Raw genomic sequence first — 492,896 nt, 5'->3', positions numbered from 1 at the left:
GCCTTGCAAGGAAGCTCCCTTGCTTCAGGCTCTTTTCCCCCCTCCCTGCTCAACGCCAGCCCCAACCCACCCTTTGTGTCGGCTCCGTGATGTGTCAGTGGGGCTGCACCTTCACTTTGCTTTGCTCAATAAAGAGCTGAGACCAAACCAGAGGGAGCGTTCGTTGCACTGGCATCAAGGCAGAGGAGCAGCAGTGCAGCGTGGGGTCAGGAGGGACTGGGGGACACTGGCTCCTGCTTCAGGCACCCAATGTCACATCCTCCATGTGCTGCTTCCGCTCAGCATCCCCACAGCAGAGGCAGAGCCCCCCCTGCTCCCGAATCCATCTCCCTTTGTCCTCACTGCTGACAGCCCCCACTGCATCCTGTGCTGATGGCCCTGAGCTCCTCTTCACATTGAACCGTTCCTGGGATGCCTGTGGGGCACTGACCCATGCCCACATCCTGGGGCAGCAGAATGGGCTCAGGGCTGTGCTCCCATCTTGTCTCCATGGGGGTGGCAGGGACCAGCATCCTACAGACACTGAGACCGTGTGGGGCTGCCCCTGAAGGGCAGGAGGACAGCCCATGGGAAAGAGGTCCACCCCATCCATGGCTTCCTGCAACACTGCCTCTGCCCCCCCCACACCCCAGAGGGAAGGGGCTGTGCTCAGAGCACTGTATGGCAGTCATGGAGCTGTCTCAACTTCCCTAAATTCCCACCAGGACATAAGGAGCCTGTGCCCAGGCTGGTGTCCAGCTCCCAGCCCAGCACCATTCTGTACCTGTGCCCATAACTGAGCTGATGCAATTGGAGGAAACTGGGCAAAAAGACAGCCTGAGACCTGCACCCAGCCCAAGCAGCTGCTTTTGGGCTAGATCTGAAGCACCTGGAAACAAGCCCTTCTGAGACACCAGCTCTCACACACTGTACCCAGGATGTGCTGCCTGCTTTCGCTCTGGGGTCTCATTCCTGCTCCTCCTGCCATGTTTTCCCAGCCAACCCCTGTGCTTGGGGGTCCTGCAACCTGGTTTTGAACCCCTACAGCCTATGGGAACCTTTCCTCCTGTCACCAAAGGCCATCAGAGCCTTGAACCCAGGAGGCTGTGGGCAAACACTGCCCTGGCTGCACCTGCAGATCCCTCTGCCAGCCCTTGTTTGCTCACAGGATGGAGAGCAAAGATCTCACTGCACAGCAGATGCAGGTCTACAGCGTTCCAGCACCTGGAGGAGGAGGCTGTGGCCATCCCCATCATCCTCTTGCATGTGGAGACACGAGGTCCCTGCCTCTCCTCATCCTGCACTGCACCTGCAGCTCTGTGAGCACTCTGTGTCTGTCTGTCCGTGGCTGGTGGGAGGGTGGGAGCTCATCCCATGTATGCAATTGCTGGCCAGGCTGGTGCCTCTGGGATGGTTTGTTGTAGGTGCTGCCTCAAGTGCAGGGAAAGCTGGGCCATGAGCTGGGATGGAGGAGGAAAGAGGGCCTGGAGCCCTGGATTAATGGATGGGGTCTTGCTGGGCAGACCTTGGGAGGTTGAGGTCAGGGAGGACCCAGGTTGTGGGGTGCAGAGAGGAGCTGTGCCTCTTTGAGGGGCCTCAGACATCACCGCCCCCAGTCCTCCTGTGATCCTTGTGGAGCTTCCCATCCATGGATTTGGGCTCAGCTGGAGGGACAGGGGCTTTCTCCTCTCAGCACACCCATATCTCATGTTGAAGATGCTGATGGTCAGCAGAGAAGCTTCCAGCACAGCCTGAAGCCCGGCAGCTGCAATCCAGTGCTCATCCCAACTCCCTCAGCCACCAAGAACCAGGACAGGTGACGGCCTCTGCTCTCACCCTGACCCCAGCCCTGGCCCTCCATCAGGGCAGAGCATGGCTGAGGTGCTCACAGCTCCCTCTGGACTTTGTCACATCCCCCTTTAGGAGCTCCCATCCCACCAGGACCCCGTGCTTCCCATGCCTGGCACTAACTGCACACCATGAGGGCTGCAGGGACCACCTCTGCAACCGGATTCAGGCACTGCTGACAGGGAGAAGCCACAGTCCCTGGATCCTGCCTGGCTCTAAATGAACACACTGGTGCAAGCAGAGCTTTCCTCTTGGTCTCTCTTTCCTAAACTTGCAGGGTCCCACATGGGGAGGGTGGCAGGGATGAGGGGTGCAGGGATGGAAGGTGGCAGGGATGGGGGGGGCTGCTCTGGACTGCATTGGCTGGGTCAGGGTGGGTGCAGGCCTGGCCCCACTGCTGGCTGCGTCCTCTCTGCCAGTCAAATGTGATGAAGGGAAGCAGGACACATCCCAGTGCAACCTCAGACCAGGGTTTAATTCTGCTGTAACCAGAGCTGCTCTGTGCATACCCTTGATACGCACCTGCCCAAGGGCTCAGGTATGGCCCAGGGAGCTGGACCCTGAAGCCACAACCTCCCTGGGGACAGTGAGGGCTGGTGTGGATGCTGGTGCCATCTCCACAAGAGTAAGCAATGGTGACAGAGCTGGAAGGGGCTCAATGCTACAGCACTGAGGCCAAATAAACCCTCTCTGCCCCACCAGAGGACAGGAGGCAATGTCACATCAAAGCACCAACTAATAGCAACGTGTGGCTGTCACAGTCCTGTCCCCAGGATGGGGCAGAGTGCAGGATGAGCTGCTCCCAAGCTGAGTCCCTCCCTGCGGATGGAGCTGGTCCCACATCATTTATGGCGTTTCTTCTTCTGCTCTTTGCGCTTCTGAGCCCTCACGTCCTTCTTCAGGCGGCTGTCAACAACCTTGAACTGGCCCTTGACGCCCGGAGGACGGCGCACGCGGCGTCCCACACCCTTCTTAGCCACCAGGTAGGTGACCTGCCGCTTCTCCTTGGCCAGCCCAGCCTTCTTGTAGATGCTGGGAGAGAATGGCAGAAGGGGAGACTTGAGACCCTGGCCCAGCCCCATCAGTTTGCCCCCAAAATGGGGCTCCTTTGCTTCCTCTATCACCCCTCAGGGTGGGGACAGATCCAACCCTGCTGGGTTACACACAGGAGCTGTCCCTGTGTGGGGCTGCAGGGACAAGGCATCAGGAACCAGCCCAGCACAACAGGCAGGATCTGGACCCCAGTTTCACCACTCACCGCCGCAGCTGGGCCACCTTCTCCCGCTCCGAGATATCCACTGTGCTCACCACAGCCTCCGCTTTCTTCTTCATCTGCTCCATCTTCTTCAGCATCTGTGGGGACAGCGAGATAGGGATAAGGGGCATTTGAGGAGGGATGGAGCAGCCCGGCTGGGAGGCACACACAGGTCCACAGCCCCACTCACCCGCCGCTTCTTGCGGGCTTTGGCCTCTGCCACCTTCTTGATGGGACGGGCGTTGATCTCACGCCAGCGCTGCCGATAGGCCTCGACCGTCTGCCGGTCCACCGGGATCTGCCGGCGCCGGTGCTGCTGCTCCTCCTCCGTGAACCACGTGGGCAGCTCCCCCTCATCCTCATTGAAGGAATACCTGGGGGGATGAGTCAGGTGAGTGGAAGCAGGATGTGGGGTCTCCTCACCAATCCCTCTGCCTGTTCCCTGTTGGGAGAGCAAGTACCTGTTGAAGGAATCATCAATCAAGTCCCGCCTGGCCTTCTTGGAGGTGGCGATGACAGAGCCAAGGGCCAAGCCCTCTGCATCCAGGACACGGGCTCTTTTCACTGCAACATATAGACAGGTTAAAGCTTGGCCTATCTAGAAGCAGCCCTGGGAAAGCCTGGTGTGACCCTGCCTCCAGTCCCTAAAAAGGGACTCACACGGTATCACTGGGCACACATGGGTCCAGGAGCCCCCAGCACTCACATGGATTCTCGATGGGCACCACCTCAAAGCCACATGGCTCAACACGGCCCCGTTTCCTCCCCACTGGTGTTGGTGGCCTGCAGAGAGGAGAGGTCAGGGCTGGGGTGCTCACCTCACCTCCCAGCTCCCCAAGACTGTGGAGCTGTGAAAGAACATCCGAGCATCCCTCTTGCAGGCCTCACCTCTCCTCATCGCTGCTGCTGTCATCATCACTGCTCTGCTCATCCTGCACTTTACCAGTGTCAGGTCCTGTGTCTGTGGCAGGCGGGGGCTCAGCTGGAACTTCCTCCTGAGGCACCTTCTTCTTCTGCTCCTTCCTTGTTGCTTTGTCTGGGGAACAGGAACCACTGGGTGAGACAGGGTTGAGACAAACCCCACTGCAGAGCATTCCTCTGGACACCCAGCTCACAAACTGTGCAACAACACAGGTTGGAAACAACCTCTGGAGATCTCCAGGCATGCTCAGAGCTGTATCTCCACCATGGTGCGATCCAGTGCCCATCCTGGGCCTTGGGGCTGTCCCTGTGGCCCCCCCACAGCCCCCACTAACCTTTCTGAGACTCGCGCTGTTTCTCAGCCAACATCTGCGACTGCCCCAGCTCCAGCTCCTCATCTGCATCATCTTCAATGCCAGCAAAGGCATCCTGGGGATGGGGAGCAGGAGATCAGGGGACACAGGGAAGCTGCTGGGCTGAGGCTGTTGTTGTGGGCCCAGCAGGACTCACCTTCCCAAACCACAGGCTGGTTTGCCGTTCCTCCAGCACCGACTTCTCCTCCAGTGGTACCAGCAGGGGATTCTCCTGTTCCTCCTCTTCATCCTCATCCTCCTTCTGCCTAAACTTCACCCTGGTACGAGCAGCACCAGGATCAGACCCCCCCAGCCAGGATGGGGTGTACCCACTCTGCCCAGGGAGGTCTCTCCTGCTCTCACTTCTCTGCGCCCTGCTCTCGCCTCTCCCGCTCCAGCCGCCGCTGCCGGGCCTCTATCTCAAGAAGCTCCTCCGGGTCCAGGTCGCTGGCCAGGGACACATCGTCCTCTCCTTCTTCATCCGAGACATAAATGTCATCATCCCCAGGTCCTATCTCCAGGAGGGCATCCGCTGATGCCATGTCCCCTCGGGTCACCTCGTTCAGCAGCTGCAACACAAGTAAAACAAGTCATCGGTTACAGCCCATCAGCCACGTGCCCACCACTGTCTCAGCCCCAATAGCTCTGGGAGCCTGGCCTCCCCTGGCCCCACACACCGGGGTCCTGTGGATAGTGCGGAGGGAGAACATGCTGGTGTCACCATCATCGGCAATGGAGACACCAGGGAGGTCCATCTTCAGCTCCACACGCTCACGCTGCTTCCGCTGTTCCTTCAGGATCTTCTTCTTCTTTCTGGAAGAAGCAGAGGAATGAGGCTACACTCTGCCTGCCCCTGCCACCCCCTCCACGTCTCCAATCCACATCCACTGCCACGTCAGTGACAGATCTCCCTCACAGCACTGTGACCTCCCTGTGAGGGGTCCCCAGTGGGGACAAAAGGGGCCTGTTCCAGCCTGGAACTGCTTCACCTGCTTGGAGGAGCAGATGGCTCTGAGGACCCCAGACCCACAAACCCCACCTGCTGTCAGCAGAGGGTCGGGGTCTGACACTGCCACCCTCTGTGCCCATGGCTGGAGCCTCCCGTGCTCCCCCATCTCTCATGTGAGATCCTTTTACCTCTTTAACTCTGCCAGCTCCTTGGCCTTCATCTCTGCCAACGCCAGCTCTACCTCCTCCTCTTCCTCTTTCGCCACCTCATCAGCTGCAGCTCCTGGTGATGTCTTCTTCTCCTTCCTCTCCTCCTCTTTGCTTTCCTCCTCTTCCCCGGAGCTCAGGCTGCCAAAAGGACAGAGCTCAGGCCACCTCTCCTGGTGGCAGACTCATCCCACCATGCTAGAGCTCTGGGGCAACCCTTGCTGTCCCTACTTGATATCCAGCTCCTTTGCCTGTTCCTTCAGCTTTTTGGCCAAAAACCTCCGCAGCTTTGTCCTCCAGTTCAGCAGAGCTCTGTGTGGGGAGGCAGAGAATCAGAGACAGCCACCAGGGCCAGCAGCCAGTCTGTCCCAGTCACCCCCAGTACCTGAGCTCTTTCCTTCCCAGCACACGGATGTCCTTGCAGCACTGCCGCAGCTCCTCCGTGGTGGAGCTGTGATTCTCCAGCTCACCATCCCCCAGTGTGATCTGGGCAGAGCAGAGGGAAAGAGCTGTTCCCCCTGAGCTTCAGCCCCTGCTGCTACAGAGCCATAGCTGGGGCACCTGGCTCCTGCTTTGCACAGCTCTGTGCTCCTGGGGAGGCCCCAGGGGCCACCAAGGTCCCCTCACTTCGGGTCCTCACCTCGTTGGCCTTGGAGAGGAAGTCCACGGGGTTGGGAGCCTTGAGGAAGTCCATCAGGGTGAAGCGGTGGTAGAGGGTCATGTCACCATCTGCATAGCCTTCTGCCTACAGGAGGGAGTGGTGTGAGCTGTAGATGCAGCTTCAATCACCCCTAAAGGCTGAACGATGGCAGATAACTCATGTCTTGCTGTAAGTGTCCACTTAAACATGCCTGCATGATCAAGGAATGAGGCAAGCCCCAACCTGCCAGCTCCAGTGTCTCCCAGTCCCATCTCACATTGAGAGGTAATAGAGGTCTGTGTCAGGTCCATGCCCAGCTGAGGCCACTTGACAGTCTTTGCTGTCCTGTGTCCTAAAGACACTCACAGAGACACAAACCCAGTGGCCAACCATTGCAGGGAGGGTTTTACTGGTCAATCCCCAGCTTCACAACTTTTATCACCATTTCCCCATCACTGCTCCACCTTCTGAGGCTGCAAACCTCCCCAAAACTGGCTCTTCCACCACTTTGCATCACCAGAGCTTTCATTTTCCTGCGTCATTTTCCTTATTACAATGCCTCTGGTCCCAATCCCCCAGCCCCATTTGTGTCTTTGGCCTTACTCATACCTTCGGTTTCTTCTTGCTGACCAACTCAGTAACAGACTTAGTCTGAACTTCCACCTCCTTGAAAGCGTATTTTGGGTCAAAGAACTTGCTGTCAATTTTGTCTGGGGCCTGATAACCTGTGATGGAGAAATCAGAGCTAGCAGCAGGCTTTTCCCAGCCCCATGCCAGCAGCTGCAGGTCCCCAGGCCACTCACCCTGGCACACCACGAAGATCTCAGCAGACTCATTGCGGGATGCTTGGGGCTTGGTGGCCTGGACCTTGCTGAAGAACTGCTGGAAGATCCAGAGGAGGGGCTGGTAGTCCCGGGAACGGAAAACCTTGGTGATGAACCAGCCACCCTTGCAGAGGAAATCACAGGCCAGTCGCAGGGCCATGAGGGTCAGGTTGGCTGGAGCAGGGGAGAATAGCAGTTATCCCTGTCCCCAGTGCCCAGCTCCCTGTCCCACTGCACACCCCATTGCCCCCCTGCCCTGCTGGGCTATGGGGTGTGCCCACCCTTGTAGCCCAGGCAAACCCCACCTTGGGAATAGGCATCATGCACCCAGCTGGCTCCCACGTTGGGTGCTCCATCGTTCAGCACCACATCCACCTTCCATGTCTGCAGCTCCTTGCGCAGGGCCTGAGGGACAGGGACATGCATTTGTCCCACTAACCCCCCTGCAAGGCAGCACCCCTCGTCCAGCTCAGCTCCCTGCCTCTGTCCAACCCCCAGGGAGCCCCAGCTGAGCAGGCAGAGTGATGCCCACTCCCACTGCAGACCAGACTGGCACGTGAGGCTGGGGACAAGGGAGACAGGTTCATACCTGGCGGCACCTCTCAGTGGTGATGTCCTCCTGCAGTGTCACCACATTGGGAATGGGCTTGATGGGGACCAAGTCCACCCCTGGGAAAAGACGTGAACACTGACTGCAACCTCTCAAAACCGAGCTTGGCTTCCCCATCCATCCTCTCTGTCCACCAGGATCCCAACCCCAGCATCCCCTCCTTTGGCTACATCCAGGCACTGTGGTGCAGGCTCCTGCCCCAGTCTGCTCCTGCTGGGTCCCAACACTCACCAATGATCAAGCTGGAAACCGGCATGAATTTGGAAGCCACTTGCAGCCTGGAAAGAGCAGAGAGGAACAGAGCTCCAGCAGGATGACAGGAGAGCCCCCAGCATCGAGCTGCTCTGCCAGGGGGCTGGGATCAGCTTGGGTGTCAAGGGCAGAGCCACAACAGCAAACCCACAGCGCTGCTTTGGTGCCATGCCCCGGGGCAGCACCGGGCTGGGACCGGGGCCCGCACCCCACTCACCACCCGCCGGGGGCCGCGCACAGGTCCAGCAGCACCCGGGCCTTCTGCAGGAACTGGAACTTCCTATTGAGCTGCAGAAGCTTGAAGGAGGAGCGGGACCGGAAGCCTGCGGGATGGAGCGGGGCTCACGGGTTAGCAGGGGTCGGGGGCACCGCAGGCTCCCCCAGCCCAGCCGCGCGCCCCTCACCCGTCTCCTTGGCCAGGTGGTAGAACTTGTCCCTTCGGCTCTTGCCCAGCTTGCTCTTCTTGCCCATGGCTGCCCAGCACAGGGCCCTGCGCGGGGCCCGGACCCTGCCTCAGCTGCGGCCTGCGGGGATCAGACCGGCTGAGGCAGGGCAGGGCCGGGGTCCCCTCAGCCCGGAGCCCCCTTCCCCTGCCCAGGCAGCAGCCACCCCGCGACACACACCCGATCCCGGCCCCGATCCCGGCCCCGATCCCGGCCCCGATCCCGGCCCTGATCCAGGTCCCGATCCCGATCCCGAATCCTATCCCGGTGCCGGTCCCGGTCCCGCCGCCACCACGTGCCCTCACAACCTTCCCGTCGTGCCCCGCGCCACCCCCAGACTTCCGCTTCGCCGCTCCTTGGCCACCATGTTGAGTGTGGCGCTCCCCCCCCCCCCCCCCCCCCCCCCCCCCCCCCCCCCCCCGGCCAGGCGGGTTTCCTGGGGCCGGAGAACGGGGAGCGGTAACCGGTACCCTCGGAGGCTGCCTCCTCCGCTGCAGTCTCCCTGCCCCGCTGCGGGATCGGAGGCCAAACCCCGTCCATGGTGCTCCACGGTGGGGGAATCAGCTCTGACCGTACCAAGATGGCGGCAACGCCGCAACCTGAGCGCTGTACGCCATGCGGGGAGAGGAAGTGACGCAATCGCGCCTGGCGTGCAAGAAGGAAGGGGGCGGCGGCCATCTTTGTTGTCGGCCGGGCCTGCGCCGGGTCCGGATGCCGGCGGAGAAGATGGCGGTGGACGGGCCCGAGCAGGTGAGGCCGGGCCGGGATGGGATGGGAGCGAAGCGGGGACGGCCGCGGGGTGCTCGGGCCGCTCCGTGCTGCCGCGGGGCTCTGCTGCCGCCGCATGCGGTCGGGGCCTGTCGGGAGCCGTGACTCGGCGGGTCTCGCCTCAGCCTCCCTGAGGGGACAGGGGGTGCGGGGGGAGGCTGCAGGAGAAGGGGGAGTTGTGGGTGGGAATGGTGGGAATGTGGGTGCCGGAGAGGGAGTTCTCAGGTGTTGTGGTAAGAAAGGGGTGAGAGGTTTAAACTGAAGCAGGGGAAGTTCAGGTTGGATACAAGGTAGAAGCTCTTCCCTGTGAGGGTGCTGAGGCGCTGGCACAGGGTGCCCAGAGAAGCTGTGGCTGCCCCATCCCTGGCAGTGCTCAAGGCCAGGTTGGACACAGGGGCTCGGAGCACTGCTCCAGGGGGTGCAATGGCCAGGGCCTGGGGCCAGGGCCTGTGGTGCTGAGCTCTGCTGTCCGCAGATGGAGATGGATGAAGGGAAGGGCGGCACCGGGCTCCGGCAGTACTACCTGTCCAAGATCGAGGAGCTGCAGGTGAGCCAGGCCTGGGGGTACACAGGGTGCCCAGCCAGGGCTGTGTCCCACATCCCTGTGCTTGCACTGGGAGCAGCCACAGCCTGCGCTGTGCTATGGGTGCCATGCACTGGGGTGGGAGGAGGAAACGCTGCCCCAGGGTGCTCTCACAGCCTTTGGGTGGTGGGGGGAGCAGGAGATGGGTCCCACCTCTTGGCCATGGGGTGTAGCTGTGCCCGGCTGGGAAGGGCTGTCCCCCCCAAGCCTCTGTCCCAAACAAAGGCCGTTGTGTTGGTGCCCGCGCTGGGTTGCTGTGAGCACTGCATGGGATATTGAGGGCACAGCAAAGCTCGTCTCCCAACAGCTCATCGTGAACGAGAAGAGCCAGAACCTGCGGCGCCTGCAAGCGCAGAGGAACGAGTTGAATGCTAAAGGTATGGCTCAGCTCGCCTTGTTGTCCTCCCTGGGGCTGGTGGCCCCAGTTGCCAGCCAGTTGCTGCCCTCCATCATGGGCTGGGATGGGCACAGTTGCATGTGGCTGGTGCTGATGCCTCCCTCTCTGCAGTGCGCCTGCTGCGGGAGGAGCTGCAGCTCCTGCAGGAGCAGGGCTCCTACGTGGGAGAGGTCGTGAGAGCCATGGACAAGAAGAAAGTGCTGGTCAAGGTATGGGGCTGAGAGTGATTCTGGGTCAGAGTGGGGTGGGGTCTGACAGATCCTCTGTTTGATCCCCCAGGGCTTGGCATGGGTGTGAACGTGAGCTCTGAGGGGATGTAACAGCTAAAAGATGGGAAATGAGTTTTTTGTGCTCCAGAGGAGCACATTGTGGCTGCTCTCCTGGGCCACACTGCTGGTGGGAGGCAGCCTGGGGACAGGAGGGGCTGTGGGTGTTCGGTGGTGGCCGAGCTCCCTGGCTCCTTCCTGCTGCTCCAAGCACCCATTGTGGCTGTTGGGTACAGGAGATAACTCCTGGTGGCAACTGTCACTTTCCAGGTGCACCCAGAGGGGAAGTTCGTGGTGGATGTGGACAAGAACATCGACATTAACGACGTGAGTGGTCAGGGAATGTGGGAGAGGACGTGGGAAGCCCAGAGCTGCCTGTCCTGCCCTGCCCAGGGGTGCTGAGTTCCCCTCTACTCGCTGCAGGTGACCCCCAACTGCCGCGTGGCCCTGCGCAACGACAGCTACACCCTGCACAAGATCCTGCCCAACAAAGTGGACCCGCTTGTGTCCCTCATGATGGTGGAGAAGGTTCCAGATTCTACTTACGAGATGATAGGGGGCCTGGACAAGCAGATTAAGGAGATCAAGGAGGTGATTGAGTTGCCTGTCAAGCACCCTGAACTCTTCGAGGCTCTGGGGATCGCTCAGCCCAAGGCAAGTGCTGGGGGCCAGCATCTGGGGGCTTTTTGGGGGTTGCCCCTGCTGCCTGTGCACCATGCATGGGGTGCTGAGCTGTGTGTGTGGTCATTGCAGGGTGTGCTGCTCTATGGACCCCCCGGCACAGGCAAGACCTTGCTGGCCAGGGCTGTTGCCCACCACACTGACTGCACCTTCATCCGTGTCTCGGGCTCGGAGCTGGTGCAGAAATTCATTGGGGAAGGTAACAGAGCGCAGGGGGAGGTGCTGGGTGGCCTTGGGCCCGGCCTCTCGCACAGGGTCTGGGGCAGATGGAACTCAGTGTGCCTGGGCTCAGCCCTCTGCTTCCTGCAGGTGCCCGCATGGTGCGGGAGCTGTTCGTGATGGCCCGGGAGCACGCTCCCTCCATCATCTTCATGGATGAGATTGACTCAATCGGCTCATCCCGCCTGGAGGGGGGCTCTGGTGGGGACAGCGAGGTGCAGCGCACGATGCTGGAGCTCCTCAACCAGCTTGATGGCTTCGAGGCCACCAAAAACATCAAGGTCAGAGGGTACCATCCTTGCCGTGGGGCCGGGGCTCTGTCCTGCTGGTCATGGTGTGGCCACAATGGTGATGGGTGCTGTCCCCGTGCAGGTGATCATGGCCACAAACCGCATCGACATCCTGGACTCGGCTCTGCTGCGCCCCGGCCGCATCGACAGGAAGATCGAGTTCCCCCCTCCCAACGAGGAGGTAGGTGTCCCTGCGGCCCTGCTCCTGTCCCCAGCCTGTCTGGAAGCCATTCCTGCTGCTGCAGCCTTCGCTTTGCTGCCGCTCTCCCCCAGGCCCGTCTGGACATCCTCAAGATCCACTCCCGGAAGATGAACCTGACACGAGGCATCAACCTGCGGAAGATTGCGGAGCTGATGCCAGGGGCATCGGGTGCGGAGGTGAAGGTGAGCCCGGGCCCCATGGTGGCACTGGGGCTGGCAGAGGGGGCAGAGGCCGGTGGTGACATCCTGTCCCTCGCAGGGGGTGTGCACGGAGGCTGGCATGTATGCGCTGAGGGAGAGGCGGGTGCACGTCACGCAGGAAGACTTTGAAATGGCTGTTGCCAAGGTAAGTGCTGTGGGGGAGGCGAAAGAGGTGCGGGGGGGGGGGGGTCCTGCAGCAACAGCTCCTTGTTGGGGAGGAATAAATGGGTCTGGGCAGCGTCTGCTGGGACCTGGGAGGTGAGAAACTTGGTTGGGGTCAGCTCTGGGGACAGACAGCAGGGTTAACACCCATGCCCTGCAGTGCTGATCCAGCAGCACAAGAGGGACATGGAGCTGTTGGAACAAGTGCAGAGGAGGCCATGGGGATGCTGCCAGGGCTGGAGCAGCTCTGCTCTGGAGCCAGGCTGAGAGAGCTGGGCTGGGGCAGCCTGGACAGGAGAAGGCTCCTGAAGGGGAGACCTGAGAGCAGCTCCAGTGCCTAAAGGGGCTGCAGGAAACCTGGAGAGGGGCTTGGGACAAGGGCCTGTAGGGACAGGCCAAGGGGAATGGCTTGAACCTGCCAGAACAGGGGAGACTGAGCTGAGCTCTTAGGCAGAAGCTGTTCCCTGTGAGGGTGCTGAGGTGCTGGCACAGGGTGCCCAGAGAAGCTGTGGCTGCCCCATCCCTGGCAGTGCTCAAGGCCAGGTTGGACACAGGGGCTTGGAGCAGCTGCTCCAGTGGAAGGGGTCCCTGCCTGTGGCAGGGGTTGGAGCTGGAGGAGCTTTAAGGCCCAACCAAATCAGTCTAAAATTTAAGGGGGCTGTCCCCATGTGAGCGACATGGGAGGAGGGCAGGGAGCTGACAGTGCCCATGCAGGGCTAGCACAGGGGGTATTAGCACCCAGCTGGAAGGCCCCAACTGTTGTCTCCTTTGTGCCCAGGTGATGCAGAAGGACAGCGAGAAGAACATGTCCATCAAGAAGCTGTGGAAGTAACAGCGAGGCCAGGGCTGCTCCTCTGGCTGTACCACCTCTAATAAAGTGCTGCTACGGCCAGGCCTGTGCCCTGCTGTGGGGCTGGGGGGTGGGAACGGGGGGGGTGTTGGGACTCAGCACACACCCACACGAGCTGCTGCTAACTGCTTTTATTAGAAAACATCCAAAATAAGACAAAAACTGGTTACACAAGAGGCAGAGCAGGCACCCCTGAGCCGTGTAAACCCACCCCCCTCTGCCTGCCCCCCCGCAGGAGGCAGAGCCGCTCCAGCCTGGGCTGGGGGGGGAGTTAAGGCACTTCGGTGGCACTGTCCCCTCTGCCCCACTTGGTCCCCTCACTCCCCAGCATCTCCAGTTCCCTCCGTAGCCCTGGGGGTCCCACTGGCTGCAGGCTGCTGGGGACAGAGCCACCCCTCCTGCCCCCCCTGCAGTGCGGGATCACTGGGGCCGAGTCACTCGTTCTATAAATCAACTGATTGTCAAAAACTTCCCCTAAAAAACCCTTGGTTCCGTCTAAAAAAGAGCAGTTTGGGCCGAGCCAGCCCTGAGCTCCCCCCCCACTGCATAGATTGGGGCCATGGGTGCAGGAAGAGGAACTCAATATATTAATCAAATACAAACCCACTGTACAAAACGCTTTTTTTATCTATTGTTTTATAAAACCTGCTCACAAAAATAGTGCAAAACGTCAGGAGAAGGGGGGCTGGCGTTTGGAATGACACGACTTTGGTTGCAGAGGGGCAGGGCCGGGCCTGCCGTGCTGGCAGCTGGGCTCAGGGAGAGCAGGAGGCAGCTCCTGGTGCACACAGGCAGCTTGGCCCTGCTGGGCAGCAGCTCCAGGAGGGATTTGGGCTGGAGCTGAGGAGCGAGGAGCGCAGGAGGGATGCGGGGAAGCATTAGCGCAGCACGGGGGCTGCAGTGGGACTTGGAGGGGGGGGGACCGGGGGAGCCTCTGCTGTGCTCTGCCTGGGGCCAGAGCTTCTCGAGGGGAGCCCGGGGGTGGCTCCGAGTCCCTCCAGGCACATGGGGTTTGTGCAAGTGCTGTTTGATTCCAGTAAGTACCATCAGGCTCAGGCAGCAGCGAGAGGAGGAGCTCCCGAGCCCCCGCTGGCCCCTTTAGGTGAGGCGGATCCCGAGCACTTGTTCCAGTTCCTGCCGACGCTGCTGGACCTGCAGGAGATGGATGGGGGTCAGCGGCCACCCCATGCTCCCTTCCCACCATCCCAACCCTGACGCTCCCCTCTGGCACAGCACAGAGCCCACCTTAGCAAAGATGTGTCTGCCCACAGCCTCCTGCGCCCAGGGCTGCTGGTAGAACTCGGCTCTTCGCTCCTCCTCGGGGTTCCCGATCACATCTGTAATGATCTGAGCAAAACACGGGATGGGGGGGGCATGGGGTGAACCCCAGGATCACCCCTCTCCCCCCAGCCCTTTGCTCTGCCCAGCTGCAGGGTTTTACCTTGAGATCCCTCCTCTGGGATTTGATCCATTCCTGGATGAAATCCTGGGGGTTGTTGCTGAAGCTCAGCATGAAATCGCGCTGTGTCTTCAGCTGGTTGATGGATTCGATGGTCTCATGGATCTAGGGAGAGCACAGGGGGTGAGAGGCAGCTGTGACCCCCCCGAGCAGGGCACTGGTGCCACCAAGCTCCCCCCCCCCAGCTCTGCAGTGTGCCAGCCCAGTGCATACCTTGGCATCCAGCGAGGCGATCTCCTGCTGGTTGGTGGTGGAAGCCAGGAAGTTGCTCATCTGAGCCTTCAGGGGATCATCCACCTCCACATCAATGTCGTAGCACGCGGTCTTCTTCTGGTCATTGGGGTCCACGCTGGCAGGAAAAGGGGTGTTGGGGGACACTTTGTCACCCCTACCCTGCTGCAGGGCTGGATCGAGTGCCCCAACAGAGCCCCACATGGGTTTGGATCATTCCTCCTCTGAGTGACTTCTGCTTTGGGCTGCAGACCTCAGCCCCCCTGCAGGTACCACTCTGCACCCCACAGAGCCATGGGGAGCACTGCTCATCACACTCTCCACCCCTACCTGATGGTGTGGTTGATGATGATGGGATCTGGGTGCTGCAGGAGCCCTGCCAGCTTCATGGGGATCTCAGAGAAGCGCATGCGGATGCAGTTGAAGATCTGGAGGGTCAAAGTAAGAGTCTGCATTGGCAGGGCCCCCCTCCACCTTTGAGAGGCCCAAGCAAGAGGAGAGGCTCTCCCAGCCCTGGTTTGTGCATGGCAAGCTGATGGATGAGGTCTAAAATGAGACTGGGGCTTGCTGCCAGCCAAAGAAGCTGCTGTTTGTGGCTGTACTGGAGGTGGGAATGGGGCTCTCCCAGCAGAGCGTGCTGGGGCCGCAGGGTGAGGGCTGACCTGGCGGAAGTAGCGGTTGCAGTTGATGTACTCCTTCTCGTGGCTGTCCTGCAGCTTGTTGTGCTTGATGTAGAGCCACAGGGCCTGCATGATGCTGGCGCGGGTCTGGGTGTGCACCCCAAGCAGGCGAGCCAGGCGAGGGTCCAGTTTGTACTGCGGAGGCTGCACGGGCACAAAGGAGCATGGAATCACACCATGGTTGGGGCTGGAAGGGATCTTAAAGTTCATCCAGCTCCAACCCCTGCCATGGGCAGGGACCCCTTCCACTGGAGCAGCTGCTCCAAGCCCCTGTGTCCAACCTGGCCTTGAGCACTGCCAGGGATGGGGCAGCCACAGCTTCTCTGGGCACCCTATGCCAGCGCCTCAGCACCCTCACAGGGAAGAGCTTCTGCCTTATCTCCAACCTGAAATTCCCCTGTTTCAGTTTGAACCCATCACCCCTTGTCCTGTCGCTACAGTCCCTGATGAAGAGCCCTTCAAGTCCCTCTCCAGCATCCTTCTGGTCATAGCCCCCTTCAGACACTGGAAGCTGCTCTGAGGTCTCCACGCAGCTTCTCTTCTCCAGGCTCAACAGCCCCAGTGTTCTCAGCCTGGCTCCATACGGGAGCTGCTCCAGCCCCTGCTCATCCTTGTGGCCTCCTCTAGACTTGCTCCAACAGCTCCATGTCCTCTTTATGCTGAGGACACCAGAACTGCACACAATGCTGCAAATGGGGTCTCATGAGAGCAGAGCAGAGGGCCAGGATCAGCTCCATGACCCTGCTGCTCATGCTCTGGGGTGCAGTCCAGGGCATGGGGGCTCTGGGCTCAAGCCAGGTCACGTTCAGTTTCTCATTGACCAACACAGGCTGCAGGGCCCTCTCTGGTGCTTGGAAGTGACCCTCTCCCAAGTGTGGTGCCCTGCACATCCCTCGTGCCACCACTGCCTGTGTGGTCCATGCCTGGAACTCTCTGTGCTCCCTCCCACCCTCACAGCCCCACAACAGCATCATACAAGGTGATGCCCCAGCCCAGGCCCCACCTGCCCCCCCCTCAGGCTGCCCCACACAGCCGAGCCATGCAGGAGGCCAGAGCAGCACCTCTGTGTCCCCAGGGCCCTACCTGGTGATCCAGCATGAGCAGCAGAGTGCATTTCACATTGACATCGCCCGGACGCTTCACTTGGAAGCCGTCGGTCTCCTGGGTTGTGGGCAGCCGGTGCCACTGCGGGAGCAAGGGGACACTGGGTAACTCCAGGAGTGTGACAAGGCACCTGCAACCAGGCCTCCCATCTGCAGAGAGCTGGGCCCTGGGCTGCGTGCAGGGCTCCAGCAGAGGCAGAGAGCCTGGAGCCACCACAAGGGGCTTCAGCCCAGAGCCCACCCAGTCCAAAGGATATGGCTCAATGTGCTCCAGAGGCAGGTGGGAGTTTGGGTGGGCTGGGGAGTTACAGCCCTGAGCACTTGATGGCAGGGACTCAACCAGCTCCTGGAATCCCCACAGGATCAATCCTGCCTCGGGCACTGCAGGGGATGCTCATCAGAGCTGTTCACAAACCAGCACACAAACAAGCACTTCCTGGGGTAAAAAGCATGAGCTGGGTACAGGGAAAACCTGTTCCAGGCAGGAGCACCCAACAAAGAGCTGCTCCCACCCACAGGCAGTGCTTCACCTCCCACCGCTGCAGTAGGCTGGGAGGTAAGGGGCAGACCCCTCTTCCCTCCTGGCTCTGGGATGCACAATGAGCTCCTGTGTTGGGCCTCATGCAAACCTGAGGGACCTGGGGCTGTCCAGGCTGCCTCCAGAGCCACCCCCTGGCTGCAGCCCCAGAGCTCAGCTCTGGCTGTGTACTTGGAACCATGGAATCAACCACATTGGAAAAGCCCTTTAAGCACATCCAGTCCAACCATTTCCAAGGCCACCCCTGCCCCATGGCACTGAGGCCTCCTCTCCACGCTGTGTGAACACCTGCAGGGCTGGTGCCTGCAGCCCTGCCCTGGGCAGCCTGTTCCAATGCCTGAGCACCCTGTGGGGCAGGAATTGTTCCTCAGCTCCATCTAAACCTGCCCTGGTGCAGCTTGAGGCCGGTTCCTCTTGTCCCATCCCTTGTTCCTTGGGAGCAGAGCCCAGCCCCTCCTGGCTCCATCCTCCTGTCAGGCACTTGGAGGGAGCCATCAGGTCCCCCTGAGCCTTCTCTTCTCCAGCCTGAACCCCCCAGGTCCCTCAGCCCTTCCCCATCTCTCTTGTGCTCCAGGCCCTGCACCAGCCCCATTGTCCTTCCACTTGCAGGCAGGAGGGGGTTAAGAGCTGAGCGGGCAGCACTTGCTGCCAGGACCCATCACATCAGCCACCAGCCAGTAGCAGGGAAGAACACTTGAGTCTGATCCCCCATGGAGGGCTCAGCACCATCCCCAGCATCCAAAAGCCTCTTGCTCAACACCCCAATGCACCAGGAGCCTTCCATCTCACCTCCACCAGATGGTTGTCTGGCCCATACAACTCTTTGTCCAGCTCTATGACGAGGCTCTTGAAAAAGGAGGAGAACTTCCTCTTCTGCTTGCTCGGCTGCAAAAGAGAGCAGAGACTTTGGCCTGATGCTGCCACAGAGGGCTTCAACCCCAAAACCACCTCCATCCAGCCCAGGGCACCAGTGCTCCTCCCAGAACCTGTCCATCCCTGCCTGTATCCTTACATCCTCCAGCAGTTTGCCCTCCACACGCAGCTCCCAGGAAGCCACACGTTCCCCACCTTCCCCTTCCTCTTTGGCTGGGGTGAAAGTGTTGGAGATGTAAATCCTCAGCTTCCGCTTTTGCTGTGAAAGACAAAAAGAGAGGGGGGGATGCTTGGAGCGAGAGGGGGGCTGCCAGCACCCAGAGCAGCACCCACCTCATCCCCCCCATCCCATCCCATCCCATCCCACCTCATCCCCCCCCATCCCATCCCATCCCATCCAGCCAGTGTGGCCAACGCACCGTCAGCGGCTTCTTAATGGCCTCCTGAATCTCCATCCTCTTCCGAGCGATGGTTTGGTCCAGCTTGCGCTCGAAAGCGAGGAGGTCCATGTAGGCCTGGGATTCTGGGACCAGTTCCCGGATCTGCCAAACAGGAATGGTCAATTCCTTGTGTGCTGGGATGGGGCTGCATCCCCCACACCAGCCCCAGCAATGCTACCGGTGCTGGGCTGACCCACCAAGGAGCCACCAAGTGATGAGTCCAGCATGACAGCATTGATTTCTCATCTGAAATGCAAGACTACAGCCTGCAAAGCTCTCCCCACATCCCAGAGCTGTGCTGCAGACCTCGTTTTGGAGCCTGTCCCTGTGCTCACAGGCAGGTGATGTATCCTATCACAGGCAGGTAATGTAACCCTGGATTACCAAGGGGCTCAACATGCTCCTGGGGTCCCTACCCCAAGCCATTGCTGCTCATGGCTTGCTCAAAGTCCTGCTTGTCCAACTTAGGCATATCCCAAACCTTCTCCTGCCAGCCCAAGAGATAAGACATCTGGGTAGGTTTAGGACTGAGCTGCAATGCTCAGTGGGCAGAAGGCAGCTCAGTGAGATCCTCCTCCTCCTGGCTCCACTGGGAAGGCAGCACAGGTCCCTGATGCAGCTCAGTGCCTTCCCCATGCACTCACCCTCTGTGGCAGCACCTTGTCAGCCATCTTCCTCCTCTTCACCCTGCAAAGAGCACAGAGACAGGCTCAAAACATCCCATAGGACATCCTGCAGCCTGTCCGGTGGGTGCTGGGGACACTGCTGAGCCCTGCTCGTACACTAGAAGCCTGGTGGCACTTTGGCCCCATCCAGGCCACTAGCAGGGCCAGGCTCCAGAGGAGGACCTCGCAGCATCCCCATGGTCTCCTCTGCTCTCCAGCAGTTCCAGGTCCCTCCTGTGCTGCTGCCCCAGGGAGGTCCCTGCACTCCAGCCAAGATGACTCCGGTGGAAGATGTTGGGTGTCTCAAGCCTTTCACAGGGAAGGAAATCCAGCCCCTGGGGTCAGTTTGCTTTGCTAAAGGTGCTGCAAGGCAGGAGCAAGGTGGTATAATGCAAAGCTGGGGCTGCAGCATGCTCCTGTCTGTTCCTGTATTCCCTCTCTAGAAATGGCCATCACATTTGGTACAAACCAAAGCCCATTTCCAGGAACCCACTTAAAACCCAACCAACCTTGCCATGGTGGAGCTGAAATGTTCATGGGTAAAAAGGAAACAGTGGCCACAGAGTGGCTGCAGCCCTGCTCAGAGCCAGTTTAGCTCTCTCCTGTAGGATCACAGAACTCCATCCTCTCTTCCCACCCCATGCTCTGCAGCACCTGTCAGGCTGCTTCCACCCTGATTCCACATCCCCATCCTGCTCAATGCCTTGATACAAAGGGAAACACTCTCCTCCCATTCTGCTGCATGCGTGAGGGTGCATGGGGCAGAGTCCAGCAGGCAGAGGGAAGTCCCTTTCCTCTGGCAGCAGGGAAGCAGCAGGGCAGTGGTGATGTACAAGGTACACTGGTTACCCTATGGACACACTGGGAGAGCAGCTCCAGCTAAAGAGGGGGGCAGAGCACTGCTTTGATTTCCTCCTGATGCATTATAAATGCTTCCTGCCCTGCAGGATTTGGCCACCCCATCAACAGCTGGCAATTCCCAATCTCTTGATCCGCAGCCATCTGGGAGCAAGCAAGGATGCTAGCCCAGCTTAGCATGGCTGATCCATGCAGCCAGCCCTTGGGAATGAGCTGCAGCCTTATCTGGTTGCTGACGTCTGCTCCACAGTGAGCTGCCCCTTGTCCCTAATCCCCAGCTTGCTTGGGATGCGCAGTCCCTGTGCAGAGGCTGCAATAGCCTGTGGAGGGATCACAGAGACAGCTGAGCTCAGGGCAGGGAACGGGACCTGAGTATCCATTAGGATGAAGAGACTCTGCCCTGAGAATCACAGAATCCCAGCCTGGTTTGGGTTGAAGGAACCTTAAAGCTCCTCCAGCTCCAACCCCTGCCACGGGCAGGGACCCCTTCCACTGGAGCAGCTGCTCCAAGCCCCTGTGTCCAACCTGGCCTTGAGCACTGCCAGGGATGGGGCAGCCACAGCTTCTCTGGGCACCCTGTGCCAGTGCCTCAGCACCCTCACAGGGAACAGCTTGTGCCTAAGAGCAGAATCAATCCTTGTCCTATCACTGCAGTCCCTGATGAAGAGTCCCTCCCCAGCATCCTTGTAGCCCCCTGCAGACACTGGAAGCTGCTCTGAGGTCTCCATGCAGCTTCTCTTCTCCAGGCTGAACAGCCCCAGTGTTCTCAGCCTGGCTCCATATGGGAGCTGCTCCAGCCACTGCTCATCCTTGAGGCCTCCTCTGGACTTGCTCCAACAGCTCCATGTCCTCCTTATGTTGAGGACACCAGAGCTGCACACAGTGCTGCAAATGGGGTCTCATGAGAGCAGACTAGAGGGGGAAAGACCCCAAGGAGCTGGTGCTGGGGCTTCTGGCAAGCACAACTGCTTGTAGCGAGGCTGCCTGGTTACTGTCACAGACATGAGAGTGCAGGGAAGCAGCAACCTGAGTGTTCTCTGCCCCCATCCCCATAGAACACCCCGGTGCCATCCCCTTACCCTCTCCTCTGGGTGGCCAGCGGGGGCTGTGCCTGGGGGGTCAGCAGGCGCTTCCTGAAGGGATCCATCATGGACTGTGGCAGGCCGGGTCTCATCGGGGAGGCTGCTCCATATGGGGGGGCTCCTGGTGGTCCCACCTGCAGGCCTGCCATGGGCATCCTGCTGCCAGGCGGCATTCCGGGGCGCTGGTGGGGAAGAGAAGAGAGGAATGTGTTAAACACTGCCCTGCAAGGGGAGCTGAGCTTTGCAAGGGACCAGCTGATGCCATCGGCCCTCTTGCTTCTTCCCAATGAGATTCCTGCAGCTCTATCCTTTCTCCAAGGTGTGAGCCAGGGACAGGGAAAGGAGGAGGGAAGAACATCTGGAGCTGCAGCCTTCCCACTGCAGCAAGTGATGGGATGAGCAGAAGGCACTGAGCACAGGGGAAGCCCAGCCTGGCAGCCAGCATAGCTCTGAAACCATGCATGGCCCTGAGCCACCACCACAGCAGGAGACATGGGACCTGGAGCATCTTGAAGGTCACTATTGCCTGCAAAGCCTGGGGACATCAGGTGCTGTGCAGAGGGTTCCCCTCCGGACAGCAGCACTGCTGGAAGTGATGCCTGGGAGGGGAGTGGAGCAATCCCACTCCCTGACAGCTCTGGGAATGAGGAAGGAAGCTGAGCTCCTGGTGCAGGGATGGAGGTGAGAGCTCACCCCCTGCCAGCACCCAGCTCCTGTCCTTCCCCCTTCAGGGACCTGGAAAGGGCATTAGGAGCCACAACACAACATCCAACCACCCCTGCAAGGGTCCCGACCCAGGCCAGCTCCCACAGCCCACGTGCATCCCCTGGCACAGAGCAGCTCGGCAATACAGGCAACCCCACAAGTGCCAGCACCTACACCTCCATGGACCCTCAGCAACCAGTTACAGCACCCCAGGACCCACTGGCTGCCCTGACACGCTCCAGCCTGCTGCACTGGGGCCTGAGCCAGCAGCTTCCCAGGATCCTTTGATCCTCGGCTCCCTGCTGCCAAGACACGAGGCTGGGAGAGCCACGGAGCCAGCAGAGCAACATTTCTGCTCTGCCGCAGCGTGCCAGGACATCCCCACAGCTCCCCTCCCAACGCACTTCCCTGCTAATGAAGCCACCTCATGACAGTGTCTTAAGGCAGCCCCTGTGATACCTAAAGGAGGCCAACAAGAAAGCTGGGGAAGGGGTTTGAACAAGGGGAAATGGCTTTAACCTGGCACAAGGGAGACTGAGATGAGATCTTAGGCTCAGATGGGTGGCAGGAGGGTTTGTTTGATGGCAGCTGGGGCAGGACCACGCTCACCTCCTCCCTGCAAAGCTGCTAAGTGCAAACCCAAGAGCTCAAGTTGCTCTGGAGGCCACTGGTGTCTCTGGAAGTCAGAGCCCCAGAACACACCAAGTGCTGCATCAAGAAGTGTCCTGCCGCAGCTCAAAACCACGCACACAAAGTGCTGAGCCCATTACACAACCTCATACTGGCTCTGCTTTCCTCTGAAGCAGCAGCTCTGGAGCCTGGCCTCACAAACCTGCCCTTGCTGAAGGCAGGAGCGTGTTTGTTCCCCTCCTTTGGATGAGCCCCATTCGCACAGCTCCTCGTGACAAGCAGGACTGCTCCAGCACGGCCAAGAGCCGCCTGCAGCCAGCAGCACCTCCTCTAATGCCAAACCCCACAAGGCCAGGACCCAGTTTCTCTGGGTTTATCAAGAGCTCCTCAGGGCAGGGCTGGGAGCAGAGGCAGCACCGAGATCCACACCCTTGGCAGCATTAAACCAAGGGGGTACTGTGTAAATACTGTTTGCAGTGTGGTTACAGGAGCAGTGTGCTGCTGATTCACCTACCAGCGCTTCTGGGGACCAGATCAGCCATGAGGAGCTGTGGAACTTCCAAGCAGACATTCAGGAGCCCCAAGGAAAGCCACACAGTGCAAGAGGTCACATGCAAGAGCCCAGAGCCTCCAGGAGCATGGAGAAGGCAGATGGCTTCTGGGCAAACATGTGCCCCTGGGTGCTCTTCAAGCCCACATAAGAGACAGTGATCGGTGCCATGGGGAACCTGGTGAAGCTCAGAGAGGTTCCCTACATGACAATGGACAACACAACCCCTTCCCACATGCACCGACAAGAGAACACTGCCAACAACTTGCTTGGACTAAGGTGACGTGGCCATGGCCAGCTCCTGTCCTTCAGCCAGGGCAGCTCTCACCATCACCACCATGCCCTGAGGCCTCTCCTGCCTCCCTCTGCCACTCCACAGCTCATATTCTTCCTCTGTCCCAGCTTTGGAGGCTGGCTGGATTGCTCTGCCAGCTCCACATCAGTGACAGCACCTTGTGCAAGGTGTCCTGTGTGTCCATCTGCTTTCTGGAGGGACAAGAGGCTGTGAGAAGAGAAGACAACTCTGTCAGCAGTGAGAGGTGCAGGGCAAGGATGAATGGATCTGTCACACTCCAGTCCTTACCATCACCTCTGCGAACATCTGAGAACCATCAGCCACAGCTGAGCTGCTGGAGGGGGTGAGTTCAGCCTTCCAGGGACCCGTGCTGAATCGCTTGGATGAGGAAAGGAAGGGAATGCAGAACCCTCCACACAGATGGATGCAGTTTTCCCTCCAGATTTGCAAATTAAGGGGAATGGAGAAACCTCTCAGCAAAACAGGACCAGCCTCTGCCTTGTGTTCAACAGCCCAGGGAGCCTCAGCCCCTCCGAACACACAACCCACCCAGGCTCGGGGCAGCCTTCAAAGCAGCATTACAGCCCTGGTGGGTGAACCCTGCCTCCATCCCCTTTGGGAAGCCCTAGAAATGAGCAGGATGCAAGCAGGCTTAAATTCAGTGTATTTGATTCAACCAGCTCAAGCCAAGGAGCCCTTCCTCTGCTCATTCCTGTCTAACACTCTTTGCCCCTCTGCCCACCCCTCTTCACCCAGGGCTGTGCTGCTGCCCCATTCCTCCGGGTCCTCGTCCTCCCCTGCCTGCCCCAGCACCCCTGCCAGTGGGGTGGACAAAGGGCAAACCCAGCAAAGCTCAGCTCTGAGGAACAAGCTGGACCTCATCCAGCCTTCCCCTGCAGAGAGCCCTTTGGAAATGGGACAGAAAACAGCTTGTTTCTGCTCCCTGCCAGAGCCAAAGGAGCGGATGGGGCTGGCTGTGGTTTAGCGGTTCATCCCAGGTCAATGCACAGGCCATTTGTGTTTGGGGAGCTTTGCTCAGAGTCAGCTTCAGCTGAATCCAATGGGAGGTTGGAAAGCTTCCCAATGGATGTTTGCTGGCATGACAGAAGCCTTCCTGCCTGCCAAAGGCCCCTTCTTGAGGAAGGGCAGCCCAGAAACTGAAGGCTGGTGGCAGAAAGGAGAAACGAGGGGAGCAATAAATCACAGGATGGATCTGCAAGAGGATGGAGGGTGAGCTTGAAGAGAAGCAGCAACTCCGAGCACAGCTCCCATCATCCTCCCAAGGCTGCAGCTCTTCCCTGCACACCTCCCCAGCAAGGGGAAAAGGCTCTTCCCAGTGCACATCCCGTTGTGCTCTGGCCAGAAAGGCACAAGCCAACTTTGTACACACTAACAGTGAGAGCTCACGTGCATCCTCGCCCGGGGCTTTGGGAGCAGAGCCCTGGAGAGATGCCAGGCAAAACCAGCTCTTCCTGCAAGTCCGTCCCCGCACGGCAGCACATCCCATTAGGAGAGATGGAGAAACAAACAGGATTTGAGCTCCATTGCCAGGCTGGTCTCAAGGAGCCACCACTCGACCCAGAGCTTTGCATGGACTGGGACCAAGTGAACCCCTCCAGCACACCCCAGGATGGTGCTTCCCCCTCTTTGTTATCCGTGAGCAGATCCCTCTTGGGAGAATGCCAGGGGGAGCCTGGCTTTGTGCTGGGGGAGATCTTCATATGGGAGGTGGCTGTTCTCAAGATGCTGTTGCAGGCTCCCAGCAAGCCCCCAAACTGCCCCAGCACAGTTCATCACACTCAGAAGAGCTGCTGTGTTCTGAGCCAAGAGGAGCTGTGGGAGCCAGTTGATGAGGAAGTAGTAAATCAAAAGGAGAAGGACAAAGCAACAGGCAGAGACACGGAGCAGGTTTAGACCATGTGCTGGGAACGTTTCAGGCACCAAAGGAGATGCTGGGTCCAGACAAACCTGCCTCACATCTGGAGCTGCAGATGTGCCAGGCCAGGGAAAGGAAAGGTCACAGGGATTCAAGTCCTAACACGGGCACAAACGCATGCAGGAACAAGGAACAAAGGTGCTGGGTTCCTGCTTGAAAGAGAAACTGGCAGCTTGGAGGCACAGATGGGAAGAGCAGAGAGAAGGGCCTGGCATAAACCACTGCCTTTGTGCTGCTGCAGTGCTCAAGTGCCCCGGGAACAGCTCTTGAGAAGGGGGAAGATGAAGTGAGGGCCTTCAACAGCAACTTCTGGAGATGTTGTCCACCCACTCCTGTTCCCCCAGGACAAACTGAGAGTGCTTCAGAGGCCACACCACACTGTTACTGCCTCCCTCCCTCCTGCTCCAAGGGGACTGCGTTCATCTGCTTTGTATCATCACTCAGTTAACTGGAAGCTCAGTCTATGATGAAACCTGCCTTGGAAACCCTTTCCCTTGGGAAGGGTGGGGTCACCTGGCCCAAGCAGCATCGCTCTGGTGCAGCTCCAGCCCTGGCTGCTGTCCCCAGGTCCCCTCCAAGCCAATCCCTGTCACCAGAGGAACAGGAACAGTTTTTCCCTGTTCCCAAGCAGACGGTGTGGATGAGGATCACTACACCCTCTGCAGCATGTCCAGGCCACCCCATCTTTCAGCTGGCTCTGCTGTCCACAAAGCACAACTCCCTTCACACTGCTGCCTGCCAGGGATGGGATCACTGAGGGCTCCTGTCCCATGGAAACCAGGCTCCCTCCCACCAGCAAGTGCCAATGAAACCCTTTTGCCACCTCTATGTACCACTGAAGCACCAGCACAAGGTAACCGTGAAGCCAGCAATAGGGACCAGTACAGGGGCTCTGCCCAGAGACCCAGCACCAAGCAGCCCAACAGCTCAGCAGACCACTCTTCTCCTGGACAAACCCCTTCCCATTCCGGGCATGGCACCAGCACTGGGAAGCTCTGGAAACATCAGCTCCCAGAAGGGACTCCCAAAGAGAGTTATCCTCATGAATTCCCTGCCGGAGCTGCCAGAAAATCAGCAGCAGGCACGCACGGATGTCAGAAGGATGAGCATATGTTGGAAAACCCAGTGCTTAAAGAGCCCTGAAGCACTTGCTGGTGCGCATGAGGCCTCTTGTGTCTCCTAGTGCCCAAATAATGGGGTTTCTTCATCAGGCCAGGGTGTAACGGAGCATGAAATCCTAGGCTGGGAGAGGCTGCTTTCCCCAGCCTGGGAACTGCAAACCAAAGGGCAACCCCTCTGGATCCCTGGGCACGGTGCTCACCACCAGCTCATGGTGGTGCCCATTGACCATCCCCACTGCACTGGTTTAGCAGTGCCAGACACCACGGTGCTGGCCACATCACCGTACACTGGCCATGTGCTCCCAACATGTGCTGCCAGTGCGGTGTTATGGCCAGCAACGGGGAGGGGGGAAAGGTGAGTATGTGTTCTCCTGTTCACTCACAGCACAGCTGCTCCATCAGGCACTGCTTTCCCAGCTGGATTTTGCAACACACAGAAGGTCAGGACAAATGGAAAGCCGTCCATTCACACTCTGACCGGCCTTGGCTGTGCCACCTCTGGTCTCTAGCACCAGGCTTCTCCCTGGTTTTAAGGCTACAGGGGGAAGTTGTTTCCTCATCCCGTGTTAACCAAGCTTCACAAGCCGGAAATTCCCTCGGCTGGATTTATTCCTTATGCTCTAACTCATGGGAATGAGGTGGGAGCTCTGGGGGATCAGTGAGAACACACTGCACAACCGGGCTCCTCTATTCCACCACAGATCTAACACCCCAAATACCCACCGTGTGCCCATGAGTGCGAGAGGGAGGTGAAACTGGAGTGTAGGTACACTTCTAATAGGGGCTGGTCTAATAGGAGATGGGGACCTGATGACTCCCTCCAAGTGCCTGACAGGAAGATGGAGCCAGGAGGGGCTGGGCTCTGCTCCCAAGGAACAAGGGATGGGACAAGAGGAACCGGCCTCAAGCTGCACCAGGGCAGGTTTAGATGGAGCTGAGGAACAATTCCTGCCCCAGAGGGTGCTCAGACATTGGAACAGGCTGCCCAGGGCAGGGCTGCAGGCACCGGCCCTGCAAGGGTTCACCCCCCTCAGTGCCATGGGGTGGCCTTGGAAATGTTTGGCCTGGATGAGCTTAAAGGGCTTTTCCAACCCGGCTGGCCCCAGGATCCTATGGATCGGGCTGGAACACAGGAGGTTTCTTCCCACTTTACTCCCGCTCAGGTTTACTTTCCCCTCTCCCGCAGCTCCTCCCTGAGGACTCGCACCCGCAGCACCGAGCGGCTCCCCCGCCTTGCCTGAAGAGGCGGATGAACAGGTTCCGAGCAGGGCCGCGCTACGGGAAATGGCTGCGGAGCCGCGGCCGGGCCTGTGCCGGCAGCCGCGGGGAAGGCCCCAGAGGCCGGCCCAGCAACCCCCACCCCTACCGGGGCCTTCAGGGCCCTCCGTGCCCCCCCCTCACACCCTCCCGAGGCCGCCTCACCTGGTACTGCGCGGCGGCCGGGCCCATGGGCCGGTATCCGGGGGCGGCGGCGGCAGGAACCGGGCTGGGGCCGCGCATGATGGCGGGGCCAGGCCCCGGGGGCGGCGGGGCGGCGGCGGGGGGCAGCGGGCTGAGGGGGAAGGAGCCGCGGCCGGCCATGACGGGAGGGGGGGGGCGGCCCCGGCCGCGCGGGTCACACGGGAGCGGCGGCGACCGCGGACCGACTCAGCGCGCGCCGCCCGCTGGCCACGCCCCCCGCGCTGGGACCACGCCCCCTCGTGAGGCCACGCCCCCCCCCCCATGCGAGGCCCCGCCCTCCCTCCTCCCACCAGCGCTGAGGCTCCGCCCCAGACCCCGCCGCGCCGAGGCCCCGCCCACCAGGGCCCCGCGCTCCCTGAGGCTCCGCCCCCCGTGCGTGCGCGCGGTCCGGAGCGTGTGCGAAGGCGCGCGCAAGGCGCGTGGGGGCGCGGGTGCTTTGCGCGCGCGTGCACGAGAGGGGGTCGTGTGTGCGCGTGCAGGGGGGGACCCTTGGGAGCTCTGCGTTGGCCGCCGGGGTCCCTGCGGAGCCCCCTGTGGGGCTGGGGCCCCGCCGTAGGGCTGGTGTGGGGCAGGACCCGGCAGAGAGGCTGGTTCTGGGCTGCCTTATGGGGCAGGGGCTCAACCCCTCTGCCCCCCACCCCCGGCTGCTGCCGACCCAGCCCCGTTTCTTGCTCTTTGCATCCTTTCCTCCCTTCCTTCCCCCCCTCTCCTCTCTTGCTGCTCCATTTCCACCACCGGAGCAGTCACCCTGCGGGCACTGGGCAGGCGGGCGCTCCCCTTCCCTTTGCCACCACTGCCTTGCCCAGGCAGGACACAAGCACCCAGCCCTGGGTCCTGCCCGTGCCCACTTCAACCACCCTGGGGACCAGGACGGGAGCAGAGCTCTGCTGCCTTCTCCCAGCGAGCACACTGCAGCAGAGGTGGGGTGCTCTGGGGTGCTGGACCATGGAGCATCCCTGTGTCTTGCTGTCTTGAATCCATCTTCTGGGGTTAAGAAGCAAAAGGACGTGCTGTGGTGGGGTCACAGCACATCCCTACAGATGGAGACTTCTGGCATTCATTTAAAAGTAAGAAAGTAGAAGTTTTGCTGATTTTCAGCTGAAATTATAAGTGACAATGGGCACCCCAAAGGGGATGGGGTCTCCCCGCTGCTCCCAGCCCCACTGCGGTGCTGGGTGATCATGGGGTGGCCTAAAAACACCCCTTGGTGTGTGTGGGGGCTGCATTCATGGACATCAAACCCAACAAGCAGGGCTAGGGAAGGGGTTTCCTTGGCACAGGGATGTGGTGTAGGGCTCCTCAAAGGAGGCTGCTGGAGGTGCCAGCAGCCCTTATCCCCTTCGAGCCTCACTCCATGGGCACTAGATGGAGCAAAGCACCCAAAAAGGAAGTTTTCCTGTGGAATTACATTTCCTGCAAGCCGCTGTTTGATATGGTCCCAGTGGGGGATGAAATGGGGAGGCAATGAGGTTTGGGGACAGTTGGTGCTGCCCTACCCAGGTTCTTCCACCACAGCCATCATGAAAACACGGCTCTTCCCTTCGGGAGCACTGAGCCCTTCATGCAGTGGAAGACGAAGCCCTGCTCTGGTGGTGATTACAGAGCTGCTGATCACCCTTCATGAACGGTGGGCAGTCAAAGTGATGATGTCTTTCCTCTCCAGTGGCTCCATCACAGTGTCCCGGGCACTGAGTACAGGCAAAACCCATCTGAAGGTCATGGTGAAGGCTTTTTGTGTCATGGTTGTTGCTGAAGACCTTCCCCTGAGTGATTTCCTATCTATTAATGGGTCAGAAAAGTCTCCTTTCAGCCCTTTCCCTCTTACAAGGTTTCAGTCCTCAGCAGAACTTTGTCCCAGTGTCATTCCTGGTGGCTTCTCAGCTCCATAGGACGCCAGCAATGAGGGGTGTTTATGGCTCCATGGTTCATCCATGCAATCACTGCTTTGTTTCAGAGTTGGCTTGTGCTGGGCACTGATTTCCCATAGGAAAACCATTCTCCAGGGTGCAGAGCTGCTTTTCCTATTAATCTAACCCAAATAATCCTCCTTTTCTTTGCTGGAATGTAAGGGATGCTCCTAAACTCCCCAAACCTTCAGGGAATAAGGAAGATAACCGAAAGGTTTAGGATGAAGAAATGCCAGCACAAGAGCAGTTTCGTCTGCCTGTGTGTGCTCTGCAATGGACTGTAGGCACAAGGCATCCTGCTGCCATGGGCAGGGCCCTTGCAGAAGTCGTGGGCATTCCAAAGAAGCTGAGGATTGGGGCTTCTTTTCCCTTCTCCCCAGTTTCCCACCCCTGTTGCAATGGGAAACCCAAGTCCCCTCTGCCTTCGCAGTTATGGGCAACCTCCCTTCGCCATTCAAGGCACCTCCCATTTAAAAGCACTAAGCCTAATTTTGATGTGGTTTTATCTCTTCATGGGTTTCAGGTCAAGATCGTGCTAAGGGGTTGATCCCAACGGAAAACCTTCTCTCTTCTGCCCCAAAACCACCGAGGAGACCTTCGCATCAGCATCTTTCCAAGCTCAGCCCCTCCATAAACCCTCTGTGCTTGGGCACAAGAGGGCACTGAAACACCACCACTATGGGGCTGCTTCTGAGCACAAGCAGAACTTCTGGAGCCAATAAAGTCCATTCTGCACCTTCCACAGGGTCGCTGCCCATGCAGGAAGGAACAGACACATCGAGGGGATGCTCCTGCCCTGCACCGTGATGTTCATGTCCATGCTGTGCCCTTCCCATTGAATTCCATCACCTCAAATGATGGGAGCTGAGCAGCCACCTCCTCCTGCATGAGCAGACCTGTTACTTCTGGGGCTGGGACATACAAAAGCAACCACATCCCTTGAGGTTTGTGCTTGGTGGGGTCAGACAAGCTGCAGCAAAGCCAAAGAGCTGGGCTTGGAGTAGGGAGAAACCTCTGCAGACCTGGAGTGCTTAACGTGTATTAACCTCATCAATGCAAATGGTGTTCGCTCTCCTAGAAACACCCGACCATTCCCAATAGCAGCGGTGCCTATTCCATATACATCAAATTTACCAGCCTATAAACATTAGTGCATCCACAGACGTATTCACCCTCATAAAAAACATCAATTGCTGAACGAGTCTATTAGTGGAAATAAGTTAGAGAACTTTATCGCTCTGCCATGATGATGGGCAAAACCACATAAAAGAGGCACTCAGAAGATGCTTTTGTGTCACTTGTTAGAGAAGTTGCTGATGCCATTCAGCTTCTTCAAACCACCATGAATTGCATTTAATGAAGGGGTTTGAATTCCTTCAATGACTAACTGATAAAAATGTCCCTTTTGTAAGTCCTGTGCGAACAATTCTTGTGCAGGTGAGGGTAGGAACCCCAGTTTATGAAGCATCACCCTTCGGGAGGGATGCAGGATGGATCCTTCTATGCTCGTTTTTGGATGGTGAAAGTGTCTGATAGGGGAACAAGACTAAGTGCTGTTCAGCTCCTCAAAAAGAGACTGTGAGGGGGTTTGTTTCAGTGTGAGCAGCTCTGGAAGAGAAAAGTGTCCGGTGGAATAAGGGTACAAGAGGGAAGTGGTGGCTGGGGGGGGAACTGGATGAGAAATGAGGCTTGTGCTTCCAGCAGTGATTATCCATGCGAGGAAACCTCTTAAGGGAGAGGTGGGTTTTCCTGCTCAAGTTTTGTTCTTCATTCCCAAAAGAGTCATTGGGGAAGTGGGGGAGATGAAGTAGCCTGTGGTGCTGAGAAGGTTGGTCTCAATGTCTGAACATCCAATGTGGTTGTCATCCTGCAGCAGGAGGAATGAGGAGTAAGGTGGGGAATAGACTTCAAAGCTGTCCCCATGGCAGGGACAACAAACCTTACCTTCCCCAGGCTCTCCAAGGCTACCCATGGGTCTCAAACCATCCTTCCCTCACCACATTGTTGCCTTCTTCGTCTTCCCTGCCCTGCACATGGTGCTCAGGGTTGTTGGAATAGTTAGGGTTGGAAAGGACCTTAAGATCATTCAGTTCCAACCCCCCTGCCATGGGCAGGGACACCTCACACTAAACCATGGCACTCAAGGCTTCATCCAACCTGGCCTTGAACACTGACAGGGATGGAGCATTCACAACCTCCCTGGGCAACACATTGAATGTGCTCTGCAGTAGATGAGCTTGGGGACATAATCTCCTCAAGTAATGCCTTGTTGGCTTTTCCTGTTGGTTTCTCACCCAGGGAGGTCACAGTGGGGTGCTGCAGGTGGTCCCGTGTCCATCTGAGCAGGGAGGAGGCTCCCAGCAGAGATGATCCATATCTCCCATCCCATCTGCTTCATCTCTTCTGTGTTGTCACTCACCAGCCTGGGTGTTAGAATGAGTCTCCTGCTCTTCTGCACCTCTCTGCTCTTTTTACCAAGGCCTTCTCCTCCAGGTCTGTCTCAGGTACGTGGTACTCCTGTTTCCATAGTAATGTGCCTCTCCACCTCACAGCCACTTATCCTTGTAGCATCCCTGCACAGGAGAGGAGCACTTCTTGTCCCCATGATGCTCATCAAGGTGGAGGGAGGCACTGGCATGAAAAGCTCAAGAGAAGTGGTCATCCAGATGATGCAGGGCAGAGGTGCTCATCACTGATTGCTCATTTCACCCTTGCTCAGCCCCATGGCAGGGTTTCTTCTCTGGCTCCGTTGCTGATGGTGCTTACAACCTCCTCCCTTCTCTCTGTGCTTGGGGACAAGAAGTGATTAAAGGGTTTAATAACTTGGATTTATTCTTTGCTTCTGTCTGAGGCTGTTCAAAGAACAGTCAAGTGACTCCTATGTGATTATGGCTTAGTACAAGCATCCAGAGATGCTTCCCCTGGCAGCTCATCCGTGGGGGTGATGATACTTGCAAGAGCAGGACACTTCTCCAGAGGAACATCTTTAGGTACCCAGAATGGGCTCACCTTGGGCATGTGTAAAATGGTTTGCAGTGGATTTGGGATTTTCCTTCGGCTTAAGTCTAATGCAAAAGAGATGTATGTGCCTGGCAGCCGATTGATGGAGCCTTTCATACCTTGTTGGTTATTCATTGGTAGGGTTTGTGTTTAATGAAGGAGCCTGGCTCCAGCCCAGCCTTCTGGGGCCTCCTGTAATGTCTTAATGCTGTGTCTGGTCTTTGGCAGGGTAAGTGTGGAAAGCTGCACTGCCACGGAGCACATGGAGGGACAGGGAGGCTGGGGGGGGGGGGGGGGGGGGGGTGCAGCAGCCTCTCCTCTGGGGCAATGGGGAGCTTGGTTTTCCAGCCAAAATAAGAATCCAGCAATCACAAGCAGGGGGAAAACCCTCCATGTTGATTGGGATACAAAGGCAGCTGCATGAGTCCACAGAGGGACTGAGATCGGAGCTCAGGGAAGGGCCTCCAAGGGGTGTGAGCATCTTCCATCAGAATCCAGCTGAATCCAGCTTTATCCAGAATGAGATGAATCCTCTCCTAAAGTGCAGCTGGGGCCAGAGCTGGTGTAGATATGCTCTAGTTTTCGGTCCCAATGGTCTGCTTCTGGGGCATCATGCCTGGAAGAGGCACCACTGGCATGGGCTCCTGTCCACCAGATCCTGCTCGCCGAGCCTGTCTCAGTAAATCAATGCCAATGGGATGCTGCTGGACCCTTTATCCCTGTGCCAGCACTCCCCTGGAGCACTCAGGGCCCCACCTCATGCTTTAGTCTAGCACTGAGTGAATACTGGCACAGTTGGCAGCTTGGGTAGCTGGGCACCACCTAAATCCTGGGCTTAATGGGAGGATTGGAAAAGCAGGAGGAAGAGCCACCATCCAGGGGTGCTGTCAGCTCCCCTCTGCTGGCAGGCTCTGGGTTTAATATCACATCAACTCTAATTGGCTAATATGGCAAATCACCCTCTTAATGATGGTTACAACTCTTGTGGGTGCAACTTCCCCTGCTAATGACGCTTGGAGATGTACCAAATGCCTTTGATTATCCCTACAGCCAGGGAGGAAACCATTTAAAGCCAAAGGGTCAGGAGTAAGAGTGGGATGGGAGAGCATCATCTCCTTGGTGACTGCTTGGCTGGGCCACTTCCCCAGAATCCCACCTGCAGCTGCTCCATCCTGCTTGGATGCAGGATGGGCTTTTCCCGTTGAGTGGGAGCAGAGTGTGGGTTTTCCTCCTAGGGAGTCCCGATGCAGGGATGCTCATTGGTGCAGCCTGTGGAGGGGATGAGCCTGTTTTCTGTGGTGTGAGTAATGCAGAGCTGAAATTAAAACCAAGGAGAAGGAATTAGATCTCTGCTGATGCAGGATTTTGCCAGGAATGGGCAGTGGTACAGGGGGATGCTTCTGGTGGAAACAAGACCCTTTGCATCCTCTCCCAGCCTCATCACAGGAGCCAGTGCCTTGCCCCATGTTCTGCCCTGCAGCCACCAGTGGCTGAATGGAACTCCTGGGCTGGGCTTGTAAATGGTTCCATGCCTCAGAAGAGGCTGATGCCATTCCTTGGGTGTTAGCAGCTGGTTTAGCTTGTGGCCAGGAGCAAGGACAACCTGGGCTCATTGAAGCTGCTGTTTCTATGCAAGGTCTGAGTGCACTTAATCAGATCGTTCCAAGCCCCTGTGTCCAACCTGGCCTTGAGCACTGCCAGGGATGGGGCAGCCACAGCTTCTCTGGGCACCCTGTGCCAGCGCCTCAGCACCCTCACAGGGAACAGCTTCTGCCTAAGAGCTCAGCTCAGTCTCCCCTCAGGCAGGTTCAAGCCATTCCCCTTGGCCTGTCCCTACAGGCCCTTGTCCCAAGCCCCTCTCCAGGTTTCTTATTTCACAGAATATCTTGGTTCTCTGCCCCCTCCCCTTGATATAACTGTGGATTTTCTTCTTATCTGCATAAAATGGTGATCCCTTTTTAAACGCTGCCAGATGATGAATGATGGCAATGAGTTCCAGAGGCCAAGTGTGTCATGCTGTTATGAGTTCCTCTAGTGAATCTTATTTAGCTGCAGAAGAGCACGATCCCTCCTATGCTATGGGAAGAAGTGCAGTGATGGGGCTGCTCATCAGGAAGTCATGCTCAAGGTGGTCTCGAGCACTTCTTCATCCATTGACATATCTTCAGCTACATCCAGGCTCAGCTTTAAACATCCATAATTAATGCCTGTGCTGAAGACAAACAGTGTTCAGGAGAATTTATCATTTCTTCTCCTGTAATTACCTGTCAGAATTAAAATAATGGCCTTTTAGAAGGAATGGAGGGGATTTTTTCTTTAATTAATGGAGTATGCAGCTTGTCATGTAAAATCAAGGTCATCAAGATTAAGAGGAAGATGACGGCCTACTACCTCAGCTCTTCTCACAGCACAGCAGGTAGCCTTGGGGAACCGTGGGGGGAGACACTGGAGGAGAGTGGAGAGGATTTGTTGAAGGATCAAGCTCCCACTGGCCCTTAATATGCCCAAGTTCTGTTTCATAGATACAGTATTCCCTGTGCTAGGGGATCTTCAGCCTCTGCACCCTGGACAAGTATGCTCAGAGGAGCCCATCATGTGCAGACACAGACCAAGACAAGGTTTGCTACCTCCAAAACGTGTCTGAGACCTGTTTTAGAGCTCCCCTCCTGCCCCTTTGCAAGAGGTGTCACCACCCAGCAGGCAAATCCTCCCTTATAGGCAAGGGAAAGGCAGCCAGGTTGTGGCTTGCATTTGGTGTGTCCTAAGTGTCCCAGGAACCCGCTGGCTCTGTGTCCTAGCTCAGCTGGTTTGAACATCCCTTGTCCCTGCTGCAGGAGGGCTAAGTCCTCTTGGAGAAGCTCTGGATAGAACTGTGGTGTCACAGAGGTGTGAAACCATCTCCAAATGCAGATACTTGCATAGGGCACAAGGGAAGAGGAGGGATGCTGTTAGGATGGGAAGGAGAGACATGTTGCCCCATTCTCTTCCATCTCCATCCCTGCACCCACTGGGAGGTGGACATCCCCTCTTCCTCCTCCCAGTCCCATCTTTTGGGTCGATCCCATAAGCAGAGTTCCAGTTTTAGCAGCCTGTTGCTTTGTGATCAAGACCTCTGGATCCCTGTGCTCGGGGATGCTCTTCTCTGGGGCTCTCAGGCTTCTTTCCCTCTGATAACAGAATCTATTAGCATGAAGTATTGCTTTCAGTGCTCCAGTGAAAAATGTTAGCTTTCTTGGTGAGAGGTATCTATTGGGTTAGGATTACACTGCCCATAAATAATGGAGACAGGCTCAATTCCAGGCGCTTTCCCAGCCCGTAATTGGAACACCATTATAAATTGTAAACATCTACTTTGGGCTATAAATGCACCTTTAAATGCGTCAGAGGGGGGAATGGCACAAAGTGGCTGCCAGGAGGAAAGCAGGGAGCAGAGTGCTCTGTCACCGGCTCCAGGGGATGGGAAAGGGGCTCTGGACCAGCTCTATGGGGGGCTGAGGGCAGATCATCAGAACGTGTGAATTTTGCTGTGCCCATGATGCAGCTCACAGAGAGGGATGCTCTTGGGTGTTTTGGTGCAGAGAAGTAATCCTGCTCCTGCATCTTGTCCTTGAAGCTTGGCTCTGGGCTCAGCTGCAGTCACCCCCTGCCTCTAGGCTTGGTCTCTGCATCCCCTTCCCCATCCCAATGGCTGGAACCACTAGCACCAGACATGGAGGGTGTCTGGAATAGTGACAGGACAAGGGAGGATGGGTTCAAACTGAAACAGGGGAAGTTCAGGTTGGATATAAGGAAGAAGCTCTTCCCTGTGAGGGTGCTGAGGCTCTGGCACAGGGTGCCCAGAGAAGCTGTGGCTGCCCCATCCCTGGCAGTGCTCAAGGCCAGGTTGGACACAGGGGCTTGGAGCAGCTGCTCCAGTGGAAGGGGTCCCTGCCCATGGCAGGGGTTGGAGCTGGAGGAGCTTTAAGGTCCCTTCCAACCCAAACCAGGCTGGGATTCTATGATTCTAATAGAGAAGGACCCCATTTGATACCAGCCCAAGTTGCCTATGTACCCCCTGGCCATGAGCCCTCCCAGACTCCTGTTTTCTGCTTCCCTCCAATGTAAGTGACCTGAGATGAGCTTGTAGCAATGGAAAATCAACAAAGCTGATGATTTATTCCATCACCATCTGAACTGGGGAGAAAGGGAAAAAACCCAGAGCTGAGATTAGGATCTTAATAAGAGCCAGTGCTTATTGTGGTTGTCTCTTACTGTCTTTGTGGCAGGCATGCTGATGGAGCTCTGACAGAGTTACACTGATATTAGCACTACAGCATTATCCCCATAGCAGCATTAGCAGTCTCAGTGGCTGTATTAAGTGGAAATCTCAATTTCTGATGCAGGGCTCACCCATGTGCTGATGTCTGAGCGCAGCAAGCTGCCCATGCATGGGGTAAGGAGAAAAACCAGTTTGCCCCCCACTAATACTGCATCCTTACTAATATTCCCCAGGATCTTCACCTTGGTGGCTTGCAACAGATAGCGTCTGTGGAAGAGAAGCTCCAGAGAGTTGCAGCAGGTCCTGGAGCTGCCAAAGCATCGCACCCATGGATGCCAAACTCCATCAAGCTGCAGGAAAACCCTTGCATTCTTAACCAGTTTGCATCTCTCTCAAGGACAGGACCCGTGTTCAGGCTCTGCTGTTGTCAGGTAAATGAAGGTGATGGATGAAGGAGCTGCTGGCATGGCTCTGCCTTCCTCCAGCTCTGCCCCACTCCAGCATAGACTCATAGACTCAACCAAGGTGGAAAAGACCTCTAAGATCATCCAGTCCAACTGTTCCCCAGCACCGCCAAGGCCACCATTAAAGCTACAAGGCTTTACTTGGTAAAGTAAGGCTACAAATTTGGGTGTTTGTGACCCCCTTGTGGGACAGCTCAGCTCACTGGGGCATCCCAGCATCAGGACAAACAGGCAGCTCCTGGGGGCTGCAGTGTTCCCATCCTTTTTCATCACTGTGTCCCACAATGATCCCATTTCTTCCTTGACAGCAGCTGAGTCCCTGCCAGTTTATATGGCATTTTCCAGCGATTCACACTTGGCCAAGTAGAACAAAGAATCAGGATACAGATGAATGTCGACCGCCTTCGCTTCATCCCCTGATTTAGCAAGTCTATCAGAAATGTAATTAAGATTGTCTAGCATGATTTGTTCTTAGTAAACCTGCACACGGTTCCGCTACCCTCTTGGTGTTTAGAGCTATTAATATTTGCCCAGCACTTTTGCTGGCATTTGAAATGAGATTCATATCAACTTGCATCTATTAGCTAATTAATAAACAATACTAATAGACAAACAGAAGCAAATGAGCAATGCCCAGCAGTCCCACTTGGCCAGCACTTCCTTCTGTAGGAGCGAGCACCAGCTCCCCTGTATGCAGAACTGCAGGGGGAGTCACACCATGCAGTAGAGGGGGAGAATCATAGAATCCAAGCCTGGTTTGGGTTGGAAGGGACCTTAAAGCTCCTCCAGCTCCAACCCCTGCCATAGGCAGGGATCCCTTCCCCTGTGTCCAACCTGGCCTTGAGCACTGCCGGGGATGGGGCAGCCACAGCTCCTCCAGATTTCTCCTAAGCCTCCTTTAGGTATCTGAAGGCTGCTCTAAGGTCTCCTGAACATCCTGCTGGACCATCTTTAACTCACCTCTGCTCTGGCCTTTTATATCTCAGGATACATGGATTGGTTTGTTTTGGATGTATTAGCCCTAAACTGCCTCTGCTGTTCACAGGGTTGAATTCTGGGCTGTGGGACAGGTCAAACAGATGCACAAGGCTCTTTCCACCTCAAAGTCCTCCATCCACAGCCTCCAACACCACTTGTGCTATCCTGGAAGAAGCATTCTCACCCTGTATGACCAGACTTACTCTGGTGCTGAGTCCAAGAGAGAAAAACTCTTTGCAAAAGAGGGGTTTAAGCCTCTAAACAGATGAGAGCAGCAGCTTGCAGAATAAATGGGTATAAAGCAGGACGTGAGATACCTGCACCTTTGAGAGGAGGAAAAGAGTTATGATGAGGGGCTTTGTGATGTGATGGCAGAGAGCTGGGGAGCTCTGTGCCCCCTGCCTATGTAGCAGTTAGATTTTGCTTTGCTGCACCTACTTTGTAACCCAGGTAAAATTGATTCACTGCTTGGAGCTTCCTAACACAAATGAATGTCTTTCTTTGGTACATAGCTGTTTTCTTCAGGGTGCACGCAAACAACCAGCCGAGCAAATGTAGCGTGATGTGAAATCAGGGTTAGATATGCTCTGAATGCTAATGGTGTTTAAATTGTCTTGATTTATGAAGTGTTTCTTTACTGAATTTCCCTGATATTCATCATGATTACTGCAACTTTGCTGGGAACCTGAGCGAAGTTAAGCCAAAGAAATGAGATATGCAGCATGTGGACGTGGATTTTATGTGCACTGAGATGCGGTGGATTGGTCACAGCGGAGATGGGGTCACAGGGATGGGATCACAGCTCTGCCTTCTTGCAGTTTCATGCACATCCCTCAGGGATGGACATTTCCATCCCCATGAATACAAGAATCTGGAAACAGCTCTTGGACAAGGGCCTGCAGGGACAGGCCAAGGGGAATGGCTTGAACCTGCCCGAGGGGAGACTGAGCTGAGCTCTTAGGCAGAAGCTGTTCCCTGTGAGGGTGTTGAGGCGCTGGCACAGGGTGCCCAGAGAAGCTGTGGCTGCCCCATCCCTGGCAGTGCTCAAGGCCAGGCTGGACACAGGGGCTTGGAGCAGCTGCTCCAGTGGAAGGGGTCCCTGCCCGTGGCAGGGGTTGGAGCTGGAGGAGCTTTAAGGTCCCTTCCAACCCAAACCATTCTAAGGGCTCCTGCCACTCCTGAAATACCCTCTCCAGAGAAGGGCCCCACTGACTGGACCCGTGCCTGGTGGAAGAAGAGGTCCTGTGCCAATGCTGGAGGTGGGTGCCCAGATGAAGAAGCAGGCTATGATGTGGGGGTGTTCAGGGGTGCCCCCAACTCTGCCCTCTTCAGGACAATGACAACTGGAAGTGCCCGGTGTCTGTATTCTCAGATGGGTATGGATGAACCAAAGCTCTGCTTCCCTTCAGCACATAAGCTCTTTCTGGGCCTTTTTCTGAGGCTTTATTTGTCTTTCTGGGGGTTTTTAGCTCTTGGCTCACGCACACAGCTTTTCCTGGCTCTGTAATCATCTCCTCAAGAAACTACTTGAAGGTTTTCTTTACTGCTACCTCTCAAGGCATTCTGGTCTTTATTGGAGTCTTGTAAAACCTGTGTTCACAGGTCTGGGTCTCTTTCAAGTCTTTAAAAAGTCTCTTTCTGTTTCTCCCTCACTCTGTTCTCCTCCATCACAAGGAAAATTTAAGGAAACACCATGAAATAGAATCCCAGACTGGTTTGGGTTGAAGGGACCTGAAAGCTCATCCAGCTCCAACCCCTGCCACAGGCATTGACATCTTCCACTGGAGCAGCTGCTCCAAGCCCCATCCAACCTGGCCTAGGGTTTGCATAAAAGCATTTAAATACTTCCATCCTTCCTCCAGATCTTTCTTCCCCTTCCACTAGAAGCTTTGTATTTGCCTATTGTGTTTGCCCCTGCAAAGAGCAGAGCAATCGCTGCCTTTCTGTGCCCCTTGGGCACATCCATCATGGGCTGTCATGCAAAACCCTTCTTCCAGGCTGCTGGGGCATTTATCTGTAGCTTCACTGGTTCTCCCATAGCCTTTGATGTTATGGCTCTCAATAAGTTCTCCAGTGCTGTGCACCCCTGCCTTCAGCAATTCTATTAAGCATTGAATAGAATCCAGTGCAAATCTTAATTTTGAACTATAAAAAATGTGTGTTAGAAAAACAACCCTGAAGAAGCAAAAGCCACCCCAAACCCAAAATAGAATTCAGTGCTGAATACTGAAGATACTAAAGACTGATTGCAAGAGAAGCCTGTTATTGGGAGCTGAACTGGTGGTAAAAGTAAGGTAAAACATCCCGGAAGGTTCAGCTGCATCCCATGAACACAGACTGCCCTTTGCTCCTTTCTCTTATTCCTCTGCATTGTGGTGGCATCAAGCAGGGCATGCACTGAGGAAAATAGGGAGCAACTGAGTAATCCTGGAGTAATCTGCTTTGTAGCATGTGTTGAAGGCATCACTTTGGCTCTTGAAGCAGTCTGGGCATGGGGATTGCAGTGGAGGTGCAAATGTTGCTGCCCTGTCTTGGAGGATCTTTGAATGAAGCAAAAGCTTCTTTCTTTCTCATTAAAAGAAGGAGACCAAATGAAGCAGATTGATTAAAACAACCCTGTTCTGTGTGAGGTTTTGTGATTGGTGACTGTGGGCATTGCTCCAATCTGCACTTCTTGATCAATCTCTGGCATCAAAACCCCCAACCAATCTGCTTTTGTTGTGTTAATGCTCCTTTTGGCTTGGTTTTGTGCTCTTGGGGTTAGACTGCAAAAGCAGTGAGGCAAACACACAGGCTGAATCTGGGTAATCGTGCTTGGGAATAACAGGTAATACAACTCAGCTGTGGAGGTACCCTGCCATGCAAGTGAGGAGAAAGAAAATAAAGGGATAGAATTATTATGGAAAGAGGCTTTTCTGAGCTCCTGGAGACAAGAAATCATCAGGTGTTTACAGTGCTTTTGCCTAATGGCTGGAACAACTCCTACTGAAATGACCTCTAATCAAAAGCTCTGATTTTCCAGTAAATATTGGGGAGTTTTCCCTAGAAAGGATGTTTTGATGTTTTGCTGGAAAATTGAGAAGTCCTGGATTACTAACCCATCGGAAGCAGGTTCTTTAGATGATGTCTTATAACTGGGACTGTAAATCCAGGTCCTTCTCTCTATGCTGAGACTGAGGGGCAGTAAATTCCCCCCCAGGTGTTGTGGATTCAGCTGTAGCACCTTGGATGTAGCATCAGAGCTTTCAGAATCCTGCCGATGTTTCCAGCTCATTTTGTTCCTAGGCCTTTGAGGATAAAACCTTGCACTTCAGGACATCCGTTTGTTGCAGGATTCTGACTGTATGAAAATCCAATACTTGTTATTTGTGCAGCAGATCATGAAAGATGGACCAAAACCCTCAGTTTTCTTCTAGCGCAAGGGGACGGTGAGACCTTTCCGGGAAAGGTTGGTGCTTTATGCAGTTATCAGTTATTGGTGATGGCAACAACAGGTTAGACAAGATGATATCCAGCATCTCATCTGTCTCAGGCAGACTGGGTTTATTTGGCATCTGCAGTAGACAAAAAGAGCTCCGTGTCAGGTCTGTGTGGAGCTCCTGGTGATCTTTTTTCCTCTAAAACCCATTTTTCTGCAGAAGATCTTGATTATTTTGGACTGTATAAAAGTGTGTGTTGGAAAAACAACACTGAAGAAGCAAAAAAACCCAAAAACAACCCCAAAACCTAAAGGAGCTTTTCTGGTTCTCTTAAAAGAGAATATAAAGGTGCAAGAACTTGAAGCATCCTAGGAGGGAACAGCCAGAGGCTGGTGGGCTTCCCCAGCAGGACGCATCTCCCAAGGTGCTACCCCAAACCCTTAGCAAGGCTCCAAGGGAATGCTGACCTGTAGGGCAGGGAACCAGAGTCACTGTGCTCTCCCAAGGCCATCCTCTAAGGGTTTTTGGGAGCTGCTGTGAAGCCCACGGACCTCAGTGTGCCTGCGGTGTCCTGCTTGCATGGAGGTGCATCTGTTTGCACCTGCGAGTACAGAGCTCCAAGCACTTCACTTGCAGGTTCCCATCAAACAACAGATGGGAGAGTTACACAGCACGAATGAAATGTGTGTATTTGTCAGTAAACAGATGAAGATTAATCCAAGGCAGGGGGTGTGTGCTCCAGGCAGGGCTGGCTCTGCATCGCAGTACCAGTGTAGCTGCAAAGGAGATAAGAAGCTTTATTTGTGATGCTATAAAGCAAAGAATCACTGCAGATAACAATAACAAGAGGCACAGCACTGCTGTCTGCAGGGTTTTGCTTGGGTGGGCTTAAAGTTTGTGGGCAGGAGGTGAAGAGTGCAATAAATCCAGTCATGGTGCAGGTGAGGCTTGGAGCAAAGCAGGGTGCTTTAAGCACCTTTAAGGGGGTGGTGGTTGTGTTAGGGAAGGAGTGATAGGTTGGTGACAATTGCTGCTCAGCTGGGAGATGGTGGTGGCCTGAATGAATGGACCAGGGTCCCCATGGGGAATTTGGGCAGGGACTTGGGGAAGGGTGGGATTCCTAATGGGGAAGGGATTTAGCAGTGGGAATAGGGATGGGGTGGATGCTTCTGTCACGCTTGCAAGCAGAGGAAGGTGGTCCCAGGCTTGAGCCACCAAACACCCAGAGAGCTGTTCCTCTGCAGCAATAATTCAGTTGTCTTTCTCCCTTTCCATGGCTAAGATCCCTTTTCCCAAGTGCTTTACCTGCTTTGGCTGCTGCTGGCACTTCATTTTCTGCAGCTAGCCCCAGGTAGCATCTGTGCAGTAGTCAAGGCTGTTTGCTCTCTGCAGATGGCAGTACATCTATAAGATCACCAGCAGAGATGTGGTGTGAGGAAGATGGTCCCACCAGAAGGAGGAGGCTGGACCAACCTTTAGTGGTGTCGATGGCCATAAAGGCAAAGAAGAGGAGCCTCAAGTGAAGGGTTTTGGGGTTCGGTGTGGCAGAAGTGGATTTGCATCATGCATATGGCAACATCAGTACCAGCTCATGGCCATGGGGAACAAAATCCCATCTCACCTGGGTGTTTCCAGCAAGAAAAGCTGTAGCTCCTGGGACATTGGTTTTGCCTCCTCCCCGTCCTCTACTGGTGCACTTCACCCCAGCTGATGACTGCCCAAGTGCTTGAGACCTCATCATAGAATCCCAGCCTGGGTTGAAGGGACCTTAAAGCTCCTCCAGCTCCAACCCCTGCCACGGGCAGGGACCCCTTCCACTGGAGCAGCTGCTCCAAGCCCCTGTGTCCAACCTGGCCTTGAGCACTGCCAGGGATGGGGCAGCCACAGCTTCTCTGGGCACCCTGTGCCAGCGCCTCAGCACCCTCACAGGGAACAGCTTCTGCCTCAGAGCTCAGCTCAGTCTCCCCTCTCTTGGGCAGGTTCAAGCCATTCCCCTTGGCCTGTCCCTACAGGCCCTTGTCCCAAGCCCCTCTCCAGGTTTCCTGCAGCCCCTTTAGGCACTGGAGCTGCTCTCAGGTCTCCCCTTCAGGAGCCTTCTCTTGTCCAGGCTGCCCCAGCCCAGCTCTCTCAGCCTGGCTCTGGATGGGATGGGTTTGTTCATCAGCCTGGAGTGGGTTTTGAGCGAGGTTTTGGTTAAACCTGACCCCTGATGGGACTGCAGCAGAGATGGGTGCAGCTGAGCTCCCGTAGCTTCTGCCTTACTCATAGCAACCTGTTTCCGTGGAGAAGTTTTCCCTGAAGGTGCTTCTCCAGCATTTTTACTGGCATCACGTAAGTGAATGTGAGAGAAATGTTCAAGGTAGTAAAACATAAGTGGGAAAGGGTTGTTAGGCAGATTGGAGCTGAAGATGAGGCTTTATTTAAGCAAGAGCACAGGTGAAATGAAACTTAAGCTGTGTTTTATGGGAAAAGCAGTAGCGAATAAACTCTGCAGATTATCTGATTTCATTTACTGCTTTCCCTGTAAATTGTGCTGTCAGTGAATCAGGCAGAATTGGGGAACCTGAAGGGTTTTAGAACCTCTGGAGAACTGTTGGAATTTTAGTGGGTTTTAGCCCTAGGAATTGTCTCCTTTCCCTTTCTGGGCATAGGGAAACCTTTTGGTACTCATTGCAGCATCACCTCTTCTGCCTGGGATCCCACAGCAAAGACTTCCCAGCCCAGCAGAGAGAACGGCATTAAATATTGAGCTGATGCTATTCCTAAATGTTCCCATTCCTATGGAGCCAGTGCTTTGTGAACCCAGCACAACGCATGGAGTTGGTGCGACACAAGGGAGGTGATGGGGCCGAGGGCAAACACCTCTCCCCCTGAATTGCTGTTAATGGAGGCAAACTGCATTTCAAGTGTGCTGCTGACACAGTGATGCTAATCCATTAGCTCCCGAGCTGCTTGCTTTGAGCTCCCTCCGTCACATATGGGTCATGGTGAGCAAGTGCTGTCGTGTGCTAATGCGACCTGTCATCATCCAAGGTGATGGAGTTTGCCCATTTCTGGCTTGTTCTGCATCAGCCTCTTTGAACACGGAGTGATTTTGCAGCTTGTGTTGTTGGGCTATTTGGGGACAGGAGATTCAGATCTGTTTGGGTGGGAAACAAAGCGCTCTGTGCTTAATCAGATGATAATAGAAGCAAGTGGTGGCTTTATCCATCGTTTGAGATGCACATGTTCAGGTCCACCCCCTTACTTGTTTCTTTGGCTGCATTTCAGTGCTGGGCCGAGGGTTGTACATGGGATGGAGAGCAAATCTATCATGTGCTGCTGGAGCCACTTGGCTGTGACATGGCACATAAATGCGAGGTCATTATAAGAACTGATTGCCTGGAGGGGAACAAACAAACACCCAACACGGGTTTGCTAATAATTCTAGGTAATAAGTTATGCTATGGAAGAAAAACATCCTAACCTATCTACCATTTCGAACACGCTGCAGTGATTTGGAGGGAAGAGATAGCTCTTTCTGGTTTTCATTGTGCTGGGTCATTAGTTCTGGGGGAGGAGGAGCTGTGTGACTTTGCTGAAGCAGCAGGAAAAGTCGGTGCCTCTGTGGTGCCTGGAAAAAGGGGATTTTAGGGGTTTTTAGCAATTCCTCATCTCTCAAAGCTCTCTGAAATAGCGATTTACCAAGATCTGGTCTGTTGTATCTGTGGGGTGTATTTGCCCCCCACATGGCAGCCCTTTGCAGACTCCCAATGGAAGGATCCACTGGGAGAGCAGTACCCTGCATTGGGCTGAGCTTGTATGTGAACCAGAGTAGCCCCTGTGCTCTCAACCAGATATGGTACCCCTGGGATTTGGGGACCGGGGCCTGTGGATCCAAGTGGGCAGGCTCAGCACCCTGCCATGGCCATGCCTGGGCCATGTTTGGGTGTTAGTGGGTCACATTCAGGGGGTTTAGGTGCTTTTGCATCATGCTGCATGTTAGCCCTGGTCTGGGTTATGAGATCCAAGCAGCGCTGTGTGCTCCCAAGCATCACCTACTGCAATAAACCCCAGATCTGGGTCTCTTGCTGTTCTTTCTGCTTCTATTTAGTCTTCCTCCCCAGATTCACACTGGCCCTCCTTGGCATCACAACTGCTTTTGGGGTGCCCTTTAGAAGAGACCCTCCACTGAGCTGCTTGTGACAGCCCCAGTCCCCTCAGTGTTAGACCTGCCATGATATGAAGCAGCATAAACATTTTTATGGCCAGCAATAGTCATGGATAACAACTTATTCATATTTAAACTTCCCAGCCCATTAGACCTTCTTAAATGATGTTATAACATGAATTATTCAAGCCTGTGTGGCACTGCTTTGGGTGCTTATGGTCTGTAACAAACCTCCACTGGGAGTGGTAATGTTAACACAAGTCGCTGGTTTAATATGGGGATTGCAGATGCTCTGGTGCTACCTTGGGGTTAGAGAGGTGAAGCTGATGCATTGCTGGGTTATGTAGTAAGGGTCTGGTAAAGACAAGATGCTGTGGTGGGGTGAGTGAGATGGTGATGTGGGGTTGGAAGAAGGGAGCTGAGGCCACTGGTGCCTGGCTTGGCAGAGCTGTGCCCATGCCATGGATGATGTCTGGCTGTGGGGTGAGATGCTCTTTGGTATTAGATGTTTGCAGAGGGACCCACTGCAGATGTGGGATGTGTGCAGCCAGCACAGGGCAGCTTCCCTGGACACAGGAGCAGGACTGGGATCTGCCAGAGGATGATCACGATGTCCCCCGACTGTGCATCTGCTCTGGGGCTCATAGGCTCCTAAGGAAAGCTCAGGAAGGTTTCATGGTCCCAAATGGTCCCACAAATCAACTCCACCAAGTGATGGAGGCTGATTGTCTGCTTGGGGCTGCTCTCTCCTCCCTGGTGCTTGCAGTTGGCACCAGTATTAGTTTTCCTTTGCAGCTCTTTCCCATCTGCCCTCATGTTTAATGGATGAAAGCCTTTTCCTCCTCCCTTGCTGCAGATGGCGAATGGAGGGGCTCTCCTCCGGCAGCAAATTCCTCCCGAGGCAGATGGAAATCTTGTCAGAGCTGTAAAGTTGTCTCACTGGTGTCAAGCTGGCCATAGGAAAGTAAAACACTGCTCTGTTCTGTCTCACAACACATAACCCATTGGCTGCACTGAGGGATGCACACAAGGGATGGTGAAGGATGTTCCATAAGGTCTCATCTGACTGCTGAAAAGGGATTTGCTTCCCTGGTGAGGATTTCTTTGGCTTGTCCAGGTGGAACATTGTTTTAAGGAGCCAGGATTTAGCAAAGCTGCTCAAGGCTGGATGGCCCCATCCTGGGTCCTGGTTTCCTTAATGGCTTGTCTCTGTGTAGAGGGCTCCAGAATGGCTTTGCTCATGGTGAGGAAGGTAGAGTTGAGACTCAGCTGGGTGCTATAATGAAACTAATGCCTGTGCTGGAGTCATAGAATGGTTTGGGTTGGAAAGAATCATCCAGTTAAGATCATCCAGCTCCAACCCCTGCCATGGGCAGGGACCCCTTCCACTGGAGCAGCTGCTCCAAGCCCCTGTGTCCAACCTGGCCTTGAGCACTGCCAGGGATGGGGCAGCCACAGCTTCTCTGGGCACCCTGTGCCGGTGCCTCAGCACCCTCACAGGGAAGAGCTTGTGCCCTATCTCCAACCTGAACTTCCCCTGTTTCAGTTTAAACCCATCACCCCTTGTCCTATCACTGCAGTTCCTGATGAAGAGTCCCTCCCCAGCATCCCTGTAGCCCCCTTCAGACACTGGAATCTGCTCTAGGGTCTCCATGCAGTTTCTCTTCTCCAGGCTTGGAGAGGGATCTTGGCTCTTTGTGTCCTGAGGATCACCTATGGGAGTCCACAGCTGCCCTTTTTCCCTCCCCAGAAAGGCACAATAGGATGCCAGGGAGTCCATAGCTGGACTTAGCATGGTGGAGATGGATTAATATACTTGTCTGTCTTAACTCCAGGGGAGCAGATTAAAGCTGGATTAAACAAAGGCACATAATGATGCTGTTTAACTGAGGAGCTGAGCTGCTACAGGACCCCTTATGTGGGTGGATGGAGGGATGCAGAATGCACTTCCCAAGGGCAAGGTGGGTGCCTGTAGGAACCGTGTTGTGCTTGCTGATGCCTGAAGCATGTTCTGGCTGTGCAGTGAAGCAGCATGTGGGTTTGCTGATGGATGTGAGCATTTGCAGGTTTTGGGGCCGCTGCAGCTTGAGGCAATGGAAGTGGAGACATCTTGGTGCTGCCAGTGACACCGTGTTCGAGCAGTTGTGATGCTCCATTTTAGCACAGCAAAGGCTTAGTGCTGGCCTCCTTCTGGCAAAGCCAAGCACCCAGGGACCTGAAGCAGCAAGGAGTGATGGTGAAGGGCAAAAATACCTTGAAAAGCCAAGCAATGGGTTCAGCTTGCTTGGAAGTCATCGCTGCTGGATGAGTGGATGCTGGAGGAGAGGTAAGGGGCAGAGCTTGGCTGGCAGCATCTCTCTGTACAAGAAGGTTTCTCTCGCTGGGGCTGTTGGGTGCCCAGGAAACGTTCCAAGAAGTTAATTAATTTTCCCTCATCAGCAGCCACAGCAGCAGCAAACAAGAGTCTGGAGCAGAAAGGAGAGCATTGCCATTGTGCAGCAGCAGCAGCAGCACCCCGAGTTCCAGCCGTAGTTACTTTGTCTTGGCAGAAATGAAATGTCAAGAAGCGACAAAGAAAAATCCTCCCTTAACGCTGAGCAGTAGCTGAGTTTTCAAAGTGCTGAGTTCTGGAGGGAATGGGGAAAGCTGGGACCACACAAGATTAATTCGGACTCCAAATGAGGCTTGATACGTGATGTGCTGCCCCATACATCACTGTCACACAGGCAGCTGTAGATGGGGCTCAATGCGCTTGTTTGCTCCTGGACCACTTTCATCCCAGCATGTGCTACCAGGCACAGGGATGGGGGGGGTGGCATGGGAGTCAGCCACCCACCCTCACTGTGTTTTGAGTAGGAAACTTGGCAGGTGAAGGATACAAAAGGCAGAGCTGGAGCAAAATGGACCTAGGGCAAACAGTGCCTTGGTGGGAGATAGCCCTGAGGGGACCACAGCCCCTGGGTTGTCTTATCTGGGGCCATCACATAGAATCCCAGCCTGGTTTGGGTTGGAAGGGGCCTTAAAGCTCCTCCAGCTCCAACCCCTGCCATGGGCAGGGACCCCTTCCACTGGAGCAGCTGCTCCAAGCCCCTGTGTCCAACCTGGCCTTGAGCACTGCCAGGGATGGGGCAGACACAGCTTCTCTGGGCACCCTGTGCCAGCGCCTCAGCACCCTCACAGGGAACAGCTTCTGCCTTAGGTCCAACCTGACCTTCCCCTGTTTCAGTTTGAACCCATCTCCCCTCATCCTGAAGCCTGGTGCAGTAAATGCTCACAGATAACCTGTCTCTTCCCAGAAACTGGATCTGGTCCTTATCCAGGTAAGTTAGGACTGTGCTTCCTACATGACTTATTTGCAAGGGATAATTCAAGCAGCTGTGGCCTCACTGTTTTTTTCCCTTGGAAAGTGTCAGGCTGGCTTTGTAAGCACCACACTTTCATTAAAGTTTAATTTCCCTGAAGAGTGAAGTATTAATGAGAATAGGCTTAATTCTGTCAATAGGAAACAGACCCCAACAGATAATTCGCTAATATAATGACTTGGGATTTTATCTGTTTCAAGCTTCATGATTGCTCTTCTGCTATGATGTGGTGCAGGTAATAACCATTGTCACTTCTGTTCAATGTGAAAATGGGTTTAGAGCCAAATTGCCCTTTTGCACATGCACATCCCTGTGCATCCATTGGTAATTCCACAGCCCCTGCTCCCCTTCCCAATGTGTGCTTCGTGTTGCACCCTTGGGTGGTGGGGGGACACCAGCCCTGCTCTTACTTAGGTTTGAGAGAAGCTGAAATGAAATGGGGACTGAAATCCACTTTAAGGTCCCTTCCAACACAAACAACTCCATGGTTCTATGGTTCTATGGACCGCAAAGAGCCAGAGGGAGATGTGAGCAAGGCTGGATCTGCCATTTGAGACTGCATCCTTCAATGAAAGGGAAGGACATTGTCTACCCTGAGCGGCAGAAGGGGAGATGGGGATGTTATTCTCAGCATGTCAGAGAAGAGCAGATGTTTTGGGCAGACATTTGCATGTAATCAAACCCTCTGGGTTTTGATTGATAAAATTGGCAGTGGCAAATTTCCAGCCAGCCCCCTGCAATCAAAGAAGGAGAAAAGCTTGTCAACAAGGGAAGTGGATGGAAGAAAGCATGGGATATAAAATCATAGAATAGTTAGGGTTGGAAAGGGCTTTAAGATCATCCAGTTCCAGCCCCCCTGCCTTGAGCAGGGACACCTCACACTAAACCATGGCACCCAAGGCTCTGTCCAACCTGGCCTTGAATATGCCGCAGCTTGTATCAGACTCCTTAACCTGGGCCTCCCCAGGCTGGCCTTTGGGGTGTGTTTGCACCCTGGGCATATCCCCTCCTCCAGGCACCCTGGGTTTGTGGTTGTGGTCCCTCAAGACCTTGTTGTTGGAGTTTCCCATCCCTCCAGCAGCTCTGCAGGGCCATGCTGCCCATGGCAAGGCTTGTGTGATCCGTCCTGAGGATGTGGGGAGCCAGTGTGTGACCCGTAACCATCCAGAGCATGTATTTGTATAGAGGCACGTTGTGTCTTTCAGGTGCTGAGGATGGGTGTCTCTGCACACTGCACCTTCTCCTTTTACCCTGGGGAACAGCATCACACAGGGCCTGGTGGGTGCCCATGGGGATGGGGGTCTGGGGCAGGGGCAGAGGGGGGTTTGCCTGCTCTGTGTGTGTCCAGAGCAGCTCTCTTGGTACCACAGGGACGTTTTGCTCCATAGCCCAGCTCAGAGATCGCGCTGCCTTTGGCTCTGGTTGATTGGACACGCAGCAGCCTCTGAGGCAGAGATAAAACACGTCCTTCCTGTCTGTGAGAGGGTAAATTATTGACATACTTAATAAGCATAACTTATCATTAGCCATAATTCGTGCTGGTGACAGAGGCACAGCTGTTCCTGGAAAGCTGCATGGCTCTGAATTTCAGATGCCTGTGGGCTGGAGCGGTGACAGGGATGTCACCATGCACCATCCTTTCCCTTTCCCAGGGCTTTGCACAAGGCTCAAGCTGTGTGTGCTGGGAGGAAGGGGAGTTTGGGCACTGTGTGCCTGTCCCCAAGTCCAGCGATTGGTAATGCACTGAAATGAGGAGCTCTGGCAGGATGTATCTAGAGGCATCCAACCTGCAGCCATGGGAGGCCAAAGAGCCTTGGTTGAGGACAAGCTCTTCTCCTTCTCCAGCAGCCCATGCTGGTCCTGCTGGCAATGCCTGGGAGGGTGGCTGCAGTCTCCTTTATCTTCTCCCCTATGTTCACCCTGGTCCCTACTGTGGTAGAAGCAGGGAGGGGATGTTCTCACATTCTGCATCTCTAACCATTTGCAGGGATGGAGGAAGCCCTGAGCCACTTGTCACAAGTGGTCAGGGCACTTGAGGAGGAGGAGGAGAGACTCTGAAGCCTCTCACACTGGGGACATTGCACAGGGTTTGGGGCTTTTAAAACTGGTAGCTGAAGTTTGATCATTCGGGGTGGGAAATCGCTCAGGGTGCTGTGCCATTGACAGGGCAGGCAGGATGGGGTCTGGTGGATGGGTCCAAGCCAGTCTTCTCTTACCTGGCCAGACAGGATGCTACCAGCTTCCTTCCTGCCCCTGGTAGAAGGAGAGATTTCTGGTCCTTATCTTCAAGGTGTAACCTAAGGAGGCTGCTCCAGGTAGTTGAGTAGCCAGCAAATGTCCCAGACTTCAAGGTCCCTTTCAGTAAAGCATCCTCTGCTCCTGCACCTCTGAACTCAGCCCTGGGTGTCAGCCTGGCCTTTGGAAAGCTCTCCTGGGGATCCTGGCACACTGGATGTCTGCAGAGAAGTTCTTGTGAGCACCCGAGCATCAGTGCTGCAGGAGCAGGGAAAGGCAGACACGGGGCTGTCTGTGTGTGCTGAGGGTGTCTAACAGTGTGTATGCCCTCACTGCTCCAGGCAGGCACATGGATTGCATGCTCCTATGACTAAGGATGCTTGCTCAAGGCCCGTGGTGCTTTACTGGAGGCAGCAGTCAATGCAGGATGTTTCTCCATCTCCTCTCATCTTCCTTTCTCACTCGTGCACACATCAATGGTGTCTCTCCCTCAGCAAGCAGGAACTCTCACTGGATGTCAGAGGATAGTGGGTGGTTTAAAGCAGTTTATAAGCAACCTTTTCCTAGAGGGGTTAGCCCTGCTGCAGTAGGAGGAGCCAGGGACCCATGGCTGAGCAGCAGGGAGATGAGAGGAAGAGCTTGGGCAGCCCATTGCACCCAGCGTGTCCTTGGCTGTGCAGGGACCCCTGTGCATATGCACAGCCTGGACCACATCTCTGATGGAGAGCCAGGTTATGGGTGCCTCTCTGCTTTTGTGACCAACTCACTTGAGCAGGTAGCCCTGGTGGCCCTGTTCATAGAATCATAGAATAGTTAGGGTTGGAAAGGACCTTAAGATCATCCAGTTCCAATCCCCCTGCCATGGGCAGGGACACCTCACACTAAACCATATCACCCAAGGCTTCATCCAACCTGGTCTTGAACACTGCCAAGGATGGAGCATTCACAACCTCCCTATCATCCCATGGCCCTTACCTGCCAAAACCTTCATCATGGATGCTACAACATGCTCTAAGGTGGTCACACCAGCCCCTGTCTCTCCTACTGAGGATTCTGTGGAGTGTCCCACAGCAAATTCACATATGCTCTGCACTGCTCTTGAGCAGTCCTGTGCTTCCAGAGGGAAATGGGGATGGGACAACACAAGCTGGAAAGCTCTGGGTGCAGTGAGCTGCTTGCATGGGTGTGGGAGCTTGGAAGTGGAGGAGCGATCATCAGTGATGCGAGGCTGGGAGCATCTCTTCTCCAAGTGCATGAAACATGGGAAGGGGGTGGAATTAGAGAGCCACTTAGAGCATCTCCAATCTGCATGGCTGGTGAAGTGCTGTTGCTCCAGCTCAGCAAGGGGGTATTAGTCACGCCTTATTGCCTTTAAATCCGACAGGAGCAGAAGTGTCTTCCATTTGCTATTTTAAATAAGAAGCAGCCTGATGGAGTGTTCCCAGCACAGTCTATTGGCTTCCCCATTACCCAGCCAGCCTTTAAAGGATTAAGCTCTCATCTTGCCTCTTTCCCTGCAGTTTGTAAAGAGCAGCTCTGCCTCCCGCGGCCCCTGTTTACCAAGTGCTGTTTGGATGAAGGACCCCCTGCAGAAAGGTGAATGTGGAGAACAAGGCCATGCTTCCTCCTTCCCAATGTCCTGTTTTCCTCAGTGCTCCAAGCCCCTGTGTCCAACCTGGCCTTGAACACTGCCAGGGATGGGGCAGCCACAGCTTCTCTGTGCCAGAGACTCAGCACCCTCACAGGGAAGAGCTTTATCTTGCATCATAGAATCATAGAATAGTTAGGGTTGGAAAGGACCTTAAGATCATATCAGGGTTTGCTCTTCAGTCCCTCCTCTGCTGTCTCGGTTGTGAATGTGTTGGGTGATGCCCAGGCAAGGAATGGGGCTGGTTCCTGGCTCTGGAAGGAAGTGAAGAAAACAGAATAGGAAAGGATGGTGGAGCAAGATGACCAGATACTGCCAGGATGGATTCAGCATCTGAAGCCTCCTGTGTAGAAGCAGCTTTTGGCTTCTGAGCCTTCCCCAGTTGGGACTGGGATGCTGTGGAATCTTCTCCGCAGCACCAAAGAAACCTTCATATTGGCCTTTCTGCATTTCTTAACCTTGTCTTGGCATTGATTCTGATGGGGCTTTTGCATGCTCAGAGAAGTGCTCTCATTCCTGTCTCTCTACTTAAATTATTGATGGAGATCTACAACCATTCCAGCTTAACAACTCCATTTTCCTGGGGTTTATTACCAGGATCAATCAAATCAAACCCTGATGGCTTAAAAATGTGCTTCCTTCTCCCTGTCATTGTTATTTGCTTGTTTATTAGTAGAAAAGACAAGTTTTGGCTCCGGGAGGTTTTGCTAGCAGTAAACAATGCCATTAAAAACAAATCAGAAGCCCCTGCTTGGCAGAGAGTTGACCTCTGCAGAGTACTCTGCCTGCCACCAACGTGGTGGCCAAGGCATAGGGACAGGGCCATGGATGGGCACATCCTGGTGCTGTCCTACAGCTGCTTCCCAGTGGGTTTATGGGGTTTTGCCCACATTTGTGTCTCTAACTCAGTCCTCACTGCCACAGGGAGACTCTTCCACCCATAGAAGGGACTCTTCCACCCTGGACATGGGGTCAGGAGGTAGCTCATGGTTTGGAGAAGTCACTGGTGCCCCTGGGAGGCTCCATCCTTCTCCGGCTAGCAAAGGAGCTGAGCTCCCCACATTTTGGGGATCTGGGCTCTTGCCTTTGGTCTTGTTCCTCCTTTCCACAAGGAGCAGTCACAGGGCTGACCTTTGGTGCTGGTGGGACACCATTCATTCAGGTTTATGAGGGAAATCGTGGTGACTTCAGGACTAAAGGGGCTGAGGGTAAGGGTGAAGGGTTTCAAGTTTGGAACACGCCATAGCTTCACCTCCAGGCTCTTTCCCACACAAGCAGAGCACCCTGCACTGCACACTCCTTTCCCTGCTGTCAACACCCTGCTCCCAGCCCTTTCCTCGGGTCCAGCCCCATGGGGGAGCAGAGCTGGCCTTTTCCTCTGCTGAGCATCATCTGCGGGAGCTTCATCTCCCTCTACATCAGGCTTGGGCTTTTCTTAGGTTATACAGGCCTACATGCTACCAAAATAAACCCCAAAGCTTCCATAGGAGGAGATCTGCTTAACAGGGGCATGTGGCTGCCCATTCCCAAAGCTGGGCCAACAAGACGGAAGGAGTTCTGCATGGCCAAGGTGCCAGGGAACCTCGGAGCTCTTCCTAACCCCCAGCCCAGCTCACAATGAACAAATAGTGATGGGGAAGATAAATTGGTTGTTGTTTCTTTAACACATGCACTGAAGGGCTGTATTTTTAAACCTGTGAGTGATGCCTGGTTTGATCTTCTAAATGAAACTGATTTATTCTGTTTGCACTGGGGCTTGGGAGAAGAGGGACTGAGCTGGATTTAATGCATACGTTTAACTTTGCCTTGGCAGGACCATCACAACAGCAGACAAACTGAAGCTGAACAGCTCCCTCCGGGGATCCCAACAATGCAATATCCCAATTTCCCTGTTTTTTTCAAGTGATCTCAAGCCACTGATCCCAGGTTGCCATCCGGGGCAGGTATGAATCCTATTGGCCACCTCATGGAGAGCTCAGTGACTCCTGCAGCACATTTCCACATCTGACCTAGAAATCTGGTCTCCTCTTCTTCATGGACCTGATTTCCCAGCTGATGCATCTTGTTTTCATCAGGTCTGCCTTGAATTGTGTCCTTCTAGAAGGGTCAGGGTAAGACACAAGGATTGAGACTGCTGTTTCATGGGGAATTCAATGCACAGAGGGACTCACAGCCTAATGAGCCTTTGCTATGTTCCTCTCCCTTGTGGACATTGGGGCTTGGGGCAAATGAAAGGTGACAAATGACTTTTGCAGTATATCGATGACTTCCACCCCTTTGTGGACTCCCCAGGTCTTTGTGAGGTCATTAGGGAAATCTAAAGAGCAGATCTCAGTGGTGACAGGTAGAGTGTTGCTGTAGGAGGTTCACAAGTGTGAATTACTCTCCCCAAAGCCTCCCTTCAAAAGGATATGAGCTTAAAAGTGAGTCCTCAACCAGGCAAAATGATGAAGTCACTGGCATGGAGGGAAGCAATCATTCACCACCACCAAGCCATGCATCACTTGGGATAATTATCAATTATTACAAGCAGAGCAACTCCCCTGTGGAAGCTAATGAAATTTCACATGGAGCATGCTCTGGGAGAGGGATCGTATCAGCCTGGACAAGATTCATCTTCTCTAATGCGCTGTTTATTCCTGTTTATGCATCTTAAAGCTCCATGTGCAAAGCACCTTCCTGCTGGGAGGGATGAGGAGCCTGGGATGCTCCAACTGCATCGCTCTATTTCCACTGCATGAGACCCCAGCATAGGGGCATTGGTAGCACTGGGGATAAGATCCCTTCTCCCTCCCCTCTTCCTAATCCTTGCCTTCTGTGGCTCACTGCCTTTCCAGCCTTTTGGGATCTGTTTGGCAGAGATGCTGGTGGGTTCTGGACCTGGTCCTCCTCCCCTTTCCCTCTGGGTCCCTGCAAACACTTGTCCCTCCCAAGCACCACCAGCCCTTAAATCTCTTTCACAGTCCCACATAGGAATCCTCTACCACAAGCCATTAAATAAAAATGGGAACTGATATTTTATGTATGGTTTAGATACAAACTGGGAGCCCATTATGGGGCTTGAATGTTTTTTCCTAGGTTCTGGCACAGCATTTGCAAACCTTTGTGTGAGGAAGAAGGCCAGGAATCCTATCCAGGCAACAAGGCATTTACTTTGCTTGTAAATATTTCATCTGCGACCCATATGACAAACTGCTGCTTCTAAATGCAACTATTATGCCTTATTTTGTCATCCATAATTGAAACGCTGGATCCTGTACTTAGCAAACAAACACACAGTTTATAAGGATGCTTTCCTCTGCATCCTTCCAGTCCCTGCAGCAGCTTCACTTCCCCTCAGGGCTCGTGGTGGATAGTGGTGGGGTTCCCTTTGGTAAAGACCTTTCCATGCCTGCATCTGGAGAAGTCCCTGTTGGAGACGGATGGAGGTGTCCCCCATGCTCTGCCCTTCTCCCAAGCTCCTGCTCCCATCCCTCCTGGTTTCTGCCTCCAACTGGGGCTGCTCTTGTGCTTTTGTTTTTGCAGATGAGCACGACTGCACCAGGAATAGACCCAGCTTGTGGCTGTTTGCAACCAAGGCAACCCCTGGCACACAGCATCAGGCTGCTGCCCTGTCCCCTCTCTGCTGCTTTACCATGGAAATGGGCTCCAGTGCTCCTCTCATCGGGTCTGCAAATTGTTGCTCACCAAGGTCAGTGATCACCTTCGGTCCCAACAGCATAAAGCCTCACGTATTAATGAGCAGGAGGTGGGTGAGCAGGAAGGTGGCAAACCTGGGAGCTCCTGTCACTTGTTTAGGTGAGTCATGACCAGAAAAGGCTCCAGGGAACTTGGGAAGCGCCTTGCCAAGGCAGGCGGATGGGAACAGTGATGGGAAATGAAATTCATGCTTGTCAAGAGACAACAATGTGTGTTGGAATGAACACTTTTAATTGTGCTTACAGGCTTAGCAGGGTCTGCATTAAAAGGAGTTTCTTAAGTATCTTGCTGTTTAATAATGTGTTTAGCTGGGGACATCCAGCTTTGATGTCCCACTGCCCCAGGAGGGCTCAGAGGCTGGTCCTGAGGAATGCAGTGATTTTAGGGAGGGTAACAACTACAGGTGTGCAGTTTAGAGGAGAGGCTAAGAGCAGAGTGATGCATTGAAACATGGATTTGAGACACTTGGAGACATGGCTGAGGGCTTCAATGCTGTGGTCCTTTAGGTGGGATTAGCCTGATTCTCCCTATGCCAAACCCCCTCTTCAGTGTTTCCCAGCTGACAACCTGTGATGTTGGCTCACTCTGGTCCACAGCCAATGCAATGTGTGTGCTCTGAGCGTGTCGGTGGCAGCTCACTGCTTCTTGGCTCAGGGAAGAGCAGGAACCCTGCAGTGTCAATATTACATCTTTAAGGAGAGCGTGGAATATTTCTGTATCTGGAATAACAATGCAGAGGCAGAGAAACACACAGAGGAGGGAAGGAAAACCAGCAGCTTCTGGTAGTGTAACCCTCAAGTCAAACATGAAGCACATAAATATTCATGCTCTTAGATACAGCCAAGAAACCAACAATGACTGCAGCTCTCCAGAACTGCTCTGAGCTCTCGCACTGCCATCAACAACCATGGGGTGGAAAAGGCAACAAAACCTTCAGGAAACACCAAGCTGTGTGATAAGCATTGTAACAAGTGATTCCCATGCACTGGGGTTAGGCTTCAGCTCTTTCTGTCCAAAATAACACATAACAAGGATATTCGGTCTACTAAAGCCATGAGTTGGACTGTTTCTGATTGACCTCCTTGCTGGCAGTCTCTGGAGGGAGGTGCATGTTGAATGGACCATGGAAATGTACTTCACAGTTTGTGATTATTGGGAGTGATAACCATGCTCTGAGGACCAGGGATATCGCTGGTCCTCAGAGCATCTGATGGGATAGAGGAGCTATCTGGAATCGAGTACACAGTATGGAAAACCTGGGATACACATTGAGCATCCCGAAGACACTGCAGCTGCCTGTCAGCCCCATGCTGAGCAGCTTGCTTCTGATGTCTGGAGTTAATACTTCCCGACACCGAGACGAGAACACCTCTGAAAACAGAAATTAATACAAGTGACATGCCAAGAGGAAGTGTGAGCGTGGCAGTGACAAGGAAAAGGCTCTTTGATGTTACTGGCGTAGGAGAGAAAGCAACAGAGGAAGAGATTAAAAAGATGAGAGAGGAGCTGAATTTGACTTGATGGGTACGATTGGGATCAAAATGAATTCAGTTTTTTTACAAGGAAAACATATGAGAAGTAAATTTTAGGAATTAAAATGAACAGGAGGAGGCAAAAATCAGCTTCCTGTAGCCGAGTTGGCTGTGGGATGTGCAGAGAGAGTTTGTGTCTCCTCAACAACCTCTAACAGGGTTTGGAAAGCAGTGCTGATGGAGGGATGAGATTGGAGATCCAGAAAGCTGGATCTGGTGGCAGGAGCTGGATAAACCATCCCCAAGGTTCTGTTGTAGCTGCAGGACAAAGCTCTGATGAAAAGAAGATGCTCAGTTTGAAGGGCTTCCTCTTGAGAAAGGCTGGATGAAACTGCAAAGTCAATAAGGGGGCAGTTGGTTGGACTTGCCAGACTTCAAGGGAAGTGATTCACCTCCAAGAAGCATTTTATGTGGAGCTAAGGTTTGTATTGCTGGGTGCATAAACCAGGATAAAATCAAACATAGTGCTTTAGTTTGAACTCAACTCCTCACTATTCTATGATTCTATGATAATGGAAGAAAGCAGGAGGGAAAAGCTGTGGTGTGACAGCAGTGCTGGCACTCAGAACCAGCACTTGGGCATCCTGCAAAGTGGTCCAGTGTCATCACTTTGCTATTCTGAGCTCTTGCTTGCACAAGAATGCCAGAGGGAAGGATGTGACAGACACACATGTGTGCATGTGCTTTTTAACTTTACAAGACCTATCAGCTTGAAGGGGAAAGTTGGGAGATGTAACAGCTTTGTCATGTTCCCTTATCAAGCTAACAGCAGTGACCTGCTTTGCTTTTATACCCATTCCATTAGCTGAACTGCACATCTCCATCAGTTGTTGATCCCAAGAGGACCAGGTGCTTTTCCAGTGTTTATTTGTCTGTTATGGGTTAGGGTTAGAGCCACAGGGAGCTACAGCAGCATCCAAACAGCAGGAACACCATCTCACAAGGTGCATCAGAGACACAACACATGGTGGGGTGCAGTCTCAGATAGGAGGATGTAACATGTGGAGACCTGGAGTTACTTCTTCTGATTCTAATGGGAAAGGAGAGATGTTGGATGGGAGCCTTTAGTCTCTGCTCTTCCATGAAACATCCAGCAGATAAGATGCTTCAATAACAACAGGGCTGGTGGAATCAGCTCAGGAAGAAGCAGAACCAGAAAACACGTCTAAATCCCCATGCTCTTAGAACCAAAACTTACCCAGGAACAGTTTTCCTCAGCCCAGGCAGCAGGAGGTGCCCACAGACATTCCCAGCTGAAGGACTATTAATAAATAAGCAGGAATGTTGTTTTTCAGGGAAAAGCTGTGATTTCCAGAGAAGATGCAGCATCTGAGATAGGAATCTGCAGAAGCACTATACAGGGGCAGTGCAGACGTGAAGGACCTTGACCAGGTGGGAGAATCCAGCTCCAGTTATCTTCATCCCAGCCGAGCTGCCAACTCGGTTTCCCCACTTGTACTCAACCAGGGGTACTCATGCAGAACCTGAATCACGTCTGAGAAGTGACTGCCAAATCTTGTTGGAACCAGCTCGTGCCTTTGGAAGCTGCCAGGGGTGGTGAATGAGCAGGGAAAGGGATTGAACAAGAAGCTCTCCTAAGGCGTTTGGAGATGGGGTCAAAGTCATGATTTTCTATTGCATGCATCACGAAACAGCCTGGCTTCTTCACCACTTCATCACTCGCATCTTCTGGCAGAGCTTGGTGGGCATGAAGACAAGAGCCAGGAGCAGGCTGGTTAACTGGGTAGGAGAACATCCTCCAGCACACCATGCCATGGGCTTTAAGCTGGTGGGACCGTGCTGCGCACCCTGAGTGTCACCAGCTCCTTGTGGGAGGGAGCAGAGGATTTGTGTGAGAATCTCAGTTTTCTTTGCATGTTCCCAGGCTTCCTCCTGAGCGTTGGAAACTGTGAAGTGGATGTCACCTTGCTCACTCCGGCGGTGGGAGGAATGGGAAGAGAAAACAGCACCGCATTTGGATCTCATTCCTTGTAGAGATGATGCTCGTGGCTGTTAAAGGCAACCTCGTGGTGGTGCTGGGGTTTGTTGCTGGGTGTTGCTCTGGGGATGCAGAGCAAGGGTGAGCATGGAAAAATGCCCAGCTGTTGTATAGCTTCCAGAAAGGGTTGATGAGTTCCTGCCTGGGGAACACAGCACCAAAGGGTCTAAGCCCTCATGGGATGATGACCCTCTCAGGAAGATGCTGTAGGGATAGGACAAGGGATGATGGGTTCAAACTGAAACGGGAAGTTCAGGTTAGATCTAAGGAAGATGTTCTTCACTGTGAGGGTGCTGAGGCGCTGGCACAGGGTGCCCAGAGAAGCTGTGGCTGCCCCATCCCTGGCAGTGTTCAGGTTGGAGAGAGCCTTGGGATACATGGTCTAGCGTGAGGCATCCCTGGGGGTTAGAAATGGATGAGCTTAAGGTCCCTTCCAACCCAAACCATTCCATGATTCTGTGAATCTATGACGTTTCTCCCACCTCACTTGATTCACAGCTCCAAGATGTGAATGTTTCACCACTGGCATGCCAGGAAAGGGGGTGTGTGAGCATCAGGAGGTCAAGAGCATCAGAAGGCAGGTGGGAGGATCAGGATATAGGTGGGAAAGAGCATCAAGGTGAAGGTGAGAGCATCAGGAGGTGGGTGAGAACATCAGGAGACTGGTGAGAGGATCAGGAGGTGAAATGAAGGGGGTTGGTTTGGTTTGGGTTTGGGTTTTTTTCCCAGTGACTGTGAGACAAAACATTTCACAGCCTGGGAAGCTAAGCCTCATGTTTTTTGTCACCTTGAAGGCGATTTTGACATCTGTACAAGGGGATTTTATGGCTGTGGGTAGCTGTAAGACATCTGTATGCATCTGACATGGATGTATGTATCTGACATGGATGTACGTATCTGATGCAGATGTATGCATCTGACATGGAGGAGAGCAGAGGTTTGCAAAGAGCTTTTGAAGCCCAAGGATGGGACTTGTCTCTTAGACCTGGGCTCTGCAGCTCCTATGGGTGTGGTGGCACCAGAAGAGGTCATAGAAGGCTCGTTAGCCAGGGCCACAAGCAGGGAAGCAGCAGGATGTGAATCTCTGCTGTCTGCTAAGGAGAACTCAGAGGAATGAACCAGCTCCCTCACTTCACAGCAGTGCGGGTGTAGGTGGACTGGGCATTCAAGCAGGAGAAGAGCAGGTAAAAATGGGAGAAACTGATCTGTAAGATGGGAGGATGGGGAGAGCAGCTTCAAACCCTGCTCTACAGCCAAGATGAGAGCTGTTGGTTGATGTGTTGGCTGCTTATCCCATTCCACCTGGGCTCCTGCAGCAGTACCTGCCTTAAGGCTCAGCCCAGCATCACCTTGTGATGCCTTCCTCCCTGCTGCCATTGAGATGCCATTGAACACAACAGTCCCATAAAGCTGAGCTCTTTATTAGTACTTGTGTTAGTGCAGAGAGCTGGCAGGCGTATCCTCGGCTGCTCCCGGGATGTGGTTTAATGTTCCCTTTATTCCAGTATGAATTTGGCTTTGCAGCTGATGGATAAGACAGCCAGAGTCAACACGACGTGCATTGCCTCTCATCAACTGACATGCTCGATCCTCAACAGAACACTTTGTACCCAGTGGTGGCTGTTCCCTGCCGGTCTCGGAGGTCACACACGGTGTGATGAGTGATTGAAATACAGCCTTTGCTTTAAACCACAGCCCCGAGGCTGACTGTTAAAGACATCAAATCGAGAAACAACCAGCAGTGGAGGAATGACTCTGGTGCAAAGACCTCTCATATCATAGCATCCCAGACTGGTTTGGGTTGGAAGGGACCTTAAAGCTCTTCCAGTTCCATGGGCAGGGACCCCTTCCACTGGAGCAGCTGCTCCAAGCCCCTGTGTCCAACCTGGCCTTGAGCACTGCCAGGGATGGGGCAGCCACAGCTTCTCTGGGCACCCTGTGCCAGCGCCTCAGCACCCTCACAGGGAACAGCTTCTGCCTAAGAGCTCAGCTCAGTCTCCCCTTTCCAAGCTCCTGTTGTGAATTCCTTGGGAAGACTCAGGCTTGTGGATGTCTAACAGTGGGAGAACTGGGTACAAGTCCAGCTTGCTGAGGGTTTGGCTGAACTCAGACACCAACAGACAGAAAAGTGTTGAGGTCTTTTAAGACCTTTACTGCCATTGGCAAGGTCTTCCCCTTAAGCCATCCCAGAGAGTGCGGCAGAGATGGGGATCTGCTCTGGGAGCACATCTCTTGGAAAAGGATATCTTGCTTACAGACTTCAGGAGCTGAGGGATCCTCCATGGTCCCAGACAGGCTCTTTCATTTGGATGCATTTAGCTCCCCCCTGTCCTCCCCATTTGCCTGCCAGATTGAAGAACCCTTTATTAGAAATCTCTCCGCTGAGGAATTTATGGACTGATGGAGTCACCTCTTCACCTTCCCTTTGTTAAACTGAATGAATTGAACCTTCATCTTGCTGCAGGCAGCTTGCCAAGCCCTGCGGCTGCCCTTGCAGCTCTCGGATGAGGCCGTTGTGATGCACCAGCATCCCTCCCCAGAGCTGCTTCCAGAACCAGGCTTCACATTGCATGGGAGGGAGGGTGGCTGTGGGGTAACTGTGGCCCCCAGGGATATGTCCTGCCTTAGGGCAATGTGAGGCTTTTAAATCTGGGGAGTATTACACTGACCATGTGTTCTGATTCCTCCATCCCCCTTTCTCCCACCACCCATCCCCTCTGTTCCCCATATACAGGCTCAGCACCCTCACAGGGAGGAGCTTCCTTATCTCTAACCTGAACTTCCCCTGTTTCAGTTTGAACCCATCACCCTTTGTCCTATCACTGCAGTCCCTGATGAAGAGTCCCTCTCCAGCATCCTTGTAGCTCCTTTCGGACACTGGAAGCTGCTCTGAGGTCTCCATGCAGCTTCTCCTCTCCAGGCTGAATGTGGGAGACCTTCTGGGCAAGCATAAATCCACCAGTGCTGAAGCTGCCAAACCCACTGTGAGTGCCCCAGTGTGACCCACCTTACCCAGAGGGATGGAAGACATCATGGCTGAGGCTCATCTTGTTCCACCTTCTGCTGGCCTCCTGCTCAATCAGCCAGTGCTGCAGAGCACTGCGTCAGCACCGAGCCAGAGCTGTGTGTTTGCAGTTACAGCAGCCTCCTGAAAGCAGGGCAGCCCCCAGCTCTGGATATGGGGTGGCATCTCCATCATGGGGTTGTGCTGTGTTGGATTCACAGGGCAAAAGGACACAAGGCAGCCAAGGGCTCTGCAAGCCTCAGGGAGGCTGGTTTGTGGGTTGATTGCTCTCAGTGTGGGGCAGTGTCTGTCCCTCAACCTACCCCTTACACTGTTGCTGTCCCAGTGTGTTGATGGGACATAGTTTGGTGGTGATCCCAAAGGTGCCTATGGGGCTGTTCTGGGTTGATACACAGGCTCAGTATTCAAATACCTCTTTTAGTAAAGGTCTGCCCCATGAGATTAGCAAAGTAGCCCAGGATCTGAGCTTTCTAAACCTGCCCAGTTTGGTGGTACCTCCTCCACTGTTGGCTGTCAAACAGTACCAGATTATCTGCTAGGGATGGGCACTGTCAGCAGCATCTCGCTGCTCATTCCCCATCTTCTCCTGATGGCCATGCTCTGTCATTCAATCACTTTTGTGTTTCGGGGCTGGATCTTGTAAAGTGCTAGCATCACCCTTAGACTCCAACCCAAAGCTGGAGACACTCCCACTCCTTCCAACACAAATACAGTACAAAACAAGTCCACCATGGATAAAAGGCCAGCTCCCTTCCAGCCACTAATGAGCATAAGGGATAGAAGGACCAGTCTGCATGAGGAGCTGGCTGGTTCAATCAGTGTCATGGGCATGGCCAAGAGCCTTCAGATGTTGCAGTGCATCACCTTGAGCCAGGCCTGGCACCAATTCCCTCCACTGGTCCAAAAGGGACTACAGGGACCAGGGGTTTGGCAAGGGGAGACAGAGCTTGGCAGCTCCATAGCTCTGCAGCCAGGCTGCCGATGAGCTCCTGGGCATCCCATGGATAATGAACATATGGCCAGCGTCCAGGTCTCAGGAGATAATCCAACCTGACAACACAAAATGAGCTCTTCAGCAAGGCATTTGGAGTATGTGCTCTTCAGGAGCAATCAGCGATGCCATCCTCATGCCAAGCCCTGCTCTCCCTGCTTCAAGTAGCTTTCCTCTATAGGTGGTATTAGCAAAACTCTTCAAGTACCTCTGGGCATCCCCGTGGAGTCCAACCTCATCCACTTTCCTAATGACTCTACCAAAATCTTTTAATGGAGATTTAATAAACTACCAATTGGAGAAATTTATATGCATGGAATAGAATCTTGGAGTCACTGGCACTCTTAACCCTTCAAAGGGCACACATCTGAGCACACATCCTCTAAGCACTTCTCTACCAGCCTGGAGAGGATTGGACTGGAAACCGTCTGCTGCTCCTGGAGGCCTTAAAGGACTCTCTCTGCCTTCCTGCTTGGTGAAGGTTTCTGGGGTGGGCTCAGTCCCAAGCCTTACTGTTCCTTACAGGGACCTGCAGCAGCCAGAGAAGACCCCAACCCAGCTGCTGGAGGAGAAGCCAGGAGTCATGTCCCATGGGTTGGGGAAAACCATGGGCACTGCTTAGGAGCCTGAGCTTGGGATGGACTCCAGCTCCAACCAGGAAAGGACACATGGAAAGAGCCCATTGCTGTGGCTGCCCTGCCAGTGTGCTGCTTCACACACGTCATTTTGGGTGGCTGCAGTGGCAGACGTGGGAGCATCTCTCCAAGGCCCTGTGCTTGGGCTTAGGTTTGGTGGCATGTGACGGGGGAGACATGATTTGGGCTTAATGCCCTCCCAAAGCCTGTGACTCCATCAGCTCTCCCAGAACAGCTTTGCAGAGTCCAGCTGTGTTTCTCCTTGTTGTGGACACTGCACTGGTGGAGGTCATTGGCTATTCAGCAACCCCCAGCCATGAGCTACCAGAGATACAAACACCCCCCTCATCACATCCTCCTCCCATTCCTACAGGATCTGCAGGACCAGCAGGATTCAGAGCTGCAGGAAACTTGCCCTCCCTCCTTACTGGGGTAAAGCAGCATCATTTTGACCCAGTTCTATTTAAGCTCCTGGTTGCTAACAAATGAGGCTCCAAGAGATGACCTCAATACACAGCATCAGAGCTGGACCCTCATCACAGCGCAGATAGGGATGCAGGTGAGTACCAGAGGCTGAGCACAGCATCATGCCCACCCCATTGGGATGTGTGTGAAGATGTGGTGGAAGGGATAAAGGGGGGGTGAAGAGTGTGTTGTCCTGGTGTCTGCCCCTTACCCTCTGCTGAGGCTGCACTGGGGACTCCAGCTTGGGGTGGGTTTGGGGAGGGGGGCAAGGCAAGGGGTTGTGGGGGGCAAGGCAGAAATGACACAGCCCGGCCATTTCCACAAGACCAGCTTTAATATCAGTCATGAGAACGAGGAGAAAGCACAAAATCCAACGTAAAAAATGGGAAAAAAGTCTTTAAAAAAATTAAAATATTAAAAAGAAAGAAATAAAGAAAAGAAAGAGAAAAAGAAAGGAACCAACCCCCCCTCCCCCCCCCCCGTGCCCACCCGCCGCGCACGGACTATCCAGGCACTGCAGATGGAGGAGCACGACCCAGCAGCTGGGGGGGACGATCCACCACGAGCCACCCGGTCCGTCCCCGCTCCAGGGATGCTCACCTTGGGGTGACTGGTAGCGTTGAGGTGGCCCAGCCTCGGGGGGACCCGGCTTAGCTTAAGATTCATCACAGACTGACACGAAGGACAAGAACGGAAGAAGAATCCGAGAGCTGCGACTTTTTGTTTCTTTATTCTAATTCAGCCTACGACGTTAGTAATGGTGATTTCAGGGGATGGCTGGGCCCGCGAGTTCCTTCTTGTAGTGAAAATCAGAGACTGTAAAGAGGAACAGAGCTTATAAAGACAGATAGGAATATAGTGCCGTAAAAAGAACTGGCATGCAAGTGCTTTATACACGTGGCAGTTTGTGACATGGCAGGGCTGGGGTTGGTGCTGCTCTCTTTGTTTGGTACAGTTCGAAAAGGAGCTGCTGCCTTCACATCTTGAAGACAACCCCCCCACAGGAAAGGACAACACAAGTCAAGTCCAAGGCGCCTCTCGCTTGGTTTTGGCAGAGTGTATATATATAATATATATATTTATTGGTTTAATGCATAGCGATTTTCTTCCTTTTTTTTTTAATTTTTTACTCTATTTTTGTCATTATGTTTTTAAGGTTTTTTTCCCCCGTGGCAAACCTGAGCTCGGTCCCTGCTTCCCTGTGCAGTTTTCCCTTCCTTAGGTGTTGGCACTGTGGAGCGGTCGGGTGGTGTCAGCAGGCAATCTCCTCCAGCGTTCCCAGGGTGGCCTGCAGCGGCACGGTCACAGTGTGGCTGATGGATTCCGAATGGTTTGGCATGGGGTCACAAGTGCTCTGCGGATGGAGAGCGGGGGACAGGGTTATCCCAGAGCCTCCGCATGCTCCCGGTCCCTCCCCAACCGCTCTCTCCTTTCTGTATCCGAGCCATGGCATCAATCCTTTGGGAATAACTCAATCAGTGGCCGAACACTGCATCCGTATCGAGTGACTTCTGCCTCTTGTCTCCCAATGGGGCTCCTTACCACGTTTTCATCATGGCTCCCTTCCTCTTCCTCTTTTCCAAGTAGGTCTAATAATTTCTCCTTGATCAGCTGCAAAAGAGGGAGCTTGGGTTAAGGTGGGGAGGAACAGGTGAGACACCCAAAGACTGCCCACATGGGCATCCACCAGCCTCACCCAAAGGGCCCAGGGGATGTACTGGGTTTCACAGGACCATTGGGGTTGAAGGGACCCCTGGAGATCATCCAGGCCACCCAGAGCAGGTCACACAGGAACGTGCCCATGCTGAGTTTCAATGTCTCCAGAGAGGGAGACTCCACAGTCCCCATGGGCAGCCTGTGCCAGGGCTCAACCACCCTCAATGGAAAGAAGTTCTTGCTCATGCTGAGGTGGAACTTGTGGTTTAGTTTATGGCCACTGCTCCTTGTCCTGTTGCTGGGTACCACTGAGAAGAGTCTGGCACCATCCTCCTGGTACCTCCTTTGAGACACTGATTTGTACTGTTGGGATCCTCTCTCAGTCTGCTCTTCTTTAGGCTAAACAGGCCCAACTCCTGCAATCTCTCCTCATAAGATGCTCCAGATCCCTGAGCATCCTTGTGGCCTCCAGCTGGACCCTCTCTCTTGTGTTAGCTGTCCTGAGGAGCCAGGACTGGGCACAGGACTCCAGATGTGGCCTCACCAGGGTCAATAGAGGGGAGGAATCACCTCCCTTGAGCTGCTGCCACACTCCCCAGGGTACTCTTGTCCCCCCTATCAGCTCCTCATCCACCAGCACTCCCAGGTCCTTCTCAGCTGAACTGCTCTCTAGTGGGTCACCCCCAACCTGTGCTTGTACTTGGTGTTCTTCCTCCTCAGGGGCAGGATCCTGCACTTGTCCTTGTTGAACCTCATTGAGGTTTCAATTCTCCAGCCTATCAAGGACCTGCTGAATGGCAGCAGACCCTTGAGGTGTATCATAGAATCACACAATGGTTTGGGTTACAAAGGAGCTTTGATCACCCAGTTCCAACCCCCTGCCATGGGCAGGGACACCTCACACTAAACCATGGCACCCAAGGCTCTGTCCAACCTGGCCTTGAACACTGCCAGGGATGGAGCATTTATCACCTCTTTGGGCACCCTGTGCCAGTGCCTCAGCACCAAGAACGTCTTCCTTAGATCCAACCTGAACTTCCCCTCTTTCAGCTTGAACCCATCACCCCTTGTCCTATCTCTACAGTCCCTGATGATGAGTCCCTTGCCAGCATCCTTGTAGACCCGTATCAGCCACTGTCCCCAGCTTTGTATCATCACAAACTTGCTGTGGGACCACTCCTCCAGCCCTTCATCCAGGTCGTTCATCCTATGGAGAAGGAGACAACCTTTCCCAGAAAACCACCCCATGGGTCAAACTGGAATTCTTCACATGGAAAAAACCCCAACCCAAACCTCTATTTTTGTAAATGTATTTAGGAGTCTATTGAGAAACGTCAGCTCTGGGAGTGCTGTTTCCCTTCACAGCCACGTTATTTCCCTGGCAACTGCTGCTGAAGGATGTATTTCCAAGGGAAATCCCAGAAAGGTTGAAAAGTGAGTGTTTTCCTGAAAAACTGCCACTGGAGGAAAAGAAAAAGGAAAGAAGAAAGCTAAAAATGTGAAAAACGGGGTCAGTTCCCAGGGAAGTGAGGTGGATGCTGGGTGCATGGATGCAGAGATGTGTGGTAGGGATCCAGGACCCCAGTAAGCCCAGGGGCATGACTTGGTCCTGTGGCAGAACAAGAGTAGGACTGAGGTGAGTGAACAATGCAAACCAACATCTCAAAGGTCATTATTTCATCTGCTTTTGGCTAAGCCACATGAAAAGGATGTCCCTTTGCTGACCACGTCAGGGTTTACAAAGGCTTTGATTGAAAACTCAATGAGTTTTAGGTGCACGGAACTGTGCCTTGATGTAACCCTGAGCAGGTTAGTTCAACCATGTGGATTATGCATCATTTAAGACATTTTATCCCTGTTTGGTGTGGGTTAAATATGAGTGACCATGAAGATGCCCTGTGTAGGACATAACTGGGTGAACCTGCTGCTGCATCCTCAGGTGTGCACAGGCAGCCTCTCCAAGGGGACAGGCTCCTCTCCTAAGCCATTTTTGCCCCAAAAGAAGAGAAGAAAAACACCAACAGGAAACTATTTGCCAAGTTTTATAAGCAGATGTCAAACAAAGGAGTAAAACAGGGATGAAAAACCCAAGCTTTGTGAGGTGCCTTATTATCTTCTTATGAAAGAACCCAGAGAAAGGCAGGAATAGGTGGCTTTAATGAAATACTGTGTGCATTCAGGCTGAGATCTAAACCCAGGCACAGGTTTTGTTTGCGCTCCAAAGCCATTATGAGCTTTATGCTTGTAATTTCCAATATATTTTATTGCAGAATAATGCCACCAAGTGCTAAGAGCTGCCCGGAGGGGGGCTGTGATGGGGACTTAAACTGTGATGGGTTTAAAACGAAAAGCCAGCATCCCAACTTTAATAACATGAAGCTTGGAGTAGAGACTGCGAGTGCCCGACATCCCTGTGCACCCATCTGGCCTGGATGCAACAGCCACCAATGACCCCTGACTGCAACATTCCATGGGATCCTGGTCCCATTGCAATATGGGGCTGAGAAAGAGCTCTGCAGGTCTGAGGTGTTGTATATTTGGGTGCAGGGATGCAAAGCCACTGCACTGAACTCACAATGAGGGCAATGAGGAGAGGGGCTGACTTAGCAGAAAGCACTTTCCCAGGGACAAGGGGAAAGGCCTTGGGCTGGAATGAGCCAAATTTGCTGGGAATAACCCATCTCCATAGGTGTTTGCATCCTCTTTGAAACTATCCCAAGCCATAAGCTCATTCTTCCCTCCTATGAAACAGGACACACGCATCGGTGCTTGGGTCCCTGGGGTCACCTCAGTGCAAACCAGATGCTCCTCAGCAGCTCACACCCAGCTGCAGGCCTTCTCCCTGCCTCAGTTTCCCCTTTCACAAACACAATCATGAGCCTGACCCCCAACACGAAGCCATCTGCAATGGAGACTGGGAAGGGAAATCAGTGGGGAGGATGCTCCAGGAAGGGTTAGTTTGGACTGGGGCCCATTTAGGTGAAGAAATGAGTCCAAACAGCAGGAAGGTGCAGAGAGCAGCTGGAATCTGTGTCTGCGCTTGCAGGGGCAGTGGCAGAGGATGCTGGAGGGGTGATGCCCACAGGGGGGCTATGACAGCATGGCACCACTGAGGCCTGGGTTGACACCCTGGCATAGGAAAGCCAAAATCCTCTGGGAGATGCTAACCTATGCTGGGGGACTTGCTTAGGCAAAAAGACACTCAAAATATACAAGGGTCATAACTCTGCTGCTGGGGGGCAGGAGGAGGGATGCTGCTGGAAACCAACATCCTCTCTGGAGTACTTATTGCATTAATTCCTATTAATGGGAATTGGAGGGTTTCACTGTCCTCTGGAGCAGATGCTCTCAGCCACTATGGAGACACATGGCCATGCTTGAGCTCCTCTTTGTGCTTCCTATAAAGCTCTTTGCTCCAGAGCTGCAGACAGCAGATAGCAGGGACTGGGCTTCCTCCACTCCCTGACCGTGGTACAAGGTCTGGACTTGCTGCTCCTCCTGCCTCATGGCTGGACTGGGACTCAAGCATTGATTAAAGGTGTTTTAAGGAGAAGATGGTAACATGCTGCTGGGAGAAGTCCCATTGGGAATGGGGTCAGGAGGGTGCAGCAGCAGGTCCCAGCCAGCATCCCAGGCAGTACAAGCTCTGGGGGGGGGGGGGGGAAGCAGCACAGCCACATGAGGAGAGCCCCTCCTGAGGCAGGGATCTCCCCATCCCATTACATAGTCATGACTGACTACACAGCACTATTGTAAAGCATTAATTATATAGTATCATTAATTAAACTTAATAATCACACATTGGGCATGGAGAGTCCTGGTCCATGACCACCCCAGCCTGGTGTCAAGGCTGGCAAACGCACACCCTGGCAGAGGAATAAGGAAGGTCTTACCTCATATATATAATCGAAGAGCTCTAGTATAGTGAGGATGCTAGCACCGATAAAGAGCCCCATCTGGCCTCCAATGTCACCTAGGGGAGAGAACAACATGTGGATGGGTTTTACTGCTGGGGTGGAAGCTCTTCAAGGCATCCATGCAACCACAGTGCAGCTGCCCTGGGAGCCGCTGTCCCCAAAGAGTGGGGAAATGACCCCAGAAACACTTCCAAGCATCCCGGGAAGGATGCTGCCTGCCACCAAAGTAGTTTTTCTGCTAATGAGGCCATCAGCTGGAAGCCTAATGGGGGTGTGATGCTGCACAGTGGCACCTGAGGAAGCCATCTGTGAGAGTGAGACAGCAGGCTCCATCCCAGGCATCCCAAAGCCCAATTCCCAGACTGGGTGGGGGAAGGAGAAAGATGCTGGAGCAGAATCAGGTAACGTCACTGGGAGCTGAGAAAAAACCCAAACCTGTCAAAGAGAGTTAAGGGAGATGTGCTGCTTTGTAGGGGAGCATCGCAGAGGTGTCTCTGCTGCAGTGCTCCAGGGCATGGGGAGAGGAGACTTCCAGGAATCTGCTGGGAAGGGAACTGCTGACATGAGATGCTGTGCTTGGGAAGATAAATCTCATGGATTCTGCTGCAGAACACCCGTGGTTTGACTGTGATGCTCCCCAGAGCAAAGGCATCCATGGGTGGAGGAGCGATGGGGCCTTTGCTGTGGGTATCCACAAGACAGAGAGAAAAGAAAGAGGACTAAAGCACCCAAGAAGGTGCTTGGGGGCAAAGTGCTGGTTCAAAAGGGGATGAGAACTGGGGGGAGATGAGACTCTGCCCAAAGCCTGCAGTGCCCTGGGAGCAAGGCTCATGCAAAGTCATGCAAATAGGGAGCTTTGTGTTAAAGAGGCTTCATTACCAGCCTCCTCCTCCTCACTGCAGCACTCATAGGGAACCCATGGCATGTGCAGAAGGGCTGGAAAGGAGGATGGATTTGGAGCATCTAAGAGGTGATGGGTAAATGACAGAAGAGCTGTCCTCCTCCACACATTGCACTTCCAGCATGGGAGCACCACAGCGAGCATCCATCACCTGCTTAGCCCCAAACAATAGGGCCCTGGTAGCAAGTAGAGATGGAGCAGCTCATGTTAACCTGTCATAGGTGACACACGGGCTAGCTGTAGACCCTAGGACATTCCGGGGATGGCTTGGTGTTGGAAGGAAAAGAAGAGATGGGGTTGAAAACTGGCCAGGAAGGTATCTGGACCTTGCTGTGGTTTTCAAGGCAACGCACTATGAGCATTCTGTCCATCCCTTAACCACATACGGACTTCAACAAAGGCTCACACAGACTCCACATTGAACCCCTGATCTCCTCTTACCAAGTAAGGCTGCCACTTCATAGGCTTTCTTCTGCTCAATTGTCTCATAGTTGAGTGCTTCAAAAAATATGTCCAGCACAAGAATATTCTCTCTGTAGAAAGAGGAGAACAGCATCAGCCCATCAGCCACCAGCAGCCTCGTGTGCTTCGGGGTATGAAACAGGAACTGGGGCTTTATTCCCCTCTCTGTCCTGACTGTTCTTATCCTGGGGTCCTCAGCAATCCACAGACACTTGGTCCTCTTGGAGACCAAGACCATAGGGCACCATTAGGATTCTGGCAGCCTTAGCAGAAGATGGAAAATGATTCCTCAGGATCTCTGAGGATCTGAGTTCTGGATCTCAAGTTGATAACAGCAAGAGTCTAAGGGATGCTTCATATGGAATAACTCTTGCTGCCTCCACAATACCATGGCCAGGGCTGGGAAAGGACCAAAAGAGCTTGTGAAGACAAGGCCAGGGAAGGAGCATCCAGTTGTCTGGAAACACATCAACTGAGAATAAAGCAATGTACACATCACCTCTTCAAGGGTTTGGTCCTAACGCTCCCTGGAGGACATAACTTAGCACAGGCTGGTTTAAACAGCCAAAGAGGGTGTACAGACACTGTTCCCCATCAAGCAAAGGAGATCTGTGCTCTCAAACACTCACGAGATGTATTTTTCTGACTTGTTGAACTTCTTCTCCAGGTACTTGGCCGAGGTCTTGCTGGGGATCTTGACCATGGAGAGCTCTTTGTTGTACCTTGTCAGGTTACAGGGTGTCCTGCAGATGCAGTAATTGCTGTCCTTTTCAGCAAGCAAACCTGGAGATCACAGAGTTACATCTCATGGAGTCAGGGACATACAGCAGCTGTGGGAGCAGAGGTTGTGCCACCCAGAGAGGGCCCAAGGACCTGCAGGAAACCCATTCCTGGCCAGTTCTCTCCCACTTCATTGCATGGGCATCCCCACTGTCTGAGAGATGCCTTCTGCTAGAGACTACACTCTGTTACCAGCACGTGCTCAGGGAACATGTGGTGATGGAGTCCCCTCAATCCAGACCTAGAATGGGTGCCTCCATCCCAAACCCAGATCCAAACTCAGACCTGGAGATGCCCCCCTCCAACATATCCTGGGGTACCCATTATCCCAAGGGTTTCTGCACTGATGGAGCCGATGCCATGCGTTCAACCAGAAGAAACTTTATCCCAAGGTGCACCCAGCCCTTCCCATAGAGATGGATCTCATCCAAACCCATCAGATGCTCCAGATCACCCCAGTCCTGCCACCCAGGAGGACACAGGCTGCTAGAAGTCTGCCCAGGTTGGGACACCCGTGGTACCCAGGGAGATCTCTTGGTACTCACCGAGCGCAGGCTCTGCGCATTCCTTGTACTGCTCCGGGGTACAGAAGGGAGCATCCCCTGCATGGCAAGGACACATCCATCAGTGGGCATCAGCCACAGCTGCTGGGGACCACTGGGCTCTCTTTGGGGACCACAAGGACCTCCCTTTCGCAAAGGGAACCCAGGTTGGGGATGGGTGGCAGAGGTAACTTAAAGAGGGGAAGTTCAGGTTGGATATAAGGCAGAAGCTGTTCCCTGTGAGGGTGCTGAGGCGCTGGCACAGGGTGCCCAGAGAAGCTGTGGCTGCCCCATCCCTGGCAGTGCTCAAGGCCAGGTTGGACACAGGGGCTTGGAGGAGCTACTCCAGTGGAAGGGGTCCCTGCCCATGATAGGGGTCAGAACTGGATGATCTTAAGGTCCTTTCCAACCCAAACCAGGCTGGGATTCTATCTGCCTGCTGCAGTGACCTTTTCTGGCAAACAGAGGAAATCACACCCATGGGTGTTAAGTGCAGCTAAACAGGGCAAACCAAATGACCCTCTGCCACATCTCGCCTCTATTTCAAGGCATTCTGCAATGGCTATTAGCATCTTTCCTTCCATAGGGAAGCATCCTTTAACCCATGGTCCCCTTCCAGCTTGTTAACACTGAATTACATGGGCTGGGTGAGGTGAGAGGTCCCTGCTCCTCCATCCCTTGCCCCCACGCACTGACCTGGCATGTGAACCATTCTGCAGTTGCAGTTTTCCACAATGTAGCGGGTCTCGCAGTCGATCCTGCAGGCTGTGATGCTGTAAACGGGAAAGAAGTCTAAGCCCATATCCGACGAGCGGCATTCACCCCACGGCGGAGGCAGGTACGTCAGCTGCAAGAGAGGGAGGAGTGGGGTGTCAGGGGATGCTGGGGACTGGCAGTGAGGATGGGGCACAGCATCTCCCTCCCCTTGCCAGGGAGGAGCCCCCGGAGCACAACTTGACTGATGCCTTGAAACCAACCGTATCCTGGGATGCATCAAAAGCAGCGTGAGCAGCAGAGAGGAGCTGATCCTGCCCCTCTGCTCTGCTCTCGTGTGACCCCACTTGCAGCACTGTGTGGGGTTCCAGTGTCCCTAACATAAGGAGGACTTGGAGCTGTTGGAACAAGTCCAGAGGAGGCCACGAGGATGCTCAGGGGCTGGAGCACCTCCTGTATGGAGCCAGGCTGAGAAAGTTGGGGCTGCTCAGCCTGGAGAAGAGAAGCTGCAGGGAGACCTCAGAGCAGCTTCCAGTGTCTGAAGGGGGCTACAAGGATGCTGGGGAGGGACTATTCGTTAGGGACTGTAGTGACAGGACAAGGGGTGATGGGTTCAAACTGAAACAGGGGAAGTTCAGGTTGGATATAAGGAAGAAGCTCTTCCCTGTGAGGGTGCTGAGGCACTGGCACAGGGTGTCCAGAGAAGTGGCAAATGCTCCATTCCTGGCTGTATTCAAGGCCAGGTTGGGCAGAGCCTTGGGCAACATGGTCTAGTGTGAGGATTTCTCTTATGAACCATTCAGTCACTAAAAACCCATAATGGGCTTAAATTGCAGGCAGGAAGAGAAGGATGAGCTGTTGGAATGAACATGGCTTGTGGTGGTAACAGTTGGGTATGGGAACAGTCTGCCTTGGAGGGGCATGAAACCTGGAAGCTAAAGGAGAGTTTGGGGAGAGTTCAGAGTGTGACCCTGCCCTGTGGGGCTGGATAAGTAATCCCTTCTAGAAGAAGAACTTTTCTGCATGGCAAAGCACTAGGATGCTGTACATGCAGGAGCCAGCATCACCTAAGGTTGTGCAGGCTGCTCCCTGAGGAGCCCCATGCCCCATGAGCAATGGCATTCCCCAAATCTGCCTCAACCCACACGGCTGTTCAAGCTGCTTTGAAAACCAGCAGTGGCTGGAGCTGTTCAGCTGCTCAGGGTGATAGGCACAATCTCTGTGCTCAGCAGCTCCCATCTGAAGAGCAGACGTACCTACATGGGGTGTGAAGACGCAGCAGGTGATGGAGGGATCCCATCTGTGGGGACCAGACAAAGCATCAAGGGAGAAAAAACCTGGTTGCCAGCAATGTCAGCATCCAGAAACAGGCTCTGAATGGGATGGGTTTGAGAGCCAGCAAAGCAGCACCTTGGAATGAAAATCCCAAGAGTGCCTTCCTGACAATAGCAAAGTGCTGTTTGAAGGGGATCTTTTCTCATTTGCTTTACACTTGCAATATAATAGAGTACCAGATGCCATCACTTAGTCATCCGTGGTGGAGAAAAGAGCCCATATGTTGCCTGTTGTATGATAAAGGAGAATAAATAATTGTGGTCTCAGATGGTATCAGCTTTCTTTCAAGCACAGCTACACACAAATCTTTTAAGCCCTTTAAATTTTGGCCTGAATGAAGGTGATGGGATCCGAAAACGATGGATTCATGATCAGATATTTTATCTTAGCCACTCCTTTGCTCAGCCAGCGTTGGGTTGGAGCCACGGTGCTTGTGAGCTGGCACCGTGTCCACACGAGGTGCATGGGCTGAATGATTAATTACAACTCTAATCAATGCAACTTCATTAACAGAGTTACAGCCTGGTTTGTAGCCAGGACCACAAGCACTGACTACCCCATAGCACAAAGCAAAGCTGGTTTGCATCTCTCCAAAAGCATGGAGAGCTCAGAGCAGCTTCCAGTGTCTGAAGGGGGCTAAAAGGATGCTGGAGAGGGACCCTTCATCAGGGACTGCAGCAACAGGACAAGGGGTGATGGGTTTAAACTGGAACAGGCTGAAAAACACACACAACCCCATGCACACACACAAGTGTACAAGTGTAATTCACTTCTCTTCAGCTCCTTGAACATGCAGCACATCCCCCCTGCCACAGGCCAAGACTTTTGCTCTCCCTCTGCTTTCTGCATCACTGATACTCATGAACAGAAAAAGCTTCTTGGCACATTTAACACTGGGTGAGTTCTTGGGTTTGTTTTGCTCTGCAGTACAAAAGCTTTTCCTGTGTTGGAGAAAACCTCATCACATCTGGGATGGAATCTGGGATGGAAAAGTGACTCCAGGGAAGCTCCAATTTCTCCTTCCAGAAGGGAATTTCCCCAAGCAGTAACCAAAGCATCTCCCACATCTGGGGGACCAGCACTGGGTGTCCATGTGCTCCCTCCTCCATCACTGGCTTGGTGAAGCAGCAAAGGTTCCTTTGAAGTGTGACAGGCAAATCTGTGCCTCTTCCTTATGGGCAAGAGCTTAGAGACAACGCTCCCTGGGGTGGCAGGGTCAGACCCTCCCTGCCTAGAGCAAGTCAGTGAACTCGTCTCTCTCCAAGGGGCTCATCAAGGGTTATTACCTGGATCCTCCATGGTAATGACAGCTTGAAAGGCTCATCGCTTCCCTCCTGCTCTGTAATTTGCAATCAGAAGCAAACTCTCACAGAGTGAAGCACATCATTAGGGACAGGGCTCTGCAGTGAATAGGGGGGGCACATCCCTCAGCATCCTAAGATAATCTGGTCCCAAGAAAGCTTCTGTTGCATTTCCCAGGTGGTTTTGGTGAGCAGGCCCCAGTGCACCAAGTCTGTGATGAAGACAACTCTTGTCCTGACCTTTTATTTCCAGTTAGCTCTGAAGGCAGCTGTTTGTAACTGCCTGTGCTCGGAGCCACAGCAGCATCACTTGCAGGTATGAGGTGAGTGCCAGGACTGCTGTGCTGCATCCTCTGAAATGCTCAGCATCATCCTTCCAAGAAGCCATTATCTAGATGCAGAGCTGGGCAGGATTTTACCTGTCAAATACTGCACCTTGCACTGAAAGACTCAAACGAAGGGATCAAACTCTTCTGCAGAGCTTCCTGCCCTGAAGGGCAATGGAGCAGGATCATAGGCTTCTCCCCTGCAGACCAGCCCCATCCTTACTGAGGTTTCCTTTCCTGCTTTGGCACAGGAGTCCTAGTGCCCTGCAAGCCCTGGGGTTAATGCTCCATCCATAAGAGCATCCCTCCTTAACCCCCTCCTCACCAAACAGGGCTGCAATCTCAAGCAAAGCCCTGACATCCAAAGCACTTGGCCACAGAGAGCTACCTGAGAGACCCATTTTACCCATTTGACATCTGAATTTCCTGCCCATGATGCTAATGGGGCTGACAGAAGAGCACACTGAGGAGCCAACCCAGGAACAGGAACACACACGATCATAGAATCATGGAATAGTTTAGGCTGGAAACAACCATTATTCCAACCCCCTGCCATGGGAAGGGACCCCTGCCACTGGAGCAGCTGCTCCAAGCCCCTGTGCATTGAACACTGCCAGGGATGGGGCAGCCACAGCTTCTGTGGGCACCCTGTGCCAGGGCCTCAGCACCCTCCCAGGGAACAGCTTCTGCCTTAGATCTAGCCTGAAATCCCCCTGTTCAAGTTTAAACCATTACTTCATGGCCACATAAACAACACGAATGGGACAGACACTACTTGGATTTGATTCCTCCCCCTTTCAGCCACACAGACATCTCCTCCCCTTCTTCTAGATGCCGCTGATTTGGGGTTGGCAAGAGGGTTCAGACGCTGGACCAGTGGAGCCTGTCTAAGGATGCTGAGCTGCTCCCTCTCATCTGCTCTGCTATCACCAAAGCTGCTTTTCTTTGAAGCCAGAAAGGGAAAAGAAGCATAAAAGCAATGAGAAAAGCAGGGGCAAAGACAGCTCCTGCCCTGGGTTCCCACAGGAAAGCAGTGCTGAGCTCCAGCTCTGCTCTGCTGCTGTGGCAGCTTCCCAAGGGCACACATCCTTCCTCAGCCCTGCACTGTCTCATGCTGACAGAGATTCAGCTTCAGCCTCTAATTGGGGTTGACAAACTCCCATCCTAGCACTTTCACAATCATTAATACTTCATTAATTAATGAAATGCCTTTTAAGTTCTCTTCATCCCAGCTATTAGGAATTACCACGATCCGTTACAAACTGGAGGGTACCAAAAAGAGGAGGAACAAACTGACTCGTCTCCCTAAGCTTGGGATGGATCTTGCTTGCCCGAAACACAAGGGAAGGAAGGGCTGCTTTTGGCAAACAAGGGGGAAGTGGGTCAGGGTGGTGGGGGCTGTTCAGCACAGCCCTGTCCTTGTTACAGCCCTTTTCCCTGGCCACGCTGCTGCCCTTGACACACTGCTCCTGGCACTGAGCCTCCCAATAACTGCTAACATCTGCCTGCAGCCGGAGGGGTCTTTTTTTGCCCATTTATTTTAAGTGGCATCTCTGTTTTTTTCTGCATGTGTAATTTGATGTAATAGGGACAATGTGGAAACACGGCAGAGATGCTTCCAGCATGAGGCTGGGGCAGTTTCAGCTCATTTTTCAGCTGGGCTCTGTGATGAATCCAGCTTTGGGGATGTATCCTGCATCCTGCTACAGCTCAGCCCTTCTCCTGCCTCCTCCACATGTGGGTCCCGCCTGATGCCACCAAACTGAGGCAGCAATTAGGGAGAGGGAATGCAAACCTCTCCTGAATGAGGCAAAACCTGTATGGGGTGTGTTTGCATTTGCTTCAATAAGCAGAAACCTCTGTTCTTTAATGAGACATCAAATAACATCAAGTTAATAGAATTTCAATCCCAGGCAGCTTTAGCACTTGTAAAATACTTAAGAAACTCAGCCCAGACACAGCTGGTTGGCACCATCTCCCAGTTAATGATGCTGGAAGTTGTCTATTTGCTGTCTCTTTTTGCTGGGTGCTGTTCCTTCCCATTTGCTCCCTTCACAAAAGCACTAAAGAAGTCATTGTCTTTAAGGATAACAGCTTAACCCTTCCAGCACCAGAAGAACATGATTTTGGGTCCCTATTTCTGTAGAAATAATTCTGCCAATCGAATAGCAATATTGAAACTTGTGGCTCCCCAGAAAGTCAAGGGCAACCAATGCTGAGCCTCATCCCGGGTTCGCTCCCAGGACCCGCTGGATGGATGCTCCTGGCATTTGCTGCACTGACCATCCACAAGCTCACATCTAGCACTGCTCTCAATGAGTGGTCTCCTTCATTCATGTGCAAATTCACTCTTGAATTGCAATACACTGTGCCCTTTCCCTCCCGCTCCCCTCCTTGGCACATCTATAAGCATCAAAAGTGTCCCCCTCATCCTGCTGGGCACTGTTGGCTGGATTTGTTGGGCTCAGTGGTGCCCTATTTGGGGCTTGTGTGGTGGAGTTGGACTCTCTGAAGCTCTCCTGTCCTCAGTGAGCAGCTTTCCATCTTACCCATATAATACGGTTGGCAGGAGCACCCAGACCATTACACCATCTACATCCCTGATGTTTTCCTGACCTTCCTAAGCGAGCCCTTTCCAACCCCTGCCCGTTCAGATGCACCGTTCCTGGCCCTGACTCATTTCCATCAATTACCCCTAAACCCATTTTCTTTTGTATCCTTTTACCAACAGGCTGAATCACTCCTAATGCTGTTTTTGAGGCAAAACCTCTCTAATGCCCTACAAAACCAGCCGTGCAATTGTCTCCTTCCATCTCCTGCTTTGAACCACCCCCTATTGCAATGATGTTTTCTCTGCGGCTGGCCACTGCTGCCTGCCAGTTCTGCTTCTTGTGGTTTGAATTAATTCACAGTCTGCCCATATACTGGAGGAAATCAACTGGGAGAGTGTGTGGGATTGAGGGAAAGAAACCAGAGAGTTAATGTTTCTCTAGGAGGAGGTGTAAGACTGTAGGTAGGAGAAGATGCTCTGCACAAGGGTTAGAAAACATGGGAAATGCTATTTAATTGCTCCTCGTTTTCCAGTGCCACTGCCTACACCCTGTTGGGAAATGCAGGTTTCAGAGTGATCACTGCCAGACCCTGAGCCCCTTTTTCCTGCCTCTGTAATTACACTGCAGTTGTTGGTAGCTGATGCTCTCTGTCCCGTGCAAGCTTTACGAGGGGATGAGTCTCCAAGGCATACTAGAGCCCTATTAAACAATACTGTTCCATCTTCGAACCTGTTGCTTAATTGAAGCCTCTTAAATTTTTATTGCCAAGTTGGCAGAAATTGCCATTTTTAGTGGGCTTTTCATCTTCTCTAACGTGCCGTGCCGATGGGGAGCAGCTGAGCTGGGGAAGCACCATCATCTGATCCCATCCATTATGGGAGAGGCTCGGGTGGTGCTGCCAAGATGAGGTAAACTCAGCTGGGAAAAGGAGAGCTAAAGCCAGGGGGGATTTATCTTTTCCCAATGGGATCAGCCCTCTGACATGGAATGTCCAGTGTGTCCACCCAGCCCTGATGCCATGGTCTGATGCGGGGGGATGCTGCAGCCTCACCAGGGCTGTGCACAATACAAGAGGCTTGTTAAAGCACCAGGCTCAGCCAAAAGAGCCAGGAAAAGGGAAGAATTGAGATGGATGCCTCTGAAGCCAAGGAAGCAGGAGCTGAAGGCACTGCCCTGCTTGGGGCAGTCCTGCCCTCTCCGGGACCCATCAGGGGGGTGACAGCACAGTGTGCCCCAAGCCAGCTCCTGCACAGCTCAGGGCTTTGCCCATTCATGAGAAAACAAACCTTATTCATTAGGCTCAGTAATTGCCATGGAAACCGCTCCTCGGTGTGGCCGGAGCATCTCTCGCTGTATAGGGATCTCCCCATGTGAAATGGTGTGAAACTCCCCCAAAACAGCAGCTATGGCTTGGCATGTCCATGTAAACCACTCTGGCTCCTTCCACATTGCATTCAGGCACCGTTACTGCTGCAGCAAGTAACCCAGAGATGCTTTCCACCCTTCTCCATCAGGACTCTCTTGTTTTAATCGCAACTGTCCATTATGTGCTTCCTTCTGCTGTGCTACCTCCCACATCACTTTAGGGAGCTCTGTCCTGGCTCCCCTTAAACTTCAGGGCATGGCTTCGGTCTGAGATTTCAGACAGAAAGCATCTTCCTTCAGCCCAGCACAGAAACAGCTTGACCTATACAACCCAACAACCCTGTTTGATAGAGGAAACCTCCCGCTGGCATCGCCTTTGCCGACTCAGCACACACAACCAATGTGCATGTAAACTCTCTCTTATGATGCTACGAGTGCAAACCCACAGGACATCATTACTGCATTAATGATGCAGTTGCAAAACTGGTAAATGCATCTTAAAAGTGTCAGTCTGCAGGAAGCAGAGGGCTCAGCCACTGCAGGAGGAAGGGAAAAGCTGATTTTGTTCATCTTTTTAGACTGACAGCTAATTTTAAAGGGAGATTTAAGGAGATCACGCACCATCACGGAGCCAGAGTTTGCTGTTGACAAGGGGCTTTTGGAAAGCTCTGGGTATAAAGATCCAGGGTTTATCACTCTGGCACCAAGATGAAAGCCCTCACTTGCACTAAGCGGCTGCATACCTGGAAAGACAGGAAATCAGGAAGTAAAGCCCAGTAAATACTCTTATTTCCAAGACTGGGATGGGGGACAAAGGGTTCCACTGGAGCACTGGCAAAGGGAATAACAACAGAGCCAGAAATAATGCCAGGAGCCTCTAAGCCAGCCACAAACCAATCCCCTACACATTAAAGCCTGTCTCAAAGACGATGCATATCTACCATCACACCAAGGTGAGTCTGCTCAGTTCCACACCTGAGAAGTGCTTTTAACTAACACAGAGCCTGCTCTGAGCTGCAAGATGTCTCTACTTCTATTTCTATACCTCTGGAATAGCTGGAGGGTCATTTCATTTATGTTTCATGGCTTAGGACCCCAGTAACTGGCTGGACTCAGCCCTCTGGGTGCTGCTCATGGGCTTTTCCTTATGCTCTGCTTTAGTGAAGGAGCAGCAGGTACCTGCCCCAGATGTGGGTGATGCCCAGCTGGCCCCTATGGGGTACTTTAGAGGAGGCAGAAGCATGTATGTGCTGTAATTGCTGTAATTAGGTAGGAAAAATGACTTTATGGAGAGGAGAGACTGGGGGAGGCAGCATTGCCCATGGAGCTGAGGCTGCTCCAGGCAGGCAGCTTGAAGAACCTCTGGATCTTCACTTAAAGCCTTTACAGTCTATGGTACAACTTTAAACCAGGTACAGAAGCCCTGGCCCCAACCAGAAACGTGCCTTTCCCACTCCCAGCATCAAAACAATGGGAAAACCTGCAGAACAGGGGACCTGCTTGAGCAAAGAGCAACCCCAGTTCTATTTTTCTTGTCATCTTCTCTATCTTCCCTGTCTGGCAGGAGGGATGTGGTTTTTTTCCCTCTCAGCTTCCTGTCTTCTGGATAGGAAATCTGATTTTTTAATAGAAATAATGCAATAGTTAATGCTGGCAATGGGATGGGGAAGATTTACAGCAGCTGTCTGAAAAGTCTCCAGCATTTATGCTATTTCTATCTTAAAAGCAAGTCCTTGAGATGCTCGCTGCAGGCTCCAGCTTCCAGCCACGCTCCCACATCTTGCTGAAGCAGGGATGTTTAAGGAAGACAAATCGTTCCCATTACCATTTGTGCTGCCAAGTGAGTCTGATTCAAGGAGGTGCTGCCAAACCCCTTCGGCATCACGCACAACACATCCCCAGCCTGCTTATGGGGCATGCAAAGTGCCGGGTAAATGGGTGGTGATGCCAAGACATGGGATGCTCTGCTCTGACACCGACTTCTTCTGTCCCTTTTGGCAAGTTGCTCTCTGGGGCAATTCAGCATCTCCAAGCTTTCTGCCAGGAGCTGCCATTTCCCATCTGGAGCCATTATAGGGAATATCTGTCCCTAATCCTGGAGCTGGTAACCCTAACCCTGGTATCCAGACCATGCTGTTCTGCAGTGTGTATGCCCACAGCAGCCACAGGCATGGGGCTCACCCAGTGTGCTCCCTGAGATGCCCAGGAGGCAATGGATAAGGCATTCAATGCCTGGTAATTGCTGTCAACAGTTCTCATGCTTGTTAATCAGTTTTCCAGCCCTCCAGCCTCTTTACCTTGCAGAATGCCCCATGGAAGCAATGCTGGGTGCCCTGGGGCAGCAGAAAGCAGTTGCAGAGGGAGGTGAAGACCTTGGGGATGAGTGGAAGGGCTTATGCCAAGGGAATGGGTGTGAAAACAGCCCACAATGGCTTTTCAAGCCTGTTTCTGCTTTGGGCACCAGCAGCTGCTGCCTCAGACCTGAAAAGCTCTTTGCCTTGGCTGCTACACTCCCAACGCAAGCCCTGTGTGCTAATAAAGCTGCTCATTTTCTCCTGCCCACCAGACTTCCCACCAGATACAAACCGAGAGCAATGGAACATTTCTCTGCTCGCCCACTGGGATCCCACAACGTTCATCATCTCCTGGGTGATTACACACAAGCCCACCGTAATGAAGGAGAGAAGAGCTGCATCCAGGCTTGCTGAAACACAGCATCTTCAGGTGTATTTTGGTACCTGGTGATGCATTTGGGGGTGAATTCCTCACGTTGCTCTGAGCTAAAGTGTGACAACTGCAGCTCTGATCTCCACGGACGTTTAGTCAAAGCAAACTCTTCAACAGCTTGGGCTTGCTTTCCTCAACTTGATTTATGTCTCATTTGAGGGTGGATGCAAGAGCAGGGAAGAAAATGAGAGAAGCAATGAGGCAGGAGGGCTGGAATGAAAGCACCAGGGCCAGGATGGGGGGAAAAACTCATTCTGCTGGCCTGCTTCCATACCCCCAATGAAGATTTGGGTGTAATGACACTGCATCACATCACATCCATCCACACCATGATGATGTGTCACCCACAGGAATCAGGGAGGGTAATCCTGAGCCACGAGCATCCCACCACAGTTTATAATGAATAATGTGACTATTTCTGTGTTACCTGAAAGGATTCACGCTGTTCTACATAATGAAATACTCTCCTCTTCATCTCTTTTTATGCCCCTGGAGTGTGAAAGCTTTTTGGCAAAAAGCATCCGTTCTTGGTGGGTTGGAAGGTACCCAACGCACAGAGCAATTGCCAGAGCTGAACCACAGAATTACAGCATGCTTTGAGTTGGAAGGGACCTTAAAGCTCCTCCAGCTCCAACCCCTGCCACGGGCAGGGACCCCTTCCACTGGAGCAGCTGCTCCAAGCCCCTGTGTCCAGCCTGGCCTTGAGCACTGCCAGGGATGGGGCAGCCACAGCTTCTCTGGGCACCCTGTGTCAGCGCCTCAGCACCCTCACAGGGAACAGCTTCTGCCTAAGAGCTCAGCTCAGTCTCCCCTCTCTTGGGCAGGTTCAAGCCATTCCCCTTGGCCTGTCCCTACATCCCTTGTCCCAAGCCCCTCTCCAGGTTCCCTGCAGCCCCTTTAGGCACTGGAGCTGCTCTCAGGTCTCCCCTTCAGGAGCCTTCTCTTGTCCAGGCTGCCCCAGCCCAGCTCTCTCAGCCTGGCTCCAGAGCAGAGCTGCTCCAGCCCTCGCAGCATCCCCATGGCCTCCTCTGGACTCACTCCAGCAGCTCCAGGTCCCTCTCGTGCTGCTGCCCCAGAGCTGGATCAGGGCTGCAGGGGGTGTCCCCAGAGCACAGCAGAGGGGCAGGATCCCCTCCCTGAGCTGTTGCTCATGCTCTGGGGGTGCAGCCCAGCACAGGGTGGGGGGGTTCTGGGCTCAAGCGCTCACTGAAGCCGGGTCATGGGGAGCTTCTCATTGACCAACACCCCCAAGCCCTTCTCAGGCTGCTCCATCTGGTCTCTCCCAGCCTGTGTTTTTGCTGGGATTGCCCCGACCCATGTGCAGGACCTTGCACTTGGCCTTGTTGAACTCCATGAGATTCACACGGTCCCACCTCTCCAGCCTGTTCAGGTCCTTCTGGATCCCATCCCTTCCCTACAGCGCATCAATGACACCTCACTGCTCGGTGTCATTGGCAAACTTGCTGAGGGTGCTCAATCCCAATGCCCACGTTGGCAACAAGGCAGGGAAATTACCACGGATGAAGCCCCTTCTGTGGCCAACATTAAAAGGATCATGGGCAACGCACAGGAAGCAACAGTGAAAAACCTGCCCTCATCCCAACCAAATTGAAGCAAGGTATAAAACCTACTGTTAATGATGAGGATGACTCTCAAGGGGCACTGGTACATAGAAGCAAGCTCTCCCACAGACCCACTGGAATGATCTTGGTGTGTAATGAAATGCAGGACTTACCCTTTGCTCCTGGGTGGCCACAAAGGTCTGGAATCCAGGGGCCACCCCGAATCCCAGCTCCTGGACAAAGGGTGGCTCAGACTGGCTGTGGATCTGGACCTTGACTCCAGCCTCAAACGTTGTCTCCTCTGGAAGCAGAAGGGAGGAGGTTAGCAGGCTGTGGTGGGTTGGATGGTGTTCACCTGCATGGGCCTGTCTGCCCCTCCATGCAATATGGTATCTGGTAAAGCTGTGCTGCTCAGGAGCAGGAGGCAAGCAGCTGGGATGCTCCACCTGCATGGGGACACTTGTGGGCACTGAGGAAGAAAACCCAACAGCAGCAGCATGAGCAGAGGACAGCCTGGACCCAGCACACATCACCAGTGCTGCCCGTTAGGACCAAGAGCATCCCCAGGCTCCTGGTCCTTTACACTGCTGCCTATCCCAAGGGCTCACCCTCTCTGTGGCACAGATTCATGATTCCTCCAGCTTGTTCTGTACTTCCAAGCTAGGGAAAACAGGAGGTGACATCTACGTTCTAGCTGCTATTTACTTACAGAATTCATTCCCTTATTACTAAAACAAATAAACTCTTTCCTCCAAACAGAGGTTTCCACTGTCCATAAGGTCTCCTATGCTGAAAGCCTCTGATGCAGCCTGAGGCCACTTAGAAGACAATGTAGGGAATTAAATAACCAAAAAGTGGGTTACATTCAAAGGAGCTCATGTTTCTGGCAGCTGAAGTTGCTCCAAGCTGGACAAAGGCATTTGCAGCCCAGGGGCTGCCACATCACTGAGCTAAGGGTGACGTGAGGTTCCCACATCCCAAAGCTATGCTGAATACCAAATAACTCGAGGTCAGTCCCCCTCTTCCACTAGAAGCTAAAAACCAACCCCAAAGAGACTTTATGAAGCAGAATTAATGGGATGCAAATCAGCCCCAGTGTGACATAGGAACACTCTGGGCTCCTCTCATCACATCGGCATCTTCATGCAGCTGGGGCATGCAACCTTCCTCTCCTTAGTATTGCTGCTATGGTCTCACACCTCAGCCAACTGGAGGGAGCATATGGGCCTAAGGGGTGGGGGACTGATTTGCAAAGGAAGTTGTTAACTCTGCATAATTTGGCTTAAAAACCATGTTACCCACTAATAGGAATCCATGCCTGTGGCCAGCAATACCACCTCCACGTCTAAACAGCTTCTGCTTAAAGATGAATCATTCTTTGTTTCCTTACTATTTCGTGGTGTTTTTCTACTATTTTGTTATGTATGTTGGTTTTTAACAGCACTGTGTTCAGTCTGAAGCACTGATAGAAACTCAGCACCAAGGAATCACAGCCACAGAGCTGCTACACCAGGGACTGCACAAAGGCAGCAGGGGACAACAACAGAAGACACCAGACCAGTGGATGATATAGTCAGAGGAGAAGGGCAAGGGTTGAGTAAGGTGATACTGGATGGCATGAGGCTTACAGATCAGATATTGGGACCCCACTGCTTAAGATGTAACTACTGACTCAACTGGGTATCAAACACATCAGCCTTCCTCTCCCAAGAGGACTTTCTTGGACCCTGCTTACCTGGTAGCTCCCAAAGCAAATGAAGCCAGAGACTGCAAGGATGAGAATGGGCTTATGCATGGAATTGTCATGCTAAACATGAGCAGTCACAGTGCTTAACAAGTGATGGTCCAAGAAGGTTGGAACAGAGACCCCTGGAGACCCCAGCAAGATGCGCGGCTGTCACCTTCACTCCCACTGAGCAAATAAACCCTCCTGCCAACCTCAAACCACACATTGCATAAAATCATATCACAGAATCCCAGACTGGTTTGGGTTGAAGGGACCTTAAAGCTCCTCCAGCTCCAACCCCTGCCATGGGCAGGGACCCCTTCCACTGGAGCAGCTGCTCCAAGCCCCTGTGTCCAACCTGGCCTTGAGCACTGCCAGGGATGGGGCAGCCACAGCTTCTCTGGGCACCCTGTGCCAGCGCCTCAGCACCCTCACAGGGAACAGCTTCTGCCTAAGAGCTCAGCTCAGTCTCCCCTCTCTTGGGCAGGTTCAAGCCATTCCCCTTGGCCTGTCCCTACAGGCCCTTGTCCCAAGCCCCTCTCCAGCTTTCCTGCAGCCCCTTTAGGCACTGGAGCTGCTCTCAGGTGTCCCCTTCAGGAGCCTTCTCTTGTCCAGGCTGAGAACTGCATTCAGCTTTTAGGAGCAAACAACATTTTAAAGCCCCGCTGTGACAGCAGGGCTGCTTTACATGTTGGCTACACAAAACCTGATGCTCTGCACCCGCAGACACATCTCATCCAGCAGCATCTCCACATCTCAAGCATTTGACCCTGGCAACCTTTGCAGCTGGAGCTATGGAACCTTCAAACCCCAGCTTTTCTACCTAAGGCACAAACTGAAGACAAACAGGACTTACTCAAGGTTCCCTCCCCTGGTCTTGAATACACCTGCAGATGTCTGGGATGGCAGTGAGCTCTCCATGCACTTGGTCAGGGCTCAGCTCCAAGCAGTTGGAGTTGGACTTTTAACCAGAGATGTACTGACCTCATCGATTGATGCCTCTGGTGCTCACGCTTATCTACCTGCCTGTGCATGAGCTCTGCAATGCTCCAGGCAACCTAATCACTTATTTTTGCCTCCCTGTGACAAAAGTGCTTTTGGTAACTAAATACTGCCATGACTTAGGGCACAGAGCATTGCTTACTGCATGGGGTGGCACATGGTGGATGTGGAGCTTGAGGTCATCTCCCTTGAATCCCATACTGGTGGGATGCTGGCACAGAAGGTATGAGCTGATTTTGGCTTTTCCCTACACTGAAGCCTCCCAGAGCAAGACTAGCATTGACCATCCTTGCTCTTGGCCTGTACTTGTGGGCAAGATCCAACAACCCAAATCACTCCCTACCACCTACCCCTGATGGAGGCAACACAACCCTAATGTGACAAAACCCTGCCTTGCTTTTGCTCAGCTGTAATTGAGCTCCCCTTGCTCCAAGAGGCATCAGATGGATGGTGATATATCCAAGCTCCCTGTCAGCTCACACGGGGGGTTCCATTTGAGGGTCTCCTCCCTGCCAACACCTCCCCAGTGCTGACCCTCTGCAACACCCCAGTGCTGAGGGTCAAGGCACCTTTCCCCCTTTGTCAATGCAGTGTCCCCATCCAACCTCATCACCGCTCACCAGCACCACAGCAGAGGGGTCAGCACCCAGATGCCCAAGCCCCATGGGTGAACACACACCAGAACGGGTTCAAACCCTTTCCAGAGCTCCCACCAACTCCTCCAATGTTAATCCCAATCCTGCTATTCCCACATGACGCCCACTCCTACTGATCCCACCTGCTCCATCACTTTGCCTGGTGTTGATCCCCTTCCAGCGCTTCAGAGGAGATACCATATGCTCCCTCCAGCAATTACCTGCCAAGTTGGAGGAGAACGCTTCTATTTAGTCTCACTTGTTGGGCAACGGGAACTGCTTTGTAGAAACATTTTCCATCCCAAATTATTCTGCCCTTTTTTCCACCAGGATCTGCTCCACTCTGACTCAATTCCATGTATTTCCCATGCCCAGGCGCTGCCCTGTAGTCTATCTGTGGATAAACCCCTGTACATTCATATCAAATCCATATCAAACAAACAAGATCTAATAGAATCATACAATCATAGAATCAACCAGATTGGAAAAGACCTTTGAGATCAAGTCCAACCTTTACCCCAGGACTGCCTATAGCCTGCAACTATCCATAAGAGACTTAAAAGCAACAGGATTTGTATCTTTAAACAGAAAACCATGGCACATAGGCAGCTGTAATCACGGCTGGGGAGCGGATAGGAGGTTTTAAGCCATAGAAGAAGCTCTGCTCTTAAAACACATGGTTATTAACTTTAATCAGTGATGAAAAGCAGCATAAACAGTGTTTTTTGTGCAGAAGCTGCCATCCCCCCGGCAGCATTCCATGATTTTTCCTGCAAGACCCATGTGAGGATGAAGCTATAAACATGAAACTGGCTTTGAAAAACTCTGCTCCTAAGAAATCATTTACTACAAACTCCTTGTTTGCCACCACAAGAGAGAAATTAAACCCCCAACTATGAAACCCTTTGATGAAATACGCCTGGACCAGTCCTCATTAGCTGCATCTGAAATGTTTCCAAGCTCCGTGCTGGGGTTGAGAAGCATTAATGTGGGTTAAACACTTGCTGCAAGCGTAAGGAAGAGGGAGGTCTCACAGGACCCAGAAGCACAAGACTTGTCTGGTTCTGGGGGCATCCAGCTAAAATGAACACCCCTGAAGCAGAGCAGAGCCCAAAAGGTTCTGTGGCAAACCCTGGCCATCACCCTGATTCTGGAGGGGTGCATCCAGGGCTGTGAATACCCATAGAGACGTGTCCCAGCCATGGGTTTTACCAGTTCTTGCAGTTTTAGCATCATTTTGAATGGCTTCTTCCAGTAGTACCTGCTGCAGGCACAGGGCTGAGGCACTGGAATGGGTTGCCCAGGGAGGCTGTGAATGCTCCATCCCTGGCAGTGTTCAAGGCCAGGTTGGACAGAGCCTTGGGTGCCATGGTTTAGTGTGAGGTGTCCCTGCCTGTGGCAGTGGGGTTGGAACTGGATGATCTTAGGTCCTTTCCAACCCAAACCATTCTATAATTCTACAACTGGCTCAAATGGCAGAAAACCCAAAACTAAATTCAGTGACCCAGGATTTGGGTCATACCTTACCATTTTAAAACTGATTTTGTGATGCTGGGAAGCCCACCCACAGCTCTTTGCTCCATCCCCATTCCCACTTTTCAGAGGACCAGTGCCTGTAAATTCATTTCTCAGTGCATCCAGGTTGAGAACAGAGCAAAAACTGCTTGAGGACTGCATTTTAAAATACATTCATATATATGACTGTACACAGCACTGTGTTTCCAAACAAATCCTGAGCTGCTCTTTTCATGGAAGGATTAGAGGAGCGTTAATTAAATTGGGGATTAATTCAGCATCAAGCTGGCTGCAGAGCATTATATGCTGCAGATTGCACAGCTTTCTATTTCTGGGTTTGGCTTTCCATGACTTCGTCTGGGCTTTCTGCTCACAGCATCGCTTGGAAGAGCTTAATAAAGCTCCAGTACACTACAAAGTTCATCCCTGTGAACATGCAAGAAGCTGCAATTAGAAGAAGCAATGCTGCCAAAGGCACGTAGTGACCCTCTCCCCCTGCCTGATTATGTCCAAACTGATCCACTTCTTGCTGGCAATTGACATCTGAAGCTGTGCTTGACACTGATTGATTGAGAATTGAAGATCCAGCCTTGTGTTGTGTCCTTTAGAGCTGGAGCTGTCACCTGCCAGCACAGAAGATGCTCCTATACTTGGAGACCAAAGCAGATCCTACACAGCTCAACCTGAGGAAAGCAGGTAGGGTTTTTTCAGCTGGTTCACATTATGACTGCACTTCAGTGGCCTGAAGGTTTATTTTGGGTAATAAACCTTCTCCTGTGCTGTGCAGAAGTAAGCACAGAGCTGGGAGGTTTGGGATCTGTCTAGACTCTTGTTGTCCCATGCCTCAGTTTCCCTCAGTAAAAGGAAAGCAATGACACAATCAAGTTGGAAAAGATCTTTAAGATCATCCAATCCAACAGTTACCCCAGGACTGCCAAGTCTACCACAAAATCATGTTCCTACTTAACTCATTGGGCTGGAAGAGTCACCAGTGCCTCCTCCATGCTCTTCAAAGCTCAGTTCACATCCCACTAAGGAGCAAAGACAAGGACAACCTCATGGGAGAGTGTCCACAAGTGATACGGGCAGCATCAAGCACAGCATCTGGAAGGCAGCAGAGGTTCATCCCTGCGCTGGCTGCACTGCACCCATGAAGGGTACATTGAGACCATGGTTTATGTCTCCCTTAGAGAGGAAGGCTCCCCAGGAGCAGGGGGTTGCTGCTGCAGCACAGACATGCCCAGAAGATGCTGTGAGACGTTGAGGTTCACCTCTAGTTCTTACAGCATCCTTTGCTCATTATCACCATGGAAATGATGGGCATCAGAGCAAGTGCTCCTCTGCCACCATCCCATCGCCTTGGGCTATGGTGACATCTCCAGCACCAAGCTGAGCACCCTGAGTTCCTCTGGCTGTGCAAAATACCATGGCAACACCCCCATTCCCACCAAACCCTTAAATCCCTCCTGCACGCCTCCAATGTAACTCAGTGGCACATGGGACTTGTCTGTGTCCTCAGATTACCCACCAGTGTCTGTGTCTGCAGCATTGTGCTCATCACACCAGTGGGGCAGCCAGGACCCACACTGACCCAGAGGCTGTGCCTTGTGGTCCCAACCCTGGGGAAGCCAACTTGCTGTTTCACCCAGTTGTATCCATGCAGAAATCTCAAGCAGTGCCCAACATTTACATTGCTCCTAGACAAAAACTTACAGATGGAACAAAATCCCCCCAAGAAATCACCATGGAAACCTGCAAGAAAGCAGGACCCACAAGCCTACCATGGAAAATGGGGAATGATAAGGAAACCAGTTTAGCACCAGCAAAACCAGTTTCACTCCCCTGTGCGTGCTGGTTTCTGTGGAAGCGTCATGTTTTGCTTCACTTGAAGTTGCTTGGTAACAGGATTAAGTGAAGCTGAAATAGGAGTCTTCACAACAGGGTTTAGGGAGGCTTTGGAGCATCCGTTTGACAGGCGACTGAGTCGACGCCGCTTTCCCCACTCAAAAGCAGCAGCTTGAAATTGGTCCTGTGTATTTTGCTGCCGTGGGCTGAGCTTTGGCTGCTGGTTTGGGATCAATCAGGGACTTCAGATCTCCCCAGGGATGAAAATGAGATGTCTGGGAAATATCCCTCATGTCCCACTCAGCTGCAGCAAGAGGGAGGGCCCCAGTGGGGCTGTGTTGAGTGTGGGTGACCCCAGCCTGGCTGCTCACCTGCATTGAAGAGGTACAGAAACCCCCAGGCGATAGCAGTGGGGAGCCCATCATGGTCTTGTCCATCTGGCCAAGCTTCAGAGAGCTCTGGCTGCTACTGAGCCCATCATAGGGTCAGCACTGGACCAAGGGAATGGGAATAAGTTGAGGCTGGAGGAGACTAAAACGTCCTCAAAGCAGCTGCAGAGCCCCTATTGTGGAAGAGGTGAAAACCTCACTAACAGCTTTTCAGGAGGTGTTTATTGCATTTGGGCTGTGGGTGTTATAGGATGGGAAGTCCTACAATCTACAGGTTATAGTCCTATAGAGAGGATGGATACAGCCCCATATAAAGGATGGATATAGGCCAACCCAGTCCTTTAAGGACAAGTCCTCATTGTCTTTCTGCTGGGAGTCCAAAAAGCAGGACACCACCTCCGAGGCTATTCCCTTCACAACCTTTCGAGCACACAAGGAACACTGCCTTTTGTCTCCAATGTGATCTCCTTGCCATGGTCCACGCTGGGTCGTGTGGATGCTGCAGTGACATTCCCAGGATCCCCACTGCTGCTGGAGGACCCACTGCTGCTGACAGCACCAACACAAGCTCTGGGTGAGCCCTGTGCCCAGCTCTGGACACTTACATCTATTTTCAGGCTTCTCCTGTCATTGAAGGAGCAAGGCAGGCAGCTCCAGAGTGATTCATCCCATCCCAGGGAGCTGTCTACAGCAGGATGAGTCACATTCCAACTTCCCTCCACTGAGCCAAGGCAGCTCCTTAATCTCCATAAGCAACTACAATAGGGTTGGATAAGCAGAAGTGAGTCCCAATGGGAAATCCAGGCATTTCCTTTCCAGAGCTTAGGAAACGACAGAGGTAACCAGCTTATCTCTCTACAAACCCTTCTCTGCAGCTATGAAACCAAACCTTGCTGCTTCAAGGTGCTGCTGGCAACCTGCAGCAGGAGCTTCATGTTCCCCTGGTCCTCTTGAATAGTGTTGGGATGATGGGGGGAGAAGGATCGTTTCCTGGTGGATTCTTGTGGTGATGGGAAGTGATCCGAGACCCCCAAACATCGGCCAGGAACCAGAAAACCCAGGCAGACGTGGCTCCAGCACATCGGTGATGATCTCGAGAGTACTGGAGGCTTTGATAATGATGGAGAGCTTCCCCACCTTGACTGCATGGCAAAGGGGGCAGGAGCAATGCTCTCACCATGAAACCACCCCTCCTGGTTTGTTATTTCTCTTTGCTTCAGTGAGAAGGGGCTTGCACCCAGAGAGAAGGGAAAAAGCCTCGTGCCCACAGAGCCTGTGAGAGGGAGACTGAAAGGGAGATTTGGGAAGGGCAGGAGATGGATTTTGTGTCCTTCTCCCTATTCCAATGGCCCAAAGGCTGGAAAAGCAGCAGCAAAGCCTCTGCATCTAATCCTAGAGGGATAAGGGCAGAGAGATGATGTTTTCATCCTGCACTTCTGGGATTTAACTACTGCACAACCCCTACAGTGTGAACTCTGATACTATATAGATGCTATAAACCCCAAACCACAAGTGAATGCTCCACTATACAAGGCAAGAACTACACCTAGCTGGGAGCCAAAGCTTTTCCCACCGCACTTCATCTCCCACTGAGCATTTATTTGAGCATCTTCTACTCGATTATGTGGTCACCGTGCTGGAAGAGGCAGGAGATGGAACGCAACCGAGCTCCTTCACCACAAAACCTAAGCCTGGAGAGGAGATTTATCCCTGCTCACCCCATTCCAAGCTCTCTGTAAAGCGCAGTCGCGATTCATTACTCACCAAGTACCAGAAGGTGTTATAACAAAACTACATTAAGCATATCTGCTATTTTTAGTAGAGCATATTGCATTTGCATACTAAATCTGAGAGGCCATATGTCTCAACGTATATTATTAAAAAGCTCCTTACATAATATACGGGGCAGGAGGAGTGGGCAGCAAGCCGAGCCCAGGGCTCTTAAACTGCTTCTGCTGGACACGAGGAGCCAGCAAATGAATATTTCAGTTCCTTGCTTCTCTCCTGTTAAGCTCAAGCTTCAATCATTAATAAAGTGGCTCACAACCTGCTTCTCTGATGGGGTCATACCAGGGCAGGGAGGGTTCTTCCTGCCACGTTATGCTGCTTATATGATGCTTCTTAGTGAGGAAGGAAAAGAAATGCCCTTCTCACCTCAGCATTCTTTGGGAAGAGTGACCATGGGAAGGAGGATGGCCAAAACCACAGGTATCTCCCCCATCCCTGGAAGCTGCTGCCAGGAACACTGCAGGAGGAAGGGAGAAATTCCCTCTGGAAGGAAGCAATATTCCCCACATCCAGAGCCGGGGGTGCCAGCCTCCTGGGCCACCCATCTGCCGGCTTTTGCTTCAGCAAGCTGCTGCCACCGCAGGGATGGGGATGATCCAAAAAGATGAAAAAAATCCCCAAAAAAGAAGGAAAAAAGGAAAAAGCCGAAGGAAGGAGAGGCTTTAAAGGCACAGGAGCAGCCCTCACATCCCTCCCTTCAGGAGCCTCGCTGCTTCCCCCAGAACATCTTGAAATATTAAACAGTGAAGGAGCTGCTGCTAATTTTGGCTGGTAGCAGAGCCAGATGGAAGCAGATTTCCCAGCGCTGGGGCTGGGCTCTGCTGCTGCTCCTGATGGGGCAGATGGATGGAGGGGACTGGGATACCCCGGAGGCTGAGCCCAGGGGTCCAGCCGGCTTTTGGCATTGGTTAAAGGGAGATGGCATCTCTGTGTACCCGGTAGTCAGGAGGATGTGGGTTCTCCAACTGGATATCTGAAGAGGTGCCAAGGAGATCTCCCACCTCTCAGTATTGCTGGCCTCCAGAAAGCCCCTCTGAATCCTGGCACTTCTCTAGGAATGTGGATCCCATGGGAAGGCACAACAGCCCCAAAGTGGGACTACAGAAGATGACTGGGGTGTGTGACCACCCCAAACAGTCACCATCCCATGTGGTGATCCCACTGTTATCACCACCCTGACCTGTGCTGAGAGCCTCCATGGGACTGTAAGGTCCACGTGGGTCATCAGACCCACATGTGCCATGTTCAGCACCTCCGCAGGATCTGTGCTTAGCTTTCCAGTTTGGAGGATGCTGTCTAGCTTACAGTGGTCCAGCACCACCAGGATCTGCTCCTGCAAGGACAAGACTTCCCTCTGCAGCCAAGCTCATGCTCCCCATCACCTGCTCGCTCTTCCCATTTTGCAGCCACTCCGATGAGTAATAACCTTGCTCTATTTCCTCCTGGTCCCTCTTCAGGCTAAAGCACAGCAGTCCCTGCAGGCTGGATTCAGCTCCAGAGCTGGTCCCATTTGTTTTTGCATCCTTTAGGAGAAAAGTGGTTTCTCTCCTAACGCAAACCTGGCTGGATGGGAAAGCTTTGAAGTTATTGTGCGATTAAATAGACTCACTGCTGGTACAAGGACATTTGAAGACAGGCAATGGGCAGAGAGGTTTTTACCACTGCAAGAAACCCTGACTCTGTGCCCTGCTGGAACTGCTCTGACAGCTGTGGTTATGTCCATTTAATTGGCATCGCCTATAAATGTCAGTGCTTCAAGTGATGTGATTTCAAAGCACTCTGGTGAACAGGGCAACTAAATAAACACTTATTTTAATGGAAAAGGATGTGCCTCAGATGGGGGCTCTGATTACAAACACCAGCAAAGAGCTTGTCTATCAGAGCAAGGAAAAAAAACCAAGTAATTTAGTTACATTGGTGAGGGAAATGTTTCTCCTGCATCCAGGTGGAGCTGGATGAGCTTTTAGGTCCCTTTCCACCCAAACCAGTCTGGAATTCCATGAAACTCACGCTCTAATTCAGCATACAGGAGTGTAAGTCTTGGTTTCGCATCCAAGGCAATGCTTCAGCAATGGGATGCAGGATATCTTAGAGAGATTTAGCTTTTTCCACACATTTCCACTGAAGTTTCAGGTCCTCCTTAGACAACTCCCCACCAAGGAATTTTTATCCCAGGAGCCAAATGGATTTTAGAGGTCAACAGAAGAAAAACTAAAAGCCCATGGGCCTGGGGAGCAGAGAATTTCCTATTTGTTACCTTATTTTGACATCCTATTTTCTAGCAATTTTTCAGGATGAGAGTTATGACAGGGGGAAGAGCAGGTGGCCACAGGAGGTGATGGTCCCTTCTGCTCCTCCAGCCTCAGCTTCCCACCAGCAGACCCTTTATGATTCCTTCACCTCTTCCATCATCTGCTCACCAAAACCAAACCCTTTTTCCTCCAGCAAAGGATTTCCCCTCTCTTATTCCCTGTCTCACCTGCAGCCCAAAGCATCCTCACAGCACCTCCACGTCCCTTTGTCCCCCCAGAGCCTGCAATGATCCCCCCCAACCCTCTCTCCTCCTTCCATCCCCCAATACAACATATGGAGGATGCTATATATAAACCTCTTGGTGCTGTGCTGTGGGTGCTGCCCACGGGAAGGCCGGTGGGGCACAGACATGCCATGGCAGCAGGCAGTCTAGTATTTTCCTCTGATATAAATAAGCTGTGAACATCACATCTAGTGCAGCCCGCGGTGCTGCAATGGGTTCTGCTGGAGCTGGGGGGAAGAAGAAGAATCCATCAGTGCTTTCCTGCAGATCTAAGCTGAAAACAGCGTTGCTGATACCAACTGCTGCTTCTGAGTTGTTGCAAGGAGAAAACAGCAGCACAACAGAGCAGGCAGGAGGTGGAACACAGCAACAGGACAGAGCACAAGGGAGGGCTTTTCCTTGCGGAGCTTTTGGGGAAATGGGGGGATTTTGCAAGAGACAAGGGGAGGGAAGTGTTTGGCTCCTTGAGTTTTGTCCATCAAGCCCCAGGAGGTCCCTCCACAGCCCATGCTGTGGGATGGGTGATTAACCACCCCATCCTTTGACTTATTCAGATGAGAAATCTCTTTTCAATGGGTAACAGAGGGTGGGATGCTTCCACTCGAGCTGTCAGAGCTCAGTCACCATGTTCATCACCCAAATCCACCTTCTCAGGTGCCAACACACACAAAGAAATGATGCCTGTAAGCCAGAGGACTCCAAGAGTCAACCTGATCTAGTGGGAGATGTCCCTGCTCATTGCAGGGGGTTGGACCGGATGAGTTATGAAGGTCCCTTCTGACCCAAACTATTCTATGATTCTATTCTCTATGAGAGTCTCAGTAAGGGAACCACATCTGAAATACAGTCATTGGTTCTGGTCACTGGAGCCTGATGGATGCACAGAGGGAAAGGAGCACACCAAAGCTGCTGGGATGGGAAGAGGAATGGGGAGCCTGGTACTTGGGAGGAGTCCAACACAGCTTGGGTTGTGTGTCGTCTGGCGAGATGAAGGCTATGAATCCTCTCTATAAATACACCAAAAGCAAACACCAGACAGGAGCAGAGCATTTCCAATAGGAAAATATTTGTAATAAACCATAAATCCAAGCTAGGTTAAGCTAATGATGCATCAATTTAACCTAGAAAAGGTCTCGAGCCAACAATACAGAGCTGTGGAGGAAGTGTATTGGTAACATGGACAGCTTAAATACCACACTGCAATCATCTGCTCTTTGAGAAGAAGCATTGCCCTTTTAAAGCCCAAAAGGATTCTGGCTGCAAAGGCTCATAGACAGCCTCACTTTAGGGCTCTACAGTTCATGGTGAAAGGATGAGGTCCTTCTCCATCCTGGTGGGCACCATGCATGTTCTGCACCTGCTTTTGCACCCAGAAAGTGAAACCATCAGGGAAGTGAGCAGCGGAACAGACCATCAGGGTGATGGAGATGCAAAAGCTGCCTCCTGTACCTCCTCACTCGCACCCAGCCCCAATGATCTGCATCATTAAGTTTTATGGACCCCAACTCCAACCCCTTTTGCCTCTGAACACCTCAATTCTCACCCTGGCACAGTGAGAGGGTTCCTGCACCCATGGAACCCAGTCACCATCTTTATGGCAACAGCCCTGGGCTCACCTCCATGTCAACATCCCGCTCTGGGGCATCAAAATGCCCAAATCCAGCCCCTAAAGCCTTGGTCCACTCCAATGCAAAGCCCAGCCCTGCCCTTTGGCTGCAGCAGTGTGGGATGGAGCCAGCAGACACAAGTTCAATACTAACTTGTATGGCAGCACTAATGCTTAATTCTTGCTTTGCTTACTGAAGTATTTATGGAAGCCCATGCACCATGATACAAACAACCCCGTGAGGCCATTGTTACTGTTAGAGAAATAAATATCTGCACTGAAGGGCATTACAATGGGACACTGAAGACAAATAGTTCCTGAGATGGAGTATAAGAAACTGCTGTGTAATGTTAAAATGTGTCACTTTTTCCCTTGGGAACACAGTCAGGTAAGAGTCTGGAGCATAAGGAATCCATCTCAACTGGGACATCACTAAAATAAACAGGACTTTTTACCATTTTCCCCTCCAGAATTGGCTCTGACATCCCTTGAGATGTGTCTACACCAGAACAGTTTCAGCCCTGACCTGGAATTAGATGGGAGTAAAAACTTCATGATGTGCATGTCTTGGAAGAGGAGGCTGGTGAAGTGATGGAGAGAGGCCACCAGTGAAACAGCCTGGATCATGAAGGAGCAAACTGGGGGGCCCTTCTGCCCCGCTACTGTGATCAGCAGCCTGGACAAATTCAGATGTTTTGGCAAGTGAAGAGGATAAAGTGTGGGGAGGATGCTGGATGGTTAAAACACCAGTGTCATGGTACTCAGAATGGTGGAAAATGGGTTCTTTGCCTGAAACTGAGACTGCCTGGCACATTTTGGGACACAGAATCCCAGCCTGGTTTGGGTTGGAAGGGACCTTAAAGCTCCTCCAGCTCCAACCCCTGCCACGGGCAGGGACCCCTTCCACTGGAGCAGCTGCTCCAAGCCCCTGTGTCCAACCTGGCCTTGAGCACTGCCAGGGATGGGGCAGCCACAGCTTCTCTGGGCACCCTGTGCCAGCGCCTCAGCACCCTCACAGGGAACAGCTTCTGCCTTAGATCTGACCTGAACTTCTCATTTCAGTTTGAACCCATCACCCCTTGGCCTATCGCTGCAGCCCCTAATGAGAGTCCCTCTCCAGCATCCTTGTAGCCCCCTTCAGACATATACAAGGCTGTTTAACAGCAGGAATCTCTTTCACATCCCCGCCTCCAAAGACACCTGATTTCCTTTTCTCACACTGACCTTCCATGGGAAGAAAGGAGACTTTCCCTTCTGCATGCATACACTTGAAGGAAGGCAATGGCAACCACTTCCCTGCTCTGCTGTTCCCACTCTCCAAAATATTTGAGTAACGACATCGCGTACTAGGATTTGTCACTTGGCCAAACTCTGCAGATGGCATTTCCCTCTCCTCATCTTTCTAAGCTTCTCCTTAAATAGGAGCAGTGGAAAGAAGAACCACAACAAAAATATTAAAATCGATCAACAAAACACAGGCACAACCCTCTTCCCTAAAGCTCCCCAGTTTCACAGTGTGGTTGGAAGCACAGGGTACATCAGTGGTGGCAGCAAGGGAAATTCAACCCCAGGTAGCCCCAGAATGCTTGGGATTCTTCCCAACCTCTGTGTACCTCACAGCACTAAAACAGCTCAGTTTTTATTGCTATGTGGCTTTGCAGTCTCACTCTGCTGTCACTGAGCACAGCACTGAACACATCCAGCCCCATCAACAGTCACGGCCTGGGACACCTCACCTTGCCAAACAGAAATGAGCAGGAGTTGGAAACATGTCCTGAGGAAGCAAAGATGCCAACACGCCAGCTGCATGGGTCACCAGTAACATCACCCACACGTGATGTGATGTGGGCTGTGCCACAGCCATCCCAGCCTCCTCTGATGGACCATCACCAAACCTGTACCTAAGGTTCCAGTGAAAACAGCTTCCCTCAGTCCATTATGGGTACAAGGGACAACAGCAGAAGGCACCTTTTCAGGGCTTTATGTCCTACCATTTACATCCATTCATCCTTCCCCTTCCCACCATGCTTGCCCTGCTCTTCCTACCCAGCTTAGTCTCTCCCATACCTGCAGATTTATCAGGGTTTCCCCTTCATCCTCTCCAAATCAGTGTCAACTCCTGTATTTCAACCATCTCAAGTGAACCCTGGTGCTGCTGCAGGTGACACTGTGCAGCAGAACTCACACGGTAGCAGGTCCCACCACATCATTGAGCTCCAGCACAGACTCAGCAGAGACGAGAAAGACCTTTAACACTCAAGTTCTCTTTCTCCCTTTTCTTTCCTCCATACATCTGACCATCACAGCTCTCCTAAATACAGCAGCAGGAGTGCACTGCTCCCAGGCTGATGAGAGCAGCTTTGACTCTTCCCTGCCCTCCTTTTAACCTCCATAAAAGCTGAATGATTAATCACATCTTTTTTCCTTCTTTCCTCCCTGCTCTTCTATTCTGCTGAGTCTTTACCTGCTCTCCAGCCACCCAGAAGCATGCCCTAGATGCTCTTTGCCATCTGTGATTGCTTTGAGTGCTTTGTATTACAGCAATGAGCCACAGAGCAACCAGAGGCAGCTGTGCTCTTCAACAGAGATGCTCAACATGGACCGTTGCCTATTTTGTCTTGTAAACAAGACAGGAGAGAGCCATAACTGAAAGGACAACGAGAATTAGGTGATGCTGCCTGAGGATGAAATGAGATGAGGGAAGGAGCAGCCATCTAGAGCTGCAGGAAACCCCCAGGGAACACATCCAAATGGTGCATGGCCACTGGGGCTGCTCAATTGCTTTCATGAAGTCCTGCATTATAGCAGGAAATACATAGTTTATTTACTCCATATCTCAGGAAAGACAGAACATTGGCTCCTTCAGAGCTGGCTGAAGCAATAACACTTTTAAGAGACCACCGTGCTCTATCTGTATTGCTCAGCACACATGAAATACATCCAGAGCATCAACAGGAGTGGAAAGCCTTTCCATCATAGAATCAAATAGTTAGGGTTGGAAAGGACCTTAAGATCATCAGGTTCCAACCCCTCTGCCATCAGCCTCAGCACAGCTTTACACCACCCAGGGACTACAGCAGTTTGCCTTCAGAAGCACCTGGGAGGTCTTAAACATCAACTGGAGCCCGTGTCACTCCAGGCTGGACAAAGACAGAGCACAATGATGATCCCTGTACCATAGAGATGAATACAATTAAATCCAATAAGTCCTTGCAAAAGACTTTGATCTGCAAAGCGCTTTCTAGCTGCAAAACCTCCTGGTACCTCTGTGACATTGATTACCAAGTGCTGAGGTCTTCATCTCCCAAGAGGGTAATGAAGACACTGTGGGGAGGGTCAAGACCCAGTATGGGGGATAACGACCTGAATGATCCTCACATACAACTGGTGCATGCAGAGAGCATCCCAAAACCCCACCAGAGACACCGATACCTCACTCCCCCCTCAGAATAAACAGCAATAGAACTGAGATGTTTGCAGATGCCCTTGCAGCTCCTGGGACAGCAAAGGCTGAGGCTGCAGCACCCAAACCTTGGCACCTTGGGGTGAGCCCCCCCCACACTGCATGGTAGGCACAACATTGCCTGTGCCAGGCTTTTTCTCATGTCTCCTTTTACCCCATGAATTCTATTCTGAGCTCTGCTATTTTGGCTACAGACATTAAACTTCACCCACCAGCCACAAAGACTTGAATGAAAGCCGCAGCATGAAATGCGTATTTAATTCTAATGCTGCATGGCCTTGCTTTGTCATGTGTCTGCTGATTTGAGGTGCCTTTTCTCTGCTTTACCACATTTCCAAAGCCAGTTTCTAGCTTTTATTCCTTTAGTTTTGTCTTAAATGAACATTTCCTGACTTTGGGGCTTTTTTCTTCCTTAAAGAAAAGCTTTTGAAGCATCCTCATGCCTTAAAGGATTTTCCCATTAAGTCACTGATACGTATTTACAGCCTTCACTTCATCAGCATTATGTGACCAGGGACATCTGCCTGTGCTTGCTGCACCAGTCCTGTGGTGGATAAAGCCTTGCTGTCATACACTTCCTCAAGCAGGAGCACAAGAATAGGAGCAGCTTTCCCAGCCACATCTTACCTGCTCTGCACATACGCATCTGGATAGTGGACAGGGTGCTGGGAAAGGAAGAGATGAGATACCTGCAGCAACAAGCACTGTGACTTCATCTTATCCTTTTAATTCCTGGTGTTTAACTGCCAAATTGGACCTAGAGGACATTGTGTGATGTGCTGATTGCACTAGGATGGGCTGAAACGCACTCCTTAGATGAGCCTGTGGGCCAGGACCTCAGCATCGAGCTCATCCTGGGGATCAGAAGGGTTGCTGGACAAGACATAGGGATGCCACTGACTTGCCTGCACTTCTTGGTGAGGAAATCCCTTGCAAAAAGCCCACAGGCTCATGTCCACTTACAAGCTGTCAAAACTGTTGAGATGCTCTCCACAACGGCTACAAAAAGCATCTGTTTTGGGCTCAGAAACCAAAAAGCTAAAAGGCTGGCTACACATGAAAATGTCCTCCTATTTATTGAAAACACACAAGCATTTGATTTTAAAACCAAGTTGAAATCTTTCCCCCTCCACTTCCCTTCTCTCCAGGTCACAGAATCATAGAATGGTTTGTGTTGGAAGAGACTTTAAAGCTCATTCACTTCCAACCCCTTCCATGGGCAGGGACACCTTCCACTGGAGCAGCTGCTCCAAGCCCCTGTGTCCAACCTGGCCTTGAGCACTGCCAGGGATGGGGCAGCCACAGCTTCTCTGGGCACCCTGTGCCAGCGCCTCAGCACCCTCACAGGGAAGTCCTTTCATTCTATAAGCTGTGTTGGATGGCCAACAACACCAATCCTTGGGCAACCCAAGCCTGGATCAGCCCCTGACAATTTCCTATGGCTCCATCACAAAAGAGGAAACCCAGCTTTTCCAACCACGCATTGGCTTTTTCCAGCTCCATGATAACATCAAGAGGCCCTGGAGAGCAATTCACCACAAACAGGAGTCTATTGGTTATGTGACAACCTTAATGACATAGCCCAGACACAAAACCCTGAGTAACCTCTGAGCTGCCTCTCTTCACTCTGGAGCTATTGATGAGTGTGTTCAGGCAAACAATTAATTGCAGCAGCAGCCTCATTCTGTGGATGCTCTGGTTGTCAGGGGATGGTGGAAGGTGGAAACAGCATTGACCTTTTCTCCCTGGGAAACCTGGCTAATTGAATGAATTCTTGCTCTCATTAGGAAAAGGTCCAAGATGCAGCACATTTTATGCCTCCCTTCAGGTGACACCAACCAGCCTCCTAAAGGTCAAACTGTCTTTGATGGGTTCATCAGAGATCAGAGTTTCCTACTGCAAAAAAAGCATTGAGTTCTCCTAGCCCAAGCCCCTCAGTGTTATTTCTGCTGAAGGCCACTGCTGCTTTATAGGTACCATTTATCTCTTTGGATGTTTAAGTCTTCAGAAGGATGAATCAACCCGGTGTCATTGGGATTTGGGGTGTTCTTCTGTCGCATTGGCTAATTATGGCTGCCTGGTAATGCCAAACTTTCACATCATTTCAAATAAAGCAGTGTTCTGCCTTTGCAGCACTGCCTGTGGTGCAGCAGAAGTCATTTTGAGGTAGCATTTAATAGCTTATATTAAAGCAAGTGAAGATTTATGCAGCGGAAGCTTGACTTCATTTTGCAGAAAGGGGCATCAGGGATAATTTGACTCGAGGATAAAGCAGCAAAGGACAATTTGACTCTCTAAGGATGAGTTTGATGTCACTCAACCAATTACTGTCCTAGTTCAATCTTCCTCATTGCTTTTATGGGCTCTCACTGCAGATTGTAATCTACAGTATTTCTGGCACAGAGGTGTCTGTGCAGGGCTCAGCACACTGATCACTCCAGCCCCATGCTTTCATAAGCAGCCAACACTTGCAGCTCGCCCTTGATGATGGGGGTACCAGCTTTATGGCTTTGTGGCTGTCTTGACTTAGATTTTGTGCCTCTCTGGGGCTCTCTGCTCCAGCAAAAACTGAAATCCAGCTCTATCCAAGATTCATTTCTCTGCTCTGGCTTGCTGGGAGACGGGATGGGAGAGGAGCCAGGGAGGGATGCCCACCACTGCTGCCACCACATGGCATCACCAAATCCATTGCATCAAGGCAAACACCTCAGTTAAAGCTGTCCCCCTCCGTCTCCCCAGGTCCCAGCTGCAGTTTGCAGATAAATTCAGTGTCATTTTCTCCATCTTAAACCATTTTGCATTCTTACTGTGAATAATAAAAGCTGTTTTTGGTCTTTTTCCAGAGGAAGCAGCATTCATTTGCCTGTGCTGTTACATGTTAATCAGCAGGTGAAAATGCTCTGAGCTGAAAAGTGCTGGAGAAAGCAAGTTACTCATACACACACCTTGGCCTTTCTTCTTCTGTTTTTAATACCTTTTGTTATTTTAATTGATAAATGAATCCGCAAACAGACCCTTCCAAGGCAAACAAGTTTCATCTGCAAAGAACTGCCCTGAGGCAGCCACAGCTGCATTCCGGAGGCAACATCCCATAATGGAAAAGAAATTGCCAAGGATCTGAGAAGCCCTGGAGTCAGCACTGATCCCACTGACTTTTAAGGACGTGTATTCCTGCTTTAAATGTGCTCATGGTTTTCCATGCACACATGTATGAGGTATCCCCCCACAACCCACTGCCGTACCCCACCACTGACCGTGGTGTGGTACGTGGTACCGAACCTGCTGCTACCCATCACTTCGTTCCCTGGTCATTTCCTACTTCCTTTCTATTTACAGATGAGTTGTATATTAAATAGGATTATTCCACTTAGAACTCCACAAACTGTGAGTGAAGCAGATGCACAAATTTCCTATTCCCAAACTCTGTGGTCAATGCCTGTAGCTCAAAGCCTGCAGACCCCATGGTCTAAATCTAAATCCAAACCCAAACCAGCCCCTTGGACCATGTCAGGAACCCAGTACATCTGCAGCAATGGCCTGGGAGAGCCCAGGCTGCCCCTTCCACCCCTTGAACTCACATCTTTGGTAAGGAAAAGGAGGCGTGGGTTTGTGAAGAGCTGCCACGAATCATCTTAATATGCAGAAGTAAATGACAGCGAGGGCTTTGTGCATCTCCACAGCTGGCAAAGCAAATGCTCCAGGGCTTGGGCTTATTATGCACAGAAGCTGCACAGCTGGAGACCAAGTGCTGGGGCTGGAGGGGCTTTGGGGAAAGGGGGGACATCTGACCCCTGAGCTAAACCAACTGTCCTTGCTCACTGTCAAAGCCCTTGCCATGATGATGCTGTAGTAGAGCAGGAACCCTGCTCGGAGATGCTGTTTGAATCTGTTTTGCCTGGCACAAAATCCCAGAGGGCAGCGGGGGGGAAATAAATAAATAAAAATCAAAGAAACCATGGAAACGCTCTCAATTTGTGCCCACACCAGGAAACCTTCCTGAGATGGATTTCCAGGGTTAGCAGCACTGGGCTCCAGCCACCCCATGCCTACCTGGAGTCACCCTGGTCCTCTCCAGGTCCCCTCCATAGTGACTTGGCTGCAAGATCCCAAAGGTTATCTGGGCTTTTGTGAGCAATGGCAGGAACAGCCCTGCCTCCAGCTGAAAGCATCACTTTGGTGCTGGCTGCAAGGAGTGAATGTGGATGATTTGTGCAGCAAATCCCTTTGAACTGATGCCTGGAGCATCCTGTACTTAGGGCAGGTCCTGGAGATGCTCCACTACAGATCCCCAGACGCAAAGCAGGCAGTAGATCCATCACCACAGCCTTGAATACCTATTCTTTACCAGAAAAAAGCTACCAGAGACACCTTCTATAAAATATAACCCACCCTAAGCTGTGCACAAAGCCAGGCAGAGAGACCTGTGCCCGTGTTGGCATCATGACCCCCCCACCCCCCACACTCCTTCACCCAGCTCTGGGGCAGCAGCACAAGAGGGACCTGGAGCTGTTGGAGCCAGTCCAGAGGAGGCCATGGGGATGCTGCGAGGGCTGGAGCAGCTCTGCTCTGGAGCCAGGCTGAGAGAGCTGGGCTGGGGCAGCCTGGACAAGAGAAGGCTCCTGAAGGGGAGACCTGAGAGCAGCTCCAGTGCCTAAAGGGGCTGCAGGAAAGCTGGAGAGGGGCTTGGGACAAGGGATGGAGGGACAGGCCAAGGGGAATGGCTTGAACCTGCCCAAGAGAGGGGAGACTGAGCTGAGCTCTTAGGCAGAAGCTGTTCCCTGTGAGGGTGCTGAGGTGCTGGCACAGGGTGCCCAGAGAAGCTGTGGCTGCCCCATCCCTGGCAGTGCTCAAGGCCAGGTTGGACACAGGGGCTTGGAGCAGCTGCTCCAGTGGAAGGGGTCCCTGCCTGTGGCAGGGGTTGGAGCTGGAGGAGCTTTAAGGTTCCTTCCAACCCAAACAAAGCTGTGGTTCTGTGACATCCCAAGGCAAATCTCTGCTTTGCAGGCATCCCATGGCCAGCTGGTCCCCAGAGACATACAGGAAGAAGGTCAGGGCTGGCTGAGGAGTGTTGCTTGCTACAGCATGGATGGCATCACTGTCACTCTTCTCCCCTTTAGAAACTCAAGAAGGGCCCAAATGGCCCTTTCCAGAAGAGCCAGCAGTCACAAACACATCCAAGCTAACTTCTCCAGCATCAGGGCTTTTGTGAAGACCCTGGTCAAAAAATAAATCTGTGCTAATTCGATTTCCCTAAATTCAATTTGGAAATGGAAAGAGATTAGCAGAATTAAGCTGCTTTAATGAGGAAGAAAAGCAGCAACATGGAAATTTGATGCTACTGAAACCACCTGTACCTCTGGCTAATCTGAATTAATCCTACAGACAGGCCTCAGCGATGCCCAGAGGGAGGGGAGCATCCAGCACCTTGGGCATAGCAGAGCTCGATCTCCATCTCTCACCATACAGGATCAGCTTTCCCTTTTGCCAAACCACAGCTCCCTGGAGGAGGGCTTCTTCCAGCCACCAACAGATGGTTTTCCCTTGCATCCATAATTTGATGGTAGGGGTTGGTAGGTTCCACTTCTAACAGCATGAAAAAGCCCTGCAGGGAAGCAGAGAATCAATTCCAATCCAAATGGGCTGGGTGTGAAGGAAACAGGCTTGAGATCTTCCTCTGCATGACCTAGATCAGAAGTCTTCCTTGTAGCCCATGTTTTTCACCAAGCTAAGTAATAGCAGCCCATAATACTATGTGATAGTCTCTTAAGTGGATTGAAGCCTCAAGCTTTATAGATTTCATGCTTCTTCTTAGTGCAGTTTTATAGCGCGTTTCTCATCCCCTTTCTTTTTATTCCGCGTGTTACTTGGTTAATTGGGATGAAATGTTCATCTTTACCCAACAATTCCTGAAACACAGATGCAGAACTCCCTGAGTGTATTTCTTATTTACAGCTCTGTAGCCTGAGTGACTTTCAATTTACTGTGCTGCTGTGTCAGGTCACTATATAACACCATGGACCACTCCAGAAAGATTAACCCCAAGTGGATTCCCTTCGCAATCAAATAGCTGCCATTATAAATTAGTTTCTTTTCTCTATTTGATGGCATTCCTGCCACTTTCCCTATCAAGTACAATAAAACAACCCCCCTCCACAGCCCTGCCACACTCCAGTGCCTCATCCTGCGAGACAAAGATGTGTAACCATGGAATTTGGGAGACTCCGAGCCATATGTATGGCTCCCACCTACGCTGCTCTGAGTCTGTGGTTTGCCTTTTCCCTCTCCGTTCCTGGAAGGAGTTTTCCCTGGTATCAGTTTTTTCCATCTCCAATTGAACTTTCTGCAGGATTGCTGTTTTGGGGCTGTTTGCATCATGATTCCCACCTGGAATAAGGCTTTCTTTAAAACCCAAAGGTGATGCAAAGACTTCAGCCACAACTGACTTCCTCAACTCCTTCCATATGCAGTGCGCTCACAGCTAAAGCACAACCCTAGAAGATATAAACCCCAGCAGTGCAAAACTCAAGAGACAAGATTTCCATATTTTTTCTTTGTACCATCATATTTTTCCCAGGATTTTGACAGTCCTGACACAATATTTTTGCACCCCCAACGATGGCAAAGCTGCCTGATGCTGTGCCATCCAGATACAGTCAAAATACCCTGTTCTTTGCACTTGAAATTAAAGACTGAAGCAGTCTGTGTACACTCGCTGTTCCAAAATTAGACTGCACATAAATTTAACATGTTCAAATAATGGGCTTGCATATGCAGACAGTCAAGCTAGAGGTATATTTTTCTATTACAAGTAACTTGTTAGAGAAGATATTTCATCTTCCCAAGATATTAATGGATACTCAGAAAAGGCCTTTTCAAACTGACAATGCACTTCATTTTGTTTGCTGAGCCAGTAACAATTAAATCACTTTTTAGTTTACAAAGCATATGCCAATGTGACATGGTGGCAGCAGCTCCTGAGCAGCCCTATCCCAAGCTATGAACCAATATTTTCCTTCTTAGCTTCTTGTTTGAATTCCAAAGGACAAGTTTATAAAGGAAGACAAGATCCTGAGGCAGCAAATGAGGAGGTTTTGGGGCTCTGAAGGACAATCTGGTTTTATGGCATCTCCAAATCTGGAGTAAAAAGACAAGCAACCACGGGACTAAGCACAGTCACTGTTTGGGCCTGGCATTGGGAAGAATCAGCCCTGCATCCAACAGAACCACAACTGCTCTGAGGGCCTGAGCATCCTGGGATGCAGGAGGAAAGGTCCCAGTGAGATGCTGTGGCCACAGCTGGGATGAAGAGGCAGTGAACTAGAACCTGGATGGTTCTTTGGGTGGCTGTTTTCTATGGGACAGACCCTTGCAGGAAGCATGAGCCAAGGCCACCATAATGGGCCAGAGAAATGTGTGTTTTTCCATGTGAAGATCTCCTTCTGGTGATGGAGTCAGCATTTGGGAAGTCCTAAGGGGGTACAAACACCATGTCTGAGACAGCAGCTCAGTGGGGGCAGCTCCAGATAGTTCTGGGAAAACTCAGATTAAGATGGCACAACCAGCTTGGAAAAGGTTGGGTTTTGAGTAGGTTTTGAGTATCCATGTCTGAGGGATGCTGTGGAAGTTGGAAACTGAAGAAAAGAAGGTCATGTAACTCAACCACATAAAAATCACTGCCTAAGAGGCCATTAGAAGACCAGTTGCTGGGTACAGCAAGTTGGGAAAAAGGAGCAGCAAAACTGGGCTGTAGAAATACCTGGAGTTAAATACAAGGAGTGAATGGAATAGTTCAGGTTATAATGGAGATACTAACTCACTGGGAAGAAAAAGCTCAACTCCTTCCATCCTGGAGGCATCCTCATGGCTGACCTCCCCATGCCTACATGTGTACTGCACTGTGAAGATCTCACCCCATGCCCTCTTCATCCATCTCCATAGCCAGGGCTGAAGTTCACTGTCAAGAGCTGTCTCCTTGCTATAGCTTTTCACTGGAGAGCCAAACCAGTGCAGTCCCAGTGGAAGCAGCTGAGGGGATTTAATTCCAAACACATTTACATTCTTATGCAAATATTTGGAAATAATCAACTCCCTCACTTACCTACAAAGCTGAGTTAAGTGTTTCCATGGGAACAGCAACTGTTAACCACTGTAGTTAATGTTTTCATTCTGGTACTGTCCAGACAGCTCAATGAAGATTGAAGACAGCTTGTACAAGGCGCTGTGTGAACACGGAGGATGAAGGAGTCCTTTGTTGAAAGGCAAAGATTAATGTTTTCTGAACTTCACAATCAAGTACCAGTTCTACCTAAGCCTGTAAGAACATGGCCAAGTTTGCTTGCAACGAGTCCAGGAGCTTGTCCTACACCATTTAACCAAATCAAGAGTCCTATTCACATAGTTCCACCTTGAATCCTACAGCATTTCACGGTCAGGTAAAGACCTTAACAACTAGCCCCATAACATGGTTCTATGGCTCTATATCAACCCAGCTCTAGAGGTGTGAGAATCCCTCTCTATGCCTCAACCTTTACCTGAGCATAAATGTAATTTATGAGATTAGGAGTGGTGAGGCCATATGGGGTCAGGCATCATCAGGGGCATCTTGAAAATCAAACTGGTCCATTTCTCCCTTCCACTTGCAGTCAAAAATCAAGTCGGAGCTTAAAGAACCCTAAAAGGCACAAGATTTTGGAAAAATGAATGCATTGGGGGTCGTTTGCCCCCCCCTCAGGTTTCACATCCTCAGCCATGGCCAGGTTTCAAGCTCCTTTGCCACATGCAGGGCTTGAAAGCTGTCTGATGAATGTGAGCAGAGCAGGAGCTGCCATCCCACCTAACCTCTGGATGACAGTGATGCTCACAGACACAGAGGTACCAGACCGGAAACCTCCTCCCCATTGCCACAGGCTCTCCTGCCAGATGGCAAGAACAAGACCTGGCTGATCCTCTTCCTTCCCCTTTTAACCTCGCACTTTAGTTCTCCATTTGCTTCTTTAATACCTTTTCTTTTTTGCCTCCTGTATAATGAGCAGCTGGTTCACCCACCTGAGACCTCCCCAGAATGGCAGCCATAGAAAAGCACAGCTCTAAAGGCAGCACATTCCTGGATGGGTTCCTCCTAAAGATTCATGGAATCATCAGACTGGTTTGTGTTGGAAGGGACTTTAAAGCCCATCCAGCTCCAACCCCTGCCAGGGCAGGGACCCCTTCCACTGGAGCAGCTGCTCTAAGCCCCTGTGTCCAACCTGGCCTTGAGCACTGCCAGGGATGGGGCAGCCACAGCTTCTCTGGGCACCCTGTGCCAGCGCCTCAGCACCCTCCTAGTAAAGAATTCCACAAAACAGAGCTCCATAAAGCAAGCCTGAAATGAGAACAGTGCCACAAGGTCTGGAGGCTCCACAACCCAACAACACTGAACACAGAGAACTCATAGTGTGGCTGTCCAAGCCTGCTACATCCCCAAGCCATCAATGTGGTGGTTTTCCTGCCCCCATGAGCTCCCCCAAGGCAGCCTGTAAGCAATAAAGCATCAGAGGTAGGAAATGCACTTCATCTTCCCACTCTGTACTGAGGTTTGCCTTTAAAAGGACAAGACTTCAAACAAATGCAAGGAGTCAGAAATGATGATTTCAAATCACTCTCTCCTCCTCCTCACCTGGGCCACATCAGGCTGATTCTGAGTACAAGCTAAGCACTGGAAGGCAAAGCCCTTGCTATAAAAGCCTGTGCAATTTGAAATGATTGATGGGACCATGGGAATATGTTTAAATTGCCAGAATCAACCACCACAAAATACATCCTAAGTTCTGAATGAATGTAACCAACTCTCCTCTTCACTGTTGAGAAGAAGGTGCTTGAAGAGACTCGTTTGCACATGATAACAGTGCAATGGTGACATAAAACCTTACCGGGTAATTGCTCCTCTCCCTTTTCTGACACCCCATAATAAACAAACAAGCTCCCACCACAATGTTCTGCCTGCAATTGCCAGGGGAATGGAGCCACTGGCAAGTTTTCCAACCCTTTTGGGGATGTTTTGCTTCAAATGCCAACATGGCTCCATGAAAAGTGCAGCCACTGCTGCAGAACTGATGCAGCTTGTTCTAAATGGGTGGCTTTGGTGGCACATGTCACTCCCCATGCTGTCCCCTGCCCATGTCACCCACCTTGTAGAGCCCAGCCTCTGTTTTGGCAGCAGGATGCATTAAAGGAACTGGTACCAGCAGTGCCAGCAACTTCCACCATCATCCAGGGTTCAGATGATGGGAGCTGCTGAGCTGCTCTTGCAGGAGGCAGTTTCCCTGTTCACTCTGAGTGCTGCCATCCCAACCCATGAGACCTGCGAGACAGCCCCAGCCTTTCTGATCAGCACCTTCTGCCCTTCTCTGTGCCAGGACTAGAGAGGGCTGCAGTGCAGCATGCTGGCTCTTCAGAAGATGCTCAGCTTAGCTGGGTTCATTAAAGGAAGGTGCCATCCATCCCACATGCTCCAAGTGCAATGAGCCGAGTCCTTGGTCCACCCATGCAGCAACCCACACAAAGACAACAGTAAGGACAACATACATCCCCAGATTCCAAGGAGGAGGAAAACACAAACAGGTTGATCTTGAACAAGGCCTCCAAAGTCCCCTTCAAGGGAAGAGGGAGATGCTGGAGCATCTGAAAGAGGCACTACACCTCCTGTCACACACAAGCATCCACCCTGGTCCCAGGAGAGGTGGTGACATTGCCAAACTTTGATGCCAAGACATCCAAGTCCAGCACTCACTGATGAGCTGAACTATAGAAATGCTGGTCCCAAGTGGCGGCTACAGACACTGCAAAGCAACTGGTTTCAGTACAGACTGAGCTCCTCTTGCTTTCAAGAGCTGGTTTAGATATTGGCTGGGAAGGGTGGGATGGGATGGGATGGTCTTTCACCAAAAATCACCAATACATGCATGTTTGCAGGAGGAAAAAGGTCTTACCTGTTTCTCCCCATATGGGCAAATATTCATCCTGCTGTATGTCTAGCATGATTTCCAGTCCATTGCCTGTCCCACCCTTAACTGTGGTAAGAAGAGGCCGTCCTTCTTCTCCTGAGTTAAACATGTAGCATTTCCCATATTTTGTAAACACCTGCAGGGAGACAAAAGAGAAATCATATAACATGTTCCATATAATCAGCTCCTTTTCCCACATGAACAAGGGCAGAGCGATGGAAACAGCCACACACCAGAGCTCCAAGGGAAATGTCTGCAGGTAAATCTAACCTGGCTTGATCATTTAGTGTACGGTGGTCTCCTGAGAGAAAAGATGGAAGAGAGGAAGTGAAAGGTGGTCTAGAGCAGTGAACAAATGTCTTCAGCAGCTCACCAGAGTCATATCATGTTGAGTCTCCAAGAAGCACATGTACATGCTGTGCTGGAGCTTGCACTAAAACATAATGCAACCGAGATTAAACCACAAGTCCCTCCTATGGCTTGCACTGACAGACATGGGGACATAGTAGATGTGCAGGACTTCCTACTGTATTAAAGAAGATAAAATGGCTCAGAACCAGAGAGCCTGAGCTCTGCAATCAGGAAGCAACCAGCAAACATCAGAAATGAATATTCAGAGGGAAGGGATCCCACCACCAACAGCACACGCTGGCGCTGGCTGTGCTCCCACCAGGAATCACAACTCACTAACGCAGTTGCTGAGCTCATATGACCCCACGATGACTCATAAGCCTAAACAGAAGCTGGAGTCATCAGCAATTTATTCCCCTCAAATACTGACACACGCCTTACATTTATGGCATGAGGGAAGCAGGTGGGATCAGAGAAGTCGGAAATCAGATCCAAGTTTAAAACCTCCAATCAGAGCAAAAAAAGGCTGTAGAGAACATAAAACATTTGTGGGGCGGTAGGGGGGGGAATATGCCCTTCAAAACATCATTTATATCCAAGTGAAAATGTCATTTTAATACTTGACCTATTAAACCACTCAAGCTGGGAAGATAAGCTGCACAACAGCAAGCCAGTGTCAGCAGCCAGTGCCCCGTAGATGGGTTTGCCCAGATAAGCTTTGAAGGCAGAAGTCAACAGTTTCTAATTAGGATAGTAAAAAATACAGCAAGAACAAAGCCTGCATTAGTGAGAACGGTGGGGAAGTAAGAGAGCAACCATGCAATGTAAATGCTGATTAAGGATTTAGATGCTGCTGTAGCCAGTGCAGGCTTCAGCCAAATACACGCAGGCAACTTTATTGGGCTTTTTATATGGCCCTTTGCAGCTGTAAAAATTGAAGTGTAAAACCTCCAGTTAGGGCATGATTATCCAGCAAACAAGATGTAAAGTGACAGGGCCCAAGGCTGCATGTCTGGGACCCAATCCCAGCAAGAGAAAACCAATTGTGACTTGGAAAAGGAAGGGATGTTGCTCCATCCCCTCCAGTCCACACTCAGCAAGTGACCATCAAAGTCCATGAAAGGTGCTGGCCACAGCCAAGAGCTCATCTGTTACAACCTCAGTAGATGATTCCCTTGCACAGTAGGAGATGTGAAACCTGCCCAGCCACACACAACCTGGGATGTGTTGACACATGTCTGGACGAAACGCAACTGCTTCTCCCTGCTTCCCAACATCTGCTCCCCAGCAGCAGCAGACCCCAGGGACCATCTGACACACAGCTTAAATCCAGGTGCTGCTGGCATCAGCTGCATCACTCCCGGGACTTGTTTCCAAGGAAGCCTCATGATTTTCTGCTGCTCTTCAGAACAGAATCGTTCAGGTTGGAAAAAACCTTTACAGTCATTGAGCCCAACTGTTACTCCAGCCCTGCCAAGTCCACCACTAAGCCATGTCCCTGAGTGCCACATCTACAAGTCCTTTAAATACCCTCAGGGATGGTGACTCCACCACCGCCCTGGGTAGCTTGTTCCAGTGCTTGACAACCCTTTCAGTGGATAACTTTTCCCTCATATCCAACCTAAACCTCCCCTGGTGCATCTCGAGTCTGTTTCCTCTTGTGCTATTGCTTGTTACTTGGGAGAAGAGACCAACCCCACCTCCCTACAACCTCCTTTAAGGTAGCTGTAGAGAGCAAGGTCCCCCCTGAGCCTCCTTTTCTCCAGGCTAAACAACCCATGCAATTGGCATCTGCCCATTGATCCAGCCTGTTCAGATCCCTCTGTAGAACCTCCTCCTCTCCAGCAGATCAATGCTCCTGCCCAGCTTAGTGTCATCTGCAGACTTCTGAGGGCAGACTCAATCCCCTCATCCAGCTCCCTGATAGGGCCACCAGCAAGCACAGATCCTCATTAAAAGCCTCCTGGCATTTACCCATCATTTCATCTCTGCAAATCAGGCAGTTACTTATGGCTTTGTACAGCCAAATACCACACCAGAGCCATGACTGTGATATGACAGAGAACTTGAATGCTTGCCCTAATGAGGAATCAGGCATCTTGGATGAATTACCCAGAGCTAGTAAGCAGCATGAAAACCCTGGGGTAGGGCTATCTCCAGGCTTATTAGCTAAGCAAAGAACTAGTGCTCAAGAGGACACCAGCATAGGGATACATCAGCAAACAGCATGGACAAGGAGACCTACAGAGCAAAAAGGCTGGGGAGGAACTGTTGGGAAGATCCAACTTGTTGTTCCATTGGATCTTCTTGGTTCTGGGCTCTTTTGGGCTCTCTGATAACAGGGAAGGATTCAATGAGTTGCCAGATCATCCAGATAAAAGTATAGAGCTGTTCAGAAAGGGCACCATCAGTTTATACTAACTGCCACGATACACCTGAGACAGTAGACATGAGGCAAAGCAGAATGATTTCACCTCAGTTTATTATTCTTAGGGGAACACAGCACTCCTTGCTGTTAGTAATGCTTTAACTTGCAATAAAACAAAGGTCCAGCACAAGCCAGAAACAAAAAGACAAACATGAACCTTGAGAACAGACTATAAAATACCAATGTTTCTTTATATTGATGGATCACCCGTTACTTTTGACAGCTCCTCTGAAAATCCCCATTGAAATACCAGGGTAAACATGCTCGAAGTCTGTAAAATAGTATTTGAGTGACACAATGAGCCCATTTTTTACTGTGTGAAGGGAAAAATGCGTATCCTGTGAAATTAAAAGCAGACCATGTGTATCGTAGGCTCCACATACAGAAAAGAAGACACAAGCATCAAGAGCTCTGAGACATCAATGTATACCCTGCTGTGTGTCAAACCAATAGTCCAAAAAGACTGATATTCAAAAAGCAAGCAAGCCTGACCAAACTAATAGAGAAAAGGGTATTTCATGCTTTATAACCAGCAGACACAGGACAAGCATGTCTGCTGATGAATTATCCTTTCAGTATGGAGCAAAATGACGGTAAAAGCAAGTAATTTGGAGCCCATAAATTACTTTTCTAAATCCAGACAAAGACACATGCTAGAGCCCACTGACAAGGCAAGACATTAGCTGTCAGATAAAGGTTCTGACCATTGAAGAGAGTAAATTAGCATCCTTCACTAGCATCTTCTCTGCAATTGCAGTACACATGGTTCAGAGACACATATCCTATCAAGCCACATCCAACAGCATCATGGACAACATAGCAAAAAGGAAAACAAAGGGGCTTTCCAGATAGGTCCAAGAGAAAGTGAATATGAAGCTGAAAGGACTGGAGGGAATGGAAATGGGTTTGGGCAGGAACAGACATGAAATGATGGGGAAATGATCCCATTTAGGAGGAAAGAAGACCTTATTTCTGAAGCCTTAGCAGAGCCATATATCCCCATCACTACCAGGTCTCCCATGGCACCAGATGTGCCAGCGGTGGCATCGAGCCATGTCATCATTTCACTCGAGGTGTGAGGAGCAGCAAGGTCTGGTTGGCTCCATGCAAGCACATCATGATGGTCCATTTGTTGCCATCCTGGCAGGAGGCTGCTGTACATATTTGAAAGGAAATGATGGCTGTGAAGAGCAAATTGCAACTGATGCCTACAATAAACAGGTTTCTGAAGCATCAGAACCCAAGGGGATCTCTTTCGAAGGGAGAACAAGCCTCCAATTACAGCCTGGTAAAGAGGGAACTCATACTAATGGGAAAAAAGGACTTAATCTCCTTTGCAAAGTGCAGAAGGAATTAAGTCCCTATCCCACACAGAGGAGGCCCAAGCCTAACCAGCCTTCAGGGCATCCTCTTTGTTGGCAGGGATTATGTATCCCAGCCCTACAAAAACACTGGGGGAATAGAAAAACCTCACAGACCCACGCATTCAGAAGGTGATTTGGTCTGTCGGTCTCAAGAGACTGTAAGGAAAGGCACAGCTCTTTCAGATATTAACATAAACCAGGAGGGGAAACACATACAGGTGACATACTTTGCTATCTACTTCCTCTCGAAGGAGATTTAGCCGTGGATTTCTCTTTAAATCCATGTTTTTATATTGGAAATCTGGCATAGGAGCATGTCAGACAAGCAAAACATGATCCATCCTTCATGGTGTCAGGTTTAATCTCACAACAGAGAAAAGTAATGGAGATGGAGCTCTGGAAAAGAGAGCTGTAAAAGTTGTCAGAGATGTGTTCACAAAGAGGGTTTTCCTTTCGGCCTCCAAGATGGAGATATCCCAGTGGGGCTTGTCAAGCAGGGAGATGGTTCCTTGAAATCAGTCCAATGTCTGCCCACATCCCGCTGGGCACTGCTGTTCCATGGCTGCATGGGAACAGCAGGGATGTCAGCTCTGCTTTTAGACATGTCTGCTGCTTTGAATAAGAAGTCATCCTAGGTACCACCTGAGGCTAAGCTAGAACATCAATGCCAGCACAAGACTTGCTTTCACAAACTAGCACTGACCAGCATCCCCAATGTAAGCCTACCACTGTGCCAAGCTGCTGTATATAATGCATAACACTCCTAACACATCCATCTCCACCTCCAAAACCACTTTTTGCCACTGGACAGGACCAACTTTCTTCTTCATTTATTAAAGGATGGCATTAAGCATCGCTCAGTGCATCACAATTCATCTCCCTGCATTCCACCCTTCAAGAACAATGCAACTCGAGCAGCACTAACGCAAGACACCACACACTGGCACATTTAATTCACTCAGAGATATTGCCATTTTCTTCTTATTTGTGCTATCAGCCCCTCCCTGTAATGGCACATTGGGGCAAGCATTTGTTGGAATGGTGAGTGCTTATGGAGGGTCCTTAGAGCTGCCATAAATCACCTCCAGAGCCCTCACTGCAATTTAGCGTGGGTTGAGTAGATATATAAAAGAAATATAGCACTAATATTCTGACAGCAAACGAATAAACTATAATGGTGAAGCTCCAAATATTTGAGAATTATGTTGGTCCATAAACTAAGAAAACTGTTATGATCTTCTCTGATTGCCATCAAGCCCTGATTACTTCCACACATAAAGTGATGCAGAACCATGCGGCAGGAGCTCTGTTCTATCAGACCATAAGGTATTAATTGCAAGAAACAGCATGCTCCCACAAAAGTTCATCTCCCATGTGAACACAAATTAACCCATGAACATTTCTTGCTTCCCAACACTTGATGTGGGGAACAGCATCCACTGGTCCTTCCATACCGTGATGCAGAACAGTGTCCTCTGCTTTTTACTGGTTTGGAAATGTTGGGGAGGAGAAGGTGAGGGCTTTTGAATGAGAATATCTCATGTTATGAAAATCAATGCCCCAGCGCAAGCAAGAGGGGTGCATATGAATATGCATCATACGCAGGTGAAATAAGGTCAATGGCCTGAGACACATCAGGCTAGGACTGTGGTACCACCAGACTCGGGTTGAATGAGGTCAGACAAGGCAATAACCTGGATGATGCCCTCAGGAAGCAGCAGATGGTGTGGGAAGAGGAGCATGGCGGGTGATGGTGCACTGTGTGTCTCCTTCATGACCACCAAGGCTGTCCCTCCACCAGCAGCAATGCATGGACAAGCTCTGTGCATCCCAGCAGCAGGAGCCCTGGAGCCTTTTACCAGGTGCCAGCACACGGTACGAAGGCCAGGATTCATTCTGATAATAATTACAATCTGTCTTCCTAACCTCTCCCCACTGATTCAGTTAATGAATTGTTCGTCATTACCCTTTGCTGAACTCCCTCCTGAGCAGCAGCACTGCCCTGTCTCCAGCTCAGCAGCAGCTCTGAGACTGGCAATGGCAATACTGCGGCATGGCCCTGCCAAAAACACCTTGAGAGCATCCAGCAGGAGCCCATGGATCTCCCCAGCACTCAACCTTGGGAAGATACCTATGCAGGTGCTATGGAGCCTTCTCATAGAGGGTGGATAAAACATCTGGACTTGAAATGTCAGTGTCAGATCCAAATTCCTCAAGCTAAGGAAGGGTATCATGAACCAAATGAGTTCTCTGGAAAATGCTGAACAAACATCTTCAGATGTCCCATGCACCTTAAAGCCATTAAGCAGCACTGCAAAACCAAAGGAGAGATGGAGAAATGCTCCTCAGCTGGACCATCCTGGTCATCGAGGGCAAGACTGGCTGAAGACTCCTTAGCCACAGCCTTCAGCTCCTCCACAACCATCCTGAGATACTAAGAACACAGATTCCTCCCCAGCCAATGCCAGAAGTGTTTTGCTCCTTGCTACAGAACTGTTCTCATGTCTGGAGCTATTTAGGCTACTCCCTGCCTTTCTGCAGAGCTGCACAGGAGTCAGTCTCGTGGAAAAGGACAAACAGATCCAAATACTCCCAATGGGACAACTTCATCTCACGCCTTCTGTGAAAGAAAAGCAGCAACTGCTCCCACATCCTTACACAGAACAGTACTAAATGTTGTACTGAAAACAACATTTCTCTGTAGCCAGCGAAGCTTAAAACCCTGGGAGGCTTTTACTGCTTAAGACTCCTGCCTGGAGTGAAGTATTTGGGGCACAAGAAAAAGTAAAGCCTGTTCTCACCCAGCACAGGGCTTGGGGTGATGCTCAGGACCACCCTGGCCAGTATGAAGGACCATGACCACATGGCCAGGTGATGGTATCATGCTGCTGCAGCCAGGGCAGTGCAGACACCCTTTTAGCATCCTTTGGCTAAAGGATTAACCTCAGTGAGCCCTTTCATTTAAATCACCACTCAAGGAGCCGATTCAGCAAGAGATTTTATAGCCACTATAAAAGCCCCTTGCTGCTCCAGGAAGGTGGTGGGACACAGAACCCCACAGTGCAGAGCTGGTGCTTCAAGTTACATTAGGCCACACTATGAGTCCCAGTTTGTCCTCTCTTGGCTTGGCTGCTGCTCTCTTGTGTGCAGGAATAAGACAACTTAAAGGGAGCTGAAAGACAGCAAGGGTAAAACAGGTTTGAAATGAACTAAGCTGTGTGGGAAGGAGACAATGTCCAGCTTTGCTGTCTTTCTTTCTTTTGCTTTCCTTTTGCTTTCCTTTCTTTCTTCTCCTCCTCCATCTCTCCTCCAGGGCTGGGGCAACCTTGTTCCGTCAGTGATGATGGATGAAAGCTCAATTAGTCCAAAGGCAAGATTATTTTATCCCTTAATTCTTCATTCAACTCAAAATGTGCCCAAAAGATCCTGATACATGTGGAATTTCAGGTTAATTCTCATGACATTTTCTTATTGGCTTTGTGCAAGGATGTCCCCAAACCCTGAGATGGGGACCATTTGCTTTGGAAACACAAGTGTGAAATGCAGCAAGTAGGAAAGGGAGATCATCAGCGCAAGCATAAGTTTGACAGGACACAAGGGAGCTGGGCAGCTCATCTCCATCCCTTCCTATATCCAACACATATGTTTTTGGTGGATACCTCTGCCTATTACTGTCTAGTACAGTCTAAAGTATATTTACTTGTTACCAAAGAGCTTAGTCATCTGCTGGCTCCTTCTTCACAGTTTTACTGCATGTCACACTCAAGGAGGTCTCAAAGGTCTTTATGGGCAAACACAGTTTCCCAGAGCATCCCAGATTTTGCTTTTCTTTAAGAAATATAGAGATACAGACATATTCCAACAATGCTACGTGGGGCATATGAGACACAGACATGACAGCCTGAACTAGAGACAGACCCCAAGCTGTGAGAGAAGCAAGGAAATGTGCAATTAAACTTTAGCTTGATCCACACCACCCCTCGGCTCTCTGGAGCATCCTCAAGCCAAAGGTCTGGAACTTGGGGCTGAGCACATGTAAAAACAGAACCAATGTGGCTTGATTCAGTGCTTTTTGCTGTTTCTAGCTCATAATAACCTCAGAAAATATCCATAACCCAGGCAAAGGAAATGAGTTTGTTCCATGCACACAGCATGGTTTTCAAGTAGAAAAATATCCTTTTAATTAGCTTGCCAAGTGTGTATATATATATATGTATATATATACACACATATATATCTGTGTATGATATATAGCACTTGTTGGCCCCTAGAACGTGCTTCCTGTTCCAGCTTCACAATGCTGAGATGAGGCTTTACCCACACCACAAAGACCCTTTTGGCATCAAGTGCTAAATCTTCAGCCCAATTACTCAACCTCCATCCAAACTACACAGTTTGGTAGCCAAGCACCTATAGAGATGTTTCTGTTTAACGTAAAGGCAGAAGCACTTTGCCTCTGGCCAAGGCTATGCTGGGAGGGAAGAGCATTTGTTGGCCAAACCCCACCACTGTGAAGCCATGGGAAGAGGCAGGAATTGCAATAATGTAAAATGCTGAGAAGCTGCGCTCCAAAAACCAAACATTTTTCCTTTCAAGCACTCCCTGGGATGCTGCTTGACAGCTCCACTTCACCTTCGCTCCCATTCACTGCAGTGGAAGTTCACAGTACAGCAAGCAAAGCTGCTCTGAGGAAGGGCAGATGCCACAGCGGTGGGAGCATCCTCTGATCCGAACGTGAATGACCCTAAAAGCACAGCATAAAGGCTTCCAAAAGTACTTCATAAAGTGTCTTTAAACCTGTCCTCTTTCTGCCTTTTATTTTAGCTTTGATGCAAGCAGCACACATCAGGTCCTGCCCTCCTAACTAATCAAAGCCCTAGAAAAACTGCCTAAAGGAGAATATACACACCAGGAAAATACCCAGGACCAAAATCCCTGAACCCTCAGCATGTGTACGCCAGTCAGGCCCTGAAATTACAGGTATCATGACTCCTTTAACAGCTTTCCTTGGTCTTATTTTATGGTTCACTTCACAGGAGTAAACCTATGGTAATCACGAGCAAAATTCAACTCTAAAGATGTTAAAACCAGCTGCTGAGAAATGTAAAGGCTTTATTTTGTAATTAATTTGACTAGAAGTCCCTGTTCTTCAGCACTCTGCTTGAGGAACTCACCTAACACAGATTTTCCTTCTCTCCATTTCAAAGAATTGATTTGATGCAATTTCTATGCCCAACGATACCCTGCACATCCAGCACACAAATACATGCAGCTCCATTTCCTTGCAGCACCAATAAGAAAGCCTGTTTCATAAATCCCTCCAAGTGGACTTCAGAGGCATTCTGACACCAAACCTACCTAGAAAAAGGGGATTTTAGGTTAAGCCATGCAATTCCTATGCAGGAAAACCAGGAGCTGGCACATGGCAGCATCCTGCAGGCAGCTGGGAGAGGAGGCAGCACTCTGCAGGCAGGTGAGGGGCTGGGAGCTCAAGGAGCTGCCTTGTGTAGATGCTGCTGAGAGTCAGGATGCTGCATGGATCGTGGTGGCTGGATGCTGAGGACACAAAGCTACCACAGCAAGGATGCAAACAGGGAGTGATACCCAGCTGCAGTCAAAACTCTTTTGACAGCCAAAACTGGGCTGTGTTTGAAACAAGGGTGTTGCACTTGGATGTAAAAGAGGCACTGCATGACCCAAATGTCAGGCTGATTGATTAAACTATGTTGATGGAGAAACTCTTCAGTGGGATCAACTCTTAAAACACAACCCCAAGTGAATATATTTCATCACCCTCCTTCCACTGGCAAAGCAACTCTGCAGGTCTCTGGGGTCTGCAGCCTGTCCCACATGCCCAGGAAGCAAAAATGGGCATCATCAAAGCAGCTAAACCCAAGAGCCCCAGCCCAAAACCTTCCCCTGGGTGCAAAGGGGGAAAGGATCATTTCTTGCTGGAGATTCTACCACAAATGACATTTCTTTTTCCTTTCCAAAACCACTTACCATTGTAACTCCAGATACACATCGTTATCTGCAGAGACTTCTTACACAGAACCATAGAATGGTTTGGGTTGGAAAGGAGCTTAAGATCATCCAGTTCCAACTCCCATGCCATGGGCAGGGACACCTCACACCAGACCATGTTACAAAGGCTCTGTGCAACCTGGCCTTGGACACTGCCAGGGATGGGGCAGCCACAGCTTCTCTGGGCACCCTGTGCCAGCACCTCAGCACCCTCACAGTAAAGAACTTCTTCCTTAGATCTAACCTGAACTTCCCCTGTTTCACTTAGAAACCATCACCTTTTATCCTATCACTACAGCCCCTGGTGAAGAATCCCTCTCCAGCATCCTTGTAGCCTCCTTTAGCTATCGGAAGTCTTCCCATGGAAGTTTCAGCCTCACCAAGGGAATCTGTGACAGCTTCATCAGGGCTCTGCATTTTTAATACAGTCAGTTTTCCTTTTTCCCCCTGGATTTGCTGCCCTGAGCATTCCCTTGGCCGTGGGTGAGCAGACACGGTCTCACCGCCTCCATCCTTTGCAATGACATAAGAAATACGGAAGAATTTCTGGAAGCTCTCTGCACTTTCATGTCTCCCTGGTGACTTCCTAAAAGCATTGCCAGATCCTGGAAAGCCTCATCTGCTCTGTCGAGGGCCTTTGCAGCTACTTGTTCCCAATCAAGTCAGCTATTCCAAGTCAGCCTTGTAGATAAGACTTGTCTGAACTAACCCAGCCTGAGCTGGTGCATCTTGGATCACAGCAGCTTTCACAGTTGATCTGTTTGAGATGACAAAGCAACAGAGAAAGGAGGAAATTGAGTTAGTGGAGGAAAAAAAGTAGCTAATAGGGAAGAGCAGGGAGGAGTCTGTGGTGTGGAGATGGTCCTGCTTCAATGGGAAAGGCTTTCCTTCTTCAGCTTTGGCTGCCAGAAGGCAAAACACTGGCTCATCCTGAAAGCACCTTTTGTGATGTTTTCCCTCTGATCACTTGTTCTGCTTCTGCCTTCACCCTTACTGAGTGAGGGAAATCTCTGTCTCCACACTTAGATCCACACCAGTAAGAAAGGCTCAAACTGCCTCTGCTATGAGACTGATGCTCCTACCCAAGCTGGATGCAAACTCCTGAGGCAGGGACCATCCCCGTGCACCTCCTGCTCCAGCACTGTGGCCAAGGCTGGGCTTGGAGCCATAATTAAGTTCTGCAGCCCCAGTCCTGGCCACCACAGTGGTGTCCATCATGGATTAACCCCATTTCCCAGCTCTTTGGGTTTCAACAAGAGGGAACATACCAAGCATCCTCTGTGCTGCGTCATGCAGCCTGGCATCGTAGAATCAGTTAGGTTGGAAAAGACCTTTAAGATCATCAAATCCAACCTTCACCCCACGACTGCCAAGGCCACCACTAAACCATATCACCAAGGGCCCCCATTGCACACATCCAAACACACTGAGGGAATACATGCTCCCCACTCCCCTTGGTTTTCTTGGATCTTAGCAGCTCAGTGGGTCTTGACCAGCCTGTCTTACACCCTCTGAGAAGGGGCTTAGCTCCTACACCAGTTAGGTGCCTCTAGGAGATAAGCTGCTCCATATACATTATAGGTGTACAAATACACACCTCAAACACAACACAGTTATGGGACCAAGGTGGTCTAAAAGGACACTGACGAGGGAAAGGACGAGCTCCAGTGACAGGAGAACAAGTGTTTCCTTCATCTACAGCAATATGAGCCAAAAGCAGTTCAATGGAGATGGATTATTAGAGACGCAACCAAAATAGGACCCCCCCTGCTATCCAACCAGCCAGGAAATGCTCTGTGTCCCTACCAAGAGTCATCTTCACAGACCAGCAATTAGGAGTCAATTAAAAGCAAAGCAGCATCAGGTTAGAAAAGCTGTAGCTGTCCAAGACGCTAAAAGCTTCTGCAAAGCGATGTAATAACTCGGGTCATTATTCCCTCCACACCTTATCATTTTGTAGTCATCCACTGGGTTATTTCTCATTCTCCCGGGCTACTTGGCTGCCCTGCAAAGCTGTGTTGTTCCCAATGCATTTTATTCTCAGCAAAGCAGGGGCTGACAGCTTGAAAGTTGATTGTTCTTAGCAGAACAGACCTGGTGTAGAAGCAAATTACAATCTGCAGAGGCAAGGGGCTGACCCCACACAAGCGAACTTGAGCTGGAAACCAAGCAGAACTAAAATCCCTCCAGCCTTCTCCTTCTGACATGTGCTGGGATGAACTGTGGCCAAATCCACCAAGAGCCCAAGTTGCAATGGAAGCAGGGAAGTGATGCATGGATTGCTCCATGTTGGTGTTACCCCACTATTATTTGATGACCTGTAGGACCTGGCAGGGTGGAGATGGCTTTTGTTAAGGTTCCTCTGCCCAGAGAGATGTTACAGCTGAGCCTAGGGCTGGTCCTGATGTGGCAGGTTGTGGTATGGTGGGATGCTGCTGGGTTTCACTGTGGAAAGGCAAGAAAAGAAGTTTGGGTACCTCAGGAGATGGGTGCACAATGATGGGAATCCAAAGAAAAAAGCTGAAGGCAATGGAGAGGTCTCAGATTTGATGACTCGGATGCCTTTGCTGTGCTGCTCTTTTATGTCCCTATTACATTACCCATCATTTCCTGACATTTATGAGCTCAGATGAATCCCATCAGCTCATCAGTGTTAACAGCTACCTGGTCTATCTTATCCAGGTCAATGGATTTTGAGGAAAGCAGATTGATGTTTAAGGACCTTCAGGTCTAAAAAGTCTTTTAATGCTCTTCATATACATGTAATGGATATGCACAACTAGATCAAGTAGCTCATTTTGCTATGACCAAGCACCACAACCAGCTGCCTTTGGGGTCCATCCCTCTGTGTCTCCACAAGGTCCCACGGCATGTGGGTCCTCCATGGCCACTGCTCTCCCCTGCATACAGTGGCCATATGAAACAACTCTTTTTATCCAGAGTAAAACATGGTAAATCTCCCTGGTTAAGGTTTCTAAGTACTTTATACATCTTGAAGAGTGATGGAGGTTAGACAGCAAGAACACAATTAATCTCACTTAATGTTATCTATCAGCAACATGCCAGGTAAGACAATAAATGCACAGAAGCACCCATTCCCTTCCATGAGCACCTTAGGATAAGCTGAATTATGCCTGTGTGGTTCTACCTCTCTTTGCTGACTAGCAGGGAAACCTGTGGCTCAGCTCCTCTCTCCTTGCACGTGACCAGCACCCCAGGAGCATCACTTTGCTTTCATCAGGTTTTCAGGTTTTACTTAAAAAAAGAAATATCAAAACCTCCTTGCAGATGTTAAAGTATCCCCTGAGGAAGCAGCAGACAGGTGGGCTCCTGCTGTGATGATGCCTTTGGTGCACAGTGATGCTCCACACCGCTCCCCACTGCCCTGTGCCCAGTGAACTCCCTGCTGCTGTGCTGTGGTGAGTACAATGGAGCCAGACTCTCTCCGCCCATCTTTGCTCAATCAGTTCATTTTTGGTGAGTGCTAGGAATGAGCCAACTGCTTCCCAACTTGTGGCTCAAATTCCAGCTCCTGTGCTAACCCCAGCCACCCACTGTGCCTGCATTAAGCACAAGCAGCATTCAGAGCAATAATGTCCCCTGCTCCCCAGCCTCTCTGATGCATTGATCTTACTTACTTAGGAAGTGGTTTTTGCAAATCACAGAATCCCAGACTGGTTTGGGTTGAAGGGACCTTCAAGCACATCCAGTTCCAACCCCTTCCGTGGGCAGGGACCCCTTCCACTGGAGCAGCTGCTCCAAGCCCCTGTGTCCAACCTGGCCTTGAGCACTGCCAGGGATGGGGCAGCCACAGCTTCTCTGGGCACCCTGTGCCAGAGCCTCAGCACCCTCACATGCAAGGACCACAGCAGCAATACTGAAGCATGGGGAAAACAGCCAGGATGTTTTGGCTTCAGAGCTCAGGGGAATTAAGTTATCCTCTGTGCTAGGATGTATCATAACTGAGATGCAAATGTGCTCTTAAAGCAGGTATCTGAGTTGCAGAAAAGCCTTGCTTGCACCCTAACAAACCACATATTATAGCTCTATTATATATATTACTGCTATTATAGCTCATAAAAAAAGATAGATGAAGCAATATCTTAACTAGCAATCACTTCTGTGCTGTAGCCACCCTCTTCCCTAATCCAAACCGCTAGTGAGGCTGCTCCATGCCTTGTCCCACATCACCACTGTTCTGCTCCATGCCCTGTCCACATTTCACATCTGCTTGATGTAAAACACTTCCAAAATGAAGTCTTAAACTCAGGACAGCCTCTTCACTATCCCCACTGTCTCTACACAAGCAGGTGCTTTGCAAGGGCTTTGCAGCCCAAACCTCTGAAGGTCTTCTCAGGGATATTTCCCTTGCCAAATTCCAGACAAAGGGAATTCAGCCCATGAAAAGAAACCTTGGAAGTTGAACCCAACTGACACAAAGACCCTTTATGCCACCCTGATATATCTGAGCATGAGCCTTTAGGCAACGAAACTGCCATCTGTCCCCATCCTCTGCCATGGACTCTGCATGTGACCTTGGTCATGTCACTTGTCTTACGTGGTTCCCACCACAGCAGTGAAGCCCCATGTTGCTCTCCTGTTGGATCTCACCGTATCCTATTCACAGCTGCTATTGCCTGGCACCTACAGAACAGAGCTCTAATCCCAAATCCCTTTTCAATGGAGCTATAAATAAATCAGATATAAGCACTGACTAAATCTGCTTCTACACATCAGTTATGTTTGTGGTGGTGCGAGTGATGCTCTCTGAAGCACTGCTGCTCTTTAGCCCTACCAGAAGCTGGGGAGGTGTCACCCCACCAGAGCCAGGAAAACTGTGTAGATATAAATCCATTCCCCTCCTCCATGAAGGAAGGGGGCTGAGTGGCAGTGGGTGATAAAAACCTGGATGGGACCAAAGGCAGCTTGGAAGGGTGCAGGGCTTGTGGTTGCACTCTAGCATGGTCCTTGGGCAGGTATCTAAAAGGAAACAGGTTCTTGGCTCAATAGTGGGGTTAGTAAGTGCTGTATGAGCACTGAGAAAAGCTCTAACTCCCTAAAGCCAACACTGAGCTGGAAATAACTGGAAAATCAGAAGTGACAGAGATCATGAATTTACCTGGGAATGGGGGAGTTCGGCTTTAAAGTGGCTGTAGGATGGACTCAGGTACAGCGTGGCTAAACTCCCTACAGCCAACTTTTAAACCCATCCCAGGATTAGCAGCCAGTCACAGCATCAAATCAGTGGAAAAAACCCACTTTTTATGTTTGACTCTTTCCCAAAACCTACCAAAATGTGCACTGATGCCCTGTCCCATGGTGGCTCTCAGAAGCAGTGCTCTTGCTTTATCCTGGGACTCAGCAAGGCTTGTCTGGATGAGCACATGCAGTAGGCCGGTGAAATGGCAGAGGGGATTTAAAGTGGATTGATAAAGAGCATTAACCTCGGAGCAAACTATCCCTTCCCATCCTGCCATGGCCAGACTTGGCTTTGAATTTTAACTAAACAAGGTTAAAGCCTCTAATTCCAGAGAACCATCTCACAAAGAGCTTTAATGTGCTCTAATGAGCTTCTCTGAATCCTAACATAATTTTCCACTCCCAGCATAAACTAAGACATTGAAATCATAATAAAGCTTGAAACTAGCCTGTAGTTGGGAAGAGAAGATGGTGCAAAAAGAAATGAAGCTTATTATTATTATCTTGAGCTGTCAACAGTCCCTGGAAAATACCCAATGCAGGCACCCGGCTATGGGCATGAGTCCCAGGTCTCCTCTGTCCAGGTCAGTGCAATGTGCAGGCTCTGCAGCATCTCTGTTATCTCCAGTTCAAGGAAAGCACAGAGAAATGCAGTTACTGAGCCAAGAGATGTGAATCCATGAAGGCAGTGAGGAGAAACATCCTGGGCCAGCATCCCTCAGGCTCACTGGAGAGCTGCTCCGCTCTGCTTGGGAGATGGATGAGAAAAGCACTGCTGGGGAAATTGGATGCTCTAAAAGCTTTTCCAGCAGGAAAACAAGCTGGCCGAGCATGCAGAGCTATAAAAGCAGATATAATGTTTAAACAAGCACAGCTACTCCACAGGTTTCACTATGAGGCTTTCTACACACCCTTCCTCACACACTGTCTCTACAGTCACGTCTCAAGCTGACCCACAAGTAAATCTGGCCAAACGTAATCCCAATTAAACACGGCTCAGAAAGAGCTCACACTAATTGCAGGCAGAGGGCTGTTTACCATGGGGCATCAGGCTCTTCATTACCTGCTCACGGCAGGAAAGCCTGGAACCGGAGCAGGAAGGAGATGCATTAACAAGGAGGACAACGGCGTGACAGGCACACGTGCTTTGCTCTTCGTCACCTCAAACCAAGGGCATGGGCTATAAATTGGGTAACAAATTGGCTACCGGGATGGAGGTGGGAGGTCACCTCGAGCAGATGTGGGTCAGCAAGGCCCTGTTAGCTGTTGGCTTTGCTTATTAATGACCAGGCTAAGTCTGTCGAGTGGAAGTATTAATACCGGCAATGGCACAGATTGGGATGCCTGAAAGCCACACGGCGAGCAGGCGTGGGGAAAAGACACAAAGGCAACAGATTTCTGCATGAGTAAGTCAAGAAAGATGCATTTGGGAGGGAGGAATAAAAACACCACCAAAACACAGCAAGCAAGGAACAGCCTCCCCCACAAGCGGGTAGTGAGGGGAGGAGAGAGGACAGGGAGCACTTGGGGATAAGTGATTTGTCTCCTCAGGAATGCAGCTATCAGCAGGCTGTGGTACCAGACACACACCAGGGCTGGCTGAAGAAAGGGACTCGTTTTCCTCCCCTCTTCTCATTCTACAAAGATACCTGCACCCTGCAGCCCTTACACGATGGGGAGGTTGCCCAGATCCCCATTTCAGAGCTGTTTCTGGTGATGAGGCTGAGAAGAGGCACTAAACAGCAGTGATTCTCCATGGAGGTTTGCTCTCCTTTGAGGAAAGGAACAGGGAGGGACCTCCAAAGTGGTCCCTGCCACCCATAACCATAACGCATCTATCATCCTCCACTGCTGTTTGCAGCATAGAGTGGTGGCTGTCCCCTTCTTGTCACTGATGTGTTTTGACAGTCATCACAACACGCATGTGATCCACATACCTTGGACTCCCTTTCCCTGTTCTTTGACAATTTAACCTACTTCAGGGAAGCCTGGTTTGAAAGAAGCAAGGAGATACCTAAAACTGTTAATTTAGAGATAGCCTACTTCCAGTTCCTTTGAATAGAAGCACTAAAGTGGAAGCCAGGGACAAGCCAGTCCTACCCAGAAGCTAAGATCAAGGGGCCTTGAAAGTAAAGCAACTCCACAAGCATTGCCAGATGGCTCAGTCTTCCTCTGCAGAACAGCATCTCCAGCTCCCCAGCATCATACGGCAAGCTGGGGAGCATCCTAGGAATCCTTGATTTGAAATTCCAGTCTCCAAATAGGGGTTTTCTCGATTTCCACGCTTTTTTCCAGTCATTTGTACAAAATTCAGAAGTGACAACTCAAGAAGCACCCAGGAGTGGGTGTTTTTACATGGTAACACCCCATGAAAGCACAAATCCCCTTGGGCAACGGTGGTGGATGGTAAGCATCACACACCAGCTGGATGCCACAACAGGGGAACCTTCCTTCTGCTGAGGCAAAGAACAAGGTGGAGCTGCCCATGGAGGATAAGAGGCTGGAAGCAGGGAGCTCCAGGAGCAGAGTGGCCGCCCATCACGAGTCATTTAGATTCACAATGAGATGAAGTGGATGCTGAGCACGTGTAAACCCAGATGTCCCCTGGACCAATGCTCTCCAGAGGCAGCATTAAACTACCTGGAGGTGGTTTAGGGCTGCACGAGGGTCCAAAGACTACAACATTTGAGCTCAAAGAAACAGCAAACTTACACCTCACATTTGAAACTAAGGCTGAAGCCCAACAGGACTTGCACCTTGCCATAGCACACCCAGCACAAAGGCACCCACCTCCCCAAGGCTTTCTCTGTCTTCCTCATGGAAACCCCTGGTACCCGGCAGCATCTCAGATGATGAGGATTAAATATGAGCATCTTGTTGTCATTACCATGTCTAAGGAGCTGCTGGGACACACAGCTACACAAACCAAGGGTGGCAGGACTCATCTCCCCTCCAGAGCTTCTTGGCAGTATAATCTGCTATCTGAAACAGCTTATTCAGTGTCTCCTTTCATGAATACATGCGGGTGCTTTGTGCTGGCAGGCTGTTCACATTGCTCTGCAGTGGTCTTTCTCATTTCAGGGACAGTCTCTGCCTTATATATTCAAAATACGTATATCCTGCCAGTGACATTTATGGATAAACTACAGCTCCTGTAATGCCACAGCACAGTAAAATCCTCAACATCGATGCTCTTCTCTGCCTTCCAAGCTAAGCTAGAAATCTTTGTACAGCTACAGGTAAATAACACACTTTGATGGGTTTTGTGGGCAAACAAGCAAACCATCTGATGAAGCATCACTGCTGTTTCTGGGCTCCAGTCCTGGGGAATGTGTTGCTCCTTACAGAGCAGAACATCACCAGCGTGATGAGAGCAGAGCATCACCATCAATCACCTGAGCACCTAATGAGGTGAGGGAGCCTGGCAGAGATGCACACTTCCAATTATCCCCCAGGAATAAGAAGGGCAGATCTCATTTTGAGAAGTCAGCAGAATGTGCAATCAATTCAATGTTCTGGATTTACTCTGCTGCTGCCATCGGTGTGGAGTTAAACGTGGATGCCCTTGGGTTTTGCATTACAAAGGGTTCGCCTTCATAGCACCAATACTTTGAGCTTTGGTGGCCACCCCTACTCACATCATGGAGTGACCACAGGGAGCAAACCAGGCAGATAACCATATACCTGCAAGGTTTTCAGGCCACACAACAAAAGGCAGACAGAGATAAAGCTTCCCTGCAGCTCCATAAAGCCTTGTATTTATTGTCTTGGGCTGAATAGGTGCCAACATAGAGCCCCTTTGAATCCCTGGTGCTGCCAATGCCCATAGGGATTTGTTTTACAGACCCTTAACATATCTGAAAGCCATTTCAGACAGGCAGATGTCTTCACATGTGCTGGCTTTAAACACTGGTGTTGTTATGGGTGGGGGGAGCCAGCCCTGCCCCTGTGCCATCCAGGACAGCATCTGCTTACTGTGGAGCATTATGGTAATTCCTGCAGCAAACCCTCATATAACTCATGCAGGCACAAGCAACACCTCTGCCCAAACAGCTCAAATCCCCACTTTTTCATTGTAATAGCTGATGAGTCTCCCATACTTTGAAGCAGAGTCACATTTTCTGCAACAGACCCATTTTTTCCTCAAAAAAGAGGGGAAAAAAGGGAGCTGCAGGATAGGGAGGAAGAGCAATGGAGCAGGGACTGCACTCTCCTTCCCCAAACTTGCTGCTGTGCGCACTTAAAACCAGTCCAGACACACAGACATATACGAACATGGTATCAAGGTTAGTTAATTAAAAGGCATAAGGAAGTTTGGGTGAGAGCCCAAGCACCAGTGTGAAACACACAGTCTTTGGGGTGTATCAGAGCCTGCATTTGCCAGAACAATGTGTATTTCTCCTCTAGACAAACAGGGAAGCAAACAGGAATTTGCACATCACTTGTCTCTAATGGCAGGATCTTTAATTAAAACATCCTCGGAGCTGGCAACACTGATTGTAGCTCTCAAGGTTTTATATGTTATTACAGCACAACCCCCTCTAAAATGCTGATGCCTTTTGGCAAAATGCTTAATATTCCCTATTTCACCCCTGGTCCATGCGAGGCTATGTGGATGCTGGGTATTTAATTGATCTCCCCATCAGATAATAAAATAACATATTAAAACCTGGCAGTGAAGGGAAGCTCCTTCTGCTCAGCTTGGAGAATAAACCCAAAATGATTAGGTCCCATGAGGGATTCTGGGGGGAAAGCAGGGATTTTTCTTCCCCTCTTCTCTTTCTCTTTTTAAAAGACATAATTGGGATGCTGACCTCCTGGTTTCCTGCTCCCAAAACTGTCAGGCTCAAGAGCTGCAGCAAGGAGGGAGGAAACACAAAACTCATCACACAGTAGGAGCGGTTTCAGGTTGGGGCCCATCTCCAGAAAACAGACAAATCCCAGCTTCCCAAAGGACAGAAAATCATCCCGAAAGTCAAAGTCCAGCATTCAACAAGTGTAAAAGATCAAGCCCTTCCATTCAAGATCAGTCACTGGAATCAGCTCAAATTGGAAGTACATGGCTATGGAGAGGTGACACATCCTGCAGCACAGAAATGCTTTGGGAGCTCACCCGGAGACATCCCCACACCATTCAAAATGTGAATTTGGGATAAAACCCACAAAATGTTCAAAAAAACAGCAAATCTGTAGGAAAAAAGTGTTCAAGGCCAGGTTGGAGGAGCCTTGGAGCAACCTGGTGTAGTGGAACACATCCCTGCCAGCGGCTGGATGAGCTTTATGGTCCCTTCCAACCCAAACCAGTCTATGGTGAAATAACTGTCTCGTAAAAGCACAATCATGCTAAACGATGCACATGAGACAGAATGAAGGTTGGTGCTGGGATGGTTAACGAAGGTTTGGTCGTGATCTCCATTGCTGAAAGCACGTGACACTGCTATTTGTCTTTGGGGATAGCTTTAGTGCTGTGTCTTCTGACCACACAGCAGCTTTAACTGTAACTATCACTGGTAGCAATACAAAGATGATGTTATGAAGGCTAACGAGTCATATCAACATAGTTATTATGCAATCCAGCCCAATCATGTTATTCCAAAAGTCTCCATGTGAAAATTACCTCTAACATACGTATTATTTAACAACAAGAAACCTTGTTGGTAAACCACAGCTCCAGAGGCTGGACGGGAAAGCCATGATTAATGGAATCACTTAGCCATGTCCATGCTTTCTTTTTCTCTTCTAAGTGCTCCTGATTATACGATACACACGGAAATGAAAATTAATAAGTATATTCTAACCCACACAAACACTCTGGGAAAGGATGTGCAGCAGCACAGCCTCTCTGCTGTGACAAAGGTCCTTAACTACAAACCACAGAGCTGCTGCTTTAATGTTGTTCAACACGATTAAGTAGGAAATTACATCCTCGAAGCAAACACTGCTCAACACACGTGGTTTCACCACCCAGCTTCTGGGCTGTGTGAGGACAAGTCCATGATGTCCATGTGGCTACATCCCCTGCAGCACCTTGGCTCTGCTATGGAAATAAAAAGGCTCCTATGGTCCCCTCTGCTCCTGGAAACCCAACATGATGCTAATCCCTGCAGCACAATCCTTGCCATGCCCAGGCTCTCTCAAGAGCCCCAAACCTCCCATCTCCATGCCCCACTGATGCCTTTAACAGCTCACAATTAAAACCCTGCCTGCAGTTACACAATCTTTCTCTACTTCCCTCTTTTCCCCTATTATTTTCTCTTGCAGAAAGGCAAAATCCCCTCCATGCCCACACTGGGGGATTTACACCCCTCCTCTCCCAGGTTGAATGTACCACCCAAAAGCTGAGCACTCCATCACTCTTGTTCCAGGCACTGAGAGCATCTCAGCATCCCTACAATACCTGAAAATGGACTTTCCCAAAGAGCCAGAAATGAGGGGAATTAATTTGCTTCTAATCTTTCAGCTGCTTTTTATTTTACTTGGTGATGGTGATTTAGAGCCTCCCCAGGCACCCACCCACTGAACAGGCAACAGAAACCATCCAACCTTCCCAAAAGGCAGCTAAGACCTTCTGAACCAAAGCTCAAAGAACAGGAAAACCACCAAATAGCAAAAGGAATTCCTTCCTCCATCACCCTAATCTCAGCTGCATCTAAAAAGCTGCTTTAAGTGACCTTGAGGGAACCCATCACTGGGACCTGCCTGTAAATCCCATCAGCATCAGCCAGGCTTAAGCAAGGCAGGGAGAAGGGTCCCTATGGCTTCATGCTGCAGTAGAGCTCGTACTGACCAGCTCATAGCATCACTGAGAAGAAGCAATCTCCCACCAGGCAGTGAGATTATTAATTACAGCCCCAGGACTCACACAGAGCTGCTGTTGGTGAAATAACCTGCTTTAAACCCACTGCCATACACAGGCCACAACCACATCTTATCTTAGACATACATATGCTGACAGGGCACTGGCAGCCCTGCGGGTTAGAAGCATCAGAGAGGGAGGACTGACAGAGTTGTCTCCATCCAGGAGAAATCCAGGTTAGATCTATGGATGGATCTTTCCCACTCTCATCGTGGAAGCAATGAGCATGGAAGCAATGATCTCAGCCTTCCTGGCAGCAGGGGAGAGCCATGAGCATCCTGCCCTGATGCTGCATTTCCTTACCTACTTAGCAGGGGCTTGAAGCTGGCAGCATGGACACAGGGCTGCCCAGGCAGAGCTGGCATTAAAGCCTGCTATAAAGCAGCTGGTCAAGTCAGTATTTCTATGACACAAAAATGCACTTGCTGTTGTGCTTTCTCATCAGCCAAATAAATTGCAGTGAGACCTTAAAGCACAAGGCAGTAAGAAACGAGAAATTCCACTGTGGGTGTCTAGAGAGGTCAGCAGGAGATGCTTCATTTGTCCCTTCCCTACATCCTCGTTCAACCAGCCCCTTTCTGCCCATCAGCCCAAAGCTGCAGCTTCCATCTCCCTCCTGGACAAACCCAGCAGAGCAGCCTGCAGAGCAGCTTGCCATTGCCATCAATCCACATCGAGGTGCATGAAAGCAAGGTACCTCCACCCAACCAGCAAGGGCAAGGGAAGGGTTTGTGTTAAGAGACATGAAGCAGCATTTCCACTCACCATGCTACATAAAACAGATACAACTCCCCATCCTCCCTCCTCCTCCTGCACACACCACAGGCTGAACCCACCAAGGCATAAAACAACGGCGCAGGTAAGCAATCAGGCAGCGCATCAAAACCTTCCTTCCAAACCCATGACTCCCGTAACTCACACAAAGAGAACCATTACATCTGGGGCTTATCACACACACATGCCAAAGAAAATAGGTCAAGACAAAACGTGCTTGCACAGCATAAACAGAGGGTGGAAGTTGGACGGGCTGCAGCAGTGCTCGGTCCGTTGTAGGTCGATGTGCTGCACCCGCACCCTGCCAAAGACTGAAATAATGCCACTATTTATAAATGGGATATTAAAAATAGAAATGTCACTCTTCCTTGCTAGGAAACTGCCTGATTATTTTCTTATTTCCCCTTGAATACAGGTGAGGGGGGAACTGATGCATTATACATGGCAAGATTCATTTCTCTATTAGACTTCTTGCAGCTGCACCATCGCTGCATCGTTGCGGATAATGAAGTAACACTGCAACATCTCCCAAGCGAGCAGCCTCCTGCAAAGCCCACAGCTTGGGGTCCCTCTGCAGCACAGCAGCCCCCTGGGCATGAGATGGAGCCACCATCCCCAGCATCAGTCATAGTCACTGTACTGGTGTCAGAGCAGTGATTTACACATCACTAACTCCACAGGGGCACTCGCTGCCAAGTTTCCACAATGTCTTTATGTCCTTATGCCACCAGTCATAGAATCCCAGACTGGTTTGGGTTGAAGGGACCTTAAAGCTCCTCCAGCTCCAACCCCTGCCACGGGCAGGGACCCCTTCCACTGGAGCAGCTGCTCCAAGCCCCTGTGTCCAACCTGGCCTTGAGCACTGCCAGGGATGGGGCAGCCACAGCTGCTCTGGGCACCCTGTGCCAGCGCCTCAGCACCCTCACAGGGAACAGCTTCTGCCTCAGAGCTCAGCTCAGTCTCCCCTCTCTTGGGCAGGTTCAAGCCATTCCCCTTGGCCTGTCCCTACAGGCCCTTGTCCCAAGCCCCTCTCCAGGTTTCCTGCAGCCCCTTTAGGCACTGGAGCTGCTCTCAGGTCTCCCCTTCAGGAGCCTTCTCTTGTCCAGGCTGCCCCAGCCCAGCTCTCTCAGCCTGGCTCCAGAGCAGAGCTGCTCCAGCCCTCGCAGCATCCTTGTGGCCCTTCTCTGGACTTGCTGAAGCAGGTTCATATCCCTCTTGTGCTGGGTGCCTCTCTTCACTTGCAGCAGATGCCAGACCCAAAACTGGGAGTGATCCTCACCCAGCTCAATGGAAGTACCTGAGCACCCTCTGAGCAGCAGCAGGACCACAGCAGGGCTGCCCCCACCTTCCCTCTGCTCCTAAGCCAGGTAGTGTCAAACACTACAGCACACCATAGCTTCCACAGCATCCCTGCATCGCTGCTGCTTCCACCATCCATTTGACCACATAAAGGGCTCACTTAAAGCCAGGCAAGAGGAACGTTGAGGAGCTAATGAGGAGCTTGGGCACTTGGCATCAGTAATCGCCGATGTGCGAGATGACACATGTAGGAGTTTGTGTTGAAACACATGAAGTCATGTAAGGTTTGTGTTAACAAGGAAATCACAACCGACCTTTAGAGCTGGGGAACAGGCAGAAAAGGTGCAGTGGTTTGATTGCTTCCAGCCTAAATCCCACATCACCTTGGTACAAGACATCTGGATGAGATGGCTGCCAGGCCTGGTTGTAACACCATCCCCACAGAGCAGAGGAGTAAATATGCAAACCAGACAGGGAGTATAAGGGATTGAAGGAAGTGAATGTGTAAAGCAGATAAAATGACACATTTAGCTGGAAGAACCTGGAGCTGTTTTCCCAGAGATGGTATTTTTTACTCCTGTTAGTCACTGGGTACAAAAGAGGCAGCAGCCAACGACTGGTTTCTCTGCTGTGAGCCTTTGCTTTCAGTGTAGCAGCCCAGAGAAATCACTCGCATCTTGTGTGGAGTAAGCACATGCATCCCTATCCTAAGAACAGCTCTGTGACTGTAAATAAAGAAGCCAGCGACCCTGCCTTCCCTGAACAAACACCTTTTTGGCTAGAAGATCAGAAGTGTTCATCAGCCACTCATCCACATCCTCACATGTACCCGCGCATGTGAACACACACAGAGCATCGGTGGCTGCAGGCTAACTTTAACCCTCATTAACCCCTGGCTGCAGCTCAGAGAGAGCAGAGCCTCTGGGAAAACACATCTCTGGTCCAAACACACAACTCTGATTGTCTCAGTGGGTTCCTTTATTTATCACTAAATAAGAGTAAGTCCTTCGCATGCAAACTTCGCTGCCAATACCAAGCCTCCAGCTTCATTTAATTATGAACTTCCTCCATTCGATAGCCATGTGAGACAGGAAGGGAAACAGCAATTCCTTACTGCACGTGGCTGTGATGGCCAGGAAGCTGGACACACACGTGTGTGGCATCTGCAAAGCCTCAGTGACTTGTGAAGGCATCTGCAGAGTGGGAGGGCCACGGTCATTAGGGTTAAATTAAAGCAGCTTGCAAAAATCAGCTTCATTTCTTTCTTGATTTGCTCTTTCCTTAGGACATTCCCAAAAGTCACATTGATTATTTCCCTTCCCCCACCTCCACTCCTGAGCCTTCCCAAGGATTAATTTGCTTGGAGTATTTGAGCCATTACGGTTTGGTGGGTTTTGGAAAGGAAGATGAATGAAACAGGATAGGGGGAGAGCAACAGAAACTGTGCAAAAGCAACAATCCTGTCTCCATTTTTCTTTCCTAATACAGGGATCATTTTTAGAAAGGCTCCTGGGAGCAGCCCAGCTTTGAAACACACAGTCTGGACCAGCACAAGGTTACTTAAACCCAGATGCCCAACTTTGCTTGGGAAGAAATTGGGTTTGCTTTTAGCAAACTGGGGTGGTTTAAACCTCAAAGCAGTCCACAGCAGAGCCCACAGCTCAGAGCCCAGCCAGGCTCAGCTGTTTTCTGCATCAGCCTTGGAAAGAGCTTAAAAGATGTGCCCTAAAGCAGCCCTGAGTGTGTGGACTCAGGTGCAGTGATTTTCCCCTCTGTTCCTGCCACCCAGCACCCCAAAGGGCACACATGAGGCTTGCAGCCATCAGAGCTGCTCCCCATGGGTTTGTCTTCCCCTGTCAGGTCCTAGCAATGACAGTATTTGTGCCTAATAATGGGCCAGTCCTGGCCAGGGAAGCAAATCCCACCAGGAATGGCTAATGGGACTATGAGCAACTCCCACAACAGCATCTGTTCATAACCAAGCCTCATAGATGGATATCCTTCAAGACATCCTCCAAGGTTTGTCCAAGTCCTGACCACACAGCTCAGGTTTATTAATCCAGCAAGAAAAGATGGGGCAGGAACCCAGAGCTCTGGGATGACCCTTGGGGGCAGCAGCCAACTGCAAGGAAAAGCTCAGCCCGATCAAAGTCCTAGGTCAGCCCTCCAACGTGTCTGCAGTTAGGTAGAACCTATCCATGATTCACTTCCAGCCGGTGAAGCTGGCAAAAATCCAGGCTCTGGATCAACAACCAGGACAAGCCCCACACTGCAAAACCTTCCTGTTCCCCCAGAAAGCATCCCCTGAAGCATCCGAAGCACATCCCGTTCTCCCCAAGCTGTGTTGTGCCATCCATGTCTCCTTGCAGAGATGGGTAGGGCTGGGTTGGAAACAGACTTCCGAGAGAATGAAGTTCTTCAAGGAATTCCCAAACATGCCAATTAGGAGAGAAGGCAAAATTCCCAGGCTGGAAATGTTTAAAATAGAAGATACATAGAATCACAGGATCACATAATAGTTAGGGTTGGAAAGGACCAAAGATCACCCAATTCCAACCCCCTGCCATGGGTAGGGATGCCTCATCCCAGACCATATCACCTAAGGCTCTGTCCAACCTGGCCTTCAACACTGATAGGGATGCAGCATTTACCACTTCTCTGGGCACCCTGTGCCAGGGCTCAGCACCCTCACAATAAAGAACTTATTCCTTGTATCTAACCTGAACTTCCCCTGTTTCAGTCTGAACCCATCACCCCTTCTCCTATCACTACAGTCCCTAATGAAGAGTTCCTCTCCAGCATCCTGGTAGCCCCTTTCAGACACTGGAAGCTGCTCTGAGGTCTCCACGCAGCTTCTCTTCTCCAGGCTGAGCAGCCCCAACTTTCTCAGCCTGGCTCCATATCCCCAACTGATATGTATATACAAAGCCCCAAATTACATCTGTGTATTATAATCCCAAACTATCCACAAAAGGCCAAAGGAGCTACCATAAGCGTGAGCCACTTGCGCTGATGCGTCCTGCCCATCAGTCTTGAAACCATTTATATTCCAGCCCCTCTCCACCCAGCTCCCATTAAAACCCCACTTTCCCAATGCTGAGTTCCTTGCATTGCTGCTCCCCGCCACGGCAGCTGGTTCCAATAGCAGCTAATTGCTAACAAGCTCATTACACGATGAAAGCAGCGGGAGTGTGATGCTGGCAGCTCCTCTGCCTGTCTGCAAAGTGAACAGCTGGCCCCCAAACCTCGAGCACCGATCTCATTAAACAGCAACAAAAATACCTTCAGCAATGACACAAAGAAAAACACCCCTTTTTGCTCCAACATAACTGCTCCCTCCTCAAGTTCATCTGAACTTTGTCAATGCAGAGGTAGTTCCAACCCTTGCGCTCGCAGGGAGACTGAAGATTCATGAGCTGAGCCCAGCTGGGTGCTGGGAGGTAAGAAGCAATAATGGGAGGAGGCAAGGAGATGCTGGTGAGGTAACCTTGCTGGAGGAACAAGGAGTCAGGGGGGTTAGTGTAGGGCTGCTGCTTTGGAGCTGCGGTGTCCCAGCTACACCAGAGAACTGAGGAACTGCAGTGTGAGCTGGTGGTTGATGCACGGATCTGTCTCTTTGCGAAGTCTCTTTGCCATTGCTGTTTGTTTTGCTCTGTGCCATGCTGGACATCAAGGGTCCTACCTACCCCACACACCCTCTGCCATGGACAACAGCTGAGAAGCAGGAGGGACATGAGGCAGCATCCATCCAAGCACAGCTCGCTCTATCCGTGTTTGGGGGAAGCACGTCCCTGAGCACAGGGTAGGGACATTGGAGGAGTTCTGCACCCATCTTCCCCGCAGCTCATCACTGCTACAACATGAGCCCATGCTCACATGCAGGATGCACATGGGGTGATGTGGAGCCCAAGACCAGCTCCTCCACCTCAAGGCATAACAGAGGATCAGTGCAGAGTTAATGCCACAGGGGGGCTGAAGCCCTTGGGCTGACACCTTCAATCCCACCACCTCCTCCATCACGAGAGACTCCAAAGCTTCTTCTGATCCACCAAAACTCACCAGCAGCTAAATATTCTCCTGCTTTATCACATCAGGAGCAATTTGTATTGCAAAGTTTATGAGTCTTCCCTCAAGGGCCCAGGTTTTACAGCATTTGTTTAAGCAGGATTTCACTCACTGCATGGTTTGCACTGGGTTTTGCTCAGCTTTTGAACCAAGCCCTCCAACCATCAATGCCTCAATGCCCTGCCCATCCATACACGAGTGCAATCCCCCTTCAAGGCTTTCCACACCGGTGTTGATACAACACTAAATAAAGTAATTTATAAAGCAATAAATGTGCATGAATTCCTCCTTCCAAAAACCTTATTCAAGAGGCAGAGCGTGAACTATCCCACAGCATATCCCAGCCTGATGCTGATCTTCTTCCACAGCAGCAGTATGCCTCCATCACAGTGAGTTTTAGCTTTATTATGCACTAGCTTTTCTTCCCCCCATCATTTAGTTGTGGGTGCTTTTTACGTTTAAAAGATAAGGAAGTATGAATTAGAAACATGAGCTCTGTGCATAATGCAATCAGCGGGCTGCAGGCGGGCTGCATTCCCCCGCGCTGGCTGGGATCCCCAAATCAGCAGACAGGAGCCTGTTTTCTTGATGTCTAACATCAAAAAAGCACTGCTTTTCCCCACCCAGAGGAGAGCAAGATGAAAACCAAGGAAGTGTCAGATTAATGCTAACAAGCACTGTCTCAGGAACAGCTTCTAAAACAAACAGGTTGCCAGATATCAAGTATTTTGTCTGGGTTTCTTCCTGCTCTTCTTTAGTTGCTGGGAAACTGCCTCTTTTGAGGCATTTCAGACCCTTTTGCACTTATTCCCTGTTCCTTGACAGAAGTCAAAACTCCTGGAGTGAGTCCATCCAATGCCAGCAGGGAGGTGAGAGGAGACTGTGATCCTATGGATGGGAAAATGAGAGGTGAAGACCCAACCATGCTGCTGCCGCCCCTCTCAGCACTGGGCTTTTTAAGACAGAGCACTCAGCAGTCCCACTAATAACCTGTCTCAACACAGCAGAAGGGCTCACACGGTTGGCACCAATGGCTTGGTCTTCCTTTCATCTCCACTGGAGATCATCTTTAATAAGACAGGCAGGAAACGGAGGCCAAAGAAACAAAACCACTTCTAAACGGTGGAGGGGAACCAAACCACAATGCAATATGTTCCATGGGAAGTTGCTCAGGTTTGTGAGATCACACCAGCTTGGTGCTGCTTGACAAGGTTGTTTTCTCCAGAGCCACACTGAGGATGTCTGTCTACTCTATTTTCTCATTTAGTCATCCAACCTATCTTGGTACCTCCAGCAACACTCCTGGAGAGCATCCCCATGCACCCCTCACTGTGGAGCATCCCTCATAATAGCACTGCAGCCAGGCTTGCTGCTAAGAACGTATTTAAAATGAAGAAGAGCTGCCCTAGCACTTTCATTTCACCTTCTTAAAACTCTCCTCTTAGAAACGAGGCATTTAAACATTTGGGGTTAGTAGGCCACAAAAACCTCAGCATAATGATGATCACACAGATGAAAACCCTCACGAGCATCTCTCTTCTCCCCTTGCAGAAGCTGCCCAGTATGTTTCACAGCTGCTCTCATGCTTTATTTCTCTCCTTCTTCCTCTTTTATACCTTTTTCCACAAATCTATTCTCTTCTCACATCACCCTGGGGAGCTCAGCCTGGAGCTGAGGTCTCCACCATCTGCAAGAGGTGAACATGGACTGGACTGTAGGTCCAACTGACCTATTCTGTTCTAGCATCTCTAAGAAGCCAGTGGACCAAACATTTCCATTAACCCTACATGACTGGTGGCTCCACACCAGTTCCAGAAGCCCATACAAACACTTGCCTCCCTACACCACGTATTCCATGGATAGCAGCAGGAACCACATCTGCCAATCCATGGTTTTCAAGCAATGACCTGAAACAGGGAGGAGAAGGGATAAAGAGTCAAGAGCAGTGACCAGGCATGGATCAGGTTCATGAGATCCCAGACAAAATGTAATTGCCCTTGCAGAGATGCAGGCAACAAGGAGCCCAGGCCCCTTTCTGAGGCTAGAGGGGATCCCCAGCTCCCCTCATCCTAGCACACTATGATAGGATGAAAGACTTTCTGTAGAGACCCTTCTCTGTTCTTTTCCCTTATCACACAAAGTTTAACTTGCTCTTTGAAGCAGAAGGCTGTTTTCCAGTTCTCTTATATATATATTATGATTGTGTAGGATGCTGTACAAGAAAATCTTCCCCCTTTTCCAAGTCTCCTCTCCATCACTCACCCTGGGAGCCCAATCAGCAGTGCAAGAACTCAGGCAAATCCCACCAGCATCCTCCCTGAGAAGCAATCACCACCCAAGACAGGATGAGAAGCCAACAAGGAAGATCCCCGACACAGCAGCGCCCATAGTGCTAATAAAAAGGTAGATGGATGACTCAGCCAGGCTATAAAATGCAGTGAGGAGAGCATCATGTGCTATTTTTGCTGTCTGGATAGCACAAATCCCACCACCCACCTACCACAAACTCAAGGCTCTTTCCCAGTACTTGGCATCTTTCTGCCTGTCTTGGCTGACCGTCTGCAAGCCTCTGCAGATGTTTCCATCAGCATGAGCAGAGCTGTTGAAACAGATCAGAGCATCCTATCAGACCCACACCGCTTCTCCTTGCCTGAAGCAAACGATAAAAGAAACCCCCTTGGCAGGTCTTATTGGGATGGTAAAAAAAACAAAGTATTTCCTACTAACTCCCATATTTCTCATGCTGGTTACCTAAAGCTAGTAACCTTTTTTAGGTGAGCCCATTGTTAACAACATACACAGACATCACAAAATCACCCTGGGCTTTCATTCCACTCAGCCAAACCCCTGCACTGTGTGAACACACAGTATTCAATGTTTAAAGGCCAACACTAAGAACACCCATGAATGTGAATTCACCATGGGGTGAATGGGTTTTTTAATCTAAGTGCTTAATCCTTACAACCATAAAGGAAAGCTTGGATGTTTCACCTCTAGCAATGCCTGAGACAGAAAGCAAAACACAAATACCTAAGAAAATCTTTAACCATCTTCAAATGGGATTAACTGTCAGGATTCAGTCTTGCATCTTCAGGTGTAACCCTCTCCTGTGCCGATACACAGGAACTGCAATAGAGCTGCTTGCACGCAGGGTACCAGCCTGTGTGAAGATACAAACCCTGCAATTCATGTTGACGTATCTCCTCCCCATCTATGGATTATCCTTCCCAAGAGGTGACAGATCTTGAGTCCAGGAGTCACTCTCAGTATAATCCCTACAACCTCTTCTCTTGGTTAGAAATAGCTCCCTCATGTTTGGTCTGAACCTCCCCTGATGCAGCTTTGAACCATTCCTAGGGGTCCTGTCCTCTCAAGAAGAGCTCAGCACCTCCCTCTCCATGTCCCCTCCTCAGGAAGCTGTAGGGAGCACACAGTGCTCAAGGTAAGGCACTGGTGTGCACACTTCTGGGCCCCACCATTTAAGCAGGATGCTTAAAACTCAAAAAGCTTTGTGTTCAATATTACATGGAAAATGTAATATTTCCATGCATTACATTGCTCAGCCAACAGAGCAATGGGGGGTGGATACAAGGGCACCAAGCAGCAGCACAGCTGGATGCTCAAAAACCAACCACAGCCAAAAACTGGGAGTGGAAATGGGAAGAGGACAATGGCAAATGCGACAAGAACAGCAGGCAGGTGATGGAAAGGAGACGGAAGACCAGGGAAAGTCACTCAGAGTGATGCGGAGCACCAAGGAAGGAGCTTCCTTCCTGTGTGTGCCAACAGTAGGGAGTAGCTGGGAGCTTGCATGCAGGAGGAAGGAAACCTAGCCAAAGCAGGAGCATCCATCTGTCCTGTCTATCTCCTTGCTCCACGTGCCTGGCAGAAAAGCCACTGCAAAGCCTCTGCCCTCCAGGGTCATGAAAACAGATGACATTGGAGTCAGGAAGATCATACTTTTAATGACTGGAAACTGCATTTTAATTATTTAATGAGAGAGCAGCAAGCAGAAACAGTGATGCTGAAACAGCCTCTTACAACCACAAACCCACCCCTGCACAGCAAGGGGCCATTATCTCATCAAAAGGTTGGGGACTTCTGTGTCCCCAACCTCATGGTGAAGGGGGAAAGGGATGGGCTGAGAGCAGAGAGGGCAGGAAGGATAGAGGATTAATGCTTCCAAACAACTGGAGACTGATAAACCTGAATGGAGGGAGAAGGATGGGGGAAATCAGAGCTACGTTCAACACAGGGGCAGAGAAGGGAGGTGAAGTCTGTAAAGGCAGAAAGCAAAGTCTTTTCAGGGGAAAACCATCAGCCAGTTTTATGTGCAGCCTTGGCTGGTTGCTCAGTTGAAATATACTGGTGGATGCATGAGAACCAGTGTCATCAACCACTACTAAAGCACAGAGCGCAGAACCCAGCCGCAGCCCCGGGTGCACTAAGTCATCCCAGACCTGTGGGAGGTTTTGACACAGACAGTATATGGATGCAGACACTATTAGAAACAGAGTGATTGATGTGTTTGATATTATGGAGCGTGTTGATTTGATGATGATGTAGGTTGCTGGGATTATGTGCACGCAATGTCTGGATTTGTCACCTTATGCAGTAAATATTTTAAGGATTGTTTCACTTAAGGCAGGGTGATACCTTACATTGAAAATACACTATGGGAGGAAGGCATTTCTGCATTCAGCTGAGCATAAACAAGATCAGGAGATGCTTCATTACCACTCAGTGCAAGGAATTAGCTGGTTATCTTGACTAGTACACAGCAAGATGCTGCTCCAGCTCCAAAGGGGTATTCCAATCTCAATGCTCCCCATCCCACCATAAGCAGCACACAGATTTCCATGCATTATGCCAGGGAGGTGGTAGGGGGAAGAAAATAGAGGGTAAAGACCTTATGGAATCCATTGCTATTGCAAAATATTTATTATAAAGTCATATGCCCCCGGGGGGAACCATATGACACATACTGGTATGTTCTAGGGAACCATATGACACTTATTGGTGTGCTTTAGGGAACCATATGACACATATTGGTGTGTTTTAGGGAACCATTCAGGTTGCTTTCCTTCTGAAGTACAGCAGAAAAACTTGCCTGCTTTCCACTATTTTTGGAGGCATTTGGGATTTCTCCTAAATCTCACAGGCAATAAGGTCTGAGAGATGAAGCTCCACGACACAAGCCTTAGGGGAGCAGTCTGGTGACACAGTAGTGGGTGTCCCTGCACTCTCCCATGTGGTTGTGCAGAGAAAAGCAGCCTCAAGGCCTTGTTTCCATTCCCTATGGAGCCAGGAGGTGTATGAGCACATCTGCAGCTCACCTTGGGACCTAGCACCATCCTCAGCATCTCCTCACCTCCCTACCTGCAGAAACCCTCTCCCTGAGCTCTTGAAGGTGATGGGGGACAATTGCCAAGAGAAGGAGCAGACCAAAACAGACACACTGCTTTCTAGACTGCAATGGGAAAGGACCATTTGACCTTCTCACTCTCCATCTCTCTAACATAGCTCATTAAATCTCTGCAGAAGTGGAAGCAGATCCCAGCACCTTGAGAAAGGGCTGCAGACACAAATCGACTTAAATTTCACTTACAGTTTTGCAAGTGATTTCCAGACCCATTTTCCTGGGTATTTTGGTCACTGTGTTTGCCCTCAGGCAGAACAGGAGATAATCAGGTCTCTTGCCACTGCCTGGTTAAAGACAGAGGCAAAGGAGCAGTTTTCCTCTCCCACATATAGAAGGAAGTTATCAGACACCCCATCCAAAAAGCAAGAGGGATAAAACACCCAGGAGTAGCTATTAGTGACATTGCCACCTGGATGGAGAAAAGGCAAAGACTTTTCCCTGGAATGACAAGGTTTCAAGGAGAGCAAGCCTAAGTCAGACAGAGCCCAAAGGACTTCAGGCACCAACTCCATATGAGTTTGGATGAACCCCAAAACATCCTCCCACAGAACACACAGTTTGGGGTGCACAGCTCCAAGCAAGTCCTCTAAAAGGCCACAGTAATGAAATGCAACCCTGAGCAGACCCACAGCACTGCACATGGAGATGCTCCAGCAAGCCCTCAAGCCAAAAGGAGGTAGAATCATAGAATCCCAGACTGGTTTGGGTTGAAGGGACCTTAAAGCTCCTCCAGCTCCAGCCCCTGCCATGGACAGGGACCCCTTCCACTGGAGCAGCTGCTCCAAGCCCCTGTGTCCAACCTGGCCTTGAGCACTGCCAGGGATGGGGCAGCCACAGCTTCTCTGTGCCAGCACCTCAGCACCCTCACAGGGAAGTACTTGAGTTGTGGAGCTAAAGGAACACAGCTCTAAGGCCAGGCTGTGAATGCCTTTGCTCCTGCCCACTGCTCAGAATGAGGTCCTTCCACACGAGTGGGCTGCGATGTGCTGATGCACGAACTCTAATAAAGCTACAGGATGAGAGTATTTGTTTCATAGCATCTGCTGGGAGCCTATAAAGGTTTACATGCCACATTGGAGACACTTTCAATCATGATATAAATTCACTACAGAATACGGAGTGAATTCCCTTTCACGGGTTTTCCCTGGTTCCTGTGTTCTTTAAAAGGCAAAAAGGAAAGGAAAAAGCCCCAAACCACCAAAGTTTCAGTCTCTTCCAATCATATTATGCAACTTTTCCCCCACACTGGTGACAGTAATTCCTACTTGTGATTCACAGCTAATTGTATTATAATAGGCCAGTCTTCTTGATTTAATATACCATATGAAAATGGGTCTGTGAGAGAGTGTGGTCATAAGGATTAGTAACAGCTTCAGCTCTTAATTGATGTTCACACTTTATTATTGAGAAATGGAAAGCTCAGGGGTGCTGAAGAAGATGTTTTGCTGGAGTTTGTTTCATTCCAGAAGGAAATTAGGAGGGAGGGGAGTGGAACAATTGAAAACAGATTACAAATACCTGCTCCCACTGCATGAAATTACAGTGCTCAGGGTAGAGGGAGGAAACAAAGCCAAGAGGAAGAGCTCCCAGCATTGAGAGCAAAATGAAAGAGCTGCATTATCACCGAGGTTTGCAACAACAGGGTACCCTGAACAGGGGAGCGCAGACCATACTCCACAACAGAGCAAGGCTCATGGGAGACTCCTGGCTGGGTGACAGAGCAGCCAAGAGAGGGGAATGGAAAAGGGAAAGGACATTAGGGAAGGGAGAAAATGCCAAAGAAGGGGATTGCAATCAAGCAACAGGGCAGAGGAAAGCAAAGGAAGAAGACATAAAATAGCCCTGCTGCTAACCCTTGGCTGAGCCTGCTGATGTGCCAGCATGGTGTCTTTTGACTCGTATCTTATGAAGCACTGGCAATCCATTACAGGCAGGATCTCCCCAGCCAGTTTCAGGCCCCATGTGCACACAGGGGCTGCTGTCCCTACAGGAGGAAATAAGGGCATCCAAGGCACCATCCCTGCCCTGCAGCCATGGGGAATGGTCCCACTCCAGGCTGGAGTGGACAAAGAATGGAAAACATGATCCATGAACGACAGCAAGGTGCAGAACTGATGGCCAAGCAACAGCCCTGCAGGCAGGCTTAGCCCTAAGCAGGGATAATGCACTTGCAGTGGCATCCTGCTATCCGGTTGGAGCAGCTCAGGAGGTGAGGAGCCCACAGCCAGGATGGAAAAAGCAAACCCAAAAGAAAAAGCTCATCCCAACTGCAATTTCAGCCATCCCGTGGGGAAAAGCAACTGCTTCTGGAGCCAGAGAGCTGCAAAGCCCTTATGGCACCATACAACCAACACTGCGGCAGCCTGGGGATTGAGGATAAATGACATTATCCCCAATGACACCCAGAGGAAAGAGCAAACCCTGGAGCCTCTTGGGGATAAGGGGCTCCCCACAGCCATTTCCACTAACCAAACTCCTGGCAGCATCTCCCAAGTGTGTGGGACCAGTAGGGAGCCCAGCTCCGACTTACTCCCATCCTGCAGAAGACCTGGATTTCCACTGTGTTTATTTAACCTCCTGACACCAGTTTCCTTTGGTACCTACATAACAATCCGAGAGTTATTATTCTTCGTGTTCATTATGTATTAGGAGATGGTCGGCGGATCCTGAAGCAATTTGCAAATATTAATTAAGCCTCAGCAGCATCCCTGAGTGGTTGGTAACTGTAATTATGGCCATAATTATATTAATTCTGCTGTAGGGAGGCAAGTAATTATTTGGAATCTATTATATAGCTAAAACAAACCTATGTTGATGATTACACGTTTAGCATGCAGCTAACCGGGATTTCACTTCCTGCCTGCTGGCTTTGCTATAAAGGAAGGAGGAAAAAAGAAGCACGTAGAAAAAAATATGGAATCATGGAATGGTTTGGGTTGGAAGGGGCCTTAAAGCTCATCCAGCTCCAAACCCTGCCATGGGCAGAGACCCCTTCCACTGGAGCAGCTGCTCTAAGCCCCTGTGTTCCACCTGGCCTTGAGCACTGCCAGGGATGGGGCAAGCAATGGGGTTTCATCCTGTGCTCCAGCTCAGGGAAAAACAAGACACTGGGAGAAGCTCAGAAATGTCATGGTGGGAGTGGCAACACCCGAGCTGATGGTTGCCTCATGGAACACATTTCTCTTCTTTCCTGCTCGAAATAACAGTCCCCATCGTTTCCACCCCAAACACTTGCCCAGATTTTGTTAAAAGCTACAATCCTGCAAAGTTTAAACAGCTGTTTGCATCTGGACGCAGGCTGCAAAGAACAGGATGCAAAGGATTCAGGAGCATGTATCAGCACCAGCAGAATCCAGACCTGTGCTTCCCAAATCCAGCAGGTTACAAAGCTGCAACCCACCTCCCTTTAGAGCCACACAGTCCGTAGCACATCTATTCTCCACCAGCCCAGCAAGGAGCCCTAATACAACAGTCTCTTCCTGCTGCAGACTGGTTTCTGGCCAAACCTAGAGGAAAAGTGACCCAAGTGCAGCCTCCCACACCAGAAAGACTTTAGTCTTTATCCTCCACACCATGCACTTGCAGCACAGCACTACCCAGAAATAAAGACCAAAGAGGTGTAAGGGCTTAACATATAAAGAAACTTCCATAGTAACTAGCAAAGCAAGGAGAGCAGGTCTCCATCAACACCCTCACCCTCCCCAGCCTGAAGGAAGAGCCTGGGCAGCACATCTCCACATCAGCTTGAAAGATGTCCCTGTGGCCCTGCAGGCATGGTGTATTGATGGAGCTCGAGACATTAGTGCTGACCCAGCAGCCAAGCACGTTCCTCACATCAGTTTGATGCCAGCCCTTAAAACCCAGCCTCATTTTTCAGATTAAAAGACCAAAGAAGAGGCAAGAGTCTGAGCAGCTTTGCTGGACTAAACTGATCACCCTCGAGAATGGAAAGGATTGCTCCCGCAGCCTGTTCTCAACAGCCTGTCTCCAATAGAAGATCAATTAGCCAAGTTTCTATCCACCCTTGAAACCTCTTGGTCCATATTTCTCTGCTCCACCCCAACCTCCTCATTTGTTTGCTGGTACTGATGTGGCACATCAATCCCAAAAGCAAGACTAATAACAGTAAAAAGGACTTAGGTACCCACATTCCAGCTGCATCCCATTTCAGACTCCTAAATCAAGAAGATGCGACAATAAAAAGCCTTGCAGAGCTGCTGCTGCAGGAGCTGGCTCCCCGCAAGCATTAGGCTCCAAACTCAATAAGGTAAGAAGAAGCCCATGATCCCAGTCTGTGCACACTGCCTGGCTTTTCTGGCTCTGTGGATTTAGTTGGGATCTCTTAAACTCTCCAGAGGAAACCTGCTTTGGAAGGGCTAGTGCAGCACCAGCAAAGGGATGCCCCATGGTCTCTATCCCTCTTCTTCATTAGCCTGATGCCCATCTCACACCCAGCCAGGATCCAGCAATCAGGTACCAAGTCCCAAAACAGCTCATCTCAATTTTTATTCCACACAGCTAGAATCACCTCAACTACCAACTCTGCAGGAAAACAAGAGTATCTCACTGCAGTACAGGACTGATAGACCCAAACATACCTGAAACCACCCCAAACCTCTTGCTGGACCAGCCCATCTTTCACAGCGAGCATCATTTTGCACAGCACTTAGTACAGTTTGGTCCCAATTTCTCCTTGGATTCTTTGACACTAACTAACACAAAATGAGCAGCATCACTTCGAGCTGCTGCAGTCTGGTGAGGAGAGCATTGACTTGGCACTGGTGCTTGAATGAGCCAGACCGAATCCAACTGGCTTCACTCGCAGTTCCGTTCAATGGCAGTTGTACAAATCAGGAGCATACTTAAAGCTCCAGCCCCACATCAGCAGAATTAAACACTTCCCTTCCAATAGCAACAGTAACTGCAAGCCAGACTGAAGTTACGTTTGGAACTGGCACTAAAAAAAAGATTAATTAAAGTCAAAATATAACAGAATAGGGAAATAAAAAGGAATTTGGTAAAATAGTTGGTTTGTATTGAGTGAGCAAAATTCCCAAACAAAACCACACACAGTGGAATTACTGTGCCATTAGTGATGGTGGTGCTAAATCTGGTGCTTGCAGTTACTCCCAGGCTCAACCCATCCCAGCTCATGGCACACAGCTTCCCATCTGCAGCCACCACAAATCCCAGTGCAACCCAGTGCTGGGAGTGTCTCATTCATTTACTTTGATGAGGGTCAGGTTCACACTCGGGACAGCTGATTATCTGATGGGAACACAGGAAAATAACCCACCCCAGCCCCAGCATTCAGGGGTCCTTTTAAAAACACCCTTTCCTGCAGCAAAGCAGCACCTGGGTCTCTATCCAACTGCTATTCCATAAAGTCCCTGTTCTGGGAGTAAGTAAAATAAATGAAATCTAAAGATATGTAATAAATTACGTGTATATAAACATAAATAATACAAAAGAAATTAAAATGTTTTAAAAGCTAAATGGTGAGCAAATAAACGCACTAACAGGTATTGACTGCAGAGCCCTGAGGCAGCCCCATAAATCACAGCCTTCATCAGGGCTTGTTTCACCAGGTGGGACCAGGAATGAGCCTGTCCCTCCCTGCAAGGCCCATCTCATCCCTGTGCAATGGACAAGTCGTGAACTACAGTGTCCCAGGCAGAACCATGGGTGACAAGTTTCACCTGGGAAGTTCTGCAATCAGGAGGAGGGGATTAGTCCATAAATCCCAACCGGGAGATGCTTTAATAACTTGCTCAGAAAGAGGAAAAAGCAAATTAAATACAAAAAGGAATCAATAAGCACAGGACAACCAAGCCTAATATGAAATATCTTGGAAACAAAGGGAGCTCAGTGGAATAAATCAACCCCCAAACTCGAAGGATGCAAGGCAAAGCAATCATCCACTTAATCCTGATACACAGTTACAGATAGATGGGGCTGTTCCTGCAAGGGAAAGCAAATACCATCTTGGAGCATTAAATTGCCCAATTCTGACAGCTTTAGATCAGAAACTGGAAGAGGTTTCTGACAGACACCAACAATCAACTGCTCCCCTTTGAGTCAAGGGTTTAACATGCACAGAACCACCACATAGGGGAAGAGACAAGATTTTAGGTCCAGCCTGTGGACATAGGTAAAGCCACATACACTGACTGAGGGGTACAACCATCCTCATGCAGCTGGAGAACACTGTCCACAGCCAACAACCCCTGCCCAAGCCAGAGAATAACCCAAACCTGAGCACTCATGAATAGAACAGACCAAGCCCAACCAAACCCTGTTAGTCCTGCAGCGCTGAGCTCTACAAATCAGTGCAACCCCCCTGTATTCACATGTATTGGGGAATCAAAAAGCAATGGTACCTACACGTTGTCTTTGCTGTGCCTGCTCTCAAGTAGCCCTTTGTGCAATTCCCACCGTACCCTAATGGCATACACAAAGTGAGGTTGAAAGGAGAGGCAATTTCTTGTATGAGATGCACTATGAGTATAAAAGGAGACCAGCTCTCTCTCATCCAGAGCCTTTTCTTCTGCTTCAGATCTAAGGACTTGTTTGCTCAGAAACAAGTCTGGTTTGGTCTTGTTTGTTTTTCTTTTACCCAGTGAAAGCTATAACCCTGCAAACATTACCTCACTCCTATCTTTTGAGCCAGAAAATGCTTTCTGAGCATCCAAGTAGGTATAAAAACCACAAAACCCTCTTTACACTATTATTTAATCACTTTGCATTTGATCTTTCGCACCCACTTTGCTTCATATCTGTGCCCAGCTCAAACCACACAATTCTCTTGCCCTTTATTGGCGTTATTCCCTCTCAACTCAGGAGGAAAAGCAGAAGCTTCAGCTAATCCAGACCCAAAGGAACAACCTGGGCTGCCCAACTCTCAGCCCTCACAGAAGCTGCCAAGCCTGGGTTTAGCACCTTGATCCAAGCCTACGTGCCCCAGGAGTGAGGTTCAGCAGCTAGCTCTCTGGGCACAGGATTGTGCCCAGCATCTCCCTTTCCCACTCGCAGGTGGGAAAGCTCCTCATGCTTTACTCAAGGACAACGTAGAGGTCACTCTCTTCTGCTTTAGACTTGAGAGGAGGATGAATGAGCCATGATGGAGGAGTTGGCACTAACCCCCCTCACCCAGTTCCATGCAGCAACCTGGCACAGGGAAGGCAGGTCTAATTGCTCCGCATGGCACCCAGGGTGCCCATCTCCCTCCACCCTGGTGTTCCCCCAGGGCCACACACCCTTTGGGATAGGAAAAGGGGAAAGAATTCGACTGTATTTCCTCAGCTGAGTGATTTTGAGTGACAGCACACATCTAATGGGAGATGGGAAGCGCTCCCCTGTGCCCCAGGCCAGGTCCTGGTGTGCCAGAGCCCCCAGCAAGACTCTTGGGACTGACACTCACCCATCTCCTCCCCTGCCACCCTTGAGAGGCAGCTCTTCACATCTATGCAGGGTGGCTGGAGAAGACCACAGTCACCAGCCCACCTTGGTGGCACAAAGAGCTGCTGCAGAGCACTGAGTAACCTGTTACATCAAAGAGCCTCAACTCCTGCATCACTCCCCACAGCATCCTTTGCCAGCATCAAGACAAAACCACGCACCAGGCTTGATGTTTCTTGGGACACCATGGGTCATGTTGCCTCGCTCATGGCAGCATGAACAAGAGTTCATCAAATCCTGCAGTCAGGCCCTGCTGAGGGCTGGCAAACCTCATCACACAGGTGAGCTGGGGAACTGGAAGAGGGAGGCCAGTCCTAGCTTCCCAGAGGTTCTGCCTGTTATTCCCAAGTTGCCTTATGCCACTGTATGGGTTTGCAGGCTTGTCCTGCTAGAAAGGGTCCATCTCAACGTGCTATTTCATTTATGTTATTTAAAGTGGGCCAGTTCTGCTCACCTTTGCAGCAGCATACGGTAACTCCAAAGTCCTAGGCAGCTCAATTCACCCCACAGGGATTTTCTCTCTCCTCCCCTTTAGCAGTATAGCAGCCAGCTCGGCTGATGTGGTAAGTCCAAAGAGACAATTTCCTCTCATTTTAGGCATGCATCTCAGGCAGCACTCACAGAACTGGGAATTCAACTCCTCTCCTGCATGCGGAGCAGCAACAGCTCGAACTATAGTTATCTCTCTCCACAGACACCAGCACCACTCCCAGCAGCAGGAGTGTTTAATCACAGCGTACACCGCTCCCTCCTAGATAACTGCAGAGATTAAAAGGGCAGAATATTCCAGCACAATAAACATCCTGCTGCTATCAATGGAGTATGAAAGCATCATTCAAGAGAGCCTGGTTTCAGCTCTCATTTAGAGCTATTCCCATTCCATATCCCCTCTTACCGGCTGTAGCCTGCAAACAGTCCCATGGGAACGTTTTCAAGCAGAGATACTCTCGGTGGCTTGGAATGCAGGCCCTGAGTTCAGGGCAAACTCCTGCCTGGAGCATCTGGGCTCACACAAAGGGGCCCAGGGGCCTCCTAGGAGGTGAAGGCGCCGGCTCCAATTACCGGAGCTCATCATTTGTAAACCAAATCACGCTGTGCAGCCCCACACAGCTGCGCGGGGTGCAGCTCTATCAAACTGGGAACGCACTGGGATCGGGCACCAAACTCCTACCTCGGGAGCCCAGCCCGAAGAAACTTTGCTTCCCACCTGGAGAGCAGGGAAGCAACAAGGAAGCAACAGGGAAAGTGTGACAGAAGCAGCCGCGATGGCCGCACTATTACGGTTTTAATCCAAAACTAAGAGGGCAGCCACCCTTTAACATCCACCCCCTCTGCCCATGGCCAGGATTACCCTGAAAGCATCAGCCGCAGTCGGGAAGAGAAACAAGCGATCAGGATCACGGGCAGGGATCGCTTGGGGATGCTACGAGGACCAGTGGGGTGCGGGAATCGTGGGGGGGAACTCACCGCGGAGAAGTTGTGGGGCCCGCAGAGCTCGCCGCGGTACTTGCAGGAGAGCAGCATGTCCTCCAGCTGGTGGCCCAGGCGGTCCATGAACTCGGCGCTGATGCCTTCGTAGTGCCGGGGGGGCAAAAAGAGCCGAAAATCGGCCAGTTTGGCGAACCAGCGGAGCCGCGCCTCGTCGCCTCGCAGCAGCTCGGTGAGCAGCGGGCGGGCGGTGCGGTTGGGCAGCAGCAACCCCAGCCAATGCCCCGCGTAGTACAGATCCCCTTTGGAAAGCCGGGGGAAGCGGAGCGGGTTGTTGTTGCAGAGGGTGACGGCCGGGAACGGCAGCTGCCGGCTCCACTCGGTCCGCACTTGGGTGTGCGAGGGGAACGAGAGCCAGTGCAGCAGGCGGTTGGAGGACCAGGACAGCAGCAAGCCCAGCGCGGTGCAGAACGCCAGCACCCACAGCGCCCGCCGCGGCAGCGCCGTCCGCCGTGAGCACATGTGCCGCAGCCCGTGCAGCCGGGTGCGCAGCGGCGGGGCCCGGCACCCCCGCGCCATGGGCGCTCCCCGCCGCCGCCGCCGCCGGGCCGGGATCAGTGCGAGCAGCGCCGCTCCATGCCGAGCCCCGCCGAGCCCCGAGCCGCGGCCGGCAGCGGCCCCGAGCGGCGGGGGGAGCGGCCGGGGGCCGCCCGCCGCACCGGCACCGAGCGCTCCGCCGGGCAGCAGTTCCGGCAGCGCGGCATGCCGGGCCCCGCTGCCAACGCCGCCGGACGAGCCCCGAGCCGGGCCGAGCCGCTCACATGCTGCGGCAGCCCCGACCGCTTCCCGACCGCGACCCCGGTACCGGGCTCCCCCAGCCCGGCTCCGCTGCGGCTCCCCGGCACCGACCGCCTCCCCGCGGGGTGAGCGCGGCGGGACCCCCCCTCCCCAGGCCGGCCGCCTACCCCCTCCGGCCCCCGCCGGTCCTCATGCTGCCCGCCGCCTGCCCCCTGCGCGGCGAGGAGGAGGAGGAGGAAGAGAGGAGCGCAGCTCGCCCGAGGTGCCAGTCCCGGCTGCACCACTCGGCGCCAGCCCCGTTCAGGAGGCGGAGGGAAGGAAGGAAGGAGGGAGGGAGGGAGGCTCGGCCCCGATCGCGCCGCTGCTTCAGTGGAGCAGCCCCCCCCTTATCGCCCGGCGGGGGGGGGGGGTGGTTACTGCTCGCAGCTCCCGGACCCGTCGATGCCACCGGTTGGGATTGAGGGAGCCGCCTCCCTCCCCCCCCCGGAGTTTTCTGCTTTTCAGCATCCTCGGGGGAAAACACGATCGCGCAGCCACAAACGAAGCCCCAGACACCCGTGTGTGTGTGTGCGGGTCTGAACAGGCTGCTCGTACCGGTTGTTCTCGGGGGGGGAAGCGGGTTATTGTTTCGGGGAGGGGGAATGATGCGTTTTCCATGGCAAAGATGCTCTGTGGTTCTCTGTGGAGAAGCGGACTCATGGAAACATCACCCCCGACCCGACCCTTGCTATCCATTTGCCTGTGTCACAACGAAGCCCTCTGGGGGACCGAGGGCTCATTTTGCACCGGACACGCAAAAAGAAAGCCCCTGTCCCCCAACACCTCGATGAGACACCAGTAACTTGTGCTACCCGTCGGCATCTCAGCGGGTTTGCTTAGCTCTAATCTCCGCAAAGCAGCTTGCTGTTACCTTCATTTTGATTTTGAATAGTACTAAGAAGCATCCCTCTAATTGTGTCCAATTAAGCTGTAAGTGGCGATAACTGCTTTGAATCCCCTCTGATGTTGGGTGTTTTTTCTCTCTGAATTCATTTTCCATGTGCATTTTGATCCGTTATATATTTTCACCCAATAGATGGAGTCATTACAGCCTGCTTGGCTCCAGCCTCCCGTTAGCAGAGTTTTTGGCTGTGCCAAAGCTGCGAACCCCAATTTGGGGTCAAATCCTTCTCAAGCCCAGGAAGACGGCTGTGACCTTTCTTAAGCCGACTGGGAAAAGGGCAGGAGTCCCCATGCTCATCCTAATGCTGGCTCTGGCAGCTCCCATTGCGCCTCCCAGCCAGTTTCGAAGCAGAGCTCGCCTTTTTTCCTGGCGCCTGTTGAAATCAGTGGGAGTTTTTTCCCCTTGGCTCACTCGCAGGATAATAAACATCCCAACTGCTTTGCCACCAGTTTGTTACACCCGTGATATATTGACACAAACCCGAGGAAATAAAAGGTGCCTGACTATAAACAACCTCAAATACTCCCTCCCACAAACCTTATTGCTACCCTGCAGCAAAGGCAGGTTCTCTGGCAGCGCCTGGACTCTGTCCACTTGCTTGTTTTCAACCTCTTCCCCTTCTCTAAAGGGTTGTTATCATCTTGGTGGGTTTCTCTCAGGTGTGGGTAGCTCAGCAAAAAGGGGTTGTAAAGAAGAGCAGGTTTGCATGGAAAGCTGCTCTTCCCCCTTCAGTGCACCCACTCTGAATTAGCTGCTCAAACCTCCTGATTTGACTGATGGTAAATAGGGGTAGGGTGGCCAAGGCTGACTTCACCCTGTGCTGCAATTCAAAAGCTTCCCATGAAAAGGTCCTGAACAAAGCAGGGAAAGCCGCATAGAACCTTATGGCCATAAAACTCAAGCCCTGCACACTGGTGTGATGATGCTTCACTCTGCCTGGTCCCCTGCTCCTTGGAAACTATCCCCATTTTGTGAGGTATTGGGGAAAGCAGCTCCCATTCCATGTGCTCAGTTCCCATTCCTGAGCACTTGCTTCTTCAGAGTCCTGGTTAATTCTTCTCGCGGCTAGAGCAGCTTAAAAGCTTATTCGGCTTAATGCATGGATGGAATAATAGAGCTAGAATCAATAAATATTGCTGGTTAATCAACATGTCTCTTTTCGAATTATCCCTTGGGATGGGTGAGTTTGCTGCTTCTGTTGGAGAAGGAATTGGGTTGGGAAGAAAACTGTGGGAGAAACTCAGGGCATAAATTCGGGTGAATCCTACCCCTTCTCTCCTGGTAACCTGTGTGCCCCTGGCAGGTATGGAAAAGACAAACATTCCAAACCAAAAGCATCACCTTCTTTTGAAACCCCATTTCCACTTCAAACATTGACTCAGGTTAAGACAAAAAGGATTGAATAAAAGCTTTACAACCCCCAGGAAGTAAATGACAACACTTTGTTCTGGCTGCATCCTTCTGTTGTTATTATTTAGCTAATCCTAAAAGGGAGCAAAAGGAGAGAAAGCTCAACCCCAAATGCTTTCCCCTCCAGACTCACAATGGGACTGGCAAGCTGAAAACCCCCCAGGCCCCATTTTAAGCCCTGAGGCCCTGAGTTTAAGCAAAATAACTGTGATTTTGGCAAAAGAGTTGCTGAGGTTACTGGGTTTGGCTCATGTGGCTGCAGCTTCCCTTCAGCCCCATGAATGGGAATTGGGGCATCCCAAGGGGTTTATGGGATGCATCCCATTGCTCAGTTCTGCAGAGCAATTCCTGGTGAGTGGGCAGGTGTACCTCTGGCTCGGTGCCACAAGGAGTTATGGGTTGGTAGTAGCAGGATGTGGATAGCTTCACAAATGCTGCAATATCATCTGCTTTATAGCAGTTCTAGTCCCTAAAAGCAGGAGATAAGATCACAGGGATGGGATCAAAGGGTGCAGGACTCTGATCTCCACCTGGCAGCATTGGGTTTTGTGCTGTCAAAGCCCCTGAAAAAATGAAGGGCTCTACTGTAGCTCTCAGGAGCAGGACTGACACACTGCAAGGCCCATTGACCCCAGGCAGGAGGCTCAAGCAGCTGCTGGTCAGGAAAGGGACCCCCTCTCCCTTTACAGGAGCATCCCTCTGAGCCACTGGGGATGCTGATGCAGAAAGCAAAGGCTGATCACAGCATCACAGAATCACAGCCCGGTTTGGGTTGAAGGGACCCTAAAGCTCATCCAGTTCCAACCCCCTGGGATGGGGCAGCCACAGCTTCTCTGGGCACCCTGTGCCAGCGCCTCAGCACCCTCACAGGGAACAGCTTCTGCCTAAGAGCTCAGCTCAGTCTCCCCTCTCTTGGGCAGGTTCAAGCCATTCCCCTTGGCCTGTCCCTACAGGCCCTTGTCCAAAGTCCATCTTCAGATTTTCTCTCAGCTCAGGGCTTTTACCTCCTTTCCAGTTCTCCCACTGTGGATGTGAGTGAACAAGCGGCTGTGCTTGTTGCTTGGTTGCCATCTGGGTTTCAACCACCACAAACACCTTGGAAGCAGGATGGGGAGCTGGGAGGATGCATGAGACATGGCCAGAAGCTGGAGCAATGATTCCATCTTCAGGAGGACAAGGAAGAAAATAGGATGTTATCTCCTGTTTGGAATGAGAGCATCTCTGAACTTCAGAGCCTTGGGGAGCTCTTTGCAGAGCAATGCTGCAAACAGCTTTTGTCTTGTTTATTTTTCCTCCTTTTTTTCAACCCTGTCTCTGAAGGGCTGAAGTATCTTGGGTCTCCTGGCATTTTGCTGCCTGAGCTCCTGCTGGTTTAGCTCACATCTTTATTTCTGATGGGCTGTGCAGTGCAGGAGCAGGGGTGATGCTGCTGCTCCTTCGCTTGGTGTTCAATCACGCTCCAAAGCCTTTTAGTGCTTTGTGCACGCTGCCACAGAAGATGTTCTGGCTTAGGTAAGCATGAACCTAGGGAATGGAAAAAAACCTAAGCTCCCTTTACTACTCAGACCTGAGTAATTCAGTGCTCTGGTCCTGGGCTGATCCAGGTGGGGATCAGACATCACCTACAGCTCGATTTGTGGCAGTGGGATGCGATAGTAGGAAGCATGGGTGGGAGATCCCAATTCCCCTGGCATGGGGGATAATTTGGATGCTACGTGGCATGTGAAAGTGGATCTGGAGGTTCTTTTGGACTTCACCTGACCTCAAAACTCATATTCCAAAGAGCAACAGCAGCTGGAAGCTGGGAGCACGGTGCTTGCCTGTGGCTGGACAGGGCACCAGCCCAGCAGCCCCTGCAGTCACCTTAGGAGTCCTGCTGAATATTCCATGTCATCTCCTTTGTCTGAAAGAAAATGCCCTTTGTGCCTTAATTCCACCCTTCCTGCCCATGCTGAGCCCTTTTCCCTCAGGTTAGATTTACTGGACTTAGCAAACAGGGAGGAAAGCTGCTCTGTGTCTACCTGCTGAAGGGGACTGAAAATTATATCTCTCCCAGGGAGTTTTGCTTCTAAATCAAGTAAAGGGAGCAATTCCTTAAGTTAATATTTATTCTTTGTCTTTCCGAGGTACTTGAAGACTCTTCTGGGAGCCAGTTGGGAGATAACTCCTTTCTTCTCTTAAGCCTGTTGCTATTATTTCAAACGCAAGTGAAGGCAGAGAGGCTGCCACAGCCCTGTTCTTTATAGCAGCAGGGAGGGAAGCAGGAAAAATCGTGCTTCAGATGCTGAGATAGGAGCACAGCTTGGCTGGGATAAAGGGGAACAGTCACCTCATGCATGGAGCACCATCATTTTCATCCCACAGCACCAAGGCCACGTTTGAAGGCTGCTTTATTTGCTGCCTGAGGATCATTAGCTGGAAAGCAAATATCACCCTCACTGGACCAGTTTGGGGTCTCTCCATAGAGGCTTTGACTGGAGTTTTGAGGGTTAAGCACCCTTGGAATAATCCCCCAGGCAGGATCTGACCCAAAAACTGCCCTTGAAACCTCCCGGTCCCCAAATCTCTTTCCTCCTGGGAATGATTTGTGGCACAAGGGAATGCACAACAATTTGCTGCTGCACACGGTCTAGTTTAAGGGTTTTATCCTTCCTTTGTGAGCAATGGAGAGCAGGCAGCGATGTCCACAGCGAGGGGTGTCCTGGAGATGGATGTCTGGAGGATGGGAGCCTGTGTTTGGGAGGGTGCGTCTCACATACGATGCACACCTCGTCCTTCCTCACACCCTGTGTCTGGCTGAGCGCAGAGGTCACATTGGAAGAAATCAATAAATGCAATGCTCATAAACCATCCTGCTGGACCTGAGGGATGAGGATGGAAGCAAGGGGAAGGCAAATCCCCAGCGCATCCAGCTTTGACCTAACTCTGCTTCTGCTGCGTTCACCCTGCAGAGCAAAAGCATGTGGAGACTCCCAGGGTGACACATATTGAGGGTTTTTAGGGATATTTCCCAAGGGAAGCAACCTCTTTTCCACACAAGGAAAAGACTCCCCCTCTCTGTCAGAAAAAAAACCTAAATTCCCATCAAAAGCCATTTCAAAGGAAAAATTTTGACAGCCCCAAAGTTGCTCCAGCTCCTTTCAAATTCAGTTCTTGAATATATTGCCAGGTATTTCAGTGTGGGTTCTTTTAGGCAATTCCCATCCATGGAAATCCCAGGTCACTGCAAACTCCCCTGACACCAACAGTGGCTGCAGAAGGAGATTCTGGGGGCTTTTACCTTCTTGATGTGATTTGGCCACAGCCAGAGGACACTGGATTGGTGCTAAAGGCCTGACCCCTTTAATATTGCCTTTGTCTTTAGCACTGGTAAAGCATATCCACTGGGATGCTGGGCAGGATGGGGGCAGGGCTGGCTGATGGGGCAGGTAAGTGCTACCTGCTGAGCTGCCAAACAGAAAGGATCCATCTAACTGCTTTGGCAGGCTAATGGGTGACAGCAGTTGTGTGGGAAGACTAATGGGGAAAAGGTTTGATAAAATAGAAGCACCAGCCCCAAGTTTTTCAGATGCTTTTTTGCAGTTACATAATTTTAAAATGACGTTGATTTAAAAAGGAGGAAAAAAAAAAACCAAGGCAAAAACCTTCCCCCAGCACTGGGAAACTTGGAACACTTTGGGCTGGATTCTGCTGCCAGCAGGGAAAGGTTGGGTCCCTCGCTGGGAACTTGTAGCACGTTTTCCCTGTACGGGGAATGAGAAACTGGATTTGCTGGACCCTTTACAGCATCCAAGTGCCCCTGGTGCTGTACAGGGAAGAGAAAATGGGCTGAGCTGTCACCCCCAGGAAGTGCCTGTGGTTTGCATCCAGGCAGTATTCCCTATGCATGTTGTTACTATGCCGACCGGCACAAGGGCACACAGGGATGGAAGAGGGGTTTGCACATCACTTGTGGACACTGTCCTGGCCCCTTGCAGGTGCCTCTTGTGAAGCCACCATTGCAGCTCCTGAAGGGCTCTGGAGGGTGCCTGGCTCCCACTCACCCCATTGGAGCCGGGCTCAGGGCTTGTTGTATAGAGGAGATGATGGCAGAGGTTAAAAGCAAGGATGAGAGCACATGAAGGAGCAGCAAGCAAAGGATGAAGGATGAAGGATAAAGCACATGAAGGACGGCAACGCAGAGCATGAGGCCTCCATCCCTGGTTCCTCCACGCTGGGGGAAAGCCAGAAGGACTCCCAAAGCCCCACTAGGCTCACAGGGCTCTGCTGCAGCCCTTTGATGGGCTGCAACCTGCTACCAGAGCACAGGGAAATGACTGCTCGGAGGTGTGAAGCTGGACACCTTGCCCTGTGCCTCAGTGTCCCTGCCCAGCTCTCATGTATAGACCAGCAGGTTTCCAGGCACAGGCTGCTGCAGTGTGAAGGGCAACAGGACCTGGCTCACATCAAGCCTGATCAGAAGCCAGCCCCTGACAAGGTGTCCCCTCTCCTATCCTATCCAAGCCAGTTGGGATGTTTTTATTGACACTTCCCTGTAGGCTCCATTTGGCTCCTCTGATTGCTGATGCCTTTGTTTAATTGTTATTAAAGATGCCTGCTTTCTTCTTTACTATAATCCCATGGGAAACTGAAGGGAAGGGAGCTCTCAGATGGAAAACGCTCCAAAGAGATGGAACTGCAGCAAAAAGAAGGCTCCTTCAGGAGGGGTATATGGACTGATGCTGCCTTGACACAAAGTGAGACGTCAGAATTAGCTTCCCTGAACAAACACCCTCAGTGCTCTTTGGGAAGGTTTGAATTGATTCTCATACCCCTCCAAGAGACCTGTGCTTGCTCCAGGTATACAATAAGGCACAAAGGTGAAGTTTCCCTCTAGCAGTCCCATAACACTGCAGACATTCCTATTCACAATTCCTTTCTCTGACTCTTAAAAGTCATTGGATGTGGCTGGGTGAGTGTGAGGTGGGTGCACACGGTGCTTTGGTGCCTCTCTGGATGCTTCTCATGGAGTGAAGGATTCTCCAAGTGTTTCATCCATGTTTCCCTCTTGTCAAGTCATTTGTTTGTCCCTGAGTTGATGCTTTAAAACAAGACACCCGAAGGTATAAAACCTCCATGGGGAACTGAGAAAGGGTGATTGGAAGGAAACACACTCACCAAACACCTTCTGCTCTCCTCTGTGCCCTCCTTCTGAGCAGTCCCTTCTGCTTCCTGCTTCATATCTGTAAGAACCTGAGTTAACAGCATCACGAGTTTGGGTTTGATTTTGCCATTAGCCTTGTAAACAAGATGCTTCAAGGAAGCAATTGCTTTTGTGCCAATGCACCAGTCTTTAAGACCTGGGCACTGAATACATCCCCATCTTCTTTCCCTGCTTTGCCAGGAGCAGCTTCTTGGTGCCATGAAAGGTGATGGCAGTCAGGAATCTTCAAGTCAGGGGGAATCAGCAGCTGGGAATCTGCCAGTCTGCCTATCATGCTCCTCCTCAAACCTTCCATGAAATAGAGGAAAAGCAGGACTGTATTTTCCTTCTGGCTACTCCTAAATATTTGCAGCATCCTCCCTATGTTCCCCATTTTGCTCTTGAAAATAGTGACACATTCGGTTTATCAGGTCTCTGAGGTGGACAGAAAGGGTCTGAAAGGAGACATTTCCATGTGGATACTAAAATACCTTGACTATGTTCCTCTTGGTGGGTGTTTTTCATGACAGTAGGGTTTCATTCGCTGACATCACATTATGCATTAAGGCCCCAGGGAACTGTTCCCAGAATAATTGCACAAGACAAATAATCAGCGTTTCCAATTTATTTTCTCCTTCCCTTCCAGATGAAGTAACGTGGCTCTTCTTGGTGATAATTGGAAATACCTGATGCTGACCTTCGAAAAAGAAGGGATGATTCAAAATATTGCTCTTAAAGGCAACTTAAAGGGAAAGCTGGCATCTTGTGCTTGGGAAACCTGGCCTGGGATATTGCTCTCCACAAGCTCTTGTGCACAGACCCAGCTTTGGGGCAGCAAATCAGTGCTGGGGTGCAATGCATTCTTTGGGGAGGTGTTGGCATAGAGCAGCCACCACCTCAGCTGCAGGTCTGGGGGTTACAAACCTCCCTGGTGGCCCTGCCCAGCTAATCCCTCCTTTGCTTCTCCAGGGGAGTTTACTGGGATGTTGTGTTATTGCTCCTCAGTGCTTAGCAAAGGATTGGTTTGGATACCAGTATCCTCTCTGATGGGTACAAACTCGTATCCCTTCTGAGAGCACCCAGAGCCTGGGGTGCACCCAGGAATCATGCAGCCATAGAAACAGAGAATGGATTGGGTTGGAAGGGACCTCAAAGCTCCTCCAGCTCCAACCCCTGCCACAGACAGGGACCCCTTCCACTGGAGCAGCTGCTCCAAGCCCCTGTGTCCAACCTGGCCTTGAGCACTGCCAGGGATGGGGCAGCCACAGCTTCTCTGGGCACCCTGTGCCAGCGCCTCAGCACCCTCACAGGGAACAGCTTCTGCCTAAGAGCTCAGCTCAGTCTCCCCTCAGGCAGGTTCAAGCCATTCCCCTTGGCCTGTCCCTACAGGCCCTTGTCCCAAGCCCCTCTCCAGCTTTCCTGCAGCCCCTTTAGGCACTGGAGCTGCTCTCAGGTCTCCCCTTAAGAAGCCTTCACTTCCCCAGGCTGTACAAGCCCAGCTCACAGAGTCATTCACTGCTCCACATTATGCAAGGTGAAAAATCAGTTGAGGGCTATTAATGCACCTTTGGCTTTGAGAGAACAACCACAAGCTGGTAGAGATTAGCAGTGTTTCGGGGAACAGTGTTACACTCTGTCCTTATTCTTATCCTCCTCTCTAGGTGTATGTGTTTATCAGAGACAGGATATTGGAGAAGACGAACTCAATCTGATTTAATGCAGCTGCTGTTACAGTCCTACATTACATTCCTGACAGTCTCCAGACTCTGCAAAGTGGGACATGCCTGAATCCAACAGCTTCCCATTAGGCTGCTGGAAAGCAAATGGATTTCAGCTCAGTAAGACAGACAACTCAGTAAAACCAGACTGAACCATCGTTTCTCTGCCCTGCAAACTGCATGTGCAGGGACCTTCTCTGAACCTCTAAAGCCAAGACCCAGGTTTGGTGCTTCCCAAAGGCTGAGGTGTAGCTTGCAGCAGAGCACAGAGGCACCTGTGTTATTCAGTCACCTCTTGGGAAGGAGCAGGGGGCAATCACAGCTCCTGACAAGCTTCCAACACCACCTGGGGCAACAACTGTCCTGCATTGCACACACTGGGATTCATGGACACAGGCACGATCAGAGGGCTTGTGAATAACCCAGTATCACTTGCACTCTCTAAGCATTCTGAGGATTGTGTACTTTCAATTGATATCATATAAAATGTTTTTATGCTACATGTATTTATATAAATATCGTATTAAAAAGGTGGCCACAAAGAATACAAAGACTCCCTTTTTACAAGGAGTTACGTGGAAAAGAGGAGCAGTGATGGGAACAAATCACTCCTGGGGAGATTCCAACTGGATGCAAGAGGAAGACCAATAGTTTTTCCCAATGAGAAAAGTCAGCCATTGAAATAATATCCCCAACACTGGACACCATTAAGATCTGGCTGGACAGGCAGCTGGGCCATCTAGGCTAGGTCATGCTTTCCCTAGAAAGGTTGGACCAGATCACCCTTGAGTCCCTTCCAACCTTGGATTCTGTGGGTCTATATGAACATACACAATGATTTGGGGTTTGGACAGCAGAAACTGCTGTCCTGAACAAAAGCCACTGTTGCCCAAACTTCCCAGCAGGATCCATGCTGAGAGCAGTCAGGACTGTGGCCACAGCACTGCCAGTCTGTCCTTGGACTCCCTGAGGGCTGGCATCCATGCAGCAGGATGCAGCTCAGAAATGAAGCATGATGCTCTCCTCTGCCTTGTCTAATAGGGCTGGATCTCCTCACACAGGTCCCTTTAGACTTCTCCAGCAGTACAAAAGAGACTTTCAAGGTAATACATGCCTAAAGCTAAGTGAATTGGCCTCAGTGCAACCCAGGATTGTCTCATCTCCAATAGGTTTCCCTAAGCATGGACCAGATTCTTTCTTGCTGGTGTAAACCTAATGCACAAGAGCTTGGTGGTGAAATTCAGATGAGCACATGGCCCGGAGCTACTATCATGAGTAACAGCTTCATGCATCTTAAAAGGGACTGAATCAGCTACCAGAATAACTCTGGGCTTCTATATCCAGGCAGCGGCATAGCCGCCCCAATTCCATCCACGCTTCCTGCCAGGGAGGTTTGTGTACACACTGTGCTTGCTTTTAGAGTTGTAATCTCTGGGTTGTTTTACAAACAGGAGTTGCTGTAAGGGTGATAATCTGAGCAAATTCCCTTGTTTGGTAAGAAAACAACACGGCCCTGATTAAGAGATGAGTTCTCCCTATTGCTAAACCCGGGGAGTGCGCTGGGTTCAGGAGGGTTATGCATGTGCTTAATGGGTGGAGATGGGTTCCTCACTGAATATTTAGTTTTCAGCATCTTCTGGGCATGAACCTTTCAAAAATGAGACATGATTCCTGCAGAGCCACTGATTGCTTCCCATTGCACTGCACTGGAGGGCTGGCTAAATCCATGCTGTGATCGTGGCTCTATTTGCTGTTCTGGCAGTTGCAAAAGCCTCAGTGGATCCAGATGGGCTGAGATGGTCATTTCCCCACCTGCAGTGGGTACAACCTGGAGAACCAAAGCCCTGAAACACCAAGGGATGACCCCAGTGAACCAGAGGGCAGGTGTTTAAATAAGTGAAAATGAACCCTCCTTGGAGGTGCACAGGGCTGGATTATTGCCCTGATCCTGCCTGTGGGCTGCTAGGGATTACACCATGGCCTTGCTAAGGCAATGGTGAAACTCCCTTCTGCTTTCCCAGCACCAGGGATCACCCTATTAAAAGGCAGACATTAAAGCACAGCTCAGCACAGCCCCAAGCACCCCAAGACCATTTGGCCGTAGCAAGTAATTTGGCAGCTCAGCCTTTTGGAAATGAGGAGCTACATCCTGACCTTAGGTGGCTTCACAAGGAGGACTGGCATTGCCAGGGATGGAGACGAGCAGGCAGGGCTGGGTGGGAAATCACATCCCATGCTGTGAACATAGCACCAGCTTCCAGTCTGGGATAAGTGTGTGTGCTTGCACCTATGGATGGACACTGAGCTGATTCTTTCCTTTGTGGAGCCTGGATCTGGGGGATCTGAGCACTTCAGGTGCTCCCGTCTGTGTGTCCGTGTGCCACAATAGCTCAGGTTATAACTGTTGCTGCCTCTCCAACCTACACCCACCCCTGCTCCTGCCATGTGTGACCCTCTGCAATGAAGACCCACTGCAACACCCAGCCCCTGTCACTGCAGGGGCTGCTTAGGTCCATCACTCTCCATCACTGATATCATGATTGCCCAAGGGAGCAGCTCTTAATCACACCTTGCACTGAAAGCTGGGGAAACCCAGGGCTTTTTTCCAGCCCACCAACAGCCCCAGGAAGGGAGGTGGCTTGGGGAAGAGTGGCTGGAAAGCTGGAGGTGCTGACTGATGGTGGAACAGGAGCAGCTTGTGCCCAAGCAGGCAGGAATTCCACCAGCATCCTGGTCTGTACCAGCACCAGTGCAGCAGCAGGACCAGGGCAGTGGTTGTGCCCCTGCACTGGGCACTGGTGAGGCTGCACCTCGAATCCTGTGTTCAGTTCTGGTCCCCTCACTGCAAGAGAGACCTTGAGGGGCTGGAGGGGGGACAGAGAAGGGCAATGGAGCTGGAGCAGGGCCTGGAGCACAAGAGAGATGGGGAAGGGCTGAGGGACCTGGGGGGTTCAGATGGAGAACAGAAGGCTCAGGAGGGACCTGATGGCTCCTCCAAGTGCCTGACAGGAGGATGGAGCCAGGAGGGGCCGGGCTCTGCTCCCAAGGAACAAGGGATGGGACAAGAGGAAACGGCCTCAAGCTGCACCAGGGCAGGTTTAGATGGAGCTGAGGAACAATTCCTGCCCCACAGGGTGCTCAGGTATTGGAACAGGCTGCCCAGGGCAGGGCTACAGGCTCACACACCATGGAGATGAGGCCTCAGTGCCATGGGGCAGGGGTGGCCTTGGAAATGGTTGGACTGGATGAGCTTAAAGGTCTTTTCCAACCGAATTAATTCTGTGATGCTGTGATTCCATATGCGGCTGGCATCCAGGATCAGTCCTTTGGCAGCGCTCCCGGGAGCAGAGCATCTCCTGGAGCCTCTTCTCCCATTGACACACGTGTGCTGTCAGCGCAGTGACTCTCTGTTTGCTGCTTAGCCCCAGGAGGCTGGAGCTGGAAATAAGAGAGATCGAAATCAAAGATTTCCTTTATGCTCACACTCTTTGTCATTCTCTTGTTTGCCTGGTGTTTGGTTGGAGCCTTGAAGAACGTGTGACACGTGGTCATAAATAATCATTAACTTCACAAGCACTTTCTAGTCTAAACATTTTAAATAAACAGATGTAAGCCTCCTAAAATGCAAACTTTCATACATTTGTGTGCGTGCTGCTTTCAGTGCGAAACCCCTGCTGAGGAGCAGGGCTGGCATGGGCTGGATTGGTATTCCCTTATCCGCACTGGGGTGAGAGACTGCTCTGTCACGGGGAAATAAAACACCAAGATCAAACACCAGAATATTTCATCTTGCTTGAAAGCGAGCCCCTTCGCACCATGCACTGGTTTTCCAGCTAATAAAACCAGCCTCAGGCTCACAGAGCTGCAGAGCTTTAGACAAAGTGGTGCTGTCAGAGCAATATGAACTGGTTTTGGCAGTGGGATTGAATGGGGAGGATGGTGTTGAGATCAGACCGCTCTGAAATGATCAGTGGGATGCCCTGCCCTGCCTGGGAGCAGCCAGAGCTCCATGGGAAAGGGGGATGAGCCATAGAGGGTAAAACTAGTAGTTAATTTTGGGAGTCCAACTGGGGGCTGGTGGTGATGTTAACAGCCAGCTCTACTGATCTAGACTGAAACACCCCCAGCAATGCCCTGATTTTAGAGGCATGCTGGCTGATGGTGTTTCCTGTGAGATTGGAGTTGCTGAGTCACTTCCATAGACAGCATCACTTCTCTGTTCTTGCAATGAGTGTTTTTAACCTGCCTCCTTACCATAAGGAAGTCTTGTATGCTGTTGGTGGCACCACCGTTTGCATCCATCAGGGTCAAGTTTTGGAGACTGGGCACTGGACAAAAGCCAATAGTGAGAGGTGGCTGCAGCTTTGGGCATGGCCTGAGCAGCACCAGCTTGAGGCTTTGCTGGGAAGCTGGGCTGTCTGGACTTGGTGCTGCTGCGACCATGGGAACTGGCCAGGCCAGAGCTTTGGCCACTGATGCCTTTGGAAAAGGCAGAGATCTGTCAACACAGCTGCAGAGGTGACAGAAGCTTGGGGATGCTGAGGACAAACATGCTGCCTTCCTCTGCGGCAGGAGCTTGGTGTGACCTCAGATCAGACACAACTAGCCAAGAGAAGGCTATGCAATTGGCAGGGTGCTGCTGGGTCATTCGAATTGAACTGTTTAACAACCACAGCAAAGCAAGTAGGCAAAGAGGTTAAGCCCAGTGGAAAAGGGACGTTCACTTGGCACACAGGAAAAGTCACAATGAAACAAGAAATGCCACTGATGGAAATTGAGTAGTGATGATGCAATGGGTGACATCACACCAGGGATGGGCAAAACCATTGCTTTACACCTATGTCCCCCTGACATGTTTGCTATCAGCTTTTCCAGGCATCAGTGCAGAGCAGGAGCCAGGGGATGCAGGCAGAATACCAGCCCTCTCTTTGTGCACGGCCATCACACAACGCCAGAGCTGGAGCAGGTGGGGTCTGGATGAGGACAGTCATGTAGCATCTCTTAGGGCTTGGCAAGGTAAGAACAAGGGAACTGTAGCAGGAAAACCAGCAGCTGCAATACAAACACAGAATCCCAAACTGGTTTGGGTTGGAAGGGAACTTAAAGCTCCTCCAGCTCCAACCCCTGCCACAGGCAGGGACCCCTTCCACTGGAGCAGCTGCTCCAAGCCCCTGTGTCCAACCTGGCCTTGAGCACTGCCAGGGATGGGGCAGCCACAGCTTCTCTGGGCACCCTGTGCCAGCGCCTCAGCACCCTCACAGGGAACAGCTTCTGCCTCATACATGAAGCTGAACACAAAGCTGAATGCTGCCCTGCAGTGCTGTGCCCATAGCTGCCCTCCACCCTCCATGCCAAACCCCAGTTTGGCTGGGATGTGAGCCAGATGGTGAATATGGGAGATATTCAGCTACTGAAATACGGGAGTGGGAGTCTCAGAAAGAGGAGTTTCTCTATGACCCCATTCTCTATGACCCCCATCATGAGCAGGGCTCTTAGAGTAGCTCAGAGAAACAGCCCTTTATGTCAGCCACCATCACTGCAAGGCTTGATGGACTCCCAGAGCAAAGCTGTGGAGGTGGCACCAGCATTGGCATGATACAGACATCGGTGGCCTGAAGAAAGGCAGTGACAAAGCAATCTCTGCAGGAGACAGAGCTCAGCTCCCTCAGCCACTTTGGTAAAGGCCTGTTTAATTTAGTGCACAGTGGTTGAATTAAATATTTCTTGGCCTTATTAAAACAAGGATTTACTCCCCGCTCTATTATTCATGGGGCTGTATAGCAAGTACCAGCCAGTCAGAGCATAATTAGCAAGGAATTATTTACAGAGATGAGAAACTGTTACTAAACCCAAGCAAACAGTGTCCTTGTGCTCTCCTGGAAGGGCCTGGCAGCGGGATAGCTGCACGCCACAACCCATCAGGGCATCACCTCTGCAAGCAAGAGTAATGATGCCTTTAGAGGCAGGCATGGGAGTAACTCCGAGAAACAGCAAACATGCAAAGTGTCAGCGTGATTCACTGAGTAATTATAGAATAACACAGTGTAAACTATTAGGAGATAATAACAATAAGTCAGGATTGACTCGTCTCCTTTAGCACTTCAGGCTGTCTCCTGGTTGTTATTCTCTCAAAGCTTGCTGCATGCATGAGAGGAGAGCTGAAGAGCGCTGCTCTGTAGGCTTTGGCAGCAGCAAACTTCTGAAGATGGAGCACATAAATCACCTTTGCTGATGATTTTGCCCAAGGGAGGTGTCTGCTGGAGGCAGACAGAGGAATGGCGGTGGGGAAGATGGCACTGGAGCAGCTCTGATGGGATAGGGAGGGTTATGAGGCTGTGTGCTTTTGGATGGATGAAGCTGTGGGTTAGGAAGTGGGCTACAAGGATGCTGGAGAGGGACTCTTCATCAGGGACTATAGCGATAGGACAAGGGGTGATGGGGTCAAACTGAAACAGGGGAAGTTCAGGTTAGATCTAAGGCAGAAGCTCTTCCCTGTGAGGGTGCTGAGGCACTGGCACAGGGTGCCCAGAGAAGCTGTGGCTGCCCCATCCCTGGCAGTGCTCAAGGCCAGGTTGGACACAGGGGCTTGGAGCAGCTGCTCCAGTGGAAGGGGTCCCTGCCCATGGCAGGGGTTAGAGCTGGAGGAGCTTTGAGGTCCCTTACAACCCAAACCAGTCTGGGATTGCATGACAGATGTGTTGGGCTTGAATTTTGAAATTCAGCCTTTTTTTCTTCCCAAATATCACTAGGTTCATTTAAATAAAATAAAAATGATTAAAATAAGCACTTCAGACTGCAACTTTCTGCTCTGAAAATGGGAAAGGGACACTGAGCTACCTGTGAGCTCCACTGCTGCCTCTCCTCTCTGCTCCAGCTGCCTTTGGGCTGGGAGAGCTCTCAGCTCCAGCCCTTCCCTACAAACCACTTTAGTTTGGTGAATGACATTTGGAACTTAATCCAAATATCTTCAGTTGGCAGATCTTGGTGTTGCATTGCTGAATCCCACTTATGATGGAAAATCCTGTGTTCCAGAAATGCTTTTACAATGGCCAATGCCTAAATAACCCATTGCCTTTAAATTGTGGGTGCTCTGAGGGGCTTCTGGGGACTGACCAGTGTTCTATGGTTAATAGTGACAGAAGATGCGTGGCAGGTGGTTTATGGACATTTCAGGTACCACACAACCCCTCTGGGACAGGCTCAGATGGCAGAGGATGTGTCACCAGAAGGCTGGTCCCTGCCAGCAGTGCTGCAGAGCCCTCTCAATGCTCAGTCCATCATTCATGGTTATTTGTTAGGGCAGGAGAGCAAGCAGCAAGTGTAACCGAGCCATTGATCAGGAGGTGACGACTCAGCAGGCAAGGAAAACTCTTGCCCATCGGCTTGAAACTCAATTATCCAAGCTACAGCTCTCCTTTCTATAGGTGTACCAGCTCCTTATCCATTATATTCACCAAAAGGGTTGTCAAGCACTGGAACAGGCTGACCAGAGCAGTGATGGAGTCACCAACAATGGAGGTACTTAAAAGACATAGTGACACTGTTTAGTGGTGGGCTTGTCAGTGCTGGGTTAATGGTTGGGACTTGATGATCTCGAAGGTCTTTTCCAACCTAAATGATTCTATGATTCCATACCATGCATTCACCTAATGGTTATAATCCTCTGTAATGCACTTTCTGTACAGGTCAGTACTTATGCATGCACTAAACAGATATCCCCTTGGTGGGACTAGCATTACTCCTGATGGATGCTGACCCTTTTCCCACATGGAAGAGCATCCTATGGACAGGGAAGCAGCTGGTGGTGCTGCTTGCAAGGACCTGAAGAGAAGCTGGACCTAGGAGAAACCCTGCAACCCTTGTAACCACTGATAATAAAAGCCTGTGGGGTCTGTGATCGAGTGGAAGCTTCACTCTGCTCTTAGCAGTTCTAAAACCTGGATAAAAGTAAGCATGGCCTGTTCCTTTTTCCTTCCTTTTCACTCCATCATGATATTTCCAGGAATCTGACTCCAGGCAAGTTTGCAACTCGTATTCACAGCTGAATTCTTTGGTGGCAAGAGCAATGAGCAATGATTTTTGTTCTTTAGGCTTCAATACTCATAACATTTCCATTTTTATGGCATTTGATTATGAATTAGACATTTAAGATGAATTTATAATATTAACCTCTCCAAAGAGGCCACTCCTCAACCAGCTCTGTTTGCCTAGTTAACATGCAGCCCTCACTGTTGTCTGTACCTCAAGTGGTCTGAGTTGATGAATCAGAGCTCTGAAATGCTAAAACAAAAACCACATATATAAAAAGCCCAAGGGGAGGGGGGGAAGCCTCCCTCCTGACAAATGACCTGTGCTCTAACATCAGCCACTTACTCATTTGTCAAAGCTCCGCTCAGCTGCACCCAACGTTGTAATCTGTGAATCTGAATCCGATTTGATGCTTTGTCATCTTGTGACACTGTGGGAGGGGAGAAGGAGACTCAGCACCAAGCGGGTGGTGGGAGCTGTGCTGCCCTCTGGGGTGTCCCACAGTCAGGATGGGGCCAGGCCACCCCTTCCCCAGGCTGTGGGGCTCTGTTGAGATTTGGCAAGAAGAGGAAAGCACCAAGAGGGTTGTTCCGTGACTGGGAAGAGCCAAAAGAGATGAAGATGCTTGTTCAAGACCCCAGTGTGAGTCCAGCTAAATACAGAGCCTGGGGCAGCACCAGGGTTTCCTCATCCCCAGCCAGTGGCTGAGCCACTTGACCACTCCAACCATCCCTTACCCTCCAAACCAAGCTGGTTTGAAGCTTCATGAATTACTCAGTCTCTGTAAGTCACTGTTTTGTTTGTGTTGTAGAAGCAGCTCAAGATCTCACTGGAGGACATGGACCTCTCGGTGGTGGGTGCTGCCCATGCATCAAACCACAGAAGAGTTGTGACAGTGCAAGGATGGAGCCAGGGACTGCAGAAGTTGGATGGCTGTGACAAACCCAGGGGTGAGTGAATATCCATCCTGCAATGTGACCTAAAACTGTCCCAAAATCAAGAGGTAAGAATGTCAGGCTGCTCTGAACTGTTTCCTGTCTTCTCTCACCTCCCGTTATCCATTACATTGGTAAGCATGTCCTCTCCTTGCAGAAAATTCCCTTGTGTTTAGGAAATGCTCAGCACAACCACAGTGAGAACTGTATAAACCCTCAGCAGATAACAATAACTGTCTTTTTCTGCCCTTAATAAGCACGTAAGAACCAGAAATGAGCATCAAGACAGGGATGTGGTAGGAAAACTGCTCTCTTTAACCAAGCTCTGTCCATGCCTGATGCAGGCAGAAGGCTTCCTGAAAGCAGTGTGAAAAATAAAGACAGTATCATAACTCACATGAGAGGTGAAGAGTGGAAGTGATGAATGAGGAGTATAAAGTGTACCTTCTATTCCCTGTATCCGAAGCATTTCATTTTGGAGCTGTAATGAAATTCTTATCTTTCCTGGTCTGCAGCTCTGTACTATATATACCATACTCAGGTTTCTATTCAACAGCACAAGTAGTAACCAAGATCAGATGCACATCCTGCAGTGATGCTGGAGGAGCCTCCAGGTTGTTCCTGCCCTGCTGTTTGTGCTGCTCCATGCAGGTTGAAGGCAGTGTAGTTATCTCACTACACATGTGTTATTTTGCTAGGCGGTGCAGGATCTTAATGTATGTACACTATAATTACTTTTAGTTGCTCCCTTCTCTTTTGTTGTAATTTGCTTGCTAATTATCGTTACAGAATCTTAACTCAGTTGTTCCCATTAATCTCAAATTAATGATAAGGTAGTCCATACTAATTTAACACCAGGGTTGTGCGTTTTTCTTTTAATCACACGTTTTTAGGCTTGTTGCTGGTGTGTTAGAAACAGTTGCATTGGGAAAGCAGCTCTGTCCTGAGAAGTGATGTTGAAGAAAACTCAACTGCAACCCAAGGGTGTCCTGTTTTATGGATCTGGGACTAAAGAGGTTAGATTTGACATGGGAAAAGAGCTGATTTCCCATCTGGCCCATGCAGAGACCACATTAATGTCTTTAATTTCCCAGTGCCCTAAGTGTTTTGACACAAGCCTTTTGGATGACCAGCCTCAGGAGGTAAGGACAGACTCCCAGATGTCAGACTCCCACCTCCCAGATGTTCCCTTGCAAATCCCTATCTCACTTAAGCATCATATTAAGGGAGCAGGAACTTCAGAGGACTCATCAACCTGCTGGTCTTGAGGGGCTAATGGATCTACATCCCTCTTCTAATAGATCTACACCCCAGGGGACAAGGTATTTACCAACCTCCAGTGAGAAGCATTCCAGTTCCTGGTTGGCTGTCAGGGGACCAGTATTTCTGGAAGAAGGATTTATAGGACTGCCTCTTTTTGATAACACTGAAGGTTTGAAGTTGGATTATTGCACCTAATGCATCTCAGCTGGGTAAGAAGGTTTGGTTGAGACTTCCCTTGGTAAAGATGGTGACTTGGTGACACGAAGGTAAATTCACATCAGTCAGTTTTGCTCCAACAATAAAATACCCTCCCCTGAGTCAAGGCACTTTCCTTGAGTCATCATCAGAGTAGGTGGCTCCATGTGACTGGCTCTTGTCTCCCAGCCAGACATCCATGGATCCACGGATGTGATGGTAGGACACACATCCCACCTCCACAGTGTGTACAGCTCTCTCTGTGTACATACTCCAGGAGACCATGGTGACTTGCCCACGTTCAATTGTGTACCCCAAATGATCTGTTTACATTCCTATGATGAAGCCTTTTGGCCTTTTCAATATGTCATGTAAAAGACACGCTCAAACCTGGAGGAACACTCTTCTTTAAGTCCATCAAGATGCTACAGCCATGCAGCACACAGGAAAAGAGCTGCTTTCCCATTTTAGGCCTTTCTCATGATTCCCACTCTTACCTGTGTATATATTTTAGCCATTTTAGAATGCACTCTGCATCTGTTTGTGCCCTTCTCTGTGTTGTGCTGTGGTGTGTGGGGGTGTATTTGACTCAGGCAGTGTCTCTGGATGCTGTTCTAAAGCAGGCAATGATAAACGAGTTTACACCATGCTGTGCTGGTGTAATTAGGGAGCGTGGTTGACAGCGTCTTGGATGCCCTCGTTTCAAGGCAGCCTGAGTCGAGGGCCTTCCACATCTCATGTCTATAATGGGAACTCACCAGGCCATGAGCCTGGGCTAAAAATAGCCATTGTAATCAAAACCAGAATTCAAGGCACAAGCAGGGGTACCACAGGCAAATGGATCTCCTTATAAATACAACATTTAAACACCTAATCAGCTTGCAGCATATCAGCAAGGAAGGAGTTAGGAGAAGGTCAGTCCTCCTTCTATTAGACATGCAGAGAAGCAGAATGTATTTGATTTGTTCAATATATGTCAGACCTTTAATGGAACTTTCATTTCCCTGTAATATTTATCATAAACTTCTTTGCAAGAGGAAGGCTGGCAATATATCTGCAGCAAAAATGTCTTTGTGCCCTCTTTACTCTGTGTTTCTCTTTGAGATGTTCCTTGGGGAGCTCTGGCAGGAAGGGAGTGATGAGGTTAGAGGTGACTCGTGCCCTGACCAAGAGAAAGGACTAAGGACTTTCCATAAACAAGTGGCCATAAATGTGGATGCTGAAGCCAGTAGGGAAGAGTAGCACTATTGGCAAGTGTGTGCTATCACACAGACAATACAGACCTGCAGAGTCAGGGTCAGTCTGCTTTAACTGGTGAGTAGGAAAAAGTGAAGACTCCAGATCCAGAATGTCCAGAGTCTTCACTCCAGGAAGTGATCCATCCTCCTCACTGCCTACCCAAACCCTGCAGATCCGAAGCCAGCTCATTCACAGGGCAGCCTGGTACATAGTGACAAGATCACAGCAGAAATAAGTCTGGAAATGATGAGTATTGAATCATAGAATCATAGAACAGTTAGGGTTGGAAAAGGGCCTTAAGATCATCCAGTTCCAACCCCCAATTGACTTGGGAGAAGTCCAGGAATAGAGAGACTTCTAGTAAATGTTGCATTGAACCTCAGGACTTGGCTCCATTTTCATGTCCTATCCTTGCTGTACCAGCCTGGGGCAGAGTGCCTGGTGGATGCATTGGATCAATGATGTTCCATGCTGGAACGACTGCATGCAGAACTGGGATGCAGTGGCTGAAAGAAGGGACAGGGGATGCTTTGCTTTCCAGCCTACCTCTATCACTCTGTTGATGCTTTTAGTTTGGGTTCCCTGGCTCTATTGCTACTCATTATCAGTTTCTCTGGGTGGGTTTAGGACTCATTTAAAGCCAATGAGAAAGGTGAGATGCATTAAAGAGTTACACTGCCAAAAGCACAAGCAGAGACGCTGATCCTGGCCCACTGTGCCCATGGTTACACGTCTTCATCAAAGTGACATTTCTTGCTGCTTGCAGAGGGAAAAGCTATTATCTCCCTGTCTGCTACTAATGAACTTCACCACAGTGAGCAAAGTCCTTTGGTGGGCAAGGCTGGAGCTGCTCATTCCAATTAAACATGCACAATGAGCATCTCGTGCCATCCTCTCCAGCACAACTACTGGAAATTGTCCCTCACCCTTTCCATTACACTCCCAGGCTGGGCAATACCTGCCAGGAAGCACAGGGGAACTGGAGTTAGAGATGTTTCAGCTCAGAGCAGAGAGACAGCCTCCAAAATGTGGTACCTAGTGATGTTCAGCACACTCCGAGGCATCCCAGGCATGCGAATGCCTGAGCACATGCAGGATCTACAGATGCTGAAGGCCAGGAGGGATCTGAAACAGACTCTGGACATCCACAGTGGCAGCAAACACCTATGTGAGGGCTACTGAGTCCTGCCTGGATGAATAAAGAGCACGAGAACCTCCCAAGAATGATACAGGAGAAGGAAATCTCCACTGGAATTGCTACTTTTCCTTGAAGCTCTCTCTCATCCATAGGGAAATGCAGCTACCAAAGCACCCACTAAGAGCAAAGCAGATAGAGAGGGCTGTAGTACTGCTCTTGGAGGGGGAGGAGGAGTTAAAAATCACTCATGGATGCTAAATCTGACAATTAAAGAACCTGCAAAGAATCAGACGCAGAATGGCAGAGAAATAAAAAACATATATAGAGAAAGAGGGAATGGGGTCTCTGATGCAGGGGAACACACACATATAACCCACATAGACAAGGAAGAGGGGACAAAGTTTCAGAGTCCCTGAGAAATATGTTTTCTCTGTAAAACCAAGCATGGGAAACTGCTAATGCTGGTTTACTCTATATAACCTGAAAGAAAATGTCTTCTTAAATAAAAACCAAGCATAGATGCTGTGTGTTCCTGTGTGTCCTGAGATGCAGAACAAGAAGATTACCCTCACTGGGCTGCAGGGAAGGCAGGAATGAATTGCCTGCAAATGTTCATTCATCTTTACAAATGAATTTGCTTTGTCTGGGCAAGGGTCCATTTTGGATGTCAATTCACTTATTGTTCTAATGAAGGAATTCTAACAGCCCCAAAACTGCTGCCCCTGCTCTTACCCAGCAGGCAGGATCTCCATGGTTCATGCTGGAGAGTTTCTAGCCTGAAGGTGAGGATAGAGCTGGACAGATGAGAAGCCAATTTGTTGAGCCTGAAATACTTAATTGGAAGTGTCTTAGCCAAGACTCCCTCTAATCACATTCAATACAAGTCCTTACCAATAGCATTTGGCTGATCTGACTCAGAGTGGGGGAATGTGATTTTCAAAGACATGTTTCCCCCCTCCGCCCCCCTGCTTTTTTCCTCAGGTCTGACATGTTGACACTTTAGAGCCCTGTAAAACCATGGAAATCTTTGAAATGGATGAAATTCCCAAGCTCAGGAGCAGCTGTATCATCAGGGCTTCTGAAGCACTAGGCACAGGAGCTCTAGCTTGAAGCTAGTGGAGATAAAGCTGGGGAGGGTTTGGCTACTGATAATGGTGCTGCAGCCAGAGCAAGCCCTGACTCTGCACACAGGCAGAGATCCCCATTGGATTTCTTGCTAGAAACCCCAAGATGCAGCTGGAGACACAACCCAGATGTCTGTAGTCAGACTTTTTATGTTTAAAGGGAGAAAAAGAGACAAAAGAAGTATTTCCTTGGGAGTAACTGTCTATTATCATGTACCATTCCCTGAGGGATGAAAACAGAAGGTACCACGTCATTGGTAGAGCCAAAGATCTTTCCTGTGCTCCCTTTATTCCTTCACCCTTAGCCACAGTGGGCACACAGGAAGTACTACAAGGAAGGAATTTCCTTCTCCGTTGACTCACCCCTTGCTCTCACAGGTATACAAGCAGGTGTCAGCAAGCACACACAGCTCTTTCTTCTCTCTCTCATCCATAATGCATGATTTATTCATTCACAGATATCCATGGGGGATGTTTATGGGCACAGTTTAGTTCAGTGCTTTGGTAGCTTTAACAGAAAGGTGAATTTATTTAGGCTGATAACTGCAATTAAACATTCACTTCGTTCTCAGGTCCCTCAGCACTAAGCCTTGAGGCAAACGGGTTAGGAAGCCCCTAAAAGGAGGACTGGGGACTTTCAGCATGCAGTGGACTCATAATGGTGAATGCCAGTGGTACATTGAATCATAGAATCATTCAGGTTGGAAAAGACCTTTAAGTTCATGGAGTCCAACAACATGGCTCTGTGGACACCACTGGAGACCTTCAGGCACCAAAGTTGTGGACCTTTCTACACCCAAGGACAGCAATGCCTTGAAATGCACTACTGGATCTCATTGCTGTCATGCTGCCATCCCTGGAGGGGAGGGAAATAGAGAATCCCATTCATGAGATGTCCCCAGATCACACCCTTGTCTTTCGGAGGGGACAGGAGTCACTTGCCATTCTTTATTCCTACCAAGAGGTGGCAATAGGCAATTCTGTATTGTCCTCAGCAAGGAAGAAACCCTACATTGTCATTGACTCCAGTCAGTGCTGCACGTAGTGTCTCCACTGGATATAGCATAAGCAAAGCCCCTGGGCTGGAAGGTGGAAAGCAATAAAAGCAAAAAAGGACATTTGCAAAGCAAAAATGACATTGATTTTAAAGAGCAAGAGCAAACCTGCCATTTACAAAGGGCAAAGCATCTCTAGGGAAAACTGGAGAACATTATCCATAGGTGGAGAGATTGGAAGGAGCACAAAATGAGAAGACTGTTTAATAATGAGGCAATGAAAGCTCAATTAGCTCACGCTAAAAAACGCCTCCCATAAGCAACTGCAGATGATCCAGACATGGTAAAGCCAAACACAAGACTCGGAAGTTCATAAGTCCTCTCCCTTTCCCCCTGGGTAGTGCTACTGGCTAAACATTACAATGCTATCATCAGATGTGCTCATGTATATGCAAACATTCATTTCTTTCTCATTTGGCTTCTGAACTTTGGCGGATGTTTGCAGATCACATTTGCACAATACAGAGGGTCAGAAGCTTAGTACAGAAGATAAAGTGAGAGGTCTTCTCCCACCACGTGGCTCCAGCAGGCAGGGATGTGTCTCTACAAGAGACACAGTGACATGGAGATGGGTGGGCAGGGAGCACTGGAGATCTTGGGGGATGACTCAACCCATCACCTACTCAGTCCTTGCGCTTTGCAACTAGCTGGGGCTGTTCCTATTTCATGTCATGGGGATTATCAAAACTGATGTTTGTATTTCTGCAGTTCCTGGAGCAGCAGCTCATCATCCGCTCCCTGCAGAAAGCCTATGGGCAGCGTAGGAGGGCGGTGGGTGACCCCTGCTTGGACACATGGTATTGAGTGCTCCAGAAGATGCTGTAACCCTGCCTCTGTCTTTGTGCTCACCATCAGCCTAGGACGTATCTCAGAAGAGAGACATCTTGGCCTTTCCACTACTGACCCTTTACTCTGCAGTTTCATGTTATGACAAAGCCCCTCATCTTCCAGGAGACGATCCTGATGTACAGGCAGCTTTAGGAGGTCGATAATCAATTCTCATCCCTCTGAAGGAACAGCTTTCACATTGTGGACTCTACTTGGCAATTATACTCCTGTGCTGACCTTTAAATCACATCTGCTTTCCCTAGAAAGCACTGAGCTGAGAGGTCACAGCCACACCATGGGTATGCACTGAAGTGCCTGACATTTAGGGAGAAAACATAAAGGCGATTTCAATCTTCCTGTAGCTTCAAGGGGCTATTGAAATAATATGACACGAAATAACATCTCCTCAAGGCCCAGCAGCAGCTGCTTGATAATGGAAATATGGAAGAGAGATTGTTCCAAGGGATGGCTCAAGATCTTAGGGGAGAGCTTAAGTCCAGTCGTAACAAGTTTGTCCCCTTGGGCAGAGCCTGCAGGCAGCAGAGATGTGGGATGGATGCAGGATGCTGCAGCTGGTGGCATGGGCTGTCTGCTCACTGAACAGGGCCAGTATGTGAGCCCAGCACTGGAGGAGACAACCCAGGACAGCTCTGGCCTCTGGTAAGGTCAGGGCAGGACAGATGTGTCCTGAGAAAGCTCTACTCAAAGTAACATTTGGGCAAAGCACTGAAGCTATTTGGGGTGTTTTATGGCACAGCCAGAGCCTGTGGTTGGGGTTGAGGCACAGAATGGGGTTCAGCAAGTTCCCTCTGCCCAGCCCAGCACCTCCAAGGAGTCACTCAACCCATCCCAAAGCAGCCACATGGGAAGGAGGAGAAGGCTAATTGCTCATGTTAGCTGTCATCATGTACTGGTATTTCAGGTGACTGATGCTCTTGAGAGGGATGTGCCATCTCGTTTGAGCATACAGGATTCCTGCTGCAGATATGGCTGGCATTGGACAAACCCACATTTCTGAGCTGTGTTTGCAAAGGGGAAGTCACAGGTAGGAGAACTGTATGCCTGAGAGCTGTCAAAACCACCCTGGGAGCATGGCATTGTAAAGCAAAGCTTGTGCCAGCTGGGAGACTGCAGAGATCTCGGGCTCTCCATTTTAACAAAAGGTGGGTTTTTTTGCCTAGAATTCTGAATTTCTTCCTTTTCTACTTATATTCAATATGCTGAAAACCCTTAAGCATTCATCATCAAGGAGTTAACCAAACATTTGAGCTCATTTGAGAGAAACAGCTTTGGTTGGTTGTTAGAGCACATGAAACCTCCCAGTTGTGGACTCCCTTTGTAGTCAGTGGAGATCTGCTCCAGACCAGCACTGGTGATGGTTTCTCAGTTTAATCCCATCTCCACCCAAGATGCCCTATCCAAGTGGGATCTTTTTGCATGTCAATGGCTTAAGTACCTGTGTAGACACCTAAGAGAGGATAAGGACATATATATTTGTGTTCTGAACTGAAAAGAGATAATAAATGACTGCCCTAGGTTGCTTTTTACTACTCTCAGTTATGGGAAAAACCACAAGCATTGCTGACAAAGATGTGTACATTTTCCTGATGCTTCAGTGCAGAATCAAGCAGATGAATTACACCTCTGCTGAAGGTGATCAAACCTGCTCTACCTTATTCTGCACTGACCCCTGTGACCTCCACATCTTCCAGCTCAGGAAGTCTTTGAGATGAAGATGCCAAGGGAGGGAGATATTAGCATTTCTATAGACCTAACCTGTATGTACACACAACCCTCAAGCATCCTCTACAAGCCACTATCAGAGATGGGAGCAAGGGTTGTGATACACAAAGATTTGTGTAGTTCTGGCTGAATGTGAAGTATTATTTGAATGGAAATATTTGTATTAGGATGGAAAACCGAGGGGAGAACAAGTAGAGGATGGTGACTTCCAGATGAGAGCTCATCCTGACCAACTGCAGCTTCCGGCTTCTTCAGCCCCACCAGTGAGGTTCACATCATACACCCTTTGCAGAGGGGTCTGGCAAGCAAAGTGTTTATTACACACTTGAGTTAAGCACATCCTAAGTAGAAGAGAGTAAAGAATTGATTTTTTCCTTTGTTGGCAATTTCAAACAAACAAATAAACCAACAGAAAATTGCTTTGGGTCAACTGGAAATTCAAATCTGCAGCATTCTTTTGGGCAATCAAGAAGTTGGAAAAAATAAACTTTGGAGCAAGTGGAACATTTTGTTTGTTCTAACATAAAACATTCCGCTTGGAAGCCAAGTATTTTCTTTATCCACTGCATAAATATAACTTCAGGAGGTTTCTCACCAAGGAGCAGTTTATTTGTAACATTCCTACACTTTCTGATGCTTTGTTTGTGTGTGTTACAGGCAATTCTTCATGGCTGAAATTCATCCAGGGAACACTTTGCTGAGTCGCGAGTCTTTTTGGGACTAAATATTCCATGCAGGTGAAGCTGTAGCTCTTTAAGAACCTTTTCTCTTATGTTCTCAAATCACCTTTTACCCAGCAGACTTGGGACGTATTAAAATGTCTGGTTTACCTGTGAGCAAAGTAGGTGAAACCTACCCTGGGCCGTGAGCCAGCAGAGCAGCTATTTGTGGAAAAACCAGGACAGAACTAATGGGAAGCCTCATTTTCCTCTTGCAGGAAAGGCCTTAGAGTGCAATAGGGAGATTTTGTGCAGTTTCAGCTTCACAAAAAGGACTCCTGAAGGACCTGCGTGGAAAGATTTACCTCCACAACACTATAAACCAGAAGATCATTCCTAAATCGTTATGATTTGGCTGGTCTCTGTCATCCCTGTAACCCAGTTTTGGGGGTAGAAAGCCTTATGAAGTGATCATGCTGAGCATTCCACTCATTCTCCAATCTTACGATGCCAATAACAGAGCTGGTCTGGTCTTGTTGAAGGTCATGCAAAGAACCATTCATGGAGTTGATAACTGAACCCAAGAGACCCCATTGGTTGCACGTTACTTAGAAATAGCGTTTAGTCTGATATCCCAGTGGCATTCCATTAGCCCTTGTTTCTAAGCACTAGATACAAATCTTCCCCACAGGAACAAATAGCAGAGATTAGTAGAAACAGGAAATTCAGATGTAAGAGAGAAGCTGACAGTTTAAATGAACTAAATCCTTATTCTTTTCATGTTTGTACCATTCCAAAAGGAGGCTCTGGAAGCCTGAAATGAGAAGATCCTATCAAAGCACTGGGAGATAACTCACCCAACGCTACGTGAACAGCAAAGTCATCACCCAGCAAAATCACTTCTAAACTCAGTGCAGCAGCAGCCTGACTAATTGCATTTCAGATTAATGAGTTTTTCACTAAAGCCCTAATTGCATAATGAGAACCTTATAGTTCGCTTCTGACTGCTGAACTGTTTCCAAATGAAGCAGGCGATGCTCACACACCCAGGGCAACCTGCACTTGCGTTCATTTGCATGCAGTAATTACAAGTGTTTCACTCCAGAAGTGGCTCTCTGCTCGCTCTTACAGAGCAGTTGTTTCTGCTCCAGCAAGTTCTCTTCTTGGACATGCGTGTTATCCTTCAGTCCTGAGTGGCAAGAAGACTCTTAGTGTTGTTTTGAATTAGATTCGAGTAAGAGCACACAGCTATAAGGATGCTGTAGTTGTGGCTTGCCAGCTGTCTATAGGATGAGCTCTCCCAGACCTCAACCCAGCTGGGAGCAGGGCACATTTCTGTCTCTCGCCCTTCAATATCATAGGTCTTTTCCTCATTCCAGAATGATTATTTTGCCTGCTCCTCTCCGCTGCCTGGTGCTATGACTGATGGATTGTCGTTTTCTGCTTGGTCTGCCTTGTCAATACAGGGGAGTCATTTTATGTCATAGATAAAGAAAGAGCTCAGGTTTGTTCCCTACACTGTTTGTTGTCCTGGCTATAACATGAAGGACTCCCTGCTTTCAAAAGAAACACATCACCAATCTTCTTACAGACACTGCAGATGGCCTTGCAGGTCTACTCCAGGTCCTTGCTGCACAGCTCCTTTTTGTGCACTGGGGTTTCATCCTGTTCCTATAATAGCTTCTCATCTTTAGCCCCACATTTCTCTGCCTTTCTCCATCTGCACTAAAGCTCAGCCTGAACTCTGCTGAAATCTGCTCCTCAGCAACCTCTCTGCTAATGGCAGGATAAGCCTGATCACCCCATTGCCCCAAGCTCCTGCATCTCCATCCATCCAGCATCACCTTCTTTAAAACCAGAAGGACAACTTCAAGGCCAGGCTGAATGTGGTTCTGGGCAACCTGATCTAGTTGAAGGTGCTCATTACAGAGGGGTTGGACCTTTGAAGGTCTCTTCCAATGCAAACTCTTCTGTGATTCCACGGGCTTCCTTGTGCCACAACACCCCATGTCCTGACTTGTCTGATGGGGAAGTGAGAGGTACAAACTGCCCCATTCCACCTCCTTCTGGAAAAGACTGAGTCTTTGAGGATACATCTTTTCCTTGAGATACAAAGGGACACCTGCCAGCACGATAACAAATGGAATTTTCATAACATTCTCCTAATGACAGTCATAAAAATAACAAGAATGAGGTTTGAATACAAGGGCAAATAGTAGAGAAAGGTGGATTTTATTATCGATAACCTTAAGGTTGAAGAGTGACATTCACGGATAATGGTGTATTATATTCTGATTCTTCCTGGCTGGGAAGCAGATTGCCTTCCATATCCACGTGCATACATGGGACAAAGGCTCTTGTTTCTATGCAATAGAAAGCAAACAGAATCTGTTTCCTGCGGCCAGGCAGATATCTAATTTGAGCTTGCTTGTGCTGGTGGGAATTGCAGGAATTCTTTGTTTCTCATTAATGTTAAATGTTGCCCGCACAGCATATGCCACCAGCACACACTCACCATCAGCAGCACACACAGCAGACTGTGCTGCTTCAGAGGTTAAATCAGAAATCTCACAAACACTGCAAAGAAAAATCCTATTTCCAATGTTCAGGGTTTGTTTTGTGTTCAGTAATAAGCAGCTCTGCATTATATGGGGTCTTTGTCCTTTCCTTTCCTTGACAAATCAATGATGGTAAATAAGCTCACACCCAGTATGCGAGGAGCATTTTTGCATGAGAAAAAGAGAATGACTTGATTAGACACAAGCATTTCTCTTCCTCTCATGGTACAGGAGCCATATTCTTCCTCTGCCATGAGGAATGAAGACAGATTGTATGGCAGCAAAGAGAAAGAAACTTAAATCAGTTTATCCTCTTTCCAAGCTGGAGTCTATCTTGCTCTCTATATATATTTATATATATGCACATACATATATACTTCCATATGTATTAAATACATATATATGTGCACACACATATTTGGATGCATGCATTGTGCATGGCCATTATGGGTGCTCTGAGAACTCCGATTCGATTTTACAGCTCAGCTTAACCAAGATGAATCTCCCTTCACTGAGCTGGAGCCAGTGAAGTGGAAAAGAGGAAAAGCTACCCAGGTAACTGAGAGCCTGAGGTGACCAAACACATGCTGCCTACATATTGCAAACTACTCCTTTCTACACCCTGCAGGGGGTTGTCCCTTCCTCTGGAGAAGGGCTGGATGCTGCTGATGCTTTAACACAGCGCACTGGGTTTAAAGGAAGAGTCTGGTTTGCAATTGGGGTCAGACTGCTCAGTCCTTGCAGAGGAGTTTGGCAGGCAGGAATCCAAACACAGCCCTGCAGGTGGTTTTTGTACTCCTGCAGCTGTCTGCCTCTCACTCTGTCCTGAAGCAGGATTTCCCCTCCTCCTAAGCAAGCTCGAGCGGGATTAGGAACAATAAAACCTCTCATTTATCCTTCACAAACACAGAACCCGCGGGCGGCCTGTTCAGCTTTGTGTAGCTTGAGACAGAATTCAAACACCCTTGGATTTGAGTCAGCTGAAAATCTGTATTTTGTTTGCTTTGTGAGAATACCTAGCGAGCCATCCTTCTTCAAGAAGGACTTCATAAAGTCTTGCTTGCAAAGAACACATTTACCCTGTAGAGAGCATTTAAGCCTTCAAACCTCAGAGCCATCAAACACCTACTTGTTCACTTCTGAGTCAGGTTTAATAGCAGCAGGATGGGGAAACTGAGTCAGGGCACTGCAGAAGGATGTAGCCGAGCAGAAAGGGCTGATGTGGCTGACATCCCAATGGGAGCACAAGCTGCTCGGACACCAGCTCTCCCCAAGCCTTTTTGAAGGAATTATTTTACCCTATCCACAACATTTCAGCTTTGGCTTTTTTGCCCCTAATCCATGAAATTACCTTTCTGCAACAATTTGCCAAGTGGAAGTCCAGTTTTCCTACTTTTAATGTCATGTTTTACCTTTCAAGCTCGAGCAGCCTTTGTGGCAGTGGAAGGAAAGCATCTGGCAGGTGAAAGAATAAAACACCTATTTCTGCAAGAGCAGGCACAGTGTGACTGTCACACTGAAGTGATAGCTGCTCCTTATACACAAAGGGGCTTTGGCAATGCAATATGACAGTGATGGCAAAACCTGATTGCTGGCTGTGTTAAAGACCTTGGTTGGGTCTGGTGGGGGCTGTTCTCTGCCTCATTGACAATCCCTGTCTTCAAAACAGCTGCTCCTTTGAGCATGATCAACCCTGCCCTCCATCTCCCCTCACTGGCACAGCACCTGGGTTCTATGTGTGGCTTGTTCCTGTGTGGGTTCCCTGGACACAGCCACCACAGAAAGAGGAAAAAGGAATGCTGCAAAGAGCTAGCAAGGCAACCAGAGGCACTGAGTGACATCAAATCAACCACAGTGTGGCCTGAGAAACTCTCTGATTCAGGTTAGTCCTCACCTGAAGCTGAATTTTGGGTACAACGCTACAGTCCTGGAGTAGTGAAGCTCCTGATGCAGCCCTGACAGTGCTGGCAGCAGCCTGTCCCTTTGTTGTGTGTGTGTTGGGTATAGAAATCTGGTGGAAAATAACACCCTTTGTGTGACAGGATCCCAGACTGGCTTGGGTTGGAAGGACCTTAAAGCTCATCCAGTTCCAACTGGATACAGGGTTATCTTCCACTAGAGCAAGTTTCTCCAACCCATGTTCAACCTTGAGCACTGTCAGGGGTTCCAGCCAGTCCTCAGGGACCAGAGGGGCTGAGTTAGGCCAGGCTTAATTCCTGATTAGAGTCAATTTGACACCTTTGCTCCCATTCAATAAGAATCTTCACCATTACAGACTCGTGAATAGTGCAGGTTACTGAAGCATCAGAGTCAGAATTGCCATCGATAAAATCGCTTACTGCATCAATAATAAAATCCAAAGCTAACCAATGATTAACTGAGCCCATATGGAAAAAACAATTGGTAATTCATTAAGCTTAGTTCCACATAGGTATCATCTGATGTAGTCAGAGGTGCAAATCTTACCAAAAAGGCATCCCTACTTGGGAGAGAGGAGCAAGTAAATGGTCTGTAAATGGGGTCGTATTCTCATTCTCCATGAACAGAGAGGTTGAAATGACAAGTTTATACTTTTGAGACAAGTGGTGTTGAAACTGTTGTCAAAGTCCCTGTTGCTGTCACCATAGATGGTGTGGAGAGCAGCCACTTTCTCACTTTGATGTATTTACTACATGTAAATGAGGGATAAAGAGTTTTGGCCAGGCTGCTCCAGGGCTGTGGGTCTTGTGCAAGGGTGGAATGCAACAATTAAATGTTCCCATCACCTTCCTGGGTAGAAGAAGCAGCATGGTATCTTCCCATGTATCTCATTACAGCTCTATTTTAATCTTTCCTGGGCCAAGCTGAGCTCATCCAAAAGTGCATTGACAAATACATCAGGCACTCCTGAAGCTCCCAGCAATAACCCATGCAGTCACAAGTCCCCTTCATGCCAGCATAAGCCTATGGGTGGGAAAAGCTGTCTGTGCAGCAGCAGGATGAGATTGATGAGATTCCTGAATCCAGCTCCCACGCGTGACTGTGCTTTTACATGTGTATTTTTATCCTCTGGCTCAGCACTAAGCTCTCTTTCATTGCAAGGCTCTCCCCATTATGTGCAGCACTCAGAAAAGTGGAGTCACTTCTCAGAAACGTCTTTGTCACGTTTTCAAATGCTCCTCAGGCATTCCTGAAACTCTGCCTTCTGCACCACGTTATCCTTTGGGTCCCAGCCTAAGCCAGTTTGCCAACGTAGGAGGTTTTCCCTAAATTGGATTGCAGTACTTTTTGCCCATGGTTTGCAATGAGACGCCTTGAATATACAAGAGTGTATAGTGCTGTGCATACTACTAGTACCTTCTGCAGTGAAACATATCTAAGTAGATAATTGACTACACAAATTACCTTCTAACAAGAGCTGGAATGTAGGACTGAGCATTTGGGGATTCTTGGGATAATCTTTAAACAAGCTCATGAGTGAATCACAGAATCCCAGACTGGTTTGGGTTGGAAGGGACCTTAAACCTCATCCAGCTCCAACCCCTGCCACAGGCAGGGACCCCTTCCACTGGAGCAGCTGCTCCAAGCCCCTGTGTCCAACCTGGCCTTGAGCACTGCCAGGGATGGGGCAGCCACAGCTTCTCTGGGCACCCTGTGCCAGCACCTCAGCACCCTCACAGGGAACAGCTTCTGCCTAAGAGCTCAGCTCAGTCTCCCCTCGGGAGGTTCAAGCCATTCCCCTTGGCCTGTCCCTACAGGCCCTGATGAAGAGTCCTTCCCCAGCATGCTTCCTGCAAAAGGAAATTCCAGAATCTTCCTATAGAAGCTGGAACACCCCTGGATGCTACGGCTAGCTGTAAGTCAACTTCTCTTTACATGCACAAACCCCAGCACTCACAGCCCCAGTGCGGAGCTGTCCTTCACATGGGGGGTCCACACATCCCATCTTGTTGGCTACCAGGAGCCAAAGAAAGGAATTTAGGACAAAGTTTTGGAGACAAAACCACCTGTGTGCAGACAATAGTCACAAACTTGTAGTATTCACAGCAATGAGGAAAACGAACACTTTCATTAATAATAATACTAATAATTCTGCAATCAGTGTGCCAGCATGTATCTAATGGCCTGTTCCCCTGAAACAGAGACAAATTGGTTGTATGTGATTCAATTACAGTTTGGGCTTTGCTTTGTAGATGTATAATTGCCATAGAGCATCTCGAAGGAGCACATGGCATTGCTTATTGCCAAGTCGCGTGTCTGAAGTTGCAGGAAAAGTTGTTGTGGACTTAGTGAATTGAAAGAAAATGACATTTCTGTGGTTGTTTCCAGCCTGCTTGGCAGAAAACATGAAGGATCTTTATCAGGAGCTGCTGAAGTCAGAAGTGTTGCTTCCAACACAATTAGTCTCCTTTTTAATAGCCATAGGTAATGGCATTTTTATAGCAGTTATGGGCTAATATCTTACTGTAAAAACTACTATGCAAGCGCCAAGCAAAAGACAACCTCAGCTACAAGAAAGATGAAGTCCTGTAATTAATCCATGCTCAAATGAAGCCATTATTCAGGGCTAAGTGATCAAGCACTCCTTTAAATGACTCTGGGGAGCTCGGGGTTCCTTTCTTTCTGTTGAGTTCAGAAGTCCTCAGATCAGAGGAGACAGGCCAGGGTAATCTCTCTGATCCACATATTGATTAGTCAGTCAGTGGAGACTGGAAGCAAAATGCAGTTCAAAGATACCCGGTCCCTGCAAGCAGCTCAGGGTGTGTGATCTGCCTGGGATGGTGCCCAAGCTGCCCACGGATGGCTGCTATGTGGGATGCTCTTCTTCAGCTTCATCCCAAGCCATTCGCTACATGAGGACACTTGCTCTGGATATCGGAAAACCAGTGTAAATCTAAAATGGGTGCTAAATCCCTGGATAGATCAATGCTTGAAGCAGGATAGGGTAGTAAAACACAGCATCACAAGCTGAAAAGCCTGAGCTATGTAATACACGTGTCCCTGGGGCAGCAGGTAGCTTGGTGACCTATCCCTGAGCACAGCCTTGCATCAGTGAAGGACATTTATCCCCATCATCAGGGCTCAAAGCAGTTCAAACCTCACCCAGGTCCAGCCTGGGGCACAGCTGCTCTGTCAGTATGAAAAGTTGACATTTGCATTTCCCTCTCAGAAAGCAGCTACTGCAAAGAGAAATGTGTCAGGTGAAAAACCACCACTTCCTCCAGAAACGTGCAATGGGATGCTTAGGAGACTTCTTCTCAAGAAGCTTTATCGCCAGAGATTCAGAAACTCATCTCTTAGCTCCTACAAAGCAGCAATTCCTGTCCAGAACACCTTTAGCTGGAGCTCGTCCAGCTCTCCGGTAAACAAGAGACATGCTAAACGTGCAGCAGGTCACTGACAACCTGCTGAATTTGATGTCCTGCCATGTCCGTACATTCACATGACTAGAAATTGGGATTTCAAGTGGAAGAAAACGTCCAATGCCAAGAAACAATGAGATCACAGGTAATGCAGTGTGTATTTTATAGCTTCTGGACAGCTAAAAGAGCTGAAAACAATGTCACTCTCTTTCCCTACTCACCCACTTTTCCCATATGGTGCTTTCCCACCTCCGCATTTCCTGCTCTCAGCTTGGCACCATCTGTCCTTCCCATGCCTTCCCTGCAAACCCATCCTACTTCACCTGGCACCCTCTTGGCATTGCCTTCAGCCAGGTTTCCTCCAGCAACTGATCCTTCCCTAGGCTCTGCTCTGGTTTTGCTCCTTTTCTGCTGGCATTTGCATCACTTGAGCTGGGATCAAGGTGGACATCCCTTCCCTGCACATCCAGATGCCTTCTTGCTGCTTTGCCAGGCATCAGGAAGGAAATAGGAGGTAAGAACAGATTTGTTTTCTCATGTGATGCTCAATCCATAGCCAGCCTCAGCAAGAGAGCCATACAGAAGGTGCTGATGGCCCCTTGCACAGTCAGGATTTAGCTGTTCCTGCTGTCCTCTGAAGAAGCCTCAAAGCACAGGGCAGCATCCTCCTGGCTTCTGCTGGCCCTGGGAGCTCACTGAGCTCCAAAGGCAGAGCCTGGGGCAAGCTGGTAGAAACTCAGCTGTGGATCACACCCCCAAGCTCCTCAAAGCTCCTCAACCCTTCAAGACTATTGCAAGAGGGAAAAAATCAAGCTAAAATACTTGTAATCTCCCCAGGTATCACTGATGCTCCCTTCCTGACCCCAGGCTTCCAGGAGCATTCAAAGCATGTTAATGCCCAAAGCAGCTTTCTGCAGGGGAATAGGAAAAGGAATCAAATCTCTGCCATGGAAAATGATTTCTTTATATTCACTCACTCTTTACCCTAACAAGAGCTTCAGCTCACAAAATCACAAGAAGGTATGGAAATAGGTGCCCTCTTGAATGCACTGTTTTAATGTAGCCCATCCTTCTGAGAGAAAGGCCTGGAGCTAAAATCCCTGTGGAGGCAAGAAGGGGCTGGGGAGAGAGCTCAGGGGTGCTTGCAGACACTCTCTTGTTTCTCCTCTTTGCTTCCCACACTGTGAGATCCTAACCTGGGGATCTAAAGGGTGGATGCTGAAAGTCACTGACCACTAGTGGTCCCTTTGGAAAAAGGCAGCAGCTCCTTTCAATAGTCAGAGTACACCAAGTGAAGAAAAGGTTTGGAAATACAGATGTTTTCAACCACATTAAATGTTTCACTGGAAAAATCAAAGAGTTTTGTGCTGGAAGGTATTTTATTTTCATTTTCATGCTGTTTGCCTATCATTTTGAGGCACCAAGAGCAGTCACACAGTGCTAGGGTACAACCACACCACAGCACAATGCCTCTAGGCAAAGTCATAACCTGGCAGGGGCTGGGGCTGTTGCAATGGCTCATTCCTGCCTCAGAGCCAGCTCTTGTCCTCATCCTCCCCATGGTGCTTCCTCCTGCAAACTGCTGCCTGGAATTCTGCAAACTTCACATCTGTTTCTGACCATCCCTTTGCAGCAAAGGCTGAGAGGTGCAAGAGGTACATGGACCACAGACACACGGTGATAGGGCTGAGCCAATGCTATAGCTCTGCAGGATCCTCACCCTGGTTCCCATCAGCAGCCAAGGGATGCTCAGCACATGGGAACACTTGCCTGAGAGATCCTAATGGGAGGAGGCTCTGATTGCATTAATCATCATGTTCTAAGAGGACACAATTCCCAGTACAGCACACACTGCTATATTAGGAATATCGTTACTCAGATGGTATCCATCAGCATATTCCCATGAGCCTGTTCCATCAGTGGCTTTAAACATCCAAGAGCTGAAAGAGCTTCACCAAAAGAAAAGGATGAGGGCAAACTTCCACACCATCCTTAACACCCAACATCATGGGCTTTAAGGGGGAAAAGGAACATTTTTAAGACTGGTAGTTATCTGTAAACCCTGAATTTAGAGGGTTACTCCAAATGTGACCACAGAGTGGGCTGAACTGTGGTATTCCCAGCACAAGCCCTAACCACAGAGAAAACTTGTTGGAGATTTTCTCTCCAAATAACACTTAGGCCTTGAGGATATCTTTTAGCAAAATTCAATATATTCCCAGTTGAAAAGGGAAAGAATGGCAAAGGTCTGGAAATAGCATTTACTGTCAAGCAACTCTCCTTAGTTTGGGGTAGATGCTCCCTACCTCAGTGTTATTGCGTTATCCCTAGTTAGAATTCCTTGAATTGACTTTCATTCCTCTCCTTACATCACACAAACATTGCATGCTTACTGATAATCAGTATTGTAATTTAGTTGTAACTGAACGTGTCCCTTAAGCACCAAACTCCACTTCCCTGTTGGTTCTTTTCAATGAATCAACACTTATTGTGGTTTCTAGGCCTGCAAACATCAGTAGAACCTCACTGATGCTGCAAACTGTATTAGTGAGGGGATTTTCTGGGTGATTCTAATGACTCCTGTTGCCCTGGTTTGATATTGTGGAAACCTAAAAGACAAGAGATTACCTGGCTGGTTTGGTTTTATGCAGAGACGAAGTTACCTTCCACCCATCACAGTCCTGGTACCACGAGCAGCAGCATCACTTCTCCTATAACCTCCTTTAAAACCTCCTCTCTTCCAAAAATAAACTGCAGAAACTGTCATTCTGTCTACTGTCATTAAAAAAATATATAAAATATAACCCAATGCCAATACATTCCTACTTAAATAAAAGAGAGTGATTACTATGACTCTGAGCTTTTTAGGGCTGAAAATATGTCACATTTCAGAGCTGTTACCCATTCGAACCCTCAGCAACGTTGGAAATGCCCTGAGGGGAACCCAGTCTGTTGTGCACATACTATTCAAATATATTTTTATAAGAGCAGATTGTGGTTTTGTTTATTTAGAGCTTCTTCTCCCTGCATATGCTTTGCTATTTTGGGTTAGTTGATGAAATATTACTGCCTCTAGACTTTGGCTACTGTATTGTTGTTACCTACAGTAAATGTAGGTATTTCAGGAGCATTAGGAAATAGGAGCTAATGGAATTCAGTGGGAGAAGAGATGATAGTCACATTTTTCAGTATTAGATCCACACAGGAACAGGGCATTGGAAGGGACAAGCAGCACTCCCAGGTCTTCTGTTATCTCAGGCATGGCTGCAACAGAGATTGAGCCTGGGAAGCCTGAGCCACAAATACTTCTTGATGCTTTATAACAAACTTGGAACCCTTAGTGGAGACCAAAGGTCAGACAATATCAAATCCCACTGTAGAAAAGAGATGAGTTCTACTGATTTTTAAGCAAGTGGTTTACTCATGAGCAGGGTGCTAATTAGAAGGGGTTTTCCCAAACAGGACTAAAGGAAGGGATGTCTTGTGTCAGAGGGGGTGAATGTCCATCACAAAGGGTCACAGCAAGGAAAGGTTTCTGAGGCTGAAGGGTGTTGAGGCGCTGGCACAGGGTGCCCAGAGGAGCTGCGGCTGCCCCATCCCTGGCAGTACTTAAGGCCAGGTTGGATGGGGCTTGGAGCAACCTGCTCTAGGGGAAGGTGTCAGGATCATGGAGGAACAGCAGTGGGGCAGGTCAGGATGGGAAGGTCTGGAGGACTTCTGCTTGTTTAGTATGGAAGTAAAAGGGTATTTCTGACCTTGCTTAAGACATATGTCCTAGAAGCAATTGCTGTGCTGCCCATGCAGCCTGTTCTTCATCTCCAGAGTCATCCCATGGCTTTCAGGAATCTGCTTCTCATACACAGCTTCTTGCTGTGGAAGAGCCTAATTCCAATCTTGAATCACTTGGCTTACTAGATCAAAGATAACACCATGCAAGGAAATGAAATGACTCAGGTACTAAAGTGGTGATAAAAAGGTAGTCAGTCTCCTGGGACTTTCTGGAACAGATATTCCCAATAGAACAATGGGCTGTTTTATAGAAGAATGGAAGGCAATTAATTAAAGGAAGAAAACAAGCTTAAAAATAAATGCAGGATGTTAGTTGGCTGCAGAACTTTGCCAAAGTAAATCCTAATTAAATCCTAGTTAAATCACTTTTGTGGATGTGCCTTTATCTAAACCAAAACTCTTTGTTATGCAGTTATCTATATAATGACTAATGTTCTAAAAGCCTTTGCTCACACAACACTTGAAAAGAGCCTGTGGAAATTAGGAACTGATTTAAAGCAAACAACAAAACCTGCCAAGCAAATCCAGCCCCAGCACATGACAATGATCATTCCCAGCCAGTGACAAAGCACTTGTCTGAATGATCAACACGAGCTGCTGCTGGTAACTTGTCTAATTACCACTTTCAAACATGATCTACTATTTTTAATGAGAATGCAGCTCTTCCTCCTCTCCCACTTGTTTGCAAAAGGTCAGGAAGACACTTTCATGTTCAGGCTGCTTCAGCCCAGAGAAGCTGGTGCTGCCTTAAAACATGCCAAAATAGCCTCCTTAGAAATCGCTTCAGAGGGATCTGTGGGACTTGGAAGCAGCATTCTTGGAGTTATTCCTGAAGGATTTTTAGCTTTCATTGGGCTTCACAGAGAAGAATTATTAAAATTAACTGGTTTTTCACCTCTTTTTAATAGCAAATTTGGGTTTGGAGCCAAATCCTCCTGCAGAACAAAGGGTGTCAGCACATCCCTTGTGCAGGAGGCGCAGCTGCCTGTCCTCTGCTGTGGCTGAGGGAGTTAAACCCTCTCTGAGAGCTTTGCAGCTCTTAAAGATGTGGGGAGTTTTAGCTGCAGATGCCTCGTGCTTAATCTCATGTTCAGGGGGGTTTAAAGAGCCTGTTCAGGCATTTCTTTAGGAGGAGAATTTATTTTCCTGCAGATAAATATTCTTTGGAAAAAGAACCACCCACAAATAGGTCACCACTTTTCTCTGTTTCTATTCATTTTGATGACTTTTATGACACTTTAATAATTGAAATAAAGTAAATAATAATGTTAACAACGATAATAGTAATGAAAGGGAGATAACAAAAGAAAGTGAGGAATAAACTCCAGAAACACAAGTGATGCACAACCCAGTTGCTCACCACCCGCTGACCGATGCCTGCTCCCAAGCAGCAATCAGTCCCTCCCCGTTTCTATCCTGAGCCTGACATCCCATAGTTTGGAATATCCCTATGGCCAGTTCAGGACACTGCTCCCTCCCAGCTTCTTGTGTCCCTCCTCACTGCAGAGCATGAGACTGAAAAGTCCTTAGTTACGGTCAGCCCTGGTCAGTAACAACCACAACATCCCTGTGTTATCAACATGATTCACATCTTGAATCCAAGCCACTGTCCTAGCTCCTAGGAAGAAAATTAACTCTCTCCCAGCTAAAACCAAGACAATGTGGCATCAGCAAACACATTAAAACTTGGAAGAGATTTGCTGCTAAGAGAGGATTAATTTTATGAGTCATCAAAATCTCAATTGAGATGCAGGGAAAAGGATTGAAGAGAGAACATTGCACTGAATGAGATGATAAAATGAGGAAATCTATCACAGGCTCCCCAAAGGTAGGGAGCACATTCTTAATTCCTATTTAATGGTACCATTCCTTGTGTTAATAGCTCAGCTAAAGATTAACTCGTGGCCTTGTCCATCTGCACACTGAAAAAGAAGCTGGAAATGCTCTTCAGGGTAACACAGAGACAGAAATCAACAATGGTTTCATTTTCCCTGCAACCATGTTAGAAAAGGAAACTGTGTCCTACTTTTTGGAACACTCTGCAGGTAAGCAACAACTTCATCTGCACCACAATGCACCCCAGACTGTGGGAACAGGGACATCTACAGTGGAAGTTCTGCTTTATCCAAAGCATGAAAAGCCTCAGACACACAGGAAAGAAAACCCAGCCATGGTGTCACACCAGGCTTGAATCACAATAAGTGCTCCCATTTTTCAAGTCAAATGCCCTGGGAAGCATTAAGCTTCCTGACAAATGAAGCTCAGGGTCTCTCAACATGAGCTTCAGAACTGCTTGATTTAAGCTTTGCCAGAGCAGACTACTTGTGAAAGACACTTCATCACAGTGTCCTGAAGCTGACTTTCCACTATGCCTACGCTGAAGTCTTCACTTGTGTTCCTACATATGTTTTACCATTTCCCTTCTCCTCTGCCAATTCCACTTATTCAAAGCCCTCCAGTACCAGACTGTTTTACTTTGAACCTCTGCCCATCTATACATGAAACTTGAGTAAAGCCTCATCTATTTTAGAGCCAGGTCACCTCAAGGTCCTTCCCATGGCATCTTCTGTCACCCTAATGCCACCTTTCAATTAGAACCAGCAGGAAAGGACCCAGAAGCAGAAGAGCTTTGTGGACATGTCTGGCAGCAAGGAACACCAGTTCAGGGCTCCAATTCCCACACAGCCTTCCAGTGTGGACAAATCTGTGTGCAGAGTTTTGCCAAATGATGAAAACCTGAATGTTAGAGGTGGAAAAGACCTGAAAGACCAGTCTTCACCTTCCCATTCGTTAACCAGTTCTATTCTCCATCTGATTTTAATCCTTTTCAAGCCCCTATGCTCCTGCCCAGCCCTCTGGGAGATGCCTCTGCAGTCTGGGAGCTGGAGGACTCCCATTTTGGTGCAGCACTATGAGATCCTACCTGGGATCTTACAGCTTGATTATTCCAAGCTGACTGAATGCAAATTCTGTTGCTGAAGTCACTGGATGCTCAAAAGTTCCAAAAACAGTAACTTTAATGCAAAAAGTTGTGTTTTTTGTTCTAGAAACACTTTCATGCCCCTTGGACACTCGCATCCTTCAAGCAATAGAGGCAAGACCATCTCTGTGCACCCAGGCTGGACATGGTTATGCTCTGGAATGTGAGGTTGTGCAGTTGATACCCCTTGACATCACAAAATCACTGCGTGTCTGATGATACCTGATCATTGATGATACCGATGCCACCGATGAGGGTGGCAATGTCACCTCCAATGTTACCATCCATCCCAGAACTAGCTGAACATTGGAACTAGGTAAGAAACCTCCATGTCAGTGAGTGAAAAACTATTTCACTGAAAAGCTTTGGGGAAAGGTATCATTCCTAATATATACTGGGGTTTTTAAAAGGGAAAGCAAAGCCCTTTGAGGATGTCGAAACATTATGACAGTATCACAAAGGAACATTTCAATTCCCCCTTTTGAAATACCCGTATTTTGCCCTGCCATTTCACAAATACACACCAGTAAAGGTATGATTAACAGTAAATATCAGCATCAGCAGGAAATTTTTAGCTTATATAAAAATGAACTGTTCAGATCAATCCCGTTACAAAACCATCTTCAGGGCAGGCATTTCCTCACTATTTTGTTGTTTTGCAAGTTCTCTGGATTTGGCTATTTTTGTGGTAGCTTTCCCTGCATGTTTTTCCCATTAAACAGAACTGTCTTGGCCTTGTCCTGCTCTGTCTCACACACTCCATCCTCCCCTCTCCCAAGTTTCCAATCCCCCATTCCCACAGGTTCCCCACAAGCCGTTTGGCTGCTCCCACAGCATGGATGCAGTAGTGAGGGCATTGCCTCTTGCCTCCCTGACCAGCTGTGCTTCGTGTTGCCTCTTTGCCTTCCGATAGCTAAATCAGAGTTTCACCAGGACTCATCAGCCCCTTCATTTGTCACCAAGTGCCCATCCAAGCCCTGGCAATACAAAGTCTCTGCAGAATTCATAACTGTTGGCCAGCAGCTGGAAATGAGCTGTAATTTTCTTAATGTTGGCTTTGTAGAAGGCAACGAGAATGAGCACTTGCACTGATTGCTGTGAATGCCCAAGTAATTTGCCCAGCCTTGTGGCCCTCCCATTCCCCACCTACAAGGCCATGGCTGGGGTCATGCTCACTGGAGCCATCCATTCATATGCAGAAGAGCAGCTCTGAGCCAGCAGCAGCATTTTATAGCAGTGTTTATCACCTCCATGTGAATGACCAGCAGGGCCAGGTTAGCCACAGGACTGTGCTGTGCTCCTTCTGAATGCAGAGATCCAGCCAGGAATGTAATTTTGGACGCACCAGACTCAACAGTGTGAAGTTAGGGGGGAAACTGCAGCTTTGGGGTATACTGGGGGGTGAGAATGATGCCAGGTCAAAGAGCTGCTGCTCATTCCTATTCCTGCTCAGGCTACATGTTCATCTACACATTCCAGGACACCAACGTCCTGGGCACATTGGGATACCTGTAAAACACCTTAAGCTGCTCTGTGCTAACAAAGCCCTTCCATCAATGCATCACATCAGTGGCTACCCCCAACGCTCACCTCTCTTAACAGTGGGAGTATTCAGCTCATGAGATACAGAAGATGTACCTCCAAGATCCACAAATTGGGAGTGATCTGCATGACATCAGGAGGGCAGCTTCCCTGTGTTACTTACTACTGACCCAGCCAGTGCCCAGGACACAGCTCCTTTAGGGAAGCAATTGTGGTGGCATAGAGAACATGAGTGACAGCTCCTTCTCATGCCAAGTTCCTTCCTTTGCCCAAGGAACTTGGGAATACTCTATCCCTGGCAGTGTTCAAAGCCAGGTTGGATGGGGTTTGGAGCAAGCTGCTCTATTGGAAGGTGTCCTTGCCCATGGCAGGGGTTGGAGCTGGATGAGCTTTAAGGTCCCTTCCAAACCAAATCAGTCTGGGATTCTATACATTCCCCTGGACCTTTCCTGCTTTCACAGTCCAGAGAAGCTGGTTAAATGGCTGGTTTGTGCTGTGTTCTTACACCCTGTCACAGGGTCCTCATTTCTGAAATGATCTCATCACAAGCTCTTGATTAAAGGATATCTACAATGCAAGTAACATTTTGATGAGCAGAGATCACTAGACTGCACGGAGACATTGAGGGCACTTCTTACTGCAGCAGAATCACTGAAGTGAATATTTTAGATACTTGTACTTCTCACATGCTGCTATTCTCAGAGATTTAATTTTGTGCTTGTCACAAGAATTGCTGGTTTGTCCCTCTGCAGCAGAGGCACAGTCACTCATAGACCATGCTCCAGTCTCCACTTGATGGATGGGAAATACAAAACCAAACCCTTCCTTAATATGAAAGCTAAACACTTGTGGATTTCCACCAAGGGATGAATTGAGACATTTCAGTACTGGGTTTTGTCCCAAATGGTGGGAAAGGGAATTGAAATTGTAATGTTCTATTTTCCTTTGTGGAGCAGAATATCAGTATTATTTCACTTTGGAAATGTCAAATGTTACTTATCAGCTGAAATATTTTGTCCCTTCTGAAGCTGATAAGATGGCATCTTCCCATTTGCAGCCACTGTGGCTTGCAGAATTTAACTGATGATGCCTTCCTTGGGAAAGAGTGGCTGCTCCCTGGATCATGCTGTGAGTATCAGGGTGTGCAAGCCCCTGTGGGTGCTAGAAACAGAAATGTCACCTTTCTCCTGTGCATGATACCCATGGTGCCCTGAGCGGTAGGAAGGGAGATGGGCAGCTGAGCCTTCCCAGGCAGAGGCAGGCACCAAACAGCTACTGGCAGGAGCTGCCCTGGGGATGCTTTAGGTCAGGACAAGTGGAAGAGCTCTGAGTGGGATCTCTGCCACATTGTGCCTCACAGAGGAGGCCTCCAGGTGCACCTGAGGCACTGGCAACCCCTAAAGCAGCTTTCTCCTTTCTTTTTGCTGTTCATCAAAGTACCTCAGATAGGAAACTACAGAGAAAGAGGTGATGTCTTTTCCAGTTGCAACTACAAAGTCTGCCATCACTCTGCTCACAGACCTCCCCCAACTCAAGCTCCTTCTCCAACTACACCATGCAGTTAGTGGTCTGGTCTTTGGATCATGAGATAGCTTTACATTGGGTATCACATGAGCTATCACAGCACTGTATCTTCCCTGGAAACTTCATGCCCTTGAGAGTGCGCTCTCCACTTGTGAGCTGGACACTCCATGTTAATAGACAAAGATCATTCTGGAGTAGTGGGGGGGTTGGATTTGCAGACTTCAGGTTGTCTGATAAAATAACTCCTGGGGGCTGATAACTCTTTTACATTCAGGAGCATCTGAATCTCACTCATGTTATCTAGACAAGAATCACACTGACAACTGTGTCTAACTGAGACAAGGGCAACACAACATGATCTTACAGCACCATTAGTAATAGGGCACTTGGAGGAAAATGTCAACAGTTTTACTTGCCCTTTCTAATGTGTTTTTCACCAAAAGCTCTCCCAGCTCATTTTAGTTATTTGCTAAGCAAATCTCACCACCTTCCTACAAGAAAGGCATTAAACTACTTTACTTTTTAGAAGTGTGAAAGAGGGGTCAATAGGAATGCAGATTGGCAATGGGGAGCTTAAAGACCAGGTCATTGTGAGATTACCATGGAATTTGTGTAAGGAAACAATCCTGCTGTTCTCCATGAACACATCTTGTAATTTTCACTGTACCTCAGACATAACCTTTCGTTATGACAGCTTGACTGGAGTTCAACCTTTCTTATGCCAGAATTATCCCTGTGGAGGGACCTATTACTTGTCAGAGCTCTTGTGGTGGCTGTCTCAGCACTGATGCTTACAGGTAATTCACAGCCTGGACCTTTTTACCTGCTAGAAGCATGTTGGGAGAGGGGAGGGCACTAAGGACATTCAGAGAGTGAAAACGGCAGCAGCCAGAACATCACAGCCACCTCCTGTACCAGCATCATGCTGAGATGCTCTCCAGGTGCTCATGACTTGCAGTGGTTATGGCAGAGGTTAGAGTCCTGGAGCATCTGCTTTGTGTATCTGATCTTGTCTCATCTGCTGGGCAACTTCCAGCCTGTTCATGGCTGCTTACATATTCCAGAGAGAAGGAAGATAGGAAGAGAGGTCATATCAGTGCGAAGAGGGAAGATAAGGAATGGGGCAAGTGAAGAGCAGTTTTGCTGTCCCTTGCTAATTAATTCTTCATGGTGAGTCTGATTTTCCATGGGTTTAGTCCTTACTGATGTTGTTTCCAACATCTCCTGACTGATGCTGCTCCAACAGAGCTAGAATTTGCCTTTAAACAATCCTGTTCTCTTCTCAGGTGCCGAGATGCTCCATGTGCCCATCCACATGCCTGCTCCCATGGATGAGCATCAACTCCAACCCTAGCGTGTTTGTACCAAGAAAAATATATGAAGGCAAACCCAAGTTCTACAGAAAAATCAGACGTTGCAATTTTCTTTTCACCCTCATAAAAACTGATGATTTATGCCTTGTAATTGCCACAAATGGGCAAAATTTCCTGAACCTCAATAATTCAAAGTATGAAGTAAATTTTAAAACCCTAAGCAAAAAAATTAAACAACCATGAAATGTGTGTTCACCTCCCAAGAGGCAGCTCCGTTTCACCATGACAGCTTAATTAAAAGCTCAGTAAATTGGTCACAGCATCTCTTAATACACAGGGTTTTGCAACAGCATGCAGGAAAGGTGCATCACCAAAGTGATCAAAGGTCCCCATTCCTTTGATGACCTCTGCAGTAGCTAAAAGTCGACCTGAAGCACTGTTAGGGGAAAGCTGAAGCAAAGAAGAGCTGGAAACCACACTTCTATTCCATAACAGCCACTCAATGTAAATTAACAACCCAGATTTAACTACACAGCAGTGCATTTAAAGGTTTTAAGGTGAGGTTGTGCCTTTGAAGCTCCAGAGCTTTATGCAAGTTGTTATGTTGGGGAATATTTGCATTATGTCCCATTGGTTACAGCAGATTCCTTGATCCTAGGGCAGCCCCCTTATGCCTAATGAGTGTATGACCACCAGGCTGCTGGTGAGGTTGGACAGTTAGGACCTAGGCTCAGGAATACACTTTGTGAGGGACTGCCACACATCCAAGAGCATCTTGGCCATTCCCACTAAGCTCAAGTCCCTTTTCAACTTCAGGATGTGAGAAAAAGAAGAAAAGACATTTGTTTAAAAATCATCTTCTATTTGATTCCTTTTGAAACACAAAATACCCTGTGGTCACTCAAAGGAAATGTTTCATTTCAGGAGAAACAACACTTCACTCAACCCAAAATGCCTTTCCCTTTCCCATCCAGAAGAGCCAGCGAACCAAAAAACTGGTTGTTCCCTCACCTCTGCTTGTTCCCCATCTCCTAAGCCAGATGATCCCTTTATAATTTCAATGGACAAAACCACATTCCAGGTCCCTTTCTCATGTATTTAGTCTGCACTAAGATATTGCACCCTTTGATGTGCCCCTCTTTTCCAGTTCTTTTGCTGAGAGCAACACTCAGCTCAAAAGGCCTCAAAAAGTGAAAGACAAAACGTTTTCCAAGCCTCTTGTATAAATGCTGTCATTCCTCCCAACACTCTAGCATGGAATCAGACTAAGGCTTCCAAACCTCCTGGCTTTTGCAGAAAGTTAACTTTTCCATCCAGACTCATTTCATTTGGACTGAAACCGGTGAAGTTTGTGCTTCCCAGCAGTTTTCACCTTTGCCTCATGAAGCCCTGTGTTGATCATACTGGATACAAGCCAACCCATCACACCATTCTGATGTCTGTGCAAGGGAGAACCCACCAATACGCAATGAATTCTGACATATTTGTGAACACCCTCCAAAACACTCTAGAGACAGTTTAAAGGCATTTTGATACCACTTGCACCTCCACCTTGTCTTGCAATTCACACTTGACTGGTGTACAAGTGAAAAGAATTCACTTATTACACTGCCTTTAACCAAAAGTTAAAGGCTATTTCCTTAATGCTCTATTGAAGATTAACCCGTGCTGTGGGCTGCATGTTTGTGGGTTCCCATATTGGTAAGCTAACATGGTTACCACTGGATCTCCAGTCCAGCCTCCCATGTAATCCATGTTGGAGAATAGTTTCCTCTATGGAGTCTTCTGACCTGTAAATATGAAGTTTCATGCAAAAGCTGACTATCTGGAAAGAAGCTATTTGGCTAAGATTTATGAACCATATCCAGTGCCACCACGATTGCCTTGCAAATGATTTACTAAACAAAAATGGAGCCGAGTTCATAATGGATGTTACTCAAAACAAGAAATTTGACTGGTGCTATATATTTCATCTATTGAACATAAAATACATTTGCTGTAATAAAGCAAAGATATAAATGTTAAATATGACTTTTCTTTCCCCCCACACGTGGATTTGTGCTTAAGGATTCTTCTCAGCTGCTGGAGCTGTGATTGATAACAGCCTTGCTGACGGCTTTGCTAACACCAGTTCAGTGTTGGGCAAATTTGCTTTAGAGTACACTTGCCTTGAACAAATATACTTTGGAGCCTATTAAAACTGTTTGTGAATTTGGGTTTGAAGCCTTCAGCAATTTCAGCAGCTCCAGAGCTTTTGGGAAGATGGATTGTAGCATCTGCTGGTTCAGAGCTCGGAAAAACACTGATTGCTTGGAGGTGGGAGGGGATCACTGCAAAAACAAGTTGATCCTGCTCATGGCCACTGCTGGAGGGGGGGGTCCTGAGTCTGAAAAGCTGGTCCTACTGCTTATATCTTGGAGTGAAGAGACTAAACTTTGCCCATGCAGAAGCAATAATTATATAATATATTATGGGTTAAATATGTAATTAAATAATTATGATGAGGATAAGGATGATCAGGGCCTGGAGCACCTCCCATATGAAAAAAGGCTTCCAGTATCTGAAGCAGGCTTATAGGGGTCCTGGGGAGTGACTCTTCATTAGGGACTGTAGTGACAGGACAAGGGCTAACGGATTCAAACTGAAACAGGGGAGGTTTAGACTGAATATAAGAAAGAAGCTCTTTAGTGTGAGGATGCTGAGGCACTGGAATGGGCTGTCCAGGGAGGTTGTGAATGCTCCATCCCTGACAGTGTTCAAGGCCAGGTTGGACACAGCCTTGGGTGCCATGGTTTAGTGTGAGGTGTCCCTGCCCATGGCAGGGGGGTTGGAACTGGATGATCTTAAGCTCCTTTCCAACTCTAACTATTCTATGATTCTATATTGCCATCATATTTCTGCTGGAAGTCTTCACATAAGAAGTTCTGCCCTGTTGTGCTCTTCCAGGACAGCTTCACAGCCACACCAAGACTACAGTGGTGCCAGCTGCCAGCAAAACAGAGGTGCTGCCCTTCCTGGTGCCTGGCCCATGTTTCTCTTCCACCCTTGTGTCACTCACACATCCCCATGGGCATCAGAAATCAAGCCCTTGGTGCTTTAACTAGGTTGTTAGAGATGATAGAATTTTTCTGCTGTGATCTCCACATTTCTGATGGTCTCAACCTCTCAGGGGAGAATATGAAAAGGAATCTGGTGCCTTTGATGCTGTGGCCATGGGTGTATTATTTATTACCTCAATACAAACCTGCCTGCACCAGGAATGTTACCTGCTGCGTAGATGGTGCCCAAAACAGCCATAAACCCAGATGGACCCACTCCAAATGTCTCAGAAGCTGTCTGGGCACTGCCTAACACCATCTCACTGCAGTGTTTTGACTTGCACATTCTAGCACATAGGTCTGGGGATGAGATTCCAATCCCGAGGGACAATCCTGTGCAGCCTGTGGACCACAACTGGTAAGGATGAACATGACCTGTAAGCATCTCTCCATACTACGCTATAGTAGCTCATATAGACCCACTTTAACCTCACACTGTGTTATTTCACGGGGTTTTCAGGATGGTTTCCAGCCAGCTGGGGGTTGGAAATGATCAGAGCTGAATTTGAGCTCATGGGCTCGGACATAGGCTACATTTACTTTAATCACAGCAGGACATCAGAATCTTCTTCTTCAAAGAAAAATCTTTAATGTTTTCCTTTTGTGGGATTCTGACATCCTAAAATTTCTGTATTTCCAATAGGACAGAGATGATGAGTTTTGACCAGTTTGTTGGAGAAAATAACTCCTACAGCCCTGAGCCCAAGGGAGATGTTGGATTGCCTTATACCCAAGAGGCTGTGCAGTGCACATGAAGGAAACCTCAGAAATCCCTGATTCAACTGACTTGAGTCCTGATGCTGTTGCACTAAAGGAGGCAAAGACCATGCACAACATCACATGTTTGGCCCCAGACTTCTGGAATGAAAACAGGAGGCTGTGCTGCATGAGAATTACATCCTAATTAGCTAATAATCTCTAATGGCCAAAGGAAAATTAATCTGACCAGCTGTCATTAAGCTGCTTTTGAAAGGCTTTCTTTAGAGTACAAAGCACATTAAAAGTTATTTCATGATCCATCATGCTCTATGGTTTCTATGGCATAAAAGGGGAAATATCAGCAATCATAAAGCACACAATAACCATCATTCAGCTTTGTCATTAACTGCAGCAGAGTGATCCAAAATGTGGCTGTAAATAAAGAACAACTTGTTTTTGGGTTTAGTCCCTGGAGGCTTGCTTTGTCCAGGACCACTGCACAGCATCCCCCTGCCAGGGAGGACAGCTAAGTGGGGATCCATCCAGGCTCCAAGGGCTGCCCCTGCAGGGACCACTGTAGGAGGACCCAGGACAGCTCAGGCCACAGTCTGCTGCCCATCCCCATGAGATGAGGGCTGCACTGCTACATCAAACCTAAGCATTCAGGAGTCCCTTCTGCTGACAACTTCTTCCTTGCAAGTAAAGGGAAGGGTGTCCTTTGGTTTAACCTCACTGTCTCCAGCTCCTCTCAACACTGTTCCTGCCAGACAGCTACACACAGGTTACTCCACTCCAGTTTGCATTCAAGCTCACAAAGGAATTGATAATGTGCCAAGCTTTGGAGCCTACTGTCGTTGATAACTCAGGGCCAAGAAACATCAATGAAAGTGTTTAATTTTAAACTGTGAATACCAAGACTGTCTCAATGGGCAGAATTTAAAAACAAGGAAAGAGAAAAAGAAAGGTCAATGTTCCCTGCAAAAATCCTTCAGGTGCCTCTGGTCCCTTCTGATTCCCAGCACCAGCTGTAAACTGGTATTAGGAGGCTCCAAGCAGCAGGAAAAGATTCCTCTGCAAAGAGTTGTCAGCTTAAATAAGTCCCATCTTTCCCTACAATCAGAGGAGCCACAGGTATAAACATACTCAGTGAGCAGCCGTGCTCTCCACCTACAGCCAAGAGCCAGACACAACTGATTTGGGGGGCTCTGACAGATGCTTTTGCAGCTGGAACAAGGTAGAAATCCATCTTATTAACTCAAGGCTTCTGTCTAAAGAGACTGGTTATTCTTCCTACAGCACAGGCAAAAGGATTGACACCAATTGCTGGTGTAGCTGTTGGCTCTTTTAGATTGACAAATGATCAATGTGGTTCATGTCTCAATAGCAGCAGTGAGCCTAGGAGGTAACTCCTATGGGGGTTTATCCACACAGCTTTAACAACAGCTTCTAGGAGGCGCCCCACATAGTGCTCACTGCTTGTGAGGGTGGCTATAAATCATCTCTGCAGCCCCATCTGTGGGAGCAGCTCTTCTGCCTGCTGTCCCCCAGCTTATACTGGGAGGGGAAGGCTGGATCCACAGCAACATTGGATGCAGTCATAAAGGTACAATTGTTATCCAAGGATTTCCCATGGATCAGAGACTCCCGGAAATGCAGTTGAGTTAAATAACAGATGCACTTCACAAGCCCTTGCTCAAACTATCACCTTCCAGAGCCTGATTTAGGAACAAATCTTGAAGTGAGATATAAATCCTCATCAGCATGGAGAAGCCCATGGACTGGCCCAGCTAAACATCAACTAAACTTACACAGCTAGCAGACCTAATAAGAGTACTTCAAGTATCTCAAGGTCAGAAATGCTTTCCTGCAGCCTTATTTTCTTTTATTAAGTCATTCAGCCCTATTAAAATGTACTGTAGAGGTTTTTATACAGAAACTAACGAACTTTTAAGTCCAGTCTTTTTCTGTTATTGCAATTCTAACAACCACTTTGGAGTTATCACTAAGAAAAACGCAGGTTAAGCCTACTGCTCCCTTACAAGCACAATACACCCCAATGCCATCATTATGCAAATGAAAGAAGAAAAGAGCAATTTACCTGCTTTGAAGAGAGAGCAGACTTGCAGGCCAAGTCTTGGGGGGGAAAAAACCCCATGAGCTTGAAAACACCATACACTGCCAAAAACCACCCCTGCACTGCTTCACATGCCATTAAGTAGGGAGGAACTGCAACAGGGCAATCATAGGAAAGTTGGTTCACATGCTGATCTTGGCACACAGGGGAGGAGGCAAATACAAAGCACCTGAGTTCCAGCTCTAGGTTAGCACTGGAGCACCTGGAGAGGGCAGGACCTTACATCCCTGGAGAGGGCATCACTTCACACCCAGTGTCAATGGAACTGGTGGTTTGGGTCTTGGCAGTCTCAAAAGTAAACTGTTCCCACAGATCCCTTCAAAATCTGCAGAAATGTTTCTCTCCATCATCTCCCTTTTCTCTCCATGCCCCCAGACACAAAGAAATCCCCCAGCCCAGCTGATACACACTATTAACAGTTCAGACAATGGTTTCTTCAGTGCAGAGTCCAACATTGCTCCATATGCGGCTGCTCATGATGGATTTTGGGACCTGGGAACATGCAGAGCCTGTGGGAAGGCTTGGAATGAAACCTCTGCTGGTGTCCAGCAGTTTTATGTTTTCTGGAGCACATTTCTCTCCTGGCAGGAGAGGATAAATGCACTGAATCGGGGCCCATGGGCAGAAGGGGCCTGGTACCCGGCTGCAGGGAGGCAGAAGCTGGAAAGGAGATTTACTTCCATGCTTGTGCCCAAGCTTGATGATGCACAACCACTTCAGCTGCAATAAACACTAAAGGAGTGAGATTTACCCTTGCTCTGGTGTGTGCTAGGGGTCTTCTTTTTGACTTCTGCATTGTTTCTGGGGGGTACATCCCCCTCCACAAGCCTCAGAGACCAGACTTTCAAAGCTGTTTTGGCTCCAGAGAGACTTTGAAGATCTTGGCCCAAAGCCTTCAGTCAGGGGCTACTGGAGGCGAGAGAGGAAAACGTGTTCTTTCTGCAGGGGATGAAAACCATCACCTTGTGTTTGCTGTGCTCTTCTGAGCAAATGAAGTGTTGTCTCTCGAAGCAGAAGTGTGGAAGGAGGCAGGGTTGGTCTGGGCACAGGGGTGGAAGGGGAGGAGCGGGATGTCAGGGGATGGTTATGGAGCTGGTAGCGCTGGCAGCATGCCCTCAGCCCAGCTTTGACACATGAAAGAGGATTTTTATCCAGCTTGAACACACTGCCTGCAGTCTCAGTGCAGATCACGCGGATTAATGGCTTGAAATTAAACCTCTGCTCATGCAAAAGAGCAGTGTGAGTTTCCAAAGGAACATTTCTTTCCTGGCAGGAGGAAGCAACTGCTGTGTGGCATTTGCACATGGGGCTGCTGGTGGGCAGGCATCTACGGAAGAGCAACTAAATCATTCCCTTCCCAGCTGCAGTAATATTCCTCCCCACTGCCTGTTACAGCTGAGCTCCTCTGACTCCCACTACAATGGCTGGAGCTCAGTGAAGATGAACAAATCAAAAGGAGCCTGCTCTGTGCTGGGGGGCTCTATGCAAGCAGTATTCAACAAGATGAATCTTCAAAAGACCGGTTCTGCATATCAAGATGATCAAGAGCTTCATCTCTTCCTGCTCTGCTCGTGCCTCCTGGAGCAATAAGGCTGCAGGGGAAAGTAATTGCTTTATACAATGTATAACGATGACCAGTTCTGGGTTGGAGAAACTCAATTGAGTTCTCTTGCTTACACATATCAGCTGTTTTTTCCCTGGTATGTGCAGCAAAGAGTTGTTCTGGATGCATCCAGGGTTGGTAGGGTGATAGCTCAGCCTAAACACTGCCTGAACAACTCAAAGGGTACATGTCTACACACAGCTATATCTACAGGGAACAGCATATTTGCTGTACTTACACCCATCAGTGCCATAACTCACCCTTGTCCTGGTCTACAATGCCCAGAAAATAGGAGATATGAGGCAAAAATACAGATACAGAGCAACAACCAAGAGACAAGGAGGAAGAGAGGGGTGAGAGTTGTCTTTTGCAACCCAGAGACATGGTGAAGGATCTACCTGAGAACATAGTTTCATGCTTATTGAACCTTGAAAGGGTCTCCAGACAGCACAGATAATGCAAAGCTCTTGCCAGCTATTCTGGGGTTAAAGCAGAAGTTGCAGAGTAACAGAGATGGGAGAAGGCACAAGTCTTCTTGTCAGACATAGGAACAGCAAGATAACCCCAGAGAGAGGAGTCTCCAACTCCAGGAACCTGCAGACCTGATTATCCTATGGCTTAGGCCAGCAAAACCCAAGAGTAACTCTGCTTTGTCACTGATTACACTTCAATGTTAGGCTACAACTGCAAATGTGGGTCTGGTTTTTACCATGGAAAAAGAGCATCTGTATTTCTGCCTCCTATCTCCTATTTTGTGTCAGCACACACCACCCTGCGTGCCTGACAGCCACATGGCCAGCACAGCTCTGCAAGTACCAGCTCCACTCCCTCCTCCTCTCCAGGATGCAGTCTGCTATGTATTTGTTGTGATTACTTTAACTTTGCTTTCATCAAAACCAGATGAAAAACCTTCCCCAGAGGCTATTGGCAAGGATAGAAACGGGAGATGCAGATGAGTTGGTATCTACTAATAATTACACTGCATTTCCCAGCTAGTGGTTCCCAGGAGTCAACAAGGTTGGTTCTCAGGATGATGCCTGGGCTGGGAAGTAGCTGTTTGATGCCTGGCTATCTCTTCTCTGCTGTTCAGTGTTTTGATTATTCATTGGAATGAGCTGGGGGAGTTGTTTGTTGGTTTTGGGCTTTTATTACAGTTCTTATCTTTAGTGTTTTCCCCAATAACTGGTCTCTTTTACATGAATTTACATGTTCTGAATCTAGTGATTCAATAGAGCTTGACCAAGGTCATCCTAAATATTTTTCACCTTTTCTTCATGCAGAGAGAGAATGAAATAGCCATCAAATATTCATTTTAGATCCCAGTGATCTAACACAGATGCCTCAGGGGTACTGGAGTCTTTCAAAACCCTCCTAAATAAACTCCCAGATATGTTTTCTTTTTCCTCTCACTGTAGTTGGAAAAACAAAGGCACACACAGTCCTTTTCCTGCAGCACTTCCCAAGCTGTTCCATAGAATCCCAGAATGGTCTGGGTTGGAAAAAACCTGAAGATCATGCAGTTCTAACCCCCAGCACTGAGGCACTGAGTCTTTACTCTCCCTGTGAAGTTCCCTAGCAATGAGGGCATTATGAAACCTCCATCCATCGCCTCTCCCCTTCCATTCCTCCTCCCCCTCCATCCCACCTTCCCTCTGCTTGCAGATGCCTCAGAGCAAACCATCGATCATGGTTTTAGCAGCTCTGGGCCATTAGAGCCAGACCTGGTATTAGTGCTGTGGAAATGGAGAGCTTTCATCGCCACTCCAGAGCAGCTCTTTATGGATAATTGATGGGGAGCCACAGACAGTGTTGACAGTGCAGAGGGATTAAGCAGTTTACTGTGGCGGGGAAGCCTGGCCAGTCTGGCCCTGCTTCTGTGGCCAAGCTCTAAAGGAATAAATGATGCTCATAACACATCATATTTCTCCAAATCATCATGCACTTCCTCTATGGAGTGGTCTTGCAGGCAGGGTCTGATCCAACACCCCCAAAATCCTATGGGAGTCGTTCCTGACAATCTGGCACAGATGCACAGACCATTTAGAGTGAGAATTACTGAAGAGCAGAGGAGCCCAGGGAGGAGCTCAGTGAAATGTACATCCCCAAATGCAGAATTGCAATTACAAAATGCCAGGTGTTCAGTTTAGTCCTCAACGTGCTGGCCATGATGTTCCCTGGGCATCTGAAGTTGTATCTCTGTGCTCCCAGTCCTAACTGTGGGCTCATTTCAGCCCCTTCTTGATACAGACAGGAAAGCAAGGCTGGAGGGACAGTTATCTTCTTTTCCAGGGTGTCCTACTGCTATGAACACCTGCAGAACTGAATCCAAGATCACCTCTCCAGTGAAATTCATACTGCATCTCCTACCAGAAATACAGAGGATGTTTCCCCACCTTCTGCCTTTGTGCAGAAAAGATTTTAATATAATGGGACCAGAGGAAGATGGAGCTGAAGAAGAAGGAATCCGGTGCTGGATCACTGGGGCATGCAGGACAGCAGCCTTGTTCTCCTCAGTGGTACTCTGTTGGCTTTACTGCTGCTGCCCATTTAAAGTCATGTTGGAAACCAAAATTGGGTTAAGGAAAACCAGTGACAGTTACAGATGAGGACTCAAGAGCCAGAGCACATTTGATGGGAAGCTGGATCTTAGCAGCTCTGCAGTATTTAGCACTGACTTATCTGTGCAGGATGGGGCTCACCGGGGACTTGTAGAAGCTGGGACCTGGCTGGGGTTTAATGTGCAAGAGACAAATCCAACCTCTACAATCCTGTTTTGTCCTCTGCTAAATATCACCCTTGAATGTCATGCTATGCACTCCGGCCAGAAAAAAGCTAATGAGCCAAGATGTAAACACTTCATTTCCTGTCTCCAAAGCTGAACACAACTTTAACCCTTGCCCAGCAAGCATCAGCTGCTGTCAGGAAAGCTTTTATGGACTCAAAGGGCAAGATCCTGGCCCTGCTGAAGTCAATGGGACTTTTTGTCTTTGCTTTGGGGCATTTTAGTTAAAAAGGAATGAGGGGAACAGCAAGGGCAGAAGCTGTTATTAGATACTCCCTCCCCAGGAGATGCAGGCTGGCTGCAAGCAGAAGCCCTGCAAGTCAGGATGCCCCACACATTCAACCAGCAGTTACATCAGGACACAATATCCAAACTGGGATCATTAATTTATCAGGCATTTTGTCCCCCAAAAGTGGGCAATCTATGAGGAATGGATGCTTTGGATGGAACTGGGAGGATTTCAGAGGAGAGATGTGCTTCATCTCAGCCTGAAGTAGGTGCTTTTTGTTGGCCAGGTGCTTTGCAGCATAAAACTTCACTGTCTATAGAACTACCTGAGGGTGACTACCTGAGACAGCCTTGGACTTTGCTGTGAGATGAATCTGAGCCTTTCTGGGGACAAAGGGGGAATGAAACCTGATGTTCCATAGAGAAACAAAGACCACTTTAGTTTGCTGCTCCCTTTTTCTCTGTAATCTTCTGTGGACCAACTATGGATGAAGGGGCTTTGCCAGTGATCATGCAACCAACCCTTGGCAAAACATTCTTTGGGCTTGGCCAGAAGCCACAGTACTTTAGTTTAACCCCAAATTCAAGACAATGCTTCCACCCTTTCCCAGGCTTTTGGGGATGTTCAGTACACTGGAGGTCTCAGCAGCTCGATGTGTTACACACCACCTTCCCTCCCTCTGCTGCTCTATTCTCAGAGACACAGGAGAACATGAAGGATGAAAAATGAGCAGCCAAGCCATTATAATTCACTCCCAATCATCATTAATAGAACGGGGAGGGAAAAATGCCCTGGTATAATTAAGCAACTGTTTACTTAATGTTTCTTGTCACGACATGAAAGCAAGGGGCTGATTATTCTCAGTAGATGCAGGATTATTTCTGACCTGAAGGTTTTCTTGCTTATTGTGCAAGCTCTGTCTCAAGAACTGAGTCCTTCTCTGCTTGCTTTCTCCAGATGCCTTTAAGAGATGCAGCTAAAGTCAGGATTGAGCAGCAATTTGGTTTTGGTTACTTGGCCAATTAGGGTCAAATTAATGAAGCATCGGGTGGAAAACAGCATCTCTTATTATGTTGCCACAGCAGCAATTACAGTTCTCTTGAAAGAAGGTTATGGAATTAATAGCAGTGCTTCTTCAGAGACAGAAAATAAACAGAGGTTCTGTCTTAGCTGGTTTGAGGTACGAATTAACTCAACTGATTTTGTGGCCAGCATTTATTGACAGCAGAGTAGAATGAGTTAATTCTTTATTCAGTGTTGGAAAAGCAGGCAGCAGCCTTCAGAAAGACTGGTGAAGTGATGAACATGCTTTCTGGAGCTGCTGGCCCTTGGCTGCCCAAATCTCCACAAGACTGATGTCCTGTGAGGAAGAGCCACATTCTGGTGCATCCACCGCCTGTGCCATGACTTTACCACCCTCATTGTAAAGGATTTTTCCCTCACATCCAGCCTGAATGTCCCTCTTTTAGTTTAAAACCATTAAGCTCTGCTCCAGCCTCCAATGTGCCTTAGAGACCTGGGCTGCTTCTGCCACAGAACTGGAATGGAATCAGAGCAGTCTTCAACCTCCCCACTCTGGCTGCGTTTTAACTCTGATGCAGGTGGCTGATGAAGTGTTCCTCTGCTTGATCAGCCACTGCTCTCAGCTGATGACAGGAGCAGGCTGCTCCTATTTTACTGCCTCAACAAAGTGCTCTGTGAAACTGGAAGTTGAGCTAAGAGCCCAAGTCAAGGGCTTCCAGGTGAACCAATCTTAAGGGATCATTTGCATTAGGGGGAAAAAATGAGACATCCTGGAAACCCAAGACATTAAAATGGAAAGGACAGCATCTGCAGAGGTAGAAGTAACTGAGATGCCAAGCAAAGGGGTAAGGGCAGGAGTCTGGCACACAGAGTTGTGATGATGGAGGGAAGAGACCAGCTGCATCATGGGAGATTCCCTAAAACTTGCTGAATGTCCCAGAATTACACAGTGCAAGTTTATCCTCTACCCACAGAACTTATCTGCTTGTCTGCTGATTTGGCTCTTGGTGCCAGATCGGTGAGGACATGGGGACAGATGAGCCTCTCTTAACCTGGGGAGTTTTTACAGTAAGGAATGAAAAGTCTTCAGGAGAATCCCCCAAAATGCTGAGCAAGACAGTGAGAGGATCAAGCTGCCTCATTTGGAACACTGAAAGTGCATTGCCTAAACTGGAACATTGGCAAAACTCTTTGTAGAGACTAGCATCAGAAAATTGTAGCCTGCAGGTAGCTTTAGAGGAGATGAAAAGGCAGCATCGTCAGGTCTGAATTGCATTTTATTTCTCCCATCAGCAGTCACGCCACAGCTTCCTCCCAGGGTCACTGAAAGCATGATGGACGTTTTCTCCACTGAACTGAACTGATTTTGGATTCCTCTGCTCCCACTCATTCTGACTCAAGAATGATGGAAAGAGCTCTTCTATGCGGAAAGCACTAAGAATTCACCACCTTATCAGTAGGTTTTTGAAAGCTATTTCTAGGTAAATGCCCCAAATTGCTAAATTGCCAGTTCCTTGATAAACCCAGCATTATTGCTAGTGCTGAGCTTAGGTCCACAGCTCTTGAACTCTCTGTGCTAGCCACTACAGCTACAGAGATGAGATTGTGCTTTTGCTCTTTGCCTTTTTAAGGTGTAAGGGCTGCTAGGGAGTCCTCACAGTCTTCTCCTGCCGCTAAGCAGCTCTTCCTGGGAGGGTAAGGAAGCAGAGAGTGTCTGGATTTCCACCCACTGCAAAATGACTTATTAAACAACACAGGCTCAGAGAAACAAAGGAGCAAGCGAAGTGCCATTGAGCCCTGTGACTTCATCCGTGGCCCTCTGTACCTATTGCTGAAGCCAGTATTAATCGTGTCATCAGACACTGCTTTTTCCTCATGGTCTCTGGCTTATTGCAGGAGATGGGCAGGGACAGAGGCTGTTGACTGCAGGATTCTCTTGCATTAGAAAAAAAATAAGAAACAAGTAAAAAAGGAATAATAAAGGCATGTTTGAAACGGAGACGATATTTCTGAGCAACTGCAGAGCTCTCCCCTGCTTGCTCCTGCTACTCAATAACACACTTTCTCTGCCTAATAGATGGGGAAAGCAGCTCAAGCCCTGCTGAAATTAATGGCCTGTGTGGTTTTCTTCTCTCTGGCAGGTTTTGTTTTTCAGAGATGAGTAGAAAGCAATTCATTTTTCAATTCAGTAGATAAAAAAGTCATTTCTGAGTTGGGATCAAAAGCTGTGAGAAAAAGATTTGCACAGCACGGCCACAGAGATGACCTTCGTTGTTTCTTATGTCCACTCCATTTATTGCTTGTCTGACTTTGTGGTGTGTGAAACATCCATAGGTATTTCTGCAGTGACCTTCATGGACTGGGTTGCATCAGTCATCTGTGACATGGACTGAAGTCTGCAAGCAAGAGGTGAATGCTTGCTTTCAGCTTTCCTCCTCTCTCCCTAAGGAGTAAAGCTTCTGGGTAATTTTCATAATCATTATATTCTGCTGGAAAATGATATGTAAATAAAATTTCAACATGCTTCACAAAGCATTTATTGACGGTGATGAATTTCTTGTGAAATGTGATGCTTCCTAAACCGAACATTCATTTTTGGTTGCTGTTGTTTGTTTTCATTCAGGTAGGGAAGGAAAACCTTCCCAAATATGGGAACTCTGAATCTGAGTCAGCTCCACTGAATCTCTCCTTTTCCCATGAAAGCATCCTTCAACAACCAGCATCCCTGTATATCTGGATTCTGATTTCACTGGCTCCACCTGAATCCCTCCTAGACCACAGCCTGATCCCACAACTGGTTCACTCTCACTTCATTCCTGCTCCACATCCTCACTGTTACGACAGAAAATCCCATCGCTCCAAATTGCCTCCTGCCACTTGGCTCACGTCAGCAGCACTGAGAGCCTCTCGGTCAATTTTAAACACGTTGGATGTCTCCTTCCAGAGAGCTCTGAGCAGGTTTGAAATGAGATGTCTCTCCTGCTGGAGCTGATTTCTCTGTCAGAAATCAATCCTCTCCTTCCTTTCCCTCACTGTTCTTAACAGAGCTTGAAATTAATGCACTTCTCTGCTGCCTGATGGGTTTCTCCTTCCCACGCTGCACTGTGCCACAGCTGCAGAGGCATCAGATCTCCCCCTGCTTTCCTGGGACACCCAGCATAGGGCTCTCCATGTGTTGTGGTTGTCCCAGCTCCTGGGGGACACCTCACCCTGTCTGTGGGATGGGAGATCATAGAATCAGAGAATCAGCCAGGTTGGAAAAGACCAGTAACATCATCAAGTCCATCCTTTACCCCAGCGCTGCCAAGGCAACCACTAACCCATGATACTAACCCTATGAGATTAGTAATCCTATAGATCCTATGACTTGGAGCTTCCAGAGCAGCTGAGATGTGTCTTGAGGATACCTTCTTAGCCCTAAAAGCCCTTGGGGACAGCAAAGCTGCTTTGTTGCCCACAAACAGCATGGTCCTGGGTCTCTTATGCCCAAAGAGACATAACCTGTGCCAGTGGTGAGCTGTTAGCACAGGGTGCCCAGAGAAGCTGTGGCTGCCCCATCCCTGGCAGTGTTCAAGGCCAGGTTGGACACAGGGGCTTGGAGCAGCTGCTCCAGTGGAAGAGGTCCCTGCCTGTTGAAATGGGATGAGCTTTAAGGTCTCCCTTCCAAACCAAACCAATCTGTGATTCTGTGAATACAGATAAGGACAAACCCAAACCAACCTCCTGTACAACACAGCACCATACTAAGCATGCTCAGATTGATGATATTAACTGTTTCAGTTCAGGGTTTGGTGTCCTAGGACACAAACAACTTCCTGCAGCCTGGGGAGCAGGACGTGTGTTGGCAGGAGCATCCTTCCCTCGCCCTGCACTCTTGGAGTGTATTTGGCTTGCTTGCCATACTCCCATGCCACTAGCAGGAATGCTTGTGATGGACAAGCTCCTTCCTCCCTCTCCCTGTTTCCTTTTTTCCCTTCACAATCTATTTTTCTTCGCTAGGCTGCAGCCAAGAATTTAATGCGCTGACATTTTTCTGTTTGCTTGAGTTCCAATCTGTTTACACTTCTCATTGAATGTAATGGTTTGAGAGATTAGGAGAGGAGTTAATCAGACCTGGGTCCCCAAAAAATGTGCTGAAATGCTCCAATGAGTTCATTGAGTTTGAAGTATGCAATTGAAAGGACCACACCAAGCTGTTTGCTTGCAAAGTGTTTGTGCTGCAGAGTTCACTTCAAAGCAAGCTGCTGGATGCACTCGGCAGGGGAGATGTGAAGCCAGAAGGGAGCTGATGATCAACAGAGTCTACCTCAGAGCCATCTGTGGGCTGGATGGACAGGTTCAAAGCTCTTCATCAAAATACAGACCAGATTTAAGGGTGTCAAAGTGGGCACAGGGGCAGCTGGGATCTGAGGAAAGCAGAGAGGTTACAGATGTAACTGCAGCATGTTAGTGAGGATGTGTAACAGACTGCACTGTGTTAATGTGAATTGGAGAATCACAGACTTGTTTGTGCTGGATGGGACCTTAAAGCTCATCCAGCTCCAACCCCTGCCACAGGCAGGGACCCCTTCCACTGGAGCAGCTGCTCCAAGCCCCTGTGTCCAACCTGGCCTTGAGCACTGCCAGGGATGGGGCAGCCACAGCTTCTCTGGGCACCCTGTGCCAGCGCCTCAGCACCCTCACAGGGAACAGCTTCTGCCTTAGATCCAATCTGTTTCAGTTTGACCCCATCACCTCTTGTCCTGTCACTACAGTCCCTGATGAAGAGTCCCTCTGCAGCATCCCTGATGAACGGGAAAGCGGCAAAACCTCCCATATGTCCCCCAGATTAGTCTGTACCTGAAAAACACCAACATTCACATCTACTCTAATTCAAGCAGGTCACAGGCTGCCATTCGGACACTTACATCGAGCGATGCAAGCTCCCCCCACTTCTCTTTATCTGCAAAAGATGGATTGGTTTAGATACTTCTTATGCAGACCTCTTTCTTGGCTTCAGGCAGTGTGCTGTAGCAGCAAGTCGAAAGCAACATTCACAAACCCATCACGTCCTTGAGCGCAGAGACATGAGCTGGAGATGGCCAAAAAGCAGATTTGTAAGAAATTCCTTTTTATCCTCATCTTTTTGCTTGATTTTGGTCCAAATTGAAATGAAACCAATACTATTTCTTTAAATATATCACAGAGTAGAAACTCCCACGGTTTTGCAGCTGCTCCCGTGAAACCGTCATCCCCAACAGCTTCCCTGAGGATAAAACGGGAAAGGCTGTGGATGGCACTGAAATGATGTGGGAGAAGACCCTGCACACTCCTAAACCCCCAGCCCTGCCACAGACCTTCTTGGTTGGTGGCTACCAGCCCATAGCTCCCTGTACTCCTGGCCCTTGGGCTACCTGGGAAGAACTTAGAACCTGGCCTTGGGCTTGGTCAAACAAGTGTGAAGCTCAGAATTGTTCAATGCTGCAGGAAATGGGGTTTTCCCTGAGGATGCCTGGTTTCACTGGAGGTTTTGACTGGCTCTAACATGAGCTGGGAGGAGACTGAGCTGGGCCGAGATTGGAGTGAGATGAGAAAAATGGCAAGGAAAAGAATAATTCAAGCATTGGTGGGACTGAGTTAGGAGGGAAGATTCCAAGAGTGGAATACCTGTAGCACCACCAAACACAAGTAGTTTGAAAGGCAAGAAGAGAGAAATCTCTGCATTTGGGGGCTGTGAATACATAGAAGGGAAGATTGATTTGGTGGATGCTCCAGATCCTAAGGGTATCCAGGAAGAGGAAGGGCATCTAGAAATAAGGGGTGCAGAGGGTCACCTATTAAACAGCTCTGAAGGAACAGACACCACCTCCAGGCAGCGCCTCTTCCTCTTGATCCCTCTTGGGAGGTGGAGCAGCTTCCATTCACCTTCCTATGCTGGGCTGGGGTGGGTGCCAGGGAAAGGATGTCACCCTCACAGCTCTTTCTCTTGGCTTCAGAATTAAAGGTTCATGAAGATATTCATTAACTGTTCTGGTTTACATCTGCTGAAGACTTGGGCTTGCACTTCCCACTGTTGCAAGCATTCTGCAACAGGATAATTCAAGGCCAGGCTGGATGCGGGTTGGAGCAAACTGCTCCAGTGGAAGGTGTCCTGTCTGTGGCAGGAGGTAGGAACTAAGTTGTCTTCAAGGTCCTTTCCAACCCAAACCAGCCTGTGATTCTATGATAATTTACCCATTGGCTGCAGACTGCTGCAGGAAACCTGGACCCCATCAGTGCTTTTCAGTCCCACCTTAAGGCTCCACCACATCCCACTTGCCCATAATAACTGATATTTCCTAGTTTAACGTTAAACTTGATGTTCACCTTGGCAATGTGCTTCCTTCAGGTCACTTGTACCTTGTCTGAGCCACCTCTCTGTAGAGAAGGTGTGCTGGAGAAGGGCCCTTCTCATCCTCCCATCAGGGCTGCATCTCCTTCTCTCATTAAACCGCAATAGAACCCAACACAAAGAGAGTATGTGCTTCATTAGAGCTAAATATATTTTCCTCTTTGGTCTTGTTTCCTAAGGGATGTGTTTGGGGACTTGTATAATGAGGAGCTCGTTGGCAGGGCAGTTACAAAGCTAAAGGCAATGAGGCAAGGAGACATAAAGAGAGAATGGATCGACAAGCCTTGCTGTAGAGGAGTGCAATGGTGTTCCCTACATCTGCACATGACAGCAAGAGTCACAGGAGGTCACACCAATCAGTCTTGCTTGACTGGCCCCATTACTGCTGTGCCTGGGGAAGGGCAGTGCTGTTCCCTTGAGCCAAAGGAGAGGCTGAGCTTTGTCCCAGGGACTCTTCTGAGTGTCACAAACTGACAATTTTCAGTATTGACAAAAACAGCAAAGGAAAATTCATTGGAAAGTTCCTGGTGGCCACAACCTTCATTTCCAATCTGTGCCCGTTGGATTTATCAGTGTGTTGCAGTGCCAGTGGTGTTTAAATGAGTAAAGAAATGCTAAACATAGAGTAGAAAGAGTCCCAAACACTGCCTTACCTTCCCCTTTCCTCCCAGTGTCCTGCTTCATGACAAGGTGCTGCTGGACACCTTTGGCCATCTGTAACTAAAACTCCTATTTGGAAAGATCGAGGCTGGTGTGTGATGACCAGGAGCAATGTCAGCACTTCCCAGAGCTGAGGTTTCTACCCCGTGCAAGTGGAATCCTACAGAACAATCAGTGGTAACAAAAAACTGGATCAAGGCATCACACTGTAAAACTTTATCTCCCATACAGGGACTTAGTCTACCATAAAAGAAACAGTGCTGGAGGATGTAAGAAAACACAAGACCCTAGGGATGATTTAATGTCCCAAAGACATAAAGACATAAGCCACAGCAATGCAGAAATGAGCTAGTCACACAGAAGCTATTCCATTTCAATTGGTGATGTGTACTCTACATAAACCACAATCAAACCACTTGTTTTTAAAGGATGTAAATGCCTTTCTCAGGCAGAGCAGAAGCAGCGTGACTGATCTAGAAACTTAAATATCATTTTAGGCTTTAAACTTGAGCAATGCTATCGCCATCCAGCCCAGCTTCCCAGGGAATCTGGAAAGGGCTGTGCAAACTTTGGGCAGTGATAATGTGAGACCTAAATCAGGAAAACCGGGTTTGTTTTCTGTTATAGACTTTGTGCATGGATTAAAAGAAGCCATTTCATCCCTGCCTGCATGTTTATGGGCTTTGGCTAACTCCTGCCTGTCCTGCTTGGTTTAATCCACCCAGCTATAGGGTTTCTGCAGGCATCGAGATGACCAGCCCTGGGACTGCCTTTCTAAACTGAGCAACCTTCTCTTTCAGCACCTTTGAACCCCTCAGGCTGTGACCTTTACAGGGCAGCATTTGCATAGTTTACCTCTTTACTGTGCTTTTGTGCACCCCTTTAAACAGCAGCCAAGTGGAGATGTCCCCACCTGTGGAATAAATGAGCTTTAAGATCCCTTCCAACCCAAACCAGTCTGGGATTTGATGGTCTCCTGGGTTTTGGTTGAGTGGGGAAGGTCTCCTCAAGAAACAAATGATGGAGCCTCCATGGAGGGAAGTCCATAAGGTGTTTATGGAAGTTAGGAGAGAGTAAAGCCTCTCCCCTCTTCTCCTCCTTTCCTTGATCACCCTGTGTCTAAATCCACAAACACAAACCTCCCATCCAAGGCAAGGTGTCTTGCTGAGAGCACTAAGAACTGTACCTTAGTGCTACAACCAGGGAGGGATGTGTAAGGAAACAGGAAATAGTCTCAGGAAAAACCTCTTCTTTTTCCAAAATGGGAAGATCTAAGGAGAATAGAACCCTTGGGAATAGAAATAACCTGTAGTCAGAATGGAGCCCTTCACTTCCAGTTCCTTGTTTGATTGAATTCTGGTTTAACACTACTGTTTTAATGTAACACAGGGAGGTGTAATAAGAATTTGAATAACATGGAATGTGGTAAAGAGTTGATAGGTGTTTCATATTTATGTATTGCATTTGCGTTTTCAAATCATCCTGCTTCAATATTCCAGAGTGAAGCATTTCCAGAAGGGGGTCCTGACGTTCCCAAACTGAAATTCCCACTTGGTTAAACGTTTCTCGATTTCCCCTTTCCTTCTGAAGTGAAAATGAATTTCCACCTTTGAACCTCCCCACAGGCATCAGTCGAGGTCTGTCTCTCATCTTTGCATCTCATCCACAGCCCTTTCCCAGAAAGGCTGTGGATGGTCAAGGCTTCCAGAACCCCTTTGGAGAGCTAAGCCATGGGTGATGTTATTTCATTGTCACAGACTTCGAGGCTCCAAGCCCAGGAACCGGCAGCGCCTGGGGCCATGGCAGCCGCGGCTGCATCAGCCTCCAGCCCGCAGGGTTCCTGCTCCTGCGGCTGCAGCCTCTGGCTCTGAGCACGGAGCTCTGCCACCCTCTGCCGGGGACCAGGCTGCCCCCTCCCCGAGCAGAGCAGCGCATCCTCCCCTCCCAACCCTGTGCAGGGATATCCCCCCCTCCTCCATTCGCTCCCTTTCGCTTCTCGCTGTGGCTCCACACGGCCAGGCTTGGTCTTGCCTTACCAGAGTGCTGTGAGGTTTGGGTTTGGAGCTGGTTTGTGCCACAGCTGCATGGAGGAAGGGCAGTCCTGCACCATGCATAGCTGGTTTGGGATGGGATATGTTAATATTCTACCTAGGATGCTGGTACCGTGCTGTGGTTTCAATTTAGGATAAGAATGATATTGATAACACACCGATGTTTTAGTTGTTGCTCTGTAGTGCTGATCTTAACCAAAGACTTTTCAGTCTCTTGTGCTCTGCAGTGAGGAGGAACACAAGAACCTTGGAGGGAGCAGAGAGAACAGTGCCCTGAACAGGCCATAGGGATATTCCTAACTACAGAGTGTCAGGCTCAGGGTAGAAACGGGGGGGGGGGGGGGGGGGGGAGGTGTTAGGGTTAGGGTTTATCCTTCATCCTGACCCTGACCAACATCAGGAAATGGGCCTGGATGAGCCATGCTTAACAGAGCCATCTCCTGCCTTCTCTGTGGGCTTCCCCATGGAGGAATACACTACAAACCTCACATTTTTGCTCTCTCTGTGCAACTTATCAAGCAAGTCTTGGTTTGTTCCCATGTCCCGCTTCATATGCCCAGTGTCCAGGACACACAGGAGAGAAATCCTAGCCCCAGTGCCTGGCCCTCCTCACTGGAGGTTCATGGCTAAAGGCAGATCTATGGGACAGCACGACACACAGCTCCACATTTGGGCTAAAACAATTACTTTTGGCACCTCTCATTTGTGTTTCTGTACAGGGATGCTCCATTATCTGCAGTTATTCACCCTCCAGCACTGCAATCAGAACTGCAGGGGCTTTCAGATGCTTCTTTCTGATCTTGGGGCAGAGAAATATGGCTGTAGAAGAAATTACCTGGTCAGAATTTATTACAGTTAATGGGCCGATGAATTTGCAGGATTGCTGAACATCTGGATTCAGCATCCACCTAATGGCAAATGAGTACAAACAATCCCCAGGGAACAGGAACCATGCAGATGGCCATTTGAAGAGGCTGACCTTGCCTTTTGAATAGCACAGAAGAGAACAGCTCCTGTGCCAAGGTCTGTGTGAAAGAGCATAGAAAGAACATACAGGGATCCTGTGTATGAACACAACCGGTCACACTCTGAGGTAATACTCTGTGTCCTGCAGACATCCACAGGAGCTGCACAGCCCACACAGGCTTGGCTGTTTGCATTACTGTTGGAAGCCATGAGGATGTGGCAAACCCATCTCTGGCAAAGCTGCTCCTGAGAGGCTGTCATTGAAATTCAGGAGACAAAACCCATATTGCAGCCTGGGATGCAAAGTGTTGCAAGGTGGCCTCCAGTGACTGAGCTCTCAAACCTCATCTCTGCTATCCTGACAACAGCAAATGCTGGGAGGGTGTTATTCCAAAGCTTGAAGCAGTCTCTGAGTTTAACCTCAGCCTCCTCTCTCTGTGCAGGAAGCAAAGCACTAAACACTTTGAGAGGCTGATCTGGAAAACCAGAAGGTGCAGTTAAACAGAACTTGATCCAAGAGGGAAAAGCAATTCCCTTAGGAAGGATGTACCCAGCTCTGCACTGATTCAAAAGGTCTCTGATCCTGTATCTATTAACGTATGGATCCCTCTCCATCCCAGCACCATAGTGTGAGTAGTCTGGGCTCATGAGAAACCCTAGTATCCAGAAGGCCATAAAGTCACTTTCGAAGTAACCTAATCAAAGGTAACAAACTCATTTAGGATGAGATGACTTTTGCCCCTTGCTTATGTCAATCATGTTGATAAACTAAGGGACAGCAGAAGATCAAGGATGAAAAGTCATAGTAGAAATAGGCTGGAGATATGATGTGACCACAACTTTTAAATTCAAACAAAGGAAGAGAACAATGATAAGCTGAAGGAGCATCCCCTCCCTCCACACCTGACTGAGAAATGGCTACTTAGGGATACCTGCACTACAAGAAGGGCACATTCAAACTCTGCTTTTCCTTAGCTCCTAACTGCACGTGTGTGTTAGCAGAGCTCAGACTTTTCCAGGGATGCCAAACCATCTGAATGGTCCTTGGCAAGCTCTAAGCCTGTGGCCATTGGCACCCATCAAAGGTATCAACCCAGGCAGAGCCTGCACTTGCTGAGAGGAAAGAAAAGCCTCTACCACCACACTAGTGTTGTTTTCCTGTTAGATCCAGAGATGCCAGCTCCCTTTCCTGCTCCCAAGGGTGCTCTCTGGACAGCAAGCTGAGATGTAAGGGTGGTGAGGCACTGGAATGGGCACCAGGGAGGTTGTGAATGTTCCATCCCTGGCAGTGCTCAAGTCCAGGTTGGACAGAGCCTTGGGTGCCATGGTTTAGTGTGAGGTGTCCCTGCCCATGGCAGGGGCTTGGAACTGGATGATCTTAAGCTCCTTTCCATCCCTAACTATTCTATGATTCTATGTAGCTTTCAGCAAGGTGTTCCCTTCTCATGGAGCAATTTCAGGGCAATGTTTTGCTGCTTTCAAGAGCAAGTGGATGTGGATGTGGATGTGTCTGCTGAGGATGTGTCTGCTCTCTTGAGGCAAGCCTCAAACATTGGTGTTCACTGAGCACAGCTCTTGTACAAACAAGAGCTCTTGCTGGCTTGGGTTGGATTACTTGTGTACATATGAACATGCCAGAGGAGGCCTGGAGGATGAGCAGGGGCTGGAACAGCTCTTGTACGGAGACGGTCTGAGAACACTGAGGCTGCTCAGCCTGGAGAACAGAAGCTGTGTGGAGACCTCAGAGCAGCTTCCAGTGTCTGAAGAGGGCTACAAGGATGCTGAAGAGGGACTCTTCATCAGGGGCTGTAGTGATAGAACAAGGAGTGATAGGTTCACACTGAAACAGGAGAGATGTAGGCTGTTGTGAGGGTGCTGAGGCGCTGGCACAGGGTGCCCAGAGAAGCTGTGGCTGCCCCATCCCTGGCAGTGCTCAAGGCCAGGTTGGACACAGGGGCTTGGAGCAGCTGCTGCAGTGGAAGGGGTCCCTGCCTGTGGCAAGGGGATGGAATTGGATGAGCTTTAAGGTCTTTTCCAACGCAAACCAGGCTGGGGCTCTCTGAGGAAACTGCTTTCTCCTCCACTGGCTGATGTTAGTTTTTCCCCCTACTCCCCAAATTAAAGATCCCCTGATTCTAGGCAGTTCAATTACTTCGTTTCTAGCATCTCAGGTAGGGGAACACACAAAATGATTGCCAGTCATGTCAAAACCATCTAGCTAGCAATTGTCTTTCAGTATTACCCCCAATGTGGTGCTACATCGCACCACTGAGACAGTGTTTCTGCACTAAACCTTTGTTGTCAGTTTCTTGAAACAGTCACACCAGAAATACCTTTATTGGTTTGACATTTCTCAGATGTTTTCCACATTTCAGCAGAACTTAATCAGCTCTTCTTGAGTTATGTGATCATAAAAAGGATCTACAGCCCTTAGCTTTTTTCACAGCCTTTTTGTGATGAAGTAGCTAAAACCCCTCTGTTTTGAATAGAGCTGCTTGTAACATGTTCCCTCCCACCCCTTCTTTCACAGCAGAACTTTGCCTTTTTGTTAAGAGTTATTTGGGTTTTGACATCAGGGTTCTGTGATGAATACTGAAGAACATAAGAAAACCCTGATTTTCCACATCAGAAGTTTCAGGTTCAGGTGAGTTTTTTTATGTGTCTTGGATTCAAATTCAGACTCACTTTAGAGATAAGTGTAATTTTAGTCTTAAGTTGTAAATGATGGTGACAAACTAGCCAAGAAAGAGTGCCATGCTGTGACAGTCCTATGGGATTCCAGCGGGGTGCATCCTCTGCACCAGCCAGGGATAGACCAAGTCTTCTCACTCCAAAGAGCCCATGACCCAGCCAATGATGCTAAACTCCCTTGTGCAAATTGTCCCTTGCCAGCATTCATGCTAAGACTCATGAGCAATGCCCAGGACATAGGGAGGGTGTAGTGCCAGGGACCACACTCACAACATCCCTGTAAGGATGAGGACGTTTTGGTACCCAAAAACATTCCCTGGCATGCTGCTATTTACAGACGGAGATTTAGCCAAAGAAGCCGTGTGGTGCCTATAAATTCCCCCAGTTTCTATGGCTACAGGGATGTTAGAAGTACATCATAGAGAGAAAGATTCGATTGCCCCGATAGAAAACCTACAAGACAATCACTGCGATTCTTGCTTGCTTCAAAATCAACTTATCTGTTGTAGCAGGAGGTCTGCAGGGCAGATCTGAGAGACCTGCCCAGAGGCATAAGGCTGAAGCAAACAGCTCCATGTGCAACCCCAGCTCGTAGGTCAGACTTCCCCAGCAGCACTGGCTCCTTAGAGAAAGGAGTACCTGAGCTGCTATAGCTGCTGAAAGCTAAGGAGCTTTGATTTGGCTGCAGCCAGCAGGGAGGAGGAGGATGTGCTGAGGATTGGGATGAAGCAGAGCTGCTGGCTGCTCTTATGGAAGCTTTTCTTCACCCGCAGCCTGTCACTAAACATCACTCGAGTACCATCACAGTGGACATGAGAAATGGTTCTCTTTACAGAAGCAAAGGAAATGCTGAGGATCCCCTGCTAGGAGTTGCAGTGCAGTCACACACTGCTCAGAGACTTTGATGATCAAAAGTCACTTTCCAGCCTCTTTCTTCTGCCATCACAAACTCAAGCCCTTTTATAAGACTAACAATATGCAGACATTAAAACTGTGATCCAAAGGAAACAGTGGGGATTATGCATTTGATTAATCTCTGCCTTATCAACCTACAGGGTAGGATATGCTGCTTCTCCCTGCCTGGATAGCCCTGACTGCTCTGGGTTCTCTATAGATTTTTTCCACTTGTTAGATTTCCATTATAAGAAAATAAAATAGGCTCTGCAAACAGTGCAGCCTTCTCATGCTCTCAGGCTCCCTATGTAATTGCTTCAAAATCCCCTCATCTTGGTAGGGCTGCTTTAGGTGCTGTCTGTATCAAATGACTGAGCTCAGACCAAGGATGAGACTGCTGCTTTGCTGGTGACCTTTTACTATCTTTAATACAAATATGCTGATCATGTAAAACCAGCTTTCTGGCAAACAAGAACTGCATATAAAATAACCCTGGATCCGATTTCTCATTCCAAGACTCCTCAGCACAGAAGTTTTCCTGCATGACAGCTGCAGATGATAAATGAACTGACTCAGATGAAGCCGAGTTGTACTGAAACAGTGCTGTCACATTTAGTCCTTCCCTATTAGGACAAACTAAATTCCAGCTTCCAGTTAAACTGAAGAAAAGATCTTAGCAATCTAAACATGAATCACACCTCTCGGATAACTGCTCTCAACGTCAGCAGAAACAGGCTCAGCTTTGTTGCAGATTTAGCAGGAAAGCCCAGGTCTATTTTAAGGGCTTTTCCAGTGTAGAGTTTAAACAGCAAGGCCCTGTCCGCTGTGCCAGCACCCTGGGAAAGCTCCACTTTATGTGAGCAAGCAGAGGTTTGTTTCCCCTGTTCTGTGCAAAGTCTCTCAAGCGATACCCACAAGGACTGTAATTCTGCCCAAAGGTTCAGCATTTGGAGCTTTGCAGAACTTCAGAGTCAGGGTCCTCCTATCTGAGCCCATAAAATACTGAATATTAACACAAAGGTCTTCAATTATTTTAGCAACCACCCTAAGCCTTCACCCAAACCTCAGAGACTGGAGGTAGGTTTGTGTAAGTCTTCAGCTCTAGACCTAGCAGCACTGCTGGTAATCGCACCATTAAAGCAAGGCTCCACTCCAAGGTTAAGCCAGAACATCTGTTTGTCTCCAAATAAGACAGAACTATTCCCAGCTCCCCTCTATTCCTGGTGCATTTTCATTACTGGGTGATTTTTCTTCCAGTTAAGTGAGCTGAGTCAAGGAATACTCAAGGAGTGACCTGTAGGGATGGGGCCACCTCTCTGTGCAACAAAAGGGGTAGACGTTTTGAGGCTAAAATCTCACATTTCCATTTTTCTACACTGGAGCTAGTCAAACACTCAAATCCATATTTTCCCTATTATGAACTTAGCTATAGAATCATAGAAGCGAAGAATCATAGAATAGGTAGGGCTGGAAAGGACCTTAAGATCATCCAGTTCCAGCCCCCCTGCCATGGGCAGGGACACCTCACACTAAACCATGGCACCCAAGGCTCTGTCCAACCTGGCCTTGAACACTGCCAGGGATGGAGTATTCACAACCTCCCTGGGCAACCCATTCCAGTGCCTCACCACCCTTATAGTAAAGAACTTCCTCATATCCAGTCCAAACTTCCCATGTTAACTGGTTAGCCTTTGTTCTATCACTACAGTCCCTAGTGAAGAATCTCTCCCTGGCATCCTCATAGGCCCTTTCAGATACTGGAAGCTATACTGATCTATGGAAATAATTTGTTGGGTGCTGCAGGAAAAAGCAACACAGGATATCCAGTAAAATCCTTGCAAATGCTGTCTCCTGTCTTTGTCTCACCCATCATCTGCCCCTTTCATGCTCTGGTCAGGATTCGATATCTGAAACTTCTTAAGGAGGCAAGAAATAAAAAAGGCATTTCCAATTCTTCTCCCAATATAAAACCTACACATAACAAAAACTCAGCTGCATTTATTCACATCGATCGAGAAGGTATTTACTCCAAGCACTGAACAAATGTCTCTGCAAACATCAATATTGGTATTAGACTCATAAATGTCGTCTATATTTTATAACATGAGAAGCAACGACTTTTGGGAATGCTCAGGCCCTTCATTCATTCCATCTTCTTATTTATTTCCTTCTTCCCCTCTCTGGAAGGAGGCTGCAGGGCTGAGATATATTTAGTCCCATACTTCTGACTTTGCTGCCAGTGGATGTGAATTTAACCACTTTGCTCAACCCTGAGCAGAGTGTTTCAGGAAATGGATGGGGATTTTAAAGGTTTCAGTGTAGTCTTGCTTGGCATTAGGTCCATAGTCCATAAAGGAAATGTAATAGTCATGATGCTGGTTTCTTCCCAGCTTTCAGCTCTGGGACAATATTTGGGTATCTTTGCTCCAGTATCCCAAAGCAGGGGCCATACAAGAGCTCCTGCATTATTTCCAGTCTACAAAGGAAATGGAGGCCCTAAAATTCAACCTGCTGAATTTGTGGTTAAGTTTAGAATTAAACAGGTCCTTCAGTAGCTGCACCAGCTCCAACAGCTTCTATCTTTAGACCAGTTTCTCTCTAAGATTCCCCATTCCTAATTTGTTGTTGGGGGTGTCCCAAGAGGGCAGCCAGTCAATACAGACCCTTTGTCACCATTCTTCTTCGGAGACAGAGAAAAGCAGAGAGCACACTATTCATTTTTAGCAATAAGTCCCCATCTGTTGTTTTAAGAGCTGGATAAATCTGGTCCTCCCCAATACCCACCACTTTAAGCTCCCACTGCCTTTGTCCCAGCCTTATTTTGGGTTTAACTGCCTGGAACAGCCTGGAGAAGTGCTTGGGACCACAGTGCAGGAGCCTTGCCTAAGCTTGCTCTCAGTGCCAGTCAGGCATCTGCTATCAAAGAGCCGGAGCTGAAAGGAAGAGCTCCCCAGCACACTTCAGAAGTTGTCAGCCAGAAATGAAGGAGTAGATTATATCTTTCTGGGCACAAAACCATCTTCTAGGCCAAGAAAGGAAACAAATATGTTAATTCAGAAAAAAGAAGGGGAGGGGGAGGAGAAAGAAGGAGGATTCTGGTTTATTTCTTGCGTTGCCTCAAGAGAGAAATGCCATCTTCCATCTTCTTTCTCTCTGTCTTTTCTTAGTATTTCCTTGCTCTCCTTTCCTCTGAGTTTCGGAAGAAACAGGAACAGCCTGGTTGTGATGTGTCCCAGGGGCATGGAGATGACACGTGGCCACCCAGGCCTGAGCTGCAAAGGCCACATCAGGCCATGAGAAGGGCTAGTCTAGTCTGGGTCTAGCTCAGAAGGTACCTGAGATGACAGCCATGGCTCCCTTTACTCTTCACCCAGTGCACTGACTCCTCCAGTTTGATAAAGGGCTCAGCTTATTAATGATGGCCAAAAAACATGGGCAAGACCTAGTTACAATCTCTGAGAGGCAAGAGGATTCTAATGGACTTCTCCCCACCAGAAGGTCCTGCAGATGCCATGGGATTTAGGTCAAGTCAGCCCTTTGTCTCACTAGGGTAGAAAGCAAAAGCTTATTTCTGCTTTGTTGAGATGATCCTCTGGAGCAGTCATGTTCACCAAGAGCAGAGAGGGCTGTTAAGGTGTGTTCAGTGTCTGCAAAGTGATTTGGAATGCTCAGATGAAAGAGCAAAGCATTGTTTTGGCAAAAGGTTTAGAGTGCTAAAGCTGTGGCTGCCCCATCCGTGCAGTGTTCAAGGCCAGGTTGGATGGGGCTTGAAGCAATCTTGTCTAGTGATAGGTGTCCCTGTATCCAGTTGAAACTGAATGAGCTTTAAGGTCCCTTCCCACCCAAACCACTCCATGATTCCATGACAGTGAGCACCAGGCACACAAATTGGACAAGGCATGATCTGTAACCAGCACTGGAGCTCAACCTGCTTTCTGACTGGTGCTCAAGGATTTCATACAGGATCTGAGCCCTCTGGGGTGTCTGTGTCTGTGGAAAAGAGAGGAAGGCCATGGAAAAAACATGGGAAGTTACGTTTCCCTACAGTAAAATGACCATGATACCATCTTCCTTTGTAATCTACTTTATACTCCAGCAAAGAATGTTTTAAGCCCTGTGACTGCACTCATCTTTTCCCACCTCTTTCCACCTTATATCAGGACATCAGTCTCTATAGCTGGAGAATGACAGCTTTCCAAGACTATACAGTCCTCATATTCCTTGTATCCATACATTTCTTTTTTAAAAGAGTGGATTAAATGACCAACAAACAAAGCTGAAATCTCACTGTTATTTAATAGGATCATCTCTGTTACCCAGACAAACTTAAAGCTGTCAGAAAAAGTAACATTGAAGAATTTAAGAGAAGGCTGCCCGAGGTGATTCACATCATCAGAGATCACCTCTCCAAGTTTTACTGGGAGTTGTGGGATCACTGTGGTTTTATTAAAGTTTCAGGACTCAAAGGCATGTGCTGAGATTCAGCTTTCAGCGCAGTAACTGCAGATAAAACTTAAAAATAACACGTCCCCTCCAGCTTCCAAAGCTCACAAAATTAGTTAAAAAAATGAGAATCTGGCAATTTTTCCATTTAAAAAGGCCCATGTTTCAGAGAACAACCTCCACATCCTCTAGAAAGTGACTGCTGGAGTTTGGAAGGCTCTGGCCTTGGTGGTGGTTCTTTTCCTAGAGCAGAGGCCACCACAGGGGCAAAGTGCTTCCAGGAATCCAGGTGATGCTCCCAGGAAACAGTTGGATGATGTAGGCAGAGATAACATCTGGGTGTTCAAACCTGATAATACTGAAAAGCAGTATTATGATCCCATTGCTTCCTCCAGCCTGGGCATGCCTTCCTACCCTCCCTGATTGTGCTCTGCTCCCCACTGAAGAATGGAGACAGTCAAACACCTCAGAAGAGCATGAGGAGGGTACCTAGGAAGATTGCAGGTCCAGTTCTGGAGCTCTAACACATCAGAAAGCAAAGGCATTACTGGAGGAAACAGCTCTTCCAGCTTCCTAATGGCAGCTTGGAGAAAGGAGGTTCTAGTCCTCAGTACCATGCAATGCAAGCTTAGAACACCTCCCTTGGAAGCATGCACCGCATTAGCCCTCACAAACCACATCCCATGATGTTGATCCCTGCTGTGGGATACCCAGGGAGGTTTGCTGGGCTGTGGATTTGCACCTAGCCTAGAGGCTCTCCTTCCCATGCTCCCAACACATCAGAGTCTGTACATTCAAGGGGAATGAGAAGCATCTGTGTGTTGCCATTACCTAAGCAGATCTTGGTATTGCAGCTTGTAGAGGACAAAGGGACAAGCCAGAACTCCTCTCTTTTGAGACAGGAGTGTGCTTTGTCCTGAGCAGAGATGAGCAATGCTCAGTACTTAGTTAATCAAATACAATGGAATGGAAAACCCACAGCCCTGCACATCATTAGGCTGCGATTCAAAAGCCAAACACAAATAAAACAATTTTGCTGTGAAGTGAAGCTTGCAGAATGAGAGCCCTGGATGGGTTTGTGTGTGCTGCGGCTTCAGAGGAAAAAAGAGGAAGGAAAAAGGAACCTCCTAAATAGGCAAAGTCATTTTTCTTTGTTTTCTCTCATTTACATAGTGACAGATGCACAGTGAGACTGACATAAAGTGCAGTACAAAGGGTCGGTTACACAAGGGCATCTCATGGCCCAAAGATGAGGTTTAGCTTTGCAAACCTCCCCAAGAGCTTGGTCTGGTCACACTGTGTCCCTGTGCAGAGGAGATGGTGGGAAGATAGCACAGGGGTGCATGAGGAGATGTACCCCAACCTCCAGACCTGATTAACCACAGCAACCACAGATACAGACATTTTGGGTGTAAAAACCCCACTCTAACCCCAACAATATTTAGGATCACAGAATCCCAGAGCAGTTTGGGTTGGAAAGGACCTCAAGATCATCCGGTTCCAACCCTCTGCTATGGGCAGGGGTACCCCCACTAGACCAGGTTGCCCAAGGCCCTGTCAGACTTGTCCCTGTTTTATAAAGAATAATGACAGTAATTATAACCTAATGAATAATCTATAATCATGAAAAACTGCAGATGTCCAGCCTTTTACCTAAATAAAATAGCAATAATATTAATATCTGATTGTTATAGCTAATGACAAATACATGTGCAGTGCAATAAGGTTGTTAATGGCTCTCATTTCCACTGATGCTATCATCATGTGAAGAATGTCAGGAATATTTATTGTTCAGCATGATTCAGGATGTCTATTAGGGAATTTTGCTTGTTTTAAGCTAAAAACAAAATACGATTTCCACTTCCAGCACTGAGTTCTGGCTTTCTGAGATGGGCAAACCTCACCAGTTGGTCTTGTCTGCTGAAAAATCCATTTGTTCTAGATGGAAGGTGAAATATGGTGCTCGATGTGAACTGGTGAAACTGGTCAGGTTTAACAAAACCTCTTCTATTCAAACAAAATCCTCTTTGACTGATTGCAGCAGTGAGGGAGGCTGGAAACTGCAGCTCTGAGAGAAGCTCATGCATGAGGAATGCAGGGGCATGGGCATGGCTGGGGAAGGATCTTCTCTGCCCTTATTTGAAGGGGATGGCCTGAACCAGCTGCACCATTATCTGACCTGGAGCACCCCTTGGGATGCTGCATGGGAATGATCATGTCCTGGCAGCTGCTGGATGGGAGGATGAGATTGAGCTTTGATTCATGGAATCACAGCATCATAGAATTAACTCGGTTGGAAAAGCCCTTTAAGCTCCCCCAGTCCAACCATTCCCAGCACTGCCAAGGCCACCCCTAACCCATGGCATTGAGGCCTCGTCTCCACGCTGTGTGAACACTTGTAGGGCCGGTGCCTGCAGCCCTGCCCTGGGCAGCCTGTTCCAATGCCTGAGCACCCTGTGGGGCAGGAATTGTTCCTCAGCTCCATCTAAACCTGCCCTGGTGCAGCTTGAGGCTGTTTCCTCTTGTCCCATCCCTTGTTCCTTGGGAGCAGAGCCCAGCCCCTCCTGGCTCCATCCTCCTGTCAGGCACTTGTAGGGAGCCATCAAATCCCCCCTGAGCCTTCTCTTCCCCAGACTGAACCCCCCAGGTCCCTCAGCCCTTCCCCATCTCTCTTGTGCTCCAGACCCTGCACCAGCTCCATTGCCCTTCTCTGGACCTGCTCCAGCACCACAATACCACAACCTCACTCCCATTCCAGGAACAGGGCTGTTCTTTCCCTACCTGGCCATGTCCTTTTACTGAAAGATCTGTGAATGTGCCTGTCATTGGAGAAAAAAGGATGTGATGCCTGCTCTGAACAATTAATCCACCTTGTTTCTCATCATTTAACTTGTTCTTTCTACCCCACTGGGAAAAAACAAAGGAGCTGATTATGCATGGTCTACCTGTGCAAATATAAGACATCAACTGGAGTACATCAACTAGGCATGAAGGAGAAACAAATTCCTGGGCTCTGGAAGGATTTCAGTCAATGTAACAAAGGAGATGGAGGAGGAAGCTGCTAGATGAATTGTCAACGGCAAATACTTGGTGCAGCTCTGCTCCTCTCTGCGGTACATATCCTTCCCTGTTTCCATTCACACTTGCACCTTAAAAATAGCAAAGTCCCAGGCAAAGAGGTGTCACCCCTCTGGCAGGTTAAAGCCATTCCCCTTGGACTGTCCATACAGGTCCTTGTCTGAAGTCTTCCAGATTTCTTGTCAGCCCCTTTAGGCATTGAAAGGTTGTCACAGGTCTCCCATCCTCACTCAGCTCCATGGCTCTGTTCTCTTGTCACCATTCCTGCTTCCTTAGGGTTATGATGAAAGGGGCCTCGATCTGTCCGTAACTGGGATGATCCACCTGCAGGTTCAGTGTTTGAGCCCTGCTCTGCTTTCCACAGGGAGCTGAAATACCACCAGATCACTGAGGCCATTCCAGGCATTTGTGACCATCCCTCCTTGTCGTTGCCATCAGCTTTCCTGTCTTGGGGGTCTGTGTGTTCCTTTCTGTCCCCATCCCACAAGGCACTGCCCTGTGGGCTGGTCCTGAAGGCACTGTTGTGACAGCTCTGCAGTTCAGGACAGCAGCAGGCTGGGAGGCAGAGAGCTCCTGCCAGATGAAATCACACTGCAATGGAACATGAAGCATGAAGCTATCAGGGACTAATGCTGGCTCCTGGCACTCCTGTCCAGGGCCAGATCTGCTGGCAGAGGATGAGGAAGGCATGAAAGCACCTGAAGATGTCACCCAGTGAGCAGCTTGGCACCCAGACCAAAGGAGATCCTGGCTGTGAGGAAGAGTAGTGAGGGAGGATGAAGAGAAGCCATCAGGTTCTGCTGCAGGTAATGAACCTGGGAAGTCATCAGTGCCTTGGCTGAGACTGCAACTGCCCATTAAGAGGGTTTTGATGAATTGGTTCCTTCTTTGTCCTCTCTTTCTTCTCAGAACAGGAGAAACTGGCTCCTGTCTGCAGTGTGAGATGTGCCCGAGGGCTGGGCAGCAGGAAGGGAAGCAAGCACTCTGTGCAGATGGGAGTAAATGGGCTCTTCATTAACAGCTCTAGTTCTTGATGGAGGGCTGAGGGAGGGTCTCCTGTCAGGTGAATGCACATCCTCTGTCCCATAGCTCTCCCTGCCTCTTCTTGCAGCTTTTTCTCCACGCTCCAGCTCTCAAACTGGATGCAGGAGGAAGAACTGGGTGCTATGATCAGCCTGAGCTTGGCTCATGGATCTCCTCACCCTGGGGCTCAACTGTCCCTTCTCTTTGCTTTCTATTGACTGCTGAAGCTCAAGTTGGTACCACGCTCTTCCTTATCAGGAGGGATCCGGACTTGGGCATTGCCTGTTTGTGTTTGCTGGGGCAGCCTCCTCAGATAGCACAAAGCCAGTCTGCTTATTTCATGTGTCCTTTGATGAGTGGCTGTGGGTTCTTTCCCCTTTAATCTCAGTAATCACAGCCCCAGTTGCCAGAGCCTTAGAAGTGATACAAACACCAGCAATCTCATAATACTCCATCATACAAACCCCTACACCTTCTTCCTCTCTCCCTGCCTCTCTCTGTTGATGCTCTCAGGTGTAACACTCCATCTGGGTGGTGGGACTTGTGAGGGAAACAACAGACCTTTTGCTGGTCTAGCCCAGGAATTCCAGGAAAGTCACTGATATGGTGGAGACACCAGCTCCAAACCCTTCTGATACTGTCTGCTTTGGTCTGAGACCAGCAGCACCTGAAGAAGTTCTTCCTCTTGTGTCATTTATCATTTCTGCTTATTGTTTCTGCTTTCTTCCCCTCTTTTTATCACACATATGGGTCTGGAGATTACACAGGACATGCAGGGAAATGTGTCACAAGAGAGACAAACATTCCTGTTCCATCCTGGCATAGCTCAGTCAGCAGAAAGTCAGGATAATACCAGCTGCTGGAAGAAACATTAGTGATTTTCCTTCCTGGAGAGAGGCATCACTGCAAGTATCACCCGGTTTGATATGAAACCACGATGCCACGTGTGTGACTGCTTCAAGTCCTACAGCTTTACTTGCAGAAATGATCTTATTTCAAGCTTAGGATAGGGGAAACAAAAGGAAATGTTTCTATATTTTAGCAACACCAATCACCAAATAACTAAACGAATAAGTCAACCATGATGGTCAATTATGAAGATTCATTCCAACCTTCCCAAGAATCCAGAATGTTGGAATTCTCTGCTTCAACCCCGTTTAAGGGGTATTTCGGGATTCTGCACTGACTTCAGCTTCTAGTTCCGTTGCAGCACAATGACTGTGGATGTCTAAATGCGCTCAGGCTCAGCCAGGCAGCTCCATCCCGCTCTCTCCGGTAGTGCTTCTTTATTTAAGTAACATAATTTCAAGCCAACCTAATTGAATGTGTAATGAGCACAATAATTGTGCCAAATGAGGCGTGTGAGAAGCTACACATGCGTCAGATGACATTTCCAAAGAGTTCTGGAGTTCTTTAGAAGCATCACCAGGCACCAGCATGGGAACATGCATGTTCATGCTCTTCAGCTTGGACCTGTCATGGCAAATACCCAGAGAAGCTGTGGCTGCCCCATCCCTGGCAGTGCTCAAGGCCAGGTTGGACACAGGGGCTTGGAGCAGTTGCTCCAGTGGAAGGGGTCCCTGCCCGTGGCAGGGGTTGGGGCTGGATGGGCTTTAAGGTTCCTTCCAGCACCCAAAGGAGAGTTGAAAATGCATCAGACAACACAGCAGTGATTGCTGGCATGGAACAAGTTTCCCTGGGTTCTAGACCTCTCCATAGCTGAACAGACAAAGGTACCTCCTCGATCTTTTATCCTTTGCCATCTGGAAATCCAGCTTCACACACACATTTTTACACCCCTTTCATTTCTCTCTCCACTCCAGTCACCCTTCCTGAACTACTTCTCCCACCCCAAACTCCACACCTCCTGCAGGCACCTCCCCAACCAACAGAGAAGGAGTCACAGCAGTAATTTAGTCTCCATACTAAACACAGACACTCTCATAAAGAGTCAGGATATGTACAAAGAGCATCTGGGGAACCCAGTGCTCTCCCTCAGTGAATCAAGGCTTCCAATTATTTTTCAATAAAGGTTTCTCTGAGCTGCAAAGAGCTTTACACACAAAAATGTCTTTACAACATCAAAAACTGGTTAAATGCCAGGAAGAAAGAAAGACCTCACCCATACAGAGCTTTCTATAACTTGGTGCTGTCTTTATGCCTGTAATCCTTACATACATACGTATATCTTAATTTCCTGTCACTAAAAGCCTTTTAGGAAGAAGAAAAGTCGTTCCAGCCGCTCTGTCTATTTTTGATAAGTGCACGAGTATGTACATTAGCGAAACTACATAAAAAAAGACATGGTTTAGAATTATTTTAATTAAAATGTGATTGCACAATTGTTTAAAGAGATAAAAATAATTCTCATTCATTTTAATTAGCTTTTGGTTTCACATGCCTGGAGCATCTGCTCCTGTGCTGAGCCCTTGGCCCCTCCTCTGACTCCTGCCTCTCCCATACCCATGGCTCCATCTTGCCACCCCTTCACAAGAGACAGGGCTGTGAATGTGGGGCATGGTCAATACAGCAGCACAGAGGCGAGGGTTTCTGTGCTATTAGAAGTGCTCAGTGTATTTGCCACACTGATAACTGCAGAGATGGCTGCAGGTGCATGTGCTGCAGCAAAGAAAACAAACTGTGGCTGCCCCATCCCTGGCAGTGCTCAAGGCCAGGTTGGACACAGGGGCTTGGAGCAGCTGCTCCAGTGGAAGGTGCCCCTGCCTGTGGCAGGGGTTGGAACTGGATGAACTTTAAGGTCCCTTCAACCCAAACCAGTCTGGGATTCTAGCATCTTTTCCAACAAGTCACTCCAATGTTTAACTCCTATTGGACACAGATATATTATTGCCCCTCCTTTCCTGGTTATGACAGTTGATTCTGTAGCTTGTATTCTCCTCTTGCAGTGGGTACATTAGAAACACTGTAGGAGATGATGAATCCTTTCTCCAGGTGCTGTCCTTCTGTGGCATTCCCATTCCCTTCCTGCTCAGACACAATATCACTGGACTTTGCTAATACCAGGAAAACAGCAGTAGTGCAGATTCCTTCTCCCACTGCAACTTCATTTCTCAAACCATTCTCCCCCTTGCAAATACTTTCTGCTTTGCAACAGCTGAGGTTTGAAAACAATGCTCTGTGCACAGACATGTCGTCTTTGCTCTTGTTTGCTTTTATCCCCCTGAAGAAAATAGAACTGATTCATTTATTCATTGCATTTAAATGAATCAACTGCTTGACTCTTCTTTTGTTTCCTTATTGTGTCCAAAACAACCTGCTGTTTGGTTTCTACAAGTTTACTCATTACTCACACTTGTTAACCAAGAGATGTGAACACGGAGGTGCCATTCATCTGGTTACTGATCATTCATTTTCACCAGCATTTCTCATCCAGCTCTTGTGGCTCTGTCTCTGCATCTCAGTTTGATGTCTCAAACTTTCCCTTACTAGGAGAAGGATGATTCTTAGTGGTAAATAAGAAGCGATTCAAGATAATTGTCCTTGTTTTTAGAAGTAACTTTGCTCTTTAGCCACACTCTTGACAGAGCTTTTCTTTCCATGAAGAGCTGCTCTCTTGATTAGAGACACACTTGTTTGGATTCTCTGCTCCGGGTGGTGGGGGGACCCTCCTCATGTTACTCAAGGCAACCACTTGAACCACTGTCCCATGTTAGGTATCCCACCCACCTCGCACCAACATTTTCCATTGGATTCCCCCCATTCCCTTCTCCTGCTGCAAGCCTGCTCTGGCTGTGAATCACTCCCTGCTGTGATCCCAGCAGAGCCCTTCACTGTGCTACAGGGGTGCCCTCAGCACACACAACACAGCAGGGAGAGCCTCTGATGCACCACAGCAGGGAATGGCTCAGGAACAAGAATTGCCTTTTGTAAGGTATTGGGAGGATTTACACTTTGTTTTCATTCCCCTCTGATGTGAAACCAGGACCATTCAACACTTTGACCAAAAACCCCAAGGAAAGGAGCTGCTCATTGCTGGAGGAGAGCCCAGTGGTCAGAAGAGTGGTCAGACTCTTCAGATGGAAGAGTCTCCATTCGGGTTCATACCCTACTTGCAGCAGTATGTCTTTGGGGATGTCCCATCCCTGGCAGCACTCAAGGCCAGGTTGAACGGGCCTTGGAGCAAGCTGCTCTAGGGGAAGGTACGTACCCCTGCCCATGTCAGGGGTTGGAACTGAATGAGCTTTAAGGTTCCTTCCAACCCAAACCAGAAACAAATATCCCTGATGGCTGCTGTCCTGACCATTGCACAGGCAGTCCCTACCTACCTACCCACAAGTTCCCAAAAGCTTCACTGAAAGAGACTTATTTCAATGTTTTAAGAAATGGTCTCACTCATCAAAGTACCATTTACTCTGTTTAAGAAGAAAAGGTTGGCTGAAAAGTTGCCAGTTAGCTCTAAGAAGGATTGCTTAGAAAGTCTCTGCCAGGATGTTCTGGCAGGGAATGCACTTTCTTGGGATGCTCACTAAGCTGCAGCAGGCACTGACTTGATCAAGGAGCAGGGAATAGTTGTCCTGGATGGTGATGGAATAGAAAAGTGATCAGCCAGGAGCTCTCATGGTAGAGCAGGGCACATCACCAGGATGGGTGTGAAAAGAGTCTCAGCCTTTAAACCTTATCTTCCATCCCTACAGTGGAAAATTGATGTAGAACTGGGAAACAATAAGTGCCTGTAACTACCAGCCCTGGGTTGTGTAGCACAGAGTGTGTCCTCTGGGATAACTCCTCCAGCAGGAGCAGGAGATGGGTTTCTGGACGCAAATGAGTAATAAGTGTCTGTCCTGTCTTTCCATTGCCTTTGTGCATCACTTCCCAAAGTGAGTGGGCCACCTCTTATACACAGGCAGCAGGGAGTCAGTGGAAAAGCTTTGCCAATCAGACAGTACAGGACCTGGGGACATTTGCAATGTAGTTTGGTTAGCTTAGACAAAAGCAGAGATTTCCTTCACCTCCCATCATGAACCCCATCTCAGTCCTCTTCTACCCACACTTTGCAAGTCAGGGATCAACACAAGTCTCTTGCAAAAGGTTAACACTGTGAGTTCATTGTGGAATACGGACAATAACCCTCGAGTTCTGCAGCACTGCTGCGCCCCAAGGCATTCCTCAAGCAGGGCAGGCAGCAATCACTTACTTTTCCTTTCTCATTCACAGGTTGCTAATATCTGCAGAGGAGCAAAGAAGTGTTATTTCCCTGAGAAACCCCATGTGTTTTATGAGATGACAGCCCTCTCTTCCTCAGCACAGAGGGGCATTCCAAACCACTCCAGGGTTGTAATTTCCTAGATGACCCCTCATTTCAGTGTCTCCATTGCTCACTGCCCCTGAGCACAATTATCACCACCCAGCCACAGTCACCCCAGGCACTTCTGGCTATAGACTTTCATCATTGCACTGAAAGCAGAGATCAGCACTGCTGTCACCCTGTGGGGAAGTGATGAGAAGGGACACACATCTCTGGGTGTCACGCTGGGATCATTAATAGACCGTCCTCACTAGCAAAACCACAGCATTAACCTTCCTAAAAAGCACAACTGCAGGCCTGTGGCATGTTCAGGAGAGCGAGTGACTCACTGATGGCTGTTACATTGATTATTCCAGAGTGTTTTGAAGTTCCCAAGTCTATGGGAACAATGGCTGTGACCAACCTCCCCTCCCACAGCTGCCAAGAATCCTTCAGATCTCCCGGAGTGATGCATTAAGCACAAGGCAAGAAGGCCCATCAGTATTTTCATGTTGAAGGAAGCAGTTGTTGGTAGTAAGAAGAGATGGTTCTGGCTTTTATCAGTGAGACAGGGATCGGTTGGATGATCTGGGGTGAGGTTTTCATCTATGAGGGGTTTGCTGCCTGATCCCCACAGTGAGAATCAGGAGCTGGTTAATGAATGTACCCAGGTCTGGAAACCTCTCCATGAGCTTGCTCACCATGCTTGGTCTGGTGAGTCCCACCTTCAACCCCACAGGCCATCAGCTATAAAGGTGACCTTGCCATCCATGTACAGTGTGGATGTTTCCATGCCAGACACAGGCAACATGAAAGCTTACAGTGGGGCTCGGAGAAGGTGGTAAGTAGGACAAGCACACCTGTATAGGAGCACACCAGTCACCAGGGAGAAATCAACTTGAACCCTCAAGTACACTGAGAAAAGGAGAGGATGAACCAGGAGAACCGGAAGCCCCAGGAAAGAAGTTGTGAGCCTGAAGTACATCCCCACCAGCCACAGTTGAAGATAACAGCAGCTTGAGAGCACCAAGTGAAAAGGATCAGACAAAGCAGCAGAGAGGACTTAGTGTTTTGCTTCAGAGAGCTCATCTCACTGTTAAAGAGAGAAAACAACTTAGAGCATCACTGTGCCTTCAGCCTGCTCCTCAGCAGGGAGATGCAGCCTGGCCAACACAAGCAAAGCTCATCACTGCTGCCTGCCACCAAAGACCCTCACTCACAACTGAGTATCCTCTGTATCCAACACTCACCACCACCATCTCTGGCTGCTGCAAAGCCTCTCCAAGATCTGGGCACCAACTCAGACCCACAGCCCAGCCCAGTGCAGTTATTGGGTCTTCATGAGTTATTGCCTCCAGCTGAAGGCACTCACACTTAATGGCTTCACTGTGACACAAGCAAACCCATCAGCCAGCCTGGAGGGATGCAAGCCGGTGGCTTCCACTGGGCTAGCAAGTTGTTGTGAGTCCTAGTCCATTAATCTGCCTCTTCTGCAGTTGAGTCTTTTGAGATTTAGGCACCAAACTCAGTCCTGAGCATTTGCATTGGTTAAATCATGCAGCAGGTTGAGCCCCGGGGGGATCACCGGTCTCTCAAACCCCTCTCGAGCTACTGCCTACCTGATTGGCCTTATTAAATGCTGTTTCCAATTAAAGATATTCTATTAGAAGCATGAAATGACCATAAAGATGAGCTGCCCAGCTCACAAATGGATGTCTGGTGAATGCTGCAAGCCTGGTTCAGCTCTCAGGAGAGGCATAGAGCAACAAGTGCCTTATGCTGGCTGGCTTTGGCAAAGGGTACCTGAGAGGATGCTGCAGCCCCACGTACCTTTGACAGGCCTGGTTCATTCTGGCTTTAATTGACAGCAACGGGACATGGGGACCTCTGATGGTGTGGTCCAGGCAGCGCAGGCCCCCTTAGCCCTGCAAAGAGCCGGGAGGGAGGGAAGGAGGGAAATGCTTTGTTTAGCAAAGAGCCAAGATAAACGACCCTGTCTCTGCAGCTTGATTATCCCAGTGACAATGATTTGTCACTGCGGGATGCTGGCTGGAATCTCTGTGGTGACAAATGGAAGCTTTCAGGGCTCTAATGGGGCATAGTGGGCAGATCTCGCATCTCCCCTCCCTCTCCCAGAGCTGGCTCTGACATTACCTAAGGATATGCCTCTTCATGGAAGGCAAGGAGATGCTGCCTTCTTTCATGAAAAGCTATTTTTATAAGGAAAAGCTATTTTTGTAAGGAAAATCTGGTTTTATAAAGAAAAATCTTTTTATAAAGGTTTTTTTAATGAAAAAATCTCTTTTTATAAGGATATTTATTTTTATGGTGGGGGAGAAACACCCTTCACAGAGTCTTTTCTTGTCATTTTGGTGGTGGTTCAAAGCAGAGCAAAGGCCTTCAGGTTCTCAGCTTCCCAGATGGAAAGGCTGCAGGTCAATGGGAAGCAGGAGCACGAGAGCCTTCTGTTGCTAGGGACCCATGAGCCATGGGACCCCAGCGAGGAGCAGGGCAGCCTCACCACAGCACATCAGGGTGATGCTGGTGATCCATAAATCCACTGGATTTCCAGCACACCACCCCCTGCCTCAGTTTCCCCATCTGTAAAGCAAGGCACTGTGACTTTTCATTGCCCCACACCAGCCCCACAGACCCCAGGGACGAGGAAGGAATGACATGAAAAGAGCATCCCAGAAAGGCTTTTCCCAAGTGGAGCTGCTCTTTCTTTGGTTGGGGGTGGGAATTTTCAGCTGAAGGAGCTGGTTCTGCTGGGAAGCAGCATGTGTGAACACTGCATTGCAAATCTGCAGGCTCACTCGCTGGAAATGGGTAATGTGCACTCCCAGCTATGGATCAGAAATGATACCTCAGGCTTTATCAGAGCAATCACAGCTCAGCAGCAGTGCTCAGAGCCTGAATGCCGCAGACTGCAAACAGGATTCAAAGGCAAGGAAGGAATGAACTGGAAGAAATTGCAGGCCAGAGCAAATTTCAGCTCCCAGAGAGATTCTGGTGGTGAATTATGCCCCATCCCTGTGCTGACAGAGTGACAGGGCCCTGGGTGCTCTGTGCTGGCTGGGAAGGGGGGACCCAGCCAGTATTTTTCCTATGTATCCAGAGCATTTGGCTTTCCCTTCCTGTTCCTGTCACTTTCCCAGCAAGGAAGGGTTGTAGTGCCTCATCTGAGGACCACAGACCCCTGGAAGCCTGTGGGGCAGCAGGGCAGAGGCAAAGAGCTGCATCCTCCCATCCCTGGGGCACACACAGCTCTTGTCCCTCCTTGTTCTCCTTGGTGAATCCCCCTCTACCTAAGCCTGCAGAGTTCAGCTGCCACTTTAATAAGAACCATGTTTTAGTGTGACACAAGGGAGAGCTTTTTGGCATTCAGTTTTGGGATGGAATTAAAGGAAAAAGCAAGTAAATTCCATTAGAGTGTGTCAGTCTGTGTTAGTGTTCCTCCGGACCAGTGGGAACTTCCTTCTGTTGGAAAACTGACTTTTCCGCTCCCACAGCCAATAAACCCCATTCATTTCCACCCAGCACACACCTGGGCTGGGTGCTGGTTTTAGTTGCTTCTGGAAAAGTCTCCAACCAAACTTCAGCTGCAGATGTCAAGAAAATATTCCAAAGGAGAGAATGGGGAAGTGCTTTGGAGTGTGTCCTGCACAGCAGCAATGAAGAATTCCAGCCTTTAGCAACCCTTCAGTACATTCAGTTCTTCTCTGGCTCTCAAGCTGCTCCCCAATGCAATTCCAAGTGCTTGTATTCACCTTGGGACCAGCCCCAATTCCGTGCCAGCATCATGTTGATATTCCTGCCTTGCCAGGGCAGGTTAACTGAGGATTCTCCACTTCAGTCTCATGCAAGTCCCTTCCTCTCAGAGTCAAGATTCAGGCTCCACTGGGAAGTTCTACTTGATTAGGGTTGATTCTGCAGTACCTGGGAGCATTCATTACATCTGCAGGTCTCTGGAAGGGTCACTTCATCATTGCTGTAGATGAGGTGTCTGGAAGAACCCAGGGATGTAACTAATGAGCAAGCTGAGCAGAGGTGGGAGCAATGGACCATTTAGAGAGACCTGGCCTGAAGCAGGGACCATGAGACAGGAGAGGAGGAAGGAGAGGTGGGGTGGACTGTAGGACTGGTTTTGGTTGAATAAAGGCAGTCACCAGGCAGAGGTTGCCTTTATGCAGGCAGTGGGCAGGGTGGTTGTAAAACATTTTGCAGTAAGCTTTTACTGGTGCCTTCCTCCATCACCTAAGGGCTGCTCCCTTCCCAACCCCTTCATCTTCCTCAGGTTGGCATTGCTCCCCTTACACACCTCATATCACTGTTGCTTACTATGTGACACCTCTGTCGCATCTGCTACTGCCAGACTGAGCCTTCCTGAGCTTCAGCAGCTCCTCAGCAAGTTGTCAGCAGGACCAACCCTACCCTTTTGTCTGTGACCAGCGTTATCTATGTGGATTTCTCCCTGTCACTTTATCAACAGCTCCAAAAGACATCATTAAGGAGATCTGGAAGAAGAAACCTAAAACATGTGTCAGTAATTGCCTTATTTTCCCAGCCATATTTTGCCTCATCCCCTTTTTGCCCCCACCAGGGTGATGTGCAGGACACCCACATCGCATCCTACCAGATGAAAGGTTTGTCAGCTTTAACCTATTGCACTCTCAAAACTGCACTGAATTAATCTGCCTGCTCCGTGCAGGAGGATCCTGGCTGGAATGCAAAGCAGCCACGAGTGTGCACGGAGGAGCCGGCACAGAAAGTGATGATCAATTGAGTTTCCCCTTAAATCAGCTTGAGAAAATATTATGCCCTGCAGAGTGATCATTAGCCTGAGTGAGCAGGGAGAGCGGTGCCAGGAGCCAACTCTCCATGCCTGAGCCCTGTTTCATTAGGCTTTGCCTGGGAAAGAGGTGGGCATAGTGAATCTATCAAGTAGGGACTGATGGTGAAGTCAAAGCCTGTAGTTTGGCTCCTCTTCCAGAGCTCAAGCTGCTTCCTAATCCCAGATGCTTTATATGTTGCTATAGAAATAATACAAAGCTCTGCTCGAGCTGCGTTACACCCTCCCCTGCGCTCGGATGGTTTGGGATGTGATGGGATGAGTGGATCTCTCCCAGTGTCCTGCCACCCCCAGCAGCCTGCAAGTGATTTTCCTCTGCTCTTCCTCAAATAAACCATCAAGATTCCTGCTTTCCTCACCCTGGGAGGAAGCTCTCTGCTTGCACTGGGCTGCAATATGAGAGGCATCACTGAGCTCTGCTTAGTGACATATTTAGGGTCCTGTTATTATCATTTATTACTGGATCTTGCAAACACTTCCCATGTGGAGCCAGTGCTTTATGTGCCTGGGATCAGGGGTGAGTCCTCCCTTTCCATAGGAGCTTGTAATCTACATCCAAATCTTGCAGGATATGAGATATGAGACCTGAAAATCACATTATAAAGTGACACAACTTTAGATCACTTTTAATTCCCAGCATTTATCACTTCCAGTGTTTTCTCTCCTCTCTAGCCCCACAGCTCTGGGATCCTTGCTTAGCTTTCAGGAAGGGAAATAAGGAATCCTATTAAAAAGAACAAGCCCCGAACTCCCAACAGCTCTAATCCTTTTGATGCATTTCCTACATCACTTCAGGAGAATGTGTAATGCAAATCACTTATGAGCTGGGGAGTCTATTATCCCTGACTGAGGAATGACTTTAAGCAAGCACTGTTGTGGCTTTAGCTATAGGAAGGAGGGGATTGAAAATGAGGGGATCGAACCATCCCATACAACTCCCTGCATGTCGTGTGTGTTCTGGGGAACACACAGCATGGATTTGGCGTTGGACAGCATTGCCTTGGGAAGTTGTGGGAAGCCAGAGAAGGAATGGTCTTCACATGAAGAGTGTGAATAACCTCAATTGTAATAGTTACTGATAAAGAAGATATCAGAGTAACTCCACATCTCAAATCAGTTGTCATTTATAAAGGATGTAAGAGAGGAAAACAGACTATTTCCTGTCCATAGCCTCTTGGAGAGGTCTGGATGCCTCTGAGGTCTAATCTAATTTGACAGCTCTTGTGTTCTCCAGTGACATCTCCAGGAAGTCTGGAAAAATACCTTGCTACACCTTATTTCTCCATGTCTCTGGTAGGGGAAGGTTGCTGCGTCCCTTAGAGCCTGGGCAGCTGACTGGAGTCACAGCTAACAAACAATACCACTTTACCTTCCACTTTGACTCTCATTACAATAGAAGCTCTTCATCTGTGCTTTGCCCTCAAGTAAATGGGTCACTAAGCAGTTAAAATGCTTCTCCAGAAGCTAATCAATGGTCAGCTTTGATGATCCTTTCTCACCCTCTTTGTTTTTTCCCTTGCTGGAGCTAGAACAAACACCTGCTCTTGAGATGGTATGAAATGCATTGCTAGTATGAACCATTAATTTACAAGCTGTGCATTAACCACATGAATTATGTGGGCTCCCAGGATATTTGATATGGAAGAGAGAGATCTCTGTGACCATGACTCAGCTCTCGCTGGAGGAATCTGGGTGCTGTGTGTGTGCTCGGTGCCTCAGTTTCCCCACTTGCAATGTTAAACATAGAACATCCCTGGCTCAAAGTCAGGTTGGACACAGGGGCTTGGAGCAGCTTCTCCAGTGGAAGGTGTCCCTGCCCATGGCAGGGGTTGGAACTGGATGAGCTTTAAGCTTCTTTCTAACCCAACTATTCTATGATTCTATGATTAACATTCCCTTAATGCTAATCTTACAAAAGCAGGTTTATAATTAGGATTTTTGCTAAACCCCATGAAAAACAGCTTGCAGTTGTTGCACTGCGGCTTGGAGCAGTGTGAAGGACTGATTGCAACACATCCACTTCCTTTGTTATGGAGAACAAAATCGATCGGGATTCAGAAAGAAGTGGTAGCTGAAGGATGGAGCAACAGGAGAGGAATGCTGCGTGCACAATGAGCATAATTTCTGGAGAGGAAGCAGAAAGTTGTTTATTAGAACACAATACTGTTACAATCCTACACCTGAGGAGCCAGAGGATCTGATGCTGGGGTTTCAAAAACGAATCGACAAAAGCATTACTTCAAACAATTCATTTTCGTCTGTTATGGATAAGTCAGTGGCTTAATGCAAAACTTAATTTCCCCAGAGATAAAGGGGGGGGGGAAGCCTTAGAAACACTTGTGTTTAAGTTTTAGAATGAAAACCTGATCCTGCTTGAGCTGCTCTGTGTTTTATGGCTTCCCATAAGAGTCCGAAGACACCAGTGCAGTCTCCAACCATCCCACTTGTTCTGTACCTCATTAAACCCTGCCCTTCAGAACCCAGCATCCCTGTTCCATGCCTGAGTTAGCTGTAACTCTCCGCTGCACAAATTAAAACCTGATTAACGGACTTCCCTCCAATGGGATCTATTGAAGGCTCTAATTAAAAAAGAAATTGCTATCATCTCAAGAGCTCCTTCTCAATTAATTGCCCTGAGTAATAAGGGGAACTATTCCTCTGGCCAAAATTAAGAGACCAACAGAAAAAAACCCCTCTGCTATTGTCAGATGAATACAATGGGGAATGCAGAAACTTCAGCAGAACTTTGTAAGAAGATGCTGAAAGAGCTGGGGGTGTGTGATGTAGAGAGGATACCCTACAGCTGCCTTGTGGGAGAGTCACACATCTGCCTCTAAACCAGCCCTCTGCTCTTGGGGTGTCTCAGCCCCATGTGGGTGTGGGTCCGTGCTAAAACATAGATAAACCCTCGGTCACAACATGGACCTGCTGACTCAGCTCAAACACTTGGGTCTGGTCTATGGTTTAGGCACCCAAGGGTTGTTCTCCATTGACTCTATGGACATCTGCACGCCTTCAGCTGGGACAGAATATCCTTGAGGCTATAGATTTCCTGTGCCATGTGGATGGACTTAGGGAAGGTTGGATGCTACAGCCTCAAACATACCCAGAGTTTAGCTTGTAACATGCTGAAGCAATGTCCAGCCACCATGGATACACAACGCAATAGCCCAAAGGCACCTGGGCTTGGACTTAATGGATTTATTTCTCCTCTTGAGCCTGCACTAGATTTAATCACAGTGACAGTATACGATGACATCCAGTTTCCCTGGATGTAGGGCTGGTACCAAGCCCTACAATAGGAAAATAAGGACAGGTCACCAGAGAACACAGGCAGTAGCTCAGGGGAGGGACATTGTGCTGGCACAGGGTTTCAATGATGCACTGGAACCAGGCACTTCCTCACTTATTAGAGCTCCTTTGAAGGTTGTAACGCTTCTCCTCTATAATCCTTTGCAAATAACTTCTTTACCCTGGGATTTCTGCTGAAATCTGTTAACCTGGGCTTTCATGTACCTTCCTGGGGTGAGGGCTACTGGAGATGCCAGAAGGGGAGAAGGCATGATGTGAAACAGGAGGCAGAGCATGTAATGTTGCTATTGAGCAGCTACACCTGAGAGCATCAGCACCAGCAGCTTGGTCAGCTTAGAGCACAGTGGCTCTGTGTGTAACTAACTGCATTTAGCGAGACACAGCCCATTGGGAAATGGGGTTTGTACAAGATAGCCTCATAACAGCCAATCCAACAGAATTACTCCAGACCAAGGTGGCCATAACTGAGAGGAGAACCTGTGTTTCAGTGCCAGCTTCACAGGGGTCTTTTATTGAGGTATGACACATATTATGTTGAAGACTTATGAGGAGAGGCTGAGGGAGCTGGGTCTCTTTAGCTTGGAGGAGACTGAGGGGTGACCTCATCAGTGTTGTAAAGGGTGGGTGTCAGGATGATGGAGCTGGGCTTTTTTCAGTGATATCCAGTGGTAGGACAAGGGGCAATGGGTGTAAACTGGAGCATAGGAGGTTCCACATTAACATCAGGAAGGACTTCTTTACTGTGAGAGTGACAGCACTGGAACAGGTTGCCCAGGGGGTTGTGGAGTCTCCTACATTGGAGATACTCAAGGCCCACCTGGACAAGTTCCTGTGTGATGTACTCCAGGTTACCCTGTTCTTGCAGGGGGGTTGGACTGGATGATGTTTGAGGTCCCTTCCAACCCTTGGGATTCTGGGATTCTGTGACTTCGCAAGGCAGCTTGTTGGATGAGACACTAAACCCATGCTCCCAGATGCAGGGTGTACATGGGTTTTTATCTCAATCAAGCTGATACCCTCACATAAAGATGCACTGTAAGCCAGGGCATCGTCTCCAGGCCTGTGATACTGAGGTCCTGATTCCTCTTCCTGTGTAGTCTCAGTGACTTCGGTGCTGTCACTACTGATTTACACCCTGGTGAACCGAAACAGATTCTGTCTCGAGACTCAATAAATATTTGTGTCTCTGGGAAGATTACAGAGCAATTAACTCTTGAAAGGAGAATCTGTTTTGGGAGTGAACCTAACAGCCTCTAGCCTTGAGAGGAATGGGTTTGTGAAAGGATCTCTTCATTTTGGCGTGAGCACCCAGGGAGTCAGACAGACCTGCCAATAAAGCACTCTCTGAAGTATTGGGCCCATCAAATTGATTCACTATTCACCATTAGAAGTGCTATTTAGACGTAATTAAATTGTGCTGGTTTCTGAATAAGAGAGAATTGACTGCTCAATGTGCTGCCCTGATTCATTTATTTCTATAGTAATCAGGCAACAAATACATGGGATGCTCATGCGTTCCATCTTCATTAGCAGTGTTACTGGGAATTTCCCTGTATCCTCCTGGGTCCTGCAGCAGTGGCAGTTAAGAAGGTATAACCTAATGCAGAAGTTCCTACCCCACGAGGCTCAGGGCTTGGTCTGGAAGCTGGCTGTACTCATCAGCAAACACTGCTCAAACAAGGCATTTTGAGTGCTGTTTCTGAATGAGTAACACAGCTTACTGGGAATTGTGTGAACCTGGAGCACCTCTGCTCCCATTGAGACTTCCTGGTTCTGATCATGCAGTGCCTTGTGTCACTGAGAGAAGACACAGTGGGCTTTCTACTGAAACATGTTTTGGAGCTCTTCTCCCTGGGATCCAGTGACAGGACCACTGGGAATGGTTCAAAGCTGCAGTGGAGGAGGGTTTAGACTGAACATGAGGAAGCATTTCTTCACCAAGAGGGTGGTCAAACCCTGGAACAGGCTTCCTAGAGAGGTGGTTGATGCCCCAAGCCTGGCACTGTTTAAGAGGCATTTGGACAATGCCCTTAACAACATGTTTAAATTTTGGTCAGCCCTGACTTGATCATTCAGGTTCCTTCCAACTGAGTTCATCCTATTTTCCTCTCCTTTCCTTTCTTCTCCTTTTCTCTGTTCTGTTCATTCTATTCAGTCTCAAACCTGCCTCTAGGAAGGCCAAAACCTATGGAACACCCTCAAGGAAACCCAAATATCACAAGCCAGACCCTTATGCCACACTGTTCTGCAACCCTTTTGGTGAAAAGAACAAAAGTCCAGTACCCTAGTGTGGAAGCAAAGGCCACACAAACTGGTTGCTAGAGACTAGAGAACCTGGTGAGGTGGAGATGTCCAGATGGAGAAATGCTTCTGAGAGGGAAATGAGACTGCATGGGGGAAATGAGAGCAGCTCATGGGTACAAGTCCAGTTCTACCAGTAAGAACTGCTGTCTGCATGCACACACAGAATAAAGTACTTTTCTCTCTGCAGCTGAAAATGAGGTTGCATTTACACCTTCAGTGCTTACAAAGAGTTGTAGCCCTTTGGGCAAATTTCCTTGCCTCTTACGCTGTCCTTGTCCTTGGAAACTGCACCTTCCACAGGGCCACACTGAGGTCTTTTTCCTTTATAAATTATAAAAGAAGGCCAAATTCATCCCAAAATGTCTAAATCCTTCATTCTGGAGAAACCCATTTATTCATGGAGTAAAATCCTTCCAGACCCAGGCCAATGGTGCAGGATGGGGCAGGCATTTCCCACTAGTGGAAAGTGCCCATTTTAGCCGGTCAACATTTTCCATGGACAATTTCTAGGAGAAGTTTTCAAGGAGATGTGACTCTGGGGAAAGTTTCTGGATAACAGGAGAAAATTGTTTCCAAGAAAGGAATAAAGCCAGAGAAAAATCCAGTTTTTCAAAGTGGTTTAATTTTTAATGATCTCCTTCCTCAAGGACACATTCATGAGGTTTCTTCATGTGTTATAGAAACATGCAGAGTAGAACTCCCTAGTCCAGCCCAGCTACCGAGACAAAACAAAAGGAGGCACAAAGATATGTAAAAGGCTTGATTTGAAATAAAGGCCCAAATTTAGCTCTACCTTCTTGGTTCCAGCTGTGAGGCTGCAATGAAAAGAAGAAAAGAGTCCCAAGCCAGGCAAGATCCATGCCTTGTCTGAAGCACTGGGAGATGCTCGACCTCCAGGAGTCCTGCTGTTCCGTGGATAGAGGAGATGTATCGGTGCTTCAGAAATCAATTCCTCTTCCTTCACAGAACCACTTCCAGCCAGACTCTACCCTTTGACTATAAATTAGGTTTTAATCCCCACACAAGGGCACTAGATAGAATGCTGATAACTCTTATTGTGTAAAAAGGGTTTGTCTTGTGGTGTTTTGCTATTTTGCCAAAGGTTTTCCTTTTTTACCTCTTTGTTTGCTCGTCCTTGGAAACTCAAAAGATTCTTCTGCTTTTCTGCACATGGGGAAACTCAACATTAGCCACACACACACACTCACAAAACCCCCTAAACCATAAAAGTGGGCATGCCTTTTTTTGCAGACTAAGAGAAGTGTTGACGGCATTTCTAGGCTGCAAAGGGATGTCAGCTGATGGAGTATTTTTAACTACATATTGGAACACTAAGGGAGCCAGGACTGTGACTTGGAATCCAGACACACAGCAAATTGGACCACAGATTAACCTGGAGTCTTGCTTTGGGAGCAGTAGTGATCTGAGCTGCATATTGCAGTTCTAGTACATACTAGGCATAGGCTTGCTATGTAAAGAGATGGGACCTGTGAAAACTGAGCACCCAGAACCTCAGAGCAGCTAAGAAACATATTTTCCCATTAATAACAAGAAATAAAATCAAATCCAACTTCAAAACTGAACAAAAATGGGGAAAGTCTCTGCTTGCTAAAAGTTTACCACTGTTGAGAACATTGTGAGAACCAGGAATAGAGGTCCTTTGATGCACACTGAGAGCCGCTTTTTCCCCACATTCAAATTAAGATGTGCTTCTTTGGAAGCTGCCAGCATAACCAGCAGCAATTTCCCTCATAGATGGCAAGGCCATACAGTCAAGTCTAAAATCCATCCCACAGACAAACCCAACACTGCTTCTCAAGAGCTTGAGCAGCCCATAGAATCACACTGAATCCAAAGAGTTGGAAGGGACCTCGAAAGATCATCTAGTCTATCCCCCATGCAAGAGCAGGGAAACCTCACCTATGTGTTACCTTGTGCCAGAAGCACATTCAGCCACAGAAGGGAGTTGGGGCTTAATCAGATGCTGCAACACTGAGGAAAACACCGAATTCATCTGCATGCCCATGGAGCAGAAACCGTGCTGTGCAGAGACCTTTAAGTAGGGAGCTGACCTGCTGCAGGGTATTGTAACCAATGTAATTAAAAAGGACTATTTTTGCAGAAGACAATCTCGGGAAGGCTAATTAAAATATTGCTGGCCCCTGCTTAACTTGCTCAGCTTTCTTTTAAGAGCTAATGAAATGCAAAGTATTGCTCCCTGTTTTCATTTGTAAGAGAGTTCATTAATGTACCTTCCTGAGCTGGATTAAGCCAAGTGCTCAGAAAGAAATAAATTGAATCTCAGTAATTGAAGACCAACTTTTTTTTGGCTGAAATCCAATATTGGAAATTCAGTCCTAAAAAAAGAGAAAAAAGGGGGAAAATTTGAGGTTCCTACGTAAAAAGAAATGTTGTGGCTTTAGAAAAACTGAGGATTTGGGGGTAAAGCAGACACTTCCCTCAGATTTTAAGTTCCATGAAACGAAGCCTTTCCAGTCCTTCAACAGGCATTTTGGGTGGAGAAAAGAAAGAGTTTTGTTGTTTCTTATTCTCGGCTTTAGTTCTGAGGATGCCTGATATCACACACTGAGGGAGTGGATGCTTACTGAGCACAAGAGGTAATTCCTTAACTTAAAATATAACCTGTTAATATAAGCAGGTAATCAGTTTTGGTGTTCCAGTGTACTCTGCTGTACTCTTCAAGCTTTGTGCTGCAATTCAGATTTGGAAGTGGGTCTTGCTTTGGATTAGAAAGCAAGTAGAACAGCAGCTAAAAGCCTGGTTTTCTTCTTCTCCAAAGCTGTTTCTTGTGTAGACTCTTTGGTGTCTGTGGTGTGTGGAATCATGGAATACCAAGTTGGAAGGGACCTCAAGGATCATCTGATCCAGCCTTTCTAGGCAAAGCATGACCTAGGCTAGATGGCCCAGTGCCCTGTCCATCTGAATCTTAACGGTGTCCAACACTAGGGAATCCAACACTTCCATGGGGAGATGATCCCAATGACTGGTTCTCGTTGGGAAAAATCTTCTTCTTGTGTTCAGTCGGAATCGGATGAGCTCTTAGGCAGAAGCTGTTCCCTGTGAGGGTGCTGAGGCGCTGGCACAGGGTGCCCAGAGAAGCTGTGGCTGCCCCATCCCTGGCAGTGCTCAAGGCCAGGTTGGACACAGGGGCTTGGAGCAGCTGCTCCAGTGGAAGGGGTCCCTGCCCGTGGCAGGGGTTGGAACTGGAAGAGCTTTAAGGTCTCTTCCAACCCAAACCAATGTGGGATTCTATGATTCTATGACTGAACATTGGAAACCAGGCTACCAGCAAAATGACCCCTCACAAAAATCGAGCTACACTCCATCAGTGGAGAAACTCCCTGAAACTGGTAAAAGAGTTCAATAAAGCTCTTGCTATTCAAGCTGCCATCTGCAGAAGTCTGGGTCTCTCTGTTTGGTGAAAGCTCTATGTCTTAATATATGCACAGGCTGTATACTTGTCCACGCCTCTGCTGTGCCACTTCTTGGCACAGAAGAGAGACTTTGCTCTTATTATCAGCATCTTATATCACATTCTGAGCTTCTGTCGCAGCTTTAGCTGGGAGTATTTTCTTCCTTACTTTCTCTATAAGGCCACAATCTGCATCTGAAAGCACAGATTTTTGCAATGATTCCAATTAATGACAAATAAATCCAGGGGAACAGATCACAACCGGTATATTAAGCCTTTTTCCTTGGAAATAAGCAAACATGAAAGAAAAAACCCAGTTTCTAAGTTTTTTTTGCTCAAAACCAGCACTGCTCAACATATATTTCCATGTAAGTATAACTCTTGAACTGGGCACCATGAGTTCTCTATGTTCATAAGACATACAACAAACATTTCTTGACTCTGTTGTTGCATTTTACATTCAACCTTTCCTCTATTTCAATAATGTTACTCTCATTTTGGATGCGGATTTTGATTTCCAGCTAAAACAAACCCCATCCTGGGATTAAATAAAGCTTCTCTCAGGATCACATCCTGCAAAAAGCACCAACCAGAATAAAGCTGCTGCCAATGTTTCTGCCAAAGTGGATGAAGGCAGCAAAGCAGAATGTAGCTCAGGAGCCACCGATGTTTGTACAGGTAACTTTCTCTTTGGGCTGGAAATGTTAAGTTGGATAAATAATTCCTGCAGTGAGTCTGATGTTCAGATCCCTCCTGGAACTACTTAACCCCATTACCCTATCTGCATTCAGCTTTCCTTACCCACTTAATGAACTGGTAAACTGAGGCACGGCTGTTGGGAGGGTGCTGCAGGTTGGAAGTGAAGAGCTCCCTGATCTTTGGAGAGCCTTTTAAGGAAATAATCCCTAGTTAATGGTACTTGCTTCTTTTTGAGATGCAACTGGCTGGGTGGCACCTTATAATCTCAGGCATGCTGGATAACCCTTCCTGATCCTTCTCCCATCTGTGCGCATCAGTAACAAGCTCTTCTGACCAGAAGAGGCAATGGCTGTTGTTGGCATTTTTGACTTAGAGAGGAAGAGAAAGCATTTTTGGTGCCAGGAGGTGTCAGGGAGCAAAGGATCCCTTTGCCTCTTCCTTCCAGAGGTGATGCTGTTGGGTATTCCCAGCTTTGCTCAGGCTGGAGGGGTTCTCTTAGGTTTTCTGATAACTCATATGTGGCAGTCCTCATTCTCTCTGTCATCCTTCAGTTTATGTACATCTCAACCTCAGACTTAGGGGAAATTCTGCAGACAGATAATTTACATGCCCCAGAATACCAGTGGGATTTGAAATGGACTGGAAGTATCTGCATATTTGTGTTTAATCAAGGAAAACATTGCAGAAACCCAGGAAAGGCAAGTAAGAGGAAAGCTTTGGGGCTGGGAGATGGGATAAAACTGGGGGTGACTCCTGCAGCAGTGACTCTGGTGACAAACACTGCATGAGAGTCTTGGGTTGGGGATCATCATTTTGCCAACAGGGTCGGGATGAGGTGAGAGGAGAGCAGTGAGGAACAGTGCAGATGAAGCCTTGGAACTGGTAGGGCACTACAGGGAAAAGTCTGCACTGTGCTGTCTCTGTGCTCGCCAGCTGAAAGCCTGTCATGTGCAAGATGCATCTTCACTTCCTTGGAGACAGTAGAAGCCCCTGTCAGCTATAAAATACCCCTCATCCTTCAGCAACAGCCTAACTCGCTCAGCATTAGGCAGAGCTATGGTTTCAGCTCATGACTTATGTCTCCCCAGCTGAAGGTGAAGATCCATAATGGGGTCAACGCCAATTATCTCATCCTTCAGTTCTTTGTGGAGGGCCACTGATGGGAATTCAGTTGCCAGAGGATGGGACAGGACAAGTACAAAGACTAAATGCTTCTGGGAGGTGACTAACTGGAGTGATGCAACTGAGCAGTGCTCCTAGCAGAACCCAGTACAAGGTCTTGGCCAAGGGATGCACCACAACCTGGTGCCTAGGGCTAAAAACCTAAAGTGGATGGAAGTGAATGTGGTTTAGCACTTGTGGGCACTGTCATTTGGGAAACCAAGCTGCCTTCTCACCAAAGCCTCTGTCACTTGCCAGTATAGAAACCAGGCTGCCACAGCTGCAAACATAACCCATGTGTCTGGGGCTGGCTCACCAGCACTCCCATCGCCCCAGCTCCTTCTCATCTCACAGGGAGCTGGCAGGAGCCACTGAATTACAGACAAGGACACTTAGTCAGAGAAGCTGCCATTTACTCTGCATCCCCATTCTCTCGTGTGCGTCTCTCTGCCAAACACAGCCTGGCTGATGGAAGCAAATGAAAAGGATGATGAGACAAAGTTCCTCTGACGGATTCTTCTCCCTTCCTCCAAATGCTGGGTCGTTTTTCAGCCATTGGAAGGGGTCAAGCAGACAATGTCTCCTGTAAATCACCAGCACTAATGATTTCTAGTTTGAATGGGAAACTTGTAACTGTTGGCAAGGACAGATAGCAAAGAACAAGCTCTGCCTAGAATTGTTCCAGTCTGGATCTCTGAAATGTCTTGCTTTTGGTGGAGTGCAGCAGCCATCAGAGCCCTTCAATGTAACTTTGTAGTTCAACTTTCTTTGCCTGACTGAGCAGGAAACTACTGAGCAGCTTCAATGCTTTGGAGCCAGAAACAAGGCTGCCTTGTTGTTGGCATCCAGTGTTCATAGGGAGGGAAAGAGGAGCTGTTTCAACATCTGCCAGTGGTCTTCCACGTACCTGGGGAGCTTTAATGCTGGCAGAGGCCTGTTGTTCTCCTGGGGGTGTTTTCTGAGGTCCAATTTATCCCTTCGGCCATATGGCGATGTCTGTGGGCACCTGCAGTGCTTTCAAGAGCTTGGCTTTGTTCTGTGCCTGGTTCTGGCCAGCTTTGCTTAAAAAGCTCTCCACAGCTGCTCAGCTGGTTGCCTGTGCATGGTGTGACACTGTCTGGCTAATGAAGATGTGTCCTGTAGCCATCCCCCATCCCTGGACAGGTACATGGCTCCAGCTTCTCAGAGCCAGTCCAAGAGGGGCTGCGCTCATAGAACGTGCTCCCTCCCTGGTGACTTCCTGCCCCAGTGCTGTGTCAGGCACTGAACTGTAGCAATGAATGTGACTTTGCTCATCTCCCCTTGCCTCTAAGGGATTTCCAAGCTTTTATCCTCAGCTCTGATGATTTCTCTAGCTGTTCTGGTTCACTCTTGCTCCTGTGCTTCAGCTCAGCTGTCATCGCTGACAGCCCATCTCCGATCTACTTGCTTTTGCTTATAGCAGAAACACACTTTGGAATCACACAGTGAACAGGAACCCATTTTCCCCTGAGAGGCCCATCCTCGCTGACAGGAGCCCCAGGCACTGGGAAGGGGAAGGCTGTGCTGTTACCAATGGCCCCTTTCCCTGATTATTTGGCATTGGACTCTGGTAACCGAGGGACAGGGAAGGATCCTTGGTTATGTTTCCTTCCCAAGCTGTTTGCCTTTGCTGAAGGGATTGATGAAAGGAGTGTGAGCAGCAGGGCAATGGAGATGATCCTGCCCCTCTGCTCTGCTCTTGTGAGACCTCACCTGGAGCATTGTGTGCAGTTCTGGTGTCCTCAGCATAAAAGGACATGGAGCTGTTGGAACAAGTCCAGAGGAGGCCACGAGGATGCTCAGGGGCTGGAGCAGCTCCTGTATGGAGCCAGGCTGAGAACACTGGGGCTGTTGAGCCTGGAGAAGAGAAGCTGCAGGGAGACCCCAGAGCAGCTTCCAGTGTCTGAAGGGGGCTACAGGGATGCTGGGGATGGACTCTTCATTAGGGACTGTAGTGACAGGACAAGGGGTGATGGGTTCAAACTGAAACAGGGGAAGTTTAGATTGTATCTAAGGCAGAAGTTCTTTAGTGTGAGGGTGCTGAGGCACTGGAATGGGTTGCCCAGGGAGGTTGTGAATGCTCCATCCCTGGCAGTGTTCAAGGCCAGGTTGGACAGAGCCTTGGGTGCCATGGTTTAGTGTGAGGTGTCCCTGCCCATGGCAGGGGGGGTGGAACTGGATGATCCTGAGGTCCTTTCCAACCCAAACTATTCTGTGATTCTATGAAATGCAGCCTGGTTCCCAACTACCGCAGCACCCACTCCTAAGGATAAGGATAAACCAGAACTTCTGCAGGTCAGAAGCCCCTTGTGCTCCTCTCATGATCATTTCCCCCTCACAGCATTCCTGCCATGTGTCCTGACATCCACCTGCACGTTCATCCCACTCCAGAAGTGTGCCCATCGCTTGATGGGAGCTGTGTGTGTTTTCTGTCCTATGAACACTGTGCTCCAGATCAGAGACTGATGCAAGGATGGAGCTAAACAGCATTGAAAAGAAGACGAGAGAGAAGGGCTATCAGGTCAGGAACAACATTCTGCTGATTTGGTGGTGGTTTCTAAGGTGTAGGCTGAGCACCCTTGCTCCAAACTGGCTGTTGTTGGCCACTCTTGGAGGCATCATCTTAAAATAGCCAGCTTATTGCTCTGGGGTTTCCTCTGGCTCAAAAGTGTGACAACACCAGAGTAAATCTCTGCACCTCAGCCTCTGTGCAATATGGACCTGCTAAATTACTAAACACTGACAAAGCACAGTGGAAATGGAGCGTTGTGATACACCACGGGGTCTTCCTGCTCTCAGCTTGCTCCTGAAATCATTCAAGAGGTCCATTTACTGGTGTATCTGTGTGTATATACACTGAAGAGTGTTTGTGGCTGTGAATACGTGTGTATGGGATGGGAAATGAATAAGTGTATTGAATAATGCATGAGAGAAATGGCAGATTACAATGCTTTTTCTAAAATAACTAATAGCAGCAATAAAACAAATGCCTGAAAGGGCTGTCATCCCATTTGTCAGGCTGGAGACAGAGTTTTCAGGCCTGTATCTGAAGCTCCCTCATTGCAGCCCACAAATAAATCACTGCCTTGCCTCAGCCCCCTTCTCTCCACCTCAGTGCACCAAATCCCATGCTCTGCTCAGAGACCTATTGCAGACCTGGATCAGCAGCTCGATCTCATGCAAATAGTTGGGAGTAGTCAGAAAACCAAGGTGGTGACTTAAAATATACCAGTAGAAGAAAAAGAAAATCCTTTTCTTCAATGTGCCAAACCACAGACACACATGGAGCCAGTCCAGAGGAGGCCATGGGGATGCTGCGAGGGCTGGAGCAGCTCTGCTCTGGAGCCAGGCTGAGAGAGCTGGGCTGGGGCAGCCCGGACAAGAGAAGGCTCCTGAAGGGGAGACCTGAGAGCAGCTCCAGTGCCTAAAGGGGCTGCAGGAAAGCTGGAGAGGGGCTTGGGACAAGGGATGTAGGGACAGGCCAAGGGGAATGGCTTGAACCTGCCCAAGAGAGGGGAGACTGAGCTGAACTCTGAGGCAGAAGCTGTTCCCTGTGAGGGTGCTGAGGCGCTGGCACAGGGTGCCCAGAGAAGCTGTGGCTGCCCCATCCCTGGCAGTGCTCAAGGCCAGGTTGGACACAGGGGCTTGGAGCAGCTGCTCCAGTGGAAGGGGTCCCTGCCTGTGGCAGGGGTTGGAGCTGGATGAGCTTTAAGGTGCCTTCCAACCCAAACCAGGCTGGGGTTCTGTGATTCCTTCTCAGATAGATGGAGGATCCAGGGCACAACTGTCCCCTTTGGTCACCTGCTCTTCCTGTTGTCATGTCCAACAAACCAGCCCCACGTGGCTGTTCCTTAAACTCCTGCTCCAGCTTCCTCACTGGCAAAATGTTTCTTCCCCAGACGGTGCCAATTTGTTGAAGGCAAGAATATCTGTGAGAAAGGGTCAATTTGATGAATCTCCTGCCAGAGGAAGAAAACAAATGTTGAAAAGCTGTTGAAAGCCCATTTTGTCATTTTCAACAAACCCGATATTTTTTTGTTGTTCAGAATAACTTCTAGCTTAGAAATGTAACTTAGTTTATACAATAAATGCTTTTCAAAGGTCAAATGGAAATAAACAGCTTGACGACCCAATGTTTTGACTGGTTCAAGTTTTCACTTCCTCGGTGACAGAAAAATTGAGATTTCTTTTCTTCTTTCTTCCGATTCCAAACAGGAAAAATGTTTTAAGAGTCTTTCAAGATGAAAAGACTGTTCCCATGCAATGTAAATTCACCTGAATTGTGTTCTAGGGCAAAATACAGCACCAATAAAGGATGGTCATCATTTAGAGGTGGTCTTGCAGGCTTCCTTTCAAGAGACCTGCCTCACCAAAAGGACCAAATCCTTCATTTGAAAGTCTTTGTGTCTCTGTAGAAAGATGTTTCCCAGCAATTTCAGTGCTACTGAAGAAGAGAAAGAATCAAAGCCAAACATGTCTCTCAAGCAGTCTGCTAGAAGCTCTGTGCCCACACAAATCATCTACACAACTGTGGTCCATGTCTACGCCACTGTGATGGCCCATACTGTGTGGGGCACCCATATGGTGTGATCCCAGATCCCACAGCCACAAAGGAGGGGAGTAGCTTCAGCACCCAGGTCCATGTGAATCAGTACAAGAACCTCCTAAAATACGGCCTTGGGGGCAGCAGCAATTAGAAACCTTTTCCCTGAGAATATGTTTCTGTGTGAGTGGCATTTGCTTGTTTGATGGCAGAAGAGGTGAAATGTCAGCAGGGGACAAGCACAGCAACACAACAGCACCTCTGGGAAAAGCATATGCCCTGAGAATTGCACTCTGCTTCTTCCAAGTCCTCATGTCACTGAGTGCATGTATGCATGTCCTCCATGTATTAATCTGCTTCATACAAGCATGGGGTTCTTCTGCTATCTTCAGGTCAGTATTTTCCTTCTCAATATTTTTCACAAGCCTTAGGAGAGGCAGGACTGACTGGTGAATAAAACCATAGAACCATTGAATAACTAGGGCTGGAAGGGACCTTAAAGCTCATCCAGCTCCAAGCCCCTGCCATGGGCAGGGACACGTTCCCCTAGAGCAGCTCCAAGAGTCAGTCTCACAATAGTGTTTTCTCAGTGAGCACCCTCATCCCTTTCTCATCTCTGAACAGCTTTGTTCCAAGTAAGGCATGGACTTTACCCCTCCAAAGATCATTGCCTGGGAGACATCATTCTTACAAAGCATGTTTGCATCTTCCAAAGAGCATTGCTATGAGACATGGCCTTTCCAGAGGAGTATGTGCAGCAGCACTGCCTGCAGAACAAGCTGTGTGTGTGGTGGGACATCTCCCAAGCCCTCTGATGAACTGCACTGTCCTCTCTGCCTCTGCACCCCATGTACACACCTATCCTGAACTGAAAGACTGTGGGAAAACAGCCTGCCAAGACAAGCCTTTCCAAGGCTTTCTGCTCAACCTACTACAGTAGTAAGTACAAGATACACAGCCACAACCTGACATTAGTCTCTTACCCATTTTACCTGGAGCCTTCAGTGATGGAAATGGTTTGCTTAACACTCTGTGGTCTTCCTAAACAGCATCCTTTGCTTCCTTTTTCCCTTTTCAACCATCCCATTCTTCTGCAGGTCTGCCACAGAGGTTATTATTTCTCCCCTCCAAGAAGGGGGAATTCAGCCTGATCTCTGAGAGCACAGCCCCTTTGTGATGGCAAGAAGCCATCCAGAGAATAGAAGATACTTTAAATATTAATGACAAGAAAACAAATGGAGCTTCATTAACCACTGTCAATATCACAGCAAAGCCTTGACTACAAAGCTCTGCAATAATTAGCTGTCAGGACACAGATCTACAGTTGCATTTGGATTCATCCTAATCACTTACAGAGCACTTCCCTGTCAGAGCCCTGCCAAGCTACTCCCAGCACAGGCTGCTGAGCTCAGTGAGGTGCTGGGTCCTTCACTCGTTGTAGGACAGGCAGCAACTAGCACTTGGTGTCCCAATAGGACCTCTGTACCTTGGCCTCTCACACTGCAGCTTAAGGACTGCCTGCCCTTGGAAGGTGCTTTTGTGTTCTGGAGAGGTACAACTTTGTTTTAATAGCAGGATGCTTTTATTACCCACAACCTTAAGTTGTAAATAGCCCAGAGGAACTTGCTTCCACCATACATGGAACACAAGAAGATGCTTTCATGGCTTGGCATCTTGCTGTATCTTTCCTTCTGGGAAACAAAAGCCTTTCCCACGCTGCAGCAGGAAGGAGCCTTTTTCCCTTGTGTCAAACTCCCTGAGAAGGATCTCATGGAATGGTCACAGGGCTACCACCATAGCCCACGTCTTGAAAATGTCATTTCATGTGATTTCTGTTATGTAGGAATAGAGGTTTTTGACATTTCAGTAGACAGAAAAGTACTTTTTGACACCTGACAACAGGAAAAGTGTGGTGAAAGCTCAGACTGCAGAGGTTTCTGTTTGAAACCTCCTCCTTTCCTGTGTGAGGAAGGAAATCTTTTTTGTACCAGATTTCAGTGGGAACATCTTCACCAGAAAACAGCTGCACAGAGAATTCTGCTTTCTCTGGACAGGTGTATTCAGTGTGACAAAAGACAAGCTATGGACATGTATAATGGAGCCACAGGCTGAGCATGAGGTTGATGAGTGATGCCAGGATGTCCTGCCCTTCATTACACTACCATTTAGATCAACACTTCTCTTCCAGATCATCAGGCTGATCATTGCCTGCTTCACTGTTCTGGAGCAAAAATGGCCAAGAGTGGGCAAAAAACCCCTTCCACACATGGGATGCAGTATTCATTACTATGCAGGAGGAAGACATCTCCCTCCAGCTCCCCATGCTTCAGTTTTCCAATCTGGGAAACATCCAGATGCCAATCTAAGGGTGAACCCACAGTATGAAACCAGTATGTGACTGGGAACTTGTGGTTTGAACGTGACCTCAGGCCTTCGAAGTAGTAAAGCAGCCACTGTTTTGTGAGAGGAGCTTTCCCTTCATAAACCCCACATTTCAGCAGCCTCAATGAGAAGAATACAAATGCAAGGTGAAAACATCAGCCACAATTTCCAAACCCTGGTTTTTAAATAAGCCCAAAAGATTCACAGCTCTGTTGCTTGCTACAAAACAAAAGAGAAAGATTTTTGCCCAGAAACACTCTATTTGCTGCTGGGCTCCACTGTTTTGATAGAGAATATAATTCATTCATTTGCTTGGAGGGAAACTCAATAGAGAAAAGACTTGTGATCAATACCTGAGTAGGTGCTAGACCAGCACACTGCAGACAGTCTATGATCGCAAAGAACAAGGTCCAAAGCAGTGATACTGAGCTTCCAGAGAGCCAGGAAACACTGCTTTAGCTTGTAGTGATTATTCCTACTGGTTATTCATATGATCAAAGGCCTCTGAGTCTACGACCCAACTGTGCCCAGTGCAGCGCAAAGTGCAGTATAAGGATGAAAGGGCAGAAAGAATTTACACCAGACCAGCAGCTGCCTATGGCAGATTGTTCTCTGCTGATTAGTAACTGCTGTCAAGCTAGTTCCCAGGCAGCAGGAAAACGGGTTTAAGAAAGGAGGGTTTGGGGAAGGCACCGAGTTCCTGTTGTGTAAGGATCAGCATAGGAGGCAGCACAAAAACCAAATGGTTGGGTGATGGGAACAGGTCCCAGATGGCACTGAAGTCTGAAGGAAATGAGAGACCATGGTAAATATCCCCCAGCGGGTCTCACAGCCATTTGAAGCCAAGTAATTTATAGTTGACATAGAGGAGCCAGCACATACACATGCAGACATGGGGACAAAAGCACCCAGGACAGCCCAGCCCTGCAAAGCAAAGGCAAAACAGTCGTTATCCATGGCAAGCTTTGCCTCGTGATTATATGAGAGACCATCTTTAGCTGCAACAGAACACATTGCTTCTTCCTGAGTCTAGCACAGATTACATTCAGCTTTGCATTGTTGTACCCAGCTCTCCAATGTGTTTGCAAGGACACAGCAATCGCAGGCACCAGCCACTGGTTTAGAGCCAGTTTGCTCTGCTTAGACACTGCCTGAACTGCTCCTGCTCCAGGATACACATCCAGCACCAAAAGCAGGTTGTGAGAAGGGAGTTAAGACATGACAGCCTTCTTCAGAAGGCAATGGCTGAACAGACCTAGAGACCAGGTTTGCTGAAACTCTGCAGCAAAACTCAAGGGCTAGAAGAGAATAGGACACTCCATCTTCTTTCTGTACGCTCTCTCCCACCTGCCTTTCCTATGCTGCCTTTGTTTGTAGCTGATTTTACCCAGCTAGAGCTGTAAACCTATGGGGATATCTGTCTTGCAGCACAAATTCCTTCCTATGTAAACATCTCCAGCATTTTCTTTTAAAAACCATAGAAAACTCTCCCCCTCTGCCTCCCTTCCAAAGCCTTCACGTTCAGCACAGACACAAACCAGAGCACAGGAGAAAATCTATCCAGCCTTCAAAGCAATCACTTCGCTGAGACATGGAACAGAAGGCAATAAATAAATGAATTCTAGGCATGCATAAGCGATACTGTAGGAACACTGGGAGCAAAATCTCTGCATTTCCAACCACCCTGGTAGTACCTGTTGCATGGCAGGGGGGTTGTGAGCATGGGGCAAGACAGAGTCTGTGGAGTACTCTAATGAATTGAAAAGGGGTATTTATGAGAGAAAATTAAGTTGCATTTTGGGTGGAATTCTTCCTGTCCTAAGGTCAGTGCTTAAACAGAACTGGAATGCAGATAGCTGGTGTGGTGATAACTGAGATCAGAAGGGATGAATCCTTCCCTGGCCATCTGTGGTCTTGCCTGAAAGCCCCATCACTCTCTCCCTCCTGTCTTTCTAGCACCATCAGAAGACACTGGACTTGGGTGTTTCCCGTGTCCCTGTTCCTCTGGCAGGGCCTGGTGAGCCAGGCTATGGAAAGGTTTGTGTTGGAAGGGACCTTAAACTCATCCAGCTCCAACCCCTGCCACGGGCAGGGACCCCTTCCACTGGAGCAGCTGCTCCAAGCCCCTGTGTCCAACCTGGCCTTGAGCACTGCCAGGGATGGGGCAGCCACAGCTTCTCTGGGCACCCTGTGCCAGCGCCTCAGCACCCTCCCAGGGAAGAGCTCCTTCCTAAAGGAAAGGATGAGGGTGACTTCCATTAAGTCACATGGAAATTCTACCTATGCTGCCTTTAATATTTATCTGCACCATCAGAATAGCTGAATCTATAAATTGCTTTCTGCAGCAATTTGCCAAACACTGAAAAGCCTTCACAGAGGACAGGAACCTTTCCTGAGATGAGGAGAGTAAGCAGAGCTTGTAGGCAAGGAGAAGGGGCTCTGCACTCCCTAGTATTCGTATGTGCCCACTTAACTTGGCCTGCATTCCATGCTCCTGTCCATGGGAGCTGGAGGAGCCCAACCCTAATGCCATGTCAACTGCAGCCTTCCCTCTGTTAAGAACAATGCTAATTTCATTTAGAATACTTCCAAAGCACAGTCTTGGGGATTTTAGAGGCCGTTTTAAATTGATCTCAAGGCAGGCTTCCTAAAGGAATCTTTACAAAACCAAGTAAACACCCTCAGAAACAGTCTCCAGGAAGTGCCCTGGCTCATTGTACTCCATAAAGACCTTCTGCTCTGCTATTTGGCTGGGTTGGTTGCCCTTGTCTGTTCACACCCTGTGCTTCAGCTCCCGTGCTTGTGTAACTGGGTAGAAAACTGGAGACACATTCACTTTCTAGCTTTCATTTTTTACTTTCCCTAACACTAAACACCAATCAGGATCCTGCAGAGAGCTTTGGGCAATATTGCTCTGATAAATATTCACCTATTCCATCTATTTTTCTCCTTCCTGATTGCTGTTCTTCTTTCTAGCCATATTTGCATGAAAATAAGGTCTTTATTGCTTATGTCCCCGGCGTGCTATTGCATTTAGAAGCTACAAGGATTACAAAACCTGCAGGTGAAGAATAAGCCACTGGAACAGATGTCCTTAGTAATTAAAAATTTGGGAATATTTTCATCTATCCTATGATTGTATCTGTTAAACAGTGTAATGGACAGTATAGTTTCTAAGCTGTTCACACAAGCTCATGCGCCTCATAAGGCTGTAGTTTCTCATGGAGGTAAAACCTGGCTAGCTTTAAGCTGATAGAGATGGATGCTGTGATTTCAGATCCCTCTGCTCCATGTCAGCCTCTCCAGATCCCAGTCCCCATTCCTGGGTGAGGAGCCTCAGGAATGCTGACCGGAACCGTGCTGGATGTGAAACTCTCACCATGAACTTGGTCCAGCTCCAGCTCCTACATTTTGTCTCCTTCTCTCTGCTACCCACCAGCTTCTTACTTCATCCTCCTCATCTCCTGGCACAGCTCTGTCCCTGCAGCTTTACCTATCATCAGCTGAGGTTCAGGCTCAGAATGCCTCAGCTCTTCAATCCTAATGCCTAAAATCAAAGAGCTTGTGATCCTGCCTGTAGAACACATACTTGGGCTGTAATTCCTTTAGCAAGTAGCATGTCTGCATCTGAATACTGTGCCCAGGTAGCACAGAACGTGACTGGCTGAGCCCTTTGGCAGAGCCGTAGTGTGATTAATGACACTCTTCTTGTTTCCTTTCTCCGGTAGTGACAAGCATATTGGAAATGCTGTGATCAATATAGATTATGGGGATCAAGTCTTCATCTCCTTTCAAATCTGCTCTATAATGTGCTTACTCTACTTTTGTTGAGCCCTTAAATGCCTGCCTGTTTCCCTCTGCTTTAATTATTTACCTCAGTAACATCATTAGCTCCCAAGCATGTTTTGGGTGGTGTTTGTTTGCATTGCAATACACAGACCAAACTAGCATTGATTTTGAATGCTGCTTCCTCCCTTGGAAGTAACCATAAGCAAGTTACACCATCAAAAAGACACAGAATTTGACTCGGATCTCACACAGATACAGCTCTTCTGTTCTCCATTATTGGCTTTGGTGGAAGGGGAATTGCCCTATGAAACTTATGTCCCACTGCTCCACCTGAGGTCTTTGATATGCTCTACTTTGGAGACAAATCAGAAGCAGGCACCAGGTACAGGACTTATTAGCACTAATTGCCTCCCAGGGTAAAATCAAACATCCAGATCACTAAAATGTCCTGCTCTGTTTTCATAATAGCCATTTAATTCAATGGGCAGAAGTGCAAGGAACATTCTCAGGGAAAGGTAATACATGTAAATTGAAAATGTAATGGGATATTGGGACACATTATACCCAGCAGGTCTGCCAGATGTGATTAAACTCAGTTCCTTTACAAAAGGATAATAGTGCTCACTGTATATCAGCAAAACAAAACCCTCAGTTGGTCTTATGTTAACGTTAAACCAACGCTGTATGATGGCACTGTCCAAATCAAAATGAACTTTGACTCTTGTTTCAGACATTGTAACAGAGGTGATTGATTGCTCATGGTTTCCAATGACCTATCCTGATTGAAAATCTTGGGTTTGTTTGCTTTGGTTTTATTCCTGACATCTGATAATCATCAACTGACATTAGTTACACTGGCTTTAACCCACTCAGAAAACATCTAGGTAAGTTCTGGTTCTGGACCATTGCAGAGCTAGGAAATGCTAATAAACTCTATGAAGAGACAGGGTCATTTGTTTTATGCTTCTCCTCCATGTCTGCTTCTTCTGAAAGCCAGAGGAAAGACCCAATATATCACAGTTTAATATCTTGAACAATTTAGTGGTGATGCCAACTTAGACACAGCAGCAAAATTGAAACATATCTGCTGCTTAAAAGGGGTACGGTAACCTGAAAGGAATGTCCACCTGAACCTGCCTTGGGAAACAAATCACAGCATCAGAAGACAGAGGAGGGATGGAGCCCAGGATGTGGCAAACTCCCATTGCAGAGGAGTTGTCTTCAGAGGATTACATAGGAGAAAGCTGTAGCCTGGGGTAGGAAACACCAACCAACATTGCAGCGGAGGAGCCAGATCAGGAAGGTATCAGTGTGATGGGCAGAGAGCAGGATGGAACAGGCTGAGCAGAGGCAACAGGCACACCAGGAGGCTGCTGTCTGGACAGGAGGAGGGAGAAGGTGGCCAAGGATGTGTTCAAATGTTGGGGATTGGAACCAAATGATCTTTAAGGTCTCCTCCAACCCAAACCATTCCACAGTATAACATGCACACTATGCACATCATCACTGTCAGAGCTGTCAGTGTCTAGTGCCTCCTTGGGAGAGACAGTCATAGACCCCAGGGAGTGGAGAAAGAACTGATCAGCTTTTCCTTCCATCTCCCCTGTTCATTATTAGCTCTAGATCAGTATTACCACATTTTACCCTATGGACATGTGTATTCAATGCTGTTGGATCCAGTCTTGCTGCTGAACCCAACGTTTCCCACTTGGTTGCTTTTAAACCTTCCACTAAGCACAAATCACAAACAATAAAAGCAGGAACATCACTAGAAGAATCTCAGTGCCCCTGTGGGCCAATTTGCTGCTGGTTTGTTTCCTTTGCACAGTCTGGTCAGGGTAAGCAAACAATCTGGGGCTTGTTAATGGCCCAAGCCTAAACTCTCCTACCAAGGCTGCAGGCATAAAATAACATGCTCTCCTAAATCAGGTTAATTCTCCTTAGTGTTATCCTCCATCTTCCAGGCTGGATTCAAAACCAGCAGCTGCAGAATACCAATTTGAGACTGTTCCTTTATTTGTGTATCTGTGGCTCTGTGTATTCACCCAAAGAGGACAGAGATAGAGGCCTCAGGCTGCTTGTTAATGTGTTAATGGAAACAGAAGAGGAAAGAACTATGTTGGTAAAAAGTCAAGAAATATTGGCCTGTTTTACAGCAGAGAACTGAGCTTTGTAGGTTCTTACTATTTTATAAAGAACACAATGATATTAAAGCTTCTGTTCTTCAGCCCTGAGACAATTGAAAGTGTCCTCTGAAGCCTGGCTCCCTGTTTTAGCCTTCCACCCTGCAGTGGATCCTTCCTCCAAGCACACAGCAATTGGCGTCCCTTCTGGCACTGCTGTTTTGGGGTTTCACCAAGGCAAGGCCAGGAAATGAATGGAAAATCATCATGACCAGGAGGTCAACTCATTCCTCAGAGTCCATGCAAGATGCAGCTGGTGGAGGCAGTGCCTGAGGAAATCACAGTCTTGGAAACACAGGAATGGGTTTGAGAACTCTCTATTACCAGACTAGAGAAAGCTGTAAATGTAAAGATGCAGTAAAACCCACAGAAGAGCAGGGTGTTAGATCCAGATCTCCTGATTCTTAGCAGCTTTCAACTGGAAGCTCCAGCTGGATAACCCCTGCAAGAGATTCATCCTGGAAGATGGTCTAAAAAACCCCATTTTCAGTGCATGTCTAAAAGAAGCACAAACTGCTCAACAAAGGCGCTATCCTTTCCTCATCACTGCAGGATCCCTGCATCTCTCAGCAGTGTATTAAGCAATGTGATTAGCATTCATCATATGGCATTTTTCCTGTATCTGGCAGAAAATGCCCTTTTGTTAAGATGCATTTTTCTTCTCAATGTACAGCAGTATAGCTTGCATGTTGAGCAGTAGATGGTAGAGCTTACTGTGGTCCCTAGCTGCTGGAGGCCAAGGGTATATTGACATTGCTTACGAGGAAGGATCCTGAGCACATTGTGTTCTGTGATGGGTCCATCTCCTGCTCTCCCAGGGCTTGGCAGACACCCATTTTGCAGGCAGAGCTTCAGGGGCAGCCTTGCAGTGCCTGGAGCCTGAACCTCAGCCTGAACAGCAGTGTCTGCTGATGGGGAGTAGGTGGGCATCCCACATACCACAAGCTTGCAGCTGTAACCTGGGCAGCCAGGCAGAATGGGCTTGTTCCATGGGAAGCTCAGAAAGAAACACCTACAATAAGTTCACAGAATCACGGGATGGTTTGGATTGGAAAAGACCTCAAAGCTCCTCCAGCTCCAACCCCTGCCACAGGCAGGGACATCTTCCACAAGAGCAGCTGCTCCAAGCCCCTGTGTCCAACCTGGCCTTGAGCACTGCCAGGGATGGGGCAGCCACAGCTTCTCTGGGCACCCTGTGCCAGCGCCTCAGCACCCTCCCAGGGAACAGCTTCTGCCTAAGAGCTCAGCTCAGTCTCCCCTCTCTTGGGCAGGTTCAAGCCATTCCCCTTGGCCTGTCCCTATAGGCCCTTGTAAAATATTGACTGAGAACATTTTTGGACCCAGCACCATGCTCAGGACTGGACCCTCACAGGACCAGCTTCCTAGTGGAAACAGAGGGATTGTTTGGAAAGCCTTTTATTTGTTGCTCACCCAAGCACGGCAGCAGGCACCCAGGGAGAGGTGTACCTGTGCTCAGTGCCCTAAAGCTATTGCTTTGTTACTCCAGGAAGACGAGTTGTCAGGAGAAAGGAATAGTGACTAGAGGTTGAAGTTCACCTTCAAACTGTGTTGGTTTGCAATTCTCTTTCCAAAGAAGGCTCCTGGGGAGAGCTAATATCCTTTATTACACCAAGAAACCTATTTTCAGCCCTTCATGGACAATGGGACTGATGCTGTGCTACTGTAAAGCAGCCGCATGCAAACCAGACTCCAAACCAGCAGAACAGCTTTCCCCTCCGCTGCCTGCTGCTGGTTGCTGTGGCTGCAAGAGCAAAACTGCCTGAATACAGACGAAAAGAGGAAACAAGATAAACTGCATAATCCCACTTCAAAAGCTCTTTCAGCTGAGTTGCACTGGATGTAAACAGCAGCCTGAAAAGATGCATTTTAACTGTTTGTGGGGGGTGTCGCACCCTGTCTGGGTGCAGGGGACAGGGCAGAGGGAATGGAGCCATGGTTTGTCCTTACTTCCAAGGTCTTCTTGTGAAGCCCCATGCCAATTGAATTCCTTCTTCTTTTCCTGACTGCATGTCAAGGAGACAATCTTTAGTCCCGTAAAGCAGCATCCCCTCTCTGCCCTACAGCCTCTAAGTTAATGTGGGTCTGACCATAAAGTCATGTGTACCATCAGAGCGGGCAGCTTCCAAGAGGATGATGGTGGCACACAGGGACTTTGAGATGTTTCGAGTATACCACTGCCTTTAACTTAACCACCCCACTTTTCAGTTTCTTTATCTATAAAATGGGAATAATCATAGAATTATAGAATAGTTAGGGTTGGAAAGCACCTTAAGATCATCCAGTTCCAACCCCCTGCCGTGGGCAGGGACACCTCACACTAAACCATGGCACCCAAGGTTCTGTCCAGCCTGGCCTTGAACACTGCCAGGGATGGAGCATTCACAACCTCCCTGGGCAACCCATTCCAGTGCCTCAGCACCCTCACACTAAAGAACTTCTTCCTTACATCCAATCTAAACTTCCCCTGTTTAAGTTTCAATCCGTTACCCCTTGTCCTGTCACTACAGTCCCTAATGAATAGTTCCTCACCAGCATCCCTATAGGCCCCCTTCAGACACTGGAAGCTGCTCTGAGGTCTCCCTGCAGCTTCTCTTCTCCAGGCTGAACAGCCCCAACTTTCTCAGCCTGGCTCCATACAGGAGCTGCTCCAGCCCCTGCTCATCCTTGTGGCCTCCTCTAGACTTGCTCCAATAGTTCCATGTCCTTTTGATGTTGAGGATAATGTTACATTTCACTGTACAGAGTGAAACGTAAGAGAAACAAGTGGAGAAAGCGAGATAGGAATGAACAGCTTCTCCCAATGTGGTGTTCTAAAAGCTTTTGAAGAGACATAGAAGATTTATATTCCAGTGTCTGATAAACAGGAGAAAGGATTGTCTGCTGCAACTGTGCTTTCACCATGGTTCACTTAAGCTGTAAGAAAAATAAATGGTGCTTTCCAAAGAACCCAAAGGAAAAGAAAATCAGCCAAAGGAGGAGGTTAGGCACCATGAGCTTGATGTTCCCAATGAGACTGGTCAGAGATTGTCCATCAAAATGATCTTGGGGCTTTTTATGATAAGAAAATGTTCACAAAATGGGAGTTGTACCCAATGAAATGTTTTTTTCTGAGAATAAAAGCCATTTCTTGGCTGGAAAGCAGTGGTTTGGGGCCAAAAAGCTGCTGAATTTTTGATGAGCATCAATATTTCCAGTGGATAAACCATATCACACACACACACAAAGTAAACAGAAAACCTCCAAATCTCTGTCAGAGCAAAGGTGTGATGGAGAAAGAAACAGATGGGGAAAAACTCCCCAAACCCACACATCCACCTATTCTAGATCATTTCTCTCACAAGGAATATAAATCCATGTGGATAAAAGGTCAGGAATACCGACTCCATCCCACCATCACCTCCACACTCCCACCTTCTCTGACTATCATGATCTGTGCTTCTCTTGCAGTCCCCCTACATCAGGATACCCCCTCTTTCCACCACTGGGAGGTAGATGCCAAGACAAATGGCCTTCACCTTGCCTTGGCTAGGGCCAGGATCCGGATCCTCAGTGCACCAGCACAGATGAGTTCTGCAGCAGAGGCAGGGATCTTACATTGATTGTTATGTCCTGGTGAGAGGGGCTATTTTGCATCCTTCCTTGCTATCTTAAGCAAGGCTGGGCTGAGCTATGTCTGATGGGTTTTGCCTCTGGGACACAAAGCCAAAATGATCTGAAGTAAATTTTGCTGAGCATGATAGAAACTAATTGTTCAGGCAAGCTGATGACCAACTGTCCTGAGCTGACACCAACCAGGAGCCACAATAAAGAAGGTAAATTACTAACTAATAAATAGCAGATAACCAAGTGTCAGGCTGCTTGCTGTTATTGATCGCTTGTATTGCAGCACCACCTACATGTCCTTGCCATGGAGAGCAACGCTGTGGCATCAGGCCCTAAAGAAGCACAAAATACAAAGGGCATCTGAGGGGAGTTGTAGTTCAAGATCTAAACAATTAAATTCAAATGAGAGTTAGAAGTCTAGCTGAATTGTTGAACCTGAGCAGCATGGCTTTGGAAATGGCCTGTGTCACTCTTGACTTCCAACATCCACATAGGTCTCCCCTAGGTCTTAGGTCAAGACTGACAGTCTCACACAGTCACCGCCACCTCAGATGGCTCTGTTTGGGTGCTCGAGGTTCTCTTTGGCCATGGTGTTAGTTTAGGCTCCAGATATGCCTTTTGACTCTTACATGTGTTTAACATATGTTTGGGTGTCCTCTCCAGGGCTGAACCCATCTGTTGTGCCCCAAAAGTCTCTAGAAGGAAACACAAAAGCAGATACATGAAGGTTTAATGATGATAGGGATTATCAGAATGAATGTCCAACTTTCACACACAGAGATGGGTGCATTGCACCTCTTCTAAACAAGGCACCTATTTTAGACAGATGGATAGTGCTCTGTTGTCCACTGCTTAGATTCAGTGACCACCAGGGAACTCGGGACAACACACTCATTTGGAGATATACTCCGCCCCTGAAATGAATCCCATCCCTTCCAAGTTCAGACAGAGGGATGGAGAGAATCAAAGCCACAATGGAATCACACTCTTAAGTATTACATCTGTCCTGATGTTCTAGGCCTTACGCTGGAGCTCCTGTGAATTGCAATTCAATTGCTCCAGATCTGGGTAACTGTCAATGCTATAATGGGTTTTAAGACAAAGTACCTGCTATTTTATGTAAGCAATGCTGGTGATGCAAATTGTCCTAATGGCAGAGTGGTTAACCAGGATGCTGAAATCTCAAAGAATGATTTTACCCTTACAGGGATTTTTAACATAAAAGAAGCTATTTAGAAGGCAGCAGCACTGGAAAGAAAATGCCTCACCAGAGGCAGCTTTGAAAGGTCAGCAGTAAATGTATTCATGAGAGAAGGAGGCAGAATGACAGAGTATCAAGACAGAGAAGCAAAGATACCTCTAACTACATGAAGAATTGTTTGGGTAGAGCTCTTCCAGCTCATCACTTGTCACATTCAGGGAATGAAGCAGCATATCCATCTTCCATGGTCGAACCTGGTTCTGCTGTGTCAGAGAGGGCAGGGGAGCCCTGGAAGCACTGAACAGCTCAGCTGGGGAATGCCCTGGCAGCACTGCACAGTGGGATGCATCTTCAGCTCTGTCTCCAAGTGTCTGAGGCTGGGAGAGGTCAAAGAACACCCTGGAAGTTGAATGCAGTGAGAGATGTGCCAGCATGAGGGAAAAGAAACCTGCAGCCAAGAGTATAGAGAAAGCACTGGTCCTGTTCCACCCAAATGACAACACATTTGGATGTGGATAAGGCATCGAGCATCGCTTGAGAGCAACCATTCTTCCATTCTGTGGAAAACAAAGCCCTTAAATGGCAGCACTGGGACAAACTATCAAATGTGAGCCAGACTTTGGCTCGGACTGGAAGTCCTTCCCCTTGCCTGGGAAGCATTGAGCTTTAGCTAATGAGATGTTTGTGACACCAGAAACAAAGGCACACACATTTAAATAATGGCCTTAAGCTACAGCTTGTAGCAAGACACTGTGTGTGTGCACTCCTGCAGGAGGAAGGCTGATCTATAGCAGATCCTTCTCAACTTAAAGCATTAGTCCCAAAGTTGTGCTTTCTCTTCCCTTCACACAGCCTGCAGGCTTAAAGCTCTGTTACACCTTGTGTTTGAGCTGGGCTTCAGCTATGTTCTCCCTGACTTTTTGCATTATTTGGGATTACTTAAATTCTTCTTGTGAGCAAAATTCCAAGTGGATCTGAACTGGCTGCAGGGTATTATTATGCTTCTAAGAGGAGGCACATTGAGTTGGAAATTGGAGGAATGGGAAAGAGGAACCCTGGGCAGAGAACACTTAGGAGATGTGATGTTTTCCTCAAGCTTTTTTTCCAATAGCTCCTTGAGTAAAGTACAGGATTAGGACATGAAAGCCTTAAAGCAAATCACTGCTCTGTCCTGGGAATAGAGACTTGAACTAAACTCTGTTATTGCAGGTGAAGGACGACAGGGCAGGTCCTGCAATGAGTAGGCAAGTCACTTAAGTCCTCATGCTGCTGAGAGGGACCACAGGGCCAGGACAGACCTCATCACCTCTGGTCTTCACATTCCCTGAGCTTTGATTAAAACTGTGATAAAGCAGATGGGAAACTGTAGACAAGTAGGCATCTCCACTGGAGCCTATCTTCTTCAGATTGTCCAGGTTCTTCAAATGCCATCTATTTGCACAGGATTAGGCTAAATGTACAGCATGAGGGGAAATGGGATTCACCCCACTAACCAGCTACTTGGGCCTGTGTGTGTGAGATGTGGTGGGAATCCATAATCCTCCAGACTCCAAAAGCTCCAAACTGAGCATCTCTCCTCTACAAAGGACATTCACTGTGTTATGCATGGTGCTCTCCTCTCTCAGTGTAATGGATAAATGCCTAAAGTAAATGAGGTGTCCATATTCCTGTCCCTAGGACAGCAATAGAATCAGCATGGGAGGTTCCCACTGATTCTGAAGTGACCAGGGAAATCTCATTTGCTTTGAGAGGTTAGAAGAGGTAAATCTATATTAACATACATTGATATAAATAACAAATGAGGCATGCAAAACCAGGAATGTGTTACTCACGAAGCAGAAGGGAAGACACATTTCATGGGAACAGCTGCAATTTTTCTGCCTTCTATTTTGTTTTAATAAGATTATCTCTGGTGATCAGCCTTTTCCATGGGAGTCAGAGACTGGGCTGGAAGGTTGAGCTCCTGTTCATCTCAGCAGCAGCACTGCACTGACTCAGGCTGGACGAGAAGCAGGAAGCTCGTCTTGTCCTTACATGACCTGTTTTGTAAGCAGAGGATATAAACCTGCAGATCTCTTCTTGCTATTCTTAACCACCTCGAAGAACTCCACAGTAAAAAGAGTTCTATTTTTCCTGCTGAGAAATGCTCCTTCCCATGGAATTTAATGACCAGTTTATAGAACTAGAACCCAAAGGGAGGCCCAGAAGCCACATGGTGGTGGCTGAGACATCACTTGAGGGAGACCATCCCTGCAAACAGCTAAACTCCTCCTCAATTTTGATGCTTGTAATCTCAAATCATGTTGCTGAAGAGAGGCTGATTTATGTGTCTAGAAGGGAACATGATTATTATCTTCCAGTCCCTTTCAGAAGCACCTGAGCTGAAACAAGGGCCAGACAACACTGCTACGGCAGAAGAATTAAATTGTCTCTTTATTTTAAAGCATTACAGGAAAATTAGCAGCCTTTGAAATGTCACTGCTGCAGAGAGATTGGGCTCTTTCTTTAAATCTCCCCTAAGATAATGTGGATAATGCATTTTTTAAGGATACAAAGTCATCTGGATTCATTTCCTATTCACTGCAGGGAAAAATATGTTTTGAAATGGAAAATTATCCATTTTGAATGGAACCTGGTTATAGAGTCCAGTTAAGCTCCTTTCGAAATAATCAAACCCATATAATTGTCAACTCCTTTAAAGAGACACATTTCTATGATGATTTCTGAGTGATTTTCTTTATCCCTTTCTTGTTGCAAAGCCTTTCTTTCTATTGCTAAAACCCATGGGTTTTGTGAGTTATGATGATTCTTTGCTGGGTGTTTTGTAAGATAAATTCATAGTCCTGTGCACATCGTAACATTGTAGTTGAATCATTCTGTACAGGCGGAACATTCAGCATTGTGTAATGTCTTTCAACCCAAGCTCATAGTGATGAAGCTGTCATAAATCATGGTTTGGGCTATTACCCAGGTTCCGTTTACAAGGCAGTTCAACGCCTCTACATGGCACAGAGCCTACAAAATAACTTTAGCTCTTCCTCTCTGCTTTTCCAAGGCACCCTGCTTCCCATTGCAGTATACAATAGAAGTGGAGACAGCTTATAGATGATGGGTGCTTGGGGAACAAGGCTAAAAGAAGAAGAGAAGGTCCATTTTTGTACTAGGAGAGCATTAAAGCTGTGGTAGGTCTCTTCCATGATAGGAATGAACAGTCCTTCAAAACTTCCTGGACTTTCCCATCCACCACTTAAACTCCCTCCTCCTGCAATGCCTGTGAGGCTCCTTGCTAAGACGTGTGGAGAGTCCCACTTGATAAAAGCACCCCACAGTCACTGGAGATCTAGTCAATGTGGCCAGTTCTACCTCTAAAAGTGAAGCTGGATAACCCCAGGCAGTCTATGAGGAACTCAAGCCCTCAAAATTGCAAGGCTGGTTCTTCATAGGTTGGTGACTTTTCCTCCCCATTTTCCCCCATTTTCTTTCACTCAGTCTGAGCCATGTGTTTCATTCTACACAGAGTTCTCTGCAGCTTCTCTGTTAACTCTCTTTGAGGCAGCAGAAAGCTATTGCAAACAGGAACTGCTTCAGAGTTGCTTCCCAACAGAGCCTAAGTACAACAGGTCTTCTGAAGGGTGAGGGAGGGATCTCATCCTCCACATAGTCAATACACAGATGGTGGATGAGGGAAGATGGACTCAATTAGCAAATCATAGCATAGGACCACCAGCACCCACTATCCCCTTACACTGCACTCACCTTCAGCTATGGCACTGAGCTACACCAACTGCCACTTAGCATGGGATTAAGGAACAGGAATGACAATTCTGCTCCGGTTCCTGAATTGATCCAATTACAGCTTGATCTTGATGCCTTTATTCTGTGTTAAATACACCCTGCGGCACTGCTGAGAGGAGAGCAATGCCTTCCACAGTGCACACCCCACCTGAAGGGGAAAGAGCGGAGATGGCTTCTAATCAGAGGCCATTACATTGACTTGATTAGGTATAGATGAACCCTCTTCAGTGCCTGGCCTAGAAACAGAAAGGAAAGGCAGAGATGACCTTTCAAAGCTGAGCTAAGATTACAGTAATTGGGCAATAACATGAAACAGCAAATAGAGTCAAAATGATCCCTTTGACTTCAGAGAGAGGAGCAGCTAATGCATTTGGGAGTGTGCTCATTATTTCCACTTGGCATCAAGATTTTAACTACATCTGCTCAACATCTTTGGCTCTTAAGTGGATTGCTTCTTCTTACAAAGGAGTAACATCACCTGTGGACAAGAGCAAATCAGTGTGATTGAGGCAACCACCTGTCTGGAATTCTGTGATTAGAGCTGCATAAATAACTGCTGCTTCCAAAGTGTTTCAATCCCCAAATAGGGGGTGGGGAATTAAGTCTTTTTTCTTCCTTTCTGTTTTTTCTGTATTTCTTCAATAAAATTTATTTCAGGTCAAATGAAATATTCTGTATGGCCTGCAACGAATTATTTAATTTGGGTTTCAAATTGCAGCTTCATTACTTGTTTCTGGTTTTCTCATGCAGGAATGAGAGGACCTTGGACTAGAAATATTGTTTAGGAAAGGCTGAAAATGGGAAGTTTCAACTTTCAAAGTTTCTTTTTCACTGAAATAGTCAAACAAATTCAACATTCCAATTCCAAAATAGTTACCAAACCACTCCAGCTATGCATTTCTCTTTGTTCTTTGCCTCCATTTTTGTCTGATTTCTATTAGATTTCCAAAATTATTGCTATTTCTAGATGAAAGGTTTCACCTTCATCATTTTCAGCACAATAAGTTTTGGAATCCAGAGCTCTTTGCTTAATCTTACTGAACCCTAGTGTTCAGCTCTTCCAACACTAACCCATCTACCCCTTTGCACTGCAGGCACCTGGAAGGGATTGATTAGAACTCTTAGAGCAATTGTTCAGCTCCAAAGCTCTTCCATGCAGACACATGATGGCACCAGCAGTTTTCAGGCCCTATCTCTGCATTTGGTGTTATGAGACCTACATGTGCACAGCACTTTTATGTGTCTGAAATACTGATGGGCTTCATGCAGGCTTCATCCTGTTTATTCTTGAGCTTCAAAAGCATATGGACCCTTTCTTTGGTTTCTTGTCCACCTGTTTAGAGGGACAATTTTGATTGGCTGCAATCACAAATGAGCGTGACTTTTTAATGCCAATGCAGTCACTACTGAGGCCATTTCTCTCGATCTCCTAAGGGTAATCAATATCCAAAGATTTATGACCCTGTATGTGCAAATATCTAATCATCATCACCAGAGACCTTTAGTCTCCAGTGACTGCATCTCTTTGGTTCTAAGCAGACATGGATGTAAGCATGAGGTGGCTGATATTCACCAAGTGAAGAGACATCAGGATACCCAGTGCTGCCTGATTACACTTCGTCTTCAGCATTTCATGACATGGCAGAACTACAGACAAGAGTAGGCAGCAGAACCAGTTACAGCAAGGGGCAAGAGCAAAGAAGCACAAACAGATAGGTAAAAACCACATGATAGTACTGCAATGCCAAAGAGATGGAAATGAGCCCAGTAGTGGGCAATTAGCATTCCCTCAGAACTCCCAAATTGGGGACTTGGTGCATGTGTTAGCAATGGTGTCTGACCCAGAGACCTCCAGTCAAACCACAGCTTAGTGCAAGTTTGGGAGGAAAAAGTAAACTGAAATAGAAGAAAAAAAACCTTTATGGTAAGAGATAAAGTTAAATACCAGCAACAGGCTGAAAATACATGTTAAAAGATGTCAAGTGGGGGAAAGTGCTCTGAGGGTAATGAAAGAATATATCCAAAAACCATTAATGAGCCATTTTCTCCAGGCCCTGCTTTGATGAGGTGTTGGTGGAGTGGGGTCGGCCTTTGTCTTCCAGGGATAACCCCAGAATCAGAACTGGGATTCAGGGCAGATCAAGAGCTAATGAAGAGAAGGATTCATCAGGGAGCTCAGCTCCCAAGGAGGTAGATTATGTGCTGAAGAGGCAATGGCAGAGAAATCAGAGAATAAAAGATGCTGCAGCTTGCTAAAAAGCAGGGACAAAATGATGGATAAGAAAACATTAGCAAAACACATGCTACTGTTACTATCTGCCAGGCAGGAGGAGAGGCAGGAACCTGGGAGTCACTTTGAATTTAGCAAAAGATACTAAATTGGGCTATAAAAAGCATCCTAAGAGGTCTTTGATTTTTCACTGCAGATCCAGAAGCTTTGTGCAAAGAAATAAGGAAGAAAACCTGAAGTGAGCATCTAATGGCTGGGAAATGCTGGGCTTCCTTCAAAAAAAGACTCTATTAGATGTGAGTGTTCTTCAAATGCATGTGAGGCTCTTCCCTCCTTATTACTTATGGGAGTCAGTGGATTAAGGCTGGTAATTTGAAGGAAAGGCATTGGGAATGTACCCAAAGCAGTGCTTGGGAATCACAGCACCCAAGTGTCATGAATGCAGGAATACTAATCTGGGAGTGCTGTGGAAGAGTTCAAACTGAATCTTTCCCTTTTTTAGTTGAAAACTGTATTTTTGGTGACTTATGTGTAAAATACTTCCTCTTCCTATAGAAACACTTCCTCCGTAAGTCATAGAATGGCACATACGGACAAGGGTGGGGAGTTTCTGGAGAATATTAATGACAGTCATTGTGTGGTTGTTTGAACAGAACATTGGGGAATTCTTATGAAACGTTTTGGAGGATTCAAGGACATGTCACTCTTTCTCCAGGCAGTCCATCATTCCCTGCTCAGTTCTGTAGTACATGTTCCCAAAATAAGCAGTGCTGAGCCCCAGGCAGTGGGAAGGTTATTGTCTTCCCTGGCAAGCTGCTAAACGAAGGGGCGAATTATGAAACTCCACATGGATAAAGCAGTATTTAAGGCAGCAAGAAGACAGTGGTGAAACTGCTTCTTGCAAAGCAGCACCATGAAATAAAACAGGTTGGGCTACAGAGTGCAGAAATGAGCATTCCCCTTTCTCCAAGGCATTTGAAGAATGGGGACCAAGTTTTCAGCTCCTACCAGCAGCAGAAAATCTGACTAAACATGGATCAAATGGGAATACTGATTTGCAGCAAGCCAGTCATCACCAGTATCTTCCCTGTACTCTAACCATCCCCACTCTTCTCCTAGGAGATGAGCACGCTACCACATCTCTCCCTACAACTGCATCCTACCACCTACCTTTTCTCTCAGAGATGAACTACCTGATACATCTCTAATCAAACTCTGAGCGATCATCCTCAGCTCGATTTTAGCTTTCAAATCTGATGCTTCTATTCCAGATCTGAAAATGTGCCTGAAATCTTCTCTGCTTTTTCCAGCTATACTTGATCTCCTAAAAGATAAAACTTCTACCTAAAATCCTGGTCTCCCTGTAGAAAACCAAACCCTTCATAAAAGGGTTATGGTTGTCCCTGTGGTTTTAGTTAGCATGTCCATTAAAATCCATATGGCAATGGAACATCAGCTGTGTGGCCACTGAAGACATAAACAGGGGAGAAACATTACATGCTCTGCAGTCTAAGGAGTAGCACTAATGGCCTTTGTGACTCCAGGGGATTTTATCAAAGTCATCAGACCTTGAGAGGACCTGAGACCAAAGATCAGCTCAGGTTAAACAAAGCTCTTGGCCGCACACATACACTAAGGTGCTGCTGCTTCCCACTATCCAGTGATGCTCCAGATTCTGCTACATCTGGCTCAGTAAATCCCAGAGAAATGCCACATCCCATGATCAGAGCTGCTTGGCCAGGATGAAGCTGTCTAGCAACTGCTCTAACCTGAGGCTGACAGGAGTATTCAAGGGGCCCATATATCAGATTGATAATTCAAAGGCTTTTGTGCATCAGTCCACAGCTTCCTCTGTCATACAACCACTGGTAAGCAGGTCAGAGCCAGCAGAATGCAGTACTATTCACAGGGGTTCAGATCTAAAGTGGAAACTGATCAGAGACAGCAATAGGGGAAATAATCCCAGTCAGGAAAGTCTTGGGGGGAAGATGTCAGCAAAGGAAAACAGAGGATGCCGTGGGGACCCTGCCATAATTCCTGTGATGGATTCCATGCTGGGCAAGGCAGCAATGGAATGCATTTTGTAAATGAACTCCAATAATCTGCTCAGGGCTGCATCTCACCAGGCTCTTGGCCAAATGGGCTTTCTCTGCTGTAGGACTGGTGCAAAGACAGTCCTTACACCAACTGCTGCAAGATCAGGCTTGTTGTCCAGAGCTCCAAGTCCAGCACGAAGCAGCACGCTTCCTGCATTTTCTCTGTTAGCCTAACACACAGTGTAATTGCTTTCCCAGCAAAGTTATTTTCCTTGCAATTATGCTTTGCAAAGTTTCTGCTGCTAGTCTTTCTCGTCTCACTTCAATCAGTGACTCCTCCACCCCTCTGTACTCAGCACATCACCCTTTGAATATAAGGGATGCCCTGTGAAACATAATGAGACTGGTACTCCCACACACTCCATAGCAGGGCTATCAGTTTCATTCAAACTCTATTAGCCACTTACAATTGCTCCCAGAAGCTTTGCTGTAATGAATTCACCCACCTATTGAGAAAGAGTCGACAGAACTCCATTTCCCTCCCTATTCCTTTCTGCCAGCCCATGAATTCCTCTCCCTTCCCGTTCCTGTGCTGGCTCATTCATTCCTGCAGGAGGGCAATTGGGAAACCTGCAACCAAACTCCCGTTAAGCACATGGACTAAAGGATTTTCAGGCTTTCCTGGTGCTCAGCTCACTAATGAAGGATTCCCATGGACTCCAGAAGCTCTGGAGCTCAGCAATATCCCCTGGATTGAGCACTCTTCACGCTGAGCTCACAGGCAGTCAGGTGAGTGCAGAGTGAGTGATGCCAGGAACGCATCCAAGCACTGCTGAGGTTGTGGAGCTGACATGGAACAAGGGGTTGCCGTCCAGGGATTCAGAGCTCCTCATGCCAGGTCCCTCCATTGCTCCAAGGCCCAGCAGTGCTTGACCAGCTTCCCAGGAAGCAAATCCTGACTCCTCAGAATCCCTTACTAATAAACACTGGTTCTCACCAAACTTCATCTCCTGATGATAGGACATCCCTGATGTCCATCCCTGATGGACAGGGCTCTGAGCAACCTGCTCTGGTGAAAGGTGTCCCTGTCCATGGCAGGGGATTGGAACTGGGTGAGCTTTAAGGATCTTTCCAAAACAAACCACTCTGGGATGTTATGCTTTTGTTCAAGATGAGTGGGTTCCACTCTCTCCTTTCCTAAGAGTGGGAAATTTGGACATGCAGAAGAGCAAAGATGTGTCTGTGGCCAGGCAGGATCAGTGATGGAAGTGGACCTGAAGCCAGATCTCCCAGATTCAACTATTGGAAGTTGTTTTTACTAACGTTTCTGATTAATTGCATGGTGCCACATAAGAGGAGAGGGTGTTCACTCCAGACGCCTGCAGCAGCTTATGCATCTGCATTGAAGCATGAGATTTGATTGTCTTTAGCTCAGCTCCCACCTCTAATAATGACAAAATTCAAGGGCTATATTTAACTCAATGCTTCTGGTGAAACTTGTCATAGCTTCTCCTCTGCTGTGTTCCTTTGTTCTCCCTTCCTGTGCTCAACGCTGCTCAAGAAAACATTCCTTGGATTTGGTCTCTCCATTTCCATGATGCCTCTGCTCTCTGCTGGCCCTCACCTGTCTCAGCTGGAACAGAGACACTACAGCTGTATCTTAGCTGAAGGTCTCACTTCTGGATTGCATTGCCTTGGCCCAGCAAGAAGGAGCTCAAGCTGCCACAGTGTGAATGTTGTTGCAACTCATACCCCTGCTTCATCTTCTGGGAGAGCTGAGATCACTCACAGAGGATGTCCACTGTATTACTCTGGTTTCCAGAGCCTGTGATGAGTGCCCATATAAAGGGTGATGCCCTCAGCATGCAGAAGGTGGCTGACAATGTGACACAAGAAGGAAACTTCTCCATTTCCACACTTAGATCAAGCCAATAGTATTTGTTTCAGTCTTATCTTCTTGTTAAGGCCAAAAATGTAAGGGTCCACCTCTCGGTGGTAGATACTGCACAACTTTCCAAGAGCTGCAGTACCAGAAAAGCTCAGAGCTCCTCCAAGCCATGGTTTTGGGGAAGAGGTGGCCTATGGGCTACTTCAGAGATGCAGGGAAGCCCCAGGCAAAGTGTGTGGCTCTCACATCAGTGATGAGATAACCCAAACTATGGCAGCTCCTCAAAAATCACACCAGATGGCCAGATCCAGGAGCAACCGGTAACACAGCTCTGAAGCTCCTTGCCAAAGGTGTAGACACAAATCACAGCAGGCTCAGGAGATATTCAATAGCCAGAGGCTGAGAAGGCACCTATGGGAAGTTTCACAGACAGCTCCTTGGATGCAGGAAGCCACAGCAACTCTCAGCATGAAGCAGAAGAGCAGTTGTGCTGTTTCCAGGGGAATACAGGCACTCCAGAAAGATGTTTTGGAAAAACTGGGGAATTAACATAAAACTCAGGATGGCATCCAACAGGAAGTGCTCCTGGGTATTCCTTGTGCTGACACTGGAACATCTACTGCATAAATATGTGCTAGATAAAACTTGTCAGGCTGAAGTCCTGCACAGAAGAGTCTGAATGGTTTTAGTGCCTCCCTGGGGAAACATAAATGAGCAAAGTGATGCTCTTGTACCGAAGGCAAATTCCCTCCAGAGAGGCACCAGCAGGAAATCTGTCTGTCCTTGTGCTGCACCAGCACCAAGTGGGTCGGAGCTGAGTGTGGGGTATGGTACCAGAGAACTGTGCACTTCCTGGATCCATGAATTACCTATAAATCAGGCTAATAATGAACCAGAATGAGATCCTTTAACATAATCAAAGGAAAAGGGCAGAGGTAACAGACTGCAAATACACCCAAAGCTGCTACAGAAGACAGGAACACACTGTCCTGTGTGGCCAGTGAAGAGGACGAAAAGTTGCAGCTAGAAATACTGGGTCAAAGATTAGGAAAGCATTAACCAACACTATCAGAAAGCACTGGAGTAAAGCACCTGGGGAGATGGTTGGATTCTCCATTGTCAAAGGTATAAGCATAGACTAGGCAAACACATGCAGCACAGTAAATCCTGCCTGCTACATAGACTCTATGGGTTCCCTGCAAACCTTTGAGCACTTACCCAAGGCCTCATGGCTGCCCTTTCTCCTGGTGCACTACAACTGCCTTCTTCATGGATTGCCATCTTCCAACCTGGCCTTTTCTTGGATAAGCTTCTCTGCATAAAAAGCTTGATAGAGTCAGCTCACAGTTCTGGTAATGAGGAGGTGGGCTTAAACACACAAAGCAGAATACTTCTGCTATGCAAAACACACAAATCAGGCTACAGCAACAGATTGAACACATTCACCTGTGAAAAGCCATTAATGTGGTGAGAATAGGTTTAAACCCCAGCCAGCAGAGAGGGAATTAGATATGCCCTACATCCCAGCTGCTTGGAGCCAACCTGTGACCACGAATGCTGGAAGGAACAGGTCACAGAGAAACCACCACATGGACCCTCACCCTAAGGAGAAGGATATCTTGGTGCAGATTATCAGAACCTCAACTGAAGCATTTACATTAGGAACCCAGTTTAGGTTAGTCTGAGCTCTGCCCGACAGCAGAGAACGTGAGGTCCTTCCAGGGGAACTAGAGTGGCTTTAGAGGGAGCCATCCTCTGACCCAGAGCTGTGTATACAAGGGATTCATTGCTCCTTGTTTTTACCAGGCTTCTCACTTAGGTGCTTCAGTTACAAACGTTAAGTTGGGTGGGATGTGTCTTGTTTGTGACTTCTCCTTGGCTCAGAGCCTGCAGTTTTCAAGACTATGACACTATTTTAGCACAATAAAATCTAATAACTACACCACCTGTCATAGGGACCATCTGTCCCAGGGGAGTAGTACAAAGCATGATTCATGTAGGACTGGAAAGGACATTCTAGCTGAGTGCACCCTGGGAACCATTAACATCAATTTATGGGTATACCAAAATCCATTTTTAAATTATAGATATAATTCTTAATCTCTTCTGCTTTGGACGGGTACCTGTTCCACAGACTCCAGAGCATTTTCTAGACTATTTGCTTTTTTGGGTTCCTCAGGGGCCTGCCCAGCAATGTATTTGTGGAGTTGATCCTGCCTTCCTCAACTGGAAACAGCTGGACTCACTCTTGCCTCTTTGTGCTAAGGGTTTTAAGAGAGAAGCCAGATGCTGGAAGGGCTGCGGGTGTTTATTCCTTGGTCTGAGTTGTGTCACCTTGCAGCTAAACTGTGGTGAGACCTGGAGTGAATGCAAACACAAAAGAATCATTTCACTGGGTGGTGTGTGATGGCTGGGGCTGCATGGAGGTGATTGACTGCATCTTAGGCAGAAGCTGTTCCCTGTGAGGGTGCTGAGGCGCTGGCACAGGGTGCCCAGGGAAGCTGTGGCTGCCCCATCCCTGGCAGTGCTCAAGGCCAGGTTGGACACAGGGGCTTGGAGCAGCTGCTCCAGTGGAAGGGGTCCCTGCCTGTGGAACTGGAAGAGCTTTAAGCTCCCTTCCAACCCAAACCAGTCTGGGATTGTGTAATCCACAAACATGACAGCATGTGTCTTGGACACCCATTCCCTCCCTCTACTCCAATAGTACCTTCCCCTCCTTCAGTGTCAGGCAGAGCAGATGCTACAGCACTGAGAGTGTCTCCCAGCAATGGTGTCCTGGTTTCTAACCCATAACTGCCACCGTCTTAAGCCATTCAGTTCTGTGCCACAAACTGTTTCCATCTGTACAGTGGGATACAAAGAACACATTGGGCAGAACTTCTGTTTGCAGTTCCTAGCATCAACAGCAAAGGGTTAACAGGATTGCCAGGATATTTCACACTGTGAGCAGAATAATGTTTCTGGAATCAAGTCCTGAGCAGGCTCTATATAGGCACAGTGTTCACAGCAGGACATCCTCTGCCAGGATCATGCTGGTGTCCCTGTACCATGAAGATGCTGTGCTCTGGGTTGCCTATGAACAGGCAGTGTAAGTGTTACTGCCTGAGCAGTTAGCCTCAAAGTGTCTCTAATTTAATGGAAGTGGAGGCAGGACGAGACATTGCACTTAATTTATTAACTAATTTCAGCCTCTTTCTGTGATCATTACCCCAACTGCTCCTTCCTTTACATCGATTGAAACTGCTCTCATTGCAAACTGGAACCAATGCAATGCACTTTTCCTATTCATCTGGCTTTGAAGAGTAAAAAAACCCAAAAGAGAAGGGTTTTCTTTGTGCACAAATAGGAAATAATCTGCCTTTGGTTTAACCCCCAGCATCACCATGCTGTGTGCAGAGCTGCAGTGGCCCCTTGCTCGTGCAGCAGCTTACACAAGCAGTGCATGTCCAGAGCAGTGATGTTCTGCACCCAGTGGGCAATGGGGTGGGGAGAGCGGCTCAGACTGGAAAGTCTCTTCTCACTGGTTCTCCCCTGCATGAAAGCTAAACTGAGAATGATGTCTGAGGAAGAAGTTCTGCTGCTGAAAGGTTATTGTCACCTTCAAAGGGAAAAGGGAGGAACTGAAGACTATGGCTCAGGGTCTGAGGCTTTCTATTCTTACAGCACACCACAAGTTCTGGAAGTCTCATATCATCAGAGAGATTAAACACAGGATTTTGTCAGCTGAGAACAAAAGCAGGATCCTTCCTAAAGGCTTGCTCTCCACTACAGATTAATGCAAAGCAAGCAACAGAGCTTTCCTACCCACTCCCACATACAGAATCCCTCGGAGCTGCGGTCACTATGACAGGTCACATCACTAGAGCTGGGACTGGCAAAAGGAGGCTTTCATCTCCTCACCTGCTGTAACAGGCAGGACCCACTCTGCTCATTTCCCACTGTGGGCACCCAGCAGGACGGATGTATGGCAGCCTCTGGTGAAACACCCCATCACTTTGCACTGACTTTGAGCCCCCACAGCAGTTTCATGCTGCTTCCAAGCTTCCCCTTTCAGCAGGATTTCAAGTGCTGCTGAGTTGCTGATTCAGCTCCTAGGGCAGGGACTAAGATCACTGATATTAACAGTGCTGTCTGATGCTCATGGCAAGAGCATGGAGCTGCCGTAAAGCATGAACATGGATTTGTCAGGTGGCTTTTCCCAGATTTACAGCAGCGTGTGCTCATCTTTCCATAGGCATTTGGCACAGAGTGTGTCCCTTCGGATAGCTGCCATGGATAGGTGCAGGAATGCCTTCATGGAATCATAGAATAGTTAGGATTGGAAAGGACCTCAAGATCATAAGAGCAGGGGGAAACATTCAAGCACATAGACATAGGGAAATGCAGCATAATATGATTTTTTTATGATTGGTTTAACTTTGGACAAGGGCCTATAGTGACAGGCGAAGGGGAATGGCTTTAACCTGCCAGAGGGGAGACTGAGCTGAGCTCTTAGGCAGAAGCTCTTCCCTTTTCCTGCTCTAGTGAAAATTGTCCCTATCCATGGCAGGGGGCTGGAAATGGATGAGCTTTAAGGTCCTGTCCAACCCAAACCATTCCATGGCTATGATAATTTCCCACCCATCCTTCCAGCTCCAACACAGAGCATGATGCAGCTCCCAGGAGATTTCACTCAAAGTATCCAGGAGTGCAAATGCTCCCAGGAAAGCTTTATGTTATCAGGCTTCACATCAGATGAGTGGCTGCCCATCCTTCTGCAGCCAGTCTACAACAGCCCAGCAAGGCATAAGCCGAGTGGAGCTCTTCTGCATATGCAGTTGGGGCAGCAGAGAAGCCTCTCACTTAACCCCAGACTACGACACTGGCTTTTGAACTAGTTCTTCATCCAGTTCTTTCCATGTCTCCCATCAATCCTCTCAAATTCCCATAGAGATTCAGGAAAAACATTTTCATACAGTATTTCCTCATGCTGGAATCACAAGCAGAGGCAGAGCCAGAACTGGAGCATCAAAGATGCTTCCCATTCACTAAGCATGGTATAAATTAGAAACAATGAATTTATTCAATTTTCTTTTAAAAAGAAGCCAGTTGAAGTGGATTATTCTTCATTTTAATTTTAAAAACCTGGTTTTAGTTTGTTCTAAAGTTCTTGTTCCTGGCAGACAGCCAGGGCTAAATTACCTTGATACATTCAATACAACTGCAAACTAATAGGCAGCCTCGTCCCCCATCGAACCCAGGCAATCTTTTCAATGTTTAATCACATGAACCTATAAAATCTTTTAAATGTTTAATCAAGAAGCAAAATTAGGACTTAAAAATCCATCACTTCCAGCATTGTTTTCATCTAAGTAAGCAAGTAAAATCTGAACAACCTCTCTGCTAGGGCAGCACTTTGTGTGATACTGAAGTCATCTTCCTTTGGTCAGTGGGGCACAGAGAGAGGGGCAGAACTATGCTGAGAGCTGAGCTGAAGGCTCAGGAGAAGATGGCAACAGAGAGTCTGTTATATATCTGTCTATACATACATTGATTCATAGAAACCCAGACTGGGGTCTTCATATGAATCCCAAGCCCTGGCATTCCCACCTCCTGCCCACTCACCCCAGCTCTGAGATCCCCCCAGCACTGCCACCAACAGGCTGCAGTGACTGTGTACTACAGCAGTAGTAGTAGTGCTACTCCTACTTCAGCACTATTACCACTACTACTACCCTGAGTAGAGAACTCAGGGCAGGTGAGCAGTGTACACCACGCACCCTGACCCTGGCTCTCCCTATAGTGGCCATAGAAGGGCTTTTACTTGGCCAAGAGGTATCATGCCAGTATTTTCTCTTCCCTCTCACATGACAAGAAGAGCATCTCCTCCTCCAACAGCAATATAAAAAGGCAATAACATAGCTAACATACTCCCGGTCCTCCTCTAACTCATTTGGGCTGAAGCCCAAGGGAAGCTTTGCTGGTTTAGAAACCATATTAACTACATGTGAGCCTCGGTACATCCCAGCTGGAACCCCAAGAGAGCGACAAAACTTTTTTTAAGCCAACTTTCAAAGAGAAAAGTCTATCTCCTAGTGAAACTAGAAAGACAAGCACAATATATATCCAATAAATGGCATTTGGACACTGAGGATAACGTTTAGAGTACGAGTTAGCAGGTTGAGGGCTGTGGGGTGTCTCAGGCTGCTGCAAGAGCTGTGCCAGGAGGCTTTATCATACCCCTACAAACCTCTTCATGCACAGCTGCATTGCCTATCTCATGCTCTGCAGACCCTCTCACCTGAAGTGCTCAGAACATGAGAAGGAAAGCACCATCTCCACCCTTTATAAATCAGATGCCACAGGTAGCAGCTCGGTAGTCCTTGGCTTGCAAAAGCACTCCAGTTTGGAGCCAGTGCTGTCAAGTTCATGTGGCTGTGGGCACAATTACAAACACAAGCTGAAAACCACCCTAATGGGGCTTTTCACTATGGTGGAGCCTCATCCTCTTCCATCAGTGTGGCCCCCCAGCACACAGACACTGCATGGGTCTTTCTTTAAACTGGGATCTTCCTTCCTTTTTAACCTGCAGCATCCTCATGAGATCCTGTCATGGGAGACATGCAGAACGTGCCCTTGGGAAGGATGCACTGGAGATTTACTGAGCAGAAGTTTAGGGTGGCACTTCCAGAGAAGGATGCTCTCTCCTGAGATCTGTTCCAAGCAGGATGACAGGCGCCTTCAGGAAGCAGATGCTCTCTCTTTCCTTTACACACCATATACAAAATCCCCAAACCCTGCCTTGTCACAGCTAAAAGTTTCCCTTGGCATGCTGCTAAATTAAAGTGGTATTACTCTCCTGGGAAGGTGTTGGAGATGGATTGTTCTGCTGCAGATCTGGATTTGACAAGCTGTAGCAGTATATGGAACGCATGCAGAGCTCTCCCTGGGAGATGGGAATAGGATGGGAAAGATGCTTCCTTCTCAAAGCCTAAGCACAAAGTTTTCCATTTGGGAAATCCTTTGGGATTACAAAATGTCTTTTCTGGATGAACAATAGGAAGTAAACTCTGAAAATCACCTGAATTTCCTATGGTGACTTAGTTCAAAAGACTGAATTCAGACCAAATAGGTAAAGAAAGTTATCCCTTAATAAATTCCTGATTCTTTCACCTTTTCTTACCACTCTGGCAGGAGGGGAAGAATTCAGTGTCCACAGTTGATTTGATGGGACCATCTGCCCTGGCTAACATGACACTGGCAAAGGGGGATTCCTCATGGATAATTTGTTGGGGTTTGGTTTGGGGATTTTTATCCTGGCAACTGAAATGCAGCACATGCTTATAAGCCTTGCTGTGGATAGCAGGGATAATATCAGAAAGAACAGACACTCTGGCGATCTATGGGGAATCCTTTTACCCCAGGGCAGACTTGAGTGCTATGCATCATTCCGAGAGCATCTGCAAGAGCTGTATTATGGCTATAATTTCAGAGGAAATACAACTAACAGTCAGAGGAATTGTTTCATGCCAGAAGGCAAATAGATTCTCTAAGTCTCAGGAGCTAGTGTTGGAAAAGAACCTTAATCACAGTGTAAGTCTTTGCTTTCCTCACGTTTTCTCTGGTTTTACTGAGGCACTGGGTATTCCGTGAGCTAAATGCAATCCCTGCTTCACCATTTACAGTTTCCACTGACTGCAAGGAAGGAGAAGATCTCTGAGTCTCAAAATGCTGTGCTTGGCACTGGGGAAGATGATACAGACACAGGTCAGATGGAGGGGATTTGTTCCAAACCCTTAGAACCTCAAAGTTCCGCCTTGTAGTAAAAAGCTCCTCTGAAAGCCATGGCTCAGCCATTGCTCCCAGTAAAGCATCATCAAAGACATGCAGGTTTTAAAGGGTTTTCATGGTAAATTGAGTTTGTTCACTCCTTTTTGGTGATGCCATGCAGAGACACCAAGGCTGGGATTACCCCACTTAACATTAGACACCTACTGTTAAATGACCCCATCTATCCCATTTGTGCAAGTCACCTGTCCTCCATTCCCCCACTTCTCAGGCTGCATGGAGATGGAACCTCAGGTCACCTCCAGGTGTCTCAGATGTCTGTCTTCAATGGGCTGAACTACCCCTGGGCTGCGCTTGTCTCTCCTGACTAGAGAGGAGCTGAAGTTATTGTCTCAGTCATCTGCTCAGCATCCATATCGAAGGTGACTCCAGCCTGAAGCAACTTGCTCCTGGCCTATTGCAGGGCAATGCAACAACCATGGTTTGGACCATTCCTCCAGCATACCCACAGTCAGGGACATGAACCCCTTCCCTGCTGGCCCAATGTGACTCAGCAGCGGGGATGTGCAAAACCATCTTTAAAGGTCAGTAAGTTCCTTTGCCAAGGCTGAAAACAGTAGCTTGGCCCTTTCATCTGTCAGCTCTGGTTTATATCCTCTGTCAATTGCTGGCATCCCATCCCAAAATAACTCACTTCACCTCTGTTTTGAGCCTTGCAGCCCATCAGGCTCTTCCTGCCCTGTCACCTCCTATTCTCCTGTGTCGCATCATGGGCCTGGTGTGATGTGACAGGCTGAGATGAACTGAGCCAGGGAAGCCGCAGCTGTGGTTCGACAGGGAGATGGAGAGAGGATGGGATGGATTGGAGGTGAAATTAAACAGACCACATGCGATCAGTACTCTAAACCCACAATAGATGTTTCTTTTCAGCCTTGGGCAAGGTGTTTTACAATACTTTATCGCTGAACCATGCTTATTTCTTACAACTCCTAAATTCACCTTGTACTCCTCTCACACTGATCATCAGAAGTCAAAGAGCATGGATTGATGTTGGTCAGTGTGTGTACAGGGAACAGGATCCTTTTCATCCCTCCAGACTGTTTGTGTGCCCAGCTGGAGTGACAGAGCAAACTGAGCACCACTTCAGCATCACAAGCAAAGGCTTTCAACAGTGAAGGATTATTAGGGCATTGCTTGATGCCCTAATAGTACCAAGGGTAGGAGTACAAAGAAGTAGTGAAACTCCTGAACAGGTACACCCTGCTTTACGCAGGTTGAAAGGGGCAGTTTACATGTCTTGGAGTGAGCAAGAGACTGAGTTTGTCACTAAATAACACTGTGGATGGAATCAAAAGCTACAAAACCCTATATCTCTCCCTCCAGAGACACCCTGTTAGCCTTCATTTCAGGTTGTTATTAATAATTATTATCTATGGCAATATTATATGTGTACAGAAATTAAATAGCTCATAAATCTCATGAGGAACATTAAACTGGTAGAAGAGGTTCTTCGATACACTTGTACACAACATCTACACTGATGCAGACAGCCTGAAAGCGAAATGTCAGCTACTCACTCTGCAGACATGTCACACAGGGATGGATTTATGTGATGCCAACAAAACAAATACTCAACTGATGCAAAGAGGCAGCAACCTGAAAGGCAGGTGATCATCTGCCCTTCAAGGTCCAAAGGAAAACTGTGTCCTACCCTTGCTTTAGAAATGCCTAGTCTTCTAGTCTTCATTCACAAAACTACATAAAATGAAGGAGATGGACTTAAAATTAAGTTGCCTTTTGAATTCCAGGGGGAAAAAAAAATCAAGATTAAAACCAAAATACAAATATTTCTTCAAAACTGAAAACTGAAGAATCCAGAGATTTATAGGGGAAACAAAATTATCTCTCCCAAATGCACTAATACTACTGAGACATTAAGTAAATATTTTCTACCAATTATTTTGAAGAGCTTCATTTCACTTTTGCCTATTTACACAGCAAAACATGTAAAAGAATAAATGCCAAAGAAAAAGGTCTTTTGAATGGAAAACCTGAACTTGAAGAACACTGTGGTTATTTTTACTTATCCCTCTCATAATAGAGACAAAGGACCTTTCCCTTTGCAAAGTGGTAATTGTGATGCAATTTGATGTTCATTGCGGCAAGTTCTAATTGGGAAACTTGAGGGCATCCTTTACTGTATCTGAGCTTGTTCTTGTTGGGATAATCAGCCTGACTTGCAGATGTGTGATTCCATTCTGCAGGACTCTGGCTGCCTCTCGATAGGGGCTAATGAGAACATCACACTGCAAGCTGCGGAAGAGAAAGGTGATCTTGTCTGACATGTCAAGCCCTGCACATGGAAGAACACGTCTTCTATGCCACTGATTGGAGGCTCAGCACTGCAAAAGCCTGAAAAATTGATGATATTTGGTACGGCAGGGAGCAGTCGCTGGCAAATCATGACCCTGGTGGAACAGTGACTGTTTTAGCAATGACTGTCTTCCTTGATCTGGAATGTCAGTAAATGACCCCCAAAGCTACATCTGAGCCTCTTTAGGTACATTATTCTCTCCCAGATCTAAGGCAGTGTGACCAGTTTGTCTCTTTTCCAAGCAGCTCTCCACCAGCGAGACGTTCAAACCTGGCTTTCTGTGAAGCAGGAGCTTTGTTTGGTCTAAGTTCCCAAACTTCAATAGTAATCCAGAAGGAGGATAGAAGAACATTTATTTCAGAGACTATCCATTCCCTTCACAAGCAGAACTCCTGTTTTAATGCCCTTTGCTATGAGGTTTGTCTGTATTGCTCAAGAACAATTCTCTTCACATAACTTGGGTTATTAAGGTTCTATATCCTTCTTACATTTGGAAAAGTTATCATTTTTACTGGCTCCACATTCATCTTCCTCTACTTCCTCACGTCAGCTGCTACTCACAACTACTTGTGGAATTCAGAGCTATAGGAGCAGGCATCAGCTATTACTCCTGTTATGTTTATGGTTTGTTAAGCATTGCAGCTATCAGAATTCCATACTCTTGATACACTTTTGAAATAGATCCATTAGAGAAGCCATTATGGCAAAACTGAATTTTCCACAGGCTTTTTCTAGGAGCAGGTGGATTTCTTGGTTACAATTCAAAGAAGACACAGCCTTGACCAAACAATTACATGTCTGGTCTATTCACAGCAGGGATGAGATTGCCCCTGCAGATGTGCGTTAACCTGTTCTTCACATCCTCCTGATCACTTGGGGCTGGTAGGAAGGGCTGGGATACAGCTCTCCAGGATGGTTCAAGAACAGTTGGGCAGGTAACACCTCTGGTGTCCTTTCAGCTCTCTGCTTCTGGGCTCCCAGCAGCCCTGGGTCTCTCTCAGCCCTCAGTTGCTCTTTGGCTAGAAACCTGTTGGCACTTGCAGATTCCTGGCTTGAAGCTGATGAGAAGCAAGTTCAAGGTCTGTGTGCCCCTTTCCATGGGGAGTGCATCATCAGCAGATCAGGTGCCTCTGCTTTAGTTCTTACTGCATTTTGCACCAGGCATCAACAGTCCCTTATGGGTAGAACATGTAACTTGGTCAGGCTGTGAAAACCCTTTTCTCACCCAATGCCTGTGCAGTCATTCTCACACAATGGGATGCTCAAGAAAGCACACAGCAAACTGGAGCTTCAGCTCAGGCTAAGCAGAAGGTGAAGGTCTCCATTTGGTTTTGAAAGGGTTCAATCTCAGTCACACAGGCTCTTCATTGTCATTAGCTCCAAGCCAGAATGAGGGATCTTGAAAACTCCTCTAATGAATGAATGAATTCCCCATAATGTTTCCTTCTGAAGGAAGGCTGGAACAGCATCAGAAATATGGTAATTGCCATTTACTAACTTCACTCTTACTCCATCTGGGGACAGTAAGATGTGCTCCCCTGCTGTTTGCAGTGTACTTGTCACAATTATTAGATCTTGAAGAAGAAATCAAGTTTCCTTCTTCTATAAGTATTTTTCATTCTTAGTCCTGAGTCCTCACATGAGACATATCAAAATAAACTGTTTTATTTCCCCCCATTAAACCAAGAACATTTCAGCTGCTGCTTGTGCTGCATCTTCTCCAGATACCTAGAGTGAATTTTCCTTCCTATTTTTCTTTTACAATGGTTTCTTGGTCATAATCAGATCCTAAAATTAGCCTGAGAGAGGGATAAATTCAATTCTGTGTCTTTAAAGATTGATCTTTCTGACCACAGGTTGCATTACTGCTGCTTATAGAAATAATAGCAGAATATTACCTAGTAAGAAAGGACTACAGGAGTGAATGATGGCTCTGTGACCATTCAGCCCCTTGGACTGCTCACATACAGAGGAAAAATTCACACAGCCCACGGCAATCTCAGGTCATACTGATTGGGTATGAGGTGGTATTTGGGCTGTGTGGCTGTCACAATGCTTTCAGGGATGTACAGACACCTCTGGCCCTTTCCTCCAGGCAACCAGATGATTCTGATGAACTCTTCTGTATTAACTCGTAGCCCTGACCATGCTTCCCTTTTCAAACAAGAAGGAGCAGTCAGTTAAAGGCTCTCCTAAATCACTGCAGACCTCCCTGGCTGCAGAGAAGGAGACAATGGTGAGATGCTTCTGATTCTGATTCTTCCTTTTCTCTGGTATCAGTTAGATGGAAGCCATCCCCACTGCTGACCTGCTTTAAGTTCTCCAGCCCCAATGCTTTTCTGTTTCCCATCTCTAAATCAGGGATAAGGCTACTGGTCCCCTTTCAAAGTGTCTGTCAGCTCTGAAATCAAGACTTCAGTGTTCTGATGATGTTAATACTTCAGCATTTATTTGCTTTCCTACTTTTGTTCTGTTCACAGTACTTTTTTGAGCCTGTTATCAGCAGAGACACACAATACAGGCTTTAATATGAGAAAAAATTGATTCTGATGAGAACCCTGTTAAATTTTTATGCTCCATATAAATAAAATTGATGTGTTCAGAATTGGTGGAGTTATTTTCCAAAGGTTCAGTGAAGCTTAAATTATGCTTTGGCCTTGCTTGTCTGAGGGGTGGATTTCACCTGGGGTGGAACAGAAAGGCCTGGTTAGATTTCCAATAGTAACTCCTACTGTTTAATGATTACTTAAACTTGTGTTATAATGATACACAAGAGCTATATCCCTTGCAGGCTTCAGCACATAGTTACCTCTTACAGATGCTGAGTGCTTAAAGGTAGAAATGAACTAGAAGCTCATATTGCAAAGCACAACGTATGACCAACCCTCGTACACCCCCATATCAGATATTACCAGTTGCTTTGACTGTGAAATGATGCAGGGAGTGTGTCCCACTGTGCATAGCTATTGTGTGATTTCTGCCTTGACAGAAGCACTGATTCAAGCCATGGGCTTTGCTTTCTCCAATGCCATTCTTCTGCACAAACCAAAGAGATCTCTCCCATCAACCTACAGAGTCAGGATCAGCTGGGATGAAGAGACTGAGTTGTCAATAACATACTAGGAAGGAGGTGAAATTTTGTCCCCTCCAAATCTCAAACTTCTTGTTGAATTAAAACTTGTGCACTTGTCCGTCCATTAAACTCCCCCTTCCTTTACATCTTTATGTGGCTCAGTGAGGAGGGAAAGAGGGGCATAAATAAAGAAATAAAACCAAACTAAAGAGAACTGTTTTAACAGAAATCAAAACTTAATGTTTCATTTTGATGACCCGATCAATAATCATGAACAATGCAAAATCCATGTAAAGCTCCTGCTGGTAGAACACTCCTAACCAGCTCCCTTCTCACCACTGTGTGGGGAAGCAGCTTTCCCTCAAGGGAGGCTGGCAGACAGACTGATTTCTATTTGTCCTTCTGTCCTTCCTGCTGCTTCCTTTGTCTCCATCAGATTTAACAGTGAGCACCCTCATGCAGCTCTCCATCTCCTGCAGTGACTGCTCTGAGCTGTCTCACCCTGTGCTGCAGCTTCCTGCTGAGGACATCGAATGCTCAGGACAGACCATGGGTGCAAGAGATTTTTGGCTAAGCTCAGTCTGTACAAGCCCAGTAAGCACATTGCATCAGTGCATGACTGGTGGTAGTGGCCAGCATCAGAGAATAATAGAATCCCAGACTGGTTTGGGTTGGAAGGGACCTTAAAGCCCCTCCAGCTCCAACCCCTGCCATAGGCAAGGACCCCTTCCACTGGAGCAGCTGCTCCAAGCCCCTGTGTCCAACCTGGCCTTGAACACTGCCAGGGATGGGGCAGCCACAGCTTCTCTGGGCACCCTGTGCCAGCGCCTCAGCACCCTCACAGGGAAGAGCTTCTTCCCTATATCCAACCTAAATCTCCCCTGTTTAAGTCTGAACCCATCACCCCTTGTCTTACTCCTGCTCCTCTGCAGCAGCCTCCAGTTGAGGCCAGATATAACAGGACAATTTCCTCTGGAGACATGGGGTCAAGGGACTTACCATAGAGGAGGCTGGAAAACACCAATAAAGGATTCCGTGGATGAGGGGGCTGTACCTGCACAGTGCTCTACACACTGTTGGGACAACGACCAAGAAGAGCAAAGTCTCCTTCCTTATGTTGATTCTATAGATGAACAGCACTGGGCCAAGTGGCAGGAAATGGGAATCAGAGCCAGGCACAATGGTGAGAGCTGAACTTGAAACAACTTATATCCAGAAAAGCACTTCTGCCTGCCCAAGACTGTGATGACAACTCAGCAGCCACCGTCAATATTTCTCTTTGCTTGGCTACATTTCCTGAAGTAACATTTCCTGAGATATTCTTTTCTGCTCAGTCTTGCTCCTTTCGCCTTCTTCCCAATGCTTGAGTTAAATTAAACATCTAATTTGTAGCTATTTAAAATCTCTTCAAATCACTCTGGAAAGCTGATTTTCTAGACAGAACACTTGCAACAAAAGAATTCTAAATGATTCATCACAGAAACATCAAAATAAAGTAATTCCAGCTTCTCAAAACGAAATCCCACTCCAGCTCCTGTATTGGTCAGAAATATTTACCCAATGGGAGAGGAACTTCACTGAGGCAAAACAAATGCCCAGGCAGATTTGTTTGCTTTCCATGGGAAATGTGGCAAATAAAGTCCTTTGTCCAGCCCCAGTTACAGCTCACTCGAGTCCTGCAGAGACTACAGGGCTGACAGGAGATGGGCAGAGGAAAAGCCCAGCCTGGGCTGTGCTGGTGGGTACAGCCATGGTTTGCAGCTCTGAACTCCAAGGCTATTCATTTCACTACTCAACAGCCAGGAAGGAAGGGCACACACTGAAAGGTTGCATATTAAAGAGGAAAAGACTTAGGGAATATCCATCCCCACTAAAATGAAATCAAGCTCAGGATATGCAGTCCTGTGTCCAGCTCTGGGGCAGCAGCATGGGAAGGATGTGGAGCTGTTGGAAGGAGTCCAGAGGAGGCCATGGAGATGCTGTGAGGGCTGGAGCAGCTCTGCTCTGGAGCCAGGCTGAGAGAGCTGGGCTGGGGCAGCCTGGACAAGAGAAGACTCCTGAAGGGGAGACCTGAGAGCAGCTCCAGTGCCTAAAGGGGCTGCAGGAAACCTGGAGAGGGGGTTGGGACAAGGGATGTAGGGACAGGCCAAGGGGAATGGCTTGAACCTGCCCAAGAGAGGGGAGACTGAGCTGAGCTCTTAGGCAGAAGCTCTTCCCTGTGAGGGTGCTGAGGCGCTGGCACAGGGTGCCCAGAGAAGCTGTGGCTGCCCCATCCCTGGCAGTGCTCAAGGCCAGGTTGGACACAGGGGCTTGGAGCAGCTGCTCCAGTGGAAGGGGTCCCTGCCTGTGGCAGGGGTTGGAGCTGGAGGAGCTTTAACATCCTGGCCCAACCATTTTAGGATTCTATGATTCTGTGATCTTCAACTGAAGTTTAACCACCACACAATACTCTGAAAAGGAAGAAGAGCGACCACACGATTTGAATGCAAGGATGTGTTCACAAAGCATGAAAACAGTGCCCACATTGTCCACAGTCAACCTCCTGTCTCAGCCCTTCAGCCTGAATTTGTTCCATCCAGGGAGTAGCACAGCTCTCTTGGCACCAAGCACACTCTGCCAGTGAAAACAGAGGCTCAGATACATCAGTGATGTGTGCAAGTGTAAATAAGACAGATGGATAGATAGATAGACAGATAGATAGATAGATAGACCAAAGAAATAGATCCAGACAGACAGAAAGACAGATATATGTTAAGTGATAAAATAAACCAAGATGTAGAGTCACATTCAACAGAGAAGAGGTGAAGCAGTGAGTATCTAACCTGGAGCTGCAAGGTCAAATCCACTGACAGATGAGCAGATGAGGTCAGAAGAAACAAGGCTTTTTCAGATTACCAAGTGAAGCTCTCAGAGTGTAGGTGACTGAAAATGTCCCCTGCCAGCCTGATGTGCAGCCACGTGTCCTGTTGCTGGTAGGAGTGTGTCACACGTGTCTTTGCAGGAGGTTTCTGTGACCAAGCCACTGGTGCTGATGATAAAAGACTGGATGAGGCCTCTTACTTCTTGCTTTACTTACATGTTTTTCCCCTATTAAAAAAAGCCTTAGTACTTAGGCTCTCCAGTAAGGGGAAAAATATCCCACTAATGAGGAGCCAACAGAGACTTTTCAAAGCACCTACCAGGGCTAAAGCCATAAATTCTCTCAATTAACTAGAGTGGAGTTCTGGATGCAAGCAGGAGCTCAGCCAAGAATGAATTAAAATAATTCAGCCTCAAATTCATCAATGTCTTGGTTAATATTTTAGCCTCTCCATGGTCCAGGAGTGATGAGGGAGAGAACAGAATTGATAGGAGTAACACGGTTGTTGAACACTCTTTGTGAGGCTCATTGGCAAGGAGATGGGTGAGAGGTGCACTGGCTCGCAGTAGTCCTCCAGCAGTCTGGGAGCATGGATATCACCACTGGCCAAGCTGCTGTCACATCTCAGTCTATGCTGAAAGAGAAGAGTCTTGGGGCTGATTTGGTTACAGATCCAGGTTTCAACAAGGTATTAACCCATCTGTGTTAAAAATGTACAATAGGTTGTATGTATTTAGTCATGCAACTTGAGAAAAGGATGTCAAACCACTTTGGAAAAAAACAAGATTAGGGAATTTTCTTAGAGCCAGTTCAAGTGGGATCCTTCATTCCTTGGTGTGATGGTCCAAAACCATAAATGTTCCCTTTGAACTAATTACCTGTAGTCTTTTGAAGAGACAGGAAGCTCTATAGCGTGATTTACTTCACACATTTCAACAGTGATCCCAAGAGAAGAATGAAAGATGAGCCTATTTCAGCTTTCAAGCCCAGACAATCAGTGCAGACTGAACTCCTTCACTACAGACACCTCCACTCAGATCCAGTGACACCTCTCTTGAGACTGTTGCAAATCCTTACAGGTCACAGGGCTCCAGACACAATGGAAAGAAGCCAGCTCACTCCTGTTTGTTCACACACGTTCTCTGAGCCACATCACTAGACAATTCAATCAGCTCTAATGAGCACTTGCCTATCTTTCTCAAAGGAAGCATGCTGGGATGGAGCTCAGTAAATATGCAGCTCAGTGAATTCACTCAAAGCTTTTGAGGGAAAAGGATTTGGGGTTTTATCACTGTTAGTAACAGGCTCACCTACCCTCCAAGCATTGCTGACATAAAGGGTAGCAGGAGTGGAGGCTGAGCAGAGTTCAGTTACCAATCTTACTGTTTTACATAGAAGTTGCTGTCTTAATCAAAGATGCAGCTTAATTAAAGACATTCCATCAGCAATTCGGCTTGTGTCCTACTGTTCCTTGCCACAGTGGAGAGATCCATCCACCATCTGCCACTGCAGGAGCCAGCAGTCAGAAGGCTACAAGGAATCCCTGCATACTCCCATAGGACTCCATAGGGCTCACAGCAGGTTCCAGGTTTTCATCTGCATTACAAACACTGTTGTCAGATGAATCTCGGTTTTCAAGAGGTTAAATAGCTACTAAAATGTCTAAGTCCCCTTCCAGTTCTGCCTTTCACCCAGCACACAGAACTGGAGCCACCATGAGCACATCAGTTACAGGCTTAGGTATGGAGAACAGCAGGACAGTGCAGACACCTTCAGACATTCCTTGGTACAGTTTGGGCTTATTCACTATTTGTAGGCTTCGTGTCACTTCCTATCCCGTATCCATCAGTGAGGAACTGCTGGTGCCTTGCCATGGATTAAAACCCTCCTGTCACTGAGATGGAGTCAGAGCAGGCAGCGCCTTGAAGGCCTCCCTCACCTCACTGAATTCAGCTTGTGGCTGAGCAACCTGTGGCTGCTCATCTCTGCTCTCCTGTGGCTGTGAAGGGAAGCCAGTCTTTGGCATAGACACTTACACTGCAGACAGCAGAACTGTGGTGAGATGGATCCCAACACCTTTGTCTCCCAGCTTCTTTGCTTGATAGTCCCTATATCGCACACCATGTGTCCCCTTATCCCACCACCCTGCCTGACTTGTTAGCACCAAGAGCTGCCTGAGCTGCTTTGGGTGGGTCTGAATGCCTTGAGCATCCCAAAGGATTATATTCACCCTTGTGCAACGAGAAGCCCAGGCTTGAGAAGTGTTATAGAGCTTTGCAAGAGCAAGAGCCCCAAGCTCTGGTGTGTGCAGGTTTCCAGAGCTCACAACTCTGTTTCTACAGCAGACATCATGCAAACCTATCTGCACAGCAGCTTCACTCCTTCCCTCAGGCCATTCCTCAAGCTGCACAGCAGGTTCTCTGTGCATACAATTTTCTTTCTTTTTTTCCTTCCCCATTTTAATCAATCCTTCAGATTTCGTCCCCAGGACCCTGGAGCTGATGGCTTCCTGGTAGGTCTAACACCGTGATGATAAGGCAATGTTAATGTCAGTAATGATGTATATTGTTGGCTCTTCTGCTCTAGGATCCAGGTTTATCTACCTGCTTCCCTGCTCCAAAGAGTTATCTATCGAACATCCTCAAATGTGTTTTGTTTTGTGTCTGCTCTTGATAACGCTGACAATGACAGACAATGCAATTTCTTCTGCAGGCTTCAAATACAGACTTCCCAGCGCTGGCACCAGGCATCTGCCCACACATACAACTTGTCAGAGCTTCACTGCAGGAACAACAAATTGTTTCTCATTGATTTCAGCTCCTTGCCCAGCTGGGGATTTAAAATTGGAGGAGGATATAGCTAGAAAACATGTTTTTCAGACTCTAAAGGGCAATTACCACTTGGTGACCAGATCCTGAGGAGCAAATACACACTCAGAGGTAAGAGATAAAGACCTAGAGACAGAGATTAGATGATGTTAGAAAGAGTCACTGTGGTTGGGTTTGTTTAAGAACCAGAAGTGTTGAACAGAAACACACAGAATCCCACACCAGTTCTCAGCCTCTGTTCAGCCCTAAGGATACTGCCTGGAATATCAGGAGGGCTTAGGGCATTTACAATAATGCCTGTGATGCTCCATTCCCTTGGAACCTGTTCTCTGGACATTTGTAGGGCACCTATGTTGTGTTGTCAGCCTTGTCTCCACTAACATGTAGAAATGCATGGACTATCAAAAGATACGCAATTTAAAGCAAACAACAAACCAACCGTTCCATACTCTAAGATTGATAACAACAATACAATTGTAACTGGCCACTGGGAAGAGCTGATGTAAACTCTAAACTTCTTCCATGAAATTCCACCTCAGTGAAGTCTATTTTAGTGTAAGCAAGACCTTAATCTGCAGAACATAACTATGAAAACTGTGCCCGTTGCTTTCTCTCCTAACAGGAATCAAGGACTCTTTGGAAGTTGAAGTTGGTCCTAGCAGGTTTGGGGATTCTTAGCAGCGTTACCTGTCCTTAGTCAAAGCAACACCGAGGTGAGTACCACTGAGGACAATGCACCAACAGCAAATCACACAAACCCTCAAGAGAAGGTAACAAGAAATAGAAGCAAATTTCCATTGATTCTGGTGAGGAAGAAGAGAGAGAAGGGAAGAAGCTTGGGTTCAAAATCCCTGTTAAATAGATATGTTATTGATTGTCTAGAGAGAGATTTTAGTAACTCAATGTCACTCTCCCAAGTCTCACCCTGTAGCATTTTATTTCATGTTCAAGCCAGAGCAATAGGAACTCATTTTCACACACACAGAGGCACTGAGTGTCTCAGGTAGAGATGGGTTTTTCATTCCATTCTCCTTTTCTTTCCTTATTTTCTTTAAGAGAACTACATCAGTTCCTCGGAGCTAAAGGAATGTCAAGGGCCATGAAGAAACTTTCTTGAAGCTCTGCCTGCTTCTCCAGGGAATGTGTCTAATCCTGGCTCCATGACCTCCCTGTGCTCAGTACCAAGAGAAACCAGCTTGCTCTTCTTGGCTTTTGTTTCTTAATAAGCTTGCACAAAGGATCAAAGAGAGAGCAGCCTGGATAGACAGAAAAGCCATCAGACAGAGGAGAGTTGATACAGGTCTTTCCTGCTCTGAATCACTGAACAAAAATCCTTTCTATTACATTTTCTTCCTACTAAGCATCTTCTGGGTAATTGATGTGGCTGCAGCCCTGGGCACAGGAGCTCCCTCTTCTCCTGCAGCAAAAACAAGGTGATGTATTTCACTGGGTTTTGGGGGTAAGACTGGGTAAAACCACCATTCACTTTCTTTCACTTGGAATAAAGAGCTCAGACAGAGAGGAGTGGACAGCACAGGCAAGCAGGCATCTTGTGTTTGGAATATGCCACTGAACCGAACAGCATCCTTCACCTGGATGACAAGGGGAGCCAAAACACTTTTTGAGATGCAGTAGTATCATACACAGAACGTATTGGATGTGCCTTGTGCACAGAATGGGGAAGAGACACAATTAAACCTTGGGACTTTACACCAGTCCATCAAAACCAAACAGATCTAACCCTCATCTCCTCAGGTAACAGCCGTTTCTCATCAGACTTGTGCCCCAGGCCCTTCACCAGCTCCTTTGCCCTTCTGTCTGCTTCCAGATCAAATGCAGGCTGTGAGTGAGTGATGGGCATGGAGCGGATCAAGGTGCTCACAGCACCCAAGGTGGCACCAGCTGTTTTGGGGGTTAGTCCAAGGCATTGTCTCTGCCACTGGCTTGTTGTCCAGCAATGGCTCTGCTTGGACCACAGTAGAAGCGATAGGATAAGGGTGATGGGTTCAAACTGAAACAGGGGAAGTTCAGGTTAGATCTAAGGAAGAGACTCTTCCCTGTGAGGGTGCTGAGGCACTGACACAGGGTGCCCAGAGAAGCTGTGGCTGCCCCATCCCTGGCAGTGTCCAAGGCCGGGTTGGATGGGACTTGGAGCAAGCTGCTCTTGTGGAAGATGTCCCTGCCCATGGCAGAGGGTTGGAACTGGATGATCCTATGGTCCTTTCCAACCCAAACCATCCTATGATTCTACAACAGCAGAATGAAAAGCTTTTCCTTGAGGAGCTCAGAAGTGTGAGCACATAATGGTCCATAGTGCCAGCACAGGAGTTCTGGCTCCTCACTGATTCAGAGGCATTCAGTGTGAAGAGCAGATGACTGATTTCCAAAGGGACTTAAAACTGAGGCTGTAAAGCTCCCATTTGCACTGAGAGCACCCTCTGGGCTGGGCATTCCTGGAACCCAGAAAACACTACAAAAAGGCCCAATTTTAGTGAAGGCTGCAGGACCAAGAAGTGCCTTGAATTCCACTGAGCTAACACATGGTCTTATTTCTGCCATCCTGAGCTCTTTCCCTGCTATTCAGCTATTTCAGGGGATTGGTGGGGTTTTTAGAGTGAATTTTCTTTCCATTTTTGGAACGAATTTTCTTTCTGGTCCCTTCATACCATCTAGTGGGAGATTTGGGTAAAACATCAGCAAAAGAGAAATGCTTAGAAAATGCCAGGTGGTGCTCTATGCATTGAGAGTAACGTTTGTGCACCTCTAATTCGCTGCAATGGTGATAAAGGTGGGAACTGAACAGCCTTCAGGTCATACAAACAGATGGGTCTGGAGATGGAACCTGATGGGGTTTATCCTTGATGTGCAGGAAGCAGAAATGTATAAAATACAAAATGAAATAAAGATTGGAAACAGAACATGAGAGTGGAAAGTGGTTTTGAGAAGTAAATGGATGTGTTTGGTCTGGAAATCATGTGGAAAACCTCTGTCCCAAAGGGGTTTTTAGCCCTAAGACTGAGCTTCATTTTTACACCTTGTGCAGATTGGAATCTTGATGCTTAACCTTTATAAATCCACCATGAGAGCTGAACTGTATCTTCAGAGAACAAAATGGTGCTGATTTAAAGGCAGACAGAGAGGTTGAGGCACCAAACAATAAGAACTAGTAAGCTTCAACTCCAGCCAAAATCAATCCAAGGCCAAAACGCAGAACTTCCAGCTGCTTCTTTCACCACTAAATTCCATTTTCCTTTTATTTTCCACTCATTGAATAGTTTGTAAAGCAAACAAACCTGGAATTACCATGGCTACATCCATGGATTAAGGAAAATGATGCTGGAAACTGTTGTGTGAAAGTGTAGGAGAAAAGCCTTCAAAGGAACAATTCATTCCCTGGATAGTGACAGATTCACCTTGGATTAAAGGCATTCCGACCAAAAGGCAAGGGAGAGGCTGGTGCATTGGAGGGAATGCACCTCCCATAGCTGCACCTTGTGCTGTGAGAGGTGCTGTGCTGGTTTTAGCACACATCCAAAATACAGCTCCATACGAGCTGCTATGAAGAGACCAAACTCTCTCCCAGGCACCACCAGTACAGATGCTAACCTCTACTGAGACTTCATGTTCCAGGTATGTCAAAGGCTATAGACAGAAGCAAACGGGCCCTCACATCCACCATTGCACAGATATCTATTCTTAAGAGTCCAAGTCACCCTCAAAATGCAACTTAAGCCTCCGAAGTCACTGGTGGGCATTTTACTCCAGACCTCAAACCTTTCAGCCTGTTCCTACCTGACCCAATTCACTCATGAATGTACTCTAACCACCTCCCTGGAGCAGGATGTCCTGTGGCCATCTTCCCATCAGATAGGATGAGACTAATCAAACATAATGGGAAGCAGCTGTAGATACAGAAATAGGAGCAAACCAGAGGCAATGAGCATTTGGTTGGCTGGTATTTGAGGTCCAGAAGGGCCTTGTTCGTATATATACAGAACCACAAATTTCCCAGATGAAATCTTACAATCTGTTGCCATGACAAGGCAATATCAGCAGAATCAAGGTAATTTTGCTCTTTAGCCAGTTCACACCCTCAGAAACTCACTGCAATCCATTTAGTTGAGATCAGCCCAAATGAAAATACTTCATTTTGGGTGTTTGAACCCCAGTTTACCCAGTACAATTAATGTGGTCACCCCTCAGCCACCCTTTGCACAGAATTATTTCATGTTAAAGGCATTTCCTTTCCCAGAATAGAACTGTATGGAAGAAGTGACCACCAAAGCTATGCTTCCAGATGCAGGGGAAAGAGACCAATCCACCTATATTCCCATAACCTTTCCTAGGTACTTTGAGGGAGTTCAAATGGGATCTAGACATGAAGAAGCTGCCTTCTTCCTCCACAAAGACAGCACCTCCTCCTGCACAAAGCTCCAGCCAAAAGGAAAATCAGCCCCAGCAGCTTCAACAGCATTAAAGGATTTGGGCATCTAAATCCTTTCAAAGGCACTTGCTGGACTGTTCAGGGCCAAGCAAGGAGAAACAACAGGGAGAGATGGGATAGGCAGGGCAGATGGCATCAGGAAGGCTGGAGATGTGTAAGCTGGGGGATAGAAGTGTCTCTTTAGAGGAACAGCAGTTGGTACTTTATGAATGTGCTGTCCTGAGGGATTTCTGTAACATGGTGGAAGGCAAAAACAATGCTCAGGGGAGCTGATCAGAATCACACATGAGGATGTGAGTCCTTAAGGTTCCTGCGAGCATCCTTAGGGATTGGTTTGTGGAATCAGTTCAATGTAACAGTTTCATCCTGACCCTTGCATATGGTGTCCTGGAAACAAATGGGATTTATTCAGTATCTTACAAAGTGTAACACTGGGGCTGCATCTTAATATAGCTTTCTGTATGATGAGCACACAGATCCTGAACCAGCATTCTGCCCTCAAGCATTTCCAGGCTAGGAGAAGAGTATGGCTTTCAACTTAATAAATGCAGGGGATGGTGCCTCACAGGAACACACAGAGCATTGGGGCACTTGGTGTCACTGGGGAAAGCCCAGTCTGCTGCACAGACAGAGGTGCTTATCTTTATCTATAGAGCCAACATCAAACCAGCCCATACCCATTGCCATTTGTTATCTGCTGTTTCACTGTTGAGTTTAAAGTCCTCTATCTGACCAGGCCATGTTTCCCTTTGCAACTTAACTCCTATTATATCCTTTTCCCTCTATAGGATTCTGCAGCCAGGTTTAAGTAGAATTTCCAACATTCTAATACACACTTCTATGTTTTGTTTTGAATTTCCTGACTTTAATCTTAGTTCAGTGACTAATTGCTTCTTTGGGTAGCAGCTCAGGAACCTGAATCTTAACATCATCTGCATTATTGCTCACTGACCCAGTATCTGGCAGAGTTAATGGAATCTTTCCACTGGAGACTTAGTGACATATTCAAAGGTCTGGGTAGCATCTCTGTTTCTCTAACACTAAAAATATAGCAGTGGATCAGTCAGCTTTGAGTACTGACATCTGCCCCAGGATCTGTACTTTACCTGGAGCCCTTCACCATATATACACAGGAGGTTTTGTTGGGGGTCTTTTTCAAGACAATTTCAATTTATCAAAACCAAAGCTTTTCTTCAGCCAAGTCCCTTCGATCCGAAGGGATTTATGGCAGAAGGAAACAGTGAGAGAATTAATGATCAGTTCCAGGTTGCATTTCTGGTCAGATCATTTCCCTCCTGAGATCTCTCAATTCCTGGTATTGTCACTGCCTCAGTGTGTGATGGGAAATGGGTCTGGTTAAGGAGGCAGCAGCACTAGTGTGGGGTTATTATACAGGCAAGAGATTACATAAACTCAGTGATGCAGTGGCCCTAATAAACTCAGTGTTCCACCTGTCCATTTTAAGGTGTGCAGTGTCTGAATGAAAAATATCTGGGTTTTAAATTCTATGGCAAACAGTTGCAGAGTTAACAAAAACCTGCATTTGTGCCAAAAAGCAGTTGAGAAGGAAGAATATCCAGCTTTAGTATGATATTAGTTATCTATAATTAGTATAATATAGGTGACAGAGTCATGAATGATGCTTGGTATAGGCACTATTTACAGCTGCCTAGAGATTTAGGTAAAGGAGCCTCTGCGCATCGCATTAGCCATTTCTGCAAGCAGAGAGTACCACTTAAGGCATCTGCATTACGGCAAACACCTGCAAATGTGTTAGACACAGCTTGTTCTGCTAAGGTAGGACAAACAGGAGACTGCAGAGACACGGAATTCCCGGTTTCAGCCCCTTTTCAGTGACTACAATGCTGAGCTAGCAGTGGGCAGGCAGAGCAAGAAGGAGCCCAATGGCCCCTGGGTGGTGCTCTGGTCTCGCAGCTGAGTTTGCTCAGCAGAGCAGGGCAGGATTTGTATTCTCAGCCTTTGAATGTGCAAAACCAAATGAGAAGAGCTGGAGAAGCATCAGCGGAGGCAAGGCTGAGAGACAGCAGGGAGCAATCTGTCTCAGAGCTGGGATGGATGGATCGGCCAGCTCAGCACCTGCAGGCTGTGATTTCTCACCCTGGGGGTTCCATACTGCCAGGAATAGGAGTTGCTGGGTCACTGGGTAGGACGAGCTGAGGGCTGAGTTTAAGTGCCATATGTTGGGACATCACTCTTTCCTGTCAGAAAGTGGTTGTCCAGCCTAGAGGCTTGCGGGACTGAAAGGTCTCTTCTCACTTATGAGTGAGGAGGAAGCAGTGAGTAGAGCTGGGCAGGAAATAGAGCTCTCACACAAGTAAAAGCAAGTTATAAATCAAACCAAAATCCTCCCCCAAAACTCAGTCACAGATCAGAGCAAACAAGAGGCTTGGAGACGTTTTCATGTGAAACCAAAACCCATTAAACAACAGAGAATGGGAGTTCTGCAACCACAAGTGCACAGACCATGCCCTGAGAGTGACCATCCTGCTCCAATATGGCCTGATTAAAGAAAACAGGACATTAAGCCTATGCATTATCAACTCATCCACACCTAACTTCAGCTGTTGCCTAACAGCTACCCCAGACAAACCACTTCCAGGCCTCTCTTTGAAGCTGTTTTGCTTTGTAGGCACCAACAAATAATAAGATGAGGTTATTGGGTAAGTGATCGGGGCACTCTCCCCTGTACCGGATAAGGGTTAGACTCTACATTCTCTTACAGGGAACAAGCATAGAGCAGCTCTTCCCATGACTGCAGCACAGGCAATGTCTCTGCCTCCTGCTCACACACTGATGTCTATAGTTGCAGGAACATAACCATTTTACATCTCTGTTCTGCATCCATATTCACCTGGAGTTGGCCAATTTGCTGCAACGTTGGCAGAGAGGAGACAGCAGAAGGAAAACCAAAAACCAGTTATCCTTCACCTGCAGCCCTGGCAGTACCTCTCCATCCTGCTGCTGACCAGCCCTGAGGTTGTTGGATGACTGCTCTGGGGTCTCCAACGTGCTGCCAGCCCAGCTCCAGGTTTGCTCAATCACTGCAGCCCTCTTGTGCTTAGTGCCTGCATGTCAGCTGCTCATCAGCTGTCAGCAGTTATGCACAACAGGAGGGAGAGGAAGATAGGTCTGTGCTCTTGAGCTTATCAAACTGTTAGATGACAGCTGATTCATTTGGGTGTGAAGGTCTTCTTTCCAATACAGTGAATAATTTACACAAGGTTGAAAGAATCAAGACCTGGACTGTTCCTAACTCATTTAAAGAATTGTGGGGTTCTCTTAACTCTTTACTGCTCCTGCATGTTCAGCAGATGACCAGAGCAAAGACACTTGAGTGTGTTTTCCATTCCCTTCCCATTCTCCATCCATCCATCCATCCATCCATCCATCCATCCATCCATCCATTTTAGTCTTCCCAAGGAGGCTGGCAGCCCTGTTCTTGTACAGGAGGGGTAACTGAAGGGACATCTCTCACCTGGGGCCATCTTCAAGGTGAGCACATCCCAGGGGATGTTTTAAAACTGACTTGAGAGCTCTGCAAGAACCAGACCACTGCTTTGCTTTCCTGTGCATTTGGACAGGGAACAATAGATGTGAGCAATGGATTCAAAGCAATGATTCCCCTCCATAGTCAAGGCCAAACCTATGCTCTCTAGTTTGCTCTATTCCCTTTTCCCATCTGCTTCACACATTTGGGGTTTATTTTGGGTGCCTTTTGGTCTATTGCCCCTCTGCACAGATTTGCCTGGAAATTCACAGGGCAGATGTCGTACCCGACCTAGCTCACTTCTTGGTTATACTGGGTCTCTCCCAGTTCCATTTTGATAGGTTTAACACATTTCAGTGTGACAAGCCATAGGAAAGTGAAAAGAAAGTGGACTGGATTAATCTCACAGTCTGAGAAAGGTACAAGCAGTGCAGGTATTTAGAGTCAGCCAAGTCTAATCTCAGAGTCAATGGAGGGAGACAGGCAGATAAATTGCTTAATTCAGATGTTCTGCTATGGAGCAAATCTTGCTATAGAAGTGCCTTTTTCTCTCTGCTGGCCATGTAAAGGCTGAAAGTTCTTTGTTTTGTAGTTCAGACACTGAGGCAGGAAGAGCTGAATTCACACAGGAGAGCATCCTCTCAGCCCAGAAATCTACATGGGATGCTAAACTGTTTCAGGGATGCTAAACCGTTTCCTCGGCTGGGAATCCAATACATCACCAGTCAATGCATGCACCATGGGAGATTTAAATCCCTGCTTTACAAGATGTTTAATCAGATCCATGTAGGAAAGCAGGTATCAACCTCAGAGCAGAGCACAGTGGCCAGAAACCTGCAGGAGACTGTTACTGGACCCCTTCTCCAAGGACCTGGTGCAGTCCTGACCGAGGCAGCAACATGGGTTTAGGAAGTGTATCTTCTTAGAGCCTACTAAAAGTGATACAAAGGCCTTGGCAGGGAGAAAAAGAAAGACAAAGCAGCAAGCAGGCTGAAACAGCACATCTCACTTCGTATCTGAACCTTCTCCTATGCAGCTCAACCCTGTGATCTCAGTGCACTTGGTGCCTTTGGCTCCCATTTCCCTCTGGCTCCCAGTGGGGAAGGCTGGGATGTGTCTCAGTGAGAGGTGCTGTCTGCCAGCTCTGCTTAGCTCAGCTTCCATCAACCTTGCCTGCAGGTCAGAGCAGCTGCCAGGAGATGCTCCCACTGATGAAACCAGGAGTCTCATTCAGACACAAACCCCAGTGCTCTCCCTGCAGGTTCCTTCCCTGCCTCTTGCTGCGGTGTATAAGGGGAAGAGGAATAATGTACACACAAGGGATGAGGGCCAAAACTGACCATGCTTTTGGTAAGAGATGTTCAGTTTTCCACCACATGCCTGGCAGAGCATGTGATGAACTAGAGGCATTTGCTGATGCAGGTGCCTCAAAAGGAGTGCTGTGGATTAGAAAGCCTAAAGGGCAAGGAGAAGCTGCAGAGGCAGGTAAGGGAATGCTGTACCTGTAACATAGTTGATGTAGTTACTGCAGAGATCAGGCCTAGCCCTGGGATCAGTTAACCCTGACACTGGTTCCCTGTTTGCCCATAGCTACTTGGCCTTGACTCTCAGACCTAAATGACTGCCAGTAACTCCAAACCTTTAGTTTCCAAGCAGGTTTCTTCCATCTGCTTTCCTTTTCTCTCCTCCAAAATCAGCTGGGGAGAAACACAGTTCTGCAGTTCTCTTGCTAACCCTAGATGGTGCAATTTAGTTAGAAAGCCTCGAGAGGAAACACGATTAGAATGAGAAAGGTTTCTTTGCAAGTCAGGCAGGAGCCTGAAGAGGTGATAGAAGAAACACAGTGAACAACCTGGACCAGGTTCAGTCAGTAGATGGGTTGGTACATCCATTGCTTGACTACCTTACCTGTCCCATGCCTGCTGTCCCTCCTGTGTCAGTTGGGGGTGTACAGCTTCACTTGTACGACTGTTGTTGCTATACTGGTGTTGGAACAGCAGCTGAGGATCTGGCCTTCCATATGGAGCAATCTGGACAGCTCAGCTCCTTCTCTGTTTGCTCTGGGATGGAAATCCCCATGCTAGCCAATATCTAAGCTACCTTCAGGCTCTAACAGGTGTTGCTCATTGGGAGTTTATCTTGTGCTGGTAGGAATTCTTATATAGGTAAATAAATAGAAACCACCTGAGTACACACACTCTTAAGCATAGCAAAGAGACATAAGAACATGAGCATCATAAGAAGTCAAAGCACCTGTCCAAGCAGCTTTTCACTTCTCCTCAGCATGTCTCTAAAGCACTGGGTCTGTAATATCTGTTTATTGTGGTTAATTTCTGACTACTAAACACAAAGAGATGGAAATGCAACAAATTAATTTGCTTTCCCAGTGGAAAGAGAACTGGGAAGTCAAACCCCAGCTCCCCTTGTTTAGATTGGGGATGTGTTTGCTGCATGCCATCATGGAACTGGAGTTTAGCAATACAGACATGCTCTGGGAAGAGATAATGTGAATTCAAAGCAACATAAATGAGATTAAATGACCTTTAGAGACCTTTTGCAGGCCTCTCTTCTTTCAAGTTTGAAATGAATGTCAACAACCACCTCTCTGAATGCAACCCATGGGCCTGTCTCCTCCTGCTTCAGACCTGCCAGGGAAAGAATCTGATACAAGGCTTGGAAAATGCCAGCATTAGGTTTTACTAAAATACACAGAATATGTAAAAGATAAAAAAATATATAATAAAGACTATATAGGACATATAGAGCATATAATTATATAATGCACAAAATATAAAATGTCTATAAATACATATTCTACCCTTCTCCTCAGGATTTCATGACAGAGAACAGCATGGATGGGCAAGGATCAAGAGGTTTTACCCTGAACAAAGGCAACAGACACTAACAAGCAGCAAAAGATGAACATCCCAACCCATTCTGTCATTCTGTGACCAGCCACCACAGACAGCAGGTTCCTTTGTCCCCAACAGATCTGCCTTAGCAAAACCCCAGCATACAATAACTAATTCCCAGCCCCATTAATAGCAGGCAGGCTCCCTGACACAAAAGCATTCAATGCATCCAATGATACACCATTGTAAATGATTTAATAATAATAAATAAGTAGTTAGTTACAAGAGCTATTTAAAATCACTTTTCCTAAGATGAGATATGACATATTATATAGGCTTGAAAACACCATTTTAAATGCTTATTAAAACCCCATTTCAAGCTACTTGGGAAATAGAGTGCCTCACATTACTTTTATGTACCTCTAGAAACACTTTGCTTTTCTCAGTTGTTCCTACATTCAAATTGCTGTTGTGTCCAAGTGGCTAAAATGAATGGTAAAAGGAAGCTCAGCTCCACATTATCATTAGCATGATTGCTCCCCTGCACAAACAATGGACCCTCTCTGCCTGAATGGCTTTTGCAGAAATGAATGGAAACAAGTACCAACAGTGGTGTCCAGCAGAGATGTCTGGCTCTGGAGCAAGCTGTGGCTATGATTTCGGCCAGCCTGCATCAACCTGAGTGGGAGGCAGCTGCCTGTCTCTGCAGAAGGGCATTAGGGGCAAAACTGATTTGCCATTTTAATGATGAGGAAACACATATTCCGTTTCAGTGCACACTACTCCCAACAGAAGGAAGATTCCACTGGTGTCTAAGCTGGATCTTGCTGCAATTTTGTTTTCCTGCAGGTTGAGCTGTGTAGCAGGGACATGGAGAAGGGATTTTTTCCATTGAAGAACGGGTGAATCATAGAATCAACTTGGTTGGAAAAGACCTTTAAGATCATCAAGTCTGACCATTCCCCAGCACTGTTTTTGTTCACACACTACATGGTGTGTGAACACTTGCAGGGACAGTGATTCCATCACTGCCCTGGGCAGCCTGTTCCAATGCCTGAGCACCCTGTGGGGCAGGAATTGTTCCTCAGCTCCATCTAAACCTGCCCTGGTGCAGCTTGAGGCCATTTCCTCTTGTCCCATCCCTTGTTCCTTGGGAGCAGAGCCCAGCCCCTCCTGGCTCCATCCTCCTCTCAGGCAGTTGGAGGGAGCGATAAGACCTCTCATAGTCCTTTCAGACTAGTTAGGCCACAACATACACCACAAATTACATGTAAGAAACGCAGAATAATGAAGGTGATTTATGCAAAGAAGTGTTAGAAACTGAACTTTTGGCACAGAACAGTTTGATCTCCATTAACTACAGGATATCCAATTAGGTAAAGAGGAGGCAGTGAAACTGGTGAATGGCCTGGAGGTGAAGTTGCTATCTTGCTAAACTTGCTAAACTGACACTTCTGTAGCTGTAGTCAGAGGTCAAATTGCATTAGCCTCTGCCTGGAGATGCTGTTCCTCCAGCACAGTTTTTCTTGGTATCTGGGCTTTAACCTGCAAGGTGGGAGACTGAGCTGAGCTCTTAGACAGAAGCTCTTCCCTGGGAGGGTGCTGAGGCGCTGGCACAGGGTGCCCAGAGAAGCTGTGGCTGCCCCATCCCTGGCAGTGCTCAAGGCCAGGGTGGACACAGGGGCTTGGAGCAGCTGCTCCAGTGGAAGAGGTCCCTGCCAGTGGCAAGGGTTGGAACTGGATGGGCTTTAAGCTTCCTCCCAACCCAAACCAGGCTGGGATTATATAATTCAAAGACTGTCATGCATCTCTCTCAAGCTTTTCTTTACACTAATATTTGCTGTAAACTCAGCTGCTCCCACCTCCTATCCCAAATCTGTATTCCCAAGTACACACTTGTGCACCTGAGTGTTCTGCTCAGCAGCAGTTGCTGTGCATTTGTATTCTAATGAAACCATTCCCTTTATGCTATTTGTCATGATCATACACAGTGTTCCTCACAGCCTTCTGACAATGTAAGAAATGGAGCCACTATCCCATGGTTCAGATAGTTAATGGAAGTACTGAGCAGAACTGGACACAGGACAACTCCTAATGGAACCTGACTGAATTAATTCTTCCAGCCTCCTCTGGCCCAGCCTCCTGCAGCTTTAGCTAGACTCGATTTCTCTAACACGCTTAGGAAAATGCCATATTTCTTGCACTTAAGTACATTGCCTCCCATGGCATCTGCTTTCCTCCCATCCAAAAGGCTTGTCTCTGTTTTGGGAGTAAATTCAATTTATCTGACGTGATTTATGCTTTTTGAATCCAGCTTGGCTCCCACTCATCTTCTTTCTGTTGTTCATATGCTCAACAAACACTTAAGGTTATTTGTTCAGTATTTTCCAGATATTGAGGTCAAGCTGAAGCCCTTGTCTCCTCTTTCAAAAGGAAAGCTTTTAAAAAGGCACCCCAGGTCCAGCTGACCGGTACTGACTGGCCCTGGGGGGCTCTTAAACAGGCTCTGCCCAGGCAGGAAAACTGATGTCAGGCTATGTGGGTCCCCTGGAGCTCCCCAGCATGTGTTTATCCTGTAGTTAACTCTCTCCTCCTCATCCCTTGATGAATCTCCTTGTGATCACCTGGTTTGACCTCAGTTGTTTCTCCTCTGATCTCTCTTTGGCCTGGGCTTTGTTGCCGTGCATTCCACCAAGCACTTCCTCACAGCCAGTGACTCATCAAGCACTGTGTGACTCACCTGGGAAAGGTTTTCCTATGGCTTCTCAATAGTATTCACTGTATGATTTCATTTAACCTGGGATTTCTCTCACCTCCCATGTCTTATTTAGTGCTCTCCATTCTAAGTGTATCCCTCCACACACTGACTGTTCTTTAAGTGCAGCTTTTCTCTTCTAGCCTACTTTCCATTTTCTGCAAACACAGGAAGGAAACATGAAATCAATGGAAAGGTTACACTTTGCCTTTTATTGAGCCTTTTATTCTTCCCCTAAATTGAGATGATTTGTGTTCATAGTCCTGCTATCAAATAAAAACTCTGTAGCCCTCTCCTTTGCTTCTTCCCCTTTGGGTCTGCTTGCATCTGAGCCCATTGAAACTTACCATCATTCCATTGTTCTTCCTTCTTCCCCTTACAGGAACCATTCTCCCTCTCACCCCAGCTGTCCTTCATCTTCAGCTTCACCAATTCCTTCTTCCATGGGTGAGAACACAGCTTTCTGTTGGGTAGCTTCTGTCTCTTTGGGTCCCAAAGCTTTTCTGGGAATTTATTCTTGCATCAGTCTTCTGCTCTTTTCCTTTCCTACATGTTTATGTGACTGAAAGTCATAGAATCATAGAATCCCAGACTGGTTTGGGTTGGAAGGGACCTTAAAGCTCCTCCAGCTCCAACCCCTGCCACAGGCAGGGACCCCTTCCTCTGGAGCAGCTTCTCCAAGCCCCTGTGTCCAACCTGGCCTTGAGCACTGCCAGGGACGGGGCAGCCACAGCTTCTCTCAGCACCCTGTGCCAGCGCCCCACAGTAAAGAACTTCTTCCTTACATCTAACCTGAATCTTCCGTGTTCCAGTTTAACCCATTACCCTTTGTACTGTCATGACAGTCCCTGCAAAATCAGATAGAAATCTCATTTCTATTCTCCTCACCCATTCTCCCAAATCCATTAGGAGTAAAGGAGAGTAGGAGGGGAAATCAGAAGGAATGACAGCAAGAATGGCCTCTACAGTAGTTAAGGAATTGACTTTAATGGAGCAGTGCTGCACACAGGACTGAGGATGAAGGTGGCTACTGCTCAGGTACACAATGCACAGCTCAAGCTGCTCCAGTGCCACCCATGACTGTGTGTCACGGTGAGAGCACATTCATTCTTCAAACTAACCTAAATACTTCACAGCAGCACAGCTTCCATCTTCTATTCAGCCCTTTCCTTTTGTTGTGGCAAAGAAGAATAATATCACTAGGAACAAGAAAGCCAGAAACCAACTGATCAGATGAGACAAACACAACTGGAACAGACAGAAGGGTCTGTTCAGGGCAGGGACGGGAACACTGCACACTGTTGGTCCTTCCCAGTGGCACACAGTGTGTGTGCTGCCAGGGGCTCTTGTGCACTGTATGACAACTGTGATGACCTGGACCATGGTGGGGAAGCAGCCAAGGCAGGCCTGGGGACTTGTTCTCCATGTGAGCAGCCATATGAGGTGTCCCAACTGCAAAGTGGATTCCTCCCTTTCCAAGCCTTTCCCTTTTTCTTCCTGAGCATGTCCTATGGGACTGGCAGTAGTGATGAGGGTGCATCATATAGCAACAGTTCTGCTCACAAACTGTGTTCTGTACAATGCCTGTTATCTCCCAGCCACAAGTGGAATACACTATTGCAAACTGCTCTCTAAGGGATCAATGCAATCTATAATCAAATCTTTAAATCGAACTACCCATGAAGAAGCTCTTCATGGGCCTGTTTCATCTCAGGTATCAGATTTATTCCCATTTTCAACTTTTACATCACAAAATCGGTTAAAAACTTACCCAGCCCTAGCTCTGTCAGAACAGGACTGAGCTTCAAACAAGCTCCAAGTCAGGACTGCAATATATGGTGCGCAATCTCTTATTGTATTTCTTTGGCATGGTAAGGAAGACACTGACCTGCTTACATGTAACATGTCACACTTGCTGAGGTGTTGAAGCATCATTTATGTCAACTTTTTAACTGTTACCAAGACAGCCTTTTCAGTATTTTGGGTCAAATATTCCCTATCAGGTTTCCTTTATTCTCAGACAAATCAGAAAGACTTTAATTTGGTTATTTCATTTACATTCCTTGGGAAAACCTGACCTTTAAAATAATTTCATTTCAACTAAGAACCAAGAATCCAGATTTGGATGTTTCACAGAATGAACCTCCCCAGATAGGCAAATGTCAGCATATTCCATGACAAAGTCAAGTGCTTTCATTTTGGTGAAAGAACTTGAGTCCCTCAGCCTGAAAACTTCTCATCAAAACATGCAAAGTCAGTCATATCTGTATTTCCAGACCCTGCAAAACACCAGGACACAGCTTGTTGTGTCATAAAATGTGTTCAGTTTGTGATTTGCAAGGTCTTCTAAAGCCAATAAAATTTGTCATGTTATAGGATGGAGCCATAAAGCTCTTTCAATTTCCTTCCTAAGCAGAAGGATAAATCTGAAGAGGGAAATACCCATATTGAAGGATATTTTTGTATTGATGTGAATCATTTCCAGGCAAATGAGCATTGTTTTATGTGTGTTCTCACAGACAAGGAGAGGTCAAAGCAACCATGCAATGAGTCTTTCTCAAGTAGAAGAGAGGGAGGGAAAGTTGTCCTACAGAAGCCCTTTCAATACCTACTTGCATGCAGCAGCATTTAGATGACCCCCAGGTCTAAGTGGAGTAAGAAGACTCAGATGAGGCAGTAAAAGATGTTGCTCAAGAGGTTAAGTGCTGCTGACTGAGCTCCTATGAGACTTTCACCCTTGAGAGGGGTAGGGATGCTCTTGGCGAGGACATGGGATAGGCTGCAGATAGGTTATACCCTGAGTTTAGTTCTTATTTTGCAACTCAGTAATGGAGAATATATTCTGACTTTTCCTAAAAGAGACATTTTCCCTTAATTTTGTTTTCAAATAGACTCCAAAACCTGTTGTACTCAGAGGTCTGCAGGAGTAACAGATTGCTTTACTTGCAACTGCTAGCAAGCACTAGGGTTAGGAGGTATGTGCCAAGCTTCAAAGCCCAAGTCTTGGGAGGAAATTTCCCAATAAATCCCAGTTGCTGGCTACAGCCCAGTGTATTTTTTCACAGAAACATTAGCTTTCAGAATGAAAGCAAACACATAGGAACAGTCAAATTAATGCAATAGAGTGTGAAAAGCATTAAGAAGGATGATAGCTGTTTATAGTCCTTACAGCAAGTAAAAACTGCTTGTCCTGACCAAAAACTTGTTCTGAAATATATTCCATAAGGACAAGATCCAAGTGCTAAGGGAGCTGCAGTGCTCCAGCAAACTGGCAACAGTCAGGCTTTGGGTTAGGATGAGGGTGAGCACAAGCTGGGATGTACCTGCATGGTCATACCCCAAAGGAACAGCAATGCCAGACCTCCAGAGAAGGCACTTGGCATTTGTAGGCCTATTTGTGGGAGGAATGTAAATGGTTTGGGGTAGATAAAACATCAATAAACTGAAATTAAAGAGCTTTCATTATCACTCCCCCATTTATATGCACCAGACTCGGATGCCAGAGGCTGCTGAAGTGACCCATCACACAAGCACTGAAATGCCAACTTTGGAGCAAGAAGACAAATTAATCACTGGCACAAGCTAATGCAGCTTGGCTGCAGCTAAAATGAAGTCTATGGGGTCACCTCCTCTGGTTCAGCTGATAAGCAGGAATAATTTAATCATTTGCCACTGCAAAGCTGTACTCAGAGTCTGATTAAAAGCTCAAAACTTGGGGTTGGAACCTAAACATCTTCTGATAGGACTGTCCACACAACCTACATTCATGTAGTGACAAGACTACTGTAAGGAACATGCCTTATGTTTATCCAGCACTTCTCATCCCACATGCACAAGGGATGGTACAAACTGCAGCAGTAGGATACAACTGCTCCTGGAGTGTGAATAAGCAGCTCAGGAAAATGCTGCTCCTTATCTCACTGCATCCTTTGGGTAAAAAGAGTAGTGGCTCCCTGCTGCCCCTTCTTCCTCTTTCCCCTGGCACTGCTTAGTATGGGAACAAGACAGGCTCTTATGTAGCACAGTTCACCATGCATCTTCCTCCTGCATTTTCTCAAGGTCTATAGTTTAAGAAGGACCTCAGCTATACATCTATAAGACAGAAACACAGATGCTGGCATCAGAAGTTCAGTGGAAACTGCAGATCCAGGATTCATTTGGAAGCTGGTGCTGCTCTCTCCTATTGCCTCCAGGTAGCTACAGTTGAAAGAGATGAATTCCACCCAAAATAACAGATAGTTCTCCCAATAAAAGCAAGATCATTCCAACAAAAGAAAAGTGGAATTAAGTTAAGAGATATATGACTGCAATGAGAGAAGGGAAGAGAAAAATGAGAGATCAAATACAAATAACCCCAAAACTCTTGGCTTTGAATTATTCAAGCTTATCTCAGCTAAAACCCGAGCAGAGACAAAGCAAGTTTTGCAGCAAAGCCACTGGAATGAGTAATTGCTCAGTGAGTTCAATCTCTCAAGCAACCCAGGCTCTTTTCTCTCACTGCAACCACAGGAATGAGGGAATATTATCCACATAGCACATAGCGTAACACATACACATAACTCTGCATCCTGCCCCTGCTGCAGGGGCTGGTTCTTGAGCAGTGTGAGGCTATGGGCACTGTGTCCATGGACCCTGATTCCATCACAGCTGAATAAAGGCTGTTCCTTAAAGGAAACACTTATGTCTGTGGGAAAAATGAAATGGATGGAGCAAGGAACACATTTTCCTCTCCAGGAGGTGGTCGCTGCTGTTCAGCAGGAGGTGAAGGTTTTAAGTACCCAGAGCTCGCTCAGCAAATCAGCAAATGAACAGTGCATGAGAGAGGTTTACCAGCCAACTGAAGCAAAACAGCCCCCTTGGGCTTCCTGCTCTCACTCAAGGCTTCTCCATGTCCAACCTCTGAGCATCTCAAGCCTTTCCCTTCCGTACAGATGAAGAGGGCACACCAGAATGGAGCTGTGTGACCAATCGCAATTTCAGTCCATGAGCAGTATCAAACATGAAGAAAGAAGGCTGGGGAGAGAAAAGGAAGCTGGGCTTTTCTGCTCAACCTGAAAAGAAGTATTTGGGGATTTTATTGGTTTGGTTTTGTAAATTAAAAATAAAGAGAAATTCTTTTCAGGTTCAACAAAAACTGAATTCCCTTAAAAATGCTTATTTTAGCTTATTATTTCCTAATTAAAGTGGAATAATTTCTAGAGCGAAAAGCTCTTTTGAACTGAAATAATGAGAAACCCCAGCTCATGAATATCTAAATTCTCATGTTTCTGAATTGCTCAGTCTCATTTTTAACTGATATTTCAGAGTTAACTGCTTGGTCCCTGGCTCCTTCCCACACAGCAGGACTGCAAGAACCCCTCTGATGCTTGTGTACTGTACTAATGGGTTTATGTCCAACAGTTTACCTCCACTAAAACATCTCTGACTACTTTTGGAGCAGGACCTGAGGCCAGAAGGGGATTGACAGGTGGGTTTCCATGCAGGATCACACAGAGTCCCAGACTGGTTTGTGTTGGAAGGGACCTGAAAGCTCATCCAGTTCCAACCCCTGCCACAGGCAAGGGCACCTTCCACTAGAGCATGGTCCTGTCTCTGTACAACCTTTCCCTGACTCCATCACTCCAGACCGGATTCCCCTGGAGCAGATGAGCAGCTGGACAGAGGTGGGAGATGTCTCTGCTCTCGCACCCTCCCTCTTTATAAGTTACAGGGTTTGTTCTTACTCTCAAAGCACAAGAGCTGGGAACCTCTCCCCACCAATACAACACAATTCCATCCACTTTGCTCACCCTCTTTTCTTGTACAATTAAAAATTCTAGTACCATGCAGCTCCAAAGCCCCATCTCAATCACTGGAAACATGTTAGCATCATTACCTTAAGCAGTATTTCTTTCTTTACATCATTCATTAATATTAACAGACATCATGGGAGCATTTCAGCCAGGCAGTATAAGCACACACAGTAGCAGCCTTGCACTGCAGATGTGGTTTCTATCCACAAAGGTAAAGTCTGCAGTGGAGCCCAGCAGTCTGGGGAAGCACAGGACCTGGAAAGGGGCTGAAAGCCATCACTGGCTTTTGTCCCTTCATCCTTTCCAGTGGCAGCAAAGAGCTGTCAGAGATGCAGAAAATCACCCTGTCACTGCCAGTTACAAACAGCAGCTACTGGAGGGGGGGAGTGTGTGAAGGAAAGAGAAGTAACCCATTTCAGTAGCATCTCGATAGTGCCCATTTAATAGCTGTTATTTATCCAAGCATTTAATCACGCTGTAAATACAGGGAGTCCTTCGAGCCACAAAACACTACAGTTAATGAGATTAAAGAAGATTTACAATTCAGCTCTGCCTCTTCACTCTCTCCCTGAGCTGTGCCCCTGGTTTCCAGAGTCGATTGCAAATTCTGGTTTTGGGGAAGCAATGAAACCAGCATCCTATCCCCAAAATCATTGTGAGTGAGAACAGCCAAAGATGTTTAGTACTTGCTGTTGCACACTGTAAATGTCTAGTCCCTCTTAGGATGAGGCTGGGAAGAAGATAGGAAGAGGTGTTTAAGGCAAGACAGTCCCTCAAGTAATGGAGGAACACTCCATTTGGGATGCTGTAGTACACTTAGAGCATCCCAAGGGAGCAAGAGCATCTTCAGACATTGCCGAAAGCAGCTGATGGTAGTGCCCTGCTATGGTGAAGGGGAAACTACTGCAAAACCCATTGAAAACCACAAGGATGACACAGAAAATGGTCAAATCCTGCTCTTGGTTGCTAGAAATATCTAAGTAACCACTGAAAGAGCAGGTATTGGCCATGCAACTGCCAGGCTGGCACTTCTGCTTCCTATGGATGGGATCCCCATAGCTTCCAGCAGATTTAATCTGCATTTCTGCTAGCCTAGGAAGGAAGAACCCTGCACATGTCCTGATCACATCTGCTGACATGATGTTCTAATTTTACCCCTGTCAGCACCATCAAAGCAACACAGCTCTAGAGCCCCAGGACCCTCTGCCTCAGGCACTCTCAGCACAAAAGTGTCAGCAAGTTTCTCTTCTTGGAACATTTACTGCTGTAGATGGGGCAGGGGAAGCAGCACAGCTTGATGCATCAGCTAACGTCTGTGCAGTGCTCTGAAGGCTCCAAAGTGCTGCATAAGGACTAAGAGTTACTATTATTATTTTTCTGATCTCAGGATGAGTTTTCTTTGCTGGTGCTTAGAAACATTTTGCCATGTAAATTGAACTGATGTGGCCGGGAATAGCAGAGATGCTCAGAGGAGGGATGTGCTGGCAAGCATCCTCCAATGTGCTGATGCTCCCAGGGCTGCAGGCAGTTACAAAGCCTGCCTGTACACAGCTTCTCCCTCCCCAGTCTCCTGCAAAGCCAGGGACCCCTTTCCACATTCCTGCCAGCCTTCCCTACCACGGTCCCATTCTGGAGTCTGAATCTAGGTGCCAGCTCCTTAAACAAGTGCCTGGAGCAGAACTATGCATCAAAGCACTCTCAAGGGATAAGTGTAGTCACAGCTTTGCTGCTGGTCACTTTGATAGCTGGTGTCTGAAGTGACAAGTTGTTGCTTCTCATCTTTTGTATTACACAGCCTGGCACAGTAAATTGCAAAGGTCCTGCCCAGAGGACAGGTTGCTGTGCAGATCCGTACTGCTGATAGCAGCACACCAATGTGCTGGTGACAGTGTAAATGACATCCCAATGAGGAGGCATTGATACCACTGCTGTGAGCTGCTGTGGTGAGTGAGTCTCAAAGGACAGGCTGCAGCATCCTGCCAATCAGCACAGAGGTGATGAACAGGCCAAAGAGGAAAACAGGATCCTTGAGTCCATCCCTAGACCCCTGAAATCTCACAACTCCTTTGTCCAAAGATTAAACAGAACTGAAAATCCTGGAGGCATCATCAAAACTGGAGTGGATGCAACTCAACCACAGAGCCCATAGGCAGCTCCAACCTCCCTGAGCTATGGGAAGGGCCAGTGGCAGTCTTCAGCACAGTGTCACGTTTGTCACCTTCTATCCATGTCCTGCCCACAGAGCTCAGAGGCAGGTCTGCAGACCCCAATGCTCTATAGGGATGGCAGTTTCCTTTAGGTTTCCTTTTCTTCACCCAAAGTATTCTTCTGAGGCCCAGAATGGAGCTGTGAATCCCACAGGCAACCACCGGCTTAATTGTAAATCCAAAGACATTTTTTCCTCTTTTTCTTGATGTTCCAGTCTGCTGTGTTATGATTCAGTGCTTGAATGTATAGGAAATAAAACCGAGGAGAGCCAAATTCACTTGTGTACTGAAATGCTTGAAGTTAATTTGATCAGATTTGGGGATATAGAGTCCCAGTAGACCAGCACAGACCAACTGGAGCTCATTTCTATTCCTGTACTTCAGATGGAAATGAACAGAAAAGAGTAGTTAGCTCCAGTCAAAAGTGCTTTTGAAATCTCTTTGCTGGAGCCAATAAAACAATAATATTGGAAATAGCTCCCCTATCTCCACACTAGCCTGCTGAGCCCTTGATTGACTACAACAGGGCTGCTGACAACAGGTTGGCCAGAAGCTTGCTGTTGATCTAGAAGGTTGTTTATAGGCAGATGGGAGGTTGCAGTCCTCACATAGCTGCTACTCATTTACTTTCACCTGCCACAAACTGAGTTTTGGCAGCTAAAGCTGAAAAAGCTTTTGTGATCCTTGGCAGGCATTTTTCTTTGTTGGAACCTCCATTGTGCTCCATGGGGCTAAGCCATGGGCAGAGTTTGTCCATTTTGTAATAGCTGCTTTTAGTGCTGTGCTTTAGGGACTAATTGCCAAGGGATGATTTCTAGGGAGACATCAAGAGCCCCTCATAAGCCCCCCCATATGTCAAAGCACTTGTTCCTTTTCTGACTCTGCACATGACTACATCCTCTTGTGCATATGCACTGTGCTGGCCTGGAGGTTTTCAGGTGCCAGCCCTAAGCAGCCGTGTCTGAATTCACTGCTCTGGGCAGGACAAGGTTTCCTGTGGCTCTCCCACCTTTCCTTCCCCTGTGGCACTCCACAGCTTTTACAGTCCCAGGAGATGGAATGAGCCAGTTGAGCTTTGATCTGGGTTTGTTTCCAGTGATTCAGGGAGATCTCTACCCTGTCAGACTTCACAGGAGCCCTTAAGAGTGCTCACATCCCAGATGGAGTTTGTCAGTTTGACAGGAACATCTGAGCTGGCTTTGTTGCGGCTGAAGTTTGAGTTCCACAAATAACCTTTTCCTTTCCCTGCTCACACTAACAGTCCATTAGCACAACAAAGCCAATCTGTGCAGAGATGGAGCTGCTTCCTGTGAGTCAGTGCTGGCACTGGTCATTATTCTCATAGAAGATAATAAAGAAAAGATTACAACCCAGCAGAAGATGTTTTGCCTTGAGTTGCCACAAAGAACATTTAGGAGTTTTCTTGGCAGAATTGACAGCCCTAAAAGACTGATGGGAAATGTTTGGCTTTCAGAAGTTCAACTTTTCAATAGCAAAAAGGGAAGATTTGCTGTGGAAAGCAGCTGCTGTTTCTCAAAAGCATCTGCTCAGCCACAAATCCAGCGGACTGTCAAAAAGCCATTTCAGTGAAGGAGTTTCAACTGGCCCTTCTCACTCACCTACTGCAGGAATTGATTGCACGCCTCTGCAAAGCAGCTTCTTTACTTACTCTAGCAGCATTTATATTCCTGCTGTCAATGTGAACAACTGGGATGTTATTTACATTTTCTCCAGACCACTGCTCTGGTTCTTGCCTGCCTTTCCTCTCTGACGCCGATCATCTATCAGTTGTTACATCCTCACCTTTGGGGCTGTTTATTATTTGGCTTTTTGCAACAGCAACTCCTAAGAGCATGACCAAGATCCCACCTTTCAGTCTGGACCACTGATGTTCACCCAACACTGATGGTTTCTGAGGGAGCTTTTCCACTTTGCTGCTTAAAACTAGAGTATAATAAGCTTATTGTTTTAGCTCACTGCATTCCCTTATTTCTGTATTTCAGAGGTGGCACTGAGTACACTATTCTCCTTCTCATGACACTTTCAGGCCTTTTGCCAACTCTGCTGGTCCTAATCTGGCCTTATCAGCCATCAATTGATCCTTCCTTGTATTCTGCCATATCTGTTACAACTTCACTTGCTTTCAACAAGTAACTCTGGGTGGGACCACCCTCCCCTGCTGTCACAGTCCTTAGTAAAAGAGACCGAAGCCTTCCCATTGCAGCATTAAGTTTTCAGTGTCACAAGAGACCTTCTACAACCTCATCCCTTCTCCACATTAAGACAACACCCTTTTCCCATCAGTCCAACTACAAGTGCTCTGATGCACACACAGCTCAGAGCAGGATTTTCTCCATGCACTGACATTGTAAGAGATGGGATTGAAAGTGGTTCCACAATGTTGTATGATGGTCAGTGCTGCTCAGATCCAGCACAGCTGAGGAGCAGGGAGGAAATAGCCCAGAACCCATCTATGTTTGTAATGCTCTTCCCATGACCATCCTGGGAAAATTGGCTCTGCCTGGAGAAACAAGGGCTCATTTTTCCTCAGAAATGGACTCTATTCTTCCAAAATTCTCACTCTGTAACTTAGCAACATTTTTCCTCAGACCAGAAGCTGTTCTCAAACATATTCTAAAATGCAAAAGTCCTTTATTTTTGAGCAGTTTGATGTTTCCATGCATACAGAAACGCACAGACAGGCAGATGCATCACTGCTGTTGACAATTACAGCTCCTTCCTCCAGGATTCAGGAGAGGCCAATTACTTCTCAGTCATTTTGCCTTTTCCTACTGCCACTGTTGCTTAATCGATGGGCTGTGTTTAATGAGGCAGAAAACCAGCAGAGACACCAGCAAAGGCTTCATTCAAGAGAGGAATATTTTGTGTTTAACTGTGTCTTGGATGGAATAAGGTGAATTTGCCTCAGAGCTGGGGCTGTGCAAGTCCTCAGGCTGTGCAGCACCCAAAGTGGATCCAGACTCTGGTAATTGCAAGCCAGGACTCCACATTAGCCTAGAAGGACTTGAGGCTATAGACTTGGGCATGAGAGCTGCTGGTTGAGTCTGGTAGCTTAACATAATGAAAGTACTAGAAAAGGCTGGAGAATCCCCTGCACAAGTGGCACAGGAGCCAACCACCCTATTTTCCTCTGCTTCCCAGGAGGGGACTTGGGATCCTTTGCACCACTTTCTCCCATCAGCTTCCAGTAACACAGGTCTCCTCTTTGCTGGAATTTGAGGAAAGGCTTTCAGGGGAAAGAGGAGAAAACTGGGAGGAAGTCATGCCCAGCCTCTATAAGCAACCAGAACTTCCCAGCTCCCCAGTGCTCCCACAGCTGAATTTCAATTTCACTGGAATGCCAGAGAACTTGAGCCCATTCTGTTGGGAAGTTCCCATTGATCTTTGCCTCCCTAAACACCAGCACTCCAGTGTTGCTGGGAATCCGAGGAGCACCATGACTCGTGTTTTGATTAGCTTCAATCAAAATCAAATCCAATGAAATGGAATAACATAAATCATCGGGATTGTGCTGCTGGGGCCAGTCCCGGGTCCAAGCAGTATCTCCCAAGCTGCCGCTGCCTTCAGTAACCATGCAGGGGCAGTAATCAGCTATATGGAACTAACCACAATTACTGTCTCATTAGCTTTACACACAACTCTTATTACACAGCCTGCCTTTGATCACTGCACGTACATCCCCAGGAGGCTTCATTTTAGCGTGGATGGGCTGGAACAGGGAGAGAAGCTCACAGGCTGTGCTGATGGAGCTGATCCCTGGCAGTGCCCAGATGCCAAACCCACACCTGCAGCCTGTGGCAGCACCAAGATGAGGTTGTGAAGACTTCCACAGCCTGTGATTTGTGAGTGATCAGGAGGAACATCTGAAGTATGCTCGGAGTCACCAGCCCTCTGTTTCTTGAGCAGTCGGGGGTGTGTTTGTGTGTGTTTTAATTGGCTTTTCATTACTGCTGTTGTCATGTGGTTGTTCTAAATACTCCGTTCCTAGAAAGGCAAAGACAAGGGGATTTGGATTAAACCCAGAACACTGATAAGGCTGTTTCTCTTACACAAAAGATAACTAATTGGTGCCAGCCAATTGACACCAAGCCAGCTTTTCTTTTCTTTGTTCTTTAGAGCTCTATCGGATAAATCACTTTTGTTTGTAATTTACATTTTTCCCCCTTTCTTCTTCTTCTACAGTACAATAATACCAACAGCCTTCATAAGTGATATGAGAAGATCAGTGGTGTCTTTCACCATTAAGAGAAAAAGAAAAGACTCAGGTTCATCCCACCATAGAACAAGGTAACTTTTGAGCTTCCCAAATTCCTGCAGAATGAGAAAGCTCTTTTCTCTCTGTTACAGAGCCAGGGGACACTGGTGTGTGATGATAACAAGACTGAGTATCTTGTAACAGCACAAGCAGAACTGTATCCTGCTGTCATGGCTACAACCAGTTCTGGGAAGCTTGGATGCACTTGAGACCATGCCACTCCACCTACAACTGCACACAACATCTCTACCCCCATAAGATGACAACTGGTCCTTTCTACAGCAACTCCAAGCCAACTTGTCAACTCTCTGGCTCCCTCTCCAAGCTGGGAAGCACACACATGTGTAGGCAGAAACACAGTTACATGTACTCTGATACTTTGGTGATATTTCAAGTTTCCCTGTGTGTTCCTTGCTTTGCCCACTGAAACTTGCCCCAAAGGTATTTCTGAGGTTCGACAGGCTGAGTGCGGTCTCAATGCCTTCATCTAAGCTATAGCTTAGATATAACATAGCAAAATGGGTGTTTTATGGGAGAAGTTGAAGTTCTGACAGCTGAGGATTTCCCTGAAAAGCCCTAAACCTCTCAGGAGATGGAACAAAACGGGCCAGAACTCCCCATCCCAAGTATCACAGCCTGTGTTGTTCCTAATGCCCCAGCCCTACAGATGTGGAATTCAATGAAGATTTCTGCATTTCGTTATAGATGTTTCATTTTCCTACTGAACGATTTGGAAAGAAATGCAACAGAATCAAATATTCCAACAGTTTCTCTTTAAAAATACTCTTGTTTCTTCAGTCCCTGTCAGGAGTGGCAGGGGGACATAGACTCCTGATTCCTGAGTGACCGGGTCTAGCAAACCTCAAACAATACATAATGAACCCATTCCCAAGATGATGCCAATGCTGATATTTGCTACTTCAAAAGCTGTTCTGTGAAGAACAAAGGCCCCAGTTCAGCACATTACACAGGGTTCTGTTTATCCTTAAAAATATGGGTAGTAAAACCCTTGAAATCAATGGAACTACACACGCTTCAGTATCTCGCTGAGCTGCTGCCTAAGGATCATGATAAGCTCAATATGCATAAATCCTGACCACTGTGAAAATATGAGCTATGAAATTCTCATCAAAAACAAGAGGCCTCAAGACATGCCGAGATGAATCATGCAAAACAAATTGGCAAGCAGGAGAAAACACAACATCATGCAATCAGAGCAATAAAGAATCTCCAGCTCCACATCAGCTGGAATAATCAAATCAAAGCAACATAAAAGAAATAACAGCAGACAATCAAAACCAAAGGAGCACAGCCCCTAATGACTCCTGCTTGGAATAGTGTGCATCTGTTTGGGAAACAGACTCTTCCCCAGGTCATGGGAAGCACTAAAACCTGCTCACTGTAATCCAGGAATTACACTGTTTGAAGGAGCTGTACATCTTGGAACTACACTGGGCTCCATGGGGGCCTCTCAGGCAGGGCAGGGCTCCATCAGTAGCAAAGCTCTAAGCTCTGATCCAGGGTAGGCATGAAAAAAGGGTCCTGTTTCTCTGAATCAGACAAAGCATGTAGAATTTCCATAAGAAAATCCATTATCCATGGGTTTCTAGGTCGTGTTCCTAGGCTGCAGTCTTGTGTGTTTGTGATGGAATCAATAGAGTTTGAATAATGTGAAAGGAATGTGTTGGGTTTCCCCTTATGGGCTTTACTGATGAGTTCAAAGTCAGGAAAGAGTTTTCCTTAGTAAAGGGTCTGTTTGCTCAACAACTCCATACAAGAAATGTGGCATCCTTCAGCCTTCCCAAAGAGATTAAGAAACAGGAACTCCCCAGCTCTGGAGGAGTGGCAGTGGTGGAGGATTGCATGCAGAGCACCTTGGTTCAGAAGGGCTGGTGCAGCAGCACTCAGTGAATGACAAGTGTACTTCATAGAATCACAGAATAGTTAGGGTTGGAAAGGAGCTTAAGATCATCCAGTTCCAGCCCCCTGCCATGGGCAGGGACACCTCACACTAAACCATGGCACCCAAGGCTTCATCCAACCTGGCCTTGAACACTGCCAGGGATGGAGCATTCACAACCTCCCTGGGCAACCCATTCCAGTGCCTCAGCACCCTCACAGTAAAGAACTTCTTCCTTAGATCCAATCTAAACTCTGTTTAAGTTTTAACCCGTTGCCCCTTGGTCCTGTCACTACAGTTGCTGATGAAGAGTCCCTCCATAGCAACCTTATAAGCCCCCTTCAGACACTGGAAGCTGCTCTGAGGTCTCCATGCAGCTTCTCCAGGCTTTCTCAGCTTATCTCCATACAGGAGATGCTCCAGTCCCCTGATTATCCTTGTGGCCTCCTCTGGCCTTGTTCCAACATGGAAGGGAATCGATGAGCTCAGCTCTGATCATGCAGTGAAGTTCAGTAGCTCCTAGAGTACAATTCTCTCTCCAAAAAGGCCAGTTCAAAAAGCAATTACACACCATAAGCAGTGTATTGCCATAGGCCTCTTTCACCCAAAAGAGCAGCCTCATACATGAGCTCTGCTACTGCATTTTTCCTCTCTCTTATGCTTTCCCAGCCTTCACTTTCAAATCTTCTCAGTTTCTCCTGCACCCTGTGGCAATGTCATCTCCCTCCCTGCTATTCCCTTGAATTTTGACAAGGTTTATTAAAGAATAATTAAGGAAACCTTTTGCTGCCATCAAAATTAGATTCTTAAAGGCCACAAATTCCCCATCCATCATGAAATCCATAAAGAAATAAGAAGCCCAAATGGCAGAGCATTAAGGAAGGACTTAATTTAGAACCTTAGCAAGGTGCTCCCTGCTTTATGAGTCAACCCACCCATGCTACTGTGTCAGAGAAATACTAACATTCTTTGCTGATACACTTGCAGAAGTAACACAAACCTGGTTTTGGTACAAAACTAAGCACAGCAGTACAACCTTCTAAACAGTTTGTGGTTCCCAAGTGAGTTTCTGCACCAGGAAGGCAGGAGATCCTTCAGGGGGAAACAGATTTATCACCCCAATCTCCTTCTGTTGAAGAAAGGCTGATCCATCAATTATTTATGTGGGTGTTAAATATTCAGCTTGGCACTTCTACCCTTGAGGAAACTATAGTTACCACTTCATCATCACAAGGAGCCTATCATTTATTCATGGGATCAATAGGAACACAAAGCAGCAGTAATGCTTCGCTCCTGTGTGCATCATGGAGGTGAGGACACACAGAGCTGCTGTCCCTCTGGAAGGAGGTCACTGTCCTGAAGCTGTCTGATCCTAACAAAGAGAAGCAGCAATGATCCAAGCAGGAGGCCAAGCACCACATGGGTATCCCAGTGTGCTCAAGTGTGTGTGATTGTACAATGGAGACAAAGCCACATCCCTGCACTGAGCGCAGTAACTGAAGTCCCTGAGGATTTGTGGTGCTTTTGCTGACAGTGATGGTAGAGATGCTGACTGTGACCACACTTCCAGCAGCAGGGATTGAACCTGGGACCTTGTAATCCCAAATCAGAACTATTTATGGCTTCTGTAAGGATCTCGTTTTCAGCAAAGCATAAAGCAAACCGATAGAGAGAAATATAAAAATGATTTTGCTTTGCCCTGGGTAACCTCATTTCATGGTAGGGTAGGAAAGTCTAGATTCCATTGACATCCTTACACATTACCTCATTTTCAACAACCAGAGTTGCTGAAGGATCCTTCCAAAGCATGGTAGTCCCATACTATGTTAACCTATTTGGATTACCCTTTAAGCCCCTTATCTCTTTTGATGTCTCTTAAATTTCCTTTATAAACCATGGGTAATGCTGGTGTAGAATAAATTCAATGCCATCAATCAACCTTGTTTGAGGTTTAACTAGATGAAGAACAGCCAAACAAAGCTGTACACTCAGCTTTTTACAGTGTTTGTGACAGGGAAAGAAATGGTCCTTTCAAGCAATCTATACCACGGCCCTGTTCATCCACAGAACTGATAATCATAGAGGGTTGGATACTCAAACAATCCTAACAATGATTTAATACGGGACATGCAGGTCAGTGGAGAGGCTGTTTTTGGGCCATTTTCCTGACAATTCCATTCTAGTTCTGCGCATAAGCTATCAAACCAGACTGATCAGTTGCCTGGAGCTCTGGGGAAGTGCAGGACATCCCACTGGGTATTCTAATGCACCTTCAGCAACAAGTACAGTTTACACAGAGCAACTGCCCAACGTCACTGAAGAAATGAAATGGTGAACGACATCTCAGCACCAACGCACCACGCAGCATGTGAGAACAGCAGAAGAGGTTTCACAGCTCTTTCTATCCTCTCAGACGTGTCTTTGTGGGGGGATTCTCACTGCCAGAAAGCTGGCTTGTCGACAAGCAGCTCCAGTTCAGAAGTAGAAAGTTTTGGTGGCTTTTTCCTTCCTTTTACCATTCCCACAAGTATGGAATTTAGTTCTTCTCCCACTGCAAATGTTAAGGATCCCATTCAGGAACAAGCTTTTCAAATGTGCAGAAACAAGAAAGGTCCATGTTCTGCAGAGAGAACTTCCTCAAAAAGTTCCATTCCATCTGGGAAGCCCCCCCCCCTTTTCATTAAAGGATTGAAGTATTACCTCAATAGGATTGTTTTGTTGGCAATCTGCCTGCATTTAGTAGCCCAACACAGCTGGGTTGCAACTGGCACCAACCACAGTTGACTCCATTCCTGTCTCCCCAATGCCACACTCCCCACTCAGCTGCTCTTCTCCTGTTGTACCCACCTGGAAGAGGAATATCCCTATTCCACATTGTGCTGTCAGCATCAATTTAAAGGGAGAGGATACAGCAAGATCATTGCTCAGTAAAGCTTTCTTCCTGAACCTGAATGCCTCCAGCTTCACCCTTCCTGAGCCTCAGCTACTTCTCTGCGAAGTCTGACATTCTAATTGCTGATCAATCCACCCTGAAGGTGAAAATCTGGGCTGTGCACTGAATATATTGAATGCAGTACATATCCCTTCCTGCCGACCCTAGCACAAGGCTGCTCCACCAGCCAAGGAATAGGGCAGAGATCCACAGGCAATACTATTCCTGGTGTGCTCTCAAACACCAGGTCTGAATTAGACTGTTCAAAAGCATTTAGATGCCAATAAGCCTCTGCTACAAAGGATTCTGTACCAGCAGAAGAACAAGTGACCTCTGGTTTTTGTTCATGTTTAATGCCATGGTGGTTTTGAAGGGGTTTTGCCCTTCCCAAAGGAGGCTGACAGGCCCAGGGAAGTCTCCAGACTTTATAAGGAATTTCCAAGGAACTCTCAAGAGACAAAAATAGAAGAGCAGTGCAATAATTCTTCCTCTAAAAGAGCAATCCTACTGAAAATAGTGAGCTCATAGAGATCCATTTGCTGTGCAACCACATCCCGCTTCCCTGCAAGGTTTTACTTCCCCTTGAATTCAACCTATATAGCAAACAAAATGGTAATGGCTGGTTTCCTTTCAAGGGACTCGAGAAAGTGCCTCTGTCAAGAATGCTTCTGGTGCCAACTAAAATGAAAGAAACAAATTAATGACAAATAAAATGAGGGCTTGGAATAGATTTTTTTCCAGGAAAAATGAAGAAAAAATTGCAAAACTTATCCAAACCCAGTTCCCTCCATTGTCCCTCTATCCCCTGCCCCCATTTTTCACCTACTCCTTCTGGCACCCATGCTCCAGGAATTAAGGAACATGCTTGCAAGCCATTTACTGACCAGGATGTAATTGCAGGACCTTCTGCTGGACACTACTGCCCTGCCAGATGATTGTCATTCGTGAGCTTCACTCTCTAACCAAGGGGAAAAAACCCCACACATCTCACACCATAGGAACCCCCTCTGCTCTGCCTCACTGACAGACCCGGGTGTCCAATCCAGGTCCATCACTGTCTGCAGCCCCCCAGCAGCTTGGCTGGTCCCACCACACCAACCTCATGTCCTGCTCACAGAGTGCACAGGCAGAACCCTGCTGATAGTGTCACTCTTGCTCTTCATGGCCTAGTGATGGATTTCTTGGATGTTCTGGTCTGACTCGAGTTAAAAATAGAAACTTATCTCCAGACTTTAGAAACAGCCTCCATTCCCTGCAGAAAAAGAAAGCAAGTATTCCCAATGCCAGCATTTTCCTTTCCCCCTTATCTCCTGCTCTTCTGCTGTTTTGTATTCAGTGAATTACAGCTCTACAATTTAAATACTTTAAACTAGAAAAAAAAGCCTCTTTTCAACTCTAGTATTTACTAATCTTCTGACCTTCAAAAGTCATTCTCAGTTATGGAAATCAGAACAAAGGACTTGGTTTTACCTTTCTTGCCCAAGAAAACAACTGCAACCTGCAATTTCTGCCTTTTTTCTTTTTAACCATAAACATTAGATTCATAGTTGCACCATTCCCCAGTACTCTCAATACAGCAAGGCCAATTTAGGATGAGGCATAAACTATCAGTAACAAGAGATGAAAAGATTTAATTTCTTACTATACAACCATGCAGGAGAAGATGTTTACAAGAAGAACACAGTGTCTGACTTAGACTTGAGCTGAAATATTCAGTTCTACTTCTCATAGAAGATTTGTAGCTTAAAATAATCTGATCTACTGAGACACCTATCCCCAAATAGTATATTTGCTTTGAATATCAGATAGCCCTGACAAAGTGTAGACAGTTAATGTGAAGATGATACTGTCAAAGGAACTGCTTGACATGACAATGATAAAGGGCAAGTAACAAGGACATGGATTAAAAAGCTTAAAGACTGGAGCTGGTTCTGATTTTCATTCAAAATCAACCTCAGCATATATGAAGTTCCAAAAGGCTTCACTGACCATGCCCCTTGCTCCTGAAGCCCACCTTACACTGCACACTTACCTATGCAGGACAGCTCCCTACCAAAACTGCCAGCCCATCATCTGCCACACAGAAGCAGCCAAGAAAGTCCAAATAAACCAATGCACATTCTCCAGCAGTCATTGACATCCTTCTTGTGTGTCAGGACTTCATTTTTCCAGTGAGTCTCCTCTCCGCAGATCCACCCTGACTGTTAATTCATCTTCAAATTTGATGTATGTTCCCAAAAGCTTTCCTTTGCTGTGTACACTTTGCAAGCATCAGCATTCAAAGCACCAATCCTAATGTCTTCCTTTCAAAGGAAGAAAATGGCCTGCCAGAGACATCAGTCAGCTCCAGTGAAACATCCAATCACCTACTTTCCATTTCCTTGAAACACCTCCAGGCTGGTTGTGGTATCAGAGCAGCTCCTCACATCTATTTTATCCCAGGTGCAGAGAGTGGAAACCATTCTTTGTCTCCCATTCTTGCCCGCTCCTATTGACCTACTCCATGAATCCGTCTCCCTACAGAGGATGAGAAATGAATTGCCTAAATTTGTGGTCTGTTTGAAGTGTGTGGTGGCAGATCCACCCATATCACTAATGGCCCATCTGTTAAGTGGCATTATCAATGGTGCTGGTTTCCCCATCATGTTCTGCTCTTGTTTGAATATAGAGACATGAATACAAAAAATAGACCCTTTCATTTCCCCTTCCAGCATAAATATGAACCTAAACACTTTGCATGAAGCATTCCATCTCCTCCACCCAACTCCTTGTTGGAATTCCTAGAATGTGCTCTCTTCCATTTATTCCCATGCAACCTATTCTGCTCAGGCACTGCCTTCATTCTGTTCCACCTGCAGCCAAGGTGGAATTTTTGGCATTTAATAGTATTTTTTTTCTGCTCATGTTTGAATTTTCATAGCACACTCAAATCAATTGTCTGGCATCCACCAGCAGCAAAAATACTGTGAGCAAAAACATATTGACCTGGGGAGTGAACTTGTCACACCAGGGAGGGATGAATGGACACCAATTGGTTTCAATGGGTCATAAAACATGGCTTAAGTTCCTGCCCATCAGCAAGAGCGAAACAGAAGAAGCAGCTTCCTGAACAAGGCATGTGCTTTTGCTGAACATTTGTCTTTGGGGTAATTCTAGAACCAGCTGGGCAGTTCAAACCCCAAACAGTTCAATGTAAAAAGAACATGTGAAGAACACGCAAGTGCTTCCTCAAGTCTACTCTGGTGGCACTCACACTGATGTCTTTGGGTGACCACCAATTTCATGACAACTTTTGGAACTAAAAGGAAGATATTTCACAAGTCTCAAGATTAACTTTTCTTTGATGATTCCATTTAAATAGAATAAACACATGAAGCAACACATGACTTCAGAGATGCAGTGCAAAGATGTCCATCAAGAAGGAAGCTGGTCATCTAGGTTGCATGGCTACAAGGAACCAAACAGACCCAGGTACCTAGCTCCTACTTCCTTATCAGGCAAAAAAGGGTGTCACAAAATAATACACATACCCCATACTGAACTGTTGGATCTGTATTACACATCTTTGTATTGGGAATGCAAGAGGCACTTTTCTGGGTGAGGTTTCCAGACAGTTTGCTCCCTGCTGGTACAAATGAACCAGTTTATGAGCTTCCCAGGATTGCTTATGGTTCCCAGCATATGGTCCTGGAGCTAACTTGCTTAAGGTTTAAGAGTCTTCAGATGAAGCTGGGTGTGCTAAATTTATGACCAAAGATCATGATTTTCTTTCCTCTTTGTGTTTGCACTCAATTCAGCACAAAGAGGAGTCCAGTCTCTACAGAAAGACTCTTAGGCATCACGAAGCAGGTCCTGAGCTGTGCAGACCTCTGTCAGCTCACCCAGCACAGGCTCAATAGCACAGTTTTAAATCTCATCTTTCAGCAGTTCCACACCCTCTGCTGCTAACTCTGTCCTCAAAACATCATCATTCTTAACTGTAACTCCCTAATGCCAAAGACAGTCAGTAGTTGGCGAAGACAGGCGACAGACTGGAGCATGAGAGAAAACCAAACTGCTGTCCAAGAATAAAGAAGAATTAGGGAGCAAATTGCCAATTCCTTCAGTCATTACCAAAGGGCCCTTTGAGCCCATTTGCAAGCCAGAAATAGCAATGCTCCACAATGCTGAAAGGTGCAAAGGCAGCAGCACACACAGTAACAACCTGCCTCTTGGTCACCCAAGGCACCTCAAGAACTTACCTGAGACATCACCAGTGTTATGGTAGTATTTGTTACTTCAGAGACAATATTGGCTCTGTTTTCCCTGAGCAGACAACACAGTTAATCCAGTGGGGTGAAGGAAGCAATACAAAAATGAGGGTAGTGGATTATCTACAATCATCATTCTTTACATCTCTGTGGAGGTGTAGAAATACAGATGTCTTCCTTGTGTGAGCTTTCATTTGATTTCATTCACGACTATTCCATTTAACCTGATGCTCCTGTGATCATCTTAACTTCTATACAAAGAACATATCCTTGGCAAGATTCTGCTCTTTAATAACTACATTGTAATTCTGGTCTCTACATCTATTACTCTTTATTTCCATTGTTTGCATCTCTTCAAAGGCAGAAAGAACCAGAGTCCCCAAGGGTGAGATTTTCCACACACCTTTTCTAATGGTATCAGTGGAGTCACTCTGTAGTGAGCAGAATTAGAGCCATGGTATAAATTGCTGCTAGGGATAGAAGATGTCAAGTAATGATTGTTTGCTACCCTTAGGGCAGGGGCAACCTCAATTTTATGCAGCCACAAGGAACCTGAACCAGCTGCAATCTCACCTGTTCCCTCCCACAGCAATAAAGAGATTGTACAAAAGGAGATGCCCAGTTGACACCTCTGACATCTAAACTTGGGGGAATTTCTCTCGTGTTTGTACCCAGTGAAGATGAAGACCTTAAGTAAATCTGTCACTTCTCAAGTTCAGCATGGCAGAACGTATGGAAGCAAAGACCTACCACCTAGATTTGGTTTCCTCAGACTAACCTTGGTGCAGTTTGCTGGCTGTTCGAGATTTCAAACGTAAGGGAGCCATTCACTCTGCACAGAGAGCCACACTCCCCAGGGGACAATGTGCCAAGGATTCAGGTCTCTAGAGAAGAGCCAAGGTCATGCAGCACAAGCATGGATGCAGCACACCGTACAGAGATGCTGAGCACCATCACTGTGCTCAAAGATAACTGTATTCCTTCCATATGGTGGGGACCTTCTGGCTAAGTCCCCACTTGCCGAAAGATACATCCAGGAGAGTGTGCCCCACAGACTGGAATGTTCCAACAGAGCCCCAGTAAGGAAGAGAACAATCAGTTGTCTACCTAGTGGGTTTTAAAACAATGGAAACGTATGTTAGCACAAGGATGACAGCTTGTTAGCAGCTTCCAACCAACTAAATCCACTATCATAGCAGGATATTGGGCCTGCCAAGCAAACACACCACACTATACATGCAGAGAGCACAGAGGGAGCTGGCTATGGCATCTCTAGGTATCAAAAAACCCATCACTGGGCAAACAAGCATGAGCACACTCATGCTCCAAGCTACTTCCAACCATCACAAGCTTCTATGTCCTGTGAGACTCTGAGGTTGGCTGTAAGACTAAGCTTATTTCTAGAGCAATGCCAGAAACAACTAAAGAACTAATTTAGTGCTAACAGCAAATGTAGAGCATTTCTCTACAGCTTTCCATCACCTGAACAAGCAGTAGAACATTCCCTTTGTTGTAATGAGGATTAGAGGCTCAGTAAGTGACTTGTTCCCTGTTGGGTCAAAAAGTATGTTGCAGGAAGGACCTGAACCCCGCTCCTGAACTGCAGTCACTTAAGCTTTTCTTCTCTCACCTCTATAATTCATTACTTTCAAATTCCTTCCTAAATGAAATGAAGCTTTGGCACTTTAATCAAGGCCAGAATTTACCCGAGGAATTTCCTCTCTTAGTCTCCATAGCTTTTGTAGATACTCTAAGAAGCACATGAAGTGCTGAAATTAAGAGGATATAAAAATAATCCATACAGAACGGCACAGCAAGAGACTTGCTGAGAATCTATCAGTGTGAAATGCATCTGGATACCCTCAGCATGGATGGCAAAGAAAGACAGAATTTAACTGAGCAATACTTAAAGTTCAGTTTCATCCAAAAAGCAAAGCACTTAACAAATTAATTGAGCTCAGCATCCATGGTGAGAGATCAGCACCATTATAATCACCAAAGGAGACTGGTTGAAAGAAGTATGAGACCTGCAAAGACTTATCACTACCCCTTCAAGGCCAGGAAGGTAGAAGCAGGGCAGCTCTTGCGGGTTTGGTACAGCATAACTCAGCCTTTTGCTTTTTACCCAAACACTGAACCCAACACTTTCCAAGTTCTGGCCCAAAGAAGCAACACATGTTAAATAGCCAGTCTCTGCTATTGCCCTGTTTGCTTATCAAAACCTAATAACCTGGGCACCACAGGCCTTTACAGAGGAGTTCTGCTCTTGCTTCTAGCTACACATCCCACAAGCCGTGAGAAGATGGACAGCTCTCTGCTCTCACAATCTACCTCCTCTTTCTTCTCCTCTGCCAGATGCTGGTGGGAATGCCTGTGGTTAGACAGAAATCCCTGCCATGATGTCTGAACTAATGCATCAACACCTAGATGGAACAACAGGATTCTGTTCTAATGAACAAGATTTATCCTTCACTTAAGCAGATACTGAGCCTTTGCTGTCAGTAATCACTTGCAGTCACCCACAGCTCCCTTTTCAACCTGCAAGCCACCACTTCCCTCCCTGCCTCCAGTCCCAAAGGAGCTGCTCATCATTTTCTTCTGGATCACAGAAAGAGTAAAATATCCTTCCCAAAACCAGAATGACCCCACAAGGGATAAGAGCAGTAGGTTGTGGAAAACTCTGAAGTACACCACCCCTCAGTGATACTTGGCTAAGTTTTCCCACTCCACTCTCTTAACTATTGCACTGTATGCATCAAGCCATAGAGTATTTTTGATGTGTTCTGCAAAGCATTCAGTGTATGAGGACAATTCCAGACCAAACAGTACATTTAAAAACCATTAATATTCCCAAGCAGCATGCTGAAGATTGATAAATGTTCACAGCAAGGACATTGTGGCTGCTCTTTCCTCTCCAGCTCCCTAATGACAGGTTTTCTCCATGTCTTATTCCCAGAGTAGACTGAAACTGTTCAGAATAGCTCTGATGGAAACAGTTTTAACACAAAGTGTTTGGCGGATTGGGAACTGGAACCCCAGGAAGCGTAAATCAAGTGTCCTCATGTAGTATGAGCTACCTCAACCATCCAGCAGTCTCATATACAGTACATAGCTACTGCCAAGGTCACAAACTCTCCCTCTGAATCATTCCAGCAATGTTCCCATTCCACATGGCAAAGGGAGTGCATGATAATTTCAATTCTCAGTCTTCCACAAACACACTGAGCCCAACTTCCTCCTCCACAGGTCTTGGGAAGTTCCTAACATGTGCAAGGGATTTCTATGGAGAAATCAAAACAAAGTGAGTTTAAAAGTAGCTGCTGTTAGGAAAATTCCTCAGCAAGAGGCTCATTTCCAGAAGGATCCATCCTAGGGTGTTCCCTGAAGCCAAATGCTGTATTCAAGCTCTGCTTTCACAGCAGAGTAGAACACAACAGCCAACAGACTTAAGAGGATTGCTCAGATCAGACCAAACTTTCAAGCCCCAAGTGTTTTTCCTTCCTGTTTCCTCAAATTCCTGGAATCAATTGGGCCACATTTTCTCTGTTTCACCTCCCCAGGCAGGATCTGAGGCTGTTTATTTTCCACCTCACTGCTGAAAAAGCCAACTGCACACAAGTGATAACAAGCTGAGCTTTCAGGCTGTCTGGAGATGCTTATCATCAACGCCACAGAGTCCCTCCTGGGTTGATAGAAGGCAGCAGCTCATCTCTGAGCCCCCATTTCAGGCTCAGAGAAAGATTCAGAAAGAGTTATTCAGCGAATGTGTAATCTCCCATGATAAGAAATACCAACTGTCTGGAGCAGGATTTCTCTGTGTAAATTGAAAGCAAGTCTGTGTAAAGCTGAATTAAACCTTTGTCACAGAACTGCAGACCTGTCAGTTAGATTCTTCCAGGTTAAGCTGGCAGCAACCAGTGAGAAGTCAGCCTTTGAACAGGACTCTCACTGCAGTAGTTGCTTTTAGAGTAACAGCAGCAATGAGATGATGAGTTCTTCAAACTCCTACAATATTGATTTAGAGCACAAAGTAATGAACTGCCCCATGCTCTGCTCAGGTAACTTTCACAACCAATACTGATTTTCTGCAATAAAGTTCCTCTATTTCCATAATTGTCCCTCTTGAGAAATTTTGTTAGATATTCCTCCCTCTTCCTTAGCTTTAATTCCAATTTTCCCTGTCCAGCCTAAGGGAATAAAACACTCCTCTCAACGGCTGGACACTTTCCAAGGTCTGAGCCAAAGATACAACACCAAGCTTCAAAATTCCTGTCTATACCAGTTAAGAAGCTGTGCAAAGTCTTGTGAGATCTGTATGTGATTTACAAGTGTATTTCTGCTGCTGGTTCCTTTAGCTTTGTCCCGGGCATTACTTCTCCATCACTGTGGGTAAAATCAGTGCCTTTGCATGGAAATAGGGAAATGTGAGCAAGGTAGGTGAGAAATCCCAGGAGAATTCAGAATGAGACTAAAGTTTATCCATCACCACCCATTGCACAGCCCTCGACCACCCAATGTGCTCACTGAATTCCTCTGCAGCAGAAATACACTTAGAATCCTCATTCCCACTTATGTTTCTACTTCTTCACCATCAAACCCTTTAGGACCATGAAGAAGAGCACAGGAATAGGAAGATCTGGAGGCAAATGGGATACCAGAGTATCTTCACTGCACTGCTCCCCAGAGCAAAGTGGCTGGAGGGGAACAGCTCTATCCCAGCTGCCTGTCCCCTTGCCTTCCAACAGGTTTAATGCACATATGGAGAAGCCTCTCTCCAGCAGACTGTGTGTCTGGCTTCCCAGCAATTAAACTGTGCATCAAAAGAAACATAAACGTAGCTCTTTGCTTTGCTTATTTATATCAGCTCTGTGTTTGACTGCCTGAAGGCCTTTCCAACAACGTTGACTTTAATTACTTTAATGAGAGGGGAAAATGACATGAGGAGTGTCAGGGCAAGGTCCAGAGGAAAACACTAGCTTTGGGATCATTAGTTTAGCACTTAATAGTACATTATCTTATGTTATTGCAGCTAAATGTAAACAGCTACTGAAGCCCAACTGCTGTCAGGATGCAAACTGGAGAAAACAAATTAGAAGCAGCTTTGAAATAAGGTTGTATCCACAGAGACTGCTCTCTCTGTTGATCATTGTAAGGGGAAGGAAAAGCAAATTTAATACACTATGGGCTCACCCTCAACCAAACACCCCTGATGATTGTTTCAAGTCGACTTTTTGAAGTGACTGAGTTTATGTAAAACAAAGGTAAAGCAAATCAAGGCCACTTCAACTCTTAAGGGAAGCCCAAGGTGCTAAGCAAGAGACTGTGCATCTGCTCAGCAGTGCCTGCAGTCCTGCTGCCTCCTGTCAAGCTGCAGCACAGGCAAGAAGAAGCAATTCAGCATCATTTGAAATGAGAAGGGATGAAGCTGCATTGTATCCTCTCATATCTGATGCAGGTGAGAGCAGCTCACAGCTGACACACAATTCATTTCAAGCAGGGTTAATGTGTTGATGAGTCTGAGCCATGAGTATTAGATACAAGGATATAATACAGTTAAATTAATCCCATTTAGCTTTTTACTAGGCTTGGTGGTGCGTGCACTTCTAAGTACAGCTATTCCTTGTGTTTCCATTGTGGAGGATTAGAATTGCTAGCTGTTTCGGCTTGGAATTAGAAAGGGAATTGCATGAAAAGAGATGAAACTAAACTTTTACTTCCCAAGGAAAAATCCTTGCTGAACTTCCCTCTGATGGCTTAGTCCTCTACATAAGCCAGGCACTGCAGGCATCAAAGATAACCAAAGCCATCCTCAGAGAGTCCAGCTCATCAGACACATTGATTCCTATTTCAGGCTTCATTCTTTCTCTGTGTTAGAAATAATTTGGGGGTTTTATATGAGTCCTTTGAACAACTTTACTGCTTCGTGGCTTCTGGAAGCAAGCTGCCTCTTTTAAATAACCCTGGAGTCCTCATCTATTGCAAAAGCCCCCTTGGAGAGCAGCTTCCAATACATAAGCAATGTCTAAGAAGCACAGCCAAGTGGGTCATTATCAAGAATAAAGCCTCTTGTGCAGCTAAAGGAGTGCATTCAGCACTTTGAAGGCCAGGGCTTTTCCCAAAATAAGGAAGTTCAGTCTCAAAGGACTGAAGTGAAAAGCTAAGCTCTGGGACTAGTATTCCATCTTTTTCTTTAAACAGGGATTGGAACTGCTATTTGGCACATAGTAGAAACAAGAGGGCGAAGGTAGGTAGTGCCTTGCTGACTGCAGAGAAGCCAGGCTTTCAGGTCTTGCTTCCAAAATGCCTGGTAACTGCTTCCCTGGCCTGTTCCAGTGTGGGGTTCAGGCTTCCAGGGAAAACTTCAGGCTTAGATGCCTCTTCCCTGTCTGAGACAAGGGAGCTCCATAAACAACCATCTGCCGCTTCATATGTATGGCTTGTCCAGGTCTATCTGCACATCCAGACAACACCTTTCTACAGTTTTCCCATTTCCTGAAAGGAATGGCAATACTCAACATCTCTGTGGCAGGCACATAAGGAATGTGAACCTGAACACATGCTTTCTGTGCATGAGAGCAGAGGGGTGGCTGCATTCCTCTCTGGGGCAACTGGAACTGAGTTACACAGGATGCCCCCATAGCTGCCATGCAGAGGTGTCTTCCTCACCTGGGCACCAGCAGACACCAAAGATGTTGCTGTAACAGAGTCAGGCCTTAAAGCTCCCATAATAGAAACTAATTCTTCCAGCTCCGTGTGCTGCTGTTGCTGCAGAGCTGCCCATGCCTTGCTTACACACGGTGCTGCAGGTCCAGAGCTCCAGAAAAAGGGCATTTCAAAAAGCTATTATTTGCTCTCTGAAATTACATTGTCCTGATTATTTTGGGGTTTGCCGTTTGCAGCCATCTATAAATCCAAGAGCCTGAATTATCGCTGAGAAAACTACACTGGGTTTGCAAGGAGCTATAAAAACTACTTCCAATGACATAGTGCTGCTTTGCTGATTGGAACAATGGCAGGATTTTACAGCTGGATAGCTCAAGACATTCCAGGAAAGGAAGTAAATGCTTATGCACCTCATTAAGAAGCCAGTAATTGGCACATTCCAGTGAGCTTAAATGGTGTTACCACCTTCATATCAGTGAGAGATGAGCCTTCTGTCCCAGCCATGTGCTGAGCCTCAGGATGGAGCCAGGATAGCAGAGGCAGAAATGAGGGAAGGAAACTCTTCTGCAGATTGATCCCTGAAATAATAGTAGCTATTGGGAGTTTCAGAGTGGTTTTGGAAGGGGGACAGAGATGGATGAACAGGCAGAATGCTGTGACCAGGTCAAAGCATACTATAAACACATTGTCTGGACCACTAATACTTCTCTAGCACCTAATACCTTTGGTCATCATCAATCCTTGAGCACTTTCTTGCTGGTTTAAGAGGAAAAGCCAAAGCTGAATACCTGAACCTAGGGAACCTGCTGGCATAGCATAGCCTGAACCTATGGAGCCTGCTGGCACAGCATGACCTGAATCCAGGGAATCTGCTAGCACAGCATAGCCTGAACCTATGGAGCCTGCTGGCACAGCATGACCTGCAGCTTTCCATACAAAGGCAATTTTATTCAACAGAGGAGCTCAGACACTTTCCAGCCTGTCCCTTTAAGAGCCTGTTTGCCAGGGAAAAGACAAACACAGTCAAGACACAACAGAAAGTGGATCTCTGTGATCTAAACCATGACCCTGATTCAGCAGCCAGGAAATCCTGTAAAACCCTTTGCCTTGGGGTGAAAGAGAAGGAAACAACCAACACATTTATGCAGCCTCCGAAAGGATCAGCCATTCACAGAAAACAAGCAGAGCATGTGCAGTGACAGGAGCTAGGAGCATCATTCCCAGGGCACCCAGTTTTATTGCTGCAAGGCAAAAGCTGCTCAGCACATGGCATGCAAAGAGATCTCCCATTCCATGGGTATGCACAACAGAATCAGGCAAGGTGTGGAACGTCTCTGACACAAGTCTCACAGTCACAGCTGCCCTAGAGACAAGAAGCCACATTTTCAGATGCTGCAAACCTGCCTGCAAGAGCACAAATGCAACCTTGTGGGGTTGATGATCCAGCTTCTTATTCCTGCCTGTGTGGGCTGGAAGAAACAAGTGGAATGATGAATGTGTTGAACTGATCCACTTGAAAGTAATCTGCTTTACCCAGAGCAAAATGGGAGTTCATGAGCTGACAGTTCAGGAGAGCTTGATCAGGAATCTCAGGTATGACAAATCATGGGGCTTATTGGTGAAAGCAAGAACAGTTAATGTTCGAGATGCTGGACGGGGGTATTGTTGCCCACTGAATGGTAGTTAATTTTCTTCTTGGAAACCTTACCAAATAAAACTGAATGGGATAAGAAATATGTGTATTTTTCTCTTCTTTAATTCAAGTCCTTACATAGATTGGAATGTAAACACCACAGTGCTTCCCACTGGAGTAGCTGTATATGTCAAGTGGCACTCCTCAGGGTAGCACAAGCATTCCAGATGCCTGAAAGGTGCTTCACAGCACCTGTGTCACTGCCTCTTCTACAGCATAGACAGAGACAGCTCCTTCTAAAGATCTGAAGTGTTTTATGGCCAGCAAGTACTGAGCAGCAGACTCCTGATGATGTTCTCTGGGCTCCACAGAGAGCCCTTGACTTTCTCCTCCCAAGTTACATCTTTGAATTCATCAGGAATCAGGTTTCTATTTTGCAGTCCTTTAAACCCTACTTTTACCTCAAACCCAAGGGAAAACCAGCATTTCCTAATGAAGGAAAAAAAATAGCTTGTTCATTTCCATGTGGCATCATCAAACCATTTCATAGGGATTGTGCTGCCCCTCTCATGCACACATAGCAGCATCTAAATTTGCTACACAGACTGTATCAACCCCATTTGGTTGGAATGAAGCAAAATACAGTTCTCCTCCACCACAATGGCTATTATGTGTTCTCCTGAACAGCTTTTATTTCAACACAATGGCAGCAATGCAATAAACCTGCTATAGAGAGTTCTCCTTCTGCCCCCCCGTCATTAATTGTAACTATGCCAGCTCTGACTTTGGACCAGCATTTAAGCTAATGAATGGGACAAAGCTGTACTAAGTAAACCACTCTGCAGTCCCAGTGCCTTGGTTCACTGTTATGTCCACCATCATGTTTTCCCTCTCATTCATCACCTCCCTTTACCAGAGTCCTGATGGTCATTCCCAGGCTGCAAGGGCTCCTGCAGTGGCCTTTAGGGCAAACAGAACATCCTTGATGAAACTTGTTCCCTTGTATTTATGCCTTAGGCATTGTCTGGTGCCAGCAGCAACTGCAGGTTCTGCCATTTGATTCCTTAAGAACTTTTGCTGCACTAAATTCAGGAGTTGAACCATGGAGATTTCTCATCTCGGGAGTTTAATCACCTCTTTGATTGAAGTAAGTGTTGTATCAAGTGGATAGAGGGAGGTCATGGTTGGGATGATCTCCTTACACACAGATTAGAAGCACAGTCTCCTATAGCTATATTCAGATTCACCAGCTTCAAAGTAATCTCAAAAATACAGATGAACAGTGCCAGCAAAGAGATTCTACTTTGTTGCTCTGCATTTTGCCACCATCCCCCTTTTTCCTCTCCTTTTTAACCTGTTTTAAATTGCCTGTATTCCTTGTGCTCTGGAAACTCTGCACCAGAGACTTTGGGAGACGCAGCTGGACAATGCAAGTGATAAAACAAGCCAAAGGAGTTGGCTTGGGTTTGGATGGGGCAAACAAACCTGGCACAGCTTCATAGAGGAAGGGTTATTAACAGCTCCACAGGGGAGGAGAAACATCTTGTTGACATTAGTTATTGCGTGTTCCTCCTTCCCAGCCCTGCTGCCTTCCTCATAACAACAAATCCAACCTTACCTGAGCAAAGGGTGAGTGGAGAGAAAATACACCAAGAAATGTAACAAAACAAAGGGAAGAAATGCAGCTTCACAAGTTCATCAAATCCTTAAAGTTTCAATACAGATTTCCAGTAGTCTTGGTGGATCAGGCCAAGAGCTGGAGGCTGTTTGGTATGTCCAAAGCACAAGTGTTAAAGCCATAGTCTATCAGCCCTGGGGACAGACATCCTGGAAGACAACTATCCTGAGCTCCAATCTAAGTGCACATTCATGCTGAGCACTGTCCCCACTTCCAAAGCTCCCTTCAAGAACACACATCCTAAATTCAGGGAGGAAGGTTGTTCAGCAGCAAAACTTGCCCTTTGGTTCTCATCTTTAAACTGCTTGAACCATATCCTTCAGAGCTATAAAGCTTATTGCAAAAATTCATCCCCAGATTGCCTGAGGCAGGGAATGCAATAACTGAAGGCACTTTTAAAATAAGGAATTTAATAACTGAAGTTTGGTTTTGATCATAACTCTGGAGTACAGGTACCCTGAAGATCAAGCTGTTCAATAAGAGACATCCTGGAGGATGGTGTATTTCTTTTCAGATGCTTCCTCAAGCACTTAATGAACCACAATTCCCTTCCACAAATAGCCAGATTCTCTTCTGTTCCCACTCTGACCCACTGCCACAGGCTTTCACCTCTGATGCAGCAGTGTTTTCCATGGGTAAAACCCTAATTCCACTGACCTTTAAGGAAGAGCTCAGCTCTTCCAAATGGATGTTTTGTCCTACATCCAGCCCCTCCCTTGTGATTGTCTTTCTTCTGCCATGCTACTTTTCTAGTAGCAGAAGAGTACAGCAAAACAAAGGCTCTTCAGCCCAGCCTTTTAATGTCCTCTGTGAGAGCACAGAGACTGCTTTCAGCTTTGAAACCATGGCACATCTCCATACCATGAGGATGCCCTTTCCCTTCACCATATTATTCTCTGTGTGTGGACAGGACCAGAAGTATCCTACCTGCCCTAGAAGAACCAATGAAGGAGACATATCCTGCACAAAGCCAAGTCATTGCAAAGCAGGTTGTGATGATGTCCAAGCTCCATTCTCAGCACAAAGCAGGCCTGAATTCTCCCACATTGCTCTTTCTCCCCCAGGAGCCTGCCCTCCCTCCAAACACAACTCCCCAGCATAGAAGTCTTATCAATAGTAGTCTTACCAATAGCAGTCTTCCTCCAGGAGAATGTCAGCTGGGACCTAGCACATCTACCTGCATCCTTGCCACTTGTGCTTTAAATAGGACCAGCTCCCACCAGAGAGGTAAACAGACACTACATTGTGGGGTGGGCTGTTCTGGGTTCAGCTGAGGTAGGTTAAACACTTACCAGACTCTGACATCAGCTGGCATAGAGCTGCTGTTTAACCTGGTTCTGTCAAATTGGGTTTAAATGATTCAACAAACAAACCCCTGCTATTAGCAGCGATTTAGGCTAATCCAGATCACTGTGATAGAACTGGGCTGGTGAACAATTCTGGCTGTCACATCAGAAGTGCTGATCTGGCAATAGACACAGAGTGACCAGGTGGGGAAGGGCAAAGATCTCTAACTTCTCACTCAGCTGTGAAGGACTGAGCTGCTCACACAGCCTGTTGCCAAACCCTGAGCTGTGTTGCAAAGTGTATTCCATAGACAGGCTCAAACCAAGACTGCATCTAAACCAAGTGTACAACAGGACAAATGGACCTGATGGAATCAGTACAGGTCACACACCTTGCTTTGCCCCCACAGGCCAGTGCCCAAATGTCCTCAGCCAGCCAGGAATCATGGCTTTTTGCAGGGATCTGTCCTAGATGACCCAGGAGTGAGCCCAGAGAATGCATGTGTGGTTGTGACAAGGCAATGAACCATGTCACAATCACTAGGCTTTGTAGGATATTACCAAGGTGACAGCAGCATTCTGGTTATGATTCACCCTTGGCCCATGGAGCTGAATAATTCACTATTTCGATGATATCACACAAGATCAGGCAGATCATCTGATACTGCCTAGGACTGAAACAGCAGAATCACAGCTCCGCAGCCCTGCTGTGGCACCTGTATCTCGATGATGGTCCTTGACAAGCCCAATCACAGAATCATAGAATGGTTTGGGTTGGAAAGGACCTGAATCTCATCCAGTTCCAACCCCCTGCAGGGGCAGGGACACAGTCCACTAGAGAAGGTTGCTCAAAGACCCATCCAACCCAGCCTTGAACACTGCCAGGGATGGGGCAGAAATGGCTATGATGAGAGGACACCCTTGATCCAATTTAAACTCTAGATGGGAGAAAACATGTAGGGAATACTTCCCTATTTGCAAACAGGGCACTGAATCACACAGAGACTTTAAGGAGTAGATTTCCAGCTGTGCATTAACAAGAAGTGGGAACAAACTTTGTTAAAGTGACAGGTTCCAGCAGCTCATAGTATGGGGTAGGGTCTAACTAGTAGAGTCTAACATAGCATCTAACTCATAGTAACTTCCATTCAGGCTGTTCAGACTGGCTGTTGAACCATCTCCAGTTAGCCACATGTGATATCAGCACTGGAGTGACCTTGCTGTGGTAGGACTTGGATCAATTCCTTCTAGCTCTCACTTGGGAGTGGTTGTGCCAGTGCAGACACTAACCTCACTGGCAGTCGTAGCTGAGCACAGGGAGTATCTGTGCTCCACAAGATGACTATCAGCATTCTCCTTCAGTGCCCCCATTGATCCCATTTTAGTCCAGTGCTAGCTTCAGTGGGAGTTACAGGCATTTAAGTGGATGGTTTGCTATGAAGCCAGCTCCATGGAGAGCAGATCCTCCCTGGAGCTCCCTGTGGACTGCAGACGTTTTTCCCCAAGCTACCTTAATAGCTATTTAACACCCATAATAGCTACCTTAATACCCTACCTTCACAGCTACTTCAGTGCTTCCAAAGAGAGTGGACTGGGGGCCTTTCCTAAAGATCTTTCCCAGATTCCTTACACACCAACAGGCCTCCCCTGTTTTGCTTGTATCTTGCAAACACACATGCAGAAACTGGTCTTCTTGAGTAATTAATTCGATGTTGTAAGCAATTGTCAGACACCACAGTGCAAGCTGCCACGTTCACAACAGGAATTGCAAGACACTGTGCATCACCTCCCTGTTTGAAATAATCCTTTCCTCTGAACAAAGACTGTCTTTAACATATGCACGGTGCATCCAAAGGAAAGGAGGAATATGTAATGACTATTTACCATTATCCACAGCCATACATTATTCATGCTTCCCTCCACTAGCAAAATCTTTCCTTCCCTAGTATTAAAGCGGTACATACTGAAGCAGAATGGAGAGCCTCCGGGATTCCAGATGACTTTGCACTGGGTTTATTAGCATAGGCTCTCAGATTAATCAGGATATTCATTATATAGCAATTTCACTACAAGGACCTATCTGGGAACATGTGCCATGCTGCTTCACCTGGAGTGAGAGCACAGCACCAGCATCAGCTTTTATGGCAATGGCAGAATGAACTGGCACTATATGCCATTGCTCCAGATAACCAAGGGAGTGGCACAGCACCAGTGTCCAGGCAGGGTCCTGAGGGACTTAGCATTTCACAGTGTTGGTAGTTACTCAAATCAGGAACAGTTCCAGAGTCAATGGGATGCTAAAATGCCCTTCATATGAGATACCACACAGGTCCTGTCAGCTTGGGATTATTTAAAGGGAATTTCATTTACAAGAGGTTAAACTCTTGCCCTGCTGTCTTGGCAAACTCTCAGCTTCTTTCCTTAGTTCCTGATTCATGGCATACCATATTCTTCATTTGCTATCCCAAAATGTTGCTGAGGCATACCTCTATCGTGTTTTGCTTTAGAGATGCATAAATATGGGATTTGCTTGCATGGAATCTTGCCCACATTCCAATTTTGAGAAGAAAGAGAAGCACATCCCATATTGGGCATGCTGCTGAGCCTCTGGAAACACACATGGCCTGTGAGCCAAGCTGTGAGTCAGGTACACCTGAAACCCAATCCATCCCAAATCATCCCAACCAGGATCTGGCCAGGACCGGCTGTGGGATGGTAGATGTGGCCATGGAATGGGTCACAACAGGGTTTCAGGGGTTGCTCCCACTTGCAAACCAGAGCCCTAATTCTAACCTTGCATTAAAGTGGCTCCTGTAGCTCATCAGCCACTCCAATGTTGGCTCTCAAGCAGCCCAAGCAGTAACGCCTACCTTGGACTGAGTCTTGGGTGACATGGGTGAGGTGTCCCTGCCCCTGGCAGGGGTTAGAACTGGATGATCTTCAGGTCCTTTCCAACCCAAGCCATTCTATGATTCTATGAGTATCTGAGCACAGTGCAGGCTGTCCTCCTCCTGACCTGGAAAAGCCAGTGCTGCCCTGGCTCCGACACCAGTACACAACACACATCCAGCTGTACCCAAAGCCATCACTGAGCAGAAATGGGGCAGCCATAGCAGGGCCAGGAGAGGCTCCCTGGTGTCTTCTTTTGGCCTTTTATCTATAGACATAAGGTGACAAAGATGCCATTTATAGTGAGCGCTCATTGCAGTGTTGCAGCTGTGGTAGTCTTGGGATATTAAAGAGACAAGGTTATCAGGGAGAGTAACGATTTCCAGCTCCATCAGAGCAACTATTCAAAGTTATTACCTTTCCCACAAGCTTCCAGGGCTGCAAGCCTGCAAGCCAGTCAGTCTGGGTTCTGTTTCTATCAGGTACTGTCACTGCAAACCTCACCTCTTACAGCTTTGACTTACAGTTTCGCTCCAGACCTCCCAAAGCCTATGGTGAAGCACCATTATTTCCATTTAGCAGGCAGAGAAACACATGCCAGAGCATTGATGTGACTTGCAGCAAGCACAAGAACACGCTGTGAATCCCAAGGCATGCCCCATCTATCTGTTGCAATATGCTGTTGGAGCCTGAACTTGGAGACTGGAGTTGTTTCTCTCCTCCTTGCCATGGCAGTGGGGTTGTCCCATGAGGGTGCATGTTCTGAGCATCCCTGGGCATTGCTGCAGTGCATTGCAGGGCTGAAAGTGGGCTGCATGCTGAGAGCACAGCAGCTTTCCTTTCTCTCACACACACTACAAGTACACCCTCATTTTGTAGCTGCAGACAGGTATAACAAGTAACTTCCAGCCTTGTCTCCCCATTTACTACCATTTCACAGCTAGTTTCTAGTGATGTCAGTACTTCCATGGTCCTGACCCAACCACTGAATGTGCATTGCTATAATGTTTGAATCGAAAATCCTAACGTGGACTTTGAGTATCAGTGCATAAAACTGTGTGAGTCTTCCTTCATAACTCCCTATACAGAACACAGCTCACAGCAAACATCACGGGAAACAGAGAGTGGCTCTCAGCAGAGAGCATTTACCTGCTTTACAGCAGCAGCCAAACAGTAGAAAACATTTATTTGTTAATAATTTATTTAAGAAGCAATGGAAAAGTTTTGTTCCAGGTCTTTTTGTCTCGTTACCCAAGCAGCTCCTGAGTTATTCAGCATGAATCCTTGCCATTTCATGACCTCCTTCTCTTCACGTGTACAAAGTAGTACAGACGCAGGCAATGCGGAGTGATTTACAAAGGGTTTTGTATCAGCTAATCCAGTCATAACAAATGCAGACACCTCCAGGAAGTGTGAAGTTTTCCTTTATTTCATCCTCCCTTCAGTTCCTCTTGAAAAATGTGTTTTTATAGCGAAGCTATTTTCACATTGTTTTTGCTAACAGTGTTTCTAATAACACAGCAGACTTTTCATCTCTTCCCACTCACAAACACAACCCCAAGCAAAAACACAAGGAAGGGGGAGCTCCTGGGGAAGCACCATGAGCCTCACAGGGACTTCTATAACCAGACTTCATGGTCCCCTCTGCGTTTAGGTCCGATCTTGTCCTCAAGCCTTCTCTCTCTAGTTCAATGAGCACACAAGCCAGACACAGCTCATAGCACTGAGATAGGATTCACCCCTCTAAGGCAAAGCCTGAAAGGTCCATGGGTAGTGATGGAAAAGCCATGAACTTAGCAGTAAAGAAGCAGCAGGTCAGGGGCAAGAAAAACAAGTGAAAGAGATGAGAGCCAAGCACTGTCTGTCACAGCTGTTGTGTCTATGAGATAGAGATCAGACAGTGCTCAGGTGAGATCACTTGCACAAAGACATGGTGCTGGGTCCTTCAGAAGTCTTGTCTGCAAATGAAGGACCCACTGAATCAAGATGAAAGGCAGAACAAATCGTAAGGTGAAAGGAGACCCATATATTCATGACCAACTGAAAGAAGTGATGGAGGAAGTGGTGCATTGCACTTTTTGTGATGCCTCCAGCTAAGGAGGAACATGCTTCCCAATACCCATTCCTTGAGGAGCCAGATGGATTTCTGCAGGAACCAGTGGAGGATGGTGTGCTCTGTCACAGCCTTCAAGCCTGCTCTGACTACCACGCTTCAGTGACTTCTCTATAAAATCTTAAATAGCTTCTTCATAAAACAGAAGGTCAAGGACTTAAACTATAACAACTGTGACCTTTCACAGTTAAACAGATTCCCCAGACAAATGAGAAGAAAAACTACCAGCACCTTCTGGATCCTAGAAGCTATTTAGGTTTACAGCCTTGGACTATGTCACAGTGCAGACTTCTTGCAAATAGCAAAGACCCATGTTTGAGAGAAGAGCTGTTGGTTTGACCAAGTTCTAGAAAAGCTGGTTTAGCAGACAGTGCTCAGCCAGAATAACCAAAGCTGCCCTCACAAAGGCTGATGCTTTCAGGTGCTGCAACATTCACATCACCCACCTAAATACAGGAAAATCAGAAACTAAGGAAAGTGCAAGTTGGGCTTTTCCCTCCTGCCAAGCCTCACTCAGCTGCTGCTAAGGCAAGTACAAAGGAAGAATTGCATGAGGTTTCAAAGCAATTGAGCACATACAAAGGGATCTTCTTTAGATGTGAATGGTAGAGGTGAATCAGAAGAGCAGCCAGTTGGAAAATAGTGCCTTCAGCCCTCCTGGCCAATGGCCTCCACTCTGCCACTAGAAAACTCCTGATCTTACAATAAAATGAAGAAAACTTGTGAACTTGAAAGCTTCTTTCTATATATTAAAAAGCAAAACTGTAACTTTTGGGCTAAAATGATTCAATTGGGAATTTCTGCCCCAAAACAATACAAGGTGCTGCGGTTTTTAACATTCAGCTTGTTCTAATCCAAGTCCCTGTAGACAGTTCTGAAAACCTCAATCCAGGCTGTTTCCCATTCCACCTTGTAAACACACCACTTATTGAAGCCTGATTAAATACAACCTAGTAAGTATTCCTGCTCCCATCTCAAACCTTGGACAAGCTGAGAATTATCTTGCATTGATTTTTCTGTTTATACACTTGTGGTTATTCACTTTCCTTTTCAGGAAAGCCTTTACCTGGAGCTCTGGCCCTGCTGGAGAGAAGCTTCAATTCACTGCAGCAGTAACTGCTTAATTGTTCTGAATTATGATTGTTAATTGGAATTATGTCTTGGATTTGCTGACAACGATCACCATTGAACTCACACTGCAGCTAATTAGAACATTCCTCATTAGTGGGAGCTTCAAGTGGCACCAACCATTTGAGAACAGAGTCTCAAGTGGTTCTTTTGACAAGCGTCATGGGAGGAGACAGATGCAAAGCTGTCTTCAGGGAAGGCAGGAGGACATCAGATCCATAGGGAATGGTACTCTGAGAGTGGCTGAGTTCTGCAGACAGAGGAGTATGTGAGCTGCTGATTGCCCTGGAAAGAGCAGGTATGGAGGTGAAGCTTAGCCCTTTCTATGCACCATGCTGTCGTGGTTGGGAATGGAGATAATTTTCCTCATTGCAACTGGAATATTCCCGTGATCTGAATGAAAGGGTTCAGTTCTGTTCTGAGGAGATGCAGCATTGCTGAAAGTGGAGATGTAGCATGTAGGAGGTTTGAAATGCAGACAAAAACAGGATAGAACAAGGAAGGAAAATCAGCTCAAGAATCACTGGGAACAAAAAAGACGGATATGCTTCCTTTTTTAGGATCCTGTATTTCCTCTTCACTAAAAGCAGGTTCTGCCTCCATGTGTGCTTTTAAAATACCTGATGAAGAATACTCAGGGCTTGTCCTGTCATACCCAGCATGAGTCAGCTCTGCATTCAGAGCACCACAGCGCCCTGGGGTTGTGCTCAGCACTGGAAAACCACAATTCCTGAGTGATTCCAGGGTGCTTCTATTAATGTTCCAGCTCCTGGGGTCACATAAAGCAAATGAGAGTTGAGCTTTGAAAAATGGATGTGAACATGTTTGGAAGTTGGTGTCTTGGTTCCTCACCACTGACTTGAAGAATGTGTTTCAGATGGCTCAGAGCAAGTATTTCAGGCTGTCTGCAGGGTCAGGAAGACAGCTCAGCCTTGCTCCCAGTCAGGTCACAAAGTGGATGGCAGAAGAGAGCACACATTGGAAGTGAAGATTTCCTGTCTTTGACAAACAGAAGGAAGAATAAAGGAACAGCCAAAGCACTGGGTGTTGCATAATGCACAGATGTTCAACACAGCTGTAACTGGGAGCTTGCTGTAGGTGTGGGACTCAGGGTTTCTTTAGCTGATGCTACAGTGCAGCTGTGCAGTGATTGCTGTAGGCTGCACCCAACTCAGTGATCAGAGAACCACAGATCTGGCTGGTACTGTGCTCCGAGTAGGAGAAGCCACAGAGCTGTCTTCAGTGTGTGGGCTCTAACTACAAACTATGCAGAGACTTCAGTGGACTGATGTTCAGTGAGTGAAACTTGATAAATCTCTTGTATTGTGGTATCTCCACTTCCCTCCTGTTCCTCAGAGCAGCACTGAGCCAGGCAATGCACATACAGCTCCCAGGCCTGTCCCACTGGAAGACAAGCAGCCTACATTGCACTGATTTTATACCACCAGAAGGTAATTCTCTCTGCTATATAAGTGGCTTTATAACTCACTAGTTAGCACTGCTGTGGTTACGCTGCATCTCAGATGATTATAAAAGAATGAAGCCACTGAGAAGGCAGCCAAATATGTCAGAAGGAACGTCCTCGGGGTCATCTAATTTGGAACAGCAGTTGCCTGGCTGCTATCACTGAGGAATCTCTTGTGGGAAAGAAAACATAATCACAGCAGTATTGAATTTCACTGAAATATTTATGATCTAATTTAAAGGTGTAGGGATTTATTTGTTAATTGTAATAAAGAGCAAGTTCATTACAATCCAGCTTCCAAAGAAATAGCATACTGTAGACAGTGGATAAAATACTGGTTTCATTCACTTGCAGGGCATAAGTTAACCAGAGAGATGCCAAGAAGTGAGAACAGAAACTCTACTACCTCCTGCTAGTATGTCTTTCAATATGAACAAAACACACATGAGAAGAGGCTCTTCCTCTGAAAGAAACAGTTGATTCCTAGATAGCACTTTCATCTTGAAGCACCACACAACGCAGGTAGCTGTTGCTCTCTCCATTGTACAGAGAGACAAAGGCACAAGGTGAATCAGGCTAAAATCAAGACCTTCTGGGATTTAGCACAGAGTTTGCAATACCAGACTATAACGGTCTGGCTGGAAAGGTGAGCAGGCTGTCCAGACCACAGGACAGTATTTTACCTAGCCCACATCATCTTCTACCACATCATTCTGCCTCCAGAAGTGTCTGAACTTCTCCATAGGATCAATCCTACACAGTGCCACTTTGCCTGTTCAGGAGGAGGGGGTTGTGATGGCTCTATGTGACTGCTGTTAGCACCTCAAAACAGAAGCGCACAGCCTAGACAGCACTGAGCCACGCTTTAAAATGAACTCACCAAGGAGCTGCTCAAGTTGCCAATGGGGAAGGGCTGCATCTAGGCTTTGATTGGGTTTGCATGGCAAGGTTCTGGTAGTGGAGGGCTACAGGAGTGGCTTCTGTGATAAGGTTCCCCTGTGTCTGATAGAGCCAATGCCTGCTGATGGGCTGAGCCCATCAGTGATGGTGATAGTGCACCTGGGATAACACAGTTAAGGGGTTGGGGGAATGCGCCCTGTGGAACAATAGCCAGGGAGGGAAGTGAAAATATGCCAGAGAAACAACTCGCCCTGGAGCAAAGGAGGAGTGTGAGGAGTCCTCCCCCTGTGGAGGAGGGTGAGGCAATGTGTGATGAACTGATCACAACCCCATTCCCCATCCCTTTGTGCCATTGTGGGAGAGAAGGTAGAGAGAATCAGGAGTAAAGTTATGCCTGGGAAGAAGGGAGGGATGAGGAGGGTGGTTTTGGAGTTAGTTTTTATTTCCTCATTACCTTACTGTGATTTACTTGGTAATAAATGATACTCATTTCCCCAAGTCAAATCTGTTTTGCCAGTGATGGTAATTAGTGAGTGAGCTCTTATCTTGACCCACAAACCTGCCGTTATACCCCCTCCCCCTATACAGCTGAGAAGGAGAGCATTCAAGTGGCTTTGGTGGGCACCTGGTGTCCAGCCAGGCTCAGCCCACCACAAGACTGGAGCATTCCAAGCAAACCTGAGTGTGAACAAAACCAAACCTTTGTAAGGAAAAAGATTCATATTTCCCTACATGTTATTCCTCTGAAAAACATGGCATTTTTCAGAGGGATATCACCCTGAGAGGCCTTCCCAGATAACTCACTTGGCCACTTCTGTGGCCACTTCCGTGTTGCAGCACACTATTGCCTTTCTCAGCACTCACACCATTTTGAATGTATTTATATATGTGAACTTCAGCTCTTCCATGTAATGCAGACTTAGTCTGGATGATTAAATCATTTTATTTACCTTCTTTTTTCATACACCTTTCAATGTCTCCTTTTAACATCACATATTACTCTGACCATGAATATTCATTGGCAAATTGCATTTGCCTCTCACTTCAGTCTGAATGCGAAGATCTATGAGCTGCTTCAGCATCTGGCTGTTTGGCAATGATTCATTATTAAGGGGACCTGCAATTCTTCATGGGCTTCTGTAGCTGACTTCTGCAATTTGATGTTTATTTCTGCAAATCACCATGTGAAGTTTCATCTGATCAAGAGGACGGGCTCCATAGGACACGTTCTGGTGAAAATCAAGGAAGCCTTTCAAGTAATTCAGTGAACAAGAAGAAAAGAAGAAGAAAAGATGTAAATCAGACACTAAAAAAATGAAACCTCTCTTAAAAGTTGAAATACTGCTTATCAAAATTCATTCAGTTCCCTTAGGAAAGAGCAGAACATTCTGCCTGGAACACAGGTACTCACAATTACCGCTGGACTGAAGATCGAGGGTGTTGTTATTTTTTCCCTCTGGAGTTCTTGCAGGGAAATTACCATTTGAATTTTCCCACTGGGAAATAATATCCCACTTGAAATGTCAAATACGGAAGCACAGAGAAAGAACGAGACTTTTCGCCTTCTTTTCCTGGCCTCCTTTACAGTTATTTGGCTGTCTGGAACACTGAGTAGTAACAAGCGGTTCCTCACCTTGCTTTCAGGCCACCACTTTTGGCCAAGTTCAAAAGAGGAGTGTTCACCTGGCAGGCTTGGATGCTTTTCAATTCTTCAGACAGATGTGGACTTCATTGGTCAGGGTCCCTTGTCTCCACATTCCTTCCTTTTCCAGTCTTGCCACAGAAGTGGCACCATTCCCAGAACCATGGAGCAGATCAGCTGCATGGCGTAACAAACACAACGGGTAAGTGACGAGGGTAAAAGCCGTTCTTTTCTGTGCAGCAAGAGGGAAGGATTTGTTTCTCAGCCCCTTCATTAGTCACATCGAGTTTGCATCTGCCCTGAGCTGGAAAACAGTCGCAGTCATTGCAAGTGTTATTTCTCACACTTATACCACTCAATACCAGTCAGATTCTGCAGTTTAGGAAGTGAAAGTCTTGTTCCTAAAACAGAAAGTGACATCCTACATCTTCAAAACAAAGTTTTCCCATGTTCTCCTAAGAAATGAAGATGAAAAATGAACTGGAAGATAGCAGACTCACTGCTGAATATGGAGGGTTGGGTCCACCCCATGTGGCAACAGACTCAGCATCCACCCAAAACTGAAACAAAATAAAGGGTTTGGTTTTGGAGAGATGGGCACAACAAAGCTTAGGGCTCACTTAGCCAGTCTATAGGAAACTGCTTTGACTATGTTAGTGTGCTTCACCCAACCACACAGCAAGTCCAGAGAAGTCAGATCAGGAATACTTGGAATGGGGTTTAAATGCATTAAAGCTCCTCCTCTGTGGGGTTCATTTCCCAGCACATTTTCTACCTTCACTCAATATATTTTCAGCTCTTTGAAATTACAGTAAGTAGGACCAAGTCAGATGTGGCTATGATTGGGAAGAACAATTTGGCTGCCACAGAACAAGCTTACAAGAGCATGGAAACAGATATTCTTTTGTCTAAATCAAAGCTGGATCAATACTACGACATGGAGCTAGAAGGTGCTGTGCTGTTACAGATGCTGTAGCTCAGAAAAGATGTGAAAGCAAGGTCTGCTTTGTTTTCATTTGTTATGGCCTGTGGCAGCACCTGTATGAACTCTGGTATTAAACCTGCCCAAACACTGTCACAGCTCATCAGATTATGTTTATTAATCTGTCTATCACAACAGAGGGGAGACAGGATGAAGCAATAATAAATGCAAAGGCAGGAGGTTAGAGGCTGCTACACTGAGCCTCATTATTCCAGCTGGCCCAGGTTCTGTGCCATAAAGCACTGCTTCCCTGTATCCTCAGCCATGTCAGATGAGAAGAAGATACCAACGAAGATAGCCACCATTTTAATTGCAAATACTGATGATGAAGGGGAAGAGCCTGAGAAGGTACTTACAGACCATTTACAGTCCCCAGTTTGAACACAAATCCCAGGGAAACAGTTCAGATCACAACTGCATCATAAATCAGAAAAATTGTTTCATAAAAAAGAAAAAAAAGAACTATTTAAAAAAGGAAATTTTGTGCTTCTGCTTTTAGATCTAAACTCTGTGGGTAAAAATCTGTGGATTTGCGTTAGTGATGTTGGAGAGAAGAAAACTGGGCCCAATAATACAGGTTAGAAAACTAACTCTTCATATTCTATAAAGCACTTCCCCAGTCAAAATTCTGGTGGCAAATCCTATTTCAACCCATCTATGTCCATGGCCCTTCTGCGACAGTGCTGCAAAGAAAATAGCCTGAAACTGCCCAGAGTTCATGGTGGGTGAGCAGCACTTGTCCAAAGCACAGCAATGTATATAATTTTACACAACTTTTACAATATTCACCTGCTCCAGAGATCAACTCAATTTGCTCTGTACCCAAGATCGCTTCTGCAAATGGAGTTGGTGAGGAGTTTGCTAAATGGGTTAAGAGGCCACTTCATAATTCACTGTGCCTCCCATGTGTGAGACTCGCTGTCCCTTCTGCAGAGCAGCTGGTTCATAACCTTGTACAGTTCACTGCACCACACAACTGCTTCAGTCAGCATCACCTGTCTGTCTAGGAATCCACAGAAAGGCAACCACAAAGCTGTATGCAGCCAATCTCATAGCACAGGCAAAGAGTTCACAGGTACCTGAAGGTTGTTTAGAAAGGGCAGGGGCTGGTTCTCCAGGAATGGGTATTTTCAAGTAGCTGAAAAGGATGAAACTTCTCATAAAGTCAAATGAAAAAGCTTAGAGGAACTACACCAGGACAGTCTCCACCTCTAAGGAACTACACCAGGACAGTCTCCACCTCTAATGTAACAGACAGAAGATCTACTCAAGGGAAGAATTCTCTCTAGAAAGGGTGTTGTGATGGAGAAAAATCCATAAAGAATCAAAGCTTGCATGCAGGAGAAGGAAATTCATTATGTGCTTCAGTAAGACTTGTCCCAGCACTAAGGTGGAGTAGATGAAAATAACTGAGGGCTTTAGATGGCTTCTGGGACCTTTGTGCCTGTACATCTTACACAAGTCATCTATTTCTACAGAAGGGTCAGCAAATCCTGGAACCACTTCTGGTTAATGAGCATTACTAAAGCTGATGGGGACCCTTCAACCATAGCAGGTGCTTTATTCCTGCCTCAGAGAGCCTACTACTTAATTGGGGGGTTATAGCAGTGATACCTGATTGAAAGCAGCCCAGAGGAGCTCTCTAAAGCCAGTGTAATGCTTGAAGTGGACAGGCCACCCTGCTTTAAAAACCACACCTGAATACTGCATTTGCAACCTGTAGGATCAGAGACTGTCTAAAATCCAGATCAGAATTAGGCCCTAGTTTGGGAACTGCTTCTCCCCTCCTGGGGTACAATAAAAGCAACCATACTCTGAGGTCATTCAAACCTCTTTTGGGAGCAGCTCTTTGCTCTTGCAGAGATATTTGCTCTTTCCTTTCCTCTTATTCAACTTCATGAATGCCTCAGAGCAAGTACATCTCTGTTTTAGGAGCTGATCACTACCAGACTTCAGGTCAGAGCTGATGGATGGATACTTACAAGACTTTCTTGGAAAACCAGCTGGAAAATGCCACTGAGCATAGCATCGTGTCTGCTACAGATACAGCAGCTGACCCAGCAGAGGAGAAAGGTAGTTCAATGAGACATACCTGGAAGCAGAATGTAACTCGGATTCTTCATTTGGCCACTGGGCAGAGGGGATCCAAGGTCAGCAATTCCTCACATCAGGATTTCATTATCAGACTCAAGTCCTCTGCTGTGATTAAGAACTGATGTGAAAGTCTGAATATCTGAATTCAGGATAAAAGGACTTGCAGAGTTTCCAGACATTATTTTCTGCCATTCTGAGTCAGAGAGAATCAAGACGTTTCCCTTGTTTAATTTTGGCAATGAGATGGGCTGTGCATTGCTTTCTTTGAAGCTGCTCAGCCCGTCTGTTTGCTGCTCTATCTATAAAGTGCGTTTGCATGGCTACCAGCCTTTCCCATTCTCCCATATACACTATACAGCTCCTCGTGGTTTCCAGCTGATAACAACAGCCCTGAAGACAGCAACAGGCAAAGGTCGAGCCTGTCATGAAAATCTACCAAAGACTAATTAATGCATAAAGAAACAATAAAGCCTTTCTCTTCTATCCTGTGATTTCTTTAGAGATAAGAGACTTCGCAAAGCCAGAGAGGCTTCAAGAGTAGTTCAGCAAAGAAATTCCATGAGAAATCACTGCCTTGTCATGAAAAACACCAGGGAAGATTTGAGAATATATGCACAAATCATTCAGCATTAAGAGGGAGCAGAACCAGTGGATACAAAACCTTTGGGAAGAGCCACATCCTTATTGCCAGATTGAATATTTACTGACAAATAGAATGCATTTTAAGCCCATTAGTATCCAAACAAAGGCACAGTCTCCACATAACCAAGAGTTCTCATTAGCTAGAGGCTTCAGATGAGATTTTCTTGTTTTCCAGGAGAAAGAGTCAAAAAACTAATATATCCTCATTTCCTTTCCCCACATTCATCGTTTTACACTTGTAGACTTGGTAGATTTTCCTCTGCAAGAATGGGCAACAACAGATCTCTGTTGATAGTGAGGGACAGCAAAGGCTTGTTGTACTTGGGTTTTTGAACTCCAATCCTTTCTCTTGCCTCTAGTCTGTCACTCCTTTCTCCTTTGCCAGCTTTAAGCAGCACCACACAAGCACATCTTCAAAAGTCTAATGATATTTTTCTGGGTTAAGTTGTCTGGTTGCATCGTGTATTTTAGCCAGCTGAGATGAGAAAGCAGACAAACTGGTTTGTATTCCCTAGGCACAGTCTGTTTCACCACAGATTTATTTTACCTGGCTTTCCCAGAAGCAAGTGAGTCTTCCCATATTTTAGGTGCATTATTCATGAGAATCATACAATCACTACATTTCCAAGTCTGAATGCTTTGATTAGCAAAGCTGAACAAATACCAACTAGAAAGGCAGCATTTTATCCAGGTGGTCTCAATCCTGTTTGATTTTGGTTTGGCTTCTTTGTGTTTTTAATGTTCAGAAAAACAAACCCTTCTGCTTAAGTGTAAATTAACTGGCAGGACTCCTTTCAACATCCTCCAGCTCTTCATGGAGCTCTCAGCTGGTAATGGATGTTCTACATCCTTTGGACTTCTATGCTACCTTTTATCTGAACATCTCAAAGCATTCTGCAAAGGACTAATTAAGAAGTTGCAGCACAGCAACCTGAGGCAGGGAAACGTGACAAGTAACAGTGCTCGTATTCCTGCAAGGATGAACCCACATAAATTCCCCAGACATCTCGGGCAATCATTAGATCCACAGGAGTTTTCATGCTCTGTGGTTTAATGTTGTATGTTTGACCTTGTTTTGTGGAATGCAGGGTGAGGGCAGCCTGTCTTCACACATAGTTCTGAAATGGCTGCATTAAACTATGTATTAAGTGATTCCCAACAAGCCAGACACTCACTGAACAAGCACACAAACCAGAGGATTCTCTCAAGCCAAACACAAGATTTCCAGCTACATGAAGAATGTGAAGTTTGGCCCCAGACAAGAGCTTCACACACTCTTCTTTCTTATTCATGGGTCTTTCCCCTGTCAGAGACCATTTTACCTCAGGTAATGCTGGATGTAGAGAACTCAAGATACTGGAAGAAAACAGTTCAACGTGCTCTGTTCAAATACTATTGACATTTGAATTTGATCGGTAAGGTGGGTTTCAAACAGGGTTGCCTGCAATGTGCCTCACTGAATGCACACATCTACTCTATGGGAACACATAATCCTTACTCTGAGCTGCTCTGACTACATGAGCATTGGCTAGTTACTCAAAATCCCTTTTAGCACATGTCAAATTTAAGTAAAGTTATTTATTACTCAAAATCTCACATACCTTTGTTTCAAGTGTCAGGATGATGATGAACAGTCACTAGCAAACAAACACCTGATATCTGTGCATCCAAGAGGCTTCTTCCCCTCCTTGTTATCCTGCTGACAGCTATTTGGACATTTATATAACCCTGCTGTTACCATTCCAGTTCTGGCACAAGTTCACATCTTTGTGTGGCTTTCCCAGAGGAGGATCTTAGCTTAGGGAAATAAACTTGGTTTTATATCCAGCCTTTTCCTTGTGCAAATATCCCCCAGAAGTAAAGTTGCCCATGATCAAAGCTATATCAAAATTATAAAGGCTACACCTTGCATTGCAGGGATGTATCTTCCCTATTTCACACCCAAAACCAGACAGAATGCCCCATTTTATACAACCCTACACTTGGCATAGGCTTCCTTCTATGTGACTCTGTGCCAAGCCTGGCTTCTCTCCCTCCAAAAGGCAAACCAATCAGTTTAGGTAAGTACACATCTAGAAGCATATTTGCCATAATACAGACAGTGAAAGAAGCTGGACAAGTGGTCTCAGAAGCCTGAACAAACTGAGTGTAGATAGATGCTCTGGGTTTATTATTGCTCTAGAAGAGGAGGCTCATCTTAGAACTGCTGAAACCCCTTAGGAAGAGCACTACAGTGAGTATGTGCCTTGTGATAGCAAGTGGCCCTTACCAGAGCTGAAAAGAAGCACAATAATCTCTTGCTACTCTTTCACCAGCCAGACTTCCAGTGAGCATCCCAATGAGCTCAGCCACCATCAGCAGATCCAGGTGAGTTAGATTTAGATCAATGTCCTGACCCAGTGTTCTGCCCTGGTTTTGGCTTACCAACCTTCCTCATCCCCTTCACACCTCTGAGTCTTTTCAGCATCAAACCTCATTTCCACTGTGCCCTTTGCCCTGGTTACAGTTTATGTGTTTTCCCTGAAATCAGTTCTTCAGAGCCCTCATTGGTTTAACCCAAATGGGGAGCGACAGCTCGGAGTCTGTTGAGGAAGCAGGGTTGTCATCTCTGAGCAGTTTGGCTTGCTGACAATGCCGTGGGCTAGAAGACGCTCCTGTCACTTTGAATTACTATCACCCATGCTCCACCGTTGCAGTAGATGTTCACAAGAGATGAACCTTTAAGCCCTGCTGAGGTGGGAGATGCTTCTCCAGTTGTTGAATGCATAAAGTCACTTTTGAGAAGCGACATGGCAAAGTGCAAAATAGCTTCACACATGCATGCCCAGTCCCCCCCCTCAAACCCTCCTGTGCTCTCAGACATGGAAAGAAGCTGCAGCTACTCATACCCTGACTGACCAGCCACGTGCTCCACTGCTTGCTCTTTCCACTTGAAGAATACAGATCCTTCCCCTGAAGGTTAGTTATCATTCACATTAATGTCTCCACCCTGAAGGACTGCAAATTAGGAATACATGCTATACCCATCATTTAGATAGCTGTTGTATTTATAGGTTGATCCAATGCTGTTACATATGGTTTGACATTAACACTTGTGGGGGATGGAGATCTGTAGCATCACACTGTGTAATCCACTTCTGAGTGTCTCTGTCCATAAGCAGATGAGAACCAGTATCTGTTTCCTGGGACCCCCCACCCAGATTGGCAAAACTGGAGTTTTGGAAGTAAACCTGAAAATGTGGGATTTCTATCACAAAATTTCAAGTTTTCCACACTTACTTTAATCCCAATACAGGAGAAATTCTGTGCATATATTCTAAACCATTCTTGGCCTGCTTCTTCCTATACAGAGGAGGAATAACTCTCCTATAAGAATTTTTCTTACACAAAATGACTCCAATGGAATTATTTTGGCCCACATTTTTAATAGCTCAGGTTTAGCCAGGCAACCTGTGAGAACTGAGCTCTTAGAGAGTAGTTCTGATGAAACAAGAGAGCATCTCCTATGAGCAGGATCCCTTCAATGAGCTGAAAGCGAGCAGGACTCAGCTTTGGGCTCTTCACTGTCAGCTCTTGCTCATTAGTGCCTGTAGGAGGCTGATCTGGATCTGAAGCTGTGCTTTGGAACCATGGGTGAGTTTTGTTGAGGTGTGCTAGCAGATGGCACCAGGTATCCCTGCTCACAGCAGGGAGGGTGGGATGAAATGATCTTTTAAGGTCCCTTCCAGCCCAAACCATTCTATGATCTATGAAGCAAATAGGATGTCTTAATTAAGAAGGACCTGAACATTTATTAGTTCAGAAGGCTAAAACCTTTCATAGGATGTACCAAGACCTGCAAATCTATATTTTAATGTTGTCACCTTCTCCTTAATTATACATCCATGGAGGGTTCAAAGAATTATTGGATTTGGAAGTGCCTATTTCCACTAACTCTGAAACCAGCATTGTTCTGATGCAGATGCCTTGTGCTGGTATCTGAAGTGAGATGAGTTGAATCCCTTCCCCACACAATTCAATTCCAGCATAAAACCAATTCACTAGCAAAGGAACAGTGTAAGCCTGACTCGCTATGAATGGGAGTCCTACAAGCGGAACCTTCTAGCAGCTACGGAGCTTACCTTTATGAAAGCTTTTTCCTCTTAAGACTCCTCTTATGATTAATAGGTGAATTCATATCATTGCCATCTCCTCAGGGAAGACACTTATGGGATCTCTTGCCTTTACTTAACTTCTGATTTTCACAAAATCCATAGGACCTTCATTATCTTCAAGACCTCCAGTTCCTTGTTAAATCCACTTGAACTTGACTGATGGGTTCAAAACACACTAATGGAAAGAAGTAGGTGTGTGCACAGGCAGCCCAAACACATCAGCCTCATTTCCTTAGAACACTAGGCTAGAGAATCTGAGAAGAGTCTTTGCCAAGTTCAGCATTCCTATTTCACCAGAAATTAACGTTTGACAATTTTCATTTTCAAGATATAATACTTCATTAAACAGAAATTCTGCTTCCTAAAAATATTACTTAGTTTCAGAAAAGGAATTATGTCCCAGTTTGTATTAGTTTTATTATTTCCCCATTATTTCATGAAACACACCGCTCCCACTGACACCCACATGACGTCATATAAGAGTTAATGTAGTCTGGGTTTTAGGGCTTTTTTTCACATCATTAAGAGCTGCTGCTATTCAGCACTGATTGAAAGGTCTCATCTCTTTCTAGATGAAAGTGTCTGCAGCTTGATGTAATCAGTTTGACACTCTGCAGTATAAACAGGAGATATCTGGATGTAGAAAAGATGAGATTTTCAATCAGTACTAAGTAACTGCTGCACTTCTCTGAAGTATTATACACTTCTTAAGTAGTTGTGCTGCATATTCATTAATAGTAGTATCTGTTAAGGGCTACTACTGACAAACAATGAAATGCAAGATAATAGAAAGAGGAAAAAAGCACAATATAAATGCTGGAAAAGCTAAATGTCAGAAGGTGCTTATATGAGCATCTGCATTTATGAAATATTTTATTATAGGAATTTTTTTATTCAATTCAAAATAGGCTTTTCTATTGGGAAAAGGCATATAGCTAGCTACAGCTGCATGAAACAGGATCAGGCAACTGCCTCAGAGGAACTGGTCAGCTTCTCAACCTCCCTTATTCCTCCCTTGCAGGAAACCTCCAAACACATCAGCTTAGGCTCCACTGGCTATAGGGGAAGCTGATGGAAACAAAAGAACAAGGAGATAATGAAAGCAGACATCTAAAACAAGAACATCACTCAGAGACAGTAACCATCAATGTAACACCTCCAATTGAATGCCAGTTCATTAGTCAATACCCATTCCACTACTAAAGAAACTACCCATGTGTTAGGTTCACTTGTGCCCAATGAATGTAAGGAGTCTTACAAGGAAAGGGGTGAAGCATCTGAAGAAACACAAACTCTGTAAATAAATACAGGTTCCTCTAGGCCCATTTTTACAGTCTCTGAAGCTGTCACAGCAAGCACTAATGCAGTAACTCTTCTGCTAGCAGAAGACTACTGCAGCACCAGGCAACTGGACACCCTTCAACATCTACCCCTTTAGAGCTCTCCTTAACTTTGGATTTTGCAGGGAGATAGAGGCATTTACAAAGACACCTGAAGCAGTTCCAGCATGGAGAGCAGTCAACACAAAGGCAGCTCCAGGCCACTTGCACAGACAAGAGAAAGGTTTGCAACACAACTGCTGCCCACCCAAAAGGGACAGTAGTATCTTGGTATACACACAAGGGTGATAAGAACCAGGTATGTATAGAAGGAGCCTTCTTACAGGGTTGAGGATCGGGTTAGCAGGAGTCTTGTATCACTCAGATGAGGTTGTGCATATGAGCAGTTCCTGGGTCAGACATCAGAGAAAAGCAATGAGGAAGGAAAGGCTTGTTCTGGAAAATCACAGCTGGCTGGGAAGTATCAGACTGATTGGACAAGCCTAACAGGAACCAAACACAGCTGAGCAACCTGCAGGTCCCCTGCCTTTGTGCAGTCACTATGGAAACCAGTAGCCTAGGCCTGCTGACAAGAAGATGAATATTCATGGTGCTAAATCCCTCAAGGATTCCCTTGGGTGTCTTAAGCACACCAGTCACATCTGCACGTTGTTGAGCACACGTGTGTCACCTGGAAGCAGGGATACAGGGGTGAAGGATGAGCCATGAAATGTGCCTATGAATGCTCTACATGCTTCTCTTTCAGACAGACTGATGTTATAGATGGATCTTACTTACATTGCCTTCTCAACGTGAGGTGTCCCTGTCCATGGCAGGGGGTTGGAACTGGATGATCTTAAGCTCCTTTCCAACCCAAACTATTCTATGATTCTATATGGTCAAAAAGCAGCTTGTCCTGGGCCCTTCTTGCAAGGAAACCTTGCTGGTCACTGGGATGTGACTCCTCTCATTGGACCTCCTGCAAACACTGCTCTTCATGCACACCAAGGAAGAAAAAGCACCATCACCTTTACATGCTTCAACAGAGGATACCGACTTAATGCAGCAAATAGAGGAGAAAACCTCCTGGTAATTTTTACACTGTTCCCATATGAAACAAAAGCAAAACTTTGCAGTAGTTCAGAGATAATAATAATAATTATAAAAAAGGTCAAAAGAAAAGCTTAGATTTTATATGATTTGTTCTTCTGCAAACTTGCAATTTTTTCCTCCTTTTTAACATGTATTTAAATGAGGATTTTGAAAGCAAGATTAAACTGAAAAGTTTTGGAAGAAAAGTGCAAGTTAAAATATCAAAACATTTGGATTAAAGATTTGACTGTTCAGCACTTCAGTTTACAAGTGCACATTCACTCCTCCCCTCCAAGCATATTGCAAGTGAAAAGCAGAGAGCTGTCCCATAAAAGGGTAAGGTTACATTAACAAAAAGAGATTGCTATTTATCACTGTTAGCAAAATCAGCATCTCTGCCTGAAGGGATTCACCTTCATGAGCTTGCAGTTTCAGGCTGAAGCTTCCAACCCACTTTCTACACAGTTGGTGATACCAAGCTTTGCTGTAGCTGACACAGAACCTGGGAAGCCCCTGGTGCAGTGCTTAGAGCATGACAGTCTCTCTGAATTGCTTTTTAGAGACCCAAGAGCAACACGTACTCCACCTGCGGGGTTACATTTAAGCAGACAGCTCCTATCTCAGTGAGAGCACACCCCACCAGGCACACTACTGGAGAAGGGGTTGCTTTGCAGATGCAAAGTTCATCACTCATTTGCTTTATCAATAATGCACCTACTGTGTGTATAATTGGAGAAAGAGGGTTAATGTGTTTTCTGGCTGGTGTATTAAGCATTTCATAAAAGCGCAAGCTGAACTCCAATGGCAGATGCAAGATGGCTTATTGTGGAGCATACACTGATACAAAGCAAAAGCCTTGTCAACGACAGGGTAATCTAGCTGGAAAAGCTGCTGTGTGAATGTTATCAAGGTGCTGTGTCTTCCTGCAATGGGAGCCAAATCCCAGTGCCCTGTCTTTCTCAGGAAAAACAATATGAATACACACAGCAAATAAACCCCTATATTCAATTTCATCAGGAGCAGTAAAGACAGCGTTCTGAACCTATGCTGTCTCCATCATATGAACTATAAGGGTATAGTGCGCAATCTCTCTTCTTAATTACAGGGCACCAGTAAAACAAAAGAACAACCCTATTTAGCTTGCACAAAGCTTAGTCTCATCTCAGAAAGCTCAAGTCAGTATTAAGTAATGTCATCAAAACCATTTTTGGGATGTCAATCAGTTTTCACTGGCTCTGCATCAGAAAGTAATTATAAAGCAGTCAATCACTTCAGGAAAAAATACAACAAAAACGAGTTATATCACATTAGCATAAAAAGGAACAAAATCTGCGCTCTTATAAATTATTTGAAGGGTCTTTATAAGACACTCAAGTGCTGTTTAGGCTCATGACTCAAGTTCTGCTTCAAGGATTTGAGTAAGAGCACAACTAAATACCACCAGTGCAACCCCACCGTGGCCATTCAGGACATTTCATTGTCAAGTTTCTCAAAGGCTGCTCCAGCACAAACCTGCATGTAGCTGTGTGACAAGTGTGCATATGTAGGCATGTATATGCATGTGTGTATGCATATATACACATTATATGTTTACATATATATATTTATGCACACACAACAGACCAGAGCCAAAGGCAGAGTGGCCATATACAAATTGACTGCAAGGATGTCAGCACTTCTGCTTGTCTCTTATCGCCAGAGTCAGATAGGCCTGGTGGGGTGTTCCAGCCCTGATAATTCAATGCTTTAAGTGCTATAGAGGTAGTTCTAATACAGCTACAACCTCCTCTCTCCTTTCTGCGTTGAGAAGGAAGTTAGACTACAAGACTAATCACTGTTTGATTAGACTGAGTGCACACCAATTTCAATGAATTCACTTTGTGGAAGTGAAAGCTGGCACACCAAAAAATTAGGAGCCACATCCAGTAATGTTCTCTTTTCCTAACCTCTTTGAAATCCATATTGTACTTGTGTCATATTCATACAAATCCATATTCAGCTCTTTGAAATCAAGAAAACCTACCAGACAGGCATGGTTTATGCTCAAGAATGGGATTATCTGTTTTAAGCCAAGCTTTGTCTCTTATACCTTGAAGTAAGAAATCTCATTTTATTCCAGATTTTGGTCAATATTATCTAGAAAACTCTAAAAGTTAAAAACAAAGTAAGAAGTCTTACCAAAAAGAAAATAAAAAGAGAAGAAAATGAGAAGAAACCAAAGAAACGGAAACATTCATTCTGAAATGCACTAAACTTACAGTTCATAAAATGCTATCATATTGCCCCCAGCTACTTCTATGAACAATTACTGTGATTAAGAGGCATGTATTAAGTGATCCTTAGGAGGTTCCTGCAGGTATTTTTCTTTGCTGAGGAGAATCTCCATCCCTGAATCTCAGAAGGATGCTTTGAAGATACATCTTCCTCAACATCTCCAAACCTGCTTCTGATTTAACAAGAACCTAATTGCCTGATTATTGATTATCTCTTTGAAGTACGGTAATCATGATATTGCAGCAAATTTGCCATCTGCCTGTCTTGTTATAACCCGTCTCTTTTCACCACAAGCTGTCTTCCCAAATGAAAACACATATGGTTTCATTGCAGTACACGTCCTTAAGAGGGTTGCAAACACAGATGGCTTTGGAGAGGAACACAATGGGGTGACAGCTCGAGTATGCCACTCCAAGAGCTGTGGTGATCATCTGCCTTATACATGGGTCTCTGTCCTCTTCTTGTGGTGCCTGGAGTGCCTAGGGAGGTTGCTGAACTTCCCAGGTTGGTCACCAAGACTAGGGAATTGTGGCTTCAACCAGAACTCTCATAGATCACATATAAATACCCAGGGACACCTCTTGAGCCAAGCAATTGACTTCCAAGTATTAGGCAGAATTCAGCCTTGCCATTTATTTCAGACCTATGAAACTGAACCTAATGACACTTGGAAGAGCAACAATTTCCCTTGTATCATCATTTAACTTGGGAGCCACTGACCTAGTTTGTCAAGAATTATTTCAACAAGGAAGGGAATATTCCCGGTAAATCCTATTCCTGTATCCCAAGAACTCCTCCAGTTTAAAAGGCTTTGGTACCAATACAGTTGTCTTCATGCTGAAGCTCACATTTCTCCCCATTAACTTTAGACACCATCCAAGTTCAGTAGTTCCTGGACACAGCATTCTAAGATAGATATCGAAAATAAGCTCAGTTCTCAGTTCTAGATGTCCACATTAGCTCTGCAAAATACCCTAGATAACTGACCCAGGTAATCCCAGCCCTAGGAAGACAAATTCCAGTGCTTTTGTTGCTACTACCAAAGTGATATACCTTGCACATGGAGACAAGCCTTCAAAGAAACTAGAGAAGCAACAGGTTGATGATGAGCAACTACTAGTTAGCAGAGTAATGAGAGGAGGCAGAGTAAGGAAAGAACTTGCTGGCTATGCTCTGTAAGACCCTGAATGGTAAGGCCCTAGAACACAATTAAGGTAAAATGAGAAGAGAAGGCAGAAGTAATTCATGTGCAAAGCAGAAGGAAATGGTCCTAGTGCTGAGTTAGCAGTATTATGTCCTTGCTTTTGTCCTGTTCCAGTCCCTGTTATCTAGAAGGCTAGCATCCTTGGCTTTATTTACTGTCTCCTTAGTTATCAGTCCTGTGATGTTCCTTCCTCCATTGGCCAGACATTCCTTACTCCCTATGTGCTAGCAAGTTAGAACAGTTTGCTGTATTTTACTATGTTAGTTTAAAGCCACACTCCCTATTTTTAATGAAAACATCTGACACTCTCCATTGACCTTATGGGAAGAGGGAATATACAATTCCAACTCTTTGGATAGAACGTGTTTGGCAGGGACTTCAGGCACTCGAGATCTCAAGTCATTTATCAAAAGTCACACAGAAACTCTGCAGACTGCTACCAAATCACCAACCCCAATAATGCTTCAATCTCAAGACACTGTTATCTTCCCAACAAACCTTCCTTGCCCCTTACTTACCTGGCTTGCCCATCTGGAGCTTTCACCTGTTCTTCTGGTTACGGGGAAAAATGAAGTTGTCAGACTTCAAATGACTTTCCCTGTCTGAATGTACTTGCCAAAGCAGCTGGACTGTTTCGAATACTCTCATAAAGGTTTAACATAACTGCCTCTTTGAATAACAATATCTAAAACCGCACACTGAATCACCAGTGTGATAGCCTAAATGTAGGCATAAATGGGGAAACTGCAATCCCCCTACACCGGTGCTTGTAAACTATACACATGGGAAAGGTTTACACCAGAAGAGCTCCATATCCAGGTCTGCTCCCTCACTCCCCCTTCTCACTCAGTCTGCACACAGAATACTAACCAGTGATCCAGCCATCCTCCTCTGTCAGCTTCAAGCCCTGGCATGAGCAGCCGGTGGCTGGATGATTGTATGTTAGCCTGCAGCTTGAAATGGTCCTGAGGCGCCTTCTGCAGCTGGTAGCCATCAGAACTAGGTTTCCTGCTCATGATGCACTCTGGATCAGACTGAAAACACCAGCATATAGTGCTGTTCAGCCTTCAAAGAGACATGTCAAGTAATTGCTGCCCTCTTAAATCATTGCTGAGCATTTTAAATATACAGGAGATTAGCTTATGCGTTTGAGACATGGGTTTTAGAAAAATGGTGTGGAAAATGTCCATAATACAATTTGCCTTGTTAAACAGGCACAGTTCTTCAGGCAAGAGAGTCCAAAGACCCCAAATCATGGAAGAGACAGCACAGAGAAGACAGTCCCAGTGCTCCGAGTGAGCTACCCCAGCCTTGAGCCTGTAAACAACTCCATGGGGTGGAAGCCTGTTTTTCTGCATGGCTCCATGTATCCAGGGAACAGCTCCAGTGCAAGCTGCAGGAGGGATACCCAAGCTGGCTTGCTGTGGTGTTGTACCAGTTATGATATGTAATGGCTTTTCCTGGGGTCTTCTATGTGTTCACATACCGTCTGGAAGCTGCACCTAACCAGAGCTCCAGCCTGGGGCTTGCTCCTTTTTGCCATAGAGACCTTGCCCCCCAGTTCTTGATGTTCTTACATTAAAACTGTCCCACATACATTTCTCTGACATCAAGTCTCCATCATGACTGCACAGCTGACTTGAAACAGAGAAACCACTACACTTAGACCTTCAACACTCTCTGATCTAACCACATCTCCTCTCAGGTTCCCTACCATTTCTGGCCACCATGCCATGACCGATAAATGAAATGAATTAGAAAATAAGTCTGACCCAAGTTCATTACAGCTTCTCATTAGCTCTGGAGAGAGATGTAGTAAAAGACATGATGCCAGCTCTCTTCACACATTGGCACCTCCTTCCCACATGGTCCTTTCATCTGCTATTAGCCAGCTGCTTCCCTGCATAGCTGGCAGCAGAGCTGCAGATCTGCTTCTCCTCAGGGTCTGGGATGCTTGCTGGATTTAAGCAGATCAAGCATTTGCAATGAGGATTGTGAGCTCTCTGTTGTACAGCTGGAAGGAAATGGGAATCACATGTTTCAAGGAAGATCATTAGGTGGCAGGAAGGTGATGCTGAGCAAAGGGCTTTTACTGGGGCTGAAAAGGCAGTTTCAGGTTTCTCAAAGACTGAAGCAGTGGTGTTGGTCACAGTCATGCCTCTGGGAATGCCTGGGAGAATTCCATGATCACAGCAGCTTTCAGACCACAGTTGTTAACACATCTGATAAGGGTGGTAAAGGCTCAGACAGACATTTTATGTAAAAGAACTGGGGTCATTTATGTTTTCAGGCATGTTGTGATTAATTGGATGAAAAACTCCCTGTAATAACAGTGGTGTTGCATAAAAAAGGGTAATTATTGAACTGCTGAATCACTGCTCTTGTCCCTAACATGGCTGCATTGTAGAGTCATGGAATAATGTAGGTTGGAAAACACCTTGAAGATCAGCAAGTCCAACCATTACCCCAGCACTGCCACTACCATGTCACTAAATGCCACATTCACATGTCTTTTAAATCCCCCCAGGGATAAAGACCACACCGCTGCCATGGGCAGCCTGTTCAAGCTTGACAACCCTTTTGGTGACATCCAATCCAATGTAAACCTCCCCTGATGCAACTTGAAGGCATTTCCTCTTATCTTATTACATGGGAGAAGAGACCAACCCCAACCTCACTACGACCTCCTGTCAGGCACTTGTAGGGAACAATAAGGTCCCCCCTGAGCTTTCTCTTCTCCATCTGAACCCTCAGACATTCCCCATCTCTCTTGTGCTCCAGGCCCTGCACCAGCTCCGCAGCCTTCTCCAGCCTCACTCCAGCACCTCAATGTCTCTCTTGTAATGGGGGGACAGGAGCTGAACACAGGAGCTAAGGTGTGGAACTGCTGGGGTATTTAATTGCTTAAGTAAATAATTACTGGGCGAAACATGAGAGGTGAATGTTCCCATGGGTGACTCCCAGCCAGCACTTACAGTTAAGGCAAGTAACTGCAAAGTGGACCATTAATGGGAGCAGTCACCATCAATTATTATGCACTGATACTGAATAGAGAGTTTGCAGGAGAGTTTGGAGAGAACTAACTGGAAATGCAGTGTGGAAAAGTCTCTTCTAGGGTCTCCTCAAGGAGGACAGACTAACATTTATTACCCTCCCTCCTGCAGCTTGGATAGGAAGGACTGAAGCTGATGGCACAAGTTTGGGTATTCACAAGGAAGACAAAGGAGACCTTTCCAAGATGTGCAAGCAGTGGTGACTGCTCCTGGGGATGCTGCCTCCACGTACTCCCCAACACTGATGTCAGACAAATAGCCTTGACCCTTTTCATTTAGCCTGAAGTGGTTACAGCTCCAATGACTCACTCCACAGCCTGGAACTGCCAAGTCATGGGGCAGCCCTTTGCCATGAGTGTGCTGCTTTGGATAGACACAGCTCCTGTGGGGAGATTTGCAGAGGGTGACATTCACAATGTGCTTGTTGCCTTGTGCTGCTCCAGCAGCTGCAGGGAAAACATGGGCCAAATTCTTCATGGCCTCCGAGCATGCTGTGCTAAAGCTGAGTAATCCACTCATGAGGAACATGCTGCATGGCTGTAAATAGTAGTAAATGCTCGAAGATCAGAACAGCCTCAGGAAGTTATTAATGGCCAGTGTACAACAGAGATCCTCTCTGGCATAACTACACTGTCAGACTCTCCTCATGTAGGCGCAGTGTATGGCAGTTGCCAGCTTCATTACAAAATGCCCCCAAGTGCCATGAGTTAAGCTGACAAAAGTGGTATGTTGCCAATACAGCACTATCCATGCTGGGAGGTTTGCTGGCATCAGCAGCTTGATTTTCAGGGTTTTTTGTTAACGTTTCTTAGTTATTGTATTTACACCGGCCAAATCCTGCAAATATGAATTCCTTGAATCAACAGTCACATCTAAACCATCTCCTCCTCTCCTCCCGGCAAACACAGCTCTCAGAGATACAGCCATGCTTCATGCTCTTCCACTTGTCAGCAACATCCCAGCAGGGACAAGGCATAGAGACAACAGAAAGGAACTGGGCATTTCAGAGCCCCAGGCTTCAGTTTCAGAAACAGAAATGGGTGATGGCCATTGTTCACTTATTCCTGAATGCACTGGTCTCCCATTCACAAGCTAATATTAAACTGAATGAACAGACAGTTATCCTAGCTGTCACCATCAAGGATATTTGACTCTTAGCTAAAAAATGGTACCATATAGGTAAAAAATGGTACCATACATGCCTGTTGTGAAGGAAGAGCTGAAAACAGAATCCAAACAGGTCTCAATCAGACCCAAGTGCTATTCCCCCACCCTTAGGACTTGCTCAGAGTTGAAGTAAAGAGCTACAAAGACATAATCTTTAGTAGAAAAGGGGGCCTGGGAAAGGATGTTTCAGGTTCTTTTAAAGCCCCAAGCACAGTTTTGTCCTTACAAAAGTAATGTGCTATGAAAGGGGGGGGGGGGGTTGGAACTGGATGATCCTTTCCAATCCAAACCATTCTATGATTGTATGATTGAAGAGAGGCAGGAAAACCTTGTAGCCTGACCCAGCTCTATCAATTGGTTCATGTTTCTTAGCAATGTGAAAATAAAGCCTGAACAATGCACTTTGTGAAGTTTCTCTTCTGGTCACCTGTCTTCTGTGTGAAGAAAAAAGGGCAGGCAAAAGAAAGCACACAGGTGCTGTATTTTACTGTAGTGAGAAGGAAAAAGGGGGGGGCAGCTTGTGGATGCACTTAAATGAGCTAGCAAAAAGTTGGAAATCAGCATGTGTGAAAGGAATTTGAAAGAGTGAGTGTGGTTCTATATTTAGTGGAAAGTTTCCTTTTCCCTTTGCAGCTTTCGGATAAAGCCCAAGGCATTAAGAGAATAGATCTGTCTATAGCAATCTGTAGCCCAAAGTGTCAGAAGTCTGCAGTAAATATGTAATGCCACCAAAGGAGGCTTTTAAAAGATGAATGCCCCAAAGCTTCTGAAGTCAAAGAAATGAAATGTTTGTAAGGCACAATACCACATCTGTGCAATCCAGGGTAGCATTGCCTGAAGTAATTCTGTGTCTATGACTCACTGACTCCCTCCTACTTACACTAATGGGTTGCCCATGCATACACTGCAAAAGCCCCATCTGTACAGATAACCAGATATTCCAGGAGCACACAGCCTAAGATCAGAGGCAGAAGCAGATACTTGCTTTAATCCTGGGCTATTTCTTTAGCTGGTGGAGGACACAGCCCCAAGACCAATGTAATGTTCTTAATAGATGTTATATATTTTGTAAGAAATTACTTATATACAGCTCTGTGTTAAACTGTTTCCTGAGGAAACTGCACCCTAAGATTCTCTTGTGTGTTTTAGGCAATACTTCAATGAGCTGCTCAAAGCTTCCCCCATCCCATAATGATATTTTTGTAAATGGGAATTTATGAGTGAAACGAGAGATCACATCGCAAGAATCTTTCTGGCATTGTTACTAAAAGTCTATCAAACATGGGCCGTGCTGGGTTTGGTCCAGCAACTGTTGCTCAAGGACTGGGAGCTCTCAGTTTCCTGCATCCTTTTAGCCTTGCAATTATCCCCACTTTATGGGAAGATAGACAATTATAAGGAAACCTGCTGTTATGGTGGTAATGATCTTGCTTGCTTTGGGGTATCTAAACTCAAGGAGTCTAGGTTCATCTAACCTAGCCACATAAGCTACTTGGGAGAGAAAGATCCAGAGGGCATTTCATGTCTGAGTTTAAATGGCTCTGGCCTGCTGCTCAGTAGCCTGTCTAACACCTCTGTTGTGGCCGGACTCAGGGAAGCTGTGAGCACCATGAGTGTCTGTCAGACATTGCAGGGCTCTGTTTAAAATGCAATTAACAGGCTCTGCAGCTCTCCATGGAGGAGAGAAAAGGCTGCATTTAACTCTGCAGACACAGTGAGTGTACAAGTTGTGAGTAGAAGTGAGTGAGGGTGAAAAAACTTCTTCCAACTAGAGGAGGAGGGAAAATAATAGCTGAGCAAACTGCAGCATCACTCTCCAAATGCTCCATCAGCTGCAAGCCCATTAGCAATGAGCTCCATTCAGTCCTTAGACTGCATTATCATTTACATGCAACTCCCAGAAGACTCCAGTTCAAAGCACCATGAAAGAAAAGATGAAGATTTGGGACAATGCTTCTCCTTTCCATCAGCTCCCACTACAGTCCAGCTTCTGTCCTTTGAATTCTTGATATCAAACATAAGTTTGTAGCATGGATAATGTTTGCCTGGTAACAGAGTCCCAAATTCTTACAGTGACAAAACAGAATTAATCGCATGGGGGACTTTGAAATGAGCTTCCAAGGAAGAGCTTAGAGCACAGTTTTAACCAGCAGTTCTTATCCTCCTGAGACTGCGTGAATGCTGTGTGCTCCTTCAGAAAGATAAAGGTCCCTTGTCTCTGCAATGATTTTAGGAAGAGTGGCTGCCATTTGATCTGACAGAGCCCCCCTGCATTGAGCAGTGTGGGTACCAGAGGCTGCTGCCACTTAACAAACTGCCTGGGAAACACTGTAGGAATTGAGAAAGAGGGAAAGAGGAAAGGAGGCTCGAGTAGAGAAAGGATGGAGGAAACAAAGGAACACTGAAGGGAAGGAGGAAAACTGATGGATGATGGTCTTGGCTTTTGTAGAAGTGCTAAAGGGTCTGAATTCCAGCACCTTGTCCCAGGAAAGAGGCTGCTTCAAACGGCAGAATCCCCAGCTTCAGAGAGTTGGGGTAGATTTCTCATAGCAGAAGTCCCTGGACAGCTGACCCATAGCACCCCCAAGGCTGGCACAGGGCAGATTCAGCAGCTGTGGGAGCAGAGAAGCAGCCAAGTAGCCCAGCAAGGAGACGAGGAAAACAAGCAGGAGCTCATCTCCCAGTCCTGACTCCCGTCTGGAAGGGGAATGTGTTTGCTCAGAGCTGCCAGCAGAGCTGCTCTGGTGCCATCTCTGCCTGCCTGCAGAAAATGTGTGTTGTCATTGTGTAGAAGCTGAAAAGCACTTTAATGCTGCCTCACTCTGCTCATGCAGGGTAAGTCTGGTACCTGGCTCTGCTCATCCTCCATGCTCTGATTTTGGGTTATCTGCCATTTCCAGACCAGCAGCTTAAAACATCCCTTCTTGCAGGAACTCTACTTGCAAATCCAGGGGATTAAACATTGCCAGTGGTAAAATGAGGAGTTGAGAGCTACACCTCCTGCATTTCTGGTGCTTGCCAGTGAGCAGAGGCTGCAGCTCTACCCTCCTACAAGCAAACAAGTGTCCCAAGAGACTTTGCCAGAAATCTCCACATTTTGAGTCATGTGGTCCTGGAAAACTCAAGGATGCTCTGATTCTAACAACAGTTTTGCTGCAAATTAACCCAAAGTTAAAGTAATTGTAGACAGGGAGAATGTCAAAAAACTACATGAATGACACAAAATCATTTTACTCTGTTCAAACAGAACTCTTAGATACTCTGAAGTCAGAGGTAAAAGTTGGAATCATTTATACTGCTTTTTCCTTTAGCAAATGGTTATGAAAAGCCTAATGCGTTCTCATGAAATGATTTGATGTAAATGAATCTGTATTTTCCAACAGAAAGACATCCTGTCAGTGTGTTTTCCAGGCACCTCTGACAACAATAATTAATGCAATGATAAAGAGAGGGATCTTGTGACTGAGCCGTACTGAGGGCATGTCTTTGGTGTATAGAACAAATGGTTATAAATGTATGGAATACAGGGGTACAGCATCTTTACATTGATTCAATGCTCATTGTGCTTCCAAACTCTAAGAGACTACATGATCAGGCTGTGACCACCAGGAAACCATGGTCTCTACTTCCTACTTCTATGACTGTATCATTGCAGCCCATCCACAGGGCCAAATAGTGGCAATGACAGATTTTAACCTACTCTGAAATCACAGCAATGACACATCTGTCCTGCTGCCACCCAAAACATCACTGCTTGAAAACTGATTTCCAAGCTGAGCATTGAGCTGTTCAACCAGTAATCAAACCCTTATAATGCTTGTCCTCATAGGAGGGACTGATGATGTCCAGAAGGGCTGAACTGCACATTTAAGAGTACTTTTGCTGGTAACATTAGTGAAGGGGTATAGACTGGAGCCTCTTTTCAAAGTGCTACATGTTTTATGCATGGTGAATGACACAGATAAAATCAAATGTGACCATACATATAACAGTACCTGTTGCTAGACATGTGAGAAGTATTAGAAGTAATAATAATAATAATAATTAGAATATAATTAGAGATAGTAATAATGCTGACCATTTAAACTGAGGAATAGCATAAGCAGTTTGCTCACAGTCATGATATAAAGCATCACTTAGTTTCTCTGCAAGAAAGATTTGTTAGGTGAACAAGGGACTTGTAGCACAAACATGGTCCTTATACAACTGCCTAAAGCTGATGGAGGTTTCTCCTCTTGGCTCATGCACTTACCTATGTACCTCAGCAGACCACCTCCTGATGCCCTTCCCTATCCTCTATGGTTCATACAATTTCTTCCACCAATGCTTTCCTGAATTTGTGCTTCAAATGTACTTGCATTTTCTGGCTAGTTATCAAAGACAGTGGCCAAGTCAACAGCTTGTGGCCAAAGGATTCAAACACTGATGGACGTGGTCTTGCTCTGTTTTCATTCTTTTTCAATTAGCAAAGAGAGATCAAGTTTGATCTTATTACACACCAAAGAACAGCTTGGGGAGGGAAGAATGAAGTGATAAATGCTCCATCCCCAGCAGTGTTCAAGACCAGGTTGGACAGAGCCTTGGGTGACATGGTCTAGTGTGAGGTGTCCCTGCCCATGGCAGTGGGTAGGAACTGGATGATCTTAAGGTCCTTCCAACCCTAATATTCTATGATTCTATGATTCATTGGACTCAATAAGCCCAAAACCCACATTTGACTATTCCCTTCATCTGTGAGAGATAGAATTGGCTGTCATTACATCCTCTTGATATGTTCTGAAATCCAGGAGCGTGAGGCTGCTGTGGGGAACAGGGTGGGAATTCACGTCACTGAATTGCAGCACACTGGACTCCTATATCTCATCCTTACCTTGACATCTGGAGCCATTAGGAATTTGCAATTCTAATCTGAATCATCCACACTAATTGTGCTTTCTTTTTTTTGCCTTGGCTGCACTATTGATTTTACAAGCTACGTGATGCTCTTCCACCTGTGTGCAAGGCTCCTGCTGGGAGCTGCTAATGGAAAAAAACACCTCAATTAGCAAGAATTCCCTCTGAAATCCTTGAAAATCCAATATTGCTGATTAGTCTGTTAAAAAAAAACCTTATTAAGAAATGCTTGGTGACTTCCCTGACAATATCAAGGAGCAGCTCCTCATGCTGGGCTCCTTAGAAGACTGATCTCTCCCTCTCCACTTTCTTTTCCTGCCTCCAGCAAGGTTCAGCATTTGCAGCATGCAGGAATTAATTTCCCAGCCCCTCCTTGGTGATCCATAGAGGAGAGCTCTGCTCCTTTTTCAGCCCCATGTGGGAAATGGAGCTGTGTGAACAAATTAATGATGTTAATCCAGATTCAAGAAGAGCCATGGCAAGTAAGAGAAAAAAGAAAGTCCCTTTCATCCCTTTAGTGCTTCATCAGGCAAATTAGCTGTATTCCTTGCTTATCCCTTTCTTACTTCAGTCTTGAATCCCTATAAGCTTAGTTGAGCATCTCCTCCTGACAAATGGAAAAGTGTGTTCTTCCTGCAGCTTCTCTTGCCCATCACCTTAGCACAAGAGGTAGCAGAACCCTGAGGTAAAAGGGCAGTTTCTGCTTGGGATGGAAGCCAGTGTTCACTTGGAGCTTAATGATCTCTCTCCTACAGGAAGGAGTCTGGCTCCTTCACTTGAACTTGTGCCCATGGTAGCAGGTAACAAGCAAATGGATACTATGCAGAATTAAGGCAGTCTATGCATCTGCACACAGTTTAGCCTGTTCCTTCATTTCGAGGTAATCACTGCAATGTCTGTGAGCCAGACAGACTTTGAACTGTCTTAAAAATGGAACTTTTTCTCCCTTTATATTTACTTTGGCTGTATCAGCACAAAAGAGACATTAGTGGAGAAATAGAGGGGTCACAAATGGGCCCTTCCCCTTTGACTGCATGTAACTGCAAGCAGGTCTATGAGAGAGGTTTGGCTTCACAATAGAGCTCTCCACAGCTCCCTAATGTGGTTTGAACAAATCTATGTTGGTGCCCTTGTCAAGACAGCAGAGATAAAAGCTCTATTTCCAGAAGCATTTCTAGCTGAAGGAGATCTCAAGCAAGCAAGCATGAACAGTCCTGCCCCTCTTCCCCATCTTAGTTAACATATTAACAGCTTACAGACATTCCTGTCATGCTGAAGACACATTCAAGTCCAAAGAGACCTGAAGCAATGCCTCCTATCAGAAAGGCTCTGTGTTAGTTCAAGTGCATTCTTCATTTCCTTAGCCAAAGAGTCTGGATGAAATGTTCCCACCACATTTCTGCACAATGATGTTTTGTACAAGCAATAAGCCAGGAGGACTCCCTGACCAGCTCTAAAGCTTTCAAACCCCATGCCTGCTCCTGCTGGAAGTTGTTCTGTTCATTTTGTGTCAAACACATTATAGGCATGGTGCAAATGAAAATCATAAGTCAACAGCTTGGCTAGGAAGCAGTGAGACTGAACACAAAGGGACCTTCTCTATATTGGGGGAACCCAGGAGCTCTGGAAGTGACTGTGGGAGCCATAATCTTAACTTAAAAGCCTTATGTTGAGATGTTGCTCTCCCCCATCAGTTGGTATGGAAGGAGGACACTGCCCCAAGGCAGTTCAGAGCAAGGAGCCAACTTCTGGTCTTCCCCTCATGTTATTCCTCCTGAAAAGCACCAGCTTTAAAAAGCTGCCCATGTGGTGAAGTAACTGCTCTGCAGAGGGCAGGTAGCAGCAGCCACAACAAGACTTATTTCCCTTCCTCAGACTTCCCTTGCTCTTCCCGAGTCTCCGGCCTGCAGCTCGGGCCATCCAGCCTTCTCATTGAGCACATGCTAATTTTGACATTTCCATAATGTCTTCTTGTCATCACCAACTCTTAATTTAACCTCGCTGCAGAAATGCCTCCTGCATTTCAACCAGACAGGCTGGAGTTTAATTATACACTCAGGCAGCTGGACTGTGTTGCAGTATATCCAGCCAGGCTCTGGTTTCATGTGCAGAATTGCTGAAATACTTCATTTTCCACCCTCCTCTCCCACCCCCTCCAATCCACCTTCTCATTTAGCAGCCACAGGCACTTGAAAATATTTTGCTAGCAAAACAAATTGCTTCTGAGTTCAAGCAGGGCTTTTTTCATCCCCCTTTGGATTTCTCTATCAGCCTGTTGACTTGGAAAGGATGCTGCAGGAGTCATTGAGTTAATGGGGCCCAGAATCCTCATAGCCAGCTGATGCACCTCAGCACCAAGCACTGCGAGTCTCTCACATCTCGTCCTCCTTGACACAGCACAGCACAATACTGAAGGACTCCTTTTGGAATGAGTGGGCACTTGTGTGGCTACAGCCTTTTTTATTAATGCTGCAAAGTCGCCCCTGCCTCTTGAGAGCTTCATCTGCCTCTGAAGCTCTGGCTCTGGGTGCCCCAAAGATGCAGTGGAAGTAGAAGTGTGCAGCCCCAGGTAGGCAGCCAGAGAACAGCCATAGATGCTAGTAAGCATGAGCCACACGAGTGCTGTCAAAGCTCAGGGTTACCCAAGGACTTCAGCCAAATCAGACCCTTCTGTGTGATGCCTTTTCCCTTTGCCACATTCGGAAGTCCCAAATCTCTGATGCTGTTCTTGTAAAGAATCCCTTCTTATTATCTTTACCCAGTCACACTTTAGCAGAACAAACTTACTGGAGTCTAGTTCCAGTCTTGAATCTTAGCAAATACCACCACCACAGACACCTACCTATGTCTTCTGGTGGACCAACTCATTCATAGTTCTGGCTCCCACTTCACAGCTCATCTCCTTAAACAGTCTAAGGCAAACAACCTTAGTACTGAGCTGAACGCTTGGGGTTCGGTTCCTGTCTCCCTTGTAATAAAGGTGGAAACCTTGGAGGGAAATGAGGGCATAGACTGACAATAGGATCGTATTTCTCTTTATTAACACATCAAAACCCAGACTGAGGACCTATTAGCCAGGCTGTTAGGACCTGACATTACCCCTGTGCAGAAATTACATCACTCACCTGTGAACCAAAGTCACTGCAGGGAAGGGCATGGAGAGAGCATATAGAAGGATGCTTGAAAATGATAGGCCAAGGAAATAGTGCAAAACACTGCATTCAAACCCAGCTTACCACCTTTGTCCAACTGTCTTGGTACGTGGAAGTAATTACTCTTGCACACATGAGATAGATACCTCAGTGTGTGTGCCTCAGTACAGCCAGCTGCAACCATCAGGAGACTGTAACAAAATGAAGACAAGGAATAGGCCTATTTATTGTAACATGGGAGAGTTCTGTATTGTTATTCAAATCAGCCTTAGTCAGCTACTGCCATTCCTCTGATCTACTCTGCTAAACAACAGCTAATGTGGTTAAGGCACATTCAGGCTCCTTAGGATCCACAGCTCTAACTATTAACACCTCAAAGTGGCAGCTGGAATCCTACTGTTTAGGCAAAGAGAAGGAGGAAGAAAAGCCAGTAAAGGGGAAAATGCAATTCTCTAAGCAAGCTGTACGGTAGAAATACCTGAGTGCCCACGGCTCTGCCAGACAGCAGAGAGGAACTGAAAAGGGAATTAAGCTGTCTCCTGTCATAATCTTAACTTGTGCTTTTGCATAATAAGATGGAGTGACTGCAGCTCTACTTTAACATTTTACTACAGCGAATCCCCAGATTTGACTCATTGTCTCTCACTGTGAGGGATCAGAACACTCCTTAGCGATGCATTGGCTCAGGGCTCTACTTATTATAAAGATGTCTGTATTTCCAAGAGACCTCTGTGAACCTGCAACTACTTCCAAAAAGAGCCTCAGAATTTCTGTAAGGCCAGCAAGCCTTTTGTCAGTTCATATGGGGCACCAGACTGCTCTGTGCACCCATAGGCATTTCCCCATGGCAAAGGAATTCCTTTAATTAATTCCTGTTTAAGCTAGAGCACTGATTTTCAGAGCCAGGATCAGACAATCCCTCTTGGCCTTCCAGCCCGTTACTGTATGAAGTCTTGAAATCAAGATTAAATGTCTTCCTAAAAGCTCTGTGGCTTAGAAGACGAAAGCAATGGAATGACATTTACTGACCTGCATTATTCGGCATTCCTCTAATGTTCGTTTCTAGCTTTAAAATATGTAATTCTCTAAAAGTGACTCACTCTGCATTCCACAGTTAGGAAGTTAATAAAGATGTCTTAGCCCCAAGCACTCCGCACCTTTATCTACTGAACATCTGCTTTCACTTGCATGTTTGTAGGAGTGCTCAGTGAAGACCTCAGTGGACAAAGCCTGTTCTAGAGAGAAATAATAGCGCTTATAATTGTTCTGCAAAATCCTGGAAAACGCCTTGTTTCCATTCTCCTTCTGAGTATTAAATCTTAATGCAGGAACGTCCATTGATATTCATTATTCATCTGCCCTTGAATTTTTAACCAGCATGTGCTGGAGATGATTTCAGACAGTCTAGAGAGAGGGAGCTGGGAGGGAGAAGCTCTTCGGCTGGGCTGGTGACTGGTGTCACACTTCAGGATCCATCTCCAACAGAAAGAGGTGACTGAGAACCATCATTGCAAAACACTCTTAATTCCACCAAGGAAAGGATGCCAGGAGGCCCTGCTCAGTAAGGGGGTGATTCAGCTCCTCTGGGGAGCTGTCTCAAGAGCTGTGTGACGTCCAACACCCCCAGGGTGAAGGCTCTGTGGTGCACAGGCCTTGTGTTGGCTCTCAGCTTGATGATATATTTCACTTTCCAAGAGCCAAGTTACATGTTTCGATACAGAGGGTTTTTTTTCCTCAGGTAGGGCTTATTTCTTCATTATTTTCCTCAGGAGGAATCCAAGTGCAAACTGCACCTTTCTTTAAAAGCATTTGCAATTCAGCTTTATTTTCTCTTTCCCTTTTTCACTCTATAAATACTTTGCAAATGAGTTTCCCCATTTCGGTTGTGTTGACTTGATGTCTGTAACACTCTTCACTTCTTAAATAAGAATCATGATGTTTTAAAGTGGGTTTTTTTTTTTTCCTCAGGCACAGCTCTTGGAATTGTGTAACAGTGTGAGAATCTCAGTTTGCACTTAGGAGGGTATTTGTGGCTTTGTATTGCAAAGGAAGTAGGAAAATATCACACAAATGTGCTGAGGACTGACAACAGGAGAGCAAATAGAACTTTAGATTTCTTCTCCAAAGAAAATCTGCACAACTTTCCCCCTCCCTCCAACTTTTTCTCCTTTATTTATAGCTTTTGTGGGAGAAGGAAATAGAAAATAGATCTCTCTTAAGGCATCTAAGACATGTGGGATTTATTTTCTTCTGGAGCTGCCTGTTGCCTTCCCCTGAGTATGCAGAAAGGTTAAAGGGTGGGATTCAACCTACACAGCCCAAGTGCAGAAGCTTTTCTGTAGTCACTGGAGGTTTAGTAAATGCAGTTTGGGTGTTCTGCACCAAATGTAGGTGTGGACTTCAGTGATGCAAATGTGCAGATCATGAGAGTTAATAGATCATGAATGAACACAGAGGGGCCCGGGGACATCGATGCTGCTGCAGGTTGGACATCCGGTTACCTACTTTAATTGACTGAGTGGATAAAACCCAGAGCTTACAGGTGACAATTTGATCTCCAGGACAAAAGAGCATAAACCATCATCACCCCTTCAGCCCATATCCTTCTGGGTCCTCTTTTCCAGCTACTGAAGACTAATTCCAGCACATACTGACTTCATCTTCCTGCTTTCCTGGACTTCCAGTCCCTTTTTGGGGTAGGTACAGCACTTAGTGAGCATATGCAGTGGGGGGGGGGAACCTTCCCACACATTCCTGGCTTTTTAATATATTGCTTCCCCAAAAAGCATCAGGCAGGATTCTGTTGCAATGAACTCAGAGGTGGCCCTTTCTCGAGGCCCAAACGCTCAAGCGTAGATCCCAAAGAAGCATTTACATAAATCATACTAAAAATCAATGACAATTATGCATTTAAATGCTTTGCAGAGGTCTGTGACGACAACTATTGAGAAATAGTCATTTTTTAATGAAAATCTGAATTTTCCATGGTCGTGGCAAGAAGATGGATTGCAGTTGAGTTTTCCATTTTCTCTTTGTGTTATTAGTATTATTTCCCTGAGGTCAGAAACAAAAGCAAAACTCTGAGTCAGGAGAGCCTTTTCCAGGTACACAGAATAAAGCATGATGTGTGGAGAATGGAAGAGCCATTCACAAAGGATTTTAGGGAATACACTTTGAAAAGTGACTCTATCATTTGTGACCAGAACGGGGCCAACATCAAAGGTGTGATCTGGAAGGACATTGAGCATACATGTTGCATACCTTTATTAGCAGAACTGGTATCTACTTTAGAAGAACATTTAATCCTGAGAATGTTTTATTGTTTTGTATGTACCAGGCATTTGGTTTGCACTAAACTTTAATCCACAGATGCCTGAGTGTTTCACAAGATAGATGCGATCCAGCAGACATTTGTTTTGTGTTGGCCTTCACAGAGTGTTTTCTAACATTGTCTAAACACACTAGTCTGTGTTTCTTGATGGAAAAATACTGTCTAGGTCTTGCTGAAAGCCAAGAAAAAATACAAGGTACACATGAACAATCTTTGCTGAGATGTGGAATCAGATACATTTCCAAGCAGCTGAAGGTCGGGTACTATAATGAAGAGCATTAGGAGATAATCAATATCATCACCAGAAGAGCACATAGGAGAGAGAGAGCATCAGCTAACATGGAACAGATTTGTTCCAGAGACTGTTACATGAGTTTAATAACAATCAGTCTTATTCCTATGAGTGTCTTGAATGTTCTAGTATAGATACAACCTTACTTTCTCAGATGGTAGCTTTTATTGCCTCTCAAAACATCACTCCAAAATGGCTCCTTCTGTTCACCGTGAAATGAGTGGTTTGCAAATTCATTTGGAAAACATGAGCATTCCCTTTTCCCTGAGTTTTGAACTTGTGTTAAACAAGACAGATTGTCCTCACAGGCATTAGGGAACATCCATGTGTTCAACAGTAACATGGGACCACAGTGGCACAGGAGAACCAAAGCAAATAGACAGCTCACAACTACTTCAAACATGAAGTGGTTTTTCTTGGTCCAGACAAATTGACTTTTCTGATACCCAGATTATGTTAGAGGTGACAAGGAGTTATCAGGATCCTTTTCCAAAGCTGTCTGAGATTTTCAAACCCAGTCAGAAAAACAGACACCAGAAAAGTTGTGTCTTGGATTCCTGCTGGTGTTTGAAAAGCTTTAACACCTCCACAGCTGGTAACAAGCATTTAAAGCTGACCTTTAGGAAAAGTCTATGTTAAACCTGTATAAAAATGTATTACTTATGCCTCTCATATGCACTCATGTGGAAGAGTGCTCTGTTCCTAATCATGTTGTCCTTTGAAACAGTCCAAACAAACATCAACTCATCCCTGATACATTATTCTCTGAGCTTGCCTAAATAAGCAAAAGATAAATCTACTGGTAACGTAATTAAGTCATAATTATACAGAAATACATATGCAATTGCTTTCCCATCCTCATTCAAGTTAAATGAATGCTTAGGGGTTTAACTACCTTTTAACTGCAGAGCAAAAGCAAGTTAATGAGATAGTTGTGAAATGTTACGTCATGACTTCTCCTGGTAGAAGTGTGACAATAACGGCCTGTGATAAGAGCTGCTTCACTTTCTGGAGAGACAAATGCAGCTCAGCTTTTGGTGCAAAGAAATCAGGAATGCAAGCAAAGTGTATTAATGAAAATTCAATTATACACTTATTCCATGTGCAATTTTCAATTAATTGCATTACAGCAACATTTCTGTCATGGATAGGCACTACATTTCCACCAGAAAAAACAGCTCGAGATGATAGCTGATGAAGCTTTGGTATGAGACTGCGACAGGGGCACTTCTGAGACCTCACTTGGAGTATTATGTACAGTTCTGTTGTCCTAAGCATAAAAAGGACATGGAGCTACTGGAGCAAGTCCAGAGGAGGCCATGAGGATGATCAGGGGCTGGAGCAGCTCCCGTATGGAGCCAGGCTGAGAAAGCTAGAGCTGTTCACCTTGGTGAAGAGAAGCTGTGTTGAGACCTCAGAGCAGCTTCCAGTGTCTGAAGGGAGCTACAAGGAGGCTGGAGAGGGACTCTTAAATCAGGGACTGCAGTGACAAGACAAGGGGTGATGGGTTTAAACTTAAACAGGGGAAGTTTAGACTGGATATAAGGAAGTTCTTTACTGTAAAGGTGCTGAGGCACTGGAATGGGTTGCCCATGGAAGTTGCGAATGCTCCATCCCTGGCAGTGTTCAAGGCTAGGTTGGACAGAGCCTTGGGAGATACGGTTTAGTGGAAGGTGTCCCTGCCCATGGCAGGGGGTTGGAACTGGATGATCTTAAAGTCTTTTCCAACCCTAATTATTCTATGATTTTATGATTCTATGATGTCTTGTTAAGGACATGCCAAATGAGGAGTTTCTGAGTGTCATGTGAGAAAGGTCCCTGAAGAACAGCAGTGTGTATAGGTGGAGGTAAGTGCTTGCTGGATTATATTCACCCGTGTAGACACAGAGGCATCACACAAATGTCACTAAGATAGCTTTAGCCAACACAGTTTGTCCAGAAGCATGGAAGAGGTCCTGCTGCCAGGCATGTAGGAAGAAGGGCAAATTCTAATAATGCCCCCAAATTACAGCTGATATTTAGGGTTTTCTCTTGATTCACAGTTCTAAGCTTGAAGGTCTGGTGTGCCCATGTGCTGTATACAGGTGGGAGATGATCAGGATGGTACATTGTGCTCCCAGCAAGAATTGTACAGGAACTAAATGAAATCCTCTTAAATCCCTGTTAGAACAGCAGAAGCCAAAGGACCTGCATCAGGAAGGAGGTCAGGGCTTCTCAATTCATTGCTGTTCCATGAACACTCAATCTGCTGAACTAAACCCAAGGAGAATTAGCTCCAGTGATCTTCACTCTGAAGCTCCTTGAGGTGGTAGGAGACACTGGATTCAGTGTGAGAGATACCTCTCATATCTGGTAAAGACTGGCATGGTGTACAGAGAGAGGAGGGAGAGATTGACTTGAAGCCTCATCAAGGTTGGCCCCAAAGGCAACAGGATAATTAACATCTCTTAGAGAAATGGTTTGTCATCCGATTGTCCCTCAGGCAGAAAATGCAGTACTTGATTATCCTCTCTCCCTCCTCAGCTGCTTTAGTAGGCTGATGAAATTATGTGATCAATATGTCACACACAGACTAATCAGAAGCCTGGCTAGCCAGAAGCAGTTAGCATGCAATTACCTTTGGTGTATTAGGGGTAATGCACTTCAACAGGCCTTGCATGTGTTTTAAAAAGCAGGTAATAGATCCGTGTTCCATCAGCCAACAGTTCCCGTGCCAGTTTCCATCGTGTGCTGTGGGGAGGACCCAGGTCCCCTCCAAGCCCCCTGAGATGCAGAGAGCAGGCACATCTTTGCTGCTGTCTTACTTGGAAACCCTTTGTTCTCTGGGTGTTCTCTCTCAGTCCTGCTAAAGCAGCTTCCAGTCCACTTGCTTTCTGATAAATGTATTGTACATCCTTTGACACCTAAAGGAACAGCAGTAGATTTGTAATGGTGTAACTGGGACAAGTATCTGGCTCTTAGGTCCTGTTCTTTCTCTCCTCCACTGTCAAGTTCCCTGCCATCACCGCAGACATCCAGAATGCAGGTTTGCTTTTGCCTGCACCATCAGTGTATTCATTTTCCTGTGTCTTTTACCAGGAGCAGATACCTTCCAAGTAAACCCAGAAAGGTAAAAAACAACCAGAGCTCTTTGGAGAGGCTCTGCTGGAAGAAGCAGTAAGCTATCTGGGAGTTCCCTCTGTTAAATGTGTACCCTCTGTGTCTTGATCTGGTGACCTTGTCTGCACACAGGCGTGAGCAGTGAGCTGTCAAGCTGTTTTAGTGGGATGACAAATGAGTCAGCCAAGCAGAGACGTACATTCCCTTATGGCATCTGAAGCGTGGGTTTTTCCAGAGCAAAGAAACAGGCAACCTCCTTTCTTCCCTCCTGCGCCCCTGCTGCTATCCCTGCCTAAAAAGCATCAGGCAACCTATCCCAGCAAGTAAACAACCTATTGAGGAATTCCAGGTTGGAGCAGCATGTAGCTGTGATGGTAACACAGGGCAGGTGACAGGCTCATAAGGGTACAACATCTTTATCTCTAGCCCTCCTCATCTCCAGTATCTTGGGCTTATCCTCATAAGGGTACAACACCCTTGTCTCCAGTCCTCCTCACCTCCAGTATCTTGGGCTTAAACTCAGAGAGAATATCACTGGTCAAGTTTATCAGTCTTTTTTGATAACACTGAAAATAAGCCCAGAGGTATTCATGTTGCTCTGTAGGGTCTAAGTCTTAATTTAAGGAATGTGGAGGAAAAACAGGGACAGGCACTGAGTTACCATGGGGTATGGACAGTCAGCAGCTTGCTGGGAGTCCAGCTGTCTTCCTGGGGCCTTCGAGGACATGATATGTGAGCTGTTCCCTTGTCAGAACTGCAGGGAAAGAGTAAAACTTTAGCTTTGGCAGCCAGGTACTGTAGGGATTGATGTTCCTGGGAGAAAGAGCTTCATAGGTAGACAGCAATGTCAGACAGACAGACAGCTCAGTGCCTTAACACAGTCTGAATGTTGGCCATGAGGAAAATGAACTTTATCATCTCATTCCCATTATTGGGAGTTTATGGCTGAGAAATCATTCAAGACAAGGTTTCCAAAGGGCTTCAGGGAGGACACAATCATGGTAAGGTCACAGCTTTGGTACCATTATTGTAACTATAGATATAAAGAAAGGGGGTAAGCATACAAATGTATGGGGTTTGAGGATGAAGGTGTATCTGGTGTATATGAAGCTTTTGTATTACCAGACAGACTGGGATTTAAGTGGAAGCACAAGAATGGCTATCCCTGTAAAAGTACTGGGGCTTTCCAGTGTAAGATCTGGATGATCTCAAGGGTCAGGTAGATATTCATCCTTTTTCTGTTGGTTTTCTCTATTTTGTAACTTTCTGCTCTTAAATACCTCAACCCTCAAAACAAGAGGTAATTAAAAAGCACTCACCCAGCACACTTTGGAATCTTCTAGTGATCCTTTAGGTGGAGAGCCTTCCTGCTCCAGCTGGCAGCACAAAGGTGTAACAGGAAAGGACAATCTAGCACCATTCCACCAGCATTATTTCATGTACTCCTTTAGTCTGTTTTCTCCAGAAGCTCACAATTTCAGCCTCTTGTCATTTCTACTGCCTGCCCTCAGCCAGGGTGATCTGACCTAGGGCCAGGACAGCCTAGCAGGGTGAGATGTCTTTAGCTGGAGACAAATCAGTTGAACTGATTTGAGGCAAGGTAGATGATAGAAGCTAGTTCAGGAGATGTTCCTCGTGATTTATGATGGAAATAGCTTAGATGTTGTGATAGGTAGTGGTAGGTCTTCAGTGACAGATACTTTCACATGCATCTTTCGTAAGTCCCTGTATTACTAAAAGCCACAATATTGCCATACTGTTATTAAAGTGAGTGAAAGCAAAGAGAAGGAACAAATATCTTACTTTAACTCTTATCCACTCTCTGATCTGCCAGGGAATAGTTATTGCCTTTCAGAAGGCTTCCAGAGGCTGCAGTCAGTTCAGAGACCAAGAGCAAACCAGCTGCTGGGCTCCAGGTAGATTACAGTCACATGCAGTGTAAAATCATCCTTGCTACAAACTGAGTTTAATATATTACCAAAACCACTTCCTATTGCCCTCCTACTTCTCACATGCAAGTAGGCATTTATCAACAGTTACTGGTAGCTGTGAGCTTCAGTGGCCCATGCTAAAATGGCTCAGGCTGCTAAAATGGCTTGGTTTATTCTAATAAAAGAGCACTTTTCTGAGCTGCTACAAGGATTTTATCAACACTGACAGCAGCTTGTATTCCTGCCACCACTTACAGGTGGGCACTTATTGGTACCAGTGCCTGGGCATATATAACTAAGCAGTTGCAAAGGCAGTTCACATATACATTCATTGAGGCCTCAAGGACAGATGAGTTTATCCCTACATTATTTAGGTCGAGTAATACAACCCTGTTATAGGAAGGTTTTGATGTACATCTTCAGTCAAGCTGTTGACCACCCCATGCCCATTCACAAAGTGGTGTGAGCTGTTATACCTGTTAGTGTGCTCTTTGAGATTGAAGACGAATTCATCCAGCAACCTGCCTCCAACACAGACATCTACAGCCCAGCCAAGAGTCACCTGAGACTCCTGTTATAACCATCCTGTAAAGGGGCTTTCTCCAGTGAAGGGCTTGCTGTGATATGGAGGAACATTTTCCTCACCTAAGGCTTAAAAACAGAGGGATTTGTTTTCCAGAGCTCTCAATCCTGTACTTGGAAGTGGGTGGGGATTGTGTGCCCAGATGGATTTGCATTAGGAGAAAAACGGCTGACTGAAAATAGGAATTTGCTCCTTTTTCAACACTTTTCCATGATGAATTTTTCATTTTTGGTTGGGGAAATTGAAGCAAAACAGTTTAGAGATGGGGCATTTGGACTGATCCTGAGTCCATCAGATACCTCACCTGAAGTTCAGCATGGATACCATGAGCTTCTCTTTTCATAATGCCCATGGCATGGCAGGACTGATGCATCTGTCCAACAAAGAGCATGAGTTCAAGGCAGGAATGAGTGGGAATAAGGTGCAGAGTATCAGCTCTAGAAGGAAATGCAAGTGATTGAGCTGACTATGGGAAGTGTTGTGTGGGAGTGTCAGAAAGGTGTTCTTAATGCAAGTCCTTTGATATTTTCCATTTCTATCCTTCACCCGTGTACAAACAAGGGGGGAATATTGGTACTTCCTGCAGCAGCAAAATCCCCATTTTCAAGCAGCTGCTTCTGCTGCCTTTTACTCTTGCTCTGAGAGATGCCTGGCTTGCTGCTTTCCCTTGCAGTCTATTCAAGGGATGAGAGGCTTTGATCTTTCCCATTCTAATGGATTAATTTGTTGTCTTCGTCTGAACTGCAGTGAATAATCTGAATTGCAATTAGCAAATCTCTGTGCAAAGTCAGCACCTGGCAAAGAATAATCCTAGGAAAGTAAAGGACCTCCTAGGTGAGACGTGATGAATATATTATCAAGAGAAGGAGCAGCTGGGCACTCAGCATGCTTCCCAAGGGATGTGGTAGAGGCATCATCACTACAAGGACTTGTGACAGGCAAGCTAGCATGGAAGTGTGATTGAGATCAGGGCTATAAATCCTGTATGTCATAACTCATGGCTTTTACTTAATCCAGTCAGTTTTCCCATCTCTCTGCTCATCTGGGGTATGGTCACTTCTAGGTGTCTATTAACATGAGCAGTGCTGTGTAACTTGCTCCATTTTTGGGACAACTTGAAGAGGATGACTGGGATCTCACAAAGCTGCCTTGAATGTTCATCAGTCTTGTGGCTTCTCCCACTGCACAGCCCATGTAGCAGCTCTTGCAGCTGATTGTAAAACCAACTGTCATTTATGCCTCCTTCCAGCAGCCTGGAGCTGTGAGGAACAGTGGTGACCCCAGCCTTGGATCAACAAGCAGAAGGAATGACAGCAAGGCATGCTTTTCAGTCAGAAGACACCCCCTTTCTTCCTTCTGCTATTAGTCCAAAGCCTAAGAAAAGGGGATTATCCAAGGGATGTCTGCAGAAACACACCATGATTACAGTTAGGGTACTGTCACCAAGAAAGCTGGACCAAGAATGTGCACATAGCTGCTACCAGATGAGATACTCCAAGACCAGACTGGTACTTAAACTTGCCAGAAGACCATGGGGCCTGGAGGAGGAGGAGTTGTATTCCTGTAGGTGTTTGTCATCTGTGTAGGTCAGGGGTATATTATATGTAGAGGTCACAAGCCTGGAAATGCTGTGCTCCAAGGTCCTCCTTTCTAAAAACACTGTCTCTAAATTAGATTTTAAAAGCTAAATTTAAGTTAAAATAATACTTTTTTAAGCAATCGGGTAATGAGTTAACAGTGACCACAGTGTTCTTTTCCTGTGCCACTTCCCATGTGAAACTGTGATACCCGAGAAAGCAACCTCCACAAGCACCCTACATAAATCTCTCATTCAGAGCAGCTCTTGAACCTGTCAATGAACTCTGAAAGGATGACACCACTCCCAAACACATGCAGATTCTCCAGCACAGGCTTGAATCAGAAACATGTTTTCTTTTGTTCCTTAAAAGGGTCTAATTTCAGCCTTAAATTCTGGGGCTGTTGCACAACAAAGAAGTCACTGAATCAGACAAAGAAAATTAATTCTATCATTATTTGAGGAAAGGATTTCATACATTTTCGTGCATATGCATTCAGAAAAGGTTACTGCAAGTGTTAAGCTCAATTCAGTGTCCTGCAGGAGATGGGTATGTTTGAGTGCCTCGTTATAATTAGAACTAGAGTTGAAAAAACCATCTCCTCATGATAAGAATGTGATTGTCTTTGTTAATTGCCATGAAGTTGCAACTCTTGCTTGGCTCCAGCCTCAGTGCTTGTCTTTGATTTTAAATAGAGGCATTGTACTCCAAAGCTTTGATTAAATGATGTGGGGTTTGTACAGCTTTAATAGTTTTCACAGTGACTACACATGAAAAATACAATAGAGATGTCAAGGTTATCAAGCATGAAAATAACAGCATTGCTGAGAGTTTTCTGTGATGCTGTGTTTGATGTGAGGTTTGGAGGCCAAATTCCCCCTTTTCCTGTAAGCGTGGGGCACCAAATGTTTCCCCTAATAAGCAAACTTAACGACAGTTAAAGACATGAGTGGCTTCAACTCATGTGGCCTTGGGTCAAGGAACATGAGCACATACATCTGGGTGCTGACACAGCATCAAACCTATACAGGCTACAGCATAAGGACCTCATCAGAACCCAAATAAGCTCTTATCCATCTTTAATGGCTTTGTGAGGTGCTTCAGATGGGCACCTAGGGATTGTAGTCATCTAAATCCTATTTATTTAGCTTAGTACTTCAGCATAAAGTAGGACAGAAAACTCCTAGAAATAAATTCAACTCTAACTGGAAAAAACCAAAACCCTCTTCACAGAAAAGGAGAATAGAGCTGGTGTGTCCTGCCACTGCAAACCCCTTTCCATTTAAAGCAGCATTTAACACAAACGTATGCCAAAGGCAACCTGAAGATGCTCTGTCATATCTCATTTAAGCTTCGATGCCACAGTAAAAAGGAAGAATTCCCTGTCAGCCCAGCAGTCCTTCCCTTTCAAAGGCTAAACAAAAATCGCCATGGAATTTGAGTCACCAATGAAGGGTTTATGTGAAATACCCTTCTTCCTGACCCTCTGGAAAATGCTTTTCTTCAGACAGCAGAAAGGTAATAACGGAGATTGTCAGGGTTTGCTATAGATATTGGTGGCTTTCCATGCCGCAGTTCAGTTGGGGAGGATGCTGCCTTATCAGTACTGACAAAGACACTCAACATATGGTTGCACCTCCTCACTGTGTGCTTGTACCCCTCTCAGGCATTGCTGGAGCAGCAGCCATGCACGGGGAGCTACTCCTGGGCATCCACTTTACAGCTCATAATATTAAACCTACAAAACAGGGGGGATACTGAGAACTGCTGGAGTTCAGCAGCCCTTTGAGAAGGAATGAGCCATTCTCCAAGGTTCTGTTTTCATCCCAGATACCACATAGAATGATTTCCTTCTTACCACCAAGTGAAGTTGTGGTGTATTTGTCTCTAAATATTTGACTGGGAAAGAAGCACTGCTTTGATTCATTGCCAGCACCCCACCAGCTAGGATTTGGTTGAAAATCTAAAGATGATGAATATGGGACAATGCAAATGCTAAGCTGAGCTATTCAAACACAGCACACTTTGCTGTGTTTGAATAGCTGGGGCACCTGCCATGGATTTAGATGGAACAATTATAGTAGTCTCTTAGAAAATATCCTGTATTGAAAGTTATTCAAATACTGTTATGTTACCCATCAGGAGCAAATCTGTGCCTGCAATGTGGATTACTCCGAGTCTTGCTGTTTGATGCATTGAGAAAACATGTGTACGTGCATTAAAGCTGCCAAAAGTACTTGTTGTAAATGAGCAAGCAGAGGGGGTGTTTCACCAACGTGCTTGTTGGCTGTCAAGAGAAAAGTCCTTTGAAAGGCTTCGGGAGCAGAGAATTGGAGACCCTGCTGACGTTTTTTGGGTGAGAAAGGGGGGATTCTTGAAGGAAAAGCCTATATAAACAGTCTGGATACAGACTCAGGTGCATATTTTCTATGAAAAATCACTTATCTCTTTTCCTGCCACTGCAGTGGTTAAACAACCTGCCTGGTTTTTGTCAGCACTGCTGATCATTTGGATCCCTCACTCCTTTGCAATAGTGAAGAACTGATGACAAGGGTTATGAGAAATATCCCAAAGCAACCTCTCTTATGCTCACTTCACAAGAGCAGACAATCAGGAGATTTTCAGGCAACAAAGGATGGTTTGGCTCATTCTACATAACCTTTACAAGTTTCTGACACTAACAACATCTTGTGTTGGAAATGCTGGTGGGGAAAATTCGTTGTGTCCTTGAATGTAAAATCAAAACCTATGAGATAGAATCTGGAAATATATCTCCTAAACTGTCTCCTCAGATGCTTGATCTTTGCCTGGGAGCTGGAAGGGACCAAATGGGTTTGAATAGTCTTTTCCCCTAGGTTTAGTTTCAACATCCTCAGCTCTTATTTCTAATGGTGGCAAAATCACATTCACATGATGTCATGGCTAAAAAGGACATCCAGAAATCCCTGCAGACTGCAATCAGAACATCCTGATTACAGTCAGATTTATTCTGCAGTAATTATAATATAGTGCAACTTACTTCCTTCTCACTGCTTCAGTCCTTCCTAAAAAATAATCATCATACCATCAATCACTAACAATGCAACAATCATGCAGCAGTTCAGAGGGCATTCCAGAGTCTGCCTGGCAGGCAGAATGACCAGCATTGCTCAGTAGATGCATCATATAGCTGAAGAACACACCTGAAAATCCCCTGGAATTAAAGGGAAAAAGTCTTTTCCAATATGATTAAATGACCAAAACGTCCACATCAGAATTGGAGCTCACAGCATTAACAATGACTTGGAATCCTAGCACAACTGGCTAACTAATTGTGAACAGGCACTTGGTCTTCCACACTAGCAAGTTATTAATGCAGCTTACTAAGGCAAAGAAACCAATCTGGGTTTGCTCTGTTTTGTGAGCTGCCTCCCCTCCTTCTCCTGACCATGGCAGGGGGTTGGAACTAGATGATCTTAAAGTCCTTTCCAACCCTAACTATTCTATTCTATTCTATTCTATTCTATTCTATTCTATTCTTTCCACAGTTAGATTGGTAGAGCAAATGTGTAGCAATATCTTAGTCATTTCAGGGAATAAAATCACCTCCTTGAGCACAGGGCTCTACTTAAGCTACTACTTAAGGTAGTTGCTCAAATTCTACTTAAGGTAGTTGCCTAAGCTGGGAGATACAGGGAGTGCTGAGAAGAAGGGTGTTATCCATCAGTTGCACACGGAGAAGAGACTTCATTTGGAGTCAGAAAACAGACAATTACTTTCCAAAAAAAGGTCAAATGAAGCAATTCTTTTAAATTTTATTACATTTTCTCCTTTTTCTGGGGTTGAGAAAATCCATTTTCATCCTGGATGTTTCTGAAAAGGAAATACCCTGTCACTACAAAAATGCTTGTCTTTCTCTTGACAGTAGCTCCTCCAGATGCATTTTCCTAGAAGGGAATCTTGGAGAACTGATCTAAAACCTGATCTCTACCTTAGGAATCAACTCCTTCCCCATTACTCATACCTGACATGTTGAGAGAGTGTCAGACTGTACCTGCAGACTTAATCACATTGGTGAAGTGACTCCTCAAAGTTCCCCTGTCTTTCAAGAAAAGATAAGCCCTTTTAATCCTTCAGATCCTCTTTCCACTCAATCACAGCTCATGCTACGGGAAAGCCCATTTTGGGATACTTTTCTGGAATATTGAAAAGACAGATCTCCACAAGACACAGATAATGTGTGATTTTAAACAATTAAGACAATTCAAATACTCCAAGAGAAGCAAAACCACATTAAAAAGTGTTTGCAAAGTACCTCTTTATGCCTAGCACATATACAATCAAAAATTACATTAGCTGGTGAATTACTTGCATTCCTTTTCTCCTCCTACAGCTCATCCAAGCAGTAAACTTGGGTCTATTGAAGTTGTTCTTTCCATTTGACAACTACTTTGATGCTCTGACTGATGTAATCAGATACATTCAGAGAACTACAGAATGTAAAGGCACTGCCATTACAGCCAAGACTGTGGATGGAGTTTTGCAAATTATAGAGCTAACCCAAGCAGTAAATCAGTGTCTGATTAGCTCTGGGATTTGAGGAGGTTCTGATTGGAAAACTGATGAGAAAAATCCCCTCTGGAATGATAAATGGGATATCTTGTAAGGTCTTTGTTGTTTCTGGGGGAGAGCAGACTGTATTAAGTATCTTCCTGAGCCACAACTGGAAGATCCTAAGATACTGAGATACAAACAGTGGATAGGGACTGGAAGATCTTGTGTGGTTTAACTCCATGGGGACATAGGGGCTGTGCCACACTGCAGCAAGCAGGCACTGGACAAGGCAGGACCTAAAGCAGCAACCTTCCCCTATCACTGCAAGGTCAGTAATTAACATGACCCTGCTCCCAGCATCTGTGGATGTGCCTTTGCCCAAGCTTCAGCTTTGGTGCTGAATGTGTCAGGGCTCAGCAACCTGGTGTCTGACATCCTGGGGCTCAGCCCATCCTAGCTCTTGCCTGGTACTCAGCCAGCAAACCCATAGGACCTGACACGAGTTTTGTTTTCTGTTTACCCAGCATCTGAACACACTGGGATGCTGTTCCAGTACGGTAACACTGCTATTAATAATACTGATTCAAGATGCAAATCAGCCCTTGGATTTCCCTGCAGTCAGAGATCACCTTGCCTAGCCAAGAGATGATTCACTGCTCTCCTTTAAAGACCCCATGCTGGTTTGGTTTCCAGTCACTGACATTTTACCCTATCAATATCTTCTGATGAGTCTGCCCTGCTCTGGTGTCCATGGTGACAGCTGCTTCTGTGCAGCAGCCTGGATCTCAGGGCCAGTGTGGGAGTGCTGCAAGCCCCCTGTGACACAGCAGCCACTCACACCCACTGCCAGGGGCTGATCTTCCCCTGTGCTCAGCACCCAGGGAACCAGGCAAGGGAAGCAAGGACGAGGCACCCCCAAGTAGCTGGGCTTAGTCACTGAGCAAGCCAAGCTCAGCCTGAATACTTCAAGGCACATTAAACAGCCTTGAGCATGTTTTGGAAAAGCACTGGAGACAAACAGTGTGTGTTCACTTTTACCTGCTGTGTGCTGTTGAATAGCTGGTGGAAAGGAAGAGGGAGGAAGAAGAAATCAAATATGAGCATTTTATAGTGCCAGCTTTAGCTAATTACACTGACGGCATTTCCACTTACACCAGACTTTATTTAACGACAGTGTATGAGTTGACATAAGATTGCAACTGTCTTTTCTGTGTTTTATTCAGTTATTTCAGGGTACCTCAGATGCTCACTGCAAACACTAACAAACACCTCCTGCAGTGAAAGAAACTGAAGAAGTGTTGAGCTGATCAGCTCTGCAGGATCACAGCCAGCCAGATGCTACAGGAAAACATCAGAGTCATCTCTACCTGTGCACGGCTCTGTAGCCAAAGTCTCTTAGTGCCTTGTCAGGAATAAATGAGTGTTCAGATGGGTAAACTGAGGTATCAAGAAACTGAAGTTAATTGTTGAGTGAAGGACATGAAGGTGTGGTTCCTGGTGTCCTGCTGTTTCATACAGCTGTGTTCCCATCTAGCCAGGCATCCTGGAGGGTTTCTGAGGGTTGAAGTGTAGAACATCCATCACATATTAAAGTACAAGATCTGAAGTGTGTCTGCAGTAAAGGCAGTGATTCTAAAATGCTGTTCTGTGCATGTGTTCTAGGAGCTGGGGATATAAATCCAGCACTTTACCAAGAGTTGTTAGAATGTTAAATGGAAATGATCTGATGGAGTACATGAGCCAGCCCCAAGTCACTCTCAGCCCACCATTCACCATTCCTCATGGATTCCCCTAGAAAAAGAGCTTAAAACTACAACAGACAGCAACCAGACCAGGGCAAAACTGATGCAAAGGGGGGTACAAGAGGCAGCTGCCCATTGCCCATCCCCAGTATCTAAACAAGGCTATATGATGTGTGGGAAATGCATAGGAAGAAGTTGCACCAAGCTACAGACCCACAGCCTGGCTGGGGTAATGGCAGGGTGGTGCTGGCATTGCACAGTAGCAGGGTTATAGTGGATGCTCACACATCCCTTCACCCACCTGATATATATAATCTTGGTGAAGCAACACAGACTTGGGAGAAATGAGAATGGCCCAAAATCCAGGGAGGAGAAGGAATAACAAAGACAAGGCCTATGAAACCATTCAGGAAGGTGAATTGTTTGTGAATCAGTGTCCCTGCCTCCTGTGCCTGCTCTTGATTTTATAATACATGAGGTGATTTTCAAGTTGATTTCATTTACCAGAGCATGTAAGTCCTTTATAGCTCTACAAGTGCTTTAATTCCACAGCAAATACTGTGAGTGCTATAATCCCTCATCTGACTGGGTAATTATAGTTACAGGAGATAAAACAACAGGTTTTGTATTTATATGTCATGCCTGACACAAGCAAAGTGTTTTGTAGGCTCCCAGTCCTCATCCGTTAGTGAACCAGGACTTTGTGCAATGGTTTCAGCCTTCAAAGAGCTAAATGAGGCATGTGATAGCTCAGTTCTGCCAGTCCTTGTATGCCTTGTATGCCCCACTGTGAGAATCTAGAGAGAAATGGGGCTACTGTAAACCTGAGAACCCAGCAGGCTTGGGTAGCACCAGGTATTGAACACAAAAACAGGCGCAGAGCAGCCAGAAAACACATGGGAAGGTTTGTTATTTAAGGGGAGACAACAAGGATGGCCAGAAACAGTTATATTTTCAGGGGTAATTGCTATTTCTTGTGACTTGGGATGAAAACAAGCTTTGAGAAGTCAATATTTCTCATTTCCTTTGGAACAGATGTGAACTACGTGAATGTTTTTCCAAACTTTGTTTAAATAGGAAAGTTTTATGGCAGCGTTTCCATTTCACGATATTGCTTTCTATTATAAATCCCCTCAGAGACCAAGCAGTGTTCACCATCACTTGTGACATTCAGGTTTGAGCAGAATGGAAGCTGTTTTAGCAAAAGGCAAATAAAGCCTTTTAGCTTGTTGCAGTGAACCAGCAGCAAGAGGAAAGCAAAAGGGCTGGAGAGCACATTGCAGTGTGCTGGAGTCCAGATCTGAACATCCCCACCAAATGTTGATTTATTGCTAATTTTAATGGAAATCAATTGGAATGATTTGAAAGTGAAAAGCAAAATAAAATGAAAGAACATGGGGTTTTCCATTAGGAATACCAGACTCTCAGTGCATTGAAGTTATCCCAGATCTTCCAGTGCTCATCTGAACCTGTGAGCACAAACAGTCAAGAGCTTATATCCCTCTAGAGACTTCTAGAGGGTTACAAGGAGCACAGTGAAATGTCAGCTTTTATCTCTATCCATTGTTTTCCATAGTTGACATGTTTCAGGTGAGTCAGAGCCCACACTTACACCAGGACTTGCAAACCTTTTTGGGAATTACTATATAGGACTGAAGTCAGGTTTGAAGCGCAGCACCAAGATGCTCCCCCAAGCCATGCTCTGTCCCCAGCAGCACTGGGAGCATTAGGAAGTGGCAGAAAGCAATAAATAAGCATTGATGCCAGCCCATCACATTCTGCTATTACAACTAATTCAGCCCTTTGATGTTTATATTGTTGCTGGAATTAACTTAATGAGTGTTCACTTCACTAGAGGCATAATCAAATATTAACAGCTGAATGGGATGGAACTCCCTGCCAGGGCTCACCAGAGAGAAAGAAATGGGTCTGTGAGCAGGAAGGATCAGATGAACATCAGCGGGTGGGCAGAGATGACTAACAGAGGCAGCAAGGAGCCCACACGAGCTGCAGTGGGTGGCAGCGGGGAAGCCTTAGCCAAGGGATGCTTTTGGCTGCTTACCCTGGTGCTGCAGCGGGTGCCTTCCTTCCCTGGGTTGTTTGGAGGCAATGAGGATGTGCTTCAAGCAGCTGGCAGTGGAAGCTGAGGCACAGGGGAAGATGCAGTGGTGTTTCTCCTCCACTCCGTTGGTTGCTATAATGTGCCTGGTGTTACCTGCGGAGGGAGATGACTGTGTAGAGAGCAGCTCCTCACCCCTTTCAAGCATAAGACTGTGTTTGCCAGACCTGACACTCGCTTTGCTTCTGTTTCTGACTTGCCTTGCTCATTTTCTGAAGCTCAGTTGCAAAGGAGATGGGAACTTTTGCTTTCTGTGGAATAATTCCTTTCCATTATTTCTACCTACTGAAAAAGAAAGCCCATCTGCTGAAGGCAATGTGGTTTAATACAAAAAAGAGGAAAAGCTAATTAAGTGAACAAAGGTTTGTATCAGCTTGTGCTGAAAGGACAGAGGGTGCAAAGCAAACAGGACCATTTACTGGCTGTGCAAGTTCAACAGGGGGGCTTGCTCTTATATTACAGAAGTACAACTCTTTCAGAAAAGGAACTTTTATTTCATCTTGAGCTTCAGCTTCCTCATCTGGGAATGAAATAACTACAGTGAACCAGCATCCTTCTGTCTCCTAGTAACCATGGAGCCAGGCCAATGCATTTAATTTCTGTTATGTCCACATATTTCTACTCCCATTAGACAAAGGCCACTGGAAGACACATGCAGCATTTCATATCCACAAGAATGCTCTGTCTGGTCTTGTAATAGTAGCAAAAGTGGAAGGATCTCTTTGCTCCTGGAACAGTTTGTTAGCTGGATGTGCTTGTGAGCCTTTCACAAAGCAGGATGGGTTGGCAGGGAACAGTGTGTCCAGCTGAGAGCAGAGACCCTTTTTTAATGAGGAACCACATTCAGCAACCCTTGAGGAACATGGTTGCAGAAACCATGACACTGCTGAAATACAGGAAAGGGACGTCACAGATGACATCCTTAAGCATCACAAGGGGAAGGTTCTAGAATTGGGCAGGCAGGACCTAAGCAGCAGCAGCATGGGCTTGGTCAGAGGCATGGTCTTTGCAAGTGCCTCTCCTTTATCCATGGAAAGTGTGGGAGAAGACAAGATACTTTCACATCCAAAGTAAGCGAGAAGCAAATCCCTACTAAGAAACCCAGCTATCCCACTGGAAAGATTAATGACACACTCCAAGAATCTGGCGTGGCTGGAAAAGATGAATTGTGAAACTATTTGAGGTTTGCACATTTGTTTTCATTTTGCATCAGAACAGTCAGAAGCTTCTGAAAAATGGCATTAAGAACAGAAAAAGATCAATCCATCCTGGAATGATGAACAACCTGTGCACCAGAGCGCTCAGCTGGGGTATGGAGACTCCACGTGGAGCCTTGATCTGGATGCACTGTGAAACTTCAGTCTTTGGAGTACTGAGTGGCTTAAGCATGATGCCATCCCCTCCCAGCTTCAAGCCCCACATGCTGCAATATGAGTTATACAGATGTGGGAATCTTTGGCCACTTTGACCAAAGGCTTTTTCATTCAGTGAAAAGAAATGATACAAAGAAGTTTTCCATTTCAGTTAACAGAGTTTTCTCTATAGAGCACAACAGGCAGAGCAAATTGGGGCTATTCAGCCTGGAGAAGAGAAGCTGCATGGAGACCTCAGAGCAGCTTCCAGTGTCTGAAGGGGGCTACAAGGATGCTGGAGAGGGACTCTCCATCAGGGACTGGAGCAATAGGACAAGGACTGATGGGTTTAAACTTGAACAGCAGAGGTTCAGGTTAGATCCAAGGCAGAAGCTGTTCCCTGTGAGGGTGCTGAGGCGCTGGCACAGGGTGCCCAGAGAAGCTGTGGCTGCCCCATCCCTGGCAGTGCTCAAGGCCAGGTTGGACACAGGGGCTTGGAGCAGCTGCTCCAGTGGAAGGGGTCCCTGTCCATGGCAGGGGTTGGAACTGGAGGAGCTTTAAGGTCCCTTCCAACCCAAACCAGGCTGGGATTCTATGATGATTTATTTTAGTTGGTTTGTCTCTTTTCAGCTGACATTTGTCTTTGCATCCATCCTCACACAATTGTTTATTTGCTTGCTGCCAAAACCCCCTCAGTCTTATGATCCTGATTTAAATACAAACCCGGTACTGAGCTGAGTCCTTTTCTTAAACAAGGACCTCACAAATTTACCAGGGTTTCTCATGGCACAAGATCTTGATGGTATCTGGGGTTTTATCTGATTGCTCTCTGTTCTGCAGTTACTAACAGAGAAGTTAGAGATAACCTTTAAACTGCATTGCAAAATCCAAATTACAGGACTGAATGAGCCTTGTGTGTGCAGTTTCCTACTGATCTGTGGCCAAACTGAAAATCCTGTAAATAACACGAGAGGAGTCTCAGAACTGAGTGATTCAGGCCTCACTTCATCTGTGCAGGTGAGATATCCCAGGCACAAGGGTTCCCACACACGCATTTTTAAGGCATGGACTTGATCTGACCTTAGGCAGCTGCTTGGAGTGGCAAAGTGGCTCCTCAGGACTTCATTCCTTGCTTTACTTATGCCCAAGGAAGTGGTGGCCAAATCTTCATACACCTGATTAATGCATTTCATATCAGAACAGGGCTCAGACAGGCAGCTCTGTTGATGGCTGCACCAAGGCAAAGATGGGGTGCAGGGTTGGAGGTGTGAAGTTATCCCTAGTTGCCCCGTTTCTACTTCTCCACTGGCAGAAACCCCACTTTTCCACAGCTCATCACACCTTCTTATTCTGGAGGAGTTTTGTTTTCCTCTGCATAGATCCAAAACTCATTTTGCTTACAAAGCCCCAGATTCATCCACCTGCTTTCCTGAGCACAGGCTTTGTGTTTCATAAGGTTATAAAAGGTAAAATCAGGTCCCTACACTGAGTGTCAGCTTCCCAAGCCTTAAATTTAGCATCAGATTATTAATGTTCATTTAGATGTCCTGACTTCTCCCCTCTGATTAAAACCAGCAACTGATGAATCCCCAAGGATCACTTGGGCCTATGGGGAGGGCAAGGGCATGGCTCTTTCAGGTGAATAACATTTCAGTTCAACTGTAATATGTAATGCTGCCCTTCTTGCATTAAATCCTCTTGATTGATAACAATATTAAAAGGCAAAGCAAACTTTCTGTGGACAAATGAAGCAATTCCACCACCACAAACCACACCAGCTTCTTGGACCTCATGCACTGGTGAGGGGAGCATCATGCACCTCATTGGTGAATAGATCCAGGCCAGCTTTCAGGGAGCAGGTTTTGAACCACCAATGCAAAGAAATAAAGAAACCAAAGACTGAGAAGTGGCAACTGGCTGCTTTCCCCAGTGTAAGAACTATTTCAGTCTTCTCACCTTATGCAAACTGCAGAACAGAGAGTAGGGCAGAGAACAGCCTGACTGTCACCTCTATTGCTTCTTTTCATGTTACCCCAGTGCTTTTTATCCTGAGAAGCACTACAGTTCTCATCACTGCCAGCTCCAGAGCCAGGAAGCTTTGAAGCAGATGAAAGCATTCTGCAGAAAGCCATTTCCATGACAGTTACCCACACAGTGCTAAACGGTGAATTAATGCATGTCCTTCCTTCTGAGATGGTTGTTCTGGGCTTTGCTGAGGGTTAGTGAAGAGAAATAGGTATTTCAGCTTATTTTGTCAGGGAGTATTGAGGACATGGGGAATTTACCCAAGACTATGAAGGGAGCATGGATTGATAACTGGCAGCATGAGCCAAAGCCAAGAAAGAGTCACAGTCTTGCAGTAAATGATATAAAAGGCACAGGAGAAGATAAGGCTGAAATCGGTGCTAGGTGCCCAAATTCTACTTGGTCTGCATGAAATGGCTTGTACCATGGGAAAAGTAGGTGGCAAGGTAGCCATTCCCATGATACAATGAAAAATTAGGCATGAATAGCAAGACGGATATTCTAGTTCCTAAGTCAGTTGATGGTGGGCTGTAACAGTAAAAGGTTCCAACAGAACACAGTCAAAACAATACAAATCTCTGTTGCAATTTGTCTTCCTCCTATCAGTCACAAAGAAGCCATAAAATACATGCAAGTGAAGACAGAAGTCTCCTCCAGATCAAAGCTCTTTGATTCAGGTAAACGAGCCTTAGTCAAGAGCATGCCTATGGCAAGAGCTTTTGCCTGTATGGAAATCCTACTTTGAGTCCTGCTTTCAGCAGGGTGTAGACTAGATGGATCTCCAAAGTGGCCTTCTAGCTTAAGTCTTTGTGTGGTTAGAATTGTGGCTAAAGAAGCAACAGATGGCAATCTAGAACATATCATAAAGCTTCTGGGTCTTTTTCTATTACTCAACAAGTCTTTAGCCAAAAAGGGCCCCACAAACTGTCCATGAAACGAGCTCAGGGCTGAGCCAGCCTCTCCAGGGCATCAATGTAGAATTACTCAACCACAACAAAACACACAATCAAATAATAGCAAACTGGAAATGCAAGTGGGATTGCAGCCTCCCCTTCAGTGGCATCAATGTATATTGAAAGCTATGGGTTAACAGTGCTGTACAACAGCTTGATATTACTTTATTACCAATACCCTAAACTGCTTTGTCTCCTTCCAGAAAGAAATAGTGACTCAATTCTTTGTGGAGTTAGAATACCGTGAGTTTGGTTCAAGTGGAAAATCAGGCCCGTTTTCCTTCAGGCATTGTATCTTGCATGTATTTTGGTACCACTTTCTTTGCCAAAGTCTGAGCATGTGAAACGTGTCTTCACCCATTATGGTTACAAGTGATGTTCAACTGAGGCTACATGCTGTTCCCTTTCATAACAGCAGAGAATTATTCCTTTATTTAAGTCATTAAAGGTTCAAACATTATTGCCAGGGGTCAGACTGCCTGTTTCAGATCCCTACCAGATAGAGATTGTTGCTAAGGTAACAGGCAGCATCACCTCTCTCTGTATCCCACATCTTCCCCCAGCAGTGTGGTCAGAGGCTTGTTTCTTCCTGACTGAGCTATTTGCGTGTTTTGAGATATGGATGCCTGATGTGAATGATCGATTCACTGCAAAGCTGTTGTGACAAAACATCAGAGTCAAAAGGTGAGTGGATTTTGGTCTTTCTATTGCTAGAGCCTGGGGAAATTCAGTCATCACGTTCAGAAGGACTAGGCTCAGGTAATATTTTTCCCTATACCATCAGAGCAGTGCCAGATGAGCTGGTGACAAATGATGGTGTGTGACCATAGGCCAGGGCTCAGCCATTGCTCTGCAACAATGTGAGGCTCTCCAGCTAAATCCCAGCCTGAGTCATCTGCAAAATGAGTACTGACACCCCAGCTAGCCATATTGACTCCTTTTATAGCCAAAGGATAGATTAGTCATCCCCTCTTCCAACATCTAAGTTGTCTTTGTTGAGGATGAAGAATGTCTTGATGCCTTGGCTCAGCTGTTGACATCCTGTCTCTGGACACCTAAAGCACGATGAGATGAATCTCACCCTTTAGATACTCTGGACTGATATTCTCTGTCCTCCTTTTATCTCCATCTGACCAAGTTATCTGAACTCCCTTGATAGTTAACAGACAAAATCAGGCACCCACAGGACATAATTCATCACATTGCAAAGGAGATGTGTAAAAATAGATTAGACAAAGCAGGCAAGAAATGCCTAGTGCTGTACAGGAGACAAAGAGAATGATAGGAGCCAAAACCAGCTGCTGTTGATGGTGTTCTTTTGTCACCTATTATAGTTTGCAGAGGAAATTTAGTTAATTGGAGGAAGGATTGCAGAAAGAAGAGTGACTCTCCAGAAATACCTAGTTAACATTGGTACATGCCACAAGCATGGAGGCCAATGGTCATCCTGTAAGGAGAGGGACACTTTCTGTTACAGCATCTCCCACAGACATTCAAGGACCATTCCTACAACCCTGTGTTATCACTGAAGGTGATACAGAGAAACAGTAAAGGCCTCTAAGAACTCACTTTTCTTCCCCTCTTGGTTTGGTCTCCATCTACAGGAGGTGGTGCTGGCTGAGAATACAGATGAAGCAACCAAAGTCCAGTGAAGTTGGTTGTATCAGCGATGCTCCTGCCACAATGCGTTGCCTTGGGCAGTGAAAGAAGATCAAATTGATTCGCACAGAGAAGAGATTCTTCCAAAAGTTTAAAACCTTGAGTGGGAAGAAATCAGAGGATCTGCTGCCAGCAAAGGGAAGTGGAAATGGAAATGTCAGCAAGGTTTATGTAGTGGCACTTGGCCAGAGGTGGACTGAATTAACTCAGCCAGGATAACACTAAACACGAGGTACTAATAGGCTCTCAGAGTATATTTCAGACAGATGAAAGCAACTGTCCTTTGACCTTATGCACCACAATTCACCTGTGGCATTTACAACAACCCAATGGTACGTGCTTTGGGGGAAGATTATTGCTACCTTGGCAAAAGGATCTCACTGTATCCAGAGCTCTTTATAAACTCCACAACTCAATGGACTTCTCTTGATAAACCCTAAGGTGAAGCTTCTTTGTACATCACACCCCATGTGGGCCATCTAAACATCATCCTGCTGACTCATTATAGCCAATACTAACAGAGTTGATAAGGTAAAGAACAGCCCATATTCATTTTGCATCCTCCTACTCAGGAAGAGTTTATCCTTCCACTGAATTGACTTTTCCAGCCTCCTCCTTTCCCTGACTCCTCTCTCCTGGGTGATGCCTCCCAGCACTACTCATCGCAGTTAATCAGTGGAGTGTTTGTTTGCTTGCTTCAGAGAGGCCAGCGAAGGTGAGAGGCTGGAGTTCACTGGCTTTGCATTAGCTGCTGGCTGTGTCTGCTCTCCAGCTCCCACACTGAGGGCAGCTCAAGGCCAAAGCACCAATTAAATGCCACTTAATCCCTGTAATAACACTAAGGAAAGAATAAAAGTAGCTTCACCCTTGCACCATGCATCACATTGAGGGGCTTTAACCCTGTCCTTTATGTTCCACAGCCACCTACCACTTTTAGCCTCCCCCACTCACTTCCCAGCTGCTGCATCAAAGCCAGTTCCACTTCTGCCCCTATTGTTTGCCTGGACCAGCCCTCCCAGTTAAGAAATGAAGATGCTGGAGCAGCCACTCTGCTCATGGCTCAGGCTGAGCCCAGCCACGGAATGAGCTTCACATTGTTCAATGGGCAAACCCTTATCCCAGCCACTGCCAGCAATAGAGCAGCTTTCCCTCTGCAGAAGAACAACTCTGGGGCATAGAATGGGGGGGGTGGGGGAGGGGGAAAGGGACACAAGTCAGAACAAAATGAGCCAAAAGGTGGTACACAAGCTGTACAGCACCTGCTTCCACCCACAGCTGCAAACCTATTACCGTGTGTTATGTTCACAGCTTGAATTTCCATCAGGGTGTGATCTTACAAACAAGGATGCATTGAGCAGATGCAAACAGGCACTGAAACAAGCAGAGAACAGCCAAACCCAAACCCAGGTGTCTATGCAAAGACAAAAAAATTCCATGCAGCCAAATATTTGTGCTTTCTATTTGTACTGGGTTGGTTTGATACCTGGAATTATTCTTAACCCTTCAAAATCCTCTCTATAAAGCCAAGATACCAAATCAGATGTTGTCCCTCATGTTATTCCAGCACAGGCTGAATCTGCCTGTGTAAGTTGCCGGTGGATATATAATATATTAGATATATTAGATATTAGATATATTAGATATTAAATATTAGATATATTATATATTAGGTATTATAATTTTATTCAGATTAAGCAAAACATCCTTTTTCTCCTGCTGGAAAAAATATCTGGGGCAAGATGCTTTGTACAGGATATTCTGGAAGCTCAAGGCATGTGAACACTAACACAGCTTTCCCTTGGGTGTTACTTATGTACAAACATTCCATTTGCTGCCCCATTAAAAGAATCACAGAATCCCAGACTGGTTTATGTTGGAAGGGACCTTAAAGCTCATCCAGTTCCAACCCCTGCCACGGGCAGGGACCCCTTCCACTGGAGCAGCTGCTCCAAGCCCCTGTGTCCAACCTGGCCTTGAGCACTGCCAGGGATGGGGCAGCCACAGCTTCTCTGGGCACCCTGTGCCAGCGCCTCAGCACCCTCACAGGGAACAGCTTCTGCCTTATATCTGTCCTGAACTTCTTCTGTTTCAGTTTGAACCCAGCACCCCTTGTCCTACCACTCCAGTTCCTGAAGAGGAGTCCCTCCCCAGCATCCTTGTAGCCCCCTTCAGACACTGGAAGCTGCTCTGAGGTCTCCATGCAGCTTCTCTTCTCCAGGCTGAACAGCCCCAATTTGCTCAGCCTTTGTATTTGCTCAGTCTTTGTATTAATAAAACCTAAGGCTGCTTTCGTGGAGAGAAGTGGAAGTTTTGTATGTCTATAGAATGGTTTTGTTACATACATTTGAATTTCAAAATAAGGCCCATAAACTGCCCTGTGTTTTGCCCAGCACAAACTAAAGTCAACTCAGTCCATGAGTGAAGCTGTGCCAGCTTGAATGCTCCCTAAGCTGCATGAAACTACTAAAACTTGGGAATACTTTGACCTTCCCAAGCATTCTGGCAAGGCAGGCCCAGCACCTGGATCACTCAGAAAGAATCAGCCTTCCCTTTGTCAAAGTGCTGTCTTTCCCTGCAGAGAACAGTAATCATATTTCTCATCTGAATTTCCCCTAAACAGGAGTTATTGCCCATACATTTGATTTGTGAAGCAATTAAGCAGGTTGGGATTGTCTCCTTATACTTTTCCCATTTTCAGGCTCCATTGCTGGCTCTGGGAGATGCAGCGTATTTGTTCTTGCAGATAATGTCATTTCTACTGCTAAAAACCATAATTCCTGAGCACATGCATTCGATGGCCCATAAGCTCTGATTGTATTTTCACAGATGTCTTTTTTTCAGGCCAGAAGGAAATGTTATCATCATCATCTAGCTTGACCTCCAGCATAACACAGGACATAGACATTCACCCTGTAATTTTGGTGCTGTGCCTTGTGATTTCTGCTTCAGCTGGAGACATGAGGAAACATCCATCCTTCCCTTCACTTCTTGCAGTATGAATATGCCATGTCACTAAGCAAGGCAATTCAGCCACTTCGGTATGGAAAGGATTTGATTGACTGGAGTGAGTATATTTCAATCAGATATATTACCTCAAACTTTCTTTGACGTATATGGTGCTTTTCTGTGACTGATGAAGATTCAGTGTCATAGGTTTGGGTTTTTTACAGCAGCAAATTTATTACTCTTGAAATTACTAAGTTCCAGCTGGTCAGGAAATAGTTGCATTTGTTTTGCAGGCATGATGGCTTGTTCTGCTGCTTGTAACTGGCAAGGAAAAGGGCTGTGTTCCTGCAATCAAGTTCAGCATTTTTCATTTCTTAGACTGGAACTTTCCAATCAATGTGAAATGAGATATTTTATGTCACAAGGATTTTGTTTTCTGCTGTGACATTTTGATTTGTAATTGCTACCGGTTGAATATGTTTATTCTCACCTTTAAAATAGGGAGCAGGAGGAAGTTTACACCACGCAGAGACATTTTCCTCTCTGCCCATGACCCAGATGTGCTGAGCAGGGTCCCTGTTCCTGGCAAAAGATGCTGTGGATCATTTTGCTTCAAGGTAAAGGGTTCAGTTGTCTGCAGATGGCAATATGCTAATACATCCAAGGTTTAAGTTTGGTAGGGTTATTTTCTTTCCCTACACAATATTTTAATTATGCTGTAGCTATAATTACTTGAGTTAAAATGGGATTTATAATGCATTTAAAAGCTCTTTTCCTGCGTTCTCACATTTGTCTAGACTTCTCAGGTGCTTGAGAGGAAAAAAAAAGCAAGAATCAAGACAACTTAGTACGTGTGTACACTTAATGAAGCCCTATGAGCAGGCTGCAGGGTCTGGATCCATTGCATCTAAGCTGCAGAGTAACATGCAGGTAGGTTCAGAGGAGCAGGTTAAAACACTGCCATACAAGGTGTTTTACTGCTCTTACATGGATTCCAACTCATCTCAGCCAGAAAAGCTCTTGAGTCTGTAACAGAGGTGAACAAAGGAGCTTTTTGAATTGACAGCAGATTAAAGACTGGAAGTCGATGAGAAAATGTGGGACATGCCAAGACCACAGTCATGGTACTGTCTCTATGACTCACAGGAGGCTGCTAAGGAGCTATCACGTAATCAGTACCCCTCTACTGCAAACCCATTGCATGGAAGTGTTTGTCTCATGTATTTTCCCACCTCTAGCCACTGTGAGTTTCCAACTGTTTGATCTCTGAGGTATTTATTTTCACTCAGCTGCTGTCTTATGGCAGTGCAAATGTACAGCCAAGTACACCAGGACTTGAGTCCTACTTGCTTTTAGAATGGACACCTCCTGCAGCCCTTATTTGTTCCCCTGTTGTAGCATATTGCCCAGCACTGCCTCTTAAAAATCACTGTCCCAAAGACTAGAGGATCCCAAACATGCTCCAGCATCAAACATGGCCAATATCCTTATGCCACATGCCAGGCAGACACCTGAAGGTGGCATAGTTGAGAGCCATAGGATAACTGGAGAGATGGATCCTTGAGCTGATGGAGACCAGCTCTCCCTGTGAAACACAGGCAAGCTGAAAGAGGAAAACTGGTACTGTGGTCGGTACTTGCATAAAAGTCTTATAAAATTGGGTCCCAACCCTAAACTGGCTCAAATCTATGTGAAATGCAAGTTCTTTGGAGCTCTTCAGCTCAATTTCTTAATGCCCCTTTTGTGAACAAAGCCCCCAGATTACCTCCCAAAAGAGGTCCTGACTTCAGTACCTCTTCACGCTTCAGTTATCCCACTTCAAGCAGGGCTGATGGGTGGCATGAAGAGCCCTAAACCTCACAGTAACAAGGTGCAAAGCCCTGCTTCTGGGTTGAAAACCCCAGTTTTTCTAGACAATGGCACAGTGCCTCTGACTGATTTGTGCAACTTTCTCAACAGTCTTTGGACTTCATTGTTCCACAGCAAATGGTGGGGATTTTAGCTGCTGCTGCAGTGGCAATTATACCAATGATGTGTCACTTGTAGATGTAGTGGTTAAAATCCTGCTGGCTGACACTAGCAATTTCTTGCGTGATAAATTCTAACAAAGCAGCTAAAACAAGCTGCTAATTCTGTACTGCTCCTGCTTTGGTGTTGATTAGAATTCCCAGTCCTGCAGAGCAGGCTGTAATTATTATTTTCTCCTCAGTTGACAGGGGAATCAAATATTAGGAATGGTGAATACATCCCTGTTTATCTGAAAGGGGAAAATAGTGCAACTTCAGTGCCAAGAATGTGAGCCCATGGCCCCATTTGCAGGGTACTGAGATTCAGAATGAGGGATCTCATTTATGGTGATGCTTCCAGGAGGCAACAGCTCAGACTGCACAAATGCATGGAGGGCCATATGTAGTAGGAGCTGCCACCCAGAAAATGGTCCCTGTAAAGAAGGAGAAAGGAAAGTGATGTTTTGAGAAGTAGAAATGGACCCTGGAGGATCTGATTTACAGCTTATTAGGAAGACTGTAGAGAGGAATGGAAATAAGAAAAGCTGCAAACTTGGTTTTCATTAAAAGTTTCCAGTTCCTTGCCAGAACTTTTTGTTGTCTTGTTAAAAGAAGGATGTGGCCTTGAGGATTTTTATTTGCCTGGATAAAATAATACAATGAGAGAAGTCAGGCTCATTCCATAAACATCTTGCCTCATTAAAACTCCTGTCTTTCTCTTGAGAAACACCATTCTGGTTTTAGTGATGTCCCTTTGAACTGCTCCTTAGAATCAGGTTTCCATCTCATAAATCAACTTTGGTCAGCATCAAACCATCTAGAACCTGCATCCAGAACATCAGCTGCATTAGTAGCACTAACTGGCGAAGTTTCCTCAGTCTGTCCCTAATATTTAAACTGAAAAACAGACCAGAAATGTCCATCCCTGGCATAGCCCAACTTGAACATTATCACCAATGATGTAATTGACCTTTTTGGAATGATGTTTGGCTCAAAAACATGGATAGTCCTAACTGAAAGAAAAGCTTTTTCTTATCTCTGGCTCTGAAAGAATCAAAGGATTTTCACTCTTAGCCAAGTAAAATCACAAAATCCACAGATCTTTGCATATTCAATGTTTTCCATCTTCAGACTGCAATCACTTATATCTGCTATTTTAATAAGCATTAAGAGCTCTCATCCACTGGAGTGGAAAGATGAGATACTAAGGTGCACATGAAGATAATTTATTGACCTAAAATATCCACCAAGGTGACCAGGTCTAGATTTCACTCTTTATTTAGTTTTATTCTTTTGCTTGCAAATTCAAAGAGAAAATTAAGACAAATTATTGTTTGCAAAACCAGGAAACTAGGACATTGCAAATGTCATAGAGCAAATCATCAGCACCATCACAGCAAAATACCCACCATGAAACTGCCAGGAGGAATTAGTGAGGATAACTTTAGACTTAAGTGGAATGAAGTGAACTTTCAAATGGAACCTCTGGGAATTCATTTGTACATTTTCAGCCCATTTACTCAATGTCATGTGTAGAATTGGGGTTTTTTTTGTTGGTTAATTATACAGGTGGGGGCATTAATCTGCTCTGACTGAGCCAAGCAAAAAGCCATCTACATCTGAGTGGCCACCTTTGTAGTTAACAGAGAGAAGAAGGCAACCCTGAAGGACAAGAGGTGCCCCTCTTGGGAAATGGATGTAGGACAGGGAGGATGAATTGCCCACTAGGAGCTCCTTAATAACTATGAAGCAAGCACAGAATGACTATTTCAGACTTATACAGCTGCATCTAGATGAGATGTGTCTTGTGCTCAAGGAAAGAAAGGCTATGAGAGTCAGGGTAAGGAAGGCAGCAGCTCAACAGCATAGTTTGCTTCTAAAATACCAGTGACTGTGAGCCAGTGCAGAAGAAAACACTGGCAAAGGGAGCATGCTATGGTGTTCTTGAGTTCAAAAGGGCTTTGCTTCTTGCAAGTGTTTTTGTGTTGGGACAAAACTGATGTTCTCACTCAGCAACCAGTTCCCATATTGAAGAGACAAAACCTGAACAGCTTTGAAGCTCCCCCAGGCATGAACAAGCTTCCTGCAGGAGGACACCTGCAAAATCCAAAGCAGCAAAAGAGATCTGAAAGGATTAAGCAGAGCAGGGGCTTAGGAAGGGGGTTGTGGTGAACCTGAGTGACAAAATCACACAATAACAAGGATTCCAGCTTGCACGTGCTTTTGAAGTTAGTCATTTTTCTTACTATTATGAACTATATATGTCTAGAAGCACAAGAGGTAAAACCTACATCCCCATACTTCTATCTCCTGGGCAGGAGACATTAGCATGTACTCTGATACATCCCTGCCTTTTGGCCAATTGGCAAGCAGAATGGGTACCCATTTAATTAGCACCAAAGCATCTCTTTTGCCAGCGGAGAAAAGGTCTCTCCTGAAAATCTAGATGGGCAGCCACACAGGAGAGACAGATGCAAAGAGGGTATTGCAAAAGACTTTGGAAAACAAACTCAAACCCTGATCCAAGAAAATAAACAAGTTTATTTAAACATCAACTTCAGCAGTTCCAATGGCCTCCTTTACAGCCTGGTTGATTACAGCAGATCCAGCTTGGCTGAGCCAGGAAGGCTCAGAAACAAAACTCACCATTATGTAAAGGCACATGAAGATAGAGCTTACTCCTTTCAGCCAAATGGTAACAAGGGATAGAGCTTGACCACGGCATGGATGAAGCTTGGTGATCCCATGGGTGGAAAGACAGAGTCAGAAGGAGATTATTTTGGACACTGTCGAAATGGAAAAATAGATCTGCCCTTTGAGGATGGGTAGAGTGAGGAACAGTGAGTTAAATGGACAGAGTTGACTTGCAAGCAGAGAACCTGCAGGACAGATCTTTAGCACTCATTACATTTCTTACTAACCACTGCAGCCAAGTGATGCTGACACTAACTGAAGAAAGACTCAGCTGTAGTGTGGAAGCTGTCGCCTGTCACATCCAAGGACACCCTGTGTCAGGCTCAATGTGACAGCCTGTACAGTTTTACAGCACTGGGTCTACCACAGCACTTTCTTGTCAGTCCCTGAAAGAGGGTGTCACACCTGAAGGAGGACTTCTTTGCAAGCAATAGCTTGAGAATGCCCTATGATTTCAATAGGTCCCATCAGCCTTCTTGCCCGCATCTGTACTTCCCTCCCAATAAGTCTTCTTGTGAGAGCTATTTTTCCCCTTTAATGTACAGATGATTCAGGACTCCTTTCTGATAACCAGAATCTTCCAATTGTAACTTGTATTCATGAAAATAGAGACTTAACCTTCAGGTGCCTGCATTGTCTTGACAAAGTCCCAGTCATAAAAACCTCTCGCGCAACTTGGGCGCTGATGGATTGGAAGCCATAAATCTTGCTGTTATTAGAGGCACAGTTCTCCACGCTCATTGCAACAAGTACTCACCAGTCATAAATCCTTGTCTCCTTTTCTAAAAGAGCCCATTTTGAATGCCTCAGTAAGTTCTGGATTATTCTTTAGCTATTTGGGTGCTGCTTGAAAAAGACATTAGAGGCAATCTCAGAGAGAAAACAAGTCTCCAGTGAAGCTCTCAAAGGAATCCCAACAGTAACACAAACACCATTGCTGAAGCCACAAGGGAAACAGGTGAATGATTTTCTTCCTTAAAATATTGTCCTTCTTCTCTAAGCATCAATTGAACAGAACTGGAGAGCAGGCACTTTGAGAGTTTTTGCTTCTATTCAAATAATAGACCCAGAAATAACAACCAAAGCCCCAACCAGCTAAATAAATCATTTTGACCAGATGTAGAGTGCTATTTAGATGTAGAGATGAAAAGATGCGATTGTCTTCACATCAGGGTAGAAATGCACTCCTGAAATGATTTTCAAACCTCAAAGCATTCTGTGATAAAATATCCTTTAAAGCAACATTTCCTTATCTTTTGTAGACAGTACCTGAATGATAACCAATTGCTCTGTAAAGCAGATAGGCAGGTGATTTTTTCCACTTGCAGCATCAAAGAAGCATTAATTCAGTTTATGAATTGAGAAATGCATTGATCAGGTTTGAATTTTGGCTTGTTGCAGTGTTAAAAAACCAACCCAAAACTCACACATTTTTACACCTTTATAGAGCCTGAATAATGCTTGCTTCCAACTCCACGTCCCTGCAGAGATACTGCACATCCCAAGGTGTTCCCAAGGCCAGAGCTCTGCAAAAACTGTGTGAATAAACCCTTCAAGTCCTCCAAGCTGAGGTGAAAGGAATGAGCAGCAGTAGCACTGGTATCAAGCTGCACATTCAGGTCTCCTTAAAGATCTCAATCAGACCTCCAACAAAACCCAGGAGCACTCTGTCTAGATATATGGTGATGGAAGACCTCCATCTCTTGCCTATATTCATATAGCTTTGAATGTATGAATATTTACAAATGTGCAGGTACTCACACTTGTGCAAGTTTACATACTATGCACTTTGAAACATCAGCAAACTCAGTGCTAGAAGATGAACCTTCTCATTTGAAAGGTGATTCATTAGAATCAAACTCAGGGAATTGAAAGAGACTCAGTGTCATCTGCTTCCCAAGGTAAGTGTCCCTTGTACAGCAGAAAGAAGAATCCATCCCTAAGTCAAGGCAAGCACCTGGACAACTCAGCTGACAAAAATGGTGTGAATTCGTGTTGCACTTCCAACACATTGCTTTGTTAAATGGTGATTGAGAGCCTTTGCCAATTCCTGGCTGTGTTTGGGTCTTTGCCAAGTAACTCTGGGATAGTGGACACACATCCATATTGCAGATATGAGTATGGTGGTCTCTAAGATCTTCAGTAAGAGGCTCATTGGAGACACCAAGAACAAAATCGTGCTGTGCCCCAGCAGGTCAGGGGTGGTGCATGGCAATAAGGTCAGGAGAAGGACAGCAACCAGGGAGCCACCTTAGCTCTGCCACAAGGACAAAACTACAGGGAAGGAAACCACCCACCCAGCAAATGTCAAGTGCAATTTAAATGGAAGAGCTAACGTCTCTAAGCTCAAAGTTCTTTCAGACAAACAGACACACACCCCCAAAACAGCCATTACAAGCACTTTCCTCCTACTCAGCAGGAAAAGGCACCAGGGACGATTTAATGGCTTGAGTCATTAGTTACATATTGATGACAGTGGATGACGCCAAGTGCTGAAGCTTGGCAAGGAGATGGAGATCCCATTGTAGTTTCTATTACAGCATATGAAAAGCTCCTTACTGTAGCATTAGAAAAGGTTTCTTTTTTCCCCAGTGAAAGCTCTTGCTGACCAAAATAACATCTTCAGCTAGTGCATTCCTTTCTTTTTTTCTTTATAGAGGGAAGAGCAATGTATACACAACCTCCTGGTGGAAGTCACATAGCAAACACATTGACCTCCTAGCACTAAACCATCAGTAGCTCAGCCCATACGCACCAAGCATGGTCAGCAGATGCCTTTCCCATTCCCAAAGCTCCTGGGCATAGGGCAAAGAGACAGGCAGGGTATGGCCCTACAGAAAGCAATACTTATGTCCCCAGAACACAAGACTATTGAATAATTATTGGCTTCTCTTATTTTCTGATGCTTGAACTCTCAGGTCAGTCTTGGGTCTCAGTTTGAAGCTTCCCTTAGCAACCAAGTCAGTGGAAAGCTCACTGTTGGAACAAACCCCAGCATTTCTCACTGATTCACAACAGCGTTCAGAAATTCTCCTATTATTGGAAAGCAATGAAACCATGAAAACCAGCAAGGGGAGGATTGCTATAGGCTATTGCCTGGGGCCCATCACTGGGGGACTGTTTTCAATGACCATGATTTTCCCCCTCACCTAAGCCATATCAGATTGATACCCAGGACTCAAATGACAAGTCAAGCCCTTCTTCATTGATGAATCAGGTGATACCTGAGGAAGAAAGTTCTCTGTTGATAGCATATGTGGATCTGTCTGCAACCCCAGCCATGTAGAGAAGGAAGCAGATTTCCTCTCCAGATGGCAAGCTTTACTTATTCTAATTACAGATATGTCCCCAAACACCTGAACACTCCCCACATACACACTAAAACATCACTTTACAGGCTGGTCGTTGAAAGTAAAACTCATTTAGTTATTTAGCAATATTTAAAGATCAAAGCTCCAGATCTCTGTGCCTGCTGGCTATCTCCAAACAGCTTTTTGGAGTCAATGTGTTGTATGGGTCTCACTGGCTGAAGCACGGGGCATCTCTGGATGCCCTCTTTAACTTTAACATTAATCCTGGGATTAATTAAGAGGCAGGTAGCAGTATAGACTTCCAACCTGCCTTATTTCCTCATTAAAGACTGCTCACTTCACAGCCTCATGATCCTGAAGGAGTAAAGACAGGGCCTGCTATTTAGCAGCACAGGTCGATACATCCCTATTGACTTTGCAAAGTCAATTTCTGTCTCTTCTACCCAACCTGACATACTCAGAAATCAGTGATGAGACTTGCAATGACTTCCATGGAACTTTGGGTCAGGCCAATAAAAATGATCCATACTTATTAATTCTTACAATGTTTGGCTGGTCATTAGGAGATTTTCCTCCTTGCGTCCCCTTCTTCCCTGTTCAAAGTCCATAAAGGCGAATGTGACTATTTCTCAGTGGTAGGGTGTTTAAAGCAGCATGTTTCGTTGTAATTCATCCCACTGTTTGACAGGATGAACTGATATAACGCCTTATGTCTCTGTCAAATATCTGCTTTACTCAGTTCTCAGTTATCATCTCAGGCTGTATGGTACCTGATAGAGATGCAGAGGGAAGAAGAAATGTCTGCCTGATTTGAAAAGGTGCTCAAGGTGTCACAGCAGACTTTTTCCTCCCCTTTTAAACAAAGTGACAACTAAACTTTGAATTCTTAAACAGCATTGGGAATCCAATCAACCAAAACATCTTCCAGGGCAGGGTGCCTCAGGCTCTGATTTCAAACTGTGTCAAAAGCAAGATTTGCTTAAATTAGTGGCTTTGACTTGAAATCAAAGGTGGGTTGGTTTTCTTGATCAGGACAAGGATGATTTCATTACATCTCTAAAGATGCTCTGTTGCATTTGCCAGAGGTGGAGACAAATGGAATTCATCAGCCACCTTCCCCAACCACTCTGACAGCTCTGAGGATAGACACAAAAAGCCGATACCTGAAGTGGATCCAAATGAGATAAAAATCAAGGATTTTTGTTGTAACACTCACATTCCCCTCTGCATTCCTAATACCAGGCATTACTTTGTGATGACTTCAAATCCAGCAGCAGCTTTTATTGACTGAACATACACCATAATGGGATTGAAAGAGAAAATGAAACATTCATGTAGGGGGAGAGACAAATGAGCTTAACTCATTTCTTCTCTGAGTTGACAAGTGTTTAAAGGGTTTTATTCACCATTGTGAGTGTTAAATCTGTGCAATGTGCTGTAATGCAAATGGACCTTCCTTGTAGAGCTGTTTTCCCATTATGATACCTGTCTGGGAATTCAGTGAAATACTTGGTCAGAAAGTGGGTAAATCGCTTTCATGCGTGAAGCAGTTATGGTGAAAACAAAGTGGAGATGTGGAAGCTGCTCAAATGGAATATCTGCAATATTCCTTTTAAATAAAACTGCTTCATTTCAGACCTAAAAGGACTTTCCTGGGAAGCATTTTGGAAATGAAATCATTTTAAACCTGGATCAAGGGGCTCTCGGTGTCCAGGTGTGTGAACCAGATCCTTCCATCTTCATTTCAAGTTTAAAGTTTACCAATGATTTAAGCAAAAATTTTAGTTGTGGGTGAAGACAGATTTGATTTCATGAAAAATGTTGATTTTCATGTTTCTTGTATGCTCTGAATAGGAAAACTATTTGATCCCTCTAATAAAAACTGTTTCTACATCAGTAAGGATCCTGGGCCCAGAGCATTTATGTTCTATAATCATCATCATGTAGGGCCAATGGGTTTTACCTTTTGGGGCAGTTTGCTTTATGTATCTAGTCCTGCCCTCCCTGACCATGGATAGCTTGACTATAATGACTTTTTCAAAATATGGCTCTTGTGCTCCACTAAGGCAGAAAACTGAATTATTAGGGTCAAGTACAGTGCAGTTCATTATCCATCCCTGCCCTGCTATGGCTTTCATCATGCTAAAGAGTGACAGCAAAAATGGATTGGCCTCGCAACAAATTTAAAGTGATAATGGTACTGCTGATTTTAGGGTTGATGACATTTTCCACTTAAGCCTGGAAGGATTGCCTGGCCTGACTGGAAAGCAGCACCATTAGCTATGGCCCACAAGCAGCAGAAGAATGAGATCATCTGATTCAGAAGAAATACAATTTCTCCGCCTGTCACCAGCTCTGTTTGCCTACAGGCAAATTATTTACTGTTTCTGAGCTTCAGCTGAAGCATTTCTAGGAAGCTGGGAATTATCTAACCTTGACAAATGCTCCTAGTCCGAGACCTTATCCCTGATCCTGGCCCATATCTGTTCTTCCAGAGGCTGGAAACTCAGTAGTATGTACATCTGTGGGGTTTTAAGTGTCTCATTTTCAGAAAGTGTCTTTGTTCTTATGGTCTGACCAAGGCAGAGCAGAAGCTCCTGTTTCCCAAGGCTGCAGCACACATCTGCAGACCCATAAAGGAGTTATATTCACATTAAACATCTCTATGGGGTCTTAAAAGTGTTGGTTAGATAACAGATATGAAAGGTTTTGAGGCACCCAGGATAGTGGTTTGTTATTTTTGAGCTCTATAGAGGTAATGAAGGTGCAAAGACTTAGAAAAGCACAAGGATAGCCCATGGTACCATCATCCCTTAAACACAGGACAAACACCAAGATGTAGTAGTGTCTGGTCACCCTCAGGTTATTGCTCTGGCCATGGAGAGATGAGTATTTCTACCACTCCTACTGAGAGCAAAACTTTTGCCATCAGGAAAAGGATATTTTTGTGTAATCAAGGATTCCTTAGGAAGCTTTTCAGTTTGGGTAGTGGGGGAAAGGACCACAGCCAGCCATGGTTTGTAGCATCAAGTTTACCAAAACTGGAATATTCTTTTATTCTTGTTTATATCATAAAAGACAGAAAAAATACCCCAACACTGTCTATTTCCATGGCATTTTAATGACTCTTCCACTTAGGTTGAGTGTGGAGATTTTTAACTGTGGAATCACAGGATTGCTAAAACCTCTTCCAATGCCAGCTGCCAAAGCCAGCTTGAACAAATCGTGCCTGGAGGTATAGCACAAGTGGGCAAAGATCTCTGTAAATACCACTTGGATCTACCTCACTGGCCATCCATGTTTAAGACCCATCCCCTCTGTGCACCATCCTCATCTCCCTACCTCCCTAGTGATGAATCTCCCTAGGTAATTTTGGAGGTCACTTCCCTTCCATGCATTGGTGGATTGGTGGAAAACACTGAGCTTCCCTCTCTGTAATTACCAGCTCTCAGCCTGGCTGATCAAATGCTTTGATTCCTGTTCTTGGATGCAGCAAATTCTTCTGGTAGTCACAGTTTAAAATGCTTAGAGCTGGAGATGAAAGAAGAGTGTGATCTCTCACAAAAGGACATTGAGCCCTGGGCAGGTTGTGGTCATGCTCATTCAGGCCCTGGGGCTGGCTGTCAGCACAGGAAAGTGCAGGGGTGAGCTTCAGAACAAAACCTAAGAAGTAATGGGAGTGGAACATGATGAAACTGGATATGGCCAGGGGAGCTGCTTCCCAGATGCAGCATCGGAGGGGTCAGGGAATAGCCCCAAAGACCTTTCTCAGACAGTGGCCATGTTTTCATCCAGTACCATAATGAAGCTGTGGGACTCATTGACACGGGGTTAGAAGGGTTCAAAGTTGTCTCAGGAGGGGATTAGACAAACTCAGAGGCTCCTGGATGGAACTGGATAGTTCTGGATAACTAGATAGCAATAGTCCAGTGACAGCTCCTGCAAATCTGCCTGAGCTGGGGTATTGAGGGGATGACAGACTGCTGGCTCCTTGTGGTCTACCCCAAATAGCTCATGGCTTGTATGTGTATGAGTACTGCCCATGCTGGTGACCTAATGAAACCAGGAAGGATCCAGATAACTACAGGTGACAACAGCTGGAAAAAGGAAGACATATATGGGAATGAGGGGGTCAACTAGCAGTTGTTATTGATGATTGATCTAGATAGTGTCAAGGCTTGAACATGCGCAGACATCCTTGTGCACTCAGGGGGAAGTGAGGAGTGGTTCTTGAGGATGAGGGCTTGCATCTAAACCCAGCAGCAGTGGGATATTTCCTGGTCTTAACCCACCACCCTCAGCTCAGAGAGCGAGCAGAGGTGACTGAGTCCCTTCACTGCCCACAGAACAGCACATGGACACCATGCAAGGCACAACACTGCCTGGAGCATGTTCATGGAGTAAAACCCTTCAGTTCTACCTCCCTCCTCCAGTGTCAGTGCTTCCTTGCAGTCTGCTCCCTGCCAGTCCCAGCTTTCCCATCCTCTCGCCCAGGCAAGCTTGCAGCTCAGCTCACTCACTGTAGTTACAATGGATTAAACTGATGCCAGAATATGCCGATGATCTCGAGGTAAAGACCCATCTAACCCAGCCTGGCTGTTTGCTGGAGTGTGCTGTGCACATGGGCTCCATTCCATTTATTTGAGGGTTATTTGCTTTTTGGAAGGCATCCGGGCAATGGAAAGCATCTCAAACTGTCAAAATGAAAATGCATCTCCTCGAATGCAGCAGTAGAAGCATTACAAGAGAAAAGCAACTTCCCCTCCCAGATGGGCTGTGGGTCAGGGGTTTTTGCATCACCTTCAGCATTTAACTTCTTGGCAGCTGTTAGCACTGAATAAAACCCACCCTTTCCCATATGACTGCAGGACCCATTCCCGGAGTTTCTATGGAAACCCATCTGCTTTACAAAATATCAGCTCCTTCCTCCAGTGGGAGAGCCTCAAACAGCAGGTTTCCTACTGACCAGTTCACCCATTTCAATGAGCTCTTTGCTCACTGACCCACCAGGTCAAGGGCTCTCCCTGCCTCTGGCTCAGCAGTTGTTTTGCTACAGGTTAAAGAAGCAGCTTAATTCAAAGCACCATCACAGGACACAAGAGCTGGAAACCTGGACCATGAATTGCCCCCAGCTCCCAGGGGGAAAAACCCTGGAGCCACTTCCACAGTTCTCCTGCACCTGACGAAGACATGGGTGGAAGATCATAGAATCACAGAATGATTTATGTTGGAAGGGAGCTTAAAGCTCATCCAGCTCCAACCCCTGCCACGGGCAGGGACACCTTCCACTGGAGCAGCTGCTCCAAGCCCCTGTGTCCAACCTGGCCTTGAACACTGCCAGGGATGGGGCAGCCACAGCTTCTCTGGGCACCCTGTGCCAGCGCCTCAGAGATCCCTCATCCTGGCCTGTCCTGCACCCACATGGCAGCTCAGCTTCATTCCCCACGCACTGCAGTCACTGGGAGAAGCCTGAAGGACTTTGGGATCTGACCCAACTGCATCTTTGTGCATCTTCTGCATGAAACCCTTACTGAAAATGCACTGCTGTATCCACACTTGATGCACTGGTGCTGCATGCATCAGGACCAGCAGCATCTCTGCCTCTCCCAGTCCATGCACAGCCTCTGACCCTGCTGAATTGGGCATTGGGAAGGAACCTGCCCCCTAAGCCAGCTGGTTTTACACTCATTTCTCCTGACAGGCACCGCTGCCTGCCCCTGTTTGCCATAACAACCGTTTCCAGGCAGTTGTGCGTCCTGGAAGCACAAGTCCCAGTGCTTTAAATCAGCCTAAACAGTTTCACAGACAAAACATCTTGTCGGCATCTACACAATCTCTCCTGATTGAAGCAGTGATGGATGTGACACATCCAAATCACAGTGCTTATCCTCTTTTAGTGCTTGCTGAAGCTCTTGGAGGGGTTGGGGAAGCAGCCTAAGGAAGCACAGGGCAGGGGACCCTTGCTTTGCTGACACACAAAGCACATTCAGAAGACATCCTGTGATTACCAGCTAGCATTAAGGCACAAATTGTTACTTATCCTCCCATCTTCTCATGCAGCTCTCACAGTTTCTCTAAATAGCACCATAGGTGACTTAGAGAGGGTTGCAGTGCTCGGCAGGGGTTGGGGGTAGTGAGTTTTGCAGGTATTTGCATTCTATTTTGCCAAATATTCGCTTGTTCTGGCTCTCCAAATTGCTGGGGCAGAGTGAAAAGAGAACCCTGAGGCAAGAAGATGTGCAGGGATGAACATCGGATTCTGCATCATTTAAAGCTTAGGCCATCTGGAGCCAGAAACATTGCAATGAGGATTTTGCTTGGAGAACTGATCTCAGCACTGCAGGGAGCAGAAGGGTGAGGGCTTGAGGACCAGCAGAGCATCTGGCATGCTGTAAGGGGGCAAGTAACATGCAAGCCCTACCCCTCTCCTCTCCTTCGTACCTGTGTACATACGGATGTCTGCATTTATACAGATAGGTGCTGAGCATTCTGCCCCTCCAGAAGCCTTGCTCTAACCCATATAGCCAGTTATCCACAAAACAATGAGGTTTTGCTTTCAAAGAGATTAAATGAAAGGACCTGAGTCCATTTCATTGACTTAGCTTGCAGCCTTTTCTCTGCTTTGTCATTACATCAGGGTACAGATTCACAGCCCATCAGAAGAGCTCAGGCTTCAAGGAAACCACACAGCTCGGAAAGTTTCTTATTACAATGACTAATGCTGGCCACCGTGTGATCCAAAGTGTCCATTTCCAGCCCTTTTCCCTGGCAAAGGCAGCCGTCAAGCTGATAACTCACTGCCAAAGCTAAGGTTTGTCCAGATTATTCAGCAAATACACACAAGTGCTTGAGGAGAGAATCCACAGACAAGTCACTAATCCAAAGGAAAGCTGGGGATGGCTGCACAATTGCTATTCCTGGCATGCTTAGAGCATAGAGATATGAGTAATTCTGGTGGCAGGATTAAACACAAGTTGTGCTCTCAATCATGTGATAGAAAGTGTATTAGATCTGGGAGAAAAGCAACACAAATGAGGTTTTTATCCAGTCGAATAGCATAGGACTTGTACCTAATGTCTTACCCCGACTCCTTCAGCATGGGGCAGCCTTCGTGCCAGCCCCTCTACCACAGGAACGTTGCAGATACTCACATGGGGAAGAAAAAGGCTGTTTGCATAACAGAACAAGACACTGTTGTAAATAACTTTTGATAAGCTGAAGCACAGGGGAGCCCCAGGAGTGGGGCTGAAGCATGGGACCTGTTGCATGGCCATTATATATTGCTTTAATATGTCATTAGTATAAAATATGTCATAAAAAACCTCCCCAAGGTTTTTCCATGAGAGACTGAAGAGAAGGCAGTTTCTCATCACACAGCTTCTCCAGATTGCTGTCTCATTTTGCTGATGAGAACAGAGAGGACTTGACTTTTCTTCTTCCAAACATCCCCAAGGATGGGGCTTATTTCCCATCAGCAAAGCAGCAAGGGAGCAACCTGGGTACCAGTGGGATGGCAGGCATGTGCTGCTATGGACCACAGGCATCCTCTCTGCTCCTCCCAGCTCTTCTAAACCCTTCCAATTCAGAGCCCCCCAGGCAGCATACCCAGGGGTGGAAAATCCTCCTTCAGCCTGTTTATACAGCACTGAGCCTCCCCATCATAGCTCTCAGCTCCTGGGGAGGTTACTTCAGGGTTTTATTGGAAGGAATAGAGGCAACAAACCCATTCTGGGGGCTACTAATCTGGCTCATGGACTACATGAAATGAGACCTGAGGAAGGGACTCCAAAGCATTAAGGGTGAGACCAGGTCTGGGTGTGAGCTCAGCGGTTTTGCCTGACAGCAGTTTATTTGTCCTGCCACCATCTTCCTGCCAAAATAGGACTAAGCCAATGGAGGGGAAGGATGATGGCCAGCACTCCCAGTGCCTTGGTCTCCTTTTCCTGCCAAGTGTAAAACAAACTCACAAGGAGTGACAAGGACCTGCTGAAGGGGAATGAGGCACAGTACAAGTCCTTGGGCAACATGACTTGTTCCCATTAAAGTAATGCCAAGTCATCAAGCCCAAGCTTTTCCACATCGCAATGACAGTGCCTGGTGCACAAAGGAGCTTTAAAACTGAAGCAAACAATTTGTTCCCAAGCCCTATAAACAAGAACCATCTTTTATTTCCCTTTAGAATCAGAGTAACTTTGTTTAGCTTAAATGGATGATGACATAAAAGATGGCACCTGCAATCCCAATCCAGCCAGCTCCAAACCTCTATAAAGTCCATATCCCAATCCCTGCTGTCCTGACACCATGCTCAGGACCAGGATCAGTCTTTTCTGCTGCACTGCTTGGTAGAAACAAACTCCCCAGACAAGGAGGGGTTTGTACATTACTTCTCTTTCTGCAACAAGCTCTAAGCAGGAGATGCTTCTGCAGGGAACCCTGCCTGGTTCAGCTCAAAGGGGAAAGCCCTTATCTTCACTGAGCACCATCCCCTAAGGATCCAGGCAGATAATCAATAGGAGTGCAGAGATTTGCTGTCTCTGAAGTGCTAAGGAGATAGAGCCCCACTGTACACGATTAGGTGTAGTGATTATCTGCTGACTTCTTATAGCTGCCTCTGGCTCCTCTATCTGTCCTCTGCTCCAGTGGAAGGGGTCCCTGCCTGTGGCAGGGGTGGGAGCTGGATGAGCTTTAAGGTCCTTTCCAACCCAAACCAGGTTGGGATTCTATGATTTTAAATGGAATTATTAGCATATGTGCATGTTCATTTGCATATGCAAATACTAACCCTATATGGGCTCTGCAGTCAGTTGGATGCAGCTACCGTGCAAAGTCGACAGATTTTCAGTCTTTACAAGTTGAGTAGCATGGAGCAGTATGATCCCCATCTAGAAATATTGCATTCAGGTTTTCAGGAGCTTATCGTGTTCCCAACCAGGCAAAGCTCCAAGATCTTCCAGAGGATCTGCAAAGAAGGAAAAGCATCTACTGGCACAGAGCTGCTTGCTACCTTTCAAGCCTTTATCACATCCTGATTCTACACAATCTTTAGAGAAGAGGAATAATGCTCTGAATAGGAAAAGAAGGAATTATAAATGTTAGGTATCTTAACAGCTAAAAGAAACGAACGTTATTTTAATTGTCTTTAAGCCTAATAAATTCTCTCTCCTGATGTGCTGAGGACCCTAAAAGCAATATGGCATCAAGTGATTAGACAGAGCAATCCATATTTAGTGTAGCTGTGTTCTGGCTTTCAGCAGGGCTTCCAAACATTTTAATGCAAATATCAGGGGATCTATAATTACATCTATAATCATTCTTAATAGTAGCTCAGAAAAGCTGGTTTGTGTTTCTATCACTATTGTTGCAGTGCTTAGCATTGGGCTGAAAGCATTGGGTATGGTAGATAGCAAAGCATTTCAGTGCCAGAGGTGAGAAAGAAGGGCAAACCAGTGAATTCTGCTTTTTTTTCTTCTGCTGTCCATCTGCCCTTGAACATTAGTATGAACAGGTACAACCTGAGTACAGAACTACAACCCTTTTGTCTTTATGATGTTTACAGCTGTAAACCAACCAACTATGACATGCAGCTTCCCTAAAGAGCTTAAATACTTGCAAGCCTAGTCACATCCACACGAGCCTCAGCTCTTTTCAGAGCAAGGCAATTACACTGGAACATTTCTACCAAACCCCAGAACCATTGCTCAGGATTGACCTTTGGAAGAAACAGAAAACTTACTACAGGAGGAATAGGAAGTTCATGCCCTCGGCTCTGCTGTAAATCCTGGCAGTGATTTTTAGGCTGAAAGAAATCAGGGGTTTTAGGTTGTTCTTTTCCCTTTTATTCTGGAAAAGCAAGAATGCTGTGTGGCTCCATCGTGCTCAGGAGATTAGATAGCAGAGGTCCCTACTTCAGTATTCATCTCCTTTACCACACCAAATAGGAGGCACTGCCTAGCAGTTTTGATCAGAAGGAAGCTTAGAAGGAATAGTTACAGATACACACAATGAGTATCTTAAACAGAGCTAGCTATCACTAAAAACAGTGAAGTTAACCGTAAGGAAGAGCATCTATAACTGGATTGCTGGGTGTAAGAAAGCATAGAAATCAGAGCCTGCAGCAGAAACCCTGGATCCCCCCCAAGGGAAGGGAAGGAGGGGAAGGGTCCTGGCAGCACTATTCTCTATCAACTGCCTCTAAAGAATAAAACTTGCCCTGTTTGTGTCTAGTACAACAGCAGTGCTGTGCCTCTGTGGGAAGATACTGAAAGAAAGGCAAGAAGGACTAAGAGGTCTCATTAGCAGTTTAATTGCATAAAGAAAGTCCCCTGGATTACTGAAAAATAACTCTTGCCTAGTGAATAGCTTTTCTTTTCAATTACAGCAGAAATACCTACCTGCTCTGATAAGGTGTGTGCCAGTGGGATGCTCATTAACCTGGATGTATTCGCTTTGTTGGACTAGGCTGATAATTAATGTCTCTCCTTTGCTTCCCTTGGGAATGAATGAAAGGGTCTGACTGTCTCTGCACAGCTCTGTTGTGAACAGTGCTTGAGGCAACAGCCTGGTCTGTGACAGGCAAACTGCCTTTGGGCAGAGGAGCCTAAGCTGGGACCTGTCTTGGGCAGTACCCATCAAAGCTGAGCCTGTCTCAAGAGGTTGTAAGGAGAGCATTCCCTTGCTTGTGTTGGCTTTGGGGTCTGTGTCCTGGCTGTAGATGCTCTGCACAGAGGTGGCATCCTTCTCCTCAGGGGCACTGGGAATGGGGAGGTTCAAGGCTCTTAACTGATAAACTGGGCTTGCTGCTGTGGGTCAGGGGAAGGACTGGAGCAGGATCCTCCAGCATCCCCACTTTGGGTGCCAGCACAGGCAGGTTGGCTGTGCCACACACATGGGGTTGTTACTCTCTGGTCACAGTGCCCAGCCTGGCTGAGCCTTCCCCATTGTACCACAGCATGAGACAAGGTGTAAGGGCTCCCCTGCTGCACCCCATTCCTGCCATCAATGGGATGTGTCCTGCTAGAGAAACATGTCTTCAGAAAGGAGAAAACACCCTCTATTCCCCCTCCCCTTTCATAGGATCAACTAGGTTGGAAAAGACCTTTAAGATCAAGTCACTCCAAAGGGATGGAACTCCTTTCTTTTTGCATACTTCCCGGTTTTAGCAGGTCCATTGCTGTTTGTCCTGGCATTTGTCCTGCCTAGACACTGGCATCCATGTTTGTCCTGTCCTGTTATTAGCCCAGATTTCCAGCACAAACCACCCTCCTCAAGACAGAGCAGGAAAAGCTGCCAGGGAAACAGCAGATATTTCACCCTGGGAGAGTGAATGTGCTCCCACTCTATGGGGCAGGCAGCCAGCAGGGTGTTAGAGTGTTCCCTGCACCCTTTAAAGGTCAGGCTGTGCAGAAACAAATGACTCACCACAGTTTTGGGGAGAGGAAGACTTTTGTCTCCCTCCAAAACAAAACGCCTTCACCTGCACTCAGATACCCCCATGCTACATTGGCATAGGGGTCACTGATGCAACAGCTCCATTAATTCATACCCCTTCAACCTCGTTAAGAACTCACCCTCCTCAAGACACAAGTCTCTATTTACAGGAGAGTCTGCTCTGCTTTTAACTCAGCACTGATACCTGCAGCTGGATGCTGCTGCAGTAGCTCAGCACCTTCCTGCCAGCTAAGGGTGGCTGCATTGCTGGTGCAATGATTGATGAAGCTTAATAGGACCTGGGGTGGGAGTGAGGGCTCATAAATTCAGCCGGGCTCTCCTGGATGTGATTACCCCAGTGGTAAAAGGGGGTGTCAGTACTCTGCTGCTGTGGGGAGGAGGTACTAATGGGATTAGAGCTATTAAAGGCTGCAAACAGCTCCAGTCCTGCTGTGGGCTGATGGCTCATGCAGGTGCAGGGGTGAGTTTAAGAATGGGGTCAGGAGCCATTTGTCTTTCTTGCATCCCTTCAGGGCCCTGCCTGTGCTGGGTTTTGGTAAGCATTTCAAAGGTTATATTCCCTGAGTGCTTCCTGAGCCCTCATACTGAGATGGCTGAAGAAATTCATCAGGTTTTTCATTTCCTTGAGCAGTCCTTCCTCTTTCGAGCTTTCCAAACCAGGGAGCTGAGTGCTGCCTGCTCCTGCTGCAATGAGAAAGATAGATCAGGCCCAGAGAGCTTTGCTGTGTGTTTGCTCAGAACTGACGCTCCTGCTGCACGCTGCTTTCCAGCTCAAGGACTAATGCTGAGAAAGGCACTTTGAGCACAAAGTTAGCTACATAGACTCGTGCCAAGCTTGTGACTTGTATGGGAGATTAATTCTTACCTCCAAAATCTTTTAAGGAGGAAAACAAATGTTCTGTCAATGTCCAATAAATGATTCCAGAGATGAGCTTTCTACTGGAAGGAAACAGGAATAAAATACAGCAATCCAGGATTTCAATATCAAGCATTATCTCTTCAGCAACCATCTGAGACTTTGCTTGCTTACACCCTGAGTAGCTCAGCACACCCTGGTCACGAATGAGTGATATCACAGACCCCTTGGCAGGGCAGAGAAGCTCCTTCTCACCTCCAGAGATGGAAACACCTCCATCATCAGCTGAGCAAACAGGCTGCATGGAGCTATTGAACACCTTTAGCCGGATGCTGTGATTTGGCACAGCCAGCCCTGGGCTCACATGGAGGTGTGTGTTATCATATAGATGGGCCTCTTGCAATGCTCATGGGTGTGTGGAGCAGCTGGGTGCTCCTGCAGGATCTGGTTTGCTGCTTGCTCTGGCTCAAGTTGTACGTAAAAGGTTGCTGGATGTTTTGCATACATGTACCTACATGCTGCAGCTTTTGCAAGGCTCTTCAGGAGCAAGATATCTCTGCTCTGTCGGCCCTCCTTAGGTTATGTAAGGCTGCTAATACAGCCTCTTGGGCTAATTCTGCTTTTCCCCCCATGAAGCTGTAGGACACAAAGCCTCCACTCTGCCCTCCCATCACTGCAGGGTGTGCAGGGTCCAGCTAGTGAATGTTCCTCAGCATTTCACTCCTCCTCTGCTGTGCCTCAGTCTCTCTGAGGGCATCTCTGAGCCATCAGCTTCTGGGCCATGCTGTTTCTTAGACACTTGCTCTTTCTGGAGGGATTTAATGATAAAACCCTAAGGGATTCAGAGAATCTCAGACTTCAAAAGCTTTGAAAATTGATGTCCAGGCAAGCATGAACTGGGAGCAATAGGGCATGGCTACACAAGGTATAAACTGCTCCGTGCCCAGACTGTGAGTACATTCTGAGTACATCTTGCTGAGGTCCCATGTGTGCTGACTCCAGTTTTGCTCAGTTCCTCTCTATTGCTCTCCTTCTTTTGACACAGCACCTTTGCAGCAGGGATGAAAGAGCATCTGCAATTCCTCTGCACTGCCACTTCTAAGCCTTTGTGGTTTTCGGTGAAAGAGTGGGGAAAGGCATAGAAAGAGTGGGATGAAACATCAACCCCAGCTCTTTCAAAGCAAGACCTAGCTGGAGGCACTTACCAGGTGCCTGTCACCAAGCCCCTTGTTCTTTCATAGGAAATAGGAAAGCAGAGCCCATAGGAATCCCCTTGGTAATGTCACCTCCCAGCAGCTCCCCAAAACCCACTTCAGATGCTTGTCTAACATATAATTAAAAACCTGAAGTGATGGAGACTGCTTCTGAGGCAGGGAAACCTATCTCAGAGTTTCATTCTCCTTCCCATTAGGCAGCTTTTCCTAACACCTAACCTAACCTTCCTTCCTACAGCTTAAGCCCATTATTTCTCATGGTATCCCCCATGGACAAGGAGAACTTGTATTGCCTTCCTCTTTGCAGTTCTCTCTCATACATTTGAAGGCTATATTTTTCTTTCCAACATATCTGGAAAACAGAGCATTGCCATTATCTCTAGCAAACAGATGGGAGCACAGGATCTGGGTTTCTTGCTTAATTTTACATAACCAGAAGTTAGAAGTCAAAAGTAGTAGTGTGATGTTCACTGTTGTATCTACCAGTCTGAAAGAGCTTCCTTGTGCCACCCATCAATCCCACTGCTTTAATGCTGTGATCTTTAGCTTCCCCATCATGAAAATAGAATAGGATAGGGGAAATGCAGGGTGCTGTTCCTGTAGCCCCAAAGCACCCATCACTGCTAATGAAGGTGGAGAAAGGCGTCTATTGAAGGGTTGCCAGCACAGCAGTGTTGTAGCAGCAAGTACCACATGTGCTGCACAGCTCCTGGGGGAGTCATCCTTGGGTGAAATATCCATTTTGAGGCATGTCTTAGGGTAAAAAATGCTATTTTCAAGTTTACTTACAGCGCTGGCTTTCATGTGCAAAGCAACTGTCTCACTTCATCAGAGCAAACAGCATATATTGCTTGCTCCTTCCCTTTGATTTCTTTTTGCCACTAAGTTTGTGTTCTGTTTGAATTTTGGCAGGAGCAGAAGACTGTAACAAGTAGGAGGTGAAGCTCGGGTAGTCTGGAGAAAGGGAGATATAATGATCTTTTCCAGCTAAAAAATAAATGGGTTTGATACTAACACATGTTGTAAACTCAAGCTGTTAATTGGGAAGAAAGGAGGCTATAAACATTTCAGTGTTTAATATTCCCGTCAATCTGGCACTTGGAGTAAAAAACAAGCTTGGGTTCTATTTCATTTGGAATGATGTTTCATTTCAAAGCTTCCTTCAGCTGCACTTTGTGTTAACTGCAAATCACTCCAGAAATGCTGGAATTGTGAGAGGGGTTTTCAGTTAATTCCTCAAGTATTTGTCAAGTTGTATTTTCAATGTCTTCATACCTTGAACACCAGTTATTTCCTCCTCTCTCTCTAGAATCACCAGCCTACCATCCAACTGCTTCTTTACTCAGCTCAGTGTGGGTTCAAAGGGAATTTCAGCCCCTGGCAAAGGGAAGGAGCAGGAGAGCTGGGCTCAGGTCTGAGGTTGCAGAAAGCTGCCACATTTCAGCTTATAAAACCTTATCACCCCCCTCTGAAAAACTCCAGCTTTTTGCAGTTATTCTTTGAAGTTTGAATAAATAAAACCAAGCCCAAGTTAAAACAGGGAAGAGGAAGAGAGAATTCTTTGAGATGCTTTATTCTGAGTAAAGGGTTCTTAAAATAAAAGGGAGGTTATAAAAGGAAAGGAAAAGCTCACCAAAAACCACCACGGTTTTGCTGTACCAGTGGCACACAGAATATTCCCACTCCTAAACTTCTCTTCTTGAAGAAGAGTCTTCTCAAACCTTGCAGTTTAGCCCCAAACCCCAGTAAACCTGACAAAACCAGAGCTGAGCCAGCTCTGCTCGTGAACCAGAGGAACTTTCCCAATGGAAGCTGTGCAGGACAAAAGCTCCAGAGCCCACATAGCTCTGAAGGACTTCTCTATGGGCATGAGATTATCTCCCAGTCCACTAGCTCCTGCTATGCAATGTTAATATGGTCTTGTCCAAGAGTAGTGCCATGTCCCTTCCCCAGAGCCTTGCTGGGGCTGTCCATCCCATGTTGTCTCTTCCAGGCTGCCCCAGGCATGTGTTTGTTGGTGCTGTAGGATGTTAACATTTGCCTCCATCTGCTAATGTGTCCCTCTGCCTCCCTCCAAGTCTCCCATCATTTCACACAAGGCTTTGCGATGCTTCAAGTCCCAAACAAATCTGGTTTAGCAGAGCAGCTTGCAAATCCAATTAATGGACATCTGTTATCCAGCAGCGTGCTTCCCTGGGATCAGGGCAGTGTATTTCAATGACTGACGGACAGCTCAGCATCCCATCAAGCAGAACGATTTGTGGTGTTCACGTCTCTTGACTGTGCAAGCCAGGACATGGTAACAAGAGCTCATGGCTCTTTTTAGCTCACTTCCCAGATCCAGCCCAGCTAATGCAAAGACTACTGCCATGGCAGGACACTGGTTTTGATATGACTTCTGTGCATTACTGAAGTAACTGGGATGTAAAGCAAAGCAGTATCTTTCACTTCCAGAACCAAGCACAGACTTCTTGGATGATGTCTCATTTCTCTGGGAACATGAAATCTCTGCAGCACCTTCTAGCAAGTGCAGTCCTTGGCCTGGGTCCATGCAGACTGGCCTGGCTGGTTGGATCCGTATGAAGTAACACAAGAAGAAAAGCAGTCAGTTGAGCTTCAGAGTCTGCATCATCTCCTCTAATACCTATACTCTCATTGCAGGGTTGGGAAATGCCTTTCCTCTGCAGCAGAATCCCTCCAGATGATTATGAGGCAAGAGAAACATGCTCCAGTACTATGTGGTAATGACAAATATCCTCAGTTTTTCCCCATCCTGACATTAAAGATTTGTCTTCCTTGATTTCCATGTCTTGCAGCTGAAGGGATGCTTCCAAAGACTCATAAAGCACATAGTTCTGGATCTGAAGAGCCACCATGCTCCCTGTTTGCAGGTGATGCTGCGAAAGACAACAGGCTGTGGGAACCAGTTTGTTGCTCACAGAGAGAAAGCAGTTTATGTGTGGTGGGGAGAAATCAAGCATCATCCAGAAGAGGTAATTTCTGGTGATGTCCTCTGCAGTTACCATCAGTGTTCATTCACAGCAAGTATCATTTGCAAAAGACTGAGATAAATATTCTGTGTTTCCAACTCATTCTGTATTGAAGCAGAGGAGAATGAATTGCTCCCTTTTAGCACACACCATGGGTGCCTATGCAGAAATGAAAGCAGATTTCACGCTAATATCTCTAAAGAGGGGTTTCTTCCACCTTTACTAGCAAATTCTGCAGGCTATGTGCTCAACCCAGACAGGAACATGGTGCTACAGAGTAAGAGGACAGTCTGAACTGGAGAACCTGAACAAGAACCAGATATGCCTACAACCAATGGCTGGATCTTGCAGCCATCAGTCAAATATCACCACCTAGAAGCAACACAGGAGATGTCTCATGGGAGATCAGTTTCTCCTATGCATGCTGCACCTGAAGCACACACGTTACACTGTCATCAACACAATGTACCATAGCAATGCAAGAGATCCTACTACAACTACTGGAATGAGGAACAGAGGGATGCTTTCAGGAGTATTTCACAGTCTGCAATTCAGAGGCCATGTGGGCCAGAAAAAACGATGATGATGATGATGATGATGATGACCTGTGTTTGGGAAAAGCTTTCAAATGAAAATCTAAGCCTGTCTTGCAGCAGCTGGGTCTTCTGGAAGCTGGTAGAAGAGGTCTGGCTTCCAACATTTAGGTATTTCTTAACCTAGAGGTGAGAACTGTTTTGGGGAATAGGGAAAGATGACATCCAAAGGCTGTCTGAGATCCCAAACTGGATTCTCCTCTTGAAACACAAGACTGTGAAGTGACTCTTGACAAGATCATGAGGTATTCAGTGTTGTGGGTGCTCTGCTCCTCATGCAGTAAGTCCTGAACCACTGTCCTCTTCTTATGGGCAATGACTGAGTAGGTGGCATCTCCTATGGCAGAGATACCCAGAGTGACACCCCTCTTTGGGATGGCTGGTCCAAGCTTGGGATGGTGACAAGTATGGAGTTCAGTGCTTCTCCTTCTCCCTGCATGGCCACACCACATAGCTGTGGTGTTTGGTGATGCATGTTACTCCCATCCAGTGGCAGCTGTGGAGAAAGGAAACACATGACACTAACATAATCCTTGCTCCTCCCATGCCAACATCCCGTTCTGCCTGGCTTGGGTGTATCCATAGTTACTGGGTCACGATCTCCTTTTGCTTTGGCATAAAGAGCCTTAGCACTCTTCCCTTCTAACTCTTCTACCTCACCACCCCCTTTCCCTCCAGAGCAAACAACAGTCAAACCATTAAGGCTGATCTTAGTGCTTTGACACTACCACCACGTTCTGCTCCAGCACATCAAGGACAGACTGCAACCGTGTCCCTGAGACGCGTCATCCAGAGCATCTCAAACACAGCAAGACTTAACTCCTCCTAGGATATACGTTACCGCATGCACTCTGCCTTTCACCTCCTCAGTGGGCGTCAGGACCTCACTTATGGACCTCAAGCTGCAGAATAGCTGAACCTTCAGAAGGAAGTGGAGAAGTTGGCTGCCTACTGGCTCTAGCATTTGCTGAGGGGGTGTCTGGCTGTTCCTGCCAGAAGCAAAAGCTGCTCTGCATGGACCTGTTAAAAAAGAGTAAGTCTGGCTGTAAATAGGCATTTCACCATGATCGCGCTGCTTACAAATGTAATTGCGGGGAGGTGACTTCTCAACAACACACATGCAGAAAGAACTATCCTAATGTAAATTCAAAAGGGAAAAAGCCTATTCCTAGTTATTTGCCCCAAATGAACACAACAAGGTAGTGAAGCTGTAACAATGTGTACTAGATCAAGAACAATCCAAACCAGTGTTCCTTCAATGAGAAGATCCTACCAATAAAGCTCAGAGTAGAGCCTGCCATCTCTGAGGCAGTGGGTTATATCCTCCACTGTTGCAGTTACTTCAACAACGCTGAGAAAGACCTGTTGTGACATCCCTTGAAAGGTTCCCAGGTTCTCACTGCCTGTGCTTGTGGCGACAAAGGTATCAGAGAGAAGGAGAGCAGTATGGACTTAGATCATCAGCCATGATCAGTGTTTGTGGACAATTGAACCAAGGCTGAAAAGATGTCATCATTTTTCTGCAGCTCATTAGCTTCAGAGCATGTGAAGTTGTCTTCCTCTTCTTCCTGGTAGGCTGCAGATACCATCCAGTTCATTATGTGGCAGAGGTCAGGAAGAGTGTGGAAGACTTCCCAAAAGTGCGCAGAGCCCTGAGGCATACTTCTGTGCTGGGGATCAAGTTATCCAGGTATGACTGTGGACAATGAGATGGAGGAGGTGGGAAGGCAGTCAAAAAGTTACCATAGCTGAGAGCAGAGTCTTGTCTCCAGAACTTGATGGCTCACCCATCACCTCACCTGGAAACATGACACTGGAGCCAAGTCAGATGATTCCCAGGCTAAAGAGGTGGAAGTGGATGAATTCACCCTACAAAATGGATTGTTCATGGAATAAGGTATAAAAGTTGTCTTAAGTGTGGTATGTTTGTCACCTTCCCTTGCCTTTAGTAACCATGATAACCTTTGCTCTCCCCAGCCAAACTTTCTCTGAGCATGTTTGCCAGGTACTTACCCTATCAGAAGGGATGGATGTGATAGCTAAAGTATTTCTTTCCCCATGGTGCTCAGAGGCCATGTGCTCCCTGCCTAACATTATGCTTCCAACAGGAACACTTCTGAGGTTCAATTTGTCCTTTCTCATCACACATTCAATATCTGTAGTCTCTGGACCAACTCTGTTCTTCATGGTTCACCAAAGTATCTGACGCTGCTCATTGCTTCTGTCATTGATGCCACTTGGTTGTGTACAGCTAACCAAAGGAGACATTTACCCATGAAACTCTGTAATGGCCCCACTCAGATACTTCCTGCATGCCAGCTGTGGAAGAAATGTTCCTATTTTTAGCTTTGAGGTGTTGGCAAGCAATGCAGTGCATGGATCTGCATTCCAAACAGGTAAGAGCACAGCCCCAAAGCCTGGGCCTTCATTTCATTCTGCCTATACCAAGGCTTGCAAACCTTGGTGCTTAATCTAGTGCCGTAGCTTCCTGTCAGCCACTCTCCCAAATGCAAATACGATGGAACAGTTGATAAGGTTTTTTCATGAGAAAATGCATGAGGGATTGAGAAAGATGAATGTTGGCTGTGTTCAATAATGTCTGTGTTTAAAGTCTGGAACGCTTATTCTATCAATTTTCTCCTTTCTCCCCTTCTGAATTTGATTTTCAAACAGGAAAAAATCTCTTTCAAGGTCACAGAGAGGTTATGTTATAAGATGTTTGCAGTGCATAGCTCTAGGCTAGGTTAAAATTCACTTAATGATCATAGTCTTTCTTGACTGAGATTCATTTCTTTTGCTATCTTTGTCTTCGACTTTCCTGAATCCTGTTAGAGCTATGATGCTGCTAACATGGCACGACACCAAGGACAGAAGACACTTTTCTCCTCCCTCTTTTTGTTAAAAGCCCCTTCAATAGTGATTTGTGGTCCCTTTTTGTCCTCCTCCCTTTGCTTTCTCATGGGTTCTAGCTGACAGAAATGAGCTGCTCCTCTGTGCGGTCAGGATAGGGCAAAAATGCAGCAATCCCCTTTATTCTAGAGGAAATCAGGTATGTTCTCTGTGTATTAGAAAGCCCATTTCTTTCTTCCAGTATATTGGCTCACCATGTGACACCTGTGTCATCTTTCAAGTTATAACCCCAGAATGGGGCAAAAGCACCACACAACCCCTTTTGTGGGATGCAAAGCTAAAGATTCCTGACTGTATTCAGGAATTAAAGGCCTACAGCATTGTGCTGTGGGAAAGTACATGTGTAATAAACACATTAAGCTTTCCTCCATGGTACCTGAAGCTCCAACCCAACCTAATCTCCCATCACAAACTGCTTTGATTACAGAGCCACAGTCTGTCTATCTGGTGAAATGCCTTTGGAGAGGAGAAAGATGCTGTGCACTAATTAATAAGTGATGACTGTATCTGGGGGCCAGCAGGGAGGCACAGCTACAAATTCAATGAAGAGGTGCAATTTGCATCCCCAGAGCCAAGTACAACTAAATTAACTACTACTGAAAGGCCAGAGCCCCTCATGGGACAGCCAAGGATTCACTTTGGATTCTATCTAGATTTCAGGCCTTTATGTAAGAGACCTTGTCTCCAATCTCATGTTTATAACAGGGGCAGATGATGCCTTATGTGCAAGGACAGACTACAGCACAGATAAATTGCTCTTATATTAGCTAAAGCCTTGAAGCAAAATCACTGGGTAATAGGCTGTCATGGCCATTCATTGCATGGGATGGCTGCCAAGGTCCTGCTCAAGGTCCCTTAAGCACTGTCACCTCTGAGTCTGCATTAGGTACAGCTGAGCTCCCACCCAGCATAGAGCAACCCCAGCCAGAAATGTCTTGTGAGTACCACTGAGACCTCCAGGCTCCTGCTGCTCCATTGTCCCTCCCTGCCTATGCTGAAGTTAATCCTCTGCTGGGATTACTCTCGTCTTGGACTTCAGGTCCCTTCCAAACTGTGGTAAACATTGGGAGCATCAGTGTAACATGGGTTTTAGTAGGTGTTCCATCTTTCATCCCACTAGCTTTGCTGGGACACAGTTACAACACTGCAGTAATTTATATGCTTAAGGGCTCTCCTAATTTAAGATTCTGCTTCCTTCCAACCACCTTTGCCTTTGGCCAGTTTGTGTGCAGAAGAGCTGCTGGGTCAGTAATCATCCATTCACAGGCAAACACAACCCCTACCAGGAAAATGGTGATTTTGCTCACTGGTTCTATGTTTGCCATTGCAAAGGATTTACTGCTACCACCAGGACAGTGTATTCTGGGGGTTGCCAGAGGAACAGGCAACCTAAAGAAGGCCAAGGGAAATCTATATCTTCTGTGATTTCTTGTTCATGTGACTAGAATTTCTCCATGTATAAGTGCATTAATATTCTTCTCTCCCTATTTGAAATGCTTTGCCTTGGTCTGCCTTTGTCTTTATCCTTGCTCAATTACAAGTGGTGTCCAATACTTGTCCCTAGGCTAGTGATTACCCCTGTTTCTTCCTCCTCTCTTCTCTAACCAGTGTTCTCATCACATAGCAGAAATAGCATAAACATGAGCACAGTCATAAAATGCAAAGAAGAGGATAATGTGTCTTCAGAATTCAGTGATAGTCATCAAGACTATATTGGTAATATTATGGTGTTCTCTATCTCAATTGTTATGTAGCTGCCATTACCTCTGGTGTTGAATATAATCCCATGCCTATAGTACAAAAGGGAATTTATACCTACGCTGTGCTACCACATCGATTTACAGTGTGTATGTAGCCTGCCCTTCAGTTACTTGCACTCTGCATCCTCTAGTAAATTCAGTGAGTGAATAAAAGCCACAGGAGAATCAAACTACCTGATTCCCCTGCATGACACATCGCTTCTGTGCTCCCAAATAAAAACAGAAAGTACCTTTGTTAATTCTGCCTTTTCTGGAACTCAGAACAATGTCTCTATATTTAACACTCTCTCTCCCACAAGCAAAAAAGCCCTGCTAACAGTATCCTAATTCTTTGGCATGCTTATACTTCTGTTACACTCCTTATGCCCTGCTGAGACTAGATGAAAAACTGTGACCAGCTCATGCTGGGTCAGTGACACTGGTACCACCACCAAGGGAGCATGAAGACAGTGATGAAGAGCAGAGAAACATCAATACGTTTTGAGATGGGCTGTTACCCAATATATGTGGGAGCTGGCATACCTAATTTCCCAGGGTGAAGGACAGGACTGTATCTGCACTGCAAAATAGCTGTATTATAACCTGTTAACTGAAGGACAACATCCAAATTACACAAAGACAATGATATTAGCTAGTTAAATGCCAGTATCAGCAACAGAGATTGCATGAGGATATAGAAGGAGGTAAACATGCCAACAAATCCCACTGAAACAGTGTTATTTACAGAGCCCTTGGGCTGATGGACCCGGGTATATTTTAAACAAAGCAGTGCAAGGTGGTCAGCACAGATCACCACCTGGGAGCTGGTTAACCTCAATACAAGTCATCAGTACAAGACTAACCTCAATCCAAGTCCTCAGTGCAAGGCTAACCTCAAAACAAGTCCTCAGTACTGTCCTGAATACAAGAATCGTGTCTCAGATACTGAGGGTCATCTGCAGCATACTCTCTTCTCCTGGACAATGTGTGCTTTGGTGCAAAAATGGCTTAAAAGAGTTAAGGTCACAGCAGAAGTAGATGATATTCTCCAGGTTTCCCAGCTTTGAGAACAGTGAACTTATCCAGGACTGAGACACACACACAAACGTGTTCCCTAAACCTTCTCCATGGGCCACGGTCACCACGGCTGCGCAAGAAGGAAAATAGACCTATATGGAGAAGGGAGAAACAAACCCATTTGTGCAGAAGTAAATTGGGAATCAATTACATGGTGCAGGGGGGAAAATTACAGGAGAAGCCAGTAAGGAAGAGTTCTCTTAATCATCCCATATTAGCTCAGTGAATTGGAAAATTGTGGCAACTCTGCCAGGGAATATACTGCCCGAACCTCGTATCAGCCACCGAGCTACATAATATTTAGCTGCTTGGACAGGAAAATGCATTGCTTCCCATAAAGCATGCCTCCCAGAGAATTACAAGCTCTTATTTGTCATGCCAGGGTGGGTGTGTGCGGGGAGAGGGTTGGAAATAAATGCCACAAACGCTCTCTGTTGCAAGTAGGGAGTTAGTTTATCTCTTCAGCCCAGAACATAAAACCCACAGCTGCAAGAGGAAACAAGGTTTATTTGCAGTGCATCTTCAGTGATGAAAACCTCTTGGAAGGGGTGAGGAAGGTGTTTCTTCTTCATCACAAGTCTGACCCTTGCTTTGTGTGGATATGGGAGGAATATAAAGTGTGGGATTCTTGAAGAGAGAGGAAAAATGGTGTTTTCCTACAAGACGTCTTGCCAGGGCCACGCTGACAAATCTGCAGTGCTTTTCATTGCAGTGCCATAGAACCCTTAACAAATACCCCCAGGAAAATTAATTCCTCCTTGGCTCCAAAGCCACAGGGGTACCTGTGGTTGAGAATACACCAGCAGTTCAGGAGAGGGGCCTTATGGGTGCTTGGACCAAGATCTAACACCCACTTAACCCCATCATATATGCCAGTGTATCCAGCTCAGGAGGTTACCTTTGCATCAGAAGCCAAGTGATTTCTCTGGTTGTACATCACCATGGCAGCTCATAACCATGGGTTTTTGCAATGGTTAAACCATCAGGCTGGGATTCAGTGGACAGTTTGCTCTATCACAGGTGTTTTAGAGAGCCAAAAGATATCTCTTCTCTGTTTCATACCTTCCTCACTGATAAAATAACAGAGAAATCAGCCCTCAGGGAGGAGGGAGGTTTATGGTCCACTGATTAAATACTCTCATTCACATTAATCTTGTTTTAATGATGATAGAAAGATTCAGAGTTTCCCCTTCTGCTTGGGAAAGCTCTACTTCAAGGTGAGGAGCTCAGAAATCAAGCACTTCCTTGGAGCTGCTGGCTCAGAATTGCTTCAGAAGCACTGTCACTAATGGAGCCAAGAGTCAATTCTGGATGGATGTAACATCTCATCGCATGTAATCACCAGATGAACCCAACTATGAGACTTGGTCTTTGGGCAGAATGAATAGTCCTGGTGTACAACAAAAAGGAAGCTTTTGGAATTGTTCTTGACTGTGGGAGTTCTTGCTTGGGCTTTCTGCCTGGGCACCTTCATGGGCATTCACAGTTCCTCCTTGCACCATATGTATATGTGATTGCAGAGAGAACTGCTGCCCAAGTAATGGAAGTGTGAGAGGTCCCAGCCACTAAAAGGTCCCTGAGCCAAGAGCAGGATCTGTTCACCTGCCTTTAAAGAACAGCTTCAGCAATGCTATTCCTGAATGGAAAGAACTCATGCTTTCAACTTCTACAGCACAGATGGGCCTGCATGAGTATGAGACTCAGATCCCAGAGCCCCTGCTTTGCTCCCCCCATCTCCCATGAACAGGCTCTGAAATGAGCTCTCCCAGTCCCTGAGCCCAGAGCATGGATGCTGGAGGAGAAACGAGCCTCGGGCACAACCTGCTCCCCTGGCAAGGCTTAGGAGAGCAGGGATGCATGGGAAGTGATCCATGAGTCTCCACTGCAGCTCACATCCCTTTCTGATGAACCCAGCTCAATTCCTAGCCCTGGAGGTGTGCACCAGGAGCAAAGTAAGGAGGTTTGCAGGGCCCTTTTCTTTACTGCATCCCTTGAAGGATGTATTGGGAAGATCTGCTGGGCTGTCTGAGCCCAAATTCATCGGGATCTGGCTGGGAAAGTCTTCATGGCTCCTTAAGCAACATTCCAGTGCAGCACCAGAGGTGCCTGTTGCCTCGAGCACTTCACACTGCTTGATTTTTCCTTAGGCTTTCCCTGGGGCTGTGTCTTCCCCAGTAAATAGAGACAGCAGCTGCCCTGCAGACAGAGGGACAGCAGAGCAGATTGCACACAGGTTTCCAGATGGATCTCACCTCCTGCTGGCAGAGGCAGCCCTCACCCCTGTAGCGTTTGTGACCACATCTCAACCCTAATAACACCCCAGGGTCTACATGTATGTTTAGGTATTTTATAGCATATGAGCCCATGATGGCTGTGTCAGGAGGCTCAGGTGGATACCAGCTGATGGAGGGGCTTTGGGGATATCTGTACTCATAGAGAGCCCTTCTCTACCTACATGTGATACAAAAGTGCTGAAGTTTTCCATTTTAGGTAGGTAAAAGTGTTGCAATTCATCACTTTAATCCCTTTCGCATTTAACATGTTGCTGTACTGAAATATTGATGATGTTTTATGATAACAAAACCACCTGATTTATACTAAATACCCACATATACATATGCTGAAAAATATTTATTGTCATATTTAATTTGAGCTCTTTGTAATATTTGAAGCCTAGTGTAACACAGTATAAAACCCTATCATGTTATAATATAGATTCATATTTTATGGTAATAAAGAAGTGAAATGCAATCAAGCCCACATCAGTGTTACCTTCACATTGCTCTGCTTTTTATTCTGATTTATTTGACATGCACTATAGAGCAAACCAGCTTGAATTAGTTTGAAATGCAGGTTTGCCTGGGCTGGGGTCCAGCAGGACAGGGACCCATCACAAAGCAGCAGCATTTCCAAGGGAAGCCATGAAGCGAGGCTGGGAAACAAACCTATCCCAGCTGGAAGATCTCGACTCAAGCACCATTTCCAAGGCCTGTCTAGACAGGGAGAATACAAAGTTAATTGCTGCCTGGCTCAGCGGAGCTCTGCTGGCTCTAATAGAGAGCAATAGCAAGATATGCTCTCTAGGGTGGTGGGTCCACATCCCATGTGTGACTAGGCTGATAAATCCACCTCGCTGCTTTCCCCTGGGGAGATGAAGGTAACTCAGCTGTGCCTTCATGTCCTACAGTCTCAGCTCAGTGGAGAAAAGAGGGATTGGGGTTTAAAGTGTCTGTTAAGAGCATCTCTCTGAACAAGAAAACTTGCTCATCCAGTGGGGGATAGCAGGCTGCACAGAGCCATAAATAATGCATAGATCCCTCACATGGAGTTTGCTTCAGCCTTGCATTCCTCTGAGAGTCAGCAAATATTGTTTTTCTCCTCTCTTTTGTGTTTCTGTTGAATGGTGGGTGGCTCTGGGAGACGGGAAAGGCACTCACAAGTGCTGTGCTGATCTGCTTTTCCATCTTCTTCTTCTCTGCTCCTCTTCACTGCCTTCCCAAAGAGCCTGTGAGTGGTGTCAGACCAGCAGCGCTGCCAAGGGTTGTAGTTGCAGCTGGGTTTGGGAAACAGATTGGCTTAATGTGTTCAGCTAAACGCAGGTTTCAGAGCACAAAGCAAACAGGACAAACTGCAGCTCAGCCATCGCAGTGCCTGGGACTGCTGCCTCCCAGCAAAACAAAGCAGAAGGATTTGGCTGCTGCAGAATGGCAGGAGACAAAATGTGAGTTTCTCTGCAAACATGAGCAGCAGGTGAAAGGAGCTGATCCTGCCCCTCTGCTCTGCTCTCCTGAGACCTCACCTGGAGCATTGTGTGCAGTTCTGGTGTCCTCAGCATAAGGACATGGAGCTGTTGGAACAAGTCCAGAGGAGGCCACGAGGATGCTCAGGGACTGGAGCAGCTCCTGTATGGAACCAGGCTAGGAACACTGGGGCTGCTCAGCCTGGAGAAGAGAAGCTGCGTGGAGACCTCAGAGCAGCTTCCAGTATCTGAAGGGGGCCTATAGGGATGCTGGGGAGGGACTCTTCATCAGGGACTGGAGTGACAGGACAAGGGGTGATGGGTTCAAACTGAAACAGGTTGGATATAAGGAAGAAGTTCTTCCCTGTGAGGGTGCTGAGGCGCTGGCACAGGGTGCCCAGAGAAGCTGTGGCTGCCCCATCCCTGGCAGTGCTCAAGGCCAGGTTGGACACAGGGGCTTGGAGCAGCTGCTCCAGTGGAAGGGGTCCCTGTCCATGATAGGGGTTGGAGCTGGATGAGCTTTACGGTCCCTTCCATCCAAACCAGTCTGGGATTCTATGATTCTAATGCAAATGCTTCCCTGAAAAACAGGTTTAAAACAGCCATGGAGTGCTAAAAGGGAGGATCCAAAGTTCACAGCTGCTGAGCAGGTGCTTGCAATCCTGGTGTTGCCTATTCCCAAACTGCTAACAAGCTGTTCAAAACCCTAAACTGCTAATTATGTGTCTAAGAAACAGAGTGTCCAGGATGCTTTCATGCTATTAAAATAGTCCAGACTAAATTGCTGATAGACTATAAACAAAAATCAGGGATTACTTAATGAGACACACTAGAGTCTGAGTGCAAAACTAGGGGTTTGGGATCTCAAATCTGCCAAAAAGATGCTAAGGATCCTGGTGTTTCTCCAAGTCCATTTTTTGGGAAGCAGTTTGAGAATCTGAACCTCCATGGTTCTCTTGCGCTGTCCTCATCTCTCTTTGAGAGGATGATTTCATCCCTTCAGGTGGGATTTGTGATCTATGGGTTGTCCCAGCTGGATGCAGTATTTCTCCTGTGTTACAGCCACTGTTTGAATCACATGGCTCAGTAAATGGAGAGCAACTCTATTAGAAGCCACTGTACAGAGCAGTGTCACACTGACATGTATTTCTCTTTCTACAGAGCATCCTGAGATTACTTCAGCTCTCCAGAGTCTGACCTACTTTAAAGCCAGCTGATTCTGTCCAAGTAGCAGCTGTGTTTGAGGGCAAAGAGACAGAAGGAAAAGCTTCTGAAATCCCTGTCCAGTTTCCTGGTCACAGCCTCATGCCTCCAACAAGATTCAGAGCTGCTTGACATTGACATCCACTCTTCTGTTCACTGCTCACCTTTCCTGACACATCCTTCCCAAGCACATGCCCCAGCCTTGGTTTTCCCAGCAAGGAAGAAAGGAGAGCAGTCTCAATTAGTCATTGCGTCATTTGCACAGCCGTCAAATGGGAGAAGTAATTAACTTGAACGTGTTTATCTACAGTAATTACGAATTTGCATTGCTCGCTCTGTCAACAAAACGGATTGGGCTCCCAACACTCTGAAGTACTCACAGAGCCCTTGCATTCCCTCTTTTGCATGAGCCCTGGATCTTCATAAGAATCACATTCAGTCCTGGCTCTGTCTGTACCCTTTGTGTCTCTCAATATTCCTGGGATGTTTCTCAACCTGTAATCAATAGACCCTGCTTTGCTTCCCTTCTCCATCTGGATGATGGCAATAGCAACCCAGAGAACAAACCTTGTGGTGGGAATGGAAGACTGAGGAGCTTCAGCATGGCAGTGACTGAGACTATATTTGGATTTTAAAGGGATTTCAGCAGGTTCATGATTATCCCTGGGATTTTCCACTGCATTTGGCAGGAAGTGTTCAATCCGCATGGCTTCTAGGACTCTCCTGCAAGACTCCCATCCAGAGAGTCCCCCTCTGTCTCACACTGCAGGTGGTGCACGTCACATAATACATTCTTGATTTGTTTCTGAGCTTGATTCCTCGCCTTAGCTTGTGTTGGAGGCTGCTGGGATGTGGGCTGGCTCTGCACACCACGCACACTCCCTGGAAAATGCTCCAGTGAACAAACATTCATTAAAACCCAGCAAATGTGAATTATAAGTGACTGCATAAAGGTGCTGGTGGATCGAAAACATATGCACACAGTCAAAGCAAATGATCTGGAACACATCAGCAAGAGATGGAAAACTCTCTCACATTACAGTCTGACATGTACCTCAGGGTTGATGTTGAACTGTTGGCTTGGGCAGACCCTTCATGCTTCTGTCCTGCTGCATTTTCATCAGCATGAAACTTTCACTCCTGACTGAGAGGTGATTTCAGTGTCCAAGGGAGCTCTGGTAAAGCCACCCTCATCCATTCAAATAGCTCTATTCTACTTTGCATCAAGCAACCAGTATGGGTTTAGTTTTTAGTCTCTCTCCTTGCATTGGTTAAGCAGAGCATCCCTACTTTTCCTTCTCTTCCAAGATCTGATTGTACTTCTCATTTGCATCAGGGTAATACTTCTGGAGATGGGTTGCAGGATGAATCTAGCAGAGGGTTTCAATAGTACCAGTTCTGACTGAAGCTCAGGGTGGCTTTAACAGGGTCATTGCTGTCCTCACTTAGAGCTTTTGAGCACAACATTTAGGGTTCGAAAGGGGACAAAATGGACTCAGAGCAAACTCAGGAGCTTGATCTGCATATTCAGCACAGACCTCAGATGCCAGTCCCAGATCACATCCCCTAATACAACAGAAAGTGAGTCTTAATTAGGCCACATCTGGCCCTTGGTTTGTCCTAAACGCATTCCCATATCACTTCATTCCAGCCCTTCAGTTCACACACTCACCCCCTTCAGGCATCACAGTGCGTCTTTCAAGGGAGCTGATTTGCAGTTTAAGCCTGTAACACATCCCTGCAAGGCATGTTTGATGTGGCTCCAGGTTTGCCTGTGAATGTTTCCATACAGCTCTAATTAATAGCAACAACAATCACTTTTTAGCCATGGGAGGGAAACCCTGGTGGGCAGAGTGACTATTTCTCTCCCTGCTACCACAGCCTTCTCTCTCTAGGAAACCTGAGGGCAAACTTCCAAACGTCTTTCCTCTTCTGCAGTATATTCCAGTGTGTGCAGCAGCCCTGCAGGGGAGCCATGCTCTGTAATGAAACACAGTGCGTTTGCTCTTACTTATATATGGGATAATAGACCAGGTGCTCTGTTTCATGAGACAATAATCAGAGCTCCCAGGTGGATAAAAGCAAGACCAAGTAACTCATTTCTGGAGGGAGTGTATTATTGCCATTTCAAATAAGGTTCTCTGTTGTACTTTGGAAAGCTATTGGGCAGAATCAATTTCTTGGATGCTTTCCCCTCTTTTTCTCCCTTCTTCTCAGACACCTTTTAAATCAAAGAGAACATTATATTATTTTTAAGCAGTAGAGAGGAGACACCATGTTTCTGATCCATCCTTTTGCAGTGCCTAATACAACAGCATTCACAGATGCTGTATCAATACAGATGATGAAGTCCTACCACATCTAGTGCCTTGATTTCAGTTGGATTGGCCATTAGCAAAACTCCCAGGACCTTCTTACCACCACTTGAAGGTGAAGACATTGAATAACACTCAACGATGCACTCAATTTGAAGTTAACATGTAAGTTTGAGACCTGGTCAGACTGGAGAGTGTCCGCAGCACAGGTCTTGCACTCACATTTGGGTAGATGCTCATAGCAACATGAAAACCCTCAACCATGGAAGCTCTTTCAGCCTTTACATGGGATCTTCAAACAGCACTGGATTCAGTTAAGCACACAAAGGACTTGCATCCTTATAGACTAAACATTAATATCTCCACCCAGACATAAACAGGGTCCAAGTGAATTCACTTTCCAGATCTAACAAGCTTGTGTAAAACTCTTCCCCTGATGGAATCCACAGAATTCACACCATGTGTCTCCAAGAACCAGGAGAAAGGGTTTTCCTGGATATGACTATGTTTTCCAGGTTTCCTACCATTCCTTGTTGAACCTGCATTGGATGTGCCCAACACCCATGACCCAGGTGTACACCCAATCTGTTCCTTCTGTGTCATCAAATTCGAGAGGCCCTTGAATGCAGCCTCCTGTTACTGGCAACAGCATCATATAATTCCATCCACAAGAGATGATCCCTGTCATTTCCAGTGAGCAGTTCCTTCAGGAGTTCATTCCTTCAAGCATTAAATATCCCTTCCTAACTTCCATCATAAAGTTGTCTGTGACCAACTTACACCATTTGCTCTAAAGCCATCATCATCATTTAGCTGAAATAGCTGTTTCCCTCTCAGCACTTATCCTCTTGGCATGTTTTCCACAGAGTAACCACAGCCCTTCACACAGACATTGCCTGGGCTTAAACAAGCTGAATTCTTATAATCCTCCCTTCTACAATAGGCACTTTCCCCTTAATCCTCCTCATAGTATCTCTGTACCTTTTCCTCTTTGGGTTCAGCTGCTTTTGAACTCATGAGACTTAACTGTTCACTCTGCACTGCCATTCCCCACTGCTTTCTCCACTGGCATCAACAGATCCTCATCTCCATAAGAAACAGCTTTGTAAAGATCCTTGGCAAGGTACTCATCTGAGAGTTGTGGATGTACCAAGCTCATGTGTTCTTGAGAGAGGTGTGCTGCCTACCAGGGGACTATGAGTAATATCACCAAGAACTAGCAAGCCTCATACACTGCACTCACTCTTATCCACTGCTATTGTTTCACATGGGCACCAGGGACACAGCCAGGAGCAGTGTGAGGACAACCATGGTGGATTAACAAGCCCTGGGAGAATGGTGAGGGACTCTGGAGCACAGGGAAGTTGTTTAAAAGGACCAGTCAAATCTGGTGATTCAATAGATGGGGTTCAGCTACTTAGACCATGGGACTGGCTTTGAGAAACTCAGTGTACTGGGGGCTGGTGGGGTCTACCTGTTGGAGAAAGGGAAGAGCATCTTCATCAGCTTGCCAGGCTGTTGAAGAGGACTTTAAACTGAGGTTGCCAGGGGAGGGGAACCTCAGTCTATCCCACTCCTACCAATTTGATGCCAATGCCAGAAGGAGATGCCCAGAGGGATCATAGGTCAACAGAAAAGCACCTGAAGAGCAGCACAAAGGAATTCCAGCCACTCCAGCCAGTAAATTGGCTTCATGGGGCACCCAGCTTAAATGACTCTATGCCAATGCATGTAGCATGGGAAGTGAGCAAGGAGGAAAAAGCTTTGGCAGGATGGATGAGGAGAAAAGCTGCCGGTTGGCTTAGGGATAGACAATGGTTTCATGAAAGCAGGTCTGGCAACACCAGCTGGCAATAACAGCTCCCTGCTACCAGCTCCAAAATGCTTTCGTAGACAGCTCAACAAAGCAACAGAAACCTCTTCTCTGGAGCTGAGCCTGAGCTGCTCCATGTGGCTCATGCAGAGGAATTTGGTTTCTGAAGAAGAAACCTTTTACATTGCACTGAGGTCTTAAATATCATTGCTCCCTGTTGAGTGTGGGTTAAGGGAGTAAAACCATGGTACGTTACTCTTTGGCTCTTTTGCAGCTCTTGTAAAGGCATATAAAAACAATAATGAGCAACTCTACCACTTTAAGCAGTCAGGCAATGATGAATGAGACCCACTACAACACTTCTGCTTTTGCCAAGGGTACTCTAGATTATGCTTGAACCTGTTTTAACCTTAGTAGTTAACCTCTGGCAAGGTTTAATCCAGCTGGCACATAAGTGCCAGGCATGCTCACTCGCCTCTGCCCCAGCAGGTAGGAGGAGGACTGGGAAAAGGGAAAGTCCCTGCGTTGACATAAGAACAGTTTAATAACTGAAGTAGAGTGAAATTTAATAATTATAATTATCATAATAATTTTAATGAAAAGGAGGTAATAAAAACAGAAAGAAGAATAAACTTCATGAAACCAAGTGATGCTCTATACAACTGTTCACCACCCACTGACCAACACCAATCCCATCCTGAGCAGCGATTAACCCTTCCCAGTCAACCCCTATCCCAGCTTCTATCCTGAGCCTGACATCCTCTGGTTTGGAATATCCCTTTGGCCAGTTCAGGTCACTGTCCTGGCTATGCTCCCTCCTGGATTCTTGTGCCCTCCCCCCCCCCCCCCCCCCCCCCCCCCCCCCCCCCCCGCCCACTGCAGAGCATGGGACACTCAAAAGTCCTTAGTTAGGGTCAGCCCTGCTCAGCAACAACTACAACATCCCTGTGTTATCAATGTTATTTGCATCCTAAATCCAAACCACAGCACTGTACACAGGGATGAAGCTGCTTGGGCATGCAGCTTAGAGGAGGGGCTGACTGGTTTCTGTTCTCATTGTGTTTAAAGGAAGTGTTGTGTCCTTTTTGAAAGACAAGTTCAACTACAAGAACATACTTGACTCATACGTTTATTTCTCCTCCTCTTAGAAGGAAGCATGGAGGGCCCAGAATACACAAGCTGAAAGGGCTAACAACAACAGTGTTAACAACTCACACCTCTTCCGCAGCTTGCATTATTACTTTGCAAATGGGGACTGTACCTACCTGATCTGCCACAAAATCAATGCACCAAACATTCCCCTATCCCTGGTGACTAAACTGTCTTTGCTTGAGCTCTAGAAATAGTTTGCCACATCAATTTACCTGTGTAGCTGCCCTTTACTTTAACCCCCTGCAAGGGGTGCCATTACAGATTGGTTCAAAAAATAGGAGGTAAATACACTGCAATTAATTGTACCAGCCAACCACCCACAGCACACCAAATGGACGAATAAGCTTAGGCTTAGAAAGACCCTTTAACAGCATTCCAAAGTGAGGGAGGCAAATGTTTTTACTTAGGGAAGCTGTTTAGCCTGCAGACGCTTGCAGCAACTATCTGGGGTTGCAGAGCTGGGAATAGCTGTGGATGCTCAGGTACATTGTGTACCTGACTTGCAAATACAGTAAGCAAGGCTGTCAAAATGTATTTTGAGTGAAGACATTTGTAGAAGAAAATCTGTTTGGTTTTAATTCCTTTCAAATAGGAACGATGGATATTCTTGTCTTGCACAAAATCACAACCTATGTCATTCTCTGAGGCAGTGCTAAAAGCAATGCCCTCCCTTATATGATTTTTAATCTACTTTAAAACTAAATGTGTGATAATAAATATAAACCAGGAAGACAGTTCTTGCCCCAAGGAGCTGGCAATTTTATTGTCAGTCTGAATGGAGTAGTGTAGATGCTGCACTGACATGTATTACAGAGGCCCAGAGCTGGGCAGGTGCCTGTTCCTCCCCATGCCCTGAGGAGCGCAATGCAAAGTTGAAGTCAGGTTGTGCTTCCTCTGGAGAGATGCAGTATTCAGAGACATCATCATAGGACTGGAGAGATGCAGCCTGGAGATTTTCTCTGGAGAGATGCAGTATTTTCTCTGGAGAGATGCAGTATTCAGAGACATCATCATAGGACTGACCTCTAAGGGTCTTTTTGTACTACCAAGTGATAATGAGAAGAGAATGACTTTTCCAGGGATGGATGCAATTGTGGAGGCAAACAGCATGATCTCACTCTCACTAATGTCTTTGGGAGGCAAACTCCACTGGGGTTCAATAGAAATAGGATTGGTTTTCAACCCAGGACTTGCTTTTTCCCACAGCTCATCCTTAACAACCATCTATAGCACTGCATCTTCTCGCTCACAGCATCCCTCTGCTGTCGTTTGTGTCCCTGTAATTGCGTGAACCCTAGAAGGTTCATTGCAGTTGGTGTAGAGCAGCAAACAGCACTCATGTTAATTCTGTGGCAATCCCTTGTCATTGTCTTGACAGAAACAAATTTGCTTGTTATCGGTGTGGATGTCATATGTATTTCAGGAGAAGCTCTATCATAAATTAGCATTAGTTAATGGCTACTTATTCTTGGAGCATCTGGAGAAGGAATGGTGAATGTGGGATTCATCGCCACAGTACAGTACAAGTGCTGTTCAATGAACAAGTGTGAAGCTTAACATCTGGCACAACTCCTTCTTGTAACAAGGGCATGATACGCACACCCTGTCTCGTCAGACTACTCACGAGAACTGTTTCAGTGTTTTACATAAAGATGGGGAATATTGCTGGAGAAGCTACAACAGCAGCAGCTTTCATGAAAGCTTTTGGGAAAATACATGTTTCTTTTAACTTCTCCAATCATTAAATGCTTCAAAATCCCCAAACATTAAATGCTTCAAAGAAAAAGATGAATATATCAGATCCCTGTGGCTGCTGTAATCAGTCACCACCTTCCTAGCAAAGGAGGAGGCAACATGTCAGGTTTGGGTGATATAATCCAACCAGTGTGCCCATTATGTTGAACAGAAATTGCAGTTCCCAGCAGAATTCACAGTAACATTTCTGGTCTATTTTTTCAGAGAAAAAACAAGAAGTCCTGTTCTAATCCAAGGTCCATCCCATCCATTCCCATCCAGTAAATCATCACTTTCCAGATGGTTTAGAGTTCCTCACATCTCCCAAACCAATGCTATCAACCATTTGAGATCAAACTGAAGCCTCTCTGCTACCCTGGTTCAGCTCTCACAGGTTTCTCCATCACTGGAAAACGGCTGCTGAGTTAACAGCTCTACTGATGCTGCTGTTTCATGCATGGTAGGCAAAGATGGATCACACATGCTGCTCTTGCGAAGTATAGCAGGTGGTGGTGGAAGAAATACGGAGTCTCTAATGGATCTGTCTACATATACCATCCATTTTAGTGCCAGGAAGCAGTGGAGTGTGGTGTTGAAAATTTAGCTAATTAAGGGTTAAGAGTACATTAATTTCCCTTATTGGTCTTTGACTCTCCACTGCAATTAATTTAGTCCTTTATCATCCCACCTATGGCATACTGCAATGATGGGGTTTTGCCTGCCATTGAATGATCCCTCATGGCAATTATACTCTGCTCTCTGCTGTACCATGGCTTTAGCTCATCATTTTCTACTTGAGCTGCAGGAAGTAAGTTACCTCTCACAGTGGCAGAGATTTGAGCCCTTCAATTTTCCTGCTTATAGTACATGCAGTGAAGCCACCAGAGAGCATTTACTTGGGTTTATTTATTCTCTTCTCCCAGCCTAAGACTAATTTCTCTCAAACCTTCAGTTGAACAAACAGTTTGAGTCACTGTTTTGGGATTCAGCCCCACAAAGCGAAGTCCTTCAAGACTGTCCTCCCCTACACGAGTGTGGGATTCCTTGGAAAGAACACAAACACACCAGCAGCCACACAGTCCTGATTTTCCTCTCAAATTCAAGTCGCTGAGGAAGTCACAGTGCAGAACTGGCTCATGTGACGGGCAGACAACTGAGCGACTTCTACTGCACATGAAACGGCCCCGATGGCCCAGGTTCCTCTGCAATGGGCTCCTCTCTGGAAATACAACCAAGTAGAGATAAAGCCTCCTTTCATCTGTCTCATTCTGAGCAAATATATGTGCGTTTTCCACTCCTGTTCACTTCTTCACTTCACGCTCCCTGAATTAACACACAGGCTAAATCCTTTCTTCAACAGCAACAGCAACAACAGATGAGCAAAACAATTCTGCTTTTCTTCAAATAATGGAATGTGCTTCAGTTGTAAATATTCATGGCCGGATGGAAATTGTTTCTTGATGGGCCCTGAGCATACTGGTGTCAATCTGTTTAAATGACTCACGGTCTCTTTTTACCTCCAAGGGGCAATTTTGTTGTTGTGGTACTGGTCTCATAGATTAATCCATAGCAGATGGTGTCAGACATATCCACCTCGTCTAGCTCATTTTCCATCTTGGCTTGTTGAGCTTGTTTCCTCATAGCTATTCACAGGTCTGGAAATCCCAATGAGCTTCTAGAAGACCATTCAGGTTCTACTCATCTCTCAATATAGTGAAGACATTTAAGGCTTGTTTCTTAACCCTTCAGCAGATGCAGGTGGCAAAATAACCACTGACTTTTAGAACCTGCAAATATAGCCACAGTCCATGATTTCTTCTCTCTGGAAGACCTGTGTTCCCCTTACCCCTGCCTTTCTCATAGCTGGGCTCATCTTGCAGGAAAGAAAGTTTTTCATGGATCTGTTTTTTCCAAAGAGCTCATCCTATGGAAAGCCACATGAAGGGTCATATCACAGTAGGCAAAATGCTTTCTATATCTTTTGAGTATTATATAGACTTGATATAGCTATGGCAGTGACACATGCATCGGACACCCTGCTTGGGCCCATCTTACCATGGTATCTGAGCAATATCATAGAATCATGGAATGGTTTGGGTTGGAAAGAACCTTAGGATCCTTTAGTTTCAACTCTTGCCAAGGGCAGTGACACCTCACATTTGATCATGTAACCCAAGGCTCTGTCCAGCCTGGCTTTGAACACTGCCAGGGATGAAGCATTTGCCACTTCTTTGGGCAACTTGTGCCAGTGCCTCAGCACCCTCACAGTAAAGAACTTCTTCCTTATATTTAACCTCAGCTTCCCCTGCTTCAGTTTGAACCCATCACCCCTTGTCCTATCACTACAGTCCCTAATGAAGAGTCCCTCCCCAGCATCCTTGTAGCCCCCTTCAGACACTGGAAGCTGCTCTGAGGTCTCCATGAAGCTTCTCTTGTCCAGGCTGAGTATCTGCCTTTTATAGCCTACAGCCTGACCACAAGTCCCCCTGACAGCCAATTACTGTGTAATTCTGCTGCACTAACCAAGCTCAGTCTGCTCCAGGTAGAAATGACTTTAATGAATGCTGCTGTGAAGGCATAGAAGGGACTTGCAGATGCCAGGCCCTGCCAGAGGAGATGGAGATGCCTCAGATGACCTCTCTGTCCCTGCTGCTGTGAAGCCAGCTGCGCTCCTCAGGGACTGCCAGGCACATTTTCTCAGTCAAGAGGAGCTGAATGATGGATTTGAGGGGTTTTTCTCTGCTGTCTCCTTCTAAAGTGAATGGGGATGGTGTCAGGAGATGGGAAAGGACAGGGGCTTGCTCAGAGAAATAGTGATGGGTTTATTATGGAATCAGAGCCATGATTGCCATGGACACTCTGTGTATGTAGAGTTGTCAACAACTGTGCATTTTAGGCTAATCTTTTTCATAGGTCAATAATGTGAACTCACAGCGGGGAAGGTAACCGTCCCCCAGAACTGGGTCTTGTGTTTCATACTCACATTGAAGACTGACAGTGATTGAGCTCAGAGAGGCTGTGATTCCCCCATCCCTGGCAGTGTTCAACGTCAGGTTGGACGGGGCTTGGAACAACATGTTCTAGTAGGAGGTGTCCCTGCCTCTGGCAATGGAATGGAACTGTATGGTCTTTAAGGTCCCTTCCAACCCAAACCAGTTTGGGATTCTACGATTCTAGGAAAAAATGAGACTCTTCTATAGCAGCAAAGAGGGATACACTTCCTTTCTATCATGGATTCATAAAATAATTCAGGTTGGAAGGGACCTCAAGAGGCCACCCAGGCCACCACAGAAGTCAGACTTGTTTTCTCTTTTAATCAAGTGAGAGCTTCTGTTTAATTTCATGACCACTGGTTTTGATTTCCGCCTATTTCTTCATTTTGCTTCACCTCCAAATGCTGTTTGATACAGATGACATGGATGAAGAGCTCTCATTTGGCTTCATGATGAGTGGCTGTGATAAATGGGAATCACTTAAAAGACAAGGGTGATCCTTGCTCTCTTTCAAACGACATGGCCAGGTGCACAGCCAAGGCCATGGGCAACAGAAGGCTGAGCCCACAGCTGGGTTTTATGTACAAAAGTGCTTTGCCTTTCCTTTTCCAGGGCCCTCCCCACTGCTTCATCTCCCTTTGCACTCAAAACCTGTTCTCCAGCTGTACTTGTGCTATACTTCTTTCTGAGATACCTCTGCTCTTTAAAGTGTCTCTCATCTCAAACTCCTAGCGAGCAGTGTGCCTGGCCAAGAAACAGCTCCATCCAGAACAAAACACTCATTTTACAGCTCATTTTATGCCTAAATGCTCAAGGAACAGAGAAATGGAGTCCAGACAAACGCTGGGCAGAATGAGAATCTGCATTTCCAAGGGCATGGTTTGTGTGCCAGAGATGTGACCCAAGAACAATCCACCTCGTTTTAGACACCCAACGAGACACCACCAACAGCAACACGATAACCCTGCCCTCCCTCCCGTGCCTGTGCCCATGCACTGACACTCAACAGCACTTGCAAACTCAAGATGTTGTAATGCAGACTAGGAAGGCTGCACAAAGATTGTGTCTTCTAATGGAAGAACTATCAGCTTGTGTAAAAGGAAGCACAGAAGTGAGATCTCATTCTGACATCTCAGATTCCAGAGCAAACTTTGGAAAAAGTAATGATTTTCCAGGAAAAAAGTCTTAAACAGGAAGAAGAAATGTTTATTCTGAATGAAGCAGCCGCCATCCTGGTTGCTTTTCTGTAGGAAAGGGGGTATTGTATAACAGTAAATGTGAATGTGCTAGTGAGACTAAAGAGCAAACGCTATTTACTAAATACTGGCCTCATGGGTACCCTAGAAAGAATGGGAGAAAACATATGCATGGAGAAAGATTGACAGAAACTTGTGCCTCAGAATAGAACTATTCACATGAGATACTCTCCATTGTGCGGACACTGTCTGTCAGTAAGGATGTGTATTGAAAATAAATGAGTTATACCCTTCTATTGTCATGGCCACTGAAAATAAATAGACATCTGGAATTGAAGGCATAGCAGACACAAGTTACTGTGTTACCTCTGAAATGAATAGGATGTAAGAGGAAGCACACACTAAACATCCCATTCAGTGAATGACCCAACTGGAAAACATGCTCACACACCAGAACCACTCACAGCCCCACTGCCACTGTCTGAATAGATCTGGCAGAGCTTGGGCACTGGGGCTCATTTTCTCAGCACAGTGGGACTGAGATAGCCCATTCCCTGCTACTCATGTTCTTGGTCTCTACTCCCATGCCATCCCATCAGTCATCCTGTGTTTGCCCCATGGACACTGTTGCACAGACTTTTCTCCCCTGTTGCCCCATGCAAAAATCTCCTGCAAGGCTCCCCTGCCATGACCCAGTTCATTCCATTTTGGAACACCAAAGAACCACGTGTGAGCCACACCAAGAGGCCCAGGAACACCCATTGAGATACCCAGAAAATCACAGCAGCGCGTCTAGGGCTGATGAGCTGCTGCTTTCCCATGCTCAGCAGCAGTAGGATGGGAAGACCTTAATGTTGTGTCGAGCAGCATGAGCACAGCTTCTCCAGACAAATGCCATCTGTGAGGTCATTTTCAACCGAGACCTCCTGGCAGGATGGATGTAGGGAAAAAGGAGGGGTTTTCCTTGACTGCTGCTGTTATCAGGCTTCCCTCCTCCAAATACTCCAAGGGAATGGATTTGTTAAAGCATGTTCTGCCAATTTGCTATTCTTCATTGCTTTGCCTACAGCAGAGGCCTGCATAATCTTATCTGCTGCTCAGTGCATTGCAATGCCAGCTCAGGAATCAGCACATACTCTGCCACGTCCTTGCTGTTCCCTTTGGATGTATCTCTGCAGAAAAGCTTAGGGGACTCAGTCCTCTGAGCAGACCATAACATGGGGAAATGTTGTCTGAGAGGCATTAGACCTTTTCCTGGGGAGAAGGAACAGAGAATGTAAAGAAAGCACAGCTCAAATCCTGTTATTAAAGCAGCAGCAGAGAATTAAAACAACCAAGTGGAGGAGGAAGGAGGGTGAAGTCACGTTTTCAAAGTGCCAAGGCACTGTCATTACAGCTTCTGCTTCCCATGCAGCAGAAGCAATGTGTGCTTTATTCAGGGGGCACAGTGCACACAACACCCACCCTGGGCATCAAAAGGCACTGCTGATGCACTAACAACTGGCAATACTGCTCTGAGTTCTTTAGCAGTGCCTTAGAGCAGTTATCTGCTTGGATGCAGCAAAACTGCCTCTTCTGCTCCCAGCTGTGTGGATTTGGGGAGTACAGAAAGGGAGCAGGAGCTCTTTGCTGTGGTGACGTCTTACAAAACTGCTCTGGGATTTACAGCCTCTCTCTCCTGACAGGAAAGAAAGCAGCTCCGGTGAGGATGCTTCTCTTCCCAACTGGTGATGCAGCAGAATGGATGGGCTGTCACAGAGCCGCTGTGCAGTTCAAACAGGTTGTTGGTGATTAAATGCAGAATTCATCTGGGACATGAGGTTCTCATTCAGCCTGGAGGCAGTTCAAAGACCTTTACAGCATTCTCCCTGTAGAAAGACCAACTCATCCTTCAAGCAGACACTTTTTGCTGACTTTTATTCACTGAAAGGTAAAGTCTGGAAGGAAAACAGGGTTGCTGCATCCCTTTTGAGTGCTGCTCCCTGCATCTCCATAACCTGGACTCAGTGAGACAGAAGCACCTTCCTCTGTCAGAAAGGCACAGAAGGCAATGCAGGGAAGATGTTGTCTTCTGGATTATCTAGGATCTGTTTGGCAGAATGGGCTGGAGTATTTCACTGCACTGTTTCTGCATCTGCACAGGACTTTGACAATGACAAGCACTGTCAGTCCGTAATATCCAATCTGTTCCTAGTTGGCCCTAACCTCTTTTAGCAGAGCAAGGATTTATTTAGCATTAGGGAATGTTTTGTCTTTCTGGAAGCTATTGTATCCCCCATAGACAAACAATACACCATGATTTCACAGCTACCTTGAAAACCTACAAGGTCAGGGAGATGACACCCCACTGTGTCCCAGCGAGGCTGCCAGGTCCTGTTCTCTGTTCCTGTCTTATCTGAGAACAGGACCTGCTTTTTGATCCCCACAGATGTGCTGTTTGCTCGCTGGCTTTGAGGCTTTTTGGGTTTGGTTGGTGTTTATTCCATTATTAGGAAGCTCAGAATAACTCCTTCTCCCCATACCCTCGCTATAGTTAGGGGAGGTCTGTCCATCCTGTTGGAGTCTGTCCTTACTCCCCAACTCATCCGAACTCATCCATCCCCTGAACTTTGGTGTTTCTCCTTTTCTATCCCATTCACCAGGCTCAGTCACACATGGCTTTTCTTTAGCAAGCTCTTCTCCTAGCGACTTTCTCGCCACATTCCTACAACTCTCATGACCCAGCCTCTGCTCAGGGAGCAGAAGCAAAGGAGTAGTTTGCCAGGATATCCAGTTTGAAATGGGCAAGGCATCAGTGCAATAACTGAGGCATAAAATTCCACATTCCTGCTTTAAAGAGGGCACAGTCGGGGTGATGGCAGTGACTTTGTACTAGGAGGCAGTTGGACGCATTTGCTGGGAGATCGAAAAGCAGCACAGGTAGAAAATATTCCCTTCTCCCCAGAACAGACAAAGACCATACTGACAACCAGACCATCACAAAACTGTTATGGCACCTGCCTATCTGCAGGACATACAGCAGTGAGCAGCACAAGCAGCATAACTCCAGAGAAACAACCATCTGAAAGCTGTGCCATTACTGCTTCCAAGGACTACTGACCCCCCCCGGCCAGCTCAGCTGGTGTAAAGGGACTGGCCAGGATGGTCTGAGAGCAAAGTACAGCTAAATCCAGCCTCCAGCCTGCTTCTCTGCTGGGACATGACTCAAACCACCAGCTCCCTCTGCAGCCCCATGCCCATTCTCTGCTCTGCCCCAGCAGCACATGGGGAGCATCACTCCTTCCAGGCAACCTGCCTGTTGTTTTTGACTTGAAGCTGATACTCCCTGGCAGCCAAACTGCCCAGGCCAGCCTGCACTGCCACCACCGTGCCATCCAGAAGCTGTAAAAGGAGCAGCATCTGCTTCCTTCAGGATCCTCCAGCTACCCGGCTCGCTCCACCTCCCCACCAGCCTAAGAGCAGACAGGGATCAGAGCTCAGCCTGATTTCTTTTCCCCTTCTTTCCCCCCCACCCCTTCCTTCTGTCTGACACAGCACCAGGAAGGCACCAGCAAGGCACCAGCTGCTGCCCACACCATCCACACTAGGATTTATGAGCCATGACCACCAGGAGCAAGCAGAATAATTCCCCCTTCCGTGATTTCAGCAATGCTACAGACACTTAGGGAGATACAACTAGCTAATGGACATCACTCAGACCACCCCCAACAGTTCCCTTTCTTGCTGGCCTCTTTCCAGCTCTCTCTACTTCATTCAGCTGAGTAGTGTTCACTGCCTGTAACAAGCGACCCCCAAGCCCCTTCTGATGCTTAGCAGCAGCCCATCTGATGCCCTGGTCTGACACCAAGCAGCATGAGCCTTGTTCAGGATGAAGGCTGGACCTGCTGCAAGCACCTTGCAGGGCTGGCCCCACATAATCCCTACAGCAAACAAACTTCAACTCAACAGGCTGCCTCCTCCTCCTCTGCTGTACCAGAGCCCAGCAAGGACCATCCACTCATCACACCACGTGTTGGCCAATGACCTCCAATGCTGTCCCGGTCCTGCAACACCACCACCATCATCCACACACCCAGAGAAGAGAAAAGCAGAGTGTCTGCTCATACTCACAGTTTTGAAGTCCTCATGGCTGCACTCTTGGCCTTTGAATTTGCAGTACAGCATCATATCCTTCAGGTCATGGCCAACCCGGGCCAGGAACTCCTGCATGTTGAAAACTTTAGGTTTATACTGCTTAAAGTTGGCCTTTTCCTGGAGGATGGCTAAGACAGCCGGGTCAGCCAGGTGCGGGTTAGGGATCTGCAGGTTGACATCAAGCAAAGCCAAGAGCTCCCCAGCATGGTACAGGTCATTGGTGGTGAGCCGGGAAAAGCGGAACTCATTGAGGTTACAGATGGTGACAGCAGGGAAGACCAGGCTGTTTGCCACAACCTCATCCATTTTGGTCACGTGCTGGTAGGAGAAGTAGAAAGCCACCCGGTCAGAACTCTCTACCAGGAGGAGACCCAAGGAGCCCACAAAGGCCAAGGTCCAGAGCAGGCGCCGGATGGTCACCGGCCCATAGACGAAGACGTGACGGATCCCATGGAGCGTGGAGGTGTTGGCAAAAATCTGGATGCTGGAAGGCTGCAGGCTGCCCATGCTGCCTTCACTGGTGCTGTCCTTCAGATCCATCAGGGATAGTTAGTTAAATCCTGGCACTGCTTTTTGGGTCAGTCCTTAGCTGGAACCGGGATCCGGATCTCTTCCCTCCCCTTTCAAAAGTGATTAAACCCTTTTAGAGCAGCAGAGTCTCAGGGCGGCTGCTGCCAGTTTCTCCCACAAGCTCAGTAGTAGCTTTGGAGGGGGGAAGATTTACATCAAATCCATTCAAACTCTCGCTCTTGATTTCCTCGGTGCGATAAGAAAGGCTGGTTTTATTTAGGGAGACACCAAGGTGATGTGGAAGAGATGTGGGTGGGCAGCAAAAGCTGAACCAATGGAAATAGAGTCCTCCCCCTACACACACACACATGGACACACACACGCGCCGAAGGGAGATGAGATTAAGTGAGAGACCGAGCTTAAAACAAGCCAGCTCGTAGCCTGTTAACTAGTGCGGAAAGCCCAGGGATGCTGCTGCTTGCAAAGCACCGGGGCTTTCAGCCCCATCGGGTGATGCTCCCTGTGCTCCTGGGATGCGAGCTGCTGGATTTAAGCATCTCTCCTCCTCCCCACCCCTCCATTTTGGGCAGGGCTTCAAGAAATACCACCCCAAAACTCACCCTGTGCTGCCGGTGTTGTTTCTCTCAGGGGAAGGTGGGCAGTTAATTCAGCAGAAGTAGGAGAGGAAAAGGGGGAGGGAAAAGGAAACACTGAAAGAAAAGGAAAAGGGGGGGAATTGCTGCCTGGCTCCATGCAAACACATGCACGCAACCCGAGCAATAGATGAAGCCTCTTCTCTGTCACATAGCAGCTCAGAGCAGAAAATGAGGAAGGATAAGGCTCATGAGGAGAGGCAGCAGGAGGAAAGGGGCTGCAGCATCTCTCATCTGTGTCTCTGAGCTTCCCTTCACCTCAGAGGAGCACTGAGAGCCATGAGTCCTGCATCGATCCAGAGCCCTGCAGCAGGGCAAGAGCCCAGGGGAGAGCAGGGAGAGGAGGATGTGATCCAGGACCCCCAGGCAGGAGGTGCCTGAGGCTGGAGGTGGCTGTGGGACCCGAGGGTGCTGAGCCAAAAACCTCCTACAGCCCCAGGCTCAACCCACTGAGGACTCGGAAGGCTTTTGGCCAGCAGGATCTCCAGATGTTGTTTGGCGCTGAAAGGCAGCAGTGATTTGGGGAAGATCCAGATGTGCATTCAGACAGGAGGTTTGGAAGGAGGAGGTAGGGGAGGCAAAGTGGGAACAATTTTCTACCTAAGAGATACTGTAAAATCCCGTAGCGATGCCTCCGTGCATTAAAGCATCCTTAGTGCACACTGCAGGAGGTGGGAATGAGCAGGATTCAGCCTAAAGATGAAAGGTGCTGGTGTCTGAGCAGCTCCCCTCCCTCCTGTCTCAGTGCACAGCAGTATTTCTGCCTGCTTTTGTTCGGGTCCTGGATTAAAACTCAGTTTCAGTCTGTGCAGCACCCAGCACTACAGCTGGGGAGGGTGCCAGGGAGCAACTTTTCCAGCTTGGATGAGGTGGAAGCAGAGGGTCAAAGCACAGACTGAGGCTGCCACAGTCTGCAGGGTGATGCCAGGTGAAACTCAGCCACCCATAGGGCTACCTTAAGGGCAAACCCAAGGCTTATGTGAGACAAAACGAGCCCAGGGACTAAATTTAATACCCCAAATACCATGAGAGCAAATCCTGAAAGAGCTTTTGACCCCATCAGCTCTTCAGGTGCTTCACATCCATTGGCAAACCCCTGAGTCCTTTGTCCTCTGGCCACTCTGCGGTGATTTTCACCAAGGGATAAGATAGTTTCAGCTTTTCCTGCCTCCAAACCCCCATTGGGACCTGTTAGCCAAAGGAAAACTCAGCTGTGGCATCCCCCAGCATTGATTATCCTATGGCAGTATCCCTCAGGCTGAGCTACTCATCCCAGTACTGCTATGTGGCAGCACAATGCTACTATCTCTGTTTCATACCGGAGAAACTAAGGCAAAGGGAGGACAAAGGGCTTGTGAGCAGTGCAAGCCCATTTGTGGCTGAGCAGAGCTGTGCCCCTTCTTTATGAAGCAGAACTTCAGCCAAGGTGAAGCTTTACAAACCTCCTGCATCTTGGCATGCCCTTTCCAGGAGGGATGGAGAAGACAGCATTGAGCAGACCTAAGTAACACGTGGACCAGAATTTAAACAGTTGAGGACAATGTGGGCACAGCACCCTTGTTCCTGAGCATCAGAGCTCTCTGCCTGTCTACCCCTGTGCTCACCATGTCCCCACAGCCAGGGATAAGACTATTTTCCCCAACAAGATGGGAATGGGCTCCCTTTCCCACCCATGACCATTTGCAAATCTCCCTCCTCTCTCCCCATCTGCATTATTTGGCCTGGTATGTTGATGCTTTCGTTTATTCACCATATGCACTGTCTTTACAATCCTGTTGTCTGTAATTCATACCATATACCATCTGCTGCCTTTGATTATTTAACTATGGAGACAGCTTTGGCTGCAGTCTGCAGGAAGAAGCGCTGTGCCCAGCAGTGCTGCCTGGCACCAGGCTCTGCTCCACTGCCTATGGGGCTTGGGGACAAACCAGGGACATAAATGCTCTCTAATGAGTGCCCAAGAGGCACAGTGTCCTGGGAGCCAAGGCAAGCAGCTCTGGTTGTCCCTAGGGGTGCACTGTGATAACACCATAGGGGAGATGGGGTGTAAGGGATGGGAGGGGCTGTTGGCACCTCTCACCACCCATGTAAGCAGCCTCTCTGCAGGTGGATGTGCATGGTAAGGATAAAGCAGCATGTTTGGCCCTATAAAAGACCCTGAGATAGCATAGCCCAGCTAAGGGAGCATTCCCCTTCCTTGGGTCAGCCAGGGAATGGCAGTGCATCCCTGGGAATGATGCTGCTTTGGGAGCTCATAGCCAAATCTCAGCCCGTGAATACTCCTCACAGACCTCTCTGCTTCAAATCTCGTTCAGAAAGGACAGAGGAGCTGGCCAGGGCCAGAAGATACAGCCCTTAGGAGGAAAATCCCTTTCCCCACCCTTTACAGAGAGGGAGTGAGGGAGGGGGCAGCACTTGGGCACCCAGGGAGCAGAATCGAAGCTCTCTCCCGTTAGTACAGCCTGTGCCTGCCCTCTTGTGTCTTAAGCCAAGGCTGCACTGCTCAGAATGGGGGCCCTCAGCCCTGAAACACGTGGGAAATGGGATTATTTGGGGAGGGAAGAGACCTGTGTGACCCCCCTGCTTCCACATCCCCACTTGAGCCTTCCCAGGAGCGTGTCCCGGGGGAGGGTTTGAACTGGGCAAGCCAGGAGCGGCCTTAGAGGCAGGGCAATGGGCTGTTGTCAGAATAAAAGGAGATGCTTTGGCCCCCCGAGTGGTTCAGCACAGGGTTCCCACTGCCCTGCGCCAGAGCCTTCTCCTTAGCAGCGGAAATTGATGCATTTTCTACCAATTTATTGGGTTTTATGTTTCCCTCTGGGCTTGATTAGGGAAAGAGAAGAAAAGAGAAAGCAAGGATGGTTGCAGGCCAGGAGAGCAGTTCATCTTCCCTGGCCCAGCTTTGGACCGTTACTGTCATTGCAATGAGCACCAGAAGAACATTCCCATCAGTTTCACAGGATGCTGCTTCTGCTGCATCTCCTTGGGCCTTCCAAAAAACAAGGACAACAGAAGGGGAAGCCAGGGAGCAATGGGACAACAACGATGACACCAGGAAGAAGGACTTTGTTTCAGCTGATCGTGGTCCTATGAATCTCCCTCCATTTCTCAGCCTTTCCCTGACCTTTTTGGACTCTCGTGTCACCTACCTGCTTTATTGCCAGTATCTTCAATCTCCTGGGGACCCAGAGCTTCACTTAGCAGAGAGAGCTCGGCTACTTAAATAACTCTGCCTTTCCAAATGGGAAGATAATGCTGAATGCTGATGTTTCCCCTGAAATTAAATCCTTTCCAAAGTAGCTTTGACTCGGTTAAATGGCTCTTAATGCATATATAAAACTGAGATTTTGACTGGATTTCAATGTGTTTAATATTATGCTTGGATTTATAATGGGGTATCAAATGCAAGCAATGAAAGAGAGAAAAGAAAGAAGTCTCCTTGAAAGAAAACCAAAAATATTCATATAGCTGCATATTGGGAAGCACTTTCTAAAGGAAGGTGTTGGAAGAAATGAAATGATACCCACATCCCCCAAATAAAGGTGCTGATAAAAACATCATATTGACAGCGAGGCAATGTGTCTTCCATTGGAGGAACTATTTTGAGGGGAAGCTATGCCTGGCACCCCCCGGTAGCAGAGAGGATGCTCCAGGATACCTTCCTCCTCCTCCTCCTCTCCCTGCAGAAACACTATAGCACATTAATAGCTCAGTGGTGGCAGAGCTGAGCCTCCAGTCTCCAAATCTGTCTGGTGATGGGGGGGAGAAGCTCCCCTTGATGCACAGAGATTACTCAGAGCCCAGATCAGCCCAGAGCCTACAAACTGAGTTACATCTACGGATTTCATTACAGAAAGGGAATATTGGGTTTGCAGCAGTGTTTTCCAGCAGTAGGAGCCCCTCGCTCTGACATTCCCAACTTCTCTGCAATAACTTGGATTTATCAGCCCTCTCCGGAGGGTTCAACAAGGGTTTGGGGATGTTCACATTAGTGTGGATGGCACCAGCTCGGTGCACAAAGTGAGCTGCAGGGATTGCAGGGCCTCAGCTCCATCCTCCTGTGCCACTGCAGAACCCTGAGCAGGACACAGGGGGTTTTCATTCCATGCAAAACTCAAGGTACAGGGCTCCTGTCCCGTGTCTTTGGCATAGAGATTTGGGGATGAAAACTGCAGTGGAAGAATGACATTTTCCTTTGGCACCTCCCCGTTTCAATAGCCCTTGAAATCATACTTGTTCTCTCTCAAGCTTCACACAATTTAATTCTGAGTTAGATGCGTTAGTTCTGCCGGATAATCTAATTCCTCAGGAAGTCTCTGAAAGCACTTTGAATTATTCATGGATAATTCAAGCTTAGGACCTATTCCAAGCCTCTGTTTCTGGATAAAGCCACGCATTTCTTCTTGTCGGCACATGAAACAAGCCAGGAAAAATCACCAAAATACCTATTTTCTCACCCTTTTGCCCCAAAATGTCTTCATCAGCTTTTCTTTCTTTGAATCTTCTCTTTCAGTGCCAGTGCAGCTCCTAATGGGAGTTCTCATTTCATGGGATTACAATTCTCAGAATAATTAAGAGAAAGAATCCTACAAATTAAGAAGTCATCCTTTCATCACTATAGCAACCCTGATTGTCCTTCCTCAAGTGGCTGAACTGAGCAAACAAGGAAAAAACCAATCGGAGAGATAATTGCTATCCTGCTGTCAAAAGAGCAGAGCTGGGAGGTGAGATGGGACAGACGATCCTCAGTGCTCCCCAGGAGGGATGTCTCTGTGCCGTCCCTATTTGACCTCAACATGGAACAGTTGGTCACCCTGGAGGCTTGTGGCATAGAGGTTCTGCTTCAGGATGAAGGGGCCTATAGGGATGCTGGGGAGGGACTCTTCACTAGGGACTGCAGTGACAGGACAAGGGTTAATGGGTTAAAACTGAAACAGGGGAGGTTTAGACTGGATCTAAGGAAGAAGTTCTTTAGTGTGAGGGTGCTGAGGCACTGGAATGGGTTGCCCAGGGAGGTTGTGAATGCTCCATCCCTGGCAGTGTTCAAGGCCAGGCTGAATGAGGCCTTGGGTGCCATGGTTTAGTGTGAGGTGTCCCTGCCCATGGCAGGGGCTTGGAACTGAATGATCTTAAGGTCCTTTCCAACCGAAACTATTCTATGATTCTATGCTTCTATGGTTCTATGAGTTGATTTGGGATCGCCAATCCCCAGTGATTGCGAAGGGAGCAGGGACACGTAGCACACAAGGACATTGTCTTATTTGGGATGTCCTGATGAGGACACTTCCAGTCAGGGCATCCCCCACCCTGATGGAGCATTTCCTTAGGGGAGTGCTATTGATAGGAAACTCAAAACCTCTCTGACACAATGAGCAGGTCCAGCAAACAGTGATTTACCCCACTGACATGCTCCTGCCAGAAAAGAGGAGAAGATGCTGCTCTCATGGAAAAGATTATCATTTGGAGATTTCCAGCCTCAAAGTGGGATATTTTATGCAGAGAAAGGACTCAGCTCTGCCCCTGGAGCTCAGATTGGGACTCAGCTCTAACAGTCCAAAGCAGCTTTCAAATCCAACTCTAAGCCCATGAAGTGCTATGAGGACACAGCAGGATTTCCCAGCCCTCATAGACTGCAGAGCCATCAGATAGAAACCTTCTATTTGCATTTGTATCAGGAGCAAATCCCAGCTTGAAATAATTAGAGTGCAATAATGAAGCTGCCCAAGGCTGTCATCACAGGAGCTACACACCCATCCACTTCCCTGTGACTGTGGCAATGCCAGTGATGCAGTGATGCTCAGTCCCTGATGCACAACCAGGAGCTGAACCAGCATCATTGCATGGGTTGTGCTCATCCTCTGCACCTCCAGATGTCTCTGGTGTTTGGATTAAGTCAGCTGGTGATGCACTGAAGGACAAGTGTGAACCTGGGACCATTCCAGCCCTGGAGAGCTTGTTTTAAGCCAGTTTCAACTACATTTGACTTGAATTGTTCACTTCTATTTCCACAGATCAGCAGAGATCTCCTCATCAGTGGGGTTTGGTGAAGTGCAGCTGATAGGAAGTGACTTGACTTAAGAAAGTGTTATAAAGCCTCCTAAAACACTGTATTTTGTGGGGACAGCCAAGGCTGTGTCCCGTGACACCATTAGACCTCTCATTATAGAACTAGAGCTATGGATAAGGAAAGGCTGAAGTTTGCTGGTGGCTGGAAATTGGTCATTTACTTTGTGCTCCCCAGTGTACTGAATGGACCTGATCCTTTCCCCTCCTCAGGGGCACTGGATGTGTTACTTAATATTTATTCAATTGTCTGAGAAGCAGCAGTGATAGGACCCTGATGAGATTATGGTATTGACTCTTCACTAAGATTATATTCAGTTTAGAGAGGAGCTGTTCCTGCACTGATAGAACAAAGCTCTTTGAATCCTTGTCCTTCCTGCAAGGAAAGAATACATGACATTTCTGTATTCCTCATGGATATCATTTAAGGCAGAGCAAAGCAGCACAGTAATAACTGCGGAGCTTCTCCTCTGCGGAATTGAGAAGCACATGCATTGCTGCCCTATGGAGCTGCCTACACAAAACAGATCCCTTCAGACTGTCTAAGGTGTGACAAAAGAGGGTCTTACTTTTCATGCATAGCTCTGTTCCTGCAGTGACACGTCACAGGTTCCCTGAGATGGTACCTGAGATTTGGGGTAAGAATAAAGGCCCAGAAAAGCTAAAGCAGATAAAGCTTTCAATGGGGAAAAAATGAAGAGTGGGCTCAGGACATCTTTTCTCCAAGCTCATCTCTGCCTTGTCAAATACTGTGTCCCATTTTAGTCTTTACAACTTAAAACCCAAAGAAGGACCCAAGACTTCAACTGAAATGCTCCGATGTTCAACTAAAATGAGACGTTCCATCTGCAGTTGATATTCAGACTTCCCAAAGAAGAGATAAACAAATCTCTTTGGCATCTCTTTAGTAACTTCACTTGTTCAACCTGGGCTTTGTGACCCAGCAATAAGGTTTTGTGAGTTTACTTGTACCTGACCAGATAGCACTGCTCACCTTCACCATGATGAGCCCATCATTGATATTCCATACTGACTGTGTACTGTGACAATCATCCTCATATGCTCATCCAGACGGGATCCTCCCTCTGCTTCCACAGCCCCCTGTTAGGCACAGGGGAAAGCAGGGCTGAAGAAGCTGATCTCCTGCCAGCACCCAAAGCTCCTGCCCTCTTCTCCCCACCTTATTGCAAAAGGAAAGGCAGAGCCATAGATGCACGCACACATGAAGACATTCCCTGCGACCACATCCTTGCTAATTCCCATCTGTAAATCCATCACCACTTATCTACCCTGGTGTTTTTGCTGTCTACAGGAGGACATAAAGTTCATTCCAGAAGATGAAAGAGGGATCTGTTTTCCCTGGTCTAATGGCATTAGTGGAGCATTCCCTGTCTGTAAGCATGAGCTTTGCTGGCCTGGTAGGTGAAGAGGCTGCTACCAGGTTTGTAGAGATATGAGTGAGTCACTGCTCTCACTTGGCAGCTAATACCTTTAAGATGAATTATCTGCTCAATGGAAAAGCATTCTCAGGTCAGGCAGAGCTATTCCTAGTGAAGCTGGTGAGTGATATATGGGTAAAACCAAAAGCTGCCAGAAGGATGAAAACAGGACAATCCAGGTGCTTTATTAGCATTGCTGAGTGCTTGCATCCAACCTCAGAGCAAAAGAGGCCAATTCCCAGCTTTTGTTTGTGAAGGCAGCAAAGGTAAGTCTGCAGGCAGCCTGATTTAGAAGGAACAGTCCCATGTTGGCCTTTTCAGTTATTCATGGTTTAATACAGCATCAAATCAACTCTTAGTAGAAGAACAAAGCAAGTGCTGCTCATTTCACTGCCATGACTCCGTGGCTGGCTGTGACTGTAGCCAGGTGGGATGCGATGAGAGGTTTGCTGCTAGTCTAAACTGAGCTGGGATTCAGATCCCATAAGCAGCTCTCCAGGGCAGAAGGGAAACTTCAGAAACAAATCCCCAACCAGCCAAAAATTGGCCATCCCTCATCCTCACTCTGAAGCCAGATGTGGTAGCAGTTATCACCAGAGCAGCACCTCAAGCTTCTGAGAATGGAAGAGCATTTCAAGGCTCTTCTCCCCAACAAAGTGGCCAGGAAAACTCACTTACCCAGTGCATCCCTCGTGATGGCATCAGTCCAGCCCTTCAGAGACCAGCTCCTGCAATTATTACTTCTTCTGTGGCACCAACAGGGAATCCCCATCCCAGGAGCCCAGCTGAGGAGCTGTAAATCCAAGACAGGTTGGCAAGCAGCAAAAGCCCTTCAGTAGAAAACAGTGATTCAGTTGAGTGAACCTTGCCAAAACCTGCTTTGTTTCCTCCTCTTGGGGAAACTGCTGATAACTGTGAGGCTGACATCCATTAATCAATAGCAGGACACAGCAATGCAGCCCACGCTCTTCCAGGGCTTCTGTCAATCATTTACATCCACTCATCATTACACACTCATCATTCCTGTATGGGGATGGCCCCGAGTGGTGGGGGAAGTCACCTTCAGCATGTCCTGATTTTGGCTGGCTGCCCACAGGAGGGTGATGGAACTCGGGCATTTAGGAAGTTGAAGCATTTCTATGTTCCATAGAAACCAGTTTAACAAACCAGTCCAGTAGGAACAGTGCTATCTGCTGTCCAGATGAATCTGCCCGAATGGCACATTACTGTTTGCCTTGTTTCAACCCAGTTTAACAGGAACTGACACAAAACTGCTTGAAAGCCAAGTCAGAATCCTTGCAAAGCCCTCTGGTGATGACTCACATCCCCTCTGTTAAACCATTGTCCTCCTGCACAGACCAGGGGTAAAAACACCTGATAGGCACAAAACCTTGAGGTGATCACATCTTTCTGTCACTCATTTATTCAAGAACTACTTTTTAGTTGCCAAATACCAAATACAGAAATCAGTGAAGATCGGTCCAGTGTATGTCTGTGCCAGGCAGCAGAGGATGCTCTTGCTATTCATCAGTCAGCACACCCTGTCTCTATGTTACACCGAGACCAAACTTAAAGTGCGTGGTAATTGAACAATAACTCTGTGTGTGAGTACATTTACTCCAGAATATAAATGCCCTGCTCTGGAGAAGGTTAATCTGGTTTCAGAGGTTAAGCCAGAATAAGACTGCAGTTCAAGAGCACCCAAACCAAGTTATTCCAAGACCATTCATCCTCGGTAGCAAAGTCAATGCCAGCAAAATGCTATTTGGTCTCTGATCAACACAGTACCTTTTAAGCAGTCATCTGCTGAATGGGAGGTTTAATAAGAGAACTCAAGCCCTTTCTGAAAGCCCCATAGGGTTTTGCAGACTTGCTGAGTTCAGCCCAAAAGAAAACAGGTAGAAAGACTTTGGGAAAGTGAAGAGCCTTTGTCTTGATGCTTACAAAATGAAATGTCTCATTGTGGGGTTTTCATCTCCAAGACTGCCACAGTGCAATATTGGGAAAGCAGATACACACAATATTTGAGGGCCTTTTAAAGGAAATAGAGACATTTCTTTTTGTTGTTGAATGCACCTTTCTGTTCCACTCACCTTGACTCCTATTTTTAAGGTGGGCAGTATTGTTACTTGCATTTGGGTTTATTTCAGAGCAAAGCAAAGCAAATCAGAGCAAAGCGAAGCAAAGCAAAGCAGGAATTCCTGTACCTAGATCATAAAGAAATGAATATTTTAGTGCTATTTAGGAATCAATGGCTTCTAATTAAATCTGGCAGAAACTAATAGATTGTCACTGGAGCCGTGGAAAGACAATGTATTTTTCATGAAATCAGCTCTGCCTGGAATAATGTCATTTGATTTCCACTACTTGAAACCTGTGTTTGACTGTGAGTGGATGCAGGGATGGAGGACTGCCCTGCATGGCTAAGGACCACTGCTGTAAACAGGCTTGGAGTGCTGTGCCCCACAGTTCCCACCACCAAATCATGCCAGGCCATCACCAACTCATGCTGCAGTCGTGACCTCGAGCAGGCTGCCTTGGGATGGGGCAGAAACAGGGCACGTGCTGCAGTTTTAGATCACGCTTTACCAAGCAATTCTTCCCAGTCTTCCGAGCTGGGGGCTTCTCTGTCTTCTTATTTGGTAAAAACAGGTTCCATTTGAAACTAGTGGTGCAGAAGTATCTCAAGGCAAACAAAATATAAACCTACTTAATCTATAACAGAGTAACAGTCCCATTGCTCCCTCTTTACCTAATCCTGGGGGAAGTTCCAGCACACTGGGAAGAAAAGCAGGTCCTCCAGCTTAGCCTTTGCAAGTATTAGATCTGGAAGTCCTTAGTTAAAGTCATGATGCACCCAAACACTGAGGCACCTCTCAGGAGAGGAGAAGCCAGCCTAGCTCTAAGGAACCTCTCCATTTACACCTTCTAGTTTCATTTTCTGCAGCTGATCCATCAATGGGGCTCTGGAAGCAGAAGGACTCAGCAGGAGAAACCTCCTGCACCAACCGTGCTTACATTGAGAACTGTCTGCAATGGTTAAGGAGAATAAATAGCTCCACGCAGTGACTGATTTATTAAGCATCAATTATTCCACCAGCTCCAACAGTCGATTGCAATTGCAGAATAAAATCCAAGGGACAAGCATGAAGTTCCAATGCTCTGCACTAGATGGTGATGCCTGCAAAGAAACAGGCCCAGAGTGGTTCTCTGTGGGATGCTGAGCACCTCCAGGTCAGTGTCCCAAACCTAGGGTGAGGTCCCCAAGTTTAGGGTGATGTATGCAAGAGAAGCACATTCCCCCAGTGTGCAAGGGGACAGAATTCAGCCCTTTCTGGTCCTGTACTGCTCCAGACACATCTGCCAGCATGATTCAGAAAGCAAACAGCACTGTGCATGTAAGGAAAAGGCAAAAGAAGCCTTCTAAATAAAGCTCTTCACCCTGCAAAGTGAACAGCCAAGAAATCGTTTCAGCAGTAAACCTAGGATTACTGCTGAACACCACAGCACAGCATCATGAGCCTCATGGTCTGAATGAGGAAGGAAGATGCAGGCAGGGGGTGTGTGTATCTTTCCCCAAATTACCTTCCTAGCAATGAAATGATGACCCAAGAGAGTCACAGGATGATGACAAAGCTGCAGATGGAAAAATTGGGTTGGCTTTAGTTAGAGGGTGAAGACATGGAGGTATTGATGCTGTCACACAGGCCAGCATGAGCCCTGTACCTTGTGTCACTGCCTGTGATTCACATAGAGAGCGGCTGGGCTCCAGCAGCACAGGCTGAGCTTTTGGAGATGATTAACATGAAAGGAGACATCCTTCTGTAAACCAGGAGCTTGTTTGCTCCAGAGTCATTATCCAACAGCAAATCCTGCTGCCTTGCAGCCTAAACCCACCCTCTGGAGCTGTGCAATGGGTTAGGGGAAGAAATGAGCTGTTTCAGTATATCCAGTTCCCAATATCCCCTCCTATGTCAACATGAATAATTCAGCTGGAGAACAGTATTTTACTGTCAGCTTTGCCACACGTTTCCCCTTGGTTAAAAAGGGGAATTTCACTTGGTATCATGAGCTGCAGCTCTGGGGCCTCTGGTGAGGGCAGGAATGAAAAGAAAGATAACCAAACATACCCATTTCTTGTTCATGTATCCCTGAGCTTCTGTGCCTCGGTCCCACAGAGATGGAGTAGAAGTTGGTGAGACAATGGGGGGTTCACACCTCATGTTCTTGGCCCCCAGCAATGGACCTGGATAGACAATGTCAACCTGCTCCCTAAAACTAATCTGGGAAGGCCTGGAAAAGACCAACATTTGTATTGGGCAGGATTTTTCATGAGCAATAAATGGGTATTTACAGGCTTCAAGGTCTCAGCATCTCATAAACAAACCAGCTGATGTTTAACCGGCTCATTTCCCTTCTCTTTAAAGCAATAGTTGGGATGCAGCAATTTGGAAGCATTTGGAAGAAATTGAAGGAAGTCTCATGTTTGCTTCTGAGCAGGCCAGCAAATAGATCTACCAGAAACGCCCTATAGCAAGTTACAGGCAATTCCCACGATCACAATCGGAGCTGCTGTGAAAGTCCCAAATCTCTGCTCTGGCTTTTCACCTTCAGTTGAAATTGCATTTGTGGAATGTGGAAATTCCTGGCATTTGCTTCAGAAATATCACACTCTTTTGTTTTAATCATGTCCAAAGGTTTGGGTAAAGAAAAGCAGCAAAACGTTCAGTGCTCTTAAACATCTGAGTATATTAAAAAGCACTTCAGTACATCCTAGAAAATGTACCAAAAATACCAGCCTCAATTTAAGTGTAAAAATGTAAATGGAACAAGGAGGGCAAGGATTTTCAGTCTGTGGGAGTGAGCCTACACAATTTTCCCCCTGTGCTATGTTATCCAAGCCAGTGTGTTACTATAAACCACTTCCAACGGATTTGCACTTGCAAATAGGGGCAACTCCAGTTAATTTTGCATCTACTGAGGGTATGATACGGAATTTGGTATTTGTTTAGGTAATCATCTGGGCAAAGGATGGGGAGCAAAGTCACATCCTTTATTAGACTAGATAGCATAGTTGGAACAACAGCACAACTGTCACTTCAGAAATGACAGTGCTCTCTTGCTCAGCTTTATATTTGAGCCAGTAAGTTCATGTCTTTCCTTTGCAAGATTCTGCTTTTCCTATTTGACTCCTACTCAAGGCTAGTTCATTGTGACTTCTCATCTGCTCAAAGTGAAACAGAATTGCTCCAAAAAAGCAATTTTCACTCCAAAAAAAAAGTTGGGGAATTTTTACTGTGTAAAAACAAACCTGCTCAAGTTCTTTCAAATCACAATGTTTTCCAGACTCATCCATAGCATTTTTGGACCAGAGCTATCAAAAAACTAGAACTGTCCTCAGAGAGCATGCTCTCATGTTCCCTCTGGGGACTATATGGGGTGAAGAAGCATGTTGGTCTTGGTGTTTCCCACCATAGCAAAAGAAAGCATGCTGTTGAAAGCCTCCTTTTCCACCAATTCTGATGGAAATCTTCAAGATCCAGGGAGAAATGATTCATGTGCTGCTCTAAGAAACCAAGACTCTGAGTTACAGAGCCTGGGATCAATTCTGCTTCCTTTCCTCTTGTCCGTTTGATATCCAAGAGTTTATCAGCATGTCCAGCCACTCAGTGCCACCAGACCCAGGCAGCTCATATCCCATTGCTGGGTCTGCTGGAGAGAGCAAGAGGCAATTTCCCTGGTAGGGGCTGTGCTGTTCATGTCTTAAGTCCTTCAGATATGGGCAATGCAGTTTCATTCCTTCACCAAGAGGATGAAAGCCTTGTTACCTGCATATTGATGGGGTGGCTTGGCATTAGTTTTTCTCCTTTCACCTTAATTCCTGCAGGGAGCATCCTTTACAGCCTCATAGCAAAGAGCTTGTATGGCTGTAAAAAGCTGTATAACACAGACCTGAAGAAGAGGGGTTGTGCCAAAAACTTTCCCATTTTCTAACTATATCTAATGAAAGCTGTTACTTCTCTGAGCATACACCACCTTTGTGACAACATTTATGGTCTCATCATGAAAGACTTCATATTCTATAGCATCAGGCACAAGTGCTGCCCCAGTGACTGCTTTGCAGAGATGCAATTCACAGTGACACAAAGGCAATCTTACACAGCTCCTGCCTTTAAGCGAATAGAAATTTGCACCCTCTTCAATGCTCCCTAACCTGACAATTAGTATAAAGCTATCTTGCTGTCAACAGGAATCAGGGCTGGGCATTAAGTAAACCCCTGACCATGAAATCAGCTCTGGGATTAGGGATTTGTTGAGACACAGGAAATGAAGCTTGGGAGCAGAGGGACCAAGGAATGAGGAGGGGTGATGGGATGGTTTGAGCTGTCACTAAGATGCAGCTTTTCCCACCATCAAATCTGCTGCTTCTCTTCTACACAGCAGACAATTGCAAAGCCCTCAAGAGATCTTTGTCTCTGAGGTGAAGAGTCAAAAGTCACCAGTGTTTCACAAAGAACCTGCATGAAAGTGCAGAAGTTTGGGTGCTGTCAAGTGCTGTGTTCTCTCACTATTATCTATTCATACTCTTCTGCTTTATGGACATTCCCAGATTGAAACCAAAATAGAAACTATTTTGATCATAACAAAGCAAACGGTAGATAGTGTCTGAATTTCTTTTTTTCTCCATCTTTTATTATAATTATGACCTTTTCCCACAAGTAGCAGTAAAACCACAGAGGTGGCATTTGGGAAAAAGGCTCCCAGCCAGCTGCTACTCCAGATTTGGAATCAACATCACATCCTGTCTCCAATGAAACCCATTCAGCCCTGCTATAAGAAATCACACAGTGCTATGTGTCCTACTTACTGCATTAATCCAAGCTTTCCCAAGCCGTTGTAGTCCAGCATGAGTTACGGTAGCATTATAGTGAATTGCAGGTGATCACACTAAGACCTCGATAAGCAGCAGTAGTGGCCGTTCCAAGACGTGACTCTCTTATGCTGTTTCTGCAGAAGGCAATCTCCAGCTTTCCTTTCTCTCTTTTTGCAGCAGCAAGGCTGCAGCTTCAACAGCAAAGGGCACGGGGATTTATTACAAGCAGAACAAAAACTGAGTAGCAAAGGGAAGATTAACAGCAGCCACTCACTGAGCCCTACTATCAGAGACTTTATAATTCACTGGCTTCTCTCAGCTTTATGCCTTTCATGGGATGCACTGAAGCAGCTTGACAGAAACCAGCCCCGAAGTGAGCGTAATAAATGGGGTTTCTGCAAACCAGTATTGCAGAACTTGTGTAGTGGAAGTGAGAAAGTGCAAAAACTTCCTCCATGTACCCAATGGGTATTACTGGTACAGCGCAGGACAGCAATGCCCCACAGGCTCATTTTCAGGTGGTTCATAGAATCATAGAATAGTTTGGGTTGGAAAGGACCTTAAGATCATTCAGTTCCAACCCCCCTTGCCATGGGCAGGGACACCTCACACTAAACCATGGCAACCAAGGCCTCATCCAACCTGGCCTTGAACACTGCCAGGGATGGAGCATTCACAGCCTCCCTGGGCAACCCATTCCAGTGCCTCAGCACCCTCACACTAAAGAACTTCTTCCTTACATCCAGTCTAAACTTCCCCTGTTTCAGTTTGAACCCATTACCCCATGTCCTGTCACTACAGTCCCTAATGAAGAGTCCCTCTCCAGCATCTCTATATCATCTGCCCAACCTGTAGCTGTGCCTGGGATTGCTGCCACCCAGGGGTAGGACCTTGCCCTTGGCATGGTTAAACTCCATGAGGTTGGCATCAGCCCACCTCACAAGCGTGATGTGTCCTTGAGTTTCTCCTTGAAGATCAGGTATGCTGCAGAACAAATCCTCTGTCTTTCTCGCAGATCCAGTGGAAAGGCATCCTTGGAATGGATTCTGGTGAGGCCTAAGGGGGAGCTTTGGCCATCACACCACTCCCCCATGGGTCTGGAATACGGAGTGAGGAGTGGAATGGATTGATGAGGCTGGCCCCAGCTGGGGACAAAGTTTGCAGGCTCCTGGGATTTTCCTGCAATGAAACCAACTTGTATTGGCTTGAGCAGCTGAGCTGTTTGAGTCCCAGCTTTATCTTTACCTTTATCTTTTATTCAGCAGGATAAACATCCTTGCCAGTGGTGCGTCTCATGTTGCAGCATTTGCTTGGCCACTCTGTGCCTGAGGAGCCCTTATGATAAAAACAGTATAAGCAAACCAGCCTTTCCCCTCAGCCTCTGGGCAATTTGCTATTCTGATTCAGCACTTTGTTTGGGTTTAATTGCAATTATGCTCTTGTGTGTTTAATTAACCTGGTCCTTTTGTTGTTGCTGCCAGGCTAATAGCAGCACTGAGACACTGCAGAACCAAATGGCTTCCTGGGGAGAAGCTCTGAAAGGTGGGAAAGGAGGGCAGCTGGGCTGTGCCAGCTACGTGGAGATGCCACAGGTGGAGTTTTTCCCTTGCTATAGGCACAGTCTCACTATGCCCACTTCACACAGCAAGTCCAATCTCCCTTGATTTCCATCAGTCCTGTGCTGGACCTCCACAGCCATGCAAATGCTACGCTTCCCTCCTGCTTTTGCCTAGAGCAGCAGATGGACCAATGTAGGCAGCACTGACGAAGGAGGTAAAGGAGCAAAGGGCTCTGAACGTCAATCCAGCCCTTGGACTCATTTGCACCCAGGATGGTTTCATAGCATTGTGCTCAGCCAAGTTCCCAACAGATGCATAAATGGGGTTTCCACTAATTTCTAACAGTAATGAGTCCTGGGCCATGAGTACATGGATACATGGATAAGAGAGAAAGTACTATGGATGCAGAAGAAAGTGGGGACTAGGAAAAGGTAGGCAGCATCATACTAGGATGGACCTTCAGGTGTGGGCATGTGCCCCCCCAGGGCCATCAGTCAGAGCTCTGCTTTCCCATAGTCTGACCGCTGATGGTCTTCAGTTCACACATCCAGTAACACATCTTGTAACCTGCTAGCACTGAGGACAAGATGAAACTGCCCACTAAACAAAGCCTGTGAACAGTGTGACAGGTATTGACAGACCTTGAAATGCTTCACTTTGTTGTGCTCATTGGATCTGTACCAGTGTCAGCTGCTTGTTTCTCCACCTGAATTGCAGCTAAGCAGAAGGAAAGGCTTCAATTCCCACTTCAATCATTTTCTTGACAAAACCAGTTCATTCAAGGACTTATTCTTGTTTCTTTAAATCCTTATTTTCAGTTGAAAAAGTGAACCAGCCGGGAACTTGGAGCCAGTGGTGTCAGTTAGAAGAACCTCCTTTGAAAAGCAGAGAAAAGCTGCCTTTTGTGCACATGGTGAGTTCAGAAATGTCTGAAATTGCACACAACAAAAATGAGCAGGTTTCAGAGTTTTCTGACTGATTTTATTTATATTTTTTATTTTTATTTTATAGCAATTTTTTTATTAATATTTTTATTCTTTTCCTTTTTTGGTCTGTAACTTGAGGTCTTTAATACATACATTTCCAATGTTCACACATTGGAGACAGCTTTCCCAAGGAATTCAAGTTGCAACAGTTCAATGTGCATATGGTGGTTCCATCCCTCTGTGGATCTGCTAATAGCAATGCAGTCTCCCAGAGACAGGCCTTAAATCAAATCAAAGTAATAAGTGACGAAGGCTACTAGCCTGGTAATGATGCACAGAGTCCATGGAAGTTAATCACATGGAGCAAGAGTTGTTGGAGGTGGAAACCTGTTGTTTTCAAAAGCTTGGGTCAAACACAAGGACGTGAGAATGTGGAACAAACATTCACATGGACCTTTTCTCCATGGTATTACAAAGCATTGAGTTTCTACTTCCTTGTCTCTCCAGCTATTAAAAAAAGGCTTCATATTAATCACCCTCTGAGTTATTAATTTGTCCAATTTCCTTCTGGCTTGTACTTTAATAAAGGCTCTTAAAATATACTCCTACATGTTTCTGCTTCTAGATAACATTTCTTGGTTTAAAGAGTATATTCAAGAGCAGAAGGAATCAGCAGGCAATTAGGGATTGGCTTTTCCACTGAAGATGAAGCAAAACTGGATCAGGAACTTGACACAGTCGCATGGGTATGACCTGCTGTGCTTGTTTCCCCACTGCTTAAAAAAGGCAATGAGATGAAAAGGCTCTTTCCTACATCTGAGCAAGTCGTGACCATTAATAGGTTGACATTTATGGGCAGGCAGGTAAGAGAACAATTCACAATGTCGAAAAGTCTTTTAATTATGTTTAATATTCAAATTAGGACTTAATGTGGCTTTCTCTAGCTATACTTAGAATAATTGCTGAGAAAAGAATGGATCTTTCTTTTTAGGGACCCAGTGAAAAAGATGAGGAAAGAATAAATAACCTTTGGGTAGGTCCAGTGCCAAATCCTTGCCCAGTCTACAAGAATAACAAAATAAGTACACAACATCAAAACCCCCCAACTCTTTACTTTGGGTTGAATAAAGTATCTTTTCATGCTGATGTGAAATGTTTGCTTCTCATTTTCAGGCTCACCTTTGCTTTTAATTCATCCAGAGAAAAGAGAAATTGATTTCTAAGCTAGTTCCAAAAATAACAAACTAAAATGCTCCAACTGCTTCCAAGCAAATACAGAGAGATGCTGAAGACACATGTGCACATTTTCCTCCCTCTTTATTAACAGAAGTCATTTGACATCAAGGGGCACATCTGAGACTGTAGGTGTGACTATCTCATTCCTGATTGCAACATTTACCCAACCATATCTTCCTAATGAGGACGTATCATCATTATTGCTTGTACTGGTAACACAGATCCTTTATATGAGGAACATGAGAAATAATGAATCTTTAAAACACAAGAAATAATGAATCTTTAACCTGTTTTTCCTGTCCCTTGTCTGCCTTTCCCATATGTCTATTACTTCATTTTCCTTTCCTTTCCTGCAATGCCCTTTGGCATAATTAGTAGCATTTAAACAGCTGGAAGCACTTTTTGTTTGGTTTCTTATTTCCATGCTCATTTGCTTATTGCATTTATAGACCAGCGAGGAAAACTCATTCTCCTCTGCCTCCCACATGCTTGGGTCAAACACTGACTTTCAAGAAGGTGCATTAACTTCAACAAGCAGGGAGAGAGTGGAAACCACTTAAAGGTGCCAGGGAGCAAAATCTTTCCCTACCTTTCAATTAAAAAAGCATTTTCCAAGCAAAAATGACATTTTCTTTGGAACATTCTTTTAGAAGAAACCAGTGAGGAAAAGACTAGAAGAAACGCCAGAAGAATTGTCTCAGCTGAGCTCCAAAAAACACTTGTTCAAGCCAAAGTAAAGTCTCATTAAGCTCCGGATCAACAATTATGTTTTAAGTAATCATTCTAGGCTGAATACAAACCAAATTGGTGGTGGCAGATGTGTCACTAAAATAAGGCCACTGGGTTTGACCCAGCCCTATTCCTGCCCTGTACCAGGAGCTTTGTGCTGTGGGTTCGTTTGTCTAAGTGATTCTCCTGCCCTGTAGCTCTTGCTGGCCCTTCTACCCACTGCTGGCTCTTCCTTGCTTTGAAAAGCTCAACAGAAGATCCATTCTGCTACAGGTTCTGAAGAAAACCCATTGGGATGAGGCCATCCCTGTGTGCCTGAAGCCTGTCTTTTCCAGCTCTATCAGGTCCTTTAGTAAGAGAATACCCCTGTCCCAGTGCTGTGGTCTCAGCTGGACCTGATGCCCGACTTTGTGATGACTAAATTTTGTTGAGTTAAATTCCATTTCGGTGATTTAAAGAGAGTCATGCACTTTCAAATGCATGAATAATTCCATATGAAATACATTAAAATTGGCCACTTTGCAAATCCCAGGCATCCAATGATTAGTGATAGCAGGCTTCACTCTTCATTAAATATTAATCTGCCGAGTTCATGCATATCCATTCTGATACAACCGCTCATTATATCAGCGCACTCTGCTTTTTCCAAAGTCCCTGCCTGGATTTGCTATTCCCAAAGACCAGCCCTGAAAGATGTAACATCTGCCAAGAAATGGCTCATGATATTTCATTTCCATACGAAATGTATTGTAATGCCCCTTCCTAATCCAGCCCTTTAGATCTGTCATGACAATAGCAAGGCTTGTTTTACCAAAAAGGAATCTTGTTGTGCCCTTAATAATAATGACAATAAGATAATAATTGTAGGAGTGAGGAGGAAAAGCTGCAGCAGCAGTTTTGTCATTTAACTTGTGTATATAGGAAATGGTGGGATGTAAAAGGAATGTGACTGTGAGCTCATCTCCTCCACAAAAAGCTCTTCTAATTGCATCTCTATGGTGGAGGGAGCAGCCCCAGATGCACCTTCTGCCTTTCTCCTGTACTGTTCTATGTTTTGATTACAGTAATTGTGAAAGGTTTCAGGTAGAAAGCAGTCCTTAAGGCTCTTAAGATTCCTTGGCAAATAGATGCAACACCAGACTGTGTCTCATAAAAGAACATTGCAGAAAAGGCTTGGGATTTCAATCCACTTGCAGCTGGAAAACAAAAAGGGGGAAAAGAAGCATAATTCAGTTATAACTTTAAAGACCTATGTTTTCTGAAAGCTTTCCTGGACATTGAGAACTGTGTTTGTCTTCCTCAAGGTTCCCATATAATCACATGGCTGTGGTTCATAAGCCCTGTCCTAGTTTAAGGTCTAATATACAGGTACAGCCATGATGCTGGAGCAGATGCTAAGTATTCCCAAGGCAGAACCAAAGCTGCTACCACAGTGACTGGCATGGTCTGTGTGGTCTGTGCAAGGGGCTGAGCCCCAGGGCTGTACCCCAGGCCCTCCTGAAGGCACCATGGTCTTTTGCCTCAGCCTAACAATGCAGAATCACTGTATGGGGCATAGAATCATATTAGATATAAAACAGAATTTCTGGAACTGAATGAGATTTAAGGTCCCTTCCAACCCATTCTATGATTCTACGAGGACAGGAAGCATCATTGACATTCAGAGCCCATAAAATATTTGAGTAATTGGTGATTCTGCAAAGCAGAATCCACATTCATGTTTCCAGGACCCCCAGCAAGTGCCCTATGGGCCGTATCCTGCAAGCCAGAAACCCACCTGGACAGGCAGGAATAGCTTTCCTCCAAGTTGCAGCCATGAGCTGCATGCTCACAGCCCTTTTCCAGTATAATTCAAAGGGACAGGCCAAGCTACCCTGGCAGCCAGAATGAAGCTAGCTAATCCGACATCTCCATCAGAGATGTCTTTTTCCAGGTAGGCAAGAAAGGGTTAATCTGCCTCCACCACAAAAGGGTGTGGGGACCAAGAGTCAAAACTTTCCAGTATCAGGCAAAGAAGCTCATTTCAAGGGGATCTCTCCCAAGAATTCAATTCACAGGTGCCAAACCACTTCCTCCTTAACCTTGGCTAGAGATAATTAAAGAGCATTTAAATCAGAGCCTCTGACTTGGCTGAGCTCATGCAGTACTCTGCAATTTCCATAGGTAGATCTCTGCTTGGAGGCTAACGAAGTGAAGGCAGCGTTATTGAAACCACGGGGTATTAGTTACAGGGTTGAGGAAACAAATCTCACAGCATAATCCTGAGTTGCCTTTAATGTTCTAATTAAACCTATATATAGAAACTGCAGGCAGGAAAAATGGCAAGAAAAGTTTCTCATCTGCTGAGTATTTTTCCATCCTTTTCCCCTCTACCCCCACTTCCTTTAACCTGGAGAGGGGATAAAAAGATCGTTCACATTGATTTTGATGGAGAAAGAGAAAGAGAAATGCCAGGCTGATAGAGATCAGCAGCATTTCCATTCCCTGAGCCCTGTCGAAAAGACAGCACTGGCGATGCTAACCAATAAAACTGACTTCAGTCCTGATAATCAAGGCCAGCCCAAGCCTCTCACAAGGAGTCAAGTATAGCTCTGTAGCCATCAGTTTATTCACCTTCTCTAATTGCAAGGTGAGGGTGGAGATGTGATAATAACCCTGAGGAGCTGGTGCAATCATGGAGGCTGTCCAGGAGAATTAGTGTTGAGCAAAGAATGGAGAAGGACAGGGTGAACGTCTCTCAACATAGGAAGGGTCATGGAATAGAGGTGAGGAAGGAAGGCAGCATCTTTTGCTGCTTAGCAGAGCCATCAAAGTGATGGATGATGAATTTGAGAGATAAGTGACACTTTGCACCAGCTATTTATTGAGGTGGGAGCTGCTAGGACAGCAAAGCCATCCCAGGATCCCATTGCCTGCAAGGGTTTGGTGTTGCTTAAGCTGTTAAACTTTTGTATCTTATGCAGATGGTCCTTTTTCATGTCATTTACCATCTGTGTTTTGAGCAGCATACAGATAGGCTGTCATGGAAGGAGCATAGGGACATGAAGTGAGGTTGCACTTCCAGGTTCATGTGACAAGTGGAGGCTGAAGCTAGTTTAGAATCTCAGGGCTTGCTTAAGCCTCTTCTATTAATGTCAAATGTTATCCAAAACCAGACTTTTGTCCCTTGGAAAACATGTATCTGCTTTAGCAGTGCTTTCACTAATAGTCACAACCTAGTTTGGGGTCTACCTTCATGTGGGAGCTCCCTGGATTATCCATGCTGTGACAGACACAGCACTGGGATCCTATTCCACATTGCTGGGGCTGACTAAGACCTCTTGTACCTTTACAGGGTCCACTTTGGAGCTGACACCCAAGACTATCCTCATCCCTAAAGCAACAGACTGAAGGGCTGGGCCTGCTGATGAGGAGGCGAACTGAGATGTTCATTACCACACTCTCCATGCCAAAGGAGCCCCTCCCACAGCAGGAATTAGTCTATAATTAGCTTAGAGAATAAAACACTTTTAATTAAGGACTGGAATTCAGCAGGCCATCTGCCCGGTTGTATTTGCAAGCAATAAGCATCTTCTGCTGGCTCTGCTTCCTCTCTCTATCCCTCCCAAGGCTCTTACTTGGGCTGAGACCAGGGCTGCAGCCAGGGCATCATATCCACATTGCCCAAGGCAATGCCTTGCAGTGTGATAGTTATCACATTGAAAGCTGCTCTTAGAGACAGGCAGGGCAACACGGAGGGCAACTTCCAAAAAAGGGAAGACCAGAGGGTCTCCTACAATTACACAACACTCGTTGTATTTCCCCATATATTCCAAGGGATTTCCAAATCACATGGAACAAGGAATTTCTCTTTCTTAGTACCTTTTCTGTAACTGCCATCTCTTACTTCTTACTCACTTGATCAGAGGTGGAACAACATTTCATGGTCTTGCAGTGAGCACAAAAGAGACTTTCATTCTGACAATGCCGATAGCTTTCACATCAATCCAAACCTGTTAAAATATTGTGACATTTCCAAAATGATTCATTTTCCCAGTCCCTTCAGATTTCCCTTTATTGTGCCTGTAGAAACAAGGCATATTCAGCTTGACCACGCAGGACAGATAAGAGAAAAATGAAGTTTAAGGTTTGGATCCCATAGGAATGTCCATGGGCAGCTTATAGCCAGGAAAGACCTCACTAACAGATGCTCTTCTGGTCCTGCCATATTCATCCTAATACACCTTCAGTCCCTAGAACACAGCAGCCAAAAGCGCACTATTTGGGGGAATAGAAAAGAAGAATACAGACCATCTCCTCTCCTCATGCCTTTTAGTTCCTTCTCTGGAAAGAGGAGGGCTCGGAGGGGGACAGGGGAATGGTCATTAGCCAAGGCCAAATGAGGATGTTACCAGCAGTAAAGCCTGATCACATGCATCCATGAAGATGGGTGAAATGGACTTACTGTATTACTTACCTGGAATGATTAAGAAGGGGCAAATGGTTGATTGTTTTGCCTTAATTAAAAGGGGAAAAGCTGCTAATTAGATAAACTGAGACTCTGACTAATGCCAAAGTGAAAACCAGATCATTTTGTAGCAGACATTGGATCAAGTCCACAACAAGCTGCTAATGAAAGCATTCACTCTGTTCACATGAATTTATCCAGCTCCATTAGGCAGCTACAGTCACCTATGCAAGGAGTAATCCTGCACCATGCTGTTGCCAAGCCCTGCCACCCAGCCTCATCCCTCCTTGTCCTGCTCCTTATGTCTTAAGACCAAAGTCTGTCACCCTGGAGAGGTTTCTCCTGGGGATGAAGTGAAACATCCCAGATCTGACCCACTTTGAAGCTCTTTGTAGTATCTGTGATCTGAACATGGAGGCATCAAGCAGCTTTTCAGTGCTCAAAGATGAAAACCAAGAATCAATCCACCAGTGACGCCTGAACTGAAATTCAGGCATCTGAAACAGGTTCATACCTATATTCAACCAGTTTCAGATGACTAACGAATGTACAGGAAACACTACTTTTTGTGCAAAGACAGAGATAGAGAGCAAATCCTTCTGATGTATTACCTCTACAGACCACTCAAACAGCTCACAAACCCACCTATCTCACCCAGCAGCTTCCGGACAGGCACTAGGAATTCCTGTGGGTCCAGTAGCATGGCTCCTGATCTTTATTAATCTATCTATTTCCCTTACAATTAATTCTGAACCAGCCCATTACTTACTTTCAGCACCTAATCCTCAGATCGAAAACTGCTTCCAGAGTAATAGGAGGGAGGAATTATGAAACACAATCGTGAGCAAAGCAGACAGTCAGGGATTTAGGCTTGAAATAAATGAGCCCCCTCCTGGATTCAAGAGCTGGTGCTGAAAACAAAGGTATGAAACTAAAAATCAAATGCAAAATTAAAAGGCACCTGAAAGCTTTCCGTGATGAGAGGGGTGCTTGCAGAGCCCGATTTCCACTGCCTGTCACAGTGACAGCTTCCAGGATCAATAACAGAAAGGAGAAAATAACATGCCAAGGTATTTTTGGAGGCTGGTGAGGCTTACAGGGAAATTCCTTTGCAGGTAAAGAGCAAATATTTATTGCCCTTGGTTTACTTCTTCTGTCCACTCCAAGACACAAAGGGCTCTTGCTCAGATCTCAATAAACAAGAGCTGACATACACCCTCTGATCTTTTTGCCCAGGTTGAGATCAGAGCTCAAAGTCACCACAAGCATTGGTGGAAAGCACCAGCATTAAAATCAAGGGAAAAGTGTAATTGGGATTGGGTTTTGTCACAAAGTTTGCTGAGATTCCAAGCCAGAGATATTGAATGAGAAGGATGCAAATGCTGGTCCAGCCTGGAATGTCCAGCCTGAGAGTCTGCTCCAAAGCGAGATATGGAGACCCTGTGCACATCTGGGCCAATGTGAAGGCTGTTGTTTCACAAGTGTAGAGCTATAATGTGATAACAGCTAGCCAAATGCATCAAACAAGTCCTCCCATTTGCTGATCCCCTTCTCGTTATGAGAGGCAGGAAAACAGTTACCTCTCCCCACCTTTCATCTGTCTAATCTGAAATACGGTCTCTCTTCATATATCTGCTTTGACCTCTCATCACAGCTACAACACAATCTCTCCCACGCAGAAGTAGACTACAGAGAGAGGCATATTCTGCATTGTGAAGTGCGGGGCTTTGGTCTAGGAGGACGTGTTTGATGAGGAGATATCTTAGTTTGCTAAGCAGGATGCCTTTTACTGCAGATGACTGATTTAGGGGTGAAGATGAGGCAACAGGCATTTTCATGCAGTGGGAAGTAGACTGTCAAGTGTTTGGAGGTCATCAGATAAAGAGCTTTATCTGCTCTCCAAGCAGGGGTACTTTAGCCCTTTGCTCCAGACCTCAATTTCAGGTGCATTTCCATCTTGCTAATGTTCACAAGTGCTTCCAGACCACCACCACAGCTCAAACAATACACCAGTGGAGGAAAGCACCCCCCATCCCAATTAGGCTGGCAAAGACCTCTGACAGCCCTGATGAGAAACTGCTATTGAAGTACTATCCATTCCTCTGCAAAACCCACCCGCACGTTCATGGTACATTAAGCTGTGCCATTTTCAGCAGCTCTGCAGCTTTCAGTTGCCTCCATGTATGGGAATAAATACAAGAAGTGCATTCAGGAACAGGACCTGCATCCCATCACGTGTTCTTGCATTTGCCTCATGTCACCAATTCAGGCACTTGAAAGCAGGGAGGGCTGAGTGATCCTCCTTACTGCCAAACACAAATGAAGGGATTACATCCCTTTGTTTCTCCTCTAAATTCCTGATGATTTTTTCTATGTCAGAATGTGTGGTCATTATAGAATCATAGAATGTTTTCCACTGGAAACGACCTTCAGATCATCCCCTAACCTTCCAGGGGTGGGACAGGGACAGCTCCTCTGGGCAACCTGTGCCTACACCTCACCACCCTCCCAGGGAAGAACTTCCTTATGTCTAACCTGAACATCCCCTATGTAAGTTTAAGCCATTACTCATTGTCTTATCACTGCAGACCCTGATGAAGAGTCCCTCCCCGGTTCAACACCAGT

General features: G+C 47.4%; 4 protein-coding genes across 5 annotated transcripts; 1 reads left to right on the top strand and 3 right to left on the bottom strand.

Moving 5' to 3' along the window:
- Positions 1 to 2,281: 2,281 nt before the first annotated feature.
- FTSJ3 (FtsJ RNA 2'-O-methyltransferase 3) lies at positions 2,282 to 8,429 on the bottom strand. Its single transcript, XM_034070321.1, has 21 exons — positions 8,242 to 8,429; positions 8,055 to 8,160; positions 7,817 to 7,863; positions 7,565 to 7,644; positions 7,281 to 7,380; positions 6,955 to 7,149; positions 6,761 to 6,876; positions 6,152 to 6,256; positions 5,897 to 5,997; positions 5,743 to 5,823; positions 5,494 to 5,652; positions 5,034 to 5,169; positions 4,720 to 4,925; positions 4,514 to 4,634; positions 4,339 to 4,432; positions 3,971 to 4,118; positions 3,789 to 3,865; positions 3,544 to 3,646; positions 3,273 to 3,456; positions 3,086 to 3,180; positions 2,282 to 2,859 (listed from the first exon to the last, which is right to left on the bottom strand). The coding sequence occupies exons 1-21, from the start codon at positions 8,306 to 8,308 to the stop codon at positions 2,670 to 2,672; spliced, it is 2,511 nt and encodes an 836-aa protein (XP_033926212.1). The 5' UTR covers positions 8,309 to 8,429; the 3' UTR covers positions 2,282 to 2,669.
- A 457-nt stretch (positions 8,430 to 8,886) lies between these two features.
- PSMC5 (proteasome 26S subunit, ATPase 5) lies at positions 8,887 to 12,940 on the top strand. The gene is made up of 12 exons (XM_034070323.1): positions 8,887 to 9,030; positions 9,524 to 9,595; positions 9,939 to 10,008; positions 10,140 to 10,237; positions 10,565 to 10,621; positions 10,718 to 10,948; positions 11,048 to 11,174; positions 11,285 to 11,475; positions 11,567 to 11,665; positions 11,758 to 11,868; positions 11,945 to 12,031; positions 12,827 to 12,940. The coding sequence occupies exons 1-12, from the start codon at positions 8,896 to 8,898 to the stop codon at positions 12,878 to 12,880; spliced, it is 1,332 nt and encodes a 443-aa protein (XP_033926214.1). The 5' UTR covers positions 8,887 to 8,895; the 3' UTR covers positions 12,881 to 12,940.
- Positions 12,941 to 13,017: 77 nt separating this feature from the next.
- Positions 13,018 to 27,639, bottom strand: SMARCD2 (SWI/SNF related BAF chromatin remodeling complex subunit D2). The gene is made up of 13 exons (XM_034070322.1): positions 27,487 to 27,639; positions 20,825 to 21,009; positions 18,867 to 18,909; positions 18,202 to 18,324; positions 17,922 to 18,041; positions 17,699 to 17,794; positions 16,352 to 16,453; positions 15,251 to 15,412; positions 14,919 to 15,016; positions 14,571 to 14,706; positions 14,340 to 14,462; positions 14,144 to 14,245; positions 13,018 to 14,050 (listed from the first exon to the last, which is right to left on the bottom strand). The coding sequence occupies exons 1-13, from the start codon at positions 27,562 to 27,564 to the stop codon at positions 13,997 to 13,999; spliced, it is 1,422 nt and encodes a 473-aa protein (XP_033926213.1). The 5' UTR covers positions 27,565 to 27,639; the 3' UTR covers positions 13,018 to 13,996.
- A 38,364-nt stretch (positions 27,640 to 66,003) lies between these two features.
- Positions 66,004 to 466,405, bottom strand: LOC101881122 (acid-sensing ion channel 2). Of its 2 annotated transcripts, none has more exons than XM_005144733.3 (10): positions 465,812 to 466,405; positions 112,905 to 113,055; positions 85,606 to 85,733; positions 74,247 to 74,397; positions 73,554 to 73,610; positions 72,858 to 73,011; positions 72,208 to 72,299; positions 70,842 to 70,921; positions 66,835 to 66,903; positions 66,004 to 66,646 (listed from the first exon to the last, which is right to left on the bottom strand). In XM_005144733.3, the coding sequence occupies exons 1-10, from the start codon at positions 466,373 to 466,375 to the stop codon at positions 66,545 to 66,547; spliced, it is 1,548 nt and encodes a 515-aa protein (XP_005144790.1). In that variant the 5' UTR covers positions 466,376 to 466,405; the 3' UTR covers positions 66,004 to 66,544. The 2 variants fall into 2 exon arrangements, with proteins under 2 accessions (XP_005144790.1, XP_033926215.1); XM_034070324.1 differs by lacking the exon at positions 465,812 to 466,405 and adding an exon at positions 155,627 to 156,171.
- Between the last annotated feature and the right edge of the window lie 26,491 nt (positions 466,406 to 492,896).

Source organism: Melopsittacus undulatus, chromosome 17 (genome assembly GCF_012275295.1).
Source record: "Melopsittacus undulatus isolate bMelUnd1 chromosome 17, bMelUnd1.mat.Z, whole genome shotgun sequence".
Taxonomy (NCBI): domain Eukaryota; kingdom Metazoa; phylum Chordata; class Aves; order Psittaciformes; family Psittaculidae; genus Melopsittacus; species Melopsittacus undulatus.
This window is presented reverse-complemented; position numbering and strand designations above follow the sequence as displayed.

Excerpts from the sequence above, each read along its gene's own strand:
- SMARCD2 (XM_034070322.1), bottom strand. The coding sequence starts at position 27,564 with ATGCGCGGCCCCAGCCCGGTTCCTGCCGCCGCCGCCCCCGGATACCGG. Across the intron at positions 21,010-27,486 it reads CGGCCGCCGCGCAGTACCAG|CGCCCCGGAATGCCGCCTGG; the intron begins GTGAGGCGGCCT and ends CTTCCCCACCAG. Across the intron at positions 17,795-17,921 it reads AGGGCAAACTGCTGGAGGAT|CCGAGCAAGCAGAAGAGGAA; the intron begins GTAAGGATACAG and ends TCTCTTTTGCAG.
- FTSJ3 (XM_034070321.1), bottom strand. The coding sequence starts at position 8,308 with ATGGGCAAGAAGAGCAAGCTGGGCAAGAGCCGAAGGGACAAGTTCTAC. Across the intron at positions 5,653-5,742 it reads GCAAAGGAGCTGGATATCAA|CCTGAGCTCCGGGGAAGAGG; the intron begins GTAGGGACAGCA and ends TCCTTTTGGCAG. Across the intron at positions 4,926-5,033 it reads GCACTATCCACAGGACCCCG|CTGCTGAACGAGGTGACCCG; the intron begins GTGTGTGGGGCC and ends CTTGTGTTGCAG.
- LOC101881122 (XM_005144733.3), bottom strand. The coding sequence starts at position 466,375 with ATGGATCTGAAGGACAGCACCAGTGAAGGCAGCATGGGCAGCCTGCAG. Across the intron at positions 72,300-72,857 it reads AAGTCAGAAAAATACATCTC|AGAGAATATTCTTGTGCTGG; the intron begins GTGAGTGTTTGA and ends CTCTTTCTACAG. Across the intron at positions 66,647-66,834 it reads GGAGCCATGATGAAAACGTG|AGCACTTGTGACCCCATGCC; the intron begins GTAAGGAGCCCC and ends CTCCATCCGCAG.
- PSMC5 (XM_034070323.1), top strand. The coding sequence starts at position 8,896 with ATGCGGGGAGAGGAAGTGACGCAATCGCGCCTGGCGTGCAAGAAGGAA. Across the intron at positions 9,031-9,523 it reads CGGTGGACGGGCCCGAGCAG|ATGGAGATGGATGAAGGGAA; the intron begins GTGAGGCCGGGC and ends TGCTGTCCGCAG. Across the intron at positions 11,175-11,284 it reads GCAGAAATTCATTGGGGAAG|GTGCCCGCATGGTGCGGGAG; the intron begins GTAACAGAGCGC and ends TGCTTCCTGCAG.